This window comes from Cupressus sempervirens, chromosome 8 (genome assembly GCF_028749045.1).
Source record: "Cupressus sempervirens isolate cs-2001-9-10 chromosome 8, ASM2874904v1, whole genome shotgun sequence".
Taxonomy (NCBI): Eukaryota; Viridiplantae; Streptophyta; class Pinopsida; order Cupressales; family Cupressaceae; genus Cupressus; species Cupressus sempervirens.
This window is the reverse complement of record NC_143125.1, coordinates 760,021,357-760,598,072: the sequence shown is the minus strand read 5'-3', so window position 1 is coordinate 760,598,072 and position 576,716 is coordinate 760,021,357. Positions and strand designations below refer to the sequence as shown.

Sequence of the window (576,716 nt, the reverse complement as noted above, 5' to 3'; positions counted from 1 at the left end):
TCTTTGTTTCTCCTTTTCTAATATTGCCTTCACAATACACTCTTTATTTGCTACTTGTTCACGTTTGCATTCTTACACACTCCTATTTTCTTTTTCACACTTAGATATGATACAATACATTACATATATACCAATCCAATTTACATAATTACAAAGTTGGCCATCATTCAAGTTACCATGAATATTACAAAGTTGGCTCACATGATACTCCGTACCCACTGTAATTATTCAACATCATCATGCACTTGATAGAAGTAGAAGCTCAGTCCATACTAATCACCTTAAAGTATTCTTGAACACGGTTTGCACCAGTGACTCGGCAAATACTATGTAACTCAGCATAAACTAGATTACTTGCTTACCATGACTATACTTAGTAAACACTAATCACCATAAGCTTAGTTAACATTGGCTTTGCATTACATGAAATGCTAGCTCAATAGAAATTGCAATGCTCGGTAACCACTAAAATGCTTGGTAGCCATTGGAATTAGTTCGAAAAACTTGGTAGCAACTATAAATCTTGGCAGCTACTAAATTACATGACAAACACTATAGACTATTCAATGAGCTTAGTAGCTATACAAAATATGAATAAATGTGTGTCACTAATAACAAACTTGACTAATATGTCAACATATCCCCTATACTCTTCTGTAGCACATTAGCAACACAACCTTCAACTTTTTTTCTAGGGGAGCTAATTTACTGCAATGGCTCTATTTATGCTTGATCCTTTCTATTGGAATTACTTTAGAATAACTAGGTGGGCGGGGGGGGGGGGGGGGGGGGGGGGAGGGGTGAATCAATTATTCAAGGTCTAGATGTATAAAATAAAACCTTTTCACAATTTAGTGAACCCATATAATATTCATACTCATGCATGCATTCATTGTGTATTTACTAAGACTTGTATATTAATGTCAAATCAACTTACAAAAATGTAAAGCATGAGACACAACACATTCACCAGCATAGTTGACACAATGATTTACATGGAAACCCAATTTGAGAAAAACTACCAATAACATGCTACTCCTTTTCACTCTTATGAAGTGATGCCCTGTGAAAGACCAAGCCTATTAAAGGTTACATATGCACTATTAAATGTGACCCCATTAAGGGATTTCAATCACCTTATTGAAAGTGAGCCTTGTTAGAGGAATTTAGGCTATTCAATTGGAATGCCACCCTATTAAAAGATTTTCTAATGACTATTAGGTCAACCTTAATCTAAAGGATTTACCCTAGACTGATCTAATTGTTAGAGAGTAATAGTAGAGGTTTGATCTAATACAACTTACAACTTCACTGTAGATTATAGATCTTTGTTTAGTCCTCAATTCTACTTGGCTTTCAACTTTTTAGCTCTAATAGCTTGTTCACCCTTCAAGCATTCATCTCCTTAAGCCTTCTTTCTTAGTATGCCATTGCAGACTCTTCTCTTGGGTCACTTGATGAAGCAAAACCCTTAATTCCTTTTCCTCCTTAGGTTCTCACACATAACACCAACTTCTCTAACTTCTTTGCTTCATGACCAGACATTCCTATATAAAGGAAATTAGAATATTTTTCTTGCTCATTATCCATCATCTAAATTAGGGTTTTGGATAGATTAGGTAGGATACAATGTATCTAGACTATATCTTGTCTATTCTAGAAACTTCTCCTAGAATCCATTTGAATTTTCCTAAAAATAGTTTACATCAAATTCTATACCACCAACTCATCAATGTCATCTTACTCCTAGTTCACAAGTTTCAAGAAAACAAACTTGTTAGCCTAGATTTGGTGAATCTTTGATCTTTTTCATCATGTAGTAGCTCAGAATTATCAACCTTTTGATGCTCAACACATACTATGTTACTCGACATAAACTATGAAATTACTCAGTATCAACTAAATTTTACTAATACTCGAAATCAAGTAGAATTTACTTAGCATCAACTGTCTTGCTCGTCATCTACTAGAATTTTCTTTCACTTGGATCCAATCAACTTTTTGCTTGGCTTCCACTAACTTTTCTCAACACCTACTATATACTTGGCCAAGCTTGATAGACAAACTTTGTTTAATTTATTCTTCTAAACTTTCTAAGTGTAGCCAACCATTTTGTAATCTTAAGTAGATCATCAATACATCATGTCACCACTATCTTAATTTATCATTGTAGTTCATTACATAATCATAACTCAAGCTTTCTTTTAGGTGTTTTTGTTACATCTTGTTGATCAAATCCTCCTCAACAATAAACTAAGTGATAGTACTTGAATCTTATAAGCAATTTTCTTACCAGAAAATAGTAGGTTTGACATTAGTGACAAAATAATGATTGCAACATGCAATAGTCTTCAACATTGATGAAAAACCAAACTGATCAACCAAGTCAATCAAATGATGAACATCTTGTCCAACCAATTTGAATAGGTTAAGACAATAAGGCAATACCAAAGAAAGAACTTGTATTCCTCCCTCTATCAACATCTTCAATCTTCTGATTTGGTTACAAAATCTCTTCCTTAAAACTCCCTCTAATTTCCTTCTTGTATCTCCCTCTTACTAGGTAGATTTGGATTTCTCCCTCTTTCTTTTTGGCTCTTTGATCAATGTCTCCTGCTCTTGTTCTAACTCAATTCTTGATATCTTTCTCCTTGTCTGATTAGTAGATCAATTTAGCACTTTCTTCCACTTATCTCTTGATCTTCTAATGATGTACTTTCTCCACTTTTATATTGCACTTGATCAGTTTAATGTACTTTCTCTCCCTCTTTGACAACAATGCCAAAGATGTATACAAAAAATTTGTCATCCTTAAAATATGAAAATATAAGCTTTGTAGTTTTCTCATTTTCTCGCTCTGTTACCTTGCTTGTGATTGATTTGAAGTTTTAGCTCTGTGATTACTTTAGGAAGCTCCTAAAGTAAGATCCATTGCATCAATTTGTAATATATTAACATTAGTATGTTTGATGCATGACACTCTCTCTATTTCTTACATAGCCTTTGATAGAGGTATCACCCCTAGTTTACCTCTTAGATACTCATGAGCATTCTTAGGTAATGGCTTTGTGAAGATATTAGCAATTTTCTCCTTTGAGTTAACATATTCCATCTTCACCTCTTTTTCTTGAACTAATTCTCTTACATCATGATACTTAATTGCAATGTGCTTTGTCTTTCTATGCATAATTGGATTCTTTGATATATTGAAGCACTTGTATTATCACAATAAAGTATCACTAGTTCTATGATTTCTTCCTTCATTCATTTGAGTAGTTATTTGATCCATACAATGTTTGTGCAGTTTAAAACAACAACAACATATTCTACTTCAATAGTAGATTAGGAGGTACAACACTATTTCTTGCTTGTCCATGTAACTAGTCTCTTGCCTAAAAAAAATGCTCCTCCATTGATGCTCTTTTTTTCATTAATATTTCAAGTCTAGTCAGCATCAATGTAGGTTCTCAGGTCAAACCTTTCATTCTTCTTGTAGTATAGAAAACTCTTCTATTCCTTTCAAATATCTCATTATCCTTTTCAAAGCCATTAAGTTCAATTCTCCCTAGGGTTAGCAAAGAATCTTGCAACTATTCCTACAACTAATGCAATATCAGGTCTGTTATGTACTACAAATTGCAATTTTTGAATCATAGACCTATACAATGTTTGATTCACCTCCGTTGAATCATCATTCTTTGACAACTTCTATCCTATCACCATTGGTGTGCTTATTGGTTTAGAATCCTCTAGTTCAAATGTCTTCAATATCTCTTTGACATACTTTGACTAAGTGATGTATATATATCATACTTCATCTGATATACTTACAATCCCACAAAAAAATGATTTCTCCAAACATAAACATTTCAAATTCTTGCTTCATCTCATTTGCAAAATCTTTACATAAAACATCTTGTCCTCCAAATATGATATCATCAACAAATATTTTAAATAACAAAATACCTCTGTGTTTTTCTACCTTTATGTACAGATTGTTGTTATCATCAGTCCTTTCAAATTCATATGAAGTCTCTCATACCATGCTCTTGGGGCTTGCTTCAATCCATATAGGGCTTTGTGTAGTCTACATACCATGTTCTTATTGTTATTATCAAAAAATCATTTTGGCTATTCTATGTAGACTTCCTCTTCTAATATGCATTTTAGAAATGCATATTTAACATCCATCTGATAAGCTTTAGAACCTTTGTATACAATGTAAGTAAGTAGAGTTCTTTCTCCTTCCATTCTTGCAACAAGATCAAATGTCTCACCATAGTAAATTCCTTCTTCTTCTACATTTCCCATGGAAACTAATCTTTCTTTTTTTCTTGTCACTTTACCATTCTCATCTAGTTTGTTTCTAAATATTTAGTTGGTGCCAATCACATTCTTGTCTTTTGGTCTAGGAACTAGACTCCATATTTTGCTCTTCTCTATCTATTGAATCTCTTCTTCCATTGCCTTGTACCAGTCATCATCTTCTACTAAATCCTTTACTATTTTGGGCTTCTTCATGCTTAACAAACATGATTCACTTCTCAATCTATTTCTTGTCATTTTTCTAGCATCTTTTTTTCCAATGATTTGATTACTAAGATAATGTCTTTTGACATATTTGGACAATCTTGGCTCAACTCTTGTTTCTACATTTTGTCTTTTAGCTTTAGAGTCGCTGTGTACATCTCTGTCATGTATCTTAACATCTCTTTCATGTGTACTAATCTCTGAATCTAAATGTGCATTTTCTTTATTCTACAACTCAGCATCTGAATGTAGCTTGGTTCTTGAATGCAACTCAACATTCATAGGATGTGACTTGATAGTTACTGAAACTTGCTATTGATTTGTAATTTGATTTGGAGCATCTTCTTCAATAAGCATTCCTTCATAGAAGTATACAAATAATTTGTATTCTCCTAGTTCTTTCATTGATTCAGCCGCATGTACTTCTATAAATTTATCAAAGTTCACATTTGTACTTTTCACAATTTTGTTAGTGTTAGTATTTAAACACTTATAGGATTTTCTTCTTGTGGAGTATCTAAAGAACATACCTTCTTCACTTTTTGCATCAAACTTTCCATTCCTAACATCTTTAAGAATGTAACATTTACTTCCAAATACCTTAGAGTATTATACATTAGGTGGATATCCATACCATAGTTCAAAAGGTATTGAATGAATACCTTTCTTGACTTGTACATAGTTCAAGGTATACACAATAGTACTTACAACTTCTCTCCAGTATTTTTGAGCAACACTCTTCTCCATCATAAGTGTTTTACCACAATCTATTATAGAACCATTTCTCCTTTCAATAATTCCATTTTGTGGAGGGGTCCTAGGGGAAGATGTCTATCTTTTGATTCCTCTATCATTACGAAACATCTCAAACTCATTTGAAGTGAATTATCCTCCTCTATCTGATCTCAAGCATTTCAAACTTTTACCTATTTCTTTCTCAACTCTTGCCAAGTACCACTTAAACATTTTAAAAGTATCAAATTTCTATTTTAGAAATATGAGTGTCATCATCTTAGAGTAATTATTAACAAATAACATTATTTACTTATATCCTCTATAGCTTTGCACCTCAATTGGTCAACATCAGTTAGTATGAACAATCTCTAATATTTTTCTAGAGGTATAAACTTTGCTCTTAAAGCTTGACTTTGACATTTTTCCTAGCTAACATTGCTTGCACACTATATTATTATGTTTTTTCAATTTAGGAAATCTTTTAGCTCTCTTCATGTTACTAATACTAATCAAGTTATCACAATTAACATGAAAAAATCTCTTGTGCCAAAACATCATCAAGATTTGCAATAATACAAGTAGCATCCTCTATATCCAGATAGAACATATTGCTTCTAGTTTGATCATCTTTTCCAATCAGTTTCCCATTTCTAACATATATCTTGGTAGTTTTGTTTTCAAATTCAAACTTGCATCCCAAATTATTCAATTGTGACACACTAAACAAGTTATAATTTAGTCCTTCAACATATTAAGCGTTGTCACATGAAATCTTGTCTATGAGTTTGATAGAGCCTTTTTCTTTTATCAAACATGGTGCATCATTACCAAATTTTACACTATTTCCATCATAACAAGTAAAGGTAATGAACTTACTTTTGTCTCCAATCATGTGATGTGAGCATCCACTACCAATGATTCATTGATCATTCTTGTTCACACAAGTTACAAGTGCAATTGCCTCATCTTCATTAGATTTGTCCTTTACTGCAACATATACCACTTCATCATCATGTTCATCAGCAATGTAGCATGACTTCTTGCCTTTTTCTTTGTAATCTCTGTTGTCATCTTCTCTTCTATTTTTGTATTTGTTGCCTTCTCTGTAGTTCTTCATCTATGTACATCTTGCAGCAATATGACCAACTTCATTGTAATTGAAACATATGATGGGTAACTTACCTTTGAACTTTCCTTTACCTTTGTAAAACCTCCTTGCTAGTAGTGCTTCCAATTGTTCAATGTATTCCTTATCTATATTACTATCACTAGATGGATATTTATTCTTCTTCTTCTTCTTCTTCTTCTTTTGCTTTACCTCCTTAGAATCCTTCAATAATAATTTAGCTTTGAAAGTATATTCAAGACTCTTTGGTTTGCAATTGTCAAAATTAGATAGCTCAAAAGTAGCGAATCTACCTACCAGAAATTCAAGGGTTAGATTATTTCTTGGGATACATCTTAACTCTTGGATTGTAGAAAGTCTAATAGCATAAATAGGTAGTAATGTTTTCAAGAATTTAATTAATACAATATCATCATCTATATGACCAGTAACTCCTCTTATTGCACTAACAAATTCTTTTATCCTAGAAATATATTGAGAAATATTTTCACCTCCTTCCATTCTTATATCATCAAACTTATCTTTGAGGCTCTCAGATTTGGCTCTTTGAACATTTTTGTCTCCTCCATAGATGGTTGTCAGGGCATCCCACATCTTCTTTGGAGTGTTGTAGCCATTGATATCATCAAATTTGTCATGGCTTAGAGTAGAGACAATCTCCAACATTTCTTGATTGTGTTCATTTTTCTTCTTCATATCTTCAATAGTTAGGGCTCCTACTGGATCTACATATTCTACTATAATGGTAGATTTTTCATGATCTCCAAGTCCTCCAAGGTGTAGCTTCACAAAATCTTTCAATGTAGGAAAGTTATCTCTATTGAGCTTGGGTACTTATCTTTTAGACATCTTGATCTTTGCATTTCTAGTACCTTAAAACTAGTCCTCTTAAGCAAACAATCTCTGATACAAATTATTGGAATTACTTTAGAATAATTGGGGAGGGGTTGAATCACTTATTCAAGGTCCAAATGTATAAAATAAAACTATTTCAAAATTTAGTGAACCCATAAAATATTGATACCCATGCATGCATTCATTGTGTATTTAGTAAAACTTGTATGTTACTGTCAAATCAACTTGCAAAAATGTAAAGCATGAAACACAATACATTTATCTGCACACTTGACACAATGATTTACATGAAAACCCAATTTAGGAAAAACTACCAGTAACATGCTACTCATTTTCACTCTTTTGAAGTGATACCTTATAAAAGGCCAACCCTATTAAAGGTTACAATACTCACTGTTAAATGTAACCTAGTTAAGAGATTTAAATCACCCTATGAAAAGTGAGCCTCGTTAGAGGACTTCAAACTATTCACTTGGAATGCCACCCTATTAAAGAATTTTTCAATGGCTGTTAGGTCAACCTTAATCCAAAGGATTTACCCTAGACCAATAAAATTGTTAGAGAGTAATAGTAGAGCTTTGATTTGATACAACTTGCAACTTCACTTACAGATTATAGATCTTTGTTCAACCCTTAATTCTTCTTGACTTTCAACTTTGTAGCTTTGACAACTTGTTCACCCTTCAAGCATTCATCTCCTTAAGCCTACTTGCTTAGTATGCCATGGTAGACTCTTCTCTTGTGTCACTTGATGAAGCAAAACCCTTAATTCCTTCTCCTCCTTGGGTTCTCGCACATGACACTAGCCTTTCCAACTTCTTTGCTTCATGACCAAACATTCTTATATATAGGAAATTAGAATATTTTTTTGCTCATTATCCATTGTGTAAATTAGGGTTTTTGATAGATTAGGTATGATACAATGTATCTACCCCATATCTTGTTTATTCTAGAAACTTCTCCTAGAATCCATTTAAATTTTCTTAAAAATAATTTACATCAAATTCTGTGCTACTAGCTCATCAATCTTATCTTCCTTCTAGTTCACAAGTTCCAAGAAAACAAACTTGTTTGCTTAGATTTGATAAATCTTTGATCTTTGTCATGATGCAATAGCTTGACATTATCAACCTTCTGATGCTTGACACATATTGCATTACTCAACACCAACTAAATTTTAATGATGCTCATCATCAATTGGAATTTAGTCAGCATCAACCATCTTGCTTGGCATCCACTATAATTTACTTTCACTTGGCTCCAGCTAACTTTCTACTTGACTTGCGCTAATTTTGCTCGACACCTACTAGCCACTCGATCAAGCTTGGTAGACAAAGTTTTTTTAAACTTATTTCTCTAATCTTTCTAAGTATAGCTAGCCATTTTGTAACCTTAAGTAGATCATCAATACATCATGTCATCACTTTCTTAACTGATCCTTGTACTTCATTACATAATCATTATTCAACCTTCCTCTAGGTGCTTTTGTTACATCTTATTGACCAAATCCTCCTCATCAATCAACTAAGTGATAGTACTTGAATCTTATAAGAATCAGTCTTACCAAAAAATATCAGGTTTGACATCAGTGAAAAAATAATGATTGAAACACACAGTCTTCTTCAATAATATCCTTCTTAAAAATATCTTTTCTAATGATCTTTTCAATTAGGTTTCAACACTTTTAGTGAAGAGGATATAGTGTTGAATGCATGTATTCTTAATAACCAAATTTCCTATTGTTCATAGATACACTAAAAATAAAATCTATAGTATCATTGACAAATTATGTTTGGCAAGCCACAAGAGATTCTAGGTAGACAATCACATCCTCAATCTTCATTGATATACATATTTTTGATTTATTTATATATAATATATAAAAGTAATTCTAGGTCATTGCAATGCTTTTATATAGGATCATAATTATCTTTAGCCTTCAAATTATCTAGCGAGACAATTAAATCATTGGGAAACCAAGGTATCTATATAAGTCTGAAGAGGAACAAATGGTGGAAGATAAAACAAGTGTCACCCAACAAAAGGACCAAATTTGGCATCCATATACCTCGCATAGACCTACCAACCTACCATTGCTTGAGAGTATTTTCTCTATAAAGGAATTAAATCCATATCAAACTAGATGAACAATCAAAGGTAAGATGGCAATGAAAAATCAACTTAGACAATTTAGTAACAATCGAGGTAGTGGCCAATTTTTCAACTTTAACATATTGGAAAGCAAAGGCACAAAAACTAGAATAGTCCACTTCAATGAGATTGTGGAATCACACTTTGGTAGAGTGCAAATAGGTGGATACAATAGAATTTCAAAAAGTTTAGTTAAAGAAGAATACAAAAAAATCAACAAAATAAATAGCCACATGGAAATCTAATGCAGGAGCATCTTGGGTTGTCTTTCTATCTTGATCATCATTGTTCATTCAACCTATTGGAGCTGAGTGCCAATAGTTGCCAAGTTGTTGTTGCTATCAAGTTTCTTAGTGTTGGTTGAGTCACTATAGCTAGTGATAGCTGAGTTACTATAGCTAGTGATGATTGACTTAAAATAGCTATCAAGTATTGGCATAGCTACCCAGTGTTGGCTAAGTATTCCTTCATGTGCCAAGTGAGCCTGATATTTACTAATGCCCAGTTCCTTCTTTGACAAATTTTGTTTGTGATTGGTTCTTAGTTTGAGTTGACTTATGTAATTAATTTGGATCACAAATTTAATGTTTAGATCTTGTTTTGGGATGTGCATAGACCATTTTAAGGTCGACCTTTCTATTATGTAATGATCTAGAATCTTCTATATGCTGTTTTGGCAAGTAAAAAATACTATGCAGGTTTAGATTAGGTATTACTTAAAGAACTCAGAGAAGATGTTCCTAGAATAGCAAATTTGAAGCTGGATCATGGATTTTGAAGTTGTATTTTGTTGGTCCTAACACATAAGGGCTTACAACTAGGCATGTATACAAATAATTTGATGAACTAATAAAGATTTTCTAAGTTCCTTCTCTCCTTAGTGTTTTTCTCTATGTTTTTTGCTTTCGTTATGTTACTTATCAAAGTGATTGGATAGTTAGGTGTGCCTCTGGACCTAGCTCTTTAATCCCTCCTTGTGTTAGGTGGTATTAAAGCTTGAGGTTCATGCTTGTGGAGATTGGATTGTGTAGAACCCTAAGTTGGTTTTGGTTGTAGGGTGGTAGATCTACAGATTTGATTAATAACCTAAGAAGAATGGAGAATGGAGGATCTATGAATTTGATCAATTCTAGAGCTATTAACAAGACCACAATGAAATATAGGTTTCCTATGTAGAGGATGAATGATATAATTGATTGTTTGAGTGGAGAAAAATATTTTACCAAGATTGATTTGAAGAGTGGTTATCATAATATCAAAATCAAAGAAGATGATGAATGGAAGATTACTTTAAAGACAAAATGTGGTTTGTATGAATGGTTTGTTATGCCTTTTGGTTTGACTAATGCACCTAGCACTTTCAAGAGGTTGATGATTGAAGTTCTTAAGAGATTTTTGGGTAAGATTATGATTATTTATTTGAACAATATTCTAAAATTCAGTAAGACTAAGGTAGAACATCTTGAGCATGCTGGACAAGTATTGCAAATATTGAGAGAGGAGAAGTTGTTGATTAATTTGAAGAAGTGTTCCTTTATGGAAGAGGAGATTATGTATTTGTAATTTGTGATCTCATTTAATGGTTTCAGAATGGATCCTTAGAAGGTTAAAGAAATTATAGAATGGCCTACACCTGAGAATGTGGGTGAGGTAAGATCATTTCATGGTTTGGTTAGTTTCCACAAAAAAATAAAAAAGAATTTGAGTTCTATTTGTAATGTTATGATTAAGACAATGAGAGGAGATAAAAATGATCGTAAGTGGAAACATGGAGCTCATATGATTTTTAAGACTTTGAAACAAAAGATTGTTGAGTTACCTTATATATTGGCTTTACCTAATTTCAATAAGGCATTTCAAGTTGAATGTGATGCAAGTGACAGTGCAATAGGAGGATTGTTGAGCCAAGAAGTAAACTTGTTACTTTCATTATTAAGAAGTTAAGTGATGCTAAAAGGAAATATTCAATGTATGATCAATATTTTTATGCTATTGTTCAATCCTTGAAGAAGTGGAGACATTATTTTATTCCTAAGAAGTTTTATATTGATCATAATGCTTTATAGTATTTGGACAGGCAACATAAGTTGAATAAGAGACATATGAAGTGGGTTGAGTACTTTCAAAGTTTCACATTTGTGATCAAGCATAAAAGTGGAGTTACTAATTGAATTGTTGATGCATTGATCAAACAATGTTCTTTGTTGATTGAGATGAAGGTTGAAGTTCTTGGTTTTGATGAAATGAAGCAATTATATGATACTAAGCCTAATTTTTTCAAGGTCTGGAGAGGTTATAGATCACCAAATTTATTAGATCAAATCAATAAGTTTGATGAGTATTTCATTCAAGAAGGTATGTTGTCCAAAGGAATTTAGTTTTTTATACCAAGAAGTTCTATGAGAGTTAATTTGATTGTGGAAAAGCATTGTGGTGGTTTGAAAGGATATTTTGGAATTGATAAGATATTGAGTTCTCTTAAGGATAAGTATTATTGGCCATAGATATATAAGGATGTTTAGAAGTTTGTAAGGAGTTGCAAAGTTTTTCAAGTTCTAAAGGGAGTAAGTTAGAATACTAGATTGTATGCACCTATTTCTGTTCCTGAGAAACCTTGGAGTAACATCAATATGAATTTTGTTATTAGATTACCTAAGCTAGCAAGAGGGTATGATTCCATCTTTGTTGTTGTGGATAGATTTTTAAGATGGATTATTTCATACCATATAAGAAGACATCAAATGTTGTGCATATTGTTGAGATTTTTTTCAAAATGATTACTAGATTGCCTGGATTACCAAAACCTATTATTTCTAACAGAGATAATAAGTTTGTTGGTTACTTTTGGAGGACTTTGTGCAAGAATATGGGTACTCAGTTGAGATTTAGTTCTACATTCCATACACATATGGATGGATAGACAGAGGTTGTAAATAGAAGCTTGGGTAATTTGTTGAGATGTTTAGTTGGAGCTAAGTTGAGTAATTGGGATATGGTATTGGCACAAGCTGAATTTGCATATAATAATTTGGTGAATAGGAGTACAAGAAAAGCATCTTTTGAGATTATTAATGGTATGCAACCTATAAGACTATTACATTTGAGGGATATTTCTGGTGAAGAGAAGAGAAGTGTTGATGGGTAAAAATTCATTAGTTTTATGAAGTCTTGGCATAAGGAAGTGAGGTTGAAGTTGGAACAAAGTAATAAAAAATATAAGAAGAATGTTGATAAGTCTAGGAGACATCATGTTTCTGAAGTTGGTGATGAGGTGATGGTTCATTTGAAGAGAGGAAGATTTCCTATTGGAACATATAATAATTTGAAAATGAAGAAGTTTGGACCTTGTAAGATCTTTAGGAAGTTTGACAATGGTAATACTTGTGAAGTTAAGTTACTATTACGTATTGTGACCATGCCAAATATTTAAATTTTAAATGCTTGCCCACCAACGGTCACTTCCTAGTTTTAATGCTATTTTAAACATCTAAAGGAATATTAAAAAATACTTTAGGGTAACCTTATGATATTTATTTCCCTACACATTTTACTATTTCTACGAGCCTGCAAGTCCTCCATCGTCATATCTCAAAAAATCTACAGATGGCGCTATCTTGCCATGGGAAATTATGCATCATTTTTCTATGGCAACATAGCACCTTTTGGCCATGTGGCACAATGGGTCCGCCCTTTCCCTTGATTGTTTCTCTGGCGCTAGGTTTTGACAAATCAGTGGTGGGTGCTATGGTGCTATCAAGAAATCTATGTTCCTCGTTGTTAGTGACATAGCGCCCAGATGGAAAATGTTACTACAGCAACATCAGTTGTTAGGTGGGTCCCAAGTACACCCCATTGGATATCAGTGAGGATTTGCCAGACACGTTGGAAGTTGATCAATCTTTTCATTGGCTAAGGTATGACTATGTAGAATGTGGACCCTGCGAAGACTTGTCAGATAGGTTGGCACGTGGCTAGTTCTGATTGGTTGGTACACTAAATAGTTGGATCTATCTTGCTCGCTGTCAGATTAGTCTAGATCAACGATGGGCGCTATCTCACTATGGAGAACTGTGAGGATGTTATCCATAGCAACATAGCACCCTTTCACCATGTAGATCAGTGGGGCCAAGTGTTGCCAAGATAAAGATGCCAGGTTATGCTAGGTGGTTGCCAAGTGGATTCATGGATTAAAAACTTTATGGAGGCAAGTGCAAATCTTCCACAATCGTTGATTTCATGGAGATCAACGGTGGGTGCTATCTCACTATGGGAAGTTGCGGGAATATTACCATTAGTGACATAGTGCCTCAGCGACACGTAGCAGGGTGGGCCCAAGTGTTATGAAACTATAGGGATGGTACTAGTTTGAGTTGAGTTAGGTGCCAGGTGTGTTGAGGTGTTTTGTGGGCCCAAAATTTTGAGAAGATAGCATAGTATTATGACAAGTCTTCACAACCGTCAGATCTAAAGAGATCCACAGTGGGCACTATCTTGGTTTGAGAAACTGCTCAGAGGATACACATAGTGACATAGCACCTCATTGACACATGTCCCAGTGGGTCCAGTGTAGGCAGTAACAGTTAGCGACTGGCAGTTAACGTGACCATCGCAGTTGGAGTTTGAGGAGATGGCACGGTTAGTAATGAAAAGGATGGTCAACCACATTGGACTCTTGTGAGGTGGAAAAAGAAAAGAAGGTTATTGGTCCACATAGCTCATTTTGATGCTAGGGTTATGTTGACTCACTAACTCTGTTGATTGATGCACCAAAGAATGATAAGAAATCAAGTTTTGCCACACGATTTGACCTCTATAATCAATCCCAACCAATCCAGAATGAATGCGAGATAAGGAAGAACACTCCACCTCTGATCTGATCCATCTACTTGGTCAGAGTGGCTTAATGACACCATTTCTATCTTCTCAAGGCATTATTTGACATAGAGGATCATATATCATTGCATCTAGATCTGTACTCAGATCAAATTTTCTCCATGATTATTCCTTGCAAGACTTAATGGTAGGTAGTTGCGAAGTAACTACAGTTAGAGGACATCTCAGTTATGCCTGCACTATAAAGGAAATTTTTTATGAATTTTGTATGTTCAATCATTCTTTGTTGTTCTCTGCTATTGCTTTGCAATTCTAGTGTAAAATTCCCTTTGCCTTTGAACTGCATGATTTTTGCCTTATCTCTTTCAGCCATTAGTGTGAAGTGCAAGAACTCTTTGCCTCCACTAGTGTTTTGTGGAAATCAGTAATCTACATAACTATATCTCCCTAGTCTATGAATGATAATATAAGAAAATCACTCTTTCCTTGTGTCATTCATCTTGGTTTTTTGATCTGCATGTGATTATTAGATTAAAGTAAGTCTGAATGTGTATATCCTTAGTTTCATTTTGGTTCAATAGTGCATATATGGGTAGAGTTTTGTCTAAACACTCTATTTTGGTGCATCACCTCTTTAGGTTAGATTAGGTAGATTTTCTTTCATGATCTCCTTCTCCCTTTTCCTCTCCAAGAGTAGTTAGGTGCACCCTGATAGTAAGAGAAAGCCAACCTTCTCTGGAGACTCAACCTCACAGTTCAAGTCCCATAGCTTGGAGGTTGTTTCCATGTTTTACTAGGTTGTCCTCATGCATAGGCTTTGGACAAGGGTGCAAGCCTAAGTGACAACAGTTTTTGGCATGCTCGGTGGGACATCTCAGAAAACTTCAAGCCTACTGGTGTCAAAAGAGAAGATTTCAAGACCAATACTGAGGAGATAGTACTAGCTTCATTGTTTTAAGCCTTCAAGAGGCTCATTCTTCAAAGTACTTGGTGACTCTGAGTTTCAAATACATATCTTGTTCTAGACCAAAGTTGCAGTTATTCATGCCCAGAGCTGAAACAAGGGCATCTTCTAGAGGTAAGTTTCAGTATCAAGATTTTTCATTTTCAAACCCTAGAAGAACGAGGACTAGAATATCTTTATCACTAGTTAGGAGTGCAATAGTAAAAAATATAGCTACAAGATCTATCTCTACTCCTCTTGCTATTAGATCTTAGCCTAGATTGCCATCAATACATATCAATAGATCACTTGTCTATATGGAATTGCCTAGGGCTCATACTTTTGCCACCTTTAATGGTGGGAGCCCTCTCTTATTAGCCCAAAGACATGAAATACTAGTAGCTGCCCTCAAAAATATACTAGAGTTTACTGGTGAAACTTCTATCTCTCCCTCATAACACATTCAAGAGGTTGCAAATGTCTGTAATATCCATGTTATTATAGAGGATGATGTTGAAGTTAGGCTCCTAGCCTCATCCTTGAAAGGAAAAGAACTACAATGGTATAGAGGTTCAGCTCATGGTTCTATAACAGATTGGGATGGATTAGGAGTAGGATTGTGCAAACATTTTGAGGATAAAAGTGACTATTTGTCACTTTTAGAGCAGTTGACTACTATAAAAAGAGCCCCCCATGAATGTATGACCAATTTTAATTATAGATTTCAAAAGACATGGGATATAATACCTACTTCAGTAAAGCCTACCCTTGGTAATGCCTTCTTGCATTAACTTAGATCTTTTAACAGTGATATTGCCACTACAATCCAAACTATGGGAGGAGATACCTTGCCTAATGCTTATGAGATAGCAATAAGGGCAGAAAATATATTGATACAAGGAAGTAAGTTAGCTCTAAGGCCTCCTATGCCTTTCTTCCTTGATGTTCCAAATCATCAACCAGTAATGGCTCCTCTTCCCACAACTTCTACATCATAATCCCTTGTCCCAGTCCCTCAAGCTTCCACATCCTCAAATGGGATAGATGAAATCAAAGAGATGATACAATCTCTGATGTAGGACATGGAAAAAAGAGAGAAGAACCTTGATAAAAGATTGCAAGATTATGGGAAGAAGCTGGAGGAGAACTTCTCTATGATGCAAAAAATGAGCAAAAATGTGGCAACTTTAGAAAGATAGCAAGCTCAAGGTGGTAAACCTCATCAATTGCAATATCAAACTCCTAGCAGTGGTAGGCCTCCAAATCCTAATCATTGGAACAATTCTTTTGATCAGAGTAGGTAGGGTGGCCATGCTTCAACCTCAAATGTAAACCAAAGTAGGGCCATAGTCCCTCAAAACAATATGGCTTAAGATCAAGACTTTTGTCCCTCCTATGACTACTCCTATGCCTATTGTATGTGTCAAAATGTTGAATATTTTATGGCTTTGATAGTCCAAGAACCTACAACAAAACCATCATACAAGGAGGAAAAATTTAAAGATGCCTTAGATATGCAAAGATAGGGTGATTGCTCTTTTATGAATCATCAGATGGAGGAGCATTGTAATGTAAACTAGGATTCCATTGCTCATAACACTAAAAGTAAAAGAAGAGCTATGGAAGATGTTGTCCCTCCTCCCCCTAATCAAGCCTCGACTCCAAATGCAATATCTCATGAGAAAGCAACAAATAATCAATCAAGTACCTTTCAACAACAAAGGAAAAGTCATGGTAGAAAAGATACAAGTGATCCTCAGGTTATTCCATCTCAACCTCATACAATTGTAGCTCCCAAGGGTTCTAACAAAGCACCTACTATGCCTTTCAGTGTGGTAGAGAAAATGAAGAAGACAAATGTGAATATCTCTATGTGGGATGCTGTTACTATCATACCCATGCAAAAGAGGTTGCTGCAACAAGAATTGGAAAGAATTGAACCAAAGGATCAGACACTCAGCATGGAAAGTGCCACAAGCCTAGTACAACCATCAAGGGAGGTAGAAACAAGTAAAAATGTTAGACCTCCTCCATTCTATGTTTCTCTAATTATAGGTGGTAAACTAGTCCATAATTGCATGATTGATTTAGGGGCTAGCAGTTCAGTGATGCCTAGGTGTGTTGCTGATGCTTTAGGAATGAAATATGAGCCCATTGTTAGGGATGTATTACAGCTAGATGGTAGTGTTTTCAAGACTATAGGGATCCTTAGGAATGTGGAGATGGCTTTACATGCATGCCTTGGTTGTACTATAACCCAAGTTATCTTTGTTGCTGAGGTCAAACCATATTTTTCCATTTGTCTGTCAAGGGACTTCGTTGCCCAAATAGGTGGTTACATATCTTCTGACTGGTCATATATGTTTTTTAGAACAAGATATGGAGCAAAAGCTTTAATTAGAGCAGAGCCTCAAGCCCTCCATCATACTGAACCCTACACCCCTAATCTCATCAGCATGAATTGCCGTATCCTCGAGATGGATGAGAATGACATAGTGTATGAGCCCACCACTTCCCTAGCAGAGATACCTAATTTTTTTTTGGATGAATGGGCTAATGCATATCAATTTGTTTCTACATCAGAAGTCCTTGATATAGGTCATAGTGCATATTATATATTGGAAAAAGATGCTCTAGTTCCCAATCTCCTGGAGTTTGAAGAAGATGTAAGTGGGATATGGAGTATGTACTTTGATGGATCAAGGAATAAGAATGGATTAGGGGTTGGTATGATGTTGATTTCTCTTGCACAAGTAAGATACTACTTCTCCTTTAGACTCCAATTTAGTTGCACTAATAATGTAGCCAAGTATGAATCCTTGATTCAAGGTCTCCTACTCAATCAAAAAAGAGGAATTCAAGCCTTAAGGGTGTATGGAGATAGTGAGTTGGTGGTTAGTCAAGTAGGAAATAAAAATACCACCAAGAATGGTTTGCTCAAGTCTTATAAAAATAGGGTATGGGATTTGCTTGAGGGTTTTAATGCATTTAATATTCAAAACATCCCTAGAAAAGAAAATAGACATGCCGATAGACTTGCAGCAATAGGTGCATCTTATGATGTGCCAAGAAATCTTGAGGAGGAGAAGAAGCAACCAACCAGAGTGGTAGTAAGGCCTGCCATCCCTAATAACAAAATCCATTGGCAAGTGTTTGAGTCTGATGAGAAAATTGTGAGCTTCTTACAAAATGAGGCAGAATTTTTAGAGAGAAATCAGTCAAGATTGCAGGATCAGTATGGTGATCAAATCATGAACCTCAGCTCCAACAAGCTGCCCAAAGGTCTCATTACCTTAGAGAGTGTTTTTAATCTTGATGACCAAGCAAGAGGCAAGACCATGAACCTAGCTACTGATGAAGATGACTACACTCTAGCGATGGTTGCTAATGGAAAATCTTTGAACATGGGTAAGGTATATTCTAAAATTGAACAAGAAAATTTTATTCATCTATGTCAAGAATTTAATGATGTATTTTCTTGGACATATGATGACTTAAAGGGCTTTGACCCAAGGTTGTTTCAGTATACCATAGATTTATAATGATGTAAAACTAGTAAGACAAAAATAGATGCCAGTGAATCCTAAAATTGAACCCTTAATGAGAAAGGAGCTATCCATGTTGATTGAGGCCAATATAGTTTTTCCCATCAAACACTCATCATGGGTAGCAAACCTTGTCCCTATTAGGAAGAAGAAGGGAGAAATTAGATTGTGTGTGGACTTTAGAGACTTTAACCAAGATTCTCTTAAAGATCACCATCCTCTCCCTTCTATGGAGTAGATTTTGTCTAAGGTCGGTGGTTCAAAGAGATTTTCATTTCTTGATGGAGTTTTTGGCTACAATCAAGTGCTGGTTAAAGAGTCTGATAGGTATAAGACTGCATTTACCACTAAATAAGGTACATTTGCTTATTGTAAGATACCATTTGGGCTAACCAATGTAGGTGCTACATTTTAGAAGGCAATGGAGATGGCCTTCAAAGGATTGATTGACAAGTTTGTCTTAATTTACCTTGATGATATTACAGTGTATTCTAAGAATGCAGAAGATCATTTTGATCATCTAAGATAGGTATTCCTAAGATGCAGAGAGTTTGGGGTTTCCTTAACCCAAGCAAGTTTTTCTTCGCCACTAATCAAGTAAAATTATTAGGAAATATTGTATTTGAGGATGGCTTAACCATTGATCCAGAGAGAAAAAAAGAAATACTTGCCCTCCCTCTTCCTAAACACAAGAAAGGGCTGCAAAGTTTCCTAGGCAGGATAAATTTTGTGAAGAGATTTATCCCTAATCTTGCTACCATGGTGAAACTTCTTACAACTATGCTAAAAAAGGGTATGGTATTTGCATGGACCGAGGAAGGGAAGGAAAGTTTTGAAGAGATCAAAATAGCCATAGCCTCAGCCCCTACTCTCATGAATCCAAATTTTGAGAAAGATTTCATCCTTTATACCCTAGGTGGTGAGTCAAGAATTTATGCTGTCTTGACTCAAAGAAATGATTAAGGTGATGACCAGCCTATAGCCTTATTTAGTGAAGGGCTTAAAGAGTATGAAGATAAATATAGTTATGTAGAGAAGCAAGCCCTTGTAGTCATCAGAGCTTTAAAGAAATTTAGACACCTCTTGTCTCATAAGAAAATTCATTTGTTAGTACCCCATGCCAGTGTGAAGGATTTCCTTTTGAGAAAAGATATTAGTGAGAAAAGAGCTGGCTAGATTACTAAAGTGATGGAATATGATATTGACATTTAGATTACCAAGCTAGTAAGAGGGAGGGGATTGTGTAAACATATGTTATCATCTCAAGAACCTGATGAGGAAGCTGCTATGATACTAACAAAGCAACAAGAGGCAAGAAATGGCGACCCAAGGAGTTGGATGGATGATAGGATGAGTTTCTTATTAGGAAATGGATACCCTCAAGGATTAGATAAAGCTAAAAGGAGACAATATAGATTATAGTCAATTGCTTATGTCATAGTTGATGGTATCCTTTTTAGAAAAGATTTTAATGGAGCCCTATTAAGATGCCTTGATACAGACCAAGTTGAAAGAATGATCAAAAAATTTCATGATGGTTCTGATGGTGGCCACTTCTCAGCAAGGACAACTGCAATGAAGATCATGAGGGCTGGTTATTACTGGCCATCTCTATTTCATGATTATCATAAGTATGTGAGGAAGTGCGAAAAATGTGCCTTCTTCTCTGGAAAACAAAGACTTGCAGCTCTTCCCCTTCATCCTATTTAGGTGGATCAGCCTTTTTCTCAATGGGGATTAGATTTCATAGGCCCTATCAATCCTTCCTCCACTTCTGGTTACAAGTGGATTCTAGCTACTACAGATTACTTCACTAGATGGACAGAGGTAGTTGCATTGAAGGATGACACTAAATTTTTAGTTGTTGAGTTCCTTGATGGGATTGTAACCAGGTTTGGTGCCACTTCAACCATCATTTCAGATAATGCAAAATCTTTTGTTGGAGCTAAGATTTGTGCATGGGAAGTGGACCATAATATCTATTTGAGTATATCCTCAAACTATTACCCCTAGGGTAATGGTTTGGTTGAGTCCTCCAATAAGAACCTGACCAGAATCATGAAAAGGATAATAAAAGATAACCAGAGGTGATGGCATAAAAAACTAAGGACATCACTGTGGGCTGACAGAATAATGCCTAAAAGGTCAATAGGAAAATTCACTATTTGTGTTAGTCTATGGCAAAGAAGCAAGGCTTCCAATTTCATTAGAGTTCTCATCCCTAGAGCTAGCTCATTAGATGGAGTTGATTGAAGATGATTCCATGATAGTGAGAATGGTAGAGCCGATGGAGCTAGAAGAAAAGAGAAATAAGGCCATGCAAACCCTAGAGGCACACCGGTGATAGGTAAAGAAGAGCTTTGATAGGAAAGCTAGGGTTAGAACCTTTAGAGAGGGGGACTTGGTTTTAAAATGGGATGTAGATAGGGAAAAACTAGGAAGACACTCAAAGTTTGATGCATTGTGGCATGGTCCCTATCTGATTGTCAGTTGCAAGTAGGCCAATGCTTTCTAGTTAAGCAAGCCTGGTGGTGAAATTTTGCCCATCCCAATCAATGGGATCTATCTCAAGCCATGTTTCTGAGGGTTTGAGATTTTATGTACATAGTTAGTTTAGTTTCATTTCTAGTTTATTCCCTAATTTTTCAAGAAGTGCACGAGCACATGATTGTCTTTGTGAGATAGCTAATTTTCTCAAAGTTTTGAAGGTTGTAGAAGGAGGCTTTTGTCTTTGGTTCTAGTTGTAGAGACAAGGGTTTTGGGGTTTTCCTCTCAGAGGTGGGGTTAGGGTTTCATAGTGCTCAGAATCTACATATTTGTTATGACTCTGTAGCCCAATGGATGCTTCAGGCCACTGGTCATATGCGTAGTAGGCTTGCATCTCCTATGAGTCACCAAAAATGTTACATATTGTGCCCCCACCAAATATTTAAATTTTAAATGCTTGCAAGCCAATGGTCACTTCTCGATTTTAATGCTATTTTAAACATCCAAAGGAATATAAAAAATACTTTAGGCTAACCTTATGATATTTCTTTGCCCGCGCATTTTAGTATTTTTGCAGGCCCACAAGTCCTCCATCGTCAAATCTCGAAAAATCTACAGATGGCACTATCTTGCCATGGGAAGTTGCATGTCATTTTGCTATGGTGACATAGCACCTTTTGGTTGCATGGCACGGTGGGTCCTCCCTTTCACTTGATTGTTTCTTTGGCATTGGGTTTTGACAGATGACGATGGGCACTTTGGCGCTATGGAAAGTCTATGTTTCTCACCGTAAGTGACATAGCACCCAGATGAAAAATGTTACTATGGAAAAATCAGTTGTCAGGTGGGTCCCAAGTATGCCCCATCAGATATCAGTGAGGATTTGTCAGAAATATTTGCAATTGATCAATCTTTTCATTAGCTAAGGTATGACTATGTAGAATGTGGACAATGCAAGGACTTGTCAGATAGGTTGGCATGTGGCCAGTTCTCATTGGTTGGTACACTGATAAGTCAAATCCATCTTATAGATTAGTCTAGATCAACGATGGGCACTATCTCACTATAGAGAATTGCAAGGATGTTATCCATAGTGACATAGCACCCTTTCACCACGTGGATAAGTGGGGATAGGTCTCACCAAGATAATGATGCCAGGTTGTGCTAGGTGGTTGCCAAGTGATTCATGGATCAGAAACTTTATGGAGGCAAGCGCAAATCTTCCATGATCATTAATCTCATGGAGATCAATGATGGGCGAGAGCTATGAGAATATTACCGTTAGTGATATAGCACCTCAGTGACACATAGCAGGGTGGGGCTGAGTGTTATGAAACTATAGGGATGGTACCAGTTTGGGCTGAGTCAGGTGCCAGGTGTGCTGAGGTGTTTCGTGGGCCCAAAATTTTGAGAAGATAGTGTAGTATTATGGCGAGTCTACATGATCATCAGATCTAAAGAGATCCACGGTGGGCACTATCTCACTATGAGAAAGTGCTTAGAGTATACACATAGTGACATAGCACCTCGCTGACACATGTCCCATTGGGTCTAGTGCAAGTAGTAATAGTTAGCGGCTGGCAGTTAATGTCATCGTCGTAGTTGGAGTTTGAGGCGATGGTGTGGTTAGTAATGAAAAGGATGGTCAACCACATTGGACTCTCGTGAGGTGGCAAAACAAAAGGAGGTTATTGGTCTATGCGGCTCATTCTGATGCCAGGGTTATGTTGACTCGCTGACTCTGCTGATTCATGCACCAAAGAATGATAAGAAATTAGGTTTTGCCACATAATTTTACCTTTGTAATCAATCCCAACCAACCCAGAATGAATGCGAGTCAAGGAAGAACACTCCACCTTCGATCCAATCCATCTACCTAGTTAGAGTGGCTTAATGGCACCATTTCTATCTTCTCAAGGCATTATTTGACACAGAGGATCATATATCATTGCATCTGGATCTGTACCCAAATCAAATTTTCTCCATGATTGTTCCTTGCAAGACTTAATGGCAGGTAGTTGCAAAGTAACTATAGTTAAAGGACATCTCAGTTATGCTTGCACTATAAAGGCAAAATTTTATGAATTTTGTATGGTTGATCATTCTTTGTTGTTCTCTGCTATTGCTCTGCAATTCTAGTGTAAAATTATCTTTGCCTCTGAACTACATGATTTTTGCCTTATCTCTTTCAGCCATTGGTGTGAAGTGTAAGAACTCTTTGCCTCCACTAGTATTTTGTGGAAATTAGTAATCTACATGACTATATCTCCCTGGCCTATGAATGATAATATAAGTGAATCACTCTTTTCTTGTGTCATTCATCTTGGTTTTTTGATTTGCATGTGATTATTAGATTAAAGCAAGTCTGAATATGTATATCCTTAGTTTCATTCTGGTTCAATAGTGCATATATGGGTAGAGTTTGGTCTGAACACTCTATTTTGGTGCATCACCTCTTTAGATTAGATTAGGTAGATTTTTTTTCATGCTATCCTTCTCCCTTTTCCTCTCCAAGAGTAGTTAGGTGCACCTTGATAGCAAGAGGAAGTCGGCCTTCTCTGGAGACTCAACCTCATAGTTCAAGTCCCACATCTTGGAGGTTGTTTCCATGTTTCACTAGGTTTTCCTCATGCATAGGCTTTGGACAAGGGTGCAAACCTAAGTGACAAGTATTACCCGATGACATGGATGTATCTCCTATATTTAATATTATTGATTTTTATGAGTATCATGAGTTAGATAATGAAGTTGTTGTACTTGATTATTATCCCAAGATGTAGACTAAAGAGGTTAAACAAATATTGGACCAAAGAGTTGGTATAAGAATGAGAGGAAAGGATTACCATGAATATTTGGTAAATGGAAAAACATACCTATTGGAGATGCATCATAGATTTCTCAATCTGAGTTGAATTAAACTTAGGTTGTGACATCTCAATGATTTAAGAGAATCATTTCTTTTAACTTTGGATGTTTAATGTAGAAGCATCCTAGGTTGTCTTGTTATTCTACTCATCTTTTTTCATTTTGTGTGTTGGAGCTCAATGCTAGTGGTTTAGAAGTTATTTTTGTTGTTGAGTTATTCAATATTGGTCGAGTTACTATAGCTAGTGATGGTTGAGTTACTATAGCTAGGGATGGTCAAGTTATTGTAGTTATTCAGTATTGGCTGAGCTATCAATTTTTGGTCATGTTGTATATAATTATTCAATTGTGTGTTGTCTTTGATGTTACAAAAATGTCATACCAATTATCTGTCAACATCTACTGAGTTTAGTTTGTTTGCAAGATAATTTTTAGTGTCTACTAAGCATTTTTAGACATCATCTTGTGTAGATAGTGTCTACCAAGTTCACTAAAGCATAGAAAGATTTTGTGTCAGAAGATAATGTTAATTGAGCTCTCAAGGTTAACAAAGGAAAGTTAATGTTTACCAAGTTCACTTGCTCGTCAAAGGATTTTGTAGAGTTTGCAATGTTAATCGAGCTTCTGATGGTTACTAGAAGAAATTATTTCTGAAACATTGTTTATCAAGAAGGGTTGGCCAATGAAGGATTTTGTTAATTTTTGAATTAAAGCTTAATTATTTTAAGTATTATTTCTAGTTGACTATGGTATTGATTATTGGTGATTATAACTTGTAAATGAGTTGAATTGATAATCTGAAAGGTATATATGAAAGGTCAAGTTGTGAATTCTAAGTGTGTAAGAATGTGTGAAAGTGAATGAATGAATGAGTGAGCATGCAAGTAAATGAATTGTTTGAGAATAGAAAATTTTGAAGAATGGTCAGATATCCTTAAAGAGCAACAAAACTATATTTGATCAGGAAGGATCTAGTGGAGCAGAATAGAGATCTGTAATCAGAAATTTTAGTTGCATCTCATTCAGGTCATTTCATTGTTACTTTATAATCATTGTAGCAGTGATTCCAAAGTCTCTTAATAGAGTTGGTCTAACAACCATTTTTGTAAATCCTCTAACAAGGTGATAGTTCTATTGAATTGTTCTAAAGACCTCTAACAAGGCCACTCCTAACAAGGTGATTAAATCCTCTATTAGGGTCACACTTATTAGTGTGTTTTATAACCTTTAATAGTGTTGACTCCTAATAGGGCTCACTTTAGAAGAGTGAAAATTAGTAGCTAGTTACATTGGTGGTTTTTCCCATATTGAGTTTCCATGTTAAATCTAGTGTCTCATGTGTTCATGCTATTTTTTTTTATGGTTACAAGTTTTTTCTATGCATGTTTAAGATTTGTTAAAGATAACATTCATTGCATTTACTGAGTCACAACATTTTATGAATGTTTACCAAGTAACAACAGTAAGTAGATTTATCAAACATCTAAGAGATTTGTTGATTTGTTTTTGTCGTAACTGATTCACCACTTCTCTTACTTACTCTATCTATATTTCCAACAATTGGTATCACAGCCTTTGGTTATTGGAAGGAAATGTTTCAAGGACCTAAGCTAAAGATCAAGATGTCTTACAAGAGAGAAATTCCAAGGCTTAAAAGAGTTAACCTTTTAGCATGGTAGGGACTCATGATACTTCATATAGCTTCCATTAGTGATACATGATTGAAATATCTTGATGAATAATATGTAGATCCTACTGGCACATTATCTATCACTGAGATTACTAAGAAGAAGATTCATAACACCATGATTATAGACATTACATCTGCCCTAAGCTATGAAGAATTTGATGAAATCAAGGATTACAAAACTGCTCATGCAATGTGGATCAAGTTAAAAGAAATCTATAGAGGAGATGACAATGTGAGGAGAGCCAAAGCAGAAAGCTTAAGAGGATAGTTTGATCAGATGAGAATGAGAGAGGATAAAAAAAATGCAAAATATGTTGAAAGGATCAAAGCAAGTGTTAGTGCAATCAAAGCTTCTAGACTTCTTGTTTATGCAATTTGAGTATTTTATAATCAAGAAAGAAGATGTGAAGAAAATCACAAAATAATTTGGATGCCCTAGTGGGAAGATTGACAACATTTGAGCTAGACAATTATGACAACTATGTTCCAGCTTCCAAGAATATTGAATCTACATTTGAGGCAAAACTTTCACTCAAGGAGAAAGGTAAGAAAATCAAGGACACTCAATTAGAAAGTGAAGAAGAATCAGAAGAATTTTCTGATAGTGATCTTGAAGTTGTTAAAGCATTACTTGCAAAGAAATATTCTAGAGGAAGAGGAAAATACAAAGGTAAAGTTTCGTTAATCTATTTTTCATGTGAAGAAATAGGTCATATTGTAGTTAGGTGCCCAAACAAGAAAAATAAGGATTAGATGAAAGGTCACAAGTGTAATGACAAGAAGAATTTAAAAAGTCACAAATAATTCAAGGATAAAGGTAGGAAAACATATTTTATGGCTAAAGATTCTAAGGATTCTGATAGTAGTTAGGATTAAATTGTTTAGATAGTTATAAAAGATAAACTTGATAGTGATGAAGATGAAGATGTGATGGCGCTTATCTCTCATGTGAGCGAAAATGATAAATGGATTATAGATAGTGGATGTTCACATCATATGATTGGTGAAAAAAAAAAATTTGATACTTTGAAGACTATGATGGTGGTAGTCTAAGGTTTGGTAACAATGAACCTTGTTGTATAAAAGGAGAGGTAGAATTTCTTTAACCAAAGAACTTGTATGTGATAATGCATATTGGGTTGAAGAACTAAAACGCAATTTGTTGAGTGTAGCACAACTAATTAACATTGGTTTCAAGGTTGAATTCATGCATGGCAAAGAAGACTACTGGATGACAAAGGAAAAATGATTGGATCAGGCAAACAAACAAAAGGTAACTTGTTTTATCTTGATCTTGGTGACTGTTCATGATTTATTACTTAAGTTGAAGAAAGTTGGTTATGGCTTAGAAGATTGTGTCATTTAAACTTTGATAACATGGTGAAAATAAGCAGATTTAGGAAAGTAAGAAGCATTCCTAATTTGAAGAAGCCTAATGTTGGTCTATGCAAGAATTGTCAGATTGGTAAGATGGGAAAGACTATTTTGAAAAGTAAAAACTATCAATCTGAAGATATTTTAGAAATTGTGCATACTTATTTGTGTGGACCCTTTAGAGTAAAAAGCTACACTAGAGAAAAATTCTTTATTCTTTTTGTTGATGATTACTCTAGAATGATGACTATTATGTAATAAAGAGAGAATTTAGAAGCATTTGACAAGTTCAAATGGTATTTAGAAAGAGTGGAAAAAGAAACAAGGAAAAGATTGAAATGCTTGAGATCAGACAGAGGTGGTGAATTCATCTCTAATGAATTCAATAAATTTTGCATTGAAAGAGGAATCAAAAAGTAGGTATCAGCTCTTGGAACTCCTGAGAAAATAGAATAGCTAAAAGGAAGAATAGATCTATCATGGATTGTGCAAGGACTCTAATGATTAAAAAGAACATTGCTATCAAATACTGGAAGGAAGCTATCAGGACTATAGTTCATACCTTAAACTAAGTATAGTTGAAGAAGGACTCATTCAAAACCCCTTATAAGTTATGGTATGGCTATAAACCTAATGTAAGTTACCTAAAAATATTTGGAAGTAAATGTTACATTTTGAAAGAATCTAGAAAACGCAAATTTGATGCTAAAAGTGAGAAAAGAATATACTTAGGATATTCTTCCAAAAGTAAGGCATATAGATGTTTGAATTTGTCAACTCACAAAGTTATAGAAAGTACACATGTGAAAGTTGATGAGTTTGCAAAAAAGATTGAAGAAGAAAGAAAAAAAGAACTTAAAGACTACAAGAGATTATTTTTTTATTAATACATGTCCAGACACATCTATCAATAGAAAGATTGTATCTACCGAGCCTAGCATAGCTACCAAGTTGCAAGACGTTCAAACTAAGTCACAAGGACTCAAGTCTCAGTCTAAAGCTATCGAGTCAATATCTACCAAGCTTGAGTAATCAGAACCTGAAGTTGAAGCTCAAGAGGATGACAATGAAATTCATTCAAGAGGAAAAGAACTTGTATTGGCCAAATATGTCAGGAGACATCATGCACTAGATCAGATTATTGGAGACAAATTAGAAGCTACCATGACAAGAAGTGAGCTAAAAGGTACATGTTTACTTGCTGATTTTGAACCTAGAAATGTCAAATATGCATTGAAAAATGAAAGTTGGATTGAGGCTATGAATGAAGAGATAGAGAAAATAGAGAAGAACAAAATCTAGACTCTTGTACCTAGGCCTAAAGATAAAAATGTGATTGGAACTAAATGGGTATTTAGAAATAAGTTGAATGAAGATGGAAAAGTATCAAGGAACAAAGCTAGGTTGTATGTAAAGCTTATTCTCAAGAAGAAGGCATAGATTATGGTGAGACTTTTGCTCCTATTGCAAGATTGGAAGGTGTCAAGACCTTACTTGCATATGCAACAAATAAAGGATTTAAAGTATATCAGATGGATGTCAAATCTACATTTCTCAATAGTATTCTTGATGAACAAGTCTACATTGAGCAACCTAAAAGCTTTTTTGATCTAGATAAGAAGGACATGGTCTATAAGTTATAGAAACCATTGTATGGTCTAAAACAAGCTCGTAGAGCATGGTATGAAAGATTACATAACTACCTTATTCAGATTGGCTTTCAAAGAACTAATGATAATAGTAGTTTGTACATCAAGCAAGGACCATATAACAAGATTGTTTTGGCAAAAAAATTTGTGCATGACTCTTTGTTTACAAGGAATGATGATCAATGCAAAGAATTTTTAGAGAAAATGAACAAAGAATTTGAAATGTGTATGTTTGAAGAGATTAAATTCTTTGTTGGTCTTCAAATTCAGTAGAGTAAGAATGGTATCTACATCACTCAGTCAAAGTATATCAAGGAGATACTAAAGAAATTTGATATGGAAGATTCTAAACCAGTTGGAACTCCCATGTGTATAGGACTAAAGCTTACAAAAGATGATGATTCAAAAGAAGTAGATCAGACCTTATATAGATCAATGATTAGAAAATTGTATTATGTTGTTCATACAAGGCTTGATATTGCTTTAGAAGTTGGTATAGTAGCAAGATTCTTAGCAAAACTCAAAGAAAATCATATGATGGTAGTAAAAAAGATCTTGAGATATTTGAAAGGAACTAAAGATTATGGCTTGTTGTATAAACTTAGAGGAAACTTGGATCTAAAAGTATTCATTGATACTAATTGGGTAGGAAACATTGATGATAGAAAGAATACAAGTGGAGGTGCATTCTTTCTTGGCAAAAAAAAAAAAAATTACACATCTCAATTTACAATAGAGGTAGAGTATGTTGTAGCAGCAGTGAATTATTCTAATATTGTTTGGTCTAAATAGTTGTTGGAAGGAATGAAGGTAGAGATCAAAGAACTGGTTGTTATGTTTTGTGATAATATTAGTGCAATTAACATTTAAAAGAATCTAGTGATACATTCCAAAACCAAGCATATTTCTATAAAATATCACTTTGTCAGAGAATTGGTCCAAGACAAAGAAATTAAGTTGGAATATGTCCATACAAAAGAACAAATTTCTGACATATTCACTAACCCACTACCTAAGGATGCATTCTTGTATCTAAGAGGTAAGCTAGGGGTCATTCCCCTATCTAAAACTCACTAAAATAAAGTTTTAATGATGCATCAACAAGAACCAAGTTGAAGATATATTAGTTGATGCACCATACTCAAGGAGATATTGCATATGGATCAGTACTCAAGGTACATTGATACTCATTTGATATGTGTTGTCAAAGAGGGATAGTTTACCATCATATCTTTCTGAAATTTGTTTGAAGGAAAGAGGGAGAGTTTATTGTCATAGAGGGAGACTCCTCTAGATAAGTGAAGCTTGAGGTGTAAAATTCAAGAGGGAGAAAATTTTCTATCAGAGAAAACCTTGTTTTCAAATTTCATTCTACTATGACATGTTGTGTTTCCATTGATGCCAAAGAGGGAGATTGTTGGATACAATTATCCAATTGTGTGTTGTCATCGATGTTACACAAATTTCATACTAGTTATTTATCAGTGTCTATCGAGCTCAGTTGGTTTGCAAGATGGTTTTCAGTGTCTACCGAGCATTCTTGGACATTACCTTTCGTAGACAGTGTCTACTAAGTTCACTCAGGCATCAAAGGATTTTTTTGTAGAAGATAGTGTTAACCAAGCTCTCGAGGTTTAAAAAGGAAAGTTAGTATTTCCTGAGTTCACTTGGTCACCAAAGCATTTTCTAGAGTTCGTAGTGTTAATCAAGCTTTTGATGGTTAACATAGGAAATCATTTTTGGAACAATTTTTACTGAGCAGGGTCAACCAATGAAGGATTTTGTTAATTTGTGATTTAAAGCTTAATTATTTTAAGTATTATTTCCAACCAACTGTGATATTGATTATTGGTGATTGTAACTTGTAAATGAGATGACTTGATAATCTAAAAGGTATATTTGAAAGGTCAAATTGTGAATTCTAAGTGTGTAAGAATGTGTGAAAGTGAATGAATGAAAGAGAAAGCATGCAAGTGGATTAATTATTTGAGAAGAGAAAATTTTGAAGGCTAGTCAGATATCCTTGAGGAGAAACAAAGCTATATTTGATTAGGAAGGATCTAGTGGAGTAGAATAGAGATTTGTAATCATTAATTTTAGTTGCATCTCATTAAGTCATTTTATTGTTACTTTCTAATCATTGTAGTAGTGATCCAAAAATCTCTTAATAGAGTTGGTCTAGCAGCCATTTTTGTAAATCCTCTAACAAGTTGATAGTTCTATTGAATTGTTCTAAAGACCTCTAACAAGGCCACTCCTAACAGGGTGATTAAATCTTCTAATACAGTCACACCTAATAGTGTATTTTGTAACCTCTAATAGGTTTGACTCCTAATAAGGCTTACTTTAGAAGAGTGAAAATCAATAGCTAGTTACATTGGTGGTTTTTCCCATATTGGTTTTCTACGTTAAATCTATTGTCTCATGTGTTCATGCTATTTCTTTTATGGTTACAAGTTATTTCTATGCATGTTTAAGATCTATTAAAGATACCATTCATTGCATTTAGCAAGTTACAACATTTTACACATGTTTACTGAGTAACATCAGTAAGTAGATTTATCAAACATCTAAGGGATTTGTGGATTTGTTTTTATGGTAACTGATTCACCCCCCCTCTTAGTTACTCCATCTATATTTCTAATAGGTCAAGTGTTCATTGATGTGTTGAGTGAGCTTGATATTTATTAATGCTCATTTGCTTCTTTGACTGAGTTTGTCTATGATTGGTTCTTAGCTTGAGCCAGCTTATGTAATTAATTTGGATAAAAAATATAATGTTTAGATCTTGTCTTGGTATGTGTGAAAACTATTTTAAGGTCAATCTTTCTATTATGTAATGATTTAGAATCTTTTATTAGTCATTTGGCCAAGTGTAAATAAGGGTGTTTAGGTTTAGGTTAGGTATTACATAGAGAGATGAGAGAAGATGTTCCTAGAATGGAAAATTTTAAGATGGATCATGGATTTTGATGTTGTATTTTGTTTTCTATAACCCAAAAAGCCTTATACTTGGGCATGTATGCCAAATATTTGATGAACTAACAAAGAATTTTAGAATTCCTCCTCTCTTTGGTGTTGTTCTCTATGTTGTTTTCTTCTACTGTGTTACTTAACAAGGTGAATGGATAGTTAGGTGTGCTCTAGCCCTAGCTCTTTAATACCTCCTTGCACCAAAATCACTCTTAAGCATTCTTTAATATTGAAACTTTGGGATGATGAGTTATCTATTAGGAGTGTTCGATTCAATTTTAGGATAATTAATGAAATTGAAAATAATCAACAATAATACATTGGTTCATATTATTGGGATTGTAATCATTGTTGGAGATATCTCAACAGTTCAATGAAAGGATGCAAGTAAGGTTCACCACAGAAAAGTCACATTAATGGACATGTCACTATGATCAATAGATGTAAATTTATTGAGACCCATTTCAGTAAATGAGGGTGGATAGATAAAGTCATTTAAAGCTTCTAAAAATATTGTTTTCCTTTCTATAAGGATTGAGCATATTTTTTAATTCAAGGGAAAGGTCATCAATACTATAGTCGCAACCATATTGACAATAAATCCATCTACACCAAAAGAAGAAGATCTATTTTCCAATTAGGGAGGAGTAGAATTTGACATACCATCATTGTCAATAATATTGACAAAAAATAATAAAAACATGTTCACTCACAATTGCAAGTGTCTTGGAAAAATGTAGTAAAATGTAACCACCCTTAGAAATGATGATGAAAGCCACCTTCAAATTCATCAAGCAAGATACATTCTTCTACCCATGTTTCCCAATAGTTGTGAATGGAAACGAATGTGAGAAAGAAGTCATTGAAAATTCACACAAGACATGTACTATTATAAATGTGAGAAGACAATTACAGATTGCAAGTATAAATACCTCTTGTAGGTAAAACTCCAAGATCACACAACTAATATTTTGGCTATTTCTTTCAATGAAGTAGTGGAAAACATATTGTACATACCTAGCACGAAGCTATATATGTTACAATATGACACTGAAGTGGATGCAAGTGGTGAAGGCATCATCAAAGATGTATTTTTTAACAAGTTTAGATTCACCATATCAATAACAAGCAAATTCTACAACTTAGAAGCAAGATTTAAAACTACCATCACAAAGGCTACAAAATTGGACTTCAATAGCGATAATGACTATTTGATTTTTGATAAATTTCTAATATATTTGCATTGACGTAAAGTGTATTATGAACTAACAAATAATTTTAGGCTACAACTCTTCATACAAATGAATACTTAAGGATTTTGGTACTCATTTCTATTATTACCTAAATTTGGAGAATAGTGTAATCCAATTTGATCTTAAACAATACTTAATATTATGTACACCACTTTATCAATGTATCATTTCTTTATTAATTATCTACACGGGTACATATTAACTGGCCTTCTAAATTTTTCAAAAAAAATGATGTCTTATGTTCTTATGATTGTTTTAGATTAAGGTAAAAGCAAGTTTTGAAGGGGCCTCGAAACCCGTTACATCAAAAAGAAGGATAAACCATGAAGCTCTACCAAGTTTTAAATGGACTTGAAACCAACAGTACAACAGAACCAGGTCAAACAGGTACCTAAAACCAATAGATAAGTTTAGAAAGAGAAACCAGAGAGAAACCTAGAACCTAGAAAGATAGACTAGAAAGCATAACTGCCAGAGAATCCTCCCAGACCAGAAAAGCAATGACTAAGATTTTGATTTCACTCCCTTTTTATGAGAGCGCAAATTCATATCAAATTGAGGAAGGGTCTTTTTAGATCTTTTTGTTGTCATAGGTATCCATCCATCCTCAACCAACGCAGCCTTTGACTACCACTTTTGAGAATCCAAAATAGTTGAAAAATCATCCAAGCTATGGAAAGGACCATCTGCCATCACCACATCCTGCAACTTGGAACTTCAACCTTGTTTACTAGTTCTAGCAACAACATCAAAAGGACATCCATCCTTTTGACTAGGGCAATTTTCCTTCAAAACATCCACCAAATTGGAACCAATAGTTTGGGATCCAACTTTATCACTAAGATATGTTCTTATGATTGTTATTCATAGATCACATTATTATTAAAACTAATGTTACATGAATAATATTGTCATCACATGCATGAGTTGTAACCTTTCATAACACCAAAAGGTAAGGACATACAAGTTTAAATAGGGAAGTTAAATAATTTTGTCCCTTATATACTATTAAATTTGGACAAAAACTTCACTAGTAACTTTTAAATAGTTTATAAAAAAATTTACTAAATAATGACAAAAAGTCTCAAAACTCTTAAGGATTTGTTTCTTTCAACTCAAAACCAATATAAATGGAGACAACAGATTGGCAATGTAGAAGATAATACTAGCATAAATTCATACTATTGACCAACTAATCCTTTCATAGTCAATTTTATATTTAGCTAGAAGTATTTCTCATAAACCAAATTCCTTAAGTTAGTTAGCTCAGTTAGAACAAAGTTCCAAACAGAGCATTTTGCTACACAATCAAGACACTTAGGTTACATGTAATAATTTGGAACTAGGCTATTATGCAACACATGCTCTCTTGAAACTGGAACCTATCAATTCTACTACATATGTGTTGTTGTTAGGTATGTATGTTTCATATGGAAGATGTGATGATGTGGTAAAATTAAGTTAAATAATGAAAGAAAGTGATGTGGAAAAGGAGGATATAGGGCACAAGTAGATTTAGATCAAGAATAGGGTATATAAATTAATTGCAGAAGATAGATCAAAGCAATGAATAAAGGAGGTTTATCTAATTCGTTATGCATAAAATTGACAAAGAAAATGGACAATATAGGCAATACAAATAAGAGGGCGTATCAAACCAACCAATAGAGAAAATATATCCAATTGATGATGCATAATTTGTCAAAGCACATGGACAATGAAGGGAATACAAACATGAAGACTATGAAATATTACTTTTGGGCATACTAGTAGACCTACTGAAGAATTTGGATTTCTAAAACTACCTCTACCAACTACCAAATTAAAGTATTGAGATTTCTAAGCAATCTAGATGATATTAACAAGAATTATTACAAAGGTAAAATAAACACAGAACAAAAGATGTGCAAGAAAATTTTCTTAGACGAATCCAATTAACTTTTCTTCTGGAAATCAAATTTGGACAACAAAATTACTATGATTCACATTTTTCTTTCATCAAATTAATATTGGAAGTTTCAACAAATTTGTTAATTTTATTCCACATTGTTTTACAATTATTCTCTTGTTTTTATTTTATGTTTAATGATTTATTACAAATATTCTACAACATTATGCGTTCCTCTTTTTTTTCATATTGTCTTGATGATTAGTTCATAGTTTATTTTATTCTTCACAATGTTCCAAATATTAGAAACTACTTCATTATCTTTTGTAGTAAGTGTATTTAATTTAACATATTAGCATAGTTACTTTGTTAAATTAACATTTGCATTATTGAAAGCATTACAATTTTTATATAGTTATGACAAAAAATGATATTTATTATTACATTCTAAGACTTTCAACAATGCAGCAACAACTTATCATGGATTTTGAAATAATCAAATAGAAGAGGAGAGAGTATAATCAAAATTATTACTATCAAAACAAACAATAAATTTCTGCAAGACACGACATCAAAAGAATACATCAAAAGTCAACTACAAACAAGGAAACACCACTTCACATTTCACAAATGACAGCAATAGAAACTACTTAAATAGACTTCGCACAATGCCAAACCACTACCTTTGGACATTATAGTGCCTCTACAATAAACCAACACAAATTAAATGAACTCAAAAGATAAGAACAAAATGAAGGAGTTTCATTCTCATTACAGTTAGACGACACTAAAAACTTCATCAACCCACAACAACCAACAACACCTACTATTATGCTAAATCAAAATTTTATAGGGAAATTTTTTACAAATCAATGAAACAATTTTGAGAATGCATTGATGCATTATTAAGAGTTAAAACATGTAGCAATTTAAATGAAAGGCAAATAAGTATGTCAATAAAAAATAATATTACAGACACCATAAGCTCAAGATGGTTCTCCAAAATAGATATACAATGTTTTTCTGTAGCAAACAACTAGGACCCTAGAAAACAACTAAATATCCTTAAAAACCTAACCCAAGTAGAAGAGATGCTAATTTCTAGAGTAAACCTATATTACAAATCACACATGCAAGAGGAGGGAAATCTAAATATAGTGGACATACTGTTGGAAAGTCTAAATGGGAAGAATGCTTCTGAGAGGTGGGGGGGGGGGGGGTTGAATCAGAAGTAATAGCTTTTTATCCTTTTCAAACCCTTAATGACATATAACTAAAATTATCATGCATGAATATTAACATTTGAATAACTATGAAAAGTAAACATGCAATACCACATAACACATGAGATTTTGGTGACCTAGAAACCCTCCAGGAATAAGAAGGTAAAACTGGGATGGGGATGACACCCATGAAAATTACTACAGTAATGAGTTCAACTACTTTTGATGGATTGCCCTATTAAAGGCCTACCCTATTAAAGGCATTACACACTATCAAATGTGACCTATTGAAAGGATTTTACAAACACTTTACATGAAGTTTCACCCTATGAAAGGATTTACATATAGGCTGTTAAATCCACCTAACTTAATAGGACTTTCTTGGCCTTCAAGGCTCTCCTATCCTTCTCCTAAGAATCTCCAACCTAGTTGTTAAGCTAACCTATCACTATAGGATTTCAACTTCTAATACAATTATGAGAGAGTATTAAAACAATACACTTGATTTAATGCAATCTCTAATTGCATGTATCAGTTTACTGATCTCTACTAGATTTGATCTTCTAAATATGTCCCCTATTCTATTTTGATCAACTTGATGTATAAATGCTATCCTTTCCACTAAATCTTTGACACCTTTGTTCTACAACAACCTTAGTATTAGGCTCTACTTCTTCTTCCTTCAAAAACTTGTTCAATGGTGTCATGACTACTTAAAAAGATTAGTGGTTAGTTATGTATTGGTGATTAAAAAGGTTCTGTTCAAATCCTTTAAATTTTTCTATTGGCTACATGCTCACTCCAATTTTCTAATTGGGTACATATTGAATGCATAGGTGGATGGAAGGATTCGATCTTATCTCCTTATCACCTCATGAGTCATGCATAACCATTTTACGTCCTAGTTTGTGATGGCACAAACTCTCATGCTGATCTTATGTTGCTCGACACATAAAGTATTATTGATGCTTAGCACATATTGTTTCTAGATTGCTCGACATCAACTATGTTTCTTGTTTCAATTGACACTTGTTATATCCTATATTACTTGGCACATGTTACTTCTAAATTGCTTGACATATGTTATTTTTTGTTACTCAACATATGAACAATTCTAGATCACTTGGCATATGAATGTTTCCTATTGCTCAACATATATTGCACTATGGTCTGCTCAGCACTAATTGTTCCTTGGCATTGCCTATAACTCAACACTAATTGAGATTCTTACTTGGCGTGTATTGTGTACTCGACATCTATATGAAAATGGTTAAGTGTGTTGACACTCATTTTTCAACACTGATTATTTGATTAACAATCTCCCCCTTTGACATGAGTGTCAAAAACACTTGATTGATCATTTATGATCTAATCCTATTGAGTACATTCTTTACTTGCTTGGCTTACATGCAAAATTTCAAAAATATTGTAAGTACCTTATGACTCCCCTTGAGTTGTTTATACCATATCAAATCTTGAATTTGAAGTTTTGTGCCATTGTGCCTAATCTTCTTTGTCCTTTGTCCTATCTTTTACCTATTCCTACATTCTAAACCTATATACTAAATCAAATTTGTTTTATGTCCCTATTTTCATGTGATTACCAAAATTTTGTATCTACCTTTCACTCATTTATTACTTGTCTCCCCCTTTTTAGCTTTTTGCAATCATTCTACTTTATTCTCAAAATGAATGAAAGAATGAAGTGAAAGAATGTAATCAAAATAATCAAAATTTGTCAAAATTTGGTAGTTACCCTTATTATTTGCACTACATATCTCTTTAAATGTTATATCTCCCCCTTAGAGTATATCTCCCCCTTATACTATATCTCCCCCTTTTTGACACTGATGTCAAAGGGTTGTATGGGGTAATGCCGTGCTTTGCCAAAAATATTTTATTCACCTCAAGGAGTATCTTCAAAGCTACATCCTAGTTGCCTAATGCAATATCCAATGACTTATGTTGGATTGCAAGCTCTGCTACAAGATCTAGAAGTCCTTCATGGGTAGAAAGATTGGGGTCTTTCTTTAGGACTATCTTTGCAAACATTTGTTCCTTGTGAAGTAATTCTAAGTGGGGTGTAATGGAGGACTGAATTTGCATCAATTTAGCCTTTATATTTGCCTCCTCTATTGTTAAGATAGCTAACTCTCTCTATGTGTGAAGTGTCTGTGCAAAATGCTTCTCACTTTGATCTGGATTGGTAGGTAATTGCATGCTAGAAATCTTGAGATTTCTTTCCAAGCTCAATATCTTTTGACTTGTTTCTTGTGTGAAATTGGAAAAATCACACAATTTGGTGTAAAGGGAGAAGATGTTCCCTAATAAAACCTTGACTCTATCTAATTTCATCCATGAGTTTTGCATTTGTATCATGGTCTTCATTATTCATCTACTCAACTATATCTAATAGTTGCTCAAGGATAGGCCTTGTTTCATCTAGAGGTTGTAGGCTAAAGGAATCCATGAATATATCTTTGATTTCATTTATTTCTTGCCTATATTTATATTCTTTTCCCATTACCTCTTGTCTCCTCCTTCTATGCAATGCACTTTGTATCTCATTCATCTTCTCTTCAGTTAAAGTGCTTGAATCATAATAGGGTATTTTGATATCTTCATCAAGCTTTGAAATTCCATAACAAATAGTCTTGGCTACCCTAGTAGAGCTTGAGCCTAGTGTCCTAACTTGTAAGGCCAACATGTCAGTTCTCAGCCACTGAAGAGGTTTAGTAGGAGTACCTATCTTGGGTAATTCAACCAAGGTTTGAATCGTAGATTCCTCTTTAACTTGTGTCTCTTACTTCTCTTCCTCTTGTTTTTCTTCTTCTTTATCTATGGCTGGGGGTGTACCTACTATTTGTACTGATATATCTATATTTACCCCTACTACTACACTCGACTCCTAAAGTTATTGCATAACTAACTTTGGTGGAGATGGATGTGGGAGAAATAAAAGTCCAGTAGTTTGTGTAGTCTTAGGTGGTTCTTGTGGTGGCACATTGACTTCTTTGAGTTTACTAACTTTTGCAATTCATCAACACTAACCAATATAGGGCTTGAGCATAGTTGGGCTTGTTGAGTTGATTGGTCAAGGATCTTGGAGAGATCCTCTGTAGTTAAAGGGTTGATTTTTTGACAAGAGGTGTCAACAACATCCTTTATTTTTATTGTCTTTGTAGGTGTGATGGTAGAATGAGGAGAGCTAGGAGGTGGTAGTTGTGTGTCCTACACACTCTATTCTTTCTCATCTCCTTTTCTCATTTCCTCCTCCTTTTCTTCATCCTTTTTCTCTTCTAACTTCTTCTCCTCCACTCTCTTTCTTCTTTCTTCTTTAGCCTCTTTTGGCTTGGAACTTTCCTCTACCTTATACTCTTCATTAAAAGCATCATCACATTTCTTATACAAAACTTTCCACAATCTTGTGGATTTATTTACAACCTCATCAATCTTATTCTATAATATAGCAAATGCTCTATATTTAGGAATAAATCTATTGTTGTTCCTTTTAACTACATTTTCAATTTGAATTTTAGTCAAATCTCGCAACAACCTAGCAATTGAGGACTCCCTTATTTCCTTCTCAGTCTTGAGACAAAAATACCACTTATCCTCTATAATCTTATATAATTCTTTTGGCAATTGGTCATCTAACTCTAGAGGTGTAAATTTTTATTCTGCCATCATATTGTAGACATATCTCTCTATTTTATTCTATTCATCCTTAGTGAGCTTATTAAAATCTAAATTCTTTAAATTTATTAAGTCTCCATTCCTAATCTTTCCACATAATTTATCAATTGAAGACTTAGGAGGATGACTTACCACTTTAAATTGACTGATGCCATCTAATTCAATCTTCTCTTCATCAAAATCTGGTTGAGCCACATATTTTCTTCTTTTTCTTGGCTCTTCTTTAGTCTTTTTAGTGGTTTTCCTCTTCTTAGTAGCCTCTTCTTTGGCTTTTTGTGTGGTGGCATTGGTGGTAGCTTTGGTGGTCAAATTTTTGGGTATAGGCTGTGCCACTTTCTTTGGCTTGGGCTAAGGAGCAGGAGGTGCCTTTGCTTTTCTCTTGATGAACTTGGCCTTGATGGGTGCTTCCTCAGCTTGCTCTTCCTTAGTACTCTCATCTTTGTCTTCTCCTTGGCCTTGAGTTAACTGAAGTGGTCCTTTCTTTGGCTCATCTTCATCTTTTTCATCATCTTCCTCTTTATCATCACTTATTTCCTTGGCTTCCTCTACTATCCCTACTTCTCCTAGGTCTACCCTAAATTTCTTTTTAAGCTTCTTGACTAGCTTATCTTTCCTCTTGACTGCACTTGCTATCTTAAGGTCTATCACCACCTTGGATTTTACAACATCATATGTGCCAAAGTGCTTTGTAACTTTATCAATTTCCTCTACAAGAAATGCTATGATGGCTGTTAAAGATTGGTTCACATCAAACTCATATCCCAATGGTCTAAGCCATCTTACTCTTGGGATGACTACTTGGACATATGTGTAGTCAATGTCAACCAGAAAGAAAATGTCATTGACATTTTCCTCCACTAATGAGACTGGAATTCTCATTCTTTGCTTCATGGACTTTTTGAAGTCCTCAAAATAGCTTGTCATTTGGACATCAAATTTTTTTCCCATTTGTGCAATGAATCTATTGATTTGATCAATTATGGATTTTTCTTGTTCCCAATTTACCTTTCCTACTGATGAAAATTCCTTCATCACTTAGAAAAACATACAAACCAACACTGCATTGAATTTATAGTGAGCCCCTTTAGATTTACTTATTGCTCCTAGGTTTTCATTGATCTGCTACATCATTAGCTCAACAAGATCATAGGTGTGGTCCTTCTTTGTAAGTTTGTAGGCCACATCCATTGCTACACAGGGTACACTATTCATCTTGCTTTATTGGTAGAACTTGTGGGATATAACCCTTACTACAAAGTCAATTAGGAGGTCTTTAATTGTATTAATTGTCATTCCTCTATTGTTCCATTTGGCTCTAGTATTCTTTTCAATAGTCTCCCTCTTATCACTCCTCAGGGTCTTAGGACAATCTAGGGTTTGGAATCCAGTAACCCTATTAATAGTTTTCTTTGTGAATTTCACTGGGCTAGTCTCCAACCAGAAAGATCCATCATGGATTCTACTCAAGACAATCCTAATCCATTCAGTCTTGAATATAGTTGGGAAAGCTAGGGCTTTTGTTAAAGTCTTCTTCTCAACTATTGCAAACTCATCTTTTAGTTTCCCATCTACACACAATTTCTCATATGCATTGGCAATCTCTAAGTCTCCTATTGCCCCTATTTTGCAATTATAACACTTGAGCACATCCTAAACCATTACAACTTTATCAGGGATGGAAGATAGGTCACTGACAGGACCATTGTTATATGCTACCTCAAGGATTGGCTTGAACTTAGGTTTCTTAGCCTCATCACTAACGAATTGAATTTCAAGACCATCCTTTCCCTTACTCATCTTAGAACCAAATGCCATAATTGATCGAACTAGGGTTTACTATATCAACAAATTTTATAAATTATGTAGCTTGACACTTGAACAAAATACTTGGAAAATCGATGAAGTTGACTTGGGTAGCTATTAGATTTATGAAAATCTCCTTTTGATCACTATTGAATCACTTGATCATTCTACTCTTAATTGCTCTTCATTTGAATGATCAAAAAATAGGTGTTTTTCACTTTTATTAGGTTCAAAACCTAGCATTTAATGCAATTGTGCATCCAACTATCACCTGGCTTCTTCAAGATTTTCCAACATAGCATCCATTCTATTTTACTTGGTAGCCACCATTACTTGACATCTACTAACTTTATCAATCACTCAGCAACTACTATTAGGTTTAACTCAGTAGTAACTAGACTATTCAACTCAGCTCACATTGGAGTCTTACTTGACAACCAAAGGTAACTCAACATCATCTTCCAACTTTTATCTTGACATCTTAACTCATGTAAATTTCTTCTTTACTATGCTTTAGTGTTCTTTTGGGGTGATGTATGATACTTTTTTATATGTATCAACCCTATAGGCTTATCTTGTACTTAGTTGGATGAGGTGTGATCACTTGACCTCTTGGGTGAAGTGACCCCTCCATTGGATGTACTTGATTTATCTCTTCTCTACCATGTCTTCTTCATATCTGCATTGATACATTCTTCTTCAACCTTTTCCTTGCCCTTGTTGACTTCAGTCTTGGGTGCCTTGACCTTTGTTGGACAATTCTTGTTGACATGTCTAGTCTTCAAGCAACTAAAACAAGTAGTCTTATTCATCCATCTATTGTAGTTCCCCTTGAAGTGTGTTCTAATGTAGTTCTAAGGTAAATGTCCATACTCTTGACAATAGCAACAACTTTTTCTTGTATTGCAGTCCCAATTATAATAGTGTGCATAGTTGTTTCTCTTTGCATGCTGATTTGGTGTCCACATAGGCTTTGATCTATACTCAAAGGCTCTATGTCCATACTTCTTACAATTAGAGCAATGACCATCAAATCTTTGTGTCCCTGTGACTTTAGTCTTGTAGTCTTGTGTTAGATGTTCTTGCATGTTGCACTTGTGACAATACCCTTCACTTTTGGGTGTGTTCTACTAATTGATCTCTGTACATTTGCAAACATTAGCAATATGCCCTTTCTTATTACAGTAATGACAAGTGGGTTTTGAGTTCTTACCTTTTTCACTCCTTTATTTAGAACTCTTTGATGTTTCACCTACTTTAGTACTGGTGAATCCAAGTCCTAATGTATCATTGTTTGATCTTGGGGATTTTAGCAATTGTTCAAAGTGCTTGATAGCTTCACTTGACTTGTGGAAGTTCTTCGCTATCTCTTTCTCTCTTTTTAGCTCATTCTAAAGTTGTTCATTTTGCATTCTTAGAGTAGAGATCTCAATGTCTTTCATGTTGAGTTCATGATGAATGTTCATCATTTGGCTAAGTGTATCCAATGGCATGTTTGAGATCTTTATAAGTTCAGTAGACTTCTCCTCAAGTCTATTTGCAAGGTTTATTTTGTCATCTTCAAGCATAACTTTGTCTTCAACTTCTCTTTTCTTTTGTTCAATGATTTCACATAGCATCATGGCTTGTGATTCATGTTCTATCTTAAGAGATCTTATCTCTTCTACTTGTACTCTATTTTTCTCCATTTGTTTTGCTATTGCTGCATCAAACTCTTTGGAGTCTCCCTTGGAAAATACTTCTGTGGTGTTAATCTCTTTGTAGTATATGTCATTATATGCTATAGCCATGTCCTTTCTTCTTTTTAGGGATTTCCTTAATTCCTCTCTAGCTTCCTCTACCTTGTGTAGAGTGAGTTGCACATCAATTAGTTGGTTTTCAATGATCTTTCGAAGTTTGGACTTCCATCTTTAGATTTTTTTCTCCAAGCTATTAGGCTTCTTCTTGAGATAATTAAGATTTGATACCAATTTTTGGAAACTCTAAATGGGAAGATTGCTTTTGAGAGGGGGGGTCAATCAGAAGTAATAGCTTGTTATCGTTTTCAAACCCTTAATGACATATAACTAAAATTAACATGCATGCATATAAACATTTGAATAACTATGAAAAGTAAACATGAAACACCACATAACACATGAGATTTTGGTGACACAAAAAAACTCCAAGAATAAGAAGGTAAAAATGGGGTGGGGATGAAACCCACAAATATTATTGCAGCAATGAGTTCAACCACTTTTGATGGTTTGTCCTGTTAAAGGCCTACCCTATTAAAGGAATTACACACTATCAATTGTGACATGCTGAAAGGATTTTACAAGCACTTTACATGAAGTGTCACCCTATTACAATATTTACATATAGGCTATTAAACCCACCTAACTTAATAGGAATTTCTTGACCTTCTCCAAAGGCTCTCCTATCCTTCTCCTAAGGATTTCCTATCCTTCTCCTAAGGATCTCCAACCTAGCTATTAAGTTAACCTTTCACTATAGGATTTCAAATTCTAATACAATTCTGAGAGAGTATTAGAAAAATGCACCTGATTGAATGCAATCTCTAATTATGTGTCTCAGGTACTTGATCTACTCTTCATTTACTGATCTTTATTAGATCTAATATTTTGAATATGTCCCTTATTCTATTCTGATCAACTTGATGTATAAATGCTATCCTTTCCACTAAATCTTTGACACCTTTGTTCTGCAACAACCTTAGTATTAAGCTCTACTTCTTCTTCTTCCTTCAACAACTTGGTCAATGGTGCCATGACTTCCTTAAAAATATTAGTGGTTAGTTATGCATTGGCGATTAAAAAGGTTCTGCTCAAATCCTTTGAATTTTCCTATTGGATGCATGCTCACTCTAATTTTCTGATTGGCTGCATGTTGAATGCATAGGTGGATGGAAGGATTTTATCTTATCTCCTTATCACCTCATGAGTCATGCATAACCATTTTACATCTTGGTTTGTGATGGCACAAACTCTCATGCTGATCCTATGTTGCTTGGCACATTAAGTATTACTACTGCTTGGCACACACTGTTTCTAGATTGCTCGGCATAAACTATGTTTCCTATTTCACTTGGCACTTGTTATATCCTATATTACTTGGTACATGTTACTTTTGAATTACTTGGCATATGTTGTTTTCTATTACTTAGCATATGAACAATTTTGGATCACTCGACATATGAATGTTTCCTATTGCTCAACATATATTGCACTGTGATCTGCTCGGCACTAACTATGACTTGACATTGTCTGTGACTCAAAAATAACTAAGATTTTGACTTGAAATGTATTGTGTACTCATCATCTATATGAAAATGGTTAAGTGTGTTGACACTCATTTGTCTATACTAATTATTTCATTAACGCAGACTATTTTCCCCAAGATATTTCAAGCATTGCACATCTTCTACTAAGAAGGTTAGAAGAGCTTGAACTAGTAATTATATGCTGAAAAAACATACTAGGAAAAATTATGATTTCTATGTCAATAAAAATAATAATTTAAATGCATTACACTACAAAAAAAATGACCTCATACAATAAAGATATAGAAATTGATATGCATGTGCTCAGCTTATTACCTAAAATAACCAATGATATATCAAACAAGTTGCACTCCTATCATACCAAGTATGAAGCCAATGAAATAACCAATAACATTAAATCAATCAATAATTAATGCTGGAATTGAAGTATTGTCATTCATTCTACAATTATCTATTGGAGAATGTGAGCTATAAACTATTAAGTCATTCCTAGGTTTGAACACTAATGAACCAAATGTCATACCTTAGCTAGAAATTTATGCCTCTCCAATAAATGAATACAACACTAAGGGCCTATTGAACATGGCTTTCCTCACACTATTTACAACTAAATGCACACTACCACTTCAACCAAGAACCAAACAAATTCACATGCATGAATACACATTGCACCTAGTGAGGTACTATGACAAATACTCTCCTTGGTAGATTAATAGGATAGATAACATGCACATGAAAGAAGAAGATTAATTTTCTTAACTAAATGAAAAATGGAAAGGCTTATAGGAGTCAAAACTATCTATTTAGTGCATTATGTTGCTATGAACTTTCCCAGTTTGCAAATTGAAAGAATTTCATTTAAACATAGACAAGAAAATAAACTACACAGTTATAATGAACTAATGGAGCTATGATACCATATGTTATAACTTTATTATATGCCAATGACTTAGACAATAGATTAATTAATATGTATCATCAAGCTAAATTTATATTAGGAATTCAGTATTCATCATGTTTCTCTTTCTTATTGACAGGGAAACAATGGTATTATGTACCAATCAGTTAGAGAATATTTAGCAATAATTAACAAGGTACGAGTTAACTATATCTTTTATATTTTATAAAAACTACTCTATATTGTCTACCAAGAGATGGAATGAAATGATTTATGTTAACATGACACATTTTTAGTTTCATTTCCAATATTTATCTTGCACTTATCTCTTTCAAATTTTTAGTGGAAGATGTTTATCTATAACTTAAAGCCTTGACTATGCACAAATGTATGAGTTTCCATAGGACTTATATTGTAATACCAATTATAGTGTATTCTTCAAATGAATACTATAATTAAGATGCATATTATTTTAAAATGAGTTAGATGGAATTGTGTAAAAATTTGCCTTAGGGCATTATTCACCCAAGATCAAGTAACTCAAGCACAAGCATGTAGTAGACCAAAGAGTATGATAAATATGAGAATGATCACTATTATGTTAGAAGCATATACATACATAATAGGAGAGCCTATATATAAATGCCTCTAAGATGCATCTAGAATGTGTCTAGAAAGAATTAGGAGATAAGCATGACAACTAAGCACATATCCTCCACAATAAGAGGATAAGCATGATGAGGTGTCATATGTGTGTAGATGTTGTAGAAACCATGTGCTCAAATAAAATGCTTACTCCTATATTGTAGACACCATGTGCATATTAGAGTGCTAACTCTTGTGTTGTCAACATGAGAACTCACAAGAGTATGCAAACTCTTAGGTGACTAATAAATAAATAATAAAATATGCATTAACCTAAGTAAACTTAAGTAAGTGTAAATAGTAAATGCTTATTTACACCAACACCCCCCTTACATGCAACTTAGGGGAATGCACTTAGGCTTATGAAAGCTAAGATGAAATGCATGGTGGGTCTGAGCTACTAGGCCATGTTAGGTACCCATGTACATAATGCAAATGCAATCTCTCATAAAGTAGAGAAAGAGGGAAAACCTCATGGGAAAAACCCTCCCCTGAAAAGAGAGATAAAAAACACAATGTATAGATGGATGGAGTGAGTCTTATACCAGAATGACATATGTGACAAGCCTCCATGAGATCAATGAATGTATGCATCCCCCAAAATACAAAAATAATCAATCAACCCCCCTAATGTATGATTTGGCACTTAGTGTGATAGCCACATGCCAATTTAGGGCCTATTTTTGAAAGCAATATTTATATCTATAGAACCTATAATCTAATTGCAGATCTAGAAACTAGAGAAAAAAATATGTATTTCAAAAAAATAGAACCTAATTGAAAGTCTAGATGAACCCGTACTAAGTATTTGAAGTGGCAAAAATTGGGATTTTTTAGTTGCAAAAAAATTTAGAAACAAAGATCTCAAACCACTTGCACCAATGTGTAGATCACAAAATTCTACCCCTAAAAAAAAAAAAATTGCTCAAAAAAATGAGTCCGTACGAGGGAGATATCACTGTTTGAGAATCACCATTGTTATTATTTTTCTTGAATTGCCGCCACACCTAAAAAAATTAAATGGCTCTAGATTTTGCCTCAGATGTCTAATTTCGATGAAACAAAATTTGATTTGGGAGTTTTTTTTACCTTCTAAATGTGATGCAAATATCTAATTTACACCAAAAAGCTTCAATCTTCACCTTCAAAATATCTCTCCTATAGGCCTGATGGCCAAAATTTTTCTAGAAAATAATGCAAATCCAAAAAGACTATAGAGGTGTAGATTGCAAAAAAATGCAAATCTGAAATTTAAATTCAGAGATCTAAAAAGATCATACCAATTCAACAAATTGGGCCTTCAGGTTTTGGTTTGCAAAAAAAAAATTGTCTCAATTTTGACTATTGCCCAACATAGGAAAATTTATAGTCAATTCACTGAATCAATGTGCCAAATGCAATGGTGAGGTCTGTTTTGGCTCTAGATGCTCTCAATTTTGTAGATTCTCTGGATTTGGGTTGAGGTGCTGAAGTAACAACAGTCTCGAATGGCTATGTGAAGAGAATCTCCCTTAGCTTTGATACCACGTAAGAATTTTCCTTAGGGAAATATTTACCCAAGATCAAGGAACTCATGCATAAGCACATAGTAGACCAAAGAGTATGGTCACTATGAGAATGCTCACTATTATGTCAAAAGCATGTACATACACACTAGGAGAGCCTATATATAAAGGCCTCTAAGATGCATCTAGAATGTGTTTGGAAAGAACTAGGAGATAAACATGACAACTAAGAACATATCCTCCACAATAAGATGATAAGCATGATGATGTGTCTTATATGTGTAGATGTTGTAGACACCATGTGCTCAAATAAAGTGCTTGCTCCTATGTTGTAGATACCATATACATAATTGGAGTGCTAACTCCCATGTTGTCAACATGAAAACTCACAAGAGTATGCATACTCCTAGGTGACTAATAAATAAATAATAAAATATGCATTAACTTAAGTAAACTTGAGTAAGTATAAATAGTAAATACTTATTTATACCAACAAATTTCTATCTATTGAATCTAACTACCTTTTAGCAATGTTTCTATGCTATTGGGATTTCATTGTGTTGGTATCTAATAGGTCCTCTTGTCATGTAGATCTTGGCATCATTAGAAAAAACCAAATTCTATATTTTTGTCCATTATTGTAAAGTTGAGCAACAAGTAGGTTTGGACAAATAACCTTTATTTTTAGTATATACTTTGGAATTATAAATAACATGAATAAGAGTGTTTATAAAGAAGGGAAATCAATGTTGCATGTGGACTCCCTCAAGTAAATATTTTTATAGTCTATAGTTTGAATGTTTCTAAATTGTAATAGTTGCATAATTTTTTTTTTTGGGGCCTTTCAACTACTTACATTGAATAGAATTTAAAAAAATTTATTAACTAAAATGATCTTTACCAAACTCAATAGTTGTTTCTCTTGTACAAGGACCTACGTCATCTAATATTGTTGATTCTTTGCTGATGTATGAATTTCTTGCAAATATAATTTCAATTTTGTGCCAATGGAATAGAAGTATGGAACATATGACTGAAAATGTGATTGTAATAATTTGATTTATCAAAGATATAAACTATTCCAAGCTTGCATAGTAGATATTAATACTCATATCCAGTGTTCAAAAATTTTCATTAATGATAAATTTTTATCCATGCATTGTAGGTGATGATATTTTTGTAAAGCCTCAGTCACTAGAAGCAACAAATGCCACAAGAGGGTCAGTTGTCTAAAGTATAAATTTGAAATTAAAAATGGTTTAAAACTTATAAAATGGTATGAATATTGGTGAAATACATCATCAATATGAATTTGAAACTAAAATTTCAAATTAATCTGCCTGGTTATTTTTTTGAATGATAAATGCCTCGATTCCATCGAGCTAACAAGTCTTGGTGATGTTCTCTCCACCTTGTATTTAGAAATGGTAAATTTTTTTAGAAAAAAAAATGTCATTTCCAATTGCTAGAGCACTACTAATTTTCCTAATTTTGTCTCAAAATGTATTCAAATTTTGAAAAGGAAATATAAAAGCTCTCTACATAGTGATCATTCACTAATTTTTTTAGTTTTAACAAAATCTAACAATTGCTTATTCCTCATAATCAGACTTTATTTTAACATTGCACTATCACAATAGGATTTTTGGATTACAGTCAACCATTTGAAATATATTTCAAAAAATTAGAGTTTTTAAATCATGGATTTAGTAAGAAAATAAAATGTAGTGTTCCTTCTACAAATAGTTTATAAGATCGGTAGAATTTGAGTTGTTAATCCTTCCAAATTATTGCTGTCACTCTTGATCCCATTGAATGAAATTTGTAACTTTTCCAAACTAAAATTTATCATATTAGTTACCACTAAAATTATCTACCAGTAAAAAGCATGCAATTTTCTTTTAAAAATAATTAAAATGATCACATGATTTCTGTCATAAACAAGCATTTCTTTTTTAAACTATATAAAATTATTGTCACACACAACTACTAGAAAAAGAGTAACACCTATACCTGTTGTTTGAAACATTTCTAAAAAGAAAGCTATTGGCTAATCATTGCACGTACATTAACATGCGACTACTAGTTATTATTCTTTGTTGTGATTAATTATTATTATTTGTTTAGCATGAATAGCTTTGAAGCCAACACCTAAAACTCTATTATGTTAATGAAACTTGTCTATTTATATTTAATTTATTATAGATAGATAAAATCATCTAAAAAAAATTCACATAAAAAAATATTATAGAAAAACAATATGAAAAAAATAACTTTATAAAAATAAGAACAAAGAATTTTTTTTTAAAAATAAAATAAAATTCAAAACTAAATTAATTTGAACTAATTTAACTTAAATTAAATAATTATAAAATCTCAAAAACTAAATCATTTTTTGAAAAATCAAGCTAAAATTTAATTAAAAAGAAAGAAAACTTAGATCAACTAAAAACACAATTACAATTTGAAAATTGGAATATCCCAAGAACCAAAATTTATGACAACTAAAAACAAAACATAGACTTCCACAAGTTTAATAGCATTTAATAGGGGTTAACTGAGAACAAATCTAAGGAAGCTTCGGTTGTCATTGTACACTTGAAAAGGTGCACTTCTCTAAACCATTCTATCCAAGGTATTCCATGAGTTTGGAATGCTTGAATGGCAATTTAGAACTCCCTAGTCATGGAGTGCAAGGGGCATACAAATGAACATACAAGAGATTCTTTAGACAAAAGCAAGAATGCTAGTGTCAAAGAACTCTTAAGCATGCAATGCAAAGATGAAACTATACTAAGATGAAATATACAATGCAAGCTAGTCTAAAATAGGATGAGAATGTTACCAATCCAACTAACTACTATGTGATTTAAGCTATTTACAAACTAAAATTTAAGCTATATGCAAACATGAATCTAAACTAGTATGTAATGGATGATAGAATGAGTCAAGAAATGAGAAGTTCTTCAAAAGCTCTAAGAAAACCTATTAGAAAACCTAAGGCATAACAATACTCAAAAGATGGATCCTTTGGGAGGGAGAGAGATCTCTCTTTTAAAGCCATACAAACAATAGAGATCAAGATGAAGATGGTGGATGATCAATAGTTGAATTTGAAAATGAGAGGGATCCATGTGCACACACAAGTCAACCAATAGAATATGAGTTGACTTGTCATATAAGACAAAAGTCTCACAAGCCTTTTCTTTTATTTGTAAAATAGAAAAAGGACTTGACGTGTGCACTTTAAGTGGTTTAGAAAAATGGGGTCTTTTATTTAATTAAAAGGGGCCATGTTATTTTAATCAAATAATGAACTTAGGATAGCATAGTCAAACTATAGGTTATAATCAAATTAATTGATTATTGGCAATTTTGTCTAGGTAAATGATAATTAATTTAGTCAAAATACTGAGAAGGTGATTAATAGTCTAGATGACCATTTTTAGGTGATTAAATTTGCCCCTCTTTGACTAATGTGTGATCAATTTGGGAACACATTAATTCAAAGAAAATATAAGCCAAGTAGGAAGAAAAAGATATAGATATTTGATTTCAAAGAATGAAATGTAGGAAGAGATCACAAGTCTTGAATGTACAACTTGATAGTAGTATTGAAAACAAGGAAGAGGATGATATTATAATCCAAGAAGAATAATAAAATCTAGCAAAGCAGATAAATTGAGAATAAGTGAGGAGATCAAACAAATGCTCCTAAGAAATAGATAGCTGTAGCAAGCAGTGATAGAGTATTTTTGCCCCCTAAAGATTAAAATTGAAATGAGATAGGGGATGTAGAAACTAAATAGATATAAAAAAATTAGAATATAGCAATGTCCAAGGTGACAGATAGATGATTAGAACTCAAGAATGACTATTAAAGAATGACAGCATGCCCCAGTTTGACTAGAGTTGACCATGAAGGGTACAATGTAAAAATTAGGTCAAATTGAGTAAAAAGATTATTTTAGACATGAAAATATGAATTTGAATTGGTATTAAGTATGAAGATGATGAAGATATGAAGAAATGAAGTTGCCCAGTGATGATTCGGAGATTAGACATCAAAAGGTCAGCTAACTGCTCAAAAGAAGGTAGAATTTCAAAATGCATTTTTTACCATGAATATGAACTCAAATTTCAATTTTGATCCCAAAAATGGATCCAAGACATTGAAATTACCCAGGGGTACAATTTTGGCACAATTCTGAGAAGTTTGAGAATTAGGTCAAAAATGAGTTTGGGGGCTATAAAAGGGGCCCAAGTGTCATTTTCAAAATCACTTTGTCTTTTTTGATTTTTTGAGAGCTTATCAGTGGTTGAGAGGTTACCATGGCTTTGGTGAAAATTTTTCTTCACCAACACCATTTTGACTGTAGCCAATTGCATAATTGAGCAGTACGGGGCACTGGTAAGTGACCTTTTTTTTCCATTTTTTAAACCTCTTTTTGGTGTTTTTTTTCACATGTTTGTAGGGCTTTTTGCAACATGTCATGTGATACTTAAAAAGTATCACATAGGTACTTTGGTAAATATCACATAATATATTTTTGCCCAAAATGTATCACACACATATTATATAGCCTATCATATGGGACATACCCATTTCTCGTCTACATTGGTGTAAAATATTGCATCATAGAATTGTATCACATGACTTTATAAAAAGTATCACTCGATATCTTTCTAGCAAATTGTATCACCTTCAGTAGGAAAAATATCACATAGATAGTTTTAAGCATGTTTTTTGTGGTTTTTTTGCATTGTGATCATGTTTGTGATGTGTTACTAACATGTGCATGTTGTGTCTTGATAAGAGGTATTTCTGATGCTACTTATTAGAGCCCCCAAAGTGGAGGGGTTGCATGTTGTATAGTATTTGACTAATGATGATCATGCCACCATATCTTCTATGGGTTTGTGATGGGTCATACAGATGCCCCATATATGAGAAAACCATGATTGTTAATCACACTAGCTAAGTGGTGGCATAGTGGGTATAACACCTTTCATCTATCGATTGATGAGGCCTCGATCACATTAGAGGATATGTATCACATTCTTGGAGTGCCATGCCATGGTGAGCTGGTAAGTTGTTTGTTTGACTACTCTTACCCTGTTTTGCAAATATTGATGTGAGAGATATTGATGTTAGTCTTAATTATGTCATAGGTGTACTATGATCAAACCCCAACAAAGGGGTGAATTGTGATGTAGAAGTTATTTCATGATATCACCATTTTAGACCATCACTTGGGTTGGGAGAGATTGATTGTTGAGCATGGAGTAGTTACCCTCTTCCCAGCTTGCTATGTTTGTTGGTAGCTTAAGCCTTGGTGATAGAAAAGGGCTAGAAGGGCTTCCCACTAGGATGGGGTTGATTGGTTTTTAATCTGATTGTATGGCCATGCAAGATGGTATGGGGGCCAATGATACTAGCAAAGATGTACCATGAGTAGCATGAGATAGTTTACCACAAGGGTCACTCATGGCATGTGATGCAGTATTTGCATAGATCTTGGCTTGGGAGCACATTGTTGTGATTCGACCATAGGTGCAACCATGAGAGTGGAGCTAGCCGTATATTTTTGGTTATAGAGGATTTGTCTCATAGATACTTAGTGGGGATGTTACCTATTATAGGTGTATCTTTGATGAGCTGACAACATTCACATGGCAGCCTTATCGAGAGTGTCATAGATGGTTTGATGCATGGGAGTTAGACTACATGAGATATAGAAAGCCACTAGAGGGTAGGAGTGTAGACATAGTAGAGTGATTTGTGATCAGTCAAGTATATCGACAATTTGTAGAGCAACAAGTGATATTAGTGGAGACTACCACCTATGCTCGGATGCACTTTGATGAGGCGTGGGGATGGTTGCCAATGCTGGACTATCAAACCACAGTATGTGATACAGTGACTCTAGTGCCAACTCCCTAGGATTATTGCCTAGATGTGGTAGATGCAAGGGTAGATCTTGCCTACTTATATGAGAGATAGAGGCACCCATTCCCTTGATTTATAGAGCCTGATGTGCTACCTATAGGAGAGGGGACACAGAGATGGTTTAGGTGGAGGCAAGGATGGAGGTGGGGGTGGTTGATAGATAGAGGTTGGAGAGGGGTCCCGATTAGGGTAGTGGAGGATGGAAGCACATGATATGAGGGAGATGGAGGAGGAGGAGGAGGAGGTTCCACTAAGGCAGTGGTGTACTAGGAGGGTGGACCACAGATAGAGCAACTAGGTGGGGGTGATGATCAAGTTGTGAGGATGCATGCCTTAGAGGAAGAGCTTAAAACAACTTGGGTGGTGATTATAGTTTGATACCAATAGTTGATAGATGAGAAAGCATAGGTGGATGAGCTTCGAAGGGAGCAAGATATAGCAAGGTGAGAGAGGCAACACATCATGGTGTGCATGCCACATACTATTATGCTAGCTATAGAGGTGTGCTGCCACTAGGGTAGGGACTTCTCGACTACTCTGAGCAAGTTGGTAGATTAGAGGATATGGTATAGCTATCGGATAGGAGACAAGCTCCTCCACCAAGGCCACCACTAGCCATAGAGGGTGGCAGCCAGTCATAGGCTAATTATGATAGTTTTGATTGTACTCTATGTATTTTTGAGACAGATATCTAGATTTTAGATCTCATGTTTTGTAAATGTACCGTGACACATTGATATATATATATATATATATATATATGAGATACTGGATTTGATCAAAAACTTTGTGTACTTGTCTCAAATGGATGTTTCAACATTTTTGTCATGCCCAAAATATAGGGGCAAAACACACACAACAATTTTTTTTTGATAATGAAGTCTAGTTTATACTCAACATTTAAAGTTTACTCCAAAAGACTATCTCAATTTGAAACCTATACTAATTGAAGGCATAATGATTCTAAATTAATTCTTTAAATAAATTAAATAATTCAACTAACTTAATCTAAACAACATACATACTCGTAATGGAAAACTAACTCTTCAAATTTCTATCCAATATTAAAATTGACTCTCATATTGAATTACTCAATCATTCAAGCAATTATAAGTCAATTACTTTCCTAATTAATACTTAAAAATAATTTCTAATATTAACTTATATTAAAGACTCCTTAATTAGAAGCTAACACTATACAACAACTATGTTTAATTAAAACCAACTATAATTGCCAATAAGAAACATATAATTAACTAAAATTTAAAATACTATTACCAAAATCTGATAAAACAATTACTAAATTACAATCTTAATAGAAACCTTCTAACCTAAACATAACACTCACCAACTTCATACAGATTTAACCCAATTGAGATTGTACATCCTTAGAACAAAAGTAACATGAAATGCTAGACAACTATTGAGTTATGTCTTCAATACTTTAAGTTGAACCTAATGGTCAAACTCAACCTATAACCTGCATTAGAAAGACAATATGATCACAAATATTATACTAATAATGGAAAATTAGCTTTCTTTGATTATAAGTCAATAGCAAAAGATAATAACAACCATACACTAACTTAATAACATAATAACAAAAACTAAATCTATCCAATAGCTAACTAGAGTATTAACTAAAATAAAATTACACTAATTGGAAATACAACTTAAAACTACTAAGTTATTCTTATTATTAAAGTATTTAAACAAAATAATTTAACTTAATTACTTATCTATCTACAATTACTAACACATAATCTTAACTATATAAACTAAAATGAATCTAGACTTTATTTTAAATTATTATGAATTCAACTTCACATTAATAATGTCAATATTAAAGTTAAACTAACTATCTCCCCATTATAGAAACTAATTAATGACATTAAATAACTACTTAAATTTAAGAAATAATCTTACAAATAATAGAGAAACGACTAACTTACAACACTAACTAAACATTCTAATAACATGAAATAACTAATACCAATTAAAACATTTATCGAATGATAGAATCAACAATACTAACTAGAATCTCTATTATCCTTAACTAGAATCAATTAAATAATTAAAAGAATTATAGAGTAACATATACTAATACGTGAAATAATAATTACATTACTAATAAATTTAAGACTAACTAGTAGGCCACATTACTAAAAAAATCCTAACTAACATACAATTTAACTAACTTAATTTCAGACTAGCTTATCTTAATAACATAAATTAAAAACTAACTCAACTAAAAAGCATATATTCAACAATATACTATCTTAAATTTTAAAGAAAATTATCATGATACTAAACTAAACTAACAACCTTTAACCCAAACTAAACTTATCAAATTAATACACATTAACCTACACTAACCTTTAAACTATAGCATGAATTAATCACATGCTAACTTAGATAAACAAATAGCATAAAACTTAACCTATCCTACATACTAAATAATCAAGATAGCCTAAGATCTACCCCCAACCTAACACTCTACACTCCCTTGGCCACTTGGCCACTAGGCTTCCCTTCCCTGCCTCACGCCCCGAGGAGATCTTGGTGAATCCTGAGGCACCTTGGCACTGTCCAAGGTCTGCATTGCATAAACCCTATCTTCCCTCTTTTCCATGTGAAGACCTTCCAAGGAATGCACATTAAGTAGTATAATATGCTAAACCCTTCCCCCATTCAAATTTGATTGGACAAGCTACGAGTGTAAGGGTAGATGGGCGCGAGTTTCCATTCACACGATCTATCCAGCGTGCATGATAAGCCACCAAAGTGAGCACTTGGGAAGGAGGAAGTGTAGGGTTAAATAGTTTATAATGAAAAAAAATGTCATTGCATGAAGATGAAAGGGCCATCTCACCCACTTCCTGCCACTACGTGTTCCATATGAAAGCTGAGGGGGTACAAGGCCATGTCGCCTTTAATAATGTGAGTTGTGGAATGTTGAGTGGTGGTGCGGATCAGAGACTTAGGTTAGAGGGGGAGTATTAAATGAAAAAATTTATTTAGGTGAGCTTAGAATAGATGTATAAATATTCCAGAGAGCTAAATGCTCCTGGGAGTGCTCATTTTTTTTAAGCCAATTTTTTTTGTCTAAGTGATGATATATCTTGTTTCTTTCCATATATATATTTTTAAGAGTGAATTCTAACCCAATGAAAACATAGATTTTCCTATGAACAATATACTAATATAAGGATTTGAATAGGGTTATTTCTTTCTTTTCTCCTACCATTCAAGTTTTATCAATCATCCTACAACAAGGTGAATGTTCCTTTTTTTTTTCAGAGTTCAAAGTAATGCAAAATTCTTAATCAAATTTGATTGTATCAATTATGGAATTTAACAAGGAGAGAGTTAACTTTGTGACCATAATGTAGAATTTTTATTTCCTCTTGATACATAAACCTTGAATTGGAAACGTCATCATATCAAATTTCTCTTCCTTAACATATTTGAAACAAACTTGAAATTCATAATTAAATAACATTATCCATTAATCTATTTTCTCACATACATATGCATAGTTTGAAAATACATAATAGCAATGCAAGGAGGCTTTCAAAATCCTTTTTCTTTCTCCATTATTCAACCTGGTTCAAGGCTTCATTGAGAAAGTACCAGTAAGAAAACCTGATGTCTTTGCCAATACATCAAAATTGAAATACATTTTACATAACTTCAAATACATTTTACATAACTTCAAATACATTTTACATAAAATTACAATTCAAATGAAATCTCTTCTAAAACCTTCACACGTTCTTTCTTCCAATATCTTGAATTCTTCAAGGAAAACAAGAAGAAGACAAGGGCTGACCCAGGGTGAAACATCACAACATCATGAATAAACCAAGCATGCACCTCAACCCAGTCTTACACAATAGGTCCAAGCGTAGCACTTGACTAGAGGGGGGAGGTGGATTTTCTCAATGGGAGACATCAATCACCATACCATAACATAGCCATTTCAAGGCTAAAACTTCAAGAATTTCCATTCTTCAACAAAGCCCTTTCGAGGCTATTACCACAAGGATTTTCATTCTTTTCCATATTCAAGAGTTCACAATATCAACAAGGTATGTGATTACAAGTAGGGGCCCATACAACCTACCCTCTTTCCCTCCTCTCACCATGAGAGGAGATTCTACACCATCGAGGTCCAACTAAGGCCCTTCCCCTATACATGGCCACTTCTTCCCTATCCAAGGGTGAGTAATGCCAAAACAATCCCCATAAAATCCCCTCAAAAACAAAACCTCAAGACAAGCAAGAAAATACATCAAGAACAAGATAAAATCCCTCCAAATCAACCCAACACACAAGCAAGCAATACAAAGAATAACTCAATACCTTATGTATGATTCAAGCATGGACAACATGAAGAACAAATCAAAAAGAGTGAAGAACTCCTACCTTCACAAAATGTTATGGTAAAATGGTAAGTTGAGAAGAGATTTTCCCTTTTCTTCCTTCAATCTTAAAACTTTCTCTAAAAACTAGAGATTGGGTAACAACCCCAAAAATACTCCAAGATCCTCTAAGTATGATCCTTAAATCAACTAGACTTCAAGAAAACAATTGATGGAGTTTGAGTTGCTAACACATGGGGGAGACAATCCATTTTCACAATCAACCAAAAATAGATTTTTTGAGTGACCCTAAAAGTCAAACAAGGAGGCTAAGGGGGTGGAAAGTACTCCCCTCCTATACCCTTACCCCTAGGGCACTTAGATTTAATATTTTTAAGCTTTAAAGACTTAATAAGAACCAAACAAAAAAAAGGAAAATTTTAAGACCAATTAACAACCTTCAAAGAAGACAATGCAAAGATATCACAAATAACAAGGGGTTTTAGTTCTATCTTTCCATTAGGTTTCCTAGCTACATATCCTGCAAACTCATTGCACACATCAGTAGGTTCAAGAAATCACATGCATTATGTAATTTACATATCAGAAAAATCATATAAATTAAAACATCCATTTTTCTAACAATCAATTATTTATCTAATTCTAATCATATTTTCAACTATTAAAATTGCATAATCAAAATGTTAGTTTTTCCTTCATTTACTTCATCATCGCACATGTTCATAAAGCATTAAATAATGAAATCAAATATCTAAAAGTAAAGCATCACACATCATAAATAGTATAATAATTTTTAGTGCATCAAATAATGTTCTGACATATCAAGTCATAAGTATCAAAATAATAAGGTATCAACTATGCTACGAAGGGTTGGGGTGAGGCCTCACAATATTTGGTTTCATGTGATGTTTTAGTTTCTATTTTTATCTCATGTATGTGTTATTTGGATACTTGTGTGTATATGCTAATATAGCTCTTTTTTGTATGATGTTTTAGCTCTCATGTGTATGATATAGACATAATATTTTTTGAAAATATGTAACACTTGGATAGATTGTATGCAATGTTTAGATTAACCCTTTCTGATGACAATATAGCAAAAAAATGAAGCAAAATATCAAGAAGATGAAAAAGATATGATAAAGAAGAAAGTGAAGATGAAAGTAGTTAGCTGATATGTCCACAAAAAAGAATGAAGAGAGAGCTCTTGCCATATGCAGGAATGTAAGACTAGATTAAAATGAATGAACCCAAAATGGAAGCTAATATTGAAAGTGGTTTTTCAGCAAGGGATACATAACATTTAGGCTCTTATTTCATCATTGAGTGTTTATTAGGGACATCATGAGATCATACAACCATTGCTAATATAACTATGAGCGTATAAATATGATCAATATCAAATAGGTATGTGGAAATCCAATCTAAGCATCATATACATTTAAGTCAAGATAACTATATCATTAGATTCCCTAAGTTTAGTATAGCAAGATTACACTTGTATCAAGGCATACGTGCCAAGATAACCCCTAAGTGCAATCTTGCAAAATAGTCAAGGATGATACATTTATAAGTCAAAGTGTCGAATAGGATAAGCATGAATTCTTATGACACTATAGACAAACAAGGTATACCTACGAATAGAAATCAAGAAAGCATGCCCCATGCCCCCAATCTTCTAGCCAATGAAATCCTCAAAAGACTATTAGGGAGGGAACACATGGCAAAGAAATCATCATAGAAAACACATAAAGTAGATAAAGATCAACATAGCTCAGTCGTTTAAATGTTTATGTGATTGTGTGAGTCACTTTGTGATTTCTTAAAGACTTGATCCTAATAGTGAGAAATATCATGACACTAGAGACTACAGGTAAACTATCTGAAAAGTATTGAGAAACACTTCATGTTAGGTTGGGGGTAGTTTTGAGAAACATTATTTTGTGAGTTTTCAAAGAAACCATAATGTACAAGAATACCTCAATAGGCTAAGCAATGATGTCCCCAAGACAAAGACAAGAACTAATCCCAAGATAGGAAATGTGTAGTGAAATGGGTGATGGAGATTGATAGACATAGGTGTAAGGATTTTAAGTAGCACCTATTTCTAGGTTTTCACCACTTGATAGATTTTTTTTTAGGACTTTTGCCATTTTTTTTAAATTTTTGAACTTTTGATTTTTTGGTGATGCATCAAAGTGCCTATTGCTAGGTTTTCACTAAGATGATCATTTTTTTAAGACATTTTCTAATTTTTAAGATTTTATCAAGATCATAGATATGTACAAGATAGCTGAGCAATGAGCCTCTAAGCATAAAAATTCTTCAAATATAGGACATTGATAGGCTCTACTAATTCTTTACCTTCAAAAGTAGACAACTAATAAGCACTAGACCCAAATACTTCTGTGATAATGTATGAGCCTAACCAGTTAGGTTCCAACTTTCTTTTCTTCTCTCTATGCTACTGATTTTTAGGATTCTCTCTAAGCACAAGTTCACCAACTTAAAATTCATGTAGATGAACTTTCTTGTTATACTTAATAGACATGCACTTCTGGTAAGCCCTCATGTGATCAAAAGTAGCCTTATAACATTCATCAAGGGTCTCTAATTCTTGTACTTGCATAGCTCTATGGTCTTTATTAGTTATTAACCCACATAAGGAGATGCACAAGGAAGGTATCTCAACTTCTAATGAGAGAACAACCTTAGAGCCATAGAATAGAGAAAAGGGTGTAGCCCCTATAGGAGTACAAATAGTAGTTCTATATGCCCAAAGTGTTGAACTTATCTGTAGGTGCCAAACTTTCCCAGGCTTATGAACCATTCAGTGTAGGATTTTCTCAACTTGGTCATTCCCTTAAGGATAGTAGACAAAGGACCAATGTTGTTTGATTCAAAATTTCTTGCACAACTATCAAAGGTCCTTATTCTTGAACTATCCTCCATTATTATCAATAATAGAGGAAGGGATACCATATTGACAAATGATGTGGTTTAGTATAAATAGGGCAACTTGTTTGCCTATAGTAATAGATAGTGGTACAACTTCAGCCCACTTGGTGAAATACTTAGTCATTGTAATGATAAATTTATGACCACTAGATGAACCTAGATGAATTTTACATACCAAGTCAAAGGCCCATTGTTGAAATGGCCAATATGTCATAGAAGGAATTAAGTCTCATGGAGAGGCATGGATTAAGTTTCCATGAAGCTAACATTTCTAACAAGACTTGGTATAACAAACAACATCAGCTGGCATGGTAGGCCAGTAATAACACATCCTAAACATTTTTCAAGCAAGTGCAAGGCAATTAGAATGTGCCCCACAAATGCCATTGTGGACTTCAGTGAGTGCCTTTTTAGACTCTTCTAGGTCTAAACACCTTAGAAATGTTCCATCTAGATTTTTCCTATACCATTCACTAGAGGCCAAAGTGTAATGTGAACCATTGCATAGGAGTTGTCATTTTTGGTTATGTATGAGGGTTTTAGAGATAACCTAATCATGTAGGTAAGAGAAGATATCTGCATAACAAGAGGAATCACAACCTACAATAATGTAGATCACTTGGTTATCTGAGGAATCATAAGTAGGATGATGTAGTTCTTCCACTAGGTACTCAAATCATGATTCATATTCTTGTAGTTGGAGGATAGATTCTAGGGTGGCTATAGCATTGACAACCTTGTTTTTTGCTCTAGAAATTTGCTAGAATGTCACAAAGGTGCAATAGTTCCTTAGAGCATCTATCAACTTCTTGTAAGGGATCAACTTTTCATCTTTTGTTTGATATTCATTGTTTACTTGGTTTATAACAAGTTGAAAATCATCATAGATGTGTAACTTAGTTATTTTCCATTTAAGAGCCATTTTGATCCCATTTGTGAGTGCCTCATATTCTATAATGGTGTTTGTACAAGGGAATACGAATTTATATGATTTGGGGATCATATATCCATGAGGGAAAACAAACAAGACACCTGCTCCAACTCCATTCTATGTATGAGAACCTTCAAAAAACACTTTCCAAGTTCTCTAAGTGATGTACATAATTGAGTCATCTAGAAACTCAATTTGCATAGGTGTTGTATCCTTTAGTGTAAAGTCAACCAACTAGTTAGCTATGGCCTGTCCTTTAATGGCCTTACATTCGACATACTGAATGTCAAATTCAAAAAAAATTATCATCCATTTAGCAAGATGACAGTAAGTGTAGCTTTGCTCAAAAAATATTTTAAAAGATAAATTTTAGCAATCAGGCAAACTATATGTGCCAACATGTAGTGTCATATTTTTTGAGGAAAAAAGACTATAGAAAGACATGCTTTCTCTATACTTGTGTAGTTTATTTCATAAGAAACCAAAGTTTGATTGATATTGTATATAGCCCTTTCTTTACTTGTTTCATCACTTTGGGCTAAGAGTGCTCCTAGAGAAGAAGCTATAGTTGAGATATACAAGATCTTTTTTTTCCCAGAATGGGTGGCATCAAAACTAGAGGTTTTTCCAGGTATCCTTTGATTTGGTCTAGACTCTATTAACAATCATTGTTCCAGATATGGATAGATCCTTTATGTAGATTTTTGTTGAAAGCTTGAGCCTTATCAACTAATTGAGAAATGAGTCTTCTTATGGATTGTAGACATCCTTGTAGACTCCTAAGTTGACTGATATTTTTTGGAGGAGGCATGTCCATGATAGCTTGGAAATTTTTAGGGTCAAACTCAATGTCTTTTGTTGAAATGATGTAGCCTAGCCATTTTATAGAAGTGACACCAAAGGCACACTTTTTGGGATCTAGCCTAAGTTGAAATTGTTCCATACGGTCCAATATTAGGCTAAGGTCTTCAAGATGTGTATCTCATTTTCTAGATTTTGTCAGTGTATCATCAACATAGTCTTCCATATTTTTATGCATCATATCATGGAAGATGGTGGTCATTTCTCTTTGATAGGTAGTGCCAGCATTTTTGAGCCCAAAAGGCATGAAATTCTAGTAGAAAGTACCCCATGTACATGTAAAGGCCATCTTCTCTTAACATGCTAGAGCTATCTTAATTTGGTTATATCTAGAAAACCCATCCATGAGAGAATACATTTCATAACTCGCAGTCATTTCCACTATCATATGGATGTTTGGTAGTGGAAAGTCATCCTTGGGGCATGCTTTATTGAAGTCTCTAAAATTAGTACAAACTCAAATAGAGTTATCATATCTAGAAATATGTACAATGTTAGAAATCCATTCTACATAATCAATGGCACTAATAAAGTTTGCATTCAAGAGCTTTTCCAACTCTGCCTTGACCAACAGGGCTACACGTGGATGCATATTTCTCAATTTTTGTCTGACAAGCTTTATATCTGGGGAGATTGATAAAAGATGCATGATAAGATCTATGTCAAGCCCCAGCATATCAAAGTATGTCCATGCAAAGTTGATCTTCTTATCTTGAAAAAATTTGGCAAACTGTATTTTATTCTTAGTTGGCAATGATTGAGCTACATGAATAATCTTAGGAGATTCCTCTATATCCAAGTTGATAGGCTGTGTAGGCTTAATGAGAATTGAAGATCTATCCTAAAAAATAGCTTGGTATACTACTAAACACCTCATTTGTAGGTGCCTCATGGAGGTTTTCACCATTAGATACATCTTTATTTATATTTTTTTGAGGACTAGATACCACCACAATGTGGTTTTTACCACTGAGAGTTTATTTTTTTCTTTTAATTTTATGACTACATTACTTGATATCTGATTCCATCATGTTAACCATGGGTTTTTTGGTGGAAAAATTGATAGGTTCAATGGCATTTAGATAACAAGTGATCTCATAGTCATTTTGAAAAGACTATATTTTAGGTCTTTTATTTTCAAGGGACTAATCCATGAGATTAGGGTGGATTAATGAGAGTGAGGTGGAAGCTTCAATTTGGTTAACATGAAAAGAGTCATCTCTTGTGACCTACAAAGTTGGGCCTATAGTAAATGTTGAAAAGGAGTCTAGATCAAGAATAGACCTAGAGAAACCAGTGTGATCCACTAAGATGTGTTGCAAGCCAAACTCATCTAACCCTATACTAGACCTTTTAACTACATTCAGTTGGGTTGCATAGGCATGAATTACATCCACCCCTAGCTCACAAGATGCATCTGAGAGGCTTTTCCATTCATATTTGTGAGAGTCTATACTATGATCTCTAGCAATTAGATGAGTAATGTTTCTTCCAATCCATCCTTTGTTCATGTCTTTATGAGTGGATTCCTCTTATTCCTATGGTTGAGAAGTGGAAGCTTAAACATCATTATTGGTAGTTGGTATTTCTTCTCCCCAATGGAGGGAAGTGAGAGGGATAAAGTCCTCATCTTGTGAAGTTGTAGCAATAATGGGAGGATCATCATCCTCAGATTCACTAGACATGGGCAATCTTCAATCAAATGTTGGTATATCATTCTCTAGCCCAAAACCTAAACTAGTAGTGTCTTGAGTATCATGACCTTGACTATGACTTTAAGGTTCAAGTAGAGCATTTTTATTACTAGTTAAGGACCTATGGCCATGATAGCCCATCTTTGCCAAAAATTTACAGCCTCTGGCATATCTTTTAGGAGAAATGGGAGTAGTCATAGTGACTTCTTCATTTCCTCTTCTCTATAGATCCATTATTTAATGGCTTGTTCTTCTTTTTCTACTTCTAGAGGGACTAATGACTACACAAAAGTGCAAAAAAGAGTCATGGTGAAAGCAAAAGGCTTCTTTGTGGTAGATGGTTTCCCATAAGATTGAGGGGAAACTAGTAGGGTAGCAATAGAGTCTAAAGTGTATTTTCCCATATCAAGGCTCATTATTTTCAATTTCTATTCACCCTCTAGAAAGGATGGTGCTGGCTTATGAGAAGAGTGATTATGTGGAACCAGTGTTTCAGCAACAAGCAATGTGTTTATGGACATTGAGTTGTCATTGGGGACAACTATTTCAGTACCATTAAAAGGTAACTTAATGTACTAATGGTATGTAGAAGGCACTGCTTGCATGTCATGAATCCATGTTCATCCCAACAACAAATTTTATGCAAAGGGTATATCTAAGACTTGGAAAACAATATCCTTTTCCACTAGACCAACTCTGATTGGTAGCACAATTAGACCCTTAGAAGGCTATTCAACCTCATCATAGGCTTTTATAATGATCTTGTGCCTAGGATCAATAGAAAATTTTGATGTGCCCAACTATTGTATCGCATTAAATTAAATAATATTTAACCTTGCAACATTGTCTATCAAGACTCGGTAGATGTGAGCATGAAATATTTTGACTTTGATGTGGAGAGAAAGATTACGGGGATGACTGAGAGCTGGATCATCCTCTTCAAAAAAAATGAGGTAGTGAGGTGAAGAGATGTCATTTACCATATCTTGGAATAGTTTCACATCAATGTCTATGGGAACATTGGTAGAGCATAAATATTTCTTGAGGATATCCTTATGCAAAGGAGATAACTCTAGTAACTCAAAAATGGAGATTTGAGTTGGTGTATGTTGTGGTTGGCTGACAAGATCATAGTTAGAGATTCTAGAAGTAGTTGGTTGTCTAGATGATGAAGCATTTTTAGGATCATGAGCAACTTTTAGGACAACCTTGGATTTCCCCCTAGTGATGCATTAAGTGGGTCACTCTAGAAAGAGGGAGATTCAGCCACTAGGAGCACCACCTTAGGTATAGTGTTAGCATGATATTGAGGAAAAGATAGTCATTTTAAAACCACTTTTGGTTGTTTATCCTGAGCATTGTTATTGTACTAGTTGTCATTGTTGGGACTTTGCATACATAAATATTCAATGGGCTTAAGCATGCCTATAAAATTATCTATGTCAGCATAAGCATAGCTGATATTGGCAACATGATTCTTTTTGGTAGCTTTTGAGGTCTCACATTTTTCATATTTGGGTAATGGTTGTTTAAAGGTCTTATGGTCAACATTTTTAACAAGGCCATCTATGAAAACTTTGCCAACCTCAATGAGATCTTGAATCCCATCTTTGAGCTTGAAATTGTTTTCTGTGTTGTAACCTTGCTTCAGTGATAACTACAAGTGTGATCTTTCCTCCACCATGGAGGTTTGATAGGTGGATCATAAGGATGTGAGTTGTCTAGCAAGGTAACCAATTTTTTTGCAATTAAGGTTTTCAAAACCACCTCATAAGGCTCAACCATGGTTGTATAAACATGTCATTTTATGGTAAACTTAGAGCTCTTACCAAAGGCTTGTGACTTTGAACCTTATTGTTGTTTTGTAGCATAGATTGCATTTCAAAGGTGAAATGTGGGTTCCTTGGTCTTAGGAGTGTCCACTACCCCGTCATTGAAAATATACTTGTTTTTATTCCAAGGTTTTCCTTTGTCTTTACCATTTCCATTCTTAGTCTCATCTTTGTTTACAAAAATGTCCCACTTTTTGACAACGACATCCTCACTATGATATGCAGTTTCAACCATGGTGTTGAATGATGTGAATAACTATTTTTTGATATCAAAGTATAACTCACGTATAAGCATGCTGACAAAAATATCAAAATTTTCAGCCTTAGGAACTTGTCAAGGATACCATGAGTATAAAGATCTCCATCGTTGGAAGTATATTGCAAAAGGTTCCCCTAGTTTTTACTTAATTTGACATAAATCCAACACAATCACAGGATGTTGAATGTTGTAGGAATATTTATGGATAAAATATTGTACAAGTTTGTCAAACCTCATAAGAGGGTGACTCAATTTTGTGAACCATTCCATGGCTTGTCCTCTTAAACTTCTAGAAAACAAATGCATAAGAAAAGTGTCTTCATGCATAAAGTCCATGCTAATAGAATAGAAATGTCTCACATGATCACAAGGATCACCATTTCCATCATATTTGTCATACTTTAGAACCTCTATATCCTTAGGAAATGGTAGCATGTACAAACTCCTATCAAATGGAAGAGTGCATATTGAGTCAATAAAGGAAGTCTCAGGTTGCTCTTTTGAAGTTTGTAATTGTGTAAATTGTTTTCTAAGTTCTTGTATTTCTTCCCTTAAGATTTTAACCTCAATAGGTTCTTGATTGTGAATTATACATTCAGCATCAAAGCCTTGGGGTAGTTTCCATCCCCTTGCTGCCATGTATCAGAAGTATTGGTCTCCATTTTCTTCTAAGGCTCTAAGCATTAGTTTTAGAGTGAAGCCATCTTGTTGGAATTTGATCACATCTTTGCTAGTTAATTATTCATCACTATTGTGATAGGATGGTCCAGATGGTGAAGGAAAAGTGCTAGTGGTAACTCTAGGAGTCCTTCATGGCATGTGGTTGCCATCATCACCATTAAAAGGATTTCAAGAACGCATTTTGTTATTTCCTTCATAGTGCACATGATTGTCGGTTTCGACTTGTTGATTTTCTCTTTCCATAGTGTATATGGCTTCCAAGGTCTTTTTTGTTTCATGCACTTTTTCTTCTAAGGGATGTTTGATTTCATTAGGGTGCACCATAGTGACCACACCATTTGTATCCTTGGGTGTCTTAGAGGGTGTACCAAATGGGTTTTCAAAACTATAAAGTGGGTTATGTTGAATGTTGGCCATTTGTATTTAAGCATATTCAAGATTTTTATTACAAGGTTGCTTGTGAGGACATTCAGGTGGTGTTTCCAATTGCTTGAAAATGAAATCAGTATGGTGACTATTACCAACTTGATGTCTAGTTGTGACTGACATGTAAAGATTCATCTTTGTTTAATAGGACAAGAGAAGTATGTCAGATTTGAAGTTTTTACAACTAGGACTAGTCACTTTGTAAGGAAACTCAGGTGCGGAAACAACTTCCTACACTAATCTCATAAGGAAAGTATGGTGAAAATCCTTTTAAAAATCTTCTACACTTACAGATTCAATATCATGTAAACAACATTATTGCAGCCAACCATGCATACAGAAATTAGATAGAGAAAGAACACATAACACAAAGATTTGCCGGTGGGGAAAAACCTTTCGGTAAAACAACCCCACCCCTCCAGAACTTGCACAATATATTATCTTCAACACAAGATTAAAATACACTTGCAATGCAAGTTCAACATCAACAATAGAAGACTCCAGTAGCACCCCAGTACCTGCAAACTTTCATCTATCATACTATTGCATTACAACATGCAATACCCATTTTATGAACATCTTAAGACCCAACAAAATGCCCATAATAGAGTTGGGCATTTTTCATGGCTCAACCACCAAGAAACATGAAAAATGCCACATGTACATCCAATACCAAGAAAAGGGCATCCATCCCTTGAATAGACAATGACAGCTTTTCATAGAATCTACCAAAAATAGCGGTCACAAGAGAAGTGTAAGGGAATCTATCATACCAACCTATTTTTGGTATATTCTCTTTTACACACCAACCACTCATTCTTGGGTGCCCAAATAGGCCTCATGTCATAAGATTCTCTTACACCTTTCATAGCTCATTCCTTAAATAGCTCTTACACATCATAGGAATCCGTCATAACCATTTCAGCCATGATCTCCTTCACACACTTGAAGATGCTGACACATATAAGTGATCAACATGCCAACTAGACATTTACACTCACATTTACATATTATTTGCAAAAAATACATTTTACAAAACAAATAATAATAAGAATAGGAATTATACAAGGTTGAGACAACTTATTCCTAACATTCTCCCACTTGTCGAACACCTTGTAAGAGCAATCAAGAACATATCAGGAACTAACCACTATAGGTTGAAAGGCCCATAGACTCTGAACACCATCTGAACTTCTCAATGCCCACTAGTTTCATTAATGCATCTGCAACATTCTTCACAGTATCTACCTTCTCCAAATTTACCTTTCCATCTTCCACCATATCTCTCACAAAGTGAAATTGCACATCAATGTGCTTCGTTCTGGCATGGAAAGTTGGATTCTTCGCAAGAAAAATAGCACTCTGACTATCACATCAAATAGTAATCTGTTCTGCATCAACACCAACATCAGAACACAATCTCTTAAGCCAAATGGTTTCCTTACAAGAATGAGTAGCAGCCATGTACTCAGCTTCTATAGTGGACAAAGCAACCATAGGTTGTTTCTTACTCATCCAATTGATGGCACCACCAAACATAGTGAACACATAACCACTGGTAGATCTCTTGCGATCAATATCACCTGCTCAATCTAAATTCACAAACCCATGAATACAAACTAAATGAAGAGATCCAAAAGAGTTACCATGATAACATATGGAGTAATCTGATGTACCTGTCAAATATCCAGGAATACTGGCTTAACTACATCCCAATGTATCTGTCTAGGATTAGCCATAAACTGACTTAGGACTCCCACTTCTTGGGCAATGTCTGGTCTAGTATAGACCATAGCATACATAAGACTACCAACTACACTAGCATAAGGTACTCTACTCATGTACTCCACCTCACTAGGAGATTTTGGACAATCATCTACAGATGACTTTGTTCCCACAAAAATAGGAACACATAGTGGTCTACAATCTACCATGCTGAACCTGTCCAACACAGACTTCACATACTTACTCTGACTCAACCAAAGTTTTCTGTTAGACCTGTCTCTATTGATTTCCATACCCAAGATGTACCTAGCTGCCCCAAGATCTTTCATCTCAAACTGTGTTGACAACTGAGATTTAAAATCAGAAATCATACCCTTACCCTTCCCAAATAGAAACATATCATCAACATATAATGCAACAATAAGAAGGCAATCATTTTCAACTCTGAAATAAACACAATGATCTGATTTTGATCTTACAAATTCAATTGAAAACACAAAGGCATCAAACTTAAGCTACCACATCCTAGGAGATTGCTTCAAACCATATAGAGATTTCTTCAATTTGCAAACAAAGGATTCTTTACCTTTAACAATGTAGTGTTCAGGCTGTGACATATAAATCTCTTCCTCCAAATCACCATGAAGGAAAGCTGTCTTCACATCCATCTATTCTATCTCTAAATCATATGTTGTAGCAAGAGATAACAGAAATCTAATGGATGTCAACTTTGCAATAGGAGAGAATATTTCACCATAATCTATTCCCTCTACCTGTGAATACCCCTTTGCAACCAATCTAGCTTTGTACCTTTCAACACTACCATCTGCATAGAATTTCTTCTTGAACACCCATTTATAGCCAATAGGTTTTCTCCCTTTAGGAAAAGGTACAAGGTCCCATATTTTATTTTTCTCTAATGAAGCCATCTCATCATCCATAGCCTCAATCCAGGAACCTGCATCTTCCATGCCCAAAGCCTCTTTCATAGATCTAGGCTCATCAGTGTTAGTAATCAAAGAAAAAGCACAACTAGAATCTAACATAGAATAACCAAACCTTTCTGGTTTCTTTCTTTCTCTCGTAGATCTCCTCAAGGGCTGAGGTTAAGGTTGTTCTTCCTCTTCTTTTGAACTTTCAGAGCTGCTAGAGCTCTCCTCATCATTAGACCCAACATGGTCTCTCTATTCAGTCTTCTCAGGGGTAGGAGGCAACTAAACAACATATTTTTTCTTTTCTTTTTCATCTGGTTGTAGCACAATAGGAGAATATGTTAGCTCTCTAAAAATAACATTTCTACTATACAACACCTTACTAGTCACAGGATCCCAAAGCTTGTATCCTTTCACACCAGCACTATACTCGATGAAAATACATTTAACAACTTTGTTTTCCAACTTAGATCTTTTCTCCTTTGGAACATATGCATAACCTTCACAACCAAAAACACAAAGATGTCTAATTGAAGGCTTCTTACCAAACCACACCTCCATGGGTGTCTTACCAACAAGAGCTGATGTAGGAGATCTATTAACTAGATAGCAAGCAGTGGCCACAGCTTTAGCCCAAAACCTTTGTTCTAAACCAGCTCCACTAAGCATACTCCTAGCCTTCTCCATCAGTGTCCTGTTCATTCTCTCTGCAACTCCATTTTGCTCTGGGGGATAAGGAGTTTTCTTATGCCTCTCAATACCTTGTTCTTTACAGAACTGTTCAAACTATGCTGATCAAAACTCACCACCATTGTCAGTTCTCACACACTTAATCTTCTTACTAGTCTGATTCTCTACAAGGGCTTTAAATTCCTTGAATCGAATAAAGACTTGTGTCTTACTTTTAAGGAAATAAATCTATGTCCTTCTACTGTAATCATCTATGACAGATACAAAAAATACAGACTTGGAGATCGAAGGAACTTTTACAGGACCAAATACATCAGAATGAATAAGATCCAAAACATCAGAAGATTTGTGAGAACTAGAGTAAAAATAAACACGATTTTGTTTACCATATACAAAGTGTTCATAGAAGTCAAACTCATGATTGCAATCATTTAACCCCTCAACAAGATTTTTCTTTTTCAGGGTTCTGAGACCCTTCTCACCAATGTGGCCAAGTCTCATATGCCACAACATTGTCTTTTCTGTAGGAAACTTTCCTTCCAAAGTGTTTGCATTGCCATCAGAACCAATAACCATAGAATTCTTCACTACTCATTTAGATGGCGAGGATGAAGAACTATTACATAGAGGAATACATGCATCTAGCTGAAACAAAGTACCTCTCCCAGTACCCTTAGCAAGCACCATCGATCCTCTAATCATCTTACATCCTTCTTTTGAAAAAACAACTTGCACACCTACATCGTTCAACATACTTATAGATAATAGGTTTCATGCCAAGCCTAGAATGTGCATAACTCCATTCATTCCCTTTACTCGTCCATTAGGAAATTAGATAGTGACCCTTCAGCATCCAACTATCTTCAGGTGAGAATCATCACCCAAGTACACCTTTCCACCATCGAACTCTTCATATCTTAAGAACTAGTTTCGATGACAGGTCATGTGAAAATATGCACTCGAGTCAACCAACCACACATCATCAGATGCATGGGCTACCAAAGCTACAATGAATGCATTGCCATCTTCTTGAGATTTTTCAAAACCAGAATCTGAGGCTTTTTTCTTCTTCTTAAGCTCTTTACAGTCTTTATGGAAGTACCTAGTCTTTTCATAGTTTCAACATTTTGCCTTGGACTTATTGGAAGTCTTTGACTTCCCATGGGATTTGGATCTACCCTTATTGTCATTTTTCTTTCCTCTTTCTATGGATCTCCCACAAATAGCAAGGGATTCTTTTTTCAAAATGGAAGCCTTTCTTTGCATCTCCTCTGATAGCAGCGAAGACACCACATCATCCATTTTGAAGGTGACTAATGTGCTTCCGAGAGCCATCACAAGATGGTCCCATGAATCTGGTAAAGAACACAAAAGTGTGTAGAAATAATCCTCCTCCTCTAACTTGACACCAACAGATGTCAACTATGTAGCTAGCAGATTAAATGCATTTAAATGATCCGTTAAGGATCCACCTTCCTCCATTCGCAGAGAATACAACTTCTTCCTCAAGAACAACTTATTCACCAAAGATTTGGCCTGATACATGGCCCCAAGTCTCTCCCACAAACTATATGTAGTTTTCTCATCTAGAACATTCAGAAGGACTGCATCGGTTAAACAGAGTCTTATGAGACCCTTAACTTTACGATCTTTGATATCCCAATCTACTTGAGTTATAGTTGTTGGTCTTGTAGCGCTTGTAGTTGCTTCCCATAGGTCACGATCTTCCAACATGTCTTCCATCTTGAGTTTTCACAACTCAAAATTAGTGCCATTAAATTTCTCCACCTTCATTCTTCCATATGATGAACTCGCCATCTTAATTTGCAAATAAGATTCAGGATGCTTTGCACAAGACTCCCACTCAACTTGAGATTAGCTCAAAAAACCCTACCCAAAAACTAGGATCAAAAGTTGATCAAGCTTTGATACCACCTGTAAGGAAACTCAGGTGCGGAAGCAGCTTCCTACACTAATCTCATAAGGAAAGTATGGTGCAAATCCTTTTAAAAATCTTCTACACTTACAGATTCAATATCATGTAAACAACATTATTACAGCCAACCATGCATACAAAAATTAGATAGAGAAAGAACACATAACACAAAGATTTTCCAGTGGGAAAATTTTTTTCGGTAAAACAACCCCACCCCTCTAGAACCTGCTCAATGTATTATCTTCAACACAAGATTAAAATACACTTGCAATGCAAGTTCAACATCAACAATAGAAGAGTTCAGCAACACCTCAGTACCTGTAAACTTTCATCTATCACACTATTGCATTACAACATGCAATACCCATTTTATGAACATCTTAAGACCCAACAAAATGCCCATAATGGAGTTGGGTGTTTTTCATGGCTCAACCACCAAGAAACATGCACAATGCCACATGTACATCAAATACCAAGAAAAGGGCATCCATCCCTTGAATAAACAATGACAGCTTGTCATAGAATCGACCAAAAATAGTGGTCACAAGAGAAGTGTAAGGGAATCTGTCATACCAACCTATTTTTGGCATATTCTCTTACACACACCAACCACTCATTCTTGGGTGCCCAAATAGGCCTCATGTCATAAGATGCTCTTACACCTTTCATAGCTCATTCCTTAAATAGCTCTTACGCGTCATAGGAATCCGTCATAACCATTTCAGCCATTATCTTCTTCACACACTTCAAGATGCCAACACATGTAAGTGATCAACATGCCAACTACACATGTACACTCACATTTACATATTATTTGCAAAAAATACATTTTACAAAAAAAATAATAATAAGAATAGGAATAGGAATTATACAAGGTTGAGACACCTTATTCCTAACACACTTGTCAAAGTGTAGCAGATGGCTTGTCAAACAATACTCAAGAGCTTATAGCACTAGTAGCTCAAGCTGAGTGGGCCAGCAAGAAGCTCATTAGCAAATAGATAGAATAATAGTAACTATATTTTGACAAGTGATTCATCAAAGATGTTTCAAGACTTACATTCAATGGTCTAAACCCATCTTTTCAACATAGAAAAAATTTGTAACATGTGGATGTGCAACCAGGACCAAGGAAGACTAAAATGATGTACTTTGGACTAGAAAAATCTAACTACAGACATTGTTTTGGCAATAAATAGTTTTAGGCGATACTTTCTTAGAAAGATAGTGATAGTAGGATAGGATAAAATGTCATACAATATAGTTTTCAATGGTGGGTGACACTTTCTTATTTGATGACAATTTTCACAAACTAAGATGATAGATTTTATAGTAATAGGTAACACAATTTTTTCAAAATAGTGTCACACGATATCTCTCGTGAAGACTGGTAATATAGTGCTAGTTTTTGTGCACAAAAGATCAATTTTGACTCAAAATATTTGTTTCAAATTGTCACTCAAATGATTTTTCAAATCGGGTAGTGTATGTTTCTAGTTTGTGTCAATTATTGGCAAGCTTTGCAAATAGTAGGTGTTTTGACATGTCTCAAACAGTTGAACAAGGGTAAAAATAACATTGTCAAAATGCATTTGTGATATCACAATAACCTTTCTAACAAATTTACAAAAATGTTCAAGTTGTAAGAATGTTAACATGGGCCAACACATTCAAAAATAGTAACCAAGTAATCTACCTTAAGGTTATGATTCATTACTCAACAACTTGGCCCATGCTTGATGCTCCTTTACCTCACACCAAGTGGTTGCCCACAAGAGATATTGGATTTGTCATGGAAGTGCCATAATCACAACAAAGGGAACACATATGGTGAGTATAAAATCTTGGTGTGATCTGGGTAGTCCACTAGGATTGATCTTTGCACCAAGAAGTCAAGTGGCTAAAAAAGGTAGTTGTTATCTTAGGGTGTTTGGAAATGGCTTCCATTCATAATGTTCCTCTTTCTCCCAATTACAAGTCACCCCACCTTACAATGGGTAATGTAACTCATGGCCACAAGAGCACCTTAAGCATTCTTTCCTAGTGATCTCCTCATGGTCGCAATCCCATAAGAAATCACACTAGGCAAAGACAAACACTACGTCTACCAAGGTTTTGTGTCCTTGGTAGCCTTGAGTTTATAGTAGGTTGGAATAGTTGAGTTCACTTGTCTCCACTTGGGTCGTTCCACTTGATTGCCTAAGAGAAGGTCCTCTAAAGGATTCTAGACTATCACAAGATGGATCCACTCTCAAGAGTCAAGATTTCTATTTCACGACAAGGGTGAAGAGCATACTCTCCTATCTTTATTGATTCCCCCAAACACTCCAAGAAGTTTAAATTACTCCTCACTTTTGAAATTCAAAGAAAATTTAAGATTTTTTATTCATCACAAGGGTGAAGAGCATACTCTTCTATCACCAAGGGACCCCAATTGTAAGTTTTAATGTGCCTAGAAATGAACAACTAGTATTTTCCACACAATGAAATGAAGAAAGCAAGAAGATGTTTGGTTTTTATGCATCGAGTAGCCTTGCAAAAAATAATTAGTAACCCTTTTCCATTTGGAGCTTTGTCATGCATTCTTTTATGTAATTTTAAGGCTTTCACGATGATTACCTATGAACACAACTAATAGCACCACAAGTTAGTTTTTTTTAAAATTATTTTTTTAAAGAAACAAAGCTGAAAATAGAATTTTGGAAAATAGTAATAGATCCGCAAAACCAACAATCAACAAGCAAAAGCTGAGAATTGACCAAAATTACCCCAAATAGTAACCAAATCCCTACCAGGAAATAAATTTCACTAGAAGAATATCACATGATACTTCACAGTATACAAGGGCGACAAAAATTTCCTCTACAGTATTTCTAAATAAGCTATATGAGTGAAGTTTGTATACAGAGCTAACAGATCCCAGTATAAGCATACAACACTATTTCCAAAAAAGTATCACACAACAATCATGTGAACCATTGTATGAAACTGGAAAAATGTTGCCCAAATCTATGACTGTTAAAAAAGAAAAAGTCTAGAATAGTGAAGGAAAAAGGCAACAAAAATAGCAAAAGACAGGACAAAACTCACAGTTCTGCCCCACAGTGGGTGCCAAAAATGTACACTTGATAAGGTTCACATCTCTAAACCATTCTATCCAAGGTATTCCATGAGTTTGGAATGCTTGAATGGTGGCTTGGAGCTCCCTAGTCATGCAGTACAAGGAGAATACAAATGAACATACAAGAGCTCTCAGTTGAGCCTTAGAAACATAGCCCTTGTTAGTAAACCATGAGATGGGAGATTCTTTAGACAAGAGAAAGAATGCTAGTGTCAAAGAACTGTTTAACATGCAATGCAAACACAAAACTATATTAAGATAAAATATACAATGCAAGCCAGTCTAAAATGGGATGAGAATGTTACCAATCCAACCAATTAATATGTGAATTAAGCTATTTGCAAACTGAAATTTAAGCTATGTACAAACATGAATCTAAATTAGTATGTAATGGATGATAGAATGAGACAAGAAATGAAAAGTTCTCCAAAAGCTCCAAGAAAATATGTTAGAAAACCTTAAGCATAGCAATACTCAAAAGATGGATCCTTTGGGATGGAGAGAGCTCTCTCTTTTAAAGCCATATGGATGATAGAGGTCAAGATGAATATGGTGGATGATCAATGGTTGAATTCAAAAATGAGAGGGTTCCATGTGCACACACAAGTCAACCAATAGAATATGAGTTGACTTGTCATATAAGACAAAAGTCTCACAAGCCTTTTCTTTTATTTGTAAAATAGAAAAATTACTATACGTGTGCACTTTAAGTGGGTTAGAAGAATGGGGTCTTTAATTAATTAAAAGGGGACATGTTCTTTTAATCAAATAATGAACTTATGATAGCATAGTCAAACTATATGTTATAATCAAATTAAATGATTATTAGAAATTAGGTCTAGGTAAATGATTTAATCAATTTAGTCAAAATACTGAGAAGGGGGCTAAAAGTCTAGATGACCCTTTTTAGGTGATTACAATCATGAGACAAATATGGGAACAGATGATATGAAGAATGAATAGAAAAGCTTTCACTTAACATTTAAAAAAGGGTTTCCATTTAACATTTTGCAATATCCCCTCAACTCTTCTATAGCACATCAACAATGCAATCTTCAACTTTTTGTTAGGGGGACTTAATTTACTATAATAGCTTTATTTCCACCTAATCCTTTGAGTGAAGAGGATATATGATACTCTAAACTATTCAATATATATGTATGTATGTACATACATACGTACATATGTATATATATTAGAGTAATTCTTGAAGGAGGGAAATGCTTAAGGTTATGGAATTTTTAAGGGCTAAGTAGATTATGCTAGCATTAATAGGTAATTCTCACTTGTTCTTTTTATTCTCTAGGAAATATCTCCTCATTAAAATAGGTAGGGTTTTTTTTTTCCTTTAGGGAACACTTGTTCCTCTATTGTCTTGTAAATCCCTCTTTTGTGAAAAAGGTTAGTGGTTTACTTAGTTTTGATAGATGATTTCTAATGTGTTGGTGAAGAGTTGATGTAGAAGTACCATCATCTTTGCAAATAACTAACCAACATATACTAAGAGCAATTCATAGAGGTGATGAGTAAAGATTATTTATAGTTTTGCTATGTAATAATCATTCTTTGTTTTAGCACTATAATAAATGTTGGAATATTTCTCTCTAAAAATCTTTTCATGATATTATTTATGGTTATTGAACAATGTTATAGAGCCAAGAAAAATATTGTTTGAGGTGGCTTCTCCAAAGGCTCTCTTAAAAATTTATAAATAAAGTGGTTGGCATTTGAAAAATATATAGAGTTCCTAATTGTGTTAAACATGTTCTTTTTTACTATTTTACAACAAAGAAATCTAAAATAATTATTTTGTTCTTCCCTTATTGAATGTAACCATAACATTCATTGGATGGGTATATCCAGTCTAGTAAAGATCAGTGACATGCTTAAAATTTTAAATAATTTCTGATTTTTATTATATATTAAAATTTTAATGGGAACTTTGGATTTTTAATTTCAAGGTATGTCTATGAAACTTGTTGCTTCTAATATTGTGTCATTACTTATGGACATATTCAAGCAGAAGCTCAAGAAGTTACTTGAGAAGGATTGGTAAAAATGAACTTCTTTGAGATCCTGTACAAGCATCCAAAAGCTAACAATAGAGAGGAGAATTAACTATTCCTCTAAGGAATTCTAGAATTTGTGAACAATTCTTATTGAGGAGATGCAATTACTACAACTGTGTGCATTCTTATAGCATTGTAACTAAATAACATCATCAAACACAATTCCAAATGAAAAATGGTAAGAGGAAATCATTATTGATTGTTCCCCTTTTTACATTTCTCCTTGTTAATTTTTCCCCTTTGTAAGTGTAGACACCTAAATCTGATTACATCAATAGGTAATCATATTTAGTCATCTCCTAAGACATTACTGAAAAAATATTTATTATTTAATTAATTAATCATCATCTGCTACTTAATTAATTAATTAACTATAGTCCAACTGATAAAATCAAATGACAACCCTAAATCAATTTATCAATTAAATCCTTATTCCTTTATTAAATTAAATAAATCCTCAAATCTATTTAATTTAAATATCACATCCCCCCTTTTATTAAATAAATCATTTAATAAATTATCCAAACCCCTAAACATCTGTAAACCCTACCTTTACCCCTAATCCAACCCATCCACCTATACTAACCTCACTTAGCCACCTAACTAACCCATCCCATCAAATCTAAGCCACTTATCCCCTAATCCCCCTCTAATCCAAGCCTAACCCTCACTCTAATCATGTGCACAACCTTAATCCTAGATTAACAATTCCTTACCCAAGCCAAAGTCAAACTTCCACCCACCTCCCATTTTAATATTTAAACAAAGACTTTAGCCTCTATTTTAATATTAAAACAAAGAGTTTAGCCTCTATTTTAATATTAAAACAAAGACTTTAGCCTTTATTTTAATATTCAAACAAAGACTTTACCCTCCATTTTAATATTCAAACAAAGACTTTACCTCCATTTTAATATTCAAATAAAGACTTTGTTTCCACCTTCCACAAAGACTTTACCCTCCATTTTATTATTCAAACAAAGAGTTAACACCCCCCTTTTTTATATTTAAATAAAGACTTAACCTACTTGATAAATGCTAGCTCACTTGCATCCCTCTAACATGTCACTTGCACCCTAAAGCCCTCCTAAGGTAAGCCTAATCCCTTCCTTAAGTATGTGTACAACTTTAACCAAGGGTTAAGAAAGTCTTAAACCAAACCAAAGTCAAAGTTCTATCCTTAAAGTCTTGCATTCTTATCCAAGAGCCTTAAAGGATTTTTAAAGACTTTTTACACCTATTTTCCACACATATCCCCATTTTTCCTCCCTCATAACTCCTCTATCCACCTCTCTTGACCGTCTTCCCTATTCAATCCCCTTAAGACAATTGTCACAAGGCTAAAGCTTTGAAGAAGCACAATCCATGTTCTCTCTTCTATTTGCATCCTAACCCTCCTTAACCAATTCCTCTTCCTTGCATCTTGACCCTCCATCTCACTACCCCTTGGCCTATAAATGAAACCCTCTTCCTTCAAAAATATCATCCACTTCCATGCTAATCTTATAATGCTATTTTGAGAGGCTGACTATCAAAATACTATCATAATGGAAAAATCCATCCACAAATCCATTTTGATCTATATTTTTCATTGAAGCTTGTGTAAAATTATTGAGTCCACATCTACATCCAAGAATAGATCTACAAAATCAAGGAGGCTTTTGTTGTGATCTTGCTCTTAGTTTTCACTCTCTTACACCTTCTTTTGTCTAATCTTATATGTGAATATAGTTTTAGTTTGTGAATGTTTTCTTTATTGTTAATGTTCTTTGCACACTAATCTTGTTCTACATTTTGGCATGCCTGGTGGGACCACCCACAACCACAAGGTGAAATTTATTTATTTATTTAAAAAATAAGTAAAAAAATCTCACCTTCTCTTTTCCTTGTATTTTATTTATATTGTAAATTTTCTTTAATATTTATATATTTAACCAAAAAATTAAAAATAAAAAAAAATTAAAAAAATATTTATAAAAAAATATATATATATATATATATATATATTCAAATATATTTATTTTAAAGATTTAAAAAGAAAAAAAAGAAGTATATGCATTAGTAACAAATCATCCTTAAGAAGCAACATTCGGTGTTTTGCTCATAACTTGAGCATCCAGACTCCATTTTTAGAAAACAAAATACTGTCAAAAAGCTAATTTTGAGCCTGTCATGATGGTATTGGATTTTAAGGCTTTTTGTGTAATTATTTTCACTATTAATGACTGAACTTTATTATTAATATTTTTGTTGCAGGGTTATTTCACTCTTTATTTCAATACCCTAACTTGTGGTTTTGCAAGGATATTTGCTAACTTGTGCATTATTGGTTGAAGAGTTTCCAAAAACCACTAACCATATTTTTTGTAAGTTTTTCTTAAATATTTTATTGCTCTTGGAAAATGAACTTGAATGTTTAAAAACTTGTCTTTGAATTCATGTTGCTAAAATAAATCTTGAATGCCATGGACTAAAATCTAAAGTTTTCATTGGAATGCATGATTAACACACTCTTGAATGCTAAAGGTTAGAAAGAATGAATGCAATAAACATTTGATTTTGGGTATTAAAGAATATTACAAATCAACACATTTCAACTTTGGTGCTTAAAAAGAACTTCATTCAATATCGAATGCTCTAAAGTAAAAATGTTCTTATTCCCTCCTTTTCAAACTTTGATGCACACGATTTACTTTTATTGACTCAATTTACCTTTGTTGGTGACACTGTCTAGTTGGAATGAACATTTGAATGCTAATCATATGTGTCTTCAAGTTACAAGATAGAGAATCTAAAAGCTTCAAAAATAGAATGAATCAAGTGTCTTGCATGTATTGAGATTGTGCATTTTAGCACATCTTTGACTTCTCTATTTCTTGCAAAGTATAACCATTTAAGTACATGATACATGTACTGAAGTTGTTAGCAAGACCATTCGCAACAACCTAGGAGTGCTTCTAGGAAGTTCATCCACCTTTGGGAAGTTTGTCCCCTTTGGTGAGAAGCTCAAACTGGTAAATAATTTGGCTCGCATATAAATGAAGGGAAGGGTAAACTTTCTCACTCCATTAGGCAAATTTGGGCAGTGTGTTTCTGGGGTTAACCTAAGTTGGGAATACTTTCCCATGCTTTTAGCATGTATGAAATAGATTCTTAAGTGGATCACATATGTAACAACTATTTGGTTGACACCATAGACCTAATTACAAACCAACTTAGTAGCTACCTTTTTATCCTTGTTATGTTATTTGTGGTGCAAGGGAAACAAAATCCATCAAGATTACTCACCATTGCACTCCCCTAGTAGAGGCATAAGGCCATTTGGGTTTCATCTCCAAGGGTTGTCATTCCTGCAGAAGGGGGATTTCTATTTGCCATGCCTTGAAGATTCTTTGATGTGTATCATTTGTTGATCGACTCTTGTATCGACTCACCTCTTCGATGAGAGGGACATATTGCAGTAGAATCAAGAGAAATCAAGTTGTGGGCTATTGAATATTATATTGCAACCAAAATTTGACCTTGGGGATAAAGAGTGTGTTTGAATTATCTTATTTGTGCTGAAAACCCGTGAAAAAAATTTGTAAAACATACACAGTTCTATGGTTACTATCGAATTCTTTTGCTAAAGAGATCACTTATTTGCCTTTCTCAAAGTTGCTTTGTCCTTTGAGAAACTATTTATTCACAAATCATAGCATTGGAAAAGGTCTTATCTTTGTTATCATAGAAATATTTGTTAGCAAGTACATTCGCAACAATTTTGATTTTGTTGGTCCAACCCTTGTCATCTCAAAAAAGTAGTCACTAAAAAAAATTCAGTTGTAAACAAATTTGTCCTTCTTTGGTCCAAAGGTTACCTTTCTCAAAATACCATTTTTATATATCCTATTTGACTGAAAAGTTTTCTTGCAAGACAAAACCTCCATTTTAAAAATGAAGGAGATCATCCCTACCCAAGATACATCGTCTTTACCCATTTTACCCAAGAAATGTCATGTTTACCCAAAATCATCATTTCCTTGAAACCTAGTTTCCCCTCAAATGATTTATGTTTCCAACCTAAGGTTAAAAGGTATACTTAGTGTAGTCACTGCCTATAAAAAACCATAGTTGTGATAAAATCTCATAAAGATGACTCATGTCAAACCAAACCAAGACCAGGTTCAAAAACAACTAAACTTTCACAAATCCCAATTTACAAGGAAATAGAAGTAGATCACAAGAGATATATCTCCAACCCAAATATTTTCAAAGTAGACTAAATTGAGAAGGATGATGTGACTATTGCACTATGAACTAAATGGGATTACACGATTCAAAACCTAACTTTCTGATGAGGTGTCAACCATAGCCTTATCAATAACTCTAGTGTTACTTACTTTGATTAGGTCCTTCTTTCTCCACACACAATTATGCACTTGTCTCCTCATAGGTTTAGTCTTTTCATATAGCTCTTCACCCCATCTAAACATTTGGTGGAATCATCTCCTCGACTGTTTGTCATCAATCTTAGGTTTCTAGAAGTCCTCCAAATCAAGCATCATTAAACCATAGTGTCTTTGGTTCATTGCTGCACATTTAGAAACATTTAGTATCACCAATTTTGAGCTTTATTTCCCTAAAAAAAATCTCCATCCATCTCACTATCATAGTTTTCCTCAAAACTAAGCATTTTTTAGGATAAAATGTCACTTGTGTCCCACACCACCTTAAGCAAAAGGTTGGGCTACACATTTGATCCCATTTATCTTCTAAACAATCACAAGGCTATCTTAGGGTTTGATATCACCACCACATATTCAAGTTCATTCTTAAGGGAAACATAATCTCCTCCACATAGTACCATATCATTTAAGCTTCCTAGATCCCATTTGAACCATTTTTTTTACACGTCCTCCTTTGCATCTTAGGAAATCCTTCAACCATAGTCACACCTAGGTAAATCATATTGTCACATACACTCATCGCCATCTCTTTTTGCATTCCATCCTTAGTAGAATTAGCATTTCATGCCACCAACCACATGTTTTAGTAAACAGATGAAGAAAGACATGGATCCTAGTCATATTAGTAACAAATCTCGAACTGAGCCATACCCCACAATTTCCATGATGTAGCCAGACCCACCACTACAAATCATAAAAGAGACAAGTTCCTCTATAGATATTGATGCTTTTATGAACCAACCTAGCCATGCCACCATTGTAAATGCCATCATAGATTGAAACAAGGAAACCACAATGGCAAATTTCTTAAGGGATAATGTTGGTGCCTTTGAATTTAGGCATCCACCACCTATTGACATTTCAAATCCTATACACCCTCTATTTGGGTGGTAATCACCATCCACAGGGTCATCTATCATTAATGATCCTTTCTCTTTACTTAACAAAGGGTATCAACCACCACAGATAGAACTAGAAGACCCAAATATACCCTCAACCCAGGTGCCTATTCCCATTCCACAAAACACCCATCCCATCCTCACTCAATCCTTAATACATATGACATCTCAAACAACCCCAAGTGCATCATCTACATTTGCTTCCACCACTCAGTCTCCCACTCCAAAAAATCCTCCTTTTGTTTCTAGAAACATTGCATTATCCCTTCCACCTCAAAACACATCTAGTCCATTTACTACTCAAATGCTGCAACTAGGGCCAAATACCTCATCTTCCATCCCACCCAACATCACTATCAACCCCTTTGTAACTAGCCAAAATGGTTCTGCCTCATTTCCTTTAGGACCTTGGAGTGTTACTATGGCACAAGGACCTACCACTAGCCTTCCCTCTAGCATTGTGTTTGTGTCCATGTCCATGCCTCAGGCTCTTTCATTCATAACTTCAAAAAGCTATTCACTACCACCCCTTACCAACTACTTTTCTATGCCACCCTTAGGAAATAGCCAAAAAACCTTACCATTACAATTCCCTGCTATGAATGCTCTACCTTAGATTAATTATCTTACACCTATTCATAATTAATCATTATCTCAAGTAGGAGCACAACCCACATATATTGGGCATAATATATATTCCCAAAACACAGCGTAGGTGTTACCAACATTACCACCCTTTCAACCACAATCTTCACACCAATCGTATGATCAAGCATCCATGCAGAACCATTTCATAGGGCAACAAGCTCATCCTTACCCTCCCCACCAACCATCTCCTTAGCAGATGCAATAGTATGCACAACCCACATTCCAACAACCCATAGCATCCACCCCACCAATTGTGCAACCTATTTTTCCACAAATGCCATATGGAAATCAGGGTTTTCCATATTAACTTTTAGATTCTAGCATGTATCCTACCCTGGGGGCAGTTGGATTGGGGGCACTTGCTCCCCCATCTATAAACTATGAATGGGAAGAGATGAAAAATGCTCTCAAGGCCCTCAAAGATGGGACATACTCCAAAAATTTTAAGTTTGAAAGTAATTGCCTATACCCATTTGACAAACCATCATGATGACATCATTTCCTAAACATTTTGAGATCCGTAAGTTCGAAAAATTTAGGGGGAAAAGTGATCCAATCACACATATTAAGAAATTCTATATGCATTTCCAAGAGGTAGCCTATAATGATGTATTCCTCATGTGAATTTTTCCAAAAAGTTTAGGAGGACTTTCCTTAGAATGGCTCTATCGTATCCCTTCGGGCACTATTAAAACCTTTTCTGATATCTCTGAAGCTTTTGTGGCTCAATATAGCCATCTTATTGAGATAGAATTATCTGCAGTGGACCTAGTTCATACTAAGCAGAAAGGAGGAGAAAGCCTTGTAGAATACTTATAATGCTAGAAAATCCTAACAACCAGGATTTCTTGTACCATTCCCAAATGTCACCTTGTCAAAATGTTCATAAACAATGCACATCCTAGCTAGCCTTGCCCATCACATGGTTATGAACTATTTGCAAGCATGCAAAGACATTAAGGAAAAGGGGATGGGACTCAAACAAGGCCTTATTAAGGATGGTGTTATCAGACTTTAGAAGGAAAACAACCAAGACTGAGGTCCCAACATTGACAAAACTTGACATTGGAATAAAAACAAAAATACGGTGATAGATGGAGCCACCAACACCTAAAAAGTTCATATCACTAGGGTAGCTACCAATATTCTGATGGGGACATGAACCAAGAATAGAATGGACACAATAGAAAAGGGAAATTATATTAACTAAGAAAATAAGCTAGTACAAATAGTACAAAGAAAATAAACTTCAGAACATGCCCTAAGGGCTTACAATAACATAAATCTGGAGAATATTTCTCCTTTTAGCACCTCCTCTCAAACTCCACTCCAAACTGCCTTTTACAATGCCAGAAATCTCCTTAAATAGACCCTGGAGAGTTAAGGACTAGGAGTACATTCTAGAAAGTTCTAGTAGGCATCCACCGATGAAATAGAAGGTTCCAAAAGCTGTGTTAGAAGTTGGTGCAAATCTAGAAGAATCTAGAAACGGTAGCCGAACTTCCAGGAGGCATAACTTTTGAATCGTAGCTCCGATTGACAAACTGTTTACATTTTTGGAAAGCTCTTGAAGCGCTCTATAGCCCTATGGACCAGCTTTTCTCGTCCCCCATTTTTTGACCCTTTTCAAGGTCATTTAATGCCCCAAACCTAACTTTGAAGCATTCTTAGGAGGTCTCCAAAACTTGAGAAACTGCAATAACTTTCAAACTGTGGGGCCTATTGACCTGATTCTTTTTTTGGAATGTTCTAAATCATGATTACATTCATCTGGCCAATTCACACCTTCTAGTTTACCAAAATGATGGCCCAAATACATGCTCCTATTTTTTGGGATTTTCAAACGCACTGATAGTTGAACTATGAGAGTTGGAACCTTTATTTGAGCCAAATGGGTATCAAAAAATGTAAAGACATGAAATAGAAACTAAGTCTAAGTACATTTTTTTGGGTGACACAGGATTGCCCTTATACCTCTGGATGCTCTTGCATCAGACACCCAGGGTAGATTGAAAAGTGACCATGTCACTTTATGGATGGTAAAAAAAATCCCAAATGGGAAACCTCAGCTACTAAAATCCAAGTTCAGTCCTCGATCGGCTGTCCTTTCCATTTGACCAAATATTCTTCATACTGCCTATTTTTGGTACTCCTACCCACACGATGATCTAGAATGTCTTCTATCTCCTCCTTCTTAGAAGCAGGAATTGGACATGGCTCTAAAACGAGCTCCTCATCTGCACCATCATCATGATACTCTGTTAAATCTGCAATGTTGAAAATGGGAGAAATGTGAATACCATCTGGAAGCTCCACCTCATATGCATTTCCTGAGTCATGTTTCTTCAAAACTTTGCAGGGGCCAAATTTCTTCATTTTCAGCTTGTTGTAAGTATCAACTGGAAATATTTCTTTTCGCAAGTGCACCATGACTAGATCCTCTACTTGGAATTTCTTATGTCTTCTCCTTTGATCAGCCCTAACTTTATACTCTTGATTAATGTGTTCTTGAACCTCCTCATGTAGACGCTTGATGTGTTCAGCAAATTCCTTAGCTTCAACACTTGTCCTCTCCCCTTGTTCTATCTTCCTCAATTCTGGTGCAATCCTTGGGCTATTCCCATATACAATTTGAAATGGTGATTTTCTAGTACTCCTATTTACATAGTTATTATAAGCAAACTCTACCTGTGGTAGAATTAAATCCCATCCCTTGGGCTTATCTCCAACTAAACATCTCAGCAAATTGCCTAGAATTCTATTTACCACTTCTGTTTGGCCATAAGTCTGTGGGTGATGCGTGGAATTGAATTTCAAGTTTGTTCTCAACTTCTTCCACAATGTCCTCCAGAAATACCCCACAAATTTAGTATCTCTGTCAGAAACTATACTCCTTGGAAGACCATGTAGTCTTACCACCTCTTTGAAAAACAAGTCTGCAATATGGACAGCATCATGAGTTTTGTGGCATGGAATGAAATGTGCCATTTTGGAGAACCTATCAACCACCACGAATACTGAGTCATTACCCCTTTGTGTCCTTGGCAATCCAAGAACAAAATCCATACTTATGTCCTCCCATGGCCTTGATGGAATAGGCAATGGCTGATATAGGCTAGTAATTTGACTAAACCCCTTGGCAACTTGACAAACTTGGCAACTCTGTACAAACTTCTTCACATACTGTGTAATTTGAGGCCAAAAATAATGTTCTCTAAGAATGGAAATGGTCTTATCCCGACCAAAATGTCTTGCCATCCCTCCACTATGTTTCTCCTTAATCAGATTTTACCTCATGGAACTCCTTGGAATGCACAATTGACTACCTTTGAACAAAATGCCATCCTGAATCAAATAGTCTAACCACTTGGTTCTATCTACAGCAACAGGTTCTTTACAAGCTTTCCATGCTTTAGCAAAATCAGGATCCTCGGGTTACAAATTATTGAGTTCATCAAACCTGACTACTTCAATCTGCATTGTTGTAAGCAACAACTGTCTCCTACTTAGTGCATCTGCAACACTGTTAGATTTTCCACTTCTATGCTTCAACACAAATGTATAACTCTGCAAGAATTCTACCCACTTCATATGCCTCTGATTCAATTTACCTTGGCTATTTAGGTACTGTAATGCCTGATGATCAGTATACAAAACAAATTCCTTTGGCAATAAATAATGCCTCCATTTCTTTAAGGCCTGAACTATTGCATATAACTCTTGATCATAAATAGAATACTTCTTCTTTGCATCATTCAATTTTTCACTAAAATATTCAATAGGCTTACCTTCTTGGCTTAATAAAACCCCAATAGCACTACCACTAGCATCACAATCCACCTGGAATACTTTTCTAAAATCTAGAAGTGCCAACACAGGCTATTCAGTCACCTTCTTTAGCAATTCAAAACTTATTGTATCAGTTAGGGGTGCACATATGCCACTGAAATTCTTAATAAACTTCCTGTAAAAACTAACTAGACCATGAAATGATCTTACCTTAGTAGCAGACCTTGGAGTAGGCCATTCTAAGATGGCTTTTACCTTCTCTGGATCCATTTTGAGACCTTCAGGCAATATAACAAATCCCAAATAGACTAACTCCCTTTTTGCAAAGACACACTTCTTTAGATTAATTAACAGTTTCTCTTCCCTTATCCTTTCAAGGACACTACAAATATGCAGTAAATGTTCTTCCAAAGTCTTGCTGAAAATTAAAATATCATCCAAATAGACAATAACAAATTTTCCCAAGAACTTCTTAAGTACCTCATTCATGAGCTGCATGAAGGTGCTTGGGGCATTCGTCAATCCAAAGGGCATGACTAACCACTCATAAAGACCCTCCTTGGTCTTGAAGGCTATTTTCCACTCATCTCCTTCTCGAATCCATATCTGATGATAGCCACTCTTCAGATCTATCTTTGTGAAGTACTGAGCTCCACTCAAGCAGTCCATAAGATCATCCATCCTTGGTAAAGGAAATCGGTACTTGATGGTTATCCTATTTATAGCTCGAGAATCTGTACACATCCTCCACTCTCCATCCTTCTTTGGTGCAAGTACTGTAGGTACTGCACATGGACTCAGGCTCTCTCAAATCAAGCCCTTCCTCAATAGCTCCTGAACTTGTCTATTTAGCTCCTCTGTTTCAGTAGGAGTCATCTTGTGAGCAGCCTTGTTAGGCAAACTAGCTCCTGGAATCAGATCTATCTGATGACTGATTTGCCTTACTGGTGGCAATCCATCTGGAACATTATCAGAGATAATATCTCCAAATTCCCCTAGTAAATCTAAAACTTTAAATGGTATTTCACTACTACCTTCTTTATCTTTCCTAGGAATCAAAGCATAGCACATACGCTGATGTTTCATGCCATCTAAAAACTTCCTTCCATCAACAAGACAAATCCTAGCACTGCTACATACCTTTTCACCTTCCTTTTTCATGGGCTTCAATTTGTGGTGAACTCCATCCTTTGTCAGAGAGTATGTGTTTGCATGTCCATCATGTATTGCATGTCTATCAAACTGCCATGGTCTACCCAACAATAGATGACAAACATCCATCGAAATAACATCACAGAGAACTTCATCATGGTAACTCAAAATTTTGAATTTTACTAAACATTGTTCACTTACCAGGACCTTATGATCATCTTTTACCCAAGAAATCCGATAGGGCTGGGGATGTTTCTCCCTCTTGAGCTTCAGCTTAGAGACCATCTCTTCTGATACCAACTTATCAGTGCTACCACCATCAATGATCACATCACAACATTTATCCTCACACTTGCATCTGGTATGGAACAAACTCCTCCATTGTCCTTGTTCATTCTCACCACTTAGTAGGACTCTTTCATTTACCAAGGTCTCTCCTCTTTCTGCATCCTTTGAATGTGATGATTGTGCATCCTCATCCACATGAGCAACCCTAGCTTGGCCCTCAGCTCTCCTATCTGTCCTTCCTTGTCATTGAGGGCATTCAAAGGCACGATGACCTTCTTCATTGCAATGGAAATAGGTACCACAGAAGCCTCCTCTTCCTTGTCCCCGTCCTCTACCTCTTCCTTTTTGATTTCCAAATTCTTGATCATGGGAGCGATTGAAACCCTCATTCCTTTGGTTTCTGCTAGTACCCACATCTTCATTTTTCTTTTGGGTTTCATTGCGACCTCCAGATGATCTACCGCTTCCCCTTCCTCCTTGACCACACCCTCTTTGTCTTCCTTCAAACCTTTTATTTAGCTTCTCTTCAACTCGTAGGGCAAACTGCTATGCCTCTTCAACGCTGATCATTCTTACCAGACTTAATTCCTACTGGATGCTAGGTCGCAACCCACTGATATAACGAGCAACCTTCTCCTTATTTGCTTCTGCATGCCTCGCTCTAATAGAGAGTCAATAAAACTCCTCTGTATATTCTTGGATTGATCTTCCTGCTTGCTTTAACCCATGCATCTTTTTAAATAGATCAAGCTCGTAGTCCACATGAATGAACTTCTTCTTTAATTTGTCCACCATGCAATCCCATCTTGTGATCTTCTCCTTTTTTCTTCTAAGTCTTTCCAGTTGAACCTCTTGCCACTAGATTTTGGCATGGCCTTTTAGTTTTGCCTTTGCAAACTTAACCCTGTCTGGGTCCCTTATATCCTCATACTCAAAGTATTCTTCCAGTTCATTAATCCAATCGATCAACTCATCTGGTTTCAAATTTCCTGAAAATATACCCACTTCAATTGTAGGTCTTTTCCCAAACTTAGTAATGGCCCTAAAAAGCCTTTCCTCTATAGGATTTAGAACTTCCCCATCTTCTTCCTCTTCTAGTCCCATTACTTCCTCTTCTTTGTCATCCTCACTATTGTCACCTATGGCAACATTTGCTCCTCTACAAAGCTCCTCTTGCAATGCTTGTACCTGCCTATGGAGGGTTCTAACCTCCTCAGGATCAATAGCTCTGGCCCTTCTACCATGCTCTCTTCATGGAGGCATCTTCTAACTTGATCCCACAACCACCCAGTCCTAGTGCAAACTGCCTCACAGTCGGCGCTTTGTCTACAAACTCAGGAAAACCTGCTCTGATACCACTTGATGGGGACATGACCCAAGAACAGAATGGACACAATAGAAAAGGGAAATTATATTAACTGAGAAAATAAGCTAGTAAAAATAGTACAAAGAAAATAAACTTTAGAACATGCCCTAAGGGCTTACAATAGCATAAATCTGGAGAATATTTCTCCTTTTAGCACCTCCTCTCAAACTCCACTCCGAACTGCCTTTTACATTGACAAAAATCTTCTTAAATAGACCCTGGAGGGTTAAGGACTAGGAGTACATTCTAGAAAGTGCTAGTAGGCATCCACCGATGAAATAGAAGGTTCCAGAAGCTATGTTAGAAGTCGGTGCAAATCTAGAAGAATCCAAAAACGGTAGCCGAACTTCCGAGAGGCATAACTTTTGAACCGTAGCTCCGATTGACGAACCGTTTACATTTTTTGAAAGCTCTCGAAGGGCTCTATGGCCCTATGGACCAGTTTCACTTGTCCCCCATTTTTTGACCCTTTTCAAGGTCATTTAATGCCCCAAACCTAACTTTGAAGCATTCTTAGGAGGTCTCCAAAACCCAAAAAACTGCAATAACTTTCAAACCGTGGGGCCTATTGACTTGATTCTTCTTCTAGAATTCTCTAAATCATGATTACATTCATCTAGCCAATTCACACCTTCTAGTTTACCGAAATGATGGCCCAAATACATGCTCCTATTTTTTGGGATTTTCAAACGCACTGATAGTTGAACTATGAGAGTTGGAACCTTTATTTGAGCCAAATGGGTATCCAAAAATGTAAAGACATGAAATAGAAACTAAGTCTAAGTACATTTTTTTGGGTGACACAGGATTGCCCTTATACCTCTGGATGCTCCTGCATCATATTCCCACCACATTTTTTCCACAACAACCTTATCAGCAGCAACCCCCTATATATCACCAATCACCCATGGAAACTGATCAAATGTTAGGAATAAGGTGTCTCAACCTTATATAATTCCTATTCTTATTATTTTTTTTGTAAAATGTATTTCTTGCAAATAATGTTGATGTGTCGACATCTTGAATTGTGTGTAAGGAGATCATGGCTAAAACGGTTATGACAGATTCCTATGACATGTAAGAGCTATGTTAGGAAGATTCAATGACAGGTGAAGACATGTGGCAACTAAGATATTTGAGTACTGTACACTCTACCCCAATAGTAAATTTTTTAGGGTTCCTATTTTCTCAGAGAATGGTAAAACCCTAATACAGTTTATCTTTGGGAGTAGCCCTAAAGTGAAGTGCATGTTATAAGCATTTTTAGGGTTACGAAGAGAAGTGATGCGTAAGAGTGTATTGTTGGTACTGCAAGTTGCTATTGGAGTCTTTTTTTGTCGCTGTTGAGCTTGTACTACAAGTGTATTGTAACATTTTTTTGAAGACAATACATTTTGTAGGTTCTAAAGGGGTGGGCTTGTTTTACCGGAAGGTTTTTCCCCACCGAAAAATCTTTGTGTTATGTGTTCTTTTCTCTGTCTATTTTCTATATGCATGGTTGGCTAAAATATTGTTGTTTACATTATATTGAATCTGTAAGTGTAGAAGATTTTAATAGGATTTGCATCATACTTTCCTTATGAGATTAGTGTAGGAAGCTGTTTCTACACCTGAGTTTCCTTACATCAACAAGTACCTACTCATCATAATTTAACCAATGCCATCACACTTTTGATAGGTGCTAAACCTTGTGTTTAGAGGCAACTACACATATACACCCCATTGGGGTAGCCTCTTAATGTAATCTTTGAAAAATTGGCCAAGGATAACCTTGTTTGGTATCCACAAACACAACCTTTGAAGCCCAATCAGTCTAGAGCATAGTGGTACAAGGATAATGAGTTCTGTAAATTCCATCATGTCAAAGGACACAATACCCTTAAATGCATCATAGTGGGGGCAAAACTTCACCTAATGAAGGATTAATGATGTATCAAAATGCTTTCCCTCCTCATAACACAAGCCTAGGAAAAGCACATGCAAACCCTCCTATCAACAAACCAAACAATGATCCAAGTAAACAGGGTGACAACCAAGACAAGTCTCAAAATTATACCTCAGTCTATTTAGACTATGGTTTCCTTATTGGCTACATATCACAAGTTGAGCCATCTATCAATGTTATAAACATCCAAAACCCAGATACCCAATGTGCAATTGCTACTCATCAAACTTGACTCAATACAGCTAGCCCACCTATGTCTACACCATCAATACCACCTCCATCTATAGCATCTCTGTCAAAGTCATCCTCATTAGGGCCACAATATAACATCTTAGAACACCTTGGAACATGCCTGCTCAGATTTCCATTTTGGATCTCTTACAAAAAATCCTGCCTTATCAAGAGATCCTAATTAGTACTCTACACAAATCACTTGTTCCCTCCAACATAAATGCCACTAAGTTTTGCAACTTGGTTGGCCATCTTTCAACATCATGTGCCTTATCCTTAAAAACCACTGATATCCCAGTAGTCAAACTAGATCATATCCTTCCACTTTGCATAGCATCATGGTTTCTAACTTTTCCATCAAAAGGGTCATGATAGATAATGGATCAGCTTTAAATCTATGTACTCTAAAGTTCATCAAATAAGCAAGATACACTAAGGTAGATATCATTAATGAAGTGATCACCATCAAGGCATATGACAATTTGGAGCACACCACTGAAGGAACCATCTTGCTTACTCACAGAGTTGGCCTAGCCACTCAAGAAACACTTTTCCATGTAGTTGATCTTAAATTTCCATACAACATCCTCCTTAGTCACTTATGGATATAGGCCATGAATTCCATTCTATTCACATATCATTAGTGCATCAAATTTTTACATAATGGCATTAAGATAACCATTCATGTAGATCCTAAACCCTTTGCTTATTGCAATGCAGTTGAAGCTTCATACACCAACCATTGTCCTGGTATCAAAGTTGGTCACACCATGGCTAGTTCCTCTGGCACCTACCATGATCTAGACACCATTTTAGCCTCCACACTTTCCATAGTTAAGATCAACTACCAAAGTTGTGGTGAGTATAGTCTTACAGATGCTTTTTCTATTAGCACTTTACCACTTGACCCACATACACAAGGATGCCTAACACATCAAGGGCCTAGACTAGAAACCACCTCCTAACTCCAAAAAATGGGCTCTACCATATTTATTAACAAGGGTATCCTTGATGGAGAAGAAACCACACCAAACATTAACACATGGCTATACAAGGAGCTACCTCCTAAAAGTGAAGCACTTCTTGATCATTTTAAATAGAAATATCCTTGGTCACATCACTTGGCCACTGAGTAATGGAATTATCAAGGAGGTGGTTTAGGCCATCAGGAATCAGGTATGAGATAGCCTATAAAGGGACACCAAGGATAGAAAACCAAAGGCTTAGGAAATGGACTACCCACAACTGGGGGCACTACAATGGAAGGCCACTCCTTCACAAATATACAAAATAGTCTCATTGAGGTCAAAGACATTCTTGAGGAAGTTTTAAAGAAAGGCTACAATGATATTTTCATTGACAAAATAATCGTAGGAGTCTTTGTGCTCTACCAACTATCCTTGAATCTCATAGACCTACACCTCACTCACCCTAAACTCATAGATTGGGACCAACCAAGTGTTGTTCATGTTGATGAATTCTCTATTGAGCATGCTCTCCTTAAATTCATGGGGGTAGAAACACCACATAAATGGCAACCACCACCATCAGCATATGTCTACAAGTTAGATCCAACAGGTTACTTCAGGGAGGAGGAAATCTCCAATCACAAAATTGAAATGAAAAAAGAAATGAAAAAGAAAAAAGGCAAAAGGAAAACAACCTCTAATGAAAACTCCTTGGGAGTTCCATTGGATGCCTCACAAAATGAAATAAAAATAAAGGATGTATTTGATGGTGAAAACCTCTCTAAGGAACCAAAAGATGGAGATTTCATCCTTCCCCCACAAGAGCATAGGCCTCCTATATCTTTAGTTTTGATAGAGGAAACTAGACCAGTCAATATCAATCTGACTAAGACACCACATATCACATATATTGTAACATCTCTACCACTTGAGTAGGAAGATCTTCTCATTGAAGTCCTCCACAAAAATTTGGGTCACTCTACATGGTCCTATCAAGACATGCTAGGGTTGGACCACAAGCTAGGAGTTCACCATTTGGCCATGGATCTGGGAGCCAAATTGGTCAAGTAGAAACTCTGTAAGATGCACCCCAAGGTTGCTTTATTAATTAAATTAGAGTTAGAAAATTTTCTAGAGACCAAAATCATTCACCAAATAGATTATTCCAAATGGATTTCTAACCTGGTACCTATTACCAAGCCTTTTGGTGATATCAAAATCTGCACCAATTTTAGAGGCCTCAATAAAGCTTGTCTAAAGGATGACTTCAGATTACTAAATATTGACATGATTGTTGATCTCACTACAAGTCATGAGATCTTGTCACTAATGGATGGTTTCTTTGGATATAATCAAATTCATATAGTAGAGGAAGACCAACATAAAATGACATTCACTACACCTTGGGGCACATTTTGCTACAACATGACGCCATTTAGGCTAAAGAGTATTAGGGAAACATATCAGCGTTCCATGATGGTCATGTTCCATGACCTAATCCATAAAACTCTTGAGGATTATGTGGATGATATTTTAGTCAAGTCACTCAATGCCCTTGATCACTTATCTCATCTTAAGGAAGTGTTTAATTGATTGGCAAAATATCATCTCATGCTAAATCCAAAAAAGTGTGTTGTTGGTGTTACCTCCAAAAAGCACCTAGGCTTTATTGTATCACAATGTGGTATTGAGATTGACCCTAAAAAGGTTAAAGCCATCATGTATATGGCTCCTCCTAGGAAACTCAAGCAACTTTGTTCTCTTCAGGGGAAACTATAATCAGTTAGATGATTCATCTCCTAGCTTACTGATAAATGTTAGCCATTTACACATCTACTCAAGAAGGATCAAAACTTCAGATGGGACCTTGCTTGCTAGCATATCTTTGAGCTCGTCAAGAAATACTTAGCTAATCCACCTATTTTAATCCCTCAAGTTGTAGGGCATCCACTCATATTATATATCACAACCACTCCCATAGCATTAGGTGCTCTTCTAGTACTTGATGATATAGGAAAGGAAAGGGCTATTTACTACATCAGTCGTACCTTAGTGGGATATGAGCTCAATTACACACTGATGGAGAAGGATTGCTTAGCTGTGGTATTTTCTACTCAAAAGTTGTGTCATTACATGTTGAGTGATACTATGCAACTAATCTCAAAAATTGATCCATTGAAATATATACTCTCTCACACAATACTCACAATCTTCTTAGTGAGTTTAACATCTAGTATATTGACAGAAAGGCCATCAAAGGCCAAGCTATTGTAGATCACTTGGTAGATGCAACCTTGGTTGTAGACCACCCCCTCATTATGGAGTTACTAGATGAACACCTTTGTTTGATAAAAGAACAACCATCTTGGAAGCTATACTTTGATGGATCCTACACATCTCATGGCTTCGGTGTGGGCATACTCTTGGTCACACCTCAAGGAGATTACATTCCTAAATCTTTCAAGCTGCAATTTTGGTGTATCAATAACATCTTAGAGTATGAGGCTATTGTTGTAGGGCTCAAGATAGCCATTCAATGGAATATCATAGAGCTAGAGATCTATGGTGATTCTTAGCCTATTATCAAACAAGCCTTGAATGAATATTAGACTAAAGATGACAAGTTGCAGCCTTACAAGGAGTTGGTTGATCACTTAAAGAAACACTTTGCTCAACTCCAATTCATACAGTTATGTAGACTAAAAAATAAACTAGCAGATGCCATGGCTACTATCGATTCTCTCTTGAAAATACCATACAAAGCTATGCAATATGAATTCTTGGTTGAGTAGCTACACAAACATGCATATGAGAATGATGAATCAACATGGGTCTGCATCTTAGTTGGTCCCCAATCCCCATGGTACCACAAAATTCATGCTTACCTACTAAATGGTATCATATCCCCTCACCTCATATGAACCCAATGCCAAAACCTTATTTGTAGAGCTTCCCATTACACTATAACCACCCAAACCCTATATTGTCATGGTTATCATGATACTTTCTCTTGATGTTTAGACCAAAATAAGGCTGTGATGGCTCTCAAAGAGGTAAATGCTAGAATTTTTGGTGCTCATGTGAATGGTATGGTGCTAGCAAAGTAGATCCTTCAGGCTGGATATTATTGGTCTACTCTAGAACATGATGCATGTGAGTTTGATAAACATTGTTTACCTTGTCAACAACATGCTAATCTAATCTGATCTCTAGCTCAAGACTTGCAACCCATTGCACCACCATGGCCTTTTTCTTGCTAGGGGTTTGATATTGTCGGTCTTATTGCACCACTTTCTTTAGAGGGCCATAAGTAGATAATCACTACCACTAATTACTTCACTAAGTGGGTCGAAGCAGTTCCCCTTGTTACTGCCATGGGAGTTCAGGTTTCCAAATTTATCCTGTATCATATCATATGTCACTTTGGCATCCCAGCTACCATTTTCATAGACCATGGAGGACATTTTGAAAACATAAATATGGAGGAATTGTGCACTTCCCTTCATATCCATCACCATTTTTCTAGCCCATACTTCCCACAAGGTAACAATTAGGGGGAGGCAACTAATAAAACCCTACTCAAAATCCTAAAGAAAGTTGTCAATGATTCTGACCGTGATTGGCACTTGAAAATCAATCCCTCCCTATGAGCCTATCATACCTCCTTTCATACATCCACATGCATAACCCCATACTCCCTAGTTTATGGTTCTGAAATAGTATTACCTATTGAGGCCATCCCTACAAATTTCTTTGTAAGGCTAGATATTAGGTGAGGATTAGAGAATGGCTAGACTCACACAGCTAGATTTACTTGATGAAAAAGGCAATAGGACTATGACCATCTCATGGTCTACTAGAATTTCCTCAAGAAAAACTTCAATAGGAAGGTCCATCCATGCCAATTTCAAGAAGGAGACATGGTCCTTAAAGAAAACATGAAGGCCAAGTTGACCAAGAAAAGAAAGGCAAGTTTGAGCCCACATGGGTTGGTCCTTATTTGGTCACAATGTCTTTTGGCTTTGGGGCCTATCAGTTATCCACACTTGAGGGTGAAATCCTGAATGATCCCACCAACATCATTCACCTCAAGAAATTCTATGCTTTCAAAATATATATATATAGTAAAGAAAAATAAATGTCCAATGGTGAAAACTTGGCAATTCAAACGCCTTGGATAGGTACCCTAGTGAGAACCTAGCAATTAAGCACTAGGTGTACCTAGCCTATTCATTATCTATCAATGACCTACATATCCCACATCACCCATTCACATTTGATTGCCCATCTTTCCTTTTTCCAAGATTTCCCTCCTTGCACTCCAACAACTCATGACACCAACTTGGAAAGCCCACCTAGATCACACATTCTACCAGAGTTAGCATATCTACCCCATCCTTGTGTCTTACCACATGTATCGTATCAAGTGTATTTTATCCTTAAAACCATGCCTCTATATCATATATTTGTACCAAGCCACAATATTCTATACACCATACACTTGTAAACAAAAGTAATAATTTTGTGTATCATATCCATATAACAATAACTGTATTGCATCAATCCTATTTCCTCATCCTGAGCTTTTCCCTATCATACACACATCCACTATTATATTCTATTATACATTCCTAAGTCATCCACCCATTTTATATGCATGCTTGTACATTTTTAAGCCTTACAACAAATCCCCACATCACTACTCCAACAAATCTCACTCACATTCTAGTTCCAATCCAACAATTGCCAAAATATCAAAACAAATAGGAAAAGAAGAAGAAGAGGAAGAACCAACCACATCACTTCTCTATAGACCATCAAAACATCTAGAAAATAAAGTCAAACTCACCCTTCGATACTGAAAAGAGGCTACAGTTGAATGGTTGATTTTCCATCTCTGAGATAATTTTTGGTTCTTTTTGGCTTTCCATTACAATTAATAGAAGATAGGAATAAGAGAAAGGGGTAGCATTTACAGTTGAATTATTTGGAGGTATTTGGTAGAAAATTATTTGATTTTCTAGGTTTGAGAAGCTTATAGCCTAGACTAGAGTAGTCTATCAGGCTGGTATTCAATCTAGAATTAATTTCACAGATACCCATTTGACAAACATTTTGGGTTTTTAAAATTCTACTCTACCAATTAGTGGTTGCTTAGCATTAGAAATAGATTGAAGTAGAGGTAGTTGGAAAGAAGAAAAGTTGTGGCTTGGAGGAAACATGGAGTTTGATTATGTCTTGAGATACCATTGGCATAAATTGTAGGAAAATCAATGCACATATCCATATCCACCTTGGCCAATGATCTCCAATATTTATTTTAGCCCTTAGTCAACCCACTTGGCATCATAAACTCCCTTCATTACCTCTTTAGGTACGTGGTCCTATTTACCCTTGTATTCCACCAAATATCACTCACATCCTCCGTTTCACCCCCACAAACTCCAAAATCATCCAAAAAAAATAAAAAACACCCAAAAAATCATCCAAACTTACCAAAAAAATTCAAAAATCATCCAAAAAATATTAAAAACACCCAAAAATCATCCAAACTTACCAAAAAATATATTTAAAAATCATCCAAAAAATATAAAAAACACCCAAAAATCATCCAAACTTACCAAAAAAATTCAAAAATCATCCAAAAAATATCAAAAACACCCAAAAATCATCCAAACCTACCAAAAAAATTCAAAATTGCCAAAAAATATAAAAAACATTTGCAAATCACCCAAAAATAAATAAAAATCTTGAAAAATTATCTCAAATTACCAAAAGAGTTTAATAGTTCTCCAAATTTGCCAAAAACATTTGAACAAGGTCATAATTACCAAACATGGTTGTAAGAGCTCACAACATTAAGAACACACTAAAATTCCTGTCAATTTTGTGATCACCTTAGCTCAAATAGATTATATGGCATATGAAGCGCCTCAATGGTATTAAGAAGCAGCATATTAGTGCCCTGAAACATTTTGTTGGGCTTTGGAAAATCTGACACAACATGAATAGTGCAAGAGACACCGGTGGAATCCTCTTTCCCCCTCTTATAATGAACAACAATTCCAAAATGCCTCATTGGTATTATTTAAGTTGCATGGCCATGATTGGTCTAGCCCCCTTCAACAAATATATCAATGCTATCCCAAAAACCTAGATATTCGTAAGACGCTTTCATCCTCACTCAACTGGGGGCATAGAATAAGAAAGCATAAGTGTTTGAGCTACTTCCCCCTCCAAAGCGTCGTTTTAGGCCTTAAATGTCTTTTTAGGCCCAAAGTGCCTTTTTCATGGCCCAAGCATCCTTTATGGACCCCATAAGCACTTTTTAAAGGCCCAAAGTGTCTTTTTCATTGGCCCACGCATCCTTTGTGGATCCCTCAAGTGCCTTTTTAGGCCCAAAATGCCTTTTTTTTTTGCCTCTCAAATGATTTTTTTGCCCTACATGCCCCATGTGCTCTTTTTGTTTTTGCCCCACGTGCCTTTTTTGGACCCCTTTAACACCTTTTTTGGCCAAAATGCCTTTTTATAGGCCCAAGGCACCTTTTTTAAGGCCCATCAAATACCTCTTTCAGCCCAAATGCCTTTTTCTAGCTGCCAAAGTGCCTTTTTAGGCCCAAACACCTTTTTCAAGGCCTTTGAAGAGCCTTTATAGACCCAAACACCTTTTTTAAGGCCTTATTTTGGCCTTTTCAGGCCCTCGAGACATCTTTTTAGGCCTAAAGCACCTTTTTTAGGCCCTAGAGATGCCTTTTTAGGCCCAAACACCTTTTTCCAAGTCCCCAAAGTTCCTTTTTGGACCCACATGCTTTTCTTTAAGGTCTTATTTTGGCCTTTTCAAGCCCTTGAGACACATTTTGAGGCCCCTCATGCACCTTTTTCAAGACCCCAATGTCCTTTGGGCCCCCAACACACCTTTCTGGGTTAAAATGCCTTTTCTCATGCCTCTAAGCTTCCATCTTGTCACACACTTAGAGCAACGTCCCCACATTGTTAATCTACACATAGACATTCTTGCCTATGCATCATGGTTACCCTTATTGTGTGGCTTATATTGTTCCCACTTTTACTAGAGTCAAACCATTTCATTATTTATCACAAAAACACAAAAAAATTCATATATATATATATATATATATATCAAACATCCCAAAAACATCTAAATATTTGACAAAAACACAAAAATATCCATATATATTCCATAAAATCCTAAAAAACAAAACATGACATTGCATTATGAATACCATCTGTTGTCCCTTTGATTGACACAACAACAAGCACAAACTTTTTATTCTCCTACAAATGAAAATGACAACATTACATTTAACTAGTGGCTAGTGGTTTATTTATTCAGGCCTCCTTAGGGGAGGTGGCACAATAGGGTATCCAATTAATGGTGTCTCTTCTGGCCTAGCTCTAGATGAACAAGCCTCTCATATCAACCCCCTCTATACCCACACTGCATCCATGGAAATTGGAAACCTCCCACCACATAATTGTGTGTTTAGCAGATGTGTAAATTCCCTATCTATGAATTGTGACTCTCGCTAGTTCTCATTTGAGAAGGACTGATGATAACATCCCATCCAATAAGCAACTTCTTGATGTACCTTTCCTATCTGGTGCATTTCCATGAATACATTCTCCTCCAACTTGCTTACCCCATATGAAGTGATCACTCATTGGGCCACATGAAGTGATTAGTCATTGGGCCACATGCTACTCTTGTTGCATCTAATTAGTCATCATTTGCTATTATTCCACATCTACTTTTGCCTCACCTTCCCCTCCCTCAATGCTAATTGCTTCTGCAACTTCAATGCTAAAGCATTTGCCTTTGTGATTGCTTCTCTAAAGGATTCTAACTATGACTGCAATAACACAGGTTCATTCTATGTGCTCTCTAAACCCACTTGCACCATCTTTAGTGATTCCTATAGCTACTGAGCCCATGACCATTCCACTCACGTCCCTACATCATTTCTCTCTACACACAATTGCTCTACATGCAGTTTTGCTTCTAGTGATTGCACCTGTGCTTGCTTCATATTGACCACCTCTTGGAGCAATCTTTCTTCTATTTGTGCTCCATCTTCTCATGCTTTCTCTATTAATCCTAGTAGAAACTCAAATTCTTGTTCAAAATTCTCTACTCAAGCTCTTTCTATAGCCAACATTCTTCAAAATTCTTCCACATCATTTGATGATTGGTCTCCACTCCCTGCCTCTAGCCACGCTTCCTCCATAGTCACACCACTCACTTCCCCTCCTATTGATCCTTGTCTTGGAATTCCAAGGCTAATCAATTGACTTGCTCCACTCATCCCTTTAGTTGCACTAATGTCTCCCCCATCCCTTAGAGCCTTTACCATAGGCTTTTTAGGAGATTTTATCTCCCTTATCTCCTCCTCTACTTTGAAAAAACTATTTATCATCTCAAGTGGACTGTTCTATACCCAAGTCATTGGATCATCATCATCTTATACCACCTACAATGCCTATTGTGTTGCAGTCCCTGACAACATGACTAACATTGACAAAGGCATTTCTTCTGCTTCAATCCTCACATCCTCAGATTGTGCCAACCCCTCTCCTACCTGACTTGATTCACCTTACCATTTAAGCTGACACACCAGCTCCTGTGAGGTTTTTTGAATTCACTTTTCCCTTTGCCCTTGCGTAGTCCACCTTCCTTGGCTAAAATCACCCTCCTTTTGTGACTAATCTAGTGAGCCTGACATGCTTTAACTTACACACTGCCTCAACCTTCTCAATTAATCCAATGACCACATTTTACTCTTCACCTTGCTTTCTTCCATTCCCATGCTATACACCTATTTATGGTCATCCCTCACTTGGATTCCCTTTTCACTAATCTTTCCACACATCTTCTTCCCACTATACTCGTACTAGGTAAACTTTCACCATTCCTATGCCCTAATGACTACTGACAATTTCTACTAACCTTCTTTGCCAACACATGCTCTATGAATCCCACCGCACTGGTAAATAGTATGCTTGACCTTTGGTTCTTACATTCAACCACCTTAATTTCCACTAACACAGATAGAACTTGCTGCTCAATTTTTGCTGACACATGTCCTGCTCTCTTATTTACCTAATATGATAGTGGCTCCTTGGTATAATTGAACAAACTTGATACTATTTTGCACAACTAGAAGCATGCCTGGTCTACTAATAATTATTTCCTATGCTATCATGTGCTTTTCATGCCTCAATGATATACTTGACTAAAGGTACCAAGATAAAGTCATGATCTTTTATTGGTTTTTCACTATTTTACTTCAATGATCTTGTGGTTTCACACATTATTAGTGTCCACTTATAAGTGTTTCATCCCATATGGAATGCCATGTGTACCTTGACCAATTTTGTGCGATATATTAGGTGAGATCTTCTATTTGACATTTTACTATTTGTGTGCCTATTTATTAGTTTGTGGCTATAGCCTTTGATTCTTCATGGTTGTCATGTTTTCTTGTACATTTTTCATATTTGCTCATATTCCTCAGCATGACATACTACTCATATCACTATAACTATGCTAGTGGTGGTTGTACTTAGTCACTTTTATTTTATTGCACACTCTATGATGACAATTAATTTGAATCTCTTTCAAAGAGTGATAGTTACTTACCTTCATTCAGTTTTCATATTTATCTTGGGTTCTTTGAATCTCCAAAGTTGGCACTCCACATCATAGCCTTCAAATATCAGACAATTTCATTTCCTTCCATTTTTCACCTTCACTCACCCTCCATGTGTCACATCCAATGTTATCCCATTTCCACTCCTTTCATCTCATCCCCACATTTAGCCATTTCATTTCTTTACCTTGCATGTTACCACATCTCATTTCATCTCATCTCATCTCATTTCATTTCATCACCCATCGCATTTCATCTCCTCACATCTCATCACATTTCATTTCATTTCATTGCATATCATGTTATAATGTCTCATTACATTTTTATCCTACAAATATTGTTGCTAGGTCCTTATAGAATGCATCCTTCCTTGTACTTCACCCTAGCCTGTCAATATCCAGTTATCTTGATCTTTTTGGAAAAAGGTTCCTTTATCATGTTTTTTTTCTTTCTTCTAATGTTGGTTTTTTGTGTATTTTATTCATGTGCATCATTTCCAAGTGATTGAATTGTTCCCTACTCATGGTTGCCACGATCTTTTATATCATGGTGTGTTGTGAATGGGGCAATTCAAATACAAGGTTTTGATCAGATCTTTTTTATCCTCTTTTCTACTTGTGAGTCAGTTGGATATGACACTTGCATAGCCCAAACTTGTGATCCCTTGTGGTTACATGGTGTACTTGGGAAATATCATTTGCTTGTGGGTTACCTAGTATCATTTCAACTCTGATTCTATTGGGATTCATGTGTCATGCTAGGGCAATCCTTGCGTGTTTGTTTCACATCAGTCCTATGTAATATTGGCATAAAGGCCTTGATGTTCTTAGTAACCTTGGCATATCCCCAATATTACTATATCAAAATAAGTGCTCAACTACATGATGGTGCTCCCCTTTGGAACACCCCCACGCTTAAGCTTCAATAGATTACTTCACACTCCCATCTTATCCAAGCTTCACATCCTATCAAAACATCCCATCTTATCCAAGCATCCCATCCTATCACAACGTACCATCTTATCTAAGCATCCCATCCAATCAAAACATCCTATCTTATCTAAGCATCCCATCCTATCCAAGCATCTCATCCAATCAGTCCTCCAATCATGAGCTAATAGTTTTCTCCATATTAGAATCATATCTTGTATCAATCCCATGGTATCCAACCCTATATCAATCATGTTCATAGCTCCTTTATCAATCATTTTCATAGTTCCTTGACCAATCATATTCATATCTCCTTCATTAATCATAATCATAGATCCTTCATCAATCATACTCATAGCTCCTTCGTCAATCATTATCATAGCTCCTGCATTAATCATAATCTTAGTCATCACCAATCATAAATCCTCAAATCATATTCTCCCCAAATCTCCCATCTTCCAAATCACTTTTTGGGTACAATTTAGAAAAGCACTCACCCTCCCCCCTCTCCCTCTAGCCGGTGTTCTTAACCATTGGTTCTCCTTGTGCCCCAGTTTTTCCTTTCTATCATTCTCCCACAAAGAGAGTATGTGCTTCCTTGCACCCCTCTCTTAACCACTCTTGGTACTCCTATTTTTCCTCGATTCTTGTACTTTTCAAGAAGCTATCACGTGTCACCTTCTCTCCCTACCACCTTCTTGAGGGCACATCACTTAGTCCATTCTCTCCTCTTCTACTCAAAATTGGGGCAAGCATGTTGCTTCAAAAAGTCTCCTTCATGTCGTTTATATTTGAGCTTCTTTGAAATAGTGTTATTTCAACACTATGTCAAAGAGGGGCAAAATGTAAAAACCTAAATCTGATTAAATCAATAGATAATCATATTTAGTCATCTCCTAAGACATTATTGATTAAATATTTATTATTTAATTAATTAATCTTCATCCCTTAGTTAATTAATTAATGAACTATAGTCCAATTGATAAAATCAAATGTTAACCCTAAATCAATTTATCAATTAAATCACTATTCCTCTATTAAATTAAATAAATCCTCAAATCTATTTAATTTAAATATTACATCCCCCATTTTATTAAATAAATCATTTAATAAATTATCCAAACCCCTAAACATCCGTAAACCCTACCTTTACCCCTAATCGAACCCATACACCCATACTAACCTCACTTAGCCACTTATCCCCTAATCCTCACTCTAATAATGTGCACAACCTTAATTCTAGATTAAAAATTCCTAACCCAAGCCAAAGTCAAACTTCCACCCACCTCCCATTTTAATATTAAAACAAAGACTTTAGCCTCTATTTTAATATTAAAACAAAGACCTTAGCCTATATTTTAATATTAAAAAAAAGACTTTAGCCTTTATTTTAATATTCAAACAAAGACTTTACCCTCCGTTTTAATATTCAAAAAAAATGTTACCTCCATTTTAATATTCAAATAACGATTTTGTTTCCACCTTCCACAAAGACTTTACCCTCCATTTTAATATTCAAACAAAGACTTAACCTACCTCATAAATGCTAGCCCACTTGCATCCCTCTAACATGCCACTTGCACCCTAATGCCCTCCTAAGCTAAGCCTAATCCCTTCCTTAAGCATGTGCACAACTTTAACCAAGGGTTAAGAAAGTCTTAAACCAAACCAAAGTCAAGGTTCTATCCTTAAAGTCTTGCATTCTTATCCAAGAGCCTTAAAGTCTCTTTAAAGACTTTTTACACCTATTTTCCACACTTATCCTCATTTTCCCTCCCTCATAACTCCTCTAGTCACCTATCTTGACCCTCTCCCCTATCCAATCCCCTTGAGACACTTGTCACAAGACTAAAGCTTTGAAGAAGCAAAATCCATGTGCTCTCTTCTCTTTACATCCTAGCCCTCCTTAACTAATTTCCCTTCCTTGCATCTTGACCCTCCATCTCACTACCCCTTGGCCTATAAATGACACCCTCTCCCTTTACAAATATCATCCACTTCCATGCTAATGTTATAATGTTATTTTGACAGCCTAAGGACTATCAAAATACCATCATAATGGAAAAATCCATCCACAAATCCACTTTGATCCATATTTTTCATTGAACCTTGAGCAACATTATTGAGCACACATGTCCATCCAAAAATGCATCTACATCAAAAGATGCATCTACAAAATCAAGGAGGCTTTTGGAGTGATCTTGCTCGTAGTTTGCACTCTCTTACACCTTCTTTTGTCTAATCTTATATGTGAATATAGTTTTAGTTTTTGAATGTTTTCCTTATTGTTATTGTTAATATTGGAACAAAGGCCTTGATGTTCTTAGTAACTTTGGCATATCCCCAATATTCCTATATCTAAATAAGTGCTCAACTACATGATGGTGCTCCCCTTTGGAACACCCCCACGCTCAAGCTTTAATGGATTACTTCACACTCCCATCTTATCCAAGCTTCCCATCCTATCCAAGCATCCCATCCTATCAAAACATCCCATCTTATCCAAGCATCCCATCCTATCAAACATCCCATCTTATCCAAGTATCCCATCCTATCATACATCCTATGTTCTCCAAGCATGCCAGCCTATCCAAGCATCTCATCCAATCAGTCCTTCGGTCCTGATCTAATCATTTTCTCCATATTAGAATCATATCTTGTATCAATCCCATGGTATCCAATCTTGTACCAATCATTATCATAGCTCCTATATCAATCATGATCATAACTCCTTTATCAATCATTATCATAGCTCCTACATCAATCATGATCATAACTCCTTTATCAATCATGATCATAGCTCCTTTATCAATCATTTTCATAGTTCCTTCATCAATCATAATCATAGCTCCTTCATTAATCATAATCATAGCCCCTGCATCAATCATGAACATAGCTCCTTCATCAATCATAATCATAGCTCCTTCATCACTCATTATCATTGCTCCTACATCAATCATAATCTTACTCATCACCAATCATAAATCCTCAACTCATATTCTCCCCAAATCTCCCATCTTCCAAATCACTTTCCTAGGTTCAATTTAGAAAATCACTCACCCTCCCCCCTCTCCTTGTAGCCAGTGTTCTTGACCATTGGTTCTCCTTGTGGCCAAGTTTTTCCTTTCTATCATTCTCCTACAGTGAGAGAATGTGCTTCCTTGCACCCCTCTCTTAACCACTCTTAGTTCTCCTCCTTGTACTAGATTCTTGTACTTTTCAAGAAGGTATTGGGCCTCACCTTCTCTTCCTACCACCTTCTTAATGGGGCATCGCATAGTCCATTCTCTCCTCTTCTACTCAAATCTGGGGCAAGCATGTTGCTTCAAAATGTCTCCTTCGTGTCATTTATATTCAAGCTTCTTTGAAATAGTGTTATTTCAACACTATGTCAAAGAGGGGCAAAATGTAGACACCTAAATCTATTTAAATCAATAGGTAATCATATTTAGTCATCTCCTAAGATATTACTAAGTAAATATTATTTATTTAATTAATTAATCGTCATCCCCTAGTTAATTAATTAATTAACTATAGTCCAATTGATGAAATTAAATGATAACCCTAAATCAATTTATCAATTAAATCCCTATTCCTCTATTAAATTAAATAAATCCTCAAATCTATTTAATTTAAATATCAAATCCCCCATTTTATTAAATAAATCATTTAATAAATTATCCAAACCCCTAAACATTCTTAAACCCTACATTTACCCCTAATCCAACCCATCCACCCATACTAGCCTCACTTAGCCACTTACCTAACTCATCCCATCAAATCTGAGCCACTTATCGCCTAATCCCCCTTTGATCCAAGCTTAATCCTCACTCTAATCATGTGCACAACCTTAATCCTAGATTAAGAATTCCTAACCCAAGCCAAAGTCAAACTTTCATCCACCTCCCATTTTAATATCAAAACAAAGACTTTAGCCTCTATTTTAATATTCAAACAAAGACTTTACCCTCCATTTTAATATTCAAACAAAGACTTTACCTCCATTTTAATATTCAAATAAAGACTTAGTTTCCACCTTCCACAAAGACTTTACCCTCTGTAGACACTTGAAAATGGTTCGCATCTATGACTTCATCACTTCTTTATACTAATTTGTCCCATTTTCTCATTCTACTAACTTTGATCTTTTGGCCAGATTGACCATATTTCGTCATTTGTATCCCCTTTCACATCAATTTCATATCAACTCGAAATCATATCAAATCAACTTGGAATCACCCCAAATCAACTCAGAATCACCCCAAATCAACCTGGAATCACTTGAAATCAGTCCTCATCAACCCAAAACATATCAAACATCCCAAATCAATCATCAATTATCAGACTCCTAGGCATTGTTGTGGCTTTTAGTGTCTTGGAAACCTATCAACTTATCAATCTTATCAATCTGACATTAGTACTATCATGGCTCTCAGTGCTAGGTTAAACTATCATTCATGTCATTCAATCTTTGATGTTGTTGAGGCTTTCAATGTTAGATCATGGCATCATCAACCATTTTAATAACATTGACAATGTTTGTCGATGTTATTATGATCAAACCTTATCAATCAATTTCAATCTTGTAGCATTTACAATGTCAGTTAAATGTTACATATCAACCAATTCATGTCATGTGTCCTTGGCATGTTATCAATTTCAATCTATCAATCAATTTGACCATGGATTTGGTCTATTTATCATCATCTTATTCCATATCCATCATTGTCACATTTTCGTCAAAGGATACAGGCGCATTCATTTAATCAATTTGGCCAATTATCTACTAATTTTCTCTAGAGGATTAAATAACCCATAATTTAATCCTATTCTCACTAATTTTTCTTCCTAATTATCATCCTCAATTAAATAATTTTAGTAATTAATTGATTCATTATCTTCAAACCATGAAAATTCTTAATTTCATAAGTTCCATTTTCCATCATTAATTCCATTTTCTACTAATTCATATTTTGTGGAATAAGAGGATTTTTTGTTCAAATATTCCATCATCATGACACTTGGATATGACATCTCATGGATTCTCCTTTGACACTTGGCTGAGACTTATCATAATCAAATATTCTTATTCTCTTATGCATGTCTCTATTTGGCTTCTTTGTCATAGATTTTTGGCTTTAAGTGGGTTGAGGTGTTTTATGGCGTGTCATAGATTCTCTTCCACATTTAGCCAAGTTTGAATTGCATGTGTAATACAATCTCACAATTGGCATATTTTGTCATATGTGTCATGGATTCTCAAAGGAATCTCTTGCCACATCGTACATCTATGGGTGAAAAATCCAATGCCCTCACTTTGAGTGTTGATTATAAAATGAACACTCTTTCTCTCATTTCGGGGCCTTGAATTCTTGAAGTCTTGGAAGCCTTTAGGTCCTAATTTATTTTAGATTTCTCATTCCATCTCTCACATTCAAATCAAAACTTCAAGTATTCTCATGGCATTATCCACATCATAGACTTTTGCTTCAATTTTGTGTGCACTATAGGCAACTTTGGAGCTAAAATCATTTGGAGAAGAAAGAAGGACAATGGAGCTACAAATGGAAAAGGGAGTTTTTGATTATGTTTTCTTTCTTTTGTTTAGTTTGGCTTTCATGGTAGACTAGTGGGTGCTAATATATGTTGATTGAGTTTGTGATTTTCTCATAGTATGTTATGCATTTAACCCATTTTCTGGTCCTACATTTGGTGAACCTGATGTGAACATGCATATCTAACTTGGGTTTTCTTATTTTGTGCTTGTAGGTGCAAGGAAGGAGCTCACTTGGAAGGGTATAACGACTATCTGCTTTTCCTTTTCACACCTAGATTAATTAGGGGCTTTAGTAAAATTCTTATAGGCTCTCGTTTCATGCATTCTATTAGCTTGTGGTCCTAGGGTGCACTCTGCTCTATTAGGGCGCACTTGGGACCCCTAGGAGTAGTTTTAGGAGCCCAAAAGCCACCAAAACCTCTTTCTGCTATTTGTAACTTACCAACTGTGCTTAACTGGGCCCCAACTATGTCATTGATGCAATTTGCACTATTTTGGCACACTTGGGAGTGTAGTTTTGAAAATTTTAATTTTTGGGTCTTGTTTACGCACCATTTCCCCACACTCTGCACCTGACTTCCCAACTGCACCCTAAAACTACCAACTACACCCAACTAGGCCCCAACTCCATCATTGACATAATTGGCACTGTCTGGGTGCACTTGGGAGTGTTCTGAGCCATTTTGGCCTTCTGGGGAGCAATCTGCTCTATCAGAGCACACTTGGGTTCATGGTAAGCATATGCATCAATCAAAATCTACATTTCAAGTTCCTATCACTCTTTAGGACATAGATTAGGTGATTTTGTGTTACTGATGGTCTATTTGCAGCATGTGGCAATCATTGGATGAAGACGTGATCATAAGAAACTACTAATATGTGCTTTGCAGGATGTTGTCAAAGACTTTGTGTGTCTTTCCAAATTATGTGTGTGGATTTCTTAAATTAGATAACCTTTCGTTTGGTGCTTAAAAAGAACCTTTTTCTTTTCTACCTAGCATGTTTATAGTGTTAAATCCCCAGGAGTTGCATTGGATGTATCCTCTCGCCTCGCCATTCATGGACCTTGGGTGTAAGAGAAATCCATGTAACTTCTATAGAAGGCCTACCTTGGCTCAAGATACTCGATATTGGGTATGCCAAGGGACAACCTCAGAGTAGTAATGGGTGAAAGCCAGGTCAGCGTTCTACCTACTATATAAAATTTGATTACGGTGAAAGTTGTATCAATGGTATTGCTGTGTGATAGCTCTCCTCCAGTACCCTTGTGGTGCATCAAACCCTGGTTCTTGGGGCTGAGAGACCTTCTGCAAAATTTTATCATTCACTTGCCGAATGGAATGCCCTTACTATAAACCATGTTTTAGTGGCCAAAATCCTTTCTATCCACTGGCTCAAGGGGTCACCCATGACCGTGAAGACATCCTACATTCTTGCAGTGCTTAGTAGAGGCAACAGTCCCTTGGGAAGTCATGCCCCTTGGGAAGCAGATCTTGGTAGCCCTGAGAAGTGAGTGCGCTGTAAGGGGGAGCCTGTGGTGCCAAGATCCTAGGTTTTCCACTCTGGATAAGCATGGATAAACTTTGGTTCAAGTAGGAATTTAATGGATACAGTCCTAAAAGCCTAGGTTGTAGTGTGTTTGTTAACTTTTTTACAACAACTATTCTTGTCTTAATGTGTCTTGCGTGTGTGTAAAACATAATCAAGATAAAAGCCAAACTTTTAAATTTACACCTTGGATATCATTTGAACTTGTCAAAACATTAGACATTGAGAAAACATTTCAACCTTTATCAAACTTTGCAAACTTTGGTTCAACACACTCAAACCTTGGAAAACATGGTGACTTGTGCTCTTAAACATGCTTGGCAAAATATAGATCTCACACTTGTATAGACTTCACTTGCATTCACCCTAGTATAGACCTCATTAATGCATCATATAGACTTCATAGTGAAATTTTTAGTTCTCATTTAGTATCTGTTACCTTTCATATTGCATCCATTTAGGTTCAGTTTACTTTCCTTAGTTTTTGCATTCCCATATCAAAATCAGCACTTTGCATTCACCACCTTGCATCCTTGCATACCTATTCATCATTTTGATCACTTTATCCATCATTTGAAGTGTCCTAACCATCATTTTGAGCATTCATACTAGCCCTAACATTGTCCTCTACTATTTACCTCCCTGTGGTATCAATCTTGAAACAATAGCTCCCAGAATTGCCTCAATTTCAGCCCAGTTTACCAATTGCGCTCAGAAACTACCAACTGCACCCAACTGGGCCCCAACTATGTCATTGACATAGTCTACACTATCTGGGTGCACTTGGTGGTCCTAAGATCTAGTTTTGGGTTCTAGATAACATTTTGGGGCTTCAACGGTGTCCTTAGATACCTGGTTAGCTCCCCTTGCACTAGCTTGCCCAGATCTACATTCTACATCACCTAGTCTTCATCACCTTCACTTAAGACATCATCCTATATGTAATAACCTTCATTTTTCATCTCCCAACCCATCCTAACATCAACCCTAGCATCTTAGCTTCTTGGCATGTTAGTTTGGTAACCATACCCTTCAGAATCAGCAAACATTCTTCCTAGCTTACCAACTGTGCCCAAAAAATACCAACTGCACCCAAACTAGCTCCAAGTGCATCAATGATGTAGTTGGTACTGTTAGGGTGAACTTGTAACTATTAGGTCACACTTGGGTACTTGCATGACCATTTTGGGCCTCCGACTTGCACTTTAGGACCCCAAAACTGCATCTAGGAGCCTCTACACCTACCCATTCTGCACTTGACCCAAAACCATATCTTGCACCCAAAATCCCCTTTTGCATCATAGGAATTGTCCATATGAGATATCCACTCAGCATCACCACCATTTTGAGTCCTCTAAACATCATTTTGAACCCCCAAAACCTTTGAATTTAGTCAAAAATATAAACAAAGTATGAGTCTTAGAGTATCTCCTAGTGTTGACGGATAATGGATCTTGACTAGTCTTTTTATCTTTTCTTATCATTTTATTTGGTCAAAATATGTCTATGTCTTGATAGATTTGACCTTGTCATCTTTTATCAATTTGATCTTTTCATCTTTTATCAATTTTTTGGTCAAGATCTGATGGGGACACAACCCAAGAATAGATTGGAACCAACAGAAAAAGGAAAATTATATTAACTAGGAGAATAAGCTAGTACAAATAGTGCAGAGAAAATAAAATTCAAAACATGCCCTAAGGGCTTACAATAGCATAAATCTAGAGATGATTTCTCCTTTTAGTACCTCCTCTCAAACTCCACTCTGAACTGCCTTTTACAATGCCAGAAATCTCCTTAAATAGACCCCAGAGGGTTAAGGACTAGGAGTACATTTTAGAAAGTGCTAGTAGGCATCCACCGACCAAATAGAAGGTTTCGAAAGCTGCGTTAGAAGTTGGTGCAATTCTAGAAGAATCCAGAAATGGAAACCGAACTTCTGGGAGACATAAATTTTGAACCGTAGCTCCGATTGACGAACTGTTTACATTTTTGAAAAGCTCTTGAAGCGCTCTCTAGCCCTATGGAAAAGTTTCGCCCATCTCCCATTTCTTGGCCCTTTTCAAAGTCATTTAATGCCCCTAACCTGACTTCAAAGCATTCTTAGGGGGTCTCCAAAACCCAAAAAACTATAATAACTTTCAAACCGTGGGGCCTTTTGACCTGATTCTTTTTCTGGAATGCTCTAAATCACAATTACATTCATCTGGTCAATTCACACCTTCTAGGTCACCAAAATGATGGCCAAATTGCATGCTCCTATTTTTTTTGAGATTTTCAAATGCACTGATAGTGGAACTGTGAGAGTTGGAACCTCTATTTGACCCAAATGGGTATCCAAAAATGAAAAGACATGAAACAGAAACTAAGTCTAGGTACATTTTTTTTGGGTGACATAGGATTGCACTTATACCTCTAGATGCTCCTGCACCAGACACCCAGGGTAGATTGAAAAGTGACCCTGTCACTTTATGGATGGTAGAGGAAATCCCAAATGGGAAACCTCAGCTGCTGAAATCCAAGTTGAGTCCTTGATCGGTCGTCCTTTCCATTTGACCAAATATTCTTCATACTGCATGTTTCTGGTACTCCTACCCACATGATGATCTAGAATGTCTTCTATCTCCTCCTTCTTAGAAGTAGGAATTGGACATGGCTCTAACACCAGCTCATCATCTGCACTATCATGATACTCTGTTAAATCTGCAATGTTGAAAATGGGAGTAATGTGAATACCATCTAGAAGCTCCACTTCATATGCATTTCCCGAGTCATGTTTCTTCAAAATTTTGCAAGGGCCAAATTTCTTCATTTTCAGCACCGACTGGAAATCTTTCTTTTTGTAAGTGCACCATGACTAGATCCCCTACTTGGAATTCCTTATGTCTTCTCCTTTGATCAGCCCTAGCTTTATACTCTTGATTCATCTTGGTAATGTGTGCTTGAACCTCCTCATGTAGATGCTTGATATGTTCAGCAAATTCTTCCGCTTCAGCACTTGTCCTCTCCCCTTGCTCTATCTTCCTCAATTCTGGTGCAGTCCTTGGGCTATTCCCATATACAATTTGGAATGGTGATTTTCCAATACTCCTATTTATAGAGTTATTGTAAGAAAACTCTGCTTGTGGTAGAATCAAATCTCATCCCTTGGGCTTATCCCCAACTAAACATCTCAGCAAGTTGCCCAAACTTCTATTTACCACTTTTGTTTGACCATCAGTCTGTGGGTGATGCATGGAACTGAATTTTAGGTCTATCCTCAACTTCTTCCGCAATGTCCTCCAGAAATACCCCACAAATTTAGTATCTCTGTCAGAAACTATACTCCTTGGAAGACCATGTAGTCTTACCACCTCTTTGAAAAACAAGTCTATAATATGGACAACATCATGAGTTTTGTGGCATGGAATGAAATGTGCCATTTTGGAGAACCTATCAACCACCACGAATACTGAGTCATTACCCCTTTGTGTCCTTGGCAATCCAAGAACAAAATCCATACTTATGTCCTCCCATGGCCTTGATGGAATAGGCAACGACTGATATAGACCAGAATTGTGACTAAACCCCTTGGCAACTTTGTACAAACTTCTTCACATCCTGTGAAATTTGAGGCCAAAAATAATGTTCTCTAAGAATGGAAATGGTCTTATCTCGACCAAAATGTCCTGCCATCCCTCCACTATGTTTCTCCTTAATCAGATTTTCCCTCATGGAACTCCTTGGAATGCACAATTGACTACCTTTGAACAACATGCCATCCTGAATCAAATAATCTAACCACTTTGTTCTATCTACAACAACAAGCTCTTTAGAAGCTTTCCATGCTTCAGCAAAATCAGGATCCTCGGGGTACAAATTCTTGAGTTCATCAAACCCAACTACTTCAACCTGCATTACTGTAAGCAATGACTGTCTCCTACTTAGTGCATCTGCAACCCTGTTAGATTTTCCACTTCTATGCTTCAACACAAATGTATAACTCTACAAGAATTCTACCCGCTTCATATGCCTCTTATTCAATTTACCTTGGCTATTTAGTTACTGTAATGCCTGATGATCAGTATACAAAACAAAAATACTTTGGCAATAAATAATGCCTCCATTTCTTTAAGGCCTGAACTATTGCATAGAATTCTTGATCATAAACAGAATACTTCTTCTTTGCATCATTCAATTTTTCACTAAAATATGCAATAGGCTTACCTTCTTGGCTTAATACAGCCCCAATAACACTACCACTAGCATCACAATCCACCTGGAACACTTTTTTAAAATTTGGAAGTGCCAAAATAGGCTATTAGTCACCTTCTTCTTCAACAATTCAAAACTTCTCGCAGCTGCTATAGTCCATTTGAACTCTTTTCTATCCCCTCTTATTGTATTAGTTTGGGGTGCACATATCCCACTGAAATTCTTAATAAACTTCCTATTAAAACTAACCAGACCATGAAATGATCATACCTTAGTAGCAGTCCTTGGAGTAGTCCATTCCAAGATGGCTTTTACCTTCTCTGGATCCATTTTGAGACCTTCAGGTGATATAACAAATCCCAAATAGACTAACTCCCTTTTTGCAAAGACAAACTTCTTTAGATTAATTAATAGTTTCTCTTCGCTTAGCCTTTCAAGGACACTATGAATATGCAGTAAATGTTCTTCCAAAGTCTTGCTGAAAATTAAAATATCATCCAAATAGAAAATAACAAATTTTTCAAAGAACTTCTTAAGTACCTCATTCATGAGCCGCATGAAGGTGCTTGGGGTGTTTGTCAATCCAAAGAGCATGACTAACCACTCATAAAGACCCTCCTTGGTCTTGAAGGCTATTTTCCACTCATCTCCTTCTTGAATCCATATTTGATGATAGCCACTCTTCAGATCTATCTTTGTGAAGTACTGAGCTCCACTCAAGTAGTCCATAAGATCATCCATCCTTGGTAAAGGAAACCGGTATTTGATGGTTATCCTATTTATAGCTTGAGAATCTGTACACATCCTCCACTCTCCATCCTTCTTTGGTGCAAGTACTACAGGTACTATACATGGACTCAGGCTCTCTCGAATCAAGCCCTTCCTCAATAGCTCTTGAACCTATTTATTTAGCTCCTCTATTTCAGTAGGAGTCATCCTATGAGCAGCCTTGTTAGGAAAACTAGCTCTTGGAATTAGATCTATCTGATGATTGATTTGCCTTACTGGTGGCAATCCATCTGGAACATTATCAGAGATAATATCTCTAAATTCCCCTAGTAAATCTAAAAATTCAAATGGTATTTCACTACTACCTTCTTTACCTTTCCTAGGAATCAAAGCATACCACATATGCTGACTTTTCATGCCATCTAAAAACTTCCTTCCATCAACAAGACAAATCCTAGCACTGCTACATACCTTTTCACCTTCCTTTTTCATGGGCTTCAATTTGTGGGGAACTCCATCCTTTGTCAGAGAGTATGTGTTTGCATGTCCATCATGTATTGCATGTCTATCAAACTGCCATGGTCTACCCAACAATAGATGGAAAACATCCATCGAAATAACATCACAGAGAACTTCATCATGGTAACTCCCAATTTTGAATTTTACTAAACATTGTTCACTTACCAGGACCTTATGATCATATTTTACCCAAGAAATCCGATAGGGCTGGGGATGTTTCTCCCTCTTGAGCTTCATCTTAGAGACCATCTCTTCTGATACCAGGTTATCAGTGCTACCACCATCAATGATCACATCACAACATTTATCCTCACACTTGCATCTGGTACAAAACAAACTCCTTCGTTGTCCTGGTTCATTTTCACCACTTAGTAGAACTCTTTCATTTACCAAGGTCTCTCCTCTTTTTGCATCCTCTGAATGTGATGATTGTGCATCCTCATCCACATGAGCAACCTAAGCTTGGCCCTCAGCTCTCCTATTTGTCCTTCCTTCTTGTTGATGGCATTCAAAGACACGATGACCTTCTTCATTGCAATGGAAATAGGTTCCACAGAAGCCTCCTCTTCCTTGTCCACATCCTCTACCTCTTCCTCTTTGATTTCCAAAGTCTTGATCATGGGAGCGATTGAAACCCTCATTCCTCTGGTTTCTGCTAGTACCCACATCTTCATTTTTCTTTTGGGTTTCATTGCAGCCTCCAGATGATCTACCACTTCCCTTTCCTCCTTGAGCGTGCCCTCTTTGTCTTCCTTCAAACCTTTTATTTAGCTTCTCTTCAACTCGTAGGGCAAATTGGTATGCCTCTTCAACACTGGTCATTCTTACCAAACTTAATTCCTCCTGGATGCTAGGTCACAACCCACTGATATAATGAGGAACCTTCTCCTTATTTTCTTTTGCATGCCCCACTCTAATCAAGATTTAGTAAAACTCCTCTGTATATTCTTGGACTGAGCTTCCTGCTTGCTTTAGCCCATGCATCTTCTTAAACAAATCAAGCTCATAGTCCATAGGAATGAACTGCTTCTTCAATTTGTCCACCATGTGATCCCATCTTGTGATCTTCTCCTTTCCTCTTCTATTTCTTTCCAATTGAACCTCTTGCCACTAGATTTTGGCATGGCCTTTCAGTTTGGCCTTTGCAAACTTAACCCTATCTGGGTCCATGATATCCTCATACTCAAATTATTCTTCCAGTTCATTGATCCAATCGATCAACTCATCTGGTTTCAAATTTCCTGAAAATAAACCCACTTCAATTGTAGGTCTTTTCCCAAACTTAGTAATGGCCATAAAAAGCCTTTCCTCTATAGGATTCAGAACTTCCCCATCAAATTCCTCTTCTAGTCCCATTGCTTCTTCTTCATTGTCATCCTCACTATTGTCACCTGCGGCAACATTTGCTCCTCTACAAAGCTCCTCTTGCAATGCCTGCACCTGCCTTTGGAGGGCTCTAACCTCCTCAGAATTAATAGCTCTGGCCATTCCACCATGCTCTCTTCATGGAGGCATCTTCTAACTCGAACCCACAACCACACAGTCCTGGTGCAAACTGCCTCACAGTCGACCTTATGCCTACACACTCAGGAAAACCCGCTCTGATACCACTTGATGGGGACACAACCCAAGAATAGAATGGAACCAACAGAAAAAGGAAAATTATATTAACTAAGAGAATAAGCTAGTACAAACAGTGCAGAGAAAATAAACTTCAAAACATGCCCTAAGGGCTTACAATAGCATAAATCTGGAGACGATTTCTCCTTTTAGTACCTCCTCTCAAACTCCACTCTGAACTTCCTTTTACAATGCCAAAAATCTCCTTAAATAGACCCCAGAGGGTTAAGGACTAGGAGTACATTCTAGAAAGTGCTAGTAGGCATCCACTGACCAAATAGAAGGTTTCGGAAGCTGCGTTAGAAGTCAGTGCAATTCTAGAAGAATCTAGAAATGGTAACCCAACTTTCTGGAGGCATAACTTTTGAACCATTGCTCCGATTGATGAACCATTTACATTTTTGAAAATCTCTCAAAGTTCTCTATAGCCCTATGGACAATCTTTGCTCATCCCCCATTTTTTTTCCCTTTTTGAGGTCATTTAATGCCCCTAACCTAACTTTGAAGCATTCTTATGGGGTCTCCAAAACTTGAAAAACTGCAATAACTTTCAAACCGTGGGGCCTTTTGACCTGATTCTTTTTTTGGAAGGCTCTAAATCACAATTATATTCATTTGGTCAATTCACACCTTCTAGGTCACCAAAATGATGGCCAAATTGCATGCTCCTATTTTTTTGAGATTTTCAAATGCACTGATAGTGGAACTATGAGAGTTGGAACCTCTATTTGACCCAAATGGGTATCCAAAAATGAAAAGACATGAAACAGAAACTAAGTCTAGGTACATTTTTTTTGGGTGACATAGGATTGCCCTTAAACCTCTAGATGCTCTTGCATCAAGATCCAAAGTCCTTTATCACAAGGTTAAACTCTTAGACAAAATACTTTCTAAAAGGTTTTACCTAAGTTCAAAACTTTTCATATACCCTTGTCATAGCATAATCATATCCCTAGCATCCCCAAATATCATTTTGACTTACTCTAGTGGTATATCCCCTTCATATTGTATTAATCAAAACCCTTAGCATCATTTTCACTAACAAACCCTATCAAATTGTCCATCAACCAAATTGCCTTCTTGGGCATTTACCCTCATTTTGCATGTCCCAAATGTCATTACGAACCCAAAAACACCATCCTTTGCATAGTCTACCTTGCATACACCTACCTTTAGTATCATTACCAAGTCCAAAACATAACCCTAATTGTCATTTTGCATACCTTAGAATCATTTTTATCCCCTATAGTCAAACTTCAAAACATCACCTTGCATTTTGCACTTGCACTACATCCCTAGGACATTTTCACTTTGCACATCAAAACCATAATTCATTTAGCATTTCCAAACATTGCACAACATTCTTAAACACTTTAAAATCCCAAAAACACTTACATCTTGCATACCCACCACTCTAAATCACCCACAACACTCAAAAATTCCATTGCATTTGCACTCTTAGGTATCATGCCAACACTTACTAGGACACAATAAGCTCAAAGACCCAAAGAACTCTATCAACCTTTGTTTTCTAAGGCACAAGCACAACCAAAACCTCATCCAAGACAAAGAAAGAGCAAGAAAACCCAACAAACCTTTGACGAAGACCAAATCGAGGCATCACAACCATTACTGGCAAACCCCTTGAACATGTATTTGCAAGATCCTCATAATCAAGCTATGGCACAAAAAACCTTGAACAATGCACCTACCATGAGATTTCCTCCAAACACTTCCCCCACACATGGGATGGTTCAATGAAGCCCTAACTTTGAACCTATATTCATGCCAATGCCACCAGGAGGAGGAAGTGTACCAACCTCACCTGAAGATGAACAATCACATTCCTTTGAATTTAGCCAACCTAACACATCAAACATACAACAAGGTACTGTACACCTAAGTGATGACTCTGACACTGATTATGGCATCACTAATGAAGAAATGGCTAGGGCATGTCAAGACAAAAGTTTTTGCAATAACTTCAAACGTTTGGCAGCCCAAGAAATTGTCAAATTCAACGCAAACTTGGAAGGTCCTAAGTCCAAAAATAAAACCAACACAACTATTGAAAACATACAACCCATGATAAATTTGGACTTAGAAAAGGGAAAAAAACCTTTGGAGTTTTCAAACACAATAATGGCACCTATAAGGTCCCATCAAGAACCAACAATTGAAATTCTCCAAAGTACATTTCAACACATCAATGTTAACCCCTTGTTCGACGAAATACCACCAATCCCTAAACACCCCAAAAGGAAATTAAGACTTGATTTTAGTCACATGATGCAACAACAAGATGCACCTAAAGGGACTTGTGCTCTAGGGATGCCAAACATACCTCCTTTGGAGGAAAATCAACAAAGTACACCTTTGCTCCTAACTTTACCAAGTGCTATGACATCAAATGCTATGGAGCCTCTCATAAATACAACATGTGAAAGATCAAGTGCAACCATCCCAATGGACACACAAAGGAAAAGTCTTATTGACATTACACCCATTCCCAATGGTAAAGCATCTCATAGTCAAGTCAATATGATGTTACAAGCAGGAACATCTAAAACACAAAGGTTACAAAACAACAATACAAACATGACATTCAACTCTCAAGAACTTAGTCAACCCCCATGACAATAACAACCTACAATGGTACAAGGACTCAACACTTCCAAGGCACAACCAAGTCTACATCCACTTGACACACATCCCACATATCAACAACAACATCAACAACAATGACAACAACTACAAGTGGGGCAAACATCCAACATTCCTAATACACAATCCCATGTGAACCCACTTGACTTACACACAATTCATAAACAAAAATTTCAGCATCAATTCCAACAAAAACAAATGATGTTTGCTAAACAACAAGAGAAACTCAAGCAACAGTTGGAATACCAAAGACGCCTAGAGCAACAAATCACATACCAGCAACATTTGTTACAACAACAACATGTGCCACAATAGCCTCAACAAATACCTCTACAACAACAAGAATGCACATGGTCTCACATATAATCAATAGAGGTATCCCAACAACAACCACAACACATGGCACAAAAACAACACATGGTACAACAATCATAGTCAATCCCAAAAAAAATGCCACATCAAATACCACAACAAGTTCCCCAACAATAGGGACCTTTCTATCTTCGAGGTGCCAACATACCTCCACCACCTAATGACACTTCATCAGACTCATCAGACACAGAAATGTCATAACCAAGTAGACATAGTTCTCGCCATAGCAAACGGTCTACTCATAGACACAAAAGACTTGAAGGAAAGACCATCATGCAAAGCCCCAATGAGGAAATATTACAACAATTCAAACAACTTTCCAAACAAGTCAAGGCGTTGGGAGTCCAAAAGAAACAAGCCCTATATACAAAAAGGGACCTACGTCCTAATCCATTTGATAAAAGTTTGTATATGCCTCCATTCCCAAAACACTTTGAGGCTCCAAGGTTTGAAAAATATCGAGGAAAAGGAAACCCTATTGATCACATCTGAGAATTTTGTGCTTCATGTAACAAACTTAGCGATGAGCCCACTTACCTTATGAGATTGCTCCCTCATTCTCTAGGTGGGCCTGTACTTGAATGGTACTCCAAACTTCCTGGTAGTATCAAATCTTGGTCAGAGCTAGCAGACAAGTTTATCTCCCACTTTGCCTTTAACATTACAAATGAGTTGACACTTTCTGATTTGTGCTCAACTAAATAGAAGGTAGGAGAGCCATTCATCACATTCTTACTCTGTTGGAGAAGCTTAGTAAGTCAATGCTCACTAGAAATTCTTGAAGAACAACAAGTAGACCTGTGCATTGAAAACTTAGTCCCAGACATAATGTATGAACTCAAAATCAAGAGTCCAAGCACCATTTCTAAACTAATGAAAAAAGGGGCTAGTATTGAAGATTCTCTTATCCATAAGGGAATCCTCAAGATAAACAAAGAAAACACCAACACCAACTCATCTAATGACAAGGCAAAATTTTTCTCGAAAAACAAGAATGTGACCAATGATGGCATTGTGGATGCTCACAAGATTAGCACAACACAACCTCAATTGACTTTGAAAGGTGTAAACCATACAAATTCACAAACCTCTAATCAAATATCAGCTCCACAATAGAAAACTGAGACTCCCACGCAAGATAAACCTCAAAGACTTCCTAGAACCAAAGACTAGAAATTCACACCATTGGGAATACCACTTGAGATTGCATTACAACAGTTATTGAGTAATAACTTCCTATAGTTACCCCCAATCAAAGATGAACCATTAACTAAAGCATATTGGTGGGATGCCAAAAAGTATTGTGATTGCCATCGCACCAAAGGACACAAGACTTCATCATGCTTCCAACTGAAACATGAAATACAAGACCTTATTGATGATGGTGTCATCATAGTTGATCCATTACTATTAGCATCCAACTCTGATCATACTATTTCCAAAGATCCTTTGGGAAATCATGATAAAGACAAACCCTCAAGTTCAAACTCAAATTCACAAGGTAATGTGAATTACACATGCACTGGCTATGACTACACCATCTGTTAGGATAAACCACAGACAGAAATAAAAAATACATGCAAATATAACCAATAAAAAAAAATAATAGAACAAATAGAAATGAACACAAGGCACCAAAATTTAATGTGGTTCACCCAATCCCTGGGCTACGTCCACCAAACAGGAAGTCCGATCTTATTACAATCCAGTGATTACAACCTGATTACAATCCGTAATCCCTTACAGCTCAATACCGCTACAAGAACCAATTTCATATCACAACATATGAAAAATACCCAACCCTAAGCCCTTTTATACAAGTATTAAACCACTTTAGGGTTATAACATGTCGGCCATATGTCGGCCATAATATGTCAGCTACCATGTTGGCCACTGCCCAAAATTTTTTTTATGAAGTATGTACAGTACTTTCCTGATCAGTCACCACAATCTAACACCATTAATTTCTTTAATGAGTCTAACTTCCACATATCCACATTCACATTGAAGGTTGAAGACCACCCTACCTGGAGCCCCATCTAGACCTACTACTTCTACTCGACCTGCACCCCCAAGTAGACCTATTGCTCCTACTTCATCTGATTATAGCCTTGTTGAACAACTCGAAAAAACCCCTACACAAATATCCATTTTGGACCTACTACGTGCATCCCCCCAACATCAAAAGATCTTGGAGCAAGCCCTTAAAGAGTCAATAGTCCTAGATAACATTGATGTTGCCAAATTCCAAGACATGGTTGGGAACCTATCCATGTCACAGCATATCACCTTTTCCCCTTGAGATATTTCTAAGGAAAAACCTAACCATAATGATCCCCTTTATCTCAAAGTCTTCATCCATAATGCCAAAGTCAGACGTGTCTTAATAGATGGAGGAGCAGGCCTGAACATTTGTACTCTTAAGGTTGTCAATATTTTGGGTTATTCTAAAGATGATGTGGATCCCTCTTGAAGAATCACAATTAAAGCTTATGATGATGGTGAACGCTTCTCCAAGGGCATCATCACATTACCTATCAGAGTTGGTCTAGCTATTGAAGATACATTGTTCCATGTCCTAGATATAGAAATGAATTGCAATATGATACTAGGATGCCCTTGGCTTCATGCTATGAAAGCAGTCCCTTCTACATATCATCAATGTTTGAAGTTTTCCTATCACAACATTGAGGTTACCATCCTGAGTGATCCATATCCTTTCCAATTTTGTGCTAATCTAAGAGATCCTACTGCATTCCAAATCCCAACAAACAATGAAGCACAACCCACAAATCCCTCTAAGTATGTGGATGCCAATATACTACTCATTAAAGCCAAGGAAAAGATGAAGATTGAAGACAATGGGTGTGGAGAGTACTTTATGTCTCAAGTCTCTCACATTAGGGAGTCACCACTTTCTCCCATCAGTACAAAGAATGATACTTCTATCAATGAGAATACATCCGTATGTATTGAGAAAGAAAAAGTAGAACGAGAACCCACTTTGATATCTCCTAGAAAATATGGACTTGGGTTTACCATCATGTAGAAACAAGGCTATGATGGCTATAGTGGTCTTGGATCTCAAAAACAAGGAATCATTGAACCTATCACTATAGAAGGACAACATCCTAGTTTGGGGCTTGGATTTAAACCATTACGAATAGGTCCTCCTAGTACTATGGTACCTACGTGTAAGACTATGGATGTTTTGAACAATGAAAAGGCATCTGAGGATATCCCACTTGAAACCAATAATCCCCTAGCCTTTGAGCATAACCCCAATGACCTAGTTGAATCAGTTACTCATATATCTACCTTCAACCAAAGCCCATTCAACACTGATGATGACATCTCCTCAAGTTATCCTGAACCTTTGGATTGGGACCAATGTGGACCACCAATTTTTGATCGATTCAACAATGATGACACTCTTATAATAGAATTTGAAGGCATTATGACTGAAGATCATAAAGAATCATTTTCTCCTAACGATAACACATTGGCATATTTTGAGGAGCCAACTCCATTTTCTAGTTACAAAGCAAAAAGAGAAAGAAATAACAAGCATAGGTCTCTTGTTGAAAATCGAAAAGCACCATTAGACCATAACAAATCAAAAGCTAAGAAGCTTCCAAGGATACAAAATGAAAAATATGATGCCATGAATATCAGTGTTCCAGTGTTCAACATGCCACAAAGTCTTTTGGAGCTCTCTCAATCAGCATTCATATGGAAGGTCATTGGTCTCAACCCTCCCAACCCTCCCTTATATCCCTTTGTTTATCCCCCAATCCAGCTACCTAATTTGTCCTATAACCAAAATTAGTCCTTTATCCAACAAGCCTTTTCATATGTCATCATCAGTGACATCCCACATGACATTTCTATTGACCTAATTATCCTTAGATGCCTTGATTCGCAAGAGATAGACATTGTCTTACATACGATACATGATGGTATCTCTCAAGGTCTTTATAGTGGTTTGATTTTAGCTACAGACTTGGAACAAATCCTCCATAATTATGGTCAGTCATGGATCTAGAGCTCATCAGCTAGCAGAACCAACAACAGATATCTTCTTAGCATTTTTTAGTGACATTCTTGATTTCATCTAAAAGTCCTAAAAAAATATCAAAAAAATAGTAAAAAGTCATGAAAAAAGAAAAGAAAAAAGTGAAAAAAGTCATGAAAAAATGGATGCCTTGATGAAAACCTAGCAAATAGGCATCTTGGCACAAAAATTTGAGTCAAGAGAAAAATTTTGTCCAAAAGTGAAAACCTGGCAAACAGGCACTTTGGGTAAGTACCATGGTGAAAACCTAGCAAATAGGCACCATGTGTAATCAGTGTTGCTCCTCCATCTATCAGGATTCCATCTAGTCTTTTCCCCCTCTATCATTCCTTGATCATATCCTTCATATTTCAAGACATCCTTGGTCCCTTATCATGGCTCACAAACTGGTTAATGTCCTTTGTTACCTTGCCTAAGCATCACCAGTCTGCACACACACTCTATCATTGGCCTTTGTACATAGTTTGCCTCTTGTCTAGGGGCATATTACCTACATGGTGCATGAGTTTGAATTTGAACTGGGGGCATATCCCTAAGTTCTTTTTATCCATTAGACCTATCGCATAATGGATTGGAGCTAACACTTGTTTATGCTTATACAATCCTGAAAAAATCCCTAAAAATCATAAAATGTCCTGAGAAAATCACTAAAAATCACATAATGTCCTGAAAAAATCCTAAACATTCAAATACGATCCTGAAAAAATCACTAAAAATCATAACATGTCCTAAAAAAAGCACTAAAAATCATAAAATGTCTTGAAAAAACCCTAAAAATCATAAAATGTCCTGAAGAAATTAGTCCCGCAAAAACATCAAATATCCCCAAAAACCCTAAAAATCACAAAACCCATCAACAATATGCAATAAACCTTGTACATGTTCACTATAGATAACCACCCCTTTTGCATAAACACTTGCACTTTACAGACTGAAAATCAAAGCACTACGCTTTAGTGCCAATCACAATATCTGTGCAACACGAACCAACAATCAATCCAACCAGTCACTATGAACTTATCAACTGAATCCACAACCAAAACTATCACATTATCAACATGTCAAACACTATCTACACACCTAAAACATTAACAAGAACTTAATAATGGACAAGAATAGTTGTTGGTTCACGCTATTTAGTGAGTGATTTATTTTTTCTTTGTTTTTTCTTTGATCATGTCCCTATGCTACTCGATGATATAAATTGACCTATGAGAGTGGCCAGGATGGTTCATGGTCATCTTTTTCTCTTTCTATTTGTTACAATGTACCTTTGAGAGTCTGGGGCATGTACATATGCCTTATGAAGGACAAGGTCATTTTTTGTCTACATCGCGCTTGTTTACACAAAATGCTTGCATTTGCACTCTGGCCCTTTATACCATGATGTGTTGCACTCCGTTTTGCCATATCAAAATAAAGCTCCATTTGACATATAGTGAACTTTCTATAAGAAAAAGTCTTTCCATCATACTAACATCTCATCATCTCATCTTTCTTCTTCATCTCATTCTGCATCACCATGATCATGTCTTCTGATTCACCAAATCATCTTCATCTCGCATTCATGCATTCCTGCATCATCCTGTACTGTTAATTAGCTTTCTATGGCTTTCCACCTAGTTCAACCTCAATCTGACATTTTTCTCATTATATTTGACCAAATACAACCATTTTTTTGTGATTTCCCTCATGTTATGACATCTTTCCATCATTTTGGGCATGCACGCACAATTTTGGGTCATTCTGAGTCCAATCGAGCTGATTCTTGGCCCTAAAGCCTTTTAGGGTGCAATATGCACTTTTAGGGCATAGTTGGGATCCCCAACTATGTCATTGATGCACTTGGTCATGCCAACTACGTCATTGATGCACTTGGTAGAGTTTGGGCGCACTTGGGGACCTAAGTTATCCAGAATTGCTCTTGGAACCCCTAGGTTGCACTCCAAAGGCCGTAACTTTTGCATTTCAACTCTGATTTACGAACTATCAATTGCGTTGGACTCACATCTTCCTTGTGAAAAAAATGAGCTATCATTTTCATTATTTGGTCACTATATGGAGTGGTAATCCTTGAGATTACTTTTGGCCTCCTATTTGTCCCTTATCATGTTGATTTTGGCCCCTGGAGCCTTCTCGGGCACATTTTACACTTTTTGAGACCACTTGGGCTTCCCAAGTGCATCATTCATGCACTTGGTACTATAATGGTGCAATTGGGCTTACAAATTGCATCAATGATGCACTTGGTTGAGTTTTTGGCGTAGTTGGGGACGTAGGATACCCAGAACTGCTCCCAGAGCCCCTATGTTGCACTCTGAAGCCCATAACTTTTGCATTTTAACTTAGAATTGCAATCTGTCAGTTGTGTTGGATTCATATATTTGTTATGGAAAACATGAAATATAATTTTCATCATTTTGTGTTTTTCTTGAGTGGTAACCCATGCAATCACTCTCGGGCTCCCGATTGACCCTATTTTGCACTCTAGACCTCATAACTTTCACATCTTAGCTCTGATTTGTGATTCGTCAATTGCTATGGTTTTGTATTCTTGTTGTAAATAAATTGAATTATCATATGCTTATCTTAGTTAATTTCTTGAGAGGGAACCCATATATATCATCCCTACTGGGGCATGTTGTGGCTTTCTCATCAATTATTCTTTGATACAATGCTCTGAATCACATTGTATCAAAGAGGGGAAAAATGTAGACGCTCAAAAATGGTTTGCATCTACAACTTCATCACTTCTTCATACTAATTTTTCCCATTTTCTCATTCTACTAACTTTGATATTTTGGCTAGATTGACCATATTTCATCATTTATATCCCCTTTCACATCAATTTCATATCAACTCGAAATCATATCAAATCAACTCAGAATCACCCCAAATCAATTCAGAATCACCCCAAATCAACCCAAAATCACTCAAAATCTGTCCTAATCAACCCAAAATGTATCAAACATCCCAAATCAATCATCATTTATCCAAATCCTAGGCATTGTTGTGACTTTCAGTGTCTTGGAAACCTATCAACTTATCAATCTTATTAATCTGACATTAGTATTGTCATGGCTCTTAGAGCTAGGTCAAACTATAATTCATGTCATTCAATCTTTGAAATTGTTGAGGCTTTCAATGTTAGATCATGTCATCATCAACCATTTTAATAACATTGACAATGTTCGTCGATGTTATTATGATCAAACCTTATCAATCAATTTCAATCTTGTAGCATTTACAATGTCGGTTAAATGTTACATATCAACCAATTCATATCATGTGTCCTTGGCATGTTATCAATTTCAGTCTATAAATCAATTTGACCATGGCTTTGGTCTATCTATCATCATCTTATTCCATATCCATCATTGTCACATTTTTGTCAAAGGATACAGTCGCATTCATTTAATCAATTTGGCCAATTATCTACTAATTTTTTCTATAGGATTAAATAACCCATAATTTAATCCTATTCTCACTAATTTTTCTTCCTAATTATCATCCTAAATTAATTAATTGATTCATTATCTACAAACCATGGAAATTCTTAATTTCCTAGGTTCCATTTTCCATCATTAATTCCATTTTCTACTAATTCATATTTTGTGGAATAAGAGGATTTTTTATTCAAATATTCCATCATCATGACACTTGGATATGACACCTTGTGGATTCTCCTTTGACACTTGGCTAAGACTTGTCATAATAAAATATTCTTATTCTCTTACGTATGTCTCTATTTGGCTTCTTTGTCATAGATTCTTGGCTTTAAGTGGGTTGAGGTGTCTTATGACGTGTCATAGATTCTCTTCCACATTTAGCCAAGTTTGAATTGCATGTGTCATAGAATCTCACAATTGGCATATTTTGTCATATGCATCATGGATTCTCAAAGGAATCTCTTGCCACATCACACATCTATGGGTGACAAATCCAATGCCCTCACTTTGAGTGTTGATTATAAAATGAACACTCTTTCTCTCATTTTGGGGCCTTGAATTCTTGAAGTCTTGGAAGCCTTTAGGTCCTAATTTCTTTTAGATTTCTCATTCCATCTCTCACATTCAAATCAAAACTTCAAGTATTCTCATGGCATTATCCACATCATAGAATTTTGCTTCAATTTTGTGTGCACTATAGGCAACTTTGGAGCTACAATCATTTGGAGAAGAAAGAAGGACATGGGAGCTACAAACGGAAAAGGGGGTTTTTGATTATCTTTGCTTTCTTTTGTTTAGTTTGGCTTTCATGGTAGACTAGTGGGTGCTAATATATGTTGATTGAGTTTGTGATTTTCTCATAGTATGTTATGCATTTAACTCATTTTCTAGTCCTACACCCTCCATTTTAATATTCAAACAAAGAGTTAACACCCCCCTTTTTTATATTTAAATAAAGACTTAACCTACCTCATAAATGCTAGCCCACTTGCATCTCTCTACCATGCTACTTGCACCCTAATTCCCTCCTAAGCTAAGCCTAATACCTTTCTTAAGCATGTGCACAACTTTAACCAAGGGTTAAGAAAGTCTTAAACCAAACCAAAGTCAAGGTTCTATCGTTAAAGTCTTGCATTCTTATCCAAGAGCCTTAAAGTCTCTTTAAAGACCTTTTACACCTATTTTCCACACTTATCCCATTTTTCCTCCCTCATAACTTGTCTAGCCACCTAAATTGATCCTCTTCCCTATCCAATCCTCCTTAATACAATTGTCACAAGGCTAAAGCTTTGAAGAAGCACAATCTATGTGCTCTATTCTCTTTGCATCCTAACCCTACTTAACCAATTCCTCTTTCTTGCATCTTGAACTACATCTCACTACCCCTTGGCCTATAAATGAAACACTCTACATTCACAAATATCATCCACTTCCATGCTAATGTTATAATTGTAATGCCCCACCCAGAGATCCTTGGAAACAAGGATGAAATACAAGCCAAGATTTTTTTTTACAATTTTGAATGCACATGACAACATCATACAAGGATCACAATGATCGCAACGGAAGACTTCACCACAATCCTGACAACCAACGAATCTCCAAATGCCACTACCAAACTAACACACACAAACAAAGCCAACAATGACAATGCATGTGATGAGGGCACAAGAAACAACCACTCATCAAAAAAACACCAAGCTGGGGTAAAATGCAGAAACCTAAAATTTGGCTAAGCCTAAAATCCTAAAGCCCTGAAAATTGGCTAAGTCTGGATTTTTGAAGCCCTGAAATTTCTTAGAATCCATAACTTATCTCTGAAAGGTCTAAAATGTATCTCAAAAGATTCATCACATATATTAAAATATATCTTAAGATATGTCAACTTATACTTAAACGATATATTTTAAACCCCAAGAGACTAAACCAGAAACACGAAAAATTGAATTTCAAGAGAAATTGACAAAATTCAAAATGCAACAGCATAGGGTTGAAAAACACCCAAAAGGTTATCCAGATCAACCCTCAAAAAGTTTGAATCACGAATAAAAGTGTCTGTTGTCTGCTCGCGCAGATTTCTTACAAAAATCGTGCCACACTTTTTACTAAGGGAGGGAAACACTTCTCCTTAAGGCATGCGAAACTCATCCCAATGCAACAAAAGGTGCAATAGTGGTCTGACTGATATCCAAATAGATCATCTAGGTCCACAACCCACATTGTGCTAAGAAAACTTGAGAAAATAGGGCAGTACGCAAAATGAGCTAAAATTCCAAATTTTAGAAAAAAATCAAAATTAAAACCCATTTGACCTTTGGGTTCAAAAAACCCAAAAATCCAAAAATAAATGGAATCGGACACCGTATGCAAAAATGACCAGCATAACAATGCAAAACTCTAAACCCTCATTTCAAAAAATAAAGAAATGTTCATACCCGTCTAACTGGGTAGAAGTAGCATACAAAAATGAAGGGGAACACTAGTTCTTAGCTTCCAAACAAACAGAAACCAAAAATAGAAGCAAAAATAGAGTAGAAACAATAAAATAGGAAAGACCTACCTCACAGCTAAAAGGGGAAAATAGGAATCTGAACCATAAAATAAATATCTTGTAGAAGTAGCTGAAAATAATGGCAATCCAAGGTTTCCCCAAGCTGGATCTAATGAGCCCAACCTCGCAACGATCCAATGCCCATAACTCGCACAACGAACAAAATAGTAAATCTTCATGAAGAGGATTTTGGGTTTTACTCTCCAACTTTCCAATTTGAAAGTGAGAAGTGAGGAAATAAATTCCTTTTTGGATACTTATTCACTTTTCGTGGAATAATCGATTAGGGCAAATAATCGGCCAACCTAGTTAAATCTCAAATCGACCCAAATGAAAATAGGCTATTCTTATAAATAGGAATTCATCTATGGAAAAGCTGCTAGAAATTAAAATAAATCAATTAAAAAGCCTGAATGGCCAAAAACACAAAAATTGCCTTAACAACTTTCGTGACAATGTGAGCCTCTAAATGCACAAACATGCTTACTGGTCTAATCACATAATGCAATGAGTTCAAATTTAATAATCATTGAAAGGTTTAAATTAAACATTTAATTAGAGATACATCGACCATATAAGGATGACATTGGTAAAATATGAATGGCTGAATCCCTAACTCCATGTGCCATAGCCAAGGATATAAATCCTGCACACTAAACAACATGATCAAGTGCAATTGCATATAATAACATAGCCAAAGCAATAAATGCATTTAATCACTTAATTTAACCATTTATTTAATTATATTAAAATAATCTATTTACATCACTCACATTCACATAAAGCATAACAATGCAGGAATGAAGTAAATAACCATAGCATTAAATCTATCACATAACATAGTTAGAGATATGCCCAAATACCAGATATCATCATAAAAAACACTATCATCTCAAAATGGCATCATCATGCAATATGATTAATTGAACAACATAGTAGTCTAATATCTATGATACTGAAATCAAAGAGTAACATCTGACCCTCAGGTCATCTCAAATGTAAACATAACATGAGAACAGATATCTCTCAAATCAAAATTAAAGAAGCTAAATGTCCGCAACACAAAACTAAATAATCTCACATGAACAATCCATTTAATTACTTATGCATTTAATAATGATTGATTACTCTGCATTAAAAAGGCATTTTAAACACATAAGCAAACATGGTCATAAACATGACTAGCCACTGCTATAGGAACCTAGTCTAGTGTAGCATGGTAAAAGAACACAGTGCAATCTCTCTAGACATCTCAGGGTAATCATGAAACAACCTCATGATACCACATCGATTGTTAGGATAAACCACGGACAAAAATTAAAAAACTACATGCAAATATAACCAATAACAAAAAAATAATAGAACACACAGAAATGAACACAAGGCACCAAGATTTAACGTGGTTCACCCAATCCCTGGGCTACGTCCACCAAACAGCAAGTTCGATCTTATTACAATCCAGTGATTACAACCTGATTACAATTCGTAATCCCTTACAGCTCAATACCGCCGCAAGAACCAATTTCGTATCACCACATATGAAAAATACCCAACCCTAAGCCCTTTTTATACAAGTATTAAACCGCTTTAGGGTTATAACATGTCAGCCATAATATGTCGGCTACCATGTCGGCTACCATGTCGGCTACTTCCAAAAAAAAAAATTTTGGGGCGATGCCCTGAACCCCACTATTTATGAAGTATGTACAGTACTTTCCTGATCAGTCACCACAATCTAACAATCTCCCACTTGGGGACTGATCAGGCTCCACACTAAACAAAAATTTCCCACTTGGAGACTGATCCTATAGCAATACAACTACCGCATGGGGCTCCCACTGGATCAAACCACCCTGGACTCTGCTGTTCTTTTATTCACATTTAGTCTAAAAGACCAACTAAAGCTGAAGAGGAGTTCAGCTTCTCCCTTGTGACAACCTTTGTCAACATATCTGCTGGATTTTCATTGGTATGTATCTTCTCCAGCTTTAACTGTCCATCCTCCAAAACTGACCGAATGAAATGGTACCGCAACTGTATGTGTTTGGTCTTAGAATGCAGAGCTGAATTCTTAGCAAGATGAATGGCACTCTGACTATCTGTGAACAAATAATTATCCTTTCTGAGGATGTCCCAATTCTTCCAAGAAGAACTGAAGCCATATCATCTCTTTGGCTGCCTCTGTAGCAGCAACATACTTTGCCTCTGTAGTGGAGAGAGCATTAATCTTTTGTAGCCTAGAAACCCAGCTCACGGCTGCCCCACCAACAGTAAAGACATAACCTATAGTACTCCGCCTGGTATCAATATCCCCAGCCAAATCTGAGTCAACATAGCCCTATAAATCAGTAGTAGAGCCCCCAAAGTGTAAACACGTATTGGATGTTCCTCTCAAATATCTGAGAATCCACTTGACAACATTCCAATGCTCAAAACCTAGATGACTCATATACCTGCTAACGACTCCCACTGCATGTGCAATATCTAGCCTAGTGCATACCATAGCATGCATCAAACTTCCTACAGCTGAAGCATAGGGTACCTTGGACATCTTATCCTCCTCTTCCTGTGTCTTGGGACACATCTCCTTAGTCAATTTCAAATGACCAGGTAAAGGTGTGCTGACAGCTTTAGCATTCTCCATAGAGAAACGTTGCAACACCTTCTCAACATAATCAACTTGAGATAGCGTCAATGTTCTATTCTTCCTATCTCTGCAAATCTTCATACCAAGGATTTGTTTTGCTGCCCCCAAATCCTTCATAGCAAATGCATGTGCTAACTGGCATTTTAGCCCCTTAATATGATGCATGTTAGACCCAGCTATAAGCATATCATCAACATATAGACATAAAATAATGTAGCTATCATCATCCAACCTCTTAAAATAAACACAGTAATCTGAATGACACCTGTTATATCCATGCTCATGCATAAAACTATCAAATTTTAGATACCATTGCCGAGGTGCTTGCTTCAGGCCATATAAACTTTTCTTCAATTTGCACACTAAGTTCTCCTTACCTTTGACCTCAAAACCCTATGGCTGAGCCATATATATTTCTTCATTCAAATCACCATGAAGAAAGGCTGTTTTAACATCCATCTGCTCTAAATGCAAATCTTCAGTAGCCACAAGACTTAAAACAGTACGAATAGAAGTCATTTCAATTGGAAACCTCAGGCTTATAGCTGATTGTTAGCATTAACAAACATATATTCTTTGGGATTAATTTCATGTTGGCATTCTATTTTTAAATAGATTTCTCATTTATCAATATCAGATTTCCATAATTCATATCAATTAATTATTTTTTATAGGTTTGATTTTACAATGGTAATTTTTTAGATGACACTATATGATCCAAAATATGATAGTGCGCATTTTGACTAATGGCAATATTAAAGTTTATCATTTTTAATAGGACTTGAACTAAGCATTGTAGTTGATTTTTGTCATTGACAAATATATTCTCTAGGATCACTTCATCATAAGGCATTTTTTTGGCATCCCATTCTTATATAATATTGAAATAGGACTATTATATAATATTAAAATATGACTGGTAGTTTGGCTAATAGTATTGACATAGTTTGGCTAATAGTATTTGATAGTTTTCCAATTTAATTAGTAATTAAACTGACTATAGTGGTGGATGAAACCTTATGAGACACCAATTCTACACAAAAGCTAGCAATGGAGTCAACTATGAAATAAGGATGCTAAGATGGCATGCCTAGGCTTGATATTATATAGGAATGGTTATATTATGGGTTGTGGCATAGTCATTAAGAGATCCAATTACAAACTTTAGCTTTATGCACTAGAGTTCCAAAGATGGTTTCAAAGCATCACGTAGTGTGGCATAATAGAGAATTATTAAGGTATGAAGTATATCATGTTGTTTCTTACTCAAGTTTGTCTATCATGTTTCAATCTTGAACAATTAGAAATTAGAAGTGATTTGGTTATTCTGATCTCATTATATTATATAAGTCATTCAAAGTCTACACTATTTGACAATCTATTCAGTCTATAGCCACCAAAATTAAATCAATTAACTATTTTAAGGGCCATATTTTTTAGTGCTCATGAAAATAAGAACCATGATATGTAATCTAGGTTATTGAATGGAGTCTATAAAGATTAATTTTTAGATATTTCAATATAGATTTGGGTGTCTCTATTGAAGTATCCTATCCACTGATTCATTTATATAATCCATGTATAAAAAGACACACTCCTTCACTATGATAGCCAAAAAGAAACTAAAATTTTCCTCTCAAACACTAGTCATAGCATATAATATTTTTTAACTTAAATTCTACTTTTGAAAAATACAAACAAAATTTCTAAAGTTTATTTGTGAAAAAATAAGACCTACAGTTTATAATATATAATAATATTTAGTAAAACTAAAAACTACCAAATTCTGTGCCTAGCCATATATCAAAGGAACTAGAGACATTAACATACCTACTTTTTTGTGGTGTATCCATTATTGGACTAATACAATCCAAATGATAAAGTACTTTTGTGGATAAGGAATGGTTGTCCTTGACACCAATAGCACATTGACATTTCAAATTAGATGTACATATGCATTAGTAGAGGAATAAGATGTTTGGAAAACCATGAAGTCTTATGAATAAGATGGTTTCCTAGTTGCATCAGAGGAATAAGGATTAGTCCAAGATTTTTATGAATTTGCAAAGAAAGTGGGCAACATGTCAGTCATACCAAGTATGTATCTTCATTGTCATTGACACATTCAAGACATCATCATGAATTTTATAGACTATGATTTTGTAGATCAATTGATCAAAAATTGCAAAGGATAGTTAGAATCAATGCATATTGATGATTCATCTAAATCCTACTAAGATTGATCATATAATTAATACTATGAGGAAGATAACTAGTAGAGAAGGTCACTGAGCATCAAAAACAAGATACTAATAAGATTACATTGATCAATATCAATTAAAGATATTAATCATATACCTATTTGAAACAAATGCACTGTATAGTACTGAGAAATATTAGAACCTTAGTCAAGACAAGTGTCAAAAATCACAAACAAGATTAAGGGAGTTGACAAAAGCATCAATGGTTGATAAGGAACAAAAAATATCGAGGATTGAAGAGTGAATGCAAATATCACTATATCTATTTAGTTCTATAATAACTAAAGAATCAGAGAACAAGAGAAAGATTCATAGATCGACTAAGAGGAGGATCCATGTTTTCCATCAAAGAACAAAATTAATGGAGAACATTTTCAAGAATCAATGATGCCCATTGGCAATTAGTATTGTCTAAGGCATGAACCAATCAAATTAGAGGGTAACATTTTCAAACATTAATGATTGAATAACATCCATAATCAATATCATAAATAGTGATCGATAAAGAATAAAAAGAATACCTTATCCATAATATGATAGTTTATGTTTTTGATAAGGTAAACAGGTTTTAAGGGGTCCTGAAACCCATAAGTTTAACAACAAGACAGGCTGAAAATAAGCGAAAAATCACCCAGCCAAATCATAATCCTTATGGCTGAAAATAAGCCCAAAGGCCCAGCCTGAAATAGTTGCCCACTAAAAAGGCCAGAGAACCAACCAGAAAAACGGAAACCAGACAAAAAGCCAAAGCCAGGAGAAACAAAAACCAAAGGACAGAGGCCAAACCTAGCAGACTACTTCTCCATCTCGAGCATGGTTTGGGCAGCTTCAACGCACTCTTGTTGCTCTTCTACCTTATGGTCCTGGGTGTTCATCAGATCCTACTCCATAGTGTTGTCCTTGGCTTTATCCACATCCAGCCTATCTTTGTCTCTGTTTTGTTTATCATCTTCCTCCATCTGGTTCCTGTCTTTGAGATTATCCCAGAGAGAGAGGATGTTGTTGTTGATCGAAGCGAGGAGGGAGATCATTTGACTAGCTAGGTTGTGATTGTAGTTCTCAATATTTTTTACTCTCCTCTCCATCAGAGTCTCCCAGCTGTTCTGATCGCCTTTAAGGTTAGCATTGAGTTGTTAAAAAACTGATGTCATTATGCAAAGACAAAATGTTAATCCATTCTTGGCAATTACTAATCATGAATAGGTACCTTGATGATGGTAATCAAGCTTGATCTAGATTAAGATAATGAGTTATGATATGTTTTGATAAGTAATTAATAATGGAAGGAGGCATTTACAAGGGTATGTTACAATTACTTGTTATAAAGAGTGACATTACAAAGAGATAGAGAGCATTCTTTATTTTACGTGACTTCTCTCACCAAGTGCATGGTATAAAAGGACATTCATTGTCATTTATTTCAACATCAATTTGAAATAAACATGTTATGTTGAATGACTATCTTTGGCATCATTTGTTGTACACATTTAAAGAAAGATCAAACATAACACCCCTGTTGCAAGAATTATTCAATCATATTAGACATAGTAGTATTTCCAAAATTTCATAAGCCTATCAAAAAATTAGAAGCATCAAATCTCACTTTAAGCAATAATTAGATTTGATTGCAAGCATTAAAGGATTATATTAGAAACAACATTAATACAATTGTATCACCATTAGAAATAAATAAGGATTAGATATTGTGTGTTATCAAAGTCATACTAGTGATGACAATTTGTATTGGTAGAAGCAATACCATATCTCCATTACATATAGTTTATATTGACATAATTGACATAGCAAGGATCATTCCACTAAGTGTAAGAAGTATCAATTCTTTTTAGCATATTATATATATATATATATATATATAATTGTATATATTAGAGATAGCAAGTGAAATTGCTCAAAATTATATTCATAGCATCCATTACATAGTTTAATTGTAAACTCAAATATTCTAAGTTTAGGTATTGCAATAATTATCTTATAATGAAATTAAATCTACCAATCAATTGTCGTTGACATAAATGAAATTAAAATGTTGAAATCACGTATAGAATATACTATGGTAAATATTGTCTGATGATACATAGCCACTTCTATCTTGGTTTTGATATTGCTTATCTGGACCACCTTCATACCAGATACTGATCTTAGTTTGGGCATGGCCATGGTATACCTTGGGTGCATTCCTGAGCCTGTGAATATGTCCTTAATGTCTCAATTCTTATTAAGAGTACAAAGAGATAGTAGAAATAAATAATTATGATTAAATTAACATAATTTGATTAAAAATTCTTAAAAAGTGAAGACACAAGTTGATATAAAGGCTTAATCTTAATTGAAATAATAGTATTTGAAAACATGTGATAAAATAGATAGCTAAGTATAGAAGAATATCAAAAACAAAAATATACCAAAAAATAATAGTCATTTCAGGCTCAATGGTTTAATAATTTAATGAATACATTGTTCCTAATATATGTTTCTTTTTTAATAGTAGTATGAACCCAAAGTAGAATTCCCTAACTACCATCAATCCTTTCACATAATATGACCCAAGGTGCTAAGATGCATAACTAGTATCTTCACTTTTATAGGCCAATCAATTGCCATAGAAATCCCTTAAAAGAACAAATCAAACCATGGTCACAAATCAAGCTAATAAAGTATATGAATGAAATCAAAACCATAGTAACCAAAAAGAAATGAAATGATATCTTCACCATACAGTATACATGGTTTTTAGCATGTAGGATAATGCCATAAATGTTGCATGAATCATATAATCCAGAGTCACGATGAGCCTCTTTAGCGGTTGTTCATGTACCATGGTTAATGGGAATGATCTACACTAAAAAACTCTTGTTGTTTTCTAGATGCCAATGCTGCTACATAATCATTCACACCAAGATCTAGATTTCTTCCTTGAGAATTTGGAAAAGAGGGTCATTGCTGCTCAAATGTTGATACTGTTCATATAAATTGACACAAAGGTTAGGATTTCCTCCTTGTGAAGTTGAAAAATAGGGTCACTGTTGCTCAAATGCTGGTACTATTGCAAATCCATTCACATGAAGATTTGGATTTCTTCCTTGTGAAGTTGGAAAAGAAAGTTGCTATTGCTTAGATGTTGATACTACTGCATACTCATTCATATGAAGATTTGTATTTTTTCCTTGTGTTGTTGGAAAATAAGATTGTTATTGCTTATATGCATATTAGTTCACATCAATATCTTGACTTCGTCCTTGAGGAGTTGGAAAAGTTCCTTCTATTGTTAGAAAAGAGGATTGATGTTTCTCATATGTATACTCGTTCAAAATAGGATCTTGATTTCCTATTTGAGTAGTCAGAAAAGTTCCTTGCGATGTTAGAAAAAAGGATTGTTGTTGATCATATGCATATCTGTTCACAACAAGATCTTGATTTCCTCTTTGATTAGTTGGAAAAGTGGACTCTCATATTTGTGAATGGCTATTCCAAAATTGTTATGAAGAGATGATCCTATCTATAGATTTTTGTTCCCATGGTAAGGAAGGGATGGATATGTCTCAATCTTTTGATAATTAGGGTGAGATAGATATTCTTGCTATTAATGGTTCAAAAATGATGTAGGTTCTCCATTCTAGTTTGAATCTGATGTGGGTCCAACACCACCCATATTCTAGTTTGAATAAGTTGACAGTAAAGATGGTCCACTAGCTTGAGCTAATGTCTAGACCTATAATGGTCTAGATAAGTCAGCATACGCCTGCACTCCTCCTGGGATGGATAAATGATTCTAAGGTGCTACATATTGATTGCTACAAAGTGAAAAGAAATACTCCAATTAGATTCTTAAATATACAAAGTGAAAAGGAACACTCCATTAGTTTCTTATATAAAGAAATTATGAGCTTCCATTTTCCATTACTGTGATATTGTTTTTAGGGTTCAACTATGTTGTCCTTTAAGTCAAAATTCAAAAATCCATGTTTTATGAGCAATGGTCTCAAAAGGTTAATTTTCATGAAAATGAATGGATTCTTGAGAAATGAGTTCTTGAAATGAAAAATGAATGGATTCTTGAAATGGAAAGAATGAAGGGACTCTTGAAATGGAAAGAATGAAAAGATTCTTAAGAGATGTGTTCTTGAAATGAGATGCGTTCTTGAAATAGGAACCTATTTCAAGAATCCATCTTTCAATAATCTATTTATTTTTATGAGAAATTGGTTCTAAATCTTAATTACATAGCTGAATCATTAGTAAATTTGAACTCAATTTTTGACAAATTTTGGTCAAAATTTTGACCGATGTAGTAGTTCATGGAATTTTTTTTCATTAAAATTTTGACCAACTTGCAAGTTGGTCAAAAATTTGACGAATATATTGGTCAATTTTTTTTGTCTCTGCTAACTCTAATTTTCCATTTTTGGTAAATAAATATCAATAAATGGTTAAAATTTTGACCAATTCTTGGTCAAAAAATTTCAAGAATTGGTCAAAACTTCCACCAATTTTTGGTTGAAAACTTTCAATAATTTTTCGTTCAAATTTCCAACAATGTTTGGTCAAAAACTTTCAAGAATCAGTGGAAATTTTGACCAATTCTTGGTGAAAATCCATGAGGTGATGATCAAAATTTTGACCAAACTAAGTTGTTTAAAAAAATAGAGCAGGTGAATCCCTTAATGAATGCCTACTTGTGGACTCTCTCTTAGATCATATGGAATATAATGGTTATGGAGAAATATCAAAGAAAAAGTAATAGATACATATTTGGGATCAAGCTCTCATTAATCTAATTCAGGATTGTTATACTCAACATTTAATCATTTGATTAATAAATCTTGTGAACAAAGAGGGTTAATGATAATCTTAAATAACAGTTAATTACAATCTTGAGTAACAATTCTTGTAAACAAAGAGGGCAGTAATTAGCATACATTGGCAATCTTAAATAACAATTAGTGAAGGAAAGGTTTTTCACCATTCATTCAACATGTATTGACATCTTCCAACATGAACCCTAGAAACCATGTTGAATGAATGGTGAAAAATCTAATAGCAAACTAACTAGCTATCCATCTAAGATTAGTAACATGGAAATTAACTCAAGCATAGAAAATAGAAATAAATTGTGAGAAAAAAAGAGAAATTAGTATCTCAATGAATTAAATACAATTAAAAATATAACTTATATACTATCAATGTTATATCAAAGTTAATGATAAAAATAAAACTATGGCGGTCTAAGAACATCAGCAAGACAATCATGTGAGGAATATAGGGATTCAGTCTTGGTTGGTTAATACAACAACCCAAGCTCTATCTCAGTCTAGTGGAAAACTAGATTTTGCATATTGAACACAAAAACCTATTTAAAAGGTCATTCATATTTGTAAAAACCAATAAGGAGATAGCTACTTCAAGTGCAAAGTTTAATACCTATTGGTTTTCACGCTTGAAGAATTAAATAAAAATAGGAGCACTGTAGGTGTTGAATGCACTATGCTTCATGTACTACCTAATTTACTTGAATAAGAAATAATAGTGGAAAAAAACAAATTTCTATCAGAATATTGCAATTTTTCGTAATTTTCCCTCTATTGTGTGAAGTCTAGATGATTAAGATTTTCAATTTGTAGTTTTAAAAGGGAATTTTATAGATATCTCTTAGTTTTGTAAGTTTAAGATTTCTTGATTTTGGCAGTGTAAGAAATTTCACCACTTTTAATTCATCCTCATTCCCAATTCAAGAAATATTCCACAATTTCAACATTATTTAAGATTTTTTAATTTAGGTTTAGACCATTAAAGATTTTAGTTCAATACTTTAGCTACCAACTTCTTATTGTAAATATCTCTTACCTATCAACCAATCTAATACATTCATAGATTCAAATTGGGCCCTTGACAGTGTATTGAGGCCACACTCATAACTATGTGGGTGGTAGCATCCATAGACTTCTTTGTCACCAATTCAATTGAAAATTTCAAATCAGAAATTATTGTGAAGGAACATTACAAGTATTAATAGAAGAGATGAAATAATGTGTGGATTTAATAAGTGAGGCCCAAGGTTCATTGAATGGAAATCAAAAGGAGGTGAAGAAAAAATTGGATTGGTGACAATGTGTTATTATTCTCAAAAAGAAAATCTAGGTTTTTTATTATTACAATATTATTCCCAAACTAATCTATCATCAAGATCACACACCCAACACTTCAAACCAATGTTGCACGAGGATAGGGCTACTTGGGTCATTGGCGTAGGAGCATCAAGAGATGCCATGAAGGCTTTGAACACATCAAGGAATAGAAGGAGTGATATTGGGTCTAGAGGACCTAACTATGAAATACTGAGGCCTATAATGGATATGGATTGTAATGAATATAAGAATGTAATCAAATGTCCTAATGGTCCTAGTAATGACCATAGGACCAAAAGTTGTCAAGTGGAACCTAAGATGCCAAATGGGATAAAATGGATGCAACAAGTCCCAAATAATGGAATAAGATCAATTTTGATCATGGGTGAAGTGGTAGGAGTCTAGGGGTTTACATTTTAGAAGTTCACAGATTTGAAATTCAAATTCCTAATAGTTAGGTATTGGAGGGTGTAAACAAATATGTTGATTTTCAAATTGTAATGTTTAGAACTAACTATAATTGGCTAAGAAAGGTTGATATAGGGTCTATAAATCTTCTTAAATTTCTTTGATGTAAGAGAGAGACAAAGATCTAAAGAGTTGTACAGGAGATAATAAACAATCTTCTAGAAATTTTAAGTTTGTCACATGATTTATTGATTTGTTTGAGTAATCAAACATTTGGATGTAGTTGTGAATTAAACTAAGATTTTAATACTGACTTGAATGTTCTACTAACAAAGTTCCATTAGAATTTCCATTTTGTGCTACTGACAAATTCATTTCATGCTACTACTTTTTTTGATTCAGAATGGTTTTCATGGTAACTAGGGCCATTTTGTGAATGTTGTCTCTATTTCACCTAGAATGGGCCATCTGTAACATAAATGAGATATTACTAAACTAATATATGCAAGAAGTGTGTTTTAACTGGTGTACACCAAGAGAACTGACAAGTAAAACTAATGAATTTGAAGCTAAATGGCATTAATTAGGGGTTTGTTTCATGTTGAAAGATGTTAATAAATGTTGAATGAATGGTGAAAAACTTGATAGTAGATTAACTAACCATTTTTATTGATATAGACAAGCTTTTGCCACAAACATGCTAAGTCTTTGCCAAAATCATGGTGAGGTTTTAGGCATACTCCGTCAGTGAAACAAATAAGCATGCCTAGAGGTAGTCCTACCAAATAATAGGATCTAATAGCACCAAATCAGCATGATATAGTCTTTGCAATAACAGTACTAGGGAGACTTAATATATATGTGAAAGAAGTTATCCAACAGACCATGAAATGGAAGATTAGCACTTTTCCAAAAATTCAAACTATTGGTAAAATTAAATCCTATTCATGTAACAAAAATTGCATAGATAAATTTGTGGCAAATGCAAATGGTTGAGGAAGCATCCAGTTCAAGAGAAATCTAGACTTAGTAGCAATGATGGTGGATTTTCCCAACAATTTGAATAGGCTCTAAAAAATGTTTGGTATAAACAAGAGAACTGCATTTGTTGAAAGTATCAAAATATATTGATGTATGTAAATGTCAAGCATATTGAATTGTCTCATTCCAAAAGCTTGTCCACAAAATGTTCCTAGAGAAATTCATATTCCTAGCTAGGCTCCCAGGATTGGTAAAACCATAGAAAATGAAATGTTTGATTACACTTAGTCTGTAGTCCTTATGATAATAATCTCTAGCAATAATGATAACTATCTCTTACTCCAATCTCAAACTGTACAAACCTCTTAATAAATTGATGAAAATGTGATGCTCCTATTGAACAATTTTCAAAAGGTAATGTCCATTTTCTTGGAGCACACATAGATCACATCTAATTCATATTTCCTTTTATATCTTACTGAAGAGCATATATTTCCTCAAGAAAACATTGCTATACATTAATATGTATTGATCTTTTAGTCATATTCATTAGTTGATGCATTAATCACATTAGTCATTACTATCAGGATTAGTCAAGGCAAGTTGTTGATAGCACCTAAGTAACTTTAACCTTGTGACATCTCTTTGAGACATTTTGTGAATAATTAAGATACTTTTTCTATAACTCCACATTTGAAAAACATCTTGGCCTTCTAGAAATTATTGGATCATTTTAGTTACATTTGAAAAAATTAATCAACAATTTCCATATGTGCAGATATAAACATTAACTACAACATGTCTAGTTTATTTGTAGATATATTTTTCTATGAAGAAAGACCACACCTGACAATATGAACCTAGAACAAAATAATGAGACAATGGCTACATTGTGGTCTCAATTATGAAGAAAACCTCATAAATATTATTGGCCTTGCAAAGAGTGTAAGTTCTTAAAAAATCAAACAACTCTAATCATAGTACCCGGAGTCATTTTAGGCAACATGGTCACATTGAAGGGGGCCATGATTTTTCTTCATTGCTGAATGTGAATTTCCTACTGGAGGAACATAGAGGTGTGAATATCCAAGCTCAGGATAACACTCCCATGGAAGAAGATGATAACATGCCAGGGAACATGATTGAAGAAGATGGTATTGGAGTAGGTGATGAAGAGGCTCATAATGATGGTACTAGAAAATTTGATAATGATGATGAAGATGGTCTTGATATACCTTTACTTGAGAAGGCACACAAGCCCTTATACGAAGGCTCCCAAATAACTCTATTCTTGTTTATAGTGTTGTTGATGAACTTAAAGGTTATGAATGGTTTATCCAATGTAGCAATGTTGTGTATGCTAAGGTATGCCATTTTTTTCATCTTCCATGTTAGCATACAATTACTATTCATTATATTAACAATGCACATTTGTTGTTATAGGTTGATAAATGAGTTTTTGTTACCACCACCAAACATTTTGCCTCATTTATACTAAGAATTATCTACCATTATGAATCAAATTGGAATGAAGTATCAGACAATACGTGCATGCCCCATTGATCACATTCTATATCATAAACAACATTAATTTAGAATAGAATTCCCTAATTGTCATACGAGTAGATACTGGTAAGATCAAATAACAAAAAAGGTGCCTCACAAGGTTCTTTGGTACATTCCCATTATTCCACATCTTCAATGATTATTCAGGTTTGCTAGCTTGGCACAATTTATGGATTACCATGCATGCAATAGAAGTCAAGATGAGAGTATGTGAATGATTACTAATGGTTCTACATTTAAAGATATAGAAGAAAAATGGCCACACTTTAAAGAGGAACCTCATAATCTAAAGCTTTCATTGGCAATGGATGATCTCAATCAATATGTAGATATAAGATCTATTTACTTTGTGTGGCCTATTTTTGTTATTAATGATAACATTCCTCCTTGGATGTCCACAAAGAGGGAGCACATATTATTGTCAATGATTGTGCCAGATATTTTTTTTATTTTATAGTTATCTAGACTAATTTATAAATAGTGCATAAAAATGGTCATAATAATTATGTAATATTTATGTTCATTCAATTACTAGGTAAGTACCAAGTTAAAGATATGAATGTGTGTATTAAGCCCCTAATTGATGAGTTGTTCAAGTTATGGAATGACATCACTATTTATGAAATCTCTAGACCAATAAGACATCGACAATCTCAATTCCATGCAATGCTTGTATGGACAATACATGATGCCCCTAGGCTAACTCATTTTTGTGGTATGATATTGTTGCAAATATAGATGGAGTAATTAAGGGGGGGGGAGGTGTGAATCAATTACTACAAGAATAAATCTACAGATCCCTTAAATGTCTGATAAAACTAGTTATTGCTATCACTTGATAAACATACATAAAATACTGTAACTCAGTAAATGTAGAGTATTTCTTACTTTAGTAGATTTAACACCAATAGCAATATCTTGTAAACATGAGAGAAAGGAAATGAACACAAGAGACACTAGATTTTATATGGAAGCCCAATATGGGAAAAATTGCTAATGTAACTAGTTACTATTTTTCACTTTTCTAAAGTGAGCTTTGTTAGGAGCCAACCCTGTTAAAGGTTACAAATCACACTACTAGGTATGACTTTGTTAGAGGATTTAATCACCCTGTTAGGAGTGGCCTTATGAGAGGTCTTTAAAAAAATTCAATGAATTATCACTTTGTTAGAAGATTTACAACTGGCTATTAAACCAACTCTGTTAAGAGATTTTAGATCACTGCTACAATGGTTAGAAAGTAACAATGAAATGAACTAATTGAGATGTAACTAAATTTCTAAATCCAAATCTCTATTTTGATCACAAAAAATCCTTGATCCTTCTTGATCGAAGATTACTTTCTTGCTCCACAAGGATATCTACTCATCCTTCAAGTTTGCTCATACACTTTCCTTCACAATTCAATCAATACACTTGCATACCATTGAAAATCATAACTTGACCTTATATTTATACATTCAAATTGTCAAGTAAGCTCAATACAAATTACAATGACCATTAATCATTACCATAGTTGGCTAGAACCACTACTTGAAATAATTAAGCATCTTATGCCAAATCAACAAAATCCTTCAATAGTCGACCAAGCTTGGTAAACATTGGTTTTGAAATAATTTCTTGTGTTAACCAATGGAGGCTTAGTTGCACTACAACCTTGCACAAATCCTATGGTAACCAAATGAACTTAGTTAATACTAACTATGACCAACTTTCCTTCGTTAACCATGAAAACTGAGTTAACACTACTTTCTGCCATAATTTCTTTTGACACTTGAGTGAGCTTGGTAGACACTTCCTAACAACTGATATGACATTTGTGTGACATCAAAAACAACACCAAATTAGACAATTGTATCTAACAATACCCCTTGTTGGAATTGATGGCAACACAACATGTCATAGCACAATGAAATTTGAGAACAAGATTTTCTTTGATAGAAAGTTTCATCCTCTTAGATTTTATACCATAAGCTTCTCCTTTGTGTAGTAATCTCTCTCTATGAAGGAATTACATAGATTCTTCCTCATGAAATGACAAAAATAAATTTTAGAAAGATATGATAGTAAACTCTCATTCTTTGATAATACATGCCAAAGACAACAAATAACAAGTTAGTGTCAATGTACATTGAGTACTGATTCATATGCAATGTTCTCTTGACTATGCAACATCAACTGATTGATCTTCAACTAGGTTCCTTTTGATACATCAATAAAACTTCACTTAGTGAGCGTTAGATAGGGGAATGACCCTTAATTTACCTCTTAGATATAAGAATGCATCCTTAAGTAATGGTTTCATAAATATGTCTACAATCTATTCTTTTGTATGGACATATTCCAATCTAATTTCTTTGTCCTACACCAATTTTTTGAAAAAATGATATTTATAGCAATATGCTTGATTTTGGAATGCATCACTAGATTTTTAAATATTAAATTACACTAGTATTATCACAAAATATGACAACTGGTTCCTTGATTTCAACCTTCATACCTTGCAACAATTATTTAAACCAAACAATGTTAGAACAATTCACTACTACTACAATATATTCTGCTTCAGGCATGGATTGGGATGTCTTTAGTGCCTTTCAAAAATCTCAAGATTCTTTTGATTGCAATCATATGATTTTCTTTAGGTTTTTTTTAAGAATCTTGCCACTGTACCAACTACAAGAGCAATATCAGGTCTTGTATGAACTACATACTATAATTTTCCAATCATTGATCTATACAAGGTCTAATCTACCTCTTTTGAGTCATCATCTTTGGTAAGCTTTAATCCAATGCACATGGGGGTTCCAACTGGTTTTGAATCTTCCATACCAAAATTCTTGAGTATCTCCTTGATATACTTAGACTAAGTGATGTAGATACCATTCCTACTATGTTGTATCTTTAATCTAACAAAGAATTTAATCTCACCAAACATAGACATTTCAAACTCTTTTTTCATTTTCTCTAATTTTTTTTTGCACAGATCATCATTCCCTATAAATAAAGTATCATCCATTAATATATATGCCAATAAAATCTTGTTATCTAGTCCTTCCTTGATATACAAACTACTATTATCATTAGTTCTCTGAAAACCCATCTATATAAGGTAGTTATTTAATCTTTCATACCATGCTCTAGGAACTTGTTTTAGACCATACAAAGCTTTGTGTAAGTTTCAAACCATGTCCCTTTTAACTGGATCAACAAAACCTTCTAGTTGTTCAATGTAGACTTCTTCATCAAGAATACCATTCAGAAATGTAAATTTAATATCCATCCGATATACCTTAAATCTTTTATGTGTTGCATATGCAACTAAGGTCCTAAAACCTTCCAATCTTGCAATAGGAGCAAAGGTTTCACCATAATTGATGCCTTCTTCTTGAGATTGGACTTTATATACCAATCTATCTTTATTTCTTGATACCTTACCATCTTCATTCAACTTATTCTTGAATACCAATTTTGTTCCAATCACATTTTTATCTTTGTGCCTAGGTACAAGAGTCTAAGTTTTGTTCTTCTCTATTTTTTCTATTTCTTCATTTATATAGTCTCAATCAACCTTTCATTTTCCAATACATCTTTAACACTTCTAGGTTCAAATTTAGCAAGTAAACATGTACCTTTTAGCATACTTCTTGTCATAGTACCTTCTAATTTATTTCCAATAATCTGATCAACTATATGATTCCTTCTGACATACTTGGCTAATATAGGTTCCTTGCCTTTTGAATGAATTGCATTCTCTTCCTTTTGAATTTCAACTTGAGACTCATGTTTTTCAGTCTGTGGTTTAGGTCCTTCAGTCTTAGTAGGCATTATCTTAGTAGTTTTTGACTATAACACAGGTCCCTACAACTTCATTTGAACTCTTTGTGACTTGGTAACTACACTAGGCTTGATAGATGAAGTCTCCTTATTATCAAATATACTTGGAAAAGTGTCAGATTCATAATAGACAAATCTTTTGTGGTCTTCTAGTTCTTTCTTTCTTTCTTCTTCAGCCTTTTTTGCAAACTCATCAATTCTAACATGTGTTCTTTCTATGATTTTATGAGTAGACAAATTCAAACATATATATGCCTTAATTTTTCTGGAGTATCCTAGAAATATACCTTCATTACTTTTTACATCAAACTTTTCTTTTCTAGAATCTTTCAAGATATAATATTTACTTCTAAATACTTTTAGGTAACATACATTAGGTTTGTAGTCATACCACAATTCATAGAGAGTCTTGTCTGAATCCTTTTTCAATTGAACTCGATTCAAAATATGGACTGCAGTGCTGATAGCTTCCTTCTAGTATTTGATAGCAATGTTCTTTTAAACCATGAAAGTCCTTGCACAATTCATGATGGATCTATTTCTTCTTTTAGCTATTCCATTCTGATTAGGAACCAATCCTTTGATTCCTTTGTCAATGCAAAATTTATTGAATTCATTGGAGATGAACTCACCACCTCTATCTAATCTTAAGCATTTTAATCCTTTTCCTATTTCCTTCTCTATTCTTTCCAAATACCATTTTGATTTCTCAAATGCTTTTAACTTCTCTCTTAGATATGTAACAATCATCATTCTAGAGTAGTCATCAATAAAAAGAATAATTTTTTTCTCCACTATAGCTTTCTACTCAAATAGGTCCACACAAATTAGTATGCACAATTTTCAAGGTATCTTTGGATTGATAGTCTTTGCTTTTAAAACTAGTCTTTCCCATTTTTCCAATTTGATAGTTCTTGCATAAATCAATATCTAGTTTCTTCAAACTAGGAATAACTCTCATTTTCTTGAATTTTCTTATTTTTATCATGCTATCAAAATTTACATGATATAACCTTCTATGCCATAACCAACTTTCTTCAACTTGAGAAATAAAACATGAGCAATCACCAAGATCAAGATAAGATAGGTTGCCTTTTGTTTTTTTGCTTAATCCAATTAGTTTTCCTTTGTCATCCAAAAGTCTTTCCTTGCCATGGATGAATTCTAGCTTGAATCCAATGTTGATGAGTTGTGTCACTCTTAGTAGATTATGCTTTAGTCCTTCAAGCCAATAAGCATTGTCACATACAAGTTCATTGGTTAATGAGATACAACCCTTTCTTGTGATGCAATAAGGTTCATTGTTTCAAAATCTTACACTACATCCATCATAAAGTTCAAAATGTTCACACTTTATTTTGTCTCCAGTCATATGATGTGAACATCCATGTATCATTTTTTCTAACATGAGAGATAAGTGCCATCTTATCTCCTTCACCATCATATTCATCTTTCACAATGATGTATACTATTTCATTTTCACTATTATTAGAATTCTTAGCCATAAAAAAAGTTTTTTTTACCTTTATCCTTGTGAGATTTATGACCTTTGAAATCTTTTTTGCCTTTGTACTTGTGACTCTTCTTTTCATCTTTGCTATCTTTGTTTGGGCACTTGGCAGCAATATGACCAACTTCTTCACATCAAAAGTAGATTAAAGAAATTTTACCTTTGTATTTTCCTCTACTTCTAGAATATTTATTTGCAAGAAAAGCTTCAATGACTTCAAAATCACTATCTGAGCTTTCTTTGATTTCCTCTTTACTGTCTGACTGATTTTCCTTTATCTTCTTTCCTTTTTTCTTTGAGTGAATGTTTGGCCTCAAAAGAAAACTCAACATTTTTGGATTGCATCACAAGATTCTTTGATATGTTAATTGCACTGGTATTATCACAAATCATGACAGATAGTTCCTTGATTTCAACCTTCATACCTTGCAACAATTGTTTTAACCAAACAATGTTAGAACAATTCACTGCCACTACAATATATTTTGCTTTAGCTGCGGATTGGGATGTGCAGCTTTGATTCTTGCTTGTCCAAGATACTAGCCTTTTACCAAGACAAAATTCTCCACCATTTTTTCATTTTTTGTCATCAATATTATGTACCCAATCAACATCAGTTAACACTACTTTCTACCATAATTTCCTTTGACCCTGAGTGAGCTTAGTAGACATTGGAGCACATAATGTTTTCAATAATTGCGCTATGTATTTTTCTTATTTTATAGTTATCTAAATTAATTTGTAAATAGTGCACGAAAATGGTCATAATAATTATGTAATTTTTATGTTCATTCAATTACTAGGTAAGTACCGAGTAAAAGATATGAACGTGTGTATTGAGCCCTTAACTAATGAGTTGTTGAAGTTATGGAATGACATCACTATGTATGACATCTCTAGACCAATAAGACACCAACAATTTCAATTCCATGCAATCCTTATATAGAGAATACATGATGCCCCTAGGCTAACTCATTTTTGTAGTATGTTATATTGTGAAGATCACATATTTTTGGTTTTTTATAGTGCTTACACATTATTATTATATGCTCATGATAATTGTACATGATCTTTTAGGTCTTCAGACAAAGGAAAAATTTGCATGCCCAATTTTTGATCCAAAGATGAAATCTCATCATTCAAATTTTTTAGGAAAGTAGGTGTTTGATGAGTGTAGACACTTTCTCCACAATAATCATAAGTATCAAATTGTCAAAAAAAATCATTTGAATGAGAAAAAAGAGACATCATCAAGGCCATGAAGAATGACATCTCATCTATGAAAGTTGAAATACGATTGACTAAATCATCGAGGTAATGTCCAATTTTTCATTCAAAGTTTAAAATTTGTATTTTGATATAGTCTTATATTTACTAATGAAATAATTAATACTTGTGAAGGTCATCAAGGCATTAATGACCAACTTCTCAGAGGAATGGAAAGTTATCTTACTCAATTTAGTAGGTTATCATACTACAGGGATCTCCCAATCATGCATTTGTTTGATGCTATGCATATTGGAAAGAATGTAACAGAGACACTATGGAAAATTTTAGATGGAAGGTATGATAGAGAACAAATTTCTAACATTTGTACTAACATTCATAAATCCAATCATACACTAAAAGATTTCATTGAATCAAATAGCAATAGAGACCGCATAAATACAAGTTTCCTTCCTTGGTTATTAATGGAGCAACAAAGTGATGAATTAAAAAAAGTCATGAAAAATAATAAAAATTCCAATAGGATTTTGTTGCAAATATAAGAACTTTTCTATCAAAGAAAGGTTATTTTGGGCTAGGGTTGAAAACACATGATTGGCATAGCTTCGTCAAGATAAGTCATGTTCTCTATTTATAGTATATTTATAAAATTGAATGTACTACCTATTGCATTATTTAATAATATATTGAAATGATCATTTTGTAATGATTGTAGTATGTACTACCTCAATCCCTTCCACACCAATTTGACAATAGTATTAAACAAGTCATATATGATCTTGGAAAATTGATGAAGGGCCACACCACCCTTACAAACTCTCAACCAATATCACAACAATATGGAGACAAAGAGATGAAAAAATGCTTCCTAAAGCATCATTAATACTTGAAATTCATTACTATATTCTCCAAATATGAGAACTCAAAATTCTTACAACATAAGAGCTTCTAACTAGCTTGCACACCAAGAGCTTCTACAAGAGGAGCTTACACTTCAATAACTTATACTTCAAGAGCTTCAACTCGAAGAGCTTCTATTTGAAGAGCTTCTACTTCAACAACTTGATTACAAATAATCATAAGGCTTGTTTAAATAGGCACTTCTAGCCCAAGACATTACAAACACAACGAATGTGAGATAAAAGGTAAATACAACTACCTTAAACAAATATTAAATTCTCACCAAAATATGACTAAGTGCCACCATGTGGCCCAATTAGAAGATTACATTTCTTTTGTAGATCACAAAAAATATTAAATGCATGATTTAAGAAACTTTCCACAAACTTCTAAGATGCCACCTACACACTTTGATAAAAAGAATGACAACTATTTTCTTATTTTCTATTTATGCCACCTATGCACCTTGAAAATAAGAATTTCTCCTTTTTTTCCTTTTCTCTATTTTTAAAAATTTTTAATATTCTTTCTATTTTCATCACTTTCTCTCTCCTCCATATATATATATAACTTTGAAAATGCCCCCCCCCCCCCCCCCCTTTTTTTTCTTCTGATGCATGATGCTCTTGCATCAGACTCCCATGGTAGGAAAAAATTTGTGAATGTGGATTCACAAAATGAAGTAGTCACTGTTGATATATATTTTTCTCTTCCTCCAACACATAGCTGGAACAAGTATCTACTACCGATATATTTCCTTCTTTCTTTGTTTCTCGAAACAAGTGTCTACTGCTGAAATTTCTCCTCTCTAATGAACTCTATCCAAGTATAAATCTCGTCCTCATCCAATCTTGATGAATTAATCACACTTGTAATAAATCCAACAACACCATACCAATCTTCCTTTGCATACCAAACATCACTAACAAGATCCTCATTCAAACCATCATCAATATCTTTCAAATTCATCTCAAATTCAGCATCCATTAATTCATAGAAATTTACCTCTTTCACATCTTCATCTTTGATTTTGTCTTCCATGTCTTCAACAAGGCATGTAACTATTTCACTTGTTTGACTTCTAACCAAGGAATTGTATGCATCCTCTACTACTGTAGTCTTCAAATCATCTTCATGTACTTTTGGTGCACAATTCTACTTATCTTCATGCTCTTCCTCTTCTCTTTCATGCTCTTCAACTTTAGCTTCACAAATAATTTACTCTTCATCCCATTTCTCTTCTTTCATACCACATGTCTGATACTCCATTGAATCTTCTTTCTTTTTTGCATCCAAGGAATTAAACACATCTCTTTTTTGGTGATGTTCTCTTCATTTCTGCAACTTATCTTCTAATTCATTCACTTACTTCTGCAAATCAACTCATGATGCCTCTTGATTTCTTGCTCTTATTTTCTCAAGTTGAGGAATCCTCAGAATCCATCCAATCACAAGAGTCATCTTCTTCTTTCTCTACACCATGATCAAGTCTTTAGAAGACAAATCTAGTGCAACACAAGGACCTTGTGCAAACTGCCTCATAGCCGATGATCTATCTACACAATCAAGAACTTCTTGAAAAACTTCACCCAACCTAAGGTCCTGGTGTAAATTGCCTCACATTCAATGATCTATCAACACACTTAGGAAATCCTACTTTGATACCACTGATGAAGGGCCATACCACCCTTACAAATTCAGAACCAATATCATAACAATATGAAGACAAAGAGATGACAAAATGCTTCCTAAAGCGTCATTAATACTTGAAACTCATTACAATATTCTCCAAATGGGAGAACTCAAAATTCTTACAACATAAGAGAGTTTCCACACTAAGAGCTTCCAACTAGCTTGCACACCAAGAGCTTCTACAAGAAGAGCTTACACTTGAAGAGCTTACACTTCAGGAACTTATACTTCAAGTGCTTCAACTTGAAGAGCTTCTACATCAAGAACTTGATTACAAATAATCATAAGCCTTGTTTTAATAGGCACTTCTAACCTAAGACATTACAAACACAACCAATGTGGGATAAAAGGTGAATACAACTACCTTAAATGAATATTAAATTCCTACCCTAATACAACTAAGCACCACCATGTGGCCCAAGTAGAAAATTAAATTTCTTTTTTAGATCACAACAAATATTAAATGCATGATTTAAGGACATTTCCACAAATTTGTAAGATTCCACCTACACACTTCCATAAATGTAATGACACCTATTTTCTTATTTTCTATTTATGCCACCTATGCACCTTGAAAATAAGAATTTATATTTTTTTTTCTCATTTTGTCTATTTTAAATTTTTTTTAAAAATTTCTTTCTATTTTTGTCACTTTCTCTCTCCTCCACATTTTTTTTAAAACTTTGAAGATGCCCACCTTTTTTTCATCAAAAACACATGAGGTTAGAAGTGTTTTTTCTTAGATTTGGAGATTTTTATCTGAAATCTATTGTATAATTTAATTTGAAATCTAATTTATGTGTTTTTGTGTGTTGAATCTCTTTCAAGTGCTTATCATCTAAAAAATTTGATAAAAAAAGTATAAAATATTGGAAGAGAAAAATTCCATAGCTTATGTGTGAAATGCAAAAGTCTTTACCTTCAACCTTTTTCAATGATCACTAATACTACCTCATACATCAAGTTGAGGAGATTGAATTGTGTGAACCTATACAAACTAGGTCAATGTGAATGGTTGAGAGGCACTTGAAATTTATGAAGGGCTTGGATCAACAAAGATCACATTTTGAGGGTTTTATGGTAGAGGGATATATGGTATACCAGAACATGGTGTACATTAGTGAATATCTTCCAAAGTTTGCAGAAAATATCCATGTAGATCCCAACTCTAATGACAAATTTGATTTTAGTTTAATAATTCTTATCCATTATATATATATATATATATATATAAAGTTGTTTCTAACTAGTGTAATTGTTTTCTTTATAGTTGGTCGTGAGTGGGATGCACTACATTTATATATTCCAAACAATCTTGATTAGATGATAGTATGGATTGAACGGTCTCAACAAAAGGTCACTCATTAACATGGGATGGTGTTGTATCATTGGTTAAAGAAGCTAATCATAATGGAGATTCCAATGTTACACCAATGGTACTTGATCTAGTATATGGATTAAGTGATACACAGGTATACATAAGACTACTAATCATGAGATATAAGTTTAATATCAACTTTTAGATTGATGCAAATAATCTTGACATGTTTGAATAATTGTAGGTCAAACAACACAAAGCTATGCACTACCATGGCTATAAATTTTGTACAAAAAAGTTAGATGAAACAAAGAAAATGTGTGATTCTAGGATAAGTGTTGTCTTTGTGATCACCAATATTTTCTCTAAAATTGACATACATCCTCAACAATCTAAAAATTGATACTATGGCATTTTGGATGATGTACTTGAGTATGACTTTAATTCATTCAAAATAGTTCTATTTTTCATCAAATGGTATAGGCTACGACTGAATCGAAATGATCTTGATAGGATTGTTATTGAAAATGATAGTGGATTTACTATGATTAATACAATATCATTTGAGCTAGTCAGATATAAGCCCTCTGTTCTTCCAAGCCAATGCGAGCAAGTGTTTTACTTTGGTGTTCCACACAAACTAGGTTGGTCATTTATTGTTAGACATGACCCAAGAGGAAGGTTGGTAAAGTATAATGTGATGGAAGAAAAAGATATTAAAGAAGCACAAGATGAAGTAAATGATTATTAGGAATGATAGTTACCTAGTGATGATGAAGAAGAAGATGGTGATGATTTTGGTCATGCTAATGATAATGGTGATAATGATGATGATGTTGATCATGATCATGATCATGGTGATGAAGATGGTGATGATCATGGTGATGATGGTCATGATGATGATGGTGATGAAGATGATGATGATGACAATGAAGATGGTGGTGGTGATGACAATGATCAAAGTGACAAGTAAAATGATGGTGATGATGATGATGAGATGGATGAAGATCATGATGATCAATGAAATGTCCAAGTAGGATCAATGTTAACTATAATGGGGTCATGTACAACCAAATTTTTCTTTCCAAACCATATGTGTAGATATAAACATTAAGTACAACATGTCAAATATTTTTTTAGATATACACATTAGTTACACCAAATTTTTGGAAAACTTAAGAAAAATGATTTACATATAAAATCTACTTTATTATTATTTTTTTTTTATAAGTCTCTTACTTTAATTTTGATGTTGATTTCTAAGACTTACTAATCTTTTTCATAGGGTGACATGGATGCACCATCTCACACACCTTTAGTGGAGGTAAACATTAATTATTATAATTTTTAATGTTAATATAGAAATAAATGATGTATTATTATGTTCTTTTCTTTATGGCTTTGGAGTTATTTTGATGAAATTATACTAATATTTGATGTCATAAATGATAGGAAAAAGTTGGAATGATAGCTAATCAAATGCAATCTAAAATACAAGTGTCATTTCTACATGACATCGCCCTTAGTGCTGACCCTATGTTCATGGCCCAATAACTCAAACAAAGATACATTGATGAAATTTTTAAAATTACCATCGAGGGTGGCATAAGCGAGGAGAAAGAGGAACTGAGAAAAGAATTTGATTGTAGGGTCCAATCTTTGAAGGTAAGCAATAATTTGACTAAAGCAATAATAGAAGTTCAATAGATGTTAATATTTTATAGTATCTTATGGATCATGATCTCTAATTTTATATGTTCTTGTATAGAAATATGTGGTAGTTGTGACATCACATGGTGAGGGTTGAAGTGTACAACCTTCATGTAAGTAACACTTTATTTATTTGTTTTTATCAATATTATAACACTTACCTTTTTTTGTGTGTGGGTGCTTCTAGCTAGTATCCCATTTGATCTTTATCCATTACAAATGTCTTTACTAAAAATATTGTATTCTTCAGCTCATGATGAAGTGTAGATACCTCTTTTGGTTGATGGTCTAGTATTGCATTGTGCATTGTCGGCAATAAGGATCATGAAAACATCCTCTTCTATGCCCACTACACATGGTAAAACTTTGTTTTTCTATCTTTTTTAATGTGCTAATCATGAATTTTCTTTTTGTTGGGTGGATTTTTTACTCATGTTCCTATCATACGTACTAGAGTACAAAATCTGGTAATTAGTACTCTGGTATGTGCAATTGATCCATTTCCTAGAGTAGTCTGTGTGATTAATACTTTAGTTTCACCACCAAAAAAAAATTCCTTGTCACTATCATTTTCAGCCTTATGTCTATATCGCTATGTATAACTATAGATAAGAGCCTAGGGAAAGTTGTATTTAAGACATTGGGATTTGCAAACCACCTTGCATGCAAAACATACTTCTTTGGCTTTTCATTTGTATCTGTAATGGCAAATTTTGTTTATGTGTTTAAAATCCTATTGAACTTTTGTAAGTCTATAGATCATTGATGATTTCTACTGCCTGATAGTATGGATATCAACACATATTAAATTACTTTCTTTCACATGCACTTTATTAGTCAAATCTATCTACTGGAAAAAAAACATACATACCAAAGTAGGTTCCTCCCAACAATATTAGTATTGGATGCTGAAAAAAGAAACTACACTCAAAAATATTGAGATACAATGAAATTCGCCATAAGTTGTGTGCTATCCCTACACTTTGGTTACAAACTAGTGAGAATAGTGATGTTTAAAGGATGTTTCTCAGGAACCCAAGTACTCTAGATGCAATGTAAATCAACTGCTTCAATTGCTGAAAAGTCATATTAAATGAAACATTAAATATGATGTCTCCTATAGTGACATACTTGAGGTATAAAACTCAAATTGTGTGAAACAATTTCTAGCAAAAAATGTATATGCTTTTTGAATCAACTTTTCCCTTCCCAATGATGGATCACTGACTACAAACCAAACAAGATTGATTCAAGATACATATACAAGCTCTTCTATGAAACTCTTGCACATACTATATGAACTATGGAAATCTCATGCCTACTATTAAAATGATAATTTATTTTCATCCATTTTTGTACTGCCTTTTATTGTTCTTATAATGATAGATTCTATATTCCATGACCTGTGTGAATTGCTAGACATGTTCAATTGAATAGTTCATAATACTTTTACTACTATTACATGTATAGGGAGTAGGCAAAAAATTATTTTACATGACTATTGTATACTTGTAAATAGTAACAGATGCCTCAGTTAGAGAAATTGGCAATGGATTGTCAGTGTATGCACTCTATCATTTCCACTTCATTACTTTGTGTAAATGTTAAAGTGAATGCTAGATGAGGTTGATTAACATTACAAGTCTTTAACTCCATAGTAAGTAGATCATGTCCAATGATCCATCACAACCCTCTACTAACATAACCATCAAAGAATCAATCACCCTTTTCTTACGATAAAAACTATTATCACACTCATAAAACAAAAGTTAAAAATGAAACCATTATATGTTATTGTATGTGTAAACTAAACTATGTCAATACTAGATCTAGAATTGTTATACTGCATGCATCCACAATGCCAATCTATGATCAATCACAATCTTTATCAACTCTAGCTCTGCCTATATCACTACTTTGACCTCTCATGCTAAAATATTCAACTCTACTATAATGTTGCAAATCAAAACACAACTTAACTAATCACTCCAAACTTCAAAAGATAGCTAACATAAAAGATTTTGACCAAGGGTTTTCCATAGGAAATTACATGCTATGCTATCATGATGTGCAGCTCAATGCTGACCACTCTAATAGAACAATAAAACTCAGAGAAGCCACATATTACATCATAAATAATCATAATTATTTATTAATATGAAAAATGTTAGTTTGTAAAAACCATAAAGCATTGATTTTTGAATCATTTCCACCATAAAAATGAATTTTCAAAAAATATACTCATTGGATAGCCCATGTTTAGCCTACATCCATATTTAGCTAGTCTCGTAACTTCCACTCACCTAGACTGTTAATAAAACATAGACTTGAGCTAATTCATCAAGTTGCTCTGATCTCCTCATAGATCAGATTATTCCACTATTATAAGGACCATGTCATTCAATATTTTTTACTGGCAACAAATTACCAACTTCAAAATAACCATTATAAGATCTTCAGACTAGGACTACATCATAAGTATAAATCAAATATTGTTCAAAGAGAAGTCTTGACACAACTTTCCAATAATATACATAGAGATGACTTCAACATTTTTCAATCTGTATTCCATCAACAAAGCATGTATCAAAAAATTTATGGAGTTCAAGTGGTATATGCACTAATTTTACTTCTTGGTGCTTCATTTCTATTTACAAAGGCATTTTGTTCATAACAATCATAATTTGTTGTATATGATGTGTATACAACTTCTAGGGAACTCAATTCCACTTTAAAGCTAATTCAATGTTAATAAAATAAAATATTTACTTCTGAGTATCTTTTTCTATTTACAAAGGCATTTTGTTTGTAGCAATTAGACTTTATTGTATATCAAATATTTTAGAGAAATTCTAGTGATACCGTTCCATTTTAAGGCTCATTCAATGTCAATAAAGATTTTTTTTTTGACTACTTCATTTTTATTTACAAAGGATTTTTTGTAGCAATTAGATTTTATTGAATATAAAATTTTCATATAACTTCTAGGGCATTCAATTCCACTTTAAGGTTCATTGGATGTCAATGAAGTAAAGTATTTTAAGTCTTCAAACTCGTCATGAGGAATGGTAGTAAAAGAATACTATGGTCTATAAATGTTTTCCCTAATACATTAGTGGATGTAACTAGTGATAAAAGTTATGCTAGATAGATCTTATTGTAGTCCTATTTTGTGCACTAATAGATAGACCTTCAATTGATAGAGCAACAGAGAATAGTACTACTAAAGTTGATCCATTTTATGGAGTAGTATATGTATTTAGTACTAGTTCATATGTAAGGACATTATTGCTAAATAAGAAAACTAAGTTTCAATTAAAATTACAAAAGCTTCTAGGTGCTTTAAAATTGTTATTATTTAAAGTGTAAATTTAGTATACTTTTACATTACTCATTTTGAACTGATAATCCCTTTATGTTTTTGTAGGTAATAATGTTTTCTTTGATCATCTTTTTGATATGACATTGAGACTATTTGGACCCACCATAAGTAAAAGGTACGTAGTTTCATATCATTGCTAAATAAATTTTCTTTTCTTCCATTTATTGTACTATGTTAAAGTTATTGATGTAACAATAATTTTTTTTAAAGGTGGAATTTACAAGCTATGGAATTAAAAAATCAGCTAATTACATCTTTTGAGGAGAAATTTGGGAATTTTTTTTTGACACTGGCCTACTTCTAAAAAGAGCATCAAAGCATATAAAGATGATGAGGGATCAATATAGAAGGGATCTTAAAAAGAACCCAAAGTATGACCATCCTCCTATGATTCCATCAATGGAGTGGAATGAAATAATAGAAGATGCAAATGAGAAAGGACTATGTGAAAATAAAGTAAATAAAGCAACATAGGGCAAAAAAAAGGTATCTCATGATAGTATTCAATACATTGTAGTCATGCACTAATCCATGATATTTGTAAATATATAATCTAAGATGTTTGAAATTGTTCATATAGTGCAAGACACATGCATGGATACAAAAATGAGACTACAAAAGGTTGGCCAACACAAACTTGGCTCTGGTGGCTATATGAATCTTCAGTCTAGACTTGTAAGTAGGAGCAATGAAATTTCATATTTTTTTTTTAATATAATGTTGCAAAAAAATTTGTTTAATGAAACCATACATGGAAAACTGAAAATATTAAGCAAAAAATACAAGGCACAAAGTTCAATGGGGAGCTCATAGATGAAGATAGAAAAATTGCCTTGAAGGAAGGCTCTAAAGTTGTGCCTGCACACCTATGTGAAGAATTTGAAAGCCTTACCCAAGAATCCAATGCACCAAATGATATCTCATAGGTAAATTAGTCAAATGAAAAGTAAATGAAATTGAATAGTTGAGAAGATTCTTTTTTGGTGTTAGTTTTGAATGTAAATTGACTACATAACAATGTGCATAACATTTTACTACAACCTTCATATCCTATCATAGAACCTACTCATGAAGAAGGCCATGATGTGCATTATAGTGGTGGAGGTATTAGTTTGCTATTGGAAATTAATTATTCAATTATGAATATAATTTAACATCTTCAATTGCAATTTGACATGTATCCTTTTTTTGAATGTTTCAAAGAATGTTGAACATCATGGTGAATGAGTGGAGCATGTTCCAAGTGTTCAACATGTGGACATTGTTGGTGCTCAAAATTGTAGCCCAAATTTTGAGCACTATTGAATAAATTGAACCCTATAAATGCTTTTGATGTGATTGTACTTTGCTATACCTTTAAGGCCTAAGAGGTGTTCAATGCTTCTAAAACCTTGCATTCAACTTGTCTAAGTGTTCCATGAAGTTAAATCATCATTCTAAGTCATTTTTTGATTGAATATCTCGCACCCAGAAATGTTTCATGACATACCACTTTGGAAATATCTAGTGTCCATATGCAAGAACCCATATTTCATATTTCAAGTCATTTTGAGTTTTTTTGATTAGGTTTTGAATCCCTCAAAGTTGGTTAGTTACTGTTTTGTGCATTTGTGTAATTGTACAAATTTTTGGGAAGCCTTGTTTGACGTGTTATAACTTTTGACCAGTTGACCAAAATGTTGAAATTCCTACTATGTTGCATTATAAATGTTAAAGACTTGTTATGTTTCAAGTTTCAAGTTATGATGAATCTATTTGATTAGTTTTCAAGCGTGATTCCAAATGGAATTTCTATCTTTTTACTGGTGTCAGTATTTGTAGATTGTGTAGTAGCCCTGTTTGTGATGTTATATCTCCTGACCCATGATAGGTCAAGTCAAATGGATTGTACCCCTATGTTGTCATCAGAAAATACTATAAGTGTGCCAGTCAAATGGATTGTACACTTTTCTAGGTCAATTCCATTTACAAAAAATGATTTCTTGCTATTATTTCCAGTCAACAATTCTAAGTAGCCTACTTTGACTATCTACCATTTGCATTTAGTTATTCGTCATGAGCCCAAATTATAGATTCATACTCTTCCCATGATAGTGAACTAACATCCCAATTTTTGTGCCCCCAAGTGTCAGTTTACCCAATTTTCAAGGCCAAATCCAAACCTAGTTTAGTGTTTTCTGACATGTTTTCTTGTAGGTAGTTCTAAAAGGTCAACTTTGATAGCGAATATCTTTTGACCCTGAATTTTTCATGAGACGAGATTCGATGAGATACAAGTGTGTGTATAGAGATTCAATGTGCCATCTTTTAGAGCTTGATCGTGTGTTTTGGTTAGTTTTTAAGGCCAGTCAAAGGACCTCGTGACACCAATTTGACAATTTGCAAAAAATGAAAAAATGAGATTTTACTGATAAATTAATGCTCAAAATAAATTCTAGTGAGTATTAAAAGGTGAATGGATCAATTACAATGGTCAGTTGTCCAAAAATGATTTTTTTTTTAGCTGGACCCACCTTGGGGCTTGGCTAAATTCATCAAAGATTCAGGCTTCGAGAAGGTAAATTGGATGATGATGTTCCTAAAGAGGAGGCTGATTCACAAAGGGATGCAAAAGACCTAAGAAAGTACAGAGCAAGGAGAGTATGGATTGGCAACTCATTTGTCTGTGTGAGTGAAAAGTTTAGAGCTTGAAACTACTAGTGATCATGACTTTTTATGCTCAAGGAGAGAACCGTTTATTATTTTTGGGAGGCTTAATTTAGATTTACATCATGTTGAAGATTGTGAAGAAATTGATCCTGTTTCAACCAATACTATAGTTTTCGATCCTTCTTTGAAAACCTTAGCAAATGGCTTTTCTCACAAGGAATCACAATTTCCTAGGGGTTTTGACTTAAGTGATGGATCCGAGAATAGAACTTATTCATGGGTGTCAGGCATTGAAAGGAGGGAATTTTCTTTTTGTTGAAGGTAAAAGACCCATGCATTCAGATCAAAGATAAAGCCACATGCAACAGGCATAAAAGGAAGCTGCAAGAACATAGAAAAGTTTCTAGTTACCCAAGGAAATAATGTAATGTTTAGGTTTGAAGTCGTAGTCAAAGCCAAGAAGCTACACACTTGTAGGAGAGTTGCAGGAAAAGACTAGGGCATTGAAAAGAATAAGTCACCATATAAAGAAATCAAAACTCATGCCTTGGGAGCCCACATGAAGGGAATTTGATTGAATAAAAAATGCCATTTTTTAAATTGAAGATAGGGCACCCCATTCAAGAGCCAACAAAGAGCACCAAGTGCTTGAAATGGAACATACAAAGGAAAGAAATTTTTTCACAGTCTGTACAAACATAAAATTTTTATAGAAGCTAATTACACAATTTTTGAAGAGTTTCATCATACCAAATTGAATGGTTAAGGGCTGCAAACATTCTTCCATCATTTGATTGCCAATTGCTACTCAGAATTGCAGGTGTGGTACCTAGATATCAGAGTTTGCAAGTCTAATTTTATAACAAAAGTAATTCTAAGTCAACAACCTTTTGGAAGTAGCTATAAACAAGCCACACACAATAAGGAGAAGTCGCAGGTAGAAGAAGGTAGGAGTTGACTTGTTAAGAAGGAGCATGCAACTGGCAACCAAACAAAGTAAGCCACTAGTTAACAAAAAAAAAATGCCTCATGCTGATCACCAAGATAAAGAAAGAGCAAGGTCAAAGTTGTCCATTGTAGGAAGAAAGGTTAATGTGAAAGTGTTGGTGTAAATAAGTATTTACTTATTACACTTACTTAAGTTTTACTTAGGTTAATGCATTATTTAATTATTTTGCATTATTTTATTATTATTTTAGTGAGACACTTAGGAGTTTGTGAAGTTTCATTGAGTTATGCAACTCGAATTATGCACATGGTGTCTACAACAGAGGAGTATGCATCATTCATTGAGTTGTCATGATGACAACATAGTTTTCTGCACTCCTTATTTAGCACATGTTGTCTACTCCACTGATTTGCATGCTACACCATTGTAGGCTTATCCTCACATCATCGCACTTAATCTCGTGCTTAATGGAGGATAATCCATATCTAGTGGACATGTGCCTAGTTGTATGACATATCATGGTGCTGACTTCTATGCATTCTAGAAGCTCTCCAGAGGCCTTTATATTCTGGTACTCCTAGTGTACTCTCATGTTGGTTGTATCCAATTATTGAATGAATATCATCATTCTGATCATACTCTACCTATTTTGTTCTACTGTGTGCTTGTGTTGAGTTCTTTTGTTCTTGGGTGAATTTTGGCCTAAGCCAAATTCTTACATGGTATCAGAGCTGAGGAGGATTCTCATCACGTAGCCATTCGAGACTGTTCATGCTTCAGCACCTCGACTCAAATTTGGAGGATCCGCAGAAATTGGGGTCGTCTAGAGCTAGATCTGACCTCTTTGTTGTGTCCAGAGTGTTGATTTGTGAAGATTGACTATAAACTTGCTTATATTAAGTGAAAGTTGATCGTGAGGCAAATTTTTTTGCAAATCGACACCTGAAGGCACCGATTTGCAAATTGGGTATGATTATTTTTGGATCTATTTTATTCAATTTTTAGTTCTGAACTATTTTTTCTCTCTACCATTATTTAAGTATTTTTTGAAATTATTTGGGATCTTTTGAAAGTATTTTTGTGGCTAGAAGAAAAATTTTATGGCAGAACCGGGCCATCAACCCTCGACCTGCTATATATTTGGGCAGATATATATTATTTTATGCAGGGTTCTTTATTCAATTTTTGGCCTCATTAATTAGAGGCCGGAGCACTACAATTCTATAGACTTGGTGCACATTGATAGCTATACAATCAATATCTGGTAGCTGTTACGGTACCCGGTGAGAAACTTAACCCATAGGCGGAGGTCAATCCCATTCTGGCATAACTGCATTTAAGTTGGGGCGGACTGCATGCTATAAAGTCTGCAGACTCTTCTATTCCCACAAATGTGGGATTAAACTGCAGATTCCCAGCTATGGGACCATATTTTGATAGTCGGTGACAAAAATTCAGCAACGCATTTAACCCAGCGGCATCGCAGTTTGAAATCTGGCGCTGCTTTCCCACCGAGCCAAGACCTCCACCTGTACAACATGTGGCATAGTATAACACACCTATCCTGTGCCAGCTCCACATGGATAGTACTATTTGCCTATTCACTAGACATGTGTCACCCTCCTCTCTCAACATGCAAATAGATACACAGTCATCCACCGTACTTTGCCTCGCAGGATTTTTTTGTACAGTACAGAATGCCACGTCAGCTGCCACATCATCCAGTGGGCAAAATTTTTGCTGAAATCATCTTATTTAAGAGCCTAAAATTGATGCCCATCTAGATGTCATCTCAGGCCGATTTATAACTGATGCGACAACCATATGACTATCAAATTTAACCCCATCTTTTGCTGGTGCAACCCCTCACCAAATTGATTTTGGTTTTGGCAGTCCAACTTCAAGAGGCCATAACTCGCACATCCGAACTCCAAATCAAGTGCAAGTTTTTTAAAAATTGGGTAAAATTTTCTAAAAAATTTAGTGGTACAACTATTTTCTATTTTTGGTGCACGGATTCTTCAAAATTTTCATTTTTTGGCCATTGTACCTAGATAATCTTGCATTTTGCAACTTCAAATGCTCCGTATGGGCACATCTAGAGTTGAAAATAGGTTCTTATTTTTTTGTAAGTGTGTATTTTTTTGTGTACTTTCTAGATCTAGCATTAGATTGTCATGTTGTATAGACAAAATTGTCACTTTCAGCAATAGGGCCTTTCTTTGCTTTGTAATGCTTCAGAATTGTAGCACATTGTAAAGTTTCAGATTTGTACTCTATTAAGAAGTTATAACAAGCAAAATTAGAAGTCCACGAAGGCCAAAATTGATGTGTGGCCCATTGTAATCGCACTACTAATAAAATGCCCAAAGCATCTATTTTGGGGGGGTTTCTTGATTTAGTGAAAAGGGGGGGTATTCTTGTTGTTGTGTTCTCTCTTTTCTGCAAATTTTCTTTCATTTTCTACATTATGGGAAACTTTAAGTTTCTTAAATTAACTCCTCATAAGTATGCTACATGGTCCATAAAAATGTTGTATCACTTAATGCATAATGGAGTTTCACAATATGTAGATGGTACTCTTCCTAAACCAGCAGGTGATAATGTATCAACAAGTGAAATTTTTTAATGGGTAGCCATGGATAGCAAAGCCCTAGGTGATATATGTTTGGGGGTAGATGAGAAGATCATATGGTAAAGTGTCTGAAGAGGATGTGTTCAAGATTGAAGATGAGCTTGTTTCCTTAGATCCTAAGTCGTATGACTCAATACAGGACTTCATCATTAAGGTGAATGAATTAAGGACAAAGCTTACTAATTGTGGGAATTCTATAAAAGATGATAGACTGATCTATCTCATCCATAACAAGTTGCCATCAAAATATTCCACCTTTGCATCTTCTTTTAACACCTCAAAGTCTACCTTAGGGTCTACCTATAAGAAAGTCACTTTTGATGAATATGCAAAACTATTGGATGATGAAGAAAAGAAGTTGAAATCATTGGGGATTCTCAAAACACCTCAGTCCAAAGCATTGGTGGCCAATGAGGGTTCTCAACATTCAACTGGACAATCTTCAAACAAAGGAAAGGGTAAGAAGAAATGGAAGAGCAAATTTGAGGATGCAGAAAAGAAAACACCTCAATCTAATCAACAAGGAAAGTCCTCGAATTCCAACAAGAAAGGGGACAATAATAAGGAGAAGAATAAGTGTGCTTATTGCAAGAAAATAGGTCATGAAGAGCATGAGTGTTATATTAAAAAGATTGATGAATTGACCAACATCATGAGGAAACATAATGTTCCATTTCCTAATGCTTACAAGGAGAAGGGATCTTCTTCAGATTCAAAGGGCAAAGGGAAAGCATTCATGGAAAATGCAAACTCTTCAAAGGAATGGATATTTGACTCAGGTGCCTCATATCACATAGGTTCTTCAAGAGAGGATTTTTCTTCAATGAAGCAATCCAAGGTACCACACATCTTCATGGGGAATGATAGTAAAATGGAAGTTGAAGGAAAAGGTAATGTGGAAATGGAAAATGGAGAGTTTCAAGAGGTTCTCTATGTTCCAAACCTAAGTTCAAATCTCCTATCAATCTACCAAGTCACTCACTTTGGAGATGGACATAGAGTTGAGTTCCTTCCTGACTCAGTTCAAGTGCATAGTCTTAGAGATAATTCCTTGGTTGCAGTAGGGAAAGTGAATGATCAAAAGAGGTTGTACTCTTTCTTGCATTTTGTACCCAAGACTCCTTCAAAGGCCTTGTTAACTCAATCAAATTCAAACATGCAATTATGGCATAAGCAGTATGGTCATCTTGACTATCTCTATCTTTAGCAACTTTGCACATACCACATGGTTAAAGGTCTACCTCAAATAAACTTTTGTAAGGGTAAATGTTCATCAGATTCAGTGGATATGCATCCAGAGGGGAAGTTACAAAGAGGGAAGTCTTCAAGAGAAACAAGTGTTCTTCAAATGGTTCACATGGTATTAGCAGGTCCTTTTGCATTCAGCTAGGGTCACTACATACTTACCTTAGTTGATGACTTTTCAAGGTTCACTTGGGTCTACTTTCTACATAGTAAAAATGAAGTTTTGGACACAATTCTAGACTTCAAGGCTCATGTAGAACAAAAATCTAGAAAGGCCATCAAAATAATTTGAATGGACAATGGTAACATGGATGTGAACACAAGACTTAAGGACTTTTGCAGACATGAGGGCATTGATCTTTAGACTCCTTTAGCATTCAGTCCGCATAAGACAGATGTTGCAGCTTTGAGGATTCACACTCTTAAGTCTATGGCAATTTGCATGATTCATGCCAAGTCTCCAGATCCATCATTAGAAGTCGAAGCAATATCTAGTGCCACTCACATTCTTAATCATTCTCCTCATCCAATCTTAGATGGAAAAACTCCTTTTGAGGCATGGTGCAATAGAAAACCTATTGTGACACACTTCAGAGTCTTTGGTTGTCTAGCATGGGCAAACAGATCTTCCAGGGGTCGTAAGGCACAGTCATCTCAGTCTTGTACTTTCATTGGTTATGAAGATAGTGTGAAGGCATATATACTTCTAGATCCTGAGACACATTAGATATTTGTGGAGAAGGATGTACATTTTGAGGAAAGTTCTCCAAGCTTGTACTCTGCTCCTCTTCGTAGATCATATAGTGTGGGTACTGATAGTGACACCAGCGATAGTGCTTCAACAACTTTAGACACGTGGAGTTCTATTGACAGATACAGTAAGAGGTCACTTCATCAATTCAGTCCACATGCATACATAGCCACAGTGATAGGTCCAAAATAGCAAGGTACTTTCAGTCTTCCAAATAAAAGTTCAGTGATAGATTTGGGAGACAATATTGATGATTTGCCTCTTCTTCTTGATGCAGAATTACCTTCTTCAGTTGTCACAAGGGCTCCATCTAACTCTCTTGCTCATTCTCTACACGATCAATTATCACAGGTTGAAGTGATTGTGGATACTTATGATCAGTAGTTGCAATAGGGTTCTTCATCAGTTGCAGGGATAAATAGTTCTTTGGGACAGGTTCTTCACCCAATTGAGCAAGTTTCAAAGACATCACTTATCCATGGGATTATTTCCACACAAAGCAGAAGCGTCTCGCTTGTACCTTTGGTATTGTTTCTTCCTAAGGGGAGGAACACCATTCTATAGTCTTTGATCAACTTCTTCATCAAAGCAATCATTATTCGACATTCTTCTTTGGAGGGGGGGAGCCCATCATGTCTCTCTTCCTTCTCTCATTCTCTTATGTATATATTGGATGTATGTCATAATGGGGGGGTCTTGATTACTCCATCCATCACTGCATCCTTCTTTATCTCTCTTTTTGGGGGAGGGTTTTTCCCATGAGGTTTTCCCTCTTTCCTCGCTTTATGGGAGATTGCATATCATTATGTACATGGGTACCTAATATAGCCTAGTAGCCGGGACCCATATTGCATTTCATCCTAGATTGCATAAGCTTAAGGGCATTCCCCTAACTTGCACTTAAGGGGGGGTGTTGGTGTAAATAAGTATTTACTTATTACACTTACTTAAGTTTTACTTAGGTTAATACATTATTTAATTATTATTTTAGTGAGACACTTAGGAGTTTGTGAGCTCTCATTGACTTATGCAACTCTAATTATGCACATGGTGTCTACAACAGAGGAGTATGCATCATTCACTGAGTTGTCATGATGACAACACAATTTTCCGCACTCCTTATTTAGCACATGTTGTCTAGTCCACTGATTTGCGTGCTACACCATTGTAGGCTTATCCTCACAACACACACTTAATCTCATTCTTAATGGAGGATAATCCATATCTGGTGGACATGTGCCTGGTTGTATGACATATCATGGTGCTGACTTCTATGCATTCTAAAAGCTCTCCAAAGGTCTTTATATTCAGGCACTCCTAGTGTACTCTCATGTTGGCTATATCCAATTATTGAATGAATATCATCATTTTGATCATACTTTTCCTATTTTGGTCTACTGTGTGCTTGTGTTGAGTTCTTTTGTTCTTGGGTGAATTCTGGCCTAAGACAAATTCTTATAGAAAGACATGTAGAAAATGTGAGCAATCAGAATTAGAGCATCCAAGTGTAGGAGTATGGGAAAGCATATAAGACATTTATCCCACATTGCTTATGTGAGGGAATTTTGAGTGGTTTAAATACTATTCTTTACACTATGTATTATGTCTAAAGAAAGACGATTTTTGAGGAGCTATGATTACATGTGGGTCCCAGTTGGCAGTTGGAGGTGATGCCACCCAAATTTTAAATAAAAAAGAAAAAATAATGACATGGTGCCAAAAATAGAGATGTGCTAGGATGCTGCCATGTGTCAAGATTGAGGGCTAGTGCAATTCTGCAAGATGGAAGTGCCCACGAGATAAGGAAAGCAGGTATGTGGGATGCTACCACATGGCAATAGGTCCTAGTTCGTGGTGAGATGGTGCCATAGAAGTAGGTTCAGGTGCAATACATAGGATGCTGCCATGTGGTAGATCCAATAGTGAGCACAACTCCACAAAATGGAGATGCACACTAGTTAAAAAATGTGAGATTGTGGGATTACGAAAAGTGGAAATGGGCCCCACTAAGATGGTGACATGGTGATGATGAGGCAAGTGCTACCTCAGCAATGATGTAGTGATTGAGAAACCAATGTGAGATTGCAATGTGGCAGTTGGTTAAACATGGGTTAACCCAAAATGTAGGATGGGGCCAAAAAAATGAGGAGTAGAAAAAAATAAATAAATTATTTTTTCAAAAGAATGATACCTGCAAGGTATTTTAAATTTGAAAGTTCATTTTCTAAAGTTTAGACTTTAGAATATTTTGAAATTTTTGAAATCTGAAGTTGTAGACTTGAGCTTTGTAATAGAGGGGCATTTTTCAAATTGACTTCCTAGGCATTTTTCAAATTCGCTGGAATTGGGAGAATCTAATTTTTTTGATTATGGAGTTTGTTTTTGCAAAGGAATTCATGGGTTCAAGTTATAGCCAAAAATGTGAGATTTGGGGTCTTCTCAGTGGAATGAGCTAAAATTGAAAATGTAGTTATAAGATCAATAAAAGATAGTGAAAATATAGTTTGGGGTGAATTTGATCACTTTCAATTTAGTTAAATGGAGTTTTTATCAGCATTCTTGAAGTTATCAAATATTTTGATAACTCAGAAGTTTTCATCATTTCATCAAAGATATTTGCAAATCAGTTATAGAGTAATGATGAAACCAAATTAGATCAATGTGTGGAAAGAGGAAGGAGGTTTTGCAACTGAAAAATATTGAATTCCAAGTGCACACTTGTTAGGCATAGATCAAATCTGGGAATTCACTTCTTCCTATATCTTTCTTTCTTTCTTTCATTGTAGGGGTTGGGAATTTTGAAAAGTTTTCTCTGGAATGAAGGCATTTAGCAGAATTGGCTCTGGAATTGGTGAAACCTACATAGAAGTTTTGAGATGTGCTGGTTCCAGACCATGAAGCTTTGCTTTGGCTATGATAGCCCCTTCCCATCCCATCAGTTTCTTGTTCCCGCCATTTTCTCTCTTATATGACAACATTTGTTCATTGAATAGTCTAGTTTATTAGGTTCTTTGTGAGTTAATGTCAAGCATTTTTATGTATTGTTTCAAGGAAATCAATACAAGGAACAACAAGTGCTTAGTTTTAATTTAAATCTTGTCTCCTTTCTCAGTTGAGCTGTGATGTTTTATGGTCTTTAAAAAAAGAGCCTAGATCATAAGTGCAGTCCCTTAAGGTTGTATTTTGCTTCATTGTTACTTGTAATTCAAAGAATTATGTAAATGCTTTAGAGATTCAATAGGGTTGTAGTTTTTTTGAGGAGGATATTAGGTAAGAATGAGATTTAAGTTGAACATTGATGTCTATTTACAAGGTGAATGGATAGATCATATATCTAAATATATGAATTAGTATCAAATATCCAAAATGAATGAGGGAGATTCATGAATTGCCCAATGGATGAGGCACTAATCTATTACAGGATTATAAGTTTGTTGTTCATACCTTGTTTTCATCCACTTTCCTCACCCACATAAAATCAAATCAAAATTCAAATTATCTTTACATTTTATGTTGAAGAACCTAAATGTAATGCCCTCACTCAGCTTGTGAATATCATAGAGTTGCAATTTGCTACTATAGATTTGTGTTATTACATGAGTTAATAGTAGAAATAATGGTTTTTTCTGCTTTATATTAGATTCAGTATATGGTTTGATAACTAGTACCATATAAAGAATCTATAGGTCCACTCACCTAGGTTTTGCAGAGCCTAAAGAAGGAGTTATGCCTTATAGTTGGCCCAAGACTGTAGCTAGATGTATCTGTCATAGAAATTTTCTAGCCTTAGATGCATTGGGTTGGTTTCTTGGTCATTTTCAAAATTGTTAAATAAAGAGCCAACGAACATGATGATGGATCAAAATGTTAATGTACATGATGTGGCATTTCTAGGTAAGAAAAATGCATGTTATGTTGTACAAATATTTAAAAAATCATAATATATAACTAAAATATAATTATTAAATAATATTATAATATATCAAAACATAATTTTAAACTATTAAAACAAATTTAATAATTTATATTTAAATATTAAATTCAATTAAAAATTATACCAATAATTTATATTTATTATACTATAGCAACTACTACATGGCACTTGTTCTATTTGTTTCAATTTGTATTGATATTTGGAGTTCTCTAGGCTTTCTTTTGTTCTATAGCTCCTTTTAAAATGTTGTTTTTAATTGTATTTTTCTTTGTTAAATAGAGAATATAAAAGAAACTTTTATAGAAATCAAGATAGAGAGAGAAAACAAAATATTTCCTATGAAACAATAAATAAAATGTATAATGAATAATCCTTGTAAAGAGAAAGAAAAATCTAAAATTAAAAAGATGAAAAATAATCTAAAGGAAATTTCTACATAAAGATAAAAATATATGTATTGGGATGAAAGGTTATCCAACTCCTAGGATGCACCAATGCATCCATACCCCTCATATTATATAATGGATATGTTGGTGCATCCTAAGCACTAGATAGCCATTTCTTATTCTCATGACCTCATCATATAGTTTTAATAAGATTAAGTATCTAGTTAAAAGAACACTTAAATAATATAAAAATAATAATTAGTTAAAGAAACATCTTTTCACACTTAAACAACTTTTGTAGTGCTCATGATCTCATATGATTTTAATAAGATCAAATAGCTAGTGTACTTGTAACAGTTACAAAAATAAAAAGAGTGCCAATTTATCCCATTTACTTGTTCTGGTAATAGAGCCCCATTTAGTATAGTAGCCTCATTCTCCTCCAAAGAGAAGGAGCCATAGTAATTAGACATTACTTGTGCTAGAAGAGGAGGAGAATGAGGAAGATATGGATGCTCCTATGAGCATTTTTCTTAAGAAAGCTAAGAAAAATAAAAAGAAGAAGTTATGTTTTAAAAATGTTCTTTGATAAACCTTGTTGGATAATGAAAGAACTTTGTTTTAAGTAATTATATATGAATGATGTGTTTTAATATTTATTTTTATTTTATGTTAATGAATATTATTATATGTTAATGAAGTATTAATTAGTAATGTGTATTAATGAATTTTATATCATATTAATGAATGTTATGTGATTGTATTGATTGAATGTTATAGTTCATAAATGGATGAATGAATGAATGAAGTATGTAATTAGATGATAATGGGTAATTTATATTGATGTTAGAGGGAGGGGGTTGATGCCAGATGAGCTTCTACCTTCACGTGGTTGGCCTTGTCAAGTAGAGAATATTATAGTATTCTTGAAACCAAGTGAAGCTCAAACTAACATACCAAGGAATCACAAAACCAAAATCCATCTACCTCTCATCTTCTCATCCCAATAATTCATCTTTTCTACCAATTTTATTTGGAAGGTTTTAAAGCCTAATCAATTCATCATCTACATTTCCTGAAATCATAACGTTCCAAAGAAAAGAATGATGTGCTTGGATAATGTACACTATTTATTTCACCCACTTTATTTGGATGCCAATTGCCTGCATCACCAAGTTGAGGTAGTGTAACTTGTAAGGTGTCCAAAATATATTTTCATATCTCACCCCAACTAATGTAGAGTCTATAGCCTTAGTCGACCAAAATCTTCTTAAGTACCTAGTAGCACCAAACCCACTGCAATATGCCAAGCAAGGTTACCAACCTTTACCCATTGCTGACCTTTGTCTCTCTAAGTGGACTCCACTTTTCTAAGGTCTTACCCCCTCTCTAGGGCTCTTAGCAAGCTTGGGTCAAATTAAGGATTTAGGGACACTAGTCCTCAACTAGGCCAAATATGGAAAATTAGGCAAAATTCTTTCGAGGCTTCAAACAAAGGCTAGTTTTGCCATTCCTAGTCCTATATGCCTTAGTTTTTATTAAATAAAAAACACAAGAACTCCACCACTTAACCTTTGATTCAAAAATGACCACATTTTCCAACAAGATTATCTAATATGAATCTTGAAATCTCTTTCCACGATAGCGATTGGATTTGATATGATTTTTGCTAAGTTCATTTTTGTGAATACAGGTTGGAATGGAGGATTGGGCTCGTTGGGTTTACCAAAAATTATGGCATGGTGCTCTTTAGAATATCCATGAGGTATGAAATTAATGCTATTTTAGTTTGAGCTAAAGTGGATGAAAAAATTATCTTCAACCCAAAAATTTGACTATAACAAAAAAAAGGTTTACTTACTCTATTCTAATCAAACATTCACTTGGTTTTGCAGTCTCGTCACAGGCCTAGAGATGGACCTTTTGAAATGAATCATATATTTACCATCCTCAATTCTATCCCTACCAATGTCTTACTAACATATGGACTCTACTACAAAGGCCTTGTGCCAAGTCTTTATTTTGGTGTTGTATGGACTACCCCTTACCTTCTCCTATATTTTTATGAATTCAATCTTGGAAAATAGTGCAATAATGATTTGGATCACTGTATATTCCATCATCTGGATAAATGATGAACAAGACATTTTTGAAAATTTACTTAATTCTTATGTTTACATCTCAAGGGTTTTAATGGGTTTGGAAACTTTTTCTAGGGAATAGGAATCACTCTTGGTGGGCTGCATATATACTAGTACATGACGGCCTTATTGATAGATGTTTTCCTATTGGGCAACTTGGTGATATTCTATACCTTCAAAAATTAGCAATGGCACATTAGGTTTGTGTTATAAACCCTCATCTCATAGCCAGTTTAGTTTTGTGTGTGCCATTTTAAAATCTTTAGTTCATTCATAAGTTAGAATGTATATATTTGGGCATAAAAGAAATATAACAATTTTGTGTTGATGTCACTGCAGATTCATCTTGTAGATAAGTTTAATTGTATATCATTTGGTATCTTACTTAGACCTTCGGTGGGTTTCTTTTTCCTTCCTAACAACATTCAGGATTTTTTCATTGGACCTTTTGCTAGCCACTAATTACCAACCAAAGATAATGTTCTCAAAAATCTTATTAAATTAGGGTATGTAATGTTTATACACAATATTGTACAATATATTTTTATCAAGTATAACATTTTTCTCAATATCTTTAACAATATTATTTCTTGATTACTTATTTCTAGAGATAAGTATTCCAAAATGTTTAGTAATTTAATAGTGTTGAGAGTTTGGAATCTTAGGTTTATGAATAATTGATCTTATTTGACTTCATGTTATAAGTAAAGAAACACCTATTCTAGATATAATATTTGTAAAATACACACACACATGCATGTGTGACCCAATTTTCTAAGTTACTAGAGGAGATTCTTTTTTACTTTAAGGTTTGGTCAAAATGTAGAAACATAACTAGTGCATAAATAATCATAAGTTGATTTTAAATTTACATTATGCAAACTAGAAGCTGCAATCAAATTAATTATATTCTTCACAACATCTTTTGAATAAGCATATCACCTTTGTCTTTTTTGAATTTTATTTTTTGAGAAAACATTTAACCCTTTTTAGTCAAAAAGAGGAGTAGGGTTCCTATAATTCTATCATGGTATACTTCAATTTTGTTTGCCCTTGATTGTAGTTTTTTCCTGTTTACTAAATCCATTTGTACTTATTGCTAATATAAATATTTTGTGTTTTGTTTGTCTGGATCTCTACTTTGGCAGTGATTTTCTTTAGTAGGAGCAGTTTTGGGTGGAGCTTTGTATGCTCTTGGTGGCTTGATGGCCGACTATACTTGAAGAAAGTTCACATTTTCAATTTTTAAGTTGCATGTATGTGCCTCCAAATAATGTGATTTTGTAATCAATTTAGATATCTTTGATGTGTTAATGTTATTATATTCAATCTATCTATTTACTTTAGCTAGAAAGATATTGCTTTATTGAACTTTAGAGGGAGTTATTCTATGTAGTAATTTATATGCAAAGTTTAGGAGGTGAGAGCTGATGAAAATATTTATTCTTTTTCAAGTCCCATGTAATGCTACACTAAGCATAAACCAAAAAATTACAAACAAAGAACAAGAACCATAAACATAACAATTTTTTTAATTTAAATCAACTTATTACAAGCACAAATACACAAATTGAATCACTCTCAATCTGAAAACCTCAAAATGAAAGATGATATCATCCAAGTACATTTCCATTATAATGTGAATACATATAGAGTTTAGTACAATAATGAAGTACAATTTCATTTCTAATCACCTACGTCCAACATAGGGACTTTAAATACTATTTCAAGAAGTAACTTCAACAATTATCCTTAGCTACTTGCTAAACAACTTGAAGCACCTATAAAACACATAGAAATACAACACAACACAAAAGGGGACTTAGTACACATTGAGTTGGAAAGCCTAGTCCACCTGCATACATGTTAGAATAAACATATATATATATATATCCATAATGTAGATATCTGATCCACTTAACATAGTGCAGTTCCAAAATTAATATGTAAGAAGTAAACATTTACTTAACAATGCAAAATTAAACTCACACTAAGAATAACCCATAAATGAATCATATATATACTGAGGTGTCATCGTTATGGCACTAAGATTCTGCATCCATGTATGGTATGCTCATAGTCATCACATAACGGTATTCTCTATTATACTTGTCAATGACAAAATAGAGATATGCCTTGTTCTTCGTACTTAAGCATATAGGTTTAAGTCATAGGTAAGGCCAATTATCTTTTATATGTAATTAACCCACCTAATTCATTTTAAAGTTATCACTGAATTAATTAACTGAATAGGATAAACCAAATTCAGCCACCTTGATATACGTTCATCACAACTATTCTTAAAATACACATCAAACAGATATACTACGAATGTACATGCAACAGATATAAAATCATTATACAAAATGATACTTCATCATATAATCCATTTGTAACACATCTTATTCTACCAATTTCAAAGGTAAATATAGATAATTAAAACAACAGAAACTAAACCTATAATATCAAGATCACATAAATACAATTGAATTGTTGTCTCAGCTCAACAATACTTACAGAATCTTCATACTATACATTTAATTTTGTGCCGACCTAACCATCTACTCTTAACTTCAAAATGACCAAGATAACAAATCAAAATGCACATGATATTCTTGCTTTAAATGATATATCATCAAACATATATCATAATATGCCTCAATACTTGAAACGACTTTCTATTTCAATTATGAACTGAAAACATCTTTATAACAAAAGAATTCTGTTTCAAACATCTTATGTCAGAATGATCCATAAATGTTATTAAAATATTTCATAATAAAAATTAAACATAATAAAAATTAAGTACAGTCAATACTTATCAAATGATCATTAATGAGGTTATTAAAATACAAGTGTCTATTGAAGTTTCACCTTTGTTTGACAAAAAGCCACCACTCATTTATAAATACTACAGCATATAAAAACACAATATCTGAAAACATTATAAAATGCGATTCATAGAATTTGCATTGCAACTTCATCATGCCAATAATCAAAATAGTTAGGATGCAATTTTCCCTATACTATAAGATGTAAACTAGCTGTTCACATAATGACTACATTGACATTGAAACAATAGCATATCCCTATGTCTTTGTTTATCAAATAATGTCATATATAGTTGAGAACTATTTCACTAAACATCAGTTATATACAACCCAATTTTCCATCAAATTTTAATGGACAAATTATGCTATCTCTATGTTGTCTCTATTAGTTTTGAGTTTCACATAAAAAGTTCACATAATGCTATCCTCGATAACTATTCACAACAGAACCCATGTCCATCCAACAACTAAAACTCAACTAAGAATTTTCCATATTTTCTTATTGAAAATAATTTCAATTATAATAATACTAAATTATGCTGTCTCAACTAAATTTCTATTTGATTCGAACTCTCTCTTAACTGTATAATATAATGTCACGACTAGTGTCAGCAATTATCTAAGTTCCAAATGTCATATGATTGCCATAATAGTTGATAAGCAATTCGAACCTCATTACATTTCAAAAAGTATCGACAGTCAACAACATATTAATCACCAAACAACACTATAACACAATATCATTGACTGTTAGTTCAAACATAATTTACGTTTCATACTAACTATTTGATGTAATGTCCACTCTCAGTTTTAAATAATTGCTTGATAGTTTGTTTATGTTATAGGTTTCATGTAATTAGCCTACCATTTAAGACTGTTTTAATACCCGTGTTTTAATACAATCACTGTGGGTCGAACATAACATAGCACCCATGATTGATATTTTCATAAGTCAAGCTTGGATTTTACATCCCCAACCTTATGCAAACTGAATAACAATAATAGTAGCTCTATCATCAAGTAAGTTATTTGATGTTACAACTAAAATCTTAGTCCATGCTACTATATAAGATCGTAAGCACATAATGCTTACTCATTCAACTCGGTGATACCACATATAAATTCAAACAATGATACACAAATAAATCTAAACTGTTTTACATAAAAATTGAGCCCAAAACAAAACCATTTCATAATGTAACTATGTTCTATGTCGTATGTCATCTCTATGACAAAATGCCAACATCACACACAGAGGTAAAACACACAAAAGAGAGCCTCAAATTTATATAATTGAATGTGGAAAAACTTTATTTAAAACAACATCTAAATCCAAAAGCAAACACAATGCTTGTAAACATATAATACCCATAATCCAAATATGGATATATACAGAACTCGACACTATTTTCCCAATCCTGCATACACCCATACTTGGGTATCGATATACTTTTAAAACTACTGCATTTCCTATTTCCTTCAAACCACTCAACATGCAAATAACAGTAAAGAGATAGGTTAGAGAATGCCCCCTACCTCAAATCACAGTAGGATGAAAAGCCCCAATATGATCCAACTAGAAGCCCTCGAACCAACTTGAGTCCAACACCAAGGCTTCTCAATACTTGACTAAAACAACAATGAACACTGATATGCAACTATGAGATATTGATTGATAGATAGAAATTCAAACTTGCTCAATTTCATAAGCAAGGATTTCTTTCCAATCGAAACCCTTCATGATGTCGATACTCTAGTAACAAAACACAAATGCTATGCATTCGCAGAGCAATGAGGCCAAATTATTGGCATTGCTTCCTCAGAAATCCAACTAGCAAAGGTATGGTGATCAAAACCATCAGTACCATAAAACCTCATTAATCTTGCATTGAATTCACCAGTGACACAACATAGACCGAGTACATATGATAGTCCCATTACCACCGCCATATTCTAGCTTTCAAAACAATAAACATTTTACCTTATTCAAAGCTTTTGAGACCCATTTAGGGTTATATGTATTAAGAGATATTAAGCCCTTTTAAACAAAATAGAAATTAGAAAATATTTTTGCCATCTCAACTTAGGGTATTTAAACCCTTTCAAAAACAAGCATATACATATGAAATGCCTACTAAAGTTATAAAAACAAATTAATATAAGTTATATACTCAAAACCATCTAAGGATTATATATACTTAGAAGAATTTAAATCCCTACTCAGTCGCCCATATGCAAATACAATGACAAGCTCCAAACACATAGAGCATTTCAACATACAATAGAAATTGCAATACAAGTTATACGTACAACTTAAAACTTTCTTTCCAATATCTTTTCAACACACAATGCAGTTTGCCTCAAGTTTGAAACCTTATAAACATAATTGTTACCAAACAACATGCAAATATAAATATATATAAGTATACCAATATCAAATCTTGAATACATAAGTATCCTTCAAACTAATAAAATAGTTTTGAACCAAGTTCTGCGATGAAAGACAACATATCAACTGAAATGAACTCTGAATAGTAAAGTCTTCAAATTATGTTGAACAAAAGTAGTGGTCAGGCATGACACCCTCCTCAACTAGGATACAAATTTCTCTTGGAAGTCAGCAAACAAGTGCGAATGAGTTGTTCTCATCGTTTCAATGTCCTCCTAGGTAGTAGATGTTTTGAACTGAAATTTAGCTGAGTACCTAACTCTTGCTGTATGGATTTCCAAAGAGAAGCAATAAACATTGGATCCCTATCAGAAATATTCTTTTTAGGAATTCTGTGTAACTTAACAATCTGCTCCATATATATTTTGGCAACTGTTGCTGCATTATAGGATGATCTAATTGGAATAAAGTGGGCAAACTTAGAAAAATGGTCCACTACCACCATAATAGCATCATGCCTATGAGATGTAATAGGTAATCCAATAATAAAATCTATAGAAATGATGTCCCATTTCCATTCTGGAATACTATGTGGCTGGAATAATCCCACAGGGTGCTAATGTTCAGCCTTAACTCACTGACATTCTAAGCATTGAGCCACAAAATTTTCTATGTCTCTCTTCATTCAAGGCCAATAGTAATGCTACTTAAGTTCAACATGCATTTTCTTGACACCCGTATGAGCTGAATATGGTGCTTTGTGGGCCTCAAACATAATCAGATTTCTCAAATCACCCAACTCAGGAATGTACACACTCCCTCTCTACAGCAGTAAACCTTTAAAATTCACTGAATACCCCTCAAAATGCCCTTCCAAGATGTTGCCACTGTCCATAACAGCCTTAACATCCTAAAACCAATGATCTGCAGAAAGGTTCTACAAAATCTTATCCTTAAGATCCATTGTTAAGATTAGAGAAGATAATTCATGTCGCCTTCTGCTAAGTGCATCAACAACCACATTCTCCTTCCTTGGATATATCTAATCTCAAAGTCATATTCACATAGGAACTCCATTCATCTTCACTACCTAGCATTGAGGTCTAGTTGTGTGAAAAGATATTGAAGGCTTCGATGATCAGAATGTAACTCAAAACATTGACCCAAAAGAAAATGTTGCCACTTGATCAAAGCATGCACAATCACAGCAAGTTTGAGATCATGAGTAGGATAGTTCACCTTATGACTCTTTAGCTTTTTGGACTCATAAACAATAACACATCCATCTTGCATCAACATTGCCCCTATGCCATCCAAAGATGCATCAGTGCAAACCACAAACTCCTTAGCAAAATTTGGGACTGCCAAGACTGGTGCACTGGTCAAACATTCCTTAAGTTTCTGAAATGCTGCCTCGCATTCATCTTTCCACACAAATTTCTTCCCTTTTCTCTGAAGAGATGTGATACGATGCGCTATTCTGGAGAATTTTGACACAAATTTGTAGTAATAGTTTGCTAAGCCCATGAAACTTCAAACTTCGGACACATTCGTAGGTGCCAGCCAATCAACAATAGCCCAAATTTTGGATGGATCTACAAAAATTCCATCCCCAAAAATGATATGCCCCAAGTAACAAATCTTCGATCTAAAGAATTCACACTTCTCAGGATTGGCATACAATCTGTTCCTACGAAGGCATTTTAAAACCTACTCTAAATGCTACTCATGCTCCTCAACAAAGTTAGGATACACCAAAATATCATCCAGAAAAACCAATACAAACTTGTCTAGGTAAGTCCTAAACACACCATTCATTAGACTCATAAAGATAGAAGGTGCATTTGTTAACCCAAAAGGTACTACTATAAATTTGTAGTGTCCATATCTGGTGCAAAAAGCTGTTTTGAAAATATCAAATTCCTAAATTCTAAGTTGATAATACCCAAATTTCAAATCAATCCTCGAAAAGACTCAGGCACCCTTGACTTGGTCAAATAAGTCATCAATTCTAGGCAAAGGATACATGTTCTTAATAGTGTCTTTGTTTAACTATCTATAATCGATACAAAGTCTTAAGGAGCCATCTTTCTTCTAGACAAAGATTATTGGAGCACCCCAAGGTGAAACACTAGGATGAATCAAACCTTTCTTCAAAAGCTTCTCCAACTAAAATTTAAGTTTGACCAGCTCTTGAGCTGTCATTCTGTAAGGAGTCTTCTAAATCTGTTTCGTTCCTGACACCAAATTGATTCAAAAATCAATTTCTCTTCTCAGAGGTATTCCAGGAATCTCCTCAACAAAAACATACAAAATTTTTTGCAAGACTAGACGATCGAGAGAAGAACCTCTAACTACGAAATCTTTTAAGTCATTTACACAAATGGCAAACAAACTACAGCCTTTTTGAGCACACCTTACCAATTGCTTGGCAAAAATTGTCTGCAAAGAGATGGGTCTCTTGATTCCAGCAATAACCCTAGCTGAACCAAGATCATCTATGTAATGAATTGTCTTATCATTGCAATTCAAAATGGCTTGATGTTGTTCTAACCAATCCATACCCAAAACTATGTCATACGATCCTAAAGGTATAAACCTAAGGTTCGTTGAAGTAGTGAAAGTTTTCATATGAATCTTATAGTCAGGAGCAACAATATCAACGTTCACCTTGGATCCTGATGCAAACTCCACTTGCCATCTATTCCTTGCCCTAACCACAGGAATACCACTATGTGCAACTAAAGCAAAAGAAATAAATGAGTCTATAGCTCCAGAGTCAAATAAGATAGATACTTTCATACCTTGAGTATTACCTTGAGCTTTAATAATCGTGTTCTAGTGTTCGGCTTGCTTCTGATCCAGGGTTGCAAAAATATGGTGGTTCCTAGCAAAATCACCAACAGTCACTTCAGACATAGTTGGTTTAGGTCCAACCTTCGGCTTGTCCCAGTTAGGGCACTAAGACTGATAATGACCTAACTGTCCACAATGAAAACACTCAATAGATTTCTTGAATCTTGTGTTCTGTCTAGAAGGATTAGGAGATGGCTTATTACTCTACACACTCTGAGATGGTTGAGATGGTCTAGGCTATTCTGAACCCTTGGAATCCTTACCAAACTTCCTCCTCTTGAATTTACCACCTAAAAATCTTGATTTTGAACTACTCTAAGGAGGCTTTTGACTCTTACTGATATCCAGAGTAGGTGGATTCATGTTGGTTTTGTATGAAGCCCCATGATAACCAGATTTCATCTCAATCAGCTTTGCTTGCTCCGAAGCTTCCTACATAGTCAAAGGTCAAAAAGTTCTCACTTCCTCCCCAATCTTGGGCATAAGTCCTTTGATGCAATGTTGTATCATGGCCTTATCATTTTTTTCCCACCTAGAAAACTTCTTAAGCTCGTAGAACCTATGTTCATAAGCTTCCACTGTAGAGCCAGACTGCATAATCTGAAAAAACTCCTCTGCACGGGCTTCATGCCAATATTCAAACATGAACCTCTCCTTGAAATGCTCTACAGAGAGTTCCCAAGTAACTAGGGAAATATCAATGCTAAGCTTCTCCAACTCCTACTCCCACCATAATGAACCGAATCCCCTTAAATGCATAATTGTCCATCTTACCTTCATGTTACTCAAGTAACGGTGTAAGACAAAGCATCACTCAGTATTCAACAACCAAGCTTCTATCACTGTAACCTATTTCGTACCATAGAATAATGGCCCTTTCATCTTGGAAAGATCCTTGAGTTGAGCTCTTGCCACTAGATCATCCTCTATAGGAAGATTAATACCCTATACAAGAGGTCTCCTATCATTCGCTCCCCCACCAAGAATCTGGTTGTTAGTCTCAATATTATTGAGACGTTCTAGTATCCTCTGAAGTACAATACCTTGGTCTGCCTAGTTAGCCTGGTTGTTTCCAACCTCAGCATTTTGATCAAACTGACCAACTCCAACATCATTCTAGTGCCTAGGACCTCTACCATGGCCCCTGCCCCTGCCTCTACCTCTACCAGCAAGGTTATCCTAACAAATTTTGCATCCTCAAGTTCCTCTAGTGATAGGAGGCATGATAGCAACCTACAAACAAAAAAACTATAAATACACATTGATCATGGGTTAAACCCTATAACCCAAAAGTCCTGGTTATTCCAAACTAGGCTCTGATACCAAATGTAATGCTACACTAAGCATAAACTGAAAACTTAAAAACAAGGAACAAGAACCATAAATGTAACAATTTTATTTATTTAAATCAACTTATTACAAGAACAAATACATAGATTGAATCACTCTCAATCTGAAAATCTCAAAATGAAAGATCATATCATCCAAGTACATTTCCATTATAATGCAAATAGATATAGAGTTTAGTACACAATGAAGTACAATTTCATTTCTAATCACCTACATCCAACATAGGGACTCTAAATACTATTTCAAGAAGTAACTTCAATAGTTATCCTTAGCTACTTGCTAAACAACTTGAAGAACCTATAAAACACACATAAATAAAACACAACACAAAAGGGGGCTTAGTACACACTGAGTTGGAAAGCCTAATCCACCTGCATACATGTTAGAATAAACATATATATATCCATAATGTAGATACCTGATCCACTTAACATAGTGCAGTTCCAAAATTAATATGCAAGAAGTAATTATTTACTTAACAATGAAAAATTAAACTCGCACTAAGAATAACCCATAAATGAATCATATATATACTAAGGTGTTATCATTATGGCACTAAGATTCTGCATCCATGTATGGTATGCTCATAGTCATCACATAACGGTATTCTCTATTATACTTGTCAATGATAGAATAGAGATATGCCTTGTTCTTCGTACTTAACCATATAGGTTTAAGTCATAGGTAAGGCCAATTATCTTCTATATGTAATTAACCCACCCAATTCATTTTAAATTTATCACTGAATTAATTAACTGAATAGGATAAACCAAATTCAGCCACCTCGATATATGTTCATCATAGCTATTCTTAAAATACACATCAAACAGATATACTAAAAATGTACATGCAACAGATATAAAATCAGTATACAACATGATACTACATCATATAATCCATTTGTAACACATCTTATTCTACCAATTTCAAAGGTAAATATAGATAATTAAAACATTAGAAACTAAACCTATAATATCAAGATCACGTAAATACAATTGAACTGTTGTCTCAACTCAACGATACTTACAGAATCTTCATACTATACATTTAATTTTGTGCCGACCTAACCATCTACTCTTAACTTCAAAATGACCAAGATAACAAATCAAAATGCACATGTTATTCTTTCTTTAAATGATATATCATCAAACATATATCATAATTTTCCTCAATACTTGAAATGACTTTCTATTTCAATTATGAACTGAAAACATCTTTATAACAAAAGAATTCTATTTCAAACATCTTATGTCAGAATGATCCATAAATGTTATTAAAATATTTCATAATCAAAATTAAACATAATAAAAATTAAGTACAGTCAATACTTATCAAATGATCATTAATGAGGTTATTAAAATACAAGTGTCTATTGAAGTTTCACCTTTGTTTGACAAAAAGCTAACACTCATTTATAAATACAATAGCATATAAAAACACAATATCTAAAAACATTATAAAATGTGATTCATAGAATTTGCATTGCAACTTCATCATGCCAATAATCAAAATAGTTAGGATGTAATTTTCCCTATACTAAAAGATGTAAACTAGCTATTCACATAATGACTACATTGACATTGAAACAACAACATATCCCTATGTCTTTGTTTATCAAATAATGTCATATACAGTTGCGAACTATTTCACTAAACATCAATTATATACAACCCAATTTTCCATCAAATTTTAATGGACAAATTATGTTATCTCTATGTTGTCTCTATTAGTTTCGAGTTTCACATAAAAAGTTCACATAATGCTACCCTCGATAACTATTCACAACAGAACCCATGTCCATCCAACAACTAAAACTCAACTAAGCATTTTCCATATTTTCTTATTGAAAACAATTTCAATTTTAATAATACTAAATTATGTTGTCGCAACTAAATTTCTATTTGATTCGAACTCTCTCTTAATTGTTTGATATAATGTCACTACTGATGTCAGGAATTAACTAAGTTCCAAATGTCATATGATTACTAGAACAGTTGATAAGCAATTCGAACCTCATTACATTTCAAAAAGTATTGATAGTCAACAACATATTAATCACCAAACAACACTATCACACAATATCGTTAACTGTTGGTTCAAACATAATTTACGTTTCATGCTAACTGTTTGATGTAATGTCTGCTCTCAGTTTTAAATAGTTGCTCGATAGTTTTTTTATGTTATAGGTTTCATGTAATTTTCCTACCATTTAAGACTATTTTAATACCCATTTTTTAATACAATCACTGTGGGTCAAACATAACATAGCACCCGTGATTGATATTTTCATAAGTCAAGCTTAGATTTCACATCCCCAACCTTATGCAAACTGAATAACAATAACAATATCTCTATCATCAAGTAAGTTATTTGATGTTACAACTAAACTCTTAGTCCATGCTACTATATAAGATCGTAAGCACAGAATGCTTACTAGTTCAACTCGATGATACCACATATAAATTCAAACAATGATACATGAATAAATCTAAACTATTTTACATAAAAATCAAGCCCAAACAAAAACCATTTACTAATGTAACTGTGTTCTATGTCATATGTCATCTCTATGACAAAATGCCAACATCACACACGGAGTTAAAATACACAAAAGAGAGCCTCAGATTTATATAATTGAACGTGGAAAAACTCGATTTAAAACAACATCTAAATCCAAAAGTGAACACAATGCTTGTAAACATATAATACCCATAATCCAAATATGGATATATACAAAACTCGACACTATTTTCCCAATATTGCATACACCCATACTTGGGTATCGATATACTTTTAAAACTGCAACATTTCCTATTTCCTTCAAACCACTCAACACCCAAATAACATTAAAGAGATAGGTTAGAGAATGCCCCCTACCTCAAATCATAGTAGGAGGAAAAGCCCCAATATGATCCAACTAGAAGCCCTCGAACCAGCTCGAGTCCAACACCAAGGCTTCTCAATACTTGACTAAAACAATAATGAACACCGATATGAAACTATGAGATATTGATTGATAGATAGAAACCCAAACTTGCTTAGCTTCATAAGCAAGGATTTCTTTCCAACCGAAACCCTTCATGATGTTGATACTCCAGTAATAGAACACAAATGTTATGCATTCACAGAGCAATGAGGTCAAATTATTGGCATTGCTTCCTCAAAAATCCAACTAGCAAAGGTATTGCAATCAAAACCATTAGTGCCATAAAACCTCATTAATCTTGCATTGAATTCGTGAGTGACACAACGTAGACCGAGTACATATGATAGTCCCATTACCACTGCCATATTTTGGCTTTCAAAACAATAAACATTTTACCTTATTCAAAGCTTTCGAGACCCATTCAGGGTTATATGTATTAAGAGATATTAAGCCCTTTTAAACAAAATAGAAATTAGAAAATATTTTTTCCATCTCAACTTAGGGTATTTAAACCCTTTCAAAAAAAAGCATATACATATGAAATGCCTATTGAAGTTATAAAAACAAATTAATATAAGTTATATACTCAAAACCATCTAAGGATTATATATACTTAGAAGAATTTAAATCCCTACTCAGTCACCCATACACAAATACAATGACAAGCTCCAAACACATAGAGCATTTTAACATACAATAGAAATTGCAATACAAGTTATACATACAACTTAAAACTTTCTTTCCAATATCTTTTCAACACACAATGCAGTTTGCATCAAGTTTGAAACCTAATAAACATAATTGTTACCAAACAACATGCAAATATAAATATATATAAGTATACCAATATCAAATATTGAATACATAAGTATCCTTCAAACTAATAAAATAGTTCTAAACCAAGTTCTGCAATGAAAGACAACATATCAACTAAAATGAACTCCAAACAGTAAAGTCTTAAAATGTTGTTGAAGAGAAGTAGTGGTTAGGCATGACATCCCAACTGTAATTGTACCAGATTCAATCAATTTGTAGTTAATGTGTCATCCATTTTTTAGCTCAAACTCTCCAAACATGGATCAAAATTCAGATTTAAAATCATGAAAGAAACTTAAAATTCATTGGTAGATTTGGCCAACTCATATTGGAATTGAATGATAGAACTTTAGAATTTCCCAAAACTCACACCAAACCCTTGGAATTTCCCAATATGCATAAACATAAAGACAAAAGAATGAATTGACTTCTTGTAAGGAATGCACTTTTATAACATTTTAGAGCCAGAGTTTATTCTTTTCAACAAATTCGATGTAGATTATTGGTTACACATTTCACTTAAAAGACTTCATTTCACATAAGGCAAATTTATGTTATATTCCATAGTTGAGAAATAATAGAGTCACTTTATTATTTGTATGCTTCTTCCATGATAAGAAATGAATATTGATCTAAGCTCTTGACACTTGCCACATTTCCATCACCCAAGGCATCAAACCAGAAAATTGAATAGCTTCTTTAGTAAACTTGTCATTATCATCTACAGGAGATTGTACTGGAATCTTATATATCATTCCAGTCAAAAAAATTCTTGGCTATGGCTTGGGGTAGTATGAACCAACCCTATTCTAGATTCCATCATTATGTAATCTCCACCCACAATAATAGGGTATTCACTATTTTCTAAAGGATGGATATAACTGCAATGTTCAATATTTGAACCACAAAATATTCCCAACACATCAAGCTAAAGCCCCCATTTCAATTCTAGAGTACTAACTAAATCTTCTACAAAAATAATATGTTGGCTACTTTCAAAAATAGGCTTTTTGACACCTTCTATAGTAGTATATTTAGATGATTTTGTTCTTACCTGGACCACTACATAAAGAAGCTGACCATTAACTACAACAATAACATTTCTATGAATTCTCCATGGGGTTGTAGTCTACATAGCCAAAACCAAACTGGGTAGAAGTCCTTTGAGAAAATTAGGAGCTATGTCCACTACATCAACCAACCACTTTGAAAATAGCATAAATGCTTCTTGATATGTGTCACTCTAGATACTCCAACTCAGCCTCAACCAAAGTTCTACCAGATGAGGGACTCTAATGAATTGGTTTTTGACCTCTATAAATGTGTCCCTATAAAAACATTTACCCAAATACTTCAATCTATGTAGCTTCATATTCTAGAGCAAGTGTTAGATAAGGATTACCCCACTCTCCCCAACTTAGCCTCAACCAAAGCCGTGCTAGATGAGGGACTCCAATGAATCAGTTTCTAGCCTCTATAAATGTGGCCCTAAACAAAAATTCACCCAAATACTTCAATCTATGTAGCTTCATATTCTAGAGCAAGTTTCAGATAGGGATTGTCCCACTCTCCCCATATTCCATATCCCCTAAACGATTTCCCTTAAGCATCAACAATTTTCTTAGCAAATTGAGTAGCTCAATTTTTAGTTTAATATTATCATTTTATGGAGTTTACGAGTTATTTAATTAGTTAAATTCAATTGAATATCTTGATGATTATAGAATATATAAGGGGTAAAGTTTGCATTTAATATATTCATGTCAAAGCATTTAATTTATATTCCAATGGGATGGCAACTTTGGGATAACGAAACAAAGCCATTTAATATTTAATGATTTAAAAAGCCATACAAGGCATTTCTCTTTGGTATGTACATAAAATAATGAAAGTGAATTACATTAATTTAATTAGGTGGGATGAATTTGCTATAGTCCATGAATACTGATACCACTTTTAAATATAAGTGTGTATAATGTTAAGACTAATAGTAAACGTAGCCTCCTTAGCTTGGTGTCATCATAATATTCATCAGCATGTTTAGTTCATTTTTATTTAAAATTATTACCTTTTTCTTTTCACATTCTAAATCAATACTATAGCAGTGTAGTTGTATTCAATTTCTATGTAATGGTGGGTAGGTATTCTATTAAACAAAATGAAGTATCAAATGCTATTTGGATAGGACATTGCAAAAGTTAAGGAATACAGAGAAACTAAAACACTTATCATAAGATATTTTTTACCCAAATACTTGTCAATGAGGCCAATTGATGCATTCCATCCAAATTTTCTACCTAGAATTAGTAAGTTTAAATCAACCGAGTACAACATATTGACAAAAATATTAATAGATATCTATCTATTTCCCCTATAACATTAGATCTAGCTTAAAACTCATCAACAACTACTCCATCTTGAAGCACCTCATATGCCTATAAAACAATTGCCAATAAGTTGTTTCATCTCCACTATGTCATACAAGTTTTTTAAACACCTAATTGAAAAGAAGCATTGTAGCGATATTTGTTAAATAGAGGGGTGCCTCTATAAATGAATCACAACATTGCATTTGCTTTCATATCAATCTAGTTCACTTGTAAAATTATTATTTGGTTGTAACATTAAATCTTTTCTTTGTTTGTGAGTTGATAATAATGGGGAATTTGATGCATATTAAACTAAGAACATTGCTTCTTGTATTCATCATGGCATTTATGGTGCATGTCTCAGTGAAATACAAGGTTCCATGCCTACAAAAGTCATATGAAATGCCTGCTTTATCAAAATAGAGCTTGGCAGATGATAGATCAGCCAAGCTCCACCATTTGTTTTATCACATCTAAATCTCTATGATGAGGGCACCACTCTTGAATCTAAGCATAATAAAGACTACTACTAAAATCAATACTCATTCCTCTTTCATTCAAATTCATCATCGAATAAGAGTTGATCTATTCATAGATATAATTGATTGCATTATGAATAAAAATATTTCCACCTAGTGTCGTGGATGTATTCTTCAAAATGATATTTAATAAGATAGGGATCTATATTAGATTCCCATTTCTCTGATATAATTCATTGTATTATTAACAAAATTGTACCTTCTACTATATGTGTATTCTTCAAACAAGTGTTTAAAGAATAGTTCATTGATCAATTTTCCAAACATAAAATTATATTATATGCAAGAAGAGCTATCATACTGAAGTATCTTACACACATTAAATAACTAGAAAAAATTTATAAATGATAAATAATTAACTATTGAAGATGGAAAGAAACTATCACCTCCTACATGCTGAATTTCCCATTTAATTGTACAAGTTAACATCTAATTTATAATTTAGTTAACATTTAGCTTATGTGGTGTGATGTATGATTGTTTCAAGTGATATGCTATATATGCAAAATACATCAGAAAATTATTATTAAAAAAAATTAGCAAATTCCTAAATTACCTACTCACCATTATAAATGAGATTAAACTAGTAAAAATAAAGAACATGTGTTAAGGGATGCCAATTTCATTTATGATTTCCTAGCTACTCCATCTCGAAGCACCTCACATCTTTTTGGTCTGAACTTGTTGCGACACAAGATAAATGGCAACCTATCTAAAGGTTTCACTTTGGCTTGATTAAATCATTTTGGTAAGCTTATTGCACTGAATTGAGGATATTAAAATGAACTCAAAAACTTTGTTATTGTCATGTGTCCAAATGGAATGTATATAGTTTTCTTTTGGTGCTTGAGATTGAATCCACTAGTACATAAATTTGGTAAACAATTATTTTCTACATTCATATGCTAATCACATTGAAATTGTAGAAGATACTATGAACTTGGGAATATTTGATTGAGCTTAGTCTTTATTGTAGTCATATACTTCTATGCCAAAAGAAGTAGCCAACGACCTATTTTCTCTTAGGGCTATACATGTAACAATTAAAGAGGATGCAATGCTACCCCTAATTATCAAACATTGAAGAATGGCCCAATCCATAGCTCTTAAGTAAAAAATGTTGACCAAGTTGAGATTAGAAACCTTATTCAATGCACTTTCACTTATTTTTCTGCTTCGGCTTCTACATCAAAACTCATATAGGGTATAGGAGCCCACAAAAAAGATGAAGACTATTAGTCTATGGTGCCAGTTAATCAATGAGGAGGAGTTCTTAAACCATATTGTGTGATCAACAAATATGAAGTGTCTCACACCCATGTAAGTATTTCAATATTCTTAGCTTTTTTGAGGCATTCTATAAAATAGTTCACATGCCTTTCCTATGATTTGGCATTTTGTATGCATCCTGCACTCTCTCATCTAGCTGATGATGCTAAGAATCATGCACACACACAATTAAATCCAAATTGAACTTGCATCACAAATGGATTGTGAAAATCTAATATTGTTAATTTTGTATGCATGTCTACCAAGACAATCACAACTTAATCATATATATGATACCCTATACTTAGTATAATAATGAATACCCTATACTTAGTATAATAACAAATACCCTATACATTTTCAAATACCCTATACTTTTCAAGATTGATAAAAATATCCTATCTCTCGATAGGATATCATTATCAATCAAAGTATAGGGTATTTTATATATGTTTAAGTTTTGATTGTCCTAGTTGACATGTATGCAAAATTAACAATATCATATTTCCACAATCCATTTAATTCATTTTGGATTTGATTGTGTGTCTTTTTTAGCATCATCATTTCATATCACTCTCTGTGATCCATCATCAGGATGACAAAGTGCAAGATGCATGCAAAATGTCAAATCATAGGCAAGGCATGTGAACTATTTTATAGAATGCCTCAAATTTTTTTTGACCAAGCATTGGTTGAAATTTTGACCACCAATGTTTAGTAGTTTTCTACCGAGCATTGGTCAAAATTTTGACCAATGCATGGGCGGTTTCTACAAAAAATTGGTCAAAATTTTGACCAATACTTATAGAAAACTCTCAAGCATTGGTCAAAATTTTGACCAAACTTGGAAAAAACCACACAAAGAATTTTGAAATTTTTGAACAATGTATTGATCAAAATTTTGACCAATGCCTGATAGTTTTCTACCAAGATTTGCTCAAAATTTTGATCAACGCTAGGTAGAAATCACACTAGGAGTTCTAAAAGTTTTGACCAATGCCTAGCAGTTTTCTACCAACCATTGGTCGAAATGTTGGCCAATTCTTGGTAGAAATTGCAGCAAGAATTTTAAAAGTTCTTGACAAAAACATTGGTCAAAATTTTGACCAACCAGAAAATTGGGCAAAATTTCTATGATAATTTTTTTGACCAACCTGGGTTAAAATTTTGACCAACATTCATCAAAAACTGATGTCAAAAGTACTAGTGTATGGCTTGATAAAAGATTGTGATGCCATAAAAAATAGTGCTTTTCCATCATGGCCAAATTAAATCTTCCAGCATTGCATGGAAGATCTACTATAAAACAAAATTTAATTAATAATGGTGTGTAATTGACTTCCATTCAATATATAATATAATATTGGTTTCTAAATATTAATTTAAAAATCAATACTTGGTATTATTATTTTCCTTGATTTAATTATAGATATTGTCATAATTCTTTATAATTATTGGGAGGGGGGTGAATTAGTTATCCAAGGTCTAGATGTACAATTAAAATTTGTCACAACTTAGTGAATCCATATCCTAAAATCATTTTCATCATGCATGCATCCATTAGATCACTTAATCACTTAAACTTGTAGGTTACTATCAAATCAACTTTGCAAAAATATAAGCATGAAGCATAATAGATTCAATAACACATTTGACACCATGATTGAACATGGAAACCCAATTTAGAAAAAATCACCAGTAACATGCTACTCATTCTCACTCTTTTGAAGTGATACCCTATGAAAGGCCAACCCTATTAAAGGTTACAATGCATTTTGTTAAATGTGACCTAGTTAAAGGATTTCAATCACTCTATTAGGAGTGAGCCTTATTAGAGGACTTTAGATCATTCACTTGGAATGTCACCCAACTGAAGGATTTACAAATGACTATTAGGTCAACCTTAATCTAAAGGATTTATCCTCAAATGGTACAATGATTAGAAAATAACATTAAGGCTTGATTTGATAAACCTTACAACACACATGTAGATGACATATCTCTATTTTAGTCCTCCATTCTACTTGGCTTTTGCACACTTCAGCTCTGACAACTTGTTCACCCTTTAAGCATCAATACCCTTAAACATTCTTTCTTTACTTTCTAATGCAGTCTCTTCTCTTAGATCACTAAATGAAGCATTACCCTAGACTCCTTGTCTTCCTTAGGTTCTCATACATTGCAACCTTTCCTTCTGACCAACCAGCTCTAAAAAAAGAAAATTTAGAATTTTTTTCGTTCATCCTCCTTCGTTCATTTTAGGATTAGGTTGGATTAGGTAGGATTCAATGAATCTACTCATCATTTAATTTCATTCCCTTCTAGTAACCTCTCCTTCATTCCTCTTTGAATTTTCCTTAGAATAGTTCATCTTGAATTATGTGCCACCAACTCATCAAGCTTATCTTCTACACAGTTCATAGAATCCAAGAAATCAAACTCGCTGGCTTAGATTCATTGAATCTATGATCTTTCTTATAATGCCAACACTCGACATTAACTTGGTTCTAATGCTTGGCACATACTACGTTGCTCAACATCCAAGCCAAAACACTCGATATGAACCAAAGTTTACTAGTACTCAACATCAACTATACTTTACTCAGCTTACACTGCATTACTTGGCTTACATTGAAATTGACTTTTCTTGGCTCCAAGTGGTTTTTTGCTTGGCTTACACTTGGTAGGAATACTTCATTTAACTTATTCTTCTAAAGTTAATCAGTGTAACCATCCTTTGCAATCTCAAGCAGATTATCAATACACTATAATATTATTGTCTTAACTGGATGTTATACTCCTTTTCCATATCATAACTCAACCTTTCCTCTAGTTTCTATTGTTACATCATTTGATCAAATACTCTTCATCAATAAAACAAATGATAGTATTCAAATCATCTAAGCAATTGTCTTATTAGAAAGTAGTAGGTTTGACTTCAGTGAAAAAGTAATGATTGAAACACATATTCATACTTGTATCAATCTATTTTCAACAGATATGTTGTAAAATTATGAAGTATAGTTGAACCCAAATAGTTGAATTATGATTCATCGGTGGCATTAATGGAAAATTTAATTTAGTCCCCTGTTATTGATGTTGTTCCTAGGAAAAACTTGGCATTATAAGCATGAATCTATAGGTAAGGGTCAACTACTAAATATGAAAAACACAAATAACTTAACCAAAACCAACCCAACTCATTTTCACACACTTTCCTGAACTCTTTGTGCTTGATACCAATATATGAAATATATTAGTACTGTTTACTGATGCAAGAGAGTCCAAGCTGACAAGAAAACAATTTTCTTCTCATTGTAATGTTTTGCATTTTTTTTTGTATAGATTGTGATTTCAAGAGCATCTTGTGGAGTGTTTTAAGGACAAAATATTCTTTTTTGACAAAGCTTGGCTTCCATATCAAAAATCAAAGGCAACTAGGTTGTTTAATGTGATTATATTACACAATTTCTACATTTGAAAGGTTGAAGGGGTCCATTGGGAAGTTAGAGGAAACTTGTAAAGAAGAATTAATATTTTTTTTTATGATATTATCAATTTTGATGCCTCTAAAAGTGTTCATGAGACAACTAACTTTTGGTATTCCATTCTTGTCTTATTCATTCAGTTTGGATGCTTAATAAGGAAGGAAAAGATACTAACTTTAGCCCAAAAAATTAATGAATCTTCCATTACCAAAGTAGTGAAAAATGGTCTAGTATTTTGTTCATTTTCTAAAGGCATCTATTAGGATTAACGTCATAAAGAAATAAAAATTGCATGAAAATATAAATAATATTAGAAAATAATATATTGCACATAAAAGAACACAACTTACAAGGCACCAAGATTTAATGTGATTCACCCAAACCCTGTGCTATGTCTACCAAATATCAAGTCCTATATTATTATGATCTAGGGTTTACAACCTAATTAAAATCTATAATCCCTTATAGCTCAATACCATCGTAAGAAGCAACTTCACATCACACATAATAAAATATACCTAATCCTAAGTACTTTTATACAAGTATTTTTGCCACTTTAGGGTTATAATTAATTATTACATGTCAATTAAAAATCTTGATAAAATTATTAGTCACTTCTCTAATCAATCACCATAAACTAACAATCTCCCAGTTAGGGACTACTTAGGCTCCACACTAAAAAAAATCGCACTTGGAGACTGATCCTATATCTATGCCACTACTCCATGGGGCTCCCACTAGATCAAACCATCCTGGGCTCTATAGTTCTTTTATTCTGTTTACTCTAGAAGACCAACTAAAGATGAAGAGGAGGTCGAATTCTCCCTTGTCACTACCTTTGTAAACATATCTATTAGATTTTCATCTGTATGTATCTTTTCTAGCTTTAAGTGTCCATGATCCAAAATTGACCGAATGAAATGGTACCACAACTATATGTGTTTTATCATTGAATGTAAAGCATAATTCTTTGTAAGATAAATGAAACTCTAACTATCTATAAACAAATAATTATCCCTCTAAGGGTGTCCCAATTATATCAAGAAGAACTAAAGCCATATAATCTTCTTGACCACCTCTATAGAAGCAACATACTTTGCCTCTATAGTGGATAAAGCATTTGTTGGAAATGATTGAAAAGATCATTGATTGAAGAATGATGGAATTGGTAAGAAATGTTTTCAATCATTATTTTATCATTGATGTCAAAATTTCTACTTGTAGGAATGACAATTTCTTAAGTGATCCAAGTACTATCACTTAGTTGATTGATAAGGAGGAGTTAGTCAATAAGATGCAACTAGAGCACCTAGAGAAAGGTTGAAGTTATGTTGTTGTAATGAAGTATAAGGATCAACTAAGACATTGATGAAATAATGTATTGTTGACATACTCTAGGACATGGAGGATGGACACACTTAACTACATTAAAAGTGTAAGGTGTAACTAATTCAATTTGCAAAGCTTAACTAAGTTCATCTCTGAGTGCCAAGCAAGCTAGTTGAAGCTGAGAAAATTCTCAATTCAAGCCAATAAAGTTCAAAATTTAGTGTGTTCCAAGTGAAAAATTCTTAATGTGTTGAGCATCAGAAAAATGTAGTGGATGCTGAATAAAATTGTTCAACTACTGAGCATCAGTAAAACAAAGTTGATGCTGAGTAATACAGTATGTTCCAAGCATCAGTATTCCAATGGTGCCGAGTAGCTACATTATTTCAAAAGTCAAAAGATTTGATAGATTAGTAACAATAAGTTTATTACATTGAATTTTGTGAACCATTAGGATGATAAGGATGATGAGTTGGTGTCATAGAGTTTTATGCCAACTAATTCCAAGAAAATATAGATGGATTTATCTTAATGTTTCTAGAAGAGACAAATTGGAGGGAAAACAATATTATTTTCTCAATTCAATTCAAGATGAAGAGCGACAAGAATTGAGTAGGAAATGAAGAATAGAAATTCTTTATAAGAAGTTATAGGTCAAAGATAAAATTGGTGGTCATGAGTGGAAGATATGATTGAGGTGTGAACAAGCCAAGAAAGGCTAGTGTGAAGTGTCAAGAAAAGGAAATAGTGAGGAAGAATAGAGCATTGTGACTCTAAATTGATCAAGTGACCATAGTGTGATAGTTGCATTGGCATAACGAGTTGAAGAACTCAAGGAGACAAATCTTGAAGGGTGAAGAAGTTGTCTAAATTGCAAGGAAGGAAAGCCAAGCAAGGAAGAAGGACTAAAGTGAGATCTGAGATCTACAATTTTAGAGTTGCAAGCATTATCAGGTCAAATCTTTCTAATACTTTCTCATAATTGTATTAGATATTGAAATCCTACATTGATAGGTTAGCTTAATAGCTAGGTTGCGATGCCTTTAAGAAGGTGATTGAAAGTCCCATGGAGTTGGGTGGGCTTAATAGCCTTATGTAAATCCTTTAACAGGGCAAAATTCCAAGTTGAATATTCTTAAGTCATCTAACAAGGCACACTCCTAATAGGATGTTGAAATCCTTTGACAGGGTCACATTTAATAGTGTATTGTAGCCTTTAACAAGGTAGGCCTTTAATAGGGCATCACCTCAAAAGGGTGAGAAAAGAAGGTAGCATGTGACTGGTGGTTTTCCCAAATTGGGTTTCCATGTAAATCCTTGTGTTATGTGTTGATTCTTTATGTTTCATTACTGCATGTTGATTTATAGTAGCTTTCTAAGATAAGGATAAAGCTTGGATGATTAGTAGTATGCATGGGCCTACTATAGATTTGGTTAAAATTTTAAATTGGACATTATTGGACCTTGAATAACTAATTCAACCCCCCTCTCAGTTATTTTAAAGAATTCTAACAATTGGTATCAGAGCCTACTACTAATTTGTTTCAAGGTACTAGCAACAAGAAGATCAAGATGTCCAAAAGAGAAGTTCCCAAGCTAAACAAAGACAACTTTGCTATATGGCAAAGTCTAATGAAATTTTACCTTGGATAAATAGGTGACTACGTAAAAACCTAAATTATAGTTGATCATGTAGACCTTGTAGGACCCCTCACTACAAATGATTTGAGCAAGAAGAAGGAGCACAATCAAACAATGTTAGAAATTGCTTTCAGCACTAAGCTATGCCAAGTATGATGATATCAAAGGATGTGATACTGCACACAAAATGTGAGAAACTCTATCAACTATCTATGGAGGAGATGATAATGTCAAGAGAGCCAAAAGAGAAAGCCTAAGAGGAAAGTTCGATGAAATGAAGATGGAAGGAGAGAATGCTTCTTAGTATGGTGCAATAATGAAAGAAATAGTAAGTGCAATAAGGATTCTAGGAGGTCAGCTACAAGAAGAAATAGTAAGTAGTAAATACTTGAGAACTTTACTCTCTATCTATGCTATAAGAGTTTCAACCATCCAAGAGCTAAGGTGTATACTAGGAAACACATTGACCTTTGAAGGAATAATTGGAAGACTCATTGCATTTGAGGTATCCAACTTTGACAACTACAAGCTAGATAACTTTGAATTTTCTTTCAAGGCCAAGATAACAATAAGAGACACTAAGGAGCTGCAAACAAAGAAGAAGAATGGAAAAGGAAAACATGTATCAAGTGATAGTAGCACTGATGAAGATGATGTAGACCAATTGGAGGCATTGCTAGCAAGAAGATTTCATAGAGGAAAAGGAAAATTTAGAAGTAAGTTGACTATCATTTGTTTCAATTACAATGAAGTTGGTCACATTGTAGCTAGATGCACACAAAAGAAGAACTAAAAGGATGGAATTAAATTCAAGAACAAGAGAGAGGATAGTAACAAAAATTACAAAGACAAAGGCAAGAGAGCTACATTGTTGAAGAAGACTCTAATGAAAATGATGAAGAAGTAGTCTATGTGGCTATGAAGGATGAATCAGATGAAGATGAAGTAACTACCCTAGTAACTTGTATGAACAAGAATGACAAGTGGATCATAGATAGTGGATGCTCTCATCACATGACTTGAGATAAATGTAAGTTCATTACCTTCACTCAATATGATGGAAATAGTGTTAGATTTGGTAACAATGCACCATGTCTAATCAAAGGGAAAAGTAGCATTAAGCTTACTAAAAAGATAACATGTGATAATGCATACTATGTTAAAGGCCTGAATTATAATATGCTAAGTGTCTCACAATTAAGCAGCATAGGATGCAAGGTAGAATTTTAAAATAGAACTATCAAGATCAATGATTCTCATGGAAGTCTAATAGGAAAAGGTGACTAGACTAGGAGTAATCTATTTTACCTAGATATGGAAGATGCTTCTTGTCTTGTAGTACAAACTAATGTTGTATGGTTATGGAATAAGAGGTTATGTCATGTAAAATTTGACAATCTGATCAACATTAGTAAAATGAAGAAAGTTAGAGGATTACCAAAGTTGAAGAATCCTGAAAACAAAATGTGAAAACAATGTCAATTAAGGAAGATGATGAAGTCTAGTTTCAAAAGTGAGACCTATACTTACAATGAAGTATTAGAGTTAGTTCATACTAACTTGTGTTGTCTAATTGAAGTAAAAAGTTATAGAGGTAATAGATACACAATGCTATTTGTGGATGACTACTCAAGAATGATGACAGTCATGTTCCTAAAACATAAATCAAATGCATTCCAAATGTTCAAATGGTATTTGGAAAAAGTTGAGAAGGAGACAAGGAAGAGCCTAAAATGTCTAAGATCTGATAGAGGAGGTGAATTCACATTGGGAGAATTTGAAGAATTCTACAATGACAAAGGAATCCAAAAGGTAGACATCAACACCTAGAACTCCACCACAGAATGTTATAGTAGAAAGAAGGAATAGGTCAGTGACTATGCCAAAACTTTAATGATGGATAAGAATGTTGCACTCAAGTACTAGAGAGAAGTTGTAAGTAGTAAAGTCTACACACTCAATAGAGTTCAAATCAAGAAAGGTACACATGCAACACCTTTTGAGCTATGGTATGGTCATTCTCCTAATGTTAAACATTTCAAAATATGGATGTAAATACTATATACTTAAAGAGATTAGGAATGGAAAGTTAGATGCAAAAATTGAGGAAGGCATATTTCTTGGTTATTCCACTAAAATCAAAGCTTATAAGTGCTTAAATGTCAATACTAACAAAGTAGTAGAAAGCACGAATGTAAAATTTGATGAGCTTGTATAAGTCCAAAATGTTGAATGTACCAAGAAAATAGAGGAATATAAGTCCTTTATATACTTATATTTTATGTATGTCTAATGAAGGTGAAGTTGCAAATCAAAATGACAATCAACAACAAACTTCAATATATGTCAAGTCACAGACAGTGAATGCTGAGCTGTAGGTGCATTCAGATGTTGAGTTGCAGAATATAGGAAATGTATGTTTAGATTTTGAGAATAGCACACATGAAGCAAATGAAGAATGACCTGATGGAAATATGCATGAGGATTTAGATGCTGAAAGGAATAACATGGAAACAAGGAAAGAACCATTATTGGCAAAGTATGTGAGAAGACACCATCCTGTAGATCAGATTATTGGAAACAAAGAAACTGGACTAGTGAAAAGGAATAAACTTAGAAGTGAGACATCTATTTAGCAAAGTGGAACCCAAAATAGTAAGTGAATCTCTACAAGACGATGACTGGTACAATGCTATGAAAGAAGAAATAGAGAAAATTGAAAAGAACAAGACATGGACCTTAGTTCCCAAACTAGCTGATAAGAATGTGATTGGAACCAAGTGGGTGTTCAGAAACAAGCTAGATGAAAATGGTGAAATTAGAAAGAACAAGGTAAGATTAGTCTACAAAGGATATGCAGAAGAAGAAGGATTAGATTATGGAGAAACATTTTCCCTAGTTGCAAGAATGGAAGAAGTAAGCACCTTACTTGCACATGCAGCTTATAAAGGATTCAAAGTCTACCAAATGTATGTCAAGTCTGCATTTTTTAATGGTATACTTGAAGAGGAAGTCTACATAGAGAAACTAGAAGGATTTTTTGATGAGAACAACAAGAACAAGGTTTTGCAAATTACATAAAGCTCTATATGGATTGAAGCAAGCCCCTAGAGCTTGGTGTGAGAGACTTTACAAGTATCTAGTGCAAATAGGATTTGAAAGAACTGATGAAAAAAGTAACATGTATATCAAATTAGAAGAAGGTAAGGACATCCTTATATCAAACATCTTTTTGGATGACATAATCTTTGGATCAAAGGAAGCACTTAGCAAAGAATTTTTTGACAAGATGACACATGAATTTTAGATGTCTATGTTTGGAGAAATAAAGTTCTTTGTTGGATTGCAAGTACATCAACTAAAACATGGTATATTTGTAACCCAATCAAATTATATCAAAGAGATACTCAAGAAATTTGGTCTAGAGGATTCCAAACCTATCAGCACACCAATGGAAACATGACACAAGCTATCCAAAAATGATGAATCTATTGAAGTCAATCAGACCATGTGTAGATCCATGATTGGAAAGCTACAATATGTTGTACATAGCAAACCATATATAGCATTAGTAGTTGGAATAGTGGCAAGATTCTCTACTAATCCTAGAGAAAATCATCTCATGGTAGTAAACAGGATAATGTGATATCTTAAAGGAACAAATGATTTTGGCTTATAATACAAGAGGAGTGACAAGTTTGAGTTAAATTCTTACACTAATGTAGATTAGGGAGGCAACATTGATGACAAGAAAAGCACAAGTGGAGGAGCACTATTCTTAGGAAAGAGACTAGTTACTTGGACTAGTAAGAAACAAATATGTACATCACAATCCCTGGTAGAAGTAAAATATGTAGCAGCAATAATCAATTGCACAAACATTGTATGGCTTAAGCATCTATTGAAAAGAATGAAGGAAGAGATAACCAAGCTAGTCATATTGTATTGTGATAATACAAGTGCAATAAACATATCTAAGAATCCAGTAACACATGCAAAAACCAAACATATTGAAATCAAATATCATTATGTTGGAGAGTTGGTAGAAGTCAAGGAAGTGAAGATGGAATACATTCACACAAAGGAACAAATTAAAGATATCTTCACTAAGCCATTACCCAAGGATGCTTATGAGTATCTTAGAGGTAAGTTAGGGGCAAAATGCCTAACCCAAGTAGCTTAAAGCAATAGAGAAGTTTCCCTACATCAAAATGAGTTGATAAATGAAATATTAGATGAATGATGCATAGGATGATAATAGGTACATAAATTCTAGATTAGTCACAAGCATGGTGAAAAAGGAAGAAACATTAGAGATACAAAGTTCACACCCAGCATGTTGACAGAGGAAGAAACATTAGAGATACAAAGTTCACACCAAGCATGTTGAAGATACTACATCTTTGGCATTTATGTCAAAGAGGGAAATTTAGGAGAAACTGATAAATAATATATTATAGGGAGAAATGAGAAACTGATCAACATGTAGGATCAGACATATAGAGGAAGGACGCAACAGTTAAGAGGGAGAAGCAAAACAAAGGATTCAATTTGTATCGGCAAAAGAGAGAGACATGATACAAAGAGGGAGATATGGAATGGATATGTAACAAAAACAACAAGTTTTCTATTTGGTGCATAAGTTTGGTGGTAACTAAGTTGATCAACTTAATCAATTGATCAGTTTGGTTTGCCATCAATGCTAAAGAGGGAGATTGTTGGAAATGATTGAAAAGATCATTGATTGAAGAATGATGGAATTGGTAAGAAATTTTTTCAATCATTGTTTTGTCATTGATATCAAACTTGCTACTTGCATGAATTAAAATTGCTTAAGTGATAAAAGTACTATCACTTAGTTGATTGACAAGGAGGAGTTAATCAATATGATGTAACTAGACCACCTAGAGAAAGGTTGAAGATATGTTATTGTAATGAAGTATAAGGATCAGCTAAGACATTGATGAAATAATTTATTGTTGACATACTCTAAGACATAGAGGATGGACACACTTAAATATATTAAAAGTGTAAGGTGTAACTAAGTCAATTTGCAAAGCTCAACTAAGTTCATCTATGAGTGCTGAGCAAGCTAGTTGAAGGTGAGCAAATTCTTACTTCAAGCCGAGAAAGTTTAGAATTTAGTGTGTACTGAGTGATTTTTAGGTGCCAAGTGAAAAATTCTTCATGTGTCAAGCATCAAAAAAATGTAGTGGATGTCAAGAAAATTTTTTTAGGTGTCAAGCATCAATAAAACACATTTGATGTTGAGTAACGTAGTATGTGTCGAGCATCAGTATTCCAATGGTGTTGAGTTGCTGCATTATTTGAAAAGTCAAAAGATTCACCAAATCAATAATAATAATTTTTTTACATTAAATTTTGTGAGCTAGTTGGATGATAAGGATGATGAGTTGTTGTCATAGAGTTTTATGCCAACTAATTCTAGGCGAATATAGATGGATTTATCTTAATGTTTGTAGAAGAAACAAATTGGAGGGAAAATAATATTGTTTTCTCAAGTCAATTCAAGATGAAGAGCAAGAAGAATTGAGCAAGAAATGAAGAACAAAATTTCTTTATAAGAAGTTATAGGGCAGAGATCAAAGTGGTGGTCATGAGTGGAAGATATGATCAAGGTGTGAAGAAGCCAAGAGAAGGCTAGTGTGAAGTGTCAAGAAAAGGAAATAGTGAGGAAGAATAGAGCATTGTGACTCTAAATTGATCAAGTGACCATAGTGTGATAGTTCCATTGGCATAATGAATTGAAGAAGTCAAAGAGACAGATCTTGAAGGGTGAACAAGTTGTCTAAACTGCAAGGAAGGAAGGCCAAGCAAGGAAGAAGGACTAAAGTGAGATCTAAGATCTACAAGGTTAGAGTTGCAACTGGTATCAAGTCAAATATTTTTAATACTTTCTCACAATTTTATTAGATATTAAAATATTACATTGATATGTTATCTTAACAGCTAGGTGGTGAAGCCTTTGAGAAGGTGATTGAAAATGCCATGGAGTTGGGTAGGCCTAATAACCTTATGTAAATCCTTTAACAAGGTAACATTCCAAGTTGAATGTTCTTAAGTCCTTTAACAAAGCACACTCCTAACAGGTTGTTGAAATCCTTTGACAAGGTCACATTTAATAGTGTGTTGTAGCCTTTAATAGGGCAGGCCTTTAGCAGGGCATCACTTTAGAAGGGTGAGAAAAGAAAGTAGCATGTTACTGGTGGTTTTCTCAAATTGGGTTTCCACATAAATCCTTGCATTATGTGTTGATTCTTTATGTTTTATTACTACATGTTGATTTACAGTAGCTTGCTAAGATAAAGATAAAGCTTGGATCTTTAGTAGTATGCATAAGCCTACTATAGATTTGGTTAAAATTTTGAATTGGACATTATTGGACCTTGAATAAAAAATTCACCACACCCCCCCCCCACCCCCCCCCACCAAGGTTAGTCTACAATAGAGAAATCTAGCTCACTGCTACCCCACCAACAATAAATACATAATCTATAGTACTCCGCCTAGTATTATTATCCCCTACCAAATTTGAGTCAACATAGCCCTGTAAATTAGTAGCAGAGCTCCCAAAATGTAAAAAATTACTGAATGTTCCTCTCAAATCTCTTAGAATCCATTTAACTTCATTCCAATGCTCAATTCTTGGATGAATCATATACCTACTAACAATTCCCACTACATGTGCAATATCTAGCCTTGTACATACCATACCATACATCAAGCTTCTTACAACTAAAGCATAAGGTACCTTGGACATCTTATACTCCTCTTCTTGTGTCTTTGAATACATCTCCTTAGTCAACCTCAAATGATTAGGTAAAGGTCCATTGACAACTTTAGCATTCTCCATAAAAAAATGTTGCAACACCTTCGCAATATAATTAGCCTAAGATAAAGTCAATTTCCAAGAATTTGTTTTGATACCCAAAATCCTTCATAGAAAATACATGTTCTAACTGGTGTTTCAAACACTTAATGTGATCTATGATAGACCCAACTACAAGCATATCATCAACATATAAATATAAAATAATGTAGCTACCATCATCCAACCTCTTAAAATAAAAACAATGATCTCAATGACACCTATTGTATCCATTATCATGCATGAAACTATCAAATCTCAAATACCATTACTGAGGTTCTTTCTCTAAGCCATATAAAATATTCTTTAGTCTACAAACTAAGTTCTCCTTACCTTTGACCTCAAATACTTGTTGTTGTGCCATATATATCTCTTCATCCAAATCACCATGAAGGAAGATAGTTTTAACATCAAGCTTCTCTACATGTAAATATTTAGTAGCCACAATACTTAAAATGGTATGAATAGAATTCATTTTTACAACATGAGAGAATATCTCATCAAAATCAATGCCCTTTTTCTGTGGAAATCCTTTAAAAATAAACTAGCCTTAAATAATTTCTTATCTCCATCCTATTATTTCAACCTATAAACCCATTTATTCTATATAGCTCATTTACTTCCAAGTAACTTACATAAATCCCAAGTCTTATTTTCAACAAGGAGTCCATTTCATGTGCCATTGCAGACTCCCACTAAATTTTAGCATCCCTTGCATAGCTTCATCATAACATTCAAGTTCACCAGCATTTGTAAGTAAAATAAGATAAAAAGAGGGGGAAAATCTTTTTGGAGGTCTACTTAGTCTTTTTGACCATCTAACATTCACCCCTGTGTGTGGTATTTGTTGTTTTGATTGTTCTAGGTCATGAAGAATTACTACAACATCATCTTTTGGAGTATCATCCATCACTACATAATCATCTTCTTTCTTCTCATGTTGCTACAAAAGATCTTTGTACAACACTTTTTCATTGAATATGACATCCCTACTTCTTACAATTTTATGTTTTTCAAAATTCCAAAGCCCATAACCAAATTCATCAATGCCATATCCTACAAATACACATTTCTTTCACATAACTTCAAGCTTGGTTCTATTTTTAGAATTTGTATGAGAAAATGCTTCACAACTAAAGGTTTTTAGAAAAGAATAACTCACCTTTTTACCAGTCTATGCTTCATCTAGAATACCACAACCCAAAGAAGTAGAGGGACTTCTATTAATCAAATATATAGTAGTATTGGTAATCTCCACCCACATGTTTAAGGGAAACTCTACATGCAACCTCATGCTCCTTGCACCCTCCATTCTAGTCAGGTCCATGTGTTCAACCACTCCATTTTCCTATAGAGTCCTTGGAATAGTTTTTTGTATAAAATTTTGTTCATTTTCTAAAGGCATCTTTTAGGATTTACCTTAGATTGAAATCACAATTACATGAAAATATAAACAATATCAAAAAATAATAGATCACTCATAAGAGAACACAAGACACCAAGATTTAATGTGGTTCACCCAAAACTTGGACTACGTCCACCAAATAACAAGTTCAATATTATTACGATCCAATGATTACAACTATTACAATCCATAATCCCTTACAACTCAATACTGTCACAAGAATTAATTTCACATCACACATAATAAAAGATACCTAATCCTAAGCACTTTTATACAAGTATTTTCACTGCTTTAGGGTTATAATTAATTATTACATGTTGGCCCAAAATCAGTACAATATTTCCCTAATCAATCACCACAAATTAACAACATCTACAAAAAAAAGGCATTTGATATGAGACAACATAACACACATTTTGGAATAAGACTATGCTTTTATTTTATTATTTTTAAGGAATTTCAAAGGTCATATTATAGGAAATGAAAGAGAATATTTTTGTATCTCTTTGTCTCACAAACATTTTAACTTCTATAAAGTGTAGCCTTTCATGGTGTTAAGAAGCAACAACCAATGGCAGCAAGGCTGGAGAGAGAAATTGCAGATTTATTTAGTGAATTTCATAAGGAATAGTGTATGAAATAATATTTTGAGGAGAATACAAATAAAAGAATAAAACATGTTTTTCAGGTGTTTTGCAGATGTTCAAGACAACCATAATATAAGTTTTTAGATCATGAGCTTCTAGATTCACTTCTAGATTTAGTTTATACAATTTTCACTCTAGAAAAGCTGAGTTTGGATGATCAAACCATCATAAGATTAAGAAGTTAAGATTTGATTAAAATGATATGAAGAAATAAAAAAATCTCTTCCCAATTCTAATCTACAAAAACGTGTGTTATCAGTTCATTGCAAAATGTTGAAAAATAAAGAATCTGAAAAATGTTGTTTGAAGGCTTTCACATATATTTCCCTTTTTATGATTCTCATCTTTCACAACTTGATGTAGAAACATGGCACAAAACTTAGACACAAATTTACCTGCACAATAACTCATGTTAGAAAAAAATTTCTTCCAAGCAATCTAAATGAAGCCTAGTGAGGAAAAAATATTAAAAAGGAAGAAAATTTACAAAAAACTTTGATATATAGAAGCAACATAATTTTGAAATAAGAATTAGAATTATTGTCTATGATTCAAGAATGTTTTTCATGAAACAATAGATTACTTGATTTTAAAAACATTATGGAAATTATTAATTATAATAAGAAAGACCTAAAAGCCTCTCAATGTTGAGGTAACACAACAAGGAAACTAATTTGAGGATTGACCATGCAACAAAAGAAAACACATGCACAAGATTCTCAAAATAGTTGTTGATATTGAAAAAATTTCAGCTTCCATTTGTTGCATTCAAAATATTTTTGAAAAATATATAGTGTTTCTCAATGTAATAATTTTCTATGTAATATAAATATGATATTATGCTATTAAGCACACATTTTGTTACATCATTTAACTTATATGAATGGTGGTAACTTAAAATACCTAATTAAAGACCTATAAAAAAAATGCAAACTCATTGGAGTTTTTAGCTCCACCTAATGTCGTATGCATATGAATTGAGATTGCATATTAAACTATGACTTCCTACTCCATTGCCTAAAACCAAGAGATTCACATAGTTAGTTGTCTTTCAATCATAGGTTAATGTTGAGCTTCACTTGGTTTCAAGAATAGTTTAATATTCTCTACTAATTAGGGCCAACCATGTGAAGGTGGAAGATCATTTGGCCCCACCCCTCCCCCCCCTTCCCAACCCCCCACCCACCACCCCAATCCAACATCTAAATTCACCATTAACATCTAAAATTCATTCTTTCTTTCAATAAAATGTAACATTCATGAATTATCACATGATAACATTCATTAACACATAAGTTTCATTAGAACATTCACATCAACATTAAAACATAAGATTAATTAGAACATTCATGTGAACATTCAATAGAATGTAAATAAAACATCTAGAAATAGACATCATTCATTATCAAATAAGTTACATACGTTCACATGAGTCATTTCTTCTTATTTTTTCTTTTTTCATCCTTCCTTATACTGTTGCAGAGGCATATCCTATCATTGTTGATATTTCATCGCACCCATGGACATGCACCCACTATCCTTTGCAAACATGGATCCTTTGTAATAATGAATAAAAGGGTTAAATTTGAAAAATTCAAGACTTTAAATATTTTAAAGAACATTGTAGGGATGTTTTCCTTGTTTAACTAGATCATATTGCCTATCAACTTGGACCTCAACATGCTCATTAGGAATAACCTCTGCATTAGAAACAAAATTTCATCTCCAAGACACTGAATTTATAATATAGGATCAAAATGGAGATGAGATTTTGATTCTTGTCCTCTATGTTGATGGTCTTATCCTCATAGGTAGTTCATCTTCTATGCTACAAGATGTTCAGTGTGCATTGATGAACTAGTTTGAGCTGACTGATCTTAGCTTCCTACATTATCTTCTTGGGCTACATATTTTTTAGTCCTCTACTAGTATTTATGTTTCTTAGTAGAAGTATGCTCTTGACATGCTTCATCACTTTGACATGCTTTATTGCAAGCCTACTCCCACACCTTTTCAGTTGGGTGTCACTTTGACTAACTCCTTCTCTTCACATTCCATGGATGCTACTTTGTATTGGTAGTTGGTTGGAAACTTCTTGTACTTGACACACACTAATCCTGATCTCTCTTTTGCAATAAGTCTTGTCTCTTGGTTCTCCCAAGAGCCTCATGAGAGTTATTGGTAGGATACCAAGTGCATTTTAAAATACATTTAGGGCACACTTCTATATGGCTTTCATTACACATAAGGGACTGCTCACATTATTGGCTACATTAACTTTGATTGGGCTAGTGATGTTGATGATCAGAAGTCTACTTCTAGCTTTGTGTTTTGTCTTGGCTCTGGTCCTATCACATGGTTGTGCAAGAAGAAGCATGGTTGTGCACTTTTATTTACAGGAGCAAAGGGAATCGATTCTTGCTAGTGGGTATGTGTAGGATCATGGTGTGCCAAAAAGTGCCGATGTGAAAAAAATAGAGTTTGAACACATCTAAAAGTGCTTCAAAATTTGCTCTAACTTTTTTCCACCTATCCAGGTACCAAACTTGGAAGGAAAGGCCGAGCCTTATCAGATATCTGATTTGGCATCGATTATTTAATATTATCAGATATTCGATAATCAATGACTTATAACATTACTATTATTATATTATAATAATATAAAAATATTATATTATAATAGTATAATATATTATTTAATATAATATAATATTTAATACTATAATATATAGTAATGTAATATAATATATATAATATAATATAATAATAATAAAGTAATATATTATAATATAATATATAATAAAAAAGTATAATATATTATAAATTATAATAATATAATATACTACATTATAATAATATAATAAAAAAATATATAAAATATAATATAATATATAATGTAATATCTTATATATAAAATATCATATAAAATATCAGATATATGTTATATGTTATATATGTTATATCTTATATATAAAATATAAGATATGCACCGTATTAGATATCTGATACCTGTGAGATTACATAAAAAAAAATAGACCCGCGGTCCCTTATTTCACATATTTTGGGGGCCAGCATTTGCACACGATCAAATTTTATATATATGATTGGATATCAAATATTAAAGTTTTTTTTTGTTTTTTTAACTCATTTTAAATCTAAATTCAATAGATTTTAGCATGATTTTGTTTGTTTTAGTTGAATCTAGGGTTCTTTTGAAAAAAAAGGTTAAAATTAAGATTTTTTAAAAATATATATTACATTTTGCAATTCAATAAGAATGGCTAATCAGAATGATGACACTAAATCAAGGAATAATATTCCTCATAACCTCCCACCAAATGATCCAATACCCCCACAAAGTCATCCACCAAATGATCCTCTACCCCCTCAAAACTATCCTTGAATCGAGGATTTGATAAATGAAAATCTCACCGAGTTGAGAGGTTTGCATACAACATATAATAATGTACTCGCATTGGCTCCTATGTTATCCACGTTAAACACCATAGTGGATAATATTGAAACCCTTACAAACCAACAAAATGTTGCTCTTCATTGGCATGATGAAAGTTTGATGATGGTTTCGATTATGATGAGGTTGTGGCCCTCAACATAAGAAAAGATGATTTGGCAAGCCTTTTTGCGAACCCAAAAATGGGTTTACCAGTTGACCCAAAAAAATCCAAACTATCAATTAAATGGTGCACAAATGATGCCATACGTGCAAAATTTTGGGATCATTGGTGGATGGTCTTTGATATCCCTCCACATGGAAATTTAGACATACCATTTTATTTCCTTAGAAAATTATATGTAGAATTTGTGTTGAAACTTAAAGTGAACTATTGGAGCATGAAGCCCAACATGGGCTTAGGACTAGGAGCTCCTTAGGATAGGCCCTCTTCCCAATGAAAGAAAGCTAACACTTTTGGCTCACCTCTTCCTCGAGTGCAGCATCCAAATTTTATGATAGAGGCTAGCTCTCAGACCGTCAGAGCCATTCATAGGCTGAGTAGCCTAATGCTATCTCAGGTTAGGTTAGTCCTGCCTCCTCATGTTGATGGTGATGGTGCTAGTTCATCATCGGTTAGCTCATCACAAATTTTTGTCCCTCACACTTGCATTATGTGCAAGAATATTTGCCTGGGTCCCATAGGTGATCTTCCTGAGTATCATTTTGTATTAGACGAGGATACACTAGACACACATGCAGAGGCTATAGACCCTAATGTGAGAAAGGAGGGGAATGCAAAGGCATGGACTCCTTTGGTGTTGGTATGTGTATATATTTTTTTGTTATGACATATGTGATTTTAATTTAATTTTTATAACAGAGTAATTTTAATTTTTAAGCCATATTGACTTTTATATATATGTGATTTCATTCATGTTTAATTGATGACCGAGGAGGAGCTCAGACAAATTGATGATGCGATGCTCTTGGCCATTCATTTGGCCTTGAGACATCTACAGTACATTATGTTGTGTTCGCATTTTTTTTTCTATTTGATATTGTAGCATATATGGTTGCTAATCTTTCTTTTATATTGCAGGTAGCACCTATCCTAGAGGGACAAAGTGTGAGGGGTGAGCCAACACGCATTGACAAAGGAAATGTAATTAGGTGGTTTCTATTTGATTAAATATCGATGCATTCTTGTAAAATATTTTTGGTAATCCCATTTAATTACATTCTTTATTGTATATAAGACATAACTAATGGTGATGAGCCTGTACAAATTTTGTGTCGTAGACCATCAAGGATTTCCATTCACACTGAGAGCCCCATTGTATGTATAAGTATCATTAATTTTTTATTATCCTTATCTTCATAAATAAATTCAAAACTAATTTCTGTGATATTAACAACTACTATTTTGTATCTCGTAGGAGACTCCTAGTGCACATGAGGTCCGACAGGATAGTTATGTAGATTTGATGATGCAGCCACTCACTCCTAAGGAGGAGCCTACAATAGTAAGTTTTAGTTTGAATTCATGATTAAATATGTTATAAATTTAGCATTCTATGAATTATAATGTTATAGTTTAAATTGTAGATTCATTTGACAAAGGTATTTGAACTTATACAGCCCACAATCAGAGAAGTACCAGCATTGTCAAGGGCATATGATAGGACTCCTGATCGATGTAGGAGGTTGATAAGAGAGGTATTTATTAAAAAAATTTGATAGTTAAAATCTCTATTACAAAAAAGATCATTGTGCATTTGAGTAATTCAATGTTAGATACGTAGAATCATATAAATTTAGTAGTCTAACTTTGGGTTTTCCTTTTTTGTTTATGTAGGAGGCATCTGGTCCACCTAGTACAGTAAAGAGGTTGCATTTTGATCATCCACCAGCACACTAGGATAGTATAGTTTTCGCAAGATGCATCATGAGACATTTTGAGATGGCATATGCCACATTGTATACAGAAACATTGATATTATACACATTTTGATGGCATGATCAACCACATTTTGTTTATGGATTTATGTAATTTGATATATATTTGAGTACTTTTTCTATGGATACATGATCTTTGATATATATTTGTGTAAAATTTTGTCTATGAATACATGTATTTTGATATATATTTTTTTCATTTATGTGCACAATGTTGGATACAATTGTGTATTGTGTATTTTCTTTAATGTTACAAAAATGTCATATCAGTCATTAGACAGAGTCTATCAAGCTCAGATTATCTACAAAGCAATTTAAAATGTCTATCGAACGTTCCTGAACATAACAAAGAAAAAATAATGTTTACCGAGCTCACTGGGTTATCAAAGGAAAAGTGGCAAAGAGTTAGCTTCTACCAAGCTCCCAAGGTTAACGGAGAAAAGCTAATGTTTACCGAGCTCACTTCATTATCAAAGGAAAAGTGACAAAGAGTTAGCTTCTACCAAGCTCCCAAAATTAACAAAGAAAAGCTAATGTTTACTGAACTCACTCGGTTATTAAAGGAAAAGTGGCAGAAAGTTAGCTTTTACCGAGCTCCAAAGGTCAGCAAAGGTAGATCAGTGCTAATCGAGTTCACTCAGTCTCCAAAGAATTTTTGCATGGTTTGAAGTGTTTATCGAGCTTCACTTAATTAACACTAGAAAACCATGCTGGGGTAGTGGTTACCGAGTTGGGTCAGCCAGCGAAAGATTTTATTGTTTTAATATTAAGTTCAATTGTTCCATGCAGTCGACTGATGTAATGATTCTTTTAGTTGTTGTAACTTATATTTGAGCCAACTTCATAATCTAAAAGGCATATATTTAGATGTTCAAGTCATGAATTAAAGTGTGAGTGAATATAGGGATAAGGATGGAATAAGAAAATTGAGAAAATTCTGATGAAGGATTAGATATCCTGGAGGAGATGAAAAGTTGTATTCAATCAGCTAGGATCTAGTAAAAGTAGAATAGAGATTTGTAATCAGCAAACGATAAGTTGTATATCATTCAGGTCATCTCATTGTTGCTTTCTAACCATAGTAACAGTGAATCTAGAATCTCTTAATAGAGTTGGTTTAACAACCATTTTGTAAATCTTCTAACAAGGTGATAGTTTAGTTGAATTGTTCTTAAGACTTCTAACCAGGCCACTCTTAATAGGGTGATTAAATCATCTAACAAGGTCACACCTAACAGTGTGTTTTGTAACCTTTAATAGGGTTTGCTCCTAATAGGGCTCACTTCAAAAGAGTGAAAATTGGTGACTAGTTACTTGGTGGTTTTTCTCATATTGGGTTTCCACGTTAAATTTGGTGTCTCTTGTGTTCATTTATTTTAATCTTTGCAAACATACTAATGACTATGAATGCTAGATAATTAGTAATTAGTTAATCTATTGAGTTATAGTATTCCTGCACTATTTACTGAGTATTAGCAGTAAGTTAAGACATCTAAGGGATTTATTTTTGGAATTGAATTTTGTGGTAACTGATTTACCCCTCCCCTCTCAATTACTTCATCTATATTTCTAACAATTGGTATCAGAGCTTTTGGTGCTTGCAGGACAAGATTTCCAGGATCTAAGCCAAAGATTAGGATGTCTTATAAGAGAAAAATTCCAAGAATTAATAGGGACAACTTCTCAACATGGCAAGGGTTGATAAGACTTCATCTAGGTTCTATTGGAGATACAGGACTAAAATACCTTGATGAAAAATATGCAGAACCATCAGGTACACTATCTGTCAATGATATTGCTTAAAAGAAGACCCACAACATTATGATGATAGATATAGCATCTGCTCTGAGTTATGAAGAATTTGATGACATTAAGGACTACAAATCTACCTTTGAAATGTGGGAAAAGCTAAAAGAAATCTATGGAGGAGATGATAATGTAAGAAGAGCCAAAGCAGAAAGTCTGAGAGGACAATTTGATCAAATGAGGATGAAAGAGGATGAAAACATTGCAAAATATGCTGAAAGAGTCAAAGCATGTGTCAGTGCAATCAAATCATCTAGAGGAGATATCAAGGAGGGGATAGTAATAAGTAAAGTTCTCAAAACTCTACTTCCCATTTATGCAATCAGAGCTTCCACAATTCAAGAAAGAATATGTGAAGCAAATCACAAGATAAATCTAGAGGCCATAGTTGGAAGATCGACTGCATTTGAACTAGACAACTTTGATAACTATGTTCCAGCTTCCAAAAAAATTGAATCAGCATTTGAAGCCAAACTTTCACTTAAGGAGAAAATAAAAAAGAAAAAGGAATCTCAATTAGGAAGTGAAGATGAATCAGACCAAAGTTCAAACAATGATCTTGAAGTGATTGAAGCTCTACTAGCAAGGAAATATTCTAGAGGCAGAGGTAAATTTAAAGGTAAAGTTCCTCTAATCTAATTTTCATGTGAAGAAGTTGGTCATATTGCTGCTAGGTGCCCAAACAAGCAAAAAAAAAGATGACAAGAAAGGTTACAAGTACAATGGCAAGAAAGACTTCAAATCATTCAAAGATAAAGATAAGAAAACATGTTTTATGGCTAAAGATTCTAATGATTATAATGATGAAGAAGAAGATAAAATTGTCTACATTGCTATGAAAGATGAATCTAACAATGATGAGGAAATGACACTCATTTCTCATATGTGCAAAAATGATACGTGGATCATAGATAGTGGTTGTTCTCATCACATGACTGGTGATAAAACTAAGTTTGAATACTTTGAAAACTATGATGGTGGCAGTGTAAGATTTGGTAACAATGAACCTTGTTGTATAAAAGGAAGAGGAAGAATCTCTCTAACCAAAGAACTTATATGTGATAATGCCTATTGGGTAGAAGGACTAAAGCATAATTTTTTGAGTGTGGCACATCTACTCAATAATGGATTCAAAGTAGAATTCATGGATGGAAAAGCAAGATTGCTAGATGGAAAAGGAAAACTGATTGGATTAGGCATTCAAACAAAAGGTAACTTATTTTATCTTGAACTTGGTGAATGTTCATGTTTTATTGCTCAATTTGAAGAATGTTGGTTATGGCATAAAAGGTTGTGTCATGTCAATTTTTATAACTTAGTAAAGATAAGAAAATTCAAGAAATTAAGAGGCATTCCTAACATAAAGAAACTTGAGGTCAGTCTATGCAAGAATTGTCAGATTAGTAAAATGAGAAAGACTAGTTTTAAAAGTAAAAACTATCAGTCTAAAGATATATTAGAAATTGTGCATATTGGTTTATGTGGACCCATTGGAATTGAAAGCTATACTGGAGAAAAGTTTTTCATTCTTTTTATTGATGATTACTCAAGAATGATGGTTGTCATGTATCTAAGGAACAAATCAGAAGCATTTGAGAAATTCAAATGGTATTTGGCTAGAGTAGAAAAGGAAATAGGAAAAAGATTGAAATGCTTGAGGTCAAAAAGAGGAGGAGAATTCATTTCACATGAGTTCAATAAATTTTGCATTGAAAGAGGAATCAAAAGATACGTATCAGTCCCTGGAACTCCTAAAAAAAATGGAATAACTGAAAGGAAGAATAGATCTATCATGCATTGTGCAAGAACCCTAATGATTTAAAAGAGCATTGCTATCAAATACTAGAAGGAAGCTATTATCATTGTAGTTCATACCTTGAATTGGTTACAACTTAAAAAGGACTCATTCAAAACTCCCTATGAGTTATGATATGGCTACAAACCTAATGTAAGTTATCTAAAATTATTTGGAAGTAAATGTTACATTTTGAAAGAATCTGATGCAGGAGCATCCAGAGGTATAAGGGCAATCCTGTGTCACCCAAAAATATGTACTTAGACTCAGTTTCTATTTTATGTCTTTACATTTTTGGATACCCATTTGGCTCAAATAAAGGTTACAACTCTCATAGTTCAACTATTAGTGCGTTTGAAAATCCCAAAAAAATAGGAGCATGTATTTGGGCCATCATTTCGATAAACTAGAAGGTGTGAATTGGCTAGATGAATGTAACCATGATTTAGAGCATTCTAGAAAAAGAATCAGGTCAATAGGCCCCATAGTTTGAAAGTTATTGCAGTTTTTAGGGTTTTGGAGACCTCCTAAGAATGCTTCAAAGTTAGGTTTGGGGCATTAAATGACCTTGAAAAGGGTCAAAAAATGGGAGATGAGCAAAGCTGGTCCATAGAGCTATAGAGTGCTTCAAGAGCTTTCCAAAAATGTAAACGGTTTGTCAATCGGAGCTATGGTTCAAAAGTTATGCCTCCCGGAAGTTAGGTTACCATTTCTAGATTCTTCTAGATTTGCACCGACTTCTAACGTAGCTTCCAGAACCTTCTATTTCGTCGGTGGATGCCTACTAGCACTTTCTAGAATGTACTCCTAGTCCTTAACCCTCCAGGGTCTATTTAAGGAGATTTCTGGCATTGTAAAAGGCAGTTCAGAGTGGAGTTTGAGAGGAGGTGCTAAAAGGAGAAATATTCTCCAGATTTACGCTATTGTAAGCCCTTAGGGCATGTTCTGAAGTTTATTTTCTCTGTACTATTTGTACTAGCTTATTTTCTTAGTTAATATAATTTCCCTTTTCTGTTGTGTCCATTCTGTTCTTGGGTTGTGTCCCCATCAAGTGGTATCAGAGCAAGTTTTCTTGAGTGTGTAGACAGAGCGCCGACTGTGAGGCAGTTTGCACCAGGACTGTGTGGTTGTGGGTTCAAGTTAGAAGATGCCTCCATGAAGAGAGCATGGTGCAAGGGCTAGAGCTATTGATCTTGAGGAGGTTAAAGCCCTCCAGAGGTAGGTACAAGCATTGCAAGAGGAGCTTCATAGAGGAGCAAATGTTGCCGCAGGTGACAATAGTAAGGATGACAATGAAGAGGAAGTAATAGGACCAGAAGAGGAAGTTGATGGGGAAGTTCTGAATCCTATAGAGGAAAGGCTTTTTAGGGCCATTACTAAGTTTGGGAAAAGACCTACAATTGAAGTGGGTATATTTTCAGGAAATCTAAAACCAGATGAGTTGATCGATTGGATCAATGAACTGGAAGAATACTTTGAGTATGAGGATATAAGGGACCCAGATAGGGTTAAGTTTGCAAAGGCCAAACTAAAAGGCCATGCCAAAATCTAGTGGCAAGAGGTTCAATTGGAAAGACTTAGAAGAGGAAAGGAGAAGATCACAAGATGGGATCGCATGGTGGACAAATTGAAGAAGCGGTTCATTCTTGTGGACTACGAGCTTGATCTATTTAAGAAGATGCATGGGTTAAAGCAAGTAGGAAGATCAGTCCAAGAATATATAGAGGAGTTTTACCGAATCTTGATTAGAGCGGGGCATGTAGAATCAAATAAGGAGAAGGTTGCTCGTTATATTAGTGGGTTATGACCTAGCATCCAGGAGGAATTATGTCTGGTAAGAATGACTAGCATTGAAGAGGCATATCAATTTGCCCTATGAGTTGAAGAGAAGCTGAATAAAAGGTTTGAAGGAAGACAAAGAGGGTGCGGTCAAGGAGGAAGGCGAAGCGGTAGAAAATTTGGAGGCCGCAATGAAACCCAAAAGAAAAATGAAGATGTGGGTACTAGCAGAAACCAGAGGAATGAGGGTTTCAACCGCTCCCATGATCAAGACTTTGGAAATCAAAGAGGAAGAGGTAGAGGAAGTTGACAAGGAAGAGGAGGCTTTTGTGGTACCTATTTCCATTGCAATGAAGAAGGTCATCGTGCCTTTGAATGCCCTCAATGACAAGGAAGGACAGATAGGAGAGCTGAGGGCCAAGCTAGGGTTGCTCATGTGGATGAGGATGCACAATCATCATATTCAGAGGATGCAAAAACAGGAGAGACCTTGGTAAATAAAAGAGTCCTACTAAGTGGTGAGAATGAACCAGGACAATGAAGGAGTTTGTTTCGTACCAGATGCAAGTGTGAGGATAAATGTTGTGACGTGATCATTGATGGTGGTAGCACTGATAACCTGGTATCAGAAGAGATGGTCTCTAAGCTAAAGCTCAAGAGGGAGAAACATCCCCAACCCTATCAGATTTCTTGGGTAAAAGATGATCATAAGGTCCTGGTAAGTGAACAATGCTTATTAAAATTCAAAATTGGGAGTTACCATGATGAAGTTCTCTGTGATGTTATTTTGATGGATGTTTGCCATCTATTGTTGGGTAGACCATGGCAATTTGATAGACATGCAATACATGATGGACATGCAAAAACATACTCTCTGACAAAGGATGGAGTTCGCCACAAATTGAAGCCCATGAAAAAGGAAGGTGAAAAGGTATGTAGCAGTGCTAGAATTTGTCTTGTTGATGGAAGGAAGTTTTTAGATGGCATGAAACATCAGCATATGTGCTATGCTTTGATTCCTAGGAAAGATAAAGAAGGTAGTAGTGAAATACCATTTGAAGTTTCAGATTTACTAGGGGAATTGGGAGATATTATCTCTGATAATGTTCCAGATGGATTGCCACTAGTAAGGCAAATTAGTCATTAGATAGATCTGATTCCAGGAGCTAGTTTTCCTAACAAAGCTGCTCATAGGATGACTCCTACTGAAAAAGAGGAGCTAAATAGACAGGTTCGGGAGTTGTTGAGGAAGGGCTTGATTCGAGAGAGCCTAAGTCCATGTGCAGTACCTACAGTACTTGCACCAAAGAAGGATGGAGAGTGGAGGATGTGTACAGATTCTTGAGCTATAAATAGGATAACCATCAAGTGCCTGTTTCCTTTACCAAGGATGGATGATCTTATGGACTGCTTGAGTGGAGCTCAGTACTTCACAAAGATAGATCTAAAGAGTGGCTATCATCAGATACAGATTCGAGAAGGAGATGAGTGGAAAATAGCCTTCAAGACCAAGGAGGGTCTTTATGAGTGGTTAGTCATGCCCTTTGGATTGATGAACACCCCAAGAACCTTCATGCGGCTCATGAATGAGGTACTTAAGAAGTTCTTGGGAAAATTTGTTATTGTCTATTTGGATGATATTTTAATTTTCAGCAAGACTTTGAAAGAACATTTATTGCATATTCGTAGTGTCCTTGAAAGGCTAAGGGAAGAGAAACTATTAATTAATCTAAAGAAGTGTGTCTTTGCAAAAAGGGAGTTAGTCTATTTGGGATTTGTTATATCACCTGAAGGTCTCAAAATGGATCCAGAGAAGGTAAAAGCCATCTTAGAATGGCCTAATCCAAGGTCTGCTACTGAGGTAAGATCATTTCATGGTCTGATTAGTTTTTACAGGAAGTTTATTAACAATTTCAGTGGCATATGTGCACCCCTAACTGATACAATAAGAGGGGATAGAAAAGAGTTCAAATGGACTGTAGCAGCTATGAGAAGTTTTGAATTGTTGAAGAAGAAGGTGACTGAACAGCCTGTGTTGGCACTTCCAGATTTTAGAAAAATATTCTAGGTGGATTGTGATGCTAGTGGTAGCGCTATTGGGGTTGTATTAAGCCAAGAAGGTAAGTCTATTGCATATTTTAGTGAAAATTTGAATGATGCAAAGAAGAAGTATTCTGTTTATGATCAAGAGTTCTATGCAATAGTTTAGGCCTTAAAAAAATGGAGGCATTATTTATTGCCAAAGGAATTTGTTTTGTATACTGATCATCGGGCATTATAGTACCTAAATAGCCAAGGTAAATTGAATCAGAGGCATATGAAGTGGGTAGAATTCTTGTAGAGTTATACATTTGTGTTGAAGCATAGAAGTGAAAAATCTAACAGGGTTGCAGATGCACTAAGTAGGAGACAGTTGTTGCTTACAACAATGCAGGTTGAAGTAGTTGGGTTTGATGAACTCAAGAATTTGTACCCTAAGGATCCTAATTTTGCTGAAGCATGGAAAGCTTGTAAAGAACCTGTTGTTGTAGATAAAACCAAGTGGTTAGACTATTTGATTCAGGATGGCATGTTGTTCAAAGGTAGTCAATTGTGCATTCCAAGGAGTTCCATGAGGGAAAATCTGATTAAGGAGAAACATAGTGGAGGGATGGCAAGACATTTTGGTTGGGATAAGACCATTGCCATTCTTAGAGAACATTATTTTTGGCCTCAAATTACATAGGATGTGAAGAAGTTTGTACAAAGTTGCTAGGTTTGTCAAGTTGCCAAGCGGTTTAGTCAAAATACTGGCCTATATCAGCCCTTTCCTGTTCCATCAAGGCTATGGGAGGACATAAGTATGGATTTTGTTCTTGGATTGCCAAGGACACAAAGGGGTAATGACTCAGTATTCGTGGTGGTTGATAGGTTCTCCAAAATGGCACATTTCATTCCATGCCACAAAACTCATGATGCTGTCCATATTGCAAACTTGTTTTTCAAAGAGGTGGTAAGACTACAAGGTCTTCCAAGGAGTATAGTTTCTGACAGAGATACTAAATTTGTGGGGTATTTCTGGAGGACATTGTGGAAGAAGTTGAGAACAGACTTGAAATTCAGTTCCATGCATCACCCACAGACTGATGGCCAAACAGAAGTGGTAAATAGAAGTTTGGGCAATTTGCTGAGATGTTTAGTTGGAGATAAGCCCAAGGGATGGGATTTGATTCTACCACAAGCAGAATTTGCTTATAATAACTCTGTAAATAGGAGTACTAGAAAATCACCATTTCAAATTGTATATGGGAATAGCCCAAGGACTGTACCAGAATTGAGGAAGATAGAAAAAGGGGAGAGGACAAGTGTTGAAGCTGAGGAATTTGTTGAGCACATCAAGCGTCTACATGAGGAGGTTAAAGCACACATTATCAAGATGAATCGAGAGTATAAAGCTAGGGCTGATCAAAGGAGAAGACATAAGGAATTCCAAGTAGGGGATCTAGTCATGGTGCACTTACGAAAAGAAAGATTTCTAGTTGGTACTTACAACAAGCTGAAAATGAAGAAATTTGGCCCCTACAAAGTTTTGAAGAAACATGACTTAGGAAATGCATATGAGGTGGAGCTGCCAGATGGTATTCACATTTCTCCCATTTTTAACATTGCAGATTTAACAGAGTATCATCATGATGGTGCAGATGAGGAGCTCATTTTAGAGCCATGTCCAATTCCTGCTTCTAAGAAGGAGGAGATAGAAGACATTATAGATCATCATGTGGGTAGGAGTACCAGAAACAAGCAATATGAAGAGTATTTGGTCAAATGGAAAGGACGGCCGATCGAGGACTCAACTTGGATTTCAGCAACTGAGGTTTCCCATTTGGAATTTCCTCTACCATCCATAAAGTGGCAGGGTCACTTTTCAATCTACCTTGGGTGTCTGATGCAGGAGCATCCAGAGGGATAAGGGAAATCCTATGTCACCCAAGAAAATGTACTTAGACAAAGTTTCTATTTCATGTCTTTACATTTTTGGATACCCATTTGGCTCAAATAAAAGTTCCAACTCTCATAGTTCAACTATCGGTGTGTTTGAAAATCCCAAAAAAATAGGAGCATGTATTTGGGCCATCATTTCGGTAAACTAGAAGGTGTGAATTGGCCAAATGAATGTAACCATTATTTAGAGCATTCTAGAAAAAGAATCAGGTCAATAGGCCCCACGATTTGAAAGTTATTGCAGTTTTTCAGGTTTTGGAGACCTCCTAAGAATGCTTCAAAGTCAGGTTTGGAGCATTAAATGACCTTGAAAAGGGTCAAAAAATGGGGGATGAGTAAGTTGGTCCATAGGGCTATAGAGCACTTTGAGATCTTTCCAAAAATGTAAACAGTTCATCAATCGGAGCTACGGTTCAAAAGATATGCCTCCCGAAAGTTCGGTTATCGTTTCTAGATTCTTCTAGATTTGCACCGACTTCTAACGCAGCTTTCGAAACCTTCTATTTCATCGGTGGATGCCTACTAGCACTTTCTAGAATGTACTCCTAGTCCTTAACCCTTCAGGGTCTATTTAAGGAGATTTTTGGCATTGTAAACGACAGTTCGGAGTGGAGTTTGAGAGGAGGTGCTAAAAGGAGAAATATTCTCTAGATTTATGCTATTGTAAGCCCTTAGGGCATGTTTTGAAGTTTATTTTCTCTGTACTATTTGTACTAGCTTATTTTCTCAGTTAATATAATTTTCCTTTTCTGTTGTGTCCATTCTATTCTTGGGTTGTGTCCCCATCAGAATCTAGAAAAGGCAAATTTGATGTAAAAGGTGATGAAGGAATATTTTTGAGATACTCTTGCAAAAGTAAAGCATATAGATGTTTGAACCTGTCTACCTACAAAGTCATAAAAAGTGCACATGTGAAAGTTGATGAGTTTACAAAAAGGACTGAAGAAGAAAGCAAAAGGGAACTAGAAGATTATAGAAGGTTTGTTTTCACTGAACCTAATACAGTACCAATCAATCAGGAATCTTCTACTCCCAAGTCATCAGTAACCGAGTTACAGGTAGTTCAAACCAAGCTACAACAACCTGAGTTATATTCAGATGCTATCAAGCAAGTGTCTACCAAGTCTGAAGGACCCGAGCCAATATCTATCGAGCCAAAACAGCCAGAACCTAAAGTTGAAATGCAAGAAGATAATAATGAAATTCTTTCAAAAGGCAAGGAACCTATATTAGCAAAATATGTCAGGAGACATCATTCAATAGATCAGATCATTGGAGAAAAATTTGAAGGAACCATGACAAGAAGTAAGTTGAAAGGTACTTGTTTACTTGCTGATTTTAAACCTAGAAATATCAATGATGCATTGCAAAATGATAGTTGGATTGAGGCTATGAATGAAGAAATAGAACAGATAGAGAAAAAAAAGACATGGACTCTTGTACCTAGGCCTAAAGATAAAAATGTGATTGGCACCAAGTGGGTATTTAGAAATAAGTTGGATAAAGATGGTAAGGTATCAAGAAACAAAGCTAGACTAGTATGCAAAGGATATGCTCAAGAAGAAGGAATAGACTATGGAGAAACTTTTTCTCCTATTGCAAGATTGGAAGGAGTCAGAACCTTACTAGCATATGCTACACATAAAGGATTCAAATTTTATCAGATGGATGTCAAGTCGGCATTCCACAATGGTATACTAGATGAAGAGGTTTACATTGAACAACTTGAAGGTTTTGTTGATCTAGATAAGAAGAACATGGTCTGCAAATTACACAAGGCATTGTATGGTCTGAAACAAGCCCCTGAAGCATGGTATGAAATATTGCATAACCATCTTATTCAGATTGGTTTTCAAAAAACTAATGATAACAATAGTTTGTATATAAAGGAAGGACCAGATAATAAGATTGTTTTGGCAGAAATATTTGTAGATGATATTGTTTTCACAGGGAATGATGATCTTTGCAAAGAATTTTTAGAGCAAATGAACAAGGAATTTGACATGTCTATATTTGGTGAAATAAAATTCTTTGTTGGTCTTCAAATTTAGCAGAATAAAAATGGTATCTACATCACTCAATCAAAATACATCAAGGAGATATTGAAAAAGTTTGGTATGAAAGATTGTAAACCAGTTGGGACTCCTATGTGTACTGGATTAAAACTTACCGAGGAAGATGAATCAAAAGAAGTGGATCAAACACTATATAGATCTATGATTGGAAAGTTGTAGTATGTAGTTCATACTAGACTAGATATTGCCCTTGCAGTTGGTATTGTAGCAAGATTTTCAGCAAAACCAAGATAAAATCACATGATGGCAATCAAAAGAATAATGAGATACTTGAAAGGAACTAAAGATTATGGTTTATGGTACAAATTTGGAGGTAATCTAAATTTGAAAGTGTTTACTGATGCTGATTGGGCAGGAAACCTTGATGACAAAAAAGTACAAGTGGAGGAGCATTGTTTTTTGGAAAAAGGTTGGTTTCTTGGACAAGAAAAAAGTAAAATTGCACATCCCAATCTACAGCAGAGGTAGAGTATTTTGTTGTTGCAGTAAACTATTCTAATATTGTTTGGTTTAAACAGTTTTTGGGAGGCATGAAGGTAGAAATCAAAGAACCAGTTGTTATGTTCTATGATAATACAAGTGCCATCAACATATCTAAGAATCCAGTGATGCATTCCAAAACCAAGCACATTGCAATAAAATATCATTTTGTCAGAGAATTGGTGCAAGACAAGGAGATCAGATTGGAATATATTCATACAAAGGAACAAATTGCTGACATATTCACAAAGCCATTACCTAAGGATGCATTCTTGTATCTAAGAGGTAAGTTAGGGGTCACTCCCCTATTTGAAGTTCACTAAAAAGAATTTTTAGTAATGCATCAACGCATACCAAGTTGAAGATCTATCAATTGATGCAACATAATCAAGTAATATTGCATATGAATCAGTACTAAAGGTACATTCAAATCCATTTGAGTTGTGTTGTCTTTGGCATGCGTTGTCAAAGAGGGAGAGTTTACTGTCATATCTTTCTAAAATTTTTTTGAAAGGAAGAAGTTTGCTTTGAGAAGAATATGTTTTTCCTCACAAAAGGAGACTACTGAAAGAGAGAGAGTTTTCTATCTAATAAAGAAAGTTCTAACAGAAAAAGGCTTGTTAGACTTATTTTCAATTTTATTTTTCTATGACATGTTGTGTTGCCATCAATGCCAAAGAGGGAGATTGTTGGATACAATTGTTAATTGTGTATTATCTTTGATATTACACAAATGTCATATCAGTCATTAGACAGAGTTTACCAACCTCAGATGATCTGCAAAGCAATTTATAGTGTCTACCGAATGTTCTTGAACATAACAAAGAAAAGCTAATCTTTACCGAGCTCACTCAGTTATCAAAAGAAAAGTGGCAAAGAGTTAGCTTCTACTAAGCTCCCAAGGTTAACAAAGAAAATCTAATGTTTACTGAACTCACTCAGTTAACAAAGGAAAAGTGGTAGAGAGTTAGCTTCTACCGAGCTCCCAAGGTTAGCAAAGAAAAGCTAATGTTTACTGAGCTCACTCAGTTATCAAAGGAAAAGTGACAGAGACTTAGCTTCTACTGAGATCCCAAGGTTAACAAAGAAAAGCTAATGTTTACCGAGCTCACTTGGTTATCAAAGGAAAAGTGACAGAAAGTTAGCTTTTACCAAGCTCCAAAGGTCAGCAAAGGAAGATCAGTGCTAACTGAGTTTACTTAGTCTCCAAAGGATTTTTGCAAGGTTTGCAGTGTTTACCGAGCTTCATTTGGTTAACACTAGAAAACTATGTTGGAGCAATGGTTACTGAGCTGGGTCGGCCAGCGAAGGATTTTATTGTTTTAATAATAAGTTCAATTGTTCCATGCAGCCGACTAATGTAATGATTCTTTTAGTTGTTGTAACTTATATTTGAGCCGAATTGATAATCTAAAAGGTATATATTTAGATGTTTAAGTCATCAATTAAAGTGTGAGTGAATATAGGGATAAGGATGGAATAAGAAAATTGAGAAAATTCTGATGAAGGATTAGATATCCTAGAGGAGATGCAAAGTTGTATTCGATTAGCTAGGATCCAATAAAAGAAAAATAGAGATTTGTAATCAGCAAAAGATAAGTTGCATATCATTTAGGTCATCTCATTGTTGCTTTCTAACCATAGTAACAGTGGATCTAGAATCTCTTAATAGAGTTGGTTTAACAACCATTTTGTAAATCCTCTAACAAGGTGACAGTTCAGTTGAATTGTTCTCAAGACCTCTAACCAGGCCACTCTTAACAAGGTGATTAAATCCTCTAACAAGGTCACACCTAATAGTGTGTTTTTTAACCTTTAATAGGGTTGACTCCTAACAGGGCTCACTTTAGAAAAGTAAAAATTGGTGACTAGTTACTTGGTGGTTTTTTTCATATTGGGTTTCCACGTTAAATCTAGTGTCTCTTGTGTTCATTTATTTTAATCTTTGCAAGCATATTAATGACTATGAATGCTAGATAATCAGTAATTAGTTGATCTACCGAGTTATAGTATTCCTACACTATTTATCGAGTATCAGTAGTAAGTTAAGACATCTAAGGGATTTATTTTTGTAATTGAATTTTGTGGTAATTGATTCACCCCTCCCCTCTCAGTTACTTCATCTATATTTCCAACACACAATGATATACATATTAATTTAGTATCTAGTATTGTTCAATTTATCGTGGATCATGTGTATTGTTCATGTTTATGGAATATCATTAATTTTGATTATGTTTTTATATTCGATTCAAATGCAATAATTTTTTAATAACATTTTAATAACCTTTATTATCAAATTTGGATGCAATGTATAATTTGAAGTGCTATCATGACATAAACACACTTGTTAATCTCCTACACAAGGTTCAGATAACGTCAAATTTGATTTTAAACTCCACCTTCAGCCTTAAAACTAACTCTTGGCTTCAAATCTAATCTCAACATGGTTAAGGACTCCACTCCTCAACCATGGATTCTATTCCCAACCACCAAGTCATTCATAGATTCATAATCTTTGATAACTAGCACTTCACTTTGTTAGTATCCTCATACTACAACTTTACAATTTCAACATAACTCCAAAATATCTCAACTTAAGAGACTTTATTGGATAGTTCATTGATAGCCCTCATGAGCTCTAAGTTATTTGAGGCCTCAACATCACCGTCCTATAGCATTCAATGGTTCATTGATAGCCCTCATGAGCTATGAGTTATGACCCTCAAAATATCAACCTCAAAATGCACTTAGAGCACCTTGGAGACTCCTCGGTACGGGGTGGCCGGGGATGATGGATGGTCTTTGTGGCTAGAACAAGGGTGTCACTAAGGTTCACCCACCCACCTAGAGCTAATGGCACTGACAATTCAATGCCAAGATCAGTAGTTTCAAAGTTACATTGTGGTGCACCTATGAACTGAGGGACACTGCAAGTTTTGGCATCGAGCGAGATTGCTATGCCAAATGTAAAAAGAATTTGATCTCTTGAAAATGAGATAGGTTATTTTAGGCCTCAACATCATCATCCTATAGCATTCAACAATTCATCGATAGCCCTCACGAGCTCCAAGTTATGACCCTTAAAAGATCAACCTCAAAAGGCACTTAGAGCACTTTGGAGACTCCTTGGTACGGGGTGGCCACAGATGATGGATGGTCTCCATGGTTAGAACAAGGGTGTGACTAGGGTTCACCTAGCCACATAGAGCTAATGGTATTGACAATTTGATGCCAAGATCAGCGATTTCAAAGTTACGCTGTGGTGCACCTATGAATTGAGGCACACTATGAGTTATGGCATCGAGTGAGATTGTTGTGCCGAATGCAAATGGAATGTGATCTTTTGAAAATGAAATAAGTTATTTTGGACCTTAGCATCACCATCTTGTAGCATTCAATAGTTCATTGATAGCCCTCATGAGGTCTGAGTTATGAGTGTCAAAAGATCGACCTCGAAATGCACTTAGAGCACCTTGGAGACTCCTTAGTATGGGGTGGCTACAAATGATGGATGGTCTCCGTGGCTGAAAAAAGGGTGTGACTAGGGTTCACTCACCCATTTGGAGCTAATGGCACTAACAATTTGATGCCAAGATCAGCGGTTTCAAAGTTACGCTGTGGTGCACCTATGAACTGAGGCACACTATGAGTTTTGGCATCAAGTGAGATCACTATGCTGAACCCAAACGAAATGTGATCTCCCAAAAATGAGATAGGTTATTTTAGGCCTTAGCATCACTGTCTTGTAGCATTTGACAATTAATCAATAGCCCTCATGAGGTTTGAGTTATGATCATTGAAAGATCAACCTCGAAATGCACTTAGAGCACCTTGGAGACTCCTCAATACGGGGTGGCTGCAAATGATGGATGGTCTCTGTGGCTAGAACAAGGGTGTGACTAGGGTTCACCCACCTATTCAGAGCTAATGGTGCTATAGATCAATGGTTTCAAAGTCACATTGTGGTGCACCTATGAACTGAGGCACACTGTGAGTTTTGGCATCAAGTGAGATTGTTGTTCTGAATGCAAATAGAATGTGATCTCTTGAAAATGAGATAATTTATTTTAGACCTCAGCATCACCATCTTGTAGCATTTGATAGTTCATTGATAGACCTCACGAGCTCCAAGTTATGACCCTCAAAAAATCAACCTTGAAAGGCACTTAGAGCACCTTGGAGACTCCTCGGTATGGGGTGGCCACTGATGATGGATGGTTTCTATGGCTGGAACAAGATTCTGACTAGGGTTCACCCACCTATCCGGAGCTAATGGTGTTGATGATTCAATGCCAAGATCAGTAGTTTCAAAGTTATGTTTTGGTGCACCTATGAACTGAGGCACACTTCAAATTTTAGCATCAAGAAAGATCGCTATGTCGAATGCAAATGGAATGTGATCTCTCAAAAATGAGATAGATTATTTTAGGTCTCATCATCACCATCTTGTAGCATTCAACAATTCATTGATATCCCTCATGAGGTCCAAGTTATAATCATCGAAAGATCAACCTCAAAATGAACTTAGAGCACCTTGGAGACTCCTCGGTATGGGGTGGCCACAAATGATGGATGGTCTTCATGGCTAGAACAAGAGTGTGACTAGGGTTCACCTGCCCATCCAAAGCTAATTGTTCTTATGATTTGATGCCAAGATCAACAGTTTCAAAATTATGTTGTGGTGCACTTATGAACTAAGACACACTGCAAGTTTTTGACTCGAGCGAGATCACTGTGCTGAATCCAAATGGAATGTGATCTCTCAAAAATGAGATAGGTTATTTTAAGCCTCTACATCAATATCTTGTAGCATTTGACATTTCATTGATAGACCTCATGAGCTTCGAGTTATGACCCTCGAAAGATCAACCTTGAAATGCAGTTAGAGCACCTTGGAAACTCCTCAGTATGGGGTGGCCGCAAATGATGGATGGTCTCCATGGCTAGAACAAAGGTGTGACTAGGGTTCACCCACCCATTTGGAGCTAATGGCACTAATGATTCAATGCCAAGATCAGTGATTTCAAAGTTACGTTGTGGTGCACCTATGAATTGAGGCACACTACGAGTTATGGCATTGAGCGAGATTGATGTGCCGAATGCAAATGAAATGTGATCTCTTGAAAATGAGATAGGTTATTTTAGGCCTTAGCATCACCATCTTGTAGCATTCAATATTTCATTGATAGCCCTCATGAGGTCTGAGTTATGAATGTCAAAAGATCGACCTCAAAACACACTTAGAGAACCTTGGGGACTCCTCAGTATGGGGTGGCCACAGATAATGGATGGTCTTTATGGCTAAAAGAAGGGTGTCACTAGGGTTCACCTACTCACCCAGAGCTAATGGCACTGACTATTGAAATAGTTCTAGCCATTAGGAGCTAGATTTGGAAAAGTTGTCAAGAAAATTGCAAAAGTTGCTAAGCAACTTTTTGCAATTTTTGCGCTAAGACAAGTTTTATTGCATATTTGATTGCAAATGGACTCTACAAACTCCTAGGGACCCTAATAATGTTCTAAACATCTAGACTTGCCTAAAAAATATGGAATTTATGAAAAATCCACTTTATTGGACCAATTGATGGCTAAGGCTTATAGTTGCACCATGGGGTCTTGTGTCCATTACAAATGTTGATGGTCATAGGGAGATCATTAGATCTATCCCTAGACCTTATTAAATCAAGAAAATAAAAATGATTAAGTGCTTTGAACTAGTGTTCCCTATATTTCATTAATGTTATTGGACAAAGAACCAGTTGTCCTCTCAATTGGAAGGGTGGACCTAAGGGTTCAACACTAATGGATGATGTTGAACCACCTTGGTAATGACTAGTTCATTTGGGGAGGCTTGAGACTGCATGCAAAGAAATTCTTATCTATTTTACTATTGTTTCAAGGGGTGGGCCTAAGAGGTCAACATATTAGAATGATGTTAAATCACCATATTAATAATAGCTCATTTGGAGATGGTAGCTAACCAAACCTTAGAAGATTATTTTCATAGTATTGTAAAAGTTTTTTGTGAGAACCTTGCTACTAAAAATTCAGAGTATATGCAATTTTTCCAATGATTCTAAGCATGGTAACCAATGGAGGAAGAGTTGGCATGGTTGTAATAATGCATGGTAACCATGATGAACCAAAAAAAAGAAGAAACACTATGAACCATGATGCACTTGAACATAAAGGCGATTATGGAGAGGATCAAATGCAACATGTTGCTACAGTCTCAAATGTTGACAATATACAAGTGATGTAGAGGATAGGGTGATGGACCCAAGTAACAACCTAAAATGAGTAAATTTGTAACAATGTGCCAAGTGACACTTCTAGGTCTTAATGGTCAAATCCCACAAATAGTCAACTCATGAGGTTTTAAGGCTTCAATGAGTTTGTTTTGACATATTCACCATGTTCCAACACTTACCTTTGAGTTTTAATATTTTCCAAGCTTTTTTATTCAAAATTCTGAATTAGTCTATACATACTACCCTTACAATCCATACAAACACTATTTATAAGATTTAGGGGATGGTTAATAACCCCCTCAACCACCTCCAATCGGTTTCACTTCCTATTCCTTCATAAAATTTAAATTATGGAATTTCCCTCCAAAATGCTCATGTAGCCATTACATTCAAGATTTGAATTTTCTAAAGCAATAAGCTAGATTTTAAGTGACTAATTGAATGTTTCAACTTATGAAATGACTTGAGATTATTATGAGACCTTATTAGGACCTATCTAATGACTCACTTACCCTATGCAAACCTAGATATTACTAATGTTCAAATCTCATGGTCCTTTATAACTTTTCAATGTGAAAGTCTTTCAAAACATTACACAATATTATGACTCTTTATGCTTTCAAATGTCATGATTGGTTGCAAAATGGAAGAAATCAAGTATTCTAATTGTTCATCTATACTTTCTAGATTTTTCTTATTTGATTAGTTTGTCAAATAAGGAAAAAACCAAACTTGTAGATTTTTCTTATTTGATTAGTTTGTCAAATAAGGAAATAATGTTAGCTTTATGTCAAATAAGGAAAAAACCAAACTTGTAATAAGATATCCACAAGCAATTATCTTTCGTATAGTTATAAATGCTCTTAAAATTGTACTTATAGCCTTGTATCACATGCAAATATGATTTGCAAGAACTTTTTCAATATCTTCCTCTTATAATTCCTTACAAAGAAGCTACCAAAATAAAAATTAGAATGTGCAACTAACTTAACCTATCTTTTTCATTATTACAAAAACCATATACAAAAAAGTTCACATTTTACATCATAATACATCATAAATTTTAGGAATTCTCCCCAATACCACCCCACCTCCCCCCCCCACACCGCCTACCCCCCCCCCCCCCCCCCCCCCAAAAAAAAAATTCTTCATGATGTACCTACATTCCAATATCGTAAAAAAATTAGTAACTTATTGTATTCAACAAGATAATCATCAGTTCATTGATTCATTATGAAGAAAATAAAATAAGAAGTAAATATAACTAGTTGAGTGTTCCAATAGGGTCCTCTCTCTATTTTGGGGTCTCTAATAGGGCTTCATGATCAGCATTAGCAATAGTAAAAAGTTCTTTTACTTTTGGTCTTCCTTGATGCTTCAAAAACTTTACATTTTTTGCTATAATAAATTGTGAATATAAGAGAATTATTTTATGCTTCTAATAGTCTTCAAATGTAGGAATTCCATTCCTTCTAAGCATGTATGTCTGCAGCCATGTTCTAGTGACAACCACTGAACCAGTAGGATATGTGAATCCATCATCATCTGTGATCGGTTGTGCAAGTTTTTGTTGACCTCTTACACAATGTGTTGACCAATAATTAGATTTCTCATCATTCCCCTGTGGTGCAACCAATGCAAAGACATGTCTTGGCTTAAGTAGATCTAATAGATGGTTATGCTCAAGTGAACTTTCCATGTCATCATTTCTGATAGAGGGTATGATAGACAATGGATTAGGATAATGTGGAGCCCATGTGTCCACCCACTCACTTGACTCACAGTGATCCCAATCACACTAAAAACAACTAGGAAAAAAGCAAGCTAGCTGTCGTGTTCAAATGGTCCATGTACTAGAATCAGAGCTTCAAAATCAATGCATTTTTGATGAGTCTCTCACTATAGCACAATTTGATCTATCAGCTATGGACCCTTCCTCAACCAACTAAAAGAACCTGCATACCACTGAACCAAGAGTCCCCCCTTGTGATAATGCTAAACTACACCAATCAACAATGCTATGAGCATCAAGAAGCTCTACTACTAAAATCTTTAGTTGCTCCTTAACTAGAGCTCTCTTCACACATGCCCTCGCTCCATCATGTTCCCCTTTTCCATGGTTGGACTCAAAAAAACTATAAATATGAGGCACCCCTCTCTCTACGTGCATCCTACACAACTAATAAAACATGGGAGCATTCTTGAATTGAACTGTACAATTATCTAACCAAATGATATGTCTATCCATAGCAATTTCATGCTCATGTAAGAAATCAAAATAATTTTTGAAATAATGTTGCACAAACTTGTGAGAGTGAGATCTATCATCACTCATATAAAAAGGATACTCTCTAATAATCTTCTAATTATCTTTCACACTATTAGGGACATGTCTATATGTTATGTGAACAAAAATAACAATCTAAACAGAGTTGTAATATTGAGATTGTGTCTCATTTTGAGGTTGCAATGTGTAGTTCTTAGCAAAATCAAAAACTGATATAATAGTACTAATGGGAAAAGTCTCCTTGCACATTCTAAATTGTTCATCCAACCACTGAGACCTATGACTATGTCTTGCATACTTGTAAAAAAAATTTGCCTTGAAATTTGAAATAAAACTAACCACACTAATATCTTTTCCAACCAATTCACAGCTAGAGCTCTCACCTCCACTCTTCAATGTGTATTTCATTGTTTCATATACCTTTTTTTTGCTATTGTCTTTCCAAGATCTTGTTCGCACCCCTCATGGAAACATGTGTCAAACTTGGATAAGCCACCACATTCTGAACACTTCTTATTTAAGCAAGCATTTCTATAAAAGAAACAACTATCAATTCTACAACATAAAAGTTGATCTAGCAAGTCTCTTGATGATTTTGGAAGCCCACTAGCACCATAATCCTCCAACATTTCTTTACTATGCAAAGTAGAACGGATGTAGCATTATAGTTCATAGTGCATAGAAAACTCAACATGATATTTGCAACAACATGTATTTCAAATTTTGAGTGGCACACAATAAAATGGCTTCAAAGATTCAAAAGCCCTTTGTGATATATGAAGACTTGGATGACTCTCTCTAAATTGTTTGAACACCATAGTTTGACTTACCTCCAAATAGTGTTTAGGATATGGTATGCAGTCTCTGATGCCAATTCTCAACTTTAACACGTCTTTAGCATTGGGTGATACTCATGAGTTAGAGTGCCAAAATTGTTTAATTTCTTCCTTCACATCATTGAATAGCTTCTTATCAAAATGTAGAAGTCTCCCACCAAATTCCCATGTTTCATTTTGAAGAGGGTCATCAATTTTCTCTTGTTGACTAAGTGCTCTTCTCAAAGTACTACGATTTATATTCAAATCAATACAAGTTTTTCTCATATATCTAACCTTTCTCAAATGATGACTTACCAAAGAGGTTGTAATAACCTTCAAGCACCTTTGTTATCCTTCGCCCTGCTATTTTTTCCAATGCTATTGAGAGCACTGAAAAGATTCTTCACAATAATGGAATTTCTTTCCAACTTTTTATTGACATGAATCTTCAATTTGGAAATCATAGGTCTCATCTTTTGCATCTTTACTAAGTGCATGAAAAGCTGACATTGCTCTACCACTATCTTGTTGCCAAAAAACATCTAATATAGTCTTGAAGCCCATAATCGAATGGTTCTTTCTAATTTTTTCCATTCCAAAGTAGTAATAATCATTTCAATAATTTCAATTATCCATTTTGGTGTTTTAGAACCTTCATCTCGATTATAATTAGGAGATATGTAAGGTTCTTGTGCATTAGGTTCTTGTGCATTGTCATGTTCGACATGGTCAATTATGCAATTTGGATTATGATGTGGTAGCATTTCATCTTAAAAAATTTCATTCTCTAAATTTTCAATTTTGGAATTTTCATTTTTCATAGGTACATTTTCATTCCCCAACTATACATATTCATTATCTAACTCTATGATTTCACCTTCGACTAATTCATCATCAACTTGACTAATATTTAGCATACCTTATCTTTTTCTTTGGTATTCCATTTTGTCCCTCTCCCTATATGTTGCAATGTCTCCATTGGATATCTTACTTTTGCATTTAGCCTTTCGATGACTACTGATCCCCATTCAGATGACACTATTGAACACCTAATGTTATATTTTTGAACTTTTTTTGAATGATTGGGCCCCAAAATGTGACTTTTTGTACAACCCTTGAGAAAAAAACCCAAAAAGTGATATTGTTGCGTCTATAGGGATAGGAAATATGTTGGAAATTGATGCCAGTAATATTAGATATTTGATATGCGACCTAGGAACTTTTGGAGGGAAAACTAAGTTTGGGAGTTATAGTTTATGATTTATAAATTATTTCAGTTATATTACTATGTAAAGATGTATTATAATATATTATATATATAATAATGTAACATCAAGATATAATATATAATCTATTAATATATAATAATATATTATGTTATTCTTATTATAATCTATAAATATAATTTATATTATTATTTTTTCTATATTTTTATTAAATATAATAACGTAATAATTTATATATATATGTTATTAATATATATTATTATTATAATCTATAATATATTATTATTATTATGAGTTATGTTATTAATATATAATAATATATTATCTTATTAGTATTATAATTGTTCAAATGGGTCAAAGGGGGTCATAGGTTGACCTATGAACCCCTTCAACCCATTACATGATGACATATGTCCCTAGGGGTCCTAGGACCCCTAGAGAAATATCAAAATTGTTCAAATGGGTCAAAGGGGGTCATAGGTAGAACTATAACATCCTTCAACCCATTACATGACTACATATGTCCTTGGGGGTCCTAGGACCCCTAAGGACATATTCAAATAATTCAAATGGGTCAAAGGGGTCATAGGTTGACCTATGACCCATTACATGACAACATATGTCCCTAGGGGTCCTAGGACCCCTAAGGACATATTAGAATCATTCAAATGGGTCAAAGTGAGTCATAGGTTGACCTATGACCTCATTAAACCCATTAAATGACAACATATATCCCTAGAGATCCTAGGACCCCTAGGGACATAATAGAATCATTCTTATGGGTCAAAGGTGGTCATAGGTTAACCTATGACCCCTTTTGACCCATTACATGATGGCATATGTTCCTAGGGCTCCTAGAATACTTAGGGACATATTAGAATCATTCAAATAGGTCAAATGAGGTCATAGATTGACCTATGGCCCCCTTCGACCCATTACATGATGACATATGTTCCTAGGAGTCCTAGGACCCTTAGAGACATATTAGAATTGTTCAAATGTCATTAAATGATGACATATTTCTCTAGGGGTCCTACAACCTTTAAGAACATATTAGAATCGTTCAAATGAGTCAAAGGGGGTCATAGATTGACGTATAACCCCCTTTGACCCATTAAATAATGACATATGTCCCTAGCGGTCCTAAAACTCTTAAGGACATATTAGAATCATTCAAATGGGTCCAAGGGAGTCATATGTTGACCTATGACCACTTTCAACCCATTAAATGATGACATATGCCCCTAGGGGTCCTAGGACCCCTAGAGACATATTAGAATCATTAAAGTGGGTTAAAGAGGGTCATAGGTTGACCTATGAACCCCTTTGACCCATTATATGATGACATATGTCCCTAGTGGTCCTAGGTCCCCTAGGGACATATTAGAATTGTTCAAATGGATCAAAAGTGGTCATAGGTTGACCTATGACCCCCTTCAATCCATTAAATGACAACAAATGTACTTAGGGGTCTTAGGATAGCTAGGGACATATTAGAATCATTAAAATAGGTCAAAAGGGGTCATAGATTGAGCTATGACCCCCTTCGACCCATTAAATGACAACATATGTTGCTAGGGGTCTTAGGACCCTTAGGGACATAATAGAATCATTCTTATGAGTCAAAGGGGTTTGACCTATTACATGATGACATATGTCCCTAAGAGTCCTAGGACACCTAGGGACATATTAGAATCGTTCAAATGGGTCAAAGGGGGTTATAGGTTGACCTATGATCCTCTTTGACCCATTACATGACAACATATGTCCCTAGGCATCTTAGGAACCCTAGGAACATATTAGAACGATTCAAATGGGTCAAAGGGGGTCATAGATTGACCTATGACCCCCTTCAACCCATTACATGATGACATATGTCCCTAGGGGTGCTAGGACCCATAAGGACATATTAGAATCATTCAAATGGGTCAAAGGGGGCCATAGGTTGACCTATGACCCCCTTCGACTCATTAAATGATGTCATATGTCCTTAGGGGTCCTAAGACCCCTAGGGACATATTAGAATCATTCAAATGGGTCAAAGGGGGTCATAGGTTGACCTATGACCCCCTTTGTCCCATTATATGATGACATATGTCCCTAGGGGTCCTAGGACAACTAGGGACATGTTAGAATCATTCAAATGGGTCAAAGGGGGTCATAGGTTGACCTATGACCCTCTTCAACCCATTACATGATGACATATGTCCCTAGGTGTCCTAGGACCCCTAGGGACATATTAGAATCATTTAAATGGGTCAAATGGGGTCATAGGTTGACCTATGACCCCTTTTGATCCATTACATGATGAAATATATCCCTATGGGTCCTAGGACCCCTAGGGACATATTAAAATTGTTGAAATGGATCAAAGAGGGTCATAGGTTGACCTATGACCCACTTCGACCCGTTACATGATAACATATGTCACTAGGGGTCCTAGGACCCCTAGGGACATAGTAGAATCACTAAAATGGGTCAAAGGGGCTCATAGCTTGACCTATGACCCCTTTTGACCCATTAAATAATGACATATGTCCCTAGGGGTCCTAGGACCCCTAAGGACATATTAGAATCGTTCAACTGGGTCAAAGGGGGTCATAGGTTTACCTATGACCCCTATGACCCCCTTCAACCCATTAAATGATGGCATATGTCCCTAGGGGTCCTAAGACCTCTATGGTCATAATAGAATCATTCTTATGGGTCAATGGGAGTCATAGATTGCCCTATGACCCCCTTTGACCAATATGAAGCATTCTAATATGTCCTTAGGGGTCCTAGGACCCCTACAGACATATGTCATCATGTAATAGGTTGAAGAGGGTCATAGGTCAACCTATGAGCCCCTTGGACCCATAAGAATGATTCTAATATGTCCCTAAGGGTCCTAAGACCCCTAGGGACATATTTTGTCATTTAATGAGTTGAAGGGGTCATAGGTCAATCTATGACTCCCTGTGACCCATATGAAGCATTATGATATGTCTCTAGGGGTCTTAGGACTTCTAAGGAAAAATATCATCATGTAATAGGTTGAAAGGGGTCATATGTCAACCTATAACCCCCTTCGACTCATAAGAATGATTCTAATATGTCTTAGGGGTCCTAAGACCCCTAGGGACAAATGTCATCATTTAATGGGTCGAAGGGGTCATAGGTCACCCTATGACCCCCTTAAACCCATAAGAATATTTCTAATATGTCCCAAGGGGTCCTAGGACCCATAGGGACATATGTCATCATGTAATGGGTCAAAGGGGGTCATAGGTTGACCTATGACCCCCTTCAACCCATAAGAACGATTCTAAATGATTCTAATTTGTCCCTAGGGGTCCTAGGGAGATATGTCACCTTATGACCCGCTTCGACCCATAAGAATGATTCTAGTATGTCCCTACTGGTCCTAGGACCCCTAGGGACATATGTATATATATATATATATAAAATAAACTAATAAGATAATATATTATTATATATTAATAACATTCATATACATAATATATTATGTTATTATATTTAATAATAATATAGGAAAATAATAATAATATAATATAATAATATATATTATATTTATAGATTATAATAATAATAATATAATAAATTATATGTTATATCATTACGTTACGTTATTATATATATATATATATATATATATATATATATAATATATTTTAACATAGTAATATAACTCAAATAATTGATAAGTTATAAACTATAAATCACAAACTTGGTTTTTCCTCTAAAATGTCTTGGGATTTGAAATTTCCCTCCAAAAGTAGATGGGGGCTCACCGATCCATATCGGATATCCGATTTGAAATCAGATATTCAATTAGGCCTGGTATTTACCATGCCTACCTAATCAACCCAAAAAACATGTTTGAGGAGGGTTTTAGTGACACTCAGACTTCGAGTAGCCATTTGACAATGTTATTTTGATTGAAATTGAATGAAACGAAAAAGATTTTTTAATATCGCTCTCGAGATTCTATCAATATAATTTCTATCAAATTCTAAGTTCGATAAGTATTTATTAGTTAATTATCAATGAAGATTATTGTAAAGTGTTGATTGACATACTGATTGAAAAATAGCTATAACTTTCAAACGGTATAACATTTTTTAAGTCTAAAATTTGTGTCATTCTATGCTTTTCCTAGTATAAGAAAAATCAAAATTAAATTAAATTTGGTAAATTTTTCCATTAGTTAAGATGGTCAAACATAGGGGTTTTTTTTTCGAAAAAGTTTTGGTAGAAAATTCATATTTAATTATTTATTTGAAATAAAAATACTAAAAAATATGTGTCACATGCGGGCATGAGTCTATTTTTTATATCTATAATTACATTAAAAAAATATTATCATTTGATTTTGATTAAGGTGGTCAGATATACACCTACTTTTTATTTTTGCCCTAAAATTTTTGTAGTACTGCATTAAAATCCAAACTTTTGACTAATCAATTATTTTTTTCTCCTAATAAGGCCTAGTAGTTTAGAAACTACATTCATTTTTCTACAAATTATTTTCTTACAACTTTTTGATATAAAGTCCATAACCACTTTAAAATTATGTGTCAAGTTGACATAACTTTGATTTGCTGATTTTTCACTACCACTTAAGGCCATAGTTTGGTACACCATGATCTTGCACATACCCTAGTTAGGAGATCTTATGGCTTTGGTAGTTAATGATTCTATTTTGTTTTCCTCATGATCATCCCACTATTTTTTGGTGTGATAATTAGAGTGCCATTCATATTTCTCGCAACCCAGTAGAGCATCATCATGCCAAACATATTGAGCTGCATATGCACTTCATCGGTCAACTAACTTAGGATGGTGTTATGTCTTTGGAGTACATTCCTACTGACACACAGGTTACTGACATCTTCACCAAGCCTTTTGCATCACCACACTATCTTCAGTTGTGGTCTATGCTTGGGATTATGGAAGTTGTCCTTGGGGGGTCTTGTTGAGGCCTTCCTTCCTTCATGTTTTCTAGCATGTTTTGTACACCTCTTTTGGGAGAGGGTTTTTCCCATGTGTTTTTCTCTCTTTTTCCATTTTTTGAGGTTGCATTTCTTATGCATTTTTACATGGGGGTACTTTTCTTGGCCTTGTTGCTAGGACCCATCTTGCATTTTATCTTAGCTTTTGTGAGCTTGAGTGCATTCCACTAAGTTGCATTTAAGGGGGGATATTAGAGTAAATAATCATTTATTTATTATTTATGGTATTACTTAAGTTTACTTAGATAAATGCATTTAGATATTAGATTTCATCTAGGAGTTGTTGACAACATGGAAGTTTGTTCCTACCTAACCATACTTATCTTTTCACCTACTTGGAGGGTAATCAACCTTCTATGGATGTTTGCTTGGTTGTCACACTTATCTCCTAAATGAAAACTAATAACTAAATGCATTTCTCTAAGTAAACTTAATTAATAGCATAAATAATAAATAAATAATTATTTACTCTAACAAATCTGACCTATCTTAGCAAGATATATAGTTGACTTTTATTTATATTACATTTTGACATTAACAACCTCTAATAATTATTAATATTAAGCTTTATAAGATTAAGTAAAATGTTGTCCTAATTCATTTAAATAATAAGTCCTCCATCAATAATTATAATCCCCTAACCTCAATTTTGAAATCCTTAAATAAAATTATAACTATCTCACATGCCCCTAAACTTGTTTGAATCATCATAGCGTATTCAAATGTATTTTATTCACTAAAACTAAAGAATAACTAATCCATACCTATTACTTAAATAATCCTAACATAATACCAATCTTAAATTTTACTATATTTATACTAACTAAAACTAATTATAAATATAATCACTCAATAATAAAACTTTACCTATCACTAATTATACTAACTAACCTTTACTAACTAACCAAAATATTAATACTATAAAAAAATCAACTAACTATACTAATCCTAACACCCACTGCCCTACCTAACCTAACCCCTGCTTACCCCCTTGCCCCACCTTCCTCCTCTCCACATTTGCACAATATCCCAAACCCCCTTCGACGTTGCCCAAGGAAAATTGTGTGAGACTTATGCATTTGGGGTGGGATAAGAGTGGTCAAAGAGTGGCTAACTCACATTTTTCCCTTTCAAAACTTTAAACCCAATCCCCATCTATGATGCCACCCCACCTTCATTTGAAACTACTGCCACCAACCCCTCATGTAAAAGGTAGAGAGCATTTTTTCTATACAAATGATAGTTTTTCTTAAGTATCATTTTTCTTACCAAGAATTGAGTTTTTTCATAAACAATTTTGTTTATATAGTAAAGGAAATATATATATTTATTTATTTATTTTCTAGGATAAGTTATAGTATAGACTTTGATGTTATATTTATGCACTCAAGTAGTAATATTTTTCTTCTTAATAATTACTAAAATACAAAATGAAATACCAACTATAAAAATAGAATTTCCTCTAACCCATATTTGTTATCAAATTACATAACTTATGTAACATCATTGTTTCTAAGTACCATTAATCAAATTCATACAAATTTGAATTATAAAGAATTTCATATGAAATGAAACTACTCTTTTTTTTCAACACAAATGGGCTAGCCACTTCTTATTCATTCAAACACTTGATTTAAGATTCCATCAGTAAAGAACTAGGGAAGAAAACCCAATACCATTGTCATTTTGAAAATAAGGTTCATAATTAAGTTTAAAATAAGATCATTATCTCCAAGACATTTGAATCAAAACATCAAAACCCTAAATCTAGGTTGGCTCCATATCAAGGTAGCAACTACAAAATTTGTGAATTACATCAAGGTAACCATCTAGAACCAAAACTAATTGAGAGACAATAAAATTCAACACAAGGACACATTCAACCAAATACTCTCATCCCAGGTTTACACAATACGTGCATTATCAAACTAGACTAAGGAGAAGGTGGATTTTTCTAGGGTAGGAGAAGTCAATCACAACACCCAAACAGATGCCCCTTTTGATGCTAATCATCACAAGAACTTCCATTCTTTCACTTCTTCATCCTCAAAACACAAAATGGTTTGTATTGATGTGTAGGGGTCCATATAACCCTACTCTCTTTCTCTCCTCATCATGAGGAGAGACTTTGCACTGACTAGAAGTTCAATTGAGGAACTCCTCTTGTACATGGCCACTTCTACTCTATTTGAGGGTGAGTAATTTCAATACAACCCTTATACTTTCCCTCATAAAAAAAAATGTGAAACACAAAAAGAAAATAATTAAGAAATCCATAACAATCACATCCCTTACACTTTTCATCATACATATGAATACACACACATGTAGAAGGCCTACTTAAGAAAATGAAAAACATGACATGAAGAACTAAAACTTGAAGGATTCCTACCTTTACAAATGGTTATGGAAAACTAAAATTTTGAGAAGAGCTATTCCTTCTTCCTCCTTCACTCTTGGCTTTACTCTCTCTAAATGTAGAGATTGGATGAACACTCATCAACCATCAAATTTTTAACTAAATAGGCTCCAAACTCACCCACTTCAAAAATTGCAATAACTCTAGACTTTACTAAGGCCTTCTAGGGTCTTTCAACTTGATCCTACCATTATGGTAACTTTTTTTAGTGATGTGTAAACTTGACAAACTCATGAAGAAGTTCCATTTTCGTAGTAAAGGAAAAATGAGATATTTGGGTGGTCATAAAAGTAAATTGAAGGGTCTAGAGGAGTGGAAAATTCCTCCAATCCATACACATACCCCCTAGGCACTTGGTTTTCATTAATTTAGGCCTCTAGGATGATTTTAGGACCTATTAATTGGCTTGAAATATTTGGACTTTCTAAAAACCCTAGGAATGAAAACTTACTAATAAACCCTGATTAGGGTAATTAATCTAGGTTACCAACTAATTAGTCTTAGGTTATTGATCTAGTCCATCTCAAATTATTAGGTTACTCAGCTAACCCTAATTATCATGCTAATACACATATATAAATTATGAGGGTAAAGTGACACCATAAGATCATTGTTACATCACATTAAACACTTTATGATTACAAAATGATAAACACATTTATATTATGATACAAATAAAATATGAAACAATGGGGTCTGCATCTTTCATTAAACTCAACCCTGGTTTTCTGAGATAGTACATAGTGATGCAGAGCCACACCTTGGAAAGCTCAGGAGGAATAATCACTCAACTGAGTTACTTCAAGGGGCACGTACATCACCCAAGATCGAACTACCACCGAATTCAATAGTCGATTATCTATATCCTTTCTAATCATTTGATTGCATGAATTGATAGATATAGGATTTAACACTAGACATTCATAAAAAATGGTTCTTCAAGAAACGCCATGTTGACACCAGGATATATATAAAAATTTGAATCTTCGTATTCTCTGCTGCAAAACACAAAAGAACACCACAAGAAAACTGAAATTTGTTTCCAATGAAAATCCGTACCAACCCTCAAACCACTGAAACTTGTACATTAAAACCAAAATGCATTCTTTTTTTTTCCCAAAGTCAAATCTTCCAAAACTGAAAAAACACACTAAAACTGCAACTTTCTATCTTACTCAAATTTGAATGTTTTCTTACATAGCTGACTGGCTTATTTAAAACTGACTCTCCTTTTCTAATAAAAGGATGAGAAACATTTTTTCATCTTCTATCCAAGAAAAGGATAAGAATCTGAAACTGCCTACTACCTATTATTGGAATTTGACAATCATGCAGTAGGCCACATTTTAAATATCCACATTTTTTTTCGTCTTCTATCCAAGAAAAGGATAAGAATCTGAAACTGCCTACTACCTATTATTGGAATCTGACAATCATTAAACACTCCACCTACGAACTAAAAAAAACTATTCTAATTTAAGATCCACACACCTGGTCCTAAGTGGCTATATCTGGAGAGCTTATCTAACTGCTACTCTAGGTATGCCACCACATGTAGGACATTATTACAAACTTCAAAAACTAAAAGCATTTAAAACATAACATTAAATTCCCTATTACATTTTCAACAATGTTGCCTCCTATAGTGTTTCTCTTCTCTGCCACTGCAGCACATAGGGTCAATTGCCTATTCTCCATTAGACTTTCTGGCTAATAATCTTGCACACTCATTTCATGCATCAGTAGCTCAAGAAAAATCACATGTATATATTGAAAACTCATTTGGATAAACACATAAATCAAAACATCAATCTTTCATTTAAATAACCTTTATCTCATTTCTATTCATATATTTAAATATTGAAAATTGTATAATTAAAGTTTAATCATATTCCTAATCCTACATTCATTTATTGTACTACACCATCAATATACATGCTTATAAAATATCAAATAACAAGATTAGGCATCTTAAAGTAAAGCATCAGATGACATAAAATAACATAATAATGTCCAGTCCATTAGACAATGTCTTGGCATATCAAATCATAATGTATCAAAGTAAAAATGCATTAGATGTGCTATGATAGATTGGGACAAGGCCTCATAGTCATATAGACTTTTGGGTAATGAGTTGGAAATCTCAATAGGAGTGGTATAAAATGTAGCCATAATCTCATATATAGACTCTTCCACCTTATTCATTTCTAGCTTTCCAATTTTACCAAACTCAACTTGATAAATCTACATTATTCTTGATGTTTTCACACAAGTTGTCTAAATTAGAAGAGGGATTGTGGCTTACCACTTGGAATTGACTTTTTTCATCTAATTGTTTTCTCTCGTCATTTGACTAATTTGGAGCTACATACTTTCTCCTCTATCTCTTCTTAGTCTCATCCTACTTTCTAGTAGCAATAACTCTTTCGCATTTAAATTTCTCAACCTCTTATGTCTTCTTTGTAGTTTCCCTTGTGCTGGCCTTAGTAACATTTATTGTTGGCTTTTTTTGTGTAGGTTTCAAAACTTTCTTTTTTTTACTCAATGTTGGCTCCTGAGCTTTCCTCTTCTTCTTTTTTGTAGGCTTAGGTTCTTCCTTTACTTCTTCTTCCTTGGCACCTTTATCATGCTCTTCCTCTTGGTCCTCTCCTTGACCTTCTATGAGTGCAAGTGGGGCTTGGGCAAGTCGATCTTCTTAATCATCCTCATCATTATCTTCTTCTTCTTCCTCCCTCCACCAAATCTTTCTTTAAGCTTCTTCACAAGCTTATTTTTCTTTCTTACCACATAAGTTGTGTTCAAGTCTATATTGATCCTTGACTTGGCTTCCTCATAATTGCCAAATGAGATTTCACTTTTATCTATTTCTTTTGCAAGTAACTTTTCATGGTTGTAGATGCCTCATCCACATTGATTTCATAAGAAAATGGCCTGAGCCATGTGACCCTTGGAACAAAAACTTGTACATACATATGATGAAGATTAAATAGAAAGTAAACATCATTATAATATTTCTCCACTAGTGATACTAGAATCCTTAGTCTCTATTTCATAGACTTCTTAAAGTCCTCAAAATAACTTATCATTACTGACTCAAAGTTATCCCCAAGTTTCTCTATGAACTCTCCAATCTAAAATGCAATAGACATGTTGGTCTTTCAAGAAACTTTTCCGAATAAAGAAAATGTGTTCTGCACATAAAAGAATGTACACAATAGTAATGAACCAAATTTTCATTGTGCACTCTTTGTATTTCTTATGGCCTCCAAGTTTTCTTATAATTCTTGGAGTTGCAACTCAGCAAGGTCATAAGAGTGGTCCTTCTTTACTATTTTATAGCCTAAATTCACTGCAATACAAGACAATTTGTTCAATATACTAGATTGAAAGAATTGGTGAGAAATTATTCTCACTACAAATGCAATTAAGGGATTGTCAATTTTTTCTATAGTCATTCCTCTTTTGTTCCATACTACCTCTGTATTCTTCTCTATAATCTCCTTGGCATCACTTCACATGGTCTTGGGTCTATCTAGGGTAGGATACCATATTAATTGGTTGATGATCCTTTTTTTGTTCTTCGTAGGGCCATTTTACAAACATATGAAGTTGTCATGTATTTTACTAAGTACTATCTTAATCCATTTTGTTTTGAATACATTTGGAAAATCTAGGGCACAAGTTAACCCTTTTCTCTCTACAATTTTGTTTTCCTCCATCTACACATATTTTTCTATAAAATATCCATTTTCCATGTCTCCAATACTTCCAACTTAACAAGTGTAGAAACACTTAATATCTTATATCATCAAAACTTGTGGTGGTATCATCATCAACATACCAAAAGGATCTCCCTCATATGTTATCTCAATAATATCTTGAAATGGTGGTTGTGTAATCTCATAATAATTAAACATTCAAAACCTCTTTTCCTTCCTTCCTAATAGCAATAGAAGAGCTAGATGTCATTTTAAATATCTAAGGTTTTCAAAAATTTAAATAGTGTAGCTCGACACATGATAAATACCTTATGAATCTGATGATTGGTGATGAGTAAGTTGAATCCAATTTGCAAACATTTGAATCTTTCTCTGTAGTTCACATTAGGCTCTTCATGCTCTCTTCAATCTTTCTCCTCAATTCACCTTTGAATTTCTACTAAGGATTTTTATTTGCATTATTTCTCCTTCAAACTTTTGATTTATGGCCTAACTTTCCACAATTATGACAAGTAGGCTTGTAGTTTTTACCTTTGTCATTTCTCTGTTCACCAATTTTAGATAATTCTTCTTCCTTAGTACTAGTGTAACCTAATCCAATAGTATCATTGTTAAATCTAGGATATCTCATCAGTTTCTCAAAGTATTTGATAGCTTCACTAGGTTTGTTGAAACTTTAAGAAAAATTCTTTCTTTTCTCAATTCATTCCTTAGTTGTTCATTCTGTAACTTCAAGGTTATGATTTCAATATCTTTTCCATTTAATTTATGATTTGCCATCATCAATTGATTCATTGTCTCTAATTACATGCTAGAAATCCTTTCTACCTTTGATGAGATTTCTTCTAGCCTATTGGTTAATGTTCTTTTGTCATCTTCAATCATGTCTTTGTCTTCCTTAGCTTTCTTTTCTTGTTTGGTCAACTCACATAACAATACTAATTGGAATTCTTGTTCTATGATAAAATTTTTGACCTCTTTGGTTAGGTTTCCATTCTTTTCCATCATATATGCAACAACTACATCAAACTCACTTGACTTTCCATTTTCAAACAATCTAGTAACTTGTTAACCTCTATGTATTGTGTGTCATTTTTTTCAATACAAATTTATTTCCTTCTCTTCAATGAGTGCTTCAACTCATCTCTTGCTTCATTCAACTGATGTAGGGAAAGTTGTATTTCAATCATCTAGTCATCAATAACCTTTCCCAATTTATATACTTTCATCTTCAAGATCATTCCTCAAAGCTACAAAGCATTCCCTTCTAGAGAATAAAGCTCTAATGTTAATTGTTGGAAATAAAAATGGGAAACTAAATATTGAGAGGGGGAGGGGGGTGAATTAACACTTCAAAACTTTAACCATAAAATCATTTAGGACACATCCATCTCATAATTTTCATGTAAACTAAAATAGCTAACTATATCATGGGATCCATAACATGAAGTAAACAATGCATATGCCACAAGATATTTGGTTACCCAAAAACCCTCCCACGAGAAGGTAAAACTAGGGTGGGGGTGACACCGACGAATCTTCACTACTATAGCTATAAAGTGTAGCCAATTAAGGCTACACAAGTTTGATCATAAACTATGATCTGCCTTGTGAAAGGTCTTCCCTATTAAAGGCCTACAAAGATAGTTAAGTATCACTTGTTAAAGGATTTCAACACCCTACCAAAAGTGTGCCCAGTTATATGACTTTAGCTTACAATAAAGTAATCACCGTATTAAAGGATTTACAAAATCCTATTAAGACTACTTTGTTAAGAGCCTTTTATTGCTTCACCTATTAGAATGATTCAACATTGATCCTTTAGTTAGCACTGGTCTAGTAGATATCAAATCACCTATTTCCAAGTATATCCTTGATCATCCTGATCAGCTATGTCCTCTCTATCCTCTAACTACTTTGTTATGTTCTCTCAAACTAATTCTACAATTCAATCCTTTCATATCTCCTTAGTCACCATGAATTATCTATCTGTACATGTAAAAATCCCTTCACACACTCTAACTCTTTTAGGGTTTTCACTCCTTTATAAGACTTAGGTGACCTAAGGTTAGGTGGGAATCAATAGTTTTGATTCATCCATTTTGTCACTTAATTCATTGCTTCATCTAATTGGTTACATGTAATGCATAGGGATCATCAATGTAGATTCATTCTTATCTTCTAGAATCATAAAATAATTTTTAAGTTAACCAAAAAATAGTTTACATAGGATTTTGTGTCATTACAAACAACTATGTCCAAATTTTTTTACTTGGCACTTGAAGTCTCTGATGCTCAGCATCCACTGTATCTTGAATAATGTAAGTTAGCCTCTAAATAACTCAACATACACTATTTACTTGACATCTAAATCACTCAACATGCGTTGACTTGCTCGACACTAGAGTGACTCGACACTAATTGCTTGCTTTGCACATACTAGTGCTTGACACATACTATATATTTTAGTTGGCATACATTATCTTACATCTTATGGTCAGCATACACTACTTTCTCAACATGCACTAAGTTCTTTTAAGTAATGACTTAAGTGTATTGTCACTCATATGTCAAAATAAAAATGAGATCAACATCTATGGCCTACATTTTTTCTTGGTATCATGATTTTTTTTTTTTGTAATCAGTTTCATTAAGACCAAATTATCTAGAATTTATAAATATTTGCATATAATATTTATTTACTTATACTTAAAATTCATGTAGCAAGATTTGAATATTTTCTCAAGTTGAGCTTGTGTTTGTTGTGCTTCTATTTTCTTGCTTTGGTTTCCTTTGATATAATATATTTGTGAAGTTTGAAGTATGTTAGATCACATAAGTATTAAGAGTAATTATTACACAATTTCATTCTTAATATTATGACATACCTTCTTTCCTTGGGTGGTACCATCACTAGTACATTTGAGGTGATTTTGCGACCATTTATTAAAATGTTTTAGATTGGTCACAATATGGAAGGAAAAATCTCTTTTTTATTAAACCCATGCCCATGTTGGTCAAAATTTTGACCAACACTTAGTTGAACATGACAAAATGAAAAAGGGCATTGCTCCCACCCATTTCATTGTTTTGTTAAATAAGGGTTTAACACCCACCCATTTCATTGTTCTCTTAAGTTGGGAGGCGGTATATTAGCACAGAGGGTGGGAGGTATATCACTCATAGGGCATGTGCATGTTGATTTGGATGTGAATATGCTTGGGCAACGAGGTCAATAGAATCTTTCTCGTCTCCACTGGTTTCAAAGATTCTACGGAGAGCATGTGGGGGAGCTACACAAGTAATTTAGGAGAAGAAGCAAAAATTGAGGAAGAGGCAAGGAATCAAGGTGCTTATCATATTTTTTTGCCATTTTTTGCTCAATCTTAGCCATGGCACCCATTAGGTCATTTTGAACAAAGTTTTTCTCTGCAATCTCTTTAGCAATTTCCACCACATGTATATCACACTTCATTGCCAATTGATGCTTTCCTATGTATGAGCACCCAATTCGCTTAATCAACCTGATGCATAAACTTTGCTAACTCTTCTAGGATCATGTATGGTTGAGAAGAACAAAAATATCTCCTATATCATTTTGGACATTTATGGAGTCTTGGATTCGTGACTACAGTATTTACAAAATTCTTCATAAAAAACATAAATCCTTTTGTTTCCTAGATATTTCTATGAATGGGCACTGATTCTAGATAACAAGGAAAGGTTTGAAATCCATCGAGTCACTTTTTCAATCATCTGGGTTTTTGGCCTGAACAATTGAAACGCCCACTGGGCATTAATGTTTTGATAGTTGATATATGGAACAAATGATAGTAGTTATATTTGAAGGTTATGTTTTTAGTATTTAATTGTTAGATGGGTTCAACTATTCAAGTGAAGGGATGAGTTTCCCTATACAACTAAATCCAAAAACTCTTGTATCAAATATTTTAGGTATGTTTTGCTTTAGCGTCACATAGGCCACATAGCATCAACTCAATGAATATGAAATATTATGAGTTAAGATTTTAAAATAGAAAATTTGGTACATGAAAAATGAAATGGCATTTCAAACACCTAAAAAATTGATGGCAAGGATTCTATTCCATCCAACAACAAGCCTCCTTGGCATCAATACTTTGATTGTTGATGCATTGCATGAATGGAAATAGCTAGATTTGATGATTATGTTTGCAGTGTCATAAAAGCAAGTGCAGGTGGAGCAACACCCCTGCCTAGTGAGTGAATCTCTAATGAATGAAATAATAATGTATAAAGTCATTTGTAGTTCACATCTCTAAAAAGAAACAAAATTTTTGATATTTTCTTGAATCTTTATTAATGAAAACATTAAGTTATAACACATGTATGATAGCTTTGATGACTACACTTATTGTTCTTGGTGTCCCAGTTAAAGGTTCATCACTGGATGAAATGGACTCCCTACTATCAATACTTCAGGTGTTTGAAATGCTAATTCATCTTTCATGTATCCAATTTTTTAATTTCATTATTTCTTTAAAAACTTTATATTCATTGAGTTGATGCTATGGAGCCTAAGTAGTGCTAAAGCAAAACATAACAAAGAGATTTAACTTTTGAAATTTGAGTTTTTGGATTTAACAGTATACAAAAATCAATCTTTACAATTGAATAGTGTATCCACCTAAGAATTGAATTTTGATTCCTTTTCCATGGGCCTCTTTACCATATTCTTCCATTCCATTAGGTGTTCAATGAGCAGATTTAATGGTTATCTACAACACAACCAGAATTCAAATATCTTATCAAAATGTGTGGTACCAAATATTATTGCATTCCATTCACTTAAGCATTTCTTAAAATTATTCTTGAAGAAATTGTGTGCAATTCAAATAAGCTTCACAAACCAACCTCATATGAGACACTAAATGATTTGAGAATTTCTGCAGCAGCTGTCATGACTGGCAGATTAGAATCTAAGCCCATTATAATGCCCACTTCTGGGCTACCTATAAGAAATAGACAAAAGGAAGAAATCTTAAGACAATAGTCTATGTATGTATTGAAACAAATCATAGAATGAAAAATAAGATAGAAAATAGTAATGTAGAAGAATAGAGATATTGGAACTACAAAATCAATTGGGACAGATGCCTAAAAATATTGAATAAATAATAAATAGTCAATTCGTAAAACTACAAGCATATGTCATGATCAATGAGTTGATATTGTTGTACATCAAGGGTCTAATACACCAAGATGATGGAAATGAACTTAAATATATTCATCTGTCAATTGGATTTGCTCCATTTTGCTGATCTATGTGTTGCTAATCCTATGTATTCAAGGTATGATACATTGAGATGTTAGAAGGGAACTCAAGCTTGATGGATTGTGAAGTCTGATTTGCAGTCTTTGTGAGCTATTATCATCCAAAAAATATACCCCCTTTCATTCATCTATCCATGAGCTATTTCTTGTGATTGTGATTGTGATTGAGCTTGTAACTCAATGACCTACTTTGGTTGCTAGTGTAGTTTTAGTCTTTTGCTTACTTAGATTCACTCCTCTATCACAATGTAATGTCCCCAAATCTTATTTGATATACTAACAGATTAGATCTAACAGAGTAAATATTATTCTAAATAGAATAGGAAAAGGTGGATTATAATTAACGAGGACTGCCATCAACATTTATTTTCCAAATATAATTTTCAAGCCTCTTGGAGCATGCAGGGGAAGAAGTTGACATAGCTTATGAAATTATGCTATGCTCTTATTCTACATAAACAATTTTTTTTGAGGTTGGACACCAAACATATTACCTCACAACCATGTTCATGGTTGATAAGGCACTGTTAGAAAATATTTCTCAACATATTCATTTTTTTAGAAAAGAGTCAATGCACAAAAAAATTCATCAATGCACATAAAAATTAAAAAATCATTCCTAATGGATATAGAAAATTAATGAAATAAGGGGGATATGATCATATTGTGTGACTTATGAAGATAGATATTGGAACCCTTAACATGAACTAATATACTACTATAACCTTTTTAACATGTTTTTTTTTTATAGCAAATGATCTGGGATGTGGTCATGTTTGGAGGCTTCATAGATCAAAATTTACAATTATTTTTGACTCATCTTTGAAGGATTCATAGATTATTTACAATATTTTTAGTAATCTTCAAGGGTTTCAAAAAAAATTTCACTTTGTGTGACCTATGAAGGCATCAAAGATAAAGTCATGATATTTTCAGTTATCTTTGAAGACTTCATAGATAGATATGTCAAATTTTCCTAAGTTCAAAGATTTCAGAATTTATGTATTTCATAGAAGTATAAATCCCATGGCGTAATTATATTGTCAGTATCTATTTTCTCAGAAACTAATTAGAGAGGAGTATATCATTAAATAAATAGATTTTAGTGGCTTAAAATGAAATTCCATGTGGATGCATAGCCAAGATTGACATAATTCTTGGATATCCAAAACATCTCGGGGATAGGGGTATTGCAAAATGTAATGACAAACAAAATGATTACCTAGAGATTCAATATTAATAAAGGAGTGAAAGTCTCAATTAACAAGAGTAACAAACCATGTCTAATAAGGATAAGATTGAAAACTAAGAAAAGATGACAACTAAAAGAATAAAATAATTTTCCAATCAACTAGAATGTTAAAAACTTCCAGCAAATCCAATCTAATTGGATAAAATGACTCACCTCTAGATTTTTGAAGCAATGCTGGAATAGAGCAATTCCGCCACCACCCATGAGACCCATTCAAAATGCAATTCGAACCTACCAAAACTGTAAACCTTATAGAAAATCCAATGCAAATGGATATTGGGTCCACCCCTGAACCTCATTTGAAGCTCAATTTTACGAGGAAGAAAAGAAATTATACATACCCCAATTCTCTCCCATTATACCTACATAATCAAAATACAAATTTAAAAAAAAAACTAAGATCAAGATTCAAGGATATGGAAGTCAAATCACAAAAAAAGCATTTATAATAAAACTTGGCACTCTAATCTACTCTAATTCGGATATGTATCTACCAAAGGATTTAGTCCACAACATAGCTTTTTTGCTTTCTAAACTATTATCCAAACCAAAACTACTCTCATAAGGAAGATAGGGCTCAACCTTTTAGACCAATAATTGCATGGAAATGTATGCAAAATGTCTTATCCTATAACCCACTTTAATTTCCTGATCATATTTTTTTGTTCTCTCTCATAAGATTTGGCAGACATTTGTTGGTTTTGTGTCTGGATGAACTAATTTTAGAAGTTTACATTAGAATATTTGTGAAATTATCCTTCCAAAATTGAGAAGGAATTCCATATACGGGAGAGATTCTTGGGTGAATATATCCACTTATTTATAGTAGCTATCCTTATCTAAAGGAATTTGGCAAAGAAAACTTGAGGAAATATCACCCTTGTACAAATGGCTTTATGTCTTTAATATGTTGATTTGATTGTACAAAAAGCTAAGTTATCAGTCTGGCACTCATAGTCCCTTGATCTGGGTCTGATATAAAGGTTATTTGAGATCCAGTTCAGTGTAGTAATGCCTATGGGTTAAACCCATAAAACTCAAAATGAACCGAGTTGGCCCCTCTCTGGAAGACTGCCTTTATATATCATCTTAAAATGAAAGGATGTTGTTTTGTTTGACTAGAAAATCTTCTTTAACTCTCTACTCATGCTTTTTTATATACTGTTTGTAACGCATTCTTCCTTGGCCAAGCAGGAGCTAATAAAGCCTACTATATTCAGTTGTCTACTATTAGAGAGTCTTCCCCAAATCAGGCCTTTTTCTGCTATGTGTCATCCAATTATTTTCATTGTCATTGTTTTTCTTTTTATATTTCAATATGTGCAGATGGAATATATATAAACATGATGCAACATAAAGTACTAAAAGCAAGATCTTGGTGGGCATTAGTATAGTAGGGTGTCAAATAGTGCCTGACAGGTTGTGATGTGTGCTAGAGAGTTAGAAAGTGTTTAAAACAGTTTATGACCTCTTGAACTTCTTAATCAAACCAAGAGCAGCTTTTTCAAAATTGGACCATTGAAAATAGGTAAACACAATGGAAGTTTGTATGAATCAATTTTAATTATATTTAGGATTATGAAACAGACAACAAATGGTTGTGGGCATCATTTCTTAACCTTGTTATTAGAGTAGCAATAGTAGAGTTTTGTATCTTCCACTCACCATTAGGCTTTTAACTATCCAAGGCCAAATAGGCAAGAGAAGCCATTGATAAGGCATTGAAAGAGATCATTCAAAAGCCTTGTAGCATGGAAGGAGTAGATTGTGAAGACTTCTAGCAATTCTATTGGCTTACCAAATGACATACGTTGTTACTATCAGACATACTTTTCTTCAATGGATGAGAAGTAGAAATCCTTAGGACATATCCTAAAGTTGGATCTCATCTACTAGATCCAATATGGATGAGAAAAAAGAGTCAACTTCCCTTAGTAATGGCAATCCTCTCATTACTTTCCCATATGCCCCTTGAGTTTTGTTTTCAAAGTGTTTCTTATTAATAATTAGTAGGTAATTTTTCATGTTTTGATGGGAATTGTGCCATTTAACTAACAGTTTTGACGTGGAGTAGTGCCTACCAAACTGCATGCAGGCTTTTTATTTTCATCTTTTGAAGTTTTACCTATATGGGTGCATGTGTAGTTTTTAATGTGCATGAGAGTCCCTCATAGAAGACCTCAAGGGGATCATTTTTAAGTTTTTCAAGTTAGTAACTCTAAACTTTTGATCCTCTTTCTTCTCCTTATTATGTGACCATCTTATTCCATTAGCTTGTGTGTTGGTGTAGGTCACAAAAGCCTCGGGCTTATCATCAAAGTAGTATTCTAAATCTCAGATGAGGATTTTTTTGTATTATAATCTAGTATTATAAACTAGTATAGGAGTAGTTATGCATATAATTTCATACATTTGCATTGTAATTTTATTTTTATGCATGGTTAGAACACTAGCTATAGTTTCTTAGTTTAGGAATTGAAGCATTATATAAACAAGTATGTACAATGTAAATAATATTGACAATTTTTTTGCAATAAAGCTTTATGCAATTGTTGCTTCACTCATGGTGTGAGAATGCTTATATCTATGTCATTTGATTTTTTTCCACATCTTGTTCAAACCATATAATGCAATCTCATCTATGAAGCATATTAAAAGCTAAGGGTTTGGAGTGACTCGCATACAATTCATTTTTTGTCATTTCATTATATAGTTCGAACAAGTGTGGAAAAAAAAAAGATTTTTATTATGAATTTTCTGTTCACCAATCTATGTTAAACTAATCAGCAAGGTCACTTTCCTAATACTTTATGAATGGGATGCTATTTGCAAGGTCAGTTTCCTAATACTCAATATAGTACTTGCTATTTAATTGAGATAGACACGACTCATTAGTTTGTTTGTATTCTCTTTGGATTTTGTTAAAGAAGATAGCTGAATGCTATATGAACTAAAAGTTTTGTGGTGTCAACAAGCTTGTGCATGTCTTGAGCCAAATTACCAGGCCCAATGACATTTGTTGTTGTTCAAAAGTGGCACCATACTAGACTATTTGAAAACAACCATGCAGATAGGCATTCTATAGATAGACTTGGGAACATCTTGCCAAGTCTTCAGTATATAATAAAGCAACTAAATTTCATAAATTGTTTTTTTGATAGTTGATTTGTTTAAATATTGCCGATCAAAAATTACTTAGTATATCTCATCTTTTTTCTGCACATGAGCTTGCAGTTTCAAAGAATCTGATAGCGAAGAATTTGAAGAAGATATTGTAGAAAAGGTATATTTGGTGTTCTTTTTCAAGTGAAAATGTGATTGGAAATTTTGTATGTTGTCATATTTCACTTGCAGAAAGGTCAAATTGTAATAAGAGGTGAAGTTGTATGGATTTAAGTTTCTTCTTCATTATTTATAATGCTCTCGATTCCTCCTTTGTAGCTGTAAAAATACTTGTTTATTTTCACCTTTCCAAATACCATTTACTAGGTTCTTCAAGATTCCAAAATATCTTGGGCTGACCCCACTCTAGCATGTCCTAACTCCTACTTGGTTTAGAGACCTAACTCCTTTTTATATGTGTCTTCCTCTTACTACTCCATCTACAGGTTGCAAACAAATCATCCTTCTTCCACCAACGAGTCATTCCATTCAAGAAAGACCATGTCTGATGATATCAACGCACAAAGAAATAGGGAGACAATTGCTAGACTATGGTCTAAGTTAAAAAGAAAAGGTGATGGAAAATGTTATTTTCCATGCAAAATGTGTAAGGGCTTAAAGACTCAAAGATATCTAATCACAACAGCTGAGCAACATTGTAGGCCACATGGTCACATTGAAGGGGGAAACGAGTATCACCCATTAGCATGTATTTTAATAGTTTATAAATTACATAAGACATTATTTGATGATGACATCATGGTCATGGTTAATATAAGGTCATCATTTTCATATAGGTCAACATCCCTGAGTTTCATGTTATGGACCATGACAATTCGAAGAATGCGGATTTCTAAATGAGGGAACATGGAGGTGTGAATATTGAAGTAGAAGGTAATGATACCGTGGAAGAAGACTAGGATGATGAAGATCATGATGATCAAGATGATGATGATGATGATGATGACGTAGTGCTTGATGTACCTTTACTTGAGAAGGCACAACAGTCCCTATATGAAGGCTCCAAAATAACTCTTCTTGCTGTTGTATTGCTATTGGTGAACTTGAAGGTTATGAATGGTTTATCCAACATAGCAATGACATGTATGTTAAAGTATGCCATCGTCTTTCATTATTTTACTTGTAGTTCCCTTACAATTAACATTGGGTTTGTATAGCAATTAATATTCTTTAAATTAAGAAATTATATTTTTGGTCATAGGTTGATAGGTGAGTGTTTGTTACCACCATCAAACATTCTACCTCGCTCGTACCAAGAATTATTTGCCATTATGAAAGATATTGGAATGGAGTATCAAACAATACATGCATGTCTGAACAATCATATTATATATCATAAACAACATGAATTTGCAACACAATTCCCTACTTGTCATGTTAGTAGATACCAATCAGATCGATTAAGAAAAAAGGTGCCTCGCAAGGTTCTTTGACATATTCCCAATATTCCATGTCTACAACAATTATTCAAGTGCAATAACTTGGCACAATTTATGGATTTCCATGCACGCAATAGAAGTCAAGATGAAATTATGTGAATGCCTGTAGATGGTTCGACATTTAAGGAAATAGAGTAAAAATGGCCACACTTTAAAGAAGAACCTCATAATCTCAAGCTTTCATTGGCAGTAGATGGTGTCAATCCTTATGGAGAGATGAGATCTACTTACTCGGTGTAGCCTATTTTTTTTATCGACAATAACATACCTCCTTGGTTGTCTATAAAGAGAGAGCACATAATGCTGACACTGATTCTTCCAGGTATTTTTTTATTTAGTGGTCATCTAAATTAATTTACTATTACTAATCCATCAAATGGTCAAAATAATTATGTAATGTTTTTTCTCATTCAACTAGGTAAGTACCAAGTTAAAGATATCAACGTATATATTGAACCCCTTATCGACGAGTTGGTGGTGTTATGGAATGGCATTACTATGTATGACATTTGTAGACCAATAGGACAAAGACAATTTCAATTTCATGCAATGCTTGTATGGACAATACATGATGCCCCTAGGCTAACAAATTTTTGTGGTATGTTCTCTTCTTGACACCTCTTTTTTGGTATGTCAAAGTTAAGACATTTAATCCAATTATACATGATCTTGTAGGTCTTCAGACAAAGGGAAAATTTGCATGTCCAGTTTGTGGTCCAAAGATGAAATCTTGTCATTCAAAAAGTTTAAGAAAGCAGGTGTTTGATGAGAATAGAAACTTTCTACACAAAAATCATAAGTACCAAATTAAAAAAAAACATCTTTTCAATGGTCTAAAAGAGACTACGTCAAAGCCACAGAGAATGACACCTCACTTATGGAAGTTGGCATCCAATAAAATAAATCGTCGAGGTAATGTCATTCCATTTGATGGTTTTTGTTTCAAATTTATATTTTTATATTGTGTTTTGTTTACTGATGATGTGATTGATGCTTGTGAAGGTCGTCAAGACATCAATGACCAACTTCCAAAAGGACTAAAAATTTATCCTATGCAATTTACTAGGTTGCCGTACTACGACAAACTCCCAATTGTGCATTTGTTTGATCCTATGCATATTGGAAAGAATTTAGCAGAGACGTTATGGAAAATATTGGATGGAAGGCATGACAAAGATCGAGCCCACCATACATAAAAGGTGGAACATCATAACTGAACTAATTTTATCCCACTATTTTTTTCATATCATTAATTGGTGCAACATTTTTCCTTTCATTCAGGTCTTTTCTTATACTAGCTATATCTAACAATTTTGTGTTTTTTCATAAAAGTTGGAACTACCAAGATCAAAAATTAAAAGATGAGCTCATCAAAGATATAGAGCATGAGTTTGGTAGTAGTATTTTTGATCATAAGAAATTGTTACAAAAAGCTTCCAGACATCTTAAGGTTGTGAGGGACACATATAGAAAGAGCCTCATCCTAAACTTGAAGTACGAGCATCCTCCCTTTGTTTCAGTGAGGGACTGGAATGAGTTCATTTTGGATGCAAAGGAGAAAAGGGAATGTCCAAAAGAAAGTACACCAGCAAATCCAAAAAGGTATGCAATAGTATTAACTACTAGTACATTAATGAGCAAATTTAGGGTTCAACTTCAGTATCAACAATTTCAACTAGCTTAATTTAATCTATCTATTGATGAAAGGTATGTAATTCATATGATGACACCATAGCTTATAAATTTCAATCTCAATCTGGGCATAAATCTTAGATAAGATATAACTGACACAACTACTTATAAATCCTAAATTCATATGCTGACACAATTGCTTATAAATCTTAATATCAATGCTGACACAATTGTATATATCTCAATCTGGGCATAAATCCTACATAAGATATAAATAGTGCACTTATAACTTCACATATAGCTATATTATGTCTTGAAAGTATAGTAATGCTCAACTACATGTACCATAGTTGTATGTGTTAGCAATATAGGTAATAACTGATATTCAATAATTGTAATGACAAGTACAATTTTTTTGAAAAACTTTGCAAGAATTTTACTAATGGTTAGTCTCCTAAAAGTAATAAACATCACGTTCAATGCCAAAAACACAAGTTAATGACAACAATCACGTTCCTATCTTTGAGGACTGAAAACAACCCTTGTAGATTTATATTTATTGGTATTGTGGAGAGATGATCCAGCCTACACTAGGTAGGACAAACTATTTGAGACTTCATTTGGATGACATGATGTATGTTACCTATAGACCATGGCTAGGCATAGAGCCATAAGATGGTGTCTTCTCCTAGCTAGGGTTCATGTTGGTATCTTAGCCACTGAATGGCCATTCTTCATTGAAGATAGAGAGGTTTCCGCTAACCCATGTCTAGAGACAGTTCAACTATCAATATAGTATATCACAGGAGTACTGTAGTTACACCCGCTTCACCAAGGAGGTAAAGAAAGGTTGTTCTCCTAGATTGGACCCAATTAGATGTATGGAAGATGTTAGTGGCCTTACCATTTATAGGTGGGACTACTTTCTAGATGTAGTGAATGATGGTGTCACTCCCTACTACATAGAGCATTTGGCCACACATTCATTTCCTCATATAACTAATCCTGTAGGGGTAGTTAGTCAGGCACCACACCCTGATGTTCAGCAACCACAAGAACATCCTTTGAGGGAGGAGAGACCATTATAATGGCCACTAGTAGTTCTTGTTACAATTCCTTCTCATACTATTAGATTGGATCTTAGATCGAGCAACAATGAATAGGCACATAGGCCTACTCATGTGAGAACTCACAGAGAGATGAGCACTATGGGTCTAGTAGGAGGTGATGCCAGGGGACATAGGGTAGAGGAGCCACCACAATAAGATGTGGGTGGAGGAGGGGATGATGACATGCCAAATTAGCCTCCATAGGTTTCACCCATAGGAGATCTATTAGCACAGACTCAAGATTCTCTGTGACATGTGAGGGAGAGATTGACGACTTCTCAAAGGTAGGTGGGATAGTTATAGGTGCAAGTTATAGTTAGAGATGCATGGCTAGCTAGAAGAGGGGAACTATGAGATAGTAGATCTATGGTCTGAGATCATAGAGCTAAAGAGACAGATAGAGTTAGAGCGATATGAGACCTTTCATCATACCTCTCAGGCTGCTCATGTCAATGATATATAACTTCACATATAGCTATATTATGTCTTGAAAATATAGTAATGCTCAACTACATGTACCATAGTTGTATGTGTTAGTAGTATAGGTGATAAATGATATTCAGTAATTGTAATATATAATGATATATAATAATTGTAATATAATATAGTAATCATACCTAAAACCTGTAGTTAGAGCGAGATGAGACTTGTCATCATACCTCTCGAGCTACTTGTAATACCCTAACCATCACATAACCAAAAGACATAACCAAAGAAAAAAATCCATACATAATTAAAAGATTAAAACCCCAAATAATTTTTTTTTAAATCAAGTACAGTAAAGTACTCATAATAGCAATGTATCATTTCAAAAGATTACATCAGAGTATATTACATATCTATACTCTTTTATTAGAAGTAAAAAAAATTAAATACATTTGATTCTACACTGGTTCTAAATGTATATAGTCATTTCTTCTAGGTCCATAACCAACCGTATCTCAAACCTGAAATACAAAACAACACAACCACAACACACTAAATAGGGCTTAGTAACAGTAATTAAATAGATAAGATCTGCAGTAAACCTGCATGTTATATTTTATGATAAAACTATATTCATTAATCCAAATAACAAATATACTAAAAATACAATTCCCTTTTCACAATCAAATTTAATGCAAGTACATAATTTCTCACACGTAGATATGCAAAAATAAACTCACACAGAATATGATAAGGTAATGATCTAGTAGTCCATGGGTGTCAACATAAGAATCTACGTTCAGCCACTCATAGAACTCAATATGTCAGGTCAAACCATAATGTTTTTATCTTATTATATGATACCCAACACATGAAATTTTAAATATTACCACTTGATTAAATAACTATCATAAACTTTCCCATAAGGATCTAGACTAGTGTCGGAGGACATTCGGCAACATATTTCTATCACCTCAAGTTACTCACTTTATGACAACCACCCAATCTAAAGGATCACGCTTGCATCATCTAACACATATTAATTCTGGTTATCCTAATTGGAAGAAAACATAGATTAATTTTCCAATTTCAACTGATACATTTATTTCATTTTCTTCAATTTAAGAATTGAATCAGCAAACATAAATATCATATGAAACCACATTTGTATCCTTTCATACCCTTCACAATTCATATTACCAAAACAACCTTGTCTTTTAACTTTCATAATTAACCAAACTTTTCAAACTACAAAACAACTATATTTAAATTAAAAGTAAGGAATAGACTTTTCTAAGATTCACTATATTTACACCTCATTTTAAAATACCAATAACAAAACTATCCACATATACTATTTCTAACTTACATCAGAATATAAAAATTTAATCAATATCCATTTCCAAACCAGTAATCACAATAATCTCAAATTACATATCTAAGATAACTCTAACAATTCAATTCATAAGGAAATACATATATGTTGATACATATAAATAAATACTTATACATACATATATATATATATATATATATATATATATATATATATATATATATATATATGCATGGCATTATTTATACATATACATATACGTACTCACTTACATATACCAATACATATATATAGCCTTATTAATTTAAAGTCAGAGTTAAAATAGATGAATAATCTTTTCCCTTGTTAATTTTATAATTTGTTGTTACTAAATAACTACAATTTTCTAACTCAAAATCAGCATCTTACTGATTAAAACTGTGACACACACACAGTGCCCCTCATACAATTTTTTTTTCCCTCATATCCAAGAACTTGTTAAACCTAATGCCTCTTTCCATTCCAGATAACAGCATATCCAAAGATTACAAATGTCAAATCAAAACTTTATAGAATTATTTATGAACTCAAAACATCAGACACAATTGACAAAACATCGACTCATACAACAATATGTACATAACTTTAACCAAAACAAACTCAGATTTTACACATCGAAAAACCTGCCAAAACAAGATAAATTTCTTCCTATTTTAAGATTGGTTATGCACTACAAAACCCAAAACCCCAAAATCATGCTAATGGTCGACACCAAAAACCCTCGACCATAATCGAGAATGAATTTAAACCCCAACTCATGTCTTTGCTTCTGGTTCACAAATGTGACTCGTAAATCACTGCGAACTCATGACTGTGGCTGAGTCGCATTTGACTAAGAGTGATGAACACCGAGACATAAAACACACAGAAATTTGAAACCCACAACAGTGACCAATGCAAAAATCATGAGCCTATATCCTCAGACCCTAATCACATAAAAATATTGATGATAGACAAAAATTGTGTTATCCTCTAGGCAATTTTTGTTCAACAAAATGCTATCTAAAACCAATACCAAAACACAATTTACAACATTGTAAAATATTTAACGACAACTGTATAACTAAATGACCATCCTCTATTTTTAATGGCTCTTTAAAATAACAATCATAAAGAAAATGATACCATAAAGAATGTGTTTGTCTTGATAGATCGAAACCCACATATACGTTTTATGAGAATCATAAAACCCCTATTTAAATTTTTCTATATAACATATAGTTTCACTATCCCCCTATACACATTATAAACTCATTGCAACACAAGTACAGAGTATTCCCATATTCACACACCCAATTCTGGGTTTATCTACATACAAATTTTGATAAACAATATTCACAAATTTAAAAGAAACATAACATTAACTATAGAATAGAGTTAAGGAAAAGCCCCCTACCTATGTAAGTGTGGGTTGATACTCAATAAAAATTGCCTGGAAAGCCCTTTCTTCAAACTCAAACTCCAAGCTTGTAACTTCAATAAGCCAGGTCACAGAGATACAATGAAATCCTTTTGAGAGCAGTATCAGAGAAAATGAAACCACCACAAGACAGAAACCAAGAAAAGAACTAATTCATAAACATAAATAGAGCTAGATTAATTCAAAAGTCTCCTTCAAGGCTAACATTTTCCATATGTTTGCGTCGAGAAACCTGTTCAACAGGGTTTCCATGATACTCCAACTGGTATACATCAATGGCGGATTGAACTCAAAATTTTTTTTAACCAACACCTAGCCAAAATGACTGACTACCATGCAGAAAAATGCTCATAAATGCAAGCTTATCCATTAAACCCATTTTATGAGTCTCCTTCAACACTTGGCAACAGGAGTACCTGCTCACAGTTCGATAAACCTACCACCATTAAAACCCAATAACTTGATCGCCAAAGCCTAGTCCAACCAATGCCAAATTCAAGTCTTGCATCATTAAACTTAGGCCATGCTTCAAGTTTAGGTTTAAACTTAGTTAAAATCCATTCGATAGGATAATTTTAGGCACTAACTTAGATAGTAATAGGTATATATTAACATTAACATTAGTACTAACTAATATTAGGATTAACATCAACATATATATATTAATATTAATACTAGCTAATATTAATATTAATACATCAACATATATATTAATATTAATACTAGTTAATATTAATTCCACTAACATAACAAATGTTACTAATTGATAAGTATCTATATATATATATATATATATACATATACAAATACAAGCGCACTAATATACAAACAACTACATATACATATGCATATACATATATATATATATATATATATATATATATATATATATATATATATACATATATATACATATATAATTATTTTATACTAATACACTTATATTTATATATATACATATATATACTTAAATACGGCAATAACAGATATAAGATGCTGATAAAATTTAATGCCACCTCAATATAAGTCTAAAAAATACGAATCAAACGAAAGTAAAACTGAAACCATACTAACATTGCTTTATTTTAAAATTTCATTCTTGAATTGAAATTGATTCAGATAATAAAATTCTGAATATAACACAATACTGAAAGCATTAAAACATCTGTTCTGAGAATCAGATTTTAGTAATGTCTGAATTCTCATAATGTTAACATAATGTTTTCAAAATTAACATAACTTCAACAAGTACCAAACTATCCAGAAAATAATATTAATTTTAGAATCCAAGGTGTTATATGTAGAACTGTCAAGGCCATGACACCCTCTCTCACCAGCTTAGGCTTACTCCTGGAATCCTGAAAACAAATGAGGATGTGAAGCTTTCATTGCCCCTGTATCTTCCCAAGTTGCACAGGTATCATCATTAAGATCCCATAATACCTTTACCTGCTCCATCTTGCAACCTCTGAGATTTAGTTCTCTTTGCTAGACAATCTACACTGGTTCCAGCATCATTTGGCCATCCATTACCTATAATGCATTCCAATTCAGAACATGAGTGATATCAAGTATGTATTTCCTTAATACAGACACATGAAAGACATCACGGATTCGAGATAGATTGGGAGGCAAAGCAAGTTTGTAGGAAATTGGACCAACTTGTTCTAGGATTTCAAATGGTCCCACAAAACATGGAGACAATTTGGAGCCTTTACCATATCTAATAGGACTTTTTCTGGGTCTAACCTGCAGAAATACTTTGTCCCCAACCAAAAACTGACACTCTATCCTATGCAAATTTGCATACTTTTTCTGTCTATCCTGTGCTATAACAAGGTGTTCCCTAATTTGTTTCACTTGTTGTTCCATATCTTGGAGCATTTCAGGACTTAGGAGAATTCTATCTTCTAGATTATCCTAGCTCAAGGGTGTTCTACAAGGTTGTCCATAAAAAGTTTGAAAAGGAGCCATAACTATAGAGCTGTGATAACCGTTATTATAAGAAAATTCATCTAAATACAAGAATTCTTCCCATTTTTTCTGCCTATCCATGATGTACATTCTGAGCATGTCTTCTAGAATCTGATTTACATGCTCAGTTTGCCCATCAATCTCAGGATGATATTTGCAGAAGTAAAATTCAGTTGAGTACCAAGCTCATGTTGCATAGACCTCCAAAGTGAAGATGTGAATATGGGGTCCCTATCCAATATGATCTTCTTTGGAATCCCATGCAGTCTTACTATTTGTTCCATATAAATATGTTTTATAGATGCAACATTATATGAAGATCTTACTAGAATAAAATATGCAACTTTGGTTAACCTATCAACTACAACCATGATTGAATCATGATGCCTAGCTGATAAAGGTAACTCCACAATAAAATCAATGGAGATAGTATCCCATTTCCATCCAGGCACACTGTGAGATTGAAGCAAACCAGTAGGATGCTGATGTTTAGCTTTCACCCTATGACATTCTAGACATCTAGTGACAAAATCAGAAATATCCCTCTTCATACCTGGCCAATAGTAATGTTTTTTAAGATCAGCATTCATTTTCTTAACACTGGGATGTGCTAAATAGGGTGCTTTATGAGCTTCAGTCATTACCAAAATTCGTAGCTCTCCAACTTCAGGAACATAAATACTACCTCCGCAGATCAGCAATCCATCAATGCTGATAGAGTAACCTTCAAATCTGCCTTCTAACATGCTGCCACTATCTATAACAGCCTTGACATCTAAAAACCAAGGATCAAAAATCAGATTTTGTAATATTTTCTCCTTCAAATCCACTATGAGAGTTAAAGAAGAGAGTTTGTGACATCTTCTACTAAGTGCATCAGCCACCTTATTCTCTTTACCTTGTACATATTTTACTTCAAAGTTATATTCACACAAAAATTCCATCCATCTACATTGCCGTGCATTTAGATTTGGCTGTGTGAAAATATATTGAAGACTTCTATGATCAGTATGTAACTCAAAATGCTATCCAAGGAGAAAATGTCGCCATTTGGTCAACGCATGCATTACTGCAGCAAGTTCCAAATCGTGAGTAGGATAGTTTATCTCATGATCCTTGAGTTTCTTGGATTCACGTGCAATCACCCTGCCATCTTGCATTAAAACTACTCCTAATCCATCTAAAGAAGCATCTGTGTAGACCACAAATTCTTTACAAGGATCAGCCATAGCCAAAAATAGGTGCAGTAGTCAAACATACTTTAAGATGCTGAAAAGCTTCTTCACATTTATCTGACTAGGTAAATTTCTTACCTTTTCTCTGAAGAGAAGTGATAGGATGATCTATGTTTGAGAAATTACCCACAAAACTTTGGTAGTAACTGGCTAAACCCATAAATCTTCTTACTTTAGACACATTTGTAGGTGTTGGCCACTCTACAATAGCTCTAATTTTAGCTGGATCCATAGCTATTCCATCTCCCGTAATAATGTGTCCAAGGTAACTTATTTTTTATTTGAAAAATTCACACTTTTCAGGATTAGCATACAACTTATTCCTTTGGAGACATTCAAAAACTTGTCGCAAATGTTGTTCATGCTCCTCCAAGGAGTTAGAATAAATTAGTATGTCATCCATAAAAACAACTACAAACTTATCAAGGAAGGTTCTAAAAACTCCCTGCATCAGACTCATAAATACTGATGGTGCATTTGTTAAACCAAAAGGTACAACAACAAATTCATAATACCCATACCTAGTTCGAAATGTTGTTTTATGAATATTAGCTTGGTGCTGATCCAACCAATCCATTCCTAAAATTATATCATAGGTTCCTAAATGAATAACTCTGAGGTTTGCTTTAGTGGTAAATACCTTAAGATGAATTTCACAATCTACTGCAATCAAACCAGTTTCTACCTTAGATCCAGAAGCTAACTCAACTTTCCATGCCAACTCAGCCTTTCTCATAGGAATATTACAAAGTTTAACCAAACTGGCAGAAATGAAAGAATCAGTGGCACCTATGTCAAATAAAATGGAAATTTTCATACCTTGATAAGTACCTTTAGCCTCAATCACCGTGTTCTGATGTTCTACTTGATTATGATCCACAGTAGCAAAAATATGGTGGTTCCTTCTAGAATCACCAATAGTAGCCTCAGAACCCGATGCTCTTGGCCTACCCTAATTATTGCCTATAAGAGGACAATTCCATTGTTAATGACCCAACTACTCACAATGCCAACATTTCGCTCCTCTTTTGGTGCTCTTATCTTATGAGAAATTTGATTGTGGTGGTGCAAAACTCTATTTCACACTTTCAGCAGGCTTAATGGATTTAGGTAGTTCAAGGACCTTAAACCCCTTGTTTGATTTGGTAAATTTATTGAACTTCCTCTTTTGAGATTTACTACCATAGCCACTAGGTGCTGCCTTAGAATCATCCCTGAAGGATTTCTAACTTTTACTGCTGCTAGGAATAGGTGTGTTAACAACGCTTTTGGTTGAAAAACTAGATTTCATTTCAACAAGCTTAGCCTGATCAGTAGCTTCCTTAATAGTTTTTGGTTTGAAAGTTCTCACTTCCTCTCCAATCCTAAGATTTAATCCCCTAATAAAGTGTTGCACCAAAGTTTTATCACCTTCATACCAACCAAAATACTTCTTTAGCTGAAAGAATTTTCTTTCGTACATTTCCACAGTTGAATTTCCTTGAAAAATGTTAAAGAATTCCTCAGATCTGGTTTTCTGCCAATACTCAAACATGAATCTTTCCCAGAACCTCTCTAAGAACAATTCCCAAGTGATTTGAGAAATATGAAGTCCAAGGTGTTATAATTCCATTTCCCACCAAATAGATGCAAAAGGCCTTAACTGCATTGCAGTCCAGCGAACCTTCACATTAGTGTTATAATCATGCAGAATAAAACATCTTTCGATGTTTAGAAGACAAGCTTCAGCTTCATTACCAGGTTCAGTTCCATTAAAATATGGACCTTTGAGCTTAGATATGTCTTTTAGCTGAGTACTGATAATAGGATCTACTACTACAGCTTGATTGACATTGGGAATCTGTATACCCTAAGCATTTGCTCCCCCACCAGGAATATTATTCCTAGCTTCAATCCCATCCAAATGTCCAAGAATTTGCTAAAGAATTTCAGCTTGAAATCCCCCTTGCTCTTCAACATGAGGTATTTTTTCATCAAGCATTCCTTGACAATCTTGACTCCTACCTAGGCCATGACCTCAACCTTGGCCTCAACCGTGGCCTCTACATCCACCTCTGCCTTTGCCTGCATTGGCATCAGCATTATGGATACCTCGTCCCCATTCTCCTTGTGTAATAGGAGGCATACTAGAATTCCTATAAAAGAGATTTAATTAAAATCTCATAGGAAGCATAATGAAACCCCTAATTAAACTTATTGAGTCCTAAGTGTTTAGATCCAACCTATCTCTTATACCAAATGTAATACCCTAACCATCACATAACCAAAAGAGATAATCAAAGGCAAAAATCCATACATAATTAAAAAATGAATATTTTTTAAAAAAAATTAAGTATTGTAAAGTTCTCATAACAGCAATGTATCATTTCAAAAGATTACATCAGAGTATATTACATATCTATACTCTTTTATTAGAAGTACAACAACTTAAATACATTTGATTCTACACTGGTTCTAAATGTATACAGTCATTTCTTCTAGGTCCATAACCAACCCTATCTCAAACCTGAAATACAAAACAACACAACCACAACACACCAAACATGGCTTAGTAACAGTAATTAAATCGATAAGATCTCCAGTAAACTTGCATGTTAGATTTTATGAAAAAACTATATTCATTAATCCAAATAACAGATATATTAAAAATACAATTCCCTTTTCACAATCAAATATAATGCAAGTACATAATTTCTCACACGCAGATATGCAAAAATAAACTCGCACAAAATATGACAAGGTAATGATCCAGTAGTCCATGGGTGTCAACATAAGAATCTACGTTTAGCCACTCGTAGAACTCAATATGTCAGGTGAAACCATAATATTTTTATCTTATTATATGATACCCAACCCATGAAATTTTAAATATTACCACTTGATTAAATAACTATCATAAACTTTCCCATAAGGATCTAGACTAGTATCAGAGGTCATCCGGCAACATATTTCTATCACCTCAAGTTACTCGCTTTATGACAGACACCCAATCTAAAGGGCCACACTTGCATAATCTAACACACATATCAATTCTGGTTATACTAATTGAAAGAAAACATAGATTAATTTTCCAATTTCAACTAATACATTTATTTCATTTGCTTCAATTTAACAATTGAATCAGCAAACATAAATATCATATGAAACCAAATGAAACCACATTTGTATCCTTTCATACCCTTCACAATTCATACTACCAAAATAGCCTTGTCTTTTAACTTTCACAATTAACCAAACTTTTCGAACTACAAAACAACTATATTTAAATTAAAAGTAAGGAATAGACTTTTCTAAGATTCACTATATTTACATCTCATTGTAAAATACCAATAACAAAACTATCCACATATACTATTTCTAACTTACATCATAATATAAAAATTTAATCAATTTCCATTTCCAAACTAGTAATCACAATAATCTCAAATTACATATCTAAGATAACTCTAACAATTCAATTTGTAAGGAAATACATATACGTTGATACATATAAATAAATACTTAGACATACACACACACACACACACACACACACACACACACACACACACACACACAACATTATTTATACATATACATATACGTACTCACTTACATATACCAATACATATATATAGCCTTATTAATTTAAAGTCAGAGTTAAAATAGATGAATAATCTTTTCCATTGATAATTTTATAATTTGTTGTTACTAAATAACTACAATTTTCTAACTCAAAATCAACATCTTACTAATTAAAACTACGACACACACATAGTGCCCCTCATACAATATTTTTTTCTTCCTCATATTCAAGAACTTGTTAAACCTAATGCCTCTTTCCATTCTAGATAACAACATATCCAAAGATTACAAATGTCAAATCAAAACTTTATGGAATTATTTTTGAACTCAAAACATCAGACACAATTGACAAAACATCAACTCATACAACAATATGTACATAACTTTAACCAAAACAAACTCAGATTTTACACATCGAAAAACCTGCCAAAACAAGATACATTTCTTTCTATTTATTTTAAGATTGGTTGTGCACTGCAAAACCCAAAACCCCAAAATCATGCTAATGGTCCACACCAAAAACCCTCGACCATAATCAAGAATGATTTCAAATCCTAACTCATGTCTTTGCTTCCGGTTCATAGACATGACTTGCAAATCACTACGAACTCATGACTGTGGCTGAGTCGCATTCGACTAAGAGTGATGAACACCAAGACATAAAACACACAAAAAATTGAAACCCACAATAGTGACCAATGCAAAAATCATGAGCCTATATCCTCAAACCCTAATCACATAAAAATATTGATGATAGACAGAAATCATGTTATCCTCCAGGAAATTTTTGTTCACCAAAATGCTATCTAAAACCAATACCAAAACATAATTTATAACATTGTAAAATATTTAATGACAACTGTATAACTAAATTGCCATCCTCTATTTTTAATGGCTCTTTTAAATAACAATCATAAAGAAAATGATACCATAAAGAATGCATTTGTCTTGATAGACCGAAACCCACATATACATTTTACAAGAAACATAGAACCTCTATTTAAACTGTTCTATATAACATATAGTTTCGCTATCTCCCTATACACATTATAAACTCATTGCAACACAAGTACAGAGTATTCCCATATTCACACACCTGATTCTAGGTTAATCTACATACAGATTTTGATAAACAATATTCACAAATTTAAATGAAACATAACATTAACTATAGAATAGAGTTAAGGAAAAGCCCCCTGCTTGTGTAAGTGTGGATTGATACTCAAGAAAAACTACCTAGAAAGCCCTTTCTTCAAACTCGAACCCCAAGCTTCCAACTTTTATAAGACGGGTCACAGAGATACAATGAAATCCTTTCGGGAGCAGTATCAGAGAAAATGAAACCACCACAAGATAGAAACCAAGAAAAGAACTAATTTGTAAACATAAATAGAGCTGGATTAATTCAAAAGTCTCCTTCAAGGCTAACATTTTCCATATGTTTGCACCGAGAAACCCGTTCAATAGGGTTTCCATGATACTCCAACTGGTATACATCAATGGCGGATTGAACTCATATTTTTTTTAACCAACACCCAGCCAAAACAACTGACTACCATGTGAAGAAATGCTCATAAATGCGAGCTTATCCCTTAAACCCATTTTCTCTGTCTCCTTCAATACTTGGCAACAGGAATACCTGCTCACAGTTCGATAAACCTGGCACCATTAAAACCCACTAACTCAGCCGCCAATGCCCAGTCCAACCAATGCCAAATTCAAGTCTTGCATTGTTAAACTTAGGCCATGCTTCAAGTTGAGGTGTAAACTTAGTTAAAATCCATTCGATAGGTTAGATTTAGGTACTAACTTAGATAGTAATAGGTATATATTAACATTAACATTAGTACTAACTAATATTAGGATTAACATCAACATATATATATTAATATTAATACTAGCTAATATTAATATTAATACATCAACATATATATTAATATTAATACTAGTTAATATTAATTCCACTAACATAACAAATGTTACTAATTGATAAGTATATATATATATACAAATACAAGCACACTAATATACAAACAACTACATATACATATACACATATAAATATAACTAATATATATACGTATATATATATAATTATTTTATACTAATACACTTATATTTATATATATACATATATATACTTAAATCTGGCAATAATAGATACAAGGTGCTGATAAATTTAATGCCACCTCAATATAAGTCTAAAAAATATGAATCAGACAAAAGTAAAACTGAAACCATACTAACATTGCTTTATTTTAAAATTTCATTCCTGAATCAAAATTGATTCAGCTAATAAAATTCTGAATATAACACAATACTGAAAGTATTAAAACATCTGTTCTGAGAATCAGATTTTAGTAACGTTTGAATTCTCATAACGTTAACATAATGTTGCCAAAATTAACATAACTTCAACAAGTACCGAACTATCTAGAAAATAATATTAATTTCAGAATTCAAGGTGTCAAATGTAGAAGTATCAAGGCCATGGCATTGCTCATTATTATGTAGTATATGAAAATGCAGTACCTCTAGCTCAACATGTCTCAAGGTTCTTTTATTATCCTTGAGCTTCTGATGGTGTAGTGCCTCCTACACATGTAGATGTTAATCCTCCTCCTCCTCCTGGTGATGAGGGGGAAGGCTGTAGTTAGGTCCATGCTATCTTTTTTTCCTTTTTGTATCTTTATATTGATCATGATATTCATTGTATATTTGATGTATCGTTTTGAGACTTGAGATATTGATAGTGCTCTGATTAGCACTTAGTTTTGATCTTTTGATTCTATCACCCCTCTGACATGTCAATGATATATATATGACATTGGATGTGAATTGTACACTCTTAGAAAGCATTAGAATTATTTATTGTAGTTTTCCCAGTAAGATAATGGTGAGCTTCTATTTACCTAAATGTCTCTATTTGGAAACTGACACTCAACTTCTGGAACATTTTGCAAAAGTGAAATCGATCAAGAAAATCACCTATTTTGATGATGAAGATTTTGCTAATGTCAAAGTTCTACAATGCTTTCCTTATTTGGAGGAGTTGTGCATGCATTCTCCATTATTGACCATGTCCCCTACAAGTGTAAGCATTTACGTTATTTTAATTTGCATGAAAGAATTTGTTTGCAAGCATTTAAAGTTATGAATTTTTTTTTGGAGAACTCTAACCCAAATTTCATTCTTATAAATAATGCTGATAATTTTTGCTATCTCTTTCCACTCTATGAAATTTATTGTTTCTTAAACTCTTATACCTTATTTATAGGATCAAAATTATGTGGCATTATTAAAGCGAATGGTTTAAACATGATCACATACTAATTTTCTTAATTTCTACAGTAAAAGTGTTAAAGTTGACCTTTTATTTTTTTCTATCCTTAATTCTTCTTTTACTGTGTGACTTTTAAGAATAGTTGAAGCTTATCTAAATAGTTTTCCATCCAAGTGTCAGCTTTGAAATCATTTGTTATGGATGTAGACTATACGAAACATCCTCCAAACTATGATGTAACATTTCTAATCTTCTCAAACATTCTGAATGGTGCTCCACTACTAGAAGCAATCAAAATAAACATAGATTAAGACAAGTCTTAAGTCGTGAGTCTTCTACTAGAACAATGCTAGGTAGTTCCTGTTAGTTGCTAGTTATCTTAGTAAATCAGTGGGGATTTTGTTTCAGTTACAACCACCATTTATAAAATCAGTTCCATGTAGTGTGGAGGCTAAAGAAGGACTTGACGCACAAAGGTGATGTCTTTTAAATTGAAAACAAAAAAATACTTAGTTTTTAGCTACAGGTAAAAAGGAATGCTACTAAAACAATCTGAAATCTGACATTCGCTCTCAAGTTTATACCTGTTGCAGCCTCCGGGATAAAAAAATTTTGAGTGTGGAATGTAGGGATAAAAATTTAATTTATAAAATCTACTAGCTGTTTCAAGTTTTAGCTTATCATTTACTTTGTGTGACAATGGATAATATAGACTGTCGAAATTGGTGTGTAATTTTATGGAGAGGCATGTCAGAATATGGATAAATACTTAGCATGAACTCCATGGATAAATAGCATGATCACACATGTCAATTAAAGGTATGATGCTATAATTTCTTCCCTTTTTTCATATTTTTGGTGGAACATGCTACTTTATGCTAAAACCTTCATACCATATAATAATCCACTATTTAGTAATAATTTTTATATCTATATCATCTAACATATTTCAAACTTTTGATAGGTTGCAAGACACATCAAAGGCAACAAAGGTGAGGCTGGAAAAGGTTGGGTAGCATAGACTTGGCTCTAGGGGATATTCGAAAATCAAAGCATGCATTGTAAGTAGCAATAATTGAATTGCAAAGAAAAATGATTTATAAAATGCAAATAATTTTGTAATTAATAGCAAAATGCAGGGCACTAATTTTAATCTGGAGGCCACATAAGAACATATAAAAATTACCTTCAAGCAAGGCTATGTAGCGGTGGCTAAATGGCTATGGAAAACTTTCATTGCCCCAATCGAACAGTCTCGAGCATCATGTGCACAGGTAAATATGCCAAAATATATATTAGAAATTAAATACTTGAGAAACAATTTATTTAATAATAATGTGCATGAAATTGCAATGCAGCCTATTAATCATTACACAGATCATACGTAGCATCATGAAGCCCCTGATGTGCATTGTACTATCAATGGAGGTGCTCATTTGTTATTTAAAACTAATTATATAATTATTAATAAAATTTAACATCTTTAATTGAATTTGGTGTAACCTTTTTGTGTTGAGGATATAGAATCATGTTGTGCTGAATGAGTGCCGAAGGATGTTTAGACTGATCAGCAAGTAGATCATGTCACACATTTAGGTAAAGAAAATCTATGTTTTGTTATTTTAAATTAATTTATTGATTTATAGTTCTTTTACTTAAATAAAAAATTTTAATTCACTAATATAAAATGGTGCGAATTTAACTCATGGAGTACTCGTCAATGGCCTCATGATGTTCCTGAACAGATGAGGAGGAGACATGTGTTAGAACCAGTACAGGAGGGGGATGACAAGGACATTGATATTCCTCTTAGAAATTTTATGAAAAAAAGAAATGGCAAGAGAGCAAAAAAGAAATGATTATTCATGAATGACTTACTCTTGAATATTGTTAATGAATATTGTGTTAATGCATATTATTCATTAATGTTGGGTGTTAATAAATTATTTAGGAATGACTTACTCTTGAATGTTGTGTGTTTATGAATTTTATGTGTTAATGAATGTTATCATGTGATTATAATGATTGAATTATATATTTCAAAAATGGATGAATTGAATGTTATTAAATGTTAATGGGGATGACAAGGACATTCATATTCCTCTTAGAAATTTTATGAAAAAAAGAAACGACAAGAAAGCCAAAAAGATATGATTATTCATGAATGACTTACTCTTGAATATTGTTAATGAATATTGTGTTAATGAATATTATTCATTAATATTGGGTGTTAATGAATATTGTGTTAATGAATTATTCATGACTAACTCACTTTTGAATTATTCATGAATGTTGTGTGTTTATGAATTTTACGTGTTAATGAATGTTATCATGTGATTATAATGATTAAATGTTATATTTCAAAAATGGATGAATTGAATGTTATTAAATGTTAATAGGGAATTTAGAGTGATGTTAGGGCGGGGGGGGGGGGGGGGGGGGGCAAATGAGCTTCCACCTTCACGTGGTTGGCCCTATTAAGTAGACAATATTTAACTATTCTCGAAACCAAGTGAAGCTCAAATTTTAAAGATAAGCTTATAGTTAATAGTGACAACCAATTAGCAAGTCAAAATGAAGTTCTTCATTACAGGTACATTTTTAGTTTTTAAAGCACAATATCATATTTTAATATTGTATAGTTTTTTTTCTTAAGTTAAAGTATTCTTTTACTATAACAACATAATTTATGATCATTTTAGTAACTATTCTAACATCGCTTTATGACAAATTTTGTTTTGGCAAAGATGGCGATATGTGGTGTTGTCTATTCCTTGGGAGATTGGATTGCACAAGTCTGTATCAACATGGAAAATGGTGTGAAATTGCACTTTCCTTAGTCATGGTTGCATACCTACTGCACTCTTTCATTTGAAAAATGAACAAAAATACCATATCTAGTAGCTTCTCTATGTTGTATTCATTTACTGGTAATGATTCAATGTCATGCCATTTGATGGTAGCTTCTAGAGTTTCATTTAGTTGTAAGGTGTGTCTTATCTTTTCAAGTTTGTATACTCCATTTGGTAGTTTGGTATTAATTGATGATGTCTAGGATCTTCTACCTGCACTATAGTCTTCATCATCATCCAACTTGTTGTTTGGTATTTTCCATGTTATCCTCTATTTCGATGGTCTTCAACATGGTTATGTATTTTATCTATCTAGTTCAAAGACTCTATGCGCCTAAGGTGGAAGCCATTTAGAACTAATAGTTGGAGAGATCGTGTTTCCCCCTATAAAACTAGAAAATGTCATGAGTTTAAGGTCAAGAAGGAAGAAGTCATAACATTTTGAGTAGCAAAATATGCTTAAAATTACATATTTAGTTGATTCTTTGGTGAAGTTTCTTATTTCAATTCAATTGATTTTGGTTGTCAACCAAATTCCTAACTCCAATGTATATTGTATTTTAGTGCTACATTTTCATAGGGATCTAAGTAAAATGATAGTTGACTATTATTTATATTTGAGAATTTGTGTTGTGCCTTACTATGATCCTCTGATAATAGAGGACAAATCAATTTGAATTTTTTTCTCATGTCCCATGTTCGATGCTTCTTCTTGTGTAACTAACCACTTTTGATGTGGGTTATGAACTCTGATGCTAGTATGCTATTACACTACCATTTATTATAGATTAGATATAATAAGTATCTCTGAATATACTGTAAGGATCTCTAAACATGAGTAAAGTAGTATTACATAACGTAGATCTGAACTCAAAATTCATGATTTTTTCCACTTTGGAGAAAGAGGGGAACTTAATATACTTGTAACACACCCCATCAGAAGACATCCATTGGATGGTTTTTGTTGGGGTTTGACTCTCCTGGTGTAGTGCTAAGCTAGGCTTCTAGGTGCTAGGATATTTTCTCTTGTTGGTGGTTCTAGACCCGCTAAATGCTCTAGATAGTTGTCTATCAAATTTTGGTTGAAGGAGCTATGCTTGGGCTGTCAAGTCTTATACAAAGTTTGTCCTATTTTGTGGTGATAACATGGACATCTATCAATGCAGAAGTATGGTCTATAAATTCTTAGAGTCTCTAGTGCCTCTAAGATTTACATCGTTGGGTGACTAATTCTTTGAAGTCCCTAATGTTTGGTGACATTGAGCTATACCTATGTGAGTTATGTTTGGGTTTTCCTTCCTCATCTTCATTTCACTTTTTTGAGTTGTTTTTCCCAAGGCCATTAGAAATTCCCTTTGCTAGTTCCTAAAATTGAATGGATCTAGTACAATTTTGGGCTATTCTATGTTTGTATTCTAGTTGAAATAGAGATCTCTCCACTTCAATCATGGTTGATGAGAGGCCATGGGTGAAGAATTGAATATGAGGGTTTACCATTTTGTTGTAGAGATTGCATCTCTATAGGATACATGCCTAATGATTGCCATTTTGTGTTGGATAGGTGTTGTCACTTGATGGAGGACCCTGAAAAATGAACATTTGACAATTAGAGCTTCTGTTTTTGTTTTAGATTTTCCTTTTGAGGACTTGTTTTCTAATGAAGAAGAATTTTTTTTTAATTATATTGATGCTTCTCATGTTTTTGGTCTAAGCTAGACTTCTATCACTTCCATTCTTGTCACAATTTTGGATGTTAGACCGTATTTCAGGTGTGATGCTCGCTAGCCTTGTGGCCTATGATACTTCTATTTTGAAAAAAATTCTACTGATAATGCTGACTCTTAAATAATCACTCTTGGGCCTTCTTGACAGATTGTAGTGGGGTTTCCTTTGTTGCAATCCTAACAATAGCATTGCTTAGAATTTTGTCCAAGTGCATAGGAAAAGGTTTATTTTGTAGTGTTGTTGATGCCCTATGTTTATGATTTCATCCCTTGTTTGTGTAAAGGTTAGCAACCCATTGTTTTGGTTGTTATAGAAAAACAACATATCAATATCATCCTTTCAGATTGAACAATACTAGATGAGTAATGATACCTTCTTGAAAAATACAAGAAGCCAAGACTACAATATACACTTGTTTGATGAAGCAAATAAAATCCTTCCAACAATAATTAGTCAGAACTATCAAAGTGAATTTTTAGGATTGTATAAACACAATTGGAAAATGGATCAAGAAGATTTCATGTCTTTCTCATGGAAACTTTGGTTATTATGTGTAAAATTGGCCTCATTCTTTTAACAATTATTTTCATGTTATCTGTAGAATTTTTTTTTTCATTTAAGTTTCTTGTTCTTGCAAGATGAACTATGAGATGTAGTGTTACTGGTGTTTGCAAATAAGTAGGATATTCCTAATGCAATGAGTGCTGCAGAGATCATGATAAACTTGAGTTGCATTCTCTTAGGTAGCAACACTTGTGAGTATTACATTCTTTATAATTTTCAGTATTAAAAAATTTAGATGCTAATCATCTATTATGCTACACTATTTCTACTTTGCATATAGTTTATCATCACTCTAGTAAACGAGAAAAAACTTGGAATGTTTAGTGTTGCTTGTGAAATAGCTTGTATCATGTCCTAAGGTATATACAAAGCATCTGTGATAGTTTGTTAGAAATAAATCCTTTTATTTTAGTTCTTATGGCTTTTGTTTTATTTTGCAAGTTTGAAAGATTATAGTCGAATAGGGTTCAAGAATATTGTATTACAAAAATGTCTTATTTCTTTATTGATACAGACAAATTGAGGAGGTAAAAATTTAGTTCTGATGCATACTCATATGTAGGATACAAACTTATTTTGATGTGACATTATGTGTGTTCTCTTTCAGATTTTACTATCAATTTTCTATCCAATTTAATGACCCAAAACTACTAAGAAAAACTGTGAAGGTCACAATTGCTATTAAAATCTTGTACTACCTTTTTATGTTTATCGCTTACCTATCTGCAACTCCACAATTGATATTGACAGTCTCTTGCCCTCACCGTGCAACTGAATTACTTTAGTTTTATTGATGCGGCTAAACTATGAGTGCCTTTTGTGTTCTTGACAAATTGTAAGCTTTCAACTTTTGTGAAGCCATTACAGATGCAAATGAACAACTAGTGAGGTGTCAATTTTAAGGCAATTTTTGTTTCTATAATGTATAGTTCAATTGCTAGAAATATTTCATCTAGATTTTTAATTGATAGATTGTTAACTTTTCATGTCATTTTCTACTTTGGTTGGGTAGTTCTCCTTACATTTTTAAATCGTAAATCTTGCTGCAGTCTTTAGCCTAATGACAATTTGGTATTACATCCAAGGCAATAACATAGTTGACTTAAAACTTTAAATTAAAGAAAACATCAAAGGATAATATTTGAATTGTGGATATTTGTAAATTATGTTGGTTTTAGACATAGTTATAGTTATATATGCACTCTTATGATGATGTGATTGGGACTGTAAGTTTTTTTGTCACAATTATCTGCTTGAAAAATAGATGAAATTATTGGCTTTCATTCTTGATAAATAATTCTTTCCTAATTTTATTCTTCCCTGCAAGAACCAAAATTTAGATATGTTGTGTCAATTATTGCAAAGGCTTTGCTCTCATAGGAGCCTTTTAAACTGCACAAAATTTGAGTTTTTAAGCATAATTGCTCGGTGGAGACTCAGGATATCGTACACATTTCTTCCTCCTTCCCATTGTTTTGTATGAAATAAATCATGTGACAAATGAAACAATTGTGTGGAGGTAGAAATGTGCATGATAACCTGACTCTCATGCACCAAGTAATTACACTTTAGAATCAAGTTTTGTGCAGTTTAGAAGGCTCCTATGAGAGAAAAGCTTTTATAATAAATGGGATAGCTCCTCGAAATTTCTACATATCTTGGTCTCAATTTTGACACAAATGCAATATTTTGGTCAAAATTTTGACCCAAAAATGGTCCACTTTGGTGTTGCTTGTATGGCACCGACAGAGAAATGTAAATTGCTTTCATCACAATTTCGACGCAAATGCAGTATTTTGGTTGAAATTTCAACACAAAACTGGTCCACTTTGGTGTCGCTTGTATGCCACCGGTGGAGAAATGTAAATTGGATTTGTCGCAATTTCGATGCAAAATTATGAAGGTTTACATCAAAATTTTGACAAGCGCTGCTGGTAAATGAGGAAATACCACTTTAGCTTGGACCAGGGAATCGACGAAATTTGCGATGGTAAGTCCACCTTTATGTAGTCAAAATTTTGACGTAGAATGTATGTGGTGAAAAATTGACCAAAAAAGACTGACAGCAAGCTTGGTCACCTTATCGACCTACTCTTGTCAAAATTTTGACCTTTTTGCATCGAAATTTAAGCCTAAATTTACTAGTGCATTTATGCACCATCTCTTGTTTTTTTTCTTAGTGGCATCAGTTTTAAGATTCTTCAACTCAATTTAGGAATATGGGGGGCCACTCATAACAAGATTTTTTTTTCATTTGGGTCCTATAGTTGTACCTAGTATACTTAAAATATTGGCTTGCTTTCTCAAGGAGCCTAAGTATTTGAAAGACATTGGGTCCAAAAAGTGTTTTCATGGCATCAATGAGTTTATCCTTTAACTCTTTAGTTTACAAATTCCACCTTTTAAGAAAAGAAAAAAACTATTATTTTCATAAATGAATTGAAGTGACCTTTAATTTACTTAAAGAAATTGATCAAAGGAAATGTGTTCTAGTAATTAAATTAAAATATGATACCCTGTGCATATGGTCAACCCAAATATACACCAAAATTCAACATTAAGTTTTTCATAAAATACATTATTACCTATAAAATGATAATGGGAGTAGTAGTTATTGCAAGGGATTGCATGGGAGGTTAGTGCATTTAATTATGAGTAGAAGATTGTATAGTAAAAGAAAGGATTAATCTTTAGAGTACCTATAAGTTAGGCTACTCTTAGGGGAAGACCATATTTCTTGCTAACAATAAATTGATCATAATTATTTATATTTCATGTACATCTAACATAGGTACACCCAAGAATTTCCTCATTACCTCTTGCATAAATTGAATCCAATATTACAAAATGCCCCCTAAGAAACAATAGTTCAAGTGAAATAAACAAATGAAAAATGAGAGAGAAAAAGAGGAATCTACTTGCCAATAAAACATGTGATGTACTTGAACCACCTAAAGAATAATCCTCTAGGGCATCTCCTTTGTATGTCTTCATCATATTTAGTAAAAATAACACATATGAATTTTATTTAATGATATAAACAAAAGAGTATACCATAAAAACCATTATCCACCTTTTGCTATAATCAAAAACTACATTAATACTTAATATATATGTATGAACTAGGTGCATCAACTCATCCTCCATATGTTGTATTTTAGGAGTCTAAGGTTGAGTTGATGCCAATTGCTTTTACCTTCTCCCTAAAGCATGAAGAATCTTTTGCACTGTAGCTACAAGATCAATGACTAACACAAAATCAGTAATGAATTCATCATGCTCATTGTGTGACTCCTCACAGACTACTTTTTCCTTTCCCTTTTCATGATCAACACTCATTTGTGAGAGTAATATTATTAGTGCTATATTTAAAATAATTCAAAATAGTAGTGAATAATAAAACACAATAAAAAATATGTGTTAACATATTTATTGTATCTAATTTGTACAAAAAAAATTAGTTTTACCTATTGGGAAGAAGAAGTCTCATGAGAACCATCATCATCATGCTTATCTTGGGGTTGTTGATCAATAATGTAGCCCTTTATTTCAAAAAAAGATCAATGAGACATGTTCAAACACATGCGTTATTATTCTAAGTTAGCAAAAATAAAATTTAATTTGATTGCGTGTTGGATTCATTGATTGGAGTTGATTTTAAATTGCATAGTATGTACCACCTTACTCATGATAGTGTCTTTATTTGTATCTATGTGATTCAAATTGTAATCAATAAGAAGCTCTTCATCTCCATATATTGATTTTATTGCACATACAAATACACAACTTTTCTTACATGCCTCAAATATGCAATTGGGTTACTTCTTAGTTTATGTAGGTCATGTAAAACTTGTGATATTCTCTGATTTTTTTGGCCTTCCATTAATGTATATAGCTACCATTTTACTTTGTTCACTATTATTTTGTTGTATATAATTTACCACGGGTACATACCTACACATACTTTTTTTTATATCTAACAATCTACATCCAACTACTCTAATCATAGAAAGGTCTGGCATACTTCATCAATTCAACAACCTTGTTGTAAGAGACCTTTATGCCATCCATGGAAAATAGGCCCAAACCATGTAATGAGGATGGTGCTATGTGATATATCCTCTCTCCAACATAAAAATTGGTGTTTATTGGAGAAAGTTCATTGGGGACCCATTATTTCTATAGATTTTTATACCTAAAAGGCACATCAAAGTCACCTTCACTCTCATCATCATCATAAGAACATGACCCCCCTTGAGCAAGGAAAAATTTCATGTTCTTATTGAATTTCATTTTGATATTTTGACCTCGAGTCCATCTCCTTGATTTAGACATACTAAATGTCTCAATTTCTTCTTCCATTCCTATATTTTCCTCACTCGAGGAAGAAAAATCTAACAAATTCCTATTCCCTAGTACCTACACTCCACAAAATAAGAGAGATAGGTGGCAATGTGAGAGATATTTTACAATTGATAAAATACATTAATCTCTATGGGGTGTACTGACTTATACCTAATGATCCATAAGACTGTATGGGATTCTCATAAAGAGGCTTCAAGTTTCTACAATAGTAAATCAATTGTTTTATGTTAGTTAAAAAAATCATGACACATATACTCAAAACTACATCGAATATTAGCATCACATATGAATTATAAACAATAAAATGTACATGACAAGTTAATCAAATTAATCATTGATCTATTTAGAACTAAATATTGAATAACATAGGCATTGATCACATAACTATACATTTCATTCTTCTCATTGATAATAAAACCCCCTTCCAATGTTATCTAATAAAACAACCCCATCATTGATATTTTTCTTCATCCATCTCACCATTAGTTTTTGGTCTCAAATTGGTTTTGACAATTGAGTGTCAACACACTTAACCAATTTCAATTTGAAGCATAGTACACTATACATGCTAAGCTACAGTATGTGCTGAGTTAGAAATCCAACAAGTGTTGAGTAGATAGATAGTGTCGAGCAAGATACATGTACCTAGTGATAAGTGGTGCTGAGTGACATCAGGTGTCAAGTGAACTATATGTGCCTAGTCACTATAGGTGCCAAGTAGTGAATAGATGTCGAGCAAGAAAAAGTTACTACAAGAGCCAACTAAGCCAAAAATTGTATATGTGCCAAGCATCAGCAATCAATATATGAGTTTTTGGCTTCATAAACTCAGATGTAAACCATTTTTAGGATGAATCACAAAGGATCTTAAAGATTAGATCAAATCTTTTGTATTACCTATGTAATTAGCATGCAACCAATCAATAAAATGAGGAATGCATGCAACCAATAAGAAAAGTGTGAAGATTTGAGCAGGAAAAGAATATCGTGGATTCATACCTAACCCTAAGTCTTCAAAGTCTTCATAAGGAGGATGAGACCCCTCAATTATGTGTTGTTTAGGAGTTAAAGAGAGTTAATTTCATGATAGAGTGTTAGTATGGGTGTCAAGACTTAGAAGTTGATTAGCATTATAGAATTTAGTTGGTCAAAGAAAAGCATAAGGGTTTTGAATATATATTAGATTAGAAAGGATCAAGAATAGAGTGAACTGATCAAAAACCTGAAATCAAAAATAAAATATTGTAATCCATTAGGTAATTACATTCTAATACTCTCTAGTAATTGTATTAGGAAGCAAAATCCTACAACAATAGGTTATCTTAATAGCTATGTTGTTTCTACAAGGTGATAAATCCTTTGACAGGGTAACACTTCAAGTAAGTGTTTGTAAATCCTTTAAATAGGTCACTTTTAACAGAGTGTAAAGCCTTTAATAGGGTAGGTCTCTCATAAGGAAGACCATTGGAAGTGGTCAAACATATATTTCTATAGTGATAATTTGTGGGTGTCATCTCCACCCTAGTTTTACCTTCTCATTTTGGAGGGTTTCAAGGTGACAAAAACCAGGTGTTATGTGTTTTGATTCATTTCTTTAATTTATGTTTTTATTGATATGTTTACATGCATGAAATTAAATTAAACTAAATTTTTTTTATGGTTAAAGTGTGTTACTTCTGATTCCCCCCCCCCCTCAAAAGTAATCTTCCAATTTGTATATTCCAACAATTGGTATCAGAGCCAAGTTCTCATAAGTAGAATCCTCATAGCTTGGAGAAAAAGATCTAAAGATGGAAGTCTAAAAACTTGGGAAGACCATAGAGAACTAGGTGATTAACATACAACTCATTCTGCACAACTTGGAGGAAGCCAGAGAAGAGTTGAGAGAATCCTTAAAGAGAAGAAGAGAGATTTCCATAGCTGAAAATGATACACAGTACAAGGAGATTGATATGACAAAATTATTTTCCAATTTAGACACTAAAGAGTTTGATGCAAAAATAGAAGATTTAATGGAGAATAATAGAACTCAAGAAAAAGAGATTAGATCTCTCAAAATTGAGCAAGAATCGCAAGCCATTATGCTTTGTGAGATAACTCAATAGAAGAAAAGAGCCATTGAAGATAAGGCTATGATTGAAGATGACAAGAGAAACCTTGCCAAAAAATTCCAACATGCAACTAGAGACCCTAAGCCAAATAACGGATGCACATCATGAGCTAAATGTCAAAGACATTGAGATCTCCACACTGAAAATGAAAAAAGAACAATTGTAGAATGACTTAGGAAGATAAAAGGAGATTTTAGAGAGCTTCAAAAATCTAGTCAAGCCATCAAGAATTTTGAACAACTGCTGAAATCACCAAGATCCAGCACTGACACTTTAGGACTAGGTTTCACCAGCACTGTAGAAGGAGAGTCATCAAAGACTGTAGAGGAAAGAAGTGAAAAAGGTAAGAACACTAAGTCCACTTATCATTTCTGTGGTAAAAAGGGGCATACCTCTAATGTATGCAGGAGTAAGAGGGCCAATCAGTAGGAAAAACCTAAGAACGAGGGTCATTGTCACAAATGCAATAAGCAAGGACACTAGGCACAAGATTGCAAGACCAAAACTATAAGGACATCAAGATTTGAAGGTCATTGCTACAATTGCAAGAAGTATGGTCATATATATTTTGAGTGTAGATCAAAGCCTATGTGGACACCATACCAACTAATAAAGACCAAAAGCCATGGACACCACTACAATTGGGACTACAATACTAGATAGAGTTGTCACTACTATCAAGAGTATGGGAACATTCTTGAGAACTACATTAGAACACATTTCAATGGAAACTATAATAGATAGTTGAGTCAAACCAAAAGCTTTAGTTGTCTAAAGATAAGACATATCAAAAAGTTTTGTCCAACCAAGTCTAAGGCACCCAACTTTGAGTTTAACAAAGGAAAGGAAAAAGTTGATGTTGAAAATATCAGAGGAGAGATGAATAGAACATGGAAAAGAAGAGATGGAGGTAGCACATCCACTGGAGTGATCACTTCACCCAAAAGGTCAAGTGGTCACACTTCATCCAATTAAGTAAGAGAAGGTATGTGGGACTGATATACAAAGTTTTATCATACATCAGTTCCAAGACAAGCAAGTATTGAAAAGGAGAGATCAACATGAGTAAAGATGCAAAGTTAAAACTTCAAGTTCTCACAAGTGTTACCAAGTTTCCTTGAGATGCTAAGTTGTTAGTTGTGACTGAGTTGGTAGTGGGTGTCGAGCTAATGAAAATCTTAGTTGATGTCGAGTAAGGGAAACTTTAGTGGATGCTAAATGGTTGAAAATTAATGGAAGCCAAGCAATGTAGAAATGCTTAAGAAGATGAGTGAATAGCTATGATTGCATTAAGCATTAAATGCTAAAAAAATAGGGTATATGATCACATTTTCACCCATTTTTCTTCATTGCAATCTAAGAGCGAAGATGAAGAAAAGAGTAGAGAAATTTCAAGCAAAGAATCCAACATTTGAGCAGATTTTAACCATGATTCAACACAATACCATTGATTCAAGGTATTTATACTAGTGCCAAGTTACAAAGTTTCAAGTTTTCTTCACATTTAAAACTTGGAAGGAAGAAATGGCCTCTAGTTCAAGGAAACATTAGGAGAAAGAGCCAATTGAGGTTCAATTAGAGTCAAACCAAGTCAAGTAACCAAATTTTCATCCTATCCCTGAAGTTGTCTATAAAAATGACCCATTCAATGCCCTATCCATCATTCCTTACAAATTAGTTATGGTTTAGGATGTTATAAGGTTCTATAACTGTAAGATAGGAGCTATTGGAGACATGGAAATTAGGGAAGCCTATGATAAGTTGTGTGTAAATGGAGTCTTAAAGGATAAGTATAAAATTGTTGAAATAAAGGGTTTGACCCATTCTCTTGAATTCCCCGATGTCTTCAAGACTGAATGGGTAAGACTAGTGTTGACTAGGATTCACAATGGAAGCCTATGGTTATAAGATGGCCCAGTGAAAATTTCAAAGAGAATTGTGCACAAAGTTATAGGGTACATATTAAGTTGTAGCTTCTATCAGATTGAACTATCCTAGAGTTAATCCTTCTGTGGTTATTGGAAATCATTAATTAGACATACTCTAATATATATATATATATATATATATATATATATATATATATATATATATATATATATATATATATATATATATATATATATATATATATATATATATATGTAGATATGTTATAATTAATAATGTTTTATGATGTAGGAGCATCCAGAGGTATAAGGGCAATCTTGTGTCACCCAAAAAAATGTACTTAGACTTAGTTTCTATTTCATGTGTTTTCATTTCTAGATACCCATTTGGGTCAAATAAAGGTTCCAACTCTCATAGTTCCACTATCAGTGTTCTAGGTTAGAGTATTTGAACACCTTGGAATACATGTAAATGCCAAAAAACTAGGAGTATGTAATTGAGCTATAATTTTGGTAAATTAGAGGGTGTAAATTGGTTGAATGAATGTAATTTTAATTTAGAGCATTCTAGAAAAAGAATCAGGTCAAGAGGCCCCACGGTTTGAAAGTTATCGCAATTTTTTGATTTTTGGAGACCTCCTAAGAATGCTTCAAAATCAAGTTAGGGGCATTAAATGACCTTGAATAGGTCCAAAAAAGGGGAATGAGAAATTCTTTTCCATAGGGCTATAGAGTGCTTTGAGAGCTTTCTGAAAATGTAAACAGTTCATCAATCAGAGCTATGGTTCAAAAGTTATGCCTCCCAAAAGTTTGACTACCATCTCTGAAATCTTCTAATTTTGCACCAACTTCTAAAGCAACTTTTGGAACCTTCCATTTTGGTGGTGGATGCCAACTATCACTTTCTAGAATGTATTCCTAATCCTTAACCCTTTGGAGTCTATTTAAGAACATTTTTGGCATTGTAAAAGGCAGTTCAGAGTGGAGTTTGAGAGAAGGTACTGGGAGAAGAATCTATCTCCAAATTTATGCTATTGTAAGCCCATAGGGCATGTTTTGGAGTTTTTTTCTCTGCACTAAGTGTACTAGCATATTTTCATATTTAATAAAATTTTCCCTTTCCTGTTGTGTCCATTTTGTGCTTGGGTTCATTTTAATTAATGATTAATTGATATATATACCCATAGAGATATGCCTCTTGAAGATATATTTATATATCTTGGAAATCTGCAATTGAAACACATAGAATTACAACAATGTTATTACCGTTGTAGAGATCCTAAAAACTAACATGGTATTAGAGCCAACTACAATTGTAACAAAGAAAATGACCAACCATTCAAACTGATTGTTTTAGAATCTTCATATATTCAATACAAGTTATTGAAAATGAAAATTCACATCAATGCGAATACAATAGATAACATGTAGATGGAGCCCAATAAAATATATAGGACATTTATGTTTGATAAAAAATGCTTGAAATAAATTTTTGTAATGGTTGAGATGTTGTTAATAATATGAGACAAGATATGAAGTAATGACCACCATGTTAACATAGTAGCATCTCAAGGAGGAGGATATCATAATTTTTGTATGATCAATTGTTATATAATATATGATGAATAATGTACAAGACTACAATAAAACATTATTACATACCATAATACAAAGATAATGTTCTCATACCAAGTATAGAAGATGATACATATCTCTATCAAATAATATTTAGGGGAATGACATGAGTGTTTAAAATAGAAAATAAACTTTCTATACAAAGATAAGATGTTGGAATTTATTATTCTTGAGCAATTACAATGAATCATAATGAGTAAGAATGAGAAGTTTTAAATCCTACAAACATAAATAAAGGGAATCCACATAAATAGTCAAAGTGGCCATATATCTACCAATTCATTGGTTGTTATACTCTAAAATGGGGTTCTATTGGTAGAAAAATAGACACACAAATTTATCGTGACTTCTAATAGAGGAAAGAAATGATGTCATATAAGGAATGTGTCTATTGGTATGAGTCTCCAAGTTTGTAGATAAACAAAGATTAAGCCACCAATGCATCTATAAGGAATGTAAACTATCAGTAGCAAGAAGTTTGACACATAGGACTATATGTGAATGATTTGTTCAAAGTAATTACATGGCCTAAAGATTAAAATTATTATTAGTGCAATTTAAAAAAAGCTAAGATATAAAAGGGTGTGATCAAAGCCATGATTTAATTAAATACAAATAATTCATTATAGTGGATTATGAAAAGGTGGAAAGTAACTAAAATTTCCATTTAATAAGTCACAGTCATTTATGAGGACTATGAATAATATAAAAGGTAGAAAGAATCTATTCATATTAAAATTGAGAAAGAAGTTTATATAGTGAGTGAAAAAAGAATAAAAAGAATATATATGGAGTTAAAGAAGTGTATTACAAGAAGTTTGAGAAGTAATAACTAGTTAATAAAATAAATAGTAGTCAATTTTTTAGTCTGATACATTTGTTCATATAGAAGAAATATGAATGTAAAGAATATGTGAGTCAGTATAGTGGAGTGTGTAAAGCAAAGGCACATAAGGTTGGTGTCAAGAATTTCCATTGCATTAAATAGAGATAGAAATTGTGAAAAGTAGCAGTGATCTAACAACTAACATCCTAGATATGTCACCATGGAAGAACTGACAATGGTCAAATTAATGGTGACTATAGCAAAGGTTTCAAACAAAAAAATAGCTAATATGAAGCAAAGATAAATATTTAAACAATGAAAATTTGAGTTGTTGTGAGATGTTAATGAAGCTTTGAAGAATTCATTTTAATGATCTACATATCACTCCTTGATGAATAAAATTGATGTATGAGTTGGAGATTAATGCATGTGGCACGATCATAATCAATCAAGATATTGGTATGTTGTGAAAATGGAAGGATGTGTTTCATTCTAATGTTAAGCTAAATGAATGTTTGGGCCTTAAATGATCAAAAGAGAAAGTTTGAAAGGAATTTTCATATTTAATTCTAAATTGTTCAAAAAAAAAAAAGAGTGGAAATTTTACATTGAAGGGGGAATAAATAGGCAATGTTCCTCTCCCATTTGAACCTTATTTAGAAAGGAGACGTTCCAATCTCTAAAGACAATTCTTGAATCTTCATGTGCAGATGAGTAATCTTATATTAGTTTATCTTCTTGTACTCTCTCCCTTATTTGTAGTTCTAGATGTACTATATGAGCTATTTCCCTTGATCTTTTCTTTTGTAGATGATCTTGTAAGAAAAGTGAGATGGTACATTAAGCATATTGTGCAGACTCAATCTTATGAAGTAGCTCCAAAGAAATTGTGATCTATAATTTATTAGTCTTATAATGATCAAGTTGGATAATCTAAGGATCTTGAAACAAATATCCATAATGATTGAGATTATGAGTATCCTGCTTTATTAAGAGGGAGTCTAACATTTCTTCTAAGACAATGTTGGAGCTCAAAAGATTTATAATAAGAGGGAGTCTAGAAATAAATGTGTATGACTTCATGATTTTGATGGGCCTACTTCTATGTTTATCATGAGGAAGTATTGACTTATTACCTAAAGGTTGAAAAGATTAAGATATTCAAAGGAAGCTCTAAAGTTTTTATGAGTAACAAAATATTTTTAATGGGCCACACCTTGTGAACATCACCAGAAAATGAAAAGATCCTTAAATAACTTGCATGATCATACACTAGGTACTAAGTATGTAAAATTGTTTGGTGATATAAAAGTTGGAATTTCACATTGTGGGGGGTAAATTTAATAAAAAATATTCAAATTCCCACTTGAAACCATCTTTGGAGAGGAGATTTAATGATTTGGCTTATCCATTGTCACAGAAAGATAAGTAATTCTTACTCTTGAATATTGCAATTATCTACTTACTATAATCTCTCTCTGTCTTGGTTATAAATTTATACCTACTATAACAGTTAAATTGCATTGATCTTTCCCTTTATATCTATAGATGTTCTTGCAGAAAAGGAAAGTTGGTACATTTGCTACCAAGATTATTGTGCAGGCTCTAGAAGTGAACATCTTTTATGATTAAGATTATGAAGAGGAAATCTAACATTGCTTCAAATTAAGAGGGAGCAAATAAGACCATGATTCTATCAAATTTTTATTCAGATGGAGTAGATCATATCACTTTAGAGATAAAATTGATATGATTACTGATTATTGTTTCTTATGCACTTATTGACTAACATCATATGATTGATGATTATATGCATGCAGTGATAAATTTACTCTTGTAGAAAAATGCTTCATGACTTAATCTCATGTGGCCTTGTGATACTAGTACATTTATCACAAGGATGAGTTATATTAGTATAGATGAGCAAAGTGTTGAGATTTTTACCAAGCCTCTTGTAAAGTTGAAATTGTGTACTTCAAAGGTAAAATTGATATGACCTTGTTGTAAATGCATTTACTAAACTATATATTCATGAATATAAAATTATTGTTTTCTTGCAAGCTTGTATTGTGAAAAATGACAACTTTTCTTGTGAAAGGTGACGATCTTTCGTGTGGTCTGATCCTACTATAAAGTGATGACTTTATTTTAGTTGATCAATTTTCAAGCAATGGTTGAATTTGGTGCTATCTTTGGGCCAAATTTTGCTAGACATATTGATAACCTTCATGGGTCTTTGGGCAATAGTCAGACACCATGAAAATCCATCGTTTTGAAAGTTTGGGTTATCCTTGTTCTTTGGGCTGGATTTTACCAGACACATTGATAACCTTCATGGGTCTTTGGGCGATAGTCAGACACCATGAAAATCCATTGCTTTGAAAGTTTGGGTTATCCTTGTTCTTGGGGCCAAATTTTTTTAGAGACATTGATAACCTTCATGGGCCTCTGGGCGATAATCAGACACCATGAAAATCCATTGTTTTGAAAGTTTAGGTTATCCTTGTTCTTTGGGCAGATTTTGCCAAACACATTGATCACCTTCATGGGTCTTTTGGGCGATAGCCAGACAACATGAAAATCCATTGTGTTTTTCATTCTTGGGTTAAAATTTACCAAACACTATAATGATAACACTTTATTGTGTAAGTTGTTTTGAATTTATTTCCTACTTGCTAAAGAGGGAGTGATGATGAAGTTAGCCTAATAGTGAATTGAACTAAATTTCATATGTTGATATGTACATGTGTGTGTTGATGGATTTATATTGATATTCTTAATATGTTAGTTTAGGAATATCATTCTAAGATCATATCTCTCCAGACTCAAGAGCATAATGTGTTATATATCAATCTTCCCTAATTAAGAGGGAGTATTAAGGATGTTAGCAATTTTATGTATTGAAACTACTGGTGGATATTCTATTAGCCACATTTGAGTGGTCTCATAACTAGTAGTATAAAGATGTTTCAAACCCTCATTGCTAAAGAGGGAGTTTGAATATAGTTTTGATTGTATCTAAGTCATAGCTATGGTAGAAAACAATTGATATACATATCATTGTTAGAATCAGATATTGTTGGCATGTTTCTGCTAAAACATTTTGTTAAGTGATGTCTACTATAAATGGAAAGATCACAACTATGATATGATATAGACTTCTTGTTGAAACTTATATTATCAAAGGATAACATATAGTGTGATAAATATATATTGATGTCTTTAATATGACATTCTGAGATTATCATGATAGTGGATTCTATGACAATCCTCCTAAGCTAAGAGGGACTATTAAGTTGTAGCTTCTATCAAATTGAACTATCCTAGAGTTAATCCTTCTATGGTTATTGCAATCATTAATTAGACATACTCTTATATATATATATATATATATATATATATATATATATATATATATATATATATATACACACACACACACACACACACACATGTAGATATGTATATATACATATATATGCATATATATGTATATATACATATATACATATATATTTATATATGTATATATGTATATAAATGTATGTATATGTGTGTGTGTGTGTGTGTGTGTTATAATTAATAATGTTTTAATTAATGATTAGTTAATATATATAACCATAGAGACATGTCTCTTCACAAGACATGCCTCTTGAAGATATATTTATATCTTGGAAATTTGCAATTGAAACACATAGAATTACAAAAATGTTATTACATTTGCTGATATCCTAAAAGCTAATAGTACCCAACCCTAGATTGGCCAAAGACACTTAGAAGTGACTCCAAGGAGGTAATTGAGAAGAATACTAAAGCAAAATGTAACAAAAGAGGGATGAACATATACGCCATCCAAGATGCCCTCATTGACTTTTCTATAAGAGTCATTTCCCATAAATTTTACCAATCAAGGAGACATAATAGTGTTTCATGCATTGCAGTGCATGTTGGCTATAAGCTAGTTAAGAAGGATCATACTTATGGTCTTGCCAAGTTGCAACTATAGCAAATTAATGAAAACCTAGGAGTAATAAGGAGAAGCAAGGGTACACAATGAAAATTCAGTGAAAATTTGATTTTCATATTCTTGTTTGTATGGAATGAATTTCCATCTTTTGGGAAAGCTAGCTAGAAGACAAACAGGTCAGTGTTTGCCCAAGTGAATGAGTATATTGAACAAATGGGAACCAATTTTTAAGCACTTATAACCAACTATTTTAAGAACTTTAAGAAGACCATGAAGTAGAGATTAAGGATACCTATTTCATTATTTGAGAAACATTTGAATGATGTTTTATTTCTTGTAGATATAGACTACACTTATATACATGCTACCATACTAAAGATTAGATGGTTAAGACCCCTTGGATATGAGATAAACATTGATGAGGCATCTGTAGCAATCATAGCTTTTCTTGCAAAAGAAATTGATAAGAGTGCACCACATTTTGTTACCTATGATGTAGTTAGATCCAAGATAGATATGGAATTGAAAATTGCTTCCACCATCAAGAGGAAGGATAGATTGGTGAAGAAGCTAAAGGCTAAATTTGGATAAGGGGCAGTAGAAGCCAAGGAGGAAGAAGAGGAAGAGGGTGATGAAGATGAAGATGAATAGGGGCTAGGCCCATTACAATTGACACAAAGAATGGGTGAAGATGCAAAAGAAGAAGAAGGTGTTGAGTAGGATGTACCCAAAGTAGAGCTAAAGAAAAGGAAAGCACAAAAGCCACCTACCCCACAACCCAAAGTCAAGAAGAAGGAAGCCAAGATGAGGCCAAAAAATCCTACCACTAGGGTAGATAAAAGGGCAACTACTAAAATGAAAAAAGAACAAGAAAAGAAGAAAGCCACATAGCAAGCTGGTCCAGTAGAGAAGAAACAAAGGAGGAAGTATGTGGCACCTCCTAAATCTAATGATGAGAAGATAGAATCTGATGATAAAAATCAATTTAGAATGGTAAGCCATACATCTAAATCTGACTTAGAAATTATTTGTGATAATGTAAAGGACAATGTAGATCTTTCAAACCTTAAAAGCATTGAATTCAATAAATTGTCAAGTGAAAAAAAAAACTTGGTAGAAGAGTTCATCTATACCATGATGGCTAAGTTCAAGACCACCCCTCTTGAATTTGGCAACACAATACCAAAAGAGTTATACTCCATAGTTGAAAACAAATGACATTATTGCTTGAACATGGAGAAGGAGATTAGAGAATCAACATTAGCTCATGTGATGCTTGACCTTACAAAAGGTCAAATAAGTAAGGAAAATAAGAAACATGGAAGAAAATTTGTACACAAATATAAGACATTCAAAATTTTGCAAAATAATATTGAAGATGTTTTTGAGAAATCCACGATCATGTGGAAAGTTATATATGGATTGGAAATAGTTAAAGAAGCGAACGAAGATCCCTTTGAAGGAAGAAATGATGGGGAAGAAGTGGAGGATAACGAAAAGGAAGAAGAAAGAGAAAAAGAAAGAGAAGAAGAAGAGAAAGAGAAAGAAAAAGAGGAGGAGAAGAAAATAGTGAAGGGTGATGAGGCAATAGCTAATCAGTAGCAATAGGAACATAGTGTCCAAGACACACAATTGCTACCACCCAGTCTACCACATGTAACTCCTACACCTGTAAAGTTAGTAATTGTAATGGATGTTCTTGACACTTTAGGTTAGAACATAAACCCACTGACTACAAAGGATCTAAAGTAGATCCTTCACCAAACAAAAATACAATCATAGCTTTGTAGAAAGCCTATTTTGGAGAATGTAGAAGAGTTACAAAAGGTAGCAGCTAAAATTAAAAAGGAGAAGGTGAACACACAAGAACCACCTTCACAAACTCCTACAACCACTAGTGGACAACCAAAAGAGAAATAAGCACAAGATGCAAGTGCTATGGTTGATTCCACAGTGATAGTCACTACTACTACCAAGGAGAAAGACAAGGAGAAGAAAGGACAGATAGACACTTCTAATCCTATAGCACAAAGTCAAAATGCACCTCCTCAGATCACCATTATTAATCAAGGTAGAAGAGAAGAGGACAAGGACGAGGAGAAATCCCCCAAGGACAAAGAACAAGAGGCAATACAAACATTGGTGAACTTGCCTACAATAGGGACTCCTACCAAACAACTGAGCACTGATGCAATTCCATTGAAAATATCAACACCAAGCTCAAGCTCTACCAAGGAGGCAAGGATACTTCATTATGGAGATCCTAAACTTAATGAGGAAATAGTTATACCAAGTTATGACTCAAGAACAATGAACCTGGAATAGATATATGAAGTGCAAGAGGCACTAGAGAAGAGGAAGAAGTAAGAAATACTCAGAAATGAGTATAGGTAGAGACAAGCATCAATTGAGAGTAAAGACATATTTCTTGATGTCTTCAACCTACAAGTACCTAATGAAACAAAGCCCATTGTGGAGCAATTGTCTAACATATTGGACTAGGTACAAAATGAAGACCATGACACAAATGTCAAATTATTAGAATGGTCTAAAAAGAAGTTCCAAATGAAAGTGAATGAAAAAATATCTAGTGAAATAGACCTAACCCAAGTAGAATTGGCCAAGAAGATTCAAAAATTCAAAATAGTACTTGAGAATATTTTCTCATTGTACTTAAAATTGTGTGATTCTTCATATTTCACACAAGAAACAAGTTAGAGGATACTGACCTTGTAAGGGAAGAATAAATGAAAAGGGGGAGATAGAATACTATACATTCTTTGAATAATTACATTCTTTTTGGGAAGAATAAATGAAAAGGGGGAGATAGAATATACCCTATGATAGCCAAAAGGGGGAAACATAATAAAGGGGGAGACTAAATAAATTGGGGAGTTATAGTGCAGAACAAAGAAGACAAAATAGGTCAGTTAAGGCATAGCAAGACAAGTTAAAGAAGTATCAACATGACATGGATCTAGCACAAAGTGCATAAGTTTTTAGATGAAGAAGTGGCACATCATCTCAAGGGGAGTTACAAGTTCTTGAGGTATATATCCCTTTACAAAATTTTGAACAAATTTTTAAAGTTTTTTACATATGTAGAACAAGATGTAAATTATACTCATAAGAGATCAGATACATGATTCGTAGTTAAGTTTTTTTGACACTCATGTCAAAGGGGGAGATTGGTGGTCTCATATTGGTTTTGACAATTGAGTGTCAATACACTTAACCAATTTCAAGTTGAAGCCAAGTACACTATACATGCCAGACTACAGTATGTGTTGAGTTAGAAATCCAATAGGTCGTGAGCAAATAGATAGTGCCAAGCAAGATACATATGCCGAGTGATAAGTGATGCTGAGTGAATTCAGGTGTCGAGTGAACTATATATGCTAAGTCACTATAGGTTTTGAGTAGTGAATAGATGCCCAACAAGATAGAGTTACTATAGGAGTTGAATGAGCCAGAAATCCTATATGTGTCGAGCATTAGCAATCAGCAAGTGTTGAGTAACACAGAATCAAAATATGAGTGTTTGCCTTCACAAACTTAGATGTAAACTATTTTCAGGATGTTTAATGAAAAAACCAAAATAATACAAAAAATAAATTAAAATAATTTTAAAACTAAAACCTAAATCAATTTTAAAAATCAAAAGTTAAATAGATAGAGATCATTGTTGAGATAATATGAAAAGTAATTATTTTTTAAATAAACATGAAAAGAAAAGCAATAGTTAAAAGTAAAGGTTTAAAATATAATCTTATGCAAACAAATTATATTATTAAGAATTTTCAATTTAAATAACATAATATTTACTAAAATATTTTAAATAGATTTAAAAACTATTATTTATTTAAATTTAATTTATAAAATATGAAAAATAATCATTTACAAAAATCCAATCAAAGTTCTATTATGAAAAATTAATAAGAGAAATACAAAAAAAGAAAGAAAGAATAAATAGTAAGGTCTCTAAAAAATATTTTATTGACTAAATAAATTATAGAAACTAAAAAGTTATATTAATAGGAAAAAATTAAAATAATATAAAAAATAAATTAAAATAACTTAGAAACTAAAATCTAAATCAATTTTAAAAATTAAAATTTAAATAAATACAGATCACAAGCTAATGTGGAGGTCACATGCAATCAATTATTTAAATTAAAAAAAAAAAAAAAAACAATAGTTAAAAACGGAGCCAACTACTAATAAAATATTAAAACAAGAGTTAAAGGTGTAGTGAGATAAAAATTCAAACCCTTGTTAACTTGCTCTCTAAGCTCACAATCACCATTCTAATATTCAAAGAAAATAATATTCGTTTATACAAACCAACCATCCACTTTACAAAAGATTAAATATAAAGTGATTATTAAACGAAAAATTCTATAATTTTATGAACTTTAACTATTCATTATCAAACAACATTAAAAATAAAGCATACATATGCAAACAAAATTCTAATGATAGAATAAGGAGACTGTAATTTTATATATTTTAATTTCATTGTCATATATGTCTTTGTGCTTTCAAATTATCTCTACTAGTACAAAAAACTAAAAAATTATAATTTGAAAAAAATCAAGAGAAAAATGATTCAACAAATTGATCATGAAACAATAAATTTTCTTTCAAATTGGTTCCAAATAACATGCATACATCAAGATACTAAATCTAGAATAATATTTTTAATTAGATAATATTAGAAATAATTTTATTTTGATTAGATAATATTAGATTTAACCGTTACATAGCTTTTTTACACACAAACATATAAACATCATATATAATTTATTTATGTTTGACATAACATTTAATTGTTTCTAACTTTTGTCTTATCTTATTAATTTTAATAATAAAAAATTAAATTAATTTAGTATTTCAATAAAAAAATGAAGATTTTATATTTATAAAAAGTCTTAATTAATAAATAATACATATATTTTTGTCCCTTTCAAAGTGGAGGCACTAGAGGGAAAAGAACAAGGAAGAAAATCCCTAGTATAGCCCAAATTACCTAAGTTTTTTAAATACAAGTATTAAAAACTAAAATAATAATAAAATATAATAAGATCCTTTCAAATGAATCATGTTCAACTACATAGCGTCATTCTCAAAAAAATCATATAATGCGATAGAAACTAGAAATACAATGCATATAGTTTTACAACTGCTTGACACAATGTACGAAAAATAATCATAAGAAACAAAAGCATTATGACCGAAGACAAAATTGTGAAGCATCTAAAAACACCCTTGCCTCAAGGGAAGAAATGTGCAATGATTAAAATATTTGCAACTAAAATTGTGAATGACAGTGAATACTAGAAAGGGTGAATCTTTACCCTTTCGACAACTGTTCATTTTCCCAAAAGTTGGCTTTTCTTGTGAGATTGATACAGAGCTGTGATAAAGTTTACTTCCTCTCATCATGGACATACCTTATCTCCTATACTCTCTTTCCATTTATCCACTCCCACTCTCTCAATGCCTCTAGCTTGCTTACATCAGTCAAGCTCGAGAAGGTTGATCTCTCTTAGAGAATCACAACCACTAAGATCTACCTGTTGATTGAGCACTTGACTGCTTGCAAATTTGATCTCAAGATATTGTAAACCTTTGAGTTTGCCTAGCTTGGGTAATTTAAGCATTGGATTTACTTCACTTATCTGAAGCCACATCAACCATTGCAACTTTTCCATGCCTTGAAGCTCTTTCAAGTCTTTGCAATTGTGTATTGGAATACTTCTTAGATGACCTATCCCACCCAAGTCACGTTTGCCTATTATTCTCATGAGAGATGGAATCAAGTTGAAACACTACTCATGAAATATGGGTCAATGAGCTTGACTCAAAATCACATAGTTGAATCCTAATAGCAATATCACAATTTGACTTGTTGTGGAAATTATCTCCTACTTATCAACATAGCAAATATCAGGTTTTGTATTTACCAAGTACATAAGAGACCTAATCATCTATCTATAAAGAGTAAAATCTATGGAGGGTGACTCTATTGCTACTTCCTTAGGTTTATGTAGATTAGTCTACATAGTTCTGCAACTCCACTTTCTAAATCTCTTCAAGATGTCTAATGTATAGTTTCCTTGATTGAGTATGATGTTTTTAGAGTTATGTCATACTTCTAGACCTAGGAAATAATGAAGGAGTCCTAAATATTTCATTTCAAATTCTCTAATTAGATCTTTCTTGCATTGATCTATAAGATAATAATCACCTATTATTAGTAAATCATCAACATATAGTATCAAAATTATCATATCATAATTATCCTTTTAATAATAGAGATTTGGATCAGCTTAATTTTTGGAGAATCCTAAATAGGAGAGATACTTATCAATTCTTTCATACCATGCCCTTGGAACTTATTTAAGCCCATAGAGAGCTTTCTTGAGCCTGCAAACAAGGACTTTAGGGTTATGAGTTTCAAATCCTTGAGGTTGTTCCAAATATACCTCTTCTATAATCTTTCCATTCAGAAATGTTGTTTTCACATCCATCTAATGTACTTTCCATCCCTTTGATTCTACAATAGCTAGGACTACCCTTATAGAGGTGTATCAAGAAACTGGAGCAAAGGTTTCTTCATAATCAATTCCCTTCTTCTAAGAGAATCCTCTAGCTACGAATCTGGCTTTATATTTTTCAATGCTACCATTAGCAACATGCTTTATTTTAAATATCCACTTAGCAGAAACTATAGATTTTTCTTTAGGTATTGGAACAATTTCCCAAACATCATTGGATTGTTTTCGAGCTAACAAGTTTGATTTCTTGGATTGTGTGAACTAGGAAGAAGATAAGGTTGATGAGATGGTGGCACAGAATTCAACATAAACCATTATTAGGAAAATTCAAATAGGATTCAAGGAGAAGTTTCTAGAAGAGATATGGAATGTGGGGTAGATTCATTCTATCCTACCTAATCTATCCTAACCCTAAATTAAACGATGGAGAATGAGTGGCAAAATATCTTAATTTCCTATTTATTGGAATGGCTTGTCATGAAGAAAGGTTGTCATGTGCAAGAACCTAAGGAAGAGAAGGAGTCAAGGGTTTTGCTTCATCAAGTGACCTATGAGAAGAGACTGCATTGACATGTTAAGCAAGAAGGCTTAAGGGTATGGATGCTTGAAGGGTGAACAACCTATTAGAACTACAATGAGTGAAGGCCAAGTAGAATGGAGGACTAAATAATGATATATAATCTACAAATAGAGTTATAAGTTGTTATCAAATCAAGCCTTATTGTTACTCTCTAATAATTGTATCAGTCTAGGGTAAATCCTTTAGATTAAGTTTGACCTAACAATCATTTGTAAATTCTTTAACGAAGTAACATTCCAAGTGAATGGTCTAAAGTCTTCTAACAAGGCTCACTTCTAACAAGGTGATTAAAATCCTTTAAAAGGATCACAATTATTAGTGTGTATTGTAACATTTAACAGGGTTGGCCTTTCATAGGGCATCACTTTAGAAGACTGAAAAGAGTAGCATGTTGATAGTGGTTTTTCCCAAATTGGGTTTCCACAAAAATCATTGTGTCAAGTGTGTTGATGGATCTGTTACGTTTCATGTTTATATTTATGCAAGCTAATTAAATAGTAACCTACAAAGTTTTAAGTAATTGCATAATCTTATGGATGCATGCATGATGAATAATGTTTTATGGGTTCACTAAGTTGTGAAAAGTTTTATTTATACATCTAGACCTTGGATAACTGATTCACAACACCCCCCCTCCCACTCTTAATTATTCTAAAGTATTCTAACATTCTCCTACCTCATTTTGTTGTGGGTTATAAGGAATAGTATACTCCCTCTTAATTCCTACTTCTTTACAAGAATGTTTAAACAAGTATGAAGTGTATTCTTCTCCATTGTTGGACCCAAAAGTTTTAATTCTGTATCCTGATAGGTTTTTAGGTAAGGATTTGAATTCTTTGAATATCTTAAGGATTTCTTCTAATTCTTTACATTTTAAGAAGTAAATTCATGTTTTCCTAGAGAAATCATCGATAAAAAGTATATAGTACTAGAATCATCCAAGGGAAGGAATAGACATAGATCCACATAAATATGAGTGGACTAATTCTAAAACATTATTAGTTTTTCTAGTTCTATCTTCAAATGGATTTTTGATGTTCTTACCTAGAGAGCATCTTTTGCATATGCTCAAATGATCTTTATTCGACTTTGATAAACCAACAACCATCTTCTCCATAGTAGATAAGGTTTTGAAAATTAGTGTAGTGCCTAACCCTAGTTCAAATTTTTGCTATCATTGTTAAACTCTTTTAGGTTAGGTTTTATGTTGATGATTATTAGTGACATTATTTTGAGAATTATCAGATATTGTTTTAGATTTAGCTTATTATATGATGAGATTACTTTGTACTTTATATTTCATGTATGCATGATGATTATTTAGTGATTTTAGTTATTGATGATGATTAGTTAGATGGTTTATTATCACATGTGTTTTCTTATGGATACTTACCCCATACTTGCATGTGTATGGTGTGCGTGTTTGTTTTCTTTTTGTATGGTGTTTATAATGTGGTTAAGGAAGGGAGTCGTAGTCACCTACTAGTCAGGATCTATACGATACACCACTTCCTACTATTGCCTGTTTAAATTTGTATATGTTGTGTATGTACATGCATGGATTTTATGCAGGTTGCAGGTACCAAGTACTGGCTTCCCTGAATTTCCAAGATGAGCGTACCCTATCACATTATCTCAATGGTAAGAGAGGGGAGATAAATTCTCAAGTCCAAATCCCAACCCTTTAAGCCATTTGCCCTAATTGAAAATCAAGACAAGTATCTAAGTTGAGTACCCTCTGAATACATCAGATGATGTAATTCATGATATTAACCCTTTTGGTTTGATTTTGTATGTGTTTTGCTATGATGAGTTTTTGTATTTCACTTTATGAGTCTTTGGTGTATTTTCTATTAATTAAGTCTAATTAAAAAATTTAATTAATGATTTAATTTAATGGAAAATTAATATGATATTTTAATATTTTATTTTATTTTATTAATTGGGAAATTAATTATATAAAAGAATTAAGTTTGAAGATAAAAGTTATAAGTTTAAATTTAGAACATGATAGTATTTATTTAATTTAATAATAATATATCTAGAGTTCATTTTTAAATAAATGTTAAATAATATTATTATTTAAGTTAATAAATATTTTATCAATTAAGTTTCAAATATAAATTTAAAATTGAAAAAGATATTAAAATTATTAAAAGATTCTAAATCGCATGATGCATGGATGTGATTAAAATATATTAAGATAAAACAAGTGGATTTAATAAAGTGAGTGCATGAGATTTAAAATTAATAAATTAATTTTAAAAGGAGTCAAGTGAATATTAAATAAAGAAATTTAATTAAATAAATTAATGTGCATTCACGTAGGAGTATGCAAACTCTTGTGAGTTGTCATGTTGACAACATAGGAGTTTGCACTCTAATTATGCATGTGTTATCTACAATTAGGAGTTAGCATATTATTTAAGCACATTGTGTCTACAACATTCTAGACGCCTCATCATGTTTATTTTCTTATCATGGAAGTTATGTGCTTAGTTGTCATACTTATCTCCTAGTTCTTTCTAGATACATTCTAGATGCATCTTAGAGGCCTTTATATATAGGCTCTCCTAGTATGCTTCTACATCCTCATAGGCTCCTACAAGCTCATATGCTTCTTCAGGCACTTCTAGTCATTTGCAGGGGTTCGATTCTTGGAGGATCTGCAAACATTGGATAAGAAAGGGATATTTCTATGGATTTTTGAGGCGTAGCAAATTAGCATCTGTGTCCAGGTAGGCACTCATAATTATTTCACATATTCTATTACGCTATCTATCTTCTTTTCTTCTTCGTGTCTGTTGAATGTATGTCTGAATAATTCTCTATGAACGAATCTTCAATCTTGTAATTTGGAATTTGAGCATGCATGTTGTTTCATATGATTATGGGGAAATAAAAATTATCATTACAACCTTCCCTTAGTAGAATCAAGATTTGGAAATTAAAACAAGACTTGGGTTTGGAGTAATATGGATTTGAGAAATCTAATTTGACATAGGTTTGACTTTTAAATTGGAATTTCGAATGGTTAGAGATATTTTCTCTATAAGGCTATATTTGTAAATGTTAAAAAAAAAAAGAAAAAAGAATTAATTAAATTAAAATTAAAATTATTATTTTAATTATGTGAGGGGGGGAAGAAATTTGTTATATAGAATTTGATACAAAACAAGTTTTATATCATATATATTTATTAAAAAAACAAATTAAATAAAAATCAAAACATACAACCTACCCCTACCCCTCTTACTATGTCATGGGCAACTGCTCCCACATAGGCCTGCGATTACAGAGTACTTGCGACGCGAGGTAATAATAAAGGGGGGGTCGATTTAAAAGTTTTGATTTAAACATGGAATAACAAAAAATATATATATATATATAATATATGTTTTGGGGGAGGTAGGGCCACGACCCCCCAACCTTTCTACCCCCTATCCTCTTGGGCAGTGGATTAGTTGTGCAGGACTGTGATTCTAATCGCACGACCCTTTCTTTTATTTAAAGGCTGACAAACTAATAAACGCTACACGACCTCATTAAACGTTGTCTATAGCAACTTAAAATTGCTATGCAAAGTTTATAATTATTTTTGTTTTATATATTGTAAATTTTAATATTATAAAGTTTAATAATAAGTTTATATAATAATTATATATATATATATAAATTAATATTATTGCATATTATTTAAATCAATTTTAATTTATAAAATGTTAATAATTTATTATTAGTAATAATTTAAATAAGAAATTATTACTAATGATTTAATTAGTGGCTTAAGTTTAATAATACTTAGCTGAGTTTTAATTAAGTTATTAAAATGATTAGGAATCATAGATTGTGAATTATGTATATTATTAATTAATTTAATTAATATGATTTAATTAAAGATTAGTTAGTAATTGAAGTGTTGTAATAGATTATGAATCTATTTAAAAGGAATTTAATTGAGATCAAATTAGAAGGGAGAAGATAATGGAAATGAATTCATTTTGTCATGATAAAATTTTGTAATAAAATTAGAATTAAATCATTGAGAGATCATTAATTATAATCGTAATGATTTAAGTAATTTAAACATTTACACTTAGTTGACTTGAGGAAGATTGACTCCAAAATATTTCGAGGGTTAAGCCTTATTTTATTCAACTTTATATATGGAATAACTATAGGGCAAGAGAGTCTTCTCACTTGATAATAAACCCTGAAATGAGAACTTTAATGAATCTAATAATCATTCAGTTATTAATATAGTTATGTAGTTATTAATTAATTTAATTAATTGTAAAATTAATTAAATTTAATTGATAATTAAGTTATGCAATATGATTATCGATGATACCGATTTTAAGGAAATCATAAATTATAAGTCTTATTCTAATCATTTGAATAATGGGAGACACTACTTGGAATTATTAGTAACATTGATTTTAGTAAAACAATGCGAATGGTTTTATTAAAAGTCAATGGGAACTAGTTTAATGAATTAAATAAGTAAATAATTATCTTTTGATTATTTTACAAAATTGTTTTAAAATAATGGAGCAATAATTCTATGATTTGTTCAAAAAAATAAATGGGTTGATTTGTAAATTAAATGAAGAATCTTATACACTTGAAGTATATTTGAAACGAAAACTAAAACCTCATATTTGGCTTAACCATGTGATTGTGAAAACAACCAAAATATGTGTTTGTATCTTGTTCTTTATGCTTTCCATGTTTGGGGTTTGGGTGGTCCTAGAGTATTGACCAATTAGAATGTCTACCAGAGGCTCAAGGGTTATGTGTTTGTGATGTCATGTTGATGTTGATCTAGATCTTTTTAAAAACCCAACCATGGTAATGTGATGGTATGCTCTATAAGATGTTTGTATTTATTGATTGTTACTACTTTCCAGTCTTCTTGTGTGAAGCTAAGGTGTATGTATTTGAGATACTTGACTTAACCATTTTTGAGTCATTGATCAGTTGTACTTGGATTACTTTCCAGTCGCCTTGATGGAACTGAAGTGTTTGATTTAATTCTTGATGATATCATGTTGTGACATGTTTTGACTTGACCATTTTGGAGTCTTTGATTAGTATTACTTTGAGATACTTTCTAGTTGCTCGTTGAGAACCGATGGATATTATTATTATCATTGGATGCTTTTTAGTTTCTCGTGGAGAACTGATGTGATTATTTTGATTATCTTTATGATGCTTTCTAGTTGCTTGTCTAGGACTAAGCTGATTTTGTGATTTGTAATTTCAGGAGCCTAGGGTAGGTTATCTACTTCTAGTGTTAGGAAGTGGCTTGCAATGGGAGTCAGGCCCTAAGTGGCTTCCAAGGTAACTCATTGTAAGTTATTTAATAAGTGAAAACATTTACACTAAATGGGGATTAAAATGAACCTAATAAGATAATTGTATGTTCTCGCCCATGCCTCGACTGCTAGTATAGACTAGGATGGGAGTAGAGAGAACACTTGGTTACGACCTTGCATTCTATAATATGCCTCGTCAGTATGAGTGGATACTAGTGGCCGCATAGAGATCACTAGAGGGCCAAGGTCTATTGAGAGACTACCAGGGTAACTCTAGCATGATTTGTGCAATGACACTTTTCCACTTACATAGTAGGTTTCCTACATGTCTTTGTGTGCCTGTGGGAATTAGATGTCGATCTATGTGTTGGAACCTTTGAGTTAGTATACTTTTAGGATTCTTGGACATAGACAGTACTTATGTTATGTGATTTGTTATCTTTTGATATGTGATTTGATATCATGTTTGGGACTTGAGACTATCTCCTCAGTGTGGTGGCAGTGGGCCATTTAGGTTCCACGTGGTTGGGTGGTAGTGCTTTTTCATTCTTACCATTTGAGATCCATTTGTAGACACCATGGTTGGAGCATTCTTTGTTGGTATTTATCTTCATTCAATTCTTGGATCTTATGATGGATGTTATTTACTAGTATGTTTCTTTATATTGATGATTAGCATGTGATAGATGATGTGATCTACTTTGTAGGATCATCTTATGCTTTATTCCTTGCATGTTAACTTTATTTATGCATATGTTGTAGTATTTTTAGGAGTGAAATCCCTATTATGATAGTACCAATGATCTCTTTGGTGGCTTGGGATGTTACATGATGGGGATGGCTAGGGCCCACGATGGTCTAATGATGCTATTGATAGTTGGGAGGAACCACGCACTTAGTTAGTTGTGTTTTATGTTAGATGGTAGCTTTTACAATGGTTGTTATATATTTATTGATGGATGGATGTATCATGTATGTTATGAACTATGGATGTTTAATTATTCTTTCATGTGGATGTGGTAGTTGTTAGACTTAGGATTAGTTAAATTAAATGTGATTCAATGTCATGGGATCCTTAAGGAATGTAACCCATTATGTATGCTTATGTATGCTTTAGTTGTATGTATGTTATTGCTTCCACTACTATGTGATTGATATTGAATGGTTTATCTTTCATGTTTTAAAAAATTTAAAAATTTTGTTTGACAAACTTAGTGAAAATTTAAGTTAATTCTTTTGGATACCTTGGTTGGGCATTACATTTAGATGTCCTAACCTTCTACGTCATATTTTTTTTACATTAGTAGCTTTGTGAATTAATTCTTGAATAGATTGACCAGGTTCTATATTTAACTCATACAGGTATCCCTTTATTTGACCAATTAACTTTGATTTATTAAATGAGGAGTGCTTAGACCTAGTCATTACTTTACCATACATGACTGCAACTTTGTGTCCAGAATCTTCAAGTGATGTAATAGAGATTAGATTCCTCTTGATTCTTGGTACATAGAGTACTATTTTGAGATGAAGAGAAATGGTTGACTTTAGTTTAAAGGTGCAGTTCCTAATTCCTTTAACAAGATGAGTGGAATTATCACCTATGGTAACTTCATCACAAATTGCTTCTGATAATGATTCTAGTACTTCTTTGTATCCTATAATGTGTCAAAATGATGCAATATCAATTACCCAGGATTTGTTTGATAATTCACTTAATAGTGTTGAACATAATACATGTTTCTCAGGATTATAATTTTCATCTTTCTTAGTAACATTTGTACATTTTACTTGTTTTAATTTTTTTGGACAATTAGATTTATAGTGTCCAAATATTTCACATTTGAAGCATTTCATTTTGGATAAATCTTTCATAGGTTTTCATTTCTTTGATTCCCCTTCTTCTTCTTGAAATGCTTCTTCTTAACTTTATAGGAATTTGTGTTGAGAACATGAAGTTATTCATTTTCAATTTTCAATTTTCCTCCTTTTTTGAGTTGCCTCGATTCTTCTTGAAGGCAATCTCCTTTAAGTCTATGGAAGTCTTGAAGTTTTCCTCTAGCACTTACTCCTTGTGAGAATATTTCCCATAAATCTAGTAATCCATCTATTGTCATTAATGTTAATTCTTCATCATCAATTATGTACTAAATTCTTGTAGGTTCATCTCTTAGACTAGCCACCCTTAGGAAGTAAGGATTCATAGTTTATCCTTTCCTTATTTTTATATGATTTATTTGTCTTTGTAGTGACAAGGTTCTAGTTTTATTATTAACCTCATATACATTGGTTAATGCACTCATTATTTTGAATGCCATCTAATGTTACATTAGCATAGGTACTATTTCATTTTTAACTCCATCTAATATGATCCTCATGACTTTCCTATTTCCTTTGATCCAAGTAGTTTTATTATGTTCAATATTAGGTTGCTTGGATTCCTTATCAACAAACTGTAATGCATCATTTTCATCAAGAGCCATCATAATTCTAAATTTCCATGCAATGAAATAATCTTTACCATCAAATATATCTCTAGGTATGATTACATTAGCCATTGTAGTCATTGTACATAGAAGAATGATGCTAGATATGAATTAAGTCTGATTACTAATTTGCAGAGCCAAGGTTTGACTATTAGAGCTCTGATACCATGTAAATTTTATGCAAATTCTACTATGAATCAAACTAATATAACGCCTTTCTTTGGTGTTGAAGGTGGTCTTGAATATATAAGCCTTTATATGAAGTGTTACTTGGACTATAATAACTATTTTGGAAATGTTATTATCCCTACAATAAATCTCATAAAGCAGTAATTGTAGAGGAGAAGTCTTAATTGTATATTGTGTGTTCTCTATCCTCATTCTTGCCTCATACTTATATTGCACCCAAGAGGCACATCCTTACAAAGGAAATGACTCTTTCTAGGTCAGCCCTTATGTATAAACTAATGATAATATTCCAAGATCATTGTCTCCTAGAAATCATAATTAGTTAGTAATTATACTAACAACAACTAATCAAAATGAACATTATTAAATGCTCCTAAGGAAGCTAGTGATAAGGTTAATCATATAAGGTTTTCAAAGAGTAAAATCCTATTTAGGATATTAATGCTTTACTAGATTTGTACAATTTGTAGTTCATATCAATTATGATTACAAAAGTTACAAAATTAACAATAATACCAAATATTGCACAATCGATCAATACTAATCCAAAAACCACAACATTGTCATTTTTTAAATAAGTAGAGAAGATAGTAAACTAGCCTGTAATCAATGAACTATGACATTATCAAATCATAACACAAACCTCTACAAATTTGCAAAGGTCATCATATACATCTCCCTAACATCAATAAGTATGCTACATTTGATTCTCAATAAAGAAAATGTACCGATCAAATCTCTCCACTAAACAAACTAAGAATACAGTGAAAAATAAATAAAAATGTTGACCTCAATGATAAAATATCAATATCAACACATATAATGTAACAATCGCCACAATCTCCCCCTTTGATATTGATGGTAACATAAGATGTGAAAAATCAAATCAATGGACAAAGAAATAATATATCAATTAATCTTTCAAAATTTCTCTAACAAATCATCTCCAACATAAAACCAACTTTTCTTCATTAGATCCATACAATTTTTCACATATCTATATCTCTCTCCCTTTGATATCAACAAAAAAGGCAAGTGTAGGTTCTTCTCTTAACTCAATGAATCCAAAATCAACTAGAAAATTGTATCTCCCAAGACTAATCAAGAGTATCTATCATCACTAGCTTTTCTAAAAGGCTCAAAAGTGTCCTTAGGCAAAGGCTTTGTGAAAATATCTCAAAACTTCTCTTTTGCAACCACATATTCCAAACTTACTTCTTGCTCATTTACCTTATCCCTCAACTAATGATATTTAAGATATGTAAACTTTATTTTTTAATGTAACACCAAATTCTTCTCATTTTTAATATCATTGGAGTTATCATAATGAATTATAGTTGATTAAAAAATACTCTTTCTATTATCCTTCAATATGTTCATACAACCTAATTGTATACAATTAACAATAACTTAGTAACATAGATATCTTCAATAATAGATTGAGATATGGATTTTTTCTATTTAATTGACCAAGAAACTAACTTCTTTCCTACAAAGAATGCACCACTACTAATAACTTTTTATATCATCCATATTACCAACCCAATTTACATCAATGAAAGCATTTGGTGTAGAACAATCATCTTTTCCATACCATAATCAATTGTGCCCTTCAATTATATGAACATCCTTTTAATAACAACAATTTTTTAGATTCATTAGGTTCTAGAAAATTTTCAAAAATACCAACTACATTAGATATATCTTGTCTAGTGTGTGTTATGTACTATTAATCATCAAAATTTACCTTGTCTTATTTGTATTAGGTGAATCATTCTTATTTACCAAGTTGCAACTAGGTATCATGGGAGTTCCAACCAATTTTGAATCATCCATCCCATATTTCTTTAACATCTCTTTTAGATACATGGGGTTTGATATTTTTTTAATACACTATAAACCAAAAAAAAATTGCATCTCACCTATCATGGATGTATCAAAATCTTTTTCATCTCATCTGCAAACTCTTAACTCAAATTGTTATTACCACAAAAATTATATTAGACACAAATACTTGAACAACCAAGTTATCATCATTATCAACTTTTAAGTATAAATTTCTATCTCTAGTATCTGTAATGAAACTAATCTTCAATAAGTATTTATGTAGCCTCACAACCATGTCACTCTCATTAGTCCAAGAAAAGCCAATAGGTTTTCCAACATAGAATCCTCTTCTATCTCACCATTCAAGAATGTTTAATTAACAACCATATAATAGACCTTGATATCTTTGTAAGTAGAAACATTCAACTATTTTAACTCTAGCAACAATCATAAAAGTCCACTCAAAATATATACCTTCCGTCTATGAGCATCCTTTTAAAACATGTTTAGCTCCATTCCTCATTATTATACCATCTTTATTTAGTTTATTTCATTTATTTATTTCAATTGATATATGCCTAGAATAATTGAGAAATGGTTTATCTATGTATTCAAGTTTAGATGATTGTTTATATTATAATTGTTAGGATAAACCATGGACAGAAACAAAAAACTACATGCAAATATAACCAATAACAGAAAATAATAGAACACACAGAAATGAATACAAGGCACCAAGATTTAACGTGGTTCACCCAATCCCTGGGCTACGTCCACCAAACAGCAAGTCCGATCTTATTACAATCTAGTGATTACAACCTGATTACAATCAGTAATCCCTTACAGCTCAATACCGCCGCAAGAACCAATTTCGTATCACAACATGATGAAAAAATACCCAACCCTAAGCCCTTTTATACAAGTATTAAACTGCTTTAGGGTTATAACAGGTCGGCCATATGTCGGCCATAATATGTCGGCTACTGCCCAAAAAAAAAAAATTCGGGGCGATGCCCTGAACCCCACTATTTATGAAGTATGTACAGTACTTTCCTCATCAGTCACCACAATCTAACAATCTCCCACTTGGGGAATGATCAGGCTCCACACTAAACAACAATCTCCCACTTGGAGACTGATCCTGTAGCAATACCACTACCACATAGGGCTCCCATTGGATCAAACCATCCTGGACTCTACTGTTCTTTTATTCATGTTCAGTCTAAAAGACCAACCAAAGCTAAAGAGGAGTTCAACTTCTCCCTTGTTACAACCTTTGTCAACATATCTGCTGGATTTTCATTGGTATGTATCTTCTCTAGCTTTAACTGTCCATCCTCCAAAACTGACCGAATGAAATGGTACCGCAACTGGATGTGTTTGGTCTTAGAATACAGACCTGAATTCTTAGCAAGATGAATGGCACTCTGACTATCTGTGAACAAATAATTATCCTTCTAAGGATGTCCCAATTCTTCCAAGAAGAACTGAAGCCATATCATCTCCTTGGCTGCCTCTGTAGCAGCAACATACTCTGCCTCTATAGTGGAGAGAGCATTAATCTTCTGTAACCTAGAAACCCAGCTCACGGCTGCCCCACCAATAGTAAAGACATAACCTGTAGTACTCCACCTGGTATCAATATCCCCAGCCAAATTTGAGTCAACATAGCCCTGTAAATCAGTAGTAGATCACCCAAAGTGTAAACACTTATTGGATGTTCCTCTCAAATATCTGAGAATCCACTTGACAGCATTCCAATGCTCAAATCCTGGATGACTCATATACCTGCTAACGACTCCCACTGCATGTGCAATATCTGGCCTAGTGCATACCATAGCATACATCAAACTTCCTATAGCTGAAGCATAGGGTACCTTGGACATCTTATCCTCCTCTTCCTATGTCTTGGGACACATCTGCTTAGTCAATTTCAAATGACCAGGTAAAGGTGTGTTGACAGCTTTAGCATTCTCCATAGAGAAACATTGCAACACCTTCTCAACATAATCAGCTTGAGATAGCGTCAATGTTCTGTTCTTCCTATCTCTTAAAATCTTCATACCAAGGATTTTTTTTGCTTCCCCCAAATCCTTCATAGCAAATGCATGTGCTAATTTCTGTTTTAGCCCCTTAATATGATCCATGTTAGACCCAGCTACAAACATATCATTAACATATAAACATAAAATAATGTAGCTATCATCATCCAACCTCTTAAAATAAACACAGTAATCTGAATGACACCTATTATATCCATGCTCATGCATAAAATTGTCAAATTTCAGATACCATTGCCGAGGTGCTTGCTTCAAGCCATATAAACTTTTCTTCAATTTGCACACTAAGTTCTCCTTACCTTTGACCTCAAAACCCTGTGGCTGAGACATATATATTTCTTCATCCAAATTACCATGAAGAAAGGCTATTTTAACATCCATCTGCTCTAAATGCAAATCTTCAGTAGCCACAAGACTTAAAACAGTACGAATAGAAGTCATTTTAACAACAGGAGAAAATATCTCATCAAAATCAATTCCCTTTTTCTGTGCAAATCCTTTTACAACTAACCTGTCCTTAAATCTTTTCTTACCTCCTTCCTCTTCTTTCAACCTATAAACCCATTTATTCTGTAAAGCCTTTTTACCTGCAGGCAACTTGCACAAATCCCATGTCTTATTTTTCAGCAAAGAGTCCATTTCATCTTTCATTTCAGACTCCCACTGAATCTTAGTATCCACCTACACAGCTTCATCATAACTTTCAGGTTCACCAGCATCAGTAAGTAAAATAGAATACAAAGAGGGAGAAAACCTTTGTGGAGGTCTAATTTTCCTTGTTAACCATCTAACATTCACTGGTGTGTGTGGTATTTGTTGTTGCAGTTGTTGCACATCATGAGGAATGGCTGGAACATCAACTTTTGGAGTATCATCCAGCACTACATAATCATCTTCTTTCTTCTCATGTTGCTGCAACAGATCTTTGTACAACACTTTTTCATTGAATATGACATCCTGACTTCTTATAATTTTATGATTTTCAAAATCCCAAAGCCTATAAGAAAATTCATTAATGTCATATCCAACAAAGACACATTTCTTTGATTTAGCTTCTAGCTTGGTTCTATTTTCAGAGTCTATATGAGCAAAAACTTCACAACCGAAGGTCTTGAGAAAAGAATAACTCACCTTCTTCCCAGTCCATGCTTCCTCTGGAATACCACAGCCCAAAGGAGTAGAGGGACCTCTATTAATCAAATATACTACAGTATTGACAGCCTCCGCCCACATGTGTAGGGGCAACCCAGCATGCAACCTCATGCTCCTTGCGCGCTCCATTATAGTCATGTTCATGCGTTTAGCCACTCCATTTTCCTGTGGAGTCCTTGGAATAGTTTTTTGTCTACGAATACCATTAGTGGAGAAATAATCTTCAAATTCATGACTGCAATACTCACCACCATTATCAGATTTGAGACAATTTAATTTTTTACCAATCTCATTTTCAACCAAGCATTTCCATTTCTTAAAAGTTTGAAATACATCAGATTTTTGTCTAAGGAAATAAACCCATACTTTTCTAGTTGCATCATCAATAAATGTAACATAATAATGAGAGCCACCAAGGGAAGATACCTGAGCTAGTCCCCATACATTTGTATGTACAAGCTCTAATTTCTCCTTTTTGTTTTCCTTCCCTGTCTTTACAAAACTCACTCTCTTTTGTTTTCCATACACACAACTTTCACAGAAATCCATATTCACACATTTTAGACCTGGTAAAACTTTCCTTGAATGAAGTACTTTCATACCTTTCTCACTCATGTGCCCAAGTCTATTGTGCCACAGCGCTATATCAAAATCTACAGTAGCTATTTGTTCTCCCTTCTCAACTACAACAATTGTTCCTGAACATTCATTTTTCTCTGAAACAATCAAAGTAGAAGGAACAATATGACCTATACAAAGATATAAGGTGCCTACTTTCACACCTTTTGCTACTACAAGGGAACCTTTTGAAACCTTCCAATTTTTATCATTAAAAGTAACTACACAACCCTCATCACCGAGTTGCCCTGCTGAAATTAAATTTCTACTTAGTTTTGGAACATGTATTACCTCATGTAGTAGCCAATGATTCCCATTCTGCAACTTAATCTTAATTTTTCCCTTTCCAACAATCTGACAGGGTTCATTATCCCCCAAATAAACAAGCCCAAAATCCCCTTGGACATAATCAATGAAATAACCTCTATGAGGTGTAGCATGAAATGAAGCGCCAGAATCTAAAACCCATGAATCATCAACAATCTCTAAAGATAGAAGCAAAGCATCCTCTTCGGATTTGTTACTTACCACATTTGCCTCCTTGTCTCCATCTGATTTATCTCCTTCATTTTTCTTTCGATTCCAACAATCTTTCTTTTTGTGCCCTGGTTTTCCATAGTACCAGCAATCATTTGGTCCTCTCGATTGAGACCTTCTCCCCTTTGACTTTCCTCTTGATTTCGCATGATTTCTAGAGTTACTTCCTCTTTCAGTCGTTCTACCCCTATTTTGTGCATTTAAAGCACTTCTTGATGTAGATCCACCTGAGGATTTTCTACGAGTTTCCTCACTTAAAATAACACCGATCACATCATCATATTTTAGGGTACTAGATCCAGGAACAAAATTACTCACCACCATTACCAAGCCATTCCAGCTTTCAGGCAAAGAACACAAAATCAAGAGAGCCCTAATTTCTTCATCAAAATTGATACCCACAGAAGATAATTTACTAGTAATAGTATTAAACTCATTTAAATGATCTGCAACAGATCCACCTTTTTCCATTTTCATATTAAATAAACGCTTCATGAGAAATACCTTGTTTGAAGCGGAGGGCTTTTCATACAGTGTCGCTAGGATTTTCATCAAATCTTCTGTCGTATTTGCTTTTGTAATATTAAATGCCACCGATGGTGCCAAGCATAACCGAATGCTTTCGAGTGCCTTTCTATCCAAAAGATCCCATTCAGCCTCTGACATAGTTCCCTGATTCTTGGCTTTTCCTTCCAACGGCTTCCATAAATCCTTCTGATATAAATAGTCTTCCATTTGCATCTTCCATAACTGGAAGTTCTGCCCATTAAACCTGTCAACCCTCAACTTACCCTCATCTGCCATCGCTCCCACTCAACTGTGAGACTCCCACTTAACCGTGAGACTTTCCTGTAGAGGATAACTAAAAGACAACCTTGCTCTGATACCACTTGTTAGGATAAACCATGGACAGAAACAAAAAACTACATGCAAATATAACCAATAACAAAAAATAATAGAACACATAGAAATGAACACAAGGCACCAAGATTTAACGTGGTTCACCCAATCCCTGGGCTACGTCCACCAAATAGCAAGTCCGATCTTATTACAATCCAGTGATTACAACCTGATTACAATCTGTAATCCCTTACAGCTCAATACCGCCGCAAGAACCAATTTCGTATCACAACATGATGAAAAAATACCCAACCCTAAGCCCTTTTATACAAGTATTAAACCGCTTTAGGGTTATAACATGTCGGCCATATGTCGGCCATAATATGTCGGCTACTGCCCAAAAAAAAAAAATTATGAAGTATGTACAATACTTTCCTGATCAGTCACCACAATCTAACAATCTCCCACTTGGGGATTGATTAGGCTCCACACTAAACAACAATAATAGACATCACTAGATTCACTATTACTATTATGTTATACTGTGGATACATGGTTCAATCAATAAATTCACTTCATTCACCAAGAGACTTCATCAACATAAGAACAAAACTATTATTAAAATACACATTTAATAGAAATATTACTCGGTATAAATCATTGATGAAGTTCATGAATAAATAATTAAATTTCCCTAATTAATAGGATAATTCATAAGACATATTTGATCTTAAATTTAACACTTTATTTTTAAGAAAATAATAATAAAGATATTATTTACCTACAAACTACTTTTATATTATGTATATAAAATTTCCTCCTCAATCTTTTACATCCAAATTATAATGCTTAAGTTTATTTATTCATTCTTGACTATCATTAATTTTTAAAATATTTTAAATTAATAAAAATAAATCTGATTTATTTATTACTCCTTTTATTTAAATTATATATTTACTTATTAAAATTTAATCATTAATTGTTTAAAACAAAAACTCAGTGATAAGAACATTTGGTAAAATAAACTTAATTTAAATCATAGTCATATTTAATTTAGTTTTAGCAAATCTGCATTATGTCAATTTAGGTATTTATTTCTAACATAATACTTTACTCTTACTTTTACCTACTCTTTTAACCAACTTTTCTCTTAGTCGTAAATTTGTATATATATCATTTCCTCTAAGTTTAACTATATAGTTTCTATTTTAATTTATCTCTATGTATACTATTATTTTTTCTAATTAATTTTTTCATACACTAATCTATTTATGAGATCCCATTGTTATTAAGGTTACATCTATCAAACCAAAAAAAATAGAAAAGTATTACCTAAGATTGTGACTCCACCAAACTTTTATGCCTTCAGACTAAATAATTAATAATCCCTTCCTCCTCCTAAATTTATCCTTCTCGACCTTCCTCAAACCTTTAAAAAATTCTCCTCCAATTATAAAAATGAGGAAAATCTTAAAGTGGATTTTTCCTTTTAATTTCTTGGTTGGCATTCCTCTACAAAAACTATTCATCTAATTTCTTACCTAATGGTTTCTCAGTAATCCATATTTAGAGTTCTCCTATTAGTTGGAGAAGTTGCTTCCCAATCAATAGTTGGTCCTAAGGTTTGATTTATCAAATAATCATATTTAAGAAATCTAACTTTATTTACTATGATCAATTTTATATATTATATTTTTTAATTTAAATTAATTAATTTTCACCCTTTAACATTATATTCCTAGGGACTTAGTTTGAAGGAATCTTTCTTCGATGGATATATGCTTAAAATAATTGTAATAATATTTTTATATATTTCAAATGTAATATCATGTGATTATATATTATATTGCACCACTACTATCTGTTGTTGTTTGTTGGTGCAAGTAGAAAGTGTGAATATAGTTTCTATCACTTTCTTGTGAGATTTTCATAGTGTATTGTTATCCTTCAACATGACTATGTATAGTTGTGCTTTCACTATTATATATTGAGCATCTATACATGATTTTTTATTGTTTATTAAATAGGCAGTATGTACATTCACCCTATTTACAGGATCTAAGTGTGTAACTATATCATTTGTAGTGAGAAGCATGAGATGGTACAAGATATTATTTTGTAAAAAATGAATCAAGTCATTTCAAAGACACTTTTACCATTCCATTCATGGATATTCAACATTAAATTGACCCATTATACCTCATGAGAACCATATATCAAGCATTCAATCTTCTTTTACCAATCATGGCTTCAATGACAATACAAAGAAAATTTGGATTATAGGAATTACAAAAAAATTCAAGACATTACCAAATGTTTTGAGAGCGGTATATAGTGTCTTATTTTAAGCTTTTACAATATTATAGATACAAACCTATCAATAGGTTTCTGTAGGGACCCTCCTCGTATGAAACTATCTAATATGAATTCTCTATTAAAACCATCATAGGAGATTGAAATGGATGTAAATAAATGCGTATATTGTGATTGTCCTAAAAGAAACTATGATTTGTCATTTCATTCATGTTTAGACACTTAGTGAGTCAAGAACTACTACATCACCCCAACTGTTTAAAATATTAATTTTTTCTAACAATGGTATGAAGTGTTTTCACCTGATGATGAGGACGTTGATTTGATATCTTGATGATCAAGTTTTATGCTTTGGATAGTTCAGTATTCTTTAATTGGTGTTGTTATGATGATTAGGCATATGCATGCCTAACGATGATTATTTTGGTATTTTAATTTGAGTTAATGAATAAGTTATGTTATTTATGATGTGTGATGCTTCACTTTTAGATATTTGATTTCATCATTTAATTCTTTACGAACATGTATGGTGATAAAGCAAATGAATGCAAAACTAACACTTTTATTATATAATTCAAATGGTCAGAAATATGAGTAGAATTACATAAATAATTGATCATTAGAAAAATGGATGTTTTAATTTATATGATTTTTTTGATACGTAAATTTCATAATGCATGTGATTTCTTGAACCTACTGATTTGTGCAATGAGTGTGAAGGACATGCAGCCAGGAAACTTAAAGGAAAGACAGAATTGAACCCCTTGTTTAAATGTGCTATCCTTGCATTGTCTATCTTTAAAAGGTTGTTATTTGATTTTATTATTCTCCTAGCTTTTAATTATTCCTATTATGTCTTTAAGGCTTAAAAACATCAAATTTAAGTGCCCTAGGGGTAAGGGTATGGGTGGGGAGTACTTTCCACCCACTTAGCCTCTTAGTTTGACTTTTAGGGTCACTCAAAAGCCCTATTTTTGATGGATTGCGAAAATGGATTGTCATCTACTTGAGTTGTAGTCAAAACTCCATCTTGAGTTTGCTTGAAGTCTAGTTGAGTTAAGGATCATACTTAGAGGATTTTGGAGGAGTTTTGGGGTTGTCACCCAAATCTCTAGTTTTAGAGAAAGTTGAATATTGAAGGAAGAAAAGGGAAAAGCTCTTCTCAACTTGCCATTCTACCATAACTCTTGTGGAGGTAGGATTTCTTCACTCATTTGGTTTTGTTCTTCATGTTTTTCATGCTTGAATCTTGCATAAAGTGTTGTGTTGTTCTTATTTTTGCTTGCTTGTGTGTTGGGATGGATTGGGAGGGATTTTTTTGTTTTTTCTTGATGCATTCTTATGCTTGCCTTGATGTTTTGTGTTTTGAGGGGATTTCATGGGGATTGTGTTGGCATTACTCACCCTTGGATAGGGAAGAAGTGGCCATGTACAGGGGTAGGTCATAAGTTGGACCTCAATGGTGTAGAGTCTTCTCTCATGGTGAGAGGAGGGAAAGAGGGTAGGGTGTATGGGCCCCTACTTGTCATCACATGCCTTGTTTGATATTGTGAATTCTTGAATATGGAAAGGAATGGAAATCATTGTGGTATTAGCCTCGAAAGGGCCTTGTAGAAGAACAGAAGTTCTTGAAGTTTTAGCCTCGAAAGGGCTAGGTTATGGCATGGTGATTGACATCTCCTATTGAGAAAATCCACCTCCCCCCTAGTCAGGTTCTATGTTTGGACCTATTGTGCAAAACCGGGTTAGGGTGTATGCTTGAATTGCTATTAATGTTGTGATGTTTTACCTGAGGTCGACTCTTGTCTTCTCCTTGTGTTCCTTGAAAAATTGAAGATATTGGAAGAAAGCACTTGTGATGATTTTAGAAGAGATTTCATTTGAATTGTAATATTATGTAAAATGTATTTGAATTTATGTAAAATGTGTTTGAAATTTGATGTATTGGCAAAGACATCGGGTTTTCTTACTGGTTCTTTCCCGATGGAGCCTTGAACTAGGTTTATTAATAAAGGAGAAAAGATTGAGAAACTCTCTTGCAATGTGTCTTACATTATTCAGATCTTGCATATGTGTGTTGATAGATAGGGTAAATGGTGATGATCAAATATGTGAATAGCATTCTTCTTGTGATGTTGTATTATGAAGGTCTTACCAACTTTTATACATTGTAAGGATTATTGGAGGGAACATGTATTGTGTTCTTAGAGTTGTAGCTCCATGGCTTCTATGCAAATTATAAGATTGAGTTTAATTATCATGAAAATAAAATAGTCATATGAGTAGAATTAAATTCATGGAAGGAAGTTATCTTTGTAACTCTCTTGAATAATAAGTGTACATACATCGTTAAGTTGGATCCTTGCATGTGAATGAAATGTTAGATCTTAAGTAGATGGTTTACAAAATTATTCAAGATAAGAGTAATCATTTTTATTTTTACATGACTTCTATTGTGCTTCTTTATGAACTTTTGTATTGAGATGTAGTCTAAATGAATCAATAAATTCATCAATCTACACTATATATATAATGTAATAAATGACTCCTAAATTATCATTACACAACATAGTATAAATATCTTGAACTATAGAAGTAAGACTATGAATAGATGAAATAGGATATATGTAGACACCAGATACAAACTTGCTGAAGATGTCATTTTCCTCTCTAGAAAATGTATGAAGAAGGAAAAATAATCTATTCCTATAATACAGACATTAAAATAATCCACAAATTTTCCCTAGGATCAAGTGCCTCAATATTGATTATAAACCTACATCCCTAATAACATAGTATATAACATAGCAAACACTTTATTATATTCATAGAAATGAGAGAGTTCACATAAGTCTCGTGACATCAAGTCACTATCTCACCTAAAGCAAGGAAGCATTTTAATAAAAACAATCAAATTTGGAAGGAGGGACAAGGTATTAATTGCTGCAGGAAGGTTAAAATCTGCACTTTCATCATGTCCCATACGAATTTCAGCCTGACATGATCTTTGCCTTGGTCCAATGGTAAAGGTGGACAGCAAGTTGCATAAAACAAAAAACAAAAAAATGAAACAAAATCTGCACTATGGTTATGATATTAAAATCTGCATTGACTTTTATCTCACCTCCTTGTTTTGCTGCGTGAGCAGCCCATGCTAAGTGTGAGAGGGGACCATTTGGGGGCTTGAGCCCACGTGGGTAGGAGTAGGGGTCTACTCTTGGGGAAGAGGGAAGTAGGTACTACTTTTAATTTAAGTAATAGGTTCAGCTTGTTAGTTAAAGATTATGTTTTTTTTAAATCAGTTTTAGTTTATGTATTTATTTCTTTTTTATTATTTAAGTTGTGGTAGTAGAAGTTAGTTTGAAATATTAATAGTGTTAGTATTAATTTAAAGGTTAATGTTAGTGTGAGTAGATTTGCTTGGTAGTTCTTAGCGTTGTTAGTAATTTATTATTATTTTAGTGATGTTAGTATTTGTTAGCTTAGCTTAGGTTAGTAGTTTAGCATGGTTTTTAAATTAAGTTTAATATGTAACAAATGTTAGAGTTCTAATTGATGTTAGTAAAAGCTAGATAATGTAAATTTAGTTTTTTTAATTGTTGAGAAAGTTAAGTAAAAATGTATTTGAATGTAATTTAGTATTAGTTTAATTTAGTAATTTAAGTCATTATAATTAATGTTAGATATTTGTTTTGTTTACTATTTTAATTAGTTAGTATAACTTGGTATATGAATTGTTTAGTTAGTTTGATTTTAAACTTTGTATATATATATATATATATATATATATATTTAAGTGTTTTAATTAATCTATAAAATTTAATACATTAAGTTAGTAGATAATGAGAGATCGGTGAATGATTAAAAGGTAATGTAGTTAGTATATGTCATTTTTAAATTTTGTTAATTAAAGGTAGTTAGATTTTCTTTTCTAAATTGTTAAGTAATTGATATGTAGTATTTAGTTTTACGGTATTAATCAGATTTGATTTCAAATGTTTTAATTTAAAATTAGTATAGTAAGTGTTTTGATTTTGTTAGCTTAGTTATCTTTTAAACATTCTAATTTAACATTGTTAATATTACGGGATATAGTTCCATCTTAATATTTAAACTTGAAGTGGGTATAATTTAGTTAATGTCAAAATAGTAGTTAGTTGTTTTAATTGACTTATTATTTAACTTTAGGGTAATGATGGCATTATAAGGTCAGTGTGAAATCAAACCGAGTAATTGAATGTTAGATACTATTTTTCGGTGGGTTCATTTTATATCAAATGTTCGAATAATTAGAATTAGTTCTATGATTGTAATACTTCAAAATAATTAGATCTATTTTGTTTATTATTTAATTGATTTCCATTTAAATGTATTGTTCATTCATACTTAAAAAGGGAATAAATGTGATAATGTGTTAAACCTTTTGATTAATTAAAATTGGAATGTTTAATTCAATCGATCGATTTAATAACGAAAGTTAAATTTAATGATCTATTCTCACTCACGATTATTAACTTAGATGGGGATGTCAAGACATCATTAGGAGATCTTGCATCTATTCCTCCTTGAACCTATACTTTAACGCGCGCAATTAAACATATCAAACTTAGTGGCGTTATTAATCCTTTTTTAAAAAAATAAAAAAATTGTTGGTGTGTTTTTGCCCCCTAATTTTTGTGCATGACAGTTTCTTAGACCAATGGGTGCTCCTACATGATACTCATAGTGTAAAAATAATCTTGAGTCATGTTGTGGTTACACAATGTACGCTCCATTTTAGTCAGAAATGGGGACCCCCTACTTTTATTTTTGGCTTTTTTAGGGCCTTAGTCCAAGGTCCAAGACATTTAGAAAACTTATTTGCCCCATAAGTTCATGTTCCAGGTCCTAACTGACAAAAATCAAGTACATTCAAGGAAGATAAGTTTGAAAATGTACAATTTAAGTTGATGCACCAGCACACCTAATTTGGTGTGCTAGTGTGCCATAACAAAGTGGGTTATGAAGCATATCATCCTTAGATGACACATAGCTATGCAACTGTACAAGAGTGCACTCGTCCACCACCTAAGGTGGGGTGAAGCTATATGAGCCCCATCTCCTCATTTCCTCCCCATGTTGTCTTCATTACTTACTTAATCCATTTTCCTCTCTAAGCTCTTCACTTGTCAATCTTCACTCCTGTGCATCTCATGTCTCTTCAAGCTTTGTACAAATTAAGGTGTGGTTTTCCCACTTCATTCTACACACACACAACCTAGTTTTTTTTGCATTAGTACACCTTCTCAAGTGTGCCAAATGTGCACCATGCAACTAAACCAAAAATCTTAACTCACCTCCTTTTTCACAAGTTTAATAAAAAAATACAAAGCCCATTGCACAAGCATGCACCCATCCTAGTGCGCACTCACACAACTATCTAGGTGCACTTGAATGAATTGCAAAAACATAAAAACCAAAAGAGTTTCCAAAGCACTCTTGAGATGTGCACTTGCATACCTAATTTGGTCCACTAGTGTACATCCCAAACCTCTTTCAAATAAAAATTCAAGACCAAACACTCAACAAAAGATTTAGATGTGCACTTGCACACCTAAAATGGTGTGCTCTTCTACACCTAATCTTTCTATAAAGGATTTCAAAGCAATAATAGATGTGCACTGAGCACACCTAACTTGGTGTGCTAGTGGAAACTTGTTATTAGAAATTTTAATGTGCTAGGCCCACCTCCCTGGTGTGCCTGCTACACTTAATTTTGCATTTAAAAGTTTTTAAAATGAGTGTTTTTTGTGTTTTCAAACAAATTTTGCTTTGTAAAATTTCTGGTCGATAGGACTAATCTTTTGATTATGAACTAATGGGTATTCTTCTCTTTGTGTAGATATAATGGCATCTTCATTAGGAGAGAAAATTTCACTAAAACCCACTGTATTCAAGTTCCAAGGCATGCCATCAAAATCAAGATTCGAAGATGATTACACAAAAATTAAAGACATAGATTTGGGACACACCAATTTGGAAGAGTTCTTAAGGATTTTCAATAGACCCATTGAGAGGTCAGCTTTGGTTTCAGCATTAATCTAATCAGGGTTAGCAAATGCAGCTTCACACCCTATGTCAATGTAATCCTTAGAACTCATCATGACACTTGCACAACATTTTGTCCTCGAAGAAAGGGTGGTTAAGAGTCTAATAGGAGAAGTTGCCCTTGATTTCCAACTCAATAACATTGAAAAGGTATTCCATCTTGCAAGGGAAAAATAATTCATTAGATTAACCTATGAGGCAATAGAAAGGGTGGTATAGAGAACACCTAAAAGAGGCTATTGAAATTATCTAATCCTCTTATCTTATTGAGAAGACTTCTCTAGGGAAGGTAATCAGAAAGGTGGATATGATGAGAGGATATATGAAGGATGATATTAGATACTTAATCATACTTCTAAGTAGGGTGATGAGTCTACTAGCAACTGGGCACCTAAATGTCTTCATAGTGCATTTCATTGAGACTATCAAAATGGTAAGGATACCACTTGATTAGGCCAAGACTTTGAGCAAAAATCCATTTGAGTAGTTGGGAGTAGTAAAAGACAAAAACAAGTTTTACATGTTGTCCTACCTAGTGTATTTATTAGTTGCATGGGCAAAAAACTACCTAGGGCTATACAAGAGAGGTAGCATGCAAGATCCCAATGCTTGTCCATATATTGTTTATCCACAATTGGCAAAGAAGAGACTCTCAATACAGAGCAAGGAATAAAAAATTGTCAATGATGCCTTCATATTTTTTGTCATCTAATTTATAGAGGGAGATTATGCAAAGAGGTTATCAAATGAGGTAGTGGTACAGGTAATAGTGCTTGGTGCCTATTACATTCAATTTAGCACATTCATGTATCTAAGGGTAGCTAGTGTCACTATCCATGCAATGAAGCCCCAAGATATCCTAATGATAAGCTTGTTCTTTTGGAGATTGTGTGATAGATTGAGTCCACATATGACAAAGTCAGGAAATAGTGCAGACCATGTTGGACATGACCCCTAGTCATAGGACCATATCAAGTTAAGAGGAAGTAGGATATTCCTTCTTTTCATTGGGAATGGGATCAATATCCTCTAGAAGAGTACAATTGCTTGAGGAAATATTTTGATAATATTAGGAAGGTACAAAGTTTGGCAGGTAAGGAATTTCAACATGAAGAAGCCATTGAGGATCATTAGATGAACATGACAAATGACTATGATGTCCATATCAAGGAATATTTTAGGATGACTTTGTATTTGGCAAAAAAAGGTTTGAATATAAAGATTCCATTAGAGATATTGCAACAAGATTCTAGGGAGTTGCTCAACCCTTGGTTCAATAAGGATAAAACTAGGGGAAGGCCCATAATGAATAGTGAGGTTGATAGGGAGGAAAGTGATAATATTAATCATTGGGTGAGGCACATTATCAAGTTGACATAGGATTGGATCAAGAAACCATTTAGACTTGATCTAATACCTAACACAGCAATTTTTCATGTGTAAGCCTACCCGGCCAAAGGTAGAGGGAAGAAAGTTACTATTCCTATCTTTGTAGCCTAGTCACCTATAAGGCCAAAAATAGTATACCAACTTGATTGACTAGTTGGAAACTATCACCCTTCAGAGAAGAAAGAGAAGGGAAAAAGAAAGAGGAGTTCACCTCAAAGAGCCAAACTAGAGGAGGGTGAAATTTTGGCACCTCCACAACAATAAGAAAATGTGCAAGGGCTAGAGGATATTGGGGCACAATAGGTTTAGGAAGACCCACTATCGCCACTAGCTACATCCAGCCAAGTAGAAGTAGAGGTTGGAACATTAGAATTCTCTCCTCCTTTACAAGTAGAACAAGCATCCCCTTTAGCCTCCAAGAAATGAAGAAATATTAAGACCCCCATTAAGAAAAGGAAAAGGGTGATCAGAAGGAAGGTTCTTTTACCATCTATCATAGAACCCATTCCTAAAGAGGGAGAAGAAGAAGAAGAGGAAGATGAGTTGGAGGATTTGCCATTACAGAGAAGGAGATAGCTAGCAAGAGCCATAGAGTAGGAAAGGAGGAGAAGTTCCACTTTGGCACCACCATTAGCCCAAGAAGAAGCTCTAGAAATAACTATTTCAGAGGATGAAGTACAATGATGGGTTGATGAGTAGGGTGAAGAGGATGATGATGTATTCAAAATGTCATATTTTGACTTTATGCCTATGGTAATGGAGTTGATTAGGGATAAGATTAGGGATACCTCGACAAGTGAGCCCTAATAGGAAGATTGGGCACAAAAGCCACCAAAATCATAGGGTTCTGATCTTACTCCCCCACCCCTTGTCCTAGTCACATTTGTAGACAAAGGCTCTACTACTCCTCCACCTCTTAATGTTGAAGAAGAATAGGTAGAAAAGGATCCATCACCAAAGGAAGAGCCACAACAAATTGTGACCAATGAAGTGTCTAAAGAGGGGAAAATCATTGAATATTAGCAGTAAACATTGCAAGACATTGAGGTGCAAACTATGGGCTCCACTAAGATGAAAACTGCATAAGGAGAGCCCTCATAGATTAAAAGAATTCTAGAAAGAAGTGCTAAGGGGAAAGCGGTGGCAAAAAAAAATCCTTCATTCTCAAGAGGTAGGCCTTTAGTAGAATGAGTTCAAAAGGGGCTAAGGAAGGAAATAATGAGAAATAAGAAGCCATAGTGTAATGCTAATGAAGAGGATATGATTGAGTTGGCTAAGGTTCTGAGCAAATTTGAGTCCCCATCAAAGGAAGCAAGATCCTTGTCATTCATCAATAGTACTCAGGATCAAGATTTATTTACACAAGTGGCTATCCCTCCTCCTAATATAGATGTAGAAAGCTTAGACCAATAAGACTATCAAATCACATAGGTTATGCTCAAGAAGCCCACATTGGATACTACCAAGTTGATGGTTACCATGGGAATAAAGGAGGTTTTCAAAACCTTAGAGGAAGAAGGGGAAAAACTTAGAACACTTCATAGGAAAAATGAAATCCTGAGAGCATATTTAGCCAAAGTTGTTGGTCCCTTGAATCCAGAACACCCTGACAAGACTCTTAACGTTGCACTTAGAGCAGGGGGAGGTGTACATTTGGATCCATTTTTCATAGTCTGTCAGCAATGGTAGGACAGTTTTGAGGAAAAAGGCATCCTAATCATCCAAGGAAATCTTAAGCTGCTATATGCTATGTAGGAAAATGTGGATTAAATGGTAGCAATTTTGAAACAAGATTTCAGTATCATGGGTGAAGTAGATGCCTGGAGTAAGGATTTACAAGTATTTCAAGCTATAAAAGGATAGAGGTATAGGATTTTAGGAGATGTGTATATAGCTAAAGAATTAGATTTAACTAATGATTGGATTGAGAAAATAGCAGATAGTAATAAAGTAATGGAAACATTACACGCAATGTTCCATTAGCTCAAGGACCAAACTGGAGAGAAAATTTTGGAGGCAGAGTAACATCAAAATGATGCATGTTTGGACATTTTTGAGGATGAAGAGTGAGAGAAATTAATGCCCATAGAGGTAGTGGTAGAGAAGTTTAGAATATTTTGGAAGAAGCTTCTCATGATGATGACATTTGGCAGGCCTTCAGAATAGAAGAAGCCTTGCTAGAGTTGGATACAATACTTGAGGGTTTTTGTAATACCTATATTGAAGTAGACAACTATAGAAAAAAGGTCAAAGATAAATATGATGCTTTAGATCTACCAGATGTAGCTAATATTACTAAGATTATTGAGAAATTCAAGAGAAAACATCCAAACATAGCTCTAGTATGAAGGGTGACAAAATCCAGAAGCCAAAATTTTAGTTTTGACACTCAATAAAATTTTGAGATTTTGGACCTTTTGAGGTGCACAAGTGTGTAGGTACGTAGGTGTATACACTAAAAATTTTCCTGAATGACTTTATTAATTTAATTAATACTAGTCACATTCTTCTACTTATTTAATTAAATTATTTTAATTAAATAAGTTCATTTTTGCCTAAGTATTTAAATTTAATTTAAATACTTCTTAGCTCTAATGTGTTAATTTAAATTAACACATGATTCTCCACATATTCCCTTTTTTTAAATAAATTTTATTTATTTAAAATCCTCCATATCCTATTAACTTCTTCTAGACCTAAATTAAATTAAATTTAATTTAATTTAATTTTTATCCTAATCTATGAGCCTAAGAGTATGTGTACTCTTATGAGTTGTCATCATAGGGGTTTGCATTTCTTTTTAAGCACATGTTGTCTACACCATAGGAATCTTCTACACACACATGCCATTTCATCAGTCATATCTATCAATCTAGAATGTGAGATAAGGTGCTTAGTTGTTAATTCTTATCCTTATCTCCTGTGCTTAGTTGTCAATCCCTATCCTTATCTCTTAGTGGTTTCTAAGCACATTCTAGATGCTTCCTCCATCTACTTTAAATAGACATCTTGTCTCAAGCTTTACACACAGACACGACAAGAGAACCCAAACTGGGTTAGGAGTCATTCGAAGTCCATTAGAGTTTCTTATCATTACATCATCATTCTGTCATTTTGATTTCTCCCATCATCTAGGCTAGGTACATTTTCCATTTGCATTCATACATCCAAGAGATTCATCTATTGTTGTGTTCCTAAGAGCATGGTGAACATTTTCTCCATTGTTATGTTCATAGTTTGAGGTTTGCATAATCTTGGTTACAATTTTATGCAAAACAGTAGGTACAAAGGTGCATAGGTGCACAGGTATGAAGGTGAGCTAGTGTGCTTTTCTAGAGGTACATCGACAATTAACTACCAATTCCAAAAATAGAGCCTTCCAAGCATCAAAAACGCATTCTGATGGTAGTTTAACTCTAATAGATGCCCAGTGAAGGATCAACTTCTATTTTTGACACTTCCAGACACTTCTACTTCAACTAGAGGCTCTCTTATTCTTTTTCTCTCATAAATTCTTTGTCTTATGACATGTAAAGGCTCATGCATCCAATTAATGAATATTAAATGGATGGAGTCCTGCTAAGCACTAGTTAGGTTCTTAGTTTATACATAATTAGTTTGTTTTATTAAATTAAAAGCATATTATTGCATGAAGATATCTCTCACTCTCAAAATGAATTGAGGAGATGATTTCTTATAAATACTCTATTGTAATATGTAATAGAGGGCTTCCATTACTTTGCAATAAAATTATTCTTTTGGTGCTTGTATTGGAGTGTAGTGATTCTTGCCTAAATGTGTCATTGTTTTGTGAATTTATGTTCATGGAATTGTAATTGAGCCAAAGGTTTATTGCGTTATTCCTAGTTGTGCGATCTTTTTTAGTTCTAGTGTTTGCTACAATTTAATGAATTTCATTGACATATCTAGCTCGAGAAGAAATCATTGAATTGTATATGCATAACTCTTTGTCTTGCATGAGCACACTTTTTGTGGCCTTGCAATTTGATGAAGAGTTAAATATCATACAATTATTAAAATTTCCCATTGATGATTGCATCAATGGAATCGAGGAAGCACTGCTCCTATTTTCATTGGTTACCCACCAATTTCTTTGAAAGTTTAACTCACAAATGTGTTGTTTCCTATAGCTTATGTCCATTAAGATTTTGATTTCACATTATTTACTTTAAAGTTCTTGTTATTTTCTTTGCTAACCCCTTGTTACATTAGGAATTCATATTGTTGCATTGTTAGATTACTTTCATTGGAAAATATTAAAAAATATAAAAAACATAGTTCTTTTTGCGTGTTTTATTTTGAAATAGAAAATAGGTTCTATATCTCATTTAAAATCAAACAAACCAAAAAAGGCCTCCTCATGAACAATCACATTTATCTTCAACTAAACAATTTCTAGTAGGTCACAAGCCCACCCAGAACCTTGGAGTTGATTCACAAAATCAACTTATCAAGAGAGGAGTTTGAAAGGATTTCTACCATTTAGCATCATGCATAACAATGGCTCAATAGAAGTGACACTAGAAGGAGGGTCGATATTTTGATTTTTGAAATAGAAGAAAAATCTACCAAAGTTTCAAAATTCTATGATTTTTGTGAGTTCGGAAATTTTTTGAGTTTTTTTAGAAATTCATGCATCCTACTGCGTAGGTGCATAGGTCCGTAGGTTTGCAGGTGCGCAAGTGTGCAAAATTCTATGGTGCACTTCATTTTATGAGAAAGTGTACTTCTACAGAGGTGTACTTTTTCCAAAGTTGATGCAAACTGGAGGGTTTTGATTTAGAATCCGCATTTTAGTGAGCATTAAGATTTTCACCCAGTACACATGAGTTTCTTGAGCTTATCCACTTTCGCAAACCATGCAGTGATAAAGGAATACCTCAAATTCAACCACTTCCATTTGAACTTTCATCATCTTCTTCAACTCCACCTCCACTACAACCACCTAGTGGACCGCCACATATTCCAATAGTTCCACCTCAACAACCACCTTTAGGTCTACCAAATCCTTTGATGGCCTTCTTCGCAAACATTGTAGACTCACCAATCAATTTGAGAGGTGCATTTCATGACCTCCCTAAAAATCCTGAGAATTTTTTCCCAAGATTCATTTATGGAGAAATATGAACTATCGAATACCGCATTAAAGTATTCAAAAAAATTTCCAACCAAAAATAGATTGCGAATTAGGATGCGGTCCTTCATTTATTCCCCTACTCTTTGGAGGAAGTTGCCTACAATTGGTACATCAATTTACCACCTAGGTGTATTGGAGATTGGGACACCTTCAAAAAATTATTCTTAGAACAATTTAAAATTTTTGTCAACCCAACAATGATACATCAATAGTTCATATCAATTAAAAGGGATCTAGCTGAGATAGTTTTGTGCTTCAATCATCACTTTCATATGTCATATCATAGGTTGGAAACACCATATACTATACCAGTTGAAGCAGCTATTCAGATTTATCTGAATGCTATGGACCCTCTTACTACTATCTTTCTGAGAAGGCTTCCTACAGCAAATATTGATATATTGGAAAAGGTCTTCACAGAAGCAATAACTTTTACTAAGCAAGCCAATCCTAACGGAGGATGATTGATGCTCCTAGCCCAAGCTATTATGGCAATGCCGACATACCCTATCAGAGTACCCACCATGCCTAGTCAATTCATACCTATGAATCTAATTCCATTACAATAGGCACCTACTTTGCAAAACCTTTCTCTAACATATCCAGGGTATGAACCTCTAAAAGCCACCTTCTTTGAGAAAAAGCTAGTAGTACATGTTGAATTAGAAAATAGCTTTATTTTTTAATTTGGTCAGATGGAAAAGACTATGTCACAAATGAACAACAAGATGACTCATCTAAGGTTGTCATAGGGACTAAATAATAGTTTTTAGAGGAACAAAATTGGCCCCTACAACAATAATTATGGTCAAAATTATAACAAGAACTTTAGTGGTAACGATAACAATGGGAACAACAATACAACAAACAATAGCGGAGGGAGCAACTTCAATCCTCCTTATTGCAATAATGGCTTCCAAGGGTAGAACTAATAGTGGAATACACATTCAAATAATGGAAGCATTCCTACAAATAATATCAACAGTAATGTTCACTACACAGATATCAATCAATATGTCAATGGTCAAAATGCATCAAACAACAATGGTTTGTACTATGATCAAAATCAAGAAATGAATCAAAATTTGTAGGTAAAAAACAATGCTCCTCCTATGTATTTTAATGTTATGTTATTAGAATCCTATGATTTTGCATAAATTCCATAGGTAGAACAGCTAGTCAATGAAGAATTCTCATTTCCATTTAGCCACAAACTTAACCTTCTACATGAAGAGATGTTTGGTTTTTGCAATGATAATTGGAATATGTACAAGTTGAGAAATAGAAAAGAACCCCTAATAGATGGAATTCCCCTAGCACTACAACCAACTCCTCCTAATCCAAGGGCAAGCAAAAATCTGATGCCAGTTAAAATCACCTGATGGAGGACAACAAAATTAGAACCAAGTGAATATACCATCAATATTGAAAAATCCTACTTGGTCTACTAAAAAGTATAGTGTTATTGAGGACTTGAAACAAACCAAAGCAAACATGTCCATGTTTGGCATATTACAAAACTATCCACAACAATGAGAAACCCTCATGAAGACTTTGGATCATACAAAGACCTCCCACAATGTGAATACTACCCCTTAAAAGACAATATCACAACAAGTTAATGCTATGGAGGCATTGCCCACTATGTTTAAAGACAAGGTAGAGGTGCCCCCATTTTCACTCAGCATTAGAATATATAGGAAAAATATTAATAATTGCCTTATTGATTTAGGAGCTTCATGCAATGTCATGCCATTGTCTATAGCACAAAAGTTAGGAGTAAGCCCTCAACCTACCAACCGAATAGTGATGCAGTTGGACAAAATAGAAGTGAAAATCATTGGTGTATTAAAGGATGTACAGATACAATTAACAATTGACCCACAAATTCAAGATGCCATTAATATACATGTGATTGATATCCTAGAGACATATGGATTAATCCTTAATAGAAAATGGATGAAGTGTCTAAGGGGATGGTTTTCCATGGACTTCACCCAACTTTGGTTACCATGGTTTTTTATACAACTTTGATCAAAATGCTAGACGATCAAGATAAGGACTCCATGACTTCAACCCTGAAAGATGAGGTTGTAACACAATTCATAGACCATATGATGACTAATTTACAATGTCTAGGAGAAGAAGCTAACCCTAATATCCTCCTCCTTCAAAGATTTTGTTGATTACATAAAGTTAGTCTTTCGGAGATTGAATGTTCATCATGCCAACAAGTAGTTGCTAAGGTGTTAACACAAATGGTTGGAGTAAAGAAAGTCAGTGATCCACAAAATAAACTTTTAGAAAACCAAAGTCTTACAAAGACATCCAATGTTTTTGAAGAGATTGAAGAGGAAACTAAAGATTTGAATGCATCATATAGCGATACCTCTTTAGATAATGAAGGTTTTCCATCTCCTCCACCTAAAATGATCAAAGTGCAAAGAAGAAGATGGTACATAAAAGGCCAAGGATTGACTTCAGAAGTAGTCAATCCTAAACCCAAAGTGGATGAAATCAAAGAATTGATAGGTGAAATTCAAGACAAACAAGAAAACATACACTCCCTATTTTGAAGAATGATGATGGAAAATCAGTAAGCCCACCTTGTGAAAGATTATAATGGGTACCCAAGAGACAATCCTTCTGAGCTCAAGTAAAAGAAAAATTTAGGACAAATAAGGATAAGGTTAGAAAACCCAAAGAAAACTAAATTTGGATGCTTAAATTTGACAGTTCCAAATGCAAATCAGGAGCTGGTGTAGGGATCGAGTTAATTATTCCAAAAGGTGAGTCTTTCTATGCATCATACCAATTGCAATTTAGATGTACTAACAATGTCACAAAATATGAAGCATTGATTTGAGGACTTCTTTTTGTATTTGAGAAAGGAGTTACAACTCTCATAGTTGAAGGAGATTCTTAGTTGGTTATTCAACAAGTGAAATCACTATATTCCTACAATGATAAGAGGTTGCTTGCCTATAGCAAAAGGGTATGGGATCTACTAGATGATTTTGAAGATTTGAACATAGAGTCTATTCCAAGAAGGAAAAACATGGTAGTAGACACCCTTGCTACTTCAATAAGTGCATTATAGCCAATTGAAGGAACAAAGTTAAAATGATTCTCAATTGAATTGATTGTTGCTATGTCTATCCCTAACAATATCACAAACTTCCAAGTTTTTTAGGATGATCAACATATTCTAGAATTTATTATGTGCAATAGCCACTTTAAGGGACAAGAAATATATGACACCTTAGACAATGCACCTAAGGATATACAACTCAAGATGAAGATGGAATCTTGAATTTAAAAACTAATACTATTCCTAAGGGGATGATCGAGTTGGAGCACATTTTTGTCGTAATGAATCTGCATTTAATAAAACAACTACCAAAGAAATGGGTACCAAGGAATCTGATTCATACAATTTAGGAATGGAAGATGATCCCAAGATGGTAAGGATTGGGAAAGCATGTAGTTTATAGGAAACGGGAGACATGCTCAAATTTCTCATGGAATATAAGGATGTCATTTCCTAGAGCTATGAAGAACTGAAGATGTATGATCCTAGGATTATTATGCATGATATTCTACTCAAACCTAATGCCAAACCTTTCCAACAAAGACAAAGACCCGTTAATCCCATCCTTGAGCTTTTGATAAAGAAGGAGGTCAAGAAGTTGTTGGATGCCAAAATTATTTTCTGTGTGCATCACTCTAGATGGGTGGCTAATTTAGTTCCTATACAAAAGAAGACCAGAGAGATTTGACTTTGCAAATTGGCATCTCAAAAGGACAATTACCCATTGCCCTCACTGGATGAAGTCTTACAAATTGTGAATGGTTTGAAAATGATGTGTTTCTTGGATGGATATTTAGGCTATAATCAAGTAATGGTAGAAGAAGAAGATAGACTAAAGACTGCCTTTATGACCAAATGGGGAACCTTTTCCTATAGAAGAATGTCATTTGGATTGATTAATGTAGGGGCTACATTTTAGTGAGCCATGGATGAAGCTTTCAAAGGGTTGATTAATAAATGTATGGTTACCTATATGGATTACTTGACTATCTTTTAAAAGGATTGAACTACCCACATTGCTGATCTAAGATAGGTATTCAATAAGTGTCATAAGTATGGCATATCTCTCAATCCCAAGAAGTGTTCATTTAGGGCTCGAAGGGAAAACTCCTAGGTCATGTCATTTTTGAAGTTGGTATCTCCATTGATCTTGATAGAGTTGAAACCATTTTGAAATTATCACCCCCAATAGTCACAAGGAACTCAAGTCATTCTTTGGGAAGATAAATTTTATTTGAAAATTCATAAGTAGATTTCCAAAGATAGTGCATCCCTTTAATGATTTTCTTAAGGGGGCCTAAAATAGAATGGGTTCTTGAGGTCAAGAAACCATTTGAGGACATCAAGACACCCATTTCCATGGATACAATACTAGTAAGTGCTGATTACAACCTTCCCTTTAAGATATATTCCTTTGCTTCAAAACATTTGTGCATAGGAATCCTAACCTAGAAGATGGAGAACGAAGATGAAAGACCTATTGCTTTTATGAGCTGCCCTTGAGAAATGTTGAGTTAAATTATTCTAACATCGATAAATAGTCTTTTTCCTTGGTTAAAATAGTAAATAAGTTCCACCATTACATACTAAGGAGTAAGGTGTATGCTATTGTACTTGACCCAGAAATAAAGGCATTGTTGATGCAAAATGAACTCAGTGAAAGACAAGGTAAATGGATGGCAATATTGCAAGAATTTGATCTAGAGATCCAACCCATGAGATTAGTTAGGGATTAAGGACTATCAAGAATGATAGTTGATAACCAGATTGGTGATGAAAAGAAATTTAAGTTTGAGAAAGAAATAGATACTAAAGATCAAAAGAAAATGATAGTATCTCAAGTTGACATTGGTCAAGGAGTAGTAACAAATTTCTAGTACTAGGATATTGTGTACTATCTCCTACAAAATTGGTGCCCTAGTTGGATGAATAGTTCACAATGTACAGGACTTAAAATAAAGTGTGAGTCCTATATGTTGCAAGACAACAAGTTGTACAAAAGGAACCATGAAGGGATCTACTTAAAATACTTAAGACACAAGGAAGCAAAGGAAGTCCTAGAACAATTTCACGATAAGTATGGCATAGGGCACGATTCGGTAGAAGCGATTACTCATATGATTTTAAGATTAGGCTATTTTTGGCCCATGATATTCAAGGATACTTTTGAACATGTGTGTTCTTGTCATGTTTGCCAAACTAGTGCTAACAAAGAAAGATACTCGGCAATGCCATTACAACCAGTGTATGAGGTAGGCCCCTTTGCAAAGTGGGGGCTCAATTTCATAGGTCTAGTCAATCCACCATCATCAACAAGACACACTTTTATTCTCACAGCCATGGATTATTGTACATGGTGGATAGAAGTAGAAACTTTTAGAAATTGTACTACTAAGGTGGTGATAGGCTTCTTAGAGGAACATATTATCACTAGATTTGAAATGCCATTCACCCTTGTGTGTGATAATGGATTTGCTTTTGCATCAATATTCTTAACTCAATGAGCATTTAAAAATTAGGTTATCATCAAGTTCTCTTCAAACTACTACCCACAAGGAAATCAGGTAGTTGAATCTATGAACAAGAACCTGATCACTGCAATAAGTTGTTTGTTGAGGGAGAATCCTAAAGATTGACATATTCAACTCAAATATGTTTTATGGACAGACTGAGTTAGGGTCAAAAATGCTTTGGGGACTTCTCCATATTTTCTCCTCTATGAACAAGAGCCAGTGTTCCCACTAAATCTTAGGATCCCTATTTTGAAATTCATGAGTGGGTATGTTGAAGATGCTAATAGAGTACAAATCAGATTGATGAATCTTTGGGAGATGGATGAGAAATAGATAGCTGCATTGAAGCACATGGCTAAACATCAAGTTATCATCAATAGGTGGTTTGATAAGAGGGCCATGATAAAATCATTTACAATCTCTGACCTCATTCTAATTTGGGACAAGGTGAAAGAAAAGCTAGGTATCCATACCAAGTTTCAATGCTTGTGGAGTGGTCCTTATCAAATAGTAAAAATTATCAGAGAAAATACTTTTAGGCTTAGTTCCTTACTAGGGGAATTAGTTCTATTGCCAGTCAATGGGAAATTTCTGAAACATTATTTTGAATCCTAAGAGATTTTTAAAAAAATTTAAAAAATAAAAAAATAAAAAAAATTACTTAGCTTTTATTTGTGCAAGTGTGTTTATTTCTGCAAGTGTGTTTTCTTTTAGTTGTGTGTTTTCTTTTAGTCACATGTTTGTTTTCAAAATTGTGTTAGGCCAAGGGGGTAAGGTGCACTCGAGATTTTATCTTGACATATCTTACTAACCACTCTTTTGGTCCCAATTTCAAGAAGAGGTATTTCTTTGTCAAAACATTTGGATGATGGTATGTCTTATACTAACTAAGGAGCAAATGTTACTCGTAGTAATCAGATGACTTTCAATCTTGAATTTAGGATTCTAAACAAACAATTTCTCAACACTTTTTGAACTTAAAAAATTGATTATCTTAGGTGTTGTCAAATTAAGGTTGAAGACAACAAGGGAGTATCTAAAACCCCAATTATTTCAAATAGAAGGGGTCTTCTCAAAGAATTGCTAAGATCATTATTTGGCATGAGAGTTTCTAAAAGTTCTAAAATAGGAATGCAAGGAATGTTCATAAAGGATCAAATCCAAGAAAAGACATCGATGCCCTGGCTACACAATCTAAGTGTAGTTAGGATACAAAATAAAATAAAAATTAAAAAGAAAAGAAAAGAAAATATAAAGAAAATGGTGTTAAGACTGAAGGATTCTACAAGATCTAAAATGGCAAAAGATAGAATTTCAAAATGAAGTATCTAATACAAAAAAATTGCTTCATCAAATAATGAAATTATGAATTACATGGAGCAATTATTCAAACAAATTGCTAGAAAATCTAAAAGAAAAGTGACAACTTGCTAAGAGCCCTTAAGTTGATTCTCTCATCTAGTTAGACAAATGATCAATAAACAACCTTCATGGAGATTCCTAATGAATGAGTCAAGAAGGGTGGAAGATTGTTTCTAATTTGTTGAAAAACTTTGATAGAATACATCTTGAGATATCAAAGGGAATGAATACACAAAACACACACTGATCTTGAAGGTTTTGGATCCTGAAGTTTTGACCATGAAGTCATTTGAAATTTGCTTAGGATGTTCAAGATTCAGTTGGTATTTGACCCACATTGAAAGAATGTTTGCTAATGAAGAAATGCCTTTGTCATTTCTTCCTTTTTATGGAGACTATTTGTTGTGATTACACAATGCACACCCCATTTCAGTTAGAAATGGGGAGCCCCTACTTTTATCTTTGGCTTTTTTGGGGTCTTAGTCCAAGGTCCAAGACATTTTGAAGACTTATTTTCTCCCTAAGTTCATGTTCTAGGTCCTGATAGAGATGTCTTGATTGAAAAAAATCATGTACATCTAAGGAAGATAAGTTTAAAAATGTAAAATTTAAATTGGAGCACAAGCACACCTAATTTGGTGCACTAGTGTACCATAACAAAGTGGGTTATGAATCATATCATCCTTAAATGGTGTGCAAATGTGCACCTATGTAGTAGTGCACCCGCACACCACCTAAGGTAAGGTGAAGCTATATAAGCCCCACCTCCTCATTTCCTCCCCACCTTGTCTTCATTACCTACTTAGTCTATTTTCCTCTTTGAGCTTTTCACTCATTGATCTCCACTCCTATACATCTAACATCTCTGCAAGCTCTGCATGAATTAAGGTGTGGTTTTCCCACTTTTGTTTACACAAACAAAACCTAGTTTATTGTGCATTGGTGCACCTCCTCAAGTGCACTAGATGTGCACCATGCTACTCAATGAAAAATCTTAACTCACCTCCCTTTTTGCAAGTTTAATAAAAAAATACAAATCCCTTTGCGTAAGCATGCACCCATCCCAACGTGCACTCACGCACCTATCTAGGTGCACACTCACATTCCCAGATGAATTGTGAAAACATAAAAACCAAAAAAGTTTCCAAAGCACTCTTAAGGTGTGCACTTGTGCACCAAATTTGGTACACTAGTGTGCACCCCGACCCTCTTTCAAATAAAAAATTCAAGACCAAACACTCAACAAAAGATTCAGGTGTGCACTTATGCACCTAACGTGGTGCACACTTGCGAACCTAATCTTTCTATAAAGGATTTCAATGCAATAATAGATGCACACTAAGTGCACCTAACTTGTTGTACTAGTGTGCACTTGTTATTAGAAATATTAATGTGCTAGGCGCACCTTCGTGGTGTGCCCGCTACACACTATTTTGTGTTTAAAAGTTTTTTAAATGAGTGTTTTTTGTGGTTTCAAACAAATTTTTCTTTGTAAAATTTTTGGTCAATAGGGTTAATCTTTTGATTCCAAACTAATGGGTGTTCTTCTCTTTGTGTAGATATAATGGCATCTTCATCAGGTGAGAAAATGGCACCAAAACCTATTGTGTTCAAGTTCCAAAGCATGCCATGAAATCAAGATTCAAAGATGATTACACAAAAATTAAGGACACAAATTTGGGACTCACTAATTTGGAAAAGTTATGAAGGATTTGCATTAGACCCACTAAGAGGTCAGCTTTGGTTTTGGCATTAATCTAATTGGGCTTGGTAAACATAGCTTCAGACCTTTTCAATGCAATCCTCAGAGATTTTCATGACACTTGCACAACATTTTGTCCCTAAGGAAATGGTGGTGAAGAGTGTGACAGGAGAAGTTTTCCTTGATCTCTAACCCAATAACATTGAAAGGGTATTCCATCTTCTAAGCGCAGATCAATTCATTAGATTAACCCATGAGGCAATAGAAACATGGTATAGAGAACACCTAAAAGAGGCTACTAAGATTATCTAGTCCTTTTATCTTATTGAGAAGACTCCTCTAGGGAAGGTAACTAGAAAGGTTGATATGATGAGAGGATATATGAAGGATGATATCGAATACTGAATCATACTTCTGAGTAGGGTGATCAGTCTACTAGTAGTTGGCTACCTAAATGTCTTCATGGTGCATTTCATTGAGACTATCAAAATGGAAAGAATACCACTTTATTGGGCAATGACATTGAGCAGAAATCTATGTGAGCAATTGGGAGCAGTAAAAGACAAAAAGTAGTTCTACATGACATACTACTTGGTATATTTATTAGCTGGAAGGGCAACAGACTAGCCAAGGCTATACAAGAGAGGCAACATGCAAGATCCTGATGCTTCACCATATATTGTTTATCCACAATTAGAAAAGAAGAGACTTTCCAAATAAAGCAAGGAATATAGAATTTTCAACAATGCCTTTATGTTTGTTGTCATCCAATTCATAGAGGGAGATTATGCAAAGAGGTTATCTGATGAGGCAGTGGCATAGGTAATAGTGCTTGGTGCCTATTACATTCAATTTAGGACATTCATATATATGAAGGTAGCTAGTGCCACTATCAATCCAATGAAGCTCCCAAGATATCCTAATGATAAGCTTGTTCTTTTGGAGATTGCACAATAGATTGAGTCTGCATATGACAGAGTTAGGAAAAAATGCAGACCATGTTGGACATGGCCATTGGTCATAGGACCATATCAAGTTAAGAGAAAGTAGAATATTCCCTCTTTTGAATGGGAATGGGATCAATATCCCCTACAAGAGTACAATTCCCCAAGGCCCTATTTTGATAATATTAGGTAGGACCAAAGTCTAACAGATAGGGAATTCCAACATGAAGAAGCCATTGAGGATCATTGGATGAACGCAACAAATGACTATGATGTCCATATTAGGGATTACTATAGGATGACTTTGTATTTAATAGAAAAGGATTTGAATATAAAGATTCCACTAGAGATACCACATCAAGATTGTGGGGAGCTACTTGACCCTTTATTCAACAAGGATAAAATTGAGGAAAGGTCCATAATGAACGCTGAGGTTGACAAGAAAGAAAGTGATGATATTGATCATCGAGAAAGGCATGTTATCAAGTTGGCATAGGATTAGATCAAGAAACCATTTATACTTGATCCAATACTTGACACAGTAACTTTTCATGCGCAAGCCTACCTGACCAAAGGTAGAGGGAAGAAAGTTACTATTGCTACCTTTCCAACCTAGTCACCTATAAGGCCACAAACAGTATACCAACTTGATTGACCAGTTGGATACTATCACCCACCACAAAAGAAAGGGAAGGGCAAAAGAAAGATGTGTTCTCCTCAAAGAGTCAAACTAGAGGAGGGTGAAATTATGGTGTCTCTGCATCAACAAGAAAATGTGCAAGGGCTAAAGGATACTAGGGAACAATAGGTTCAAGAAGACCCACTATTGCCACCAATTGCACCTAGCCAAGCAGAAGCAAAAGTTGGAACCTAGGAAGTCTCTACTCCTTTGCAATCAAAACAATCATCCCATTCAACCTCTAAGAAATGAAGAAAGATTAAGACCCCCATTAACAAAAGGAAAAGGGTGATCAGAAGGATTGTTCCTTTCCCATCTATCATACAACCCATTCCTGAAGAGGGAGAAGAAGAGGAAGATGAGGAGGAGGATGTGCCATTACAGAGGAGGACATAGCTAGCAAGAGCCATAGAGCAGAAAAGGAGGAGAAGTTTGAATTTGAGACCACCATCAACTCAAGAAGAACCTGTACAAATAACTACTTCAGAGGATGAAGTACAACAATGGGTTGATGAGTAGGGTGATGATGTATTCAAAATGTCAAATTTTGACTTTATACTCATGGGAATAGAGCTGATTAGGGATAAGATTAGGGATACAATAACAAGTGAGCCCCAACAAGAAGATTGGATGTAAATGCAGCCAGAATCACAAGGTCCTAATCTTACTCCCCCACCCCTTGTCCCAGTCATAGCTATAGACAAAGGCTCTACTGCTACTCCACTTTCGAATGCTAAAGAAGAATAGGTAGAAAAGGAGTTGTGACAACAGGAATAGTGACAACAAATTATGACTGAGGTATAAATTGTGGGCTCCACTAAGACCAAAACCATACAAGGAGAGCCCTCGTAGAGGGAATGAATGGTAGAAAGGATTGATAAGGGGAAACTAGTGGCTGAAAAAAAAATCCTTCATCCTCAAGAGGTAGGCCTTCAATAGAACACGTTCCAAGGTAGTTGAGGAAGGAAATGATGAGAAATAAGAAGCCACAATTCAATGCTAATGAAGAGGATATGACCGAGTTGGCTGAGGTTCTAAGCAAGAGCCTTGGCATTCATCAACAATACTTAGGATCAAGATTTATTTGCACAAATGACTATCCCTCCTCCTGATATAGATGTAGAAAGCTTAAGCCCACAAGACTATTAGATCAGAGAGGTTATGCTTGGGAAGCCCACATTGGATACTACTAGGTTGATGGTTACCATGGGAATAGAGGAGGTTTTCAAAACCTTAGAGGAAGAAGGGGCAAAACTTAGAACACTTTGTAGTAAAAATGAAATCCTAAGAGGACATTTAGCCAAAGTTGTTGGTCCCTTAGATCTATAACACCTTAACGGGACTCTTAACACTGCACTTAGAGAAAGGGGAGGTGTACATTTGGATCCATTTTTTAAAGCCTATCAATAATGGTAGGATAGTTTTGAGGAAAAGGGTGTCCTAATCATCTAAGAAAATCTTAAGCTACTGCATGCTACATAGGAAAATTTGGATAAAATAGTAGTAATTTTGAAGGAAGATTTTAGTGTCATGGATGAAGTATGTGCCTAGAGTAAGGATTTATAAGTATTACATGCTATAAAAGGGAAGAGGTATAGGGTTTTGGTAGATTTATATATAGCTAAAGAATTAGATTTAATTGATGAAAATAGAAAATAGTAATAAAGTAATGGAAACATTAAACATGGAGATCCATTAGCTCAAGGACCAAGCCTAAGAGCAAATTTTGGAGGCAAAGAAACATTATAGTGATGTGTGTTTGGACATTTTTGTGGATGAAGAGTGGGAGAAATCAATGCCCATAGAGGTAGTGGTAGAGAAGTTCTAGAAGCTTTTTGAAGAAGCTTCCAATGATGATGACATTCGACAAGCCTTTAGAATAGAAGAAGCCTTGGTAGAGTTGGATACAAAACTCGAGGATTTTGTTGATACCTGTATTGAAGTAGACAACTACAGACAAAAGGTCAAAGATAAATATGATGCTTTAGATCTACTAGATGTGGCTAAGATTACTAAAATTATTGAGAAATTCAAAGGAAAACATCTAGACATAGCTCTAGTATGAAGGGCAACAAAAATCAAATACCAGAATTTTAGTTTTCACACTTAGTAAAATTTTGAGATTTTGGACCTTTTGAGGTGTACAGGTACATAGGTATGTAGATGCACAGGTAGACAAGTGAGCTGGTGCATTTTTCTAGAGGTGCACCGACTATTAACTTCCAATTCCAAAAATAGAGCATTCCATCATCAAAAATGCATTATGACAGTAGTTTAACTACGACAGATGCTTGATGAAGGATCGACTTCTATTTTGGACACTTCCAAACACTTCTACTTCAACTGGAGGCTTTCTTTTTCTTTTTCTCTCACAAATTCTTCGTCCTATTACATGTAAAGGCTCATGCATCCAATTAATGAATATAAAATGGATGGAGTCCTACTAAGCACTAGTTAGATTCTTAGTTTGTTTTATTAAATTAAAAGCATATTATTGCATGAAGATATCTCTCTCTCAACACAAATTAAGGAGATAATTTCTTATAAATACTCTATTGTAATATGTTATAGAGGGCTGCTATTATTTTGCAATAAAATTATGCTTTTGGTGCTCACATTTGGAGTGTAGTGATTCTTGAATAAATGTGTCATTTTTTTTGTGAATTTATCTTCATGGAATTATGATTGAGCCAAAATTTTATTGCATTATTTCTAGTTGTGTGATCTCTTTTAGTACCAGTGTTTGCTACAATTTAACAAATTCTACTAATGTATCTAGCTCGAGAAGAAATCATCAAATTGTGTCTACATAACACTTTGTCTCCAATGAGTGCACTTTCCATGGATTTTTTATTTGATGAAGACTGAAATATCATACAATTAAGTTTCCCATCAATGATTGCATCAATACAATTGAGGAAGCATTGCTCCAATTTCATTGGTTACCCACCAATTTCTTTGAACGTTTAACTCATAGACATGTTGTTTCCTGTAACTTATGTCCATTAGGATTTTGATTTCACATTATTTTCTTCAAAGTTCTTTTTATTTGCTTTGCTAACTCCTTGTTAGATTAGGAATTCATATTAGTTACATTGTTAGATTGCATTCATTGGAAAATATTAAAAAATACAAAAAAAATAGTTCTTTTTGCATGTTTTATTTTGAAATAGTCATTAGATTCTATATCTCATCCAAAATTAGATGAACCAACAAAGGCCTCCTCATGAACAATCACATTTATCTTCAACTAAATGAATTTTATTAGGTCACAAGACCACCCAGAACCTTGGAGTTGATTCACAGAATTGACTTTTCAAGAGAGGAGTTTGAAAGGATTCCTATCGTTTAGCATCATGCATAACGATAGCTCAACAAGTCCCTTTTTGGATTATATCTTCAAAAATGAATCCATGTTACTTGAAATTGCTCATTATCAGCTATGTTACATCCTCTTTAGGAAGATCCTTCTACTTGACCAGTTACTTCCTATAGGCATTCCTCTTAGCTCTTGTCATCTCTCTTCTATCAAGGCCATATTCAAGCATCATTGGTCAACTAGTTTCCAACTCTTTTACCCAATGGTCATCCTCTTTTTCTTGTTTATCTAAATTAAAACTTAAAGTCACAAAGATTTTCATCATCCTTACATGACTACTTAGTAAATTTATCACATTTATGTGTTGACCATTTTTTTTTTAATGGTGAAGGTTTGAGATGGTAGGTATTTTTCCAATTTCATATCTATGTAATTGTGTTTTTTCTTTCTATTTAGAAAAGTCAAGGCAAGGTTATTATTATAAATAATAAATTATCTATGTAATAAAAAATATCTCAATTTTTAGAATGGTTGGACCATATAATATAAGGGTGAGTGCACAAGTTAGTTGGAATTAATAATGTGAAAGTAAGTTCTGAGAGGGGGAGGGGGTGAATCAATAGATAAAACTTTTACCTCTAAAATTTTCACCATACATTCATCTCATAACTTAACATGTAAGATGAAATATGTAACCATTAATCACATCCAAAATATGGAATAAAACAACACATAACTCATAAGATTTTTCTTACCCAGAAACCCTCCAAGGAGAAGGTAAAAGTGGGGTGGGGATGAGACCCACAAATCTTCACTACTGTAGTTGTAAAGTGTAGCCTACTATGCCTTAAATATTAAAGTGTAACAATGGTCTAATTTACATCCAAATAGATGATCCAAGTCCATGACCAAACTCATGCCAAGAAAACTCGAGAAAATAGGGAAGCATGTAAAATGAGGTAAAAGCCCTAAAAACTAGAAACCTTTGAAATTAAAACCCATTTGGTCATTGGGAACAAAAACTCAAAAAGTATAATAAAATTTGGGTTCAGACACCATATGCAAAAATGACTAGCATAATGGTGTGAGACCTCAAACCCCATCCCAAAAACAAGGGAAAATGTCCATACCCAACCAACAAGGCAAAACTAAAAAACAAAAATGGAGGTGAACACTAGTTTTCAATCTCCTAACAAGAGTAAAAACAATAAAACAAGAGAGCCCTACCTCATAGCCAAAAGGGGAAAATGAGAATTTGAAACATAAAATAAAAACCCCACAGAAGTAGCCTAAAATCATGGCAATCCAAGGTCTTCCTGAGATGGATCCAATGAGACCAACGTCACAATGATCCTACACTTGTAGCTCCCACAACAAACAAAACAATCATTCCTCATGAAGAGGATTTTGGGCTTAACTCTCAAACTTTGAGGAATTAAATTCCCTTTTGGATACTTATTCCCTTTTCGAGTGAATAATCGATTAGGATAAATAACTAGCCAACCTAATTAAACCCTAAATCAACCCAAATGAAAATAGTTTATTCCTAGTTGATGGGGTCAAGCCAAAAACATAATAGACACAATAGGAAAGGGAATACTTTATTAACTATGAAAATATGCTATTACAATCCGTACAGAGAAATAGATTTCAAAACATGCCCTATGGGCTTACAATAGTATAAATTTGGAGATAATTTCTCCTTCCAGTACCTCTTCTCAAACTCCACTCCGAACTACCTTTTACAATGCCAGAAATGTTCTTAAATAGACCCCAAAGGGTTAAGGATTAGGAATACATTCTAGAAAGTGCTAGTTGGCATCCACTGCCCAAATAGAAGGCTCTAGAAGTCGCATTAGAAGTCAACATAAAATTAGAAGAATCCAAAAATAGTAGCTGAACTTCCGAGAGGTATAACTTTTGAATCGTAGCTTCGATTGACAAACCGTTTACATTTTTGGAAAGCTCTTGAAGTGCTCTATAGCCCTATAGACTAGGTTCCCTTTTCCCCCATTTTTTAGCCCTATTAAAGGTCATTTAATGCCCCTAACCCAACTTTGAAGTATTCTTAGGAGGTCCCCCAGAAGCTGAAAAACTGTAATAACTTTTAAACCGTGGGGCCTTTTGACCTGATTCTTTTTTTGGAATGTTCTAAATTACAATTACAATCATCTAACCAATTTACACCTTCTAACTCACCAAAATTATGGCTCAATTACATACTACTTTTTTTTGGCATTTACACATATCCCAAGGTGCTTAAAAATTCTAAAAAAACTCTAACCCAAAACACTAAAAGTGGAACTGTGAGAGTTCGAACCTTATTTGACCCAAATGGGTATCCATAAATGAAAACACATGAAACAGAAACTGTATCTAGGTATATTTTTTTGGATAACATAGGATTTCCCTTACACCTCTAGATGCTCCTACATTAGACACCCAGGGTAGTTTGAAAAGTGACCCTATCACTTGATAGATGGTAGAGGAAATCCCAAATGGGAAACCTCAACTCCTGATATCCAAGTTGAGTCCTCTATTGGCCATCCTTTCCACTTAACCAGGTACTCTTCATACGTTCTATTTCTTGTACTCCTACCCACACGACTATCTAGAATCTCTTCTATCTCCTCCTTCTTAGAAGTTGGAATTGGACATGGCTCCAGCATCAAAGCCTCATCTGCACAATCATCATGATACTCTGTTAAGTCTACAATGTTGAAAATAGTAGAAATGTGAATTTCATCTAGAAACTCCACCTCATATGCATTTCCTGATTCATGTTTCTTTAGAATTTTGCAGGGGCCAAATTTCTTCATCTTCAGCTTGTTGTAACTACCTACTAGAAATCTTTCTTTTCTTAAGTGTACCATGACTAGATCCCCTACTTGGAACTCCTTATGTCTTCTCCTTTGATCAGCTCTAGCTTTATACTATTGGTTCATCTTGGTAATGTGTGCATGGACCTCCTCATGTAGATGCTTGATATGTTTAGCAAATTCTTTAGCTTCAGCACTTGTCCTCTCCCCTTGCCCCATCTTCCTCAATTCTGGTGCAGTCGTTGGGCTATTTCCATATACAATTTGGAATGGTGATCTACCAGTACTCCTATTTACAAAGTTATTATAAGAAAAATTTTCTTGTGGTAGAATCAAATCCCATCCCTTGGGCTTATCCCCAACTAAACATCTCAACAAATTGCCCAGGCTTCTATTTACCACTTCGGTATATTCGTCAGTCTGCGGGTGATGTGTAGAACTGAACTTCAAGTCTGTTCTCAACTTCTTCTGTAATGTTCTCTAGAAATACCCCATAAATTTAGTGTCTCTATTAGGAACTATACTCCTTGGGAGGCCATGTAGTCCTACCACCTCTCTTAAAAAAAAGTCTGCAATATGGACAACATCATGAGTTTTGTGGCATGGGATGAAATGTGCCATTTTGGAGAACCTATCAACCACCACAAATACTGAGTCATTGCCCCTTTGTGTCCTCAGAAATCCAAGAACAAAATCCATACTTATGTCCTCCCAAGGCTTTGATGGAATAGGAAATGGCTGATATAGTCTAGTATTGTGACTAAATCCCTTGGCTGCTTGACAAACCTGGCAACTCTGTACAAACTTCTTCACATATTGTGACATTTGAGGCCAAAATTAATGTTCTCTAAGAATGGAAATGGTCTTATCTCGACCAAAATGTCCTGCCATCCCTCCACTGTGTTTCTCCTTAATCATATTTTCCCTCATGGAACTCCTTGGAATGCACAATTGACTACCTTTGAACAACATACCATCCTAAATCAAATAGTCTAGCCACTTGGTTTTGTTTACCTCAGAGTATAGATTCTTGAGTTCATCAAACCCAACCACTTCAACCTACATTACTATAAGCAACAACTACCTTCTACTCAATGCATCTTCAACCCTATTAGACTTTCCATTTCTATGCTTCAACACAAATGTATAGCTCTGCAAGAACTCTACCCACTTCATATGCCTCTAGTTCAATTTACCTTGGCTATTTAGGTATTCTAATGCTTGGTGATTAGTATACAAAAAAAATAAATTTTGGCAATAAATAATGCCTCCATTTCTTTAAGGCCTGAACTATCGCATCGAACTCTTGATCATAAACATAATACTTCTTCTTTGCATGATTCAATTTTTCACTGAAATATGCAATTGGCTTACCTTCTTGGCTCAATACATCCCCAATAGCACTGCTGCTAGAATCACAATCCACCTAGAACACCTTACCAAAATAAGGAAGTGCCAACACAGATTGTTCTGTCACCTTCTTCTTTAGCATTTGAAAACCTCTCGCAACTGCTGCAATCCATTTGAACTCTTTTCTATCCCCTCTTGTTATGTCAGTCAGGGGTGCACATATGCCGCTGAAATTCTTAATGAACTTCCTATAAAAACTAACTAGTCCATGGAATGATCTTACCTCAATAGCAAACCTTGGAGTAGGCCACTCCAAGATGACTTTTACCTTCTCTAGATCCATTTTTACACCTTCAGGTGATATAACAAACCCCAAGTAGACTAACTCCTTTTTAGCAAAGCTACACTTCTTCAAAATAATTAACAGTTTCTCTTCCCTCAACCTTTCAAGGACACTACGAATATGCAATAAATGTTCCTCCAAAGTCTTGCTAAAGATTAAAATATCATCCAAATAAACAATAACAATTTTCCCAAGAACTTCTTAAGTACCTCATTCATAAGCTGCCTGAAGGTGCTTGGGGCATTTGTCAATCCAAAGGGCATGACTAGTCACTCATAAAGACCCTCCTTGGTCTTGAAGGCAGTTTTCCACTCATCTCCTTTTCGTATCTGTATCTAGTGATAGCCACTCTTGAGATCTATTTTTATGAAGTACTAAGCTCCACTCAAGTAGTCCATAAGATCATCCATTCTTGGCAAAGGAAACTGATACTTGATGGTTATCCTTATAACTCAAGAGTCTATACACATTCTCCACTCTCCATCTCTCTTTGGTGCTAGTACTGCAGGTACTACACATGGACTCAGGCTTTCTCGAATCAAAACCTTCCTCAATAGCTCCTGAACCTGTCTATTTAGCTCCTCAATTTCAATAGGAGTCATCCTATGAGCAACCTTGTTAGGAAAACTGTTAGAAATGGAAAAAGAAATCTGTAAATAAACAATACCAGGAAAGAATCTAAGTGAGTAAATGCATGAAAAGATATTACCATAAAATAGGAGAGAGAAAGCTTCAAGCTCCAACAGCATGAGACAAGATATTTGGAAAGGGGAAAGCAAAGAAAACCCCTTGTGACATTATGAATGAGGCATCAAAAGCCTAAGAAGAAAAAGAGAGAGCAAGAGAGCAATGGCTCATACAATATTTGAGAAGAGGAAGAAACCTCATTCTTAAGAAATGAGAGAAGAGGGACATCTCTTAAATAGAGATGAGAGAGAGGAGTTAGAATGTAACTCCCATGTCTATGAATGCCACCATTCATAAGTGTATGAGGCCAAGTGTGAGATTCCTCTTAAGGAGGAATAATCTAAATTAGAAATTACAATAAATATTTGTCCTCACATATTCCACTAGATGACAAAATAGGATGTAGTGGAAAAAGGACAAAAAAGAAATATATTAGGATACCTTGGCTTATATCCTAATATATTACAACAATAAAGAAAGAAGGTCTAACCTTGGTTTATAAATATACCAAGGAAAGATTACAACTTCTAACACCCCCCTTTAATCTTTAGGGAAATTACATGAAGGGGTATTAAACCCATAATTTACAAAAATCTGCAACTTAATCTTCAATATGAAGTAATTTGATTGTCTTCAAGCCATATGGTACATTTGCAGAGCCAAGAGAAGTACATGAGTCCTTTGAATTTGATCAAGTGGAAGCATAGACACATCTTGAGAAGGTTCCTTGATGGATCACCTGAAAAAGAGAACAACCAGAAACTATCCACAAGTAGAATGCCATCATATATGCAAATTCGAAATCCTTTTGAATAAGGATAATAAAATTCTCATAGAGAAATAATGAGGAAAATAAAACATGTTACCACAAAACAATGGAGATAACCTAATATCAAGATAGTAAATGCTCAAAATATTATCAATAAGTATAAAAAAGTTTGATCAGTGTTCTCATGAAAATTATACTAATGTACTAATGACCACAGACAAGGCCAACTAATGATACTTGCATCAACATTGCATCAATCACGTGGATATAGACAGTCCACTTAATGAATCATCCCACTGCAAGTTAATGGGTTGCAACGCCATAACTTACATGACTCATGATCTAAGCAATGAAGTATGCAAATCATTATCACATTAATATATGAAAATAAAGTAAAAGGAGAAACATGCTGATCAAAGTAGAATTATCATGATTTTCATTAGGATAATCAAAAGAATGGATTATGAGGATTTAACAACATATTGCCTTCAAATTGGATCAAATCATCTGAATTTGGAGAGAAAACTCCAATAATAACATCCTCTTCATTGAGGAACAAAAATGGAACAACATGGAGGGAAACTCCATAAAAATATTATCCTATCAAAATGGAACAGATAGGATCAAATGGAGGGAATCTCCATATAAAATGAGTGCATACCAATATAGGATGGAGGGATACTCCATGGGCCAAATAAGGAAACTATGTATCAGTTATATTGAGGGGACCTACATAGTTAACCTTGAAAAAATATTAAGCTCCCTATGCAACTCAAAAAAAAATATCATATAAATCATGTAGATCAATGGTATAAAACCAGAAAGTGCCAACATGGGCATAGAACAATGCTATAAAAGCATAAAAGTGCAACTATGGGCACATCAAAATATCACAATAAAGTTCAAGGAAAATGTGTAAGATAACTCATAATCCAACTAGAATTAGGGTAAATGCAGAGATTTAAGGAAGATCAACTAAATATAGATATCAGGTATAAAACTCCATTAAGGGTAAACATGAGTATTTAATTCATATTGCAAAGGTATATATGAATTTCTGAATCATTATAGTCATAAGAAATTATATATTTATCTGGGCATATATGTGGGCCCCCATATATACTTGAATAAATATAAGAAAATAGATTGGTTAAAAAAAATCACCTTTCCAAACTTAATATTTTGGAAAGTCACAATTTATGATAAGTCACAATATTTACCTTGGTTCAAAAATATAAACTCAAAGTAATAAGAAAATAAAGTCATGGGGCTAGAAAAGATCTCCCCATTTTCCTCATACATATGCCTCCAAGATTGGAATAAAATATTAAGAAAGATATAACTATGTGCATAGAAATGACGGCATAAAAACTTAAAAATAAAATAAAAATAAGGAATAAAGAATAAATAAATATCTCATTTTTTTATAGAAAGAGATGAGAAAAAACATAGTATAATTGATAGTAAGACACACTAATCAATAATTATAATTGATAGTGAGACACACTAATCAATAAGGTAAAATATTAGTGCTGAAGAGCACAATCATAATACAGCCTCTATATGTGCGTGTGATCATTGCACTGCAAAAGAATCCTTAGAAACACCTAGCAACAACTCTCTAAAATTGGCATGCAATCAAGCCTCTGAAATCCAACCACCAAAAAACTTCAGGCAAAAGAGGAATGATTGAAAAATTGTTTCAGATGGAACTAATTAGGAAACTGAAGAGAAGGAAATGAAATGATTGAAAAAAAGAACTAAAATTAGGTTCGCACAGCATGAACCATCAACTCTTTCATTTGGAGTAGCTTATCAGCGGCAAAGAGGATGCGGCTAATAACTTTGCGCGTGGCCATTACACCATTGGCAAAGAGAAAATGAAAAAAATACATGGATCTCAATATGAAATATGAAAAATTCTTTTTTAGAAAAAAAATGGTTAGAGTAATGTATGAATGCAGCAAAATCAAATAAAAAAATGATAAGAGATAATTATTACTTAAAATGGCTCTGAGACTGTAGATTCCTGAAAAAATAAAAATAGAAAGAAATAAATAGTAATGAATAATGAATACTTAGCACCAACAAGTTAAATTTGTATGATGCTATTTCGGTTATTTAAGATCATACAATCCTGCATAAAAAGTGTTACAATCCTACATAAAAGCATTACAATCCTGCATAAAAGCGTTAGCATATAAAAGAATATAATGAAAAAAAAAGTCAGGTTCGCAGACGCTAAATCTGGAAGATGCACTGCAATTCATGGTACACAGTGCTTAAATCCATCGCAAAGTCTGTAGCAGAGGCAGGGATAATAGACATCTAGTTTCCTCTGCCAAGACAATCCATCTAATCCAAAGGGTATCTACCAGGAAATCTTTACGACCTGGACTCCTCAAAGTATGGAATGGCAGAGCAGCTGAAGCAAGCAATACAGGAGTTTCACAACCACAGAGTACGGTGCGAGTGCGACAAGAATCATTATAGTTGTGTCATATTTTGGAAATTATAGAAAGAATTCTGCACAAGAATCTGAAGGCCTACAACAACTCTTCTCTGATGGAATCATTACGAAAAATAGCAAGACGAAGTAGATGAAAAGCCACCTGCTTCAAAAAGTGATCATTCTCCCTTGCCATTAAAGTTGCACCATGAAGGTTAAACACACTATTAAATACAGGCAAAAAATGCTTTCCAAAAGATCAAAGGTTGGCTTCGGGAAAGAAAGGCCATAAATATAGCCGTAACACAATTTAGCTTTCCATAGTGAGTGGAAATTTTGTGATTAGCAGCTACTCCAAAAAAAAATTTTGTTATCTTCAAGATCTAAAGACTGACAGCTACACTTATGTTCTCCTCCCAAAGCTCCAATTTTTTGTCTCAATATCGGATGGCGATATACTTCGCTGGACTTTCAAAACCCATAATCTCCAAGATCTGAAGACTGGCAGTTGTGACGTGTTGCTTGTAGTTTCCACCACAATTAGTTTAAGGCTTCGATGGCTCACGTAAATTTTTTCCATCCGACGACCTCCTTAGTAGCTTCAACTTCCTAAGATGAGCTCAACGAGAATAGAAATCTCGTGTGGAACTTGGCAATTGGACGATCCTATAGATTGGCAAGGGGTTGTGTTTAAAAAATAGCATCCCTCTGAAGCCAAGTAAAATCAAACCCGTCCTTAAAAATAATAAAAAAATTTCAATTTTTTCAATGTGTCTTGAAACAAGAAAATATACAAATGAAAACTATAAATAGAGCCTGGAAGAGGTGAAAAGAACAAAATCTTCAAAAAATTTACCCCCTACAAAAGGTTTCAACAAGATCCATCCATTTCTACGGCTTGGAAATCAATACCCACATGAGCCCTCTAGAAATGACTGAATTCTAGAAACCCTCCCCAAAAAAGTTTCTAGATCAACCCACTGGCTATATATCAAATAGTATATAAGACAAAAAACCAAACCTAATCAGACCATGACACAGCCAAGCCCAAGTTTTTACACAAATAGACCAAACTTGGAAACCAGTCTATGAAAAAAGTTTCGAAACTAGTCTATGAATATATTCAAACCCTTGTTTATTCGCCAAAAACACAAAAAGAACTTCTCATCCTCCCTCAAAATAATAGCACCCAAGAAACAAACCCTCCGATTGAAGAAAAGTTACAATAAACACCCTAAAAGTTCAATCAAAATCTCTCACATCGATGAAAGACCTGCAAGTGCCTTGTGAATTCGTTAATTCTTCAAAATGTCCTTATACAAGATCCTTATACTAGAATATGCTATAAAATTAGGAGTGTGATATCTTTAAATTATACACAAATTAGAGCAAATAGGAGTTAATCAGATGTGGCGGTAAACCAGCCAATCCCAAAAAAAAAAAAATTAAATTTCTTCCAACTTAAGAAGATTAAAAAATAATTAGTGAAATCTCTCTCAATCAAAACAGTAGCCGTCTGCTCCTTCGAATCATACCTTCATGCAAACACTCAAAAACAAAGATTAAACTGCTCTGATACCATGTTAGAAATGGAAAAAGAAATCTGTAAATAAACAATACCAGGAAAGAATCTAAGTGAGTAAATGCATGAAAAGATATTACCATAAAATAGGAGAGAGAAAGCTTCAAGCTCCAAAAGCATGAGACAAGATATTTGGAAAGGGGAAAGCAAAGAAAACCCCTTGTGACATTATGAATGAGGTATCAAAAGCCTAAGAAGAAAAAGAGAGAGCAAGAGAGCAATGGCTCATACAATATTTGAGAAGAGGAAGAAACCTCATTCTTAAGAAATGAGAGAAGAGGGACATCTCTTAAATAGAGATGAAAGAGAGGAGTTAGAATGTAACTCCCATGTCTATGAATGCCACCATTCATAAGTGTGTGAGGCCAAGTGTGAGATTCCTCTTAAGGAGGAATAATCTAAATTAGAAATTACAATAAATATTTGTCCTCACATATTCCACTAGATGACAAAATAGGATGTAGTGGAAAAAGGACAAAAAAGAAATACATTAGGATACCTTGGCTTATATCCTAATATATTAAAACAATAAAGAAAGAAGTTCTAACCTTGGTTTATAAATATACCAAGGAAAGATTACAAATTCTAACAAAAACTAGCTCCAGGAATTAAATCTATCTGATGACTAATTTTCCTTACTGGTGGCAATCCTTCTAGAACATTATCAAAGATGATATCTCCAAACTCACTTAATAAATCTAAAACTTCAAGTGGTATTTCACTACTACCTTCCTTATCTTTTCTAGGAATCAAAGCATAACACATACATTGATGTTTCATGCCATATAAAAAACTTTCTTCCATGAACAAGATAGATCTTAGTGTTGCTACATACCTTTTCACCTTCATTTATTATGGGCTTCAGTTTGTGGAAAATTCCATCCTTTGTCAGAGAATATGTGTTTGCACGACCATCATGTACTGCATGCCTATCAAACTACCATGATCTTCTCAACAATAGATGGTAGACATCCACTGGAATAACATCATAGAGAACTTCATCATGGTAACTCCCAATTTTTAACTTCAATAAACATTGTTCACTTACCAGGACCTTATGATCATCCTTTACCCAAGCGATCCGATAGGGCTGGGGGTGTTTCTCCCTCTTGAGCTTTAGCTTAAAGATAATCTCCTCTGACACCAAGTTGTTAGTGCTACCACCATCAATGATTACATCACAACATTTATCCTCACACTTGCACCTGGTATGAAATAGACTCCTCCTTTTTCCTAGTTCAATCTCACCACTTAGTAGGACCTTTTCATTTACTAAAGTCTCTCCTCTTTTTGCATCCTCTAGATGTGATGACTATGCATCTTCATCCACATGAGCAACCATAGCTTGACCCTCAGCTCTCTTATTTGTCCTTCCTTGTTGTTGAGGACATTCAAAGGCACGATGAACTTCTTCATTGCAATGGAAACAGGTACCCCCAAAAGCCTCCTCTTCCTAAACCTTGTCCACATTCGCTACCTCTTCCTCTTTGATCTCCAAAGTCTTGATCACGAGAGTGGTTGAAACCCTCATTCCTCTGGTTCTTGCTAGTACCCACATCTTCATTTTTCTTTTGGGTCTCATTTTGGCCTTTAGATGACCTACCACTGGCCCTTCCTCCTTGACCACACCCTCTTTGTCTCCCTTCAAACCTTTTATTTAGCTTCTCTTCAACTCGCAGGGAAAACTGGTATGCCTCTTCAATGCCGGTCATTCTCACCGGACTTAATTTCTCTTGGATTCTAGGTCACAACCCACTGATATATCAAGCAACCTTCTCCTTATTTACTTCTGCATGCCCTGCTCTAATCAGAAGTTGATAAAACTCCTTCGTATATTCCTGAACTAATTTTCTAGCTTACTTTAACCTATGCATCTTCTTAAACAAATCAAGCTTGTAGTCAACAAGAATGAACTGCTTCTTTAGCTTGTCCACCATGCAATCCCACCTTGTGATCTTCTCCTTTCCTCTTCTATTTCTTTCTAATTGAACCTCTTGCCACCGGAATTGGCATGGCCTTTCAGCTTGGCCTTTGCAAACTTAACCCTATCTAGGTCCCTAATATCCTCTTACTCAAAGTACTCCTCTATTTCGTTAATCCAGTAGATCAACTCATCTAGTTTCAGATTTCCTAAAAATACACCCACATCGATTGTAGATCTTTTCCCAAACTTAGTAATGGCCCTAAAAAGCCTCTCCTCTACCTAATTTAGAACTTCCCCTTCAACTTCTTCTTCTTCATTGTCATCCTCACTTTTTCCACCTGCAGCAATATTTGTTCCTCTACGGAGCTCCTCCTACAATGCCTAAACTTGCCTTTGGAGGGCTCTAACCTCCTTAGGATTAATAGCTCTGACACTTCCACCATGCTCTCTCCATGGAGGCTTCTTCTTAACTCAAACCCATAACCATATAGTCCTGGTGCAAACTGCCTCACAGTTGGTGCTTTGTCTACACACTCAAGAAAACCTTGCTCTGATACCACTTGATGGGGTCAAGCCAAAAATAGAATGGACACAATAGGAAAGGGAAAACTTTATTAACTATGAAAATATGCTATTACAATCCATTTAGAGAAACATACTTTAAAACATGCCCTATGGGCTTACAATAGTATAAATCTGGAGATACTTTCTCCTTCCAGTACCTCTTCTCAAACTCCACTCCGAACTACCTTTTATAATGCTAGAAATGTTCTTAAATAGACCCCGAAGGGTTAAGGATTAGGAATACATTCTAGAAAGTGCTAGTTGGCATCCACCACCCAAATAGAAGGCTCCATAAGTTGCATTAGAAGTCAATGCAAAATTAGAAGAATCCAGAAATGGTAGCAAAACTTTCAGGAGGCATAACTTTTGAACCGTAGCACCGATTGATGAACCGTTTACATTTCTAAAAAAATCTTGAAGCACTCTATAGCCCTATGGACCAACTTCACTCATCCCCCATTTTTTGGCCCTAGTCAAGGTCATTTAATGCCCCTAACTTGACTTTGAAGCATTCTTAAGAGGCCCCCCAGAAGCTGAAAAACTACAATAACTTTTAAACCGTGGGGCCTTTTGACCCGATTCTTTTTCTAGAATGTTCTAAATTACAAATAAAATCATCCAACCAATTTACACCTTCTAACTCACCAAAATTATGGCTCAATTATGTACTCCTATTTTTTTGGCATTTACACATATCCTAAGGTGCTTAAAAACTCTAAAAAAACTCTAACCCAAAGCACTAAAAGTGGAATTGTGAGAGTTAGAACCTTTATTTGACCCAAATGGGTATCTAGAAATGAAAACACATGAATCAGAAAATATATCTAGGTATATTTTTTTGGGTGACACAGGATTGCCCTTATACCTTTGGATTCTCCTGCATCACTAGTAATAGAAATTCATCTATGACAAAGATGCTAGAAATTAAAATAAAATAAAGTAAAGCTTGAAAACCTAGAAACATAGAAATTTCCTTAACAACTTTCACGACAATGTGAAACTCTAAATGTAGAGACACACTAAGTGGTCTAATCACATAGTGCAAATGAGTTTAGATTTAATAATAACTAAAAGGATTAATTAAACAATTAAAATAAGGATATGTCAACCATACATGTATGACATTGGTAAAATATTGTCATGCCCAAACTACGAGGGCAAAAACACACAATTTTTTTTTTTTAATTATAATTATTAAATAAAGTGCTTTAAGATGAAATGATTGAGATAACATTTTAAGTACTAGTTCTCTACATTAAATCTTATGATTAAAACATGAGGACGATTACGTCGTTAAGATATTGAAACTTTTGCTATAAGATGGATATCAATCAAAGATATGATATTTGATTATCTTACAACAATATGAAACAACTATTCAATCAACAATGTAAATGTATTCGGGTATAGATTAATTGTAATTATCTAAACAAAATTTACTAAAAATCTCGTAGTTAATTATCGATTGACAAACTAATCGATAAAGAAAATCACTTTAACACCATTGACTATATCAAAGCTGAATATATAAATATCTAAAATTTATTAACTTAAAACATTTCGACTAACTTATCATAAAAATTTACTCTCTAATTTTACTAAATTTAAAATTCATTTACTAACAACTAACCAAATCTAACGCCCACTAACTAAGAAGGAACTTATAACATTTCATAATTTTAACAAATAATAATAAAATAATAAAATTAAGACTTTAAGACTTAAACAAAATTAAAACTGAATCTAAATTCTAACATCACTATCTACCAATAAATTTTAAAACATACTAATTCTAATAAGGAAATTTATTAAATCACTAATAAAATTGAAACTAAGAATTTAACATTTAACTATATGTAGCATAGACTAATTAGCACAAAACAAAAACTAATTTAAAACTAAATTAAATTATAAATTAACATATTTCTTAATTAAACTAACCCAAATTTAAAATACTTACAATCAAATAAACTTAAACTAATTAAAATTAACAACAAAATAAAACAATGAAATAAAACTAACTAAATCATTAACATACTAACCTACCTACTAACTCAAACCTACACCCTAACCCCCCTACACACCTACTCCCACTAGCCCTTGGGCAAGTGCTTCCCAAGGAGCACTTCCCAAGCGTTGTCCTTGGGACAGCGCTCTGCCCAAGAGTACAATGGCAGAGCCGCCCCCCTCCCTCAAAACCTGCAGCCCAAAACAATAAAGGTGGAGCCAAAAGTCGCAAATAGCAACTTAATAAAGTTGAGCGCCTAGTTTCATATGGAGGTGGGGGATGGGAAATGGGGTGATGTCATCCCATGTGATGATCGCCCAAAACTTTAAACATAATTAATCCTCCCTCCAAAACTGACGTCTACTAAAGAAGGAAGGGCATACATTAATTACATAAAGTTTTATAGATAGCAAAGATGGATATTTACAAAAGTTATTGCATAAAGTTTAGTTGATAGGAATAGGATATATATTTTTTTAATTACTTTTGAAATTTTGAACATTATTATCTATATTTCCTTTTTATTTTATTTTTTTTCAAATTTTAAAAATAAGAATATTCTGGAGAATATTCTCTATTGCAAGGAGGCATTTAAATATTCTCCCATACAAAAGGCAGAGAGTTTTACTCTCTTGCAACACACATTTTTTTTTATGAAAAATTTTCTAAGTATAGAAATTACAAGGCAAGCAAAAAAAAAAAAAAATCTTGAAGGTGTTTTTTTTCTTTAAAATAGATTTAAAACATTTACACCAAAAACATTTGATCTCCTATAAATTTTAAATTGGAATAATGCAACCTTTGTCAAAACTTTCTTTTAAATGAAGATCCATAAAGCCTATTTACAACCTTAACATACCAAGAATATAAATTATCCATTTTATTCAATAATGCAATACTTGCTGATTCAAATAATCATGCAACCTGAATCTACATCCATGATCATAATTTCATTTTCAACCATCTAAATTTAAATCACGATTAAATCACATGATGACCAATTATGCTCAAAACACCAATTTTATTGGCAAACCTAATTCAAAGGCTCAGCCGGGAAAGAATCAGGAAGAAAACCCAGCTTCATTGCCAATTACAACAAGGTTTAAAATACAATTTAAAATAGAATCTCAATCCCAAATTTCAACAATTTAATCAAATTTTCTTCATGACCCTAATCAAGGGATTTATAATGTTTTGTGCAACTCATTTGTAGAACCATGGAGGGAATAGAATCCGATCAAGTGACCAAAAAAAATGACCAAGCACAATTCAAAACATGCATATTTATACAAGGTTTATACAACAAGATCTACAATGAATCAACACTAGGGAAAGGTGGATTCTTCCAACTAGGAGAAGTCGAGCACAACACCAAATCAGATGCCCAATCGGGGCTATTAACCAAGAACTTCCATTCTTCCATTTAAAAATGCCATACTCATACAAGGTTTGTGTTGACGGGTAGGGGCCCATAACACCCTACCCTTTCTCCCTCTTCTCATCCTGAGAAGAGACTCTACACTGGTTGGAGTCCAACTAAATAGACCTTTCCCAAAATTGGTCACTTCTGCCCTCTCCAAGGGTGAGTAATACCAAAACACCCATGCAAGAAAAATATCAAAATTGCAAACATAAACATGAAAGGAAAACAACCAAAATAACATGGTTTTCAAATCTTCCCAACATACCCACAAACATACAAACATTGAAACAAGGTAGCATGAGCATGAAACAAAACATGAAAACTGAATAAGGGAGATGAGAATTTCCTACCTTCAAAAAGAGGTAATGGCAAAGAACAAGTTTGAGTAGAGTTTCCACTTCCTTCCTTCAATCTTCAAAACTCCTCTCTAAATGTAGAGATTGGGTAACAACCTCCACAAGTCCAAGAAGGGCCTCTAAATAGGCCTCCAACTCAACCACCCAAGGGCTCAATAACTACCCCCACCCACTTGCAATTCTAGAAACTCCTAACTCAACCTACACTATGATTAAACCCTAAGTGGAGATGAGGTGAATTAACTCAAGATAACCATGGTCAATTTTCGCTCAAAGGCAAAAAGAGACTTTTTGAGTGACCTCAAAAGTCAATAAAAGGGGCTTAGGGGTTGGAAAAGACCCCTAACCCATACCCATACCCTTTGGGTATAATTATATCAATTTTTAAGCCTTAGGAAAAAGGTTTAGAGCCAAACAAAATCTAGGAATAAAATAGGACCATCTAACTATTCTAACATTGCGGAATAAGCACTAGTCTAGATTAAGGGATGACTAACCTCGATTAAGAACCCGAAAGCAAATAGACACCAACTAAACCAACTTGGGTCCAAAGGTTAAACAACTAACCCTAAACAACACACTGAAGCACGTAACGATTTACGAGTGTCAAGCGACACTAAAAGAACATAATTACGAACATTAACATTCACTAAAAAAAGAAGATACATACATATATCTCACAATACAATACATGAATTATGAACATCAAGGTTTCCAAAATTAGCACAAAGAGATCAGTTCTGTTCCTCCATAGGGTTTCTTAGCTAAATATCTGCACACTCATTGCACACATCAGTAGTCCCATAAAATCACATGTACATAAATGTATACGTACATCAAAAATTCACATAAATTAAAACATACATCAATAAGGGTTTCTTCATCCTACTTAATTCTTAATCATTTAAAATCTCTTAAATCAAAGTCTCAATCCTACATTTACTGGTTTTGTCAACATACATATACATGAAACATTAAATGACAATCATCAAATATATCTAAAAGTAACATCACACAACATGAATAATAAAGTATGTTCTAAGCATCAGATAATGTCTCGACATCTCGAGTCATGAATATCAAAATAATAGTAATGTATCACTATGCTACGATGGGTCAGGATGAGGCCTCACAAATATGAATAGCTGAATCACTAACTCCATGTGCCACTACTAGGGATATAAATCATACACACTAAACAACACGATCAACATAGCCGAAGCAATAAATGTATTAAATACCTGATTTAACCCTTTATTTAATTATACTGAAATAATCTATTTACATCACTCATGTTCACATAAAGCATAACAAGACCGAAATGAAGTAAATACTCATAACATTAAATCCACCACATAACATAATTAGAGATATGTCCAAATATCGGATAACCAGATATCATCATAAAACATACTATCATCTCAAAATGGCATCATCATGTAATATGATCAACTGAACACCATAGTAGTCTAACATCTATGATACTAAAATCAAGGTATACATCTAACCCTCAGGTCATCTCAAATGTAAAATATAACATGAGTAACAAAATATTTCTCAGATTAAAATATAACAAGGTAAATATCTACAACACATAATGAATGAATCCAACATGGACAATCCTTTTTTAATTTTTTAAGCATTTAATAATGGTTATATACATAACAAGAAAAGGCACTTAAAACACATAAGAAAACACAGTCATAAACATGACTAACCACTGCTACAAGAACCTAGTCCAATGTAGCATGGTAATAGTACATAGTGCAATCTCTACACACATCTTAGGGTAATCATGGAACAACATCATGGTACCACATTGATCATGGTAACCACTAGCACAAACCTCAGTAAACCATAAATCAGCCAAAAGCATAATCAAAGCAACTGATATAAAACATAAATCCAAATCACCTCAAGGGTGTAGACCATTCATGGTCCCAATCATGACCCATCAAAATGAAAGATCAACAAGGTTGTATCCATGGGGATGACTTGTAGGAGTTAAATGGGAGAGGCGCTACATTTCTCATATGGTTAAGATCTAATAAGGTTAATAATTGTGATAATAGTTGGATAACTAATCCCCCCTCTCCCTCTCATTTATATTGGTAAACTATATATTCTAACTATTGGTATCAAAGCTTCACATCCTTGAAGAGAAACCTTAACATCTTTGGAAGATCAATGGTGATTCAATTTAGAAAGAATAGTCCTAAGTTTGTTGGAATTAACTTTAATAGCTAGAAAGAGAAGATGAAGACTCATCTGCTACGTATGGTTCCAGGATATTGGATTTTGACAAAAGACAACAAAATCATTATGGAAGAAGAAAAGATTGAAGAAAGAAGGAAGAGATATGTTCATATGTAAATTTAAAAGTTGATGAAAAGTTTGGAATTAAGGAAAAGATGATGGATTATAATTCTGATGAAGAAGAAGAAAATACTAGAATTGTTAGAGAGAATGTAAAAGTTTTCTTTAAGACTAACAATGATCTGTAGAATGATGTGCAAATTGTTGAGAAAAGAGGAGAATAGGGATATAAACCAAGAGAAGAAGTAAGATTTTAGTTAGAAACTCCTACCTCTAGCAAGACAATAACAAAGAATCACCCACCAGAGAAGAGAATTAGAAGCAAAGAAAAATGAGTGATGACAAGAAACAAAGTTAATGAGGAATTATGTTTGACTTCTCAAGTTGAGCCTAATAGTGTAGATAAAGCATGCAAAGATGATCATTGGATTCAAGCAATGAAGGAAGAATTAGATTAAATTGTGAAGAATGACACATGGGAATTATTCCCAAAACTTAAAGACAAGAATGTAATTGGAACCAAATGGGTATTCAGAAACAAGATGAATGAACAAGGTGAAGTTGTAAGAAACAAGGCTAGACTTTTATGCAAAGGATATTCATAGCTCAAGAAGGAAAATATTATGAAGAGACATACACCCCTATAGCCAGAATGGAAGAAGTGATAATTTTATTGGCTTATGTAGAAAATAAGAAGTTGAAAGTGTATCAGATGGATGATAAATTCCTAAATGGATAAATTAAAGAAGAGGTATACATCGATAAGACAAATTTTTTCCTTCTAACAGAAGAAAAAGATATGGTATGTAGATTGAAGAAAGCTCTATATGGTCTAAAGAAAGCACCAAGAACATGGTATGAAAGGTTAGACAAGTATTTGGCATCTTGGATTTGCTAAAGGTATGGTAGAAAGTAACTTGCATTTGAAATAAATTGATAATGGTTTGTTGATAATAATGATATTTTGATGACATAGTGTCTAGAGGCAATGGTGAAGAAAGTGATAAGTTTGGTGAAAAAATGAAGAATCAGTTTGAAATGAGTATGATAGGAGAGATGAATTTAATTCTAGGTTTGTGGATTGTACAAAATAGTGATAGCATTTTCATTTCAAAAGCTAAGTATTTGAAAGACTTGTTGAAAATACTTGGCTTGGAAAATTGTAAGCCTATTGGTACACCAATGATAATTGGTCACAAGTTATCTAGCAAGGATGAGACACATACACTTGAGTAGAAGAAATGCATATCCATTAGGAGTTTTGCAATATCTAACTTACATTTGACTAGATATAGCAAATACAGTTGGGATTATAGCTAGATTTCAAGCTAATTTTGAGCATCATTATGCATCAATCAAGATGATATTCAAATATTTGAAGGTAACATCTAATTATGGGATATGGTATGATAGGTCAAGTGATCTCACTCCATGTTCTGATACTGATGTAGATTGGATAGGTAGTATGGATGACAAAAAGCACCAGTGGTGGAGAATTCTTTCACTAAATTTGTGATGGTAGTGTAATTTATGATGATTTTCATGTTTTCCTTACAATTATCCCCAAAATTGTCACAATACCAACACCTACATAATAATTGTGATGCATATGTGAGTATAAACAAAAAAAAAGAAAACATGACATAAATAATTTGCTATTTTTTATTATTGTGGAGAGCTATGTGTGAAAAGGAGTGATGTCCGAATGAGTGTGGAGAGCTTTAAACATTGTTGTGTCCTTGTCATTGGTTTATTTCATTGTTGTGATCTTTGCATTTCATTTCCATTCCCTTGCTCTACAATTTGTTTGTTGTGTATCTCTACATTTCATTGTCAATCCCTTGCTCTATAATTTGGTTTTGATGCCCTTGTGATCTCTATATTTTGTTGGTGTGCCCTTGGTTTAGGATTTTGTTGTTCTGCCCTTACTCTATGATTTTGTTGCCATGCCATTTCATTGTGATCTTAGTTCCCTTTCTCTACGATTTCACTATCGTATTGTGCCCTTTCTCTACAATTTCGTTGTCATGATCTAGCTTTTTTATTTTCTTCAAGGGAGCTATGTAAATGTTGGTTTCTTTTCCTTCTAAATAGGTATGTCTTTGCAATTCCTTCTAAACATGTATATTTAGAGATTTTTTTAAGCTTCTTATTACATCTTAAGATGATAGAAAAATTCATCCAGTTGCATAGATATTCCAGAATCCAAATAATAAAACAATAAAACTCACTCAACCCATGCTAAGTGACTTACCTCAAGATCCTCCACAAAATAATGTAGACCAAGAAAAATGGGTAGAGTTCGCAAGAAATTTTTTTTTTAAAGCATATCATAGTAGATATTTTTAGAAAGAAACAATTCATAACCCAATATCGCAATTTGACTTGTTGTGGAAATTATCTCCTACTTATCAATCCATAACCTACTTAGATGGGTCTAGATCCTAATTAGATCGATTGATTACAAATTCTAGTAGAACTATCATCAGATTAGTCAACGCCCTTACATATGGACCTCTCATATCAAGCACTTTCTGTATTGTTTCAACACCATGTTCTTTCTACTAAGCTAGCAGTTCTTCAGGTGCATTTTCCTATAAAACATTAATTTTTTTGAACAATTATAAACTCTTAGAAAGTGCATTTTTATTTTCATGTATGTGTATATACAATAATGAATAATAATAATGTTTTCATGTATGTTAAAATAATAACTAACATTACCATTCCATCATATAGTAATGAAGTAATCAACCCAACTAATCAACAACTAGACCAATTTAACTAGTGTTTCCAATGTCATTGTACCTACTGCAACACTTTCTTGGATTCTATCCAGTGGCTCCCATAATATTCTCTATGTTGTCTAGTTGTTTTTACTGTGTAGTCTCTTTTTAAAGTCATCGTTCTCCTTCTCCTCCTAATGCTAGTCCTTCTCCTTCATTCTCTTGCCTTAAATTTTGATTATCAAACTTCTAAATATTTGCCTCTCATTAAGTGAAGCACTTTTTGTATCATTTCAATGTAATGCCCCATCTAGAGATCCTTGGAACAAGGATGAAATAGAAGCCCAATTTTTTTTTTTGAATAAGTATGGTGCATATGTCAACATCATACATGGATCACATAGATTGCAACAAAAGACTTAACCACCATCTTTGTAACCAACAAACCTCTTGACACCACTACTTGAACTGATACAACACTACAAGAACTAAAACCTAAAAAGAAAATAGTACAAAGAATCTAAAATCTAGCCAACCAAGGAAAATTAAGTCAACTCAAAGGGTACTAGAAACACCAAAAATTGATCCCCAAAAACCAATGGAGATACCTCTTGTTTTCCACTCAAGGACCTACCTCTAATAGAATTTTGCAAAGATGTGGAACATGCCACATGAAGAAATACCTTTCCACATGAAGATGTGCACAATGGCACAAGATAGTGCTTGGCCATACAACCAAGACACTCTAAGACTTGTGTAGGGTTTTACATAAGAAAGTGCCAAGCCATGCAAATAAAACCAACAAACCACATGAGATCTTGCATCCTCATGTGAGGATGCATGATTTTGCACAAAGTCCCAAAATAAAACACAAGAAGCAAAATGCAAAAAGACTAAATCAATGAAATTTATCCATGTCAAGGAGTACTAGATCCAAATTTTGATGAAAGAACACTTGAACAACATCTGAAAGATAGAAAGCTAGAAACAACAACTAACCATCTAATCATATAGCAAAGGGAAACATTGCAGAGTACAAAAACAACATCACAGTAAATGGAATTAACATCACAATGAGCAATAAAACCAAACTAAGTATGCAATTCCTTCCAACCATAATAGCATCATAAGACCATCATGGGCCCTAGCCATCCCCCACATGTAACATCTCAAGCTACTAAATAGAGCGTTGGTACTATCATAAAAGGGATGTCACTACTAAAACATGCTGCAACATAAGCATAATGAAATCTAACATGCTAGAAGTAAAGCATAAGATAATCCTACAAATCAAATTGTCATCTACACGTGCTAATCATCATAATAAGGAAATTTGATAGTAACTAACATCATATAAGCATGATATACAAGCATTCCAATGAAAGCATACTCTATAACTTGAAGTACCAAGTGAAAACATCCAACAATGGTCACACTAGGACAAAAGACCATCTTTGTACACTGGTCTTTAGTAGTGGTATAGGTAACTACACCTCCCAACCACATGGAACCTATAGGCCCACTTCTATCATGTTGATGGAGATAATGATCCAACCACAAACACACACAAAACAAACATCCATGGCTAACACACACGCCAAGCAGTATGATGACTGAAACCAAGACATAGATAATGCATAAACTATATGTCTTAGTCAGACACTCAATGGGCTACTATGTAGGGGCTAACATCATGAAGAGTTGCATGGCATCAACAAGCCCAAGCTAATATTCGTAGCTGCTCTCCCCAATGGAAGGAGCATAGCCTAGTTTTAATTATCTTAAGTTTATTACCACCTAGTATTTTCATTTAGTTATCACTTAAATAAAACTTCCTTCACCAACCCTCTAGGCACAATGATCACCAGACTACTAGGTAGAAATTGCTACCTTACCCTATCCATGCTCATCGAACGATGAGTTCCTATAGGCATGCAAATTCCCAACCCAGCCCTAATGATCATAACTTATAGAAGTACCACAAAAGATTGAGACTCACAAGTCACTCGACAAATGTATGTGCACATACTTGTGTGTGGCACACCACTATCATAAAGATCATAACACAAGGACTAGATGAGAACACAATGCAAAAATAGACTCAACTAAAAATAGACTCAGGAGGAAAGATGCAACACATATCCCAATAAACATAAAAATGCAATAAAGATCTAACTAACATCCAAATGGATAATCTAGCTCCATGACCTAACTCATGCAAAGAAACCCAAGAAAATAGGATGCCACACAAAATGAGGTAAAAAATCCAAAATCTAGAAAACTTCAAAATTAAAATCCATTTGGTATTTGGGTACAAAAACCTTGAAAATATAATAATATTTGAGTTTGGACACTGTATGCAAAATTGGCTAGCATAAGGCTTGAAACCCCAAACCCCCATGCCAAAAATAGGGAAAAAGTCCATACCTAACCAACCAAGTAGAACCAGCAAACAAAAATGGAGGGGAACACTAGTTTTAGCCTCCTAACAAATAACTACTACGAACAAAAGCTGAAACAAAACAAAAATAATAAAACGAGAAGGCCCTACCTGACAGCAAATGGGGCAGAAACTGAAACCCACATGATAAAATAAAATGCTTGTTGAATCTACCCAAAATCATAGCAAAGAAAGGTCTACCCAAGCTAGATCCAATGAGACTAATCTCATGAAAATCCCACACTCACATCTCCTAGAATGAACAAAAATAAAATCCTTTAGAAGAGGATTTTGGAAAAGCTCTCCAAATTTCTAAAATCCAAAATAGAAAAAGTGAGGAATTAAATTCCTATTTCCAAACTTATTCACTTTTTGAGTGAATAATTGATTAGGGAAAATAGCTAGTTAGACTAGCTAAACTCTAAATCGACCCAAACAAAAATAGGTTATTCCTCATAATAGGAATTCACCTAAGGTAAAGCTACCAAAAATTAAATTTGAGAAATTTTAAAGCCTAAAAACAAAAAATCACTAAAAATTGCTTAACACTTTCGTGACAAAGCATACTTCTAAATACATAGACACACTCACTGGTCTAATCACATAATGTAGATGAGTTCATATTTAATAATCACAAAAAGGATTTAATTTAAATAAATTAAATAAGGATACGTTGACCATATAGGGATAACATTGGTAAAATATGAATAGCTGAATCACTAACTCAATAAGCCACTACTAGGGATATAAATCCTACACACTAAAACACACGATCAAGTGCAATTATATATAATATCATAGCCAAAGTAATTAATGCATTTAAATACCTAATTAAATCCATTTACATCACTCATGTTAGCATAAAGTGTAAAGAACAAGAATGAAGTAAATAACAATACATAAAATCCATCTCATAACATGATCAAAAAATATGTCCAATAAACCATATAACCAGATATCTTCACAAATCTACTATCATCCCAAAATGGCATCAACATGCAAATATCATAAATTAAATAGCATAGTAGTATAATATCTATTATACTAAATCAAAGTATAACATTCGATCCTTAGGTCATCACAAAGTACATATAAAAAGAGTATCAAGTATCTCTCAAATCAAAATAGACAAGGTATAGACTACAAACACGAGAGGTGCTACATTCAACACATGTTCCTACTTCTGGGCTAATAGTTTTTAAGGTGCATTATTTTGTAAAACATTAATTTTGTTGAACACTTGTAAACTCTTAGAAAGTGCATTGTTGTTTTCATGTATGTATATATATGTATGTATGCATATATGTATATATGTGTATGTATGTATGTATGTATGTATATGTATATATATGTATGTATGTATATATGTATGTATAGAGAGATCTTGTGGATTATGGATTATGAATTATAAACATTAGTCAATCTGCATTTGTTTTGATTGATTGTGGAGAGTTACATGTGAAAGAAGGTGGAGAGCTCTAAACATTGGTGGAGATCAGTGGAGATATAGGATTTTTTTGTTGTTCCCTTGTGATTGATGCATTTTTCTTCCATGTTGTGCCCTTGTGATCTCTGTGCCCTTGCTCTACCATTTTATTCAAGGGGAGAAGTACCTATGTAAATGTCTTCTTCTTTTTTTTTCCTTCTAAACATTTATCTTTGTTAATATATAATAGCTTTTTTTAGATTCAAGGATAACTGATTATGATGATTGTATGCATATGTCCATGTATGTATGTATATCAATCCACTATGTGAACTACTTTACATGTATACATACACACTTTCATAGTACTTGTGCTAAATTAAATTAATCATTCATGTCTTAAATTAACACAAGAAATTATCCTTGCATTCAAGAATAATTATTTATACCAAACTAAGTATGTAGAAATCTATACTTATAGAGTATACTGTATCTTGGTGATTGAGTAAAGATCTTACGCATAATATTGTCCAGGTAATGAGTGGATGCATTCACATTAATTCATAATAGGATTGAGTAGATGATCCATTTATGTTACTTCATACTTGTTTTATTGAACATTTTGTTTAACATAATCTGTAATACTAGAATTATACAGCTACAACTAGTACTCTTATTTATTTATTTTAATCATATATACATTTAAGAATATTATTTTTTGTAAAATTAGATTATATATTTATCATCACTAAAACACAAATATTGATCTTTTATAGTCATCTTTTTTAATCTCAAGATCTTCATATTTAATGTGAAGAGTTTCCACTACTGGACAGTGGAATAGGCACAATGTGGAGCCACACAACTCATGGCTTTTTCTACCAAATTATATTTTTATTACATTTTTATCCTTCAAAAATATTATAAGTGAATGTTCTTTTGATTTTCTATACAATTAATAATTTGTTACTTGCCATTTGAGGTAATTTTCTATTATGAGATAGAAACATCTATCATAAGGATGAACATGCCAATTTTGATCATCCCACTTTCAAAGTTGATTCCGTTATCAAATTAATGGAACTACTTACAACTGACACCCTAATTTTTTGCAACTTTTCATATCAACCATTCACACAACCATCTTCCTCCTACCCCACCATGGCATGCAACCCTTGTTTGAGGTTTATATCTTAGACCTAAATTCTAAAGGAAAAGAAGACATGTGGATCAATTGAAAATGTAATGCTTTGGATATGACAACTATGGTCACTTAACATTCAAATGCCCTAATAGACTGAAACATCAAGCATCTTTCACCAAAGTTAGTGATTTTGATATAGATCTAGAGAAGCATCCATTCTAAAGAAAATTGTGAATATCCTTAACATATGTGAAGTATTGGATTAAGAGGGGGTTCTTTTATATATATATTCATTGAAATGTAAAACAAGCTTGTTAACACTTCTAAGATAGAGTCTTAGAATATCAAATTATTGTACTATATTATCTAAGTGTATTTATTCTTTTAATTATAGTTATGTGCCTTGATGTCTATGTTTTGAGAATAATATTACAGGAAGAGGGAGTTAATAAAGAGCTCTTATGCTTATTATTAAGAGGGAGTTAAAAACATCCTTGTATATGATAATGATGGGCCTACCCCTATATGCATCATGAAGAAGTGATGACTTCCAAATGATTATCACATGTATTTTGAGAAGTTGTTTTGATTAAGTAAAAATAAGTTTTAAAGGACCTGAAACCTTTACAACAATAGACTTTAGGAAACAAAACAAAAAAAAAAAACTATAGAGAAAAGAAACCAAGACCAAACATGAAACAAACCTCAGACAAAAAAAAGAGGTCACAAAGGATAGTGCTGGAAAAAATAGAAAAATTCCAGCAAAGGAAAAGAAACCAACCAGCTAAGGAGTATTGATCAGATTCACAGCTTGGTCCACCAGAGAATACATGGTTTTAGCAATAGCTTTGGCCTCGTCTTTCCTACTAGTTTCCTCAATTTTCTTTGAATGGGCCCTGGTACACCTACTTGGTCCTTGAGAATAATCCCTTAAGGGAGAATCTTGGTCTTTACCTATTTCGTTCTTCTTTAAGAAAGTATAAGCATTTTCCACCATCTACTTAAGCTATTTTTCCATATTGCCCAGTCTAGATTCAAGTTTTGACACCTTTCCCTGGATACTACTAATATCTTTGTCCATAACCCTCTATTTAGTTCCATCACAAGAATCTTATGCATCAAATTTTTAACTTCTTTAGCATTTCCTATGACCTCTGAGAGCCTGTCAATATGATGTCCTAAGGTTCTTTCCCCTTTGGCCATTTTGAAAAACTGTTCAATTTCCTTATTTACCATAAACATTTTATGCTTTAAGATGATAATGTCCTTCTTAATTGAGCCCGAGTTCCCAAACATACGTTTAGAAAACCCTAAACCACTATCATCCCCATCTAATATAGATCCTTGCTCATTATAATCAACATCAAAATCATGTTTAATTTTCTTAGCATTTTTATTGACCTAATCCAACATAGGCTTCCTTTTCCTCTCTAGGCATTGAGCCAAAGGCTCATCATCAAAATGCATAGACTCTCTCCCATCTTGACAAGCATTTCCTTTACCTTTACTACCTCCCCTATTTTTGATGTGCTTGCAAAAAATTTCTTCAACAAAATCACTTTCTCTCTCCCAGTCAGAATCCTCCTTCTCAATGTTCTTCTTCTTTTTCCTATTGCTACCTCTAGAGCCAAATTTAGGGCTAGCTAGACCTCCTTCAGCCTCATCTTATGTGTCAGAGTCATAACATTTTTCTTGAGCACTCCCTTTAGTGTCTTGATCTTCCACTTTAAACTTCCTTGGTTTCTAGATCTTTTAAGATTTCAACACACTCATGATCAAAACCATAAGCCCTTCATGGCATACATGTTCCCCAGTTGGGTCACGCTAAATGGCTTGAGTAGAAATGGCAAGAGATTGCAACAAGTAGGAAGGAAAATTCACCCTAATATTATGTCAAAAATGGTTTGCAAGCACAAAGTGATAACCATACAACTTGGTATATCTACCATCCAAAGATAAATATTCCATGATGACAAAGAAAACAAACTGCCATAGATGAGACATAGAAGTTGGGTTAAAGTAAGAAGTACCTATCTTAACCAATCGATTTCTTTCCTATTTGATCTCAACAAAATCATCAATTTCCTTGTTGGATATCTTCCTTTCCCTGTAGAAATTCATCCTGTCCAAATCCAACCCAATAGCATCTACAATGGTCTCAACCGTGACATCCATCCTCTGATTCCTAACCAAAATTGAGCCATCCTTCCAAGATTTTACAAACTAGTGTGTGATAGTAGGATTGTTACCTTTAAGTCTCTCCATTAGCTAGTAAAATTTCCATTCTTGAGGATATCCCAAACCTCTAGTTTATTCGTCCATTCTGCACAGTTAGGCGGTTCGACTCATTTCTACTTTTCCCCCATAATCTCTATAATAGACCCCCTAGTTTGTTCGTACTGAGAAGCCCCAAATTCTCTGCAAGATGAAGCTCTAGTTTCTTCACACTAAAGAACCCCAATCACCCTACAATTTGCATAGCGTAAACACTGATAGAAGAAAGTAACCCATAATCCATGTGAACTGCCTGCATTTCCAAAAATAATTGCCCACTTCACAATAGAGAAGTAAAAATCATAATTCCCTAATAGCATCATTATTAAAAGATGTTTCTTGGGATTTCCATTTGTCAAGCTTGACAAACTCGCAACCATCAGTAGGTAAAGTGGCGTCTGAATCCCATATATTTTTTTGATCATTACAACATGCCACATTGGAGGCCCAATCAACTAAGCCATTTGCTTCCCTATAATTATGGGAAATAATGCAATTTTGAAAAGAATTAATAGTATGCCCAACCTTAGATATAATATTACTAATGGTCCATAAGGGTGGATATATCTTCTTTAAGTAATTTATAATATTAAGGGAATCACCTTCAATCCAAATGTTAACTAGATTCAAGTCTTTGGCATACATAAGACCATAAAGAGCAGTCGAGGCTTCCACTATGTGATTGGTTTGACACCCCAAAGGTATAGCCTTACCACCAACAAAATCACCATTATAATTCCTAATCACCACTCCACAACCAAGAATATTCGGGTTCCCTTTTAAGGCCCCATTGAAGTTCAACTTAAACCAATTAGTTGGAGGGCAATCCCATCTACCACTATCCCTTGGGTTAGGATTCTTTGAATCCAAAATCAGTCTCCTAATATTCCAATTATTCATCACCTCTGCCTCCCAATCATTAGAAGGTTGTTGTCCCTTACTGCAAATTTTGATATTTTCATGCATAAGAACCTTGATTTTATGGAAAACCTGAATAGGATTAGACTCCACCCCTCTGAAAATCCTATCATTATGTTCTTTCTAGACTCCCTAGCAAAGATAAGGAAGTATAAAATCCCACAATTTAATAATTAGAGGGTTCATAGAAGGAGCTTTTCAAGACAAAAAGAATAGTTGGATAGTGGCATGAGGGACCCAGTCCAAATTCATTAAGTTCCAAATTTTATCCCAAACCTTAGAAGAAAAGGGGCAATGGAGCATGATATGATCCACCAATTCCTCATCATTCTTACAAAGAACACACTGATTAACAATAAAGAATCCCCTCTTCTTGAGATTATCAAGGGTTAAAATTTTGTTTTGTAAAAGAATCCAAAAAGAGCTATTAATTTTAGGAGTCATACCTTTTACCCAAGCCATTGCCCAACAAGGAACCTCATAATCTTCAAAAGAATTAGCAAAAGCTAATGATGTAGAGTACACACCACTGGGATCCTTTTTCCAAATTATAACATCATCTTCATGATTGAGATAATAAGCATTCAAACATTTAGTGAGCTTAGCAAGATTCAAATCCATGCTAAGAAGATTCACCAATGAGTCATTCCTCCAGTAATCACTAACCAGAGTCCCAAACTAAGTCTTCCACTACTCCATAAACCCATTCCATCTCAGATCCTCATAGAGGGGATAGTCAAAAATCCAAATATGTTCCCAAAAAAGTATCTTCATACCATTTCCAACCTTCCATTTGACTCCTTTCCTTAAAATGTGTTTAAATTTCTGAGCATTCTTCCAAATCTGAGATCCCCCTTGGTCAAAATCAAAGAGAAGAAAATTCTTAAAATCAAAGTAATCCCAATTATATTTAAAATCCCAAATATTTCTCCATTCCCCTTCTTCCTTATGCCATCTTCAAAGAAGTTTAGCCAATAAGAGTTCATTTATAAAAGAAATCCTGTGAAGCCCAAGCCTTCCCTTCCCCTTGGGAATGCAAACATTCTCCCAAGCAATAAGAGGAAGTCTCTTTTTGTTAGGATAAACCACGGATAGAAGTAAAAAACTACATGCAAATATAACCAATAACAAAAAATAATAGATCACACAAAAATGAACACAAGGCATCAAGATTTAATGCGGTTCACCCAATCCTTGGGCTACGTCCACTAAACAACAAGTCTGATCTTATTACAATCCAGTGATTACAACTTGATTACAATCTATAACCCCTTACAGCTCAATACTGCCGCAAGAACCAATTTCACATCACAACATAACATTAAAATAGTTTCCTGACCTGTCACCATAATCTAACAATCTCCCACTTGGAGACTAATCCTGTAGCAATACCACTACCACATGGGGCTCCCACTAGATTAAACCACCCTAGACTCTACTATTCTTTTATTCATGTTCAGTCTAAAAGACCAACCAAAGCTAAAGAGGAGTTCGGCTTCTCCCTTGTTACAACCTTTGTCAACATATCTGTTGGATTGTCATTTGTATGTATCTTCTCTAGCTTTAACTATCCATCCTCCAAAACTAACCGAATGAAATGGTAACGCAACTATATGTGTTTGGTCTTAGAATGCAGAGCTGAATTCTTTGCAAGATGAATGGCACTCTGACTATCTGTGAACAAATAATTATCCTTTTGAGGATGTCCCAATTCTTCCAAGAAGAACTAAAGCCATATCATCTCCTTGGCCGCCTATGTAGCAGCAACATACTCTACCTCTGTAGTGGATAGAGAATTAATCTTCTATAACCTAGAAACCCAACTCACAGCTGCCCCACCAACAATAAAGACATAACCTGTAGTACTCCGCCTGGTATCAATACACCCTACCAAATCTAAGTCAACATAGCCCTGTAAATTAGTAGTAGAGTCCCCAAAGTGTAAACACTTATTGGATGTTCCTCTCAAATATCTGAGAATCCACTTGACAACATTCCAATGCTCAAATCCTAGATGACTCATATACCTGCTAACGACTCCCATGGCATGGGAAATATCTGGCCTAGTGCATACCATAGCATACATCAAGCTTCCTATAGCTGAAGCATAGGGTACCTTGGACATCTTATCCTCCTCTTCCTGTGTCTTAGGACACATCTGCTTAGTCAATTTCAAATGACCAGGTAAAGGTGTGCTAATAGCTTTAGCATTCTCCATAGAGAAACATTGCAACACCTTCTCAACATGATCAATCTAAGATAGCATCAATTTTCTATTCTTCCTATCTCTGCAAATCTTCATCCCAAGGATTTTTTTTGCTGCCTCCAAATCCTTCATAGCAAATGCATGTGCTAACTAGCGTTTCAGCCCCTTAATATGATCTATGTTAGACCCAACGACAAGCATATCATCAACATATAAACATAAAATAATGTAGCTATCATCATCCAACCTCTTAAAATAAAAACAATAATCTGAATGACACCTGTTATAGCCATGCTCATGCATAAACGTGTCAAATTTCAGATACCATTGATGAGGTGCTTACTTCAAGCCATATAAACTTTTCTTCAATTTGCACACTAAGTTCTCCTTACCTTTGACCTCAAATCCCCATGGCTGAGCCATATAGATTTCTTCATCCAAATCACCATGAAGGAAGGTTGTTTTAACATCTAGCTACTCTAAATGCAAATCTTCAGTAGCTACAAGACTTAAAACAGTATGGATAGAAGTCATTTTAACAACAGGAGAAAATATCTCATCAAAATAAATTCCCTTTTTCTGTGAAAATCCTTTTACAACTAAACTAGCTTTAAATCTTTTCTTACCTCATTCCTCTCCTTTCAACTTGTAAACCCACTTATTCTGTAAAGCCTTTTTACTAGTAGGCAACTTGCACAAATCCCATGTCTTGTTCTTCAACAAACAGTCCATTTCATCTTTCATCGTAGACTCCCACTGAATCTTAGTATCCAGCTGCATAGCTTCATCATAACTTTCAGGTTCATCAGCATCAGTAACTAAAATAGAATACAAAGAGGGAGAAAATCTTTGTGGAGGTCTAATTTGCCTCATTGACCATCTAACATTCACTAGTGTGTGTGGTATTTGTTGTTGCACATCATGAGGAATGGCTGGAACATCAGCTTTTGGAATATCATCCAACACTACATAATCATCTTCTTTCTTCTCATGTTGTTGCAACAGATCTTTGTACAACACTTTCTAATTGAATATGGAATCCTGGCTTCTAACAATTTTATGATTTTCAAAATCCCAAAGCCTATAACCAAATTCATTAATTCCATATCCAACAAAGACACATTTATTTGATTTAGCTTCTAGCTTGGTTCTATTTTCAGAGTCTATATGAGCAAAAGCTTCACAACCGAAGGTCTTGAGAAAAGAATAACTCACTTTCTTACCAGTCCATGCCTCCTCTAGAATACCATAGCCCAAAGGAGTAGAGGGACCTCTATTAATCAAATATACTATAGTATTGATAGCCTCCACCCACATGTGTAAGGGCAACCCAACATATAACCTCATGCTCCTTGTGTGCTCCATTATAGTCCTGTTCATGCATTCAACCACTCCATTTTCCTGTGGAGTCCTTGGAATAGTTTTATGTCTATGAATACCATTAGTGGAGCAATAATCTTCAAATTCATGACTGTAATACTCACCACCATTATCAGATCTGAGACATTTTAATTTCTTACCAGTCTCATTTTTAACCAAGCATTTCCATTTCTTAAAAGTTTGAAATACATCAGATTTCTGTCTAAGGAAATAAACCCATACTTTTCTAATTATGTCATCAATAAATTTAACATAATAATGAGAGCCACCAAGGGAAGATACCTGAGCTGGTCCCCATACATCTGTATGCACAAGCTCTAATTTCTCCTTTTTGTTTTCCTTCCCAGTCTTTACAAAACTCACTCTCTTTTGTTTTCCATACACACAACTTTCATAGAAATCCATATTAACACATTTCAGACTTGGTAAAACTTTCTTTGAATGAAGTACTTTCATACCTTTCTCACTCATGTGCCCAAGTCTGTTGTGCCACAGCGCTATATCAGAATCTATAGCAGCTATTTGTTCTCCCTGCTCAACTATAACAATTGTTCCTGAACATTCATTTTTCTCTGAAACAATCAAAGTAGAAGAAACAATGTGACCTATACAAAGATATAAGGTGCCTACTTTCACACCTTTTGCTACTACAAGGGAACCTTTTGAAACCTTCCAATTTTTATCATTAAAAGTAACTACACAACCCTCATCATCAAGTTGCCCTGCTGAAATTAAATTTCTACTCAGCCTTGGAACATGTCTTACCTCATGTAGTAGCCAATGATTCCCATTCTACAACTTAATCTTAATTTTTCCCTTTCCAACAATTTGACAGGGTTCATCATCCCCCAAATAAACAAGCCCAAAATCCCCTTGGACATAATCAATGAAATAACCTCTATGAGGTGTAGCATGAAATGAAGCAGCAGAATCTAAAACCCATGAATCATCAACACTTTCTAAAGATAGAAGAAAAGCATCCTCTTCAGATTTTTTACTTACCACATTTTCCTCCTTGTCTACATCTAATTTATCTCCTTCATTTTTCTTTCGATTCCAACAATCTTTCTTTTTGTGACCTAGTTTCCCACAATACCAACAATCATTCAGTCCTCTCAATTGAGACCTCTTCCCCTTTGACTTTCCTCTTGATTTCCCACAATTTCTAGAGTTATTTCCTCTCTCAGTCATTCTGCCCCTACTTTGTGCATTCAAAGCACTTCCTAATGTAGATCCACTTGAGGATTTCCTACGAGTTTCCTCACTCAAAACAACACTGATCACATCATCATATTTTAGGGTATTAGATCCAGGAACAAAATTACTCATAGCCATTACCAAGCCATTGCAACTTTCAGGCAAAGAACACAAAACCAAGAGAGCCCTAATTTCTTCATCAAAATTGATACCCACAGAAGATAACTAACTAGTGATAGTATTAAACTCATTTAAGTGATCTACAACAGATCCACCTTCTGCCATTTTAATATTAAATAAACGCTTCATGAGAAATACCTTGTTTGAAGCAGAGGGTTTTTCATACAGTGTCGCTAGGGTTTTCATCAAATCTCCTATCGTCTTTTCTTTTGTAATATTAAATGCCACCAATCGTGCCAAGCATAACCAAATGCTTCTGAGTGCCTTTCTGTCCAAAAGATCTCATTCAGCATCTGACATAGTTTCTTAATTTTTGGCTTTGCCTTCCAACGGCTTCCATAAATCCTTCTGATATAGATAGTCTTCCATTTGCATCTTCCATAACTGGAAGTTCTGCCCATTAAACCTATCAACCCTCAACTTACCCTCATCTGCCATTGCTTCCACTCAATAGTGAGACTCCCACTTAACCATGATACTTTCTTGTAGAGGATAACTGAAAGACAACCTCGCTCTGATACCACTTGTTAGGATAAACCACTGATAGAAGTAAAAAAGTACATGCAAATATAACCAATAATAGAAAATAATAGATCACATAGAAATGAACACAAGGCACCAAGATTTAATGTGGTTCATCCAATCCCTGGGCTACGTCCACCAAACATCAAGTTCGATCTTATTACAATCTAGTGATTACAACTTGATTACAATCTGTAATCCCTTACTGCTCAATACTGCTGCAAGAACCAATTTTGCATCACAACATAACATTAAAATACCTAACCCTAAACCCTTTTATACAAGTATTAAACAACTTTAGGGTTATAACATGTCGACCATAAATTAGCCATAACTTTAGTGGTGAATCTACAAATAGTACCAAAAATAAAATTTGGGGCGATGCCCCAAACCCCACTAATTATGAAGTACGTACAGTAATTTCTTGATCAATCACCATAATCTAACACTTTTTAGTCTCCATACCAGTCCACAAAAAAGTTTTCTATATTTTCTCAATAGTAAGCACATACTTTCTTGGGATTTCAAAGACACTCAAAGCATAGAGGGGCACACTTTGGAGGATAGATTTCAAAAAAATGACCTTCCCAGCCTAACTAAGGAGGGATCCCTTCGAACCAACAAGTTCTAAGTCAATCTTATCAATCAAAGAGTTCCAAAAATTATTTGGGGGAGATAAACCCAAACATAGCCCCAAATAAGATACAGGCAAGGTTCCACTTTCACACCCAATAATCCTTTTAATCTTTAATTGTCTAGCCTCACTAACATTAACAAAATAGATCATGCTTTTATTCTAGTAAATGTTTTTGCTAGAAGCATCCCCATAGTTAGTCAAAGCCTTCTTAATATTCCTAGCATTTCTCACCAAGGCCTCCCCCATGACAATAGAATCATCCACAAATTGTTGATGCAAGCACACAAGAGCAGAGGAAGAAGGACTAAGACCCAAAAAAGTCTCCTTTAACAACCATATTCTTAATAAATATTCCCAAGCATTCAAAAATAATAATAAAAAGAATAGGAGAGATAGGGTCTCCCTGTTTAAGGCTCCTAGAGGCCTTAAAAAAGGAGGAAGAGGAACCATTAACCAAAATAGAAAAGGAAGCCAAAGAGATAAGCATGAAGATAATATCCTAGAATCTCTTATTAAAGGCAAATGCTTCCAAACACCTAAGGAGGAAGGTCTAGTCAACTCTATCATACACTTTAGAGAGATCTTGAGCTTAAGCAGAAACCCTTCCATCTCAAAACACCACAAGAGAGTGGATGTTTTCTTGAATTGTGATATGGAATCCAAGATTTACCTACCAGGAACAAAGCCATTTTTCTAACCATAAATAATAGCTAAAAGAATGGAAATAATTTTGAGAGTCAGAACTTTGGAAATAATCTTTAAAAAAGAATTGCATAAACCGATAGGCCTAAACTAATCCAAACTATCAACACCCAGCTTCTTAGGAATTAAGGCAATGAACCTAAGGATGTTTCTTGAACCAAAAAATTCCTTAACACCATTACAAACATCAGGACCAATGATATGCCAATATTTATGAAAGAACAAGAGGGGAAAACTATCAAGACCAGGGACTTTATCACCCTCAAAAGAAAAAAATAGCCTTAGAAATTTCATCCGAAGAGGAAATGGATGTCAAGACTGAGTTTTGAGCTTCAAAAATGCAGGAAGGGGTATTTTCTAAGAACATTTTTTGCTTCTCCATATTTAGATTTGGGTCACACAACAAAAAACTTCCAAAGAACACCATGGCCTCCCTTTAAATGACATCTTCATTATCAGTCATACCATCAATCGTCATGAGTTTGGATATTCTATTAGCCATCCTGTGCTTTAGGGTAGTCATGTGAAAGAACTTGGTGTTTCTGTCACCTTCTTTAAGAAAGACTTTTTGAGAACACTGTCTCCAAAAAGTTTCCTCCTTACAAATGATATCATGAAGTTCAACCAATTTAATGCTCTCCTCTTCTCTAGAGACCATCTCTTAACCATTAGGTTGAATCTTATTTTGAATGTCTTTAAGCTCCTCCATTAGCTTGGTTTTGTTCTCAAATATATTACCAAAAGTAGTTTTATTCTAGATTTTAATGTGTTTCTTAGCATTTTTCAGTTTAGCTGCCACTCTAAACATAGTTGTACCCTCAACATCAATATTCCACCACTCCTGAATGAGGTTCACCAAATTAGGATGAAGGGTCCACATTTTTACAAATCTAAAAGGGAAATTCTTTTTAAAACTAAAAGGGTCAGCAGAAAAGAAAATAGGATAGTGATCAGAGCCCACCCAAACTTGAGCATTAAGAGAGCATCTAACTTCAAAATCCATTCATTGTTGATTAGGGCCCAGTTCAGCCTAACTTGAATGAGATCCTTACTAGCTCTTCTATTCGTCCAGGTATGCTCAATCCCATGTAAATCAAGATCATGAAGCATATGGGAGTCAATGAAGTGTATAAGGTCTAATCTATTGTCCAAAATGGACAAATTACCTCCCCTTTTTTCAGATTCCTTAAGGGGGGTATTAAAATCCCCTATCATCAACCACTTCTCCTTAGCAAAAAACTTTCTTTGAAAATATATTTTATCCCACAAAGCTTTCCTCCCCCATTTAGTATTAGGGACGTAAAAATTAGTGAGAACCTAGCCAAAATTATCTTTAGAATTAACAAAATGCATATTCATCATATTTCTACTCTGATAAATGAGTTCCTCTTGAATCTGTTTGTTAATCCAAAAAATTGCTAAACCACCTGAAGCACCATCAGAGTCACTGCCAAAAATTTTTCCTCCCTTAAAGATAGAAAAGTGTTCCACCTTATCTTTGAGCATCTTAGTTTCCTGAATAACAAATATTAGGTCTATTATCCCTAATCATGTTTTTTAAAATATCATGTTTGTGAGGATTATTTAACCCTCAAATATTCCATGAAATGATCTTCTTAGTTTAACAAAATGTTTGGATTCAAGAATAGTTCTCTAACAACCATCAGTAATGCTTTTATTAGCCTCAGCTATTCTTTTATGTTGATTAGAAGGTCTACCAGTAGAAGATGGCAAAGACCCAACATTGACATTCTTGATGGTAGCACTACCATTCTTAGATAGACCAAACTTACCCTTAGAAGGCTTTGAATCAGCTTTGGCTCCCTTCTTCTTATTAATCACTGGGGTAAAGTTCTCTCCTTCTTTATTCCTTCTGCCTCTAGACTTCTTCCCTCCTGCTATCCCACAGTTTCCAGAAGTCTCCTTTTCCATAGCTACTTCCTCAACATGAGATGTTGTGAGAATATCCTCAAGAACTCCATTAACAAAGGAATTATCCTTTAGAATAAGGGCCCTGTGTAAAGTCTTCTTGTGGGAACCATCAAAAACCTTAATCCTATCCTCTATAAAAGGTATCTCTAAAACTAGAACCTCTAAAAGATCCTAGGAAGGGGTAGCAAAATCAACCACCGTTAGTTCCTTTGATGGACCAAACAATACAATATCCTCCCCATCATGATTTCTCAAGTTAGATATCTCCCCACTCTCCTTTGAAATATCATGTAAAACAAGGATAACCTAGTGGGAAACAACATCCACACCAGCCGCATCAACTTCAACCACTGAATTGCTAGAAATTTCCATTTGAGCTAGGTTCTTAGAAGGAGAAGACACCTCATCTATTTCCACAACAACCTATATTGATAAATCATTCTTTTTTGCTACTAGAAAGTTGCAACTATCCAAATGCGCAGGGTCCATTGAAGGAGCAAGCCCCACAACTTCCTTATGACCTTCCTTAGAAATTTTCATGTGATCTTGGTTCTTAGAAGGAGAAAGAACCTCAACTATCATCACAACCAACTCATTGGGAAGATCTTTCTTTTCCCCCACTAAAGAACTGCTACTATCCAAATGAGCAAGGTCCTTAGGAGGAATAGTTCCCTCAACTTTCACCATTGTCTCTTTAGATTAGGCTTTTTTGACCCAGATTTTCTTACTCTTCTTAGCATGCTTTTTAGCTTTTCCTTTCAATAAAGGACATTTCTTAGCCTAGTGACCCACTTTCTTGCAATGGAAGCATGCAAAAGGGATAGATTCATATCCAATCCTCTGGTCCCAAACCCCAAGTTTAGAATTAAGAGCAATAGACTTCAGGGGGTCTATCCCATGAGATACTCCAACACAAAACCTGGCATAGTTCAATCTCCTCCTAGAAACTGTCAACGGATCTAGAGATAGAAGTTCCCTGAAGGTATTGGCTATGCCTTTGAATACATCTTCCATCCAAAAATCAAGAGGAAGACCATGAAGTTTCACCCATACAGGGGCTTGAATAGCTAAATCATCCAAGGAGTAAAGATTGGGGGCCCATTTCTGTAAAAGCATGGTATGCATCCCCATAACCCAAAGCCTACTACACAAAATATCTCTCTTATCCTTATCACAAGAGAAAAAAAAAATAAAGGTAGCCTTTAGCTATAGCAAAAATATCCACTTGACCCTTCAAACACCATTTTCTCTGCACAAAAGCATGCACATCTTCAATATTGGGTCGTGCACCAATGAAACACCTTACTAGAGAAGACTCCATACAAGAGTTTCTCCTTCGCTAAAATGTTTTTGACCGGTGGAAAAGTAGATTTTTTTGTAGGTTGAATCCCAAACAAACTAGACCATTTCTTATGTTGTTTGCCCACACCCCCCGGATTCGCCAAGAACCTGCCATCATCCACATCCCCAGATTCTCCATCATCCCTAGATTTGATAGGAAGATCCCCAAACTATTCACCAAGTACTTGGGAATTCAAAATCCTATTCTCACCCAAACTCTCATCGCTCCCACTCTGGCTCGCCATAACAGTCATATTTGGAGAAGTTGTTGTAAGGTCACGATCTTACAATAACTTGTATTATGAGATCAAACAAATTAAGTAAATGGTGAATGTCTTGCATCTCAACATTCTAGAAGACCATTACTCTATGTATTTGGTGAATATCTTTGATATTTTGGGAGGCCAATACTCTTGATATCAAAACCTTCTGAGTATTTGGTGAATATCTTTGATATTCTGGGAGGCCAATACTCTTGATATCAAATGTGATATCAAAACCTATTGAGCATTTGGTGAATATCAAATGTTGATATTCCGAGAAACAAATACTCTTGAAAATAGAAATATTTGAGATATCAAATGAAATATCCGTAAAGTTGCTATATTACTTTGAAGTAATATTTGTTTGTATCTAGCTAAGAGGGAGTGTTAATGTTTAAATAGATTTCATCAAATAAATCATAAGAAACATTTATTGATTAAATATTATTATGAGAATTCACTTATATATATATATATATATAGAGAGAGAGAGAGAGAGAGAATGCTAATTTTTCTATATATATTATATGGTATGATTATATATCAAAGGGTTGTGTGTGTGTGTGTGTCTATATATATATATATATATATATATATATATATATATATATATATATATATATATATAATCTCTCTCAAATTATTGCGCATCGGATATCATTATTAATGATGTCCATGTTCGGGCTTTAGGCCTTGTGTGATTTACTTGCTAGTGTCAACATCGATCAACATGGTTACATGAGGTGATACGGTCTGCATCAGGCTTGTTAATATCTATCCTTCAATCATGTGCATGCTACTTTATCTGCCTTCATGTCACGTCATGTACATCTATCCCCCATGTTCATCTAAAGGTTGATTTAGTCAAATCAAGTCTTGAGTTTATGTTTTCTGCTTAGTCAAGTGTGCAAATATTCAAGGGGTGTCTATAGGATCGCACCCCAATACATCTTAGGATATATTATAAATTTCCAAATCTTTCATTGAAATCATCATCGAACACATTGAATAAGAGAGATACATATACAACAGTCCAATTTATATCTGATGTTAGCTACTATCGAATGAATCAATAGTACCCGAATTAAGATGACAAAAGAATTAATATTATAAATTGTTTCAAAGATTTCTTTTATAATATCAAGAGGAAATATATTACTAGGATATTTACATAAGTGAGCATTGAATATAAATCTAATTGTATGAAAAATCAACAAATCGTTTGATTTACAATACATTTATTACATGGGACTGTTCTAATTATAATATAATAATTACATTATTTTTGCAATCAACATTTGTCTCATATATTTTGAATGAAATATAAGAACCTCTTTATGTCATCATATCCAAACAAAAATAATTTATAAAACTCACCTCATTATCTTTCATTGCAAAAACTAATTTATATATATTTTCATTTTCTTTTATGCCATCTAATTGAAACAAAAAAATTGCAATGATTGTAGTGCAAGAAAAGAAAAGGTGTAAAAATAGAAATAATTTATTTATATTTTTTATTTATTTTTATTTTTTTTCATTTTCATATTTGTTTGTTGACCAATTTTTTAAGTTTCTTCTTAATGATTCTTTATCTTTTAGATAATATTAAGTTTCTATAATGTAGAATTGTGAAAAATCATATGTTATTCTAATTATAATACAATAATTACATTGTTTTTGCAATTAACATTTGTTTTATATATTTTGAATGAAATATAAGAACCTCTTTATGTCATCTTATCCAAACAAAAATAATTTATAAAACTCATTTCATTATCTTTCATTTCATAAAATAATTTACTTCATATTTTCATTTTCTTTTATGTCATCTAATTGAAACAAAAAAAATTGCAATGATTCTAGTGCCAAAAAAACAAACAGAGAAAAAAAAAAAAATTCTTTTTTTTTTGTTTGTTTTAGTTTTCATTTTGTTGATCAATTTTTTTTGTCTCTTCTAACTGATTATTTGTCTTAGATTGATTATTAGGCAATGTACTATTGCATTCACTTGCTCAATTAGTTTTTGCCAATCACCACCAGCTATTTTTTCATGCTTGAAATATTTGTAAAGTTTCTTTAATTTTTTTTATGAATTTATAAATATATATTAAATTATTTTTCACCAATTTAATTTGTTGATTCTATTTTGTCTTATAGGACCCCTTTTCTCAGAGCTAGGTCCATACTTCATTTTTTTGTTTAATTTTTAATGTTGCATCACAACATTTTAATGAATGTTCCCATCTCACACAAAATTAAAGACTAGGAATATATTGATACCTTTTTGTGTAATTAATCTCTTATTATAATATATAATCCTTTAATCCATTCTTTTAATTTTCTTAGTCTAATATTACATCATTATAATTATCCTTATAATAAATTCTTGTAATCAGTCTTATTAATTAGTTATTTTTAATATATTTTTAACTTACAGTGGAATGTTAATAGTTTAACTATCTATTACAATATATTCATTCAAATGTTATCTAGGACAAGTACTTGCCACTATGTGACACTTGCTCTTATTTCTATTCATATGTATTTTTCCTTTTAAATACAATTAAATTTAAAAACTATTTACAATTAACATTAAATATGATAATTGATTATATATATATATATATATATATATATATATATATATATATATATATATATATATATATATATATATATATATATATATATATATATATATATATATATATATATATAATAAACATTAATAATAGCCTAGATTAATCTAAAATTACTATATATACATATGTATGTGTATATATATATATATGTATATATATATATATATGTATATATATATGTATATATATACATGTATATATATATGTGTGTGTGTGTGTGTGTGTGTGTGTATGTATATATATGTATATATGTATATATCTATATATATACATATATACATATATACATGTACATATATACATGTATATATATACATATGTATATACATGTATATATCTATATATGTATATATACATATATACTATATATAGATATATATGTATATATATACATATATAGATATATACATATATATATATGTATATATATATATGTATTTATACATATATATATATATATATATATATATGTATATATATATATATATATGTATATACATATATATATATATATATATGTATATACATATATATGTATATACATATATATGTGTGTGTATATATGTATATGTATATATGTATATATATATATATATGTGTGTATATATATATATATATATATATATATATATATATATATATATATATGTGTGTGTGTGTATATATATATATATATATATATATATATATATATATATATATATATATATATATATAATAAACATTAATAATAGTCTAGATTAATCTAAAATTACTATAGCTTGGACAATAGGAAATATTGAAGAATAAGATTTAGTAAATTAAAACAATACAAAATACCAAAGCAAATCCTATCAATTTATTTTAATTGCACAATGAATGTTCTACATAAATAATCATTTAAAGACTAAACCTTACGAATGAATGAGAAAACTAATTTTAAATGACAAAGAAGAATAATGGAATTAGTAAGGAATATTAGTCAAATATTTAAAATATAAGACCCCTAATGCAAGCAGCAATTGAATTGCCACTAGAAATGGCAGCAGTAGATGCAATGAAAACGTAGCAGATAGAGTGAGTGTTGCAGGGAGCAAGATCAAGTGTTTTTTCACAACTTCAAGACATTGGAAAAGAGGATAGAGTTTATAATTCGCATATATTGTTAAGTCTAGGTTCTATATATTGTAAATTATTTCTTGTGAAGAGTAATTGGTTTTTTTAAAGGTTGTACATTACTTGAATTCAAGTGTTAGAAGTCTTTTATTACAATGCTTTAAACTATACAAGCTAAAGTTTTTAGCCTTTATGTTACCATATAAAAATTTCATTCAATTTTGTGGGAAAGATTTAGATTTTGTACATTATTAAAAATTCTAAGTTCATGAATTTAAAATGAAAAAAAAATTAAAATTAAAATTGTATGAGAACTTTTAAATGTAGGCTTTATAAGAGTAATTATTTTTACATAGTTTTTTTCATAATTTTTTAATATTATTTTTTGAATTTTTGTAATGGTAAATATATTGCTATATATGATTTGTAGTATATTAGTTTATATTTTTAAAGATTTTTTTATTTATCTATATATTAAAATACAAATTTCTTTTAGATTTTCAAACTTTTAATAATAGAAAGTGAAAAAATATTCTATAAAATCATATTAAAATATAAAAGAGTAATTTAAAAATTGCATTCTAAACACAAGTAGAGATTCAAGACTAAACAAAGTTTTGTAGCAGTTCATCCAAATAGCATACATTCACTTTTAAAGTAGAGCAATATTATTGTTCACTTTTTTGCCCTTAGATTTATATATAAATGTTTCTATGTTAGGATGAGGAGACAAAATTGAAATTAATGACTAATAGATCACAACCATTAGACTTCACATTGACAACAATGTCTTACTTGAAATCCAACACTCCATATCCTTATGAACAAAGATTCCCTACCTTTCACTTATGATCTCATAATTTTTTCAAAAATAGAGTAGCTCTCCAACTTAAGCCTCTCCTTATTCTAGTCAAGGACACTCCTAATAAGTCTTCTCCATGAAATTGAGAGTCTGTAAAAATTAAAAGTTTTGTAGCATTGTGAGTCATAATAACATCCTTATCCACACTCTTGCAATTTTAACTCTTCGCACATGTTCAACGGTTCCCACAACATCACTATTCATTTCCATACCTTGAACCATACTACACTTATACAATCCTATGTGTATTTATTCCATTGAAATAGATATCAGGAACATTCTTTTAACCTTCATTTGTGTCTTTTTTTAACTTGGTTCTAGAGGTCTCTTCAAGGTCAACCCTTCAACCTTATTACCCATCCAATTTCACATCCAAATATCTCTCACCCACTAATAAAGTTTGACATTTCCACACTTCTCACTCCAACATGGTAATTTAGGAATCCATATAGTTGCATTGTTAGATTGCATTCATTAAAAAAATAGAAAAATACAAAAACATAGTTCTTTTTGTGTGTGTTTTATTCTTTTGAAAGCAAGCAAATTCTACATCTTATCTGAAGTTTTTGAACTAGCAAAGTCCTCCTCATCAACATTCACATTTATCTTCAACTGAGCAGATTCCAATAGGTCACAAGATCGCCTAGAACCTTGGAGTTGATCTTCGGATTAGCTTTTCAAGAGAGGAGTTCAAAAGGATTCCTGTCATTAAGCATTGTGCAAAACAACAACTCAACAAACCATAATCTTTAACCCCTAAACCCTAGGTAATCCTTAAACCCTAAACCCTAAACCCTAATCTTTAAACCCAAAACCCAAAATAGTAAATCTTATACCCTAAACCCTAAACCCTAAACTATAAATCTTATACCCTAGACTGATAGCATAAACCCTAAGCCTTAAATCTTAATCCTAAATCATAAATGGTCAATCCTATACCCTAAACCATAAATCATAAACCCTAAACAATAAAGCTTAAACCTTAAACCCTAATCCCTAATCCCTCAACCCTAATCTTGAAACCCTAAACACTTAATAGTAAATCCTATACCCTAAACCATAAATCATAAACCCTAAACAATAAAGCTTAAACCTTAAACCCTAATCCCTAATCCCTCAACCCTAAACCCTAATCTTGAAACCCTAAACCCTTAATAGTAAATCCTATGCCCTAAACTAATATTGTACATTTATCGTAATCCATAAACCCTAATCCTTTAACCACAAACTATAAATAGTTAATCCTATACCCTAAATCATAAATCATAAACCATAAACCCTAATCCTCAAACCCTAAGCCCTAACCCTAATCTTTAAATCCTAAACCTTAAACCCTAAACTCACTCTCTTCTCCTTAGTCTCTCTCTCTCTCTTCTCACTCACTCTCTCTTCAAAATTTCTCTCTCCTCTACTCTATCTCTCCTTTGTACTCTCTCTCTCCTCTTATTCTTTGTTCTTTAAGTTTCTCTCTCCTTACTTTCAATCTCTCCTCTCACTCTCTCTCCTCTCACTTTCTCTCTCCTATCTCTCTCTTCTCACTTGCTCTCTTCACTCTCTCTTCTCTCTCTCCTTATTTGTAGATGACATTTAATTTATTTATATATGCACACATTAACACCTAATTTGACCTATTAACCTATAATAAGACATAGATTAAGATGTAATATATTGATTGTCTCTTAATAGGATAGACCTATTAGGTCCTAATAGGACCTCTTAATTTCAATAACATATTAAGATGTCTAATATAACCTAATAACACCTAATAGTCCATCTTCAAAGTTTTTCAATATAGGATAGGTATTAGCATTTAATAAGACCTATTTAACATTTAATTTGCACATGTTACCCATGTAGATGGAATCACACGATAGAGATGATGGTCAAGGACTAGATCATGGGTATCCTCAGGATCAAGAACTAGGACATGAGTAGCCTCTGGATTAGGGACTAGGACATGAACAGCCTTAGGATCATGGGAAGCCTCAAGATCATGGGTAGTCTTAGGGTTAGGGGCTAGGATAGGGGTAGGGACAAGGATAGGGATAGGGAAAAGGACTACGTATTCACCCTTGCACTCCTGATATGGATAGTATATTCTATTTTGTGATTACAGAGATTACATGACTTAGATAATCGATTGATAGATTTGTCAATTATTTATATAGAGGTATTTGTAAGAAGATCTTTACAAGTCTTCAAGATCTTAGTCATAGACTGAGATCACAAACTACATTCACAACACATTCTATTGATACAATTTTTGCAAAGCTTAAAGTAGAGGTCTAGGGTGATATGTCATTTTCCCAAGTTCAGACCCTGGTCCCTAAGGAGATTATCAAATGAGAAGTTTTCCCATTTTATGAGGATCAGGCCTAGGTGAAGACTTATCAAGTTACAAGATGTGTTATGCCACAAATTACATATACCCTCAATTTACCACAACACATTGTCATTATCCCAATAATGACCAAATAACATTATATTTTGCCTAGCAATTGTACGCAGAGTTCCATTTGGGGCACATCATCAACTATTTAGATCTTCTAGGATATTATGGTCAAGGAAGTGGCAAAATTATAGATCATGATGAGTAACATTTGGTTGGTCAACCTTGACATGATCGTCAATAGTTAGTGGGTCAAAGGACTCTAGCTATGACCCTAGAGATGGTGACTACTATGGATAGAGCTATTATTGCTTCCCAAAGGAAAGAAATTGATAGGATAGGACACATTGCAACTACAACTAGTAGCATTACATCTGACACTCTAGGTAGATATATTATAAGAAGACCTAGTCAACCCAAATCATCTTTAGAGGCATTGTCTAGACTTACTGTACCTATTATGCCCAGTGATGAGGTTTACAAAATTGAACATCTTCCTACTCTAGGAGATATACGGGCCTTAGTGGGGAGTGTAGACATATGAATATGGCATTGTATCTTTTAGATGATCTATTATATAGCCATATTCATACATTGTCAATATTCAAAGGATACCTTTACATGAGGTTTCATATAGGATTAGAGATGCATAGTATAGTGCACTGGACTTTGGTGATCAACAATTAGCACAACACGCAACACATATGTCAGCTTAGCACTTAGATGCACTATAGTCTACAATAGATCTAATTGAAGGGATACGAGCTGCTAATGTTACTATTACTCTTGACGGACTAGACAGTTTGGATGAGCAGCTATAATAGTTGAGTCAGATTGAGGTTGGTACTAGGATGGGATCATATATGGAGATTATATTTGGTCATAATACCAATGACTCTATGCCACTTCCATCTCAATTGGTCACCCCTCTACACTCTTCATTATTACAAAGGATTGACAAAATTAGAGATGATGTTTCTATTGATGACACTACATCATGTGTCATAGATGATCCTCTTGCTCCTCAAACACATGTGCCTCTTTTTAATTTTTTTTTGTATAATAGTTCAATTATATGCACAAGTGTACATATACATGGACTGATGTTTGTCAATGAATAATATTTTCTAGGCATAGGTAGTAGAGCCTACTTCTTCTAGTGTGGGATCTGATCATGCATAAAGGAAAGACATTGTTGATATGACACCTACTACTGGTGGGAGTACACATATGATGGATGTGATAAGAACTAGTACTCAGGTAAAATTTAAATTTAGACTTTTAAATTAATTTAATTTTCATATATATATATATATATATATATATATATATATAGCTAAAACCCTACAACAAGCTCAACACTGGGCAAAGCCATCACATGGAAAATATCAATGAGCTGAAAGTCATGCACAACACTACACAAAATCTCTCGAAGAAGGCACATTTGGTTACCAATAAGAAAAATCGTGGGGCCAACCATAAAGAGGAATTAAAATTTTGTAATTTAGTTCAATAGAAAATTTTGCAACACCTTATGATAAGCTTGAATTAGTAATCATAATTGCAAGATATCTGAATTGAAAATATGAACACTTAAAATTTCAATGAGAATCATGTCAGTCAATGAGAATCTTGTTTTATTCAAAACAAAATGTAAGTGTTTACATGCAATTATAGAAAAACCTTCCCATCTACTTAAAAATAAATAGATTTAGTATACTTGCATTACCTTGAGCTATTTTTATACAACAACTCACCATTGATGGTCTCAATGAGATGGTCTCTTCTTCCTTATTTATCTTTTATTAAAAAATACTTCATAAGAAATACCTTATTTAAAGCAGAAGGCTTTTCATACCTCTTTGCTAGGGTCTGCATCAAATCTTTAGTCATCTTCACTTTTATATTATTAAATGCCATTTATTACACCAGGCATAAATGAATTCCCAAAATGAAGATGATAGAAGGTGGATCTATTGCTGTTCATTTAAACAAATTTAATACAATTAATAGTCAATTATCTTCTATAAATATTAATTTTGATGAAGAAATTACGGTTCTCTTGATTTTGTGTTCTTTGCTTGAAAGTTGGAATAGCTTAGTAGTGGCCATGAGTAATTTTGTTTTTGGATCTAATACCCTAAAATTTGATGATGTGAAATTAGTGTTTTTTGAGTGACGAAACTTGTAGAAAAAGCTCAGATGGATATACATCAAGAAGTGTTATGAATGCACAAAGTAGAGGATAGACAAATGAGAAGGAAATACTTCTAAAAATCATGGGAAATCAAGAGGAAAGTCAAAAGGAAAGAGGTCTTAATCTAGAAAACCAAGATATTTTTGGTACTATGGAAAACCAAGGTAGAAGAAGAAATATTGTTGGACTCAAAAGAACAATTAAGGAGACAAAAATGATGGAAACAAGGAGGCAAATGTGATAGCTAATAAATCCAAAGAGGATGCTTTGTTTATTTCCTTAGAAAATGTTGATGTGTCATGGGTTTTAGATTCTAGGGATTCATTTCATGCTACTCCTTGTAGAGGTTATTTTCTTGATTATGTCTAAGGAGATTTTGAGGTAGTTTATTTGGGAGATAATAAATATTGTCAGATTGTTCGAAATGGAAAAATTAAGATTAAGTTGTAGAATGGGAATCATTTGCTACTACAAGAGGTAAGAAATGTTTCAAGGTTGAGTAGGAATTTAATTTTAGTAGGGCAACTAGGTGATGAGAGTTGCACAGTTACTTTTAATGATAAAAATTGGGAGGTTTCAAAAGCTTTGTTGTAGTAGAAGAAGTTGTGAAAGTAGGCACCTTATATCTTTGTAGAGGTCATATGACTCCTTCTACTTTAATTGTTTTAAAGAAAAATGAATGTTTAGGAATAGTTCTTCCAATTGAGTAGGAAAAAGAAAAAATAGATGTTGGAGATTCTAAAACATCACTATGGAAAAATAGACTTGGGAACATGAGCGAAAAGGGCTTGAATTACTTCATTCAAATAAACTTTTACCAATTCTAAAATGTGTGAATATAGATTTCTATGAAAGTTGTGAGTATGGAAAAGAAAAGAGAGTGAGTTTTGTGAAGAGTGGGAAGGAAAACAAAATTGAGAAATTAGAGCTTGTGTATAGAGATATATGGGAACTAGCTCAAGTATCTTCCCTTGGTGTCTCATTATCATGTTACACACATTGATGATGTAACTAGAAAAGTATGGGTTTATTTCCTTAAACATAAATTTGATGTATTTGTAACTTTTAAGAAATAGAAATGCTTGGTTGAGAATAAGATTGATAAACTGCTAAAATGTTTCAAATCTGATAATGGTGGTGAGTATTGTAGTAGTGATTTTGAAGATTAGTGTTCCAATAATAGTATTCATAGGAAGAAAACTATTCTAAGGACTCCATAAGAAAATGGAGTGGTTGAACACATGTAGGACAATAATGAAGTGTGCAAGGAGTGTGAGGTTGTATGTTGGGCTTCCCTTAAACATGTGGACAAAGGCTATCAATATTATTGTATATTCGATCAATAGAGGCCCCTCTACTACTTTGGGATGTAGTATTCCAAAGGAAGCATGGACTGGTAAGAAGGTGAGTCATTCTTTTCTCTGAATCTTTAGTTGTGAAGCATTTGCACATATAGATTCTAAAAATGGAACCAAGCTAGAAGCTAATTCAAAGAAATGTGCATCTATTGGATATGACATTGATAAATTTGGTTATAGGCTTTGGGAATTTGAAAATCATAAAATTGTAAGCAAGGATGGAATATTCAATGAGAAAGTGTTGTACAAATATCTATTACAACAACATGAGACTTGAAAGAAAATGATTATTTAGTACTGGATGATACTCCAAAAGATAATGTTTCAATAGTGTTTTATGCTCTACAACAACGACAAATACCACACACCCTAGTGAATGTTAGATGGTTAACAATGCTAAGTAGACTTCCAAAAATATTTTATCCCTCTTTGTACTCTATTTTATTAATAGATGAAGGTGAATCAATTTTTTTTAATAAATTTGTGCAAATGGATACAAAGATTCAGTGGGAGTCTGCTATGATTGAATAAATGGACTCCTCCTTGAAAAATCAAACTTGGGATTTAAGTTACCTATAGATAGAAGGGTTTTACAAAATAAATGGGCTTATGGATTGAAAGAAGAGGATGAAGGTAAGAAAATATTTAAATTTAGGCTAGTTTAAAAGGATTTGCACAGAAAAAGGGCATTGATTTTGATGTGATATTTTCTCTTGTTGTTAAATTGACTTCTATTCGCATTGTTTTAAGTATTGTGGCTACTAAAGATTTGCATTTGGAGAAGCTTGATGTTAAAGAAAATTTTTTTCATGGCGATTTGGATGAAGAAACACATATGACATAGCTACGGGGATTTGAGGTCAAAGTTAAAGAGAATTTAGTGCACAAATTGAAGAAAAATTTATATGGCTTAAAGCAAATACCTCAGCAATGGTATCTTAAATTTGATAGTTCTATGCATTAAAATAGATATAGTCAGTGTCATTTAGATCATTGTTTTTATTGTAAGAGGTTGGATGATGACAACTATATTATTTTGTGTTTATATATTGATGATATGCTTGTAGTTGGGTCTTACATGGATAAAACTAAGGGGTTGAAACAATAGTTAGCACATTCATTTTATATGAGGGGTTTGAGGCCAAAAGTAAAATCCTTGGTATGAATATTTACAAAGATAAAAAGAATAGAAAATTGAGATTATCTCAGACTAATTATATTGAGGTGTTCCAAAGTTTCTCTATGGAAACTGCCAAAGCTATTAGCATGCTTTTTCCTGGTCATTTAAAATTGACTAAAGAGATGTGTCTAAATATAGTAGAAGGGGGGATAAGATATCCAAGGTACCTTATGCTTTAGTTGTAAGGAGTTTAATGTATGTCATAGTATGTACTAGGCCAAATATTGCACATGTAGTGAGATTTGTTTGCAGGTATATGAGTCATCTAGAATTGAGCATTGAAATGCAGTTAAATAGACTTTCAAATATTTGAGAGGAACATCCAATGAATGTTTACATTTTGGAGGCTCTACTACTGATTTATAAGGCTATGTTGACTCATATTTGGCAGGGGATCTAAATACCATGTGAAGTACTATAGGATATGTATTTACTATTAGTGGAACAACATTGAGATGGATTTATTGATTATAGAAGGTGAATGTTTTATCCACTACATAGGCATAATATATTGTTGCTACAAAGGAAGCTAAGGAGATGATATGGCTTTACCTCTTTATGGAAGAATTAGGACACCCATAGTGGGATAGTTATTTGTTTACAGATAGCCAGAGTGTCATTCATCTTATAGATTTTTTTTTTCTCTACATTCCAAGACAAAATACATATAGTTGTAGTACCATTTCATTTGGTTAGTTTTACATGATGGATAGTTAAAGCTAGAAAAGATACATTCACATGATAATCCAACATATATGTTTACAAATGTAGTGACAAGGGAGAAGTTGAGCTCCTCTTCAGTTTCTCTTAGTCTTCCAAGCTAAACAAAATAAAAGAACAATAGAGTCTAGTTGTGGTTTTACATTCTAGTGGGAGCTACAAGTTATTGGTGTGGAGTTTGGTCAATCTCCAAGTGGGATATTGTTGCGATGTGGAGCCTAATCAGAAATAGAGTTTAATTTTTTCCCACTTTATTCAATGTGGTTTCTCCCCAGATTTTACTATGTGGGTTTGGGGGTAGTGCCCCCATACTCTAGGGGTCAAGGGGCAACACCCCTTGTGGGTTCTTAGGAAAGTGCCCTAGGTGGGGTCAAGGGGAAGCACCTCTTGTAGAAAAAAGCTTGTATAAAATTTCTTGAGCTTAAGGATTTCATAATGTATGATGAAATTGTAGCTTCTTGAGGTGGTATTGAGTTGCAAGGGATTATAGATTGTAATCAAGTTGTAATCACTAGATAATAAGAATATTGGACTTGTCATTGGCAGGTGTAGCCTGGGGATTGGGTGAACCATGTTAAATATTTGTGTCATGTGTTCTCTTTTGTGTGAATTATTATATTATGATATTGGTTCTATTTGCATGTAATTGTCATTTTTATCTTGTCAATCCCAACACTCAATTCATGGTTGATAAATATGAGATAACAGTGGGGAAATTAGATGTTTGAATAGACAAGTAGTTTAGAAAGAAATGAGATCTCCTAAGAGGTCAAATCAAATATGGATAACCATGACACCATTTCTCTTAACTATTAAAGATACCTTTTGGCATGAGCATAGAAAGAAGTTGTTGAAAAGTGTTTCATTCTTATTCTCTTAGACATCTTTTTTCACATGGAATTGAAACTAAGTTGTTCTAAACAAATTAGAATTCATTATAAATGATCATCTTTTGATGTATTTTGTTACTGTGTGGGGATAGTTTACAAATTAGTATTGATTGGTTTTAGAATGATGTTTCATATGTTACATCTAGTTTTTATTTTTATTACTTACATGGTGTACTATGAGCCATTTTAGATTTTAGTATTCCCAATTGAACTAAGTGATATCAGTATACTTGATTATATTAACTACATGAATCCACTAACCATTCAATCACTTTTTTATTTTTATTATATTCTTTTCATATTTAAGCTTAGCTATAATAGGATTTATTTTCTAATGCAAGATGACAATGGAGACAACATAGTGTGTAAAATTTTCTGATCAAATTTCCCTTCCCGATGGAACAAAACAATATGGCTAGTATAAGGTACATAGCAAATTTTTAATGTCTTTCAAGATATATTGGTTGATCTATTAAATTATCATCAAAGAAAATATTGATTTATTATATTGATCATTATGTTTCATGGTAGAAAGGATCTTCTTTCATATTATTATGAGGATAGTAATTTGTAATGTCTTCTAAAATTATTTTAGTTAGCTTGTTAAATTCTATTATGAAAATATTGATTTATAAAATTGATAGTTATTACTTATATTTCTTTAAGCAATATTTGAGATTATATTTCGTACTCTTTTAATAAGTAGAGGAAAGAAAAAAACAGTAAGATTGAATATTTAAGACATAATATAGAATGATATTTGTAAGGAATAAAAAAATAGATAATAATCATATTTTGTGTCTTTTAAATGATTCAATGAAAAAACAACTTTCCTAGATACTCTTCCTCCAAACATACTTCAAACATTATTGAAATTTTATAGTAAATTGTGCAGATTTATAGAGGCTTTGCACTATAAAAGGAGAAATTATTTAGCAAAAATGGCTGGGTGGAAAAGTGAAAATGAGGGGTCAAGTCAAAGAATATCATTTTCTCAATTTCCCCACACCCATCCTTCATAGTGTTTCCTCACACCCATCATTCACACAATTCTACAAAGAAAAACTTGAGAAGTTGCCACGATTTAAAGTCAGCAATTATAAAGTGAGCAAGGAAGGATCTTATTTGCTGTAATGCGTTTTTTTAAAACATTTTATTCGAACCTTCATTTACAACCCTTTTACAGGAAATCTGTCTACACTGCATTAGTTGTTTTCTTTTTAGAATATCCATAGTTTCATTTACGGCAGCAGAAATTACAATTACAATTCACGTTTATCACCATCATTATAAGCATCATTGTCACTGTCATATTCTTCATCATAGTCATCATAGTCATCATAGGTATGCAGTTATGATAATCCTCTCCAGACATGTAATAAATTCAATGATTTCTATGTTCTATAGCTTTTGACAATCCTTAATCAAGATTCTCTTCAACTGGTTCAAGTCTTTAACACTCATTGTACCCTGCAGCTCTGGACATTTCTCAATCCAGATTCTTTTTTATCCCTTAAATTGTTCAATAGCTTTTAGATTCTGCAGCTTTGGACAATCGGCAATCAAAATCATCTTCAATCCTTCGATAGCTGATATACTCTGGAGGTTACAACAACAGCTGATGTAGATCCTATTGAGACAGCTGAAAGGCCCAAACTTCGTTAACTCTTTCATAGTCCGGCACAATCTTACGCGAAACAGGTCAAGTTTTAGCATATCATTGCACGATACTTTTCTCAACTTTCTACATCCCAACAGCTCAAGGCGTTCCAACGTTATTACCCCTGTCAAATCCACTTCGTTTAGATCTCTCATAAAATAAAGCTTCAGAGATTTAAGAATGGGACACAACTGTCCACTAATTGAGACCTTTCTTGTATCAAATATACCATACAGAGAAATGGCTTCAAGATTTCTCATAGGGGACTGATAATCAGTCGTCTCCCCTCTGCTGTTTAAATAAATTTCGCCCTCTGCATTAAAGAATGACAAATCTAAGGTTTTAAGATAAGTGAGTCCTCTTACAGATTTTATGAAGGAATACCATTCAATATCACTTTCACTGAATTGTCTTCCAAAATTTAGGGATATAGTTTCCAGATGTTTGAACATTCCGAGAAGGCTCAAAAATTCGTTACAATTCCTCTCGTGACAATTCCTCTCATGCTCGTCTTTTGCAATTAAAAATGCCTTCTAAAGTAGCAACATATCTCTTTCAATTTGAGTGGTGCCTGGAATTGAGAAAACCATCATCTCGGACTGTTGTTTTTCAATACCAATTATTCTCTCCATCGGTGAATGTCATGAGGATATCTGCCCTTCTGCTCGTGTTTGGAAATGCATCTGCAACTCCATTTTTGATGTGGCGAAAGTCTGAAGGCTAAACATGGTAAAACAGGGGAATAATTCTAGCCCTGGTTTGAAACATTAAGGATAGCTCACCTAAACACCAAGCAGACTCTGCGTATCACGGTGAGAAGATGGCTATGTGCACTGCGGCAGAGAAAATGACATTCTTTATGGTGGAAGAAATTGAGTCTCCCAGTTCACTCTCCTCACAATCTAGATATGTTGGGATCCCAGCTTGCCCTAGAGAATTGTAAAGTTGCAGAGCCAGAGTTGTTTTCACATCCGGCCCTCGATGGTTGATGAATACATCAAACTGTTTTGCAGGAACAAACAATTTCATCTTTTTGTTGGGATGTTCAAGTGCCAAAAATGGATCGCGTTCTTGCTCTCTCCGGCCAGATGATGAGGTGGCCGCCATTAATAAAAGCTTTCTGCTATGTTGAAAAGCAAACAAATCAAGAATGGAAATTATAAGTGTATGTTTAGAAGCCCTCTTATTGAAGACAAGTAATTCAGAGCCTCCACAGGTAACAAAATTCGGAGATACAAATAGCCGATAAAACAGAGTGATAATTTATATTGTTGAACGAATTGTTCTCTCCTTAACTTCTCTTTCCACCAGCAACATCAAGAAAGTTTGCTACTGGTTTGACCTATCAGTTTGTTGACTTTGTTCTTGGACAGTGCATTATTGAAAACTTATATATATATATCTTCCATTAATATTGTACATTCAAAAGCATACTGGAAAAAGTTTCACAATATATCTTTTAAAGAGGGAAGAACTAATTTAATTTCAGTGTAAAACTGTAAGATGGAAGAAGCCAGAAAAGATCAAAAGCTATATGGAAAAGAGTATTTTGTGATTATATTTTATTTGGAAGAGTGGAATCATTATCTCTGCAAGGATGAAGTTCGAGAAGATCAGAATGTGATAGAAAAAAGATTGTTCCTAATTAATTTTATATAGAATTGTAGAGCCATTTTCTCAAGTGGCCAAATTATGGAAAAAAAATTTATTGCAATATTTATAAGGACATCAAGAACAAATTCTAATGCTGCTATTATTATTATGAATCAGGAATAACATTATAATAAAAAATTTAATTAATATAGTTGGATAAAGATTGGCTATAAAAAATTTAGAAATAAATTGCATCAACTTGATCATAGAGGTGACAAAGAAAACCAAATGAGCGCATCCAATAGTTGGAATGTATTAGAAATATTCCTGTAAATAATAAAAATGCATGGGGATGCACTAGCATCACGTAAAAGACCAAGAGAAGTCTCTTTCCATTGAATAACCCATCTCTTATAACATGTGGCCAAAAATAGTCAAATCGTGCTATTGGAAAAAAAAAATCCTTACAGATAGGAAAAATGTTAGACTAGGAACTTGTACCCAGACCACCTAACAAGAATATGATTGGTTCAAAATGAGTATTTTTAAGATAGGACAGATGAAAATGGAAATGGATAAGGAAGTGTTGGTTTGCAAGGGTTACATGAAGATTGAAGGTATTAAATTTTTTGAGATGTCCTTATTTCTAGAATGGAGGTGATCTAGATATTTTTAACATTGGTAGCATTTGGATATTTCAAATTTTGTCCAATGGATGTTAAGTCAAAAAACATGAATGGATAACTGAAGTAAGATGTACATAAATTGAACAACTAGAAAGTTATGGGATGGAAGTTAATCCATATGTTGTATGTACATCGAATAAGGCATTATATAGATCAAAGCAAGCACCTAGAACCTAATATGATATATTGGACATGTGTCTTATTAGATAAAGATTTTAGAAAGGATATATTGCTAGTAACCTATTTTACAAAATTAGGTTAAATCAAATCTTAAATTTTTGTGTGTTTATGTTGATAGCAAGATGACTTATACACAAAATTTTCCAAAGAAATGGAGAAGGAATTTAGGATTTCTATCATCAAGGTAGATTGAATTTATTTCTTAAATTTTTAGTAAATTAAAATGGTAAAGTAATTTTTATTCCTTAGTCCAAGTATGTCAAAGAGTTGTTAATGAAGTTTAATTTGAAGAATAATAAATTAGTATGTACTTGTATTGTTATTAGATGTGACTTAACTAAATAAGATGATTCACAAAAATATTATGCAAGTGTAGATCAATGATTAAAGGATTATTTACTTGATTGGTACTATACCAAATATCACATATATCATATGTTTAGGAGCCAATTTTTAGAAAAAAACTTGAAAGGGTAACATTTTATGATAATGAGAGTAATTTTACAGATATTTGAAGGGAAAATAGATTTTAGATTATGGTATTCAAAAGGTTCATATTTTATGTCAATAACTTATACTAATACTAATTGGGAAAGATGTGGACTAATAAGCTGTGAAGTACTTCCAAAAACCATATTGAGAGATCAAAATAGCCCAATAGTGTAAACCAAAATTTATCTTTGAATATATTTTTGTGAATCCTTATTTGACAAATTTGGCAAATAAATTATATGGTATATACCTTTTTGATAAATCTCTCTTAATAATAACATGTCTAATGCGGTTTTCACAATAATTACAAACCATCCAATTGTTGGAAATGTAAGAGGAGTAACTAAGAGGGGAGGGGTGTATCAGTTACTACAAAAATAAATCCCAAATCCCTTAGATGTTAATACAAATCAAAATATAACTTTTGCTAAAACTCGGTTAACACAAAGGCACTCGATTAACACTAACAATTTACTGTCACTCGACAAGTATTGAAATATCAACTCTAACTCAGTAAATACTGAATATGAAGATCTTAAGATCTTAAGAGTGATTAACCTTAATTAACTTAGTTACATACACATAAAATAAATAGCATGAACACAAGTGACACCAAGATTTAATGTGGAAACCCAATTTGAGAAAAAACACCAATTGCAACTCATTACTATTTTTCACTCTTCTAAAGTGAGCCCTATTAGGAGCCAACCTAGTTATTGGTTACAAAAAATATTGTTAGGTGTAACCCCATTAAAGGATTTAATCACCCTGTTAGGAATAACCTTGTTAGAGGTTTCTAGATAAATCTTTTTAGCCCAACAACGATATTTTGCTTATCCTTCCAATTCGCTTCCTCTAATAATCTTCTTATCTTTCACACATTCTCACTTTTTGAATCCTCATCTTAATCTTATACTTATATCATATACATTGTCAAGTTAGCTTGAATACAACTTAAATGAATAAATAATCATATCTTCAGTTGACTAGAACAAACAAACAAATCTATTAAACTCAATATGCAAAAACAAGAAAATCCTTTGTTAGTTGACCTAGCTTGATAGACACTAATTTTGAAATGATTTTCCCATATTAACCAAGTGAACTTAGTTAATACTATAACATCATAAGCTTCCTTTGGTAACTGAGTGAGCTTAGTTAATACTAGTTCCATGCCAACTTTCCTTTGTTACCCAAGTGAACTTGGTTAACACTGAACTTCTACAAACTTCTCTTTGGTGCCCAAGTGAACTTGGTAGACACTGTCTTTAGAACTTTGTAAGTACTATAATACTTGGTAGACACAGGAAACTATCTTCATCACCTGAGTGAGCTTGACAAACACTAACTAATAATGATATGATATTTTTTGTAACATCAAAGACAATATACAATTGATAAATTATTTTCAACACCAAAAACTCTCTATCATAAAGAATTTGGCAAAAATTTTAGGGTATGTGCAGGATCATGGTGTGCCAAAAAATGGCGATCTAAAAAATATGTAGCTTTGAAAAGCCTTACAAGATTTCAAAATCTATTTCAACTTTTTGCCCACCCATCTTGATACCAAACGAAAATAGCTAATACCTTTATAAGGCTTATTATATCTTTCAATAGTAACCCTACATGGTCAACATAAAAAATATCTTTAAAATGTGTTTTTGGTTTATTCTTGTATGTTTTTTACTTCTAACTATTGAAAATATAAGAGGAGTAACTAAGAGGGGAAGGGTGAATCAGTTACTATAAAAATATTTCCTAGATCCCTTAGATGTCAGTACGAAATGCAAATAGATAACCAAATACTATTGATGCTCGGTAAACTACAGTATATTGTAACTTGGTAATAACTAGATTAGCTCGATAATTGATTAACATATAAATCTTTAGATGTTATTTCATTACCATTACTTTAACTTAGTTGCAAACACATAAAAGAAAAATAGCATGAAATCATTTGACACTAGGATTTTACATGGAAAACCAATTTGGGAAAAACCACCAATGCAACTAAAACTAATTTTCACTCTTCTGAAGTGAGTCTTGTTAGGAGCCAACCTTATTAAAGGTTACAAAAAACACTGTTAGGTGTGACCCTATTAGAGGATTCAACCACCCTATTAGGAGTGGCCTTGTTAGAGGTCTTTGAGAATAATTCAATGGAATTGTCACCTTGTTAGAAGATTTGCAAATATTTGTTAAGCCAAATCTATTAGGATATTTAGATCACTGCTACAATGGTTAGAGAGTAATAATGAGATGACCTAATTTGAATGCAACTAAGTTGCTAATTATAGATCTCTATTCTGGCTTTTACTTGATCCTTCTCGATCATGTATAGCTTTACAACTCTACAAGGATATTCTACTTGTCCTTCAAATTTGCTTCCTCTTCTCATTATTAAATCTTCAATCACATCTTCATACTTGCACTTTCACACTCTTTGAAATCATAGCTTGACCTTATACTTATATCTTCCACTTTGTCAAGTCAGCTCAAATACAACTTAGAATAATCAATATTCATCACCTTAGTTAGCTAGAATCAATAGATAAATGAATTAAGCTTAATACAAAAAAATAACAAAATCCTTTATTAGCCAACCCAACTTGGTAAAAACCAACTCATAAATGATTTCCTTTTTTAACCAACAGAAGCTTAGTTAACACTGCAAACTTGCAAAAATCCTTTATTAACCAACGAAATCTTGGTTAATACTACAACCTTATGAAAATCCTTTGGCAATCAAGTGAGCTCAATTAGCACTAGTTCCATCCAAATTTCCTTCATTAACTAAGTGAGCTCGATTAACACTTACTTTTTGCAACTTTTCTTTCAATGCCCAAGTGAACGCGCTAGACATTGCCTTTTGAAGTAGGCAAACACAAGAATGCTCAATAGACACTAAGAACTCTCTTCACTACCCGAGTGAGCTTGGCATGTACTAACTGATAATGATATGACATTTGTGTAATATCAAAGACAACACACAATTAATCAATTGTATCCAACAATCTCCCTCTTTGGCATTGATGGCAGCACAACATGTCATAGCACAATAAAATTTTGGATTTAGACACAAAAAAATCCCTCTATTAGAATGAGATCTTCCTTTCACTATATTTCATCTGCAACAACTGTTACTAAGTTCTTTCAGAACATTCTCCCTCTTTCAACAAACTTCTTCTTTGGAAAACTTCTCCCTCTCTAGTTCCTTGAACATTCTCCTTCTCTGGTTCCATACATTATTCTAGTTTCAAAAATTTCTCAGAGATATAATAGTAAAATTCCCCCTCTTTGACAACACATGCCAAAGAAAATAATTTGATAAATACCAATGTATCTTAAGTACTGATTCATCTGCAATATGCCCTTGCCCATTTTGCACCAACTAATTGATCTTCAATAGGTTCTGGTTGATGCATTCACTAAACTTCATTTAGGGATTTTTTAAAAAGGGGAATGACCCCTAGCTTACCTATTAGATACAAAAATGCATCTTTAGGTAATAGCTTGGTGAATATGTCTACAATCTATTCTTTTTGATTCACATGCTTCAATCTAACTTCTTTATCTTGAACTAGCTCTCTTAAGAAGTGATATTTTATAGCAATATGCTTTGTTTTGGAATGCATTACTAGATTCTTTGATATGTTGATTGCACTGGTGTTATCACAATATATGACAACTGGATCCTTGATTTCTACCTTCATTCCTTCCAATAGTTGTTTGAACCAAACAATATTAGAACAATTGACTGGTACTACTACATATTCTACCTCTACTATGGATTGAGATGTATAATTTTTCTTCTTGCTTGTCTAAGATAATAGTCTTTTAATAAGAAAGAATGCTCCACCACTAGTGCTTTTTCTATCATCAAGACTTCCTACCCAATTAGCATTAGTAAATACTATCAATTCCAGGTTGCCTCCAAGTCTATACCATAAACCATATTCTGTAGTACCTTTCAGATACCTCATGATTCTCTTGATTTCCATCATGTGATTTTCTTTGGGATTTGCTAACAATCTTGCCACTATTCCAATATTAGAGTAGTATCATGCCTTGTATAAACTACATACTACAATTTTCTAATCATTGATCTATATGTGGTCTTATCTACTTCTTTGGAATCATCATTCTTGGAGAGCTTATGTCGAGTAGAAATAGGGGTTCCAATAGGTCTTGAATCTTCCATTCTAAATTTCTTCAATATTTCCTTGAATACTTAGATTGAGTGATGTAGATACCATTTTTGTTTTTAAATTTTTATTTTTATAAGTGTTGTATTTTAAATTTTTATAAGTGTTTTGTTTTAATGTTTTGAAATTTCGATTTATTATTTAATGTTTCAATTTTTTTCTTTAGTCAACTTCCTATAATATATATTATAGTATAATTTAATTATTTTTAATAATTTAATTAGATAATGCCAATAGTGGCATGTTGTGATGGCTAAGTTGTTGAGTTGTTATCCTTGCTATTAAGGTTCAAATCTAATGGGGATGAGGTCCCCTGTTTGTGGCCTCACTGGTTCATAGCTCTAGGTCAAAGAATTTACCCCTCTTTAAAATAATAATAATAATAATTTAATTAGATAATAAATTTTTTAATTAATTTAGTTAAAAATAAAAGTCTACATACGTTTATATTAGTAAAATTTTAAAAAACATATCATAATAAAATATTTTTCACATTCTCCTCTAATCTGTAGCAATCACATTGGTGTCAAATCCATATAATTCATATTCCAATGGTCACTACAATTTTGAATTCTAACCATCGATCTTAAACCAACGATCACGATTAAAACATAACAGACTTCCTTATTTTTCCTTTGTAATCCCCTCCATGTATACATGTCAAATCATCGTTATGTCGCTAAGATTTTTTTTCGTGCATCTTCTGTAAGTGACATAATGACAAGCATTGATCTTTTAAGATCTAATGGTTGTGAAAAAGATCTCTTGTTTAGTTTGTAGTGCGGGTCCACCTTCTCACTGTGTACATCATGGGAGACAGGTGGCACTATTTTATTGCTTGGAGAATCTAATGACTGCAAAAAGTGATGGGCCCATCGAGACATGTGTTGCTCTATTGCTATGTTGCCATAATTAACAATCAAGCAACTTTACATGGCAACATAATGACAATCATAGATTTGTCTCGAGATCAATGATCCTTGTTGTGTTTCTTAATTATTGTGCATGACTCAAAGAAGATCCCACCTCAATTGGGTCCCATGGACAAGTGTCATCTTGCCGCTATCTTCCTATGACTATTCCTCTAGCAACTTTGGAAAGTGGCATAATGACAAGCGTAGATCTTTTTAGATCTAACGAAATTGTAGAAAAGGTCTTATTTCTAAGGTGACCTAACTATTCAACTTGATGACATGACCATTCATATGTGTTTTGGATTGTTGATTCGATTTCAACTTAGATTTCGCCACCTTTGACCATGTTCTTTGACATTTTTGCATCTTTTAGTGTTCACTCTGCATCGAATTCAACTGATATTATTTATGGCTTGTTCTCATGATCTGCATATCATCTTTTAGCCTTAATATTTGATGTTCTCTGCTATTTTCTTTAAATATGCATGTGATATCTTTTAAATGTATCCTTCCTTTAGATAGAGACCTTTGACCATGAAGTTAGAAATTCTCATAGAATTAAAATTGCTTCCTTCTCATTTGAGAATGGATTGATACTTACCCTCCCACCTAAATCACCTAGCAGGACTTGAATGCAATTTAACTTGATTGGTTCCCACCAATATAAAATTAGGGAAGAGATGAGAGAAGAAGCCCTAAATGGAAAACTAGAACCAAACAAGACCCTAACCCTTGACTTGATAACAACTTTAGAAGTCTAAGAATAGGGGATTGAAATCATGGCAACAATTAGCTCTGACTGGGGAAATAGGCATGTTAGTGCCTAAGCAGGATCCTAGCAATCTCTAGTTTCACAAAAAGCTCAAAAAAATACACACAACAACAAACTACCTGCTTCCTTTACTATAGAAAACACCAAATAAAAAAGGTCAGTGCCTAGTCCATTGGGTTGCAAAGCCTAAAGTAGCACAAGGAAATGTTATGCATTTGTGTGGTGGGGAAGAATGGCGGCCAACATAAGAGAAAAGAAAACACATAGAAAATGGGAAATCAAGGAAAGACATCTACACTAAACACACACCTAACCTAACATATTTATGGAAGTGAGATGAATCTCACCTTATGAAACTGGCAGCATAAGATACTCAAGTGAATCCACTTATTGATTGACTGAAGTAGGATACCCTCCTCCACAATTGATTTTGATCTCTAAGTAGGATCCCTACTTGTAGCAGCAACAACAACATGACAACTCTGTATGTTTCTTTGATTACATGCACTAGCTACCTATACATCCATTCAAGTCTGAACAATCATGCCTAGTCATATACTTCATTATCTCCCTTTGCATTTTTCATGTCATTCTCTTGATGATCTTCTGTTGTGCCAAATACATACACCTCTTGTAAGAAAATGGACTCATTCTTGTTGTCATTTGAACTTTCTTTATGAGCCTAAGTGTAAGAAGATGTCATCTTCACCGTGGAATCCACTAGTTGATGATCAGTCACCTCATTTCTTTAAAGAACCAAATCAATTTCATTCCTTCCCTCTTTCAGTGTATGATCACTGCCTACACAATTTGAATGCACAGAAGGAGACTCACAAGCCAATGACCTTTCTTCAAGTTTTAGTTCCATATCTGGGTCATCTCGAGAAGGTTCATCCATTTGGAGGGGTGACATGAACCCACAAACAATCTCCTCTTCTTTACTATAAGAAAAAGTTGCATCAACCAATGGAACTGATTCTTCTACAGACTGACTATTGAGCTCAGGACTCTCTTCTTCAATCATATCTTTATCAAGGATAAGAGTCTTACTAGTGGGTTCGTGAAGTTCCTCCTCATGCTGACACAACCATTTTTCACGTTGAACCTAATTGCTTCTTTCTTCAACTGGAGTCAAATTTGTAGCTATTGGTAGATCATAAGTGGAATGTTCTAGTGTAAGCAGATGATCATCAGAAGAGTCTTCTTTAGAGGACTATGATGGAGTATTGTCACCTTGATCTATAACATCAAAAATAGCCTCTTGTCTACCAAAGACTGCAATAATATGAGAACTAGAATTAGGTGACATTACCATGGGAATTTCATAATCAGGTGTAGATGTTATCTTCAGCTTTAGCTCCTTTCTCTTGTCCTTTTTTTGATCCTTCAATTGGTGGAATCAATTACAAAGGTGATCCCATATCTTCCTTTATTTAGGGTCATCTCCTTTGTTGAGGCTCTTTGCAAGATTTAACAAAATCTTCTAAAAGACCTTGTCCTTAGTTGTATGGAGTTCTTCAAAAGTAGGCTCAGGCCTTGGCCTTTTCTTGGTGCTCACATTACGAATATTTACCTTCTCTTTAAACATCTAAAAACCATAAGGAATAAAGCCATGTGACCTTACCAATGATTTTTTATGTTCAACTATATGTACTTGTTTCAACTTCCTTCATTCACTTTCTTGTAGGTCTTTGAGTCTTTGGGAAATGAGCACATATGTGATTCCAAAACATCTTTGACATATGATTATCTTCTATGCTAATGTTTTCTCGAGCTGCATAGGAGATTCTTTCTCTATACTATTGAAAAAGCTCACAAAGCACCTTGTCATTTTTGGTATAAAGTTCTTCAAGAGTAGGAATGAGCTTCAACCTTGCTTTCTTCAACCCCAGCTCCTCTCTTTGCATGTCTTTCAACTTATAGAATTTGGAGCACACACATTTCCACAGGGATGCAGAAACATGATCATCTTCAATGTTAATATCCTTTTGGACAACATGGGAGATGCTCTCTTTATATAGAAGTACAAGCTCTTGCAACAACTTGTCAGTAATCTCATTAAGTTTTTGGAGAGTGGGTTTAGGCCTTGGCCTTCTCCCATTCTTTTAAATTTGGAATGGTCATTGAGTTACATTGGACCTTCTTAGACCAAAGGGAACAAGTCCTTCATATAGAGTCACTAGTCTTCATCCTAGGGAAGAGACCTTTAGATTTCTGAGAATGAGAAACCAAACACTAAGCTTAGATTCCAATCCCTGGTAGAGTTGCCAAAAACTATTGGTTGATAGTTTGTCTCTCTTTCTAACTTGGTTTTACCTTGACTCTAGATGCTCAAAATGTGAGGAAACAAAATGATGTTACCAACAAATGGGTTAGTGTATGTATTATATCACCATCCTTTGAATTATATGGTACAACTTCCTTATATGCAATATATGCAATGAATTGTGTTTTTAATAGATAATTGGGATGGGGGGTATGCTCTTAACATGAGAGTGGAATAGGATAAACTAGGATGCTCATAACTGAAAACACCCAAGGCAAAAATAGATTCGGGCAACATATAACACCCAATGAAATATGAAGTTCTTCTAACATCTACTCCTACTTCTAAGTGCAAATTAGTCCTACTAAAGTGTAATCTAGAGATAGAGTAGAGATGGATATAAAAGATGAAATGGAATCCACCTTGATCAATAACTCTCCACTAAAATGGAATCTAGTAAGATATCATCAGCTTCAAATAAATATATCCTACAATCTCATAGAAATTATTCTAAAATGCATGGCCAACTTAGTTGAAATAGACAATGAAATAAACTTAGGCATGCTAGTCCTAAATGGAATTAGAACAATCACATTACCTAATTGCAAACATCATACAACTCCTTCATTCCATCTAACTCTTCGATTCTCACTCAACATCTGGAAATGTAGGGGGCAGAGTTAAATAGAATTTTCAATTCTTGTATTATTAGAAGAAATCACATTTATAGGCCCCCTATTAGGGTTCTTGGCTAGTTACAGATTCATTAGTTACATTAATAGAGCACTTGAAATGCTCAAAAATCTAACAATTAACTATTATAGTTCAAAACATTAGGAAGGTATAGTAGAAATGATTAGAATTCTTCGAAATGGTTCACATTCTCCTTTGATCTATAGCAAACACATTGGTGCCAAATCCATATAATTCATATTCCAATGGTCACTGCAGTTTTGAATTCTGACCATCAATCTTAAACCAACTATCATGATTAAAACATAACAAACTTTCTTATTTTTCCTTTGTAATCTCCTCCATGGGTCCCTTTTTGTACACATGTCGAATCATCGTTATGTCACTAACATTATTTTCCTTGCATCTTTTGTAAGTGACATAATGACAAGTGTTGATCTTTTAGGATTTGACGGTTGCGAAAAAGATATCTTTTTTGGTTTCTAGTGTGGGTCCACCTTCTAGCTGTGTACATCATGATAGACAAGTGGCACAATTTCATTGCCTGGAGAATTTGACGATTGTAGAAAGTGATGGGCCCATCGAGACAAGTGTTTCTCTATAGTTATGTTGCCATAATTAACAATCAAGCAACTTTACATGGCAACATAACGACAGTCATAGATCTATCTTGAGATCAACAATCCTCATTGTGTTTCTTAATTACTATGCATGACTCAAAGAAGGTCCCACCTCAATTGCATCCCATGGATAGGGGTTAACTTGTCGCTTTCTCACTATGACTATTCCTCATGTAACTTTGGAAAGCAACATAATGACAAGTGTATATTTTTAAGATCTGACAATCGTGGAAAAGGTCTTACTTCCAAGGTGACTTGACTATTCAACTTGATGACATGGACGTTCATATGTGTTTTGGACCATCGATTCGATTTCAACTTAAGTTTCACCACCTTCGACCATGTTCTTTGCCATTTCTACATCTTTTAGTATTCACTTTGCATCGGATTCAACTCATATTATTTTTGGTTTGTTCTCACGATTTGCATATCATCTTTTAGCCTCGATCTTTTTCTCCACTATTTTTTGCTTTGAATATGCCTATGATCTCTTTTAAATGTATCATCCCTTTAGATAAAAGACCTTTGACCATGAAGTTAGAAATTCTCATAGAATTAAAAATGCTTCCCTCTCATCTGAGAATAGATTGATACTTACCCTCCCACCTAAATCACCTAGCACAACTTGAATGCACTTTAACTTGATTGATTCCCACCAATATAAACTTATGGAAGAGATGAGAGAAGAAGCCTTAAATGACAAACTAGTACCAAACAAGACCCTAACCCTTGACTTGATATCAACCGTAGAAGTTTAAGAATAGGGGACCGAAATCATGGCAACAAATAGAAAAAAAATGAACTTGTAGAACATAAACTTTATTAATAATTTCATGAAAAATATCATATCTATCATAAGAGAAATTTTTAATTTTAAATAATTTTATTTATTTATTTTCACAATATTAATATTTTCATAATTTACATTACTTATTATTTTCCTAATAAAATGTTAATATCATTAAAAATATAAAATCAATATTATTATTATTTTTAAATTACAATAATAATGATACTAAATAATTAAGGTAAATAATAAGTAATGTAAATTATTAAAATACTATCATAATTTGTTTTATATCTCAAAAATTTAAAACACAACACTTATAAAAATTTACTCTTAATGCCATTTCATTTTCTATTTAATCAGTAATTAGCAAATGAATTTAAACTTCACAATTATTTATTTCTAAAAATCTTATAACCAATCTTTATCCACTTAGTCTTTCTATTTATTAAACAATACAATGACGCATTTCGAATCAAACATATTAAATTGTTTTTAAAAAAATGTGCCTTGACAGCTGTGCATGGGTATGAATGCATGGGGTATGGGAGTCATGGAGTATGGCGATCCATCCATCTCGAACGATGGGGCTGGACACACGATGCCCTGGCTAAATAGTTGGTGATTGGGGAATGACATGGAGGCGAACATGAAGCCTAGTCATAGTTTAGTACTTTTATTTTTGAACTTAACCCACACCAATTAATAGGGCATAGGCTAATCTCCCACAAAAAAGTACCAAAGACAAAACAAAGTCAAACTTCTTTTTTTTCCATATTTACAAAAATAGAGTGAATTTTTTCCAAATTTTTTATTCTTTTCGACTACAAACTTCGCAAATCATGAAGATCAAATTGTGAAATTCTCAAAAAAATCCATGATTTTTTGAATCCTTTGAAAATTGGTCCACTTACATTTTGTGGGAGGATGGCCGCCTCGAATTAATAGTGCCTCCAACATAGCCAACACCAATTAATAGTGCCTCTAGCTCAAAATTTGACTGAGTTAATGTGGCTTACTTTTTATTAAAAATAAATACCTTTCTTCACCAAACGCAGAAGCTTCCTTATTTAGGTTTTTCTCTCCTGTATACTTCTTGGCCAGCGTTCTCTCTCTCCTTTTCCCCATTGTTTCCTCCATCTTTCAACGTAATGAGGTATACCTCGGAGGTCTCTGACTTCCACCTGATTTTATCTCCTTTTTGCCTCCATTTAAACTCCTACTTGTTCCATAGAGATCGGCTTTATAGCAACATAGCATTGGCGTTCTTCAATAGCAGTAGACATCATTACGAAAAAGGGAGACAGTATTCAGTAACGATGTTGCCAAAGGTACGCTAGAAATAGTTTTTATGTAGATTATGTATTATTTTTATATGCCTTGCCTTTTACAAGCTCTTTGAACTACAATAGAGGAGCATAAAGTAAAGGTCAACGATCTGATACATTAATAGAGTAGAAAGTAAATCAAAGTTTCTGTGTGTTCTAATTAAAGATTGAATCTGCTAGAAATATGCTAAACTATCCAGTAGTGACTAATTCGCTTGTTTTTGGGTTATCGTAATATACTATATTAGCTAAGGATTAATGTTCTACTGAAGGAAAGGGAGATTCCGTTTGGTTTATGGGTTCTAATTAAAGATTAGTCTTCTGATAAAAAAGTCTACGGTCATAGCAGTTAACTGGTTTAGTTATTGGCAACATTTTATATTATTAGTTCAGGGTCCATTTGCTTTCTGTAATTGAGCTGGATTTTAAATTTTGGACTACAAGAATTTCTGAACTCCCTGTTTGTTTTTAAGAAATGAGGAATTTATGACGTCTAATTCTAACTTAAAATGAGCATAAGGATCTTCCACCTAAAAACTTGGAACTGGAATTGGAAATGGAATTGGAAAATCGAATCACATTTTGAAAAAGGGTAAAGATCTCATTAGGTGCCCTTTCATTGCTGCGATTTATAGAGCCAACCTGTAGAGCCCAAGTCTGTATCGATAACGAGTGCATCCCCTCCAGTGGGTTGGTAGCTGTTCATATGAAATACTGATGTGATTTTTTCAAAGTGAGAATGTTGATAAGGATTCACACCAAACCATCTCTACTTTGGCCTGTAATACTGCCCAGAATTATCAATCTGTTGTAATTATTGAATTTTTTTCTTTAAATTCACCTAAAGATGCCTTTCCTTCCCACGCCATGTTGTACACAGTATCTTTTTCACTTCCAGCCGAAAATTTACAAGTTCATAACATAAATGCCATTATTGACCATGTTGAAAATGAAAATTCTAAGAATGTTATGTATTTTCTAATTATAATCGACATGAAGGTCCTAGAACACCAAAATGGATAACTGAAATTGATAAAACAATTATTACCAATTTGGAAGGGAAAAATTCACAAAGAACCATTTGGCTACGGGTTTCAAGACTATATAAGATGTTTTTTGGCAACAATATAGTGGTGGAGCAATGTCAAATTTTTATGCACTTATTAAAGATACAAAAGATAGGACCTATGATTTCCAAATTGAAGATTTATGTCAATGAAAAAATGGAAAGAAATGTCATTATTGTGAAGAATATTTTCAGTGCTCTCAATAGAATTGGGAAAAATAGCAGGGAGAAGGATAAGAGAGTTGCTCAAAGAGTTATTACAACCTCTTTGGTAAGTCATCATTTGAGGAAAGGGTAATATGTGAAACAAACTTGTGTTGACTTGAACCTAAATCATACTACTTTGAGAAGAGCACGTAGTAGATGAGAGAGAATTGACGATCCTCTTTAAAATGAAACATGAGCTTTAGGTTGAAGACTTCCATGTTTTGATAAGAAGCTATCCAATGATGTGAAGCACAAAATCACATAGTTTTAGCACTCTAGCTCACTAGTATCACCCAATGCTAAAGACGTGATAAAGTTGAGAATTGGCATCAGAGACCACACACCACATTATAAATATTATTTGGAAATAAGAAAATAATATTTTTTAGAGAATTTAGAGAATGTCATCCAAGATTGCATATATCACAAAGGGCTTTTGAATCTTTGAAGCCATTTTATTGTGTGCCACTTAAAATTTGAAATACATGTTGTTGCAAATATCATGTGGAGTTTTCTATGCACCATGAACTATTATGTTCTATCCATTCTACTTTGCATAGTAAAGAAATGTTGGAGAATTATGGTGCTAGTGGGCTTCCAAAATCATCAAGAGACTTGCTAGATCATTTTTTATGTCCTAAAGTTGATGATTGTGTCTTTTTATAAAAATGCTTGCTTAAATGAGAAGTATTTAGAATGTGGTGGCTTATCTAAGTTTGAAACATGTTTCCATTAGGGGTAGGAACAAGATCTTGGGAGGACAATAGTAAAAAAAATGTTATATGAAATGGTGAAATACACATTGAAGAGTGGAGGTGAGGCCTCTAGATCTGAATTGGTTGCAAAAGATATTATTCTGGCTAGTTTTATTTTATATTTCAAGAAAAATCTTTTCTACAAGTATACAAGGAAAACTCATAGGTCCTGATGGTTGGATCAACAATGTAGAATGTGTAAAGAGACTTTTCGCATTGGCACTATTATATCATTTGTTGACTTTGCAAAAAACTACACATTGTTTTTCCAAAATTAGACAAAATCTCAATATTATAACTCCATTTAGATTGCTATTTTTGTCCACATAACATATAGACATGCCCCTAATAGTGCAAAAGATAAGTGGAAGATTAGAGTACCATTTTTACATGAGTGATGATAGATCTCACACTCACAAGTTTGTAAAACATTGTTTCAAGAATTATTTTGATTTCTTATAAGATCATGACACTACTATGAATAGACATATCATATGGTTAGATAATTTCATGGGTCAATTGAAGAATGCTCCCATATTTTATTGGTTGTGTAGGATGCACATAGAGAGGGGGTGCCTCGTGAGAAAGAGGAACATGACAGAGCAGGGGCATGTGTGAAGAGAGCTCTAGTTAAGGATTAATTGAAGATTTTAAGAGAAAAGCTTCTTGATGCTCATAGCATTGGTGATTGGTGTAGTTCAACATTATCATGGGGGGGGGGACTCTTGATTTAGTAGTACGTAGGTTCTATTGGTTGATTGAGGAAGGGTCCATACGTGATAGATAAAATTGTGCTACTGTTAGAGACTCATAAAAAATGCATTCATTTTGAAGCTCTAATTCTAGTACATAGACCATTTGGACATGATAGATAGCTTTCTTTTGTCCTAGTTGTTTTCAGTATGATTGGGATCACTATGACTCAAGTGAGTGGGTGGACACATGAGCTCCATATTATCTTACTCCATTTTCTATCATACCCTCTATCAGAAATGATGACATAGAAAGTTCACTTGAGCATAACCATCTATCATATCTTCTTTAGCCAAGACATGTCTTTGCATTGGTTACACCATAGGGGAATGATGAGAAAACAGATTATTGGTTAGTACATTGTGTAAGAGTTAAAAAAAAGTTTGTACTACCAATCACAGATGATGATGGATTCACATATCCTACTAGTTTAATTATTTTTGCTGGAACATGGCTGCAAACATAAATTCTTAGAATGAATGTAATTCCTATATTCGAAGAATATCAGAAGCACAAAACAATTCTCATATATTCACATCTTTTTATAGAAACAAAAGTCAAGTTGTTGAAGCATCAAGGAAGACCAAAAGTAAAAAACTTTTCACTATTACTAATGCTGATCATGAAGCCCTATTGGAACCCTAAAATAGAGAAAGGATCCTATAGGAACACTCGACTAGGTATATTTACTTCTTACGTTCTTTTGTTTATAATGATTTGGTGAACTTATGATTATCTTGTTTAATATGATTATTTACTAATATTTTTTATGGTATTGGAATGTAGGTACATCATGAAGAGTAGCCATGCATGAAGATAGAAACTAAATAAGGAGCAGGATGAAGAAAAATCTATTCTATTTTTAACACTACGATTCTTGACACTAAAATTTTTTGTAGCAGTGTATTGATGTAATAATGATGAAACACTTAATATATTTTAAAAGTAAACTTTTTGATTTAATCTAAGAAACAAAAATGTTTTTACTTAATATAATTTATGTGGAGGGACCTAAAAATTAATAATTTTAATTAATACTAACACCAAAATTTGAAATCACTGATCTTGGATCAAATTATTAGTGTCATTAGCTTTGGATGGGTAGATGAACCCTAGTGACACCCTTGTTTTGGCCATGGAGAGCCTCCATAATTTGCGACCACCCCATATCAAAGAGTCTTTAAGGTGCTCAAAGTGCATTTAGAGGTCGATCTTCAAAGGGTCATAACTTGGAGCTCATGGGGAATACTGGTGAAACATTGAATGTTATAGGATGGTCATGCCAAGGTCTACAATAACCTATCTCATTTTTGAGATATCACACTCCATTTGGATTCAGCAAAACAATCTCATTTGATGCCAAGACTTGTAGTGTGCCTCAGTTCATAGGTGCATCACTGCATAACTTTAAAAAAACTAATCTTGGCATTGAATCATCAATTCCATTAGCTTTGAATGGGAAGATGAACCCTAGTGACACCCTTGTTCTAGTGGTGGAGAGCCTCCATTATTTGTAACTACCTTGTACTAAAGATTCTCCAAGGTGCTCTAAGTGCATTTGGAGGTTGATCCTTCAAGGGTCATAACTTGGAGCTCATGGGGGTTATCAATGAAAAGTTTAATTCTAAAAAATGGTCATGGTGAGGCCTATAATAACCTATCTCATTTTTGAGAGATCACATTCAATTTGGATTCGAAACAACGATCTCACTCGATGCCAAAGCTTGCAGTGTGCCTCAATTTATTAGTGCATCACTCCATAACTTTGAAATGACTAAACCCTAGTGACACCCTTCTTCCAGCCATAGAGAGCCTCCATCATTCATGGCCACCCCATACCAAAGAGTCTCTAGGGTGTTCTAAGTATGTTTGGAGGTCAATCTTCTAAGGATCATAACTCAAATCTCATGGGGGCTATTGGTGAAATGTTGAATGCAACAAGATAGTCATACCAAGACCTACAATAACCTATCTCATTTTCAAGAGATCACATTTTGTTTGGATTCGACACGACAATCTCACTTGATGTCAAAACTTGAAATGTGCCTCAGTTCATTGGTGCATCACTCTATAACTTTGAAACCACTAACCTTGATATCAAATCATTAACACCATTAGCTCTTTATAGGCAGGTGAACCCTAATGACGCCCTTTTTCTAGACACAGAGAGCCTCCATCATTTGTGACCACCTCGTACTAAAGAGTCTCCAAGGTGCTCTAAGCACATTTGGACATCAATTTTCTAAGGTTCATAACTTAGATCTTGTTAGCACTATTGGTGAAATGTTAAATGCTACAGGATGGTTATGTCAAGGCCTACAATAACCTATCTCATTTATGAGAGATCACATTCCATTTGGATTCGGCATAATGATCTCACTCGATGCTAAAACTTGCAATGTGCCTCAATTCATTGGTGCCTCAGTCTATAACTTTGAAACTACTAATCTTGGCATCAAATCATTAGTTTCATTACCTCTAGATGGGCTAGTGAACCCTAGTGACACACTTGTTCTAGCCACAGAGAGACTCCATCATTTGCAGCTACCCCATAACAAAAAGTCTCCAAGGTGCTATAAGTGTGTTTGGGTAGGTGAACCATAGTGAAAACATAAGGGATTGCATAAATCATTCCAAATTAAACATATATGATATCATTCTAAATTAAACATTGCATCAAAATTTAATAATAATGGTTGTTTAGATTTTCTTCACAAATTATTGCCTTTGAATCGAATATAACAAGCATGATCAAAATGAATGATATTCCATAAAGATGAACAATACACATGATCCATGATAGATTGAACAATACTATACTAAATTAATATTTATATCATTGTAGACATAAATGAAAAATATATATATCAAAATACATGTATCCATAGACAAATTACACACACACACACACACACACACACACACACACACACACACACACACACACATATATATCAAGGTTCATGTATCCATAAATAGTTTTGTGTATACAATGTGGCATATTCCATCTTAAAATGTCTCATGATGCATACTATGAAAACTATACTATCGTATGCTATTGATGGATGATCAAAATGTAACCTCTTTGCTGCACTAGGTGGATGAGATACCTCCTATATAAACAAAAAGAAAAAACCCAAAGTTAGACTACTAAATTTATATGACTCTATGTATTTAACATTGAATACTAAAATGTATAATGATCATTTTCTTAGTGAAGATTTATAGAATTAGACTTTCATCATAAATACCTCTCTTCTCAAACTCCTACACTAGTTATGAGTCCTCTCATATGTCCTCGACAATGCTTGAACCTCATTGATTGTGGCCTATATATGTTCAAGTATGTTTGTCAGATGAATCTACAACTTAAATTATAATATTATAATTCATAGAATACTAAATTTATAACCTATAATCAAGAATTCAAACTACAACTTACCTTTGTCGACTCCTCCTCTAGATATAATGGTTGCATAAGAAAAGATACAAAACTCTGATGTCCAACCTCCTTTACACTAGGTGTTTCCTATGAGATACAAAAGACTAGTTGTTAATATCGCAAAACCAGATTTGAATTTGTTTATGAAAATAAGGAAAATAACAAATAAATGATACTTATACATACGATGGGGCTCTTGCTGTGAATGGAAATGCTAGAGGCTCTGCAATGCCAAATCTGCTTGGACTCATCACAACAAGCCATGCCTTGTACAATAAAGAATGTAATTAAATTTCACTACCACAAAAAATTTACAAGAATGCATTAATATTTAATCACTTTAAAAGAACCTAACTGCCTTTCCCTTATCAACGGGTTGTGCCTCACCCCCCACACTCTGCCCCTCACTGATAAATGATACCTACAAGAGAAAAGAAAGATTAAAAACCATATATGCTCCAATATCTAATAAAAAAATAATGAGGACACAACATAATGCATCATAGATGTCTCAAGGCCAAATGAAATAGTTGAGAGTGTGATATCATCAACCTGTCTGAGCTCCTCCTCAATCATCAAATAAACATGAATGAAGATCACATACATGTATAAGTCAATATGGGTTAAAATTACTCTATTATAAAGATTAACTTTAAATCACATATGTCGTAACAAAAAAATGTATACACATACCGACATAGTAGGATGTCATGCCTCTGCATGCCCCTCCTCTCTCACATTAGGTGTGTAGTCTTTGTACATTTGTCTCATGTATCCTCCTCAAACACAAACCAATACTCAAAATGATCACCTATGGGACCTAGACAAATATTCTTGCATGTTATGCAAGCATGGGGCACACAAACATGTGCTAAGCTTGTCGATGATGAACTCATGCCAACATCATCAACATAGGGAGGAAACACTAACCTAGCCTAGGATATCAATATGCTACTCAATTTATGGATGGATCTAATAGTCAGAGAAATAGCCTATGCAATGATATCAAGATGCTATACTAGAGGAGGTGGGGAGAAATCAGTAGAGGGGACAAAAGTGCATGCTTTCTTCTATTGGGAAAACGATCTATTATGAGGAGCTCCTCCTCCTACACATATGTTGGGCCCATACTCCAAAAGTTCACCTTGAGGTGCAACATAAATTCAGCATACAATTTTTTAATGAAATAGAATGGCACCTCTAAATTGTTGTGTGGAGGTTTTTCAAAAACCGTCCACCAATGATTCTAAAAGTATTCACACATAGCCTCATTTGTGCACCATTTAATTGATAGTATGGGCTCTTTGTCTTCTAGTAGTTTACCAATTTTTGGGTCCACAAAAAGGCTAACTATATCATCTTTAGTTATGTTTAGGGCCACAACCTCATCACAGTCCAACCAATCATCAAGCATGGCATGCATTTGCTCACACCAATGAAGAGCAACATTTTGTTCATTGGTAAGTGTTTTAGTATTATCCACTATGGTGTTTAATGTGGATAACATGGGAGCCAATGCAGGTATTTTTTATATATGTGGTTTGCAAAACCCTCAGTTCGATGAGATTTTCATATATCAAATCTTCAATTCGAGGAGGGTTTTGAGGGGGTAGGGGATCATTTGGTGGACAATTTTGAGGGGTTACTAGATCGTTTGGTGGAGGGTTATGAGGAAGATTATTTCTTGCCTTAGTGTCATAATTTGGGTCAGCCATACCTATTAAATTACAAAACAATATTTTTATTAAAAAAAAATAATTTTCAAGTATTTTTGTAAAAAAAAAACCTAATTTTCAATGATTTTTATTTAAAACCTAATTTAGATTAAAATTAATTCAAAATTATAAATAAATACAAAAAAATACTTACCTATAACATATACCCAAAATGGAGTCATCTCAAAACAAATCCAAACTCAAATGCGTTATTTGCTCTTGAGTTTTTTTTCTTAAAATCCAAGTTGTAGGTTTCAAGTATGTGATCTTATATTAGATACCCAATATGATATCGTGTACCTAATAAGGTTTGGCCCAACCTTTTTGCATTAGTATCAAGATGGGTGGAAAAAATTAATAGCAGATTTTGAAATTCTTTTAGATGTTTTCAAACTCCATTTTTTTCACATCGCCACTTTTTGACACACCATGATCTTGCACATATCCATTTTGGAGTTAGATTATTTGCATTGGGCATTTAGCTCATTTTTGGTGAACTCAACATGCTTACATCTCTTGTTTGATCTTGGAGTGAGATTATTGTATTTCCTTTTGTTGTATCTAGATCTTTTGTTTGCATTGGTTGTAGTTAGATCTCTTTTTGCATTGTTTTCATATAGATTGCATTTCATATAGCTACATTGTTAAAAATACAAAAAAATTACATCTAGTTAATTTGTGAATTGCATCTCATTTCAATGGGGTTGTTATCCTTCTTTTCAAGTTTCATTCATGATATTCAATATGTTCCATTTCATGCATATGATGGAAATTTAGTTTTTCATTACATTGAATCTCATTCCCCTTCTAAGGGAAGTCTTTTCAAAGATGATGTTGATCAACCTTGAGTGATTCATGATGGTCCTATCTTTGATAGTGATACTATTTGGGATGATCCCTTAGATAGGAATATTTATTACTCCCTCCTTGAAAATTCTTTGACTCATAAGCTGGTTACTTTGAAATATTTGATGATGCTTTGATAGCAGAAGATAACACAAGTAGTTTGTGAAACTAAATGTCTTTTGGGAACCACTTTTAATCATTAACAATTTTTCTTGCATGCTATGAACAATATTCCTAATAAAATTATATTGTATTGGTGTTGCTTGACCATGAATATTGTATTTATCATTTCTAGAATGCTGGTACCCACTTTCTTATTACTTTCTAACCCCAAACAAAATGATAGCAAGGATACAATGTCCTGAATCCATTGCAAAAAAAATTCAAATTTATAATTAGGCTTATCATCACTTTGAAAATTGGATGGGGATAACGTTAGTCCTCTGATATAGAAATATTTTTTATTTACTAATAATCTCTAATATGACTCTACCAAGTTTCCTAGGTCAATGTGCATGTTTGAGTTTTTTGCTACCCATGTTACTCCCTATAGTTTAGCAAATTCAATCTCTGTTATGGACAAAATTACCTCCTAAGTATTTTTACTAAAATTTGTCTTTCTATTTTCTTCATAGTTTTTGACACATAACATGACAAGATCTAGATAAAGAAATGCTAGAGGAAATGCCAAATGGGCTATTCCAGCAAGCCACATTGCCAGTTTATATGTTGTGGTCCCTACATTAGTGCTATACTTAGAATGCTTTCATCCTTTTCTGGATTTTTCCACTTATTTTCAAGTAAAAACCTAATTTCCATGATATTTACCCATATATAATAGGATCATAAATATCATGAAATTCATCAGTGAAACCTTGTGTTTTAAGCATTTTGAAGAAGTTTGTTGAATCTTTTTATTTCCCTTATTTCTTTGTTGCACTATTCACGTTTCTTTTCATCATTGTGAATTGGTTGTAAAATTTGAATAAATTTTCATAGTTGCAAAATACAATTTACAGGGGTAATTAAAATTAAACCCTTTCTCCTTTTGGCCTTTACAAATTTAAAATAAATAAATAAATTCTATAATTTACTTTTCAAATTAGCTAGAATTCTAGATTTTAATCAGTAACTACTCACTACTAACGATTTAGGCTTACAAAGTTACATGCATGATCCAAAATTAAACCCTAAATTCTACAACCCATAGTTATGTACAATGATTTGTAAGCCATTTACTCCTTGGGATCTTACCCAGAAATTGAATTTGAGAAGAGAACTTAAATACTGAAAGTGGTGAAAGAGCCGACAGATTGTATTGCATTCCTCAACCAATAAGTCTTTCTATGGTTTAGATTTTGAAATACTATTGCTACAAGTTTAGAACCAATTACAAAACTATTATCAAGCAATGAAAACACAAGTGCAAAAAATTTTACACAAAGACATAATTTTTGGTATGTGACACATATTGGGTACTTATATTTGTTAGTATGTACATTCTTGATCATACATACTATAGCTAAGAGATGAAGCTCATACTCGTAGTCATTGATTAATACATAATACGTAGTTATATGATAAAGTAGACACATGTCATTATTATAGGGATTTCGTTGTAAAATGCAATGTCTGTTTTCCTTTCAGCCTAAAATACACCTGACATTATTGATCTTTTTTAATCTAATAGTTGATGTAAGGCCACAATGATATTAATCTCTATTTCCTTGTGGTGACATGTCTTATAGTCCACATGTCAACATTATGGGAGCCTTTGGTAAACTTTTGGTCTCATTTTCCCTTCCTACCCAAAAACTACTTGATATGAAAGTTGGGATACTATAAAAATTATGTTATATTTTATACATATTAATATTTTAAAACCTGTTAAGATTTCAAGGTTTATTACCCTTTTGGCCCAAAATCCACTAGACATTGTTGATCGTTTGTGATCTAATGGTCGATGCCCAATGCACATAGAATTCCCATAAGAGGAAAAATATTTACATGAAATTTCCATAGGATGCATCAAATGCCCATTTTATAAATACCAAAATACTTCCATACAACCCCATTCAAAGTGCAAGCACTGAGGAAAAAAGAATGAGGCAAAGAAAACCCCCAGTATAGCCCTCACACCTTTGATCTTTTGTGATCTAATGGTCATTTTGTGTAATGTATTTTTCATTTACTTTCAAATTTATCATTTTGATCAGTAGATTAGATTTTGCATATCATTGCAATACTTTTTTATGTGATTTATGATATCATTGGGTTACTAGTGATAGTTTGATATTTGTTTTGTAGATCTTGATAGTTTGGCCTTTACAAATTTAAAGTAAATTAAGTAATTATATAATTTACTTTGTAAATTAGCTAGAATTCTAGAATTTAACTAGTAACTACCTCACTACCAATGATTCAAGCTTATAGAGTTACATGCATGATTCAAAATTAAACCCTAAATTCTATCATCTACAATTACATTAAAGTGATTTGTAAGCCATTTAGCCCTCAAGATCTTAATGGAAAATGCCCATTTTATTAACATGAAAATAATTTTATACAACCGCATTCAAAGTGCAAGCATAGGTGAAAAAAGAATGGGGTAAAGAAAACCATCGGTATAGCCCAAGACCAAAGTCATGTATACATACATTTTTCCTAAATGGGATTTGAAAAGGGCATCCCCTCTTTTACAAGAAATATTAGGGGGCATATACCCCTATTACAATGAATTTCATGAGAATGAGAATAGTTCGTTAAATGTTAATTATAAATTATATTTACTCTTAAGAGGGACCTAATACGATGTTGAAGTGACACCTTGATGGTAACCCTCTATCTACCTTTAATCCACCTAACACAACAAAGAGAAACTACCATGCCAAAATAACATTGAATTGGTTTAGAGTATAATAAACCTGAACACTAGCTATATTTTTCATAGGAGTAAATACCATTTAGGGATCTCACCTAAATTTGATTGATATAAAAGCCCTTAAATTGTTGGAATTCTTTAGAATAATTGAGAGTGGGGTGAATCATTTATCCAAGGACTAGATGTACAAATAATTTTTTTCACAATTTAGTGAACCCATATCCATAGAACACTTTCATCATGCATGCATCCATTAAATCATATAATCACTTAACTTGTAGGTTATTGTTAAATCAACTTTGTAGAAATGTAAGCATGAAACATAATAGATTCAATAACACATTTGACATAATGATTTAATTTGGAAACCCAATTTGGGAAAACCACCAGTATCATGCTACTCATTCTCACTCTTCTAAAGTGATGCCCTATGAAAGGCTAACCATGTTAAAGGTTACAATGCACACTGTTAAATATGACCTAGTTAAAGAATGTTAATCATCCTATTAGGAGTGAGCCTTGTTAGAGGACTTCAGATCATTCACTGGTAATGTCACCTAGTTAAAAGATTTATAAATGACTGTTAGGTCAACCTTAATCCAAAAGATTTACCCTATACTGATACAATGATTAGAAAGTAACAATAAGGATTGATCTAATAACAATTTACAACTTCATTTTATAGATTAAAAATCTCTATTTTCAATCCTCCAATATTCTACTTGGCTTTCACACACTTCAACTCTGATAGATTGTTCACCCTTCAAGCATCCATACCCTTAAGGCTTCTTGCTTTTCTTTCCAATAGCAAACTCTTCTCTTAGGTCACTAAATGAAGCAATACCCTAGGCTCCTTGTCTTCCTTAGATTCTTTCACATAACTTTTTCTTCTGACCAGCCATCTCTATAAATAAAAAAATTAAGATATTTTGTAATTCATCCTCGATCATTCATTTTGGGGTTAGGTTGGATTAGGTAGGATTCAATGAATCTACCCATCATTTCATTTCATTTCCTTCTAGAAAATTCTCCTTCAATCTTCTTTGAATTCACCTCAAAATGGTTCACCTTGAATTCTATGCCACCAACTCATCAAGCTTATCTTCCACATGGTTCACAAAATCCAAGAAACCAAACTTGTTAGCTCAAATTCATCAAATTCACAATCATTCTCATAATGCTATCGCATGGCATTAACTTGCTTCTGATGCTTGAAACATACTACATTGTTGGCATCCATTATCAAAACACTCAACATGAATTAAAGTTTACTGGTGCTTCGCATCAACTAAAGTTTTCTCGACTTACATTGTATCACTCAACATACACTAAACTTTGACTTTTCTCAGCGCCAAATAATTTTCTACTTAGCTTACACTAAATTTTCTCAGCACCTATTATGTAGATTACTAAGCTTGGAAAACATACTTTGTTTAACTTGTTCTCTTGAATTTAATCAATGTATCCATTCTTTTCAACCTTAAGTAGATTATCAATGCACTATAATATTACTGGCTTAACTAATCCTTGTATTCCTTTTCCATATTATGACTCAACCTTTCCTCTAGGTTATATTGTTACCTCATTTGATCATATCTTCTTCATCAATCAAATAAATGATAGTACTCAAATCATCTAAGAAATTGTCTTACGAGCAAGTAGCAGATTTATCATTAGTGTAAAAACAATGATTGAAAAATATTTTCATACTTGTATCAATCTGTTTTCAACAATCTCCCTCTTTGGAATTGATGACAAACCAAACTAACCAAACTTAATTAGTACAACCAACAAAATACCAACAAGAAAATAATTCCTTGTATTGAAATCTCTCCCTCTATTAGCAAGTTTCATCTTCTAAATAGGTCATAAAATTTTGTTCTAATCAACAAACAATCAATCAACTCATCCTTATGACTCCCTCTAGATCACTTCTTATATCTCCTTTGAAATTAACTCCCTCTTACTAGGTATTCCATGTGTCTTCTTCATTTTCTTTCATCTTCCTCTTTGAAAATAATATCTCCCTCAGTAGTCAGGATCTTAACCAAATGTTCTAGGAAAACCATAATAGAAAGCATTATTCATCATTATACTTAACAATGACTCAAAAAAAACTTCCAATAAAACGATCCATGATTCCATAGTCAACATAGTTATTTAAAATTTTCTATGCTAATATATTAATGATAATGTGAAGAGTAAAATTAAATTAAAAAAAATGTAACGAGAGTTTTAGAGCTTGAGTTTCAATGAGCTCTATAGATTAAGTTAAAAGAAAAAGTGCAAGATGGTCACTAGTCCACTATAAAGACCTCTCAAAGGTCCTCAATAGTATCTCTGATGGTTATGTCCTATAGGATATCCTACTCCATGAAGTACCACTCCAATCGATCTTCTTCTAAGGGATCAATGATTGAGTAGTAATAGATGAGGAAATGCAGGTTCCTCTTGTAGGAATCACTTTCTGCCCAAAAGAAAGTCAAGTTCTCTATGAAGATGATTGGGTAGCTAACAATGGGTTCCCCATGAACATAAAGCATGTTATAATTTTTTGCTAATGGGATGGTAAGTTCATCCCTAATATTTTGAAGGAAAATGTCCCAGTCACTGAGCAACATATCTTCAAACAATTCCTTGCATAAGGTGGCTATGAGATCATGGTCCACATAAAAATAGTGAGCAACTACAATGAACATGGATATAATATCTAGATTACACTAGAATCTATTAGGACTATTAACAAATTGGGTCCCTCAGCATCGTAGGATAGCCCATCAAATGACCTTGTTCTTATCTTTGACAATTTGCATAATGCATTATATTTTGATTGGTGTTTCAAAAGCCATGAGCTGAGAGGGGAAAGAAATCTTAATCAGAGTATCCATTGAAGAAGAGTGGATCCTAGAAAATAGGTGAAGGGATGCTTGCCAACCTATCACTATTAATGCCATAAAGGCATACAATCTAATCACTAATAAAATCTTCCAAAAAGTACTACCCTTAACATGAAAAAAATAAAGAAGGCATATATTATACAAGGATATTCTAGGTAAAGATGTGATCTAGTGAGAGATGTGACAAGGAAGAGTAATTGAAAACCACCAAAAAGAAAAGAAACCTTAAGAAGAGATATATGATATCAAACTATCTTGAAAAAAAATGGACACTTGTCTTCCTTGTAGGAGACAACTAAAAAAATGAATTATGGCTCTGAGCTTTCATCTAAAATATGATTTAAGCCTTCATTTTTAAAAAAAATTGAATGGATGGCAATGAATGTTCATTTTTCATGGCATTAAACTTCATAAGCAAAATATTAATTAATTTTTGTATTAGTATTATTAATAATAATATAATTTCATGTTTGAGTAAATTGGACATGTGTCCTCTTTGCGAGGGACAATAACAAAAACTTTTAAAGGGATTAACTTCATTACAAATGTAAAACTTTTAATGATGAAAGCTTAAGATCATATTTAAATTAAAAAACATATTTCCAAATCTTTCAAGGAGTATGTAAGTCCATAATACATTAAACAAAATTTGAAATGAAATTGTATATATTCATTAATATTCAAATGATAATTACACTGTTCACAAGGAATGATGCATATTTGCTTGTAATTTGTTAAAACAAAATAAAACCCAAAATACAACAATTATAGTTGGTCAATCCTGGGAAACCCTAGTGGTGGTGTCCATCATTAGTGTAGAATTCTCATGTAAGGATTAAATGTGTACAAATTCACCAAGATATGTGTTTTGTGTAAAGCCCTCTACAATCTCAACATCAACATAAAACTATTTTCTTAAAATGTATCTTCCACACTGTACCCATTTCCTATGGCATCTCAACCTGCCTGATAGTGCAGTCCAACAGAAAAGGTTGCATTGCTATATTCTAGCTAGGTTGTAAAATCTTGTATAATTAACGAGCCATAGGGATGCCCACCCCTAATTTTGCATGTGCAATGACACCAATGTCATCACCTCGATATACTCCTTTGAATGTTTTCCTCAACATCTTAAGGATGTCCAACTGTTGTCCTCTAAGATTGAGGAGAGATGTGAGAATTTGGAAAGTAATGTTCATGTTGACATGGTGCCTATTTTCAGTCTCCAAAAACTCATGGTTGAGTACCATTTTCATGGCCTCAAAGACAAAAGGACCAACATCATTTTCAATTTCATTTAGGTTTTCATTAGGAAAAGGGCCTAGAAATGTTGGTCTTAGAATGGTCTTGACATTTGAGTGTCAACACACTTAACCAATTTCACCATATATGTCGAGTACACTATGAATGTAGAGTGAATAATAGTAGCTATTGAGTCAGAATCTTAATTTGTGCCAAGTGATTTTAGGTGCCAAGGAAATAATAGATGTCGAGCAAGATAGAATGTAGTATGTGCCAAGCAACATAGAGTATATTAGGTGTGAAGCAAACTAGTAATGTAACATGTGCCGAGCAATACAGGAACATTCAAGTGCTGAGCATCAACAATATAATATGTGCCAAGTAACACAGAATCAACATAATAGTTTGTGCCTTCACAAACTAAGATGTAAACCATTTTTGGATCCGACATAGGGAGATTTTGAAAATGAAAAAGGATAAGGGCAAATCATTTACATTCCCAATACAATTTGCATGCAACCAATCAAAAAAATGGAGAAGGCATGCAACCAATGAGAAAAATGCAAGGTATGAGCGAGAATTTGAGATTCACTGTGGATCGTAGATCCATACCTAAACCTAAGTCTTTAAAATCTTTAAAAGGAGGTTGAAAACCCATTTTAAAGGTGGATGAGAACAATGTATGGGGAGATTATAGAAAAATTTCAAGAGAAGAAGGAAAGACTTAGAGGAATAGAGCACTAATTCCATATCCAATTGATCAGAACAGCACAAGAGATAAGGGACAAGATTAGATATCCAATCTCAGAGGATCAAGATCAAAATAGAGAAGATCAAGTGCCTAAATCTAGTAGTTAGAGACTACATAATATCAGATCAAATGTTCAAATACCTTCTTACCATTGTATTAGATGCTAAAATCCTATATTGATAGGTTAGCTTAACAGCTAAGTAGGAGAACCTTTGGAGAAGGTGATTAAAATCCTATGTATTAGGTAGCTTTAACAACCTGTTGTAAATCCTTTAATAGGGTGACACTTTATGTAAAGTGTTTGTAAATCCTCTAACTAGGTCACTATTGACACAGTGTAAAGCCTTTAATAGGGAAAGGCTTTCACAGGATAGACCATCAGAAGTGGTTGAACATATTACTGCAATAATTTTTGTGGGTGTCATCCCCACCCTAGTTTTACCTTCTTATTCCTAGAGGGTTTTTGGGTTACCAAATCTCTTGTGTTATGTGTTGATGCATGCTTTCATTTCATGTTTTCTTATATGTTTACATGCATGTATATTGCTTTCAGTTATGTGTTAATAAGGGTTTAAAAGAAAAAAAACTAGGTACTTCTGATTCGCGCGCCCCCCCCCCCCCCCTTTTCAAAAGCACTCTTTCCATTTTAACATTCCAACAATTGGTATCAGAGCATTGGTTCTCACAAGAAGAAGCCTAACAACTTGGAGAAAAAGATCAGAAGATGGAGGTCTTCAAAGTTGGGAAGATTATTGACAATCAGGTAATTGATGTACAATTAGTTCTACATAAAGTAGAAGAAGCCAGAGAGAAACTGAGAAAATCCTTAAAAAGAAGAAAGAAGATAGCCATAGCTGAAAATGACATACACTACAAGGAGATTGAGACCACGCAAGTATTTACCAATGGAGATTCCAAGGAATTTAATGCAGCAATAGCAGAATTGATGAGAAAAATAGAGCTCAAGTAGAAGATATGAGATCTCTTAAAATGGAACAAGAACACAAGCCATAATGTCATGTGAAATAAATGAACAAAAGAAGAGAGCAATTGAGGATAGAGCGATGCTTGAAGATGATAAGAGAAATCTCACCAATAGACTAGAGGAGAAGACAATTAAGTTTGAAAAGATCTTAAACATGCAGCTAGACACCTTAAGCTAGATGATGAATGCCCATCATGAGCTAAACATGAAGGACATTGAGATTTCCACCTTGAAAATACAGAATGAACAATTGCAGAATGAATTAAAGAGATAAAAGGAGATAGCAGAAAGCTACAACAAACCAAATGAGGCTATCAAGTACTTTGAACAATTATTGAAATCACCAAGGGCTAATAATGATACTTCAAGACTTGGTTACACCAGCACTAAACAAGGAGAATCATCTGAGACTGCAGTAGAAAGGAACAACAAAGGTAAGAACAAAAAACCCACTTGTCATTTCTGTAATAAAAAGGGGCACACTACTAATGTTTGCAGGAGTAGAAAGACCAATCAACATGACACATCTGAAAACAAAGGTTAGCCAAATGGGCTTCTAGTCATGATCTGGGTTGGAATATTATGGATAGGAGGCAACTTTCCTTTGAGATGGTGCAAGAATTTGATGATCTTGTTGCTCAAGATCGAGCTCCTTGTTGAGCTCTCCTTGTTGTATTCATTTCTGTCTTAATAAATTTTTACCCCTCTTTTTCCAAAAACAAAGGTTATTGTCACAATAAAAATTGCAAAAAGTATGGACATACGACTTTTGAGTGCAGATCAAACCCTATGTTAGCAACCATCCAGCCTGCAAGGACATACAATTATGAACACCACTACAATTGGGATTACAATACTAGGCAAAGTTGTCACTACTATTAGGAATATGGTCATGTTCCTCAGAATTTCATAAGAACACACTTCAAGGAAAATTACAGTAGATGGTTAAGCCAAAACACATGTTTTAGTTGCTTGAAGATAGGACATGTCAGTAGGAATTTCCCAACAAAGACCAAGGCACCCAAGCTAGAAGTCAACAAAGGTAAAGAAAAAGTTGATGTGGAACACATCAGGACAAAAATGAAAAAGACATGGCAAAAAAGAGATGGATCAAGTACACCTAATGGAGGGATCACTTCACTCAAGAGGTCAACACTTCATCTAATTGAGAAGAAGAAAGGTATATGGGACTAATATATATAAGGATATATCATACATCAGTCCAAAAGAACAAAGAAATGCTGCTAAGAACAAATGTGCATGAGAAAAGATGTCAACTTAAAAATTAAAAGTTTATAGAAGAAGTCGAGCTACCTTTGGATGTCGAGTGAAACTCCAATATATGCTGAGCTAGAAAGTCTAGTTGATGTTGAATGAGATATGGTAGTGGAAGCTAAGTAAATGAATCACAATGGGAACCAAGTTGAAATGAACCCTTCAAGTGCCAAGTGTACAGTTGTAAGCACTACGCAATAAATGCTAGGTTTTGAACATAATAAAGTTGAAAATCACTTATTGTCAAGCCATCCAAACACAAAGAAAAAATGAGAAGAGTGAAGAGGTGACCAAACAATGATTCTACAACAATTTGCAACTCATTCCAACAACAATCCAAACTGAACTCTTTGATTTAAATGTGTTTCATCAAGTGCCAAGCTATGCAGTATTTGAAAGTTTATTTAGGTCAAGATGGCATCTGGGTCTAAAACCACAAGGGGAAAGGAACTTGTTAGTAATGAAGTTAAACAACCCAAATTTAGGCCAATACCTGAAGTTGCCTACAAAAATGACCCAGCTAGTGCTTTGTTAGTCATTCTAGACAAGGTAGTAATGGTCCAAGATGTCAGGAAATGTAACAACTATAAGATTGCAGCCATAGGTGACTTAGAAATTTTCAATGCCTTTGATAAGCTGTGTGACAAGGGTATATTGAAGGATGAGTTTCAAATTTTTGAGAAGAAGGGTTTAACTAAATCCCTAGTTTTCCCCATTGTATTTAAGGCTGAATGAATTCATATAGTGTTAAGCTGAATTCATGATGGATCATTTTGGTTAGAAATAGGGCCAGTGAAGGTCATGAAGAAAATTGTTCATAGGGTTACTAGTTTCCCAACCCTAGATCGGCCCAAGACCTTGAGAAGTGAAAAAAAGGAGGCCATAGAGAAGAACACTAGAGCCAAATGGAATAATAGAGGAATGACCATAGATACCATCACTGATCCCCTACTTGATTTCATTGTAAGAGTCATATCTCATAAATTCTATCAATCAAGCAGATTGAACAACATGCCATGTACAGCAGTAGATGTAGCATATAAACTTGTATAGAAGGATCACACTTATGATCTGGCAAAGGTTATGCTACAAAAAATTATGAAAATTAGGGAGCCATAAGGAAATATGATGGAGCTTAGTGAAAATTTGGATCAGTGTTGGTCTGCATATTTTTCTATGTTATGAAGGAATTTCCATCAGTTTGAAAGGTTAGATGGGATCCAAACAAGACAATTCTCACACAAATCAATGAATTTATTGAGCAAATGGGAAACAATTTTGATGTTCAAATGACAAGTTACTTTGAGGACTTCAAGAAGTCCATGAAACAAAGGATGAGAATACCAGTATCACTGGTTGAGTAGCATGTAAATAACATTTGTTTCTTGGTTGACATAGATTATACCTACATCCAAGCCATGGTACCTAGAGTAAGATGGCTTAGGCCACTTGGATAAGAGGTTGATGTAGACCAAGCTTCAGCTACAATTACTACTTTACTTGCAGAAGAAATTGACAAGGATGCTCCTCATTTTGGAACTTATGATATTGTCAAATCTAGGGCGGTGACAAATTTAAAGACAACCTGTGCAGTAAGGAAGAAAGATAAAATGATAAGAAAAATAAAGAAGACATTTGGGGCTGATATTGAAGGTGAAGTAGATGAAGAAGAGGTAGAAGAAGTTGAAGGTGACAGTGAGGAAGAAGGTGAGCAAGGGCAAGAGCTAGAAGAATTGACACATGGCCTAGAAGAGGACAAGGAAGAAGGTGCTAAGGAAGAAGAAGCCAAGGAAGCACCCACTAAAGCCAAAGCCACCAAAAGGAAAGCCAAAACTTAGCCTGCACCCCTACCCAAGGCAAAGAAAGGGACTAATCCCATTGAAGTCAAAGAAAAGAAGCCAACTACAAGGGCTACCACTAGGGCTACAACTCAAAAGGCAAAGGATGAAGCCAAAGAGAAGAAGAAAGCCACAATGTAGACCGATGAAGAACTAAGGAAAAAAAGGAGATATGTTGCCTAGCCTAACACAGATGAAGTGTTAGATTGTGGTGACTAATTAGGAAAGTACTATACATACTTCATAAATTCTTTGGGGTTCGAGGCATCACCCCAAAAAGAAAATTTGGACTGTGGCTGATGTTGTAGCTAACATATGGCCGACATATGGACAACATGTTGTAACCCTAAAATGACATAAAATACTTGTATAAAAGGGTCTAGGGTTAGGTATTTTAATTATTTTGTGATGCAAAATTAGTTTTTGTGGTGGTATTGAGCTCTAAGGGCTTACGAATTATAATCAGGTTGTATTCCCTGGATTATAATAATATCAGACTGGCTATTTGGTGGACGTTGCCTAGGGATTGGGAGAACCACATTAAATCTTGGTGCCTTATGTTCATTTAATGTGTGATCTATTATTTTTTGTTATTGGTTATATTTGCATGTAGTTTTTTATTTCTGTCTGTGGTTTTATCATAACAAGTGGTATCAGATTGAGGTTGTCTTTTAGTTATCCTCTATAGGAAAGTCTCACGGTGAAGTGGGAGTCTCATGGTTGAGTGGGAGTAATGGAAGATGAGGGTAAGCTAAGGGTTGATAGGTTTAATGGGTAGAACTTCTAGTTATGGAAGATGTAAATGGAAAACTATCTATATCAAAAGAATTTATGGAAGCTATTAGAAAGCAAAGCCAAAAATCAGGGAACTATGTCAGATGATGAATGGGATCTTTTGGATAGAAAGGCACTTGAAAGCACTCGATTATGCCTAGCACCATTAGTGGCATTTAATATTACAAAAGAAAAGATGACAGAAGAATTGATGAAAACCTTAACAACACTATATGAAAAGCCCTCCGCTTCAAACAAGGTATTTCCCATGAAGCGTTTATTTAATATGAAAATGGTAGAAGGTGGACCTATTACAGATCATTTAAATGAGTTTAATACTATTACTAGTTAGTTATCTTTTGTGGGTATCAATTTTGAAGAAGAAATTAGGGCTCTCTTGATTTTGTGTTCTTTGCCTGAAAGCTGGAATGGCTTGGTAATGGTTGTGAGTAATTATGTTCTTGGATCTAGTACTCTAAAATATTATGATGTGATCGGTGTTATTTTAAGTGAAGAAACTTGTAGGAAAACCTTAGGTGGATCTACATTAGGAAGTGCTTTGAATGCACAAAGTAGGGGTAGAATGAATGAGAGAGGAAGTAATTTTGTAAATCATGGGAAATCAAGAGGAAAGTCAAAGGGGAGGAGGTCTCAATCGAGAGGATTGAATGACTGTTGGTACTGTGGGAAACCAGGGCAAAAAAAGAAAGATTGTTGGAATCGAAAGAAAAATGAAGGAGATAAATCAGATGGAGACAAGGAGGCAGATGTGATAAGTAACAAATCTGAAGGGGATGCTTTGCTTCTGTCTTTAGAAAGTGTTGATGATTCATGGGTATTAGATTTTGGTGCTTCATTTCATGCTACACCTCATAGAGGTTATTTCATTGATTATGTCCAAGGGGATTTTGGGCTTGTTTATTTGGGGGATAATGAACCCTGTCAAATTGTTGGAAAGGGAAAATTAAGATTAAGTTGTAGAATGGGAATCATTGGCTACTACATGAGGTAAGACATGTTCCAAGGCTAAGTAGGAAGTTAATTTCAGCGGGGCAACTCAGTGATGAGGGTTGTGTACTTACTTTTAATGATAAAAATTGGAAGGTTTCAAAAGGTTCCCTTGTAGTAGTAGAAGGTATGAAAGTAGGCACCTTATATCTTTGTACAGGTCATATTGTTCCTTCCAATTTAATTGTTTCAAAGAAAAATGAATGCTCAAGAACAATTGCTACAGTTGAGTAGGGAGAACACATAGCTATTGTAGATTCTGACACAACACTGTGGCACAATAGACTTGGGCACATGAGTGAGAAAGGTATGAAATTAATTCATTCAAAGAAAGTTTTACCAGGTCTGAAATGTGTTAATATGGATTTATGTGACAGTTGTGTGTATGAAAAACAAAAGAGAGTGAGTTTTGTAAAGACTAGGAAGGAAAACAAAAAGGAGAAATTAGACCTTGTGCATACATATATATGGGGACTGGCTCAGGTATCTTCCCTTGCTGGCTCTCATTATTATGTTACATTTATTGATGATGCAACTAGAAAAGTATGGGTTTATTTCCTTAGATAGAAATATGATGTATTTCAAACTTTTAAGAATTGGAAATGCTTGGTTGAAAATGAGACTGGTAAGAAATTAAAATGTCTTAGATCTGATAATGGTGATGAGTATTGCAGTCATGAATTTGAAGATTATTGCTCCACTCACGGTATTTGTAGATAGAAAATTGTTCCAAGAACTCCACAAGAAAATGGAGTGGCTGAACACATGAACAAGACTATAATGGAGTGCGCAAGGAGCATGAGGTTGCATGTTGGGTTTCCCTTACACATGTGGGCAGAGGCTATCAATACTATTGTATATTTGATTAATAGAGGTCCCTCTACTCCTTTTGGATGTGATGTTCTAGAGAAGGCATGGATTGGTAAGAAGGTGAGTTATTCTTTTCTCAAGACCTTCAGTTGTGAAGCTTTTTCTCATATAGACTCTAAAAATAGAACCAAGCTAGAAGCTAAATCAAAGAAATGTGTCTTTGATGGATATGGCATTAATGAATTTGGTTTATAGGCTTTGGGCTTTTGAAAATCATAAAATTGTAAGAAGCTAGGATGTCATATTCAATGAGAAAGTGTTGTACAAAGATCTATTGCAGCAACATGAGAAGAAACAAGATGATTATGTAGTTTTGGATGATACTCCAAAAGCTAATGTTTCATCCATTCCTCATGATGTGCAACAACCACAACAAAAAATACCACACACACCGGTGAATGTTAGACAGTCAACAAGGAAAATTAGACCTCCACAAAGATTTTCTCCCTCTTTGTATTCTATTTTACTTACTAATTCTGGTGAACCTGAAAGTTATGATGAAGCTGTGTAGGTGGATACTAAGATTCAGTGGGAATCTGCAATGAAAGATGAAAGGGACTCTTTTCTAAAGAATAAGACATGGGATTTGTGCAAGTTACCTACAGGTAAAAGAGCTTTAAAGAATAAGTGGGTTTACAGGTTGAAAGAAGAGGAAGGAGGTACGAAAAGATTTAAAGCCAAGTTAGTTGTAAAAGGATTTGCACAGAAAAAGGGAATTGATTTTGATGAGATATTTTCTCTTGTTGTTAAAATGACTTATATTCGTACTATTTTAAGTCTTGTGGCTACTGAAGATTTTCATTTAGAGTAGCTTGATGTTAAAATAGCCTTCCTTCATGGTGATTTAGATGAAGAAATATATATGGCTTAGCCATAGGGTTTTGAGGTCAAAGGTAAGGAGAACTTAGTGTGCAAATTGAAGAAAAGTTTATTTGGCTTGAAGCAAGCACCTCAAAAATGGTATCTAAAATTTGATAGTTTTATGCATGAGCATGGATATAATAGATCTCATTCAAATTACTATGTTTATTTTAAGAGGTTGGATGATGACAACTACATTATTTTGTGCTTATATGTTGATGATATGCTTGTAGTTGGGTCTAACATTGATCATATTAAGGGGCTAAACTACCAATTATGCATTTGCTATGAAGGATTTGGGGGTAGAAAAAAAAATCCTTGGTATGAAGATTTGCAGAGATAGGAAGAACATAACATTGATGCTATCTTAGGCTGATTATGTTGAGAAGGTGTTGAAACGTTTCTCTATGGAGAATGGTAAAGCTATCAGCACACCTTTACTTGGTCATTTGAAGTTGACTAAGGAGATGTGTCCCAAGACACAAGAAGAGGAGGATAAGATGTCCAAGGTACCCTATGCTTCAGTTGTAGGAAGCTTGATATATGCTATGGTATGCACTAGGCCAGATATTACACATGTAGTGAGAGTCGTTAGTAGGTATATGAGTCATCCAAGAATTGAGCATTGGAATGCAATCAAATGGATTCTCAAATATTTGAGAGGCACATCCAATAAGTTTTTACACTTTTGGGGCTCTACTACTAATTTACAGGGCTTCATTGACTTGAATTTGGCAAGGGATATTGATACTAGGCAGAGTACTACAGGTTATGTCTTTACTGTTGGTGGGGTAGCTGTGAGCTAGGTTTCTAGGTTACAAAAGATTAATGCTCTATCCACTATAGAGGCAGAGTATGTTGCTACTATAGAGGTATCCAAGGAGATGATATGGATTCAATTCTTCTTGTAAGAATTGGGACATCATTAGAAGGATAATTATTTGTTCACAGATAGTTAGAGTGCCATTCATCTTGCAAAGAATTCAACTCTGCATTCAAAGACCAAACACATATAGTTATGGTAGCATTTCATTCGGTCAATTTTGGAGGATGGATAGTTAAAGCTAGAGAAGATACATACCAATGAAAATCTAGTAGATATGTTGAAAAAGGTAGTAATAAGGGAGAAGTTGAGCTCCTCTTCAGCTTCGGTTGGTCTTCTAGACTGAATATTCATAAAAGAATAGTAGAGTGCAGGTTGGTTTGATCTATTGGGAGCCCCATGTGCTAGCAGTATTACTATAGGATCAGTCTCCAAGTGGGAGATTGTTGTTTAGTGTGGAGCCTGATCAGTTCCTAGGTGGGAGATTAATAGATTGTGGTGACTGTTCAGGAAAAAAAAAAATTGGGCCTTGGCCAACATTGTAGCTGACATATGGCCAACATATGGCCGACATGTTGTAACCCTAAAATGACATAAAATACTCATATAAAAGGGTTTAGGGTTAGGTATTTTCATTATGTTGTGATGCAAAATTAGTTCTTGAGGTGGTATTGAGTTGTAAGGGATTATAGATTGTAATCAAGTTGTATTCACTAGATCGTAATAATATTGGACTAGCTATTTCGTGGATGTAGTCCAGGGATTGGGTGAACCACGTTAAATCTTGGTGCCTTGTGTTCATTTTTGTGTGATCTATAATTTTTTGTTATTGGTTATATTTGCATGTAGTTTTTCATTTATATTTGTGGTTTTATCCTAACATGAAGAAAGAACAAAGTCAGATGATATCAGCCAGTTCAAAGTGGTAAGTCATCCCACAAAGTCTACCATTGATAAGTTATGTGTAAATATTAGAAAAAAAAAATTGAATGGTTTAAAGACTGTAGACTTTAATAAGTTCAATAAAGAAGAGAAAAATAAAATAGAGGAATTAGTGTATGCAATGATGGCTGAATACAAACACACACCTCTAGAGTTAGATAGTACAATGCCCAAGGAGTTATACAAGACAGTTATAAATAAATGACATTTTTGTTTTCAAATGGAAAAGGAGATAAGAGAATCAACTCTAGCTCCACTACTGCCAAACTTGACTAAAGGTCAAATAAAAGGCATAATAAGAAATTTTCTCCTAAGAATAGAGCATTTAGCATTCTTCAAAATAAGATAGAGGATGTTGTAAATAAATCCACAAAATTGTGGAAGTCAATATACAAGTCAATTAATGATGTATTTGATGAGGAATATAAGGCTGAGGCTAGTGCAAAGGGAAAAGAAGTAAAAGAAATAATAGAGAAAGGGGAGGAGAAGAAAAGTGAAGAAGAAAAGAAAGGTGAGGAAGGAAGAGTAGAAGAGGAAGCTAATAAGGAGGATGAAAAAGAGAATATGACTGAAGGAGAAGAGAAGGTATTAGGTGAATGGGAAGAACAAAGTGTGCAAGACACACAAATGCCACCTCTTATCCCTCCTCATGCCACCATCACACCTGTAGAGAACATAAAAATAAAGGATGTTATTGACACTTCATGTCAAAACATCAATCCTTTAACTACAAAGGATCTCTCAAAGATCCTTCAAAAATCTACCCTACAGACACAGTTTTGTACAAGCCCTATATTGGTGAGTGTAGATGAACTACAAAAAGAAGTAGTAGAACCACAGAGAGAAAAGGTGAAGCCAAAGGAACAACCTTTTACATACATTGCTACTAAAATCCTACTAAAACAAGAACAATCAATAGGTTCACCCCCAACAATTGTTAGTGATACAGAAAAATCAGAAGAAAAGAAGGAAGAGACAAGAGATGAGGAGCAAACTAAATCCAAACATTGGTGGAATTACCAAAAATTGGTACTCTCACTTAGACTCTTTAGAAGCTAAGCACTGAAATGATATCAATGCAAGTTTAATCACCAGGCTCAAGCTCCAAAAAGGTAGCCAAGATACTTCACTATGGAGATCCTGAACTTGATGAAGAGATCATCATTCCCTCCTATGAATCCACCACCCTCACCATAGAAAAGATAAATGAAACACAAGGTGCATTGGATAGGAGAAAAAGGCAAGAAGTATTAAGAAGAGAATACAAATATAGGCAAGCATTGAATGAGATAAAGGACATCTTCATGGATGCCTTCGACTTTCAATCACCAGATGAAACAAGGCCTATAGTAGAACAACTATCAGATATAGTTGATTAGGTGACTAATGAAGACCATGATACAAATGTAAAATTAATGGAATGGTTAGAAAGAAAGTTTCAAGGAAAGGTTAATGAGAAGATATCAAGTGGAATTGCACTTGAGCAGGTAGAGTTGGCCAAGACAATAGATAAGGCCAAAAATTTTCTTGAAACATTTTTTCATTGTATAGGAAGTTGTGTGACTTTTCAAGTTTCACACAAGAAATCAATCAAAGAATAATAAGCTTGGAAAGGAACTTAAAAATCTCTAGCATGCAATTACCTAGAGATTCAGCTCAGAGTGAGAAGCATTTTGCATAGAGACTTCACACACAAAGGGAATTAGTTGTGTTAACAGTAGAGGAGGCAAACATAAAGGCAAAATTGATGCAAATCTAGTCCTCCATAACTCCACACTTAGAGGTCCTCCATAAAGAGCAAGCGTATGTAGAAATAGTCCTAAAGAAAGATCCAAATCTTTCCACCCTTGATGGACTTGTACACCTTGTTGTAGAGACGACCATCCAACACAAATCACTGGACATTGCACTGGAGAATTGGGATGCAACTCTCAAAATAATAATGGAAGTAAATAGTACATTTTTGGCTAAATATGGTATTACTCCTTAGGACCCTTTGACATCAGTGTCAAAAAAGGGGGAGATATATACATTAGGGGAAGATATATGAAGATATATGAAGAACACCAAATTTTGATTACATTCTTTCATTCATTTTGAGAATAAAGTGGAAAGCTTGTAGATAGCTAGAAAGGGGGAGACAAGTAATAAGACAAAAGTAAGGGGGAGATGCAAAATTTTGAAAAGCATGTGGAAAATAGATCTAGAAAAGGAATAAGAATAGGACAAAGGACAGAGAGAATCAGGCACATCAGCATAGAATTTTAGTAAAGAAGGATGGACTAGGCATAATCAACTCAGCGGGAGTCATAAGGTATAATGTTGCTCACAAAATTTTGAACATTTTTGAAATTCTGCATGTATGCTAAGTAAGAATAAAGAATGTACTCAATCAGATCAGTTCAGTAATGCATAGTTAAGTGTTTTTGACACTCATGTCAAAGGGGGAGATTGTTGGTGTTAGATTGGTCTTGACATTCAAGTGTCAACACACTTAACGAATTTCACCATATATGTCGAGTTCACTATAAATGCAGAGTGAATAATAGTAGCTGCCAAGTCAGAATCATAATAGGCGGTGAGTGACTTTAGGTGCCGAGCAAGTAATAGATGTCAAGCAAGACAGAGTGATTCATGAAGACTCATGTGTCGAGCAACACAGAGTATAATAGGTGCCAAGAAAACCAATAATGTAACATGTGCTGAGCAATATAGGAATACTCAAGTGCCAAGCATCAACAATATAATATGTGCTGAGTAATACAGAATCAACATAATAGTTTGTGCCTACACAAACTAAGATGTAAAGTATTTTTGGAGCTGAAATAGGGTGATTTTGAAAAGGAAAAAGGATAAGGGTGAATCATTTACATTCCCAATACAATCTACATGTAGCCAATTAGAAAAATGGAGAATGCATGCAACCAATGAGAAAAATGCAAGATATGAGCGAGAATTTGAGATTCAATGTGGATTGTAGATCCATACCTAAACCTAAGTCTTGAAAATCTTTAAAAGGAGGTTGAAAACCCATTTCAAAGGTGGATGAGAACATTGTATGGGGAGATTATAGCAAAATTTCAAGAGAAGAAGGAAAGAAATAGAGGAATAAAGCAACAGTTTCATATCCAGTTGATCATAACAGCACAAGAGACAAGGAACAAGATCAGATATCAGATCGCATAGGATCAAGATTAGAAGAGAGCATATCAAGTGCGTAAATCTAGTAGTTAGAGACTACATACTATCAGGTCAAATGTTCCAATACTTTCTTACCATTGTATTAGATGCTGAAATCCTATATTGATAGGTTAGGTTAATAGCTAGGTAGGAGAACCTTTGGAGAAAATGATTAAAATCCTATGTGTTAGGTGAGTTTAACAACCTATTGTAAATCCTTTAACAAGGTGACACGTCATGTCAAGTGTTTGTAAATCTTCTAACTAGGTCACTATTGACACAGTGTAAAGCCTTTAACAGGGCAGACCATCAAAAGTGGTTGAACATATTGTTGTAGTAATTTTTGTGGGTGTCATCTCCACCCCAATTTTACCTTCTTATTCTTGAAGGGTTTCTAGGTTACCAAATCTCTTGTGTTACATGTTGATGCATGCTTTCATTTCATGTTTGCTTATATATTTACATGCATGTACATTTCTTTTAGTTATGTGTTAATAAGGGTTTAAAAGAAAAAAACTAGGTACTTCTGATTCACCACACCCCCCCGCCCCCCCTCATCCTTAGAAGTACTCTTTCCATTTGAACATTCCAACAAGAAATGCCCTTTTTGTTCCTTCCAATTTGCACCTCAATATTATTGGAGTGTCCATTGCAAATAATTTATCGAAACCAAACAATTTGTACCACCAACACCAAAGGCAAGGGGAAATTCAGTTAAACCAAACAATTTTTTTCTAAACTAGATGAAAATTATCACTACCAAAAACTACCATAGTCACTTTGAAAAAAATTGACAAATGACAAAGAAAAGTGCATACTAATAGCTTAATAAGGTCAGTTGACATCACATCCATATAACCTTTTGTGTCCCTTAGTCCTTAAAGTTAAATTCTATTTGTAGAAAATCTTTGGAAATATTTCCCACATGCAGGATTATAGTTTATAATTTTTCTTTAGTATCAAAGTAAAAGTGAAGTATGCAAAGAAGATGGTAAAGGGAATGTAATCGACAATGATGGGACATCTAATTAATGTCAACCCACACTGCAAGCACCAAGTGGAGGTGGTAGCAAGGACGATGGACATTTGCTACCATTATGGAAATTAAAATTAGATCAAGGTTTCATTTGAGGCATTTTACGCAAAATAAAACTTTCACTATTGATATATAATCATCAATCAATACACCATTGTTTGGTACAATTCCACTATGTTGTATTTATTATTAATTGCCATTTGACAGTTGTTACGTAACATGTTTTAATATATACTTTTTCCAAACAAGGAGGACATTTTGAGACAAAGTTTGGTAGGCAAAAATACATTGATCAACAATCATCCAATGAGGTATAAAATAGTTTGGATTTATATTAATTTTCTAAGTACAATCGAGCCAAAAAATTGAAATAGTTGCATAACCTTATAAGAGCCTATACAAAATTTTGTTCTATGATCATTCAATAGAATACAATAACTTATAATTATACCTATTATATGTTGTATATCCTTTAAATACCTCCCAAAGAGCCTTGGTACCCCTTCTTATAGAAAATGAAGGGGTGCATACAAGCTTCAAACTCTTTGGTAACTAATAACTAATTTACAAAAAAAAATCAAAAAAAGTTTAGAAAATAATTTGGAAAACAAGAAAATTAATGAAGTGCCCACCGCATAGCTATAAACATTGCCAATAAATTATCAATGTATTCTATTGTTGCAGCATTTGGATTGAACCTCTTTTGTCATCGCAAATTATGAATTGTCTAGTCCAACTCCTCCCTTTCTACCTCCTATTCCAGTTCATGTTGATCACTGATATACCTAGGATAATTTATCTAGAGATCCACACAACATTCATCATGCTACGACTAATATCATATTGATCTTCTTCAACCCCAACCTACCCTGGGTGTAAGTTATAGGATTTGGTTTTTGTCCTGCTAGATGTTCCTGAATAGGAAGTCCCATGCTTGTCAACTTTCCCAACTACACTTGTTAATCTATAAAAAACCTTGCGCTTTGAGTACACATTCTTATTTTCACTGGCAACTTGGTTTTATAAAGCATGCATTTAATGCCAAAAGGAAATTAATTTTCTTATTTCACATGCTTTGGAAACAAGTTGTAGAACATTCACCAATGCATTAAATTTTTTTGCATTAAAAGCAAGCAAATTGCCTCATTAATTATGTACCCTTTCTATCTAAGGGAAAAATTGCCTTGTACATTATATATTTTTTCCATCAAATGGGAAAATATCACCTCATAATTTATATATTATTTCCATTCGAGAGGAAAAATAATTTCCTAAATTATGTATTCTACCAAAAAAATGAATTAATCGACCTGATTTTATGAAATTCTTCTACATTGGAAAAAAATAGCCAATAAAATTAAAGTTTTTGTACATTGAAAAAAAATTGCCAAGGGAAAAAAATGATGGATTCACCAACATTTTATAATTTTTTTGGGGAGGGGATTTCTTAAAGTTATCTCTAATACTTGCATGGATGTTTTATTGTTAATGTTTTATATTCTATAATTTTTTTACTATTAGGACAGTGGACTGCAAGTTTTATGTTGTTGATTATTTACTATAAAGACTAAGCTACTAAATAGTTAGATCTAAAGTAGTTGAAGTGATTAAAAGTTGAATTGGTACATCAAGACCTAAGGATAACTGAAATAAATCATAAGGAGGAATGTAAATTTCTGAATGCATATTCTCCATGTTAGATACCCTCCCTCCTTTGGTTGGATTGATCAAATTATTAATGAAGACCAAGTTGGTTTGTGGTGGGGTGTAGACAACATAAATCTTGAAAACATTAAGCCAAATGATCCCTTTGACAAGTTGTCTGATTTGGATGTTACCCCTTCTTCATAATATGACATTCAAGCTTTGAGGTAGCTTAAGAGATATTGATAACCAATTGGGATTAAACCCTATTAGGTTTTATTTGAAAAGGGTGTTGAAAAAAATTGATCAATTGTATATTGTCTTTGATGTTACAAAAAATGTCATATTTTTACTAGTCAATGTATGTCGAGCTCACTCAGGTGATGAAGATAGTTTCCTATGTCTGTCAAGCATTCCAGTGTTTGCCAAGTTTAGAAAACAATTTCTACCGAATTCACTTAGGCTCCAAAGAGAAGTTTACAGAAGTTGAGTATTAACTGAGCTCACTCAGTCAACAAGGAAATTTGGCATGAAACCAGTGTTAATGAAATTCACTTGGTTACCAAAATAAGTTTATGAAGATGCAGTGTTAACCGAGTTCACTTGATTGACACAGCAAAATCATTTATGAGTTAGTGTCTACCAAGTTAGGTTGGCTAACAAACCTGATTTTTTTATTTTAGCATATTGAGTCTTATGGATTTGTTTGTTAGTTTTAGCCAACTAAGGAGATGAATATTAATTATTCTAAGTTGTATTCAAGCCAACTTGGCAATGCATATTATATAAGGTCAAGTTGAGGATTGAATGAGTGTGGGAATGTGTGCAAGATAAGAAGATGCTTAGAGAAAGTGAATTGCAAGGATAAGCAGAATATTCTTGTTGGGCAACAAAGATTAATTTGATCAAGAAGGATAAAGTATTCAAGCTAGAATTGAGATCTAAAATAAAAAATATAGTTGCATCAACAATCATGTCATATCATTGTTACTCTATAACCATAGTAGCAGTGTATCAAATCTTTTAACAAAGTTAGCCTAATAGCTATTTGTAAATCCTCTAACAAGGTGACATTTCTATATTGAAGTGTCTAAAGACCTCTAACAAGACCACTCCTAACATAGTGATTAAATCCTCTAACAAGGTCACACCTAAGAATGTGTTTTGTAATCTTTAAAAATGTTGGCTTCTAACTAGGCTCACTTCAGAAGAGTGAAAAATAATAACTAGTTGCAATTGGTGATTTTTTCCAAATTGGGTTTCCATGTTAAATCTTGGTGTCACTTGTGTTCATGTTATTTCTTTTATGTGTATGCAACTAAGTTAATTAAAGTTAATCACACTTAACATCTTAATTTCTGTATATTCAATATTTGTCGAGTAATAGTCGTTATTACAGTGCTTGCCAAGTTACAACATATTGTTAGAGTTAACCAAGTGCCTATGTGTTAATTGAGTAACAAGAGTTTAAGTAAAGTTTATGTTTTATATTGACATTTAAGGGATCTAGGATTTTTTTTTGTGGTAACTAATTCACGCCTCCCTTCTCAGTTACTCCTCTTATATTTTCAACAAAGGGAAGGAAATTTTTGTATGTCTTGAGTAATGTTATTGATCACTGTGATTGTTTCTTCTACACAATAATTGAAATTTTGTATTTATTAAAAAGCTTTATATAATTGAAGTTTAAAAGCATGTTTCTTTTTCTTCTAGAATATTATTTTGTTAGAAAATTTTAATACTTCTAATTAATAGGCATATTTAAATAAAACAATATAATACCTCTATACAAGGATTTCATTATACATTAACCATCTAACAATAGATCTTAGTCAAAATTTGAATTACATGAACTACAAAGAAGTACAAAATGAGTTAACATGCTTAACATTGAGAAGTCATTGATGGCATACTAATATGTCTATTTTCTCATGTAAAGATTCGAATGGCTAAACCAAAGATGCTTATCACATCTCTTATCTTTGGTGTCTTAAATGAGACGAGTTTTGTGATTTAGACATTATAAATCTTAGCCTTTGGACCTATTATCCATCCCTCCAAAAAAAAACCTCCACTTTATTCAATCTTAAAAACTCTTTAATTTAAATCTTTTATAATAATTTTTTTCTTTTTAGACAGATACAACCTAATAATTTTAGACAAGAAGGTATTTAGACCTTTTATATTAAGTTTAACCTTTAAAATTGAATGTTAAATTAAATCAACTAAATCAATTGTGATTTAAAATAAATTAAATCAACTAAATGTTTATATTTGTTTAGTCAACCTGGAAATTAAATCAACTAAATCAATTGTGATTTAAAATAAATTAAATCAATTAAATGTTTATATTTGTTTAGTCAACCTGGAAAATTGTTTTTCTTTTGATTGTTATTTTATAATATAATCTGTACATATTGGGAGAAATATTTTATTAGTGTCTTTTACACTTGCTATTAAGAAGTTTATATGTAGAGCAGCTCTTTTACTGTTTTTAAAAATATATATGTTTGATAATAACTGTAAGTGTTCATTATTCTAATATTATATCATGATATTTTGATATTATATCATGTTCTTGCTGTTAGATTAATAATGTTGCTACCGTTATGTTACTGTAACTGCTGTTACACTTCAAATTTCTATAAAATTTCTATGATAAACCTTCTGTACTTTTTTCCTTTTGAAATAATCGAAGAAAATGTAATTGTATTTTTAATTCAATTAGCCAGGCTGCTCAATATGGTCTTGAAGACATTTCATACATATGAACAGAATCTTAGTGCATATAGCATAATCTTATCACGTTATGTGCAATCTAGCTGTAAAGGCCAAAGTAATCTGAAGCTTTTTTATTTATCAGTAATATAGAGGAGAAACAGTACAAACAGTAACATAGAGTAGAAATATTACACTAAGTAGTACCCATTAAGTAGCTATTAACAGAAGGTATATGATCAGCCTCAGAGTTGTCATTAGAGCTGAGCCGACACAGAACTTGAAATGCATAAAAGAATATAAGTGACACACTCAACACAAACTAGTGACACACTATAACTAAAAAACCAAATGTAAGTGACTTATTTTGGATGAGAAACAGTAATCAATCTGCTGTAGTGGTCCGTCAGCGGTCTTAAATTGGCTAAAATCCCTAAACATCATATTTTTACAATTAGGGACCCTATTTTATTTTATAGTGCATGGCCAGGGACAGTGTCTAACGTGAAGTTCCTTCCGAGATGTTGTAATGCGATTTAGGAGAGGAATAACTAGTGAGTACATCCATTATTCAAGAAAGCAAAAATGGAGATCCTTCCAATCACCAATGCAGATGATCATAATGACTTAAATTCATTTTATCCAAGCTAAATAAATCTATAAACCCAAAGGAATTCAAGGATGTTTATGCAGTAGTGAGATTTGGAAATACAGTTTATGGTGAAGACATTGACGAAGAACTAATAGTCATATGTCGCTCAAGTGCATAAAGTTCACTGGTAGATGCTCTCTGGGTGATGAAATTCTCTTATTGGATTTTACTTAGGGAGTCTAGATTAGTTGTAGCAATGCCAATTTTTTGTTTTTCATAGGCTTGGCTTAGTATCACTATTTTAATGATAAATATAAATCTCGTCAAGTATGTAATATTAAAAATCCAGCCAAGGTTATGTACATTTTGATACTTTACTTTGGACACCTTATACTTTACCTTTAACTAGCCATACTAATATACTTTATTAAGTCAGATGCTTCTTGTTATTTCATCGTGGATCATGGTTCCAGTAATTTTAGCTGGTAGCATTTTTTAAATTTTCATAAGGTATGGACTGATTTTTTCTTATAGAATGGAATAGTTTAATTTGAGGGTGTCGAAGAAACAATGTTTCATCTTCTAGAGATTAGTTTAATTAGGATTCCTTTTTCTAAGGTATATGTAGTTGTGAATGGTCTGATGGATTCAATTTATCTTTGGATTTGCTTCATGTAAAGGAGGTCAGTAGTTAAATCGCATTCATACTTTATTTTTGATAACTAAGATAGATTCCTTATATGTAGATCTTTGGCTTATAGAGTAATACAAATGAGGTAATTGTGTTAAATATAGTAGTTGTATAAAATAAGCATTATATCTAGTAAGATTTTTAAGGCAATAAGGTACGCTTTAGCAAAGAACTTTGTCAATTAGTTGGATCAGTATTTGCTAAATCTAGAATTTTATTTCCATTCAGTATTTTCAATTCATCACTCTGGAATTTAATAATTTTGGGATGTGAATTTAAAAGCTTTAAAAAGGAAAATATAGACACCTCACATTGACACTTTTTTTTATTTTCTTTCATATTGGAGCAATACATTTAAAACTTGCCCATGGAAATTGACCATCATCATATCGAACTTCATTTACCCTTGCAAAAAGGTGGACTTAATAGTTTAAACATCTTTTAGGAAATTATTAAATTAAATATGTTATTTCTAAATCAAGATCCTACGTGACACTGTTGAATTAAGACCACTAATAAGAAACTTATCATTCAAATTAGTAAGCAAACTCTTCTTTTTGTTGCCTATTTATCCTTTTAGTGGTTTCATTATAATCTAGTTAAAAATCCTTTTCTTTCTTTCTTTTTTCTTTTCTAATTTAGGAATCCTAGGATGTGGAGTTTGGTCGCGATGATGATGAATGCTTGATTGATAGTTTATTCCCTTTAACCTAGGGGATCTTTGTATTTAGGGTTTGGATGAATGGTTACTTGTGTTAGTTTCTTTACCCTTATTTTTTAGAAACATCAAACAGTGTCTTCAAATATTGTATGTTTGAGAGTCAAGTTCCCAAACATAATAATATCCCTAGATACAATTTCTACTTGGCTTCTTATTAATGAATTCACCTTATTTTATGTTATTACATATAGGGATATGATGGTCTATTAATTTGAGGTTTGTATGGTTCTATTTCAATTTAGGTACTCTGTACTTTATCCTTTTTTTTCTTTTGATCTTGGGTGATTCTCATGGAACATAACTTTAAATTGGACAGATTGGGTTATGTTTATTTTCCTTACGTTAGGTTATTCAAGATCTCTAAACAACCACTAAATAATATGGATATATTGTCAAGGACAATATTGTAATGGCTCCTATAGAGACATAGATGTCTTATAACACAATAATCCAGCTATGGTTTTCTGATGGTATTTAGGAGATGTTTCTCTTACATAGAAGGATTGCTTTATTGATCATTTCTTTGATTAGAAACTTTCCCCTTTTGCTAGCGTGTCATGGTACTAGAGGTTTTTAGAATACAACAAAATGGGAATGCTTCCTTGTCTAAGACAAATTTCTCTCCTCCGGGCCAAGTATCTAAATCCTTAATTCATAAGTAATGAGGCTTTGTCATGTATTTTTAGTTTTCTCTATTTTTTCTTACTCTAATCATTGTGTTTCTTATCTTTCTTTTAGAGTATAGTGTCTTCCTATATTGTACTAGAATAGGGATCAATGAGTCACAAATCTTGGCTGATGATGAATAACTATAAACACCTTTAGTAGTTTTAGTCCTTATCCATCTGCTCAAGCAACATTTCATATTATATAATCAAGCACTAGACAGTCTTTCAATAGGCCCAAGAATGGATACGATATTTAAGCTTCGTAGGCCTATTACACAAATCACTTTTAATGGGTCTATTACTGGAATAATGATCAAATATATGCTAATGTCCTCTCATTTTTTTGGTTATTAGAGCAATTTTTTAATCTTGGGGAAGGAATTCATTTTTAACATCGAGCAATACATAGCTCCTCAACTATTGCAACAATGTTTGTAGTGTTGGTGCATATTGTGGAGGCTAAAAAATACATAATAGAGCTTCTATGTAGAAGACTATTCAAGAGTTTCTATCTAGGATATCTAAATAAGATTTTTTTTAACACCAATGAAGAATGGATGATCCCCAAACCTTGTAACTACAATTTAAATTTGATTGGCAAGATTAATGTTCCCATGTTTCCTATTGTGTTCACTATGGATCAAAAGAGGTTTACAAAGTTGAAACCAATCATAAGGAGGAATGTAGATTTCTTGATGCATATTCTCCATGTTAGATACCATCCCTCATTTGGTTGGATTGATCAATTTATGAATGAAAACCAAGTTGGTTTGTGGGAGAATATGATAACATCAATCTCAAATACATGAAGCCAAACAATCCCTTTGATGAGTTATCTAATTTAGATATTACTCCTCCTCCATAATATAACATTCAATATTTTGGATAGCTTGGGAAGCATTGATGACCAATTGGGACTAATCCCTATTAGGTTTCATTTGAAAAGGGAAAGAATCTTTTGCATACCTTGAGTAATGTTATTGATCAATGTGATATTTTCTTCTACACAATAATTGAAGTTTTGTATTCTATTGCATGTTTCTTTTGCTTCTAGAATATTATTTTGTTAACAAATGTTAATACTTTTGATTGATGGGCATATTTAAATAAAATAATATTATACCTCTATACAATGATTTCATTATACATTAACTATCTAACAATAAATCTTAGTCAAAATTTGAATTATAGAAACTGCAAAGAAAGAAAAAATGAGTTAACATGCTTAAAAATTGAGGAGTCATTATTGGGATATTAATATGTCTATTTTCTCATGTAAAGATTGTAAGGGCTAAACCAAATATACTTAGCCCATATCTTATCTTTGGTGTCCTATTGAAATGGGTTTTGTAATTTAAACATTTTAATTATTGACCTTTGGACCTATTACCCATCAAAAAAAATCAACCCCCACTTTATTCAATTTTCAGAACTCTTCAATTACATTTTTTTAAATAAATTATTATTTTTAGAAAAATCCTACCTAATAACTCCCTATACTAATGTATAATAAAATAAGTATTACATAGATTAATACAATTGAAAGTATAGAAAAATTGTCTCGATGGTCCTTTCCAACTGAGCTGAAGACAAAGATCTTCATTGTGAAATATGAAGGTATTTAGATCTTTTATATTAAATTCAACCTTTAAAATTCTATATAATATTTTAAGATTAACAAATAAATTAAATCAACTAAATCAATTGTGTTTACATTAATTCAGTCAACCTAAATATCGAATGGCTTAAACATCACACATTAAGGCTTCATTCCTAGAGTAAAAGTGTTAAATAGTCAAAGTTTGACTTACTTTTCCAAGCTTAATTTCTTCCTTAGTGTGTGATGTTTAAGGCTGGCCCCTAAATATCACTCAAAGAAAGATTATTTGTCTTTTGATTATTATTTTATAATATAAACTATAGGTATTGGGAGAATATTATCTTTTACACTTGCTATTAAGAAGTTATATGTGGCTTTTAGTGTTTTTTAAAATATGTCTGATAGTAGTTGTAAGAGTTCATTATTCTAATATTATATCATGATATTTTGATATTATATCATGTTCTTACTGTTATATTAATAATGTTAACACTTTTATGTTAAACTATAACTATAGTTACTTTACACTTTAAATTTCTTAATCCAATAAAAAAAAATAATAAACCTTTTGTACTTTTTTTCTTTTGAAATAATTGAAGAAAATATAATTGTATTCTTACTTTAATTAGCTAGCCTGCTCAATATGGTCTTAAAGACATTTCATACATATTAATAGAATCTTAGTGCATATTGTATAATCTTATCAGTATATTATGTGCAATGTAGCTGTGAAGACCAAAGCAATCTGAAGCTTTTTTATTTATCAGTAATATAGAGGAGAAACATTACAGAGAGTAATATAGAGTAGAAACATTACACTAAGTAGCTATTAAGAAGGGGTCTATGATCATCCCTCTGTCTCCGTTTATTCTCTACAAAACAGCCATGTTATGTTCAAGGCAGAGTGTAGGCTGTTCAGGAAAACAAGAACGTTCTGTTATTATTCGAACATAATATGACTTGATTCTTAACAGGAAGTTTAGAATAGTCAAAGTTAACATGAATAAACAAGTCGACAATAAGAAACAGCATTACCTCCGCACTTGTAGCCAACAGGCCTGTTCTGAAAGTTGCAGCGCTTTGGGATGGTGATGGCTATTTCAGGTTTTATTCCGGCCTGCTGTGCAACTTTAGAGAGCATGACAGCACAGAGGCACTCCTTTTTGGTGCTGAGCTTCTTGATGGAATCACAGCATCCTTCTGAAACAGGGGCATTCTGGTCTTGTCCTGCCTGAGCACATGGCGCCATTCCTAAGGCTGCCTTCTCCACTGGAGTGTTTCCACACTCCCCATCTCCATACACAGCCACTATCAGTCCCACCAATATCATAAGAAAGAGAGACCTTGGAAGAGCCATTATGATGACACTGATTAAGCAACAATTCTCTGATGAAAACCAATTTAGACTTTAACTTGAAGCTTGCTAAATTGAAGCGAATGTTTTGGTGTTTCCATTCAAGTGCCGGTATTTATAGGCCAGGAAGTTGGAAAGTAGATTGAACAAGTAGGTGTGAAAAGGGTGGCGGTGGCAGTACAAGTAATGATGAAGGACCCATTTTAAAGGATGAATGGCTTTGCTGTAAATATATAATTTGAGGAGTCTGATCCATCATAGATACTTGGACACGTGCAAATAATCGTATCTTTCTCCTTCATCGAGACAAATCAATAAGAAAGCCACTATGATGCACGACTTGCCACAACCGCCTGCAGTCACTCCAAAATTTGGTTACATGATGACGCTAGATAATGAAATAACCTTGCCCACTCACCTACTAGGGCCCAAAAAAATACATGACACACTTAGAAAAATTGAGATCTATATAAGAACTTCGTCCCCTGCCCCCCCAAAAACAAGAAAAAATGAAAACAAAATAAACATGCAATAAATTAACCTACCGTTACATAACTGTTATCTAACCAGCTAGAAGGACCCCTTAACTAGAAATTGGAAGTAACTTTCCTTGTCACCTGCTTCATTTTTTGACCAACGGATAGGAAGAAAAAACCTGAAATCTCCATGTCGTCATCGTGATAGTTGCATGATCTCAAGAATTTATATATTTGCAGAGTTGTCATTATAGCGGAGCCCACACAGAACTTGAAATGCATAAAAGAATATAAGTGCCACACTCAACACAAACTAGTGACACACTAACTAAAAACCAAAATGTAAGTGACATGTTTTTGGATTAGAAACAGTAATCAATCTGCCACCCTGCAACTCAGCATTTGTCCCAGATTATTAACATTTATACAAGACCAATAAAGCAAGTAACACTTGTAACATCCACTATAATAAAACGACAATTTTAAATTACACCCTTTCACTATCCCTCCCATGCCCATCTTTCACTAAGTTGGGTGCTCAAAAAGCCTACAATTTTCGTGGCAACTAATCAAATCAAAGACTGCCCACTTTCTTGTCCACTATTTTCCCCCACTCTCACAAGAGTCCTATAAAACCCACACGAACATTCAAACCATCCCACACAAATTCAGACATTCAACACATCCAAGAGGAAAACACTAGAAAGGCGAATTAGATAAAGGAAGTATCAGTGCAATGGAGTCTGTGTTGAAATCCATGATTGTCATGGTATTTGCAGTAGGTGTAATGGCAAACATGGCAATGGGTGCAGGGGAGTGTGGGAACACTCCAGTGGAAGCTGCAGCAATGAAAATGGCACCCTGTGCGGAGGCAAGCCAAGATCCAGAGGCCTCTGTTTCTTCCAAATGTTGTGCTGCAGCTCGTGAAGTGGCAAGCAATCCATCATGTCTCTGTGCTCTCATCAAGCTCGGTGAATCTCAAAAGGCATTCAATCCAGAGGCCGCACTCACCATTCCAAAGCGCTGCAACTTTCAACTCAAACACTCTGGATACAAGTGTGGAAGTAAGAATATTGAAGTTTCATTCCTTTATTCACATATACATACATTTCTCATTATATCTATATCATAGTGTGATGGTTCTTATGGATATCATAGAAACAGAAAAAAATAAGAGTGCCGTTTTATTCCTTACCAGAAATATGTGCTTAGTTATCTTACATGCTCCTCTTCCCATCTCCATTATAAGCTTTTGTTCAATATAATTTGTACAAGTTTGCTTGAAAATGACTGAGTTTCTCTTCTTGGTGTTTTACAGGCTACACGCTGCCATAGAGAGTGGATGGAGTATTGGTGCTTTGTGGGATGGCTTCTACTCCTACTGCTGAAGAAGTTAGTTTTATCATATAGTATCTGTGTTTTAAGTTTATATATAAATAAAGAGCCCAACTTTTGGTTTGCTCGATTATCTATGTAAATATCACAAGCTTATATGAAACGTGTTTTCTTTCATCTGAATCGATCAGAATTAGTAGTCTTTCGCACCTGGCATTTCAGGAAAATACTTAAGTATTTTCTAATCATTTTTTTCTGAAATTAATTGTATTAATATTATTTCTTTCAATGGTGCCAGTAAAAATTTAAAAATAAGTATTACATCTAGATTATATACAAAATGACATGGAAGATATTTTGTTAAAAAAATTGTAAATTAATTAATTTAGTTATTTATTAAATTTATTTTATACTTAAAGTAAAAAGATTATATATTATTAATGAAAAATTATGTTTCATTATTCAAGTTATATTTTTAAAAAATTATAGTTAAAAAGTTTTGTGATGTATAAAATTAGTCATAAATGTATTTTATTGTAACTAATACAAATTTCAACATATTTTATTACAATATTCACTATTAAGAATAATTTTTAAAATTCTTTTAAAAGTGATGATATATTTATGTTTAAATTTTTTAATAGTTTATATAATATAATTAATATTTAAATTTTTATAATTTATGTTTTCAAAGTAGTTTAATTATAATTAGTACATTTTATAAATATTATTTCTAATATAAAATCATAAATTAAGAGAATTTAAATTTTTCATTAAGATAATCAAACAAAATATATATCATCAACTTCACACTAATTATGTGTTAAGCTCAAGTAGACTAGAACCCAAGACCTCCCCACATGATTAATGTTGTGTTGCAGGCTCTTGAGATCTAAAACTCATTTTGTGTATAAATGTTTCAGACATATTTTCTTATTCTAATAAGAATTTTGACTTTTGTGGACATTATGTATAATTTGAAAATCAAAATTCCTTTAGGTAGTAATAAAATTAATAATTGAAAATTATTCACTAAGATGCATTTGGTCCCATGCATATGGAATTAATTGAAAATTATAGATATATTGTCTCTTTAATTGATGTTTTTTCAAGATAAATTTGGTTATATTACGTGAGGAAAAATCTAAAGTTTTCACCATGCTTAAAATAAATAAATCCTTGGTTGAAAAGTGTAATTATAGTAGAATTAAGGTTTGAGATTTAACAATGAAAGGATATAATCTTCTAAATAATTTGATGGCTTCTAGAGCACCTAGCTCTTGCTAGCTAGAAATATAATTTCTATACTCCTCAACATAATGGACTCGTAAATGTATGAAGTAGAAAATTGTAGAAAGAGCAAAAAATATGTCAAGTGCTCCACATCTTGATGGATGCTTTTAGATAGAAGCTAAGAGTACTACTTGAGGTGTGTTGGTTAACAATTTGTCCCTCTTGCTAACTTGTCCTTACCTTGACTCTAGATGTCCAAAATGTGAGGAAACAAAAGGATGTTACCAACAAATGGGTCAGTGTATGTGTTATTCACTACCCTCTGAATTATAAGGTACAGCTCCCTTATATGAAATATATGCAAAGAATTGTGTTTTTAATAGATCATTGGGATATGGGGTATGCTCTTATTCTAAGAGTAGAAGAGGATAAACTAGGATGTTCATAACTAAAAAGAACCTACTCTCAGACAACTTATATCATCTAGTGGAATGGATATCATAAGCTACCTTAAAGTTCTTCTAACATCTAATCCTACTTCTAAATGCATATTAGTCCTACTGAAATGCAATCTAGAAATAGAGTAGAGATGCACATGAAAAACGAAATGGAATCCACCTTCACTATTAACTCTCCACTTAAATGGAATCTAGTAAGATATCACCAATCTCAAATACACCTGACCTACAATCCCATAGAAACTATCTAACATAATATGAAATGAACAAGAGAGGAAGCAAAATCATATATGGGAAAAATAAATGGAATCACTTTCACTGCAAACATCAAAATAAAATGGAATCCACCTGATTATCATAGGTTCACATACAATTGTCCTTCAACTCTTTATGCAGAACTAATCTAAGAATGGGCAACAAAACATGACTAGTAAATAGAAAGAAAATGGAATTATAGACTCATTCGCCATCAATTTTTCTGACCTCTTCATTTTTAAATGAAGTTACATTTATAGGCCCCCTCTTAGGGTTTTGGCCAGTTAAGGATTCATCAGTTACATTGATAGAGAATTTGAATTGCTCGGAAACTCAACAATCATTCAAAACTAATATGAATAAGACATGAAAAATATCTAATCTTTAACATTATCATACTCCCTTTGCGCCTTTGAGAACACCTAGTGACCTTTCATCTTCCTATGTTTCCATAAATCCTTTAAAAAAATATTTTTTTCTTCATGTTCTGTCATTTTGTGCCAAACCCATATATTTCATATTCCAATGATCATTACCATTTCAAATTATCGCCATCAATCTTCTCAATCTAATAATCATGATTAAATCATTTTAAATCTTTATTATCATCATTGTATTTCTTTTTGTGGCTCCACCAAGTACATGTGTTGAATAGTCACTTTCCTACATTGTCTAAACCTCATGCATCTTCCAAAAGTAGGAAAGTGAGGTCCATAAATCTTGTAAGATTTAATGGCTCATGGAAAATACTGCATTGCTTAGTTTGCAATGTGGGTCCACATTCCAACTGCATACCTTGTGTACTTCGTGGCAGACAAGCGGCATAACTTTATTGACCAAAGAATCTAACATGGGCCTTTTTGCTTCGTGGCACTTCATTGAATGTAATGGGCCCCTTGGGACATGTGTTGAAGTGTCACTTTCCCACATTGTTTATTTCTTGAGCACTTCCAAAATATGGGAAAGTGTTGTGCATTGATCTTTCAAGATCTGATGGCTAGGAACATGCACAATCTTATGTTAAAAAAGGGGGCCCAACTAACATGCAAGACTTTCACTTTTCAACTGACTAATCAAATGTATTATTTCACTCATTTGACTTGTCAATTTGGTGATGTGGATGATCAGATATGTTTGATCCATCAAATCAATTTTCACTCAGGTCTTCACCACCTTTGACCATGTTTCTTTGTCATTTCTACATTTATTTGATTCTCCTGCACGTGAATTCAACTAATCTTGTTTCCATGATGTTCATATGATCTTCATATCATCTTCTAGCCTCACCCTCGATGTTCTTTGTCATCTTTTTTTCTAATTATGAGTATGATCTCCTCCATTCAACCTAAATTATGTCTTCAATGAAACACTAGGTCATAGAGTTAAAGTTTTGTGAATATGACTATTTCTCTCTCTCATTTAGGATATGCAAAAACTTACCCTCCAAAATCCTAGATGCCTAGCTTGACTGAATCCATTACATTGTTCTTTAATTCCCACCTAGGCAGTTCAGAGGGAAAGATGAGAGAGGAAATCCTAATGGCAACCTAGACAAAACATAGATATGACATCTCATGTGACTCAACTTGAACTCTACAATATTGAAAAATATAGGGGACTAATATCATGGAAATAGCTAACTCTGACTATGGAACTAGGCATGTTAGTGCCTAGGGAGGAACCTAGCAATCTCTAGTTTTGAAATGAGCTCAACAAAAACACAGCAACAAGATTGTTGGAAATATTCAAGATTATGCTAGGCTACTGAGAGGGGAGGGGTAAATCAGTAACCTCTAAAACTTTTATCAATTTCAGATCTTAATTGCAATATTCCAATTACCATTTAATTCATCATATCTAATCTGATTGTATGCATGAGAAATTGAAAACATAAAACATTCATAACACTTGAACACAATGATTTGGAAACCCAGAAACCTTCCAAATAGAAAGTAAAACTAGGGTGGGGATGATACCCACAAACTTCAATACTATAGCATAAAGTTGGCTGGTTAAGCCTTACATTGATCACTTCTAATGATTTTCCCTATTAGGAGCAATTAGGACTACTAGGTCCACCTTGTTAGAGGTTTTATAAACACACAATGAAGTATGCACTCAGTAAAGAGATTTATGAAAAGACTATTAAGTCTACTTTGTTAAAGGATTTTGACTGGTTCACCTATTAGGATGATATAGTAGATCTCTAACTTAAAACTAAATTGCTGATAGAGATTCCTTGATGCATTGATCACCTTTCTGTGATAGCTTTGGCTCTACTACTCCTTTTCTAATATGGCCTTCACAATACACTCTTTATCTACTACTTGTTCACATTCGCATTCTTACACACTTATTATCTACTTTTTTCTTGGATGTGATACATTACATTACATATATACCAATCCAACTTACATAATTACAAAGTTGGCCATCATACAAGTTAACACCAATATTACAAAGTTAGCCCACATGAAGATATTCGAGTTTTGAAGACTAACTTGGTGAAGTTCTAATACTTGGTGCCCACTGTCATTACTTGGCATCATCATGCACTTGGTAGACATAGAGGTTCGGTCCATAGTGATCACTTCAAAGTAGTTTTGAACTCGGTCTGCATTGGTGACTTGATAGATACTGTATAACTCGGCATAAACTGGACTACTCGTTTACCATGATTGTACTTGGTAAACACTAATCACCATATAGCTCGATTAACACTAGCTTCACATTATAGGAACTGCTAGGACAGTATAAACTGCAAAGTTCAGTAAACACTGAAATGCTTGGTAGCCATTGGAATTAGTCCAGAAGACTCGGTAGCAATTGTAGTGCTCAGTGGCTACTAAATTACATGACAAACACTGTAGACTATTCAATGAGCTCAGTAGCCATACAAAATTTGAATAAGTGTGTGTCACTAATAACAAACTTGATTGATATGTCAACAATCTCCGCCTTTGGCATTAGTGACAAAAACACTTATCAGCCAAAACTTATATACATCATCATGTGATACTAGCTTCGTAGAATATTCTATTTTTGAGATTTTCCAAACTTTATCTTTGTAAGTATATACAATAAACTATACAAAATATCTACAAATTCTCCTTTGCTATATACATTCTTTCCCTTTACATGTCTCTCCCCCATACAATATACTAAGTGTCTCTCCATATGTAGCATACTATGTGTCTCTTCCCCTTTTCGACACTAATGCCAAAGATTTATATAAACTTATTTACATAGAGACACCAAAATGAGATAGAAAACCAAAATGCACCTTAAGAATAACTGCCAAGGTTTTATCCCAATTTTCTTGCAAAATATTGCATGTATGCAGTGCGATTTGTACTTCTGTAGAGAACTCTATCATGTGATTTGCAATAGAGAAGTTGTTGTCATGGATCAAGGTTTCTAAGTAAACAATATGTTTATGCATTGTATCCATGATAGGAAGGATCATATTCTGAATCTCAATCAATGTTGATCGGATCCTTGCTTCTTCTCTTAACAACTCTACTTGCATGTTTGACAAAAATTTGATCTTCATGTGATGTGCAGAGCTTGAACTAGAGTCAAGTTGCAACTGTTGAGCACTGGCTTTTAGATCCTCATCAATTTTTTATAGTTTTCCCTTTATTTCCTTTGTGAACTCAGAAACATCACATAACTTCCCAAAAAGTAATGTCACATCTAGTGCATGAGGTCTTAAGATTGATTGAAATTGATTAAAGCTCAACTTGATGAATACCAATTTGCTGAGCAATGTGCTCCAGCACTTTATTGTCAAATTTCTTTTCAGCTTTCTCAATTAGCTTGTGTTGTCCACTAGTGTCCTCATTGAACTTTTGGATTGCTTTTGCTAATTGGAACAAAATAGGTTGAGAAGAATCTACCTTTATTCCTATTGCCTCAGACAAAATGTTTTTGGCATCATCTATAACCTTATAATCTCTGTCTCTTTCCTCTCTTAATTTTTGCTGCTTTTCCTTTTTCTGGAGGAGTTCACTAATTATTTGCATTTGGTTTGTAGAAATATTATAAATATCCCATTTGGGAATTACTATTTCCTCATCTAAGTCTATGTCCTCCTTTGTCTCCTTTCCTTTTCCCAAAAATTTTGTACTTGACTGAGCCTTAGGTTCAACTATCCTTGTACTTAATGCCTTTGTGTTTGGGATGGAAATAATAGTTGATATACTAGGACTTGCAGTGAAAATTGATATAGTACTAACTAATGGAATACTTATAGGAATGCTTGTGGAATCTAAAATTGAAGAAGTTATAACTAAAGTATCCAAAACTGAAGTAGACAAAATTGTAGTATCCAAAATTGAAGTACTTATTGCTAAAGAACTTAAAATTGTGGAAGACACTACATCCATTACTGATGATACCAACTTGGTAGCTAAAGGAGAGGGAGGCTACAGCTTGGTAGATGAAGTGGAAGTCACTTCTATCAATGATACTCTAAGCTGAGTGGGGGTGAAGAGTGATTGGACATTTGAAGTATCTGTAGTTGTCACAATCAAACTTGCCAAAGCTGTCTCCAAGCTTGATGAGGCTACTAGTTTGGCTGGAGAGTGAGGAAGTGAGGAAATGACTATTATAGCTATCTTAACTAGGTTAGTGTCCTCATCATCTTGATTTCCTTCCTCAGTAGCTTCTTCCTCTTTATTTTCTTCATCTTCCTCCTTGAATTCTTCATAATCAATTATAAAAAACTAATTTGATTCTTCATCATCTTCTTCATCCATGTCACTTTCATCATCATCATCTTTTATTTCAACTAGATTTTCACTAGGCTTGTGAATATGATAAGCATTTCTCCAAGTGTTTGTGGCATTCTTCACAACATATTCGATGGCTTTCATCAAAACTAAACAAGTATTGAATTTGAGTGTCATTTTGTTTGCATTTTCCTTCAATGACTTGTTCACCTCAACATCTGACATGCTCGATACCAACTGTCTCAAGGTTTGTGCATAAGTATCTTTGACAATTTGTTTGGTATTCTCCCATCTTATCTTGATTTTTTCTAATAAGATACTCAAAATTTGTGGTGCTAGCTGATCAAGTGAGTACTTCCATTGGCCCATTTTATCCATGACCAAGTCTTCAATCTATTTTTTATCAGCCTTTGTTCTGGTCTCATATTTGAGAGATTTAAAGTTGGTTACACCAGCTCCTTCTCTCAATACCTTGAGTCTATCTTGGAATGTGGGTGGAGGATGGCTAAATATGATATCACCACCTTCCTTGTCTTCCTTTTTCTTTGACCTCCTTGTAAAAACTACAGTGAATGGCTTAGGTGGCCTGGTGATGATTACCTTGTTGTTTTTCTTCATAGGCTCTTCTTCCTTTTTAGACTCATCCTCATCCTCTACTTCTTCTACATCTTCACCTTTTCCCTCAATTAACATGAGAGGTGTTCTTGATTTAATTTTATCTATCCTCCTCTTTCCTTTGTTAACCACCTAAGGGAGTTTTATTTCCAGTTCTATTCTCGCCTTAGCTTCATCATATGTTCCAAAGTAAGGGGCCTTTGGATCAATAGGTTCATTAACTAGACCTTCAATAATATCCTTGGTTTCATCAATATTTACCTCATAAGGAAGAAGTTTCACCCACACAACTCTAGGCTTCACTACTTGGATGTATACTCTGTCACTATCTACCATAAAGCACACTTCGTCTTTGTAGTTTTCAATTGGCTTCTTAGGTATTCTGAACATATTGTTCATTTTCTTTTTGAACACATAAAAGTAGTTGTCCATAATGCTAACATAGTTCTCACCCATTTCTGCAATGTATTCATTTATTTGGTACAATACAGGAACATCTTTTCTCCATACTATTGTGCCTTTTGAAGGGAAGGACTTCTGAACATAAAAGAACAAACATGTCAATAGTGAACCAAATTTATATGGTTTGTTCTTGAATGTCTTGATACTTTCCATATTCTTGTTGAATTGGTTCAAAAATAGATCTACAAGATCATAAGACAAATTATTCTTTACCACTTTATATGCCAAATCAACATCTTCAAATGACACACTATTGAGACAACTTGAACTATATATCTTATATACTATAACATGAGTCCTAAATTTTAGCTCTGCATCTATAACACTACTAATTTTCATGCCTCTTCCATCCCACTCGACTAGGGTTTTATTTTCCAATTCCACCTGACCTAGGGTTTTCATAGTTTTGGGCTTGGCAAGCATGGGAAGGCCAATGATACGATGAATTATTTTCTTTGTTATCACAATTGGTTGCTCAAGCCATAATTGACCATTATGCACCTGACTTAGAATGTATCTAATCCACTTAATTTGAAAACTGTGGGGCATATGTGGAATATGTGTTAAACCATTTGCTTCCAAATGCTTATGCTTGAGTTTAAGAATTCCATTAACACATAATTCACCTAGGGCACTATCCATCTCAAGGGTACCAATTTCTTGAAAAGAACACTTAAAATGAGTACAAATATTGTTAATAAGGAGTACCTTAGGAGGGATTTGCAATTGAGCTCTGCTTGTGGCAGGGGTTTCTACAATCACATGCATAAGTTTGAAATCTCGTGCTTTCCACTCGACTCCTCGAACCGACATCTTAGACCCTTTCTTCACTTTGCTACTACTTGATGCCATTTTTACTTGGTAAACTATGAGAACCTTGGTAACTTTGCTACAAATTTTCTTAAAATCACTTGATCACACTATAAATCACTTCTTCACAATAGCACTTATATTTCATGGTGAAAAATGTATTTGATTTCAAGCTTTTTGTTAAAACTTTTCAATTAATGCTAGGTATGAAGGTAGCTGAGTTGACATCGTGCTTGACAGGCTATCACCCACTATTCTATTGATTACTTGGTGAAGGCTTTATGACTCAATAACAATGTGTGTCTTGTTACTCCTGACCTTACTCAGTAGAGTCCATGACCTGACCTTACTTGGTAGAGAAAATAAGTCAATGATAACTAATATCAATCTTTCTCAGTGATCCCTTTGTATCTTAAATACTAATTTGGATCTTTGTCACCTTTCAACTGGAATTGTTTGGATGTGATCTTGATAACCCAATTCCATTTGTTCTTTGGAAATGGTGGAGTCACTCATTTCTTGAGTGACATGACCATCATTGCTTGGACTAGCATCCTTGATAGACTTTGGAATCCATTGTTGTCTCATCTACTTTCAGATGTCATTAGCTTTTGCTTTCTTTTCATCTTCAATTCTACCTATATTCATGCAGTTCTTAGCTAGATGACCAAGTTTGATACAAGTTAAACATCTTATAGTGGTATCTTTTCTCCTAATGTGATTTTTAACACAATTCATGCCAATGTGTCCAAATTCTCTATAGTAATGACATCTACACCAAGTGTTATAGTCCCAAGTGAATACTGCTTTCATAATTTGCTCTGCTAGATTGAATGACTTAGTCCTACATTTTGGTGCTTTGTGACCTTGTTTCTTGCATTTTTTACACTTGCCCTCAAATTTTGGTTTCTCTTTGCATTCATTAGCCCTATGACCATGCTGACTGTAATTGTAGCATTTTCTATTGAATTTAGCTTTTTGATTACTCCAACATTTGTTTGACATATGACCTATCTTACCACAGTGATTACAAGTAGGTTTTTGATTCTCTTGAGCACCTCGTTTGGAGGATCCACCTTCTTCTTTGTATCCAATTCCTGTTGTACCCTTTCGTCGATAGAGATTCTACCCATTTACCTAATTCAATTGATTCATGTCTGCTTGGGATCTCATTATCCTTTCATTGAGTTTCTTTTCAGAATTCAAATTATTCCTCAATCTTTCATTGACTTTTCTTTCAAAATTTAGCTAATTCCTTATCTTTTATCTTAAGTTCATGATTTCTTCATTTGCATTGGAGAGTTGATCTATGAGATATGCTTGCTAAAGGGATTAATTTTGAAATTTATTATTCCTTCCATCCATTTCTTCTTTTATCTTGTTTCTCTATTCCAAGTTTTCACATAATCTTATTGATTGAATTTCTTGTTCTCTTTTTAGCTTCCTTCTTCTTGCATAGAACCATTCTTTTCTAGGAGTTCTTTGATTGCATCATTTGCTTCATCTGGGCTACTTGAAGGGAAAAATTCTTTAATTATTTTTTCAATGTACTGATGATCATTCATCTGATTTGCAAGTTCCTTCTTTCTTTTTAGAGATTGGGAAAGATGCTTCTTTGCTTTATTGAGCTGAGAAATGGCCATTTCTAGATCTCACTTTTCATTGTCAATAGCTTTGTTAAGTCTGGATATCTCCATTATCCTTAATCTTTGCTCGAGTTGTCAAGCTTTCTCCTGAGAACCACAAAGCTCTGATACCAATTGTTGGAAATATTCAAGACTATGCTAGGTTACTTAGAGGGAGGGGTGAATCAGTAACCTCTAAAACTTTAATCAATTAATCAATTTCATATCTTAATTTCCATATTCCAATTACCATTTAATTCATCATATTTGATCTAATTGCATGCATGAGAAATTGAAAACATAAAACATTCATAACACTTGAACACAATGATTTGGTGATCTAGAAACCTTCCAAAAAGAAAGTAAATTTGGGATGGGGATGATACCCACAAACTTCAATACTACAACATAAAGTTGGCCAGTTAAGGCTTACATTGATCAGTTTTGATGATCTTCCCTATTAGGAACAATTAAGACTGCTAGTTCCACCTTGTTAGAGGTTTTATAAACACACAATGAAGTATGCACTCAGTAAAGAGATTTATGAAAAGATTGTTAAGTCTATCTTGTTAAAGGGTTTTGACTAATTGACCTATTAGGATGAAATAGTAGATCTCTAACTTACAACTAAATTTCTGATAGAGATTCCTTGATGTACTGATCACCTTTCTAGGATAGCTTTGGTTCTACTACTCCTTTTCTGATATGGCCTTCACAATACACTCTTTATCTACTACTTGTTCACATTCACACTCTTACACACTTATTATCTACTTTTTTCTTGGATGTGATACAATACATTACATATATACCAATCCAACTTACATAATTACAAAATCGGCCATCAAACAAGTTAACACCAATATTACAAAGTCAGCCCACATGAAGATACTTGGGTTCTAAAGACTAACTTGGTGAAGTTCTGATACTTGATGCCCACTTTCATTACTTGGCATCATCATGCTCTTGATAGACGTAAAGGCTTGATCCATACTAATCACTTCAAAGTATTCTTGAACTCGGTCTGCACTAGTGACTTGGTAGATACTATATAACTTAGCATAAACTAGATTACTTATTTACCATGATTGTACTTGGTAAACAGTAACCACCATATAGCTCAGTTAACACTAGCTTTGCATTACATGAATTGCTATCTCAGTATAAATTACAAAGCTCGGTAACCACTAAAATTCTTGGTAGTCATTGGAATTAGTCCAAAAGACTTGGTAGCAACTATAGTGCTTGGTGGCTACTAAATTACATGGCAAACACTATAGACTATTCAATGAGCTCGGTAGCAATACAAAATTTGAATAAGTGTATGCCACTAATAACTAACTTGACTGATATGTCAACAAATATACCTACTTCCTTTATTACAGAAAACACCAAAATAGAAAAGTATAGTGCCTTAGCCCATTGGGTTGTAGAGTCTTCAATAGCATAGGGAGATGTTATGCATTGTGGTGGTGGGGAAACAGGGAAGCCAACACAAAAGAAAAGAAAACATAGAAAGCAAGAAAGCAAGGAAAGACAAATACACTAAACACACACTTATCCTAACATATTTACAGAGGTGAGATGAGTTTCACCTTATGGAACCAGCAGAGAAATATATTCAAGTGAATCCACTTACTGCTTGACTAAAGTAGGATCCTTTTCTCCACAATTGATTTTGGTCTCTAACTAGGAACCCTACTTGTAGTAGCAACAAAAGCATGGTAACTTCAACTCTCCAAGTAGTATGCAGGACTTGACTAAATGCCCACTTAGATCCAAGCAACCATGCTTCATTTTATACTACCTCATCCTCCTTAGGCTCTTGGATATCTTTTTTCTGATAATCTTCTAGAAGAGGAAAATTATCATGTACCTCCTTATTAGGAGAAAAGTGATTGGCACTAGGGACTTCAATTACCTTCTCACATAACTCGGCTTCATCAACCAAGGTAGAGAAAATCTTCTCTTGCAAAAGATCTGTTATTAGATGGGTACCAATTTTATTACATTCAAGAATGAAGTCTCCCTCATCTATGCAGTAATATGCATTCTCTCTATTCTCTATTAGATCTTCATTATCTTTAGGCATGAAATTAGTAAGAATAAACACAAAAGGAAGAGAGAACTCAACCATTAATGACCCCTCTTCAATTTGATTTGGTTTTTCACTTAGGCCATCAAGTGATTCTACTTTTCTTACATCCTCTAGTGTGTCAATGATTCTTTCAATAACAAACTTATACTTTAGATTGACAATATTTGGTTCATAAAGATGAGAAGGGAAAGTAGGAAACAACACATCTTCAATAGTTAGCCCTGTCATACTTGAGTTGTTGTGAGAGATTTATTTTTTCTGCTTCACTACTTCTTGAGAGGAGTTATGAACATTCAACAAGCTCTTGAATAGTACATCCACCATTAATCCTTTTTCAACAAGTCCTTCATCAGGTGAGCATTTCTCAATAGTAGAAGACCAAAAGGAAACAACTTCTCTTTCTATGCCTTATACTTTCTTTTTTTCATCTAGGACTTGTTCTTCATCATTAAAGGTAAGGTCTTGATGATCAAAAATAAACTTGCCAAGTAAAGTAGTCTCATAGAAAAGATCTTCCATTAGTCTTCTTGATCTTCAATGGAGTCACATCTTCTTATTCTTTTGTAGGAACTGAATGAGTTGTTTCTTCTTCATATTGATAGTCAGTCTTAAGACTCTTTTCTTCAATTACTTATTTATCAGGAATAAGATATTTACCAGTGGTTTCGTGAAGTTCCTCCTTATGCTAATATAACCATTCTCTGGTTTGAACTTCATTGCTTCTTTCTTCAACTGGAGTTAGATTGTAGCTCTTGGTAGATCACAAGTAGAATGTTCTAGTGCAGACATATGATCATCAAAAGATTCTTCTTCAATGAAATCTAGATGGAGTATTGTCACCTTGATCTGTAACATCAGGAATAGTCTCTTGTTTATTGAAGACTGCAATAATATGAGAACTAGAATTAGGAGACATTACCATGGGAGTTTCATAATCATGTGTAGATCTTATCTTCAACTTTAACTCCTTTCTCTTGTCATTTTTTTATACTTCAACTTGTAGAATAGGTTGCAAAGGTGATCCCATATGATCCCATATGTTGCAAAGGTGATCCCATATGTTCTTTGACCAAAGAATCTAACATGGAATTTTTGCTTCATATCACTTCGTTGAATGTAATGGGTCCCTAAGGACACATGTTGAAGTGTGGCATTCCCACATTGTTTATTTCTCAAGAACTTCCAAAATAAGGGAAAGCATCATGCATTGATCTTTCAAGATCTGACAACTCAAAACATGCACGATCTTATGTTAAAAAGGGGGCCCAACTAACATGTAAGACTTTGAATTTTCAACTAACCAATGAACTGCATTATTTCACTCATTTGAATTGTCAATTTGTTGATGTGGATGATCAAACATGTTTCAGTCATCAAAAAAAATTCCACTCAGGTCTTCACCACCTTTGACCATGTTTCTTTGTCATTTCTACATTTATCTAGTTCTCCTAGATGCAAATTCAACTAATCTTGTTTCCATGATAGTCATATGATTTGCATATCATCTTCTAGCCTCACCCTTGATATTCTTTGTCATCTTTTGTTCTAAATATGAGTATGGTCTCCTCCATTCAACCTAAATTATGTCTTCAATGGAACACTAGATCATAGAGTTAGAGTTTTATGAATATGATTATTTCTCTCTCATCTAGGATATGCAAAAACTTACCCTCCCAAATCCTAGATTCCAAGCTTGATTGAATCCATTACATTATTCTTTTATTCCCACTTAGGCAATTTGAGTGAAAGCTAAGAGAGGAAACCCTAATGGAAACCTAGACAAAACACAGATATGACATCTCATGTGACTCGACTCAAACCCTAAAATCTTGAAAAATATAGGTGACTAATATCATGGTAACAACATGTTGAATAGATCTCATGTAAGGTTCTTGAAAGAAGATCTAAGGGGGTTTGGATATATAATAAATATTTTGTGCCACATGAAACGACAGTGACGTTTTATTGTGAGTTAATATTCATATGAAAAAATAAAAATAAACTAATTTGGATACAAAAACTAAAATACACATTTCAATAAGATATGAAAATAATGTAAAAAGTTAATAACTTTATAAACATTTCTTTAATATTATAGCAAGAAGAGTAAGATGGAAAATTATTTTTATCAAACATACAATTCAAATAAAGATAAAAGTTGTATCATTATCATTGTTAAATACATAATTTCATATTAAAAGAAAAATCCCATTTTACATTTAATTTTAAATTAAAAAGGGAAATGCCCTTTTAAAGTATTGTAAAATAAGGTATGTCTCATCATAAATATTGTAATAGTTTGTAGGAAAAAAATCTCAACAAATACCAAAGGTTTTTCTTACCTCCATTCTTTTCTCAAGTGTTCATAGTAAATAAAGGATATTGCAAAATTATTATTTATTTAACAATAAAATAAATTAACCTACATTTTATTAACAAAACTAAAACTTTCTTCAAACAAATTATATTTTCTGGAGATGTGATTTGCAAGGAGCTTAGTATTATTTCTAATCTTAAATATCCAAAGGAAAAAGATAAGGAAAAAAGAACATTTTGAAAATAAGTAAGAAATTGTACTCAAGAAGAATAGAGAGATGGATTTGAGGATGAGGAGGAAGAATAAGAGACTTCAGATAAAGATTCTGGTCAAAAATAAGAACATGTAGATGAGAATCAAGAAGAGGTTATGAAACATCAAAAACAAAAAATTTCTCATGTTTCTATTCCTAAAAGATCCTTAACACAATCATATCCATATTTAATACATGGATCCAACTAGATTTACACTATATATTTTATATAATAGTTATAGATGACAAACCTAGATACTACAATTATGTTTACATAGGATAAATGGTCTTGGAAACAAGTCATTTTGGAAGAGATGATGACCTTAGACTTGTGTGAAACCTTGAATCTTGTTCAATTTTCCAAGGGAAGACTTATTGGTTGTAAACTTCTATTCAAAAAGAAATTCAAAGTAGAGAATTATTTGAGAAGCACAAATCTCAATTTGTGTGTGTGAGAGAGAGGGAGAGAAATATGTTGGACTAACCACTAACATTTCCCTTTAGGATTTTTAACATGGACTAAATCACCTCATGTGTTCTAGATAATTCTATTAGTTGTGTCACATATTTATAGGTCAATCTTTTGGTGCAACACCAACCCTAGCTTGTAACAAGTGGTATTGGAGGTTGGTCACTAGTTTGAATCTCCTCATATAACACTAACGGGGGATTTTTAAACTAGTTCCCAATGTTCCACTTCAAATTATTTGACATGGTTTAACCAACCCTTATGTTCTATAAGTCTAGCAGTTGTTGTTGGAAGTATGAGGTAGGAAAAGTTATTGAGAGGGGAGGGGTGAAGCAGGAACCAATAAAACTTAATCTTATTTAACCAATTAATCCTTTATATAATATTTTGATCTAATTACATGCATGAAAGAATGAAATTTGTAAAACATTCATAACTCTTAACACAATATATGATAACCTAGAAACCTTCCAAATAGAAAGTAAAACTAAGATGGGGATGATACCCACAAGCTTTAGTATTGTAGTATAAACTTGACCTATTAAGACTTACAATTGAACACTTCTGATGAGCTTCCCTATTAGGAGCAATAATGACTATAAGGTCCACCTTGTGAAAGGATTTAAATAACATACAATGAAGTATGCACTTGGTAAAGAGATTTTACATAAGACTATTAATTCTACCTTGTTAAAGGATTTAACTGATACACCTATTAGGATGAACCAATGGTTGATCTCTAATCTACAACTCTAATTTATTGGTCAAGATTCCTTGAATTGTAATGATTTTTAGTGTAACTAATTATTATTTATGCTTTATTTAAGTTTACTTAGGATAAATACATTACTTTATTATCACTTGGGAGTAAGCGTACTCTCACATGTTGACTTATTGACAACACAAGACTTTGCACCTTATTTTAGCAAATGGTGTCTACAACATCTCTACATGAGATACATCTTGTCATAATTATCCTCTCATCTACATGGAGGATAATCCACTTTTGGTGGATGTGTGCTTAGTTGTCATGTTTATCTCCTAGCTCTTTCTAGCTCTTTCTAGAAGCATTCTAGAAGCCTTTATAAACAAGCTCTCCTAGTGTATTTGCATATCATATTGTATATGAATTCATTCAATTTTGATTATAGAAAATTCTTTTTTTCTCATCAAGAATGTCTCATCTATGGATTTGGAAATTCCTACTTCTATAGCTTTTTTCCTCTCTCTTCGATGATAGGTGTTTGCATGCAGGTGATTCTTGGGAGCTGTGGGGTTGATCTTTCATCAACTTCAACAATGATCACCTTCATATGATAAATAAACCTTTGTTGTCCCTTATACTAGTTGTAGCCTTCTTAATTCACTCTTTTTCTTATTTCATGCTCACGTGATACTTATTTGGATATGATACAATGCTTTACAATACATACCAATCTTAATCATAACTTACTGAAGTTGGCTACAATACAAGTTTTACCAAAATTCACAAAGTCAGACCAACTGCTATAACTCGGGTTCTAAAGACAAACTCAGTAATATTTTGATACTTGGCAACCACTGTCAACACTCAACATCATCTAGCACTCAGTTGATGAAGAGGCTTTGTTCATACTGATCACTTCCAAGTAGCTTGAACTTGGAAAACAATGTATGACTTGGCAAACACTATGAAACTTGGCATATATAGAATCACTTGGTTGACACTCCATGGCTTGGTCAACACTAGATTCACATCACTAAAATTGTGAGCTTGATAGATAGGAGAACATGGTTATCACTAAATAACTTGGTTAACATTGTGTAACTCGGTTGGCACTATAGAGGTCAGTTAATACTAGATTATCCATCACTTTCACTAAACAACTCAGTAGACAATGCTATACTTGACATGAACTATAAGTAGGTTTTGAATAGGGTAAACTTTAAGAAACCTCCCTCCAAAAAATATATAAATTATTGGCAAATCATTCATTATTTTGAAAAACCAAATTATTTTTATCGATGAATCTCTCATTTTTTTATTTTAAATATTATTTACATTGGCGAATATTTTGGAATAATAATTTTTGAGTAGAAAATATTGGCGAATCTCAATAATAATAGAAAGTTCACTAATTGTCATGAAATATTGCAAATCAAAATTGAACATGTTTTATCTGATGGAAATTATGAGAATAATTACATTATATTTTAAATTAAGAGTGAAAAATAAATATTGGTAATATATCTCTAAAGTAATTAATAATTATGATAATTATTGGTTAATTAATTTTAATTTCTTTGATAATATATAATATTTATGTGAATCAAATCTAATCATGTATCAAATATTGTGATGAATCTTTGAGTTTAATTTTTTTAATAAAATCAATTATTGAGCAATTTTATATATTTTAGAACTAAATTTAATAAAAATGTGGCGATTTAGGTTGCATTAAATGTTAAATTATTAGCCAAATTACTAGGCAAAAATTGTTAAAATTGACAAAATCACGAATATTCACCACTAAAAAATACCCAAGTTCTGAAGCTCAGTAGCAATTAAAAAACTTGGTAGCAATTGTATTTTGACTAAGTGTGATTCACTAATAGACAAATTAAGCTTAATTTCAACAATCGTCCCCTTTGGCATTAGTGACAAAAACACTTACCATCCCAAAAATTGAATACTGAAAATTACAAGTCAAAACATTCTTTTATCACCATTATGTGTCTACAACTCGAAAATATACTCTGCTTTTCATATTTTTCAAATTTTCTTTTGTAAAAGATTTTTTTGCTTATCTGTTCATGTATCTCTATAATATATACTTCTCCCCCATACATATACCTTATATATCAAGAGTTCTTCTACCCCATACATATATTTGGGTAAAAGTACAAACCTGTGTCACCCTTTTGTAAAGGAAGAGGCTAACAAAAGTGTAATTGTTCACCTTCAATGACATAAAACTAGTATTATTTATTGAGATTAGATTGAAAAAGTTCATAGTTGAGGAAGATTGTTGAGACTAGATTGTTGAAGAAGGAGATTGCATGTTTCAATCATTATTTTTTCACTGATGTCAAACTTGTTATTTGCTGGTATGACAATAGCTTATATGATTTAAGTACTATCACTTATTGGATTGATGAAGAGAATTTGATAAAAATATGTAACAATAGCACCTAGAGGGAAGGTTGAGTTATGATTTTGTAAAGGATTACAAGAATTAGTTAAGACAGTGATAATGTGATGCATTGATAATCTACTCAAGCTTACAAAGGTTTGTTACACTAAGAAAGTTTAGAAGAACAAGTTACACAAAGTTTGTTTGCAAAGCTTGACTGAGTGGATAGTAGGTACCAAGAAATCTTAGTGCAAGCCAAGAAAAAAATCCGTTGGACCTAACTAAAAGTTTACTCTAGTGCATGTCAAGAAAAATAGTGGATGCCGAGTAAAGTTTAGTTGATGCCAAGCACCAGTAAACTTTAGTTCATGCCAAGTGATATTTTAGAGGATGTCAAGTAACACAATATTTTTGAGCATTAGAAGCTAGATAATGTCGAGTAGCTACATTATTTAAAAGATCATGAATTTGATGGATTTAAGATGACAAGTTCATTTTCTTGGAATTTGTGAACTAGGTGGAAGATAAGGTTGATGAGTTGGTGGCACAAAATTTAAGATAAACCATTTTTTAGGTGAATTCAAAGAGGATTCAAGGAGAAGTTTCTAGAAGAGATATGGAATATGGGGTAGATTCATTGTATCCTACCTAATCCATGCTAACCTTAAATTGGATGATGGAAAATGAGTGGAAAAAAGATCTTAATTTTCTATGCATAGGAATGGTTGGTTAGAAGAAAAAATGTCATATGCAAGAACTTAAGGAAGATAAGGAGTGAAGGGTTTTTCTTCATCAAGTGACCTAAGAGAAGAGAATGCATTGGCATGTTAAGCAAGAAGGCTCCAGAGTATGAATGCTTGAAGAGTGAACAAGATATTAGAACTGAAATGTATGAGGGCCAAGTAGAATGGAGGACTAAAATAGTGATCTGTAATCTACAAATGAGGTTGTAAGTTATTATTAGATCAAGCCTTATTGTTACTCTCTAAAAATTGTAGTAGTCTAGGGTAAATCCTTTGGATTAAGGTGTATGTTTACAATAGTCATTTGTAAAATCCTTTAACTGGGTGACATTCCAAGTGAATAGTCTAAAGTCCTCTAACAAGGCTCACTCCTAACAAGATGATTGAAATCCTTTAACAGGGTCATATTTAATAGTGTGTATTGTAAGGGTTTTCCTTTCATAGGGCATCACTTTAGAAGAGAGAAAAAGAGTAGCATGTTACTGATGGTTTTTCACAAATTTGATTTCCACATAAATCATTGTGTCAAGTGTGCTGATGAATCTATTATATTTCATGTTTAAATTTTTAAAAGTTGATTTGATAGTAACCTAAAAGTGTTAAGTGATTACATAATCTTATGGATGTAGGCATGAAGATAGAAGTTTTACAGGTTCACTAAGCTATGAAAAGTTTTATTTTTATATCTAGACCTTGAATAATTGATTCGCCACCACCCCGCCCCCCCCCCCCCCCCCCCCCCCACCTCTCAGTTATTCTAAAAGTATTCCAACAATTGGTATTAGATCCATCTGCTTAAGAGGACTAGTTTGAAGGTAATAGAAGCACAAAGATCAAGATGTCAAAAAGATAAGTACCAAATCTCAATAGAGATAACTTTCCTGGAAAAATTTGATAAAGCTACATCTTGGAGGACTTGGAGATCATGCATAATCTACCATTACTACTAAGCATGTTGATCCTGCTAGAGCACCAATAGCTAAGGATATGCAAAAGAAGAAAGAACATAACCAAACAATGTTGGAGATTGTCTCTACCCTAACTTATGCTAAATTTGATGATATCAAAGGTCTTGACTATGCAAAGAAAATGTGGGATGCCTTAGCTTCCATCTATGGAGGAGACACTAATGTTCTTAGAGCCAAAAGTGAAAGTCTCAGAGGTAAGTTTGATGAAATGAGAATGGAAGAAGCTGAAAACATTGCTTAATATGTTGCAAGGATAAAATAATTTTTTAATGCAATAAGAGGAGCTAATGGTAAAATAGATGATGATATTGTGCTAAGAAAAGTCTTGAGAACAAGACTGCCTATATATGCTATTAGAGTTTCTGTAATTCAAGAACTAAGATGCATACCAAGAAATGATTTATCACTTGAAGGTCTAGTAGGTAGATGCACTACTTTTGAGATTTCTAATTTTGATAATTACAAACCTAAGAATATTGAATCTACTTTCAAATCTAAAGTGTCATTGAAGGAACTTGATGAGAAGAAGAGGAAGAAAAAGATAAAGTATGTATCTAGTGACAGTGATACAAATGAGGAGGATGTAGAACAACTTGAAGCACTACTATCAAGAAGATTCCACAAAGGTAAAGGTAAGTTCAATGGTAAATTACTTATCATTTGTTTCAATTGCAATGAGGTTGGTCATATTGTTGCTAGATGTCTAGATAAGAAGAAATGTAGAGGTGACAAGTACAAAAGTATGAGAGATGAAGATAGCAAGGACTATAAAGACAAAGGTCAAAAGTCATGATACATTGCTAAAGATGAAACAAAAGATGAATCTGATGAACAAGATGATGAAGTGGTATATGTTGCAATAAACAACAAATCCAATGAAGATGAGGCAACTACAACTACACTTGTGACTTTTGTGAACAAGAATGGCAGTTGAATCATTAACAGTGGGTGTTCACATCACATGACTAGAGACAAAAGGAAGTTTATTTTCCTAAATTGTTATGATGGAAATAGTGTAAGATTTAGTAATGATGCACCATGTTTGATAAAAGGAAAAGGATCAATTTAACTCACAGATAAGATTGTATGTGACAATGCTTACTATGTTGAAGGACTTAACTATAATCTTTTGAGTGTGTCACAATTGAATAGTTTGGGATGTAAGGTTCAGTTTGAAAACAAGGTTGCTAAGATATATGACACAAATGGAAGACTAATTAGAAAGGGTGATCAAACTAGGATTAATCTATTCTACCTTGATATAAAGGATGCTAATTGTCTAGTTGTAAAATTTGATGATGTATAACTATGGTACAAGAGGTTATGTCATGTTAATTTTGATAACCTGGTAAGTATCAATAATATGAGAAAATTTAGAGGTTTTCCTAAGTTGAAAAAGCATGATAATATAATGTGCAAACAATGTCAGTCAAGCAAAATGACAAAGTCAAGCTTTAAGAGTAAAACTCATACCTTTAAAAGTGTACTAGAGATCATTCATACTAACTTGTGCGGACCAACTGAAGTGTAAAGATACAAAGGAGATAAGTATATTATGTTATTTGTTGATGATTATTCTAGAATGATGATAGTTATGTTTTTGAAATAGAAATCTAATGCTTTCCAAATATTTAAGTGGTACTTGGCAAGAGTTGAGAAAGAAACATGTAAAATTCTGAAGTGTCTAAGATCTGATAGGGGAGAAGAATGTATATCGAATCAATTTTAGATGTTCTGTAATGATTAAGAAATTAAAATACAAACATCCACCCGTAGAACTCCTCCACAAAATGAAATTGCTAAAAGAAGAAACATATGTATAATGGACTATGCTAGAACACTCATGATGGAGAAAAACATTGCTTTGAAATACTAGAGAGAAGCTATAAGTACAACTGTCTATACCTTGAACCATTTACAAGTCAAGAAAGGTACTCATTCAACACCTTTTGAACTATGGTATGGATACTCACCCAATGTAAATTAATTTAAGGTATTTGGAAGCAAGTGTTAGATTCTAAAAGACTTCAAGAATGGTAAACTAGATGCAAAAAGTGAAGAAGGTATATTCCTAGGATATTCCACAAGAAGTAAAGCTTTTTAGTGTTTTAATACTAACACTAACAAAGTTTTAGAAAGTGTAAATTTGAACTTTGATGAATATACAAAAGTACATGAGGTTGAACTTATGAAAGAACTAGAAGAATAAAAATCATTTGTATACTCTTATGAAGATATGCTTGTTGAAGAAGATAATGCAAATCAAGCTACAAACCAACAACAAGTTTTAGTGATTGTCAAGTCACACACTATGAATGTCGAGTTGCATTCAGTAACTAAGCTAAATTCAAATGCTGGGTTATAGAATGAAGAAGAAGCTCTTTCTAATTTAGAGATTAGTAGAAATGCTGAGTTACTTGACATAGATGTACAAAATGATTCTAAAACTGAAAGATCAAATGAAGAAACAAGAATTGAACCAAGATTGTCTAAATATTTCATAAGACATCATCTTGTTGCACAAACTATTGCAGATAAAGATGCTAAAACAATGACAATAAATATATTAAGAAATGATACAAGTTTTCTAAGCATGAAAGAACCCAAATCAGTGAGAGATGCATTGCAAGATGTAGACTGGAGCAAAGTAGTGGAAGAAGAGATTGAGCAAATTGAGAAAAACAAGACATGGACTCTAGTTCCTAGGCCAAAACACAAAAATGCAATTGGCACCAAGTGGGTTTTTAGAAACAAGCTAGATGAAAATGGTGGAGTAACAAGGAACAAGGCAAAATTAGTCTACAAAGGATATGCACAAGAAGAAGGAATTGACTATGGAGAGATATTTTCCCCTATTGCTAGATTGGAAGGAGTAAGAACTTTAATTTCTTATTCTACATACAATTCAAAGTTTATCAAATGGATGTTAAATTTGCATTTTTGAATGGCATATTAGAGGAAGAAGTTTTCATAGAATAGCCAAAAGGTTTTTTTGATATTAACAATAAGAACATGGTATGTAGATTACACAAATTTGTATATGGTTTGAAATAAGTACCAAGAGCATGGTATGAGAGACTTCATAAGTATCTTGTGAAGATTGGATTCAAAAGGACTAATGATAACAACAATCTATACATAAAGACAAAGAAAGGCAAATGTATTTTGTTATCTGATTTTTTTGTTGATGACATCAGATTTGGAGGTCAAGATGCTTTATATAAGGTTTTTGCAAATGAGTTGAAGTAAGAATTTGAAATGTCTATGTTTGGAGAAATTAAGTTCTTTGTGGGTTTGCAAGTATATCAGATGAAATATGGTATATACATCACTTAGTCAAAATATGTGAAGGAAATATTGAAAGCTTTTGGATTGGAGGATTCCAAACTAGTAAGTACACCTATGGTGACAAGACACAAGTTGTTAAAAAATGATGATTCACCTGAGATGAATCAAACATTATACAAGTCTGTGATTGACAAATTACAATATGTAGTACATAGCAGACTTGATATTGCATTATCTGTAGGGATAGTTGCAAGATTCTCTACTAATCCCAAGGAGAATCATTTGATGGCTATAAAGAGAATAATGAGATATATGAAAGGAATAGAGGAGTATGGTCTATACTAAAAGAAAAATTAAAAAATTGAATTAAGAGCCTACACTGATGTTGATTGGGCTAAAAACATTGATGATAGAAAGAGCACTAGTGGAGGAGGATTTTTCTTAGGCAAGAGGTTGGTTACATGGACTAGCAAGAAATAAAGCTACACTTCACAATCTACCATTGAAGCTAAATATGTTGTTGCTACTATAAATTGTACAAACATTGTATTGATTAAATAGCTACTCATAGGAATGAAGGAAGAGATCACAGAAATAGTAACACTTTATTGTGATAATACAAGTGCTACCAATTTATCAAAGAATCCTCAGATGCACACAAAGAGTAAACATATTGCAATCAAGTATCATTACTTGAGAGAATCAGTTCAAGATAAAGAGGTGAAGATGGAATATGTCAACACTAAAGAGAAAATTGCTGATATCTTCACAAAAGAATTACCTAAGGATTCTCATGAGTATCTAAGAGGTAAACTAGGTGTGATACCCCTATCAAAGGCTATCTAAGTAACAAAGAGGAGTGCCCTACATCAAACAAGATTATTTTCATATATTTCAAATTGATGTAGAGGATCTTACTTTAGGAGCTACCTAAAGTAACCAAAGAGATAAAACTTCAAAATCAGTCACAAGCAAGGTGACAAAGAGAGAAACTAAAAAACTTATATCTACATATTAAGATGAAAAGTGTTTGACATTTTTGTCAAAGACGGAGAGATTTAGTGATCAAGCCAATATAATTACTAAAGGAGAAAATTGTTGATATTGCTAATCCAAGATAATACAGGCATGATGAGGGAGATAATTATTGACCAAGAGAATAAAAAAGGATAAATTCTAACATCTATATAGTAAGAGGGAGATATAACAAGAAGAAATTCAAAGGGAGTTACAAGGAAGAATTTGATTTTGTAACATACTCAGAAGATGGAATTTAATTTTGCAACCTACTTAGAAGATGGAAGTTTCTGATAAAGGGAGAGATTTTAGCACAAGGAGTTATTTTCTTTTTGGTATTGTCTTACTATTTTAACCTAGTTAGCTTGGTTGATTAGTTTGGTTTGTCATCAATGCCAAAGAGGGAGATTGTTGAGATAAGATTGAAAAAGATCATTGTTGAGGAAGATTCTATGTTTCAATCATTTTTTTGTCACTGATGTCAAACCTACTATTTGATAGTAAGACAAAAGCTTATATGATTTAAGTACTATCAATTATTTTATTGATGAAGAGGATTTGATCAAAAGATGTAATAGTAACACCTAGAGGGAAGGTTGAGTTATGATTTTGTAAAGGAGTACAAGAATCAGTTAAGACAATGATAATGTGATGTATTGATAATCTACATAAGGTTACAAAGGTTGGTTACACTAAAAAAGTTCAAAAGAATAATTTACACAAAGTTTTATTTGCAAAGCTTGACCAAGTGGATGGTAGGTGCCGAGAAAAGTTAATGCAAGCCGAGCAAAAAATCAGTTAGACCCAAGTAAAAGTTTACTCTAGTGTATGCCGAGCAAAAAAGTGGATGTTGAATAAAGTTTAGTTGATACCAAGTACCAGTAAACTTTAATTTGTGCTGAGTGATTTTTTAGAGGGTGCCAAGAAACATAGTATGTGTTGAGCATTAGAACCCAGAAAATGCTGAGTGGTTGCATTATTTGAAAGGTCATGAATTCGATGGATCTAAGCCAACAAGTTTATTTTCTTGGAATTTGTGAACCAGGTGAAAGATAAGGTTGATGAGCTAGTGGCACAAAATTCAATGTAAATTATTTCTAGGAAAATTCAAAGAGGATTCAAGGAGACATTTATAGAAGAGATATGGAATGTGGATTAGATTCATTATATCCTACATTATCCATCCTATACTTAAATTAGACAATGGAAAATGAGCAAGAAAAAGATCTTTATTTTCTATTTATAAGAATGGCTAGTCAAAAGCAAAAATGTCATGTGTAAGAGCTTAAGGAAGATAAGGAGTCAAGGGTTTTGTTTCATCAAGTGACCTAAGAAAAGAGATTGCATTGGCATGTTAAGCAAGAAGGCGTAAGGGTAGGAATGCTTGAAGGGTGAACAAGTTATCAGAGTTGAAATGTATGAAGACTAAGTAGAATGGAGGAATAAAATAGTGATCTATAATCTACAAATAAAGTTGTAAGCTGTTATCAGATCAAGCCTTACTATTACTCTCTAAAAATTATATCAGTCTAGGATAAATCCTTTGGATTAAGGTTGACCTAACACTCATTTGTAAATCTTTTAACCAAGTGACATTTCAAATGAATTCTTTAAAGTCCTCTAACAAGGCTCACTCCTAACAAGGTGATTGAAATCTTTTAAAAGGGTCACATTTAATAGTGTGTATTGTAATCTTTAAATGGGTTGGTCTTATTGATGCTTTAAAACTACTGAGAAATGAAGTGCTCAATACTAGAACGATAATACATATGCAACCTAAGAATTATCCATTTCCCATTTTCAATTTACATATGCAAACCATGTTGACCCAACTTTAATGAAACCATGAATAGTTTCCTTCTCTTTAGGCTCTGCAAAACCAGGGTGGGTATACCCAGGGATAATTTAAACCTGGAAGATACTGTATGAGAATTATATTAGTTTCATTCTAATTTTCATCTTAAATCCTCAAATACATGCATGGTTCTGTTATTTCAAATAAGATTACATCCCATAGAGCAGATTTGGGCATAAAGTTTTATGTAGATTTGCAGGCACTATCAGCAATAGTGGCTAACTAAGGCTAAAAATTTTCTACAAATAAGTACTGATCAACTTTGAAAATCTTCAAGAAATAAAGGTAAAACTGATTATAATTTTGCATTTGATATCCATATATGATCTATTTCTCTTCCAATTGAATCAATCTGACTAGTTCCTAATCCATTAGGGTTCAAAGTCTACTACAATTCCATAGATCTAATTTGTTGCCTTACAACAAATATTATCAGCAATTCTTACTGGAATCCATCATTCAAAACATCCTTCCCATTACTACAGCAACCTTATCAAATTCATCAAATCTTTTAATTAATTCATTGAACTAATAGTAGTGATGAAAAGATATACAACCTAAATGGATTGCATTCAATTGCACAAGCTTCTACTCACACAACATCAAGATAACTAAGTAATCAAAAGGAGACAAAATTCAGAAAGAACTGATATAGGGGTAGCTCATAATTTGTATTTATTTTTCTTTGAAAATTGTGTACATTTGTAGTAAACTCAAAATGACCTTAGAATGAAACATAGAGATCATTCTATATTTATGTATTCTCAGAAAACTTGCAGAGAACATACATCATAAAATTTGCTCAACTTACTGGACCAAATACATCCTAGGTGTAATAATAAAAATGTATTAGAAACCAGACCATCACATTGCCTTGAAAACTCATTTATATACAAGCAAAGGGCCAATGTGATTGATAGGTGTCCTTCAAAAATATTCTTACATACACCTATCACAAGAAAACAAAATTGTTAATAATAGAAAGACTATTACATCGAACATTCCTTTGTGGGTCCCTTCTCTGTTACTTCTCTTGGAAATACTAAGGCATTATGATCAGATTCTTTTATCATTTTAATTCCTTAGAGAAAGTGGCCATCAAGCTTGAAAGTGATGAGTCATCTCTGATTACCTACAAACTTACTTAAACTTGAGGATTTTCCTTGTCTTTATCATTAACTACAAGGGCGACTTTTACTTTTGCACCTTCTTCTTCCTCATCATCTTCTCCCATTTTCTCTATAGACATAAACTTATCTTTCCACTCATTATAAGTAGTGTCATTTGGCCAATCAAAATTTAGAACTTCTCTTTGTACAGTTATTAATGAATTTGCAATTGCCTCTATATCAACAAAATCTTTTTTGATGGTATTATAGAACAACTATACTTTTACCAACTCCTCATTTGTCATTGCCCACATCAAGTGGCCTATTTCATTTATAACCTTATTGATTCTTTCACAAAAGATCTCATCCAACTCCCTCTTCCATTCTTCCTTTCCCTTTACTTTATCAATTGTTTTTAAAGCACAAGGGAATAAATCAATTTTTTTTGCAAAATACTTGGAAAAACAAATAGTTAATCTTCTTTGGAAAGAATATTGTTTATCATCAAAATGTTGCAATTTATTTAACAAATCAAAGATATTTTCTATTTGATGACATGTCAGTTGGATAAAAAATATACACATAGCGGTGATATCTTCATTTCTTTCTATCCACTTCTGTACAATGGGTCTGAACACAGCTTCATTCCCTTTCAATTCATCCCTAATAGCTACAATCCTTGCCAATTGATCAAAAAATGTTGGCCATTCTATCATGTCCACTAGATACATTACACCCAGCCTCAATTTCTCTTCAAATTGATTATTTAATTCTACATGTAGTGCATACAATTTATTCTTCTCTTCTTCAAAATACTCTACAGTGTAGAACTGTGGCCTTTCTGGGGTGTCTGGTATCTCAATAATTGGAGTTGATTTGAAAGGCTCAATAGGTGGTTGTGGGGGGTATGCAATCCTTGGTCTACTAGTTTCTTCTACTTTTCTCTTCCCAAGTACCTTCTCCATTTGAGATACTTCATTTTCTAATGACTGTATCTGCATACCCCTCTCCTCATATGCTTTCAGAACTTCTTCAAACCTAGCATTGAGTTGGGAAAATCTATCTTCTTCCTAACTAGACACAGCACTACCAAATTTTAGCATTTATGAAGCCATTCCCAGTATTTGTCTACTGCCTACCTCACCAGCTCTGAACAATATCAATGCACCAGTATGCTCTGCAGTAGAAATTTCATGCATCCTGATCTTATCCCTTTTTTCAATAGACCAAATAACAAGGGCTTGGAGATCATCACTAAACTTGACTCCTCTATGAGCCTATAATACCTCTTCTTCATTCTTGAATTGGACATCCTTTTATTTCCTTAGTGAATCAAAAACCATGGCATTCACTATATCCCATTCTAGCAAAATAAGAACTCCTAACTGTCTAACTATTTTCCTTATGGCCTCAAGTGTAAATTGAGAAAAATCATTCAAAAATTTAGACTTTACCTCTTCCTTAATAGAAGAATCCAATTTATCAGGTTGTTCTACCTTTATCTTCTCACAAGTTTTCTCAAAATTTCCTATGTTTAGCCTCCACAAAAATTGTGCAAATGCTCTTGACTTCAAAAAATTTTGATCATGAATAAACCTCTTAGAAGCTTGGGCAACTATGGCATCTATTTCCTTACCTTGGTAATCAACAACAATTAAATCCAAGGAAGGTGTAGGAGGTTCTATGGTTCTCCATTTTCCAGATTAGTGGAAGTAACAATTACATCCCCCTCTCCACCAATCTATCTAAGTTGTTCCCTCAAAGATGCTTCATCATCTACCCAGATTGGGGATTGACTTAGGGATACTATTCTACTTGAGAAGAAGAAGACCCTTTCTCTAACTTTTGTCTTTTTGGAGCACTAGTTGCAGATGGACTTCCTAGCCTTGGTCTTTGCTAAAGGGGATCCTATTACACATTTTGAACCATCACATAACTTGCTCTTTTTTTCTAAGTGTATTGACTAGGTGCCACTACATTTCTATTTTTTATCCTCCTTTGTACCTCTGTAGCCTTGTTTGGATAGGTCTTGATATATATGTCATTGTTCTCATTCATAGTTTGGATTATATTAGCAAAATTATTCATTAGTTCTTGCATCTTGGCTCCCCAATATTTCTTATCTTTCAATGGGCCATAGCTGGAGTCAAAAGCATTAATGAATTCTAGAGTCTTACTAAATACTATCCATTTTTCCTTTCTTAAATCCTGCTCTTGTAAAGAAAAAATGTTCCTAATAACATCCTTTGGATAGTATACTTGTTTCACCATGCAGGAAGCTTTTACCCTCTCTCTCAAGAGGTCATAAAATCCTTTAGGATCAATAAATCTAGCATGAGATTTTTCCATGTTATATCTATCTAGGAAAAAATTTAGGTGCTTCCACCTTTTCCTCATAAAAAAAAAATCATGTACCATAGTAACAATTGGAAAAAAGGTACCCTTCTTAGGCAACTCCCTCTCATTTATAGTGTCTATTTTCCATAATAGCTCAACTATTCCTATCTTCAAAGGCACATAAAATGGCAACACACATGGCTTTCCCAAAAAGCCATAGACTCTAATTACTATTGAGACAATATAAGGGATTATATCCCCTCAATAGTGACTAACCAATAGCCTTGTTGCATAGTCCTTAGGTCTGACCATTTCTAACAATGCTTGTGGAATCCTGGGGCTATCTCCTCTCAAAAGTAATCTAAGCTTTGATGCAAAGTATCTATCAAACTTCGCATAACTAGCACCTATAGCTTCTGAAGTCATATCCACACTCCATAGTTGCACTAGATTCCTCTCTCCATCCCTAGTTATTTCCACCTCCATTCCCTTGGAGAAAAAGGTAAATCCCTTGTACAAGCATACATACATAAGCAATGAATACCAATAGAATGGTTTGTCCACTTTTCCCCAAGCTATCCACACCAAACCATTGTGAATCTCCTTTGCAAGAAAAGTAGAAAAATCTCACTAGTAGAATTTTGGCAAATAAATGACTACGCGACTAAAAAATTTAGTCACAAGACTAAAATTTTTAGTCATGTGACTAAAAATGGTCAGATTCTAGTATTGTGTTATAATTTATAAGTATAATTGACTAAATAAATGATTAGTTTGATCACTAGGTAAAACCACAAGGTTAGATAAAGATAAGTGACTAAATAAATGATCAAGTAAGTGACTAAATAGTTGGTCACTAATAATTAGTCATCCAAATAAGGGTGAGTGTGTAGCCAAGTTGGTGTAAATGCGAATTGTGAAGCATAGTTATTGTTCACTTAATAATAATCTCATGGCTTTGTTTTATGAATTTTTCTCATGCACTCTCTCTTTCCCTTCGAAAAGAAAGCTTAAATGTCTCCCTATCATATGTTATTATAATTATGTCAAAAATGTTATCTACCAACACTATATAGAGTGGCCAACAAAGACCTTAAACATTTTTTTTTGTGGTTTTTATACATCGAACTCCAATAGGTTACAGTTATCAATAAGGTTCACATGTGTAGAAATTGACTTCTTACAAAATGACCACCTTTTAATTTTTATTAAAAAAAAGCTAATCCACTTTTAGTATAAATATTAGCTATATTATTCCATGAAAAAGTTTGTAATCTAATTAGAATACATTATTTTAAAGACAAGGCTTGCATTAGAATTAAATTTACCAACTAAAAATTTATCATTTTATTTTGATTGTTTCTTTATTTGATGAGTTAATTTATTTTTATTATTAAATGTGTTCATTTTTCATTACTTTTGATTTCAATTGTGTATACATTTTTAGCATCAAACTTTTGAATTATGTGATCGATCATCAAGATAGTAGAATAGTCATGGTGGTGAAATATGACTAATTGTGTATTTATGAAAGCTTTAAAGAAGTAGAAGAGTAAATTTTAACACAAAGATTGAAGCAAAGTGAAAATAGAATAAGAGAAAACATAAAGAACTAAAAATAACCACAAACTAAGACTCGATGGATAGAAAAATGTAATCTCAACATTTTCAAAGCCAACCACTATGTTAACCATCAAATTTTTTCCTTCCTCAAAACCCTTGCATTTGTCATGGGCTGGAGTTAGGGCCTTTCAATATTTTGGTTCCTCCATTTTTTCCCAAAGATTTGAGCTTCTAAGATCAAAATTGGCATTCCCAAAAGATACTTAACACTCTTAGATTAATTCAAGGGAATGGTTGGAATTGCGTGAATCCCAATTTTATTCTATTGGGATCACAAAACCCCTCATAGACCATTGTAGTTCAAAACCCTAAGGGAGATCATAACTCTAAAAAAATTGATTCTTATTAGATGAAATAGCTCAAAAAATAATTTGGGAAAAGAAAAAGATAGAGTAGAATCTCATGTGCCTGTAGCCTCCTTTGGAATTGAGAATAATGAATCAATTGGTATAACTATGATAAAAATATGTGGTGACATTTTTGCTTCTAGTCCCTGACCTAAATTGCAAGGTTTAAGTTTGAGCTTGAGTTGACAATAATAAAATTTGGATGAAGTTCAATCACGATGAAAAGTTAGGAAACAAATCGACATAAAATTTTCCTTACATAAATTTTAATTTTAAAATATAAATAGTGCATCTAATAAAATATCAAACTAGTTTAAATTTTATTTTTAAAAGACCTTAGATTTTAATTTATTATAACTAAATATTAATATTTCGAAAAATATATAAATAACATAAATTTTAAACTTTTTTATGGATATGGAAGATGACATCTAAAATAATGAAGTTTCATATATAACATTAGTTATTGTTAACTTATTCCTATATATTTTCAAATTCTTTTTCATTAAACAATTTGTAGGAATGAATAATTATTATAATTAATTATTTACCATAAATTTTGTTATAAAAAAAAAAAAAAAATTGGTTCTCTCTTCGAACATCTATATAAAATTATTATAGTTCAATAAATTAATGAATATGTAAGGTATTAAAATAAAACATTGTAAATATAATATTTTATATTAAAATTATAATCATAAAATTATTCGCACATTCAAGTAAAATCTTAGCAAAGCATTATAATATTTATATAAATCTAATCATTATATAATTTTTCTACTCGCTACAATCTAAATTAAGAAATAATCACACAAAATTTTGTCACTTAGTCTTGAAAATGTCACGTGTTCTTGCCAAAGTCTCCTCATTGTTTCATTTCTACTCATGCATAAGCACATTCAAGCTGGAGTAGTACTAGGAAGGGTGACCTCCTACAAAGTCTCAATTATTCACCTCTATGATCATCTCCTAGATCCAATGAGTATCAGGTGTTCCATTCATTCTCATGAGAGATGGGTTAGTGTGAACCACTATGTGCAGAACATGGGTCAATGAGTTTGACTCCAAAAGAAACACAGTTCGATCATGATAGCTATATGACAATTTGACATGTGAAAAATGTCTCTTGCTTATCAATTAAAGATCTCAAAGAGATTTTTAATGGATGGTTTATAAGGCACAAAACTTGGTGAATGTTTTGTACATGGGGTTTCAATCAAAGTGAATTTAGCATAGAGAAATCTTCGTAGTTAAGCATGCTCAAGATAGAGTGATACAAGGATGGGTGACCTCCTAAGAAGTTTTTATTCTTCACCTTTGCAAGCATCCCCTAGATGCAATGAGTGTTAAGTGTTTCATTCATTCTCATGAGGGACGAATTTGTGTGAATTGGTACTCATGAAACATGGAATAATGAGTTTGACTCAAAAAACTACACAGTTGAATCCTAATAAAAATATTGTCTCAAAATTTTTGACCAAGTTAAAATTTCTAAATGTATTATGAGCATGTAAAATCTGAAAATCCTATCCATAAATAATTATGTATCTTTCTCATATATTTTCCATATATGTTTAAATAAATTTTAATAATGTTAATCATCCAAACTAAAACCAATACAACACTTATGATATAATTAATGCACAACATGTAAATTTTAGACCAAATTTATGTGAATTTTAAGTTTGAGTGAGTTTCTTAGAATGCAATTTCTAATGTTTACTAATTATTTCAATTAACTAAAACAAAGCTTCATAATAAGATTTCAATATTTAATCCTAGGACTTAAAGCTATTATAATTTAAAATGGGAAACATTTGTATAATATTTAACATGAGAAAGTTTCTAAAATATTATACAAAATCCAATTTAAATATTATTACAAATTAGAAACCATAAATGATTTGAAAAATACCATTTAGCACGAGATCTTAAGGAAACCTAAAATTTTCCATTTTTATCAAATACCAATCCATTCCTCAATCGACTAAAAATTTGGAGGTTATATTCTTTTTGTCCTGTGATTTCAATTGGTGCCCACTTCAATCTTCAATTTAGTGTGAAGAATGTTGATTTTCGTGTTAGTGACAGTTCAATTCTTCCCTACGAATTTGATGGGTTGGATTTAAACTATTTCAAAGATGAATTAATTCAAAAAATGAGAGAGGATTACAAAGGATCAGGGATTTTCTATGTAGTGAACCATGTAATTTTGGCAGGTCTTGTAGATGCGATGTGCCAAATCGAGCAATTAAGTGCAATGCATGTTGAAGTTAAAGAAAGAGTGAGAAATGTTTCTTATAGGGCTCCTCCACATTGAAATTGTAAGAATTGACCTCACCAATTTCCCTCCTCTAGATTCAGTTCAAGAAATGACTCAGAAATCTTGCCTCATGGTGTAAACCCTAAATTCTAGTACGAATTTTACTTATCTATTATAGTATTTTTAGAGTTCTAAAAATTTGATTGTCTCTAAAAATAGTTATAATGCTTATTGGCTCTATATTTGCAAACTATTTGTCAAAATGCTTTAGATAAATATTCTCGCATGGATATGTTTGCCAAATGTGGATTTTTTTTTAAAGATATGCGTAGTTTATAATTGAATTTATCAACCATTGTCAATACCCTCTTTGTATGAGGCAGAATGGGAATTTGAGAACAACATATGGACATCCATTAAAAAATAAACAGTAGAGAATTTGGCCCAATATTGAGGTTGACAATGATATAGCAGATATAATTACAAAATATGGACTCACGGAAGACACATCAACTGTTTGACATAATGCGACATTTCAGGTAACACGATCAATAAAAAATTTGCATAAGATGATTTGGTGAAAAGGGAACTGTAACAAAATATAAATGTGCATCAAGGAAAAATGGAGAAGATTCTGTTAAATGTTAAATTTTCTTCATTTACACACATTTTCTCTTCCATTTCAAATGCCCATATCAAGTGCAATATTGCTCCATGGTATATGATACCAAACCTGCTGCACTCTTTGGCTACAAGAAGTTCAATGACACCAATAGAGGAGGACGTACTTTATTTGGATCTCGAGGACTGCAAGCTTTCTACAAATTCCTTGGATGTTGTTGTTTGTGAGCTTATATATTATTCAATCTTACCAAGCAAGGAGGATTGGGGGAAGCATTAATCAAATGCAATTAAGAGCCCCCTGGGAGATAGAGGGTAGGTGGATAGGGCGTAGAAACACTAAAGAAATTTGGGAGAGCCCAAATTCATATTTGTGCCCATCGTGCACCAATCTGAGCTACCTTTCAAAATGATTTGTAGAAAGTATGGAGCTATAGATTCTTATACTCCTATGCTTCATTCCCATCTCTTTGCCGAAGACCTGAATACCGAAGTGTTGAGTCCACTACTTGTAAGGAAGATTGCCCTTTGTTTGTGCAATTTTGTGCAAATGACCCTGAAAGGTTGTTGGCTACTGCTCAGGTTGTTCAACCTTATTGTGATTACATTGATATTAATTTTAGGTGCCCACAACATATCACCAAAGGAGGCAATTATGGATCTTTCTTGATGGACAACTTGCCTCTGGTGAAGTCATTGCTTGAGGACACCATAGCTTTTTCAAAGATGCTCTCTCCTCATTGTCCATGGAAGTACTAGGGATAAAAAAGATGGAAGTAATAGAGCATACTATTCTAGCATTAAAATAGTTAAGAAGGCATCTGGCATCTAATCTATCTATGCCTGTATCTTGTAAGATTCAGATATTTCCATTGCTTGAGGAAACCATAGCTTATGCAAAGACGCTATCTCCTCGATGTCCATGGAAGAAGTAGTGATAAAAAAGATGGAAGTAACATAGTAGACTGAGCTAGAATTAAAGCAGTTAAGAAGGCACATAGGATTCTTGTATTAGCTAATGGGAATATAAGGCATTTGCAAGATGTTTATGATTGTTTAAGAGAGACTAGAGAAGATGGAAATTTATCAGCTAAGTCCCTCCTTGAAAACCTTGCACTATTTGCAGGGTATCAGTTGGAAACAAAATGGTCTAATAATGTAATTTCCCAAGCAGGAGTGTTGGAGAAGTATGAGAAGCTGAAACATTCTGAGATGAATTTGAAAAAGCATTGGATCAGGCCACTTTGCTCTTGGAGTATTTTGATCTCTGTAAAACATATCCAGTTGTCTAGCGTATGATTTGAGCCCATGTGCATCAAATGTTAGGTGATTGGTTTAGGATTTGAGCAACACAATTTGTGGCACTGATCTTTTTGGGATGACTTCTTGCCATCATTGAGAATAAGTGTAGGTGTGAATTGAGTGTGCAGACTCTATATAAATGATGAGAAAGAAAGGGATAATGCAAGCTCTTTTTTTTCTGAAGTAGTAATATAGCACCATCTTTTTTATAGGATCATGCTCTTCTTTTCTATTTGATGGAAACATTCTTCTTGAGAGAAGAAAATTAAAAAATAGAATCTTTTATGAATATTTTTCAAGGGAAGATTTTATAGCACACATCAGACCCTACATTTTAAATCATAAAATCCTTAGAAGACCAGAAATTCCTGTAGTCTAGATGGTTAATGTCTGCATATGCATTTCTACCTTTCCATAAATTGTTATCTTTGAGAATTGAATGGTATGCTTGAGTTCATGTAATAGAAGAAAATATTTTAGAATATTTAGAGAGAGAAAATGTGTATATTTGTAAGATCATTTTTATCATCTTTGTTGTTAGTTTTGTCAACAATTTCAAGAGTTTTTAATAGCAATATCACAATGACTTTTGTGGAAAATAGCTCCTATTTATCAATTGATGATCTTGAGGGACTTTCTAAAGAATGGTTCATAAGACACAACACTTAGTACAGGTTTTTCAAATTGGGTTGCATAAGAAAAAAAGAAATATACATAAACACATGATACCATTTTGAAACCTTATATGGGTTGAGCACAACTGGTTGGACCTTTTATCAGTGCCAAGAAATTCCACAGATGTAATTTTTGAAGTACAAGTCAAATATATTTTTCCTTTGGTGAAGATAATAGCTTGTAATTCTTTGAAAATGGAAAATATGTTGACACCTACTATGCTTCTGAAATTAACTTAATTTTCTAATAGGTACACCTAATGTTTGTCCCTCCAAAGCTTTTCTACTCACTGATGTTTTTTATTTCATTTTGCATATTTTTATTTTATAGAGAATATCAATGTCCTATTTGATTCTAGTGAATGTAGTAACTACATCTCTAGATGACCCTATTAATATTTCTATTATTCAGTGTAGCTTATGTTATTCAACATAGCATGATGCTGAATAGAATAAGTGTTTTCTACATATTGTCATTGCTTTATTGATTTTAGTCACTTCTTATTTACTTGTCTTTTGAATCCTATGAGAATTGTATTCCTTGTTCAATTGAGTGCTTAGCTATCCTCTAGAAGTGATCATAATAGTTTTTCATGTGGTAATCATTTTATATTTTGAATAGTTCTGATGTGACAATTGGTTTTTTTACAATTTTTTTTTTCTAATTTCCTATATAATAAGTCATTCATCTCCTTTGGTTACCCAAAATATTTTGGAACTGTACCTATCTCATCTAGAACATGCTAATAAATTTATATACAATGCCAATATACTTTTTTATCATCAATATTGGAAATAGATGTTGTTTGTTCTCTTGGGGATCCAAGTGCCTAGATTTGAAAACATTACTAGACGACCTTTCAAGCATGTTTATTACTTTTACCTTGTGCAATATCAAAACTAGTCTTATTTCTTTGTTGATCATTCAAATGAGACAGTTTTTTGTTTCCTTTCCCAGTTATATTGCAATGTAATAACTGTAATGTTTAGTTTTTGGAACAAATAGTCTGAGGAAATTTCTAATCAATGATTTAGTTCAAGCTACCAACCTTGGTAGATTGGGCTAGCCTTGAAACTGCTCTCCTATAAGGCACACTAACCTTTTGTCAGTCATTGGGTCTTGAAGAGTGAGAGCACTTCTAGCCAATTATTGCTTGTCAGCCCCATAATATCACCATGCAAATCATTGAGCTACATTTCCACTATTCAACCACAACCAATCAACAACACCTCTTGCAAAATGCAACACCAGCAACACACTACTTTCATGCCACGAAATTGTAACCATTAGCCAAAATCCCTACTTTGCAACTTGAGCTCCATATGGGCATCACAGGACTGAAAAAACAAAAAAGTTTATGAATATCATTTTTCAAGTACTTGAGAGAAAGAAAAACTTAAGATGCAAATTTGAAGGGTCATTAAAATAGGAAAGGTACAAAAAACATGCCCTAAACAATTTAATGTAAAAATTTTAGATGTGCAAATGATATTTGAAATTTTTGCATGTAGTTTGTAAATTTTTTGCTTTGTGGAAAACTCTAAATAATGAAATTACTCTCAAATCCTTATGAGAAAGAACTCATTTTTTGAATCATGCAATATGGTTGAAATCTTCAAGTTTGGTATTTAAGAATATTTGAGCAATAATAGTTTAGAATGGTTGAGCTAATTTACCAAGTCAGAGCTCCTTAAGAGCATTTAAATGGATTGAAATCCACACCCCTTTTGCTATAGCATATCTTCCAGCTGTATCCCTAAACTCCTTGAAGAATCGAAAAATGCCTATTTTGAAGGAAAGAACAATCATGGGAATAGAAACCCTGACCAAACTTCCAAAAGAAAAATCTGGTTACGGATCACAACTTCCAACAAGCAAACACTCAAAATTGCTTTTCGATTTGAAATTCCATATTTGCACAAAGGTTGAGATTACAACTTTGAGAAGACTACATACCTTTTCCACTCATTCTTCGAAGAATCAAAAAAAACCAAATAGCCTTTCACTCATTTTTTATACATTTTGCAGATTGGAACTAGACTAATAAAAAACAACTTTCTATTTGAAAATTTTATCCTCTACAGTTAGATTTCTTATATATGTAGAGGCTCTTGTTCAACTTTAAACTATTTCAAAAAATATGGAAAGCTCTTTTTTATTAGTCCAGTTCCAATCTACAAAATGTATAAAAAATGAGTGAAAGGCCATTTGGTTTTGTTGATTCTTTGAAGAATGAGTGGCAAAGGTATGCAGTTGAGATGTCCATAAGCTTCTGAAAGTTCAAATCTCAACCTTTGTGCAAATATGAAATTTCAAATTGAAAAGCAATTTTGAGTGCTTTCTTATTGGAAGATGTGATCTATAACCATATTTTTCTTTTGGAAGCTTGGTCAGGGTTTCTATTCCCATGATTGTTCTTTCCTTCAAAACTAGCATTTTCTGATTTTTCAAGGAGTTCACAGATGCAGGAGTAAGATATGCTATAGCAAAAGGGGTGTGGATTTTAGTCCATTTAAATGCTCTTAAGGAGCTCTCACTTGGTAAACCAGCTCAACCATTCTAAACTAGTATTGCATATTTGAGAAATAATAATTTAGAATGGTCAAAATCTTCAAGTTTGGTATTTAAGAACTTCTTTAATTTTAAAAAGAAAATTGGTATATGCAACACCAGTAATCCCTTGATTTTATCATCAAAGCAATCAAGGAATCTTGTAGAAAAACTTCTATTTTGCCAGATCAGTCTTGTTGTGAAAAAATTAACTCATCTAATTTTTCTCAACCTATAATAAAAAATGTGACCATGCAATGGTTCGATCAATGTAGATTAGAAGCACTTGATTCCATGCAATAGATCAAATACTCAGTACCTAACTTTGGATGAAAAATGATAATGAAGTAATTTTTTTTTACTAGTGACAGATGCTTTGATTATCATTATTCTAAACCTATAAGGCATTCAAATATTATAAAAGTGAAGGAGTTGGGAAACTCTACAAGAAGAAAATTATAATTTTTGGATAACATTAGTGTTTTCCAAGTAAGAAACTCAAATAATTCTAACTATTATAAAGCATTGGAAAAAGATCTTGAATTTGAGAAGGCTATCTATATCCTATGCACTTCAAATGAGATCAATAGGTGTGAAAGAGTTTTCTTTACAACAAAATATTCGTGGGTAGATTTAAAAAATAAAACAAAAGTTGAATTTGCACTACTAAGAGTAGTCATTGTGGATTAGCTCACATAAATTCTTCTAATATCTAGGGTAGAGGACACTTTGAGGGATAGTATTTGTGTATTTTCCTTATTGGTAATAAGAGATAAGTTTATTGTTCACAACATTTTGAAAAATGATCCAAAACTCTATTTTGTCTTAGCTATTCTTAAAAGAAGGAAGATATATGAGGCTTCTATTCTTCTCTATCTGTTAGAACACTCATCTATATAGTTGAAAACACTTGACATATTGGAAATTATTGTAGAAGTACTATATGATGGGAGCTACTATGTTAAGGGACCAATTCATCTTCCATGGACATTGAGTTTTTTAGCAGTGATGATGATTAAATTATTAGTCAACTTGTTTGATTATTTGGGAAATGACTCACATCTTTAGGCTATAGCATATGTCAATATCCTTCTAGACCTTTTGGATATCCAATAATCTCAAACTCGAATGATAACATTTTCTACATTTTAGGTTCTTGTTTCTTCCTTAAACTAAACATCATATGCACCAACAAACAATATTTGATACTAACCTAAAATCTTATCATTCATGCTGCTGAAAACTAGTGCTCTGCATCTTGTGAATTTGGAAATCATTACCCAATCTGAGAATCATTATGATGATACTAGTATAGTCCTTAACAGAGGTCATTTCATCAGTAGGGATAGCATACCAGATCCTAAGGATGAGGTGTCCACCTTCAATATTCACCAGACATGTTCTAACCTAACCTATAGCCCTCTTCCCATTTTCTTCACTCCCTTCAATTCTAGCTATTGATTCTCATCTATTCTATCAACATCTTATATAATAGTTTACCAAAAAGTAGAATATAAATCATTTTGATCTACATGTTGGGATTTGGTAGCATAGGAATATAACTACACTAGCTAAAAAATTTGGGCTTGGGAAGGGCACTCAGATGGGTTAGAGGTCGTTACTTCTACTCCATCCACATTATTTGAAGAGCTTATGGCTGCTCTTGTATTAGATCTTTTTCTTTGGGTTTCTTGCAAAAAAAATGAAAAAAGAGGGAAAGGGCCACAAAGTTGTGCAATAAACAAATAGAAAACAAAAAACATACCTGGAATGAAGAAGATTTGATGGAAAAACATTGACATTTAGCCAAGTGGGCAAGAAGAGACGTTACAATAGTCTAGAGATATATATATGAAAGTCTTGCAATATAAGTAGTGGTAGCTTTGTTATTGAGGTTTAGGATAAGTTGAAGAAGCTTGAGGAAAAGAACAACTTCTTAAGATAGCAACCCTGTATATATGAATTTTATACTTCTGGGAACTAGTAACTTGAATTTTTGAAGAATATTTTCTAGACCCAAAAAAAATAAGGTAAGTCACTATTTGCATTGAAGTTGCAACTATAGAAGTAGTCTAGTAGATGCTTAATGCTTGAGCTTAGTGTGCTTAAATGATTCTATTAGATAGAGAATGCTTGAGGACACAATAACAGACTAGAAGTTATGAGAGAAAGGTGAAACATTAGTAAGGCCATCTGCACCATTTTTTCAATGGGTACACTAGATATTGATTGATTTGTCAACATTATGGTTTGTCTTACTACTGCAAACTTGTGATAAATAATTCATGGGTAGGATGTTTTTTATAAAACATTTATATTAGCTAGAGTTAAGCCAAATGCTGCTACATACCATAGACATACTTTTGATCTCTGCAATGACTATAAATAGTTTGTTTCACAACAAAAATGTTGTCTAATATTTATAGCCTACTTAAATATACCTTAATATTGTGTCATGCTCTTATGAATTCTGCCACTTATCTATGTTCTATTTTTCAAATGGCATCCAAATTTAAATGGCATATAAACTCCTTGCATGCAATTCCTGTTCATTGTCTGAGTTGAGAGTAAAAATATTGGAAAGTAAATCATAATAAGATTTAATGCTTCCAAATTTTTAGAGTAATGTGTATGTTATTAGACTTAATATATGTTTCAAAGGTTTTTTAAAGTAATCAAGTATTTTATGCATATTGTGGGGCCAGGTTCTTTGGCAAAATTTTGTCAACTTTCAATAGGTGTAAATCTGACTCTAGTGCAGGTTGCATAACCTTCTTCTAGTCATAGTCCTATAGGATGGAGAAGCAATTCTGACCTTGGTGCTATTGGTGATAATTTGGTTGGCTCAATTGGCAATTTTGGAGGAGCACATGATGACATTTACAATCTCCAAATGCTTTATGCAACATACCGCAAACTTCCTCAATCCAAAGATTCAAAACATTTGAGGAGTTATGTACCTATGCGTAAGATTTCCTCTGCAGTCAAAAAAGAAGCTTAAACATATTATTCATATTCATGATATGGAAGGTGGACATGATTATATTTTAGATCTTTTATTTAATTATGCTGTTTCATCATCTATGAAATGTGTAGAGATAGACTGTTGTAACACTTACAAGCTTTCCTCAAGTTCAATTGCCTATATTTGAAAATCCTACCTTTTGGGAGCACTTAGACACATGTACTCTCTTTTTTTTCTTTTTACTACAGTAGGTAGGGTACAATTCTACAAGATTAATACTTAATGTTTTTAAATCAACACAAGCTCTTTATATTGAATGTTATTTATCTAGTAAAGACACATCCCAGCTTGAAAACATGACAAAATACATATCAGCAGTACTGCAAGAGAATTGAAGAAACAATCATGGAGGCACCATAGGAAATATAATACATGGTTCCAGAGACACGAGGAACCAAAAGTCACAACAAATGAATATGAACATGGCACATATGTGTACTTTGATTTCAACACACTACATGATGACTACCAACATGGCTGGTATGATATTTTTCAAGTGTTGTGCTTTTTCATAATTTCTCAATGAATTATTTTGGATAAATATGTAGGTTTTTGCTGCTACCATGAACTGAGTATATCATGAGAAGAGTGTATCATGTTACAGTGACCATGATTATGGTAGATCTAATGTTGGGAAGACAACTTTGTCAATACATTATTCTTTAAAGGGTACTAGCTCAATGGAAGAGCACCTACTTTATAAGTAGGAGGATGGTGGTTCAATTCCATCGTGCTCTAATATGACTAAATTAATGATTAAATAAACTACCAAATATATTACCAAATATACTACCATATATAATAACAAATATACTACAAATAAACTACCAAATAAACTACCAAATATACTACCCAAAAAACTACCAAATCAACTACTAAATATACTACCAAATCGAATACCAAATATACTACCCAAAAAACTACCAAATATACTACCAAAATTACCAAATAAACTACCATATAAACTACCAAGTAACAACAATAAATGACTAAGTCAATGACCTAATCAATGATTAAAATAGTTTAGTCATAAATTTGGTTGGGAGATAAATGTCTGGCAATAAACTACCATTGGTCACGTGATCAAAATTAGTCACATATCTACAATTTTCAGTACTTTATTTAGTAATATATTGTTGTTTTTGTACTAGTGTCTAGAATAGTGTTCATCCCAAATTGAAGAGTTTGAGCTATTATAAGGACAATTGAGCCTAGGATTTGATCTGCTTCATCTATTCCAAAAATTTTGCAAAGAGAAAAGTATAATGCTTGAGCCTTAAGGTTAAAATGCCTTCTTAGTAATGGCTCTGGTGTGCTAGCTATAATCACAGGAAAAGTACCAATTTTAGCAGCATGCTCCTACAATGGCCCTATTCTTAAGTAAATCCTTTGTGCATTGTACCTTGCTTAAAGGTCATCCATCTCAATGATTTTATGCATGACATGGTTAGGGTTGAGGTTGAAAACCTCACTAATTAGTTCAGGGAAAAGCCTAAAAAGACTCACTCAACATGGTTCTTTACCCACCCTATAATTGGATCATATTTATTGGCCAAATCTATCAATAAATCACTATCAAAAAAAACTGTGGGGACTATTAATTTCCCAATGTCAAACTCCCAGACATTGCTCATAGGAGTGTCCAGTTTTCGCTCTGAAAACCATTTTCTAAATAGCTCTAAACCTCCCATGAAAACCTGGGCATCTCATACCCAGTTAGATTTTTCATAGAAACCCTCTCCTATGGCTACCCTAGGGTGTTTAAGAATCAACTCCCTCCCCTTAGTTATTTCATGTATTGATAAAGGGAATTGTTTCAGAAAATCATCATGTATAGAGCATTTTAGATAATCAATCTATCCTATAAACTCTTTTTGTGGAGGCATTTTGAGATTTAAAATTTCTATCACACCAAATTCTTGCTACTTAGAAGTTTTAAGAGCACTTACCCATGAAATTCTACTTCACTCTGTGAAATTCTTTGTTGGAACTCACTGGTATTCTTAGCAAAATTCTGTGACCAACTCCAAAAAAATTATGTGCTTTGGTAACCTTTTTCAATTATGTGGTTCGGTAATGGAAAGATCATGGATTATATTCAAGCATTGAAATCACATGAATGAGTTCTGAACCATATTAACTTCCAGTATAGTTATTCTCAATTTGAATCAAAGATTCAAATCTTATTTATTGATTTCACCAGATCGGACGGCTTTAAATCAAAAGGGTAACAAGCTCTATGACCTTAAGAAAGTGGCCACATGTCATATTACCGCTTACCTTCACTCCTTAAATTTCTTGCATCTTTAAATTATGGGTAAGCGCTATCCATTGATCAAGATAAGATCATTGATCACACAAGTTTACAATTGAAAAAGGCCTAGTCAACTATACTAACCAATAGGAATTCTTTATGTGAATCCATGCTTCCAAAAAACCTCCATGCAAGTGGGTCCCATGTTAAATTCAAAGGAAGTGGTGCTTGGCATCATCCTTTCCACGTGTCCTCATAGTGCATCTCCTCTTTCCTTATTGGATGAGTATCTTTAAACTATGAGATTGCACTAGTCGTTGATCTTGGAAAGATCAATGGTGACACTACTCAAATCTTACAAACCTTCTGAGATGTGGATAGTGACATCACCATGGACATGTGTTCTCATAGAGCATACCCACTTTGCTTAAATTCCTTTCAAGTTTAAAATGTAGGCACATGCCTTTCATCGATCTGATCAAGATTGATGACAGGTGAGGCTTTGAACTTTTATGGTCACATCATCCACTTGGACTAATGAAATGACTTGCCTTGATCCTTATACTCTAAACAATTTGACTGCTACATTAATTCCTAGAATTTTTGCACCTGTAGCATAAGTATTTCCAACTAGGCACATCTGACATAATCAAAGTGTAATTCGACATTCTCACCTAATCTTGGCCCAACTATGACATGCGGCACAAAGGTGCATCCCCGCTTTCTTTATTGGATGAGCAGTTTCATAATGTGGACTTGCGCCAGCCCTCAAATATTTGAAATATTTATGGTTGACAAAACTTTGATCCTATCTGGTAGACAAACTTTTTCATTGGAAAAATTGGCAATACATAATAGAAATTACCTTACACCTTTTCACACTATAGCATACACTAGAGATTCTTGACCCCACCATGCTACGTGTCAAAAAATTTCTTGCCCACTTTATTTATCTCTCATGCAACTTGAAAATACAGGCATGCACTGGCCTTTGATCTTTGACAGATCAATGGCCATAGAATCATGTGTCTTAAATACCATGTTAGCTGAATTGATGAATAGAAAACTTCCCTCTAGTCCAACTCATCTAACACTTGCCGTGAAAGACATCTCAACATCATCTTTGGAAATGGTGGGCCCATGCTATTAGACTATGCTACATTTCCTATTTGTGTTTCCCCACATTATTTAATTCTTGAGCATCTCCTACTTGCAAGAAAGCACTAGCCCTTGATTTAAAAGAAATCAATGGTTGATGAATCTTGGTGATAAAGGAATACCTCTATTAGTAACTCAACCAATGACATTGCAGGAATTCTAGAATGTGCACAAAAAGTACTAATAAGTCTACAAAAGGTTCTGACAACTTATGACTCATCACAAACTTTACGGCTCATTGAGACCTTTTTTTTAAGAACAAGGGAAGGGCTACGTGTTAGTTAAGCGCAAGCCCACATTTTTTAAATTCCTTGCATCTCAACATTGTAGGAATGTGATACTTGTTGATTTGAACAAGATCAATAGTCACACAAAACTTGCACCACATAGGATATTTCTCAATAAAATAATTGAGAAAATTGCAATCAAAGCATGGCCAATAAGGGTTTTAAAAAGATTTTTAACGAAGTCATGCTTGTTTGAGCCCAACCTTAGGGTAGAAATAACATGCCTTGAAATCATTTTTTGGAATATTATTTCAAGGGTTTTCAAAACTAAGGTAAAATAAAATAAGGCACTAGGGTTTCCATATTTAGGGTTTTGCAACTAATTGCTCTGATGACAAACCTTGAGAATTTGATAAAATTCCAACGACACAGACCTCAAGACACAAACTAGGGCAACCTAAGCATTTGAAAAATACAAGGAACAAACCCTAATCTACAAGACACAATCCCTTAAAATATTTTTCATGAAAAATCAGACCAATAGGCCTTTCATAGGCATCACTTTACAAGAGTGAAAAAGAGTAACATGTTACTAGTGGGTTTTCCCAAATTGGGTTTCCATGTAAATCATTGTGTCAAGTGTGTTGATGAATCTATTATGTTTCATGTTTACATTTTTGCAAGTTGATTTGACAGTAACCTACAAGTTTTAAGTGATTGCATAATCTTATGGATGCATGATGAAGATAGAAGTTTCATGGGTTCACTAAGTTGTGAAAAAAATTATTTGTACATCTAGACCTTGAATAACTAATTCACCCCCCTCTCAGTTATTCTAAAAGTATTCCAATATTATTATTTAGAATATGAAAATGAAGTAAACTAATGAAATGTGTAGAAATGGATGAAGTTTAAGATTATAATTTTTAATAATTATTTGGAATCATAATTGATATATTTTCCTAATTTTTATAGATAAGTTTTTAGTTGTTGAAAAACACTAAAAATTAGGGGTCTAGTTCCCACCACAAAACTATATAGAAATAATCTTATATCCCTTTAATCTTAGACTATGTTATAGATAACATATATAGCTAGAACAATCAAAAATAAAAAAATATATTTAGACCTATATTTTTTCTTTTTTACAATGATTCAAATTTCAACTCACTTGAAATTGATAGTTTTCATCTCCCACCACATTTTTCAAAATAAATCTATTCTAACCAAAAGAAAAATTATACATTCTTGAAGAGGACTTTATCCTCTAGAATGTCATATAACTTTTAAATTTTTTTGATATGATTTAATATTTTTTCTTTCTTAAAATCGATATCTTTTCAAGTGTTAAAATACGTGCTAGTAGAATTTTTTAATTAAAATATACTATATTTAATTCAAACAATATAAACTCTATATGAGAATATGCTTGACTCTGAGCTCTATAAAATGATTTTTATATGTTATTAAAAAGATATCATAAAAATAGTTAGACTTATTGAAATGTTAATTATCTGAAATAATTTTATTTCTTTAGCAATTGGACATAAGCTAGCATAAACCATGCATTTAATAGCCATTTCCAATTGGAAAAGTGTGAGACCATATATAACTTACCTATAATGAATATATTTAGATTATATGTCTGAACAAAATTGATTTTTACATAGAAATTCTCAAATTTAGACAATCTGATAAGTTATCCTGAAAGGTGACACAAATTTGTACTTTTACACATTCAATATATGTCTTTATATATACTTCTCCCTCTTTATACATATATACATTTATCTATACTTCTCCCCCTTTTTAGACTAAATGCCAAAGGTGTATACTATATGTTAATACCAAAATGTGACAAGAATTCAAAGTGTACTTTAAAGATTAATGTCATTGCCTTGTCTCAATTTTCTTATAGCACCTTACTTGCATGCAATGCAATCTGAGCTTCTTCTAATAACTCCATCATGTAATCATCTTTGGAGAATTTATTGTATGGATGAGTGTCTTAGAATGTGCAATGTGTGTCTATAATGCATCCATGTTTGGAAGAATCATGCCTTAGATTTTTGCAAGTGTTTCCCTAATCCTAGATTCTTCCTTTAATAATTATTCTTGTAAATTTGTCAGAAATTTGATCTTTGAATAATGAGCAGAACTATAGCTTGGATCAAGTGACAATTGTTGTGTACTTACCTTCATGTCTTCATCTATCTTTGATAGTTTATCTTTAATTCCTTGTGTGAAGATAGATGTATTACACAACTTAACAAATGAAAAAGTGACATTATTTATAGATGTGTTCAATGAAACAAGAGTAGTAGACAATTCTACTTAATGTATATCAATTTTCTACACCACTTATTCCAATACTTTGTTCTCAAACTTTCTTTCTTCTCTTTGTAGAAAATATCCTATCCATTCAAGTCTTCAATGAATTTCTTGACAACTTCTACTAACTGGTCCAAAATAGGTTGAGTACTATCAACCTCAATACTCAGTGCATTTAAAAATATGTCCTTTATATCTTCAAGAACTTGGGTTTTCTTTCTCTTCTCTTTTCTAATTTTTTTACTTAGCTCCCTTTTGCAATAATTCTCCTAGGGTATTCATTTGCTTAGGAGTGAGGGTAGAGATATCCCAATTTGGAATAACTATATCCTCATCTAGATCAATTTTTTCTTCTTTACCCTTACCCTTATTTGAAACTTCAGTACTCAGTTGAGACTTATTCTTAGATGTTATTGTACTAGCTATGGATGCATGTGAGATAGAAACAATAGTCAAAACTAAGGGGCTAGCAATAAATGTAGATATGGCACTAATAGTAGAGATACCTTGTTACTACATGATTAAACCTAATTGTGGAGGCAATTGCTACTTGGTAGATGAAGTGTTGGTCACTTTAGTCAATAAAATACTTAGCTAAATAGGTCCTAAGCTTGGTTGGGTTCTTGGTGTTGTAGTGGTAGCCATAACGAACTCAGTAGAAGCTTTCTCTAAGAGAGATTGCACTAAGACTTTGCTCAAAGAATGAGAAAATGAGGCCATTACTACTGTTGCAATCTTCTCTGCATCAATCTCCTTAATGCTTTAAGTCTCTAGAAGACTTCCTCCAATAGCTTCTTGTTCTTCCTCATCATCATCCAAATTTACATCATTTGCTTCATTATCTTTTGTTTCCATATTCTCTTCCTCATCATCATCATCATCTTTTTCATTAACCAGAACAAAAAAATCACTAGGTTGATGTAGTTTATAAATGTTCTTCCATGTGTTTGTAGCTACCTTCACTACATATTCTGTGTTTTTGAGAAGTATCATGCAAGTGTTTAATTTTAAAGTGAACATCTATTCATTCTCCTTGAAATATTTTTCACATCCTTTTCACTAAGACTCAACATGAGTTTTGTTAGACTGTGCTCAAAGATTTCTTTTGTGGTCTTCTTTGTGTAATACCCCAAAATTGGCACATTGCCATATTAACCAACTTTTGTTTATTCAATTATTCCTATGTCCTATTTTACTAGGCAATTCTAATTTTGATAATTGCTACTTGACCTAGGTGTCAAATGCAAAAAATCCTAATCTGAATTAATCATATTATTTATTTAATTCCTAAATATCGACTCAAATTAGCTACATAAATCTATTGATTTAATTTAATTTAACTATAAGTGTTCTGCTTTAATTAAATTAAAATGACCTCTTTAGCTAATCTACAAAGGAATTAAATACATTTAATTTAATAAAATATCTCCTCTTTTTAATTATTGAATTTAATTATTCATTTAGTTAAAGTTATCCATTTATGAGGCATATTCTATTTTATTAAATTAAATATTCTCAAAAATGTGATATGTTAACTCCTTTTATCACTCAAAAAAGAATAGGTTAACTCATTTTATCACTTGAAAAGGAATAAATTAACTCCTTTTATCACTCAAAAAGGAATCAATTAGGTCATTTTATCACTAAAAAAGGAATCAATTAACTCCTTTTATCACTCAAAAGAGAACTAGTTAACTCCTTTTATCACTAAACAATGAACCAGTTAACTCCTTTTATCACTCAAAGGCAACCAATTAACTCCCTTTTCATGAGGAAGTTTCCTTTATGACTGGCTCTCCTCTTCAATCTTGACTATCCATTCTGATTAATCTCGATCATCGATCACCTCTTGGATTCTATAAGAGAAGCTCTCCATTCCTCATTACAGAGGATGAATTTTTGAATTTGCATCGAACTTATGCTCAAATTCTTACTCACTTTGCTCACATTTGCATAGCTTTATTTCTTTCATTGTAATATCATTTTGATTTTAAATATGCATCCATTTAGCATACTATGCTTCTTCATTTCATAAATTAACAATTGAATCTCTTATCTAGATTAATTTTACTTTCATTTAGCTACATAAATCCTTCATTCTAGAAGTCTGGTTGCTTGTTTCTCATTCTGAGAGCAAAGGCATAATCCTTCTAGTTAGAAGACAACAGGTCGCTTTGTTAGATTTTTCAAATAAACAATACAATGTTTATTTTGGGATGATCTCATAGGTAATGACCATGTTGAAGTGTATGTGAGGATTAGAGGCCCCCAATTTTTCATATACATTTTTGGTGCCCATTGTGGGGCTCCAAAAATCAAATTTTTGGGCCTCATTTTCTATATTTTTTGTATTTTTTATTGTTTTGTCCATACAGGTTTCTAGATTTTCATGCAAGAAATCTAATTTTCGCACAAAGACCTAAAGATATTGCATCTTCCTCTACTATTTCTCATGTGAAAAAGTGCATAATTGCATGGATTCTCATGTGATGCATATCATTTCTTTGCATGGGTTTGTGCATGATTTTGTGTGGAATTTTGCAATAGCAATGCTAAATATAGTTATTCATATTCAAGTTTATTATGTTTGTTTGACTAATAGTTTTCTCTGAAGCATTTTATTTTGGATTTCTATTTTTCCATTTGTATTTCTAATTTATTTATTTTTTTGCGTAGGTTAACAGTGGTTTTAACTTTTGAGATTTTCATAGGTTTTAAATTTTTCTAAGTTGTTTTATGGGTATAAAAAAGAACAAAAAAGTTAAATTTTATTTTCCCATAGTTAAGCTTCTGTTTGACTAATGGTGTAGTCTGAAGCATTTTCACTTGGATTTCTGGTTAATAGTGGTTTTTAGGACACTTGAAAAAGATACCTTTTATCCAAATACTTCAAACATATACTTGTATATGAGAAATATGTTAGCAAGAAATACTAATCTATTAAGAGAACAAAGCATTAACTAGCATAAAAACCATAACATATATGAAAGACAAAGTGAAACTTTCAAATGAGAATATGATCCATAAAATGGCTCTCTCAATGAGGATGGTCACTTGATTTAAGGATGAGTCTATTTGCTTAGATTTGGTATGTATGCTCAAGGCTTCTCAAACTAGCTTCAATGGTGTTCTTGATGGATTTTGGCTTGGGTGAATGGATTTGATGTAAAACTTTCTCTCAAAATGGCATTATAACTTTAGCTCAAGGATTGTGATGAAATGGCTTGGGAGGGGATTCAATTTATAGGCCAAGGGCTTGAGGGATGGAGGGTTAAGATGCAATGAGAGATGAAAGATTAAGGAGGGCTAGGATACACTCAAAGGGGAGCACATGGATTGTGCTTGTTTAGCACTAATCAAGGAGTGACACATGTCACAGGGTGAGTGGATGGAGGAAAGGGCAAGGATGAGTCAACAAAGGAGGCGCAAGGGATAATATCTTCATAAAAACCCTTCATTATGGCTTGTAAGAGCTTGTAAGATTCTTTATGGCCTTTGTAAGAGCATTCATTGTTGGGTGGTTGGGATATTTTGGAGGGAGTTGAGATTGTTGACTTTCTTTGGCTTAGGAAAGTCTTAAGCTTACTTAGGGAATGTGACAACATTAGGGGGTGGATTAGGCTTGGGTTTAGGATTAGATTAGGGATGTCAGAGATTTGCAAGTGGATGACATTTAATGAGGGTGGGTGAGTTAGTGGCTAAGCTAGGTTAGTATGGGTGGATGGGGTGGATTAGTCTAAAAAGGGGGTTTAGGATAGTTTAGGGGTTATTAGATTTGAGGGATTTATTTATCAAATAGATTTATTTAATAAATAAGGATTTTGGAATTAGATAGAAGAATAGGATTAATCGATAAATAATAGGTTATTTGATTTATCAATTAGGACTATAGATGATTAATTAAATTAATCAGCTAGGGGATGGCAAGGATTAATTAAATAGAAATTTAATTAATGATTCCTTTAGAGATAACTAAATAGGATTACCAAAGTGGTGTAATCAAATTTAAGTGTCTACAATACTAACTGTGTGAATGCAGGATGCTTGTAAAAGATAAACATGACAAATATTTTTTTCAAACCAACATAAACGTTGTGTCTTCTTTTATTTCTTTTCACACATAGTATAAATAGGGCTTGTGAACTTTGTAGGGTGCAACACAAGGGAATAGGGGAGTATGCTCTTTACCACTTGGAGGTCATGACCAAGGGTAAATTAGAAACCTAGAAGCCTCTAAAAGATGGCATCTGAGAGAGGCAAGCAAGTTAGTGGTTCTCCCAAATGAAGCCTTTAATGAAGAGATGATGATTTCCTTTTAGGGGTGTTGAGATAATGGGTGTTGCACACATTGCATAATATTGTTATATTTTATTATTTTATTTTATTATGTAATGTTGTTCCTAGATGGACATGCAACATGTAAAGATTCTCATGGAATATTCTTGATGAGTTGTATTGTAACATTGTGATAATATTTTATGTAATTATTTAATATTGGGGAAAAGAATTAAATGCCCAATATTAAATGTGGGGTCAGTGGGTTAGGTAGCACATGGTTTATGTAATACCACTTGGTGGTTTTGTGGGACTTGTTACTATATAAGTAGCCACAAAGGTAGTTGTTGTAGGAGTAAGAGTGAGAAAGGCACGAGTCGAGTGGAATAAGGCTTGACAAGTTAGCCAAGGGAGCATTTGTGAAGGTTGAAAGTATGGAATGGGATGTGTGGATTCATGCTTGTTCACATAGTTTGCTAGGTTGTGGTTATGGCTTTGAAGGCTTCCATGGTTGTATTGCAGTGGTATTTTTTGCTGAATAATACATGGTGATGGATGCTTTTGGAGGCTAGATTTTTTCCCTCAATTAGGGTTTTCCAGGGTATATCTTGTGTCACATTTTGTGGGTATATTGTCTATTCTCTTGCATGTGGATTTTAATTCTATATTTATTTTAGATCTATTATGGGTTATATGGAAACGGTTATATTCTTTATTGTCAAACTTCCTTACAAGTGGTATCAGAGCTATGGTTGTGTTGTTGTAACCCTAGATTGAATCCATGGGAATGCATAAGAGGATAAAAGAAAGGGCAAGATATATGAATGATTTATTGTAGATCTAAGAGTTTTGAATTTGCTGTTATGATGGGATATTAAAATATTTGGGCATGTAAAAATTTTTGGACAAAAGAGTTTTTTGGATGTTTCATTTAAATGAGGGTTTTGGGGGGTAGCATGCAGAAATGACCTCCTAGGTAAAAACAGACCTCACCATTGGATCTGAGTCGACAATTCCATAGATTTTGATATATAATATGCCCTAGTTTGTCCATGTTAAGAGGAAATGAAAGAGTTTTTTTATTTCAGCCCATGATGACCATCAAATTTAATCCTGATGGAATTTTTGTCACAGAAAAAAATAAAAGATGAAAAATCATAGTGAAAATGGTAAAAAGACTGTCTTAGTAAAAAAGTCATAAGTTTCTCTCAGAATATTAGATTTTAGAGTTCTTATAGGCGTTGGAAAGCTAATTTAGAGCACTACAACATGTTATAGGTTTGGTTCTATGATTTTGATATTTTTTTAGGTTTTAAGAGCCCTAAAGTTAGATGTTGTTTATTTTGAGCATGGATTAGGGCATAACGTGGGCATATGGAGTCAAATTTTAGACTTCAAGTAGTCAATGGAAAGATCTTGAAGAGCTCTAAATATTGGTTTAAATTTGGTGTAGGTTTGGCATGATTTATTTTTTGATATATTGATTTGAATAGTTTATGGTATATATTTTGACTATGGTAACATTGTGAGCTTATGACATTGTATGTTTGGAGATTTAAGATTTGATGTCATTGTATACTTAGTTAATATTTTAGATTGGTTTGATGATGATATAGTTATCAATGTTTGGTTTGGATATGTATGATGACTTGTTGGATCTACAAGTTGTGCAGTGTTGTAAGCGGTCTATACTTACAGACTGAATTTATAGCTTGGTTATGGGTTGTCTTTCTCGATTGATGTTTCATTATTGATGCATATTCAAATTGGTGGCTTGGATTTGGGTTTTCTATGCCCTAAGTCACATGATATACTATTTTCTTCATGTAGTAGGGATGAGATGTTGTTACCAAGTATAGTCATGGTGGAGGATTGTGGTTGACTATTTTATGCTGACAAGTTGAACACTTTGAGAGACTGATGCTCAGTTCATGGATGTGATCATGGTGTCATGAATTTTGGCATGACATGATTGGATATACAGGTACATCCTTAATGTTCATTAGCTTGGATTTTTTTGATTTGGTTATGGTGGAATATCTTCTTGGTTGAGGATCATGGTTATTTGGTCTATTTTGAGGAGCTCATGATGTGCGCTTTGATTTCTTTGATGGTTTGATGCCTTGGTTGATTCTCATCATTAGAGGATGTTTTTTCATCATGATGTCATAGATAGCTTGGATACACAGTTTAGTGGGAGCTTGTGAAAGTGATGGGGTGATAGTGTATGATTAGTTTGTGATTTAGTTTGAATCTTCATGTAGGAGATGGATTTTGTAATGCCATAGGTGACTTGGTACCATAGTTGAGTGGGAGTTGTTGGCATTGATATATTTATTGAGTGTTTGTAGATGTTGGAGGTTTTTCTTAGATCCTGTTGCTACAAAAGCATCTTTGACATTTGCAGGGTGCACTTGTTATCTTCATGGTGTGTGAAGATGGTTAGATCTTGAGGACTCATGGAGTTCTTGGTTATCTTCATGGTGTGTGGAGATGGTTCTTCCTAGTATGTGGAGATGGTTTTCTTCATGGTGTGTGGAGATGGTTACATCTTGAGGACTCACAAGGTTCTTGTCAAAGGTGTGGTTTATGCTTTTATTTGACAAGTTATCCTTGGTATGAGGATGGTTTCATTATTATGTCATGCTATACTCTTGATACACATTTAGAGCTATGACATGTTATAGTAAGTTCATATGGAGCATGTTATCTCTTTGGTTGAGATTGTTAGATCATGTTTTCATGTTTATGTTCTTGAGGCCATGGTTGGAACTTTGACATTGATCTTGGTTTAGTTTCTTGGTATTGAGTACACTGATCATAAGTTGGATACTTCATGATATTGCTATGTTGCATTTGGAGTTGGCATGGATTGATTACTTATAGGTACTCATGGATACTTAGAGATGGTGGTGATGCTGATTTCTCTTGGATTAGAGAAGTATTTGTTGGGATGGTTGACAGTTTCAATAGGAAGTCCGAGGGGCAGTCACCTGATATGGACTTGAGAGGAGATTTTTCTTCAATGAGTCTTGGTTTGAGACTTGGGTATCTTGATGAGCATTCTCATTCCCCACTCTTGGTCTACTCGGCAGTTTGCAACTTGAGAGGTATAGCCCATTGTTTCTCTTAGTTGCATTATATTTATGCTTGTCTTTCATGGATATGGATCTTGGGCTATGGTACATGAGTTAGTTTTGGAGGGTTCATTTGAGAGATGGTTTAGCATTGGTTATCTCCATGTACATATGTTGTTATGTTGGTTGAGTTTGGGAGATGGTTTTATATTGGGCATATTCCTTGGACTTAGAAATAGTTTATTGAGTTTGATCTTCTTGTGAGAGGCTTACATCTATGATTAGTTATATGGTATGGTTTGGGTGTTGTTGAGGCTTCTTGTTGGAGTTTATGGAGGAGATCATACTTGCACAGTTTACATCTAGAGGTGTGTGTAGAAGGACATGATAGAGGTTATGATTTGCATGGTTTCTTTGGTCTTGGTTATCTTCTTGGATGTTCAATTTTTCCTACATTGGATTTGAGATTGGTTGGAGATTGTGATCACTAGTTTGTGCTCATGTATGTCATGTGAGAGATGACATGGTTATTCCTTTATCTCTTTCCTCTATTGGTTGTGGAGAATTTGGGAGACTATTGGAGACTTGTTATGAGAATTGTTCTTGCAGGTTATCAGTTAATGTATTGTATATGTCTTTGATACTACATGGATTCACTTCTTTGAGATGTTGTGAGTGGATTGGTTATAGATTTGACATTATCTATTGTAGTGGGAGCTTCTTGGTATATATGTGGTAGGTATTGCTCTTGAGGCTTGTGATTGCAAGTTATAGATTGGATATGTTGATGATGTGAGATTCACTTGGTATACCTTTAGAGGTATGGATGGTTGGATGGGTTTGGCACCTGCTATGGGTGCTATTTCAGCTATGGATATTTTGACAACTATAGATACATGTGATTACCTTTGGATCAGGTTATTTGTGCTTAGAATTTCAGTTGGTACAGGATATGATCTTCTAATGTGACAAGTTGGGTGGCTTTCTCTTTGGATGGCTTCTATGTATGTCTAGTGGCAATGGCATAATAGGAGGTGAGATCATTCATGTTTGAGATACTGAATATTTTGATTTTGTTGTGGGTACTAGGATGGAGCACTTGGTGTATTTTGATCCATGATGGTGGATGTGCTGGGAGGATTGTTCCCTTGTTCATTTATGTGGCTATGAATTGACCCTATGCAATGTATACAACAAGTGGGAGATTGTTGAGATAATGGGTGTTGCACATATTGCATAATATTGTTACATTTTATTATTTTATTTTATTATGTAATGTTGTGCCTAGATGGACATGCAACATGTAAAAATTCTCATGGAATATTCTTGATGAGTTGTATTGTAACATTGTGATAATATTTTATGTAATTATTTAAAATTGGGGAAAAGAATTAAATGCCCAATATTAAATGTGGGGTTAGTGGGTTAGGTAGCACATGATTTTAGCACATGGTTTATGTAATACCACTTGGTGGTTTTGTGGGATTTATTATTATATAAGCAGTCACAAGGGTAGTTGTTGTAGAAGGAGTAAGAGTGAGAAAGGCAAGAGTCAAGTGGAACAAGGCTTGACAGGTTAGCCAAGGGAGCATTTGTGAAGGTTGGAAGTATGGCATGGGATGTGTAGATTCATGCTTGTTCACATAGTTTTCTCAATTGTGGCTATGGCTTTGAAAGTTTCCATTGTTGTATTGCAATGGTATTTTTTGCTGAATAATACATGGTGATGGATGCTTTTGGAGGATGGGTTTTTTTCCCTCAATGAGGGTTTCCCATGGTATATTTTGTGTCACATTTTTTGATAATGTTGTCTATTCTCTTGCATGTGGATTTTAATTCCCTATTTATTTTAGATATATTATGGGTTATGTGGAAATGGTTATATTCTTTATTGCCAAGTTTTCTTACAAGGGGATCAAAGTCTTAGAGTAGGCCAAGTTGGGATTGATTAAGCTAACTCAGTGATTAACATGTCTTGCATCTTTGGGCAAGAATATGAGGTAGAGGAGTATGCTCTTTCCCCTTGAGAGAAATCAAAAACTTTGACCCTTAGATCTGAACCACCAGTCCAACTCATCATTTAGAGGGCCTACCAGAGTGATCCAACCTCTAGGGACAACCAAAGTGAGCATACTCCTTTCACCAGAGATTCCACCTCACTCTAATAAAGAATATTTTGTTGAGAAAAAGACTCCAAATCCATATTAATTTCCTCTTCTTCATTTTGATATCACATGTCAAGAAGAGGCTCTATAAACTGCACTGGTTAGTGCCAAACCCAGTCTTCCTAGTCAAGTGTGTGTGCTTACAGATGTTGGTGTGGGCTGCTAGCCTCAACCTCACTTGTGAAGCCACTAGGTATTAGTATGAACAGAAGAATATTAAAAAACTTTTAGTTATTTGCTACCTAGTTAACCTCTGAAAGGAGGCATAATCTTTGTACAAGGAGGGGGAAGAATCTCTCCTGTAGAACTCATGATAGGCATGCAATTAGGTGTTGGAAGGTGGTATACACACTTGACCTCTACCAAAATGGTGTTCATTTAGCATATATGTTATTGAGCCCTTTGAATACACAAAAAACATGGGCACCCTCGAGGGGGTGACACAACTACGTGAGGTGTGCACATGCACATAAGTTGTGGGACAAAGGTTTTGCCTTCTCTACCAATTTTTTATTTTAGGAATAAAAGCATGTTTGTTATTGAGTCTTTAAACATTTTCCAAACTTGTCAAACAAACTAAATGTCAAGACTCCCCCACCCCTCTGAGTTGCTTTGTCCTCAGTTGGGATGTTTGAAACTGCTACTTGCTTCTCGTGTTTATCTAAAAACCAATTGTCTTGTTCAAAACAACCAAAATGCTATCAAAAACTTCAAAACAGTCTTACTACCTATCTAAAATCTATAAAAACAACCAAAAATTAATCCAGAATTGTTTGAAACTTGCAAAAATTGTTTCAAAATTTAGTATCTTGTTTGTTAGAGCTACTTGCGCTCTAAATCTAGTATGTTATCTACAACATTTTACCTCCTTTTTTTCTATATACAATGTCAAATAGTAGCTTCTTTTTTAGTTAATGACTTGTGACCTACACATAAACTAGTCTAATCTCTTGTTCACTTTGTCTTTGGTCTTTGGTGCTTGTCATACTCCATGTCATGATAGTCATAATCTTTGGTTGTTCGAGCCACTACTTAGATGACTCGTACCTCAGTATACAATACCCTTATCTTGCTTTGTTTTTGAGACTATGTTCTAGTGTTGTCCTTGTTTAAGCTTTCACTTTTTGTCCTTTTCTATGACTGTGGAAAAAAGAAGTGGTAATGTGTTTTATCCCCAGAGACATAGAAAAGGTAGAGCTAGGGGTACTAATCATGTAAAAGGTCATTCTTTAGTCCATACATGGTCTATCTCTAGTTCATCTAGTGAGGAATCTTCATGATCCCCCTCACTTGTCAAATCACCTTGGGTCCACAGAACATTCTCTATAAACTTACAACAAACTAGGAGTCCCTTGTATCAAGAAGACCTTGAAACTACCAAAGGTCCCACATCTCCAAACAATACATCTAAATTCTTTTCCAAGGGATCTTTCCAATCAAAACATACTAAAACTAAACACCTTCCTATAATGGCTAATTATGAACCTGAACACAGCAAAAACCAAGACCAACCTAGGAATGACAAAGAAAAAGACCATTACACTGATGAGGAGGAAGAGGTGAAAATACTTCCTGAACACATAGCAAAGTATTGTAAAGACAAAAACTTTCAAAAGGTCATGCAAATCCTAGTCAATGAAGAGAAAGAAAATTACTTTCTCAAACTTGCCCAAGAGGGAGCTAAGCAACCCCATCATTTCAATGTGGGAACTATGATCACACCTAAAGAGGAAACTGAGAATTCAAAACTCCAAAAAAAAAAAAAAAAAATGCAAGACCAACTAGCTTAGATGATGTGTGATAAAGACAAACCCACTAAAACATACACCTTAGACACTCTTTGTCCATTTCCATTTGACGAGAGCATAAACATGCCTCCTTTTCCAAGAGGAGTAGAGTTACCTAAGTATGATAAATACTTTGGAAGTATTGATCCCCAATATCATTTGTGGGAATTCGGCACCTTTTGTATGGAATTTATGCATAATCAAACATATCTTATGCATTTATTCCCAAGAAGTCTAGTTGGTTAGGCTATGGAATGGTTTTCACACTTGCCTCCTAGTATCAAAACGTTTGATGAAATTTCCAACTTGCTTGTCCAACAGTATTCTCATAACATTCAACACCCTGTTAACATCTGAGATTTGTCTCTCTCACATTCCTTTAGAGGTGGAGACAAATTTATACTAAATATTCATGCAAGATTCCTAAAATGGAAAAGCTTGACATCTTCACTGATAATCTCTTTCCTGATTTTGGGTATAGAGTCCAACTTCAAGGTCCATGCACCTTCGAGGACATGGTCACACAAGCTATCTGCATAGAGGAATTCATGGTCAAGAAGGGCGACCTTACCCTTTAGAAGGACACAAAACAAGGATCCACCTCTCACAAGGACAAATCCATGTACGTAACCAAGAACCAAGAAATTGTACATGATGGGGTTGTTCACAGTATCAAAGTCCTAAACCTGCTAAGGTAGCCTTTAATCTCATAGATAGTCTCAACGTAGCCAAGAATGTTGAGAAACCTCCTCCTGACAACAAGACATCTAGAAATAGACTGAGAAACTCATAGGCTACATGCCCTAAATGAGAATATACACCTCTGGGTGAACCTTTGGATGTGGTTTTCAAGATCCTACTACAAAACAAGTGCATTTCACCATTGGACAACTCTCGCCCTTATGACCTACAACCATGCCCACCATGGTGGAACAAAACTACATTCTATGAGTGCCACCAAAATAAGGGAGAAAAAACTAGCAACTACATAAACTGGCATCACAAGGTCCAGGACATGATCAATGATGGTGACACTGTGGTAGATGAACATAACAAGAACTCATATCACAAGGCTTTCAAGGAGCCCTTCCCATCTTATGGAAAAGGAGAGAGCTCAAAACCAAAATCTAATAACAAGGTCAACTATACATACTCTAATAACAAAAATGTGGTCAACATGGTTGAACCTATGGATTTTGAGTACTGTGATGCTATTACCATCAACGGCAAGCAAGATAAAAATAAACCCAAGACACCATTTATCTTGAGGGCCCTACTTCCCACACAACTGACAATACATCTTTGTAATGTTATGCCAATGTTGTTACATGTTCTTGTGCCAAGTTGGTACTCAAAGGCCCTGTGCCTTCTACTCCTGATCTTGAATAGCACAAAGATAAAACCCTTGCTGGTCCATCTGGCAGAGGTGCAAAACTTGCAACAGATTTAGCAACCACTAGCTATAGTGTTCATGATCAATTAAAATAAACTAATGCTCAAATCACAATATTTGAGGTACTTAAAATCTTGCCTACCCATAGGAATATTCTTGACAAAGCCATCACTGAGGCAAATATTCCTTAAGATCTTGATCTTGAGTGATTTTAATCTATGGTAGGTCATTTGACTTCACCTTACTATATGTCCTTTGACGAGGAGGATAATTCATTGAGTCACCCACACAATCAACCTCTACACATTGAGTTCATGATACATTAGACACATGTTCATCAGGTACTCATTGATAATGGAGTTGGGCTGACCATTATCTCCACTACTCTGCTTAGACAATTAGATTATTATAAGGACTCTATTGATCCTCGCCACAAGATCACTATCAAAGCATATGACAAAGTCGAGTGAAAGTCTCTAGGTCTTGTGGTGTTGCCCCTCCATGTCAGTCCTGTAGAAAGGGATGTCACTTGTTAGGTCCTCATCATTCCCTTGGCTTGCAATATTCTGCTAGGAAGGCCATGGATACATGAGATGCACGTTGTGCCATCCACATATCATCAATGCATAAAATTCCCATTTCATGGCTCCAAAATCATTATCCTTGCAAGTACTAGCTATACTTTCAATATGCTGAAATCTTTTGAGAATTTTGTACCCACTAACATGGAATCTACTGGTTATCATGATAAAAAGCTAAAGCAAATTGAGCAAACATTCAAGCTAAAAGAAACTAGAATAGGTGAATACCACATTGAACCAGTGTTGTCATTAACATCTCTTCTAGAGTCTCCCTATCATTATGGAAGACCATCCGAGGCAAAGAAGCCATTTGTGTTGACACCTCAAACTAAGTATAATGGTAGTTTTTCCAAGGTTATAGTCCCCTTAGAGGATGAAAGTAAAAACAAAGCCATTGTTGCATGGCATTACAAAGAGGAGACTCTAGTTTACCTCACAAAACAAGCTGGTAAGATCACTCCTAAGAAATATGGCCTTGGTCTTAGACTCATGAAGTGCTTTGGCTATAAGGGAACTGGTCCTATTGAATGCAATAACAATAGTCTAGTTGATCCTATCAAAGCAATAGCTCAAAGAGACAAAGAGACAAAGATACATCTGGTCTAGGCTTTAAGAAGGCTCCCTTCCATTTAGTGGTTAACAAATTCATACCAGATCCTGAGAGTTAATCCATAAATGAGTCACAAGCTAAGTCTAATACTCAAGAAGATAATACTAATGATGAGAATCCTTATCCATATCCTAGTCCTCATGATCTTGCTAAATTCTTTGCTGAGCCAAATGACTTTGTGTCATGTGTCAACACTATATATTGTACTAGTGATTCTTCTAAGGACAATACTAATCCACATAGGATGCCCATTCAAAACAAGGAAAGTCTATTTAGGCATCACATGTTGAGTACCTGTGTAAAAATCCAAATGATGAAAGAGAGTATGTCTCTATCACTATTGGGGAATTCTATAGCCTATCACCATATAGCACTGATTCTAAGGAATATGAATTTGACTCCCTTTCAGAGGAACTATAGATAAAGACATTGACCAAGTTCATGTCTATGAAAACCAAATTGAAGTAGGTGAAGCATCTAGGGTCAGGTCAAATGTGTTAGATCCAAATAGTGTCCTCAAGTCTTCAGTTGATGACATTAGTGCTCAAAGGCATTTGAACACACTTGTGGATGAAGCTACTATAGGTCTCAAATTGTTGGTCCAAGAATTTAATAATTATACTATCAACACAATCAAACCTATCACTACTCTTTCACTCACATATCATGAGCTTATAGGTTGGAATTCTAATACATCTATTGATGTCCCCACATTCCAGAATGACTATGCTCTTGCCTTCTACTTAAACATTGTTGAACTAGTAATGTCTTCCACCAACAAACAAAGTGTCAACATGACTGAAGTTGACATCAAATATCTTAGCCATACAATAAATTAAAAAAAGGGTTTGATGGTGAAAACAACATTGTGGTAGTGTCAGAACCTAAAAAAGTTAAAATAAAAGACATATCCAAGGGTGAAAACCTCTCTAAGACACCTACGGATGAGATATTTGATGCACTTCCTAGTCATTTTTAGGAGATCATCAATGTTAATAGAGCCAATACAACCAATCAACTTAGGCACAGAAGAGCATCCTCACATTATACATCTGGCACAGTCACTATCTCTAGAAGAAGAAAAGGAATTCATTGCCTTCTTCTGAGAGAAGAAGATAAACTTTGCATGGACATATTCTAAAATGCCAGAACTAGATCCTAATCTCATTTTGCATCATTTTTCCATTACATCAAGAGTTAAACCAATCAAACAAAAACTTAGAAAAATGCATCCTCATGTTGCATTGCTTGTCAAAGCTAAACTAGAAAAGCTTTTGAAATTTGGTTTCATCCGAGCTATTGATTATGCTGAATGCATATCAAACATCATTTTAGTCTCCAAGCATGAAAAATCTATCAGAGTCTATATAGATTTCTGAGATCTAAACTTAGCATGTCCAAAGGATGATTTTCTGCTCCCCAACATTGACATGATAGTGGATATGACGGCAGGATATGAAATTTACTCACTCATGGACAAATTTTATGGTTATAATCAGATCAATATTTTAGTAGAAGATCAAGAAAAGACTGCTTTCACTTGTGCATGGGGAACTTTCTACTGGAATGTGATGCGATTTGGCTTGAAAAATGCTAGTGCTACATATCAGAGGGTAGTTACTATAGTTTTTCATGACATGATGCATGAAAAAATGGAGGATTATATTGATGATACCTTAGTTAAGAGTGAAAAACACAATAATCATCTACAAGATTTGGGACCTATCCTAGATCGCATGGAAAAATTCAATCGAGGACTTAACCCCAAGAAGTGTGCATTCGGTGTGACATCTAGGAAACTACTAAGATATATTGTGTTTGCAAAAGGAATGGAGGTGGATCTAGAGAAAGTTCAAGCAATCATGGATATGCCTCCACCACATAATATTAGTTAGATGAGAGATTTACAAGGAAGACTCCAATCTATTCACAGGTTTATCTCACAACTGGAAGATAGATCACAACCTTTTACAAGGATTCTACATAAGGGTGTGAAATATAACTAGAGTCAAGATTGTGAGAAAAGCTTGACACAGATATAGCAATGCCTTGTCAATCCACCAATCTTGATGCCTCTCTTTCATGGGAAGCCTCTTATCTTGTATATTTCAGCAACAAGATTATCTCTGGGTATCTTGCTAGCACAAGAAGACAGTGATAACAAAGAAAGAGCTATCTACTATCTAAGTCACATGCTGATTTCTTATGAAATGAATTATAGTATCATTGAGAAAGCTTGCTTGGTAGTTGTCTTTGCTTCCCAAAAGTTGAGATACTACATGCTTGCTCACACTATGTGTCTAGTGGCTAAAATTGATCCACTAAAGTACTTGGTCAACAAGGTAGCTCTAATAGGAAAATTGGCTAATTGGGTCATGATACTCAATGAGTTTGACATTTAGTATGTCGAACAAAAGGCCATCATGGGACAAGTGATTGCTGATCAACTAGGGGATGCACCAATGCAGAGCCTTCTCCCACTAAACATTGATTTTTCAGATGAGTCAATTCTAATGCTCACACACCAAATGTGGATAATGTTCTTCGATGGTTCCTTCACACAATAGAGATCTAGTGTTGGGATACTCTTCATAACACCACAAAGGTATTCACTCCCCAAGGCATATAAGATTTTGTTTCCTTGTACAAATAACATTGTAGAGTATGAGGCTCTAATTAATGGAATGGAGATTGCGGCTGAATAGAGAGTTGATCAATTGAACATCTTTGGGGACTCTCAACTCATAATCAATCAGGTTATTGATGTGTATTAGATAAAGGATAAGAAATTAATCCCTTACAAATGCATGGTTGATGATATGAAGAAATACTTTGCACACATCACTTTTCAAAAAATTCCTCGAGCAGACAACAAAGCGGCTAACACCATGGCTACTCTGGCTTCCTTGCTACAAATGCCTGAAAATGATCTCCGACATGAGTTCTTGGTGGAAATGTTACTCTACCCTGCCTATGATACCCATGATTCTAGGATGATTATTCTATTGTAGGATGAGACTCATCTCGCTACCACCACATCTACTCCTATCTCCATGACCAAGCCATTCCAGATGATCTAACCTAGAATGAAAAGCATCACCTTATCCATTATGCTTCACGATATGTCATTATTGCTAGCAACTTGTTTAGGAGAGGTCTTGATGGAACACTTCTTAGGTGTCTAGAACTCGAAGAGTCCAAACATGCATTAGTTGTTGTTCATGAGGGCATTTGCAGATCTCACTCAAACAACTTGACACTAGCTCATAAACTTATTAGAGATAGTTACACAAGGGCCATTGCAAATGGAATACTCACTTATTACTTAGCATAAGAGGGCTCTCTCATGTGTCTAGTGTGTCTGCATGCAAGAAACATTCTAGTCATCCTAGCATTGATGCTCTAATGCTTATGTTCACTTGCTATATTAAAAGGAAAAAATGTTCTAGTCAATTTGGCTTCTTATGCCTCAAATGCTTACATTTTCCTAACAAAACTAGAACATATGTCCTATTCATATTTACATGATTGCAATATTAGTGGGAATTGTATGACATATACGGTTTCGCTATATGCTCAGTGATGAATATTTTTGAAGCTTAGTAACTAGACCTAGGGTTGCATCTAGTTTAAGGTTGCATCTAACATAGGGTTGCATTGCATATTCTTCTTGAATAAGTGTCATCATTGATTTACTTGCATCCTTTGTGATGTGGGATTGTCAAATTCTATAAAGTATCATGTTTCTTCATGATTGCTCAAATGATTGATTAATCACCCTCTTGGCTACTTTGACTGCTCTGAATCCATTTTTGGGATCAAATTCAAAATTTGACACGTTAAACAATTCAAAATTGCAATTTAAAATTTTGGAATCGACGTGATCGAACACTTGTGTAGTCCATTTTTTTCTGATACTTTATGCATCTTGAAATCTTTTCAAATCACACTTTCTTCAAATTTTCCAAAATTTCTAGAAAAAGTTAAATCTGCTCAAACTTTAGTCAAAATTGATCTTTTAGACCTCAAAATTACTTAAAATTGGCTTCTATATTTCTTTTGATCATTCTAATCTCTTCTAAAATCTTCTGATCATTTTGATCTCTTCTATATTTCTTTTGATCATTCTAATCTCTTTTATGTTCTTCTGAAGCTCAAATTTCTTTAGTATCTTTTAACATATTCCGCTACATCACATTTGTGGTGTGTCATATTTTGATTTCACCCCTGAGGGGGTAGGATGATTACATCATTGAATCTAAATTTCAACTCAATATTAATCTTATGTCCTCATCACTCAGGGCATCTTGCTCCATTCTATCTAGCATCTATGTTATCTATCTCATCTTTTGATTAGTTGATCATATCTTATAACATTTTGGTCAGAGTTTTATAGATAGGTATTGAGATAGTCTAAACCCTTACTCTTGAGGATCAAGACTCATTCTAAAGATGATTATACGACTCATGGCTGGATCTTACTATCTTTTATGGACCAGTATTTAGGTATTCTATCTAGACTCTAGGGGATTAAGCTTTGTTCTAAAGATAATTCCAAATTCTTGCTAAGGATTAAGCTTCTATCTGGAGATAATCCTAACTTTTTATGAGGATTAAGCCTTGTCTTGGGGATTATTCTATTAATCTTGTCATCTTTTAATGGATAGGTATCAGGACAGTCTAAACCACAACTCCTGAGAGTTGAGTCTAGTTTTGGGAACAATTCTATTAAATTTGACAATCTTTATGCAATCAACTTTGGTATCTAGGTGTTCTATCTAGATCCCTTAAGGTTAAGTTTCACTCTGGAGATAACCTTTAAAAGCTAATTAGTTGGTCTTTGTATCATCAATTTCAAAACCAATCTCATTTCTTGATCTACACTTCTAATTTCTTTGAATCAAACATGTTGTTCACACATTCATTCAAAGAGGGGCAAATGTATTACCCCAAAATTGGCACATTGCCATATTAACCAATGTTGGTTTATTCAATTATTCCTAAGTCCTATTTTACTAGGCAATTCTAATTCTGATAATCGCTACTTGACCTAGGTGTCAAATGTGAAAAATCCTAATCTACATTAATCATATTATTTATTTAATTCCTAAATATCGACTCAAATTAGCTACATAAACCTATTGATTTAATTTAATTTAATTATAAGTGTTCTACTTTAATTAAGTTAAAATTACCTATTTAGCTAATATACAAAGGAATTAAATATATTTAATTTAATAAGATATCTCCTTTTTTGAATTATTGAATTTAAATATTCATTTAGTTAAAGTTATCCATTTATGAGGTCATATTCTATTTTATTAAATTAAATATTCTCAAAAAGGTGATTGATTAACTCCTTTTATCACTTGAAAAGGAATCGGTTAACTCCTTTTATGACTCGAAAAGGAATCATTTAACTCCTTTAATCACTCAAAAATGAATCAGTTAGCTCCTTTTATCACTCAAAAAGGAATCAATTAACTCCTTTTATCACTCAAAAAGGAACTAGTTAACTCCTGTTATCACTCAACAATGAACTAGTTAACTCCTTTTATCACTCAAAGGCAACTAGTTAACTCCCTTTTCATGAGGAAGTTTCCTTTATGACTGGCTCTCCTCTTCAATCTTGACCATCCATTTTGATTAATCTCAACCATCAATCACCTCTTGGATTCTATAAAAGAAGCTCTCCATTCCTTATTATAGAGGATAAATTTTGGAATTTGTGTTGAACTTATGCTGAAATTATTAATCACTTTGCTCACATTTGCATAGCTTTATTTCTTTTATTGTAATATAATTTAGATTTTAAATATACATCCATTTATCATACTATGTTTCTTCATTTCTTAGATTAACAATTGTATCTCTCATCTAGATTAATTGTACTTTCATTTAGCTACATAAATCCTTCGTTCTAGAGGTCTAGTTGTTTGTTTCTTGTTCTAAGAGCAAAGCCATAATCCTTCTAGTTATCAAAGGCAACAAGTCGCTCTATTAGACTTTTTGAATAAATAGTACAATGTTTATTTCAAGATGATCTTGTAGGTAATGACCATGTTGAAGTGTATGTGAGGATTAGAGGCCCCCAATTTTGCATATACACTTTGCATGCTCACATCTAGGCTTAATTGCTCATTAGGAATTTTTTGTGTAAACTCATTAGGAGAATACTTTTGTTTTCCCAATTTGGTCATAATGGTGTCTTGAATCTATCTTTTTGCATCACATTCCCTGATTCATATTTGAGGAATTTGAAACATGTCGTTTTAGTCCCTTCTTCCATTTCCTTTAACTTTTCTTAAAATGTAGGCATGGGCTTTTTAAAGATAATCTACTTGGCATCCTTTTCACCTAACTTCATTTTCTTTCTAGAATTTGGTGCCCTTCTTGTGAATACAGTAGTGGATGACTTAGTAGGTCTAGTTATAATAAGCTTTCTTTTCTTCCTTATAGGCTCTTCTTCATCATATTTGGTTTTCTCATATTCATCCTCTACATTATCTTCTTCCACATCATCACCTTTTCCTTTTGTCAGTAGGAGAGTAGAACTTTCTTGTCTTAGTTTTGATATCCTCTTTTTCCCTTTTTCAATTGATTGAGGAAGCTTAATTTCAATTATATTCTTTCCTTGGCTTCTTCATAAGTCCCAAAATAAGGTGCTTTAGGATCCATAGACTCATTTAGTAGTGCATCAATGATATCTTTAGTGTCATCAATGTTAACCTCATACTTCAGAGGCTTAACCCATGCCAATCTAGGTCTAACTACTTGAATATACACTTTGTCATAGTCTACCATGAAATAGATATCATTCATGTAGTCTTCTACAAACTAAGATTAGGTATCCTATATCTATTTTGCATTTTCTCCTTAAATATTTCATAGTTATCCATGATGCTATCAAAATTTTCACCTATTTCTACTATATACTCATTTATTTGATATAAAATAGGGACATCTTTTCTCCATACTACTGAACCTTTAGAAGAGAAGAATTTTTGCACAAAGAATAATAAAAAATTTAAGAGTGAACCAAACCTACACAATTTTTTCTTGGAACCTCTTATGATCCCCATGTTCTTATTGAATTGATTCAATAACAACTTGACAAGGTTAAATGTCATGTTATTCTTCACTACTTTGAGAGCTAGATCAACTATCTCACATGACACACTATTGTGATGACTAGAGTTGTAGATCTTATGAGTGATCAGTGAATTCCAAACACTAGTTCCATGTCTATGATTCCTCTTATCTTCACTCCTCTACCATCCACTCAAAAAGAGTTCACTTTGCTAGTTCAACCTGACGTAGGGTTTTGGTTTCTTTGGCTTTGTTCAACATTGGAAGACCAGTGATTATGTGAATCATTTTCTTCAATATCTAAAAAGGTTGCTCCAACCATAACTATCCATTATGCACACAACTCAGAATATATCTCATCCATTTGACTCGAAAGTCTCTTAGCATATGTGATATGTGTGTCAATCCCTTTCCTTCCAAGTGTTGATACTTAGGTTTTAGAAAGCTAGTCACAAATAACTCATCCAATGCTTCATTCATCTCTTGAGTGCCTAGCTCTTGAATATAACAGTGATAATATGAATGGATATAATGCACAAGCAATACCTTGGGCAAAATTTGCAATCATCCACCATCTGGGTCAAGTGCTTCTACAATTTTTAGACTCAACTTGAAATTTAATACCTTACAATAGATTCCTCAAACCAACATTTCAGACCTTTTCTTGTTTTTTCTTCTAAAATATGCCATGCTCGGTAAGGTTTTTGAAAACTCAAAATCTATTCAACAACAAACACTCGAATCATTCTTAAAATCTGAAATCATTCTTCATAAAATAGCTTTTTTAATTCATGGTGAAACAATGCATTCAATTTCTTCCCCTTTAATGAATTTTCTCTTTACAATCATCATTAATGCTTGGTACATTTATTTTCTTAGTGAAAGGTTGTCTTCTACTTGATCTAGCATTTAATGCTCAACAAACATTCATAGCTTGGTAGAATCATTATCACTCAGTAGATTCTTCAACAACTCAATGTCCACATACAATACTTTAGTGTATCCCAACCTTGTTCGCTAGGGTCTTGCGACCTGACCTAGCTTGGTAAGGTCTTGAATTTATGCAACCACTCATTGATCCTTGTGCATCTTGAATGCTAATATGGATCTCTTCTTCTTGTTGGATGGAACTAATGAGGGGTGTTTTCTTTAGAATCTCAATTCTAGTTATTCCTAGAGGGATTCAAGTTGAAATGCTTGAGTCACCCAACTCTTTAGTGACATCTACTTCATGACTTGGGCTTGCATTCTCAGGAGATTTAGGTATCCATTATTTCTTCATCTACTTCCTAATATTGTCAACCTTGGCTTTCTTTTCATATTCAATTCTTCCTATGTCCATACAGTTCTTAGCAAGATGTCCAAGTGTTATACAAATGAAATATCTTTTAGTGATATCTCTTTTCCTCGTGATGTTTCACACACTTTTCTCCAATGTGCTCAAATTCACCATAGTAATGGAATCTAAGCCATGTTGTGTAGTCCCATCTAAATATTTCTTTCACAATCTATTTTGTTGGATTAAATTTCTTGGTTTTACATTCAGAAAATTTGTGTCCTTGTTTATTGCAACTACAAAATTTTCCTTCAAACTTAGATTTCTCCTTGCATTCACTTTCTCTATGTCCATGCTTATTGCAGTTGTAGCATTTTTCATTTAATTTTTCTTTACCACTACTCCAATATTTGTTTGATGTATGACCTATCTTACCATAATGATTTCAAGTAGGCCTTTGATTCTTTTGAACTCCTTTCTTGGATGATACACCTTCTTTGATGTATCCTATTCTAGCTTTTCCTTTGTATCTGTAATGATTTTGTACATTCAATTGATTCATGATTTCTTGAAATTTCATCATCATTTTGTTGATTTTATTTTTAATATTTAGATCATTCTATAGTCTTTCATTTTATGACTTTAGATTCATAAGTTCTTCATTTACATTAGTGATTTGATCAATGAAGTCTTCTTGCCAAAGGGATAGATGTTGAATTTCATTATTCTTTTATTCTATCTCTTCTTTGGCTTTGTCTTTTTCTTCCATGACTTCACATAATCTCACTGATTAGCTTTCTTGTTCTCTTTTCAACTTTCTAACTTCTTCTTCAAGATTGGAATTCTTTTCTAATACATCTTTGATTGCTTTATCAGCTTTATTTTTGAACACTATGAAACTCAACATATACTAAATCACTTGGTTAAAACTCCATGGACCGGTCAAAACTAGATTCACATTGCTAACACTATGATCTTGATAGACATTGGAGAGCATGGTTATAACTAAATAATTTGGTCAACCCTGTGTAACTTAGTTGACACTGTGGAGCTCGGTTAATACTAGAGTTTCCATCACTTATACCGAACAACTCAGTAAACACTGCTATACTTGGCATGAACTATAAATAGGTTTTAAAGATTGGTAGCAACTAAGAAACTTGGTAGCAAATGTATTTTGACTAAGTGTAAGTCACTAATAGATGAATTGACCTTAATGTCAATATTTGTATCAGGCATTGGCAAGTCAATATATTGGTACAATGGTAACCCTAGCTTATAATGAGAGAGAGGGAGGGATTCTATCATGTTAAAAATTATTTTTTATTAGTTTATATATATATATATATATATAAGTCACTTCTAATTATTATTCAAGATTGAACAAATGAATAGTAAAACTAGATTTTTTATTGAGGACTTGGAAAACAACATTTAGATGCAATGAGCTCAAGATTTTGAGCTAAAAGTGAAGAACCCAATGGTTTATGATTTGAAATTGTCTCTTTATGGTTCAAAAATTTGAAGCAACTATCATGAAATTGGGTATTTTTGGAAGTGAAAGATATAGTTGTATGTGCATTGTATGTATTGATGAATGAATTCTATTTTTTCATTTTTGAATATTGTGTTATTTTTTAATAACTCCAATGGAATGACGAGTGATTTAAAAACTCAACATTTAGTAGAATTTGACATGATAGTTCTAGGATTTTTTGGGTATATACTCAAGGCATGGAAATTGAAAAGAGATTATGAACGTAAAAATTTTCTTGTCATAGAGTAAATATGTTGATATTGTTTCTAAACAATTCTAATATGCAATATTGTAAACAATTAAAAATTTGCTTATAGATTAGCACCCATATGTTGTTAGATATATGTCATAAGAATGATGGAGCATATCTCTAATGTGTCTTTTGATAGTGTTCTACAAAGTTTAATGTACACAATGGATTACACTAGACTAAATAGTACATAGGTTAATGTTTTAAGTAGTTTAATGTTTGACCCTAGTAGACACCATTAGAATCATTTTAAATGGGTTATAGACATTTTGAAGGTACATATACTTAATATTTAGAATATTTTTATAATTAATATTTTAGAGTCATAAGGTATTTGTTACTAACTCTATTCTACTTAAGCTAAACTTTAGGCTTATAATAATTAATTATTTTATTAATTATTATCATGCAACCTAGGTTTTACCTTTTACAATTTTGATCTCCTTTATAAGGATGATCTATCATTGTAAATTTATTCATCACTTTTTATTAATAAAAATTTATCTTTTTGCTCATCAAGAATGTCTCCTCTCTTCTAGATCTATGAATTCTAGCCTCCATAGTTTTTCCTCTCTTTGTGGGATAGGTGTTTGCATGAAGGTGATTCCTAGGAGTTGTGGGATTGATATTTTATCAACTTCAACATGGTATTAGAGATCCATACTGTAAAATTTCTGCAAATTTTGTTATTAAACCAAACTTTGATAATACCCTTTACTGTTGTAGATGATCTCTAGTAAATTTTGACCCAATTTTCAATGAATTTTAGTCAAAATTTCAACCCATGTTTCTTGAAAGTGTGACCAAGAAATACTTCACATTTTTTCTTGGCAAAATATTGACCAACACTTTGGTCAAAAATTGATTATTTCTCTTGAGCCTAATTTGTCATTATTGGTCAAAAATTTGACCAAATCTTAGTGGAAAATTTCCCAAAATTGGTCAAAATTTTTACCAATCCTAGCCCATCCCATGACCATGATGCCATGGTCACAACCAAAGGATTGGTCAAAATCTTGACCAAAGCTTAGTGGAAAGTCTTGATGAGTTGGTCAAAATTTTGACCAAACTAATTTATTTTTAAAAAAAGTACAGTGGGTTGGAGTGATATTGATTACCATAAATATGCTACATAGCTACTATAGAAATTTGCTACATGCATGAATCACCAAATGAATCCCCCAATGAATGTCATTCTATAGCATGTTTGTTCAATGATTTTGAAGTTGATCTAATGGTGAGCCCTCATCTAGCATTAAGTGGTTGCTTGGCACTCTAGAAATTTGTTATGAACCTATTGTGGCTAATGGGAGATTTGATAATGAAAGCTCCCACCAACCCTCCAATAAAATCAGTGCTAGTGTTCAAGAAAGACACATTTTTCATATTTTAAATATTGGCATTAGCATCCTTTCTATTGGAGGGTGGTGAAGCATCTCGAGTGCTATGCAAAGGCTCCCCAAAGTTGTCTCTATGCAACTTCATTGGCATAATTTGTAGAATGGTTCAAGAGTGGTTATCATTCCAACGTGTTTTTGTGGTTGCCTAGAAAGCAATCTAAAGGGTGAGTCATTGTCTAGTAGTTGGGCTACTTATCATGAGTGATGAGAGAGATTTTGTTATTGGAAGCTTCCCATGGCCATCAAATAGAGCCATTTAAAAGAATGAGAAAAGGATGAATGTAGTATCACATTCCAAATGAAATCAATTACATCAGATCTATAAGAGTAGAATGAAGCAACAACCCATTTGCTATACATGAATCCCAAAAGATGCCTTTCTTTCTCACTCCATTGGCACAAATTTGAGAGTGTGTTTTGATAGTGGTTTTTGTTCCAGTCTGTTATTGTAGTCATCTAGAAAGTGATGCTAAGGGCAAAGCTTGCATCTAGCACTTGGGATCTTTGTGCAAGCAATTAGGGGAGCTTCTATTGTGCAAGCTTGGTTAGATGGAGAAGAGCTATTGGCACTATCACCAACCATAAATGAATCATTAAGACTAGAGTCTAAATCCACTAACCATTAGGGGTGTCAAGTTTTATATTCTCAGGGAGGCCATTCAAAGAATCAACCACCACGAGGATGCACATGAAGATCTTCCATGACAAAAAGGTTTTAGCATAAATGGAATCATTGTTGTAACAATTGTCAAAATTCAAGCTCTCATTAGATCACTGCATCCATAGGTCAGGTGTCTTCATTGGGCTGACATTTATGCAAGACATGTGTCTTCATGGGACTATTGTGCTCATAGGTTGTAGTGTTTCACTTGATTGTAATAAGAGTTCATAATTTTGACAAAGGTGCATTACAATGGTAATAATTTATCATGCTAACATTCAAGAAGTTCATTAAAAGCATTTACAATAAAGAATTTTCTTCCTATTCATAGATGCTTCCTAATTATTTTTCTAAGGCACTACAAATGGCCCTAAAAGAACCTTAACTCTTTCCTACTAGAAAAGCACGGAAACAATTGATATGCAATCACACCAACAGAACTTGGAACAAGACTAAATGAAACTTTCCTAAATCAAATATGCCCAACTAATATCAGGTGAATGCTACCAATAAAATCCCAAAAATGCAATAAAAATAATAATGATACTATCAACATCTATTATTTTCCCATATGCCACATTCCAAATGATTTTTCACCATGAATTTTTTTTTCAAAAGAACGAGTCACAACTAACATTAAAATACCCTCCTCAAAAAATTATATATAACAAAATATTATCATATTATAAGAAGTCTATAGAGTACTATCTAGAACAATGTGAACTAAATGTCATTATCTTTCTAGTAACCTAACAAAATCAAATTCAAAATAATAAGGACTACAAGGAATAAAGATTAAGTACCCATCAATCAAAATGTTATAAATATAGGCATTTTTCTTGATTCCAAACATATTCATTTCCTTTGTGACTTTTAGAGCACTCTTCATCCTTCCTACCTTGTAGCATGCCTTAAGCAAGGTTCCATATGATATTTCATCAACCTTCAAACTCTCACTATTCATCTTTGTAAAATACTCAAAAGCCCTACCAATCTCACCAACAGATGCATAACCTTGCATTATAGTGGTGTATGTATGCTCATTTGGAGATACCCTAGCCAATGTCATATCATCAATAATCTTGAGAGCATTATCCATTTTCTTTGAAATAGAATTTCAATGATCTATCAAATGAAATTTAATTACTTTCCTATTTGAAACAAAAGAGGAAAGTTGTGGCAATGCTAAATATAAAATGAATTATTTGTCTCTTGCATTAAAGGAGAAGATATCAATACTCAATGATGTAAATATCTGGCACTTGTTTACTATAACCTTGAATTGAGGGTTGACTATATTACACTCTAACATCATTGTGTTCCAAATAATCAGAGATGAATGGGAACTTACTTTCTTCTTTTGAACTAAACCATATAGGAGAATATTAAACATTTGTATAGTAGGAATGTAGCCACATTCCCTCATCTGTTTAACTATTCGTAAAACCATATCCATATCTTGAGAGCATTATCCATCTGCATGATCTTTCCAACCTGTAGGCTAAAGAGAACGTGCACTACTTCCCCATTACATGGGGATTCATTATCCTCCAAATAAATATGCAATCACTTCCAAACTTTCCATATTAAGAGGAAGTATAATGATATTTCTATCAAGATAAAATAATCTTGATCAATATTTCAGTTCAAACATCAAAAGAAAAATATCTTTGAGCTTTATAGAAAGATACAACCATAGGATAATAAACAAAAAACTACATCCATATTTAGAAGATTACATTTTCTCAATACAGATAGGACAATATTAAGGATTCACAACATTTAAGCACATGTCTGCAAACTCCAAAGTAGGAGCACAAATACCATGCAAATTTTTTAAAAAAACATGTTTAAACTTATGTATAAATGTTGATGCAATCCAATGTAGGGCAATTGACTATGGCAACTAATAGAACTCAAATGAGAGTGAAATTACTAAGATCTTATTCAAAACCAGCAAAATACTTATTAGCAAAAGTCACTATGACATGAAAATAAGACTAATACAAAAGACAAAAAATCATCACTAAATGAAACTTAACAAATCAACACCATCTTCATTGACCAAGATCACTATAAAATTGAAAAATGCTGCTTACAAAAGCCACTGCCTCACTTCAACAAAGAAAATCTTCTAAGCTATATGGATCTTGATGATTCCCTTCAGCACCTACAACATGATTTCTATCTCATAAGCATGGTATCTTTATAAATGAGTTGATTCCTAAAATGCCTACAAATCAATCTTTTTATAGAAGCTTGACTTGGTGCCTTTAAACATAGATACTTTTCTACAAGGAAATAGTTGACTACTCCTCAGTACTTCAAATAGGAATAAAAAATTAGAGTTGCACCAAATCTGCCCCTACATCACATGTAAATTTGAATCTTCCATAGCCAAAGCCAAATTGTTCAACCAAAATTATGATATAGACTCATACATCAATTTCTTGTTTTGACCTGCACAATGTTCTTCATGCAGTCATCATATTCATGATTCTTTGTTTTCACATGTAATCATCATAGTCATCATCATATTGAAATATCATTACCCATTCCTGCCTTGATGGACAAAAGACTTCAAATAATAATTAAACTCAAAGATGTTTTCCATGCTTGTTGGATAATTTTTATTTAATCAAACTTGGGTAAGAGAAGACAATCAATATAAGATAGTATGCACAACCAAATATAGTATATATGCTCATTAGAGAATGCCCTTTTTTCTACCTAATGCTAGTGCTACCTTTTCAGGGCCATAGACACTAATGCTAGTATATACTTTTGTGCTTCTCTTGCTCTTCATCCTGATGATGGATCACGTAGTGTGATTCGAAACGTTGATGGTAAAAATCTTAACACAATCGAATCCAGAAACATACTAGTACAATGAGAAAGTCCTTATGATTTTGGATAATACAATGTTAGTTTTGTAAATGCATGATCACCACATTGTATGTCCATATTTTTAAACAAATATAGAGTCAGATGTAAGATAATCTTGGCTTCTCTAAATTCTAAGAAATCTAATTTTATTGTTCTTTATGTCAAATTTCTTCAACACATTTCTGAAGATAGTTTTTCTAGTGATGTTGAATGACTTGGTGCTACTCTATACCTGACTTTACCAAGCAACAACAATAGCTTTATTTTGACATGACTAGTCATTTGGAAGATGGTAAAAACCTGCATGACCTCTATGTTGCTAACAAAATAAAATTAATGTTGTAGATAGTTTAATACTATTCATTAATGGTTTCCTCTTCCAAAAATTTTTGATGGAGTTCTACTAAGACATATTGAGCCATACAGATCCATTGACCTACCTAGAGATTCCAAGTGAGGACTGCCAACTCTATTTCAATTACACCTATAATTAATTTTCATATCAAAAGACCTCAAGATGGAAAAAATTCAAGATAACCTTGATACCAACAAGAACAAGTAGAAGCTAGAATTCATATAGGGAGAGTGACCAATATGGAAAGATCAAAATTTTTGTAAGTCATTTAGACCTACCTACCTATCATTGTCCTAAAGTATGTATACCAAATATAAATGCTTTGTTCATTGATGTAAGAAATCCATATATATACTTTGAAGATCCAAGTGATAACATAATCAAAACCCAAAAAATTGCACTGATCCAATTAAATGATAAACACTTAATGAAATAATTTCTTCATGTATAAATGATATCTAGTATTTTAGTGTATACACTAGTAAAAATATGCCCCAAGGTATGAATCCCCATCCTTTCACTTAGAAACATGTACTTATCATAGTTAGTCATGAGACTACCATCATTCAAAAAAAAGTGCCATATCACGATTAGGAAATCACATTTAAAACTTACATTAAAGATAAAAAGTAACCTTACCTTAGGTAATAAATACATTTTTTTTGTTTCTACTAAAATATGCTTGAAATCTGAGTTGAAAAGTTTAGAAATATCATCTCAAACTATGATAGGTAATGACTTACTAGTTAGGATGTGGATCTAATTATTGGAGTACTTTGTAAAGGTTTTGTGATCTTAATAGTGTTTATGGAGAAGCCTCAAGATTGTTCCAAAGGATGGAAGGAAAATGATTTACTAAATTAGTGATGTTATGGTGACTAGTTAGAGCTAGTCGTAGTGACTATCATAGTTGGACACAAAGGAGGGATCACACTAGGAAAATGTAAATGAGAGCATCCACATGAAAGAACACCAATACGTCCAGTTTATCATTCCATCAGTATAGAAAACAAGAGATATCCGAAGGCCATTCACTTCCATTTCCACGACCATAACAACTAGTAGGACAAGTTCCTAAAGAAAGTATTCTTTATATTAGATAAGATTATACAAAACAAAGACATTAATGAGGTAAATTTATGGGATAGCCTTATAGGTTTAAGTCTAGAATGGATGAAAGACCCTTTCTTGTAGAAAACATAAAAGAACATGGTTACTTACATGTGGCATAGTCATCACCTTCGTATCCAAGAAAATAGTCACACTTTCCATCAATACAATTCCTGTTAAAATTATAGGAATTGGCACATCAATCGTAAAAATCTAAGGATATGTCATGACAAAGTTCATGATAAGGAGGTAAATAAACTCCCCTAAAAAGAAGATTAAGTGGATGTAGAATAGGGATAAGCTAGTGTCATTCCTTTTGAGAAAAGGATTTCTTTTATTTCAAATATGCCAAACATTAATTTATGAAATAAAAAGAAAAATAGTTGGATAGACTATGAGAGAGAATCTAAGATATAACATAATTGATAATACCATTGAATCTAGGAAACTGGATTGATCCACCATTTTCAAGACAAGCTCTCCATTCTCCATCTATAGCAATCTGCAGATAGTGCAAAAACATTTTATACTTAAAACATAATTATCATTAAAATTTTAATTTAATCTTGAGAGAAACATAATCCTTCCTTGCCACAAAACTTTATTGTCTGCAATCAATGTATGCTTTATATTTTTCAACATAGAAAGCATAAGTTCATGATAAACGATCAGTGGGAATGGTTTAACTAATCATTAATGCTAATTCTAAAAAGCTTCCACCTATGCTTTATTTTCATAATATTAGTTGCATTTGGTAAGTCTTGAATGTGTAGGTGTAGTCAGGGTTATTCAATACAAACAATTGCATCATGTGTATTACAATGGCTATGTCAATAGGCAATTTGATAGGTAGGTAGTAGCATAGAAATTTACAAATCTTATCCATGACTATCCATTCTTTTTAAATGTTCTCACAACAACCTAATTATTTGTTATGTGTTGGCCCTAATACAAGTACCATCTCTCTAGAAAACTCAATTATCATTGTAAAATGTTAATCATACATGAGTTCAACAAAAAATACAAAGTGCTTAAGTGCAAAAAAATCCAAAATGTCCTTTCGATGTTTGTACTAATCCTTTCCATGTAACATGACATTATCCACACTTCAAATTTTGTACTTTGGCTAAAGATTAAATCCATGCTTGCAATAAATCTATTTTTTCCCTACTCTTTGGAATGTAAATGTTTCACAAGAAGATATTTTGCAATCATCAAATTGATGATAGGAAAAGCTTCTCTAAATTTTACTATTAGCACCATTTGCAAATAAAAGGGACATGTAGAATGATTTCTATTTCAATTTTTCATAAGTGTACAATTCAAGGAATGATTGACTCTAAAATCCTCTAACATTTACTTCCTAAGCTCATGGTTGTCAGGTCAACATTGCATATAGCTACTTTTGTGGACAATCCACCTAGGATTGATAATATCAAAAACCTTAAAATGGTTGAAAGAAATCCATCTTCACTCATACAAGGAAAGTATAGAAAATAATGAGGAGTTAAAGTAATAGTAAATTAAGAAGGTTTTTTCCTAAGACTCCTCTTCTAGATTCTACCCAAACCCTAGATTCCTTATGTTTAGCTCAAATGGAGCTATTAGGATACCAGATTCCATACATTTAGATAAAATGGAGCTATTAAGCTTCTAGTTAGTCACATTAATAATGAAGCATGTCTCCTATTACCTTTTATGGAATGGCTGAGCACCTTAACTAGCATGAAAGAGGAATTGTGGGTAGAAAACAAAAGTAAGAATGTATGACCTTCTAAAAACAGTTGAACTATACACCTCTGATTTTGGAAAATTGATCGATAACATCATCCATAAGTCTACCAAAAATTGAGATATAACCATGTACACCTAAATAATTCATTACAAATACACCATATCCAGACATTGCAAGTTTCTTGGCAATTCTTGCAAGTTGTACAATTCTTCAAGCATCAATATCATGAACTCCTCAGCATTACATAATCACCATTTAAATGAGAAAACCTTAGCCACAATATAACAAAAGTTAAATTTTCACATAACTTACAAGTTATCTTACCTTTGAAAAAGAAGGTACATGTATCCTCATATCCATGATAGAAAAAGATAATGGCCTTCAAAGGATCAAACTCTGGAAGCATTTCTTGACCTCTTGAAATTTTTTCATATCTCTGTTCATCGCACCAACAATCCCTTTCTTAGTTCTTAAATATTCACTAAAATTTTTTTTCAAAATTTCCAAAGTTTGAAAAATTGTTTTGTGAGATTTCAAGGAGATTGTTAGTACTAAAATGTAAATATTAATGAGATAAAGTTGACAATCCATATGACAAAAAATTAACGTGATTAGTTTAAACATCTTTGTGGATGTCTTTTATTTATGGATGACATATTGGTAAGCCTTCCTTGTAGAAAGGAAAAATAGAAGGCAAAAGTATTAACCATTTAGTGACAATCTAGTTATCCTAACTAAATATAGATAATTGGAATAGACAGTGGAAGCTAAATGTCATTTAGAATTTAAATGACAACTAGGTTATTCCAACTAATTGTAGATAACTCAATAGATAGTAAAAATATGATGATTGTCTTAAATGACCCTACCAAATTGCTATTACATAAAAATTAACAATTTATATTTATTACTGGTTAAAATTAAAAATCAATGATGAATTATAAGTTTATAAAGAGTATACCCCCTCAATCTTTACTCCAAACTTCACCATCTACAAGAAAATGTGATATTTTATTTATTCAGATAATAGTGCTGTTACACAGTATATTAACACTTATCCACAACTTACTGTATGCAAAAAATGCATGCAATTTAGATACCTTGATATTTATTTAAGTTGTTAAATTTCCATTCCATCATTTATACATACAAAATAAATAAGCACTCTCTAGGTGGCAGAAAATACTAATGAGACACTTAGAAAATAATAGACTTACAACCAATTACCATTGGTTTTCAAACATCTTGTTTGTCTTTTCTAGAGTATCAACTAAAAAAATTAGAAAAGAAAAAGAAAGACTTGAGCTTGTCATTACTACCACAACAACATTCATTATTAGTAATTTATTTAAAAGAGGCATCAAGTTTTCATCCATTTGTTCATCAATTAAACAAAACACAACGTAAACTAGATTAAAACTCACGTTATCTATCAACACACTAACATTCACAGAGGTCTAGCCAATAGAAAAGGATATAATTAATCAAACTTATACAAGCTATGTAACTTCCTAGCTTGAACTCTCACTAAACCTTGCTAAATCTCAATGCATCACCACACAATCCACTCTATAGAGGTTTATCCAAACTAGTTAACCTTCTACACTATTGTATATTGCTATCAAGATTTAACTATCTATTTTTTTAGTCAAACTTATTGACCCATGTTTCATGAGTAGTGATTCACACATGAGTCCATCTCTCATTAGAATAAATGGAATACGTAGCACTCATTAGATCTAGGTTTTGCTCATAGAGGTGAAGTGCTAGGACTTCTTGGGAGCATCAGGACTTGGATATCACCCAATTGGACATAGGGGTGTCTACTTGATCAAAGAATTGAAAAATAGAATTTATTCAAACTTTAAATTCTCCACAAAATACACGTTGTGCTTGCATTCAAATAAGGAAATTTATTGATACATTCGTTGATTTCATCTCCAAACCATTCAATGGTTCCTATATGGCTCTCTATGTTTCTCATCCCAATGATTCTTCTCCTTCAAACTCTTCATGAGATTTTAAAAATTCTTAATCATGTTGAATGTATGATAAGGATTGGACGCTTAACAATTCATATTCTTTTGCTAGACTACATCTTCAACCTCTATTCAACTATACCACTAATTGAAATTTCATTGATATCCTTGAAGGTAAAGGACTCCAAAGGAAAATAAGATATCTTCCTTTATGTATTAAAAATCACTTGAGCTAACACATTAGTTTGAGGTAGTGGAATCTAGGTACTTAACTCCATGTTAAGTAAGATGAGATAAAAGAAAATGGTATTCTTCTTGACTATGTAACTATAATGGTATTGAGGGAATTCTTCTTTAGAAGAACAATAATCATCTATAGGATAACAATACACTTTGATGGAAAATTTAATTATACTTATAGACTGTCTTCTAGACATCCCATTTGTAATTGATTATGAGAATTCATTATGAAACTTGTTGAACATTTTTACCAAATACTATTAAACTTGTTGAAATTCTACATTGGATCTTTCTTGTGTGATTAGAATAAATATTTCCACTACACTAATTAATTTCCATGTTAGACACAATGAAACATGAATACATATTGATTCATCTTAAGTTTGACAAGGATCTGAATTTAGACCATCCACACATATTATGACCTTTTTATACTGTTCCAACTATGTAAAAGGTGAATAATCCCCTAAAATATGATGTGGTCTTCATTTCATTAATTTTACAAACACATTGAATGTCAAATGCAGTGAAGAATGGTTTTTGGACAAGAATTTCAGTTGACAAATAATATAATGTCACCTATTTTAGAAGGATATCTAAGAGTTAGTAGCAATGGAGTCCTATTTTCTTGCAAAAGATTATGGCCTCTATTTAAGAGATGATGTTGAATATTTGATGAAGTATTATGGCCTCATATAACTCTAGTTTTAAGAATATTAGTAAATATTTTGTCACCCAATTATGGGTTCATATGCTCATTGTTTAAATTAAAAGTAATTTAAAATGTTATTAAATGAAGGCTACCTTTAAACATTGCATACTTACACACTACTTTCTTTGCTACCATCTTTGAATAGTGATACCAATTCTAAGCACCAAAAGAGAAAGAGGAGAGATTAATTTAATAAAGTTGGAATATGGATATAAGTTTACAAGTATTTCCATGGTATACAAATACAAATTAAATGGGTTACCTTGGTTTGGATGCAGTAATGAAGGTTGCTCTAGTAGTCTTCATCTACTATGGTTTGCAAATTTCTGTTGGGGTCGAAGTAAATGACATCGATGGAGAAAGTGAGGTGTTTAGAGAAACTATTAAATGACTACTAGAAACTAAAACACTAAGGAGGGCTATACTTACCTAATTATAAAATAGATAAGACCAAAGACAAACATCTAATTTGACTATATTGGGATAAAAAGTGCTTACCTAAGGTAGGATTTGCCTCATGGCTAGCACTACAAAATAAAATCCTTATAGCTAATACATTCAGAGGAAAAGCATATGTAGGTCCAAGAAGGTGCACATCATGAACCTACAAATACTCTAACCAATGTTGGAGCTGGTTACATAACAAACTTGGATGGAACTCAGCAATACCAAGTTCTATCCTAAGCATGTTTCAAGCTTGGCCTATTTGAAATAAGGATTTCTTGTATGGGGGCTTGTGGACTACAACACCATTTATTGTCATATGGGAGTTTTCGTAGGAGAGAAATAGACACATTTTTAAAAATAAAAGGATAGGATAGGAATAACTTGCCAACAAGATGGAGGCTTCCATTATCAAGATTATGAATAATAGAATATTGAATATGCAAAAAGTGGTGGAAAGGATGACTTACTACAATGAGAAGATGAGAGGTAGATGGATCGGGTTTAAGAAATTCCTTGGTATGTTAGTTTGAGCTTCACCTAGTTTTGAGAATACTTTAATATTCTCTACTAAACAAGGCCAACCACATGAAGGTGGAAGCTCACCTGGCCTCACCCCCTCCCCCTAACATCAATCTAAATTACCCATTATCATCTAATTACATACTTCATTCATTCATTCATCCATTTATGAACTATAACATTTAATCAATATAATCACATAATATTCATTAATATGATATAAAATTCATTAATACACAATAACAATCAAGACCTCATTAACACATAAAAATATTCATTAAGATGAAATAAAAATCAATATTAATACACAACATTCATAGATAATTACTTAAAACAAAGTTCTTTCATTATCCAAAAAATTTTATCAAACAAGGTTTATCAAAGGGCATTTTTTTAAAATCATTTCTTCTTTTTTTTTTTCTTAGCTGTGTTAAGAAAAAGGTTGATAGGAGCATCAATATCTTCCTCATTCTCCTCCTCTTTTAGCACATGTAATATCAAATTATGATGCCTCCTCCTATTTGGAGAAGTAGGAGGCTAGTGCACTAAAGAAGGTTTTGTTGCAAGAACAAGTAAATGGGTTAAATTGGCATACACTTTTTTCTTTTTTAAACTAGTACAAGTATTTAATTAAGTAGTACAACATAACATGCATTTTTCTTAGATGACAATGCTACATCATGTACATTAACATTTTGATTTTCTGCCACATCAACATGATGAACAGCTGGAACATGCTCCACTCCTTCATCATGATGTTCAACATGCTCTAAAATATTCAAAAAAAGGTTACACATCAAATTGCAATTGAAGATGTTAAATTATTTTCATACTTGCATGATTAATTTCCAATAGCAAATTAATACCTCCACCATTATAATGCACATCATGGCCTTCACCATGACCAAGTTCTATGATAGGATATGAAAGCTATAGTGAAATGTTATGTGCACCGTTCTACAGTCAATTGATGTTCAAAACTAACACCAAAAAGGAAATTTCCCAACTATTCAATTTTATTTGCTTTTCATTTGACCAGTTTACCTATTCTCATTTGGTGCACCAGATTCTTGGGCAAGGCTTTCATATTCTTGGCGTAGGCATGCAGGCATGACTTTATAGCCTTCCCTCAAGGCAATTTTTTTATCTTCATCCATGAGCTCCACATTGAATTTTGCACCCTATATTTTTTTGCTTAATATTGTTAGTTTTGCATGTATGGTTTGATAAATGAAAATTATTTGCAACATTGTATACAAAACTTATATGAAATTTCATTTTTGCTACGTAGGAGTCGAGATTGAAGATTCATATAGCCACCAGAGCCAAGTTTGTGTTGACCAACCTTTTCTAGTCTCATTTTTGTAGCCACTGATGTGTCCTTGCAATCTATAAATAGTTTCAAACATGTTAGATTATATATTTGCAAAGATCACTAATTAATGCATGATTACATTATACTTAATACTATCATGGCATACCTTCTTTTTCCCTATGCTGATTCATTTCCTTTATTTTCATGTAGCATTTTCTCCTTTGCATCTTCTATTATTTCATGCACTCCATGGGTGGAATCATAGGAGGACAATTGTACTTTGGGTTCTCCTTTAAACCCCTCTTATATTGATCCCTCACAATCTTTATATGTCTTGATGCTCTTTTCAGAAGTAGGGCAATGTCAAAAATGTTTTTTTCCAAATGGGTCCTCAAAAGATGTAATCGGTTAATTTTTTAATTCAGAACCCTATTCATTCCACATTTATAAAAAAAAGTCGTTAGATCAATAACTTTAATATAGTACAATAAATGGAAGAAAAGAAATTTTTTGTAACAATGATATGAAACTGCGTACTTTTTACATATGGTGGGTCCAAATAGCCTCAATGTCACATCAAAAAGATGATCAAAGAAAACATTATTTCCTACAAAAACATAAAGAGATTATCAGTCCAAAATGAGTTATTTATAAGTAAACTAAAATTACACTTTAAATAATAACAATTTTAAAGCACTTGGAAGCTTTCATAATTTTAATAGAAACATAGTTTTCTTGTTCAGCAACAATCTCCCTGAAAATGAACTACTACTAGTCAGACAAATTGCTCTAGAAAATGGATCAGCTTTAGTAGTAGTGGTCTCTAATGCTCTATCAACTGAAGGTCTACCTATTAGTGGATAAAATAGGTATATGAGTATAAAATCCACCCAACAAAAAAATAATGCATGATTAGCACATTACAAAATATAGAAAAACAAGGTTTTACTAGTTGTAGTGTGTATAGACAAGGATGTTTTCATGCTCCTTGTTGTCGAGAATGCACTTGACAATATCAGACCATTGACCGAAGGAGGCATCTGTACTTCTTCATGAGCTAAAGAATACAATATTGTTAGCAAAGACATTTGAAATGGATAAAGATCACATGGGATACTAGCTAGAAGCTTCCAAAAATAAAAGTTAAGTGTTATAATGTTGATGAAAACAAACAATTTTGCACCAATTTCACTTCAAACATTAGATTTCCTATTTCAACACATAGTAGTTGCCTTAAATAAACTCAACGGTGAAATAATATTGTAATTATAAGTAATGTTGTAAAAAGAAAGTGTTACGCAAAGGTTGTGCGCTACAACCCTTACAATGTTCACCATGCAATGTCACAGCTATCACATATTTTTGTAAAAGAACACATAATGTTTTAGATCATGATCCATAAGATAATATAAAATATAAACATCTATTGAACTTCTATTATTACTTTAAATTAATTACTGCTTACCTTCAAAGAATCGACCCTATGGCCCAATTCTTTTTTCAGTGCCTCTTTCTCATCACTTATGTCACACTCGATGATAACATTAACAATTTCATCATTATATCTTTGTTTGAGTTGTTGGTCCATGAACATAGGGTCAGCACTAAGGGTGATGTCATGTAGAAATGATGCCCGTATTTTAGATCACATTTGATCTACTATCATTCTAGCTTTCTCCTATCATTTGTGACATCAATATCAGTAAAATTTCATCAAAATAACTCCAAAGCCATAAAGAAAAGAACATAATAATATGACATTTGTTTCTATATAATTTGAACAATTACAATAATTAAGGTTTACCTCCACTGAAGAAGGTGTGTGAGATGGTACATCCCCACCTCTGCATGGTGGTCTACCCATGTCACCTTGTGAAGAAGATTAGTAATTCTTAGCAATCAGTAGTGAAATGAAAGTATTTGACATGTTGTAGTACTTAATATTTATATCTACACATATGGTTTTCAAAGAAAAATTTGGTGTAACTAATGTGTATATCTACAAATATCTACAAAATTCAATATCAGTAAAATTCCATCAAAGTAACTCCAAAGCCATAAAGAAAAGAACATAATAATATAGCATTTGTTTCTATATAATTTGAACAATTACAATAATCAAGGTTTACCTTTGCTAAAGAAGGTGTGTCTGATGGTGTATCCTCACCTGTGCATGGTGGTCTATCCATGTTAACCTATGAAAAAGATTAGTAATTCTTAGCAATCAGCAGCAAAATGAAAGTAATAGACTTACCAAAAAGAAATATTAATAACAAAGTAGATTGTATATTGGAGTCAATATTAATTGGAGGCAACTGGTTTAAATGATATACTTACCAGTCCCATGATAGAAATTTTTTTGTAACTACACAAATCAAATTATAATCTATCAAAAGCTCTTCCCCTACATTTATTGATTTTATCGCACATACAAAAATATGATTTCCCTTGTGTGCCTCAAATATAGAATTCACCAACTTATTAGTTGACATAGGTTGAGAAATATTTATAAATCTCACAATATTTCTTGTTTCTTTTGGCCTTCCATCAATATACATAGTGAACATTTACTTTGATCATTTTCTTTGTATTGTATATAATTTGGTGACAATGCATACCTATGCAGACCTTTTTTTTTATTGCACAATCCGCATCCAATTATTGTAATTGTAACAAGGTCCTACTTACTCAATCAATTCAACAACTTTATTGTAATAGACCTTTATGTCATCCATGGAAAACAGGCCCAAACCATGTAATGAAGATAGAGCTATGCAATATATCCTTTCATTAATATAAAAATCAGTGTTAACTGGAGGTAGTTCCTTGGGTACCCATTCTTTCTGAAGATGTGTCCACCTTAGGGGAACCTTCCTATCACCTTCGCTCTCATTATCTCCAAACTTCCAAATTGAAAATCTTTCAAATTATTAAACAACCATTCATTTTGAGTAATATTCATTGTTCCATCAAGTTGTCTCAAGATCGTTGTAAGGGTATAATTCTCAAGATTCAAAAACTCTTGAACTATGTAAACAACCATCCAAATTGAGCTCCTTGTATATTAGATCTCTATCTGTCTTTAAAAAGTGGAGTTATATTTATAATTACAAAACTTCCTAGTCCACTCTTGTTCCATTAAGGGACACAAATGAGGAGCTAGTGCTTTGTATAAGTATGATCTTTGAGCAAGAAGATATCATGAGATGGAAAATCCCTCCAATATCTAATGTCACCAACCTCTTATGTCTCTATTACACTCTATTCATTTAATATTGTACTGGAATACTAAAAGCTTTTTCAAATTAATTTTGTACTACTGAATGAAAAAATTGACTTCATTTTCATATAAATGTTTGTCATTAGTGCTCTAGTTAAAATTTGCAAAATTTCCAAGCCACCATAAATTATTGAAAGTAGTTTAAATAGAAAACAAACAGGATCTACTCGAATCACATCCATACTCATGCAAGTTTTGCTAGACAATATATAGCATTTGATGACCAAGAAAATCATAGCCTTCACTATTCAATACAACCATTCCAAACTTCATTGCAAGCTGTAAAGACTTCTTTGAATCAGCAACAAAGAAAACAAACAAATATACAAGTTCAAACAACTGTTTTATGAGATGATATATATGCATTTCATTCTCTCTACAGAAAATAAATTTAAATAGTTGTTGTACATGGTGGTGTATAAGCACCTCAAGCTCTACTCAGAGAATGTTGGGTGGTCAAAGCCAGAAAAATTTTGTCTAATATTTGGTTGAACTTTCTATTTATAATTACACTTTATTGGCTTATAAAAGCCTTGTTTTCCTCTACAAAACATTTACACCAAATTGACATTATAATAGTTATTCTTTTTCATACTCATAATTATTTATTATATTAACTATATAATTTACATTTACTATAGTGAGATGTAGTATTCCAACACCCACCACTTATTAAGACAGATGAAAAGCTATTGTATTCCTAATTTGATTATAGAAAGCTTTTGTGACATAGACAAATTTAGACTCGAGCCCTATTTAGATCATGTTAAATATATTGTCGTTGAAGTTCCTAATTATGCTTATCATGCCAACAAAATAATCCATTCCTTGGAAAAATCTTTCCTGTGAGAAACAACCCAATCATTACATGGATCTTGATATTAGCAATGAAGTAAGGATGGGACTACTTGCCAAGCTATCTATATTCTTCCAAGGGATGAAGACTTGTGGTTGTTAAGCATATCATCTTTAGCACTACTGATAACTATGCAACTAAAATAGACATTTGATCTTTTCAAATATAAAAGAAGAAGAAGCTAGTGATGACTACTCTATAATTCATAGACTTTCTAAAGCCATCAAGTTGAAGAGAGTAGTGTTGCATCTTTAACTTGGTTTTGGAGTGCTTTGAATTATGCGCCTTTGCATACTTGTGTGGTGAGCCCCAGAGGATGCATTGAGAACATGGGATAAATCTAATAGTTCAACATATTTCTGATAAATCGACATCTCTCATAATGTATTTTATACAAGTATTCATTACATTATAGATCTTCACCTCTTAAATAATGAATACAAATGGTGGAGCCCATAATAGTCAATAGCCTGACAATAAAATTATTTTATTAATAATTTAAAGAACACAAATGAATTACAATTCAACCATACCAAGTCTTTTCTTGAAGTGATCTATCTTCACTCTAGATAGAGGTTTGGTGAGAATATTTGTTGTCTGATCTACAATGCAAACGTATTCTAATTTTACAATATTCATGTCTACCATATCTCTTACATAATGGTAAGGAATTTTGATATGCTTGGATCTATCATGAAAAATTGGATTCATTGAAAGCTTGATGGAACTTTGATTATCAAAATGAATAATCGTAGGATTCATGGCTTCCCAAATAATCTCAAAAGTAACTTTCTAAGCCAAACTGCTTCCTAAGAGGCCATCATTGTTGCATTGTATTCGGCTTCTGTGGAACATTGTGCAACTAAAGACTATTTTTTGCATATCCAAGATATCATTATTAATCTTAAACAAAAATAGCATCCTAAAGTACTTTTTATGTCTTTAACACTTCCACCCCAATCTAAGTCAATGAATCCATGTAAATCTAAGTCAACTTTCTCATATTTGAGCCCAAGATTAAGAGTGCCTTGTAAGTATCTCATAATGTGTTTGACTGGAACTAGGTCAATCTCCTTTGTCTCACACATAAACTAACTTAAGGCATTAACATCATAGCAAATAATAGGTCTTGTATTTACCAAGTACATAAGGGACCCAATCATTTGTTTGTAGAGAGTAGAATCTATGGAAGGTGATTCTGTTGCTACTTCTTTAATTTTATGCAGATTAGTCTCCTTTCTAGAAGACATAGACTTGCAATTCCACATTCCAAATCTATTTAAAATATCTAATGTATCCTTCTCTTGATTAAGTATAATGCTATCAGAATTTCGTCGTACTTCCAGTCCTAGGAAGTAATGAAGGATTCCCAAGTTTTTCATCTCAAATTCTCTAATTAGATTTTTCTTACATTGATCTATGAGATGATCATCACCTATTATTAGTAAATCATCAACATACCATATCATCTTTAATATCTTTTTTATAATATAGATTTGGATCAGCTTCATTTTTTGAGAATCTTAGGCTGGTGAGATACTTATCAATTCTTCCATACCAAGCCCTTGGAACCTGTTTAAGCCCATAGAGAGCTTTCTTGAGCCTACAAAAAAAAAATGTTAAGATCATGAGTTTTAATTCCTTCATGTTGCTCCAAATACACTTCTTCTATAATCTTTCCATTTAAGAATGTTGTTTTTACATCCATCTGATGTACTTTCCATCCCTTCTATGTTGCAATGGCTAAGACTACTCGTATAGAGGTCTATCTAACATTAGGAGCAAAGGTTTCTTCATAATCAATCCCCTCTTTTTAAGAGAATCCCCTAGCTAAAAATCTAGCTTTATAGTTTTCAATGCTACTATCAGCAGCATGCTTTATTTTAAATATCCACTTGGACAAAATAACAGATTTTCTTTTAGATCTTGGAACAATTTTCTAAACATCATTTTTCATAATAGATTGGTATTCTTTTGTCATAGCATCTTTCCAAGTTGTATGTTTAATAGCATCCAAAACATTGGTTGGTTCTAATTTAGACAAATCATTCATGTTTGTTGTATAAATAGAAAATCTTTTGGGTCATTTGCTTTCTACGATTGTTCCAAATAGTGCAGTGAAGTCTTGTGCTTCCTCTACTATCTTAATGGCCCAAAGTGGTCTTTTCTTAGAATTTTGAGTTTCTTCAAGATTCAGATTTTGAATTTCATCATCAATTTCTTCAATGTTCTCCCTCTAAGACTCGGTTTTAGTATTTCTTTTAGAACTAGGTAAAGGAGGGGATTCTTTAGAACTTATGGCTCTTTTGAATGCTAAATCTTCTTCAAAAATTACATCCTTACTAAGTTCAATTTTTTTTTTTTCCACGTATGAAAGTCCTTAAATATCATAGCTCTAGCAGCTTCTATAATTGTTATATTCTTCCTTTCTACTACCTCATTTTGTTGTGGGTTATAAGGAACGGTATACTCCCTCTTAATTCATGTTTCTTTACAAAACCTTTTTAAAAAATATGACGTGTATTCCCCTCCATTATTAGTTCTAAGAGTTTTAATTTTATGTCCTAACAAGTTTTCAGTTAAGGTTTTAAATTCTTTAAATCTCTTTAAGATTTCTTCTGATTCTTTGCATTTTAAGAAGTAAATCTAAGTTTTCCTAGAAAAGTCATCTATAAAAAGAATATAGTACCAGAATCCTCCAAGAGAAGGAAAAAAAATAGGTCCACATAAATCTAAGTGGATTAATTCCAAAACATTGTTAGTTATTCTAGTGCTATCATGAAATGGACTTTTGGTGTTCTTACCCAGAGCACATCATTTGCATATGCTTGAGTGATCTTTATTCAATTTAGCTAAACCAATAACCATCTTTTCCATTGCTGATAAAGTTTTGAAATTTAGATGTCCTAACGTTCTGTGCTATATTTCATTTATATTCGTAGCTTCATGAATTAAGGCTTGAATAGGTTGACTAGGTTCTAAATTTAATTCATACAAATACCCTTTTCTCTGACCAATCAATTTTTCTTTCTTAATTGAGGAGTTTTTGACCCAAGTTATGACTTTACTATCCATGAATGCAACATTCTGTCCATTAGTTTCAAGTGTTTTAATTGAGACTAGATTCCTTTTTATTCTTGGTACATAGAGTACTCCTTTGAGAAGTAGAGAACTACATGACTTTAGTTTCAAGGTGCAGTTTCCAATTCCTTTGATAGAATGTGTTGAATTGTCAATGATTGTGACTTCACCATTAACTTTTTCTAACATAGAGTCTAGTGCTTCTTTGTACCTTGTAATATGTCGAGAAGATCCACTACTAATTACCCATGCTTTACTTGAGACTTCATTAGATAGTGTTGAATACAATATGTGATTCTTGGGATCATAATTATCTTCTTCCCTGCTGATGTTTGTACAGTTCACTTGTTGTTTAGAATTTTCAAGGCAATTAGATCTGTAGTGCCAAAACTTTTCATGTTTGAAACATTTTATTTGGGATAGATCTTTCTTAGGTTTGTCATTCTTTTGATTACCCCCTTTCTTCTGGAAATGCTTCTTCTTACCTTTATAGGAATTTGTATTAAGAACATGAAGTTCTTCATCTTCCATTTTCAATTTTCCTCCTTTATTTAGTTTTTTGGGTTCTTCCTGAAGAAACTCTCCCTTAGTCTACTAAAGACAGGGAGATTATCTCTAGCACTTACTCCTTGTGTGAATGTTTTCCATGAGTCTAGCAATCCATCTATAGTCATCAGTGTTAGTTATGTGTCATTAATGATGGTTCCTATATTTGCAAGTTCATCTCTTAGGCTAGCAACCCTTAGGAAGTAATAATTCATCAATTATCCCTTCTTCATTTGTATGTGATTTAGTTACCTTTTTAGTGCGAGAACTCTAGTTGCATTGTTAACCTCATATGCATTTAGTAATGCATTCATCATAGCAAATGTTGTTTGATGTTTCATTAGCATAGGTACTATATCATTTTTCACTCAATCTAATATGATCTAAGTGGCTTTCCTATTTCCTTTACTCCAAATAGTTTTATGAGGTTCAACAGTAGGTTGTCTGGATACTAAATCAACAAATTGTTTTGCATCATTTTCTCCAAGAATCATCATGATTCTGAAGTTTCAAGCATCAAATTGTTCTTTCCCATCAAACCTTTCCTCAGTTCTGATTATGTATGACATTAAAGATAAGAAAATGATGGTAGATATATATCAAGTATGATTATTTAATTTGCAAAGCCTAGGTTCGACTACCATAGCTCTGATACCATGTAAATTTTCTGCAAACTTTGTTATTAAATCAAACTTTTGATAATACCCTTTTCTATTGTAGATGATCTTCTTTATCTTCAAAATGTAGGAGTTATCAGAATATTTAAATGTTGTTCTGAATTTGTTTTATTTCTGCAATAAAATCGTATAGGCAAAATTGTTTAAAGGAGCAGACTTATATTTCTTGTGTATCCTTAAACTACAATAACACCCACCCCTTATACCAAGACCAAATGGCATGTCCCTTAAAGGGACATGACCCTCTCTAGATCATCCCATACATTACTTGTAGAAATCAGGGCCTATGAAGGAGATAACAAAAATGTTTAATTAATATAACAATTAGTTATAGTTAGTAAATGACATGTTTACTACCAAGGATTGTCGCCCATCCTATTTGTCAAGTATACTGTATATAATGTTTTCGTATGGTATAAGGAGAGAAGATTAAGGTGTGGTCTACACTTAGACCAATATGAATATCACTGTTAATATTTAACACATACTTTCATGCCCCTATTCTCCTCATGAGAAATTTGGCTTTGGTTTTCAGAACTAGTTTTTGTAGAGATTTTTGTATTGGATTTGGGGGAACCTTCATTTAAAATAACTTTGAGCCCAAACAAACATCGTCGTTGAGATTAGAGCACCTAAAAACCTCAATTTCCATATATAATTTGTCGAATTTGGACATTGTTGAAATCTGGGCCAAAAATATTTTGTAACAAGTTGTATGATCTAGGCACGTTTTACAAGACGACAATATTATTTTTAATCAAAAATTTATATTGTACAAGATTTTATATTTCTAAGTTTTTTTTTTTTAATCAAAGAAGCCAATGAAATCTTATGGCACACATGTATTGGGAGCGCATGTGATCTTTCAAAACTTGGATATTATTTTGGGAACCTGTGTGTGCAGGTACGCATCTAGTACTCAACCATGTGCTAGGACTTTCACATTGGTTCCCACTGTACCTATGTCAACAAATTTGTAGTTTATTTTTTAGTGTGCAGGCTCCTGTCAGCCCTGCGACTCCTTTCTCAGCGACTTCATACCTATACGAATTTTGGAAGGCCTATTTGAGATTTTGGGAGGCATTGGTCTTTTCTTCTTTGCGCGCAGTTTTTTGATAGAGCCTTGGGTTTGAATCGGACTTTTTTTCCAGGCGTTAATCATGGAGATCAGCAACTTCTACAAAGAAAAAACCTATTTTAGGGTGTGTTGCTTCTTGTTAGTAGCTCATGATTTTAGGTACCCTTTTGGGGTGCGCACCGCCTCCATAGGTCAAGTGGACTGCGGCCTTTTTGGGCAAAATTCCAATGTCAGCACTGATTTCGGCGATCCCCACATGTTCATTTAGCATGCACACATCTTTTAGGATTAGTCAAACGACGATAAATTTTTTGGAAACTCAAGTATTCTTTCCTTAACTTCGGGCCCAACCTATCTTTTTTGGAGGGCATGTTTTCTCCACTGCACGTTTGGATTGTACTCCACGCGACAGTATGATACTGTCTGCTTCTTCATTTTTCCTTGGGCTTCTGATAGGTGCCATGTGGGTTTTTTAACGAGTCACAAATTTCTTAGCTGCTATATTAACAATGTTACCTAGCTCCTATATTAACAATGTTACCACTTTTATGTTAAACTATAGTTCTATTGTTACTTTACACTTCAAATTTCTTAATTCCCCAAAAAATGATAAACCTTCTGTACTTTTTTCCTTTTGTAATAATTTGAAGAAAATATAATTGTATTTTTAATTTAATTAGCTAGGCTGCTCAATATGGTCATACATATGAACAGAATCTTAGTGCATATTGCATAATCTTATCACATTATGCGCAATGTAGCTGTAAAGGCCAAAGTAATCTGAAGCTTTTTTATTTATCTGTAATATATAGAGGAGAAACATTACAAACAGTAATATAGAGTAGAAATATTACACTAAGTAGTACCCATTAAGTAGCTATTAACAGAAGGTATATGATCAGCCTATGATCATCCTCCTCTGTCTTCATTTATTCCCTACAAAACATCATTGTTCAAGGCAGAGTGTAAGCTGCAAAGAAAAACAAGAACATATTGTGTTATTATCAAAATAATTTAAACATCATACATTAAGATTTGATTTAAATAGTTAATGTTAACTTACTTTTTTCAAACACTAATAAACAAATCCAAAATAGGAAAAAAAAAAATCACCTCCACACTTGTAGCCAACAGGCCTGTTCTGAAAGTTGCAGCGCTTCGGGATGGTGATGGCTATTTCAGGCTTTATTCCTGCCTGCTGTGCAACTTTAGAGAGCATGACAGCACAGAGGCACTCCTTTTTGGTGCTGAGCTTCTTGATTGAATCACAGCATCCTGCTGAAACAGGGACACTCTGGTCTTGTGCTGCCTGAGCACATGGTGCCATTGCTAAGGCTGCCTTCTCCACTGGAGTGTTTCCACACTCCCCATTTCCATACACAGCCACTATCAGACCCACCAAAACCATGAAGAACATAGTCTTTGCAAGAGCCATTATGATGATGTTGATTAAACAAAACAATTCTCTTATGACGCCAATTTAGACTTGTAGCTTGATTAGTTGAAGTGAATGTTTTGGTATTTTCGTTCAAGTGCTGGTATTTATAGGAGGGAGTTGGATAGTAGATTGAACTAAATTAATATTTTGTATGTGGTGAGAAGGGGTGGCGGTGGAGTGGCACTGCAAGATAGCAAGTGGGGATTCCTTAAATGGAACAAGTAATGATGAAGAACCCATTTTAAAGGATGAATGGCATTGCTGTAAATATACAATTTTAGGAATGCCATCCATCATAGATATGAGGACACGTGCAAACGATCGTATCTTTCTCCTCCATTAAGACAAATCAATAAGAATGCCACTATGATGCGCGACTTGCCACCACCGTCTGCAGTCACTTCAAAATTTGGTTATATGATGACGCTAGCTAATGAAATAGCCTTGTGCACTCACCTACTAGGGCCCAAAAAAATACATGACACATTTAGAAAAATTGAAAGCTATGAGACCTTCGTCCCCAGAGCCCCCAAAAAACAGAAATAAGAAAAGAAACGAAACATGCAACAAACTTACCTACCGTACCCTAACTATTATCTAACCAGCTAGAAGGACCCCTTGACTGGAATTTGGAAGTAACTTTCCTTGTCACCTACTTCAATTTTTGACACACGGTTGGGAAGAAGAAGGCCTGAAATCTCCATGTCGTCATTGTGATAGTTGCATGATCTCATGATGTTAAACTATGATCTCAATAATATATAATTATATTATTTTCAATGGTGGTAGAAACAATTATTGTTTTACCTATAAATTATATACAAAATGACATGGAAAATATTTTGTTAAAAAAAATTGTAAATTAATTTATTTAGTTAGTTATTATATATATATATATAATTATATATTATTAATTAAAAATTATGTTTTATTATTAAAATTATACTTTAAAAAACTTATAGTTAAAAAAATTTGTGATGTATAAAATTAGTCATAAGTGTATTTTATACAACTAATACAAATTTCAACATATTTTATTATAATATTCTCTATTAAAAATAATTTTAGAAATTCTTTTAAAAGTGATGATATATTTATGTTTACAAATTTTAATAGTTTATACAATAAAATTAATATTTAAATATATATATTTTAATTTATGTTTTAAAAATACAAGTTTAATTCTAATTAGTATTTTTTAAAATATTAATTTTAATATAAAAACATAAATTAAGAAAATTTAAAGTTTACATTAAGATGATCAAACAAAATATATATCATCAACTTCAAACTAGTTAATTAAGAGGGAGGATTGTAACTAGTTATTTTTTGTGTTAAGCTCAAGTAGACTAGAACCCAAGACCTCCCCACATGATTATTGTTGTTTTGTAGGCTCTTGAGTTCTAAAATTCATTTTGAATAAAAATGTATCAAACATATTTTCTTATTCTAATAAGAATTTTGACCTTTGTGGATATTATGTATTTGAAAAACAAAATTCCTTTAGGTAGTAATAAAATTAATAATTGAAAATTATTCACTAAATACATTTAGTCCAATGCATATAGAATTAATTGAAAATTATAGATATTTTTTATATTAGAAATAAGGAGATCAAAAATACAAGAGATCGCAGAATAACAGAGTTCAGAGGCCAAGCCTCACACCTTCAAAAATGAAGTTTATACAACGAAACAACAAAACAAAAACATAGACCATGACACCAAGAAAAGCACAACAACCTAGGTGTCCACCCAAGCCATCCAGCCCAAAGGGCCATCCATCCAAACCACACTATTCGGATCTTGAATTTGATTCTGCATGTAAATCATCTCACTAGAAACATTGTGAGGTCTTCTTTTAATCTCTTTGCTAAACCTACTGAAGGTTTGAATGAAAGCATGTATATTATCCAGGTGCAGCCTCCAAAAAAATCCATTATTAACCTCATTAGCAAAAAAGGTAGTATGATCGTCCTTGAGCAATCTTTTGAATTTAGCCTTGTTGATTTTCATGGTCATCTGAATCTGCGAAAAAATTTTAAAATGTGTGAGACTTCGAAAAACCTCAGTAAGCATTCTAGGGATATTTTGAAACCTTTCTTCATTTCTGCACTTCCAAATTTGCCATAAAATGTTAGATGAGGTAATATCCCAAAACATATTAACATCTTTTCTAGCATTAGAAATAAAGCCGGTAATAACTTCAAAAATACTGAAATTAGAAGGGATAGAAATACCAAACATTAACCAAACCTCTTTGGCAAAAGAGCACTCAAAGAAAATATGCTTTCCCGTTTCTGGGGTTCTGCAAATGCTGCAATAGTTAATATCAGAGAAAGAGTTCCTAATAGGCAGCTTATTGAGAATAAGTAACCATTTAAAACATTTAATTTTAGGATCAATAGAACTATTCCAAAGATAATCAAAAACCTTCATCCAAGAAGAAATATCCAAATTGGTATACCAAATATTGTTAATATGATTGATGATATCAACATTATAATTTAAAATAGAATAAATATTCTTTGCTTTAAGTTTGGAGATGATGATACCATCAGGCCATTTTATCTTCAAATAACTAGTAGAGTCCACATGACACAGGGTAGGGATATCTTTACTAGCTTTAACAATCATTCTATAAGTCTTTTTATGAGATTCGGGAAGTTTAAATTTATTCTTTAAAACATCCCAAGGGATAAGTCTGTCCATTTCAAAGATATCAATGAATTGCTTAATTCCAAGGTTAGTCCAATACTTAGCCGAGCACCCTTGGGTAAGAGCAAGGGGTTTATTACCAAGCTTAAGGTTCCACCAAATGGATCTTTCACCATGGAGGGTTTTATTATCATAGAAGTATTTGTTAGTGATGAATTGCCTAACATGGTTCCAGGCTTTCCAGATGGATTTAAAAACTGCCGAGCCTTGAACAATAATAGGAAATTCACCACAAATGAGATCAGTGAAAGGAAGATTTTTCCAGAATTTAGCATTTTTAGGATATCCCTTCTCAATATTATTACGAATCAAAACTTTCCAAGGAGCATCTCCCTCTAAGGCATGAAAGATCCATTTGGAGGCTAAAGCAAGACCATGAAGACGAAGATCTTTCAACCCTAGGCCCCCAAGGAGTTTATCAACATGACACCAATTCCAATTGACAGAATGCAATTTTTTGTTGCCCTTCCCATCAGACCAGAGATAATTTCTAATAGCTTTCTGGATTTCCAAAACTTGGTAGTCATTAAACATCCAAGCGGAGGCATAATATATATTGTAAGAAGACAAAATCTTTTGGCAAACTTGGATTCTTCCAGCAAGAGATAGAGACCTATTGTGCCACTTGTTCAGCTTAGTATGGATCTTATCCTTGACCCAACCCCACATCTCTTTTAAAGAGGGATCAACAGAGAAGGGGATACCCAAATATCTGACAATTTTTGAGGGACCACCCCATTGGAAATCAAATTTACTAAACCAATTAGGAGGTTGATCATCCCAACCAAGACAAATAGATTTGGCATGAGATAATCTAGCTCCAGAAATTTTACAGAAGAAGTTAAGTTTATTAATCATGGCAACAAAATTCTCTTCAGAGGCTTCATGAAACAAAGAAGTATCATCGGCAAACTGACAATTTATAATCTCCTTATTATTAGGAAGGATAATTCCTTTAACAGCGGGGGATAAAGTGTTGTCCCTAAGAATATAAAAAAGAGCTTCAGAGGCAATAACAAAAAGAGCGGGAGCAAGAGGGCATCCTTGTCTAATTGATCTTCCCAAAGGGAAAGGGGTAGACAGCGATCCATTAACATCAACTTGAGCATAAGCATCCTTGAGAAGGGTTTTGACAATACCACAAAAGAAAGATGGGAAACCAAAAGCCTCAAGCATCATGATAATAAAATTCCACTCAATTCTGTCATAAGCCTTTTCAAAATCCAACAAAAACATAGAAACATTTTGCTTAGTATGTTTGGCCCAATTAAGAGCTTCCCAGCTAGTAATGAGGTTCTCTAATATATATCTACCCTTCACAAAACCAGTTTGTGTGGGGCAAATAAATTTGGGGAGAATGGCTTCAAGCCTAGTTGACATACACTTAGCCAAAATTTTATAAGAAACATTTAACAGAGTTATGGGCCTCCAATTCTTAATAAGGGATTTATCACCCTCCTTAGGGATGAGTTTAATAATTCCAGAATTAATATCCCTACCCAGGGTTCCAGTATCGATGGCTTCATTATAAATATTAAATAAGACTTTGCTAATCCAATTATTGTTAGCCTTGTAGAATTCCACAGGCAGCCCGTCAGGCCCAGGAGCTCTATCATTACTAAGGGAATTGATGGAATTCTCGATTTCCTCAAGAGACAAGGGCTGCTCAAGAATAGAAGCATCCTCAGCCGAGATTCTTTTAGGAATAAGATTCTTACAGTGATCTCTAAGGGCCCTAGCCTCCTCAGTATCCTCCGAAGTAAAAAGATTTTTATAAAAACCAACAAATTCATTCTTGATAATATCAATATTAGTAGTTAGATGATTGTTAATAAGCAGTTTATCAATAGACTCCTTAACTTGCTTTTGTTTAATAAGATTAAAGAAAAATTTACTACCTCTATCCCCATAATGTAACCAATGGGCTCTTGAACGAATTCTTGCCCCCAGAGCTTTTTGATGTTGATGTTTTCTGAGAGCATTCTTAGCATGGGCAAGCTTGTGACAAAGATAAGGATCATCCGGGCTATTTTGGATATCCATTTCAGCGTTATAAAGATTATTATTAAGCCAGGATTCCTTAAATCTATAATCTTTGGCCTTCTTTTGACCAATAGTTCTTAAAAAATTTTGCCAGGCAGAGACATCAAGACTCCACCTACGACAATAGGATAAAGAGGGAAAATGAGACTCATTGATGAGTCTTATAATAGAGATTGCAGCAAGAATGTCATTATCCTCCAGAAGGCTAGTATTGAGAATGAATTTACGGTTAGAGTGATTTCTATAGCTAGGTGAGCAGCCGAGATTAATAGATATAGAAATAGGATGGTGATCTGAAAGAGTGGTAGGGGCGACAAGCACCAAGTTATTATTCTTATCCGGAATCACAGAAAAGAAATTGCTATTAAGATAGAATCTATCAAGTCTAGAGTAGATTCTATACTGACCCTTCTGAAAATTACACCAAGTAAATCATAGGCCAGGGTTATTATTCTTGCTTCCCCTTAAAGGATCAAAAAGGGATTTAGTCCTTTTAAAGTTGTTCCAAGTTAGTCTTTCCTGCTCTTTCCAAGAGAAAGGGAGACCTCCCATTTTATCTTCTTGAGTTTCTATCATATTGAAATCACCTCCAAACATCCAGGGAATGTCAGCAAGTGAGCTGAGCCAAGACCAAAACATACTCCTTTCCATATAATCATTGGCAGCATAAATAGAACATATACCAAAATCTATATCATTATGATTAAAGATCAACCAAATAGCTCTATTACAAGGTGAAAAACCAAAACTTTTAATTTTAGGTCCCCATTTGGGGTTGAGCAAAATCGCCACTCCTCCTCTACCCTGAGGGTGATTAGTGGAGAATTTGATAGCATCTCTCCAGATAAAATTAAGATTGGATTCAAGATTGAATCTAGTAGACTTAATTTCTTGAAGCATAATCATATCAATATTGTTTCGAGAACTGATAAAGTTCTTAATAACAAACTTTCTATCAGGACATTCCAGTCCTCTAATATTCCAAGAAATGCAATTCATTGAGACAAAGTTAGAGAATTAGACGCCTCAACACCCACAATGTCCTCCATAGGAGAAGCATCCTCAAAGTCAATTTGATTTTGCTTCTTATTGTTCTTGTTTTTGTTCTTGGATCCTGGAGGTCTTCCTTTCCTTCTAGCAGTGGGGATATCCTCATTATCAGACATAGAAGGGGAAGGAGCCTCCAACTCCGGAGACTGATTATTAACAACAACAGGGGCCGCCGGAATGACTTCAACTATGAAATCATCTGAGATCTCTTGAAACACTTTCACAGGGGGGTTCTGTTCTGAGGAAATGTGATTGGTGGTAGCCTTAGGAGCAGATGGAGGGGAGACAGAGGGATTAGCCTTATCTTTAGAAGTCAAATTAGCCACTAAAGGAGGGGATACAAAAGGTATATTTGGGGGCGAGTCTTTTTTACTCGACCGATTCTTCCTTTTTTTTGTAACAGGTTGAAAACCATCTGAATCCACTATGCTGGTAAATGATGCATTTTGAGCGAGTGGTGTTTGAGAGGGATAGGGGAAAGATTGTGAGGGGGCAATTGGGGAAGGCATAGGATTAATTTTAGCAGAGGAAGGGGGAATTGGCTGGGTAGAATTGGGGAGGTTAACAGGATTAGTATTCTTTTGGGTTTTATTTCTAATAATTGAGCAATCTTTCCTAAGATGCCCCTCTTTTCTACACAAAAAACACGCATTCAAACCTCCTAGGGTTTCCACAGGGCAAGAAACTTTCTCATTAACTATAGAGATGTTAATTTCTTTGGGTAAATCCTGACTAGGCTTCAAAGCAATAAGGACTCTAGCATCTAAATGAGGGACTAAACGAGCAGAGTCATCCATTCGTAAGAATTTTCCTAGGGGTTCAACCAACTGAGGAATAAAACGCCACAAAAAAGGGGGAATTTGTTTAATGAGAATCCATCTTGGAGCCGAAAGAGCAACCACCTCATCAAGGTTAGCCTCCGCATTCCAAGCTAGAGCCCTGAATGTGGTGTTGCCGACTGTCCAATACTCTTTTCTTAGCACAGCCTGTTGAGATTCATTATTGATAAAAAATACAACAAACAATCCTTTCTGAATCTGCCTACAAAAAGAAATTTGATAGCCAAGCTTTAAGTTCCAATAATTATGAAACCAGTCATCTAAGAATTTCCTGGCAGGCACTTTATCAATTTCAACCGCAGAGAAGAAGATGGCAGTATTTCTTAATCTATCTTTTTCCTTAATAATCTCATTTAACATTTCAGGGTTAGGGGTAACATGAAATGTAGAATGATCCCCAAAATGTTTACCGATTGTTGAGATTTCATCTTGTGCAGGTATGGCAAAGCGAGCACCAGAGGCAATTGCAGGAGAGGAATTAGCAACTGCTTCCAGAAAAGATCTCGGTTTATTCCTAGGGTTTGAACTAGGTTTAGGCATATTGTTAGTAGAGTTATCAATTGATTTTGAAGAAGACACATTAATGCTACTGGGTTTTGAAGCAGCCGAAAAATAAAAAGGCGTATTAGATTTAGGGTTAGAGATTAAGGGCGGATCACACCTGATTTCTTGTCCGTTCGTCGCATCAACACATTTACCAGCTGCTACCTCACCAACAGCGAAATCGTTCTGAATTTTGGCCTCGGACTCTATTGCCTGAGCAACATTTTTCAGCCTAAAACCTTGTGATGAAGATCAAAAATCGTGTCATCGACGTCTCTATGAATTGGATCAACCCTCAATTGAAGCTCCTCGCTCAGGGCGTTATTCGATCTGCTACTTAGCCCCTGTCTTGAAAGAAAGGGCCCTATACCAAAGGATGCCATCGTTTCTTCGAGGTTTTTCTCAGAACTCCATTCTGTCGGAGGCTTCTTTTTATTATTCGTCTGCATCTTTTCTGGTCTTTTCGCATTTTGCATTTTCATTTCGCATTCCAAACTTTCGACTTTTTTTGTATCCTCGCATTCCAAACTTTTGACTTTTTCTGTATTTCGCATTCCAAACTTTCTGATTTCCGTTTTCATTCGCATTCGCAGGAGTCCGATCTCATTCGCATTCGCAGGATTAATTATAGATATTTTGTCTTCTTGATTAGTCATTTTTCAAGATAAATTTGGTTATATTACATGAGGAAAAATCTAAAGTTTTCACCATGCTTAAAAAATTAAATCCTTCGTTAAAAAGGGTATTTATACAAGAATTGAGGTTTGAGATCTAGCAATGGAAGGAAATAATCGTCTAGATAATTTGTTGAATTCTAGAGCATCTAGGTCTTGCTAGCTAGAAATATAGTTCATATACTCCTCAACATAATGGGTGGTGAAAGGATGAATTAGAAAATTGTAGATAGAGTAAAAAGCATGTAAAGTGGTTCACATCTTGATGGATTCTTTTAGATAGAAGCTAGGACTACTACTTGATTTGTTGAATAGATCTCCTTATAAGGCTCTTGAAAGAACATCTAAGGGGCTTTGGATAGGTGATAAACCTTTTGTGTCACATGCAAAGGCATTGGCATTTGGTTGAGTTAATATTTCTATGTAGAAATTAAAAAAAACTAAGTTGGATCCAAAAACTAAAATGCACATTTCAGTTAGATGTGGAAATAATGTAAAAAGTTAATAAGTTTTAAAACATTTCTTCAATATCGCAGCAAGAGGAGCAAGATGGAAAAAGTATAGTTTTATCAAACATACAATTAAAATAGAGATAAAAGTTGTATCATTATCATTGTTAAACATGTAATTTCATATCAAAGGATAAATCCCATTTTACATGTAATTTTAAATAAAAATGGGAATGTCCCTTCAAAGTAGTGTAAAATGAGGCATGTCTCATGATAAATCTTGTAATAGGACTTTTGTAGGATAGAAATACCAAGCAATACTAAAGGCTTTTCTTGTCTCATTTCTTTTCTCAAGCACCCGCAATGAATGAATGATATTCTAAAATTATTATTTATTTAATAAGAAAATGCATTAGCCTATGATTTAGCAATAAAAAAAACTTTCTTCAAACAATTATATTTTCTAGAGATGTGATTTTCAAGGAGCTCGGTATTATTTCTGATCTTAAATGTCTAAATGAAAAAGATAAGGAAGAAAGAAGACATTTTGAAAGTAAGTAAGAAATTGTACCTCAAGAATAAATAATAATAAAATTATCATGATTCTATTCTTAAAAGATCCTCAACACAATTATATCCATGTTTAATATGTGGATCCAACTAGATTTTCACTATAAATTTTATATAATAGGTATAGATGACAAACCTAGATCGTACAAGTTATTTTTACATAGGATACTTGGTCTTGGAAACAAGTCCTTTTGGAGGAGATGATGGCCTTAGACTTGTGTGAAACCTTGAATCTTGTTCAATTTTCAAGGGAAAATCTTATAGGTTGTAAATTTATATTCAAAAAGAAATTCAGAATAGATAAATTATTTGAGAAGTGCAAATCTAAATGTGTGTGTGTGTGTGTGTGTGTGTGTGTGTTTGTGTGTGTGTGAGAGAGAGAGAGAGGGAGATATTTCATACTAAATGCTAATGTTTCCCTTCGAGATTTATAACATGGATTAATCTCCTCATGTGTTCTATAAGTCTACTAGTTGTATAAGGTATTTACATGTCAATCTTTTGGTGCAACGCAAACCCTAGCTTGTAACAAGTGTTATTAGAGGTTGGTCACAAGTTTGAATCTCCTTAGGTAACACTAAGGTGGAACTTTTTAACTAGTTCCCAATGTTCCCCTTTAGGATTTTTGACATGTCTTAACTACCCCCTATGTTTTATAAGTCTAGTGGTTGTATTAGGCATTGACCAGTCAATATGTTGGTACAATGGTAACCCTAGCTTCTGGAGAGAGAGAGAGATTCTCTCGTGCTAAAAAATTTTTTTATTAATTTATTTCATATATCTAGGTCACTTCTAATTATGTTTCAAGATTGAAAAAATGGATAGTAAAACTAGATTTTTAATAAGGACTTGGAAGACAACATTTAGATGTAATGACCTCGAATATTTGAGCTAAAAGTGATGAACCCATTAGTTTTTTATTTGAAATTTTCTTTTTATGGTTTGAAATAGTCATACCAAATGTGGTATCAAAAATTTGATGCAACTATCATGAAATTAGGTATTTTTGGAAGTGGAGGATATAGTTGTATGTATTGATGAACAAATTCTACTTTTTTGTTTTTGAATACTGTGTTTTTTTTAACAACTCTAAGAAAATGACAAGTGACTTGAAATCTCAATTTTTAGTGGCATTTGACATGAAATTTCTAAGATTTGTTGGGTATATACACAAGGCATAGAAATCAAAAAGAGACTGTGAACATAGAACTTTGCTTGTCATAAAGTAAATATGTTGATATTGATTCTAAATAATTTTAGTATGCAGGATTGTAAACCATTAAGAATTCCTTTATAGCTTAGCACTAATATGTTGTTAGATCATATGTGTCCTACGAATGATGGATGATATATCTAATGTATCTTATAATAGTGTTCTACAAAGTTTAATGTATACAATGGATTGCACTAGACTAAATAGTACACTAGTTAAAGTTTTAAGTAGTTTAATGTTTGACCCTATTACACACCATTAGAATCATGTTAAATGGGTGTATAGGTATTTTTTAAGTAAATATATATTTAATATTTTTATGTTTAATATCATTAGATTAATAAGGTCATTTCTTATTAACTCAATTCTACTTAAGCTAAACTTTAGGCATATAATAATTAATTCTTTTATTAATTATTATCATGCAACCCAAGTTTTACCTTTGACAGTTTTGATCTCCTTTATAAGGATGATCTCTCTTTGTAAATTTAATCATTCACTTTTTATTAATAGTAATTTACCTTTTTTCTCATCAAGAATGTCTCCTCTATCCTAGATCAGTGAACCTCCATTACTTTGCTCCTTTCTTTGTGTGATAGGCATTTACATGAAGGTGATTCTTGGGAGATATAGAATTGATCTATCATCAACTTCAATATGGTATTAGAGCTCTAGACTTTCATGCACATATTCTCCTCATGAGAAGTTTGGCTCTGGTTTTCACATCTAGTTTCTATAGAGTTTTTTGTATTGGATCTGGGGGAACCTTCATTTCAAGAAACTTTGAGTCCAAACAAACATCACCATTGAGATTAGAGCTCCTAAAAACCTCCATTTTCATAAATAAATTATCCTTTTTGGACATTGTTGAAATCACATTGTACAACCTAGGCACATTTTACGAGATGACAATATTTTTCTAATAAAAAATCAATATTGCAAGCTTTTATATTTCTAAGCTTTTTTTTTTCAAAAATCAATCAAGAAAGCTAATGAAATCATATGGCACACATGTATTGGGAGAGCACATGATCTTTCAAAACTTGGATATTATTTTGGGGACCTGCGTATATAGGTATGCATTGAGTACTCAACCCTACACTTGGATAATTTTATTGGTCCCCATTGTAATTGTATCAGCAAATTTGGATTGTATTTTAGGTTGTGGGGCCCCTGTTAGCCTTGTGACTCCTTTCCCAGTGGCTTCATACCTATGCAATTTTTTGCAAGCCTATTTGAGATTTTGGGAGTGCATTTTTGGGAGGCACAGGTCTTTTCTTCTTTGCGTGCAGTTTTTTGATAGAGTCTTGGGTTTAAATTAAATTTTTTGTCCAAAAATTTATCATGGAGATCAATAACTTATAGTACATAAAGCTCTTTTTAATGGTCACGATGTCCTATTTTGGGGTGTGTGTTGCTTCTTGTCAATAGCTCATGATTTTAGGTACCCTTTTTGGGTGTACATCACCTTTGCAGGTCAAGTGGACTATGGCATTTTTGGGGAAAATGCCAATGTCAATGCCAATATTGGCGGTCCCCACGTGTTTCATTTAGGGAGTACACATTTGTTGGGATTATTCAAACAACGATCTTTTTTTTGAAACTTTAGCATTCTTTCCTTAACTTCGAGCCCCGCCTATCTTTTTTGGAGTGCATGTTTTCTCCACTGCACATTTGGATTGTACTCCACATGACTTCAGGCTATTGTTCGCTTCTTTTTTTTGTCATGGGCCATTGATAGGGTGCCATGAGGCTTTTTTTATGAGCCACAAATTCCTGGTTTCTTCTATTGGCAATATAGCAAAGATAGCAAGGTCAAGGGTTGTCATTTATGGCAACATATCATTCTAGAATAGAAGGCAGGAGTTACCACTGAAGAATTTGTGATTAGAGATAGAAAATTGTCTAATTGTTAGACAATTTTGATATTAGTTCAGAAGCAACTTCAGGATTGCAAAGTCTACAATGGAAATCAGCATGTGCATAGTTAAGGACATGTGGAATCGAGTGTCATGATGACATACCTAAGTGAGAAAATCAATACAGTCAATATGGATGAAGTTATAGATAAAACACTAGTAAAAGCAGTAAACTCAAAAGACCAGAGCACAATAGAAATAAAGGAATAAAGTCTTAATAAATTATTTTGATCACCAAATAATTACTTAATAATTTAGTAGGGATGACATCCTAGATGTTTACCCTAAGTTATTATAATGTGTGTAAGCATCAAGCTGACTGCACAAGTGTTTTATGAAAGAAATTGGTATAATTAAAGAGTCACTACTTTTGAAGTAAGGACAGAGTGAGGTAATGTGAATGCAAAGTATATTATGTATATGTGACCTGAGTATGTGATATGCAAACTTGTATGAGAAATTTATGATGTGAGTTCTAATGTAACATCAGAGATATGCAAAGTACAGTTCAGTCAGCAAACAAGAGGTTATTGTATCTATCCTATTTTGTTTAAGGCATTGAATTGTATAATTGCATGTTTGGGCAGTGGTCTCTTCTTGCATACATATGTAATTGTAATACCAAGTCCTAATAGGGTTGAAGAAACTCCTAACAAGGTTGAGGCTTTTAACATGCCCTAGTCTTCTAACAAGGATCGAGACACTATATGTAATTAATAGACTCCTAATAGGGTCAATATCCTTAATAGGATTCTTTTGTTTAGCGGATCATTTTGTGGGCATCATCCCCATCGGGGTTTTCCCTTGGCCAGGGTTTCCTTAGTTAAAAAAAATATGGTGTTATGAATTCTCTTTGTGTATGGTTTTATTTACAGTTCAACATTATTCGTTTACTGCCATATGCATGTTGAAAAGTAATTAATAATATCCAGTTGTGGGAAAAAAGTTTATAGAATGCTGATTCAACCTCCCTCCCCCACCTCCTAGTATTATCTATTTCTAGCAATTGGTATTAGAGCCTAGTTACTCAAAAGAATCTTAACAACTTGAGTAAGATCCCTATGGATATGGACCAATTAAAGAGGAATCTTGAAGAATCCCATGAGAAAATTGATCTTCTTACACAAGAAAGAGACAACTTGAAAGAAAGGTATGAAGATGAAAAAGATTATATTAGCAAACTGAAAGATAAGATTGATTATCTAAAATCTAGAAAAGAGTTAAAAGAGAAGATGGGTGAAAATGATAAAGTAGCAACCCTTAAGAAAGAAAATGAGATCTTAAAACACAACTTGAAAATTGTTGAACTAAAGCTAAGGCTAAATAAAAATGATAGTAAGATTGAACTAGATCTAAAATCATGGAATGCAAATCTAAGATCCCATATGACTCAAGTAACATTTGAATTAGATTCTATCAAAATAGAGCATGCAAAATTAGATAAGTACAATACCATTATGAAAGGAGAGTTAACTTAGGCTAAGCAACAATTAGAGAAGCTTTATTCTAGTAGTGAGAAAATTAATAAACAACTACTCTTTTAGAGATCTTCTTATGATAAGACAGGTCTTGGATATCTTATTGTTAGGAAGGAACCAAATCTAGTTGTTGAAACCCTTAAACCTAAGGAAATTTATCAAAATAGGATTGAACCAAGCAAGTCTATAGAAGTATCTAAATAGGTTGAGCAAGTAAATCAACCTAAGAAAAGTGATAAAACAAAGAAAATAGAAAAAGTTGAACCACCTAAGGAGGATAGGTATGAATTCAGAGCTCGATGTTTTATATGAAATGAAGTTGGTCATATGAAAGAGATTGCACAGGTAATTCTTTTAAACCTATTTGCAATTTCTATCATTATAATTATCATGGTTTTGGAAATGAAGTAGTAGATTGTAAGAAACCTAAGTTTGATAGTAATAATAGAAATAGTAGAATGTGTAGGGATACTAACCCTACAGGCAATGAAAGAAGGAGATCACAAAGCAAATCCAATGATGAAGAAAGACCTAATGGAGTGAAAAACCAAGTTGTATGTTACAAATATCACAACTACAGACACATTGTAAGGAATTATAGAGCACTAGATAATCAAAATGGAACTAAACAAAGAAGGAATACACATGTATGTTAGTTATGCAATAACTTTAGACATTTAGCAAGATTTTTTTGAATGGATAGAAGGAATTTTAATAGGAATCCAAACTACAGAAGGAACAATAATAGAAATGACAAAAGAAATGATAATAGTAGCAATAATAGCCAAAAGGAAGTACTTAAAGAGAATGTTGAAGAATTTAAGGAATCATTTTTCAAAGAAAACAATCTAGAAAGTTCACATAGAGTTTTAGAAGAACATTATTTTGATGCACCTAAAGAAATAATGAAATCAGTCATTGTGTGTGATTCATCTTATTTGAATTAAGCCCTTTTTTTAAATTGAAGACAAAGCATCAGAAAGATGGAATAGAAGTTAGAAGTTGAGTTGAGAATTGTGAAGTTAACACGATGTAGTAAAGATTATAAGGAAGCTCTGGTTAAGATCGCAAGTCATTTGGTAATCGCATGAAGGAGAACAAAGACAAACAAGTTTACTGGTTAAAAGAGTAATAGTTTTATGAACTTCGGTATATGTGAAATTAATGCAAAGTTAAAATCAAAAGATTTAAGGGATGCAAATAAGAATTTGAGTACTACTCGATTGTGTGAAGAGTTAAGGAGAAATCCAAAGTGATTTGATAGTAAGTGAAGGAAAATTTGAAGTATTCAAGATGTGAAGTGAGAAAATCCCTAGTTATGCAAAATTTGGGTATTTTATAGAGCTTTTGAAGTGTTTGAATCTGTTCAAATGGAGTATCATACTATTAGTGATGTAAGTGAGAGGCTAAGGTATGTGTTGAATAAGCGCCCTTTCATATCTCAAGTAGATGATCCCTTATGAACATTTTTGCAAGTTTTGGAAAATGTTCTACATGTAGAAGATATTAGGTCATAAATTCATTGCAAGTTTGAGAGTATTGGAGACAATGACATTCATAAGGATTTAGATCTAATGTGCCAAGGAGACTTTCATTGAAATAAGAGTTCACACACATGAAAGAACTAAACATAGTAAATCATATGTTCTATACAAATTTCAACAACCATGAATGGAGTAGAATCATTATGAGCCATATTCATGAAGGAATGTTTTGGGTTGGAGATGTGTCTATCATAATTGACAATGGCATGATTCATAGGTTAACTAGTTTAAGTAATGAAGGAGAAAACCACATCAATGAGAATAATGTGAAGAAGATTGTGGAAACCAATCTAAATACCAAATCAAATGGTAGGAATATGAGGATTGACCTCAAAAGAAAATAGATGTGAAAGTGATCAGCAAGATCATTAGTTTATATAATGAATCATAGTTCAAGATTGAACTCAATACTTGCTAGATTCTTACATACAACATACTTTATGATAACTAAGAAAGAGAAGATTCATATGAGTGACATTCTGAGGCATCAACTATTGGACAACATAGATAAACTAAAGAAGACAAGAAGTATGATGTTTAGGTTTGAGTGACTACTGATACACCTATTCTTCCAAGTTATTAGGAAATTTCGTGGTATGCTTGATACGAAATGTGATAACAACAACTAGTGCACCATGAATTTGGTGACATACCACCACCTGAAACAATCTTAGGAGAGGATTGTTCAAGAAATTTTTTTTAAATGATGAAAATATTTCAAACTATGATGAAATAGATATTCAAAATACCACCCTCACAAGTGGAAAAGTACAAAGAAGACATATGTTTCATGTTGAAATAGATGTAACTTGTATGGAGGTAGTTGTGTCGAGGGTTATGTTCATAGACCCTATAGACTATGAGTTGAGTGAAGATGTAATAGAAGGGTTTGTGAAGATCATACTCAAGTCTAAGAAGGACAAAGACACTGCTAGATGGGGAACCTATGTAGGGAAGATTTAAAAAAATAGAGAGAAAGCTCTATAGAAAGGAGATTAAGAAGAATGTTTAGAAGAGAACTAAATTAATTCTCAAGGAATTTAGAATGACCAGATAGGAGTATGAAGAAGTGAAAGGTGTAGCCTTGGAAATGAAGGCTAGTGGATAGTTTGAGGTGTTTTCTGCCACACCTTTAGTAGTAGTAGGACCTTCTGAGGGAGTCATCATAGAAAATTCATCTTCATAGATACATGTTGTGCCCTATGTTGCAATTGCACAAGTACAACCTACTCAAGTCAAAATTTAGAAGATTAAAGAAGAAGTATAGATTGATGAGGAGAAATCCACCACTCCTCTAACCACCAAAAAGTCAAAAAGACTTGCCGAGGTTAAGGTTGAAAGTATAGAGTTCACAAGAAAGAAAAGAGTCAAGCAACAAGCCAAATGACCTAGCAAGGGAAGAAAACCTCTTAAGATTGTTGAATATGAATCAAAATATTTAGAGGAAGAAGAAGAGACTGGGGACAAGCCCATAGAGAAGGTAGTAGGTAAAGCCAAAACTTTCACAAGGAAGAAGGCATGGAAACCCAAGGTATAAAACCTAAATTTGGGTATGTGCAAGATCACGATGAACCAAACTATGGCCTTAAGTGGTAGTGAAAAAATAGCAAATCAGGGTTATGTTAACTTGACACATAATTTTAAAGTAGTTATGGGCTCTTTATCAAAAAGTTGTAAGAAAAGAATTTGTAGAAAATTGAATGTAGTTTCTAAACTACTAGGCCTTATCTAGAGAAAAAATTATTTGATTTTTCAAAATTTTAGATTTTAATGCATGACTACCAAAATTTCAGGGCCAAAAAATAAAAAGTAGGTGTATGTATGACCACCTTGATCAAAATTAAATGATAATATTTTTTAATATAATTATAGATATAAAAAGTAGACACATGCCTAGATGTGATACATATTTTTGGGTATTTTTATTCCAAATAAATAATTAAATATAGATTTTCTACTATAACTTTTTCAAAATAAAAAATCTCCCATGTCTAACCACCTTAACTAATGTTTACCGTATGGAGTAAATAGTTTAATGCATATAGACAAGAACATGTAACACAGTAGTACACCTTTTATTATTTGCATATATGCCGAAGAGATTACATAGTGCTTCCAATGATAATTACCACAATGATCCAAAGTCCATTTTAGATAGTGTACATATACCATTCCGAAGGGGTGACTCAACCATTGCACCTATTCGAATATAATCAATTATACTTGTCGGCTACATAATAATTACCGACTACATGCTAATCTACCCATTGGCTATTTTATAACTTTATTGACAAAATCATCCCCCAAAAAATAAAATTCATCTCTAGACAACAATTACAAAATATTCACCCATGCCACTTTCTCTACTTCCAACTCCTGGGTACACTGAGCCGAGTGTTGTTGAATTACCTTCAACTAAATGATTAGCTCCTTCTGAGATCTCTATGCATCCACCAAGAAAGCTTCACATCCAACACCTACTCCAAGTGCCTCAAAGTGTATCACCCCTCTTGAAAGGCTTGCTCTAGTGCTCTCTACCTTTGGTACATAGACACTCCATGCCTATAGTAGCTCCAGGTCTCATCAACTGGTCATACTTCCCGTGACTGATAGTTGAAGTGACTAGGGTGTATAGGGGGAAACACCCCATTAGGGTTGAGGGAAAACACCCCCACGAGGTCCTAGGGCAGCACCCTAGGTGCACTTCCTGTCCCAATATAGTGTGGGGTGAAGGGACAGCGCCCCTACTGCCAAGACCAAATTAGCACTCTCAAACCCACACAAAACTCCATAGAACACACCTTTTTTGTGATTTTCTTCTGATCCCACACTCTCTTTGGCAACTGCTTATGTTTTACTACATTTTTATGTCTTTCCCTTCCCTTGGGTATTATGTGTTATTCATTCTGAACATTTTTTATTTGTGTTCTTTTTTTTTGTGCTCCTTATATTTTGTTGCTTACCTATAAGTCATATGGTTCCTCTACATACTATATATTGCTTTGTCATGTACAATGCTCTCTATTAATCTATGACTTATTGCCACATGGTCTATCCTATATTTTTCGTATGGTATTATTTCTCTAGAGTCATCATGTGGTACCTCTGCATTTTTCATATGGTATTTTTTCTTGGAGTTTTCATATGGTACCTCTATATAGTTGTCTAGCCTTTCATATGGTCTTTACTATGTCTCCATATGATAACCTCTTCTGGCCATCTGTACAATTACCTTGTTTAACTATATGATGTTGTCTGGCAATGTGTATCTCCCTCTATGGTCATATAGTGATGTTGTATTCCTGTCTGTATGGTACCATATAGTACCCTAGCTGGTTCATACGGTCCTTTCCTAAATCTGTATGATTGCTTTGTCTAGGCCATACAATACTTCCTTGCCTACTTCCAAAAGATTGTATGATGGTAGCTCCTTTCTTGTACAGAGCCTCCAGTCTGTACTATATTTTTCCTTTGCCCTATGCTTCTCATATTGTGCACCTCTAGGTCTCTTCCTACAAATTTCCAGCCATACAATATATTCTTCTCTTCTCTACATGGGTCAAAGCTCTCTCTTCTCCCAGTAGTATTTTTTTGGTTCAATATCATCTCTGAGGTTCATGGTTTGTACTGTGGCCTATTCATAATTTATCAACTTATCTTTACCGAATTTATGGACTAGTGTTTCATCCACCTGTGCTTCTCTTTCCTTTAGTTCACTATATTCCTTTGGGAACTCATTTCATCCTTTTTCTTCTTTGATGACCAACATGTTGTAGTTTAGGAAGAGTTTGTAATCCTCCATCTACTAGTGAAATAGTCCATTTACTAAATCTAGATCATCCTCATTCAACCCTTCTTCCAATCTCAATCCTCCATTTTCATCAGGTTCCATTCTCTTCTTCCCCTTATCATCCCCTCCACCTTCACCTTCAGAATCCAACGACGTTGCCTCCTCACCTACCATTTGTGTGTGTAAATCAATAATAAAATTTTGTCCTTTTCTTTCCATTGATAGTGGTTTCTTCTTCCAATCATGCTTAAACTTTGCTTTTACAAACCATCCTTGACCCAAAATGGCATCATATCATGTTCTCTTCAATGGGATGATGACAAAATTGACTAGGAACAGTTGTGTTCCAATAGTCACTAGTAGTGCCATTAGGACCTCGAGAGGTTTAATGTCATGCGGGTCTGCCATTAGTAATTGGAATGTGGGTGGCCACAATGTCAGATGTCCCAACTTCTTCCAAGTATCTTCTAATATGATGTTTATGCCTGAACCGTCATCCACAATTGTGTCTAAAAGGATCATTCCTAATATACCCATCTCTATGACTGCTGGATGTGAGGGCTAGTAGCATTGAGTCTACTCTGCTTTCCTTTTCCCTTCTATGTTGTCCTAGTAGTTTAGTAGTTGAAGCGATGTTTGTGAGTGTTAGTCAAAGTTGAGGCATTATGAGCTATAGATCATTTATTTTGACTAGTACTTCAGTTTGTAATATCTACCTTATAATGTTATGTTCTTCCCAGTTCCTCATAGAGGTACCTGCAGTATCCTTTATTTGTGCTTTTTTTGCCTACATCCCATTCTCAATTTTTGCCCATTCTTCTTCTAGTCTCTTCTTTTCCTCTGTCGAGTCTAAGTATAGTTTTACCTATTTCTATGTGATTATTAGAACTTCCTCTTCATCTGCATCAATGCTAATCAAATTCACTCCTAATTTCAAGCACTTGGCATCTTCATGATCTCTAGGACTGCACTATCTGCATAACAACTTTGGTGTGTTTTTTGATGAATAGTTTCATGTAAACTGGCCCCATTAATTGCATGCTCGACATTGAACCATCAGGTTGTTGTTCGCATTATACTAAATTTGGGTGTGGCCCCCATTATTATTTTTGGTAATATTATTTTGTCCTCTTCTATTATTTTTGTACTCACCCGAAGTGGCACCATCATTGCTTGTGTTTCCACTCCCTCCTAGTGCAGAAGCCTCCTATGTTAGGAGCACTTTTTGATGTCCTCTTGTTTTCATATTGAAGGGACATTCCTTTGTGGAATGTCCCATAATTTGGCAAATATCACAAAGCTAGATTTTAGGGCAGGATCCCTTCGTGTGATCTTCTATCTTACATTCTACACACCATAGCTCATTTTCCTTTGTCTCATTTTACATATTCTTAAATTCCTTCATCATTCTAATCATATCCTTCTTGAGAGCTCAAACCTTCTTACTATCCTTTTCATCACCACTGCTACCTTCTTCCAAAGATGAGTCATTTGAGTCGGATGAGCTACTTTTCTTCTTCTTTTTCATTTTCTATTCACTCTCTAAGTCCATCACCTGATTGTATGCTTTGATGTATGACAATGGCAGCACAATCTTCATTTTCCTCTTTAACTTTGGGTGTAGTCCTTCAATGAACCATCTATTTTTCAGCTTGTTTTTCGGCTTACTTTCCATTTTATTTACTAATTCTTTTAGTTTTATAGCATAGACATGGACTATTTCATTTTTCCCCTGCTTTGTGTTGAAGATTTTTGCTACTATCTCATTGTTGTCTCACAACAATTGAAACTTGGTGATAACCTCCTTTCTAACTACTACCCAAGAAGTTAATTTTTTGGGATCAGTGTTGGCAAATCAATCAATTGCTACACCCCTCAAAGTTGTTGAAAATTTTCAAACCCATTCATCTATGTCAATTACACCATTTGTCATCCAAATTGTTTTGCATGTCTTATGGTATCTGATTGGATCAATCATTCCATCTTCATTAGACATTGGAAATTTTTCCTTTGGTCTAGCCATTATTGTTTGAGGTACTTTTTGTGTACTTGTGTTTTTTTACACACCCACATTATTCTAAACACTCGTGCTATTTTGGACAATCATTTTATTTCCCATAGCCATGTTATTTGGTGCAGAAGGGTCTTTGTTAAGTGAAGTTGTCTATTTCGAGATCGTATCATGGGAGTTCACTCCACACTCATGCTCTCTCAGCACTCCAAGTTGTGCAATTTAATTCCCTTCCATCTAGATTCTCTTCCCTTAGTGTATATAGGTTAAGAAATTCCTCCTTGTTTCTTCTACCAAATCCAATCACTGTCAAGTCTCTTCCAATAATTCATCAGTGTTGTGGTGTTCGTCAGCAATCTGTTGAAACCTCTGTCTATGTTTGGCCTGTTGTGCCAAAATTAAATTCCCTTGTGCGATGTATATTCCATCTTTATCCTTTAGCTTATTCTTATTTTTATTTAGCTAATTCAGCATTAGTCTTCATTCCTCTGCCTTCATTCCAAGTCCATGGGGCAATAGCACCAAATATTTACTGTATGGGGTAAATAGTTTAATGCATACAGACAAGAAAATGTAACACAGTAGTACCCCTTTTTTATGCACATATATACCAAAGAGATTACATAGTGCTTCCAATGATGATTACCACAATGATCCAAAGTCCATTTTGGACAGTGTACATATACCATTTCGAAGGGGTGACTCAACTATCATGCCCATTTGGATATAATTAATTCTACTCATCGGCTACATAATAATTATCGACTACATGCTAATCTACTCATTGGCTATGTAATCTCTTTGGTATACATGTGTTGGTAAACAGATTGTTCTTTTCAATAAACTCCCAAAATGCCCAAATTTGAAAGAACAATTAGATGCCAACAGTTGGATAATCTATCATGGGGTTGATAGATTTCCTCTAAATTGAAAGGTACAGCTCCCTTATAGAATGATATGCAATGAATTTTTTTATTTCCTAAACTAACTGGGTGTGTTCTTAACCTAAGAACAGAAGAGGAAAAACCAAGTTAATCCTAGGAAAGACTAAATAAGGCAGATTTTAGATGTTAAACCTAGCCAACTTTGAGAACTCACACATCCTACAACTCCCCGAGATTGGTAATGCAAGAATTTTGTTAATTGTGAAAATGAAATGACATGAAATTAAACTGAAGATTAAACATATGGATCCTTGCAATGGGAACAAATGATAGTACTTTGATCTACCACCTATTCACCACTTGACTAAGAATGCAAGAAAGTGCTCAAAACTGGCCATAACAATACTCCGACTGAGAATAATCAGGAAAAATGATGCCCAAATATTATGATTCATAAAAAAACCTTCCTTGTTTTAATCACAACAAATATAATACTCTAATTACATTTGCTCACAATCTATAGCCAAATCTATTACAAAGAACAAGATAGCAATCTAAGATGCATGGATGAAAATGCAAAAACTAAATGCTCTCCCCTCTACTCTAGTTCTCCGATTGTATGCAAAAAAAGTAGAACCCCCTTTTCTTTTCCTCAAAAAGATCTATCATAAATAATTTCTCAAGTGATCAATTGATTCTTTTATGACCATTTGGTTCCTTTTCTTCTTTCATTTGGTAACCATTCAATTTGTAACTAATTCTTGGTCTATCCACATGACTTGTCAACATTTCATCTTATTCAATCTTCCCATTACATGTTATCTTCATCTTTTATTATACATGTTTGATGAACATATTATAAGAGAAAAACTATTTTAATAAAACCATCAAACTTTTCCTTAGGTGCATATGCTCGGTTCAATTTAGATAACTAAATCCAAATGTTGAGGAATGCTCTTTTTAATGCAGATGACACCTATCCAATTCCCTTTTCAGTCTTTTGGTTTTGCCTAGAAATAATTTACCCTGTTATTGTATAGCCAATGATTTTGGGTGTACATAAATCTATTCTACCTAATTTTTGAATCATGATCTTCATTGTACAGCTGGACACCATGAACTGAATATATATATATATATATATATATATATATATATATATATATATATATATATTTATTTATTTATTTAT

At 33.7% G+C, this 576,716-nt stretch overlaps 3 protein-coding genes and 1 pseudogene across 3 annotated transcripts; 2 read left to right on the top strand and 2 right to left on the bottom strand.

Moving 5' to 3' along the window:
* Positions 1-454,875: 454,875 nt before the first annotated feature.
* On the bottom strand, positions 454,876-455,590 carry LOC149544649 (uncharacterized). The gene is made up of 2 exons (XM_089796423.1): positions 455,182-455,590; positions 454,876-455,057 (listed from the first exon to the last, which is right to left on the bottom strand). Exons 1-2 carry the CDS (start codon positions 455,501-455,503, stop codon positions 455,041-455,043), a joined length of 339 nt encoding a protein of 112 aa, XP_089652549.1. The 5' UTR covers positions 455,504-455,590; the 3' UTR covers positions 454,876-455,040.
* A 1,046-nt stretch (positions 455,591-456,636) lies between these two features.
* Positions 456,637-457,494, top strand: LOC149544648 (uncharacterized). The gene is made up of 2 exons (XM_089796422.1): positions 456,637-457,040; positions 457,295-457,494. The coding sequence occupies exons 1-2, from the start codon at positions 456,713-456,715 to the stop codon at positions 457,309-457,311; spliced, it is 345 nt and encodes a 114-aa protein (XP_089652548.1). The 5' UTR covers positions 456,637-456,712; the 3' UTR covers positions 457,312-457,494.
* Positions 457,495-492,065: 34,571 nt separating this feature from the next.
* Positions 492,066-493,269, top strand: LOC149544647 (uncharacterized; annotated as a pseudogene).
* Positions 493,270-553,144: 59,875 nt separating this feature from the next.
* LOC149544646 (uncharacterized) lies at positions 553,145-553,874 on the bottom strand. The gene is made up of 2 exons (XM_089796421.1): positions 553,476-553,874; positions 553,145-553,332 (listed from the first exon to the last, which is right to left on the bottom strand). The coding sequence occupies exons 1-2, from the start codon at positions 553,795-553,797 to the stop codon at positions 553,316-553,318; spliced, it is 339 nt and encodes a 112-aa protein (XP_089652547.1). The 5' UTR covers positions 553,798-553,874; the 3' UTR covers positions 553,145-553,315.
* Between the last annotated feature and the right edge of the window lie 22,842 nt (positions 553,875-576,716).

What these genes read in the sequence shown, in the direction of transcription:
- LOC149544649 (XM_089796423.1), bottom strand. Translation starts at nt 455,503, where the DNA reads ATGGCTCTTCCAAGGTCTCTCTTTCTTATGATATTGGTGGGACTGATA.
- LOC149544648 (XM_089796422.1), top strand. Translation starts at nt 456,713, where the DNA reads ATGGAGTCTGTGTTGAAATCCATGATTGTCATGGTATTTGCAGTAGGT.
- LOC149544646 (XM_089796421.1), bottom strand. Translation starts at nt 553,797, where the DNA reads ATGGCTCTTGCAAAGACTATGTTCTTCATGGTTTTGGTGGGTCTGATA.